General features: G+C 44.2%; 53 protein-coding genes across 79 annotated transcripts; 26 read left to right on the plus strand and 27 right to left on the minus strand.

Moving 5' to 3' along the window:
- Window positions 1-10180: 10180 nt before the first annotated feature.
- On the minus strand, window positions 10181-13875 carry LOC122620648. 3 transcript variants are annotated; one of them, XM_043798224.1, is made up of 8 exons: window positions 13564-13875; window positions 12478-13135; window positions 11683-12085; window positions 11444-11598; window positions 11275-11383; window positions 10996-11219; window positions 10820-10937; window positions 10181-10752 (listed from the first exon to the last, which is right to left on the minus strand). In XM_043798224.1, exons 2-8 carry the CDS (start codon window positions 12871-12873, stop codon window positions 10502-10504), a joined length of 1656 nt encoding a protein of 551 aa, XP_043654159.1. In that variant the 5' UTR covers window positions 12874-13135; window positions 13564-13875; the 3' UTR covers window positions 10181-10501. The 3 variants fall into 3 exon arrangements, with proteins under 3 accessions (XP_043654159.1, XP_043654158.1, XP_043654157.1); XM_043798223.1 differs by having other exon boundaries at window positions 13420-13875; XM_043798222.1 differs by having other exon boundaries at window positions 12478-13875.
- A 9747-nt stretch (window positions 13876-23622) lies between these two features.
- Window positions 23623-24734, plus strand: LOC122621320. Its single transcript, XM_043799151.1, has 2 exons — window positions 23623-23984; window positions 24083-24734. Exons 1-2 carry the CDS (start codon window positions 23747-23749, stop codon window positions 24490-24492), a joined length of 648 nt encoding a protein of 215 aa, XP_043655086.1. The 5' UTR covers window positions 23623-23746; the 3' UTR covers window positions 24493-24734.
- Window positions 24735-25673: 939 nt separating this feature from the next.
- LOC122619550 (protein unc-79 homolog) lies at window positions 25674-41160 on the plus strand. Of its 4 annotated transcripts, XM_043796551.1 has the most exons (27): window positions 25674-25752; window positions 25945-26053; window positions 26114-26233; window positions 26412-26573; window positions 26637-26807; window positions 26873-27148; window positions 27312-28010; window positions 28068-28736; window positions 28801-29072; window positions 29144-29245; window positions 29298-29442; window positions 30249-30305; window positions 31093-31172; window positions 31618-31680; window positions 32879-33202; window positions 33417-33565; window positions 33625-34358; window positions 34433-35194; window positions 36366-36633; window positions 36692-37334; window positions 37393-37467; window positions 37528-38742; window positions 38801-38979; window positions 39043-39197; window positions 39262-39980; window positions 40035-40213; window positions 40273-41160. In XM_043796551.1, the coding sequence occupies exons 2-27, from the start codon at window positions 25999-26001 to the stop codon at window positions 41090-41092; spliced, it is 9093 nt and encodes a 3030-aa protein (XP_043652486.1). In that variant the 5' UTR covers window positions 25674-25752; window positions 25945-25998; the 3' UTR covers window positions 41093-41160. The 4 variants fall into 4 exon arrangements, with proteins under 4 accessions (XP_043652486.1, XP_043652483.1, XP_043652485.1 ...); XM_043796548.1 differs by lacking the exon at window positions 31618-31680; XM_043796550.1 differs by lacking the exon at window positions 31618-31680 and having other exon boundaries at window positions 34433-34510.
- Window positions 41116-42499, minus strand: LOC122619551. The gene is made up of 3 exons (XM_043796552.1): window positions 42304-42499; window positions 41531-42245; window positions 41116-41475 (listed from the first exon to the last, which is right to left on the minus strand). The coding sequence occupies exons 1-3, from the start codon at window positions 42447-42449 to the stop codon at window positions 41233-41235; spliced, it is 1104 nt and encodes a 367-aa protein (XP_043652487.1). The 5' UTR covers window positions 42450-42499; the 3' UTR covers window positions 41116-41232.
- A 940-nt stretch (window positions 42500-43439) lies between these two features.
- Window positions 43440-44480, plus strand: LOC122621424. Its single transcript, XM_043799276.1, has one exon. It carries the CDS (start codon window positions 43505-43507, stop codon window positions 44438-44440), a length of 936 nt encoding a protein of 311 aa, XP_043655211.1. The 5' UTR covers window positions 43440-43504; the 3' UTR covers window positions 44441-44480.
- A 167-nt stretch (window positions 44481-44647) lies between these two features.
- Window positions 44648-45912, plus strand: LOC122621197 (sodium/potassium-transporting ATPase subunit beta-1). Its single transcript, XM_043798983.1, has one exon. The coding sequence runs from the start codon at window positions 44745-44747 to the stop codon at window positions 45783-45785; it is 1041 nt and encodes a 346-aa protein (XP_043654918.1). The 5' UTR covers window positions 44648-44744; the 3' UTR covers window positions 45786-45912.
- A 402-nt stretch (window positions 45913-46314) lies between these two features.
- On the plus strand, window positions 46315-55578 carry LOC122622472 (phosphatidylinositol transfer protein beta isoform). Of its 4 annotated transcripts, none has more exons than XM_043800919.1 (9): window positions 46315-46550; window positions 46896-46951; window positions 53387-53417; window positions 53494-53605; window positions 53670-53821; window positions 54212-54292; window positions 54463-54572; window positions 54636-54815; window positions 54938-55578. In XM_043800919.1, the coding sequence occupies exons 2-9, from the start codon at window positions 46935-46937 to the stop codon at window positions 55074-55076; spliced, it is 822 nt and encodes a 273-aa protein (XP_043656854.1). In that variant the 5' UTR covers window positions 46315-46550; window positions 46896-46934; the 3' UTR covers window positions 55077-55578. The 4 variants fall into 4 exon arrangements, with proteins under 4 accessions (XP_043656854.1, XP_043656853.1, XP_043656856.1 ...); XM_043800918.1 differs by having other exon boundaries at window positions 46315-46482; XM_043800921.1 differs by lacking the exon at window positions 54212-54292 and adding an exon at window positions 53943-54020 and having other exon boundaries at window positions 46318-46482.
- A 1871-nt stretch (window positions 55579-57449) lies between these two features.
- On the minus strand, window positions 57450-61087 carry LOC122622470 (cryptochrome-1). Its single transcript, XM_043800915.1, has 4 exons — window positions 60790-61087; window positions 58997-59340; window positions 57976-58895; window positions 57450-57795 (listed from the first exon to the last, which is right to left on the minus strand). The coding sequence occupies exons 1-4, from the start codon at window positions 60929-60931 to the stop codon at window positions 57573-57575; spliced, it is 1629 nt and encodes a 542-aa protein (XP_043656850.1). The 5' UTR covers window positions 60932-61087; the 3' UTR covers window positions 57450-57572.
- Window positions 61088-73184: 12097 nt separating this feature from the next.
- Window positions 73185-89926, minus strand: LOC122622471 (45 kDa calcium-binding protein). 2 transcript variants are annotated; one of them, XM_043800917.1, is made up of 5 exons: window positions 89648-89926; window positions 83995-84069; window positions 79580-80759; window positions 73582-74266; window positions 73185-73476 (listed from the first exon to the last, which is right to left on the minus strand). In XM_043800917.1, exons 3-5 carry the CDS (start codon window positions 80062-80064, stop codon window positions 73402-73404), a joined length of 1245 nt encoding a protein of 414 aa, XP_043656852.1. In that variant the 5' UTR covers window positions 80065-80759; window positions 83995-84069; window positions 89648-89926; the 3' UTR covers window positions 73185-73401. The 2 variants fall into 2 exon arrangements, with proteins under 2 accessions (XP_043656852.1, XP_043656851.1); XM_043800916.1 differs by lacking the exon at window positions 83995-84069.
- Window positions 89927-90068: 142 nt separating this feature from the next.
- Window positions 90069-92420, plus strand: LOC122619756 (BRCA1-associated protein). Its single transcript, XM_043796866.1, has 6 exons — window positions 90069-90134; window positions 90338-90391; window positions 90467-90815; window positions 90881-91051; window positions 91116-91907; window positions 91968-92420. Exons 1-6 carry the CDS (start codon window positions 90119-90121, stop codon window positions 92260-92262), a joined length of 1677 nt encoding a protein of 558 aa, XP_043652801.1. The 5' UTR covers window positions 90069-90118; the 3' UTR covers window positions 92263-92420.
- A 32-nt stretch (window positions 92421-92452) lies between these two features.
- LOC122619758 lies at window positions 92453-93631 on the minus strand. Its single transcript, XM_043796867.1, has one exon. The coding sequence runs from the start codon at window positions 93519-93521 to the stop codon at window positions 92640-92642; it is 882 nt and encodes a 293-aa protein (XP_043652802.1). The 5' UTR covers window positions 93522-93631; the 3' UTR covers window positions 92453-92639.
- A 6368-nt stretch (window positions 93632-99999) lies between these two features.
- On the minus strand, window positions 100000-106593 carry LOC122619997 (zinc finger protein squeeze). Its single transcript, XM_043797249.1, has 3 exons — window positions 105929-106593; window positions 102273-102824; window positions 100000-101877 (listed from the first exon to the last, which is right to left on the minus strand). The coding sequence occupies exons 2-3, from the start codon at window positions 102633-102635 to the stop codon at window positions 100624-100626; spliced, it is 1617 nt and encodes a 538-aa protein (XP_043653184.1). The 5' UTR covers window positions 102636-102824; window positions 105929-106593; the 3' UTR covers window positions 100000-100623.
- A 2421-nt stretch (window positions 106594-109014) lies between these two features.
- On the plus strand, window positions 109015-111223 carry LOC122622533 (28S rRNA (cytosine-C(5))-methyltransferase). The gene is made up of 4 exons (XM_043801046.1): window positions 109015-109186; window positions 109261-109510; window positions 110110-110607; window positions 110665-111223. Exons 1-4 carry the CDS (start codon window positions 109064-109066, stop codon window positions 111093-111095), a joined length of 1302 nt encoding a protein of 433 aa, XP_043656981.1. The 5' UTR covers window positions 109015-109063; the 3' UTR covers window positions 111096-111223.
- Window positions 109368-110078, plus strand: LOC122622536. The gene has a single exon (XM_043801051.1). It carries the CDS (start codon window positions 109550-109552, stop codon window positions 109943-109945), a length of 396 nt encoding a protein of 131 aa, XP_043656986.1. The 5' UTR covers window positions 109368-109549; the 3' UTR covers window positions 109946-110078.
- A 65-nt stretch (window positions 111224-111288) lies between the features above and the next one.
- Window positions 111289-114093, minus strand: LOC122622534 (protein nanos). Its single transcript, XM_043801049.1, has 4 exons — window positions 113799-114093; window positions 113353-113740; window positions 112292-112767; window positions 111289-112214 (listed from the first exon to the last, which is right to left on the minus strand). The coding sequence occupies exons 1-4, from the start codon at window positions 113835-113837 to the stop codon at window positions 111951-111953; spliced, it is 1167 nt and encodes a 388-aa protein (XP_043656984.1). The 5' UTR covers window positions 113838-114093; the 3' UTR covers window positions 111289-111950.
- On the plus strand, window positions 111317-117014 carry LOC122622532 (mitochondrial import inner membrane translocase subunit TIM44). Of its 4 annotated transcripts, none has more exons than XM_043801043.1 (4): window positions 111317-111672; window positions 114760-114840; window positions 114904-115441; window positions 115509-117014. In XM_043801043.1, the coding sequence occupies exons 1-4, from the start codon at window positions 111463-111465 to the stop codon at window positions 116171-116173; spliced, it is 1494 nt and encodes a 497-aa protein (XP_043656978.1). In that variant the 5' UTR covers window positions 111317-111462; the 3' UTR covers window positions 116174-117014. The 4 variants fall into 4 exon arrangements, with proteins under 4 accessions (XP_043656978.1, XP_043656977.1, XP_043656979.1 ...); XM_043801045.1 differs by lacking the exon at window positions 111317-111672 and adding an exon at window positions 114318-114648; XM_043801042.1 differs by having other exon boundaries at window positions 114760-115441.
- Window positions 117015-117748: 734 nt separating this feature from the next.
- Window positions 117749-122734, plus strand: LOC122622535. The gene is made up of 4 exons (XM_043801050.1): window positions 117749-118015; window positions 119794-119918; window positions 121749-122146; window positions 122220-122734. Exons 1-4 carry the CDS (start codon window positions 117952-117954, stop codon window positions 122341-122343), a joined length of 711 nt encoding a protein of 236 aa, XP_043656985.1. The 5' UTR covers window positions 117749-117951; the 3' UTR covers window positions 122344-122734.
- Window positions 122735-123440: 706 nt separating this feature from the next.
- On the plus strand, window positions 123441-130340 carry LOC122619567 (phosphopantothenate--cysteine ligase). Its single transcript, XM_043796583.1, has 5 exons — window positions 123441-124166; window positions 125444-125887; window positions 129058-129243; window positions 129313-129450; window positions 129686-130340. Exons 1-5 carry the CDS (start codon window positions 124041-124043, stop codon window positions 129731-129733), a joined length of 942 nt encoding a protein of 313 aa, XP_043652518.1. The 5' UTR covers window positions 123441-124040; the 3' UTR covers window positions 129734-130340.
- Window positions 130341-132257: 1917 nt separating this feature from the next.
- Window positions 132258-134918, minus strand: LOC122619566 (probable cytochrome P450 12a4, mitochondrial). The gene is made up of 4 exons (XM_043796582.1): window positions 134802-134918; window positions 133633-134123; window positions 133125-133572; window positions 132258-133065 (listed from the first exon to the last, which is right to left on the minus strand). The coding sequence occupies exons 1-4, from the start codon at window positions 134871-134873 to the stop codon at window positions 132466-132468; spliced, it is 1611 nt and encodes a 536-aa protein (XP_043652517.1). The 5' UTR covers window positions 134874-134918; the 3' UTR covers window positions 132258-132465.
- A 470-nt stretch (window positions 134919-135388) lies between these two features.
- Window positions 135389-137408, minus strand: LOC122620343 (probable cytochrome P450 12a5, mitochondrial). Its single transcript, XM_043797762.1, has 4 exons — window positions 137310-137408; window positions 136686-137176; window positions 136187-136634; window positions 135389-136124 (listed from the first exon to the last, which is right to left on the minus strand). The coding sequence occupies exons 1-4, from the start codon at window positions 137379-137381 to the stop codon at window positions 135525-135527; spliced, it is 1611 nt and encodes a 536-aa protein (XP_043653697.1). The 5' UTR covers window positions 137382-137408; the 3' UTR covers window positions 135389-135524.
- Window positions 137409-138781: 1373 nt separating this feature from the next.
- LOC122620692 lies at window positions 138782-173472 on the minus strand. Its single transcript, XM_043798287.1, has 8 exons — window positions 172892-173472; window positions 156958-157018; window positions 143357-146624; window positions 140845-141522; window positions 140616-140761; window positions 140416-140553; window positions 139579-140345; window positions 138782-139513 (listed from the first exon to the last, which is right to left on the minus strand). The coding sequence occupies exons 3-8, from the start codon at window positions 146565-146567 to the stop codon at window positions 139102-139104; spliced, it is 5352 nt and encodes a 1783-aa protein (XP_043654222.1). The 5' UTR covers window positions 146568-146624; window positions 156958-157018; window positions 172892-173472; the 3' UTR covers window positions 138782-139101.
- A 1052-nt stretch (window positions 173473-174524) lies between these two features.
- Window positions 174525-175667, minus strand: LOC122620464 (ATP synthase subunit d, mitochondrial). Of its 2 annotated transcripts, none has more exons than XM_043797941.1 (2): window positions 175567-175667; window positions 174525-175184 (listed from the first exon to the last, which is right to left on the minus strand). In XM_043797941.1, exon 2 carries the CDS (start codon window positions 175170-175172, stop codon window positions 174636-174638), a length of 537 nt encoding a protein of 178 aa, XP_043653876.1. In that variant the 5' UTR covers window positions 175173-175184; window positions 175567-175667; the 3' UTR covers window positions 174525-174635. The 2 variants fall into 2 exon arrangements, with proteins under 2 accessions (XP_043653876.1, XP_043653875.1); XM_043797940.1 differs by having other exon boundaries at window positions 175516-175605.
- A 13-nt stretch (window positions 175668-175680) lies between these two features.
- On the plus strand, window positions 175681-176194 carry LOC122620466 (39S ribosomal protein L55, mitochondrial). The gene is made up of 2 exons (XM_043797942.1): window positions 175681-175949; window positions 176007-176194. The coding sequence occupies exons 1-2, from the start codon at window positions 175773-175775 to the stop codon at window positions 176151-176153; spliced, it is 324 nt and encodes a 107-aa protein (XP_043653877.1). The 5' UTR covers window positions 175681-175772; the 3' UTR covers window positions 176154-176194.
- A 129-nt stretch (window positions 176195-176323) lies between these two features.
- On the plus strand, window positions 176324-224107 carry LOC122619712. 3 transcript variants are annotated; one of them, XM_043796804.1, is made up of 9 exons: window positions 176324-176887; window positions 182134-183003; window positions 208930-209051; window positions 219292-219490; window positions 219554-219639; window positions 219735-219987; window positions 220048-221840; window positions 222079-222127; window positions 222364-222503. In XM_043796804.1, exons 2-8 carry the CDS (start codon window positions 182632-182634, stop codon window positions 222098-222100), a joined length of 2847 nt encoding a protein of 948 aa, XP_043652739.1. In that variant the 5' UTR covers window positions 176324-176887; window positions 182134-182631; the 3' UTR covers window positions 222101-222127; window positions 222364-222503. The 3 variants fall into 3 exon arrangements, with proteins under 3 accessions (XP_043652739.1, XP_043652737.1, XP_043652738.1); XM_043796802.1 differs by lacking the exon at window positions 222079-222127 and having other exon boundaries at window positions 219732-219987; window positions 222364-224107; XM_043796803.1 differs by lacking the exons at window positions 176324-176887; window positions 222079-222127 and having other exon boundaries at window positions 182639-183003; window positions 222364-224107.
- Window positions 224108-225506: 1399 nt separating this feature from the next.
- LOC122621979 (proteoglycan 4) lies at window positions 225507-230166 on the minus strand. The gene is made up of 2 exons (XM_043800042.1): window positions 227671-230166; window positions 225507-227594 (listed from the first exon to the last, which is right to left on the minus strand). Exons 1-2 carry the CDS (start codon window positions 230164-230166, stop codon window positions 225507-225509), a joined length of 4584 nt encoding a protein of 1527 aa, XP_043655977.1.
- Window positions 230167-237331: 7165 nt separating this feature from the next.
- On the minus strand, window positions 237332-238285 carry LOC122621065 (coiled-coil domain-containing protein 124). The gene is made up of 2 exons (XM_043798802.1): window positions 237747-238285; window positions 237332-237687 (listed from the first exon to the last, which is right to left on the minus strand). The coding sequence occupies exons 1-2, from the start codon at window positions 238199-238201 to the stop codon at window positions 237501-237503; spliced, it is 642 nt and encodes a 213-aa protein (XP_043654737.1). The 5' UTR covers window positions 238202-238285; the 3' UTR covers window positions 237332-237500.
- A 229-nt stretch (window positions 238286-238514) lies between these two features.
- Window positions 238515-239660, plus strand: LOC122619445 (pre-mRNA-splicing factor 18). The gene has a single exon (XM_043796399.1). It carries the CDS (start codon window positions 238589-238591, stop codon window positions 239609-239611), a length of 1023 nt encoding a protein of 340 aa, XP_043652334.1. The 5' UTR covers window positions 238515-238588; the 3' UTR covers window positions 239612-239660.
- On the minus strand, window positions 239609-241003 carry LOC122619448 (pyrroline-5-carboxylate reductase). The gene is made up of 3 exons (XM_043796402.1): window positions 240949-241003; window positions 239831-240832; window positions 239609-239769 (listed from the first exon to the last, which is right to left on the minus strand). Exons 2-3 carry the CDS (start codon window positions 240607-240609, stop codon window positions 239706-239708), a joined length of 843 nt encoding a protein of 280 aa, XP_043652337.1. The 5' UTR covers window positions 240610-240832; window positions 240949-241003; the 3' UTR covers window positions 239609-239705.
- Window positions 241004-241037: 34 nt separating this feature from the next.
- On the plus strand, window positions 241038-243741 carry LOC122619444 (glutamyl-tRNA(Gln) amidotransferase subunit A, mitochondrial). The gene is made up of 4 exons (XM_043796398.1): window positions 241038-241194; window positions 241248-241495; window positions 241556-241798; window positions 242698-243741. The coding sequence occupies exons 1-4, from the start codon at window positions 241162-241164 to the stop codon at window positions 243698-243700; spliced, it is 1527 nt and encodes a 508-aa protein (XP_043652333.1). The 5' UTR covers window positions 241038-241161; the 3' UTR covers window positions 243701-243741.
- On the minus strand, window positions 241892-242552 carry LOC122619450 (NADH dehydrogenase [ubiquinone] 1 beta subcomplex subunit 11, mitochondrial). Its single transcript, XM_043796405.1, has one exon. It carries the CDS (start codon window positions 242462-242464, stop codon window positions 242012-242014), a length of 453 nt encoding a protein of 150 aa, XP_043652340.1. The 5' UTR covers window positions 242465-242552; the 3' UTR covers window positions 241892-242011.
- Window positions 243742-243771: 30 nt separating the features above from the next.
- Window positions 243772-244937, minus strand: LOC122619447. The gene is made up of 3 exons (XM_043796401.1): window positions 244670-244937; window positions 244067-244615; window positions 243772-243999 (listed from the first exon to the last, which is right to left on the minus strand). Exons 1-3 carry the CDS (start codon window positions 244826-244828, stop codon window positions 243772-243774), a joined length of 936 nt encoding a protein of 311 aa, XP_043652336.1. The 5' UTR covers window positions 244829-244937.
- A 195-nt stretch (window positions 244938-245132) lies between these two features.
- On the minus strand, window positions 245133-245941 carry LOC122619449 (UPF0488 protein CG14286). Its single transcript, XM_043796403.1, has one exon. The coding sequence runs from the start codon at window positions 245815-245817 to the stop codon at window positions 245215-245217; it is 603 nt and encodes a 200-aa protein (XP_043652338.1). The 5' UTR covers window positions 245818-245941; the 3' UTR covers window positions 245133-245214.
- LOC122619446 (WD repeat-containing protein 91) lies at window positions 245878-247309 on the plus strand. The gene is made up of 3 exons (XM_043796400.1): window positions 245878-246262; window positions 246317-246457; window positions 246519-247309. The coding sequence occupies exons 1-3, from the start codon at window positions 246019-246021 to the stop codon at window positions 247112-247114; spliced, it is 981 nt and encodes a 326-aa protein (XP_043652335.1). The 5' UTR covers window positions 245878-246018; the 3' UTR covers window positions 247115-247309.
- A 239-nt stretch (window positions 247310-247548) lies between these two features.
- LOC122619239 (serine-rich adhesin for platelets) lies at window positions 247549-286211 on the minus strand. 2 transcript variants are annotated; one of them, XM_043796035.1, is made up of 6 exons: window positions 285119-286210; window positions 261069-261436; window positions 258024-258355; window positions 256482-256757; window positions 251493-254182; window positions 247549-249054 (listed from the first exon to the last, which is right to left on the minus strand). In XM_043796035.1, exons 1-6 carry the CDS (start codon window positions 285726-285728, stop codon window positions 247967-247969), a joined length of 5364 nt encoding a protein of 1787 aa, XP_043651970.1. In that variant the 5' UTR covers window positions 285729-286210; the 3' UTR covers window positions 247549-247966. The 2 variants fall into 2 exon arrangements, with proteins under 2 accessions (XP_043651970.1, XP_043651971.1); XM_043796036.1 differs by lacking the exon at window positions 251493-254182 and having other exon boundaries at window positions 248887-249054; window positions 285119-286211.
- A 395-nt stretch (window positions 286212-286606) lies between these two features.
- On the plus strand, window positions 286607-287293 carry LOC122621322 (U1 small nuclear ribonucleoprotein C). The gene has a single exon (XM_043799153.1). It carries the CDS (start codon window positions 286721-286723, stop codon window positions 287156-287158), a length of 438 nt encoding a protein of 145 aa, XP_043655088.1. The 5' UTR covers window positions 286607-286720; the 3' UTR covers window positions 287159-287293.
- A 220-nt stretch (window positions 287294-287513) lies between these two features.
- On the minus strand, window positions 287514-289251 carry LOC122622514 (deoxynucleoside kinase). Its single transcript, XM_043800998.1, has 4 exons — window positions 289110-289251; window positions 288411-288762; window positions 288069-288339; window positions 287514-288010 (listed from the first exon to the last, which is right to left on the minus strand). Exons 1-4 carry the CDS (start codon window positions 289138-289140, stop codon window positions 287861-287863), a joined length of 804 nt encoding a protein of 267 aa, XP_043656933.1. The 5' UTR covers window positions 289141-289251; the 3' UTR covers window positions 287514-287860.
- Window positions 289252-289296: 45 nt separating this feature from the next.
- On the plus strand, window positions 289297-291331 carry LOC122622513 (WD40 repeat-containing protein SMU1). The gene is made up of 5 exons (XM_043800996.1): window positions 289297-289486; window positions 289555-289621; window positions 289675-289933; window positions 290014-291092; window positions 291158-291331. Exons 1-5 carry the CDS (start codon window positions 289461-289463, stop codon window positions 291254-291256), a joined length of 1530 nt encoding a protein of 509 aa, XP_043656931.1. The 5' UTR covers window positions 289297-289460; the 3' UTR covers window positions 291257-291331.
- Window positions 291332-291518: 187 nt separating this feature from the next.
- LOC122622515 lies at window positions 291519-291953 on the plus strand. Of its 2 annotated transcripts, none has more exons than XM_043800999.1 (2): window positions 291519-291668; window positions 291729-291953. In XM_043800999.1, the coding sequence occupies exons 1-2, from the start codon at window positions 291539-291541 to the stop codon at window positions 291935-291937; spliced, it is 339 nt and encodes a 112-aa protein (XP_043656934.1). In that variant the 5' UTR covers window positions 291519-291538; the 3' UTR covers window positions 291938-291953. The 2 variants fall into 2 exon arrangements, with proteins under 2 accessions (XP_043656934.1, XP_043656935.1); XM_043801000.1 differs by having other exon boundaries at window positions 291744-291953.
- Window positions 291954-292586: 633 nt separating this feature from the next.
- On the minus strand, window positions 292587-342949 carry LOC122622511 (cubilin). Of its 9 annotated transcripts, none has more exons than XM_043800991.1 (18): window positions 342935-342949; window positions 341140-341377; window positions 334064-334180; window positions 328320-328382; window positions 323055-323771; window positions 301027-301204; window positions 300923-300949; window positions 300573-300781; window positions 300281-300494; window positions 299753-299970; window positions 299193-299319; window positions 299025-299126; window positions 298308-298736; window positions 297833-298236; window positions 297475-297644; window positions 297238-297415; window positions 295198-295377; window positions 292587-294870 (listed from the first exon to the last, which is right to left on the minus strand). In XM_043800991.1, exons 5-18 carry the CDS (start codon window positions 323761-323763, stop codon window positions 294548-294550), a joined length of 3468 nt encoding a protein of 1155 aa, XP_043656926.1. In that variant the 5' UTR covers window positions 323764-323771; window positions 328320-328382; window positions 334064-334180; window positions 341140-341377; window positions 342935-342949; the 3' UTR covers window positions 292587-294547. The 9 variants fall into 9 exon arrangements, 6 of the variants coding, with proteins under 6 accessions (XP_043656926.1, XP_043656927.1, XP_043656925.1 ...); XR_006326301.1 differs by lacking the exon at window positions 342935-342949 and adding an exon at window positions 295084-295122 and having other exon boundaries at window positions 294729-294870; window positions 297231-297415; window positions 341140-341449; XM_043800994.1 differs by lacking the exon at window positions 342935-342949 and adding an exon at window positions 295084-295122 and having other exon boundaries at window positions 294729-294870; window positions 341140-341449.
- Window positions 311739-320911, minus strand: LOC122622516. Its single transcript, XM_043801001.1, has 2 exons — window positions 320612-320911; window positions 311739-312356 (listed from the first exon to the last, which is right to left on the minus strand). Exon 2 carries the CDS (start codon window positions 312293-312295, stop codon window positions 312185-312187), a length of 111 nt encoding a protein of 36 aa, XP_043656936.1. The 5' UTR covers window positions 312296-312356; window positions 320612-320911; the 3' UTR covers window positions 311739-312184.
- An 871-nt stretch (window positions 342950-343820) lies between the features above and the next one.
- Window positions 343821-345339, plus strand: LOC122622582 (mitochondrial pyruvate carrier 1). Its single transcript, XM_043801149.1, has 4 exons — window positions 343821-344071; window positions 344145-344264; window positions 344331-344431; window positions 344767-345339. The coding sequence occupies exons 2-4, from the start codon at window positions 344203-344205 to the stop codon at window positions 344925-344927; spliced, it is 324 nt and encodes a 107-aa protein (XP_043657084.1). The 5' UTR covers window positions 343821-344071; window positions 344145-344202; the 3' UTR covers window positions 344928-345339.
- Window positions 345340-345433: 94 nt separating this feature from the next.
- Window positions 345434-352139, minus strand: LOC122622580 (mucin-5AC). Its single transcript, XM_043801147.1, has 3 exons — window positions 351304-352139; window positions 346684-347414; window positions 345434-346572 (listed from the first exon to the last, which is right to left on the minus strand). Exons 1-3 carry the CDS (start codon window positions 351992-351994, stop codon window positions 345979-345981), a joined length of 2016 nt encoding a protein of 671 aa, XP_043657082.1. The 5' UTR covers window positions 351995-352139; the 3' UTR covers window positions 345434-345978.
- Window positions 352140-353118: 979 nt separating this feature from the next.
- Window positions 353119-357649, minus strand: LOC122622581. The gene is made up of 2 exons (XM_043801148.1): window positions 356642-357649; window positions 353119-353208 (listed from the first exon to the last, which is right to left on the minus strand). Exon 1 carries the CDS (start codon window positions 357130-357132, stop codon window positions 356761-356763), a length of 372 nt encoding a protein of 123 aa, XP_043657083.1. The 5' UTR covers window positions 357133-357649; the 3' UTR covers window positions 353119-353208; window positions 356642-356760.
- Window positions 357650-360225: 2576 nt separating this feature from the next.
- On the plus strand, window positions 360226-361983 carry LOC122620500 (N-sulphoglucosamine sulphohydrolase). The gene has a single exon (XM_043797990.1). It carries the CDS (start codon window positions 360316-360318, stop codon window positions 361888-361890), a length of 1575 nt encoding a protein of 524 aa, XP_043653925.1. The 5' UTR covers window positions 360226-360315; the 3' UTR covers window positions 361891-361983.
- A 2390-nt stretch (window positions 361984-364373) lies between these two features.
- Window positions 364374-366564, minus strand: LOC122622403 (endophilin-A). The gene is made up of 2 exons (XM_043800816.1): window positions 366114-366564; window positions 364374-365942 (listed from the first exon to the last, which is right to left on the minus strand). The coding sequence occupies exon 2, from the start codon at window positions 365878-365880 to the stop codon at window positions 364771-364773; it is 1110 nt and encodes a 369-aa protein (XP_043656751.1). The 5' UTR covers window positions 365881-365942; window positions 366114-366564; the 3' UTR covers window positions 364374-364770.
- Window positions 366565-367450: 886 nt separating this feature from the next.
- LOC122622405 lies at window positions 367451-368205 on the plus strand. The gene is made up of 2 exons (XM_043800818.1): window positions 367451-367588; window positions 367659-368205. The coding sequence occupies exons 1-2, from the start codon at window positions 367535-367537 to the stop codon at window positions 368109-368111; spliced, it is 507 nt and encodes a 168-aa protein (XP_043656753.1). The 5' UTR covers window positions 367451-367534; the 3' UTR covers window positions 368112-368205.
- A 2157-nt stretch (window positions 368206-370362) lies between these two features.
- Window positions 370363-371087, plus strand: LOC122622407. The gene is made up of 2 exons (XM_043800820.1): window positions 370363-370464; window positions 370533-371087. The coding sequence occupies exons 1-2, from the start codon at window positions 370420-370422 to the stop codon at window positions 370860-370862; spliced, it is 375 nt and encodes a 124-aa protein (XP_043656755.1). The 5' UTR covers window positions 370363-370419; the 3' UTR covers window positions 370863-371087.
- Window positions 371088-371190: 103 nt separating this feature from the next.
- LOC122622406 lies at window positions 371191-371763 on the plus strand. The gene has a single exon (XM_043800819.1). The coding sequence runs from the start codon at window positions 371226-371228 to the stop codon at window positions 371646-371648; it is 423 nt and encodes a 140-aa protein (XP_043656754.1). The 5' UTR covers window positions 371191-371225; the 3' UTR covers window positions 371649-371763.
- Window positions 371764-372491: 728 nt separating this feature from the next.
- Window positions 372492-374129, minus strand: LOC122622402 (opsin Rh2). Its single transcript, XM_043800815.1, has 4 exons — window positions 374000-374129; window positions 372818-373734; window positions 372674-372707; window positions 372492-372620 (listed from the first exon to the last, which is right to left on the minus strand). The coding sequence occupies exons 1-4, from the start codon at window positions 374096-374098 to the stop codon at window positions 372525-372527; spliced, it is 1146 nt and encodes a 381-aa protein (XP_043656750.1). The 5' UTR covers window positions 374099-374129; the 3' UTR covers window positions 372492-372524.
- A 126-nt stretch (window positions 374130-374255) lies between these two features.
- On the minus strand, window positions 374256-375407 carry LOC122622404 (low molecular weight phosphotyrosine protein phosphatase 1). Its single transcript, XM_043800817.1, has 4 exons — window positions 375234-375407; window positions 374987-375168; window positions 374756-374929; window positions 374256-374696 (listed from the first exon to the last, which is right to left on the minus strand). Exons 1-4 carry the CDS (start codon window positions 375265-375267, stop codon window positions 374337-374339), a joined length of 750 nt encoding a protein of 249 aa, XP_043656752.1. The 5' UTR covers window positions 375268-375407; the 3' UTR covers window positions 374256-374336.
- A 22095-nt stretch (window positions 375408-397502) lies between these two features.
- LOC122621508 (kunitz-type U15-theraphotoxin-Hhn1f) lies at window positions 397503-399095 on the minus strand. Its single transcript, XM_043799378.1, has 2 exons — window positions 398685-399095; window positions 397503-397872 (listed from the first exon to the last, which is right to left on the minus strand). The coding sequence occupies exons 1-2, from the start codon at window positions 398827-398829 to the stop codon at window positions 397688-397690; spliced, it is 330 nt and encodes a 109-aa protein (XP_043655313.1). The 5' UTR covers window positions 398830-399095; the 3' UTR covers window positions 397503-397687.
- A 24254-nt stretch (window positions 399096-423349) lies between these two features.
- On the plus strand, window positions 423350-423942 carry LOC122621575. Of its 2 annotated transcripts, none has more exons than XM_043799484.1 (3): window positions 423350-423505; window positions 423563-423799; window positions 423853-423942. In XM_043799484.1, the coding sequence occupies exon 2, from the start codon at window positions 423579-423581 to the stop codon at window positions 423735-423737; it is 159 nt and encodes a 52-aa protein (XP_043655419.1). In that variant the 5' UTR covers window positions 423350-423505; window positions 423563-423578; the 3' UTR covers window positions 423738-423799; window positions 423853-423942. The 2 variants fall into 2 exon arrangements, with proteins under 2 accessions (XP_043655419.1, XP_043655420.1); XM_043799485.1 differs by having other exon boundaries at window positions 423370-423510.
- A 2044-nt stretch (window positions 423943-425986) lies between these two features.
- Window positions 425987-471415, plus strand: LOC122619854 (alpha-2Db adrenergic receptor). Its single transcript, XM_043797051.1, has 3 exons — window positions 425987-427685; window positions 467503-467661; window positions 469725-471415. Exons 1-3 carry the CDS (start codon window positions 426885-426887, stop codon window positions 470856-470858), a joined length of 2094 nt encoding a protein of 697 aa, XP_043652986.1. The 5' UTR covers window positions 425987-426884; the 3' UTR covers window positions 470859-471415.
- Window positions 471416-487001: the final 15586 nt, after the last annotated feature.

The raw sequence follows: 487001 nt of genomic DNA on the forward strand, positions 1-487001 counted from the left end.
GGGAAAACTGCGCTTTGATCTCGTTTCTGGCCAGCCATAAATTTCAATTAGAAGTGCTGTCTTTGCAGCACTTTGAACTTGAATTGAACCTCCAGCATTCACAGGACTGCAATATTGACCCCTTCTGAATTTAGCGAGTTTCAATATAGGGAGTCTGATTGACCGGCTAGCCCCGAGATCACGTCGTCACGGGCTTGAGGAATTTCCCTTTTGTTCTTACCAACCACTAATATTGCTTTTAATTACTAGGTGTGTGTGGAAACATAAAATTTCATTTTCATATTTAATTACTGAAAAGCCAGCAAATGAGCTTGGAGCTGTTGCGAACTGGGAGCTTGGAGCTGGGAGCTGGGAGTCAAGAGCTGTGAGCCGGCAGCCAGGCGGTGGTAGGTCATAAATGAGTCAACGACTGGACTGCACGGGCGGCAACTCCATATGCCACATCAAACCAAAACCAAAGCAAGCTAATGTAGAAAACAATGGCCAGGAGTATCGAAGATTCTGTTACCCTAAACTCACTTTAGGTAATCACTAAATTCCTTGAGATATACACTTACTATTATACAAATCGTAAAGCCCATTTAGGGTTTTCACATTTAAATATAAAATATTTAAAAGTTAATAAATTAACCTTTGAAGTAATAGCTGTCTTATTTTAGTGCACTTCTGCAAAGAATCCCATTTACTCATCACTGTCGTATTCTACTCTAAAATAAAATTGATGCGATTAATGGATTGAAATTACAATTACTTTATGGTCCCTCAAAAAGTCGTTGGTTTTCATTTCACTCTTCTGTATCTGGTTGCGTGAAAAGCCCCTGCGAGATTGGGCCAAAAATTAAAATACCCTTTGGCAGAGTATAAAGAGAAACGCCAATGCAGAACGCCGTGAAACGAGTTAGCCAACGGTTGGCGATGCCAAAGATTCTGTGGAAATGTTTATTAAACTTGGGGATTTTATGATTATGCCGCCAAGCCCGTGGAGGAGCCGTGGAGGAGCCTGCCAGCCTAAGCCGAAGTCCAAGTGGAATCCCCATCCTCCTTCTGCTTCTCAAGAGTGAAGATTTGGCCTTCTGCCTCCTGCGTCGGCAATTAAACTGCCCGCTCTGTCGGCCGTCGATGAAATGCCATTCATTTGGCTGTTTGGCCGTTTGGCTGGCTAACTCCCTGACTGCTTTTGGCCTGGTCTTCAATGCTGCCTACCTGCCTGTCTGGTTGGCCATTCAAATTTCAACTTTGCATAGCCGGGCTCATTTGGTAATTATGTGAAAAGTGCATTTGGGTGCTGCCAAAAGCGTTTTTCCGAGCCAGCCAGAGTCATTTGGCCAGCGATCGGTGACTACTGCCAACTTAGCCAGGTTTTTTGCCAATTTTAAGTAGTTTTTCTCTTTAGCCAACTGTCGATGCATGTCAATTTATTTCATTTACGGCCACGAAGGAGTGTTCCCACCTCCTGGAAAGAGTATTTTCCTGGCATGTGTGTCAAGCTTTGTTGTCATATTTGTCAATAAAGTTGCGTTGCGTCTGCGGCCACCGTTAGAATGCTACGAGTCATGTTGATAAGCCTCTCGGGTGATTTGTCAGTTTCCCATTTTCCTGGCAGGGGAAAATCCGAAGGGGCAGAAAGCCAAGTGTGGGGTCAATGGAGTGCACAATTCGAGTAATTCGCTAATAATTCAAGGAACTCGCTTGGAGCACAACTGCATTAATTAACGCCAAAAAGAGGTAACTATAGCAGCGAGTTATGAACCATATACAACACACTTTCGGATGTGAAAAGTGTTGCGAGGAAAATTGTAGCGCGAGAAAAATACACAGTAAACATGAAAACGCAGGGAAATATTTTCCGCAATTTTGCATATCTTGCCCAGGACGAGAGCGGCAACAACAAATCAAATAAGGAGAAATGTCGCCAAACTTTTCAATTCAACTGTCAATCAGTTTGAGATAGTGTCCGGTCCAGACTCTTGACTCTCGACTCTCGACTCCCGATTCCGAATCCGAATCCAAATCCAAATCCGAATCCGAGTCCGCGTCCAGCTCTTGACTCCTGACTGCCGCTCAGGCACAGCGGCAACAATAATGACATTTATGCAAAATAGCCATCGAATGGACCAGGGGAGTGGATCGCATCGGCTTGGATTCGATTGGTTTGACTTGGCTTGGCTTGGCTTGGCTTGGCTGGAGCACAGCCATCCACTTCGGCTGGGGGTGACCATCGAGCATCGGTGAACCATCGACGAAAACTGGTCACCTTTGCCATAATAATTGCACTTGCATTGCATGCAAATCAAATTGTCATCACGCTGCATCTTCTTGGGTCTCTGGATGGGTTCCTCCTGGGAGCCTCACTGAAGAAAAATTAGTACGAGTGGAGCCTTCTGGTAAGAAACTCGAAATAGGTATTTTAGACCTATTGGAAAATATTACATGCATGCTTTCTTGGACATTCTTCATTCTTTTCTTCATTCTTCATAACTGTGTAGCTGAGTAAGATGTTTCGCTGTTTCTATAAAGAAGTTCCAATAAAAATAAATGTATTACTATGTGAGATTTAGGTACAAGCTAAATTATTTATCTTGAAAGTAAATTAACCTGTCGCATTTATTCCGAGTGTGGATATATGTGGGGTGGGGGGCTTGGCCAGGAGCGGCTTTTGCTTTATTGGCCCCAAAGGATAGACTTCTGTCCGTCTGTCAGTCAGTCATCGGATCCAAAGCCAAACGTTGCCGAATGATCGATGACAGAGCTTGTGTTTGATTGAAAGCAATTGGTGGCACCGTCACGTGGTGACCAGGTTTCAGGTTCCAAGTTCCAGGTTCCAAGTTTCAGGTTCGTTCTGCCGTATCTTTCGCTTTGTTGTGGGCGCACCTCCATTGTTCACTCCCCACCACTCCCTTTATGTCTCTATATTTTTGTCTGCTGTCCTGGCCACAAAAATGATTGCCACACGCGTCTTTCCATACAGAAAATTTATTGACCGGCTTCTGCATTTCGCTTTTTTTGTTGCTCTGCGTTGGCGCTAGCTAACGGCACATTCTGCGCTATGATTGTTTATGATCCGTAGGATTAGTTATGTTGACAATTCTTAATTGTTCGGCTGGATATTTATGAGGAATGCAGATCCATTACCATAATGCCATGTGGTCCACTGGGATGACGAGTTCTGTCAAGTGGGAAGAGTGTGTATAAGTGGGTTAACTCTTCACCTTAATTGGTACTTTAGAAGAACTGTTTTCAACAGTATAAAAGTCTATAATTACTTCTTAGACAAGGTAAGTTTGGTACTCCAAAAATAGTAGTTTCATGGGTTTTGGTAAGTGTCTATTCAATATTCCCCAAAATACAAACGAAACTTTTAAAATAGATATCCAAAGTAGATACATACGGGATGTAAATATCTCCATTCTGCCTTTATTGCAACGAACATATCTTATAATTAATCCTGCCATGGAAGTTTAAGCATCTCTCTTGCCTTTGGGCACAAGTAATTACCACGGACCGACTAAGATAGCTTAATATACGCTATCCATATACAGAACCTAATGCGCAACACATTAAGGTGCAAGGCAAATCCGGGTAGCAAATTAATTTGTCATATTAACAATTGCAGCATAAAGTCACACGCTCACCACCACCGATCGTCGTCATCATCACCTGAAGAAGCTGGAGGAGATTCAGTACAAGGAGGAGGAGGAGCAGCCTGAGGAACCAGAGGAGGAGGGCTCCAGACTGTAGGGCTCGCTGACTAACTAAGTGGAGGCTTACAGTCATGGACTTGGGTATTCGGAATCGGGCTATGGCAACAAGTAATGTGCCTCCAGCGAATTGAGCTGGTAGTTGGGCTGTGGTAGTGGCTGCAGTTGCACTGCGGGCACTATGATGCATTTCGTAGATTTTTAATTGAAAAAACATGTTTTACGAGCGACGCTAACCACGACAACGATGACTACAACTACACCACCAGCAACAACTCAGGGCGCAGCAGATGACGCTGTCTTTTGTTAAGATTTGCGCACTTTTTCATCCCAGGTTGCAGTTGAAGTCTCCGTCTCCCAGCTAACAAGTTGAATTTAAGTACTCCAGCGAGTACGGAACAAAACCCAGAACACCGAGCACCAAACACCGAACATGGCTTACGTAATGAGCGACCCGGAGCCAAAGGCAAAGCCCTTTATTCTGGAATGCGTCATGCAATCGGTGCTTTAAGCGATCATATTAATAGAACAGTCTGTAGTCGAAGTGGCATAAATTAAAGTATTGTCGATTGTCGATTGTCGATATATTCGCCAAGGTCGTGACTGGGCCAACACAAAGCAATAAAGGGAGGGCTGGTTTTAAATTTGAATTTATTTTTAGAATTTTAATTAGGTACTTTCAATGATACCTAAACAATGTTCCATCGTTGAAAGTGTATTCAAGTCCCGCTCAAATATGTGTCAAATAACTTTCAACAGATACTCAATGAAATTTAGAGAGTTGTGCGCTAGTACAGAATATTTTCCATTGAATATCCTTGAGGAGTTGAACCATTCGGTGCACCATTTCTATTTAAAATAGTTTAAGTTCAATTTCCAAAATGTCGTCTAAATGCAACTATTGGGTAGATGCACTTCGCTTAACCATGAATATATATTCCGCTGTCCAAGAATGTCAACAACCGTTTAACCTCATGCACAACCCAACTGCCCAACTGACTTATCAAATCTGCAAGTTAATTGCCTATTCTTAATTAGTGGCCTTTAAGCGGCGACGTTGCATAATCTGCAGAATGCAATTGCAACTAAGTGCAAGAGGCAACAAGCGGAAAATTGAACCTTTTCCGAGAGCGTGGCGCGGACAGAGTAAATCCGCACAGGAATTAAATAAAAGTGCGGCAATTAAACGCAACCTGGTCGGCGTTAATCGCAGCGCCGTTGCTGTGAGAAATGCCAGGTGAAAAACGGCACACGCATCTCCCCAGCGAATTGAGACAGAGATGGCGATGGCGATGGAGATGGAGACAGAGCCTTCCAGATGGAGTCTCTGACTGTGACACTTGGAGCTTGGATCTTGGATGGCCGGCGAATGGAGAAAGATGAGGCGATTAGGCCGAGAGTCAGGTCTGCACGGTTAAAAATCCACTGAATTGTTCTCAGAATTGGTCAGACCTACAGAACTTACTCAATCGTACGGTATAATAAAATGTAATTTTATTTATCAGTCCTTTAATTTACGATTGAGTCTGATGACCTAAAATTCTTAAGAAATAAATTTCTATTTGAAATTAAATATTATATAGGATTATACCCATATTTCCTATATAACCATCAGATCTTAATTGTTAAATCGCATGTAATTAGAATAAATTATACTATATCGGTTAACTATATCGTTATAAGTCGCTTGATGTAACTATGTATCCTACAGGATGCCTCCTGATTTCTTCTCAGTGTAAGTCTCAAGTTGATGGTGGATCGGGGAAGAAAGAAAGTTTAGCTGTCTGACCCAGCTACTGAGCCGATGAAAAATGCACGCAGTGCCGAGAGATGGCGAAATAAAGAGAGATTTGTGGGGAGAATGTGGCAATGCAAAGTAAGAGCCATAACTGAATGCAAAAATCAGGCAAATGGTAATAAAAATTAAAAATGCCGAGAGTGGAAAGCTGTTGCATTTTCCTGCCGTCGCGCGTTTGCGTTTGCTCAATGTGTGTGTGTGTAACTAACGGATAAGCCTTGGAAAATGCACGCTGACAAGGCTTGGCCACTTTGGCCAACGTTGCGTATGCTTAATCTGCCTATTTACATCGTTTCCCCCTCGTTCATCCTCATCGTCATCCTCTTCGTTTTTTTTTTAGTTTTTCGTGTGTGCGTGCAACTGTTGCCATGCTGTGACTATCATTAATTTTTCATACTCATAATCATCATCTGGCCAGAGCCGCGCTGAGTTTTCCTCTTATTTTTCGGTGTCAAAATGTTGTTTCTTCTTTCACATTTTTCACGCGATTTATGCAGATTCTACCCTGGCCTTCTGTTCCTCCTCACCTCGATATCCATTTAGTTTCCATCTTCTGGACTTTTCAGCCCCTTGTTATCTGCAGTCGAATGTTTTACATGCAACATATTCGCCAAAATGGGTAGTCGCAAATTTGGGAAGGCTCCTTTTTTGGCTGGGTGTTGATACTTTGATAAACGAGCCATGAATGTCGGAAGATGGCGATCCGGGGTTAGGCCATTCTGTGCAATAAGAAACCGCGTTTTTTCTCAAAAATGGTTAACATAAACCTTCTATTATTTTCAGAGAATAGCAATAATTGAATTACATCATGGTTATTAAGGACCTATCTTTTTGTTAAATTGAAAGTAGTTAAATTATAAAATTATGGGTTTTTTATGGTTGAGTAGTTACCTCCATTTACATATATGTTTACCCATTGAGGAAACAACTTAGCTTATAACCAAATACCAAATTCGAACCCAATAATAAACTTTTAATACTTATTGAAAAATGTAAAAAATATTTATGGCTCCTCAATCGCACTTAAATATAATTCAAATAAAACAATTTGTATGCCATTTCGCCCTTGGTAAATGTTATGTAAAACGAAACTGAGAAAAAATGAGAAAAATCTCATGTGCCAATTTCCATTGCAAGTTGACCGGCAGCAAACACTTAGCGTTTTTACACATGTAAGTAAATGGAGAGGCGGGATGTGCTAAAAGTGCGGCAATAAAATCGTGTGGCGGAGTGGAGAAAAGCCCAGGCTTGGACCGATTCACGTTGAGTCGGACAAAATCGTTAAATTAGTAGAAAATAGTGTGAAAAACGACGAGCGCACATATGTGGCAGTAGGTGGAGAGTGGAATCTGTTAAGTAAAAGAAACTTTAAATGGCAATGGGATGGATTTTGGACGGCTGAATGCTTGAACGCTTGTACTACACAACCAAAGACAGTTTAATTACGGCGTGAAGTTGCGCACCGAGTCCAAGTCCGTTGCTCAGCCCTCCCTGGCTCCCTGCCCCAAAATCAGCAGACAAAAACCCCACCCCTCCTTCAGGGGGTTAGGTTTCGTAGTATACTCTATACACAGAGTTTAGTGCGATTTGTTTTCCGCGCTTCGAGATGAGATTTTAATGCAAGCGTGAATCATAAAATGCTCACTTGATGTGTTGGTGTCACTTCGGTTACTGCCCTCCTCCACTTCCTCCACTTCCTCCAGTCTTCATATCGCGAGTCTTCAAAGCTTGAAGCCCAATGCCTGAGTGGGTGACCATATAATAATCCATTGCGAATCTCGCCCAGCACGATTGTCGCCTTGTCTTCGCCCAAGGGTCAGAGGTCAAGTGTTTGATGTTTGTTGTTAGGTGTTTGAGTAATGGCTTTTAAAACTGGAGTCGGGTCATCGAAGTTGAGCGGCTGCATTAGATCTACCAAGTTTATTTCAATTTTCTAGTTCTACATAAGCTTGAGTGCTCTAAAGGAGTTAAACCTTTGTTCAGTGCGTTGCAGCACATAACTATACGAGTTATATAAATCTTAAGATCTTAAATCTTAAGTAAATAAGCTGCGATTGATTAATTATCATTCGTAGCTGATCAAAACGAATTGATTATGGTGAGGATCAGGATCTTGGGGCCAAAGAATCCAGAATGTCAGATGGACATGCCATTAATTCAGCAATGACTAATTACCCTAAGTTACGACAAGCTTGGCAACATTTTATGACCCCGCAGATATCTGCAGCATTCAAATAAGAGGACTCCTTTTGAACTCCAACAGGACCTCATGCCGCTTACACGACCATTAAAGCCGAGCTCCACTGGCCAAATGATCAAGCGTCTGGTGGGTTCATAAATTAATTGCGGGCGAGGGGATGGAATCCTCATGGATGGAGGCTCATTAGATAGACTTCCAGCGATAAGAAGGAGTTGCAGTCCGCTGACCGTTGATCGCTTTATTCAAGTGGTTGCTGTGGCGCATGCCGATTGCATTTTCCCCTTTTGACTTCTCCATTCGTTGTTTTCCATCGATAACCAGCGCAATTAACCAACTCAAGCGGTGGTCTGACCAATGGCCATTTAATAAAGTTAGCATTTGTATAATGTCTTGTCAAAAATTTATTGGCATTTTTGCCAATATTTCTGTTTGCCTCAATCTACCAATCTTCGCGGTGTCCCACTCCTGGGGCCACTGATCTGTTCCGCGATCGCGATGGCTATTTCGAATGTGATTGGGATCTCTGGCATGCTAACCGAATGCCTTGAATGGAGTGGACCCGGTTGGTGATCGTCGCTGGTTTCTTCGAGGGGGTGTCGGCAATTAAAACACCGATTGCAGATATCTCTGGCTGTCTGTTTAGGCCGTGATGTCTGGCAATCGGACAGGATTAAAGCCGAAAAGTGTTCACCTTTTGTCTCATTCCGAATTGATTAAATTATGCAAATGCTGGCGGTCTGCTCAAAAAATTGCAACTGTGACAAAAGGCGTTGCCATGCACGCTTGCTTGCATTTCCCTTTGGTTCCCACACCCCCTAATATAAGCACGAAAAAAACCAAAAAAAAAAAAAGAAAAAAAACATCCCAAACCAAACCTCAAAAAATGAATTTCAGTTTCCTAATTTCCATCAAACGGCGCTTTTTGTTTTTCGGCTTGCCATGGCAAAAAAGATTCTCATGTTGTCTTTGACTCGATGTCGTCTTGGTTGTCGACGTCCTCGTCTCATAGTCACAGTCACAGTCATCGTCATCCCAATCCACATCCACATCCACATCCACGTCGTCAAAGTTGTGGTTTTTGTCGGCGGCGTCGGTGGATTTTCAATTTCTAATGTAGTTCACGTTACGCCCTGAAGGGATGTTTATTTTATACATTTTTTCTTGGCTTTACGGTTTTATTTATTTATGCCAGTGTTGCTGGGCTCCCAAGGCACAGTGGGTTTGAATGATTAAGAGGATACTCCAAGTTTATAAAACTAGAAAGGGAAGGGCTGTTTTACAGAAAACGCCGTCCTTATCATTCTTTAGAATATTATAATTATCACGACAGTAAGAGGCAACTTATATGAATCACAACTATTAACATTTAATGATTTAAGATCGGGCAATCGAACTCACCTTTCTTTTTCTTTGGTGACATAATCAAACGAAGATAGTGGATGAAAATTCCTTAAAATCAAACTAATCGTACCTTCGGCCTTTTTCTCGCTGAGGACACTATTTGGAGTACTGAGAATTCATATCCTCTACCACAGTGCCACATAAAGTTATCCAAGGTATCCAGAAACGTCATTTGATGACAAACTTCAAATCTTGTGCATGCAATATGCCAATTTTTGGCCCTCTTCTTCCTCTTTTTTTCTATTGTTGGTCGAGAAGTAATTTTTGTTGTCGTTTTCATGATTGCTTTGGTCTAGTTGTTGTTGTTGCCGGTGGTGCTTGTGGTGCTGGTGGTGCTGTTGGTGCTGGTGGTGCTGGCAGTGCACACTTTTAGTCATCACCATGTCAGCGACGGCATGGAGAGTTCAGCCCGAATCCAAACAATCAAAATGATATGCAAATATATGTAAGAGTACCGCTACGAAAAAGGCGTGGGTTAATTGTGACTTTATCATGCAGCAGCGGGGCAAACGAATCCGAGCCAAGGGAAAATCGCAATCGAAAGGAAAAAATCAAATTTATTACAAATTTAAGCATAGAGACCGCGAATCGAGCGAACGGAACGGAACGGCGACGATGGCGATGCGGCGAGTTATAGATTTCGTCATAGTATCTTTCGTACATATACTGTCTGTTTTTGCCTGTTTTTGCCCTGGCGAGACGTGAAAATTTGAAATAAACCTGTCAAAAAACACCAACGCCAATCGACGCCATCGGTCCCTTGCATTTTGGTGGCTCGGATGGTGTGTGAACTACGAACCCGCGAACCGCCCAGTCGGTGGGTGGGCGGCGCCAAGACTAAGCCACCAAATCGCTTCGAATCACATAAAACACATTAACACGGGGGCAGCTCTGGGAACGGAAACTGTCGTTCCCATCGACCCAGCACCGCATCGCACAATCCCAATCCGCAGTTGCCAACTCAAATGCCCTCCAGTTGACCAAAGCGTGCTAAATTCCATATGTGCACTGAGAAGAAAGACAGACACCTGAATGTTTCCGAAATCTCTTTAATCTGAAAGCGATCAGACTGCTCTAGGTGTACAGATCATATTCAAATTTATACTTATTATTGTTATGGTTTTGCGAACTGCTTCACCACAGTTATTTAACACTCTAATCATCCATAAATTCCAATCTTTGACATACACTTTCATGTATATATAAAAGCTTTTTCATTTCGAAGGGGAACTGAACTGAAAGTATCCATTCAAGCGAATAGTATATTATCTCTGAGGTTAGGAAGTAAATATGTTTTCCCCCTGTGCACTAGGCCAAACAACGGAACATTCAAGTCAGATCCAGAGACTGCGGATCACATGCATCTTGTGAACCAGTGATCGACATGCACATCGCAGTGGGATCTCAGGCACACAGTTCCTGCCTGTAGAGCAGGCGAAAGCCGCGACCCACATACTCGGCGTCGGTTCGGAAGGGCAGGATGATGGGACCTGCAGCGGTATCCCGGACGGTGGCGTGGATGGTGTAGTCGTCGCTTTCCCGGCCATCGTTGAACCGCTCCCCGCAAAGGGGAACGGAGTTGATGGCTATGAAGTCGTCCGGACAGTTGAAGATGCCAGCACCCGCCTGGCCATCGGAGATCAAATCGTTCTCGGCTATAGAACAGTACCCCGCATATATCGGTTAGTAAGTTACTCTAAAATATGTTATTTTGAGTCGTACCTTCATCTTTGTTGATGATTTGAAAGTCGGGTTGATCACCTCCAAGTTGTTCGGTATTATATGCCACACTGCACACGTTTTTCAATCGGGACAGGCATATGGCATAGTTCAAATTGTTCTACATCAAGAAATTTAATGAGTTTAAAGTTAGTTAAATTGAAGAGCCTCTGGCTTACAAAGTAAGTAGCCTCTCGGTTATCCACAATTGAGCCATCTGTATCATAGTTGAATGACTTTATTACGCCCTCAGCCTCAGGGAAATATTGCAGGCAATTATTGGGAGCCAGATCGTCGTCCACCTGGGTGACTTTTATATTGAAGGAACGTCCTCCTCCCGAGACCTTCATAAAGACCGATAGATACACTTTGCCCTCGTTCGAGTCCCCAACATGGATATAAACTGAAAGATAAGTACGCATGGCATTCTAGTTTTCAATCCGTTCGAAACCACTTACTATGCTGGCCAGTGTTGATGCCACACAGAATGGGTATCTGGAAATTGGTATTGTGGCCGGAGACTATAAATTGATCGTCTACACAGTCACCATTGCTGGGGCGACTTAGCTAGAGATTGGGGAAAATCAATTAAGCTAAGGACTACGCATACGAGATTGCAACTCCCACCTCGAACATCTGAAAATCCAGTCGCAATTGCTGCACTCCCTTCTTCACATTGATGATTAGGACGCAGATCATCATCTCCCGCACCGCGTTTGGATAGTTGGGGCTCTCGAAGTAGAGGATCTGCTGGCTGGTGACATCTCCACATCCATTGACGACTGCAAGTGAAAGAAGTTAGATGTGAGATGTGAGAAGTGAGATGTTTTGATATCGTGCAAATCGATCGCTGTACTTTCACTCACACACACAGCAGACGCCCACGCCCTCGGCACAGCTCTCGGTGGGAATCCCGCCGAGGCTCTTGCACTCGAACTCGTGGTAGCAGACGCCCTCCATGCTCCGGATGTCGCCCATGGACACGCTGCACTTCGTGTTGGGGAACTTGATCACCTCGAACAGACTGAGGAAGCCCTTGCCCTTCGAGCGCGGCGCATTGGGTTTTTTCAGGATGAGATTCGCCTCGATGGGCGAGCCGAAGAGGATGTTCTTCAGGGTCTGATGGGGCTGCATTATGGAGCTCTTGGTGCTGGATGGTGGCGTCGGCACTGGCGGACTCGTCGAGGGCTTCCCAGTGGGCTTGGGTTTGGGGCTGGGCGAAACACTCGGAGTGGGCATCATCATCGTGGGTGGTAGTGCTGAAGGTTCCTACATAATGAAAGAAATGTAAACGAGATGGAAGCTTATGCTGTGGCAGCTATATTATAAATTCGTCTGGTATTTGTTCCTATGACAGCTAGATGATATAGAGGTCCGAACCGGACAGTTCCGATATGTAAAAGAAGAGAACTTACAAAGTTTCAAGCAGATAGCTTTAGACTGCTTCGCAAAGTGATTTTAGGTCTATTAACATAAAGATAATGAATAAAAGTTTAGGCAAGATATTCCACGGAGGCATTTTTATGTCTTTCACTTTTGTTATTTAAGTCTTTCAGGAGTGTTTCACTGTAATTTTCTGGAGAATAGAATCATCGATCTAGACACTTTGATTGTACAGTAGCTGGCACTAAAGTCTCGAAAACACCCATATCTTGGCATACCTCTACTGGAATGGTTGTCGGACGCATGGGTATCGTGGGCTCTGGTTCCTCCGGTTCTGGGGGAGGTGGTTCGGGTGGTGGTGTCCCGGGAGTGGGCATGGGCATTGGGGCTTCCGTGGCAGGTGGACTTTCCATTCCGCCCGCTCCGCCATCCTCCGCCTGCTGCTGGGCCAGTTTGTGGAGGTGGAAGCCCGGCTGATATCGCATGCTGTACTGGAACCCAATGCCCTCCATTATCATGCCACCGGGACGCGAGAAATGCGACTGGCCACGCCTACTCCTCCGCAGATCGCCCATTGTCACAAAGTCTGATGCGTTGTTCCCATCTGCCACGCCCACATAATAGAGCGTCAAAACGAAAGCGCTTATCAACGCATCGGAACGCTTTGACAACATTATTAACGGAAACTCGCGCGGCGACTGTGGCAGATGTTGCACTTGCAGCTGAAAATTGCCGCTGTCGCATGTTGCTGCGGCTGTAGTTGCTGCATCCACTGCATCCAGTGCCGCTGCTCGTGTTGCATCTTTCTTTGGCTTTATCAGAGCATTAATTGTCGCCTTTCCAGCTTTTTCAACCTTCACTTTTGCAGCAACAATCAAACAACGAAGTCACGCTCCTCTGATTGCACTTGTGATGTTGCTGCGGCGAGTGGAGTTGCTGTGGGTAACAGGGTTAATGTTATGCCAGGTATTTGAGTAAGCTCTTGGGAAACTTGTGTTAATTTTAAATGAGTAATTAAACGGCCAGAGTGCTGAACGCCATTTCAGATTATGGAAAATGCGCTTGCGAAATGAACAATCCATTTAAAGTCGTAGATTCGTGAATCGACGCTAAGTGCTAACGAGAATATCGGATTGCAGCAACGATCTATAAATTAAGATAGTCTCCGTCTGGCCATCACTGAAAGTCGAATAACACTTTCATAATTAATAATGCCTTACGACAGCCGCAGCAATCACCAATCGATTATGCAAATTGAGGTCGATGATGTCTCGCATTTGCAAACACGGATTGCTTCGAAACTGAAATCGATTTGATGGCGAAATAGAAGAGCACTCGAAAACATTTAGCAGCTTTTTATGCACCAGCATCTGCATGCCAGCGTCACCAGCTCCTCTGCTCGTAATGATCATCATCATCATCGCCGCCGGATCATGGGATGATCGGAGTGCTCTCATGCCACATGCATCATGCACAACAAGGTTAAAAATTGTTAATTGCTGCTGCGACGAACGTCAAACGCCAGCTACACTGCAATTGCGATTGGTGTTATTATGCACAGTTGCCAACCGCCAACTGGCAACTCCCAGCTGCCGCCATTTGGTGTTGGCGTCGCCAGCTGTTTGGCAAAAAAATATAAAAACCTCTACGAGTATAAGTAATGGCGCACTTGACAAATAAAGCTGCGGAGCCTGACTATGGAAAATATGATGAGCTAGTCAGTACAAAAAACGATTAAAAATGCCTTTTTTCTGCTGAACGCAGATGCAGATACATTTGACGCGACAGTGCGGGCGTTTAGTTTTAAAGATTATCATTATGAGCGGTTAGTTTTAATGGGCTGGTTGGAGGGGCGTATTTGGAATTTCGTGATTGATGCTCGACGTATTCAAAATGAATTTGCAATTAATCATGATCGGGGCTAGAGCTTCCATTTATGCAGCATTCGAGTATAATCAATTATTGGTATGCAGATTCTTTATGCATTGTTTAGTTTTGAAGCATCGTAGATTGTATATACAATTAGGATGTAGAGTGGGTCACAATCTTATAAATAAAATTAAAATGTATTTATAAATATTTGCCTTCGATTAATCCCAATGGAAACCCGAAGTGTTCTTCGTATAGCTCAACCTGCAATACTTAATGTATTTGCGCAGCACTCCAGCTTCTGCTGCATCTGCGACTCAAGATCCACAAAACAATCCACGTATCCACCCAGTATATTCTTGTAAAAAGTCTGCCCCGCAGTCTGCTTGGATCCCAAACCAAACCAAGCCAAACCAAAGCACAGAAATGCTACATCCAAACCAAAACGAAGCCAACCCGATCAAACCACACGTACAGACAATTCCCGTCCATTAATTGAATCAAATCGAACGTTACGCATGCGTCATGGCGAAATGACAAAGGGAGCCGCCACCACCGACAGCACCACCACCGCACCACCTAAGCCACTGGGAAAACCACTGGGGCAGAGGCTCACACATGCAGATGATGACGACAACGATGGTGCCGGCAATGGGGACTCTTCCCGCCTAGGCAGCCCCTCCAAACCCCCGTTTTGCGGCCTCCAAAAGCCTTGTGCACACAATATTGTTAAAGCTATTACTTCATGTTATGTTATGTTATGTATTTGTACTGGGCAAAGTGGACATCGCAGTTGGAGCGAAACTCCTGGAACTTTGTGAAGTGGAGCAGGGGGGTGCAGGTAAGTGGAGGTGGAGCAGGAGTGGCAACCAAATCAAACTGCCCCGCCGTCCCGAGCAGTGGGTAAGCCCACTTAATTGACGTTTAGTGGACACTCGAATGCAAATGCTACAACGGCTAAAAAGATCTGAAGGACACACTGAGAGAATACTAGTATTGTGTGGTTCAGAATAACTGCTGCGGTGATTCCTTTAAGTGGCACCCTTTTTTCCAGTGCATCGATTGGCAGCAGCGAGTGTCAGCCAGGTGGAAGCTGCGTGGATTCGGCGGGCGCGATTCTCATCAGTGCTATAAGTAGTTTTCCTTTTCGAACCAAAACGTGGATGCCTCTGAGTCCAGCACATTCTAATGCCCCACTCAGCACTCCCCACCACCGCCCAATGATGACGTTGATAATGAGCATGTTGCCCAGTTGCCATTCCTGCTCATGATTTCTGAAGATGCGACTGCAGCAGAAGTAGCATCGGCGGCAGAAGTAGCTACAGCCAGACATCATTACAATATAATTGATGGGTTATAGCCGGCTAACGGTAAAGCCACAATGTTTCCTTTTTCACTCATTCGAGTATTTTTGGATGGAATGGAAGCCGGGGAAGCCAGTTTTTGGCTGGAAATTATCATTGTTCCGCCTGACAGCTGAGAAGCTGTGCGTATGGGCTTAAAGTATGAATATGGAAATGGCTGTAATGCCGCCAAATCGGGTGGGTAATGTGAGCGGTTGACATAGAAAACTACTTAGGATTGGATGGCTAGGAGAGAACTGGGATGGAAGCTTGGACTTGGATGGTAGCTCCATGGCACTTTGGCCAACGGGAGGTCAATAAAATAAATATTTATGGCTTAGCCTATGAAAGCTAACCAGTTTTCGAACAGGTGCCAATTAATAAATTGTATTTCAACGTTCCTAAAAACATTGCTACTGCTGAAATGCAATTAAGGATTAATGCGTGTTACAATCAAATAAATTGATATTTATACAATGTAGATATAAATTTTATGTGAAATCTATATTTCAGGTTAAAAGAGTTCATGTTCATATATCCCCGCTAGGTTTGTCTTTTATGAAGTTCTGTTCTCAGGTTCATAAAAGTCGATGCCGAAAATGGGAACAAAAACATTCGCGAACCACCTCCTATATGCCAAATCAAGCGATACGGCATCAGTTTTTTGCAGCTTTCAAAGAAAACCCCTATTCATTTCAATGTCATTTGGCGCTGGAGCAAAAAGCAAAAGGCCAAGAGCACTGAAAGTGTATCTTAAAAGCGTATCAGTATCTGTATCTGTATCTGTATCTGCAGCATATCGAATCAAAATCGAAGCGTTTAAGCAAAAACACCAGAAATTACAGCAAAACATTTGCGGTTACTGCATTTTTTGTTTTCGGTTTTTATTTATATTTTTTGCGGAGCTCTTAGCCATAATACCGCCTAAACCGCAGCTGTATCGGCCCGTTTTTCCTTTTCTTGCCTTCAGATACGCTGCACGCACCACAATGGAGATGTGAATGAGGATGAGGATTCCGGAGAAGGAGAAGGAACCGGCGGCAGGATCGACTGGATTGAGGAAGGAGCCAGGTGGAGGCCGGGAAAGTAAACTGCATTCGATTGGGTTGATGGCCATAAATGGTGCGTTAATTAAATGCTTTATTAACATAATGAAATGCAGCAAGGTTTGGCATAGGAGACGCAACCTGATCCCTGAAAGGTTGAATAAATTAAATTAAATACATTTTGTTAAGTATTTGTATTTACCTTGCATATAAAGAGGTTGACAAATTATTAATTTTATACAACTTCACAAGATGCAATTTATAGTTAAAACAGGGCTTATCTATGTATATACCACATTTGTAACACAAAGCCGATTAAGGTACTGGTTTAGGAATATATAAATCTGTTTAGCATAATACTCCCGATATTAAATCATTTTAAACACAACTTCTGCTAATTGCATGGTAGGCCAAGCTGAAAAAGCGTTTTGAGTTTAGGGTAGCGCTCCCTGAAGTGCTTCTTGGCCAAGACCGACAGTTTGGGCTAATCTTCAACGGTCATTTAGCCTTGGGTCGTTGGTTATTTCGGCTCTGCTCCGTTTTGCGAAGCTGGGCATGCAAAATTAGGACCGAAAAAGGATGCGAGGCGGAAGCTTGGCCCAAACTCTCGCTACCAGATTGTTACCGTTGCCTTTTCGGCTTTTTGCCCTGTTGGCCAGCAACACTTGTTGGCCTGACCGGGAGCCTTTGTTTTCAGGGGACTGGAACTGCGGAGTGCGTTTATCTTGCGGTTCCTTTTTTTCGGGACTCTCATACACCACACACACTCTACCACTCTACCACTATACGCCATTGATCACGATCCATAATGAGCGATAACTGCAGTTGAGCTCGATTTTTTCAGCTATTTGGCTTTTGTTAGGTCCTGAGATTGAGAGCGGTATTTTATTTTTGCAGCGCTCTTTTTTCTATGTTACGTATCTGGCGGATACATTAAATATCCGCATATCGTTGGCTAGCATGTAGCGGCATTTTTTGTTTGTCTCCAGGTAAATTAAACTGTTAACTTGCCATGTTTAGCTGCCATTGTTCGGCGGACCGGGCAAAGCGGTCTGACATTGTTTTGGCCGCTGCTCCTTGGGCCGACCGCTCGTGGGTTACATATGTCTTTCGGGGGATCGAGTATCGAGTATCAAGTATCTGTATCTGTATCTGTATCGCTATCTAATCGCTTTCTAATGGTCTGCGCCAGCCACCGCGATCTATGTTAGCTGTCAGTCGGTCTTGTTTGCCAAATAGATTTTTTCCCTCTTAAACATATTAATAAATTAGAAAATGTTTTTTTCTCCTTGCGGTTTGCTGCGGCGCTGCTGGATTTTTTCTAGCTGGCCTTTAAACTTTAATGCATGGAGAATTGCATGTCGATCGATCGACTCGGCTGCAGAACAGCCAACCTTCAAAATTAAGTTGTCTCGGTTATTTATGTTAAGTTTAATTGCTGGCTTCTGGCTTCAGTGTTTTTTCTGCAAGTTTCCGTAATTAATTACCATCCACAGTGTGATGAACTTTAAGCGGACGTTGATAGCAAACGGGGTGTTTAACGCCACGTATCGATTTAGATTCCACTGGGAAATCCCTCGACTACACGGATCAATCATCAATGAATAATCGTGAGAAAATCGTAAATTTAACAGCTAGCTGAATGTTTTCTTTTCCGACTGAAGGAATACTCATGAATTTCTAATATACCCATCTGCATCTGGTTGGATTTCCCTCGAACTTCCTTCACCAGCCGGAGAAAAATTACACCCGATATGTTAGAGTCGTACATCAAGTATTTAGCAACTTTCTAACCATCTGCATAATAAATTGAATACATCAGAAACTATAAATAATTGCCAACAACTGCAGGTCCCAGCCGCCAGCGAGTCGCTCACCAAAATGAAGAAATTTTGCCAGAATTTCGGGATTTGTGCGTGTGGCTGACCCGAAGATGAAGGCGAAGGCTAATGGCCCCCAAACGACCGCAACGACAGGCATTTACAAGTTGGCCAACTGTGCGCGACAAGTGCAGAAAAGTGGCAATAAAACCACTCAGGTACATCCTCAATACCCTTCAGTACTCCATGAGAAACCCCTTCTTCCAAACTAAAAGATATTCAATTTAATGAATATTATGTATGTATTATTTCATGACGTAAACCTATTACGTTGGTCCTTATAAAATATTGTATTTGATGAAATATATATATAAGTTATTGATATGGGCTTACCCAATACAAAATGAATAAGTGCATAATTTAAGTAGACCCCGACACCTACTTCATGTAGTGAAGTGTAATTTATATTTAGGAGGAATTTTCCTAAGAAATTAAATAAGGAAGTTGCCAAATGATGTTACAATCCTTAAGGTCAAAATCCTTTGTAAGAAAATGCGTTCAGTTAAGTCAACTGCATGCATGACTGAGAGGTAAGATTACGCTTACTTCATTTTTAATCTAAGGATTGCGCTATAGTTTTACAAGGTGCCTACAATGAATGGTGCATTGTTATACAATAAAAGTATAAAAAAGTCATTGGTTTATGATCAATTAAAGCTTTCTTGAAGGTGGCTTTGCAAGTATGCTAGTGTAGTGCATCCAGTGGGTCCACCAGACCGCATCCGTCCTGCTGCCAGATGAGCATCACCGCTGTGTGCCACAAGCCAGGAGACGACGGCGACGGCAGCAACATTGGCGAGTGCAAGAGCAATATCAAGGCAACAGGAACAGCAACAGAAACAGCAACAGCCACAGCAACAGGGGCCAGGCAATCGGCCAAACTGTCAGACATTGTGCGTTGTGTGCCAAAAGAGCAACCGCAACAGAAAAGCGACGGCGACTGCAGCACAACAGCAACAGACAGGCAAGAGACAACGGACAAGCAACAGGCGCAAGTCAAGTGAATGGCCAATGACCACCAAATTGGCAGTAAAGCATACAAAAATAACTTCAAATGGTCAAAAGGTTAACAAAATCAAGCAGAGAACAAGAGGAGACAGCCAGCCAGGATGCAAGGAGAAGCGGCTGCCGCGGCTGCTGCAGCTGCACGCTCAACATGTTGCCAGCATTCCGTCAGAGGCAGCAGCAACTGTTGCACGTTGCTCGTTGCCGCTTGCCAGTTGCCAGTTGCGAGTTGCCGGTGTGCTTGTTGCAAAAGCAACATAATCCCCCAGCCAGTGCGCAACGAAAAAATGATTAATGAGTTGCCTCATTACCTGGCGAAAATCAATGTCTTGCGCATATTCTGTGGGCCAAGAACCCGAGACGAAGAGCCCAAACCTGTCACAGCCACTTGGCCATGTTGCAGTTGCTGCCGCGGCTGCTGCTGCTGCTGCTGCCGCCGTCGGTGGTTGTCGCATAATAAATCGATCATAATTCTCAGTTGAGACTCAAATATCGCATGTGTCGACGCTGATTTCGATCTGGGACCAGCGACAATCAGCTCCTGTCGCACACGACGGCACATGCAACATCAGCATCAGCAGCAGCAGCAGCATGTGAGTGATCCGAGACGGCATTTGTCGCACTTGGGCTTTGACTTTGCCCCTTTTATATGGCATTTTTTTCCCTTTTTTCGCCTTAATTGCAGTCGCGCGCCCGAGCTGGCAACCCATCTGGCTGGTGGTGCTGACTGATTTTATTTATTAAACTGTTGACATTCTGTTTTGCCGCTGGCGCCCTTGATAGCCATCAGTCGATATCTAACCAATTTCGAACGAGAGGAGTGTCGCCGGCAACGGATCCGATTTATGGCCACTTGCATTATTGATGGACTTCATGGCCACGTTGTGACTTGCTGGAGAAGATTCTCTCGCCTAAGGAGCAGATGAAATGAAGGATTATGGTCGGGTAAATAAGTTACCTCCGATTGAGTCACATTTCACCGCGGTTTCACGTTCGATAAAGTGAAAGTGTGAGATCGTAAATGGGAAACTATTTAATCAATGATTACACAAACGCACTCGCTCAGATATGGATTATTGCTATCATTACACAATATTATTTATTTAAAAACAGAGAGTCAAACGGCGATTGAACACCAAGCGACGCAGGCCAATAGACCGATGCGATTGAACTCTTTATCGCCGTGTTATCTACTCGAGTGCAACTATGTAAATATTGTAAATCTATAAAGGCGAACGGCAGTGCCAAATTGAACCTGATGGAATGGAGGGAAAATTTTACGATTTATGGCCCCTTTATCGGATTCCCAAGAGTGACTGGTTAAGGTTTACCTTTCCCACATAGAGCGGATATTTCCCGGTATCTGTGACGATTTTCAGACTATTTGATCTTTCGGGGATTGTAATAAACGAAGAAGACCGAAATATTAAAGTCAACAGCACGGAGTCGCTTGTGGTTGCCATAGCTGTTGCTGTTGCTGTTACTGTTGCAAGTTGCATGTTGTTGTTGCTTGGGCTTGTGCTTGTGCTTTTGTTGCCGACAAGAGCAACAGCAACAGCAGCAGGGCAAACAAGTTGAATGGCATCCAGAGATGGGCAGGGAAAGGGAAAGGAAAAGGGAAAGGGGAAGGGATTGTGTACTGCCAACAGCAGTTTGATTGTTATTGCCAATGAATGAATGCACTTGCTCCGAGGATTTGTCTGCCAGACGACGACTGCCAACTTATGAGTTTCCATCTACAACTCCGGTCCGGCCCTGCTCCATGCGGCTCCTGCTCCAGCTCCGTTGCCCCGAGGGTTGTGGCAACACATTTTGCGGTCTGCAGTTGCAGCTTCTGCTGATTCTGCTGCTGTTGCCATTGTTCCCACTGCCCCACCGCACCACAGTTGCATCCCCGCCCCACCGCACGGCGCAATGGTGTTGCTCCTGCGTAAGCCTGCAGGGGGTGTTTATGCTGCTTGCTGTTTGTTGTTTGTTATTTGCCGTTTCGCAACTGTGTGTTGGCAATGAATTGGCTGCAAACAACATTTCCGTTTTGGCCATTATGTGGCGCCCCTCCACAAATGGGCGAGCATCATAACCGGAGGGGGAGGTGGGGCAGATGGGGATAGCTCCCCGTCGCCGCTGACATTTTCACACTGTTCAGCGGAGTGGGTGAGCAGCTGTTGGCGGGCAAAAGGATTGCATTGCATTATCCTTGTTTATTTCCCTTATGCTTTTATTGTTGATGATTTATTGATGTCCCTTTGTTGTTGGCGGCATGGGGTTTTTTCATTAACTTTTTATCAAGGATTTGGGGTTGGACATAAATAATTGGGGGACAAGAGCCATCACTTCAAGGGTTATGAAAGCTGTCAAATTAAAGGGCAAGCATATACAGTATCCACTTCTGTTTAACATGATATATGTATAATATTTAATACGCGATTTTAATTCACCATTAGGTGGTCCTCTTCTGATGCCCGCTATTGCACTCTGGTAATAAGTAATTGATGAATTTTAATGGCTTTCAAATTGATATGATAATGTATATCTGTTTTTCAGAATTTCAACACCTTTGCCAGACAAAAGCATACGCTCCGCTCTGCATGCTGCAAGTGCCGCAGCAATTGTCCATTGTTTCGGGTATCCTGGCAACCGGCAATACATAACTACATAAATTAACGGACCTCGATTCCAGGAGCAGGACCACGGAAAGGGATCGGGGCTGAGCTGGAGGGATGGCGCAGTGTCGACAGTAGGAATCGCCACCAGCTCTTCAATTGATTTTGCGAAACCACTTTGTTGGTGGGCCCGAATTCAGGAATGGAACTCTGCAGCACTAACTGGACAGCGGGCAACGGACAACGGACAGCGGACAACGGACATCGGACATCGGACGACGGACTTCGAAGTTCGAACATTTGAGACAATGGGGCAGCAGCAGCATATCAAGGGGTATTGTGTGCACATATTGAATGAATTGCCTTTGGCTTTCATTTCAGCTTTTTTTCTGGGGCTGCAGGCTTCAGTCCAGTTTGGCTTTGTCCTGGCCGAGGAAACAGTTCGATTGCGGGGAGAAAATGAAATCAAAGTCGTATCAATTGAAACCTGTTTCGATGTCGTTGTTAACACATGTTAACCAAACGTAGCCAAATTGCTAAGGAAATTGCATTAAACGTGTCTGCAGACACCGAAATCGATATTGTTTTTATCTACATACATATGATGTTAAAATCATTTCATTATAAATTTAAATAAAAATGTTCGATTTTGCTATAATGATACCTATAATACCTAAAATAAAAATAAAATATAATATAATTTAATTTATATATAATCTAATTAACACATCTCTAAGCATCTATAAAAAAGACAACACTCCGCCAGAAATATTTCGAAAACCATTTTATGAAACAAAAGAAAACTACAAAAATCACACTGAAACTCTGCACTTCGGAACTCTACCTATCCTGCCATCCTAACAGCAGAAACAATCGCAATCCTCGAAACAATCAAAAAGTGACAAATAGGAGAGGAAAGTTTGTAATATGCTCCGACTCCCTGGCACCGATTGAAGCTGTCTTATGTCCTAAACACAACAGTACCCTATATCAAATGCAACCCTTGGTACAACACCTCCACAACAAACCTTTCTAACACAATACAAGTAGAACTCAGAAGAACTCAAATCAAATACATTGGACTTCGAATAGGACACTAGAGGGTAACACATAAACACCTTCTTGATCCCAACACCACAAACACTTGTCTCCTATGCCAATCCTTAACCCTCAGCATGGAACACATCCTGGAAACATGCCCAGCTATCACAGAAGAAACCCTACAATAGCTAAATAATCGCAAACCACCGACCTTCCCAAAGATCCAACAACAGCAACTTTACAACCGTAATAAAATGTCATAGAAAAACTAATCTATACAACTTAATTTAGGTCCAAGCATTAAAATTATTCCTAAAACTGTGCCATTATGTTAAATATTGTATATAGTTATAGATGTACGTAGTCGATGGCCTCGTAGGTAGTACTACTAACGTTTATGTTAGTCTTACTTTTGTAAACTATGCTATCATCTGTAATAATTAATAAGAATAATAATAATAATTATAAAATACTATACGATCAGTTTGTTAATAAATTATGCTATCATATACCAATCTCAAGCTCATAATAATGTTACAAAATCCTTTTTAACCCCTTTTAAAGTGAACGCTCTACCAAGTTATCTTGAAACTACTTTTTCTAAAATGTGACAACTAGTTGGCTCTGGATTTTGTAGCATTTTGCGTCTGGTATTCTATTCACCAACACCAGTCGCATTAATCTTATATTTCGTAAAAAACCGAGCCATATTTTTATTGTAAGAAAACCGATAAAATTCCGGTGGACATATTGGACGAAGATGTCCAATCTGCAAGATATTCCGCTCGCCGACCCCGAAGGTCTGTCTGTGGATGGCGCCCAGGTGGCCCCCACGCCAAAGTCCAACTCTTTGAAGCGCTTCTTTAAGATCAGCAAGAAGCCGCTGATGCGTGACCAAGTGGAGGATGACGACGAGACATCCTCCCAGGACAACAAAGAGCTGGGAAAGTCCAACACAATAAGTCGCTTCTTCACCCGATTGAAGGGAGCCAGTAAGGGTAAGATTCTTCTTTGACCGCTTTTAAATTGATAATTAGATTTTATTGAAAATTAAATTGGCTAATGGCATTGAATAATCATAAACCTCACTTGCCAGATGTGCAAGAACCTTCGAGCTCGGTAGTCGAGCCCGTCGAGCATGAGAAGCCGCTGCCGAATGCCAAGCCCACGATTAAGACATCCATTTCGTCCTACTGGAAGCTGCTGTTCAACCGCCAGAAGAGTCAGCGCCAAAACGCGGGATTCGGACAGTCCAATAGCACGAATGTGGAGAACGAGTCTGAAGAGGTTCACGAACTCCAACCGGTAAACCAGGATCCCGATACCGATCATCAGCCGAATGCCAAAGATGAGCAGGAGGAATTGGAAGACGGCTCGGATCCGGAGGCACCCAACCCAAAGCCTAGGAAAATGGTTGCAAGCAAGGCATCCGGCCAGGAGATTCTTAGTGCAATACAGGGCGACCAGCTATCCACCATAGAGCACGAGGATGAGGGTTCCATTTAGCCGTCTTCAGCTATCACCAACTAAATCCATTGGGACATCTAGTATTTCTCCGAGTCTTTAGGCGAATGATCACAAAACGGTGGGGGCTGTTAAACCTTACACCACATACTCTTTAAACACTTCAAGGATTCAAGATATTTCCTCGCTAACTCAAATATATACCTACACAAACATTTCCGCTTTAAATCCACAAATTATAATTTCAAGCTCTTCACAAAATAAACACATACACACCCCCTCAATAAGTTGGTCCTCTGAGTTATGGTGTCATATCATCCTGTCCAGTAAACCCATCCGTTTTTGGTCGTCTGTGGGGTCACACAGTTCAGTTAAATCGGTTGTTAAAACGTCTTCACTGGGGGTTTTGATTTCCTAAACGAGTTTCGTGTTTTGCCTTGCAAACAGTGGGGTTAAAAGGTGCCGCATGAGCCAGACAACCCCGAGAATCTTTTGAGGTTTTCACTTTCGAGGGAAGCCCTACAGTGAGACACCCCCAAAAGTTGGCTAACTAAGTCCTGTAATGAGTATTTAATTGTTGGTAGGTGTAGTATTAAAGAGGTTTATTTCCACCTTTTGGTATACATTTGTAAGTTGCTAGGCTGACCGTAGTCAATTTCAAAGAGGTGTATCCCAGGATAGAGGACTTATTCCTTCGAGGCGTCTACTTATCTCTACACAGCACTGTGGAAAATCCGAAACATACCAGTTGCATATCAGGATAAACAGCTGGGCCATGTTTACCAACATCGAGCACAATCTGCGCAAACTCCAGACCCGGCTGAAAGTAGTAAATATTTACATCGGCTAGACCAAAACAAGCACTTGTTGAAGGCCTACCGGTGAGTGCGGCAAATGCGAGATAAACACGCGATATGCGCATGTCCTACTTCGGAACAGCTGTTTCCTGGGGCTGCTGTCGAGGGTGGGTGGTAAAAGTGGGTCAAGCACCCACCCCACAACTTCAATTCTTACAAATTCCCTTACATTTAAGTTAAAATATACCAAGCAACGTAGTCTATTTAGAAATTAAGTATATTTTGTATATGTTCTAACTAGAACCGCTTTAATGTTCCCTTTTAATCCTGTGTTTAAGGCAAAATGGAAAGGAGGGGGTCAGGGGGCGTCCAACAGATAGCAAAATTCTTGCACAGATACACACCATAAACTCAGTTTAGTTATAGAGATTTTTCTTCGTGGACGTAGCTTGCTGCAAAACCGTAAAAAATTGCAAATCTATTGAAAAAACTAACCAATTTCGAGGTAAGTTTGCCAAAAATATTACCTTAAGTTCTTTTCGCACCCGGGCTCTATGAAAATTCCTTGTTTTCAATGAAGTTTCGTGCACCTCAGCACTTTCTTAACGGTCGCATCCTTTTGGGCGATGTATTACGTAATTCTGGGCGTCAAGTGTGAAATATTTTCAAAAAGCAATCATATTTTACTTGATTGCAGAATGCGAAGTCCCTCGGCAGCAGTTTCGGCAATGCGAAGGATTTGTCTGATATAATGACTGGCAGCTTCAAGGTGCAACTCATCAACATGGGCACTCGCGCTGCCGCCTGTAAGTTGTCCCCAGAAGTCTCAACTTTCTCGGGTCTCAAGGACTTTTTTCTGCTTTCAGTTCAGGCAAAACTGAGAGCCCTTCATGAATACCACGTTCGTCTACTGCACAACGTCTTGCCTGCGCCCTCTGGCGTCGATATTGCTAACAATATCAAATACTTTTCTCAAACTCTACTGAGTAAGTACTTCTACATGACATAGGGCTTATTTGATAGTCTCAAAACTCTGTACATTTCTGAAGCTATAAATACTGTTTTGGTATATATGTTATAGTATCGATAATGTTTTATCTGCTATTTGGCCTTTTAAACATATTCTCAACCACCCATTTATGTCTAATAACCTTTTTTTTACAGCTGTCCTTAAAGATGTGCGCACCTCGCCGCACGAGCTTATCCGCGATCCTCTCGAAGATCCCACTCGCATGTCTGCCTATCCCAACCTCGAGTATGGCAACCTCTACAATGCTCTTACAATGCTCATCGATGTGGCACCTTGCATCCAGTACGGCCAAATCGGTGAGATTCCTTAAGCCTAAGCGATCTTAGTACTCCTAATACTCCAATGAGTGTTATTTTCAGTCTTCGGAAAAGCTCTACTGCAGTGCCTAAGCTGCATCCTTCCCTTTCTGGACAAAGATCTTATCGATAATCTACCCTATCTTGTAAGCTCTACTATATCAGTACTACCACCAGCGTTGCACCAATGCATCATCAACGCTCTTTGCTACTATATCTTGCCTTTTACTATAAGTGAGTAGTGGCTACTGCCCCAGGACATAGCAACTTTGTAATATCCGCTGATTTTCAATGTCCAGCTCGTCGTAGCTCCGACGAACAGGAATGTCAGGCCTGCCAGTCAGTGTCGTCGGTCATCATGATGGTGCTGCAGTACTCCAACAATCCAGCTCATCATTGCCAGCTCCTGGAGTGCCTGATGACCCTTAAACACAATGTGGTCAAGGACATCCTCTGCGTTGTGGCCTACGGAACCGCTGTTTCCCGAACCTCGGCTGCTAAGCTGCTATTTTACTACTGGCCAGCCTTCAACGCCAATCTATTCGATCGCAAAGTTCTGCTCTCCAAGCTAACCAGTGAGCTAATTTCTTTCATAGCCCAACAGATCTTTACATTTTCGAACTCTATTCCTCTTATCTAATCTTGAAAGTAATTTAATTCAATTGTTAGTTACACTTAAGTTGTAGAATAATTCTATTATTCATCTAATATTCATCTTGTCCATATTATCTCACATAGACGACCTAGTGCCCTTCACCTGCCAAAGGGAGCACTGTCCGAACTCCGGGAACGCGGAGGCAGCGAAGGTGTGCTACGACCACAGCATCAGCATCGCATACGCCCCCGACTGTCCGCCGCCCCTTTACCTGTGCATCGAGTGCGCCAACGAGATTCATCGGGAGCACGGGAGCCTGGAGTTCGGCGACATCCTGCATCCCATGCAGCAGGTGTCGATGGTCTGCGAAAACAAGAACTGCCGCTCCAACGAGAAGTCGGCCTTCTCCATCTGCTTCTCCACGGAGTGTGCCAGCTTCAATGGCAACCACCCGATCCGCTACTGCAGCCAGTGCCACAGCAATAGGCACAATTCCCGGCGAGGAGGCGATCACGTGGTCCATCGGAGTCTGCAGCCCGCCTGGCAGATGGATCCAGAGATGCAGATGCACATGGTGGAGTCGGTGGTGAGCCTTCTGCGAGAGGCGAAGCCGTTAAACTTTGAGCCGGGCAAGGAGTCCTTGTCGTCCGAGTCCAAGAAGAACGGCTCCGGCATTACAGCAGACAATATTTCTCTGGAGGAGCGTCAGAGACTGGGACGTTATGGTATCTGGCTACTGGTGGGTCGCTGTACTCCCACTGCAGATACTCCCGTGGAAGTTCTGGGCAGGATTCTGAGCATGCTCTTCCACTGGTTTCATGTAACCGCTTACTCTTATGATGGTATGTAGAGATCATAAATTGTTTGTGCACTTAAGAACCATCTAAGTATCTGATTAGCTGCCGGACAAGTGGAAAGTACCATTGAGAAGCTCAAAGTTGATCACGTGTGCAACTGGCTCAAGGACATCTGCCGTATCCACTACAACGTCTTCATCTCCTGCCTGCTGCCACATCCCCCGGAGTATGCCCGTGTTGGAGGCCATTGGGAGACCTTGGCATCGCGAACAAGTCACTTAAAGGAAGGTCTTCAGCGACTCATTTGCCTGGTGCCGTACGAGGTCATCACCTCCGAGATTTGGGACTATGTAATGCCGCACTGGATGGAGGCCATCACCAACGACGTGGCCGAGAAGGAACTGAACGAGCTGAAGATTGTGCTCAGCAAGATACTCGACCCGGAGATGTCTCCCCTGGGCTTTGATGCCAAAACCATGTACAACTTTGTGGCCATTCGATTCGAGAAGACAACGGCAAAGGTGCAGCAGCAGGCGCTCCACTGGCTGCAGATCCTCACCAAGCTAGAGATCCTCATCCCACTGGTGCAGCTGTTCGCCATGTTCGGCGATGGCGTTCGCATAATGAAATACGGCATCCAGCATGAGCTGATGCGCGAGAAGGATGCCCAATCTCAATCTCAGTCCCTGGCCAAGGCTCCCAAGACCCCGTGCAAAGAGAGCAAGGAGACCAAGGCGGATATGGCCAATCCGCCTAGGCGTAGCTCTATTTGTGAATATGCTTTCTACTAACATTTTATCACTAAGTAAATTGCATTTTTGTATTCATTCAATAGCTCCTGTTGTCGAGGATGACTCTGGCAATACGTCTGCCATTTCCGACGACGAGGCTCCCACGAATCGTCACACGGAGTTCTCAACGGATGCAGAGCACAACCTCACCTGTTGCATCCTCATGCTGGACATCCTTCTGAAGCAAATGGAACTACAGGACGTGGAGCAGCACATGGGCATCCACACCAGTGTCTGCGAGAACGTCTCCAGACTTATCAAGTGCATGGTTACTGCAGCTCGAGTGGGCCTCAGTAGTCACGTCTGCGCCTTAAAGGTTAGTAAATCCGTTTAACTTCATTTACAACTTTAATTTCATTAAAATCTACGGATACATATACTTATTAGGTGGCAGAGTGTGCCTATTGCGAGGCTTCCATCATGTGGCATCAGCTAGCTACCAAGTTGGTCCAGTTCATGGCCCCCTTGAATCCAGTCCGGCCACCAGATGTAAATCATCCTCTTAACTTTAAGCTCTACCTTCTAATGAGTGACCTTCCAGGTTCCCATCGAGGACATCATTGAAGAGGAAAAGTCCTCGCGGAAATCTCCACCCGAATCCGACAAGGAAAAGACCCGTGATCGAGATGTTTCCCTCTCGATGGCTCCCCTACCCATTCCCTTGGGGCCTCTAGGAGGATTTGCAGGTACGCTCCAGAGTTTTCAACGCATTTTCCTTTACTTCAAGACCCTTAAACGAACCCCCGTTGTATCATAAGCTGTCTTTAAAGTCCCACCAAAGTTTCTTCCCCAAAACCCACCCAATACCTACCCACTTATGAATAAACTAACCACCGTAACAGTAAAGCAGTGAAACGTCACCAAAAAGTAGCTAAATGTAGACAGTACTTGAGCCTGGTCTATATAAAATATATTACATTATTTGGGCGAATGGTATGGAATGGCGACTCGCCCGTCGAGCGTCCCTATCTATAAACAACCTAACTTAGCCTAAAACCCACGTTAAAACGCAAACCGAACTTTGTTTCAACCTACAACTAGAAACCTGCACTGCTATGCCTTGTAAACTACCAACTTGACCCAACTAAACAATCCCCAGACTAAATCAAACAATCTCAGCAGTATGAATTAACAGCCATCTAAACGATCATTCGTGAAAAACATACCGCCATCCCGATCTCATCAGTGCATTATCTTTTAAGCCATAACTACATAACTATTTGTCTATCTTGCTATCTCTCTCTACATAAATATGTATATTTGTTTCTCTCTCTCTATCTCTAACATATTCTACTCCGCGTCTGCCTGTACAAAAATAACATAACTAACGCTATCTCTCTCTCGCTCGATCGCACCCTCTTTCGCGCGTACGAAACTGTCTGTCTCTCTCACACTCCAAAACTTCTCGTCTATGCCCAAAAATGACTAATATATACTCATGAAATACTACAAAACTAATACCGTACTAAATTTAAAATCTATCAATCATCAGATATCTTTAAGCTAGATCAATTCTTTTCAGACGATGGAAAAATTATTATAATGGCAGGTGATGCACCACAAGAAAATTTTTCATTCGTTACAAAAAAAATCCAAAATACAAATAACAAATTTACATTACATTATGAAGCATTTGTTGAAACATTTCGTTACTTCACTCAAACCAACCAAAACCAAAATATTTTCTTAGCCATACGACACGAACAACAGAAAAAGACAACTATAATTTCGCTCGATCACTCTAACAAACTTTGTCTCCACAAACACACTCCACACCACTCTCTATCTCTGTTTAGCGTTACTAGAGTATATGATTTAGAATATCCAAGCTTTTATATCTAGTTGACCTCCGTAGATTGACCGCCCCTAGAGAGTTCAGTTCTGTTTGGCCGCAAATCGATTTCCTTTCGGTTCGGCAATAGTGCTCCCAAAAAAAACCACAATACTGCGAGTTTTTGATCCAACACTACAGATGCACAGAAGCCACACATATTTTATACGATCTTTGATTTTCGGTTGGCAGTACGAGTGCCTGGTTTTACTCCTTCCGTTGGACTCGAATATTTCAAAACCGGAAAATACACGCGTAGTACCCGATTCCGATTGGCAGTAATGTAATCACTTGCTCAAAAGTCTGCATGAGATTCCTTCACTGAAACTCCTATTTTCTATCTATCCGAATGACACTTGTAGGATTTCTATATGCATGCATGGTTGATTTGTGAATGCCAAACAGTTGTATGTTGACCACTAAGCGAACTTCATTTTTAGCTGGACTCGCCTTCCCATCTGTCCCGATCTAATTCTAATCCCCCTGTATACTTCTCTTTGAAAAGGTCCTGTGCCGGTGGCCGTGCCCCAACCAGAGCCGCACTCCGTGGGCGGAGTGCTCGTCCACATGCCCCACGTCTGTTCCGTATGTATTTCGATTATAAGCTATGCCAAGCGTACACATTATGTTCTTCAGTTGTCACTCCTTTATTGACGACCATACTCGAATTTAAAGTTCTTAACACACTACAAACAAAATAAAAAGAAAAAATAATAACGAAAGAAAAAGAAATGTAACTCAAAATATTATGCGTTGATTGTAGGTATTTTGAAACACCCCATATATACATATATATATTTTATATATTTGCTATAAATATTCAATTAATTGATTACAGCAACAAAGCAATACTAAGTTGAAGTGAGCATTCGAGCTATTTCATTTAATCGACACATAATCTCTATTTGATTCACTTTCTTAGTTTCCTTAACACAAATTCCAATTCAACGGTTTTGTTTTCGAAAATTGAAATTCGATAATTGTCGAACGATTATACAAACGTTTTCATTTCTTCATATATTTTTTATAGAATAACGAAAATGGGCATTCAGTTGATAGTAATGAATTGAGAAAAGTTCACGCCACAGACGAGGTACTTTGTGCATTCTTAAAAAAGAAATACCAAACAAAAGACAAACAACCCAACCAACAAAAGATATACAACTTGGTTTGAAACTTAAGTTTTATTATTTTCCCAACTATTAAATACCCATGCGATCCGATAATTGTATAATTCGTTTTCAATATCTATAGTTTTTTATGTCCAGTCAACAAATCGTACTCTTCGTGTGTAAATAAATGTACAGAGTGTTTTTCGTGAAATTGGTTAAGTTTTATTTTTTCTTAAGAGTAAACATTTTATTCAAAATTTTATTTATGAATACCTCAGTCCTAGAATACTGCAAGCACTATAGAGACATACTCTTAAAGTCAACCTTAGAGATATTATAGATGACAAATAGGTTCAAGCAATGACGAAACTGTAACCAAAATTAGTGACAATTAATTGTAATTTACTTTAAAGTTTATAGTTTATTTTACTGCTAATAATTAAAGATTTCACTGAATAACATTATTCACGACACCCGAAAAAGTACTTTCTGCTAGAGAAAATACGCAAGGATAAGCTTTTTTAACTTACTAATTCAATAGCATTACGATCCGAGTCATAGATTCTTTTATAACTTTTTCTTTACTAGTTTTTAATAATTTTATTCAACTACTGTGTCTCAAAGTATCTTGTATGTGTGTGAAAATAAATTACAAATTATCGTAAATCGACCGAAAAATCGAAAAAGCGAGTTATAAATGTACATTTTTTTTAAGACAATCTCGATTTTACATATCTTATTTAACATGTAAATATTGCGTTCCATGCTAATTTTATTCACTTAACTCTTAATTCATTTATTTAATGGATCATTGTTGAAGAGCATGTTCAATGTACAGCACTGTCACAGTTAATTGCCTTCCCCCACCTCCAATCAATAGAATATAAAATGTAATATTACATACTTTTATCACATCAATGCACAGATTTAACACAATTTATGCAATTTTACATGTGTATGTATCGTTCTTGATGTAAATTACCTTGTTACCCAAACGAATCTTAAGACGGATATGTAAGTGTAAACAAAAGTCAATACTTCCCGAACATTGCATTTGTCTACATGTGTTGTCAAAGGAATGTAGCATATCGTACACACCATGTATATACGATGTAAACCTGTTGCGAGTCCTTGGCAATGTTCCCCCCTTGCTGATCCCGCATCCTTTGTCTCATGCAGATCATGACGGCCACGGTAGAAACAGTTTCAGAGCAACTCGACCTGGCCTCCATCCTGCCCACAGACCGGGCCATAGCCCGCTCTATAACCCTTTCCGATGCGGACGTGGGCAGCGCCAATGTCAGCGTGACCAAGGCCTCGGTCATGGGTGAGAACGGTGCCAATGGCGGAGCGGCCTGTGGCGGCGGGGAGAACGGGAGCGGATCCGAGGATGACGAGGAGGAGGAGGACAGCGACGACTTCTGGCACACCTCTGTGGGAAAGTTCAAGTTCACCCTCGATACGCTGCCGCAGCCACTGCAGTACATCCATCAACTGCTCACGGTAGGAAATATTATTTTTAAAACTCGATCTCCTTTGCACAACCCTAAACCTAAGAAAGTCCTTCTTGGATTGAAACATAAAAAAACAAATATTTTGTTGCATTTTACACACCCACTTAACTAATTTCGGGTGTCTAGTTAGTTCTGTGGGAGCTCTGGTCTATAACAATTTGGTAATAAAATCAATTTAATTCGTATTCCTGTTTATCCTAAAGGAAATACCTACCATCAAGAAGCCTGAAATCCTGTACTACGTTCTGCAGTGCCTGAACACGATGGCTTTGCATGGCGATGCTTTGGCCAAGGCGGCGAGGGAGCAACGAGGCTTCTTCATCTGGTGCCAGGAGAACCTTCTGATCAAGAAGTAAGTGGTTATGCTGGAAATGTGATTTGGTAACCCATTGAATAACCCACCATTGCCAGCCTTTGGGAGCTATGCAACGCGGAGCACTCTCACATATGCCAGGTGGGCGTGCCGCTGCTGCTGCACTGCATCACGCTACCACTCGGATCGGATGTGTTTTGGCGTGTGGTGCAGGAGGCTTTCCACGACACGGACTGGCGCGTCCGCTTCACGGCAGTGGAGCGAGTTACCGTGATTACCCGCTTCATGGACTCCACTCCCCTGCGCTCCGAGGTGGGTCTTCAGACGGCCCTGGCCACCGCCTTTTGCCACCTGATCGCCAGCATGGACGACGTCAATGTGTACGTGGCGCAGCGGGCGACCCTCTACATTGGGACAATCCATGACACGGCAATTCGGTCGCTGCTCTTCTGCCTTGAGTCCCAGTTCGACCTCTTCATCGTGGACCGTCCAGTGGTGCTGCAGTCGGTCTACCAGTTGCACAACTCCCTGTCCGATCGCAAAATGCTCGGCTGGGAGTTTTTCCTGAATCGATTCGACACGCTCTTCGTGGAGGCACAGATCAATCTGGAGAAGTGCGGCGACATCTCATACCTGCGGGATCTGCGGAACTCGGACAACGGCAGCGAGGCCCTCTCGGCCAAGATTCAGAAGGCGAGGGAGGCTCTCAGCCAGTCGGACACCAGTGGGGGCATGGCCAAGACGCTTAGCGCTTCTTTCGGCACGAAGTGGCCCTATAAGCGAACCATGTCCGCTCCTGCCAGCATGGCTCCCAGACAGGACAGCAAGTTTGGTGAGTTCACAATCAATACGAACATCACTAACCTTCTAATATGTATTCACTATATCTAACCTCTGTTTGTACAGTTCCGGAGAAGGAGAAGATCTACAGCCGCCAGGTCTCAGCGCCCATTCTCAAGCGGAAGACCTCGCGCTTCGGACTGGGTCAGTTCCTGGGCAGTAGTAGTGGGGGGGCTTCTGGCAGTAGCCAGTCCGTGAACCCAGCAGCAGCGGCAGCGAGCTCCTCGCGACCCAAGCCGCCGCCTTGTCCCATCCACCAGCCAGGCCACACGGCCTTTCCCTATCACACCCACCACCACCATCCACATGCCCACCACCCGTACCCTCACCCCCATCCACACCATCATCCGCATCATCATGCCGGTAGTAGTGCATACTTAGCCTCCACCGCCACCGCCTCCACTTCGGCCGGTCTAGTCTCGACGCACAGCCAGAGCCACCAGTACCTGGTGCATTGTGTGCCCCCCAGTCACCACAGTCCGATGCCAACGCTGCAGGAGGCGGAAACACTGCTCCGGTCCCAGGCGGCCGCCGATGCCGCCGCAGCAAGTGGATCACTGGGTGGATCCCTTGGTCATCCGGGCCAGGAAGCAGCGGCGGTGGGATCGGGCACAGCCGGAGGCAGTACGGGAAACCCGAATCCCCATCACTCCTATCACTCCCACTTCCAAAAGCATCCGTCGGCTCCCAACCTGCTGCCCCCGCCGCCGGCCCCCAGTCCCAGCCCCTCGAGTCTGGCCTTCCCCATGCACTGCACCTGTGATGCCGCACCACATCCGCAACCTCAGGTCTCGGGTGCGGCGGCCACCGGCAGCGCGGCGAACCCAGGTAGGTGCTAGAGCACGAGTGTTCCACTGTGTCAGTTCGTTTTGTGAATCCCCTCCCCTCGGTGGTGTCTGATGATCGGTGTTCTAGCAAACTGCCTACACCACTCACTCGGAATGGGCTGAGTAGACTAAGAAATGTATTTACCATCAACCGAATAATTTATTTTCCTTGCTTTTAATTTTTTCAGTTTCAACCATCGCATTTCTAGAAATTTGTTAAGCTATATAAATTAAAACTAATTAAAAACCCATCCTCGTGAGTGGTGTATCCAATTTTCGGTGTTGCTTTGGCTTTGTCAGTGTGTAAACACCATCCGCATTATCATTCAGAACAACCAAGATCGGAGAAGTACTAGTTAAGAAACTAATTTTTAGTTTATTTGAATTGGCACGATCTCCGCTTATTTCTTTAGTTTTATAATAGAAACACTTTGATTCTCTAACTTCGTATTAAGTTTTAAGTTTACTACGGCCTTCAGGGGCTCATTGTTTTTTATGAATTTTTGAATTATTCTGAATTGAATTTTTATGTTAAAATATTTTAAGAACTAGAAATAGTTTCCGAGGAAGTGTAATTTAAGCATGGATAGGTACTCCTTTTTTTAGACACACCCTACCATCTCAAACATAAAAGCATGTTCTAGCAATAAGCACACCTACTCGTTCAGCATCGCCATTGACCATTCAACATCGATCTATCTGCATCAAACTGTCTATCTAAGTGTTATATCTGTATTATCCAGCCGAGGCTCTAGTTGTGTGTGTTACTCTGCTTTTCATAACAATGTCGTTTAAGTGTGTTCCCCCTTCGAACTGGTATGTATGCTAACTATTCTATCGCGGTCCACTCTACATAAGAAAACTCTACTTTTTCCACCTACACCCGTCTCTCTTTCAACATTTTGAACTGCCCTCGACAAGTTTAAACTGAATTGAAATTGGTTCTTACTCAACAGAGACATGTCTGTATATTATACAAGATTCATACAAAATTTTAAATCAACATAAGCAAAAATCAATCTAATTGTGGAATTGGCATGTGGCTGTGACCAAAAAAAAAAAACAAAATCAAAAAGATATTGGTGTTTTTCCCTCTTCCCCTTCGTGCAGATGCAATTTGTTGAGATTCTAAATTATCTAATATTTATATGCTCTAAATCCTATGTATGTAGATGGTCATATCCACTCATTGGGGGGCTTGAACGACGACAATCTCATTGGACTACTTTCGAGAATCACGGAACTGGAGGAGTCAGATCGGGAAACCATTCATCTGCTGGTTTTTATGCTGATGCAGTTCATGTCCCGTACGGATCAGGCATATCCCTCAGAGGAGAAACCGATGACCAAGACCCAAAATATTGTACTCAAGCACCTGTTTCTACTGCTCGGTCACAACCAAATCGACAAGACCTTCCATACCACTCCGGAATCTCTAAGGTATTTCATAGGCTGATTGGTTAATGCTGTGGTAAATAATAACCTACATTCTTCTTAGGGTTTCGGCCGTTTTCAATGCGTTCTTGGCCAATCTTCCGCAGGTTTTGGACCAGAACCACTTGATCGGGGGCCTCATCATGCCCTCGGTCATGCAAATCATTCTCTATGCGCCAAATCCAACAAGCACCTCGGGCGAATCCTACCAGAACATAGTCTTCAACTATTCCCTGTGGCACCTGGAGCAGTATCCGCGTCGCAACTGGCTCTTCACTTTGCTGGTGGTGCTCTACAAGTACTCGTACACTCAGCCTCCTCTTAGTGGATACGTCATCGCTGGGATCCGCTTGATCATGAACAGCTTGCGGGGCCACTTCCACCAATGCCGGCGCATTCCGACCACCACCATTCTGGACATTCAAGGCGTAGGCGGCGCTGCTCGATCCCGCGACGTCAGCCAGCCCTCGCTTGGCACGGATCCGGACGACAAAGAGGCCAGTCCGCCGGCCAGCCCAATGTTTCCCTCGGAGGGAACTAGTGCCGCCTCCAAGAGCAAGGGTAATGTGGCCTTCACTCCGAAATTGCAGCACGCGTTCCGGAAGTACAACGACTCCAGCCTAGATGCAGATGAAACGGAATCGGAGCTGGTGGCCATTCCGGAGAGCGATCTCTCTGACAGCACTTTACACGGTAGCAGTGCCCCGGTCGGTTTTCAGTCTTTTAATGTATTATATTTGAAATAATCTGTATATTGTGTTGCAGGGATCCTTTGATGATACCATACATTTTGAGGATGTCATGCCACGCAACCGTCGAACCCTTGAATACACCGAAGAGGTGAAACGATTACAATATAGGTTATACTTTGACTACTAAAGCTTAATGTATCCCAAACAGAAATCCACAAAATCCCACAAGTCCATGATCACCACCAAGGTCGGCGATACGTACACTACCAAAATCAAGGCCACCACTACCAGTGAGACTTTGGTGACCACACACACCAGGCACAGTTTGCAGGAGGGTGTTCGCATGATCGTCACCCCCTTGGTGGGCGCGGAAACCACGGAGACGGCGATTGTTAGTCCTCCAGTAGATGTCCATCGTGCTGTGACCGTGCGCAACAAGTCCCTGGAGAATGCAGCCGCCTCCACATCGAAGATGTTCGCCGCCATAGCTACGAATCACCTAAAGGCACTGGGCGCTTTGCAGGATATGTCTCCGGCAGTGGACAGAAAAGCCGGATCCAGCAGCGGCAGTGGAAGTCGATCGGCCAACGGAAACGGTAGTGGAGGAAGTGCCCCAGCTGCTATCCAGGCAACTTCCTCGACAGCTGCTAGCAAGCCCATTGGAAGGCATAAGACGATTGTGGAGTGCAGTGCCGGGAACTCGAGCTCCTCGGCCGATGATTCGCGCCAAAAGAAGTCGCAAACTAAATCTCTGAGACGCACGGATAAGAACTACGGCTCGCCGGACTCACCACTGTCCAAGATGAGCGTGATGCCGAATCCAAGAGATGAAATGGATGAGAGTATGCAGAGCTTGCCGCCGCCCAAGAGCATTGCTGCCTTGGAGATTCCCACTCCGGAGCGTCTCCTGCCCATCGGAACCCAGGACACGGTGGCCACCCTAGTGGAGCGGGTGAGAGATGGCCTCAACCTGCCGGACATCAGTCATCTCAAGCAGGACAGCCTCGATGTGTCGGAGAGCACCAAGGATGACGTAACACCGAGCAGTAGGACAAACTCTCCCCGGCGGCTCATAAAGCAGGTGGCTCTGGAATCTCCTCCGAATCCAAATGCTCAGCTTCCATCGCAACCCTCAGCCGATTTGCACACCTCTATTCTCAAGAATGTGCAGCAGGACCTGAAACAAAATGCCCCCGAAGGAAATGGGCTCACCACCAGCAATAGTATCAAGCGTCCTCGTCAAAAACTGGCTCCCTTCAATGTGGACAGCAATGCTATTCCGGATATTCGATCTCGGTTTGCTGGTTCCTGGCCACCGCCTCCTTTTCAGCCCGTGGATCCCGATCCCGATGATGATGATGAGATCGGGGCAGAGGCCTCCAATGGGCATGGAACCCACTCAACCCCTCATGCTCCTCGTGGGGTGAGTCATTTTAATCTGTGTATTAAGGGGTATACATTCTAAATCTGTGATCCCCCAGAGCTCTCGACGTGTTGGAGATTACACCATCGTGGAACGCTGCTCCGACTGCGGCGCCCACATTGAGGAATACACGGATGAGGAGATTGGCATCTTCATTGTAATCCTAGGGACCTTTATTCATCGAGAACCCGCCATGGCAGCACCTTTCCTGCCCGAGATTCTTACCATGACTTCGCGGTAAGTGGAATTACTCAATTCAAAATTCATCTTTTGGACTACCTCTATTTGCCTTTGTTTTAGGATCTGCCTAAGTAGCACCCATGCCTGGCAAGGCGAGAATGGCCCACCTTTGGCCAGCAGTGCCCAGGCGGTGGCCTGTCAGTTCTTCCGCTGCGTGCTTCACCAGCTGGCACCTAATGGAATCTTCTTGCAAGTATTCCAAACCCAAATGAAAAGTAAGTAATGGTCTAACATCAAGAAAGTTATTTATAATAACCACTCGCCATTTTCTCTATTAAGTGAAAATCCGCCACCACCATTTTCGCAGTATTGCCAAAGCGCTGCAGGATTTCCAGGACTTGAACTCCACCAGTCCCATCTACATGGTGTGCGAGTCACTGACGTCCAAGAAGGCATTACCCATTGACCAGCTACCGGTGATTTTCCGCAACATGGCCGAGTATTTGAATCTCCAGTGCGTCCCCACGGAAGCGGGCGTGGGCTTAGCCGTTTGGTCACAGGCCATGCAGGCCATGGAGTCGCTCCTTCGCCAAGTAATCGTCATCATGCCCAGTCTGACCAATGCGGAGTACATGCTGGACATCGTGGCGGCAACCTTGAGGCTCAACTGTGTGCCAAAAACGCTGCTTGATCCGTACTCCAAGATCATGGCCTATTGTGTCCAGCATACAAATCTGGAATACCAAACGCTATACGAGCTTTGTACTCTGAACATTAGATCATTTAGCAAGGATCGGGACAAGAACTTGCTGTGTCGTCAAATGATCTTTGAGTTCGTCCAGGCTCTGAAGTTTAAATCGAATATTCCGGACCACAATCTACTCACCATTATTGGTTTTGTGCTCCTTGATGCTGGCGGCACTCTGCCGCCAGGTGCTGCTCCTGGTTTGCCTGACGCGGCTCCTATGATGACCACCAATTCTGCTGATTGTTTGAGACAGTATATCAACGATGTTATTGATTTTCTGGCCGATTTCCACACCCTTAGCAAGATTAAGGTAGGATGGTAACGTTTTTATTGAATTATTGGCTATTCAAATATTTTGTCCTAGAACTTTAAGAACGGCCAGACGAGCAGTGGACTGGGTGAAGACACTTTGGGCGGAGTCCTCAAGGGAGCAGTGGCCCAATATTTGGCTCTGGAAATGTCGCGTGGTAATTCAAGGGACAACAAAGCAGTTTCTCGCTACCTTCCCTGGTTAAACAATGCACCATCGTCCCTTCAGCAAGGGTAAGTTCCAGATCAGGATTGCCATTTCCTTTAACTTATGCTCACAAACGTTCACTTAGACCCAAGGAGTTCACTGAGTGCGTGGGTCACATGCGCCTGCTGTCTTGGTTGCTACTTGGCTCCCTCACTCACATGGCTCTGATGCAGCGGCGTCAGGAGACGCATAGCATTCCTACGCCCTTGCCGCAGCAGAATAGTCAGGGAACCGGTCCTACAGCCAGTGTACATTATCAGCATCAAGGAGTAACCTATTCGCAACCGGTGCCACAGGAAGCCTCTTGCCACATAGCCGATCACATTCAGGTGATCTTTGCCGGATTTGCGGAGCAGTCCAAGACCTCCGTGCTGCATATGTCCTCGCTATTCCATGCGTTCACTCTCTGTCAGCTATGGACGGTATACTTGGAGCAGATGGCCCACAACACCAATAGTAACGCGGAGGGCAGCACGTTGGGCGTTCTTTTTGAGTTCTGGGCGAAGGTAACGCCCTGCATCTTGCAATTGGTGTCCCACGCCAAGCCAACAGTCAATAAGGATCAACCGCAGACCCCCCTAGACTTCCAGACGCAGAGCGCTAACTCCAAGCTGTCCGAGATGGTCAACCTGCACTTCCTTAGTCTGTTGGAGGCGTTGAAGGACACCAATTCCACAGTGCTGGGCAAACTGCTGCCAATGTGGAGCCCCGTTCTCTCCTCACAGACTCAACTCTCGGACACGTTGCACGTCCGATTGCAGAACGTAAGGGACTATGCGCCCGACTACGAGGAGCAGCAAACGTACAAGTCGGAGGCTCTGCTCAAATGGCTGCAGCGCTTGCAGTTCAAGATGGGCCAAATCGAGTTACAAGCATCCACGGCCACGCAGTTCTATTCAATCTAAGTATCCACAGAATATACACAGAATATAGTTATGTATGCAGTCTTATTTAGTAATTGTTGCCTACGCGAATAAATAGTTTACAATGTTTATGGAAAATCGAATAGCAGTAGTGGCATTCTCTCTCTTGCTCTGCCCACAAGTTACTCTAACACCGTGTAGTGAATGCCACTGGCGGCTACTCCTCTATCTTGAATCGTGGGATCGTGCACTTCATTCGCTTCGCTGGCTTTTTGCCTGCCTTCAATGAGAAACGTGGCTTGGGGATCACGGTAGTTGCGGAAGGATTCCTTGGTTCTTAAAATGGATTCCTCGGGAAGGCCAAGTCCGAGTCGCGAGCTTTTAAGCCGGGCCAGCCGCTGTTCAGCCTGCAGAATGCGAACCTCCTATAAATAATGTGGATTAAGCATCGAATTCTGTAGAGTAAAGCAATGAAGTTACCTTAACTCGTTGCATGTAATCCATCTGTAACGCAGCCGACTCAGCCAATGGCACCAATTGGGCCTCTTTGTGCTGGATGAGTGGCGGAGTTGCTGCCGTTATCTCCCAGTGCTTGCCTTTTTTCCGCACCCGCTCTTTGTCGGGATCGTGGACATGGGACTTGGTGGTGCGGAATGGCATAAACTTTTCTCTAGGAGTATGCACATTTGTTTCGGTCTTATCGATGAGGTAGAGGGCATGCTGATCGGGAGGCAGCTCCTTGTTCAGCTTGTCCGCCACTTGGCTGGCTATTTCTACAATCTCGGCAGGAAGGGAACTGGTGTCACTATGTCCTGCCAAAGCCGAATCTGGGGAGTCAGTTGGTTTCTTAAACTCCTCGATATCCACCAGATCCTCTGCCGTTATAAGACTCGTCGGCGGTGGAATCACCGTGACCTTCTTCTCGTGCATTGTTCCCTGCGCTATAATCTTCAGGGGATCCATCTCCACCTCGTCATCGCTGTCCAGAATGTCGTCCACATGGGCGCCCTCGTCCGTGTTTCTGCCATTCCACTCCAGGTTGTTGAGAGCTACTTTTCCCTTTTCGGCTATGTTGAGACCGCTCAGCATTCGAGTTGCCTCCTCCACTTCATCCCGTCTCCTGATCTCGGCCAGTAATTTTTCGTACGACTCCTGAAGACGCTTTCCCTTGTCCGGCAATTGATGAAGACGCTTTCTGGAGCGGGAAATTGTAAATATCAGAGGAAGCTCCACAGGTTGAGACCAAACCTCACTTGAACGACAGAAAGTGCAACTGCCTATCTCTCATCTCCAACAGCTGCGGATAAGTTAGGGTCTTTAGGTCTTTGCTGTGCTTCTCCTTCGCCTGGCTGGTGCCCGGGATTCGGCTAAGCGGAGCAGCAATCACATTTTCGCTCATTTTAGCTCACTTATTTTGCTTTAAAGTTTAATATGACCGTGTTGTGATTGCGAGAAAATACCAGAGCTGCACGGAAACCCAGGGCCACAGCAAACGCCTATCGATATCGACAATGGCACATAATTCAAAAATATAAAATAATTGTTCCCTGCGCTATAATCTTCAGGGATCCATCTCCACCTCGTCATCGCTGTCCAGAATGTCGTCCACATGCCCTCGTCCGTGTTCTGCCATTCCACTCCAGGTTGTTGAGCTACTTTTCCCTTTTCGGCTATGTTGAGACCGCTCAGCATTCGAGTTGCCTCCTCCACTCATCCGTCTCCTGATCTCGCCAGTAATTTTCGTACACTCCTGAAGACCTTCCTTGTCCGGCAATGATGAAGACGCTTTCTGAGAGCGCGGAAATTGTAAATATCAGAGGAAGCTCCACAGGTTGAGACCAAACCTCACTTGAACGACAGAAAGTGCAACTGCTATCTCTCATCCAACAGCTGCGGATAAGTTAGGGTCTTTAGGTCTTTGCGTGCTTCTCCTTCGCCTGGCTGGTGCCCGGATTCGGCTAAGCGGAGCAGCAATCACATTTTCGCTCATTTTAGCTCACTTATTTTGCTTTAAAGTTTAATATGACCGTGTTGTGATTGCGAGAAAATACCAGAGCTGCACGGAAACCCAGGGCCACAGCAAACGCCTATCGATATCGACAATGGCACATAATTCAAAAATATAAAATAATGCTTACTTACTTTAGTTTACCACATCTTCTTTTTCTATAATGCTGTACGGAATCAAATATCAGCCTGCCGTGGCAGAAAAAAGTAAAAACTTCCAAATAATGTAAAACGTTCTTCGATTTTACTTCTGGGTTTGTTTAACATCCGATTTATGTACCGAACTGCATAATTAAGGGGCTTTAAATATAACTTAGTAATTACTAAAAAACAAAACAACAGTTTGGCGTTCTTGAAATTAAATTAACATTCGTATTTTCAAGCTAGCTTTCTGAAATCCCTCAAAAATTTCCGCATGGTGGAATTTAAAGATACATTTACGATGCCATGCCGAACGACGCGATAATCTATTCGGGTCCATACGAAGTGGGACGTCTTCGCCGCCGGCGAGATCAGCGGGTGGCGGACTACCTCTTCAGGCGTTCCATCCGCACCAGCAATCCGGATCCCGAGATGACCATGTGCCGCATTTTCAAACTGCTGCTCTACTTCACCATATTCTATGTGGTCCTAGGCGCATTTACGACGGGATTGACCCTTTTAATAATGGCGCATCAGATACCCCCTGATAAGCCGGGATGCAGCAAGTTCCCCGGCCTAGCATCCGCACCCGGTTATCATGTAGGCGATCAGAAACAAATTTTGTGGAGCCCGGATAACGCGAAGGAACTGGCTAACATCCGACGCGCGATGTCGCGGGCGGTGGATCGATACGGCCTGAAAGGCCTAAAGCGTATGATGGGCTGTAACCTGGACGACAGCTGGGGCTATATGACCGGGACACCCTGCATTCTATTAAAGATCACCCAGGCACTCGGCTTCCGGGCGGTCACCTACGATGACGCCATGACGCTGCCCGACTACGCTCCGGATGAACTTTACGACTATGTGGTGGGCCTGGGCACGGAAGAGCGCTTCAACCGCATCTGGGTGTCTTGTCAGGTTTTGGATCCGGGACTGGACGTTCATTTTGACTACGTTCCGGATCGCTTCTTCGATGCCGAAGAACTCTTCACCTCTGGCAATGTCTTTCTGAACGAGTCCTCGGATAACGAGGGCGGCACCTACAAGGAGGATCCCCGCCTTAGGCGTATCATCGGTGTTCAGCTCAGCAACATTCCGCCCAACCGGGACATCCAAATCCACTGCAAGGCGTGGGCTAAGAACATCCCACTCTACATGGTAACGATCAAGCTCCTGGTGCGCCTGACGGCACCTATTCACCCAACCACTCCATTGGTACTGGACGAGTGGTACGAGTGAGATCTGCTGGCGGTATAAAGGGAAGTCATCTGGAGGGGTCTCCGTATCATTTAATGTAACATTTAATGTTAAGTGTGAATGTATTATATGCATGATATAAATATATGCGAACTTAACAAAATGGTAATTAATGCTTCCTTTTGCAAAAATTGTTTATAAAGCTATTTTCAAATGTGAAGTTTTTAACCTGCTTCGCGTTAAATTTCATAGTGAGCGGAACTACAGATCGATGTGCCTAGATATTTCAAATATTTCCCACTTACGCCTAGGCAGTATCCGAATCTGAGCCGGAACGATCGCCAGGATGCCCGAGGATGTTATGGTGCCCGCTGGGGACTACAAGCTGGTCAAGCAGATCCGCAGGACGCAGCGCCGCAAGAAGGACCTTCCGTGGACGAAGAGGGTGTTCGACATAGACGAGCAGAAGCTGTTTGGCCGCACTGCATTCGCTTGGTTGCGAATCACGCTCTACTACCTGTTCCTATACTTCCTTATTTTTTTAATAGTGGCTTTTTGGGTCACCATCTTACTGCTAGCGATCATCGATCCGAAAAAGCCGCGCTGGCTCAAAGGTCATCCGGGTCTGTCGATGGTGCCCAACCAAAACCGATCCGTGCTGGAATACTTTACGCACTTAGCGAATGAGGTCAACCCGATCGCGGACCGCATCGACGATTGCCTGAACAAATTAAACGACAATGCCATTGACTTCTTCAGCGACTTCAACCAGGACACGACGTGGGGCTACGCAACCGGAAAGCCGACCGTCTTCATTAAGCTAAACAAGGTTATCGGCTTCCAGCCGGAAACCTACGACACTCCAGACGACTTGCCCAAGAATGCGCCCTCGAGCCTTCAGGGCACCGTGGGCAAGCTGGGCAACACGCCGAAGATCTGGCTCACCTGCGAGGTGACCGAAGGACCCAAGCCCGACATGGTCTTCTACCCGGGTCCATATTTCGAGGCCTCCGAGGAGATGACAGGTGTGACACGCGTGGTGGCCATCCAGATGAACAAGATGCCCAAGAATTCAAAGGTCTTCTTCCACTGCAAGGTGTGGGCACGAAACATTCCCATCGATAATTACCAGGGCACGGGGCATTTGAAGTTCGCGCTGAACATGCGCTTTGACAAAGACAGCAACCAGGCCTCCACCCATAAGTCCACTACCCCTCGACAAGACCCAGTCCCACCAGCCGACGGTCCCGCCGAGCCGAATAAAGGGCGACCAGAAGATCAGCTCGGCGGATTGGAAATGCCGCCTTCGCCGGAAAATGAGAGGGACGCCCTCGACAAAATGGGATATAATCCCCAGAAGGAGGACATGACCGAGCCACCCAGCTAATTGGAATTCAAATCTATCCCTTAAATCGTTTTCATCCATTCAAACGTACCTCCAATTGGAGTGTTTCCAAAATTTGTTTATGTGCAAATACAGAACTCTGTTTAGTGGTTATTTAAATTCTCCTAAATTAACTTATTTATTTTTAAAAACGGATTAAGTAAATCTATATATATATATTTAAAAGGCCCATTTGGTAAGCTTTACATAGGGAAAAATGGGATGCCCACATAAGTATTATTAGTATGATTATTATTAGATAATGATTATTTAAATTTTGATGTCTTGAGTTAAATATATAAACAATATGAAATTAAAATTAAATTAAAATATTTTTATCTTTATTCAAACCATATGTTAAATTTAAAACCACAAGTATATCCTTTGCTTATTATAATAATAGTTAAATTAAACAGCGGGAGCCACCCTAACAAGACACGATTAGTGACCACCCCTGGATACATCGCATATGCTATCGGTAGTCGGCGACTGGCTGCGCCCACCACCAAGTGTGACCATGGGGCCACGGCAAAATCGATACCATCCGCCTATCGGAATCGAAGTGTTTTGCATGAACATCGAACTTTAGCTCCGCTACGACACGCAGTAGCTAAATAACAAACTCATTACTAATACATTACTGCCGACGATTTGCAAGCGCGAACAGATCCCGATACCAGGCCAATCGCAGTCCCCAGTTGTACGTCATCACTTGAGTAATAAATCAGCGGCAAATCGCATAAATTGCTATTGATATTCCGCCCGCAAGTATGTGCGTGTGTATTTGCGAGTGTGTGTGTGTGTGTGTGCATATGACTCGTGTGTTTAGCCGACAATTGGAGAAAAAAGCATTAGAATCAGAATTGGTTAACTGAACTAAAGTTGGCTTAGCCAAACATAAACAAAAAGTGCGGGTGCAGCTTTTTTGGCAGCGAATCAGAAACACCAAAGTGTTTTTGGCAGATATATAAATTAAATATAGAAAGTGCGTGCGAAGGTTAAGCGTCGAGTGCAAGTGCATTTACATTTGGAAATAATAAATTCTACAATTTAGTTGAAATCCGCCAGCGAATTCGCATTAAATCTAATTCTGTATTTTGTACTCTCTCGCAGCAAATCAAGCAGGAAAATACCGGATAATAATTGGCAAAGATGCAGATCAAAGAATTGTGAGTATGAAACTGTGTATTTTTACCGTTTACCAGTGATTATTTTATGTTTAAATGCCCAAAAAGTTGGGCAAGCCGCAAATTATTTGTGACAAATCGATTTCACACTCTCTCTCCGTGACATTTGCTCTCTCTCTGTTTCTCTGGTCGCGTGCCGCTTCTCTCTCTGTTCTCTCAGTAGTTGCTTTTGTTGTATTTAAGTTTGCGGGCATTTTCCGCAACAACAAAAGAACGGTTTTCTTATCAGCCCCCTAGACGCCCCTTTCTCCGCACACCCCCTCTCTATTCATGCCGCTCTATCTCAGGTATTTTGCAGCTGTGGCGATGACGTAATGAATTCAAGTCAGATTTTGGAGCTACGTAAGCCATCTTATTTCTTATAAGCATTGCCATTGCTAATTACTTTTGGAAACTCCTTTGCGTCATCGACATACTATATATGCGAAAAGAAGATAATGCCTTCCAGTCGCTCAGCGACGCCACGTTGTCGACTTTTTCAGTGAGTCACTCTCTTTTGCGCCTCTCTTTTCCCATAACTCTCTTTTCGGCTTTGGGCCCTGCGATTTTAATCAAACAAGTTGTTAAGTGCGATAAGGTCGTTGCGTAAAGCCCACTAAACTGACTCATCGTGCATCTTTAATCCTTTTCGCCCGAAAAGCTCCAGGTGACATTCCTCTCATTTGCAAATAGCTCACGTTTCCTCCTTCACATTTCCACTTTGGCAATGATACTTTTAATTTATTAACGGAAATTGTCAAAAGTTTGCTTCAAATGGCTTGGCTTATAATTGCTTTGACTTTGACAGCTGTCGGAAAATGAGGCAAAATCGGAGCAGGTTGCACACAGGAGATTGAAACTGAAAGCTCAAACACACAATCTCCGTCTTATCATTTTCCTTTTCCGACTTGTACAGCCTCCCGTGTGCAATCATTCGCATCCATCTTATAATAGAACCTCAATTGAATATAAAAAGTGCTGATTACTGATAGATGTTAGGTGTATGAGTTTTGTAAGCTCTTAATTCTCATACGATCGGTTTTCGGCTTGAAGTTTTGCACAAAAATCGATGTGTATTCTCAATTTGTTAAGCTTGTGTAGCCCTTTTAATTAATTTGATATCATTTAAGAATACAAGGAATTATGTAAATGTAATTTTTAAAACGTACAAATGTAAAATGTATAATAGCTAGCGAAAAAGCCTTGGCATTAAGTAGTTCATTACTGCGAGCGTTTACAGATATACAGTTCCTATTTAGATTATCCATAAAATGTATTTATAACAATTATATTTATCATATGGTGTACATTATGTATACAAGTGTACAATGCCCAATAAGTAAACTAAAGCTCATGAAGTTTAGGGTAACAAATTCTTCTGCAGGTCTTTAAATAATATTCTTTTCTGAGAACTTTTTGTTGTGCTCGACATTTTTAAATGGAATAAGGAAAATTTAAGGCGACTGCATTTTCCTGCACAATAAAACTTTTTTATAGTAAGAGGCTTTAGCGCAATTCCCTGTATTAAAACACTCATAAGTTGACCAGCAATCGCCACGAGAGGCATTAATGTTTAATTGTACTCGATGCCGTAATCCCAATACGAAGCCTTTAGCATTTGCATTTCAAAATGTTTTTCCTGCCAGATTTTCGCATTTTTCCGTCAACCGGCTGCTGGCGTGTAAACCATTTGGCAATGAACATTTCAGCACCATCATTAAATGAAAAACAAAGGTGCAAAAAAAGGGAACGCGTGCCGCATCACAGTTTGCTGCAGGTTGATAAACAATTTAAATGGCCGGGGGGCAAAGTGGCCAAATAAATAAAAGGCAGCTGAAAAGGTAACAAAAACAAATTGTGATAGGCAGGCTGCACTTTGCATGATTTATCTAATATTGTGTGTTATTGTGTACCAAATGCTTAAAGTGCTGCACTTTATTTGTTGACATAGTAAATATAAAAAGGGCATTTAGAACAACTATCTATTGTGGAGAAATTGTAATTACAGAATTGTTTCTGACGGAAATCGAGCCATTAATTTTAATACCATTTATGTAAATCTATCAGCAGTAAGTTGGCAAGTTTATACTCGTAGTTTTAATGGGTAAAATATATAGATTATAAGCACTTTGAATATTGGCTAAAATTTGTATTCAATCCTCTATTTGATATCGGTCAAATTGTCCATCTTCATTGTTGTACTGTCAACCTTAAAGCCAATTCATTTACCAAATTTGCCACATTAAAGTTGGTGTGAGTGCAAGGTTTTTCAACTTTCAACCATCTCAACTCTGATTTCTGAAAGCAAAAGCTTGTTGTTTTCAATGTCGGTCCTCCATGGACCTCCATGGACTCGTCATAAACCAGCTGTAGCGTGACTTTTACTGCCCCAAACTGATTGGCCCCTTTGTACACCACACATGTATCCGTCAGATACAGTTCTCCCTTCGCACTCCCCTCTGGCCCAGCCAGCAATCAATTTGAAAATGGCACGAGCTCCAATTTAGTTCCGCCATTTGTGTGCCTTTTATGTACTGCGATAAGATAACACGCAGTGTTTGGCTTTCGACTTGAGTCCGTCGTTTTACTCCGCAACGGCACTGTACTCATTACACGTTTCGCGCGTTTTGAGTGTGTGAAATTTCAGTTGTTTCGAAAATGTTTGGTAATCGAGTGTGCCTGCTGCCAAACGCCAGCATAATTGGGATACGAGTATGGAGATGGGTATGCCATTATTCGAATTGGGGTAAACCGCAAAATGCAGCCTTGATTTTAAAAACTCCTCTTCATTGGTGCATGGCGATATTATAATTTCACTACAAAAATACTTGATTTACATATGAGCTCTGTCAGTTTTCAGTTCCGCTTAAAAAATATATAAATAGTTTGTCCATTAGATAGCTAATTACTCATAGCTTGTAGTCTTGGATTATAAACACATTTTAATACGCACATATGTTTATGTAAATATTCACTGCTAGACAGAGGCTTAGCACAAATGCTTCAATTTCAAGCTCGAATGACTCGTTGCTCACTTATTCACTGACCAATCCACTGGGCAATCTCTGTGTGACATCTTCATTGCGGGTAAATCAATTATTACTTGGCTTCGGCCTTCAATTGCGGCAATGGCCAGTGGGCGGCCCTCAATAATGGCCACCACAAAAGCCTTGGCCACGAGCTTTCCCCTCGACCCACCCACACACACACACACCCACCCACCCTGGGATGCGAACACCACAGAGCCCCAAACAATCACATTCCATTTTCAATTATGCCAACAAGAGCAAACAATTTCCCTTGTTCTCGGCCACAAAAGAGGGTTGAGTGTGAAGGGGTCTCCCGAGTGTTTCTTTCGGCAACTTTGGTCTCATTAAGAGTTCTTCAATATTCTCAGACTGTTGTTTTTGCTTTACTTTTACTTTTTGGCCCTCCACTCATGTGTGGCGATTTCTTGTATGTTTCTATTTTTGCTTTGCATAATTTCTTCAATGCTCTGATTGTGCTGTGATTCATAGAAATCCGAAACCAAAACCCCTTAGAGAAACGCGACTATATCGTTTGATCTCTTGCTTTGAGTGGATGATATTCAACCCAGTTAGATGTTATTTCGACCATTTCGGGGAAATTTATTTACAACTGAACTTATTGGAACAGCGATTTTGTCGCACAAACACATTCCAGTGTTGTGTTTGCGTTTGTCCTCTAATGATTTTCCTGTTTCTGGGTTTTCAGCTTTAACAAGTTTTATTTGCCATCCCAAAAATAAAATGCCTTTTTTATTGCGACAGAGGAAAAGTTTTGGTGGAAGAGGGCAGAAGACCAATTTTTTATGGGCCATTTTTTGCGCCTAAGTTTTACAATCAGATTTGATTAAACGACAAACGCTGCGTGGAAATTTGTTGAAAAGAAAAGTTATACTGTTTGCATAATTAAATGAATTGATGATACGTTTGAACAAAATGGGCAATTGAATTGAAAGGCAACCAATACAAATATTTATTTCGAGTTACTTAGCTATGTATTTACATAAGTATAGATTCGCTTTCGCTAATTGACTAAAAACCGTACAACATACGCTGTTAACCTTACAAATTCTGTTTTAAGTAAATGCTTAATCAATTATCTTAAGCGGAAACCTTAATTCTAACCCTCTGAACATACACTCCAAAAGCTCAAATCGTTCCTCTTGATTATGTAATGATTAAGTGAAGTTCCAAATAACTTCATTAACAATTAAACACGGCAACACAATGTTCCACCTCTCTCTAAGTCCCTTTATAGTTCTAACTTTTTGGAGCCCCATTCCCCTGACACACACACACACACACACACTCCTAAATCATTCACCTTGTTTGGGGGAAACCCTCAGATGAACTCGGCCGAAAGTTAAGCTTGATCCCCTCCCGCCATAAAACAGCGCTCTTGGAACTTTAACCTTTTCAGGGGCGGCGCGTAGTTTTCCAACTTTTGAGTAGGCAACATTAAAGCTCCTGGTGCTGTTCCTCTGCCACGCCCACCAGTTGCTCGAGTCGACTGGCAATTAGGAAACACATCATTACGAGTGTCAACAGTGGGCCAAAAGGTTAATTGCGTCTGCAAGACACCCGGCAAACAAAGCCCCGAATTTCCCCCACTTTCTCCACATCACTTTGATTGTTCTCGAGTCGTGTCGTGTTTTCTTGTGTCTCATTGTTTGGCATTTGCTGTGTATTATGTATTATGTGGGGAGGCGAGAACGTCTGGCAGCCCATAAAGCCGGGCCAGCACGAGGTTCAGGTTCTTTATGGCCAAGGAGCTCCAGTTCGCACCTTGCGAATGCATGCCAAGGCTTCCCTCGCACCGGGGAGCAATTTGGCCTTTATTTGCCGGGGAATATTTCATTTGCCAAGCCGTTGACTGTTGACTTTCCTTGGATTACAGTTTGTAGCTAAATTTCAGCTTGCGACGACGGGTGGTAAATTCCCAGAGATCAAGGAGAAATACCAGGGATTTTTATGCTCCTCTTTGTTACAGTTGTTACATCACAGGTTCATAGTTGTGGTATCAAAATTAAAGAACTTTTCCCTAACTATTTCCCTATGCCAAAATTAAAAAACCATCACAAAAGTTTGGAAATGTATCCAACATTTCTGCATCATTAACCCTCAAAATGTGAACATTGCCAGGAGATTATAAAGCAATGATAGAAAGGTAGAAGGTTTTAAACTCTTCCGGCCGTTTTAAATTAAATTTGCATTGGTATTTGCACTCTAAGGTATAAAAGTTAAAAGAACTGAGTTTAAAGAGCATTTCTTATTCGGGGACAAAATTAAATTTTAGCCATTAAATTATCGCCGCCAAAACCGCAACAAAAGTCAAGCGATGCGATCAAGTTTCAAGGCTGGCATAATTATATGGAGGTCCCAGAACACTTGCTGCAGCCTTTTTCATCTGCCCTCCAACTCTTTTGCTGCCTGGCGACCTGTTTGGTAATTAGAGGATGAGTATGTGGCCCGGAAGTGGGTGCTTTCGGGTTTGGGGAGTTCCAACTCATATGCATGAAAATAAAATGCAAAAAGCTTTCATGCTGGCAACCCTTTTATTGTTTTTTTTCCAATGCCTATGCTCCTCCCTCTTCTGTAAGCTTTTAATTAAAAATATATCGTTTAAAGTGTGCAGTAATATTACCTTTCTTCGGCAGTTTGTATTAATTGGTCGTTTAAATTACCTGAGATCTTATCTCAACAAGTATCAATTGGCCTCGATTGATTGGCCTTAGCCAAAATTACTGATGGTCATTCATGCAATTAGTCTCAATATTCCTTGTTTGAATAGTTGCTGCATACTTTGGGGCTTGAGTTCAGTGCCTAGGCCATGTAAAACCAGAGTAGAGGGCTTGTAATATGGGGCAATTTGTGTGCAGTGCTGATTGGAACATAAAAGGGGCCAGACAATTTGCCATTTTAAAGTTTGTCTTAAGAGGAAAGCTCTGCTATTACAATGTACATTGGTAGTCATCAAATTTGATCATTTTTTGCATTGACAAAAAAGTGAAGCCATCGAGGTTAAATGACTTCAGAAGTAAACTAAAACGAATGCAGTTAACCCGTAAACTATTTCAATGTAGTGGGTGATATTTATCCCGTTTGTTTTTACACGAAACACTGGCATAATCAAGTACCCTACTACTGAAGAAACGTGGTGCGAATACCGCTTCTTTTAAAAAGTTTATAATAACTGGTTGTATTTCACTGGTTATAGTTAATCATTTGTGTATTTCCCGCTCAAACTGAATTCGATATACTCCATGTGCTCGATGGAGAGCAAAGGGTATTACCAGTTTTTTTATGCACAGGAATGGTATTTAATTAAAATGGTTATATTTAAACTTAATTAAAATCGCGTAGCCTTTATGCATACATTCGCTGACACAGTCATTGTTTTTTCTCGTTGCAGCCGTGTGACTTTACCATTGACTGTGGAAGAGGTAAGAGAGTTCTGGGGAAAAGCCCGCTGTCATGTGGAGAACTATTTTTCCAACTCTCCTTTTTTCTGCTCCACAGTATCAGGTTGCACAATTATTCTCGGTGGCCGAGGCGTCAAAAGAGAATACGGGAGGCGGCGAGGGAATCGAGGTGTTAAAGAACGAACCCTTCGAAGACTTCCCACTGCTGGGTAAGCAATTTACGGTTGGTAATGAATTACTTCGGGCTAACAGAAAATTCTTCAACTCCTATAGGTGGCAAATACAATTCCGGTCAATATACATATAAGATCTACCATCTGCAATCAAAAGTTCCAGCCTACATACGACTACTGGCGCCCAAGGGCTCATTGGAGATCCACGAGGAGGCATGGAATGCCTATCCCTATTGTCGAACAATTATCACGGTAAATGGGGAAAACACTATTATTAATTAACAAAATGGGGGTTAGAAACAAAGCACCTCGGTTCCAATAGCAATATATGTGAGACAACCTGATGATTACTGTGATTATATTGCATTTCTAGAACCCCAAGTTTATGAAAGATGCTTTCAAAATAATCATCGACACTCTGCACGTCGGCGATGCGGGAGATTCAGAAAATGTAAGTCAAGAATCCACAGCATGATATAACTAACATGTGTTTTCTTCTTTTCTCTCCATAACATCACCCCATCTCAACCATGCATTTAATTGTGAATACTAACTACTCCCGGCTAATCACACTCGATCATCCACCCCCATTTCGTTTGGCTTTTTCGGTTTGGTTTCGTAATCTTTTGGTTTTCAATTAAGAATCCTGGTTATATGAATAAAAACTTTAAAATAGACATTTATTCGCAACATATAGAAAATGACCTTGGCACTGTTGACAACGTAAGTTTTGTTTGTTTTGTATTTCATTTGCTGTCTGCTCGGCTCGGCTTTGTAGTTCTTATCCGCCATCGATCCATGTTCATGTCTATGTAGTAAACGCTTTTCGTGTTCGATTATTTAAAAATTGGTTATGGATCTAAGCTATCTTGTCTTGCTTTTCGATGTTGCAGGTGCACGAGCTGACGCCGGATAAGCTGAAAGTGCGAGAGATAGTGCACATCGACATTGCCAACGATCCGGTGCTGCCCGCGGACTACAAGCCCGATGAGGATCCAACCACGTAAGCGTTAATACTGAATATACTAATGAGAATTTGTAATTTACGTTCCTGTTATCCTTTTAGCTACCAGTCAAAGAAGACGGGCCGCGGTCCCCTGGTGGGAGCCGACTGGAAAAAGCATGTTAATCCTGTCATGACCTGCTACAAGCTGGTCACGTGCGAGTTCAAATGGTTCGGCCTACAAACAAGAGTAGAGAATTTCATACAGAAATCAGAGCGCCGCCTCTTTACAAACTTCCATCGGTAATTGCTCTTTAATTGTATAGCTTAGAACTCGATGCTAGATTAACTTAGTTAGAATCTATACAGTTCGATAAACCCTCTATTGAAACTCCCTATTGATCACTCTTCCATTTTCATTTCAGCCAAGTTTTCTGTTCAACCGATCGCTGGTACGGTCTAACAATGGAGGACATCCGCGCCATCGAGGACCAAACGAAGGAGGAGCTGGACAAGGCGCGGCAGGTGGGCGAGGTGCGGGGTATGCGCGCGGATGCCGATTAAGTCTAGTAGAAAATTGTAAACAAAATATGTGTATGTAAAAACCAGGCAAAACAAGAACGAAAAGGCAAAACAAAACAAAACAGATTAATGAAATTGAGATAAAATTGCATAAATAAATTTACGATATAAACTAACACCATGAAAACAAAATGAAACAAAATTAAAGCAATGTGAAGCCACAGCAGCGTCCGCTGAAACAAAGGCAAACTAAGCAAACACCAAGTGTACGGCGACCGCAGCAACAAAGCTTAGTACTAGTACTAGTGCAGCACACGACAACAAATTAAAGAACCCGAGAAACAGTTGCAACCGCAGTAAGTTAGTTAAGTTCCTTCCACTGCACTGTATGTAAAATGTAACCAGGATACCGAGCAAACACACAGGACATCTGTTGACGACACTCTCCTCCACGCATGGACTGCACCACGTATAATCCCATTGTTTAAGTTGCATTTTGTAAATTGTGAAATAAACCAAATGACAGTTAATGTAAAAAGTTAAACGCAAACATCCGACCTGTAGGGGAGGGCGAGAGGTGGGAGCAGTTTGAATATGTGATTTTCTGAGAACATGTATGTACATAGGAGCCTATGCAAGCATGTCTATTTGCATTCATTGGCTATGCATCTGTGGTCTGCATGTGATTTGCATTTCAAAAAGTCAATGTAACAATCCAATCCCAAGATAACCAGGAGTAGGATAAGAGTCTGAGGGTCTTGGCTTGGATTGACTTGGCAAACAGTTGCCTTCCATGGGTTAGTTTGAATGATTTATGAACCGCTTGCAAGTGGAGTTAGCTGTAAGCTACGATTGCATTATAGTCCATCTGGCTGCGATGAATAACAATTTCATATTGTAATGGGAATTGCCCAAGAATATTTGTAATTCCATTCTGAAAAGTTTTCAAACACACCAAACAACACTAGGAAACTGCCAATATCTGAAATGCCCAAACAAGAGGAATCCTTAAAGTAAACCACCTTAGATACACCGTACTCTTCTGCTGTAGCAACATATCCTCAAAGTCGCCTCGAGTTTTTTACTATCTGCCACGTAGTTCTGCTCAAACACAGAAAAAACTCTTGAAGTTTATGTAACATTAATGATCTATCTATGAAACGTCCATTTTGAAGCTATAACCTCTATCAAAACCAAAAATATTGAAAGCTTTTAACGAAATCATTAGTGATGCTATATTTTCATGGTATTAAAACACACGGATGAGAGAAACAGGCGCCCAGTAGAATGAAAAGTTAAAAAGCAAGTGAATTTAATTGAACCTCATAGGCTTAAAGCAGTCAGCTAGCACCATATGGTATGGTATATGGTAGTGGGGATTGGAAAATGGAGATGGGCTGGGGAGAAACCAGGGGGATTTAAACCTTATTGCATACGGAATGGGGACAAGCAGCTTTTTATTTTTATAGCCAATCGGTTCGAACACACACATCCACTTAGCACACAGAATGCATCTGCATCAGCACAATACTATACATTTGTACATACATACAGAGAGGACACTTGAATCTGGGGAGTACTTTAAAAATATAATAATGATAAAAGTATAATGCGTTACGAGATATTCCAAAAAGTATAAATTGCATCAAATTGTTATTTGCTGTGAGTTCTCGTTCGTTCTCGTTCGTTTGTTGATTGAATCGGTGGGTTCCATTATTTATTCAGCTATCTATCGTATACTACGCAATGTGTGTGACATTTACATTTACCAGAAACATAAATTTTTGCCAAGCAACGCTCTAAATGTTTACTCGAATTTACTTCACCTAATTCAGAGGATGTGGATGTCTAAAACAAATGCTTACTTCCTACAAAGGACTATTGCGAGGAACGCACTGGTAGGGGGTGAGCGAAAAGCTCGGCCTGGTCGAGTTTAGATTTTCTCCAACTTAATTTGTAGCGAACTGTCGAGGGACTCAAACTTCAACAATAACTCCTTTTAGGTCCCATCAACCCCTACCAATGTCTCATTTGAATGGCACGCATCTAGAAGGAACACCAAAATTAGGCATTAAAATAAAATATACACAACAATTTAGACAAATTATAAGATAGAATCTCTCATTAAACGAAAGGCAAACGAAGCAAGGATCAATAGATCGACATAAAATAAATTTCAATATTTGAAATACTTCGCGTTCAATTTTTCTCGTATGAAAGACCCAATTAAAAGCAAATCTATTTAATTAATGCTGTTAATTAAAGTATAATTTGACAACGTAATACAGATGATAATAATAATTATATATATATACACCATAAACGATTTTTAAAATAAGCTGAATAAAATTGATATATGAGTAACACGTTATAAGCTGTTAAAAATAAAACGAAACCAAATAAAACGGATACAAATTGTATTGTAGTACTTATTTTAATTGAAGAAAATAAAGCATTATTAATTATATATAATATTTTACTGGTAATAATTTCTTTATTGTGAAATCGAATTAAAATTGGGCTGGTTATCATACTCCTTCACACCACCACGTCGGCCAGCCAGAAGAACTGACGCACTTCCTCCTCGTTAGATGGTCGGCAATGCGGAGGCGGGGTGATCAGCGAGTTCCGGAGCGTCTTCATGGCCAGCATGTTGCGCTTCACGGCCATGGAGAGGTCGATGATGCGCTTCGGATAATGGACTCCGATCAGGCACTCGTACTGCTCCTGCTGCTCGACAGACATTCGCCAGGGCTCGTGACTGGAAAAACAAAAAGGAAATTCAATCTACGATCTACAATATGTAATAAGAATACATGAATACATGAACTCAAAAATATTTGTATTTTTCATACGTTAAGACCACAAGCAGTCATCATATATTACGTATACGACAAGTATACCATCGGCATTTTATTATTTCTAAATTACGCAAACTTACACGAATTCCCTGGGCACATTTATCAACTCGGGGACGTACTGCTTGATGTAGGTCCCATCCGGATCAAGGCGCTTGGCCAGTGCCACCGGGCAGGTGACCAGGGAGGAGTCCAGCAGCCTTTCAAAGGCCGAGCTGGAAACCCACATCCAGTTGCCAGCGCAGACCGACCAATCCGCATCCAACAGATACTTCAGGAAGTGCTGCAGTCCGTGCTCCCAGCTCTGCCACAACCCTCCGCGCGTGAGGAAGGTGGCCACCGTGTTCCGCAGCGTATGGTGAAGCCATCCCTCGGCCAGGAGTTGTCGCATGGCGCCGTCGATGAGCGGGAATCCCGTTTGACCTAAGCGCCAGCGCTGCAGGAGATCCTCTTTCGGCTTAGCCCACGGGATGCTCAGGCAGATCTCATTCCCCTCCATGCGATCGTAGTTTGGATTGTTCACCGACATGGTGTAGAAGTATTCCCGCCAGATCAACTGCCCCGTGATGTGCGCGCCGCCAGACATTTGAACGCCCCGCACACAGGCGCGCAACTGGACATTCTTGAAGAGATCATGGACGCTCCAGTAAAAGCGACGTACCGAAAGACAACCAAAGCGCAGATGGGCGCTCATTGACTTTGGGGAATCGTGGATATTGGGCAGCGCCTGATTGGGCAGATAAAATCCGCGCTCAAAGGCGTGTTGCTCCACTTTGAGACGCTCATCCAAGAGAAGTAAGGCCTGTGTTTCTCCTCCGCGCCAGTTAGTCTTGGCCAGAAAACCCATGTTGTCCGCATACACATTGAAGTGATCCGGTGCGGGCAGCTTCTCGAACAAGTTAAGACTCCGGCATAACTCGGAATCCAGCTCCATAAAGGTGGCTTCTTCCAGTCGAGCATCGGCCGTGGGTCGTGGAGGAAGCCCAATAATTTGCACTGTGTGCTAAAGGATTACACGTATTTTTAAAGTTCAATCATGATCTGATTTTCAGATGATTAGGAATGTTTTCTCAAAAGAAAAATATAACTCGATTAAGAACTTACCAGGAACATTTGGTAGGTGAGCGGTGGAATGCCCCCATTGGTCTCAATCACCAATTGCGGATCCCACAGCGTGTGTGATACCTTCTCGACGAAGTCGATACTCAGCTCCCGACACAGAGAACGGATGCTCTCATCGCGATCATTCCAAATCGGCTCGCAGTCCTGCTCTATGCAAATCCTGTGCAGACGCACTTGCTCGTGTAGCCGTCGGAAGATATTGGCCGGTTCGCCCTCGAAGACGAGGAGGCGTCCACGTCCATCTGTTGCCGCCTGCAGCTGATCATCGATGTCCTGCAGTGAGTCCAGCAGGAAACGCATTCGGTTGTAACCCACATTCTTGGTACCTATTAGGGAATAGCATTTTTGAGTTTCACATTTCTTTCTATATATGTAAGTGCTTTAAAAAAGTGTTTTTTTAATATGTAAACCATATTACAAACATTTTTGAAACCGTTCCTCATAGAGTAAATAGGACAATGTGCGTCAGCCTGTCCGTCCGTATAAGCAATGAGGTTTCGGAAACAAATGGCTAGAATCATTTCAATAGGCTCGCTGTACAAGTTTGTTTTAAGAGATTGCCACGCCCACTTTAACTAATGCATTTGAAAAAGTTATTTTAATGAAGTAGAAAACAAGTGACGATTGAACCTTCAAAATATCATGTTTAGTGAAGAAAAATGATTTTGATTTTATAAATACAAGAAGTATTTACTTCGTCCACTCGGACGTCGACAAATTAGAAACCCTGTCGGGTTATGGTAGCGACTTTAGCTGAGCAGTACATTTTTATTACTTAACATATTGCAAAACACTGTGCATTTTCTACGTTTAATACTTGTTATTGCTCTGTAGAATTTATCTTTATAATTTGCGTAACATACACAAAAGTTAAAAACACTTTCTCTAAGCTTGCCAACGGTTGCCATATTAGGAATGCAACGCAAGTTTGTCAATTGAAGTGCGACCTTTTAGATAACTTTTCAGCTTTTGTATTCAGTTAAGCCCATTTTCCATTGCCATATTTGTTTTCCCGCTTTTCCCCACAAAGCGACGCTTATCGGTCAAGTGATGGGTTCTATAGGCACCTTTGTTTCTCTCCGACATTTTCAGAAAGCGAGCTGTTTAAACACAAGCACAATTCTACTATTCTGGTTTGTACTCAATGGCTCTACCCATTTGCATTCTATATCTTCTATATCTCTCTCAGGGATTTAGCGAAAAATTCTCAAAACCGCCAGCCACAAATCGCATTAGGACGCATCGTTTGTTTTGCTCTACCATGCAAAAGTGCATTAGGTTTTCCCTCCGTTTTCCGTCTCTCTCTTGTTCCCTACAGCTCTCCTGTCCCCCTTTCCACGAGCAGCGAAAACTCGGAATTCGTAGCGGTCGCGGAAAGAGGTTGTATGTGATAACCGATGCAAGTCGCAAAAAATGATATTAGCTCATACGGAGAATGAGCGTGTAATGGCAATCAAACTACAAGTATTTATTTTAACCCTCTGTTGCCACTGGTTTTTTATTTTCTCTTTGAAGTATTTTCAAACTCTTTCTTCTGAAGATTTTTTATAACAAAATAATTATAGAGAGATGTTCTTTTATTTTGGAAGTTTTGTTAACTATTAAATATTTGAGGTTTTTAAGGAAAATTATCCAAATAATTGAAATTTAAGAAAAACCAAACTTTTTATATTATACTACTACGTAAGTTCAAGTGTGATTGCAATTGGATACCTATCATTTGATACCCACAAAGCGAAATCCGTCAAATAGACCTTCAACAACTCGATTCGTACCTGCACTCTCTCCATCGAATATGAAAATGGGAATAAGGGCTATACCCTGATCCTTATCGGCGAGGGCGGCCAATAGAGCGGGATTATCATGGAGCCGCAGTCCATGGCGAAACCAAATCACATTCGCCCCTCGCGTGGCCATCAGTGAGGAGTTCCCTACTTCTGGGTTTCGAAATTTCCGCTGATCGCTCCCAGTATTGATCGGGAAGTACAGTTTTCCAGCTGGGGAAAATTCCGATTCGGAAGATTTTCTTTTTCCGCACACGCGATTCGCTCGCGCCGGCAACTAATTGACGAATGAGAACGTGAATGCGAAATTCGAGTGCTGAGAACGTCTCTACAACTGCAACTCAGCGTTCTGTGCTCGGCGTTATAAGCTAAAATGAATCGCGTAAGTGTTGTGAGTGCAACAGAGATGGAGAGAAAGCGACCTGTGGGAACCGCACACTGAAACAAGTAAGTCCCAAGTAAGTCAGTTTAAGTTTATTGGTAGGACTAAAACACCAGGGTACAATATAAAATATAAATTAAAAAAAATAAGTTAATAACTATTATAGAGCAAAAGAAGAAACAGCTTGTGAGCATTTTAAAAGCGTAAAAAAAAAAATATACTTTCACATACACATGAATATGATTTTTAAAATGATTTAAATGATGGTGATGACACATATTTTTGTAAATTAAATTCCTATGCATATAAAGCGTTACAACTTTTTATTATGGCTGTGGATAAAGATGCGCAGATTGCTAAGGAAAAAGTGCGGACTAAAATATTTTCTGCCCGTGTAGTAGCGGGCACTGTGAACCGGTAACTGGAAGCAGCCCGTTCAAGTGCGTCAATACAAAGCCGTCGATCTGTGTGTGTGTGCAAAGGGGAAACTGTGTGCGCGGGTGCTTGTGTGAGCACAAGTGTGGCACTCTGCCCACGGTCGCCTGCACTTCTAGCTCTGCGCCGAGACCGGGACCGAGAGCGAGCCATGCCCCCACCCCCATCCAACCCCCAGCTAGCTGCCACCCCTTGTCCGTTCGCTCTCACAGTGGGGCACTGCGTTCTGGGCACACAGAACCAGAAACTGAACCCAACTGTTGCCGCCTATGACGTGGCGAGCTTTGGCTAGCACTCAACATTGCAGTGGGCTAGATGCAGGCTGTTTGCCTACTTATATCACCTTAAAGTGGTAGTAATTGCCTATTCGGGTGGCTTATTACGCATACGCAGAGTATAAATGAAAGATGGGCAGTATTCCGATCCGGACTTCAATATTAGACCAGTAGAGTAGCTAAAATTCGCTATTGGCGCACTTTTTGGAAGAGTCCTGCATTGGCATAGTTAGTTACCCCGAGTATGGGCCACAGCACCTTGCCAACTTTTTGTGTGAGCTTTTCCCCCTAAAAACCCCCGCACGTCGAACACCCAACATCCCTGGACAGCCTCAACGAGCCTTATTGTGAGTAAACTACGCACTTGCATCACAAAAACTTTGGCAGTGCACATTGCATGTTGCCTAGACAACGACAACGGCAACGGCAACGACACCGACAGCAGCAGCAGCAGCAAAAACAAGAACAAGGACCAAGAGAGGCAACGTGCGTAACGGAATGTCAACTGCAAAGCTCGCCGATGCACGTGTCCTGGCAACAACAACAACGACAGCCGCTGCGTGCAGCAATCGGGCGAAGAATTCAAATGATGACGACGACGATGATGAGCCTTCTGTGGCTGGACTATGGCCAAAACCGGGATTATTAGAGAGCGGGGGAAAGGGCCAGAGGCAGAAGCAGAGTGAAACGGGGCAAAATGAACAATGCAGTGGAGTCGAAAGGTTTTGGACAGAAGGATTTTCCTTGCCTTGTTAGCTTTTATGAAACTAATTTACGTTCGTCTGTTGGGAAGCTTTCAAGGATTGAAATTTCGGAAATTTGAAGATTGAGTATGGCAAATACAATTACTTAAATTCCAAGAACTCATATTGCTCATACGCCAGGTTGGTTTCTGTTCACAATTTTGGGTTCATTGACACGGACCTTTTCTTCTTCTATAGTTGGCATTAATTTACGTCAAGGGCGAACTTTTCAAATAGAAGTTGTCCTTTGTATCGAACACCCATTTAGCCATACCCCAGGTGGTACCAATTGTTCGCGATTTCTTTTCATTTTATGATACGAACTGCCTTCGTCGTTTGTCGTATGAAAAATGACTGAAAATTGGCTGATAAAATGTCATGTAGAAAATATAATTTTATTTCTTATAAACCAGATGGGACTACTCGTTGAAAGGGCTTTTACTTATCAATCGCTGCTGCTTAACCCTAGTTCCCATTGTGCTTTAAAAAGATCCTGGACAGCGAATTGCATTTGTAAATTGTGTTGGAAAACTCCCTAGTACTCAGGTCTGTCAGGTGGGACAAAACCCTCAAAGGGATTTCCTTTATTTAGTGCAGCTGCTTTCCCAAGGCTTCCCTTCTCGAAAAGCAAACTGTTCAGCCATTGTCGGGTTATCCCGTGCCATAATTTATCTTCCAGCCAGCAAGTTCCCAGTTCAGGTGCACTGGATCTTCCGTTGAACTGCCGGGCACAGGCTGCTAGTTCCATTCTTTCGCTCAACACGTCACCAAGGACTTGAGGGGCATCCTTTGTGCAATCAGCAGCAGCACACACCGCCCACACCGTCCCTGTGTTTGTGTTGATGACTCGCTACATTACATGATTGCCAGGCTGTAGATTGCAGCTTGTTAGTGAGTAGTGTTGCCGGCCGACGATTCCACAACCAAGATAGGAAATGTGGAGTAACATTTGGTAATTGCGGCAAAGCGTTCGACTTCAATTTCGATAATACTTTTATTTTCATTAGATATTTTTTGATGTATTACTACAACTTTCGAATACTACAACTTTCCAATTTTTTTTAACCAATGCAAGGCCTCATACTATATTCTTTTAGGAATATTAGTGGTATACATTCAGTCAAACATAAATACTATACGATTAAGAAAGGCAATGCACTTATCAGTTCTGTCATTCTCTACAACGGCCACTAAAATATAAATAGGTGAAGTAGAAAACAGACAAAATGTCATACCTGCTAGTGAAGATTGCACAGCCCTTTGCCTCCTTGCCTGCGTAATTTTCCTTTGGAGTATTTACGAACAATATGTAACAATTTATGTTATGCGACCTCCATTTTACACATTTCAAAGGATGTAGCCCTCTCACACACAGGCAATCGAATCTGCAAAGCAATCCATCACACTTTTGTTGTCGGGTTATGAAATCGAATTTCTTGTTGAGTGATCCCGACAGGCTGACAATGTCAGATTGAAGTCGCTGATGGTTGCATGTGTACACAATTAAATGAATAATCATTGCACACATTAAGCACGACAGAAACCTGACAAATGCCAAAATATGCCTATACTAAGACCACATTCGCATGCACACATTCAGATGAATGTTAAAGGGAATTTTCTGTCCAAAAGGAGATTATGCTGCCCAAACCAGAGTAAGTTGTCAAAACAAATCCCTATTAGAGACAGTCAGTTTTGCAGACTTCCAAGTCCTTTACGTAATCATTTGACGTAAACACATGAAGTAGTTGAATTTTTATTCATTCCTTAGTATTATGAATATTTCCTATCAGCGTTTCTTCCTTTTATACAATCGTAGTCTACCAGTAGGTTACCTTACGTCTCGTTTGCAGAACGAAAGGCTTTTAGAAAGCGTGTACATATGTCCAGTGGTTTCCTAAGCAAAGCCTTCTTTTCTTCCAACCCCTTTTCAGTATTATTTTTTCCCTTTCTGAGCAAGTCCTGTCCGTGGTCCTTACTGACTTTACTAATGCTAGGTAAACAATCAAATATGTCAATTATACGCACCATTGGCTCCTTTGTGCCGCCAATCCTATATATCCTATATACACAGTCTGAAAGTGCCATGGACAACCGTCCGCAAGGCAATAATATTTAATGTAATTTTATGGGCTTACATACATATATGTACGTAAAACGGGCAGTGGCAGAGGGCTTAACTACTCTATTCAGAGGGTCTTTGAGAAGCATTTAATAGACAAAGGGATTTGAAATGTGATTCATGAATGGATCCTTAAAGTATGAAATTCTTTATATATTAAAGTGAAGTGAGTGGCCAATTTCTCAAGACAATTTTAATTAGCATGAGCTTATTTCAAAACTTTTGGGTCGACACTACTAGTCTGACTTCTCTTTCGAGTATTTTTAGATTGAAAGCGTATTTCGGGCTAGGCTTATCGGATTCAGAAAGTACCCTGGACTTGTTATTTTTATGTGGAATTTTTTGTAATTTTCTGTGCTTTGGACTATTGTTTATTTTTAGTCAAATGGCTGGCGCACGCACACTTATGCGCACACGAAAGCGACGGGTTGCGTGTCTGTCAGTGCGTCGTCTGGTTGAGAGAGTGTGTGTGTTTAATTTTTATGGCTGTCAACGGCAGGCGCCGTCTGTCAGGGGGCGTGGCATTGAGAGGGCGGGGGGGAGCGGGGTCAAGCGGTAGGATATTGAAAGCCCTCGTCCTTATTTGTTTGTTTACCTGCGGGTATCACGGACAGACGGAGCATTCAGGCGAGGAAAACTACCCGACGCAATTTACCCGGTCGCCCTTTCGCCTTAAATCAACCTTTCCGACTGCGGCACACTGAACTCTGCAGACTGACGTCAACCGAGTCGTATTAAGCCTTCAAATTGTAAATATTGTTTCATGTCTGATTGATTGCACCCAACTGACCCTTCGGACCGACCTTTGGGTCACCTCCCTCCGCCCACTGGGCACATATGCCGACAAATTAACTCGCATAAATATTTATGCAGAGCGGAAGGGACCTTTGAAGTCAACAGGCGGCAGGAACGTTTCTAAGAGGCTGACCTCAGCACATGGATCCTATCCCGTCCAGGGTCCATTGTTTAAAGGGAAACCATAGAGACAACAAAAAGGGAAGTAATAGTTACCCTTTTATTAATCGTAACATTCAAGAAAATAAATTACTGATGCTGAATAAAAACAGTTTATGATCAAAACCAACAATAGTATGATTTCATTTTTGTTATTTTAAATTCGTCTTACAAAACGGATATATTTACTCGCCTGTTGACAGTAATCAGGAATTTGATTACTTTATATGGTTGCAAATGTCTACTTCACTGCCTTGCAAACTTCTGAATGAAATCAGAATACTCTCTGCAAGAGTAGACAAATATGTCACAAAAACACAATGTGGAATTGATCAATTTAGCACAACAAAAATCTATAGGAGATTTATGGGCTTGAAAAATGTTGGTAACAATGGTAAGATCTACAACGCGACTTTTATTAAATTACGACATTAAATTGCAACAAAACACTTATTCGATTTTGTTTGGCAACTTTTGACACTTTTCGTAAAAAACTAACACATCGTTGGCTTCACTGAAATCTGCATACTGACTTACTATTCTGTAGCTCTTATAGTTTCCGAAACCGACACGTTCATTGCGGGTATAAAAACTGTAACAACCCTCCCGATGATGAGTCCCAGCCACATTTATGGCAGCCATGACGTTCACCTCGTTCCGGCAAGGAATTAAGCCGCATAATCGCCAGGAGCCGGAGCCGGAGCCATTTGTCCAGCGACTTAGGATGCTGACCCCTCTTTATGGGAACGGCGGGAAATTGGCTAGTATCCTTGATATATTCCCAGCCGTAAATCCGCAGTCAGCGATTAATTTACAGCCGGCAGGCGGCGTCAAGCGGCGGCGTCAAGCGGCGACTGTCGCACTGGAGGAGCTGGTAAACCGGAGAAATAAAGTTTCGGGTAGAGATTCTCTTTTGGGAAACCATTTAATAAATATTCCTTTTGCCGCAGCCGGAGCGATGAGCTTTGAGATGGGGAAAGCAGCAAACAACAGCAGTAAACAAATATTAATCACTCTTAATGAATTTGATGTCAAGCATGAATATTATTGTACAACTTTTGCGCGGCAAACACTGACAGATACCGACTGGGATCCGCTCTGATTAAAAATGCCGGCAGACTGGAGACAGGGATATGGCTTGGATCCTTCAGCATCGTGGAACTCAGCACTCCCTGGGCATTCATAAAATAAAATTATGCTAACGAAACTTTCCTTCTACGGCTTTTTATGCCAGGGTGCTTCGCAAAAGTTCCATTTCCATTTTTACCAAGCTTCATTTACGTCTTTCAGACTCCTAGAATTCCAGGCCAAGTAAAAAGTTGAAATAATTGTTCTGAACTCAGCTTAACAACACTAAAATAAAACTTTTCCTTTCTACCATTCTCAGTGTATTTTTCTGCTCGGACGTAGAGTAATGCAATCGGTGCCGGGTGTAAATGACCAGGTGCATGTAAGAATGGGCATTGGGATAAAAAGTACATAAATCGATAAGCAGATCCCTGCGTTGTGGCAAATTATAGCGGCTTAAAAGATATATCGGGTAAGCCATAATTCAAATATTTATTACAACAAATAGAATAATTTAAAAAATTACAAATCTCGCTGTCTAATTATACTTTTCCTTTTGTTTTACTGCATTAAATTGCTACCGAATTCGTATTTTTTTTTTAAATGGGTACTAAAATGTGAGGTTAAGGACGCCCTATGTGCCTTCACTCATAGAAAAAATATTCTGCATTTAAAAAAATCGCACTAGAAAAAAAGTTCGATTTTTTTTAATTACGGGCGAGATTTTTGTTTTCGCACCTACCTAAAAATCACGGGCGAATAGCCATGTAGTTGATTCTAATACTTTTCTAAATCGCCCACACAAAAACTGTCAGTGCTGAAGAGCCTCCTTCGCACTTCCACTAGCTGAGCACCCCGCACCCCCAAAATTGGAAAATAAAGATAACTGATTTAAGGTATCCTCCAACAGTAACACAAATATTAAATAGTAAAAACAAATTAAGCCTGTCAAATCACCCTCAATTTAGGAAAAAAGTGCTAAATTTGTTAAAGATTGCCTTTGATTCTAGAAAAGTGTACCTTAACTTTAGTGAAAATCGCACTTAAATGCAAGAAAATTTCCATATATTTCAGAAAATTATGTTCTAGTTCAAAGTCAACCTATTCTAAAACAAAGACCACTTTTTCTTCGTTTCACGAAAACGGTCACTAGAATTAAGAAAGACGCCCTATATAAGTGCAAATCACCATAAAAATAAGTCAAGAATAAGCAATAGCTTAAATTGAGGGCAGGTTGGTAATAACTCCTTTCTTAGGTCTTTTTTCTGAATGTACAGGATAAAAGTGTGATTTTTGGGAAGATTTTCTGTTCGCCCTTTGCCATAGTAAAAAAGTCCTGGCGGAGGACGACTTAAAGACGACTTAATCTTTGCGCCCAAATCGGGATTGAAAAATGGCTTGATGCGGCGCTAAAAAGATTTGGTCGCATTAAATGCTGTCGTTTATCTGGCACTTGGCTCACACCAAAGGAGCCACTCGTACACTCCAACACACATACTCAACCATTCTCAAAGAGGGGCCAGCACGTGTGTTAGTGTTTGTGCGAGGAGCTGGAGGCTTGTGTTTGCCTAATACGCTTCAACTTCTTTGCCCACAAGCCAAAACACAGGCAAACACACACCCATACACACTTACACACTTGCACACGGTGGCCCATAAATAGGGACACGGACAAGGGATCGGCATGTCAAAGGCACGTGCAATCCAATATAAACAATTCTGCACATAGACACTGAGAGTAAATATTAGGTCCAGCACCTATTGCACTGCAGCTTTTAAATCAAAATAATGTGAACAAAGAGTGCTGTTCCTGATATAGATATGACTTGTAGTGTACAGTCCGAAACCCTTTTAAGATATTTTAACCTATACTTTGAGACATAAATGTAAAACTGAATGAATATTATATGAATATTTTAATGTATTTTAAAGTACCAATAATTCTTTTTTCCATAAGACGATATCAGTTTCAGTGTATATACAGTTGCGGGTGCCGCTGTTGAACTAACCGGCGGCTTTTCATTTTTTCCCCTCCACCCGCACACAAATTTCTTTGGCATTGGCTAGGTTTCTGCTCCTAGCGCACATCATTGCGGCCATGTTCGCAATATTTTCCCACTTTTTTCGTCGGAATTTCTCCCTTTTTACGTTTTTACGTTGTGCCGCCTCCCCGAGCCAAAATCCGCCCTGGGGTGCCACACTAGCAGTAACACTCGCACACAGCTACCAACGTTGCGTATACGTAATGTCAAAACTATCGATGGCGAATTTACACCACGTTGTGAACACACTTTTTGCCCACAGCCGACATTGGCGTGTTTTTGTTGCTGTCGCGTTAGTTGTTGCATCCGCGAAGGGCTTATTTGTGGATCGCTGCCATTGACACACCTTATTTGGGGTGTTTCTGACGTGGGGATTTAATGAAGTTTAAAACAGCGTTTAGGTTACTTGGAAATCAGCAAAATTAGTCAAATAAAACGTTTAATATCCTAAGCTTAATGAAGATGTTGATATTCGTGTTCGAAAGTACTTGAATACTCTTATAAGCTATTATTTTATATTCGAATTTAAAGAATATTAAATCATTTATTAATATGGCATTTTAAATAATCATTTTCTAATCAACTAGCGAGTGTTACATCTATCAAGTCTTTTCTCACTTTATGTCGAGGGCACTTTTATGGCCCATCACCTGCAAAGGCATGATTGCGTTATAGCATTTACCCTGCAGGGGAGACCCTCTCGTTCCCATCGCATATTTCACTATATTTTCATTTTAGCGCTTTCACACAGACACATGCAGCAAAAGCACTCACACGGATGCACGGGCACGCGCGCACACAAACGGAAACTAACACACACTCACTTATACACCCCAACAATGGTCGCACTCCTGTTTCCGCTTGTTGGCGGCGGTGTTGCAGAGTATAAGGTGGGGAGGGGGGAGAAGGCGGGAGAGGGAGTGGGAGAGGTGATGTGAGGTCGGGCGACACCGGGGTCAAGGGAGAAATTTGCATAAATTTTCCGTACATTTCGCACAGAAGGCAAATTGCATTTTCAGCATAACACGTACTCCATTCTACTTACACCAACATCAGAAAACGCACACTTACACTCTCACGCAGTAGTTCCTCTCGTCAGCCCCCGCCATCCTCTCCCTCTCCCACCCAGCCGAAAAGGTAGGCCGTGTTTTCCCTATTCTCGCTTTCAAGCTCCTCGCAACGTCAGGAGCTCGTCCTTATCCTGGCGCTCCATTCGTCTGTGTTAGTTTAAGGCATGCAAATGTTACGAAAATTGCTTTTTACTTCCCATCATGCAGGTGAATGAGTTCCTCCCCCAACACACACACACAACCACACACACACACACGCAAGTAAGTTAAGTGTTTGCCTTGAAGTTGTTACTGCCAAATTACCTTTTGGTGTTTTTAGCCCTGGTTGCCCGTGCTGTGCCTCGCACAATGGACACACAACTTTTTGTTGGCCAAAATCACATAAATATCAAAATAATTCCAGTCAACCGATGGGCAGCTCTATTCATAGCCAATGCACGCTGTATACACTCGTATATGGTGTGTCGGAATTTCGCCTGCTCATGCTTACAAAAACATTAATATTCAAATTGTCATCAATAATCCCATACAACTGGAATGCCGAACGTATGATATGCTCCATGTAGGTGCTGGTAAAATAATATTAAATATTTGAAATGTATTCATTTCCGAAGGAAATTTCTTGGTTTTCAACAAGCTTTTTCCACGAAATTGTCCCATTTAAATCATTGGTCGTCACAAGCCTAATGCAATTATCGGCATCGCCTACTTTTTTCGACAAAGTATAGTCGGGTATTTAAATGAATTTTCAGAGTGGCGGTAGATATTTAACACGATACAAAAACGAATTAATCGAAATTATGGCTTCCACATCGCTGAGCTCATCTTCATTTTGAATACCTTATCAGCTCTGTTATCAGTTCGTTAAACAAGTTACTTTTATAACTATCTATTTTAATTAACATTTAATTCCATTAGAGGTACAAAGTACAATAAATTAGTTTAGTTATTATAAAAACCACAACAAAATATGTGCCTCAAAGCTACAGCTTTTTCCATTGTCCTTAAACCGACTTTTTACCTCGTTCCGCTCATTTACGTCCTGTTAAATAATGTGTTGTGGCCCAATTTAAGCCAAGTTGACTATCTCCGTCTATCTCAGTGTCCATTTTCCTTTTCCACACAGACTTATTTGCTTGATTTGCACTGTAACATTTAAAACTGATTTATGCAGCAAATTGGAGAAAAACATTTAATTGCTACGAAAGTGTCTCACCTCTTTCCCTTTTATGTAGAATGTTTTGCGTGTTGTTCAGCAGAAATGTTTATTGCAATGTCAAGCAAAAAACAACAAAAATTCAAATGGAAACGGGGGAGCGAAGCCAAATAATATTCTGCATACAAAATAACTTGGTTGCTCTAATGGCTGAATTTTAAAATGCATGAGCTCCACTCGGGTCGGGTCACCCCTTCAAAAACACCAAACCCCCAACCCCAAAAAAACCCCAACCCAACCCCTTTGGTCCTACGAGCATGTTTGTGTTTTCTGCCATGCTTTGTGAACTGTTGAAGTTTATTTTGCCAGATTTTAATATGTATGAGTTGAAGATGAAGCATTTATGGCCAACACAACGCAGTGGCAGATAGAATACTCTGTATGTGTTCGGCATATTTATGCAGGTCTTCGACGGGGAGGGGCGTGGCAAAAGGGGGCGTGCCGGCCTCTCACTTCTGTAATAGCAATTTCCTCCAAAAGCCTCCAAGTATTTTTGGCATGCTCAGCAATTTTCCCACTGCCAAGTGACTGACTAATGTAAGTTACGTGTATCCCTTATATGTATGTATGTACCCTCGGCATGGTCTCCTTCCAACCTTCCATCAGTTCGCCATGCTCCAATAATGCAAAACATTTGTACTAGACAAGGCCGTTCCATTTGCTTTGGTAGGTCCTGTTTTTCATGTGGTATATGTGGCTTCTTTTTTGCGGCTCGTTAAGTTAGCCCGATGCCATTTATTTTATGTAGCTAACTCAATTTATGAATAGCACTCATGTATCATGAGGCTTTTGAGCCGTTCTTTTGGCTTTTCCTCGCAAAAGAGCCCGTTATTGAGATAAACGAAATGTTTAAATGCTTTTTAAAGTGAGATATGAGCTTGCACCTTACCACTTGCCTAGGGATTCATTTCCTTTAAAAGGTGAATTCAAAATTTAATTTCTAATTTTGATTCCTAACCGATTTGAATTCCATCGCCTTAATATATCCCTTTAATTTGTCTATCTAGCAGTTAGTGTGATAGATCCAAGGGTAAATGAATACGGCTTCATGTTCATCAGTTATCCAACACATTCCCACTTATCAAGGCACTTTCCACGTTCCACTCCCGCACCCCATTCATTCGTCCTTACCCCACTTATCCTGGCCCTAGCTCATATGATATGCGTAGTAATATGCCTGTTTGCATGTCCTACATCTGTATCTTATTAACGGAATTGATGTGTTTGCTTAGTTACTTAAAGTCGGAGGGTATATGTTTCCATTTCTGCTTCTGACTCGGATTCAGATGCCATAGACGTGTCCTGGCTTTCCTGTTTTCGGTTCTTGCGCTTTACGTGCTCATTATCTGCGCTTCCGAACAATTAGATTCAATTACCCACCGCACGTCTATTGTCGGATGAAGGCTGGTGATCCCCCGGATCCGCCTTTCCCTGATGAGATGCGACTTGGACTGCAGATTATTATTCCCGTTGCGTTACCCGGACGGAATTCTCCGCCGGCACACACACGTCACGTAGCCAGAACATCCGGCTGATGCTCCTGTTCGTAGCTCAGCACAACTAATCCATCACTATTTGCCGTACATTTTAAATGCTTTCCTTGCGAGCCTGGACGGATAAATGGGGAGATTAGAGAGGTATTAACACCCATCAGAAAGTCAATTGGTTGTAAAATTCTCTCTCAAGGATACTCTTCCACCTTTGGCAAGGGAGGGGCAACAGGATTCCATGGAAATTTTAGCAAGTGACACTTATTTATCATTAGTCTCCCCTGCCTTGTTTATCATCAGTGAACAGGCAAGGAGCCGAGACAGCACGAAACAAACAAATTGAACAAGGACTTATCCTTAATGTGGAGTGATTTGTCAGCTCAAATGGAAGATGTCCTTAAGGAGATTTCTATGGCGGCTGAAATTTAATTTCATACTTTGTTAAAGGGCCAACATCGTTTGTAATCAGAGATAAGAGAGGCGAGGTGATTGGCTAAATAAATGGGAGGGTTTACGATTTAATCCCAGAAAAAAAGCACGCCTCCGTGATTCCGTACAATTACGTATATTTATATTTATTCGGAGTATTTGTGTCAAATATGGTTTGCTTTGCATCCTTAAACGCTAATTATTGAAAAATCACACAGGAAATGATTTTCTTTCTCATGCTTTACATTTGATCTAAGTGGTTCAAAGAAAGTATTAACAAAAAGACGCTTTGCTACTAAACTAGCTATTTTAGGTGCCAGAACTTACAAATTAATATCACTATAAATGCTTAAGGGGGTAAAGGTTTAGTGATTAAGCTAGAACTCTGTGTGGAAACTGTTTGCCGTGTCGATCATCTTGGATTGCAGAAATATCTCAGCATGGTCAGTCATCTGCACATGAAGATTTGAAAATAATGTTATTGCCAAAACTGAATTAACTAACTAAAAATATGATCAAAACTAAAAGATGGAATTCCAATACTTCCAGGATCTTACCTCTTTGAGGGTCAGCAGCTCATCCTTGTTCTCGTCGCACAGACTGAACAAAGTGGCCGCCTCCTGGAGGGCATACCGCGGAGTCTTCGGGTTCACATAGTTGAGGAGCTCACCCCGATCGGCCTTGCCATCGTGGTTCTTATCGATGATCCGCTTGAATTCCTCGCGTCGCTCCACCAAAGTCTTGGATATCAGAGACTTCCGCATCAGATCGTCGTCATCGTCCACATTCAGATCGGAGAATTCCTCCAGGGTCAGCTGGTCGTCACCATCCTGATCGAATTGGCGCAGCAGATCATCGACCAGCTCCAAAAGATTGGATACGCTGGACTCGGGGTGGCGGAAACTCAGGTATTCATCGATAGTCAAAGTGAACAGATCGGTTCGAGCGGCCTCCGACCACCGGGCCTTGTCCCTCATCATATCCTCCCTGGCCCTGCGGTTCAGCGCCGTGTGGCGAATCTCGCTGTGCTCATCGATGTCCGCCTCCGTCATGCCGTGCTCCCTGAGGAAGAACCGATGGTACTCGTCCCAGGTGATCAGACCATCCGCAGGACCAATATCCACGCGTCGGAACTCCCGGGCATTGTTCATGATCGCCTCATCAATGTGCTCCACAATCCGGCGGTTTATGTACTGCCCCAATTCCTGGATTGACACAATGCCATCTCGACTTCGATCGGCACTGAAATGAAGTGATAATAGCCTTAATAGCAATATAAAATATATTTTCCCAAATTGAGCAGGAACAGAAACATTTTCTGAATAATTCGGAGCATAACCTGGTTACGAAGGCCTAATCCAATGTACATTATACATTAAAAGCCCCCTAAGACATTTCTCAAGAATTCCCTGTTGCCAACTTGTCTCGCCCCCAATGTGGAACACACCTTACCCCAATCCCAAGACATCCCCCTCTGCCTAACCGCACAGATGTGGTACCACCAAATGCTGCACATGACAGGTGTCTAATGATTTCTCAGGACCGCAGGCTGCGCTTGCACGCTAAAAATAGCTTAGGCTAATTACTATAGGTTAATGGTGGTGAAATTAATTATTATTTATTTATTTATTGTACACTGTATGATTGATTTTATTTATTTTTATTTGATTAATGTATATATGTTTCAGGGAGTTCAATTAAAACAATTAAAACATAAACAAGAATATTATTACCTATCTATCTAAAAAAAAGATAAAATCTAAAAAATGTAAGAGAATATTTTTATCTTTTTAACTTATGTGATTTGTTTGGCACCAGAAACGCTAATTAATACTTTGTTTTTGCGTTGCTACTCAGAATTTCTTCCAGTGTCCAGCATCCCCCGAAATGAAGTGCGAATGCCCAAAACAGGTGTCAGATATTAGAGCTTCTTATTGTGACCCGGAAGGGGAGGGGAGTAGGGGCAGCTGGGGAAAAGGGGAAAGTGGGAGTGACGGGAAGAGAGCAGCTAACCACTGGAATAATCAGCGGATGGCAGAGAAGGGAGACCCATTGTTTGTGCCTGGAACTGTGTTTGCTTGTACGTATACGTTATATAAAGTATGTATGTGGGGACACAGCGGAAACGGAAGTGGCAGCAGCAGCAGAAGATGAAGAGAAAGCAGCCACCGCACAGTGGTTTCATTAGCATATAGTTGATAAATAAATAAAGTTGCAACTAAAACGGTTTCAAGTTGCCTCTTCGTTTTGACGGTCCGCCCTCCTAATTCTTATTCTCGGTCACGTTTCACTCCTCCAGCCCTCCAGCTTGGCTGAAATATATATGGGGAAACGTTTGCGGTCGCCGCCAGAGTCTTTTTCAAGTGGGATCAGGAAGATGAGGCGGGGAAGCTCTGCTAAGTCTGTGAAAATAAAAACAAAGTTTTCCGGCTTTGCGTTTCTTCCTTTGGCGTCTTGTACGTGCAAGAAATTGACTCGCAAAAAATGCGAATGGGAACAACTTTAGCATTCGTACATTTCTCTGCAATGAGGCTTTGAGAACGGACCAAAAAAGGGGAAAGTACACGGTTCAAAAGCCCGCTTGCAATGGCAGGTGGGTGGTTGCCGGTTGGAGGGTTGGAGGGTTGGAGGGTTTTGGGGATTTGTTACAAAGCGCAAAGTGCATTTTGCATAAGCCTGCGGTTCCACTGAAGTTGGCCAATTGCTTCTGCCACAGCCGTGATTCCAGCAGCTTGTTTTCGGGGGGATCCTGTCTAAGGATTTGGGCAGCGGGATGCCTAGCATAAAACTATTATTTGATTGCATATACACCAGTCTGTGGCGAACTTGTGTTCGCATTTATCCGTTCAACTCTTTTTACTTTCACATCCTTCTCTCCCTGAGTGGCTGTCTTGCTTTGAGGTCTGATGGCAGAAGTTAAAACCAACTGCTGAAAATTTAATGGGATTACTTCAAACTTGATTTCGACTGTTTATCTAGGCCTTTTGCCTTAACTGCAAGTTCTAATGTCTTTGGGCTTATGGTAAAGACACTTTCTGTTCCGACTCAAAGCAAAGTTAACTTGACCAATTGTAGCTTTATAGTTGATTATAGTTTAGTTTTATTGTGGCCTACCGATAGAAACTGGACAGACAAATAATAAAATAAAGAAAATCAGCGTCAAAGCATATTTATAGTTCCAGAAATCTCAAGCTCATACGGACGGACGAACGGACAGACATACGGACATGGGTATTGCACTCTCATACAAAGAAATATATATTTTAAACGCCGTTTATTAATAATTCGAATTTCAAGTAAAAGTTTTAAGCACGTTTTCTGTTTCAATCGCTTTTCTGTCCCAAACTTATATTATAAATCTTCGAAGCTTGGCCAGTTTATTAAATTAAATATTATTAAAAAGTTTCAACCGTTTCAACCTCATTAGAGAAACTAAAATAAGTATTTTTAACAAGTCAGTTCGAGTTCTAAGGTGTTAACTTTTCCAGAAAAAAAGGAAAACACATAAATCACATTACCGCACTACACACTCACCAAGCACACTAACAACAATAGGAAAACTTGAGTGAAAAAAAGTTTTCCGCGTGCTGCGCGCAAACTTTGGGCCAAAGTTTATTGCATAGTTTGGTGCGTTCGCACAGGAAGAGCGAAAGGGATAAGGACGGCGAAAAAGGAAGTGTGCAATTTTAGCACAACGCCCAATCAATGAGGGGGCGCTGCGTTAGCTGGGGGCGTGGCAGGCTGCGGGAGCCGCAGGCAGGCCTAATTGGATGCAAAAGTCAGCCTGGACACACGGGCACGAGTACAGAGGACACTGGATACCAGGACACTGGACAGGACATTAGCCCGCCTCACTGGTCGGTTCGGTCATGCATGGGGAATGAGATTGGAACTGCAAAACTGCCAACTGTCGATGGCATGTGGCTGCCCACAGGGGACAGAATGGGACCCAGGATCGAAGAGGAGTCGGGCGATAGCACAACGGTTTACAATTAAAATTTATAACAATGTCCCTTTCAACGACCAGATGAGGCGACAGTTGCAGATAAAATTTAATTGCTCCTAAAAATGAACCGGACTCCCACGAAAGAACGGCGAAGCTCACGCCCACTGTCACCGCATTATTAAAATGGAATTTGCATACGGGCCAGGGGAGAAGGGGTTGCAAAGTACGAGGTTTTGGGGTCGGGTCTTCCGCCAAATGATGGCTATTAATTTCAGGCAGCAACGCAATTATCACAACATTTTCTGGTCAGTTTAATTGCAGTTTAATGCGAAGGCGACATGTGGAAATCCCCACATTTCTCACTTCACCCCCGAGGGACCTTAAAGATCCGAATATTTTGCGTGCCACAAAAGCCATTTAGTGTCCGCTTCTGTTTCACTTTAATTGCTTTTGCCCGGAATTTGAATTCGAAGCTCGATTGATTATATGATTTAAGCTCGATTGTCCGAGAATTGTTCGTAATTCAATATATCGGCACCTACATATTTCGGCTGGCTTAAATAAATAGCAAATAAGCGGCGCAACAAATGCTATACTCGTACAAACACTGTTAATTTCGTCTGAGCAGGAAATCGAATGAATTCCGACTCCCTCGGGTGTCGATGGTTTTAAATGTTATCCTTCGTCAAATATTAATAAATGCTGTGCAAATATGTGCGGCCATATAGGCACGCAGCCATTTGTCTACAAACAAATGCGGACACTGCTGAATCCGGATTTCGGGCCACCCGGCAAAGTGAAATACCCTGGAGAGATTTCTGACCGACTGCCGCACGGAGTTTGAAAAACTCTGGTTCTGGTGTCGGAACCTCCAAATGCGTATTTGCTTTAAGCTCTCCCCTGTTTCAGTTTACCGACGGACACCGCTGCCCAGCCACTGCTCTCCTGATGGACAGCTTTCTGGTGGATGCCTTCGGGGGTTTTAACTGGTTATCGTATCAGCCGAAGGTCGTTAGAAACGGAAAGGTGGGCGGAGGAGGATGCCCATGGCCTTGGGCCAATCAGAAAATGCAATGAGGTGAAAGCAGTACAGTACTTAAGAGCCCATCTGCAAAACTGAATGAAATATGGAGCCCTCAATGGGAAAGGAGAGCACATACAAATCTACATGCTCGGTTTACCACGACGCTTAACTATGATTCCATATCAATGTACTTGATCATTTTAACATAATTATGTCTTGCATAAAATTTTAATTACCCCATTGAGAGTATCCGGACTTTACCAAACATTCAATCTAAGCCCACAAATTCTATCACTCACTCCGCCTCAGACTTAATTGAACCTACATAATTTCTCATTAGTAGCCAAAGTACACAGGATATCTCAGCTGGTATTTATGGTCATAAAGAGTTAAACTGCTCGAGGTCACAGTCAGACATCCTTAAATTCGCAAATCGCAACAGCAGGGGTGATTTCTGCTTTATTATTTATTGAATTGAAATGAGTTTGGCCAAAAGACGTTTTAAGTTTACCAACCGCAACTTTGACTGCTTTTACTGCTTTTACAGCTTTCACTGGCTAAAGGAGGCCAAAAGTTTTGGCAACCAAGAAGTCGAATAAATATGAATCTGCAGTGACAGTTTGATTTCCCTCTGTTATTTGCCCCCAAAATGTATTTTCTCTCAAATTCTTTTCAACACCTCAAGTTTTATTTTCGTATTTCCATTGCTGTTTTTGGTTGGGAAATTCCTGGCATACTGACTGCCTTATTACCCCCAAAAACCCCAGAGCATCAAATTGCAATTTCGCTCGGGACCATGACTGGAAACTTTTCAGTTTCCGTCTGACCACCTCTGGCCCCAAAACACTGGCAACCATCAAGTAATCTATTACGACCTCTAGTGATGCCAAGTAATTGGCCAATTGCCTAATCGCTTGTGCAGGAGCTGAGAACGTTTTATATACCTTGTTTAAGTAATTAGGCGAATAGTGCAAGTCAGGCGGAGAGAAATCGGGACGTCTTCCGGCAAACCAATTACGAGATGGCAAAAGGCTGGTGGGGAAGTGGTTATTTAAATATGGGGATTATTAAATACACTCATAGGTTCCTGAGAAGCCTTGCCCGTGGCCTTGTTCTCCTGGTTCTCCCACTCTCCTGGGACTCATTTAATTCACTAGACAAGCAGACTTTTCAATCAACGTTTATTATCTTCGCTTTGCGGCAAACTTGTAATTCGATTACCCTGATTGCTCGAAACAAATCAAAGCCATGGCAGTCAACAAATCTCAGTCCGTGTCCTTATTGATCGAATCTGACCCGGCCAACCTTGCCTGCGACGGAACATCCATCAATTCCAGCTGCTGTTGCTATTGCCACTAATTTTTACAATTTGTCGTACACCCAGTTATGGAGGAGGGCACTGAATGGGGGATTTGCGAGGAGTCAGAGTGTTGGGGCGATAAAAGCCGCAGGCAACATCGTCGTTGCGTCGTGCGCAACAATAAAGGAGCCACCGAACTAGTGCCAAATTATCAACCGAACAAACCGAACAAACCGAGGCCCAGAACCAAGGCCATAACTCAGAGGCGAATGGGGGAAAACTTACCGTTTGAAAGCTTTTGCCAGTATTTGCTTCTCATTCACATTGCTGGCCGCTAAAATAACTGTTTCTGGCTGGTTAGGGGATTTGCTGGCATTTTGCACTTTTTGCGGATGGGGCTGGGAATGGGGCTGGTGCTGGGGCTGGGGCTGGTTATTCTCGTTCCCAGAATCCAAATTGTTTGCCACAGGCTGGAGCCTCAGCTTTTGCTCGTGTTTTTGTTGCTGCTGCTCCAGTTCCTGCAGCGTATTTGGCCAACGCTGGGCGCCATTATGCCCCACGTTGGGCGCCATTTTTGTGTCTGCCTGCGTGCTACTGCTGCTGCTGCTGCTGCTACTGCTGCTGGTTCCCTGCTCCTTCAGCTGCTGCTGCAACTTCTGGCTGGTGCTGTGCAGGATCAGGCCAATGAAGAACATATAAAACAAAATTGCGCACAATGTCGAGCAGCGCAGCCAGCGGAAGCTTTTGCTCAGCTTGTTAACGAAAGTCATTTTGTTGCCGCCGCCTTCGTCGTCCCTTTCGCTATCGCTGTTGTTGTTGCCGCCACCGCTGGACAATAGATGGCAGTGGAGTGGCTGATGGCGATGATGGTGATGGGAATGGGATTGGGGATGGGGATGGGGATGGCGACAGGGAGGCTGTGGTGGCGTTGATGGGACCAGCTCTAGGTTCTGGTACACCGACTCCTCCTCCTCGGTCCACTCGGCTTCCGGATCTTGCTCCAACTTGGACCGCAGCTTTCAGGACTCGTTGCGTGTAATTTGCAGTAATTTCTGCTCCTCCTCAGCTCCCCGCTTTCCCCTATTTCTGTGCTTTCTGTGCCTTTTGGAGCTCGTTGCTGCTCCTGTTGCTGGTGTTCCTGACGTTGTTGTAATTGTACATTAATTGACTTTTATGTTGCAACCAGCGACAGGCAGGCGAAATGTTACGGATCCTGCTCCTGCAATTTGTATCACCGTGGCCACGCCCTGCTGCCGCCCCCTTTTAATATCTAAATGTAGCTAGCGTGGGGCGTCGAAGTAACAACTTCTAATACCAATTTGATGTGTTATTGCCTTTCGCACGACTTCCATTTCCTTCATTCCGGGTCTCCATCTCGTCTGCATTTTACACCAATTTTACATGATTGTTAGGGGCGCCATTTCCATTATGCGCGCTGATAATGCTGATGGCGATGGCGATGGGTCTGTGAAGCAGAAGGAAAGAAGAGGAAATGGATTTTGCATGAGTAAAGTTAGGGAAATCGTTTCTCATTGCGAATTCGGGTCAGTGGGTATCCAAATTTAGTGTCGCAAAGTCAGAGGGTTTCAATTGAAATGGCATTTCAAATGTAAACCAATTTAACAGAGTGCAATTGAAGTCTACAACTAGTCAGTCAACTAGTTTTTAAGAGCGTAATGGGTTATTTTAGCAAAGAATTTAAGAGAACCTAACCTAGACACAAAAAATGGCATATTAAATAATATTAAAATATTCCTAGGAGCAAATCACATAGTATTTTTTACACACTTTATCACTCTTAGCTTTGGGCGGATAAATTGCTCTTTTTAGAGCGCCCACTTTAGTCAAGAATTTATGTTCTCTAGCTGAGTGCATTCCCCCTTTCTGCAATTTCCCCCTTAAAGTTATTAATTAGCCATTGAAAAATCTTTTCACTTCAATGGGCTCTCAAGGGGGCAAATCAGAAAAAGGCCAGGAGCAGCAGAGAGGAGATGCCGCCATTGAGCATCCAACGAGCGAATTAGAAAGTCCCATAAATTTCCCTTCGTTCTCATTATTGAAGAAGAGGGATTCAGAACTGGGATGGGATTAGGTCTTAGCCATAAAATAAGGCCAACCTAATGACTTACATAATAGATGGTACTAAAACAGAAGTCGTAAATGAGATCAGATGAGATGAGGTTCAGATGAGACAAGCTTAGGCCAGACAAGACCATGAGATAAGTTGTTCAATTTAATAGGTCCACCATAAAATCTTTCATGTTGGCCGTCGTTAATGTGGCAACAAAACCACAATTTGAATGGATGGAGCAGTAATCTGAGTTCGTGACGGACTTAATGAGCTCTGCCGAAGGCAGAATTAAGCATTCGAAGTTTACATTGGTTCTATTTATATTTATGAAAGTACCAACTGAACTGTAATCCATTAAAATTGGAATTGCTTGTCAACATTTGCCATCCCGATTTCCCGTAGTAAGAGCAATTTAATCAGATATTTACCCCTGTATATGTAGATATAGTATATGTGCCATTTTCCATTCACCGAGCTACATCCACAGCTACATGTCGATGGAAATTCACCGACTCCACACTCCGCACTCATATTCAATTCGATTTGACTTACTGACTCAATTTGCGTTTCTGGATATGCTGCACATGTGTTCGTGGGTCTGCACATTTGTGTGAATTTTATGATCTCACATGCTGTTGGAGTTGTTTTTGTTGTGTTGGCCCTGGCTTGTTGGTCTGTTGCCACACTTTTTAACGCTATTGTCTCGCGTCGTTTAATTTTGCTTTCGTTTCGATGGCTGCTCTTGTCTTCATACCACTCTTGCTCTTCTCTTTTATTGGCCAACACAAAACCAGTTGAGCGTCTTTTGAAACCCATTGTGCACATGGAAAAAATTATGCTTGTAAGCTTGATTCTTTAACAAGAATCACCTACATGTTGCATTCGATAAAAGGGGCAAAAACAATAGGTTCACTTCCACGATATTTTCCAAAATAATTCACTAATTTGTTGCAAACGGAAATTTTAAGGTTTCATAAAGGTGTGCAATGGTATTTTTGGAAATTAAATTATTATCATTTGTTCTGATTTTCGTTGCATACTTTTATACATCATTATAAGCTATTTTCCCATAGATTCAAGTAGTACTACATGTGTTTAACCATACTTTGTTTTGTGTGTACACCGGCTTACACTCCTTCAAACACTCGGAAACGCGTTAGCGAGTCGCAAATGTTACACTCATCGCTACTGCGGCTACTGTGGTGCTGTGTTGACCAGCTACATTTGGCCATTGCGATTCGTTGTTGCCACTTTTACTGTTCGTTTGGCATTTCCATTTCTTTATTCTCGCTTTCTGTTTTTTATTAACTGCTTCTCGTTCGCATTTGCTTTTGTTTCTCCCTTTCAGCTGCAGCCTTGTTTTATGTCTCTGTGAACTTTTGTTGGTTATTAGCTTGTCCGCACGCCCAAACAGATGGCATAGGAGGAAAATAAGAGAGCAGAACAAAAAAAGGGGGGATGGGGGAAAAAGTTGGTAATAAATTTTTAATGAAATTTCTGTGCAACCTTAATGAAAATCGACCAGGGAAAGAGCGAGGCAGCTATGGTGGCAGAGACAAATGGAGGAGCACTCGGCTAGGAAGATTTTTTAATCAAATTTACGTTCATATCGGGAAATCAAATCCAATTAGAAACTTTATAAGAACTTTTTACTGGCCTGCCATTTTGCATTTGCCCCATCTCTCATCTCCCATTTCCGAGGAAACAAAGTGGATCCGCTCCAGTTGCTGCTCATTAAAAGTGTCCCTCGCAATGAGATTGTTATACGGATTCATGTTTAACGCCCACGATAAGGAGGCCCCCTTAATCCCACCGCTCCCCTCGGGCCCCAAAGATAGTGTCAATTTCAATAAAAATCGATGATGTAGCAAAAAGTGCTGGGCAAAAGAGCGGAGGATGAAACGAGAAATGCGAGTTAAAAAAATACGTTAAACTTTATTGCAAAACTATTGCCAGACAAGTGGCACAAAATGTTGCAGGGGGTGGTGCAGTGAAACGGGGCTACACTCGTATCTGCCTGGGAATTCAGCGATAAGCTCTGGTTGGCTGCACAAGTTTAAAGATTTGATTTGGCGAAAGCTGCGCCGTCGACATGGGAAGAACCAAGGGGAATTCCCCGATTCCCCACTCCTATTTCTCTTCCCCGACCATTACAAATGATAACGATGACGATGATGAAATGTTTGCTCAGCCATTGATGGATCTATCCCGCTGGAAGGGCGCTGGGGCAGGATGGTTGATTGGCCAGTCGAGATGGGATAACAGTTTGATGGGAATGTTTGTTTGCGCCAAGAGAAATGCAGTTCGCAGCAGCACAAGGATAACTTAAATACTCCTGGTTCAAGAATGTTTGAGCGATGCAGGAATCGAGATGGACGGAGGCTAATCTGCGATGGAAAATGCCGAGATATTGACTGGCCGGATAGTGCATTCTGCGAAAAGGGTGCCTGCTGCACTTCAACACTTTAAGAAGCTTAAATTAAACGCGTAAGGTTGTGTAAATTTGAAGAAAGTCATGTTCCATTTAAGATAAATTCAAATTATTTCTATCTAGCTGTATCTTTAATTAAAGCTACTAAATCTTAATTGACTTATTATCTAACTCTGAGTTGTAGGAAATAATACTTACTTTTACGTTGACGAAACTAAACCATTGTGTTCATTGATTTTTCCTATTATTTATAAGCCTTTGCATCGCTTTATACTAGAAAATATTATGATAAATAAATCAAAAATGGAAAAAGGCTTTTAGTTTCGGAAACCATAACAAATTTAAAGTTAAACAATACAATTACAAAGAGCGGAAGCCTAACCTCTCGAACAAGGAAAAGCTGCCTAAATAATATTGCAAATTTAATACCCAGTGTTTTCAAGCCTACGGCCCCTTGAAATTCACAAAACACAAACGAAATACACACCCTCCATTGGGCAAACACGCAATCCATGTCACTTTTAATTCGTGCAGAAATATGTAACGATTGCTAATCAATTGCATTAATAATGAATAACTCGTTCGGCAAACTATCTCCATATAAAACTATCTGTCTATTTAGCCCGTGTCTATCTCTATTCCTAATTGAACATCAACAAAATCTCTAAAAACCAGGCAAACACCGACGGCCAATAAAGCTGAAACCATGACAACGACAACGACAACACTACAAAATTGCCAAATTCCATAAAATATGCATAGGAAAATTCAATTCAATTTTTTGCCCAAAACAATTTTCGAGACTCTGACATTTCAATTAAAACTCGAAACGATTTGACGACCACTGATGACTATGGTAATAATGTTGATGTTGAAAAGGATTATCGAAGGCAGAAGACCAAAGGAATGAGGGGCATCTGATGGCTGATAGATTAATTTAACTTTTTAATGAACTCGAGTTGAGCCTCCTCGAAGCAATTAGGGCCATCATTTATTCCAATTAGCAAAAGAGTTTTCCCTGTTTTGGGGATTAGGGAAAATATCCGTGCTAAATTATTTATCTCCGTTCAAACAGATCGCGTTCGTTTGTTCTTGATTTTCATATTTTATTCTTAAAGTGATTTTACTCCTTTTTTTGTGGCATAATCAACATTTCTTTTGGCCAAAGTCAAAGCTGGTCGACTTGCGAATGTGTGTGTGGCGGCTGCCAGTTGATGTATGCGAAAACTGCACTCAATCAGTGCCAAGCAAACAACCTGCAACCAACACCAACAACCAAAGAACTGAAAGGCAGGGGAAAGACAGGGGAAAGGCAGGGGAAAGGGGCGGGAACAAGCAAATAAGTTGATTTGTTTGTTGTTTGTAGAGAATGAAAATGCCGAAAAAGCGCACTGCCAATGCAAATACCCACCGGAGAGGTGAAAAGATGGTTTCCAAAATTGTGCAGCTCAACTTTTTACCCTTTATAAATGAAATGACTTGGTTTCAATATAAGAACATTTTCAAATACTTATTTTTTATAATAGAGTAAGCACTTTTATAGAAAATAATTTGTAAACAAATAAATTATAATATTTACCAACTTTATAGTAAGAATTATAACAAACAAATTTGAATACTGACTATTGGCTATTGGGTTTTCTTATATCTTGTTTAAAATTCGATCTACCGTAATCCTATCAAATTGCATGCATACTCTTATTTGATTTATATACGTACTATAAAGTGGATTACCCGTTTTGTTTGCTTAAGCTTTTCAAAAGGGTAGTTTTAGCATCCTTTTTTTAGCCGTGGCGCACTGAAAAATAGTGACTTAAACACAGAGGGTTTGTCTGACGGGGCACATCGCGTATACGCAGCGTTGTCCCTGCAATGCAGAGCAATTTCTGTGACAACGCAGCAGGTGGCTTCATCACCATCAGCACAGCAATTCCGCCGGACAGAAGGGCACGGAAAGCTGGCGAATGAGCAACGGCTGACCCGGCAAAGTGCACAACAAAACCTGGGATGCACTTGAATGCAAAATCCTCGACCTGGAGACAAACAAATGAGTGCAGACGACCAAACTGCCTCACTCACACACACCCACACACATACACACACGCACGCACACACAGGCAGGCAGGCAGTTGGCATTCGGGGCCAGGACATTCCCGGATGTCAATCTCCAGCACACGTCCACACCCAGTCAGCCAGATGAGATGCAAGGTGGAGAGCATCTCATCCCAGAGTTCCCAGACCATCCGCCGCCCCGAAAGAAGTTCATCTCGCATTTTTGCACAATTTACACAGTGAATTCCCTTAACCGACGAGGCATTCATATGCAAATAAGCTTTTATTAGGTGTTCCCTCGATGGTGAAACGAGAATGGAACCGAACCTACTTTGGGGCCAAAGGAAATTGGAGTCTGAGTTGCATATTGATTGCTGTTTGGATTATTGAAATGGTTGCCCTTTTCTTTCCCTTGCTCCTCATCTTCATCTTCATCCTCTCTTCCTCTCCCTTGTCCTCTTTTTTCGGTATTTGGTAATAGAGCTGTTGGACTTTTCTCCAATTACAGACTTCTTGGACAAAATTCAGTAACTAGGGATTCTGTACACAAGTATATAAAATACTATTTTAATTAACCTAGTACATTTCTGGCAACCGAAATCTGCTGACATTGATGGATGGCTTAAGTTGCAAAAACCCCAATTGCATAGCTTAGAAGATAAGTTTTCCTAGCACAGCCAAATCAATCAAATTGGACACAATGTGTATACGAGAGATGAGGGATGGGTAACGAAAACAGATTGCCTTAGTTCACAGATAATTAGTGCAAAGTGGATTAACGAAGCTAATCCCAGCTAACTCCCAGGTGTCTGGCCAACGCTCAAATACTCATTTCGGGATTACCACCAGACCGTATTTATTATTTCATTTTTCGCCTCCCTCCCTTTTTGCGGCGCCTAACTTAGTTTAATTGCATTTTGATTGGGCCTAGCCCGAATTTGTAAATACATGAAAAACAAATTTTCCCATATACAGATCTAATCTGGTACAACACTGCGTATGGCTAATATGAGTTGCGAGCCTTTGCCCTTTCATTCTGTATGCCCTTTACCTAAGCCAGATGGTATTGATTGGTACCAAATACGTTTCTAATTATAATGTGTTTCGGGAGGGGGAGGGGGCTCGAATGTCTGGCTGGGTGATAGGGTTACAATGCTCGAAATGGCAATGGGTACAATCGGTACTAAAACGCGATTACCTCAGCCAGTTGCATTTTAGCACTGCCCAAAGAGTTTCCAAAAAGTCCGAAAGAGATGGAACGACAGCGAGGATAGGAAAAGGTAGAGATAGAGATAGAAATGGCTAGTTAGAGAGTGAAAGAGACGGACCACGATTGTCGTTTTGCCAGTTTTTGTTTACGACTGAATAAAAAGTGAAAGTGCACTCAAGCCAACTTCGCACACAGCCAAACAAACTGCTTATGCATATAGATATATAAAATGCCACATGTCAACATGCACGTTTGTATGTATATCTACACACATGTGGGTTGGCTTGTAATTTTAACTGCAACTGTAGCTATGAGCCGACATTTAAGCGTAACAGACACTTGAGTCGAGCTAGAAATGTCAGGCCTGGAAAACGATGGGTGGCGGAGGGCGGCGGTGGGCGGCGAGGGGGCGGGTCCATCTAGCTGGGGGATTCCCCCACGAATAAACATACAAGAACCAAGTGCATGTGTATATCTATGTGGGTGTTTTGCGCCGCCGTTGGTGTTGGGCCAACAATAAACCGTAGGGAAGTGCAACAAATGCATGAATAAACAACAACTCAATTTGAATAAAGCAACAGCAGCGCAGTCGACGGCGGCACAGGGGGTTCCCAGTTGGTGGGAAGGGGTGGTGGTTGTTGCAAGGTGTGAAATGTAAACTAAAACTAAGCTTTAAAGTCACCAAGCTCTTGGATGCTACTTTAAATCCTGCTGCAGACGCCGCTTTAAATATCCAAACCACTTTGAAACAAACTGGTTTCACACAAACTGCACAAAAATAGAATAACTAATTATAAATGTTCTATTATAAATCTAATTACTACACAGCGCAATTAATTGATTAATTATCCTACGTATTTATGTCCTTTTAAGCAAATGTGCAAGCAAGGTGCTTGGTACAAATCCTCTTTAAACACTTAACTCATTTTATTGAATTTAAGTAAGCAAACTGCTTTAATATATTCCCAGTAAATTGCTTTTAATAATTGATTACCTTTTAGGATAAACAGGGTAATTAAAAGAAGCTCAATAAATTAAGTATTTATTAGTGTTTCCTTCATCACAAAAGGTGTAGTTGAGCACACTTTGTTTAAAGTTAATGACATACATAGGGGAGAGTTGGAAATTCGTTAACGGTTTTTATAACGAAAATTGAAACAAACATTGGAAATTCATATTCACATATGTATATATATGGTCAGTCAATTTATTCAAAGCTCCCATTTATCAAAGAATATTTGAGAAATCAATAAACTATTTTGCTTTATTCATTTACCATTTGTTATATATAAGGTGGGCATGATTTAGCAGTAAGAAGGAAACAAAAAACCATGGTTTGCCAACTTTTCAAAGCCAGAGTCAAACTCTGTTTATGTAAACTGAAAACGGATTTTGGCTCCGCTGCAAAAACTGGTTGGCAGCGGAGGGCTCCGTTCCGTTCGCCTTGCGTTTATTGCATACAACAATTGATTTTCTCCAGACGGCGGAAAAGGGGAAAGGGGCAAAGCGGGATAGAGGAAAAGCGGGACGGCGAAAATGCAAATGAAAATGGCAGAGTGCTCAGTGCCAGAGCGGGATGAATGTCAGCGAGGGGGCAATACATGTAGTTTCAAACAAACTTCAAATTGGCGAACACAAAAGCAGCTCTCAGACACACACACGTTTACATAGTGAGACGCCGAGTGGGTGGGCGGTGGAGTGGGTGGGTGGAGTGGGTGGATGGCTCTGGGAGATACCACCTGCTGGCTGGGCGAGTGCAACAAAAATGACAAACGTGCTTTTGATAGACTTGTTGACGACAAGCTCCTGGCACTTGGCAGCTGTCAGCAGCAACCCAGAAATGGGCTGACGTCCTCACACACGCATGTACTGGCCAAAAAAGCTGTAACTAAGACGCGACTTTCGTGGAGGTTACTTTATTTGGAAAAATGTAGTTTCATTAAGGTTTAACATCAGGGTTTAACGTTAATATTTCCAAATTGCGTTTATCGATTTGTTTTTATTTAAAACAATGCTAATGGACTGTTTGCTGAATTCAAATTAATGTAATATTCAAGATAATATATATACGAAAATAAATAATAATTACTGAAAAATATAACAATTAAGTTAAAAAAACCTTTATTAACTAACAAAAGACCACACAAACAAATACACAGCAAAGATATAGCACAGTTATTTTTTATTTTACATGAGATTTCTCACTGTGTACCCACGGCTATTTTTGATCTCCGGTCGTGTTTGTTAGCATATGAGTGCGGTTGTGAGAAAGGTGAGCAAGTTGCGAATTTTGTAAGCAGTTTTATGGGCAAACCCCTTAATAAATAATACCAAAAATCAATATGTTGACTTCTTGCGATGGCCATTTTTACGGCCGCGGCCATATGTACATACATTGAATGTTGCACGTGTGTGCGGTAAAATGTACTTTGTGGTCCAATCTTGGTAATTGCAATTACAATCGACTTTGGCCTGCCGCGCCTATGGTAATCAATTGGTTGTGTTTACCGTGGGCGCAGCTCATGGTTACAGACAGCAGCAACAATAAGGAAAAAACCACAAGAAATCACAAAAAACTATTGCACTCACTTTTGCTTTCAATATTGTTTTATTGCAATTTTCTTTGGCCAGCCTTTTGGTTTCGCTTCTCTTTTTGGACTTGGTTTACGCGCGCGGGAAAGAACGAGATGACGACGTAAGTTTCGTAAACTTGTTTTTGTTATGGCCCAAATCACGGATGACGCAAGTCTGGCCTACCGAACACGTCCGATACGCAGCAGCAACAGAAACGCACTGGCTTTGTTTTGGCCAACTCGCCAAGCGGATCCGAAGTGGCCACAGCCGAAGTTGCCAAGCGAAGCAACATAGCGAAGCCGACAAGTTGTATGTTACTTCATAGCACACTGTTCCACCTGAACTTAGTTTTACTTTTATAAGCTTTATTTATTTATGATTTCAAAGAAGAAAAACTATTCCTTTCCTCTACTGTCGATTTAAATCTTTGAGTTTTTCAATGCTGCTCTGCTAAGCCGGAAATAAAATTTCAATTTTTGAATTCCGATGGACTTGAATCCTGGTACGTTACAATCAGTGTTGGAAGGCATTGTCGATAAGCGATTGTCGCGAGGCTATCGATATGCTGATCGCTCCGCACGAACCAGTTCGCATAGAAAAACAACAAACTCATTTCGCACACAGTAAAACAAAATTACATTTTAAACGCTCTTTAGGCTTATTTTTATATAAAAACTTATGAAAATTATGCCTGTGTAATGCTAGAAAACATTTCGTTGTGTGTGATCAAGATCGAAACGGATTTGGATCCCAGTGCAGGTAAAGTTCAGAGGTGCGACTGCGGCAGACAAAGGAAGTGTATTTCACCAGAATTATTTATTTACTTTCGAACAGATTCTGAGGGAGCTGTGTCCGCCGAACATCCAACCAATCCCCGAGTGCTCAAGGAGCGGGAACGCGACCGTGGACTTCGCCAGTCCCGCGACATAATCATCGAAACGTACACAAACCAGCGTTGGAAGCGGGAATTGAGTGAACCCAGGAAGCAGGAGATGAACTGGGTAGCCGCCGTGCAGCACGTAAACAGCCCCTCGGCGGGCAGCTCCCGGGAGATTACTCCCCGAAGCGGCGATGAAGGCCAGGCGAGCGCCACCGCCTCCAAGTTCCCCCAGGAGATAGGGTACTTCTCCGGCAATCCCATCGTCGAGGTGACCAAAGGACTTATTCATCTCTACAAGAAGAAGTGAGTTTACTCTTCAGCGGGCAAAATTATTTCACTCGCTATGATTATTGTATTTATTTTTGCAGCGAGCGCAAGGCCATCAAGGAAGCTCCGTCTAACCAACTCTGCCTGCTGGCAGTGCCAGCCACTCTTAACTGCCACGACCTGCTGAACTTTATTGCCCCCTGTCATGCGGAGATCAAACACGTCCAGATAGTCCGAGACGGCAGCCCCAATCAGTTCATGGTGCTCCTGGAGTAAGAGGCGTTTCACTCTGACATTACAGAATGAAGATTTATTAATATAATCAATCTGTTTTAGATTTCGCTCGAATGAATCAGCTTTGGAGTTCTACAAGTCCTATAATGGCATTACGTACAACTCACTGGAGCCGGACTCGCTGTGCCACGCGGTCTGGGTCTCAGAGGTGGAAAGAAGCGAGCATGGAGCACCACCAATGGGACACACCGAGCTACCCACCTGCCCAGTGTGCCTGGAGCGCATGGACGAGAGTGTAGATGGAGTGTTGACCATATTGTGCAACCACGCCTTTCACGCCAGCTGCTTGATGAAATGGGGTGACTCCACCTGTCCGGTGTGCCGCCATGTTCAAACTCCGGGGCTGGTTGAGGATTCCGTGTGCATGGAATGCGAGGGCACCGATTCGTTATGGATATGCCTGATCTGCGGACATGTGGGTTGTGGACGCTACCAAGGAGGTCATGCTGCTGCGCACTTCCGGGCTACAAATCACACCTTCGCTATGCAGTTAGGTACTTCAAGCGTATGGGATTATGCCGGTGACAACTTCGTTCATCGTCTATTCCAAAACAAATCGGACGGCAAGCTGGTGGCATCGCAAACCGAGAAAGATGAGCGCGAGGAAAAGATTGACTCAATGCAAATGGAGTTCACCTACCTACTGACCTCTCAGCTAGACACACAGCGCAAGTACTATGAGGAGCGGATGGAACGGCTGGAGCAGGAATGGCAAAACCATAAGGCGACCGCCAACGAAGCTAAATCAGAAGTTTCCGAGCTTCAACAGCTTCAGCAGACTATGCTGAAAGAGAAGGCCAACCTGGAGCGCAAGTTGGGCCAGCATACAGCTAAGTAATAAATAAACCCGCTTCACCGTTGTTAATGAATATTAACCAGTTTGTGCTTTTTCAGACTAAAGGAGGTGCAGAAGCAGCTGAACGAAGAGCGTGAGTTGTCAAAGGCTCTGCAGACCAACCAGAGCTCCTGGCACGGCAAATACAAACTCTTGGAACAGCAGTACAACGAGTTCAAGCAAACTCACGACGCCGAGGTGACTGACTTAAAAGAACAGCTCCGCGACATAATGTTCTTTCTGGACAATCAGCAAAAGATGGCCAACTCGGAGCTAGCGGGTGCCTCCATCACAGGCATTGGAGGGAAGGAGCCGGAACCAAACTCCCGGCGCGGTAATCGTCGCAAGAAGTAAATCATAACCACCATACGCCGTCTTTTTATTCGAGCTGCATTGTTTACCCGATCTTAAAAGGCTATGCAAACCGAGTATATAAGGTTTAAACAGCTCTATATGTGATTTCCTTTGTATATCGAAAACCTAAGGATAAAATATACACTAGTGTACGTTTACTACTACTCTTAAGCACATAGAAAAGCATATATCCGAAATGTATTGCGTTTTTATTTTGAATTAATAAAATGTTCGAAGAAAGCCGCGTTTCAATTCCAAATTTCCGCTGGTGGCACTAAATTCTTTGTACTTGGTACGCCAATTTAAAGTTCCTTTTTAAATGCGATCATCGATTAAGTAACTAAGCGGATATCTGTGTGTCATGATCGATAATGATATCACTCGGATTTGGGACAAATATCCTCGCAGTGGAATGTAGGGTCCGAAAGCTCCTGGTCTTCCACTACAGGATCTGCTTGGAAAATGCTAAGCTTCTCCTTCATATCCTGCTCGTTACGATCCAGATTCATTAGATAGGCGGCAATGAAGGCGCGTGGATCCTGCGGCGAATGAATGTGCAGTTGGGCGAAGGCTCTTACCAGGACGTCGCCCATCTGCTCCTTGATCTCGCCAGCCATTGCATCCACGGCCTCCAGGTTCTTGCCCTTGGGCATCCAGTCGTATCCCTTGAAGCAGCAGCACTCGCAGTAGGCCTTCGGATCGGATTCCTTGAGCAGCTTGAAGAAGGGCAGCAGCTCCGATTCGCAGCTCTTAAGCTTGGCCACCTCCCGCACGAAGCGCTTATGCAGCTCGCACACTTCTTTGCCGCATCCCCGGATCACCTCCGCATCTTGGGAAAGTGTCGCCGTGCGCTTTATGTAGTCCACCGTGTTCTCGTGGAAGGACTTGAACTTGCACTTCTCCTCGTTGTAGGCGTACAAGCACTGGCGGGCATAGACAATGATGTTGTCCCGCCGCTTTCGAATCTCCTCACTTCGCCGGGTGAAGTGCGTATTCACCTCTTCCAGGCTGTTGATCCGCTGGGCGAACTTCGTCATGTCCTCGGTGCTTTCGCAAACCACCTTGCCCTTCTTCTCGTGGCCGCACTTCTGGTTCGCCTTGTTAATCTTGGTCAGCTCCGCCTCTAGCTCCAGGTGAAGGTTCCGGAGTTCCGTGTTCAAGCGCTTCACATCGTTGTCGTTGCAGATCAGCGCCTGCAGCATCTCGTGCAGGCAGTTCCTGTGCGGATTGGGCAACTCATCGGGGCAGCCGGCCAACATGTTTAAGGAATTACTGGGTATAATACTTTTACAATCATATATATTTATGGATAGGTCTACGTGAATCTTGCTTTCTAACTTCTTCTGAAGTTTCCACCAGCTTACTGGGGTTCGAGTAAAAGTTTGCCAACAACTTGATTAAAATTACAGTAATGAAATTGTTATTTGTATATAAGAGATTTATTAAAATTTTATGAAAGAACAACACGATGTAGGTAATTTGATTTGATCGTTCATTTTTGATCGCTAGACAGATTTCTTGTCAAATTATAGTTAAATAAGCAAATCACATTTTATTCGCCACATTTAACCACATTAAAATTACTCAATCATGCCAAAATTGATTGGTTCTTATCCACATATGTATATATAAATAGGTACATAAAATTTATCAGTACGCTAAATTACAAATTCCCAAAAAGTCTGCCCAATACGAACCGGTTTGACTAGAAACCGAATATTCACTTAAATTGCGTACCCACAGCAACAACAAATAAAGAACGCAAATAAAAATGAAATTTATTTGGCAGTCTTTGTCTACTGCCAGCAAAAAAAAGAACAAATTCCTAATGGTCTCCCCCAACAATCCCCCTTTCTGCCCAAACGGTTCCACTTTTCGTTCGTCTACAATTGGCACACGATCAATCATTATGTGTCTTCTAACACAAGTTTATCTCGCCAAAAAGGTAAGGTATTCTGCATTGACTGATACCCTGTAGGATTAATGTACATCAGTTATATAAATAGCTGTTACATTTTCGTACAGGGTATACTAGTTGTAGAATACCAAGGTGGACTCCTTACACAACTCCCACTAATGGACAATCGAAAAGCTTTCGAAAAATGAGTTTTGGCACAAGTCAACCCGTTTGCAGATAAGGAGAACATGCGAAAGGTGAAGGGGAATCGATCTTTGACCGTCTTGTACCTGTAATTAAGTAACTTAATTAATTTCCCGCCAACAACGCTTTGAAGAGAACAAAAACAAATCAACGACTGGGGTTTGCAAATTTTGATTTCAGCGTTTGAATAAATTTTGCATAATTTTCGGTTTCTTAAGGAATTTGATGGATATTATTTTGTTTCACCCGTGAAGGGTATAATTTGATTAAATTTCCGCGATGAGCTTGGAATTTTCTGGGGGCTAGTTCATTTTGTTTTAAATTGATGTATAAGGCAAACGCAGTTAATCTTAAACGTATTTTGGAATAGTCATTTCTATCTTGCGCCAGACCAATATCAAATACCACACAATGCAGATGTCTTAATATATAAAACTAAAATTTGAGTTTAGTGCAATTAGCTATTTGTATGTTTTATGAATCGAAAGGTTTTGTAACCCTTTATGGTTTACACAGCTGCTTGATCCATTTTTCTTTCGCCATTGAGGACGGATGCAAATTATAATAATTAAAATTATTGATCGCGACTAATGAGCAAACATTGACTGAGAAACTCGCCCAAGGCGATTCAAATGGGCGAATTCAAAGATACAAAGCCCGAGTATGCAAAGGAGATAAACAAATAGGCGAAGGACCACAGATGCGAAGGAAGGAAGAGCGATCAAAAGATCAAAAGGATGTGCCAGGATGGCAGTCCGGATCTCGGGGTGGGTCCCTCTTACTTGGCCATCTATTTGCATAGAAAAGTGACCCAGTTTTCTAAGGATGCTGACGGTTCAGAGCACGCAGAACTTCAGGGTCCTAATGCGCAGGACTCTGAAAAATGACGTGAAAAAAATATTTAAATAATTTACGTATTTTTCTATTTGAAAGCACATAGTTTTTTTTCCTTTCTACCTCTTTTTTTGCGGAGGATAAATGAAAAATGATGTTTGACCCTGTGCTACGAGACGCACCCTTTTCCTTGATCACGTATGCAAATGCGGGGCTATGTCCTGGGACAGGATCAGCGATTCAACCCTTTGAGGACAACTGGCGGCGTCCGATCCGCGAACGTGTTGTGCATAAATTAAGGCATCCTTGCATCCTTTTGTCCTGGCACCCTTGCAAGGGCTTGGTGGTTCGGCAAGGAAACGCTTCCGCATGGAAATGAGGCAAAAAAAGCCGGATTTTTTTCTGCTCCTTGTCTTCTGCCGTCTGCGTCTTTGTGCGAGTCCTTCATCCTTGATCGTCACCCTGAACCCAGCGTGTCTTGAGCCTTGTGGGTAACCTGGCAGGGAGAACAAAAAATCGTGAGAAAATTTCCAGCGCCAAATATTCAAATTAGGTAACCAAAGCCGCCCGTTGCATACTTTTTTGGATGTTTTTTGTGTCCGCACCCAAAACGACGGGAAGAAAAAAATCATCAGGATGCATGCTCATCCTTGCAGCCCCTATTGTTGGGCCAATCAGTTTTTTAACCCATTTTTTTCAGATTCCCAAATTTTTTATGCTTGACTACCGAAAAAAGTCGTTTATAATTGGACAGAGTTCAGCTTTTTTGCCGCCTTTTTTTCTTTCCTATTTTGAATACCGAAATCTTGCGTGACAAGTTTTTTTCGTCGCGTTGGTGAAAAGGATCGTAAACTCTTGTTACTGTAGTTTTTTATTCGTTTTTTTAGTACATATTTCCAGATTTTTTTTCTCTATAATAAAAAGGCGGCGCGGAAATGTTAATTAAATAAATGTTACTGCGCCATTTTAGGGTAAAATCCTGTTCCCCATTTTATTCCTTCAATTGCGCCGTTCATTTATATTTTTTGTCTTTTGGATAAAACCTCTTTTTTCACAATTTTAACACGTGTTGGATGTCAAAGATTTGAATTGTAAATTGTAAATGCTGAGAGGTAAAAAACTTGGGGTTTTGTTGAGTAATTGTAAACAATGTTAAGTGTTTGATTCGCCTTTTGGAAAAAAGATATCCTGGGAACAAGATTTTTTAATTGAGTTAAACTGGCAAGAAGCGAAAATCATGAAAAATTTGTAAAGGCTATAAAAATGTTTTGAAAATAAAAAAATTAATTTACAATCACCCCGTTGTGCAATTTTTTATAAAATTCTTTTGAAATTGTAAATAAACAACGAACTAAAAAACGTTTATGTAAATTGTCTTATCGTGCGTCTCCCCATCAATAAACCCTTTATTTTCATTAAAAAAAAGGAGTGGTAATAAAGGGGAAAATGTAAAACCTTTATCCAACATCTGTTAGACTGGTATCATAAATGGCTTTTCAGTGGCCATTATGGGGAGTTAGAAACTAGCTTTTTTCAGTGGGGAAGAGTGTAACGCATTATCAATACAGTTTATAGATCGGTTTTCAAATGCAAGAGTATGCTACTTATATAAAGCTACCCAAATCCTCATAGATCAGAAACTAACCGTTTAATTAAAATGCCTTAAACCCTTTTTTTGCAATATGCCAATATTCGCTCAAGTATCAATTACATAACCATCAATATGATAAAAGGGAAATCAATCCAAACACGGGCCCACAAACCTCAACAATAGAGCAGAGTGTGCCCTCCAGTTCCAGTGTGCGAATATAATATGAACTCAGTGAAAGGGTGCCAATATGGATATAAGAATAGCTAACGAAAATCGCATCAAATTTCACAATATCGCACCTTATTAGAATCGAACAATACCGCGGATCACAATGCGAAATTGGCGAGGAGCTGGGGAAAAGGCCAAAATGCAAATGCCGCAGGAACAAGAAGTTATGGGAAAAACATACACACCTTCCATTCTCTTCGTTCTGTTCAAGCCAGCGGGCTAATCGGTGGAGTGTATCCGCATATTGTGCGCATTGTCTAATAATTTCATAAATAGTTTATCCAAAAGAATCGCTGAATGCCGAGCCGACTAAATGCCATTCGCGAATGGGCTATGAGAGAAAAAACGGATCCCTTTCTTATGCTAAAACGAGGACCTTCTCCGGGGTGAAAGGTTTTTCTTCCGGAGATCCGGATGTTTTGTGTGCAACCCCTGATGATCGGATCCTATCTCTGCCTCCCTAACTGTGTGTGTTTTGATTTCGGGTCTGGAGTTTAGAAACCATAAATCTATTGATGCCTTTGATGACGCCTTTCTGCTGCACCGAAATGATCTCTTGGCATGGAAAACCCATAGTCAATATTCAAATGCAAGTCGTTTGCATAATGCCCTACCCAAAAACTGATAAATTGATTGCACTGCACTGGGAGAAAAGCGAAAGGGGAATGTATAATAGCAAGCTGAAAGCGGAATACTCTGCTCTGGAACCTATCGTTTGAAATCAATCAATTGCTTGAGATTTTATTTATGTAGCCACTAGTTTTATTCGAAGATAATTCTCTTTAAAATTATGTGAATATCAAATAAAGATTTGGGCTTGATCTAAAGTAAATTACGTTTACTTCTCTCAAGCAGCCGTATTGTGACGATAAATAAATAGGGCCTTAAGAGATAAATAGTCACATCCAGGACTGTGAAATTCAATTTGATATGCTCGCTCCAGCTATCCACGTTTTTTACTGATCCCGCTGAGAAACTTGCACATATCTCAGACAGATGGCACTCTCATAAAGAAGAGTCCTATCTGCTCCTGGGCACTGCATTCTAATTATCATATCGATCAAGCTGCAAGTAAAAGTGACAGTCCCAGGCCCAAGGATCCTGCCAGAAGCCAGGCGAGATCTTCGGCCACATTTTTTCTCATAGTTAGCATAACAAAGCCTGATGAGACGCACAACGGACGGAATCGTGATGATTTCAGCACCCAGAGACAAGACAGAGCCAAAGAAAAGGAGCTGAGGAGCCACCCCGAAGATCGGGTAGCGGGACAATAACCACCAAACAATCCCCTGATCATTAGTGCATCTATAAGAATGCGCATTGATATGCTAATCGCGCGTAGACAGGGCTCGAATGGAGGAGAAACTTCCATGCCTGAATGCTTTTGTGATCGATGACGATGGCTGGTAGAAATCAAATCATTTATCAATTAAATTATTGGCAAACATTGGGTAGTAGAGCCCTCGAAGCAAAGGGTTCGATGTGCTAAAAACTTTCCCCCTTCACCTCATTTTTGCATTGTGGCCTTTGTTAAGCATTTTGCACAACTGCCAAATGATCGATTATCGATCGGAAATCCTTTGTCCGGGTCCTTTGTCCTTTGCGGTGTGTTTTGCAATTCTGCTTTGATGATTTGTTGGTTTATTGTCAGCGATCCATGTTTTGCCCTCAAGAGCTCACTTTTCCTTATTCGCAAAAGATCGTGCCCGATATTCGTACAGTCCTTGCCAAAGGACAACGATCTTTGTTGACAAAAAGACAATTGCCCGAAATCCTTTAGGGAGTTTATATCTCTATCAGCTTCATTGTTGGTTCCCTAACTCTTTGTGGGTGTCTATTCTGCACTCACACAATCGCCTTTGTTTGGGCAATTTTATGAGCTATTTAGGAGATTTCATTTCGTTTTTATTTGCGGCATGAAAAGATCATAAAAATAAGTTTCTTTTTTCGTGTGTTTAACACAATTTGCTGCTATTTATAATTCCATTCAAACGCTTCGTTCAGCAAAAGACGGAGGCAACAATAAATAAACACACATAAAGAGAAATATAATATAATAAAGAAAAAAGCACCTGTTAACAACTTAAACTGGTTTTGTGTGGGATTTCTTAATTTATTGTTTTATTAATTAGCTATGAAATTCGTTGGCTTTACCATTATACAGGTATATGTGAAGTTCCTTTGTTCCGATGTACTAATCCGTCAAAGGCCTTTGGATCTTCGTAACTTCATCACCTACCATATTTACTTGTCAAAGAATTGTTGCTTCACTAGTTTTTTAAGTACTTGGCCGTTTTGAAGTGGCAAATCGTGACTGCTGAAGAAGACTCCAATTCTGAGCGACTTCGGATGAACTAGTTTTATATCAGGTATGAAATAGCCGTACGAGTATATGCAAAGCATGTTGAAAGAATCTGAATGCGAATCAAGTCAGATGAATCATTCCCATTAATCTCCGAGTCGATCAGCCGAAAATTCAAGACCCAATCAGTCATCAATCATTATTCGGCCATTTCGACTTGAGGAGAGAATCTGACGGGCACATTTTAGCGAGGGTTGACCCCCTAAATCGCCCCTCAAACTACGCCACTGTCACATCTTAAGCCGAACAGCAGCTGCGAGTGAGAGAAATTTAAAGACAAACTTCGATACGATCGTAGCCGTACATTTCCCTGTGGATACTCAGATTATATGGGGTGAACATAAATCTCTTATGTCGCCTCGGGCACAAAGGAGTTCTTCTTAAGGTTGCTAAGCGGATTAGGTTGCATTTTTCTGGATCGTTGCATAAATTCGATCCGCTTTGATTCGCTAATGAAAATGCAAATCCTCAGGAAAGTTTAATACACCACAGTAATGCTTTTATAAATAGTTACAATCTTTATTGGTTGAATTTTACAATTGAATTTTCAAATCTATTTCTCTTTCAGCTTGCCTAAGAAGTAGAAAATATCTTTACTTCACTAATTAGTTGATAAATTAGAAAGTATCTAGCGTCCTAAATAAAGGTTGATACGTATAAATGTACAGCACAATTTTACATACAAATATGTACATTATAATATATACATATATATATCATATATCATAATAATATAATTAGGTTTATCGCTGTACTTTGTACTGCTCCTAGTACAAAATAAAACTGTGAACTATTTATAATAGACTTATTTATATAGTTCAAGGTTTTAATTTGAATATTGCTTATAGATATTTAAAAGGGGGCATAAATATCGTATTTAAAATCCTGAGTTGATCTAGATAAACTATTTCTATAGTTGAAAATAGCGCAGAACCTGGAGAATTGCAGTTACTTTCTTATTGGTTTGGGCAGTGATGGAGTTGATTTGGACCGAATCGTATACAAGTTTTTATGAATTTGGAAGGATGCTTAGAAGAAACCAGTTGCAGTCCCAGCTCCTACGCCTATGCCAACTTGAAACTAAAAGTAACTTATTTTACGTTCAGTGTTTCAATTGGTATGGATTCAAAGAGAATAAAATACGACGCTTTGCAGCTTTTACTCCTTTGTGTTCATACCAGCTTAAACGTTGACCCTAAGCTAATGTCATCGTTGCTGCCTCTTTTGGCCCCGACCTGGCCTGTACTATTGCGCCTTTTCTTTGGCGGCATTAACAGCGCTCAGTCCCAAGGTGAGATGATCGCCAGCGATGAGGCCCGCCGCTCCTGGCTGATGGGCATAGTTCCGGATCTGGTGAAGCGAGATGAGCTGTGTGGGGAAAGCTGCTGCTGCTGCCGCCGCATTCTGCTGATAGAGATAGGCAGCGGTGGCCGCTGGCGGACCGCGATGCTGCTGAAGATGAGGCGGCGGCGGTGGAGCCACTGTGGCTGACAGTGGAGTAAACGCCGAGGTTCCCGGTCCAGGCGATGGCTGGTGCTGCGCTTGTTGTTGCTGCTGCGCCTGCTGCTGTTGCTGTTGCTGAAGGTGATGTTGTGGTGTGGATTGACGCAGGACGAGATCCTCGCCCGTGGCCTCCTCGTGAGGACTGTGCGAATGCCCCGGCGTGTCTGCCAATCGCTGATGATGCTGCTGCAGCAGTTCCTGCTGCTGTTGCTGATGCTGCTGCTGCAGGGATGCAAAGTTGCCGTAGGGCTGACCGCCAGCCTGCGGCAACTGCTGCTGAATGGCTTCCGCCAGCGAAGCCGCCGCACTGTCTGCGCCCATTTTGGCCCAATAAGCGGCATTCACATCGTTCATGGCCTGGCGCTGCAGATTCAAGCCGATTCCGCTCGCCGGTACGTGCTGCTGGTGGGCAGTAACCTGGGTCGTGTGGCGGTGCTGCTGCTTCTCCGCCTTTTCTGCGTGCTTCTGCAGATGCTTCTGAAGGTAAGTCTCTTGCGTGTACGACTTGCCACACAAATTGCAGATGTGCGTCTTCAGGTGCTTGGAGTCCTTGTGCTTGGGAATGTGCTCCAGCAGGGTCATCTCGTCGCTGAAGCACTTGTAGCAGGAGTTGCACTTGAAAGGCTTGTCGGTCTGGTGGCAACGCGAGTGGGACTGCAGATTGGAGAGCTGCGAGAAGGCCTTCGGGCAGCCGGCGTGCCGGCATTTGTACGGTTTGTCACCCGTGTGTGTACGGATGTGCTGCTGCAGATGCGACAACTGCGTAAACTTGCGCTGACAGATCTCGCAGCGGTACGGCTTGATCCCCAGGTGGATCCGCGTGTGCTGCGACAGGTACGAAGAGTTGGCAAAGGATTTGCTGCACGATCCGCACTTGTAGGGCTTGGCTTGATCGCCATCTCCTCGGCGGCTCTCTTCCTCAGGCGAGGATCCGTTGCTACCACTCCCGCTGGCACTGCTCATCTGCTGACGCGGCGGCGATCGATTCGGGTCGTACTGGAAGTAGATATAAGGTTTTATTGTTTTAAGGTCCGTTTATTATAAAGAAAGAGATTGAATGGAAATATCCCTATCACGCCTTTACAGATTAATCATTTGAATTTGGAAATCCATTTGCTAATTCTCTGTCTTAGCTATTTATCAGGATAATTGTTGAGATAACTGTTTTCAAAGAAATTTTAAAAGGATATTGATTTTTGAGTCTTTAAATGTAAAATATCAGAAGTTTGGTTCTAGTCGAAAAAACAGGTTTTACAACTTCTAATTAGACTTTAAGCCAAAGAAATGTTAAAGGAGCTTTAATATAGCCCAGAATCGATCTTCAATGTATCATTTATATGTGTGTCATATGCTTTTTTTTATCAACATCCTGTTTTGGAAAAGAGAATTACCTTCTGTTCCTGCTGCTCGTGGGGAGTGGGCGGCGAGTTGGGCGCACTGTAGCTGACCTTCAGCTGCGGCGGGTGTTGCTGCTGCTGCTGTGGGTGGTGCAAATGCTGCTGCTGCTGCTGCTGCTGGTCGGGATGTGGCTGCTGCTCCATGACCATTTGCTGTTGGTGATGCGCCAGGCCGTTCTTCAGCGAGTAGTCGAGTCGCTCCGCGACATTCTGCCGGAATTCGCTAATGTTGAAGGGCTTGTAGTCGTGGACCAGTTGGGCGGTGGTCAGGTGACCCAGAGAACGCAGCTGATCGATGGAGCGGTGCAGGTAATCGCCGCTGGGGACGCCGTTCGGCGCCGTCGGCAGTTCGGCCATAAGCGGCGTCTGGTGGCCGCCAAGGGTCAGCGGGCGGTAGGCGATGGTGCGGGCGTCCAGTTTGGGGGCCTGGTCAGCAGCAGAACGAGCCTGTGCGGTAATGGCAAGTGGAAAAGAGCTGCGGTCTTCGTCGCCGGGAAGTCGACACTTCACTGGCGGCGGGTTTACACAACTCGGCGCGTTTTTGTGCTGAAAGTACAGAAATATTGTAATTCTTGAATCCACAAAATTGTGCCCAGTCGGCACAAGTGCTTAAACTACTTTTTGATTCCGCCTCTTGGCCGCTCCACTCCCCGCCGCTGGGTACATTAATTTCTGCACATTAACATAAATATGCATGAATTAATTAATTGTTTGTGAATTAAACGTGCTGCGCGCTTTGGCACAAAAGTCAAAAAGTGCCCGGAGAAGGTACTGACTGAAAGCAACTGCAACCCAGTAAAAAGCTGCCAATGGGGCGCAAAAAGCGAAGAGAATTAATAACAATGCCGGGCAAAAAAGAGTTAGTCAACGGAAAAAATCACAAGATAAACAAAAAAGGCGCTTGCGGCCAGAAATTGTTGGTGACAACCACCAGATGGAAAGCGAAATGGAATCGCATTCTGGCCCGAAGAACCAAAATCGCGGTTACTCTGTGGGCAGGTGATGGGCTGGCAAAAAAGCAAAAAGGCAAAAAACGTCAGGGGCGCCAACGGAACGTGTCAACAACCTCGAGAACTGAATGCAACTACATCTTCACCATTTTTTTAAGGCGATGTCCCAATGATGAGTTTCCGATGGACCAATGATGTTCTTGGGGTGTAATCCAGAAGGAATTGGTTAAAACATTGTGATCCCCAAGCAACTGTGTAACCACATTAAAAGAGCGAGTTCCGAAGTTTGAAAGTACAAACAACGTTTTATTTGAAATTTCCTCAAAATTGGGCAGCTTTCTTAAAAAATATATTATCTGTCTAAAAATTGTTGCTCGTTGAATCAAAACTGAAGCGGATTTGAAAGGGATACTTTGAGATAAAGCTAAATACAACTTGACGTTTTTTAACGATGCGTTTAATTATTTCAGCTGGATGAATAATTTAAGTTTCTCTGAATAACAATGCGTCGAAATTTGTTCTTAAAAAACATTAAATGCGTTGCTTTAAAAGTATTTTCAAAATATCAGTCCACTACATTGACGAACATACGCACAATTTGAATCTTGACAAATACAAATGATGCTAGAATCTTTTCCACTAAACAAGCAAAAGTCATTTCAAAAATCCAATAGCAAATGTTTTAAATTTTAACTTAAATTATATTTTAAGGTTCGGAAATATTTATGACGTTCATAAAAAACATTACATTACTTTTGATACGAAATGTAGTTTTAAAACTAATGGATACTTCAGGGATCGTAATGGGCTTAATGGTTTCGTGTCTCTAAATTTTTAAAAATGTCAAACAATTGAACTATTAAACTCGACTATTTAAAACTCTAAATTTTTTTATTGAAACTAGATTGGTTTACGATACACAATATGTATGTGTACATACTAGTAGTAAAACAATATTCTGAAATAAATGTAAAGCCTGAATCGCACTATAAAAAAAATGGCAAACCAATCGCAAATCGATGTCTTCGACAATTCTTGAGTTTTGAGCGCGAATTTGAATACGACCTTTTGGTCGGGTGGGTGTTGACGTCAGAGGTAAATTCAATTTTTGGTTTTTGGCTTTTTTGTTTTGCCTGGTCAAAATAACCGGTTCTGCTGCTGCTGTTGTTGTTGTTAATGCTGACGTTGGACAATTGAACAGCATGGCAGCAGGAATTCCAGGGAGAGGGATGAGAAGGGGGAGGGCGGCAATGTAATGCAGAAAATAAAAGGACGCGCCACTCGCTTGTTGCGCACATTTAGAGCGAGACAGGGCGACAAGCAAACAATTGTTTGCCGAACAAACAATTGCAATATGAAATAAGCGAAAGTGGCGGCCAACAGAAAACAAAAAACAGAAGCCGGAATCGTTATCGTGTAACTACAGATCCAGAAACACCGGAAATCGGCCGCTCAACCTAATAAATGCAAATGGGGAAATGGGGAATAAATAAACGCAATCGGGCCCCAAAAATACAACAAAAAGAAGAAAACCCCCACAAAAAAAAAACACGAGAAAGAGAAGCCCGAAAAGCGTATAAATAAAATAGTATACACAAAAAACCTACTCACAAAAAACGAATCAACGAAAATTAATTGAGCGCGAGCAGCTGAAAACAAAAGAGAGCAAAGAGCGAGCATAAACAAACGAACGAGCGAGCGGACAACAACAACAGCGCAATAACCGCAAATCGGACGGCTCTCTGACTCTCTTTCGTTGGGGGCGACATGTGTGCGAAAAAAGAAGCGACTATTTGATGAGTACAAAAAAAGTGGAAGATAAAAAGGCATCGACACACAAACATGAAAAAAAAACCGCCACCAAATGAATGGGAACAAGCATTAAAAGTCAAACAAGCGACAAAACGAATGGTCAAGTAGTGGAGCACGTTTGTAAAACGCTTTTCAAATTATTGTAGTTTAATTATTTGTTGACAGTCGTATTTGGCTAACAAATGTTTAAAGCTTAGAAGTTTTGGATTATTCTTCGCATATCGAAGATTCGGAAATAAGCCTAAATACTTGAACAACGGAACACTGGGCAAACACTTTAAAAAATTGTGATATTATTTATTTTCAAAATAAACAATGTCTTAACCAATTGAATACATGAAAATCAATAATAAACATTTTTGCATTAGAAAAATTTAAAAAAGAACAAATAAACCACGTTAAATATAATAAACAGAGAATAACCTTCTATAATATCTAATAAATATATAATTTTGAACGAGGAAAACAAATACTTTATGATATAAGAGCACTATGGGTAGAACTTTTTTCCGAGAGTTTTATATTAACTTTAAGAAGTTGTTAAAAATCATGATTGAATCGTTTAATATTTTTCTAGCAGAAATAAAGCAGACGGCAGATTAATATACATATGTAATATTGTAGGCATACATTTGTAACCATAAGAATAGGAACCCTTTTCTTTTTTAACTTTTGACATCTATTACCAAAAATAAATCTTTATAACAATTTTGAACAATGAAAAGTATTTTATGGGTTAGCTTTTTAGAGTCTTACAATTATGACAACTACGCCCACTGTGCTCGAGCGCGGGAAAGAGAAACAAACACACTCGAGCCGCAATCGCCAAGTGTGTTTGACCAATAAGGCAAATAAATACAACATGCTCGTGCAGCGCAAAGTACTTACCAATTTGAAAGTGCCTTTTGTGTTCCGGCGTTCGGGTCGGATGCAGATGCGGCCCCCTTTTTTATGTTTGTGGGCCAACTTTTGTTGATATTTTGGAGCACGTGTTCGCCGACTGATTGTGGGTGGGAGCCCGCCTGTTTCGCACACTGACACACTCACACACACTGGCGCAGGTGATTTGTTTGTGGTCAGCGGCACTCTATTTTCAAACTTTTGTTTGTTTTTGGGCGCCCCCCGCGATTGATTTATTTAGCGAAAATTAGCGAATTTAGTGGGGATTTGCGTAGTTTGCTACGTTCTGCTTTGCGGTCGGGCCTCTCTTTCGCACACAGAAGAGACTCTCGACAGGCAACAAGAAAAATGGCCGCGCACGCCAAAAATACACACACACACCAACGCACACACACGGCAAGCTTATGGTTTTTTGTTTTTTCTGCACTTGTGCTTTTTGCCCTTCTTGTATCGGACACCCGAAATTTTACTTTTTCGGCGGCCAGCGACTATTAATTGCAATTACAACGAGCACGTTGCGAGGGGAGCGTGGAGTAGGAGCACTTGGGGGGGCGTAAGCTCGGCTCTTCGGTTGTTTACGTCGCGGCAAACGCAAAAAACACAAACAGAAGCAGCATAACAGGAGGAGCTAGAATAACTGTTCGTGTTCACGACCGTCGAAAAACTGACTGAAAAAAATCACAGCGAAGAGCGTCTTTTTTCAAAAGTCGTTTTTCGCTCTCTTCTCTCTCCCCTCACGCACACTAGTGAAAAATGCTTGTTTATGTTTTTTATGAGGGCACTCTCTCTCTCTCGTGCTCTTTTTTGTTCCCGGCGCCACCGAGTTTTTTCGTCGGTTTGTTTCGGGGAGGAGGCGTGTTTTTTTTCGAATACCGAATTTAATTGGGCCAAATTCTGGCGAGAGGAAAACAAAAAAACATCCTTCGTCATGCATCCTTCGGGATGCGGCCTTCAGGCGGAAATTTTTTATTCTTGGGAATCTGAAATACAATTTAAGCTTTAACCGAATCTTAATCTAGGAATCGGCAATAGTGGTACTTACTATTTCCAACTGCTGCGCAAAAAGTTAATCAACCATGTGGAAGAACGTAGCTTCAAGTTTCAGGATGTTTTCCTGGCAATTCAACATTTCGTCGTCCTCCTCCCTGCCACTGGAACTTCGTTTTTCGGTTATCAGCTGTTGACCCTTTTTGCCGTTTTATAAATATTATATTAATATTATATCACTATTACTTTAAGCGCTGAATGCAATACCCGTACAATACACTGTCTATATTTGCGTTCATTGATAAGGTGGAAAAAAATATTTATCAATTGTCATATTTTCATATACTTGTTTAACAAAAATTAACAAAGTAAAACAGAGCATTTTTTTATTTTTTTAAATTTTATTTTTCTAAGCCTTTTAAATCCACATTTTCTACTTTCAAAATCTGCAAAAAATAGATAAATGTGGGCCCACCAAAAAAAGTTTAATATTTACTAGAACTTGAGCAGCAGTCGCAATGCTTTTGGTAGCTCGTTTTACTTAAGTAGCAAAAGGTAGTTCCTAACAAAGACGATGTAATGCCAGGAACTGAGGTTAGTTTAGCTGTGCACATATAGGTAAATAAATTTTTAAATATAGTTTAAAAAATATAAACCAAAAAAATATAAACCAAACCGTGCTAATCACGATTCCCTCTCAAGTTCAGGCAACTCGCCCAGAAGAGCGGCCAGGAATTCCCTGCCTGCCTCAAAAAGTCCTCAATCTCCAAATTGGTATGTCTCCACCGTTACAGGCGTTTGGGAAAGTTTAATTTTCAGAACCATATTCCTGGAGACGCCGCCTGCTTTTCCTCCTCCACCAACACTATCGTTTAAGTCAGTTTTCCCTATAACCAAATCAGTACTTTCAGTAAGAGTTTAGACCAGGGCCATTGCATAAAACGACGTTGTCGTTTTATTAGGCGCCGGCGTCCACAGTACGGCGCGGTAAGAATGGTGTCCGCGAACTTCCTGATCATGAGCCCCATTAGCCTACGCGCTTTTGGGTCAGACTCGTTGCACTGACCGCCCTCGATTATGTCTGCTTGAAGAAGTATGTTAGATTAATAAGAAACAAACATTTAGCCATCCACATTAATTTTTGACCCTTTCGTTTTTACATTCTGTCGTTAGGATGTACTCCATCTATGATTTACTGACCTAATACCAATTTGGGAACACACGAGACGCGTTTTCCGAATTCAAGTAATATAGCGTATGACCGATACAAATTTTATTAATGTAACCAAAAGGCAATCATATAATAATAATTGTGAACGAAAAATAAAATTAACAAATAAAAGAAACATTTTGTTCAACATGACTTTTTATAAAAAATTATAAAGAAAAGTTCTTAACTAATGGTTTTCGTTCATTTTTTTCGAAATCTTTTAGAATTTTTGTTAGTTTACGCAAAACATGACCGTGAAGACATAGTTTAAATTAAACCATTTTTAATCGGATGTTTTATTACAAAAAACTCCGTGGCAACTAACCTCTCAGTTTTTTCTATATTCTTCGTACACATTTGGTAGCTGTATGCTTTAATGCAAAAAAGTAATGCACAACACAATTGACAAGCAAGAATCGAATCAGAACCAAAAGTCGTTATAATTGTCGTGGATAAATCACGACATATTTAAATATACATTTTGTTCAACCCAAATCTAAACCTTAAAAAAGAGGCACACTTCGAAATTTTAAACTGCAACTGTTTCGCGCTAAAACTTTCGAACAGGAGTATTTCCTTGTGTTGGCAATGCTAGAAATACGAGTACGTTTTGCTCACAACGAATGGTCACACTGCCAATTGATCTCATAATCCGATATTCTTGAAACTTTTAAAAATATATTCGATAGAACGTATATGTTTTGTAGTTATAATTTGCTAACGAGATTTAAAGGGAGCAAACATAACGAGAATAAACGTTTTCATTAATTGTAGGACTTTCAAATCATCATGAATCATAACTCCGTAGTTTCAATCGCCGCGACGAGCCCATCGACAGCCCTGATATTCGATATACATATCGATACTGTCGTGAGTGGTTGCACCGGCTCTAGCGCAAACAACGCACACACGTGCACGTGACAAAAATGAGTAAAAAACCGCATTCCGTAAAAGTTCCCTCCCAATACAAGGCGACGGCCAAGATTTTGAAGACAGCATTGCAGAAGCAGAAGTCCATCAAGACCTTGATATTCGCGGAGAAGCATGCCGTAAGTGAATGGGAGGACCTCAGCGCTGCAGATCAGTCGAATATGCGCATAACTTTTCCTTCTCGCACTTGTAGCGTACACGCACTTTGACGACGTTGCTGACAATTTTTTGCGAAAATCGGGTGGCGGTGGAAAACGCTATTGAGGAGACAGGACTGCTCAAGGACAACCCCACTTTTGACCCCAGCTTGGCCAAGGTTCTAGTCACCGAACTGGTGTTTGGCAAGAAGGAGCTGAACGGGGAAAGCAAACCTGTGCAAACGGTGCGAAGTTACAGGGAGCGACTGCTGAAGTCAATCAGTGATTCCGGAATCCAAAAGAAAGGCAGGTTAACCCACCAATTACCAGTATTAGCCGGTTGAAATGGGCAAGAAAAACAGGAAACAGCAGGTCGATGTGGTGACAGCTGCCAGTGATGATTCCCTGGCTGTCATTGATCCTCCCGTGGAGCATCATACTCAGGAGGAGGACACTAGTGCGGAGGTCTTCCTCTGGCTGCTGGCCTACAGTGTCCTCATGTTCACGCTGCCCTTCTTGGGCTTCTATGGTGTGCGCAGCTGGCTGCAGGAGTCCTTTCCCCATCTTGATCTCTTCACGGTCAACTGTTGGTCTGTTCTCACGGCTGTTGTAGTTGTTAACCTAGTGGTGGCAATGTATGTATTAAAGGCTTTCCGTGAGAAGCCGCCACCACCCTTGGAGCCGGTGCAGCAGGATGAGGAGGAAGAGCCAGAAGCTGTAGAGCCAAAGAAGAATCAGTAACTAAGTGTCCTGAATGCTTCAAAGAGATATGTAAAAAGCCAGTCATGTCTTGACAGTCAATTCCAGGTCATTTCGACCTTTTGAAGGACCAGTAACTACGTTTCACTCTTAATAAATCTTACTTTGACACACTTTTGAACTCGTTTTTTTGTTTGCCCACACAGAACCCAATCCTCGATATGTGCGAATCAACACAAATCTATACAGTTTGGCGGAGGCCTTGGAGTACCTGTCTCAGGAGAACTGGCGGCGCAAGGAACTGCCTGCGGACACCAGTTATGCGGATTTCCTGACTGCCATAAAATCCCTTGAGGAGGACGAGTTCATGACAGATATGCATGTAGAGGGTTTGCTCATTTTCCCAGCCAAGTGGGCCAACTACTGGGGCACCCATGAGTTGGTGCGCAGCAAGAGGCTTATACTGCAAAACAAGGCCACATCGTTGGCCGCCGAACTACTTGCTCCACCGACGGGAGCCACTGTGCTGGATATGTGCGCAGCTCCCGGGATGAAGACACTGCACTTATGCAACGTGATGCAGAACCAGGGATGCATCTACTCCGTGGAGCAGGACCACGAACGCTATACGACGCTGTGTGACATTTCCGAGCAGGCTGGATGCAAGATCGTGAAACCCATTTTGGGAGACGCGTTAAGCCTAAGTGAGTTTTTGAATATTTCCCAATAAATATTTAATAAGTAATATATTTAAATGACAGCATCCGATCGCTTTAAAGACGTAGAGTACATCCTGGTAGACCCCAGTTGCTCTGGAAGCGGAATGCAGAACCGCATGACCGTGTGCGACGAGCCAAAAGATGACAGCCGGCTGTACAAGCTGCAGGGTTTACAAATTAAGATCCTATCGCACGCGATGGGTTCGTTCCCGAACGTTAAACGTATTGCATACTGCACGTGTTCGTTGTGGAAGGAGGAAAATGAGCAGGTGGTGGAGCGCTGTCTTCAGCTAAATCCATCCTACAAGCTCCTCAGCTGCAAGAAGGCTTTACGCAACAAGTGGCATAATGTGGGCGACAAGGACTATCCTAATATTGGCAAGAACTGCCTTTATTGTCTGCCGGATAGTGATCTTACCGATGGCATCTTCCTGGCCCTTTTTGAAAAACGCCGCGAAGGCGACAAAGACTAGTTTTAAACGCAAAACGAATTATTGTTTCCTTAAATTGTAACCTTAATCTTTATTTAGCACTTGCGCCATTGAATTTTTCAACTTCAGTTATATACACCTTTTTGAAAAAAATAAAAAAAATTAAGTAATGGGCTTGTGGTTACATGTGTGAAAAATTGATTAATATAACACGATTTAATAAATATATAACATATATATATAGATGTGTTTTGTATTGAATTGTTGCGATACATGTAATAAAAATACTTTTCGCTTATCTATCAAAAAATGTGGATTGTCAAATTTAAAACTTTACAATGAAAGTGTAGCCGATTTCAACGAAAGTGTTCCTTGCTCTTTCCTTAAGCAAGTTTTAAATTAAATTCTAATGATACGAATGACAGTTCGAAATTCAAAGTGTTCTTTTTCAAAATTTAGTACAGATTGTATATCAATTGTAGATATATCGAAATTTTTCGGCCGCAAACGAGCATTTGACAAAATGAGGGCGACCAGTTGCAGACCAATTCCATTGATCAACTTTCGGATTGTGAGATGTTTCTATCGGCCACGACGATTGAACAAGTATTACGATATTGTGAGTCTTCTATTACAAAATTAGTTTCCTTTTCACAGAAACAGACATAAATATTTGAATTATTGACTGTGTTTTGAGTGATCGTTCGTTGTCTATACTATAAGAACTATAGGCACGAGATAAGTCTCTAAAACTCCTTAAAATCGAACGCGCCAGGCGCTATTTAAACGTATTGTCTATCTGGTTAACCCAGCTTTGATCGGAAGGCGTATATATATTTCTAGTTATATAAACGCTACAAAAGCTTCCAGAGCTTCTGCTCCTGCTGGATTTTCCCTCTAAACCTTCATCTGTTGCTTGTAGTAACTGCTCTTGGCTAGGCGGAACGATTCCGCCTTGATCGCATCCTCCATGGTGATGATCGGTTTCTTGGGGCAGTACTTAATAGTGTGAGCCGAGTCCCCAGATGCCCCGCAGATAGGGCACACATAGGTGCGTAGTTTGGGGCACAGCACTCGGTTGAAGTTGTCTCGCACTGTGTGGCTGTTGACCACCGCCTCTGGTTCGTTGTTATTCTCACAAAAAACGCAGTGGCGGCTGATCTGTAAGGGAAAATATCAAATAGTTTATAAGTTAAAAATCTTTTTAATAATATGACCTTGGGACAAGATCTACTCACCTCTTTGGCCTTGCTGTTGTATCGCTTGTACACCTTGTTGTTATTATTGTTACTGGGATTAGAGGCTCCGCGCAGCTGGTCGGCCTGCACGGGCAATCCCAGACCCATTCCCACGCCGAGATTGGGAGACACAGTGGCCGCTGCTTGGACCTGAGCCTGAGCCTGGGCCTGCAAGCCCACTGTACTGGAGGCGGCTGGCATGTAAGACATGTTCCGCCACACGTTGTTCAGCTGCTCGCGGTAGTTGTTCAGCCAATGGGTGGCGAGTGGATTTGACATTAAGTTCGCTCCATTGGACTGCAGCTGGACAGGATTGCGGCCCAGTGGCAGATGCATCCCCTGCTGTTGCTGCGATGGCGGTGGCGTCTGCGGCTGTGGCGGAGTACTCCCGTAGGAAAAGCGGCTGAGATCATCGCTCGCATAGCCGTTGGTTGCGAACTCCTGCATCACATCCTGCACCGAGCCAGCCGCATTTTCTGCGAATAGCAAGCTTTTCATTACCGTGTCCAGTTCGATTTGGGTATTATTCGAGTTTTAAATGCATTTCAGAAATGCCATACGCAAATACGGATTAGTGCTTGCACAAAAAACAGGAACAAACAAGACAAAGCAGAGAACTTAAAGAAAATATAAGACGCAAAATGGCTTTCTGAAGTGAAAAAGAGGAATACCGAAAATGCTGAGAGGGTCAATGGCCAAAAAGGCAGGGGCGTTTGAAAATATCTCTTGAAGGGGTTACAAGTGGTAAATAAGCAGATCTTTCAAAGCACATAAACCGAAGAAAATTAAAGCGTCATTAAAAATCTACTAAACAGTAAAAGTTCTAAAATAAGATTTCTAATGGCGAAAATTACACTTCGGCAGCAATTATTAATTTATACAATTTGAACTAAACTAGTTCTGTTTTGCTCTGTGCTTTCGCACCCCTTTTAAACTAAGCCCCTGGACATTGGCTTTGGCATAACTGTACTTGTGAAGACAGTCATCTCGCTCTCGCCAATTGTTTTTGCCTATTGCGTTTTGAACGACGCCATTTCGCTATTCGCCATCTCTTTTCTCACCTGCTGCGCCCGTCGTCACCTGCGCAAAGATTTTCAAGGATCGCGCAATCTCGTCCTTCTGCTGGTGATTCGCACTTGCCGCTGCTGCTGATGCAGCCAGCGCCAATTGGTGCTTCGCCAGGGCCAGTTGTTGTTGCTGCTGCTGTAGCAGCAAGTGGTAGTGGTACTGTCGCTGAAGCAGGAGTGTATTGGCGGCGGCTGCGCTGTCGGCCAGAAAAGGGAAGTGCGTCGTCTGAGCAGCCGTCGACGGGTCGGGGGTCAGCGGTGTCAGGGGGGTGCTGGGCGGACTCAAAGTGGCCGACGAGTTGGCTCCACTGGTGTCCAAGTACATGTCTTGCAGGCCCAACATGTTGAGTCCTCCTCTTGCGTGAAAAGCAGAAAAATTATCCTGCGGGAAGAAAATCTTTCCAGTCAGTCAAAAAAAAAAAGGAGTTTTTAAAACCTACTGCTGCTGCGCCACTGCTTTCCAAGTTGCTGCGGAACATGGCGAAAGTTCGGGTCGAAAGTTACCGTTATCGCGCACTCTACTTTCCACAAATCCTCACCCAAAAACCAAGCGGAGTTTATTCAACTGAAGTATTCGCGATACTTCTTTATCTAATAATAATGTACATGTAACTAAACTCGGTTCTAGGCTAAAATTGTGACGCGGAATCAAAAAAAATTCGTATGTCCCTGAGACAACTTGAAACAGCTGCAAACAGAACAATCTCGGCGGAATTCTTGGAAATTTGTGGTAAAGCTACGCGCCAACTAACGGTTCCTGGCTAGAGGTGGCTTAAAGGTTTTCTACAGCGATGATAAATATATCGATATTTTTAACAAAAGTTAAAGCTAAATGTTAATATTATAAACCAATTTCGCAAAAAAGTGTATGTAGACTTATGTTTACTTGGACACCGCGCAATTAAAACTTGTACTACAACACAGCAACAAAGCCTGAGTTATCAACAAAAAATACGAAAATATCTCCCAAAACTAAGCACCCACACGCGCTACTCGCCGTCACAACATAATCACTGCACACTATTCGAATTTCGCGCGCTGTGACGGCATCTCATGATATCGGCCCGGGACCATCGGACTACCGACGAAACGAACTATCGCAATAGCTTCCGCCGGCGTAGAGCGGTCGTTTTGCAACACAGGCGCGCGCTGAACGAAGAGAACAGCTGACTGCTGATACGTGCGTGGTTCGCGGCAGGAATTACATAAAGTTTAGAGCCTCTGACGCCACACTCCCGAACATTCGCTCCGATCAAACTCCCTGCGAACGGTCACCCAATCCCCACCATGGTATGTTCCCTAAGACCCCGGTCATCATTGGTGTCATCGAATATCTCATCTTACATGTGCCTATTTCGAGGTTAAAACGGCCGAGCATTAAATTATTTTTTCTCCTTGCAGTACAGAATAGCTGCCCTTGCGCGGGATCGCGCCTGTCTCTTCACGTGCCAGCAGGCCTCGCAGAACCTGCAGCAGCAGCAGGTTAGAGTTTGGGTCATAAAACCCCATGGAGCAACCGGGCTAAGTCATGACTTTACTCCGCAGCCCCGCTTTTACAGCGCGCCAGGTCGCAGGGCCGGCTTCTTCTCGCAGTTCTTCGACAACATGAAGGCAGAGATGGATAAGAACAAGGAGATCAAGGACAATATCCGAAAGTTCCGCGAGGAGGCCCAGAAGCTGGAGGAATCGGACGCCCTGAAGTCGGCGCGGCAGAAGTTTAACATTGTCGAATCGGAGGCGCAAAAGTCGTCTAGCATGCTAAAAGAGCAGCTGGGCGCCATCAAGGAGCGCGTAGGCGATGTCCTGGAGGACGCCAGCAAATCGGACCTAGCCAAAAAGGTTACCGAGGAGCTCTCGAAAAAGGCCAAGGGGGTCAGCGAATCGATTTCGGACACCAGTGGCAAGCTGGGCCAGACCAGTGCTTTCCAGGCCATCTCTAACACGACGACGACTATCAAGAAGGAGATGGATAGTGCGAGCATAGAAAATAGGGTCTATCGCGCTCCTGCCCAGTTGCGCAAGCGCGTCCAGCTCGACATGAGCGACAGCGATCGCGTTGTGGAGCCCAACACGGAAGCAACTGGTGAGTCTAAATCTTTTCCTTTTAATAAGATCACAGTTTATGGACTTAATGTAATCTTAATTTCAAGGAATGGAGCTGCACAAGGACTCCAAATTCTACGAGTCGTGGGAGAACTTCAAGAACAATAATACCTACGTGAACAAGGTGCTTGACTGGAAGGTTAAATACGACGAGTCTGAGAACCCTGTGATTCGTGCCTCCCGCCTGCTCACCGACAAAGTGTCTGACGTCATGGGCGGACTCTTTTCGAAAACTGAGCTTTCAGAAACGATGACGGAGCTGGTGAAGATCGATCCGAGCTTCGATCAGAAGGATTTCCTTCGCGACTGCGAAACGGACATCATTCCAAATATTCTGGAGTCGATTGTCCGGGGGGACTTGGAGATACTGAAGGACTGGTGCTTTGAGAGCACTTTCAATATTATCGCCAATCCCATTAAGGAGGCTAAGAAGGCTGGGCTGTACCTGGACTCCAAGATCCTCGACATCGAGAACATCGAACTGGCAATGGGCAAGGTTATGGAGCAGGGTCCCGTACTGATCATCACGTTCCAAGCCCAGCAGATTATGTGCGTGCGGGACCAGAAGAGTCAGGTAGTCGAGGGCGATCCGGAGAAGGTGATGCGAGTGCACTACGTCTGGGTGCTGTGCCGAGACCGAAACGAACTCAACCCCAAGGCTGCCTGGCGGCTGATGGAGCTGTCCGCCAACAGCTCGGAGCAATTTGTTTAGCGCGCTGCCACGCCTTTTTTTTACCGAGCCGTTTAAGTTTCCCTCATTTTCTCACCCACAAAACAAACGAAAAGATTACTGGACACTGAGCATTGACGACGAACTGACCACGAACTCGACCCGCAGGACTCTATTAAGTGTGTACAAAGGTTTCGCTTTCGATTGCTTTGAAAGTTTTGTCCGCCACTAGTCGACTGCGTCGTCCGGCAGGGGCTGCTGGTCGGTCCCGTGAAAGATTCCCCCACGAATTCCGGGCACAGCAGACTGCCGGCTCCGGCGCGGCTCATCCCCCAATGACGCCCCGGTTGGCCGTTCCTTGCGGCCACGCTCCCCGCCGGTCCACTTCCAGCGAGCACGGAAGCAGTGATCGGTGCGGGGATTGGCCGTCGGGATCGTGGTTCCTCCGCTGGTGTCCTGGCTAAATCTATAAAGTTGAAGCTTAAAGTGCAACCGCCGGCGTAGGCGTATAAGTAGTGACCATAAGCAAATTGTTGAGTATAGTTGAGTTTAGGTATTTTAAGGCCCCACCCCTTCCCGACCCCTTCTCTTGTAAATATGGAATTCGCTCAGGGCAGCTTGGGCATGGTAAATTGACTGTACACACAGAATCCAAAGAGTTGTACGTACACCGAGCGCCACTCAGAATGTCTAGAAAAAATAAATACTTCAATATTTTTAGATGTACCATTGAAGCAGCTGGCGAGTTCTTGAGAAATAAGTGTTATGTTACCTTACCTTAATCACAGACATCCAAGTCTATGGTTGCCCGATGAATTGGGCATCCGTAGGCGCCATGCTACGAGGTGTATAAAATAAAAATCCAATACTATTACACAATCCATTTATTTTGGTGTTTTTAAAACATGGAGATCATTCAGAAAGCTGAGCAATAAACATTGACCATTAAACATTCTGACGTAAGCTGTAAAACAAGCTCAAATACTTCATTTTAATTTCATCTTAGTTAATAAATAGTACGGATATGTGAATCCACTGAGTTACTATTGACCATACACTTGCTGCTTTGAGGGAAAGTATAGTTTGTTGCTCAAATAAAAATGTTTAAAAATAAGAAGTCATTGTTTTCTATATATGTGCTTCATGTTTTTCAAAAGTTATAAATGTTTGCAATTTTGAAGTATTCATATTCATACTCAAAAAGTTTGCTAAATATTTTAAACAGCCTGCTAAATTAAATAACTCTTATATTGATAAATAATTTTCATTTAAAAGCCAATAAATATTTAAGAATTTTTTTAATTCATAATTTCCCACTAGAGTAATAAAGGACATTCTCATATTTATTTTTAACTTTTTTTTTTTGCTATTTTATAAAAGTTATATCTGTTACAATTGGTTATCGTGCACTCTGTAACAAGGTGCGAAAATCCAAGAAAAGTTAAGAAAGCTAAATAATTTCTGGGTTTCGACTACCCCCAACACTCAGTTACGATATAGCCAGTGTTACTGCCCGACACCTTGATCGGTTAACAGAGAGTTAACAGAGACCAATGATGATAATATTGCCATGCCTTTAACAGGGTTAGAGGAAATTATTTGAGTTTGGCATTCCGAACGGAAAGCTCGTCGCGAACGCACGTAAAACCGGGCAGCAGAGAGAAATAATAATACGTTTATAAGGGGGCCCGCAGAACAAGCCAAACGAGCGCTTAATCATCCAAAGTATCCAGCGATCGAGTGGCGCGTTACCTGTGCGTGTGTGATAAGGAGCTAATTGATAAAGGAAGTGACGGTGCCCGCATATCTAAATTCGCAATATGGCCCTGCGGAAAAGTTTGGTCTTCAGCAGCGCGCTTCTGTTGGTTTTGCTGCTGGCGGAGTGTAAGTACCACGACAGATAAAAGATACATCTACAGTGACAACGGCCATACAAGATAGATAGACCCAAAGAGCGACGCACACTCGATGCTTCCACCTCTGCAGGGAAACTAGTTTCCAGCGCAGCTGGATGGGATCGAGATCGGGCTGGATGGAGCGGCCACTTGGCTAGACAGCTAACAGTTTACGGTTCACCCTTTTGCCTTAAGTGCCTGCCAAGAGCGAAGACCAGGTCCGGTTCGGGCCGCCTTTGTGAGCCAGGTTTACAGCGCATAAATATGGGGTTTTATTGAATGGGCGACCGCCCGCCGTCCCGTCGCAATGAATCGTCCATCAAGGTCCCGCCAGGTCGCGAAATTAAATTGCAAGACTTTAATTCCAGGGGGCTCCAGCTGGCTCGCAGTGCAGATAAGATTTCGCCAGGTCTTCTGCGCTATGTCGTAAATGATCGATCGTGGGCATTGTAACCGAACAGTTGTGGTCTAAATAATGATCCTGCTGCATAGATCCTGCCGAGAAGGGAGAGCTTGGTTTCTTACTAGTTGCATTCATTACTATTTAAGGACTTAGAACTATAGTAGTGCCTGCAAATATTTCGATAAATTGACATTTCTTTATTTACGACCGTTTTATTAGATTGATTCAGTTGTACAGTAACATTTGGTAAAAAGATTAGATACATTCTTGAATTCTATTTACACACACGTTTCTCACATAAACCTTAAAATGTATGTTCCTGTATATAACCAACGATAACCAATGGCCAAATGACACCAGTGCTTCCCTGCAGATTATGAGGTGTCAGAACTTTATGAGCAGGGTCTTAACTTATATTATTTGTCCTAAAGAAGTTAGCACCCGCGACTCACTGATAACAAACTCCGGACTCTTTGACACTTGTCAAAAGTGGATCAAGTTTTCTTCGGTTCGAGGCTTTGGCCTATCGTCACGTACTGAATTCAAAACTGGGTGACTTACGAATGTCGAATGCAATAAATTGCAAGACATCATGGCTATATCATGTGCTTTTTCGAATTTAATTGGCTTTTGTATGTGGAATCTTTTGGAAGCCCACCAATTACCGCGCGATTTTGAAGCGATTCGTGAGCGGTTTATGCGAATCCCAAGCGATCGGCATTGGCGAATCGTTTGTGGCATTAGAAATGTGTTTATTGTTTGATTTCTGCTATTTAGTATATATGAACAGGTTTGCGTATTCAAACAAATCTTAAAGTGGACGTGTACAGTGGCAGTGGTCACAATAGGAATGGGTAAAATGGGTTGTTGAGCTATTTACATATTTCTATTAACGATGATATTTTTAAATTGTAATCTTAAAAGGGAGCAAACCATATTCACATGCTTTACATATTTTATTGACGCAAGTATTGCTATTTTATTGACCTCGTCTGTGCTAATTAATGCAGGTTTTTGAGTCCCAACACGCTTTTACTTTGTTTGCCAGAATGCGTAACCCAAAATTCATTGTCAACTGATAATGCGGTGGCAGCAAAACAAATTCGTATTGTCTGGGTCTGGTTAGTTCTGAATAAAATCAGAGTAAGCTGATAAGCTAACATATCTGAATCCAGCCCCAGCCCCAGCCCCGCAATTTGGCCGAAAGGTGCTAGTTGCGAAATCTCGGGGTAAATATTTGTGTTTCCCCTGAAACCGGGAAGATCTGTGCTTTTTGTTCAGGTAGCCCGATAAGCTGTAACCAAATACCGGCTAATTCAACCGAATGCATTATCTCATTTCTGCTTAATTGCTTTCTCTTTTAGCCCAAGCCAAGCCCTCGCAGGATTTAAACAAGCCGCAGGCGGAGGAGCTAAGTGATCAGAGAGCAGGAGCTGGAGCAGCAGGAGGAGTGGGGGAGGTGGCCAGAAATAAGACAGCTGTCGTGGAGGTGAGTTGGCCAACAAATCGCTGCGTTTGGGTAACTGGGCCAGGCAAAAGAGAGCCGGAAAAGGTGCAGAACGGGACCGGGACCGGGACAAAGCCGACAGAAACCACTCCGACTGGAATCGACGCACTGTCGCACTGACGCACTGACGCACTAAGTAACGAACGACCCCAGAAGTTGAAATACGAGCCAAGCCAATGCATTACTGCATTTTCGGTTTATTTTTACCAGAACCGGAAATTTACGCTTTAAAAATGTTTATTTACTCTTCACTTTGATTAAATGCAAAAGCCAGCAGAAGACACGCGCGGCGTTTGCCTTTTAAGGGGCTCCCAAGAAACGCTTATAAAGACAAAACGAAAAAGAAAAAGCTCACGCACAGAAACTTTGCATAAAATTATAAGAAAAACTTTGACTAGAGGGTACACAACGCCTTAGTCACGAAACTCCATCGCTGGTGGCATTATAATTGGGAGAGATAATACCCCAACCAACTCCCCTTACTGGGGTGAGTCATTTTGGAATCGGATTCTAGGTAATCCCTCGACTGTCGTGACGTCCGAATGAATTTTAAGTTTAGAAAACCCCTCGGCCCCACCAGGGTAATCCCCAATCAGATTACGATTTTCGAGATCTCCCAACTCGATCTCTCGCTTGTCACCTTTTCGTGTGGCTCGCTTATAGTCGTTAGTTGTAAACAAATCGGCCAATTACACGAGATGGAGCGGCTAGGAGCAAATGAGATTGAGACAGAGTCAGAGTCTGAAAAACCAGTCACGTATTGTTACTGCCAATTACAAAAGTTCGTATCTCGATCTCGGCGGTCATCGGGGTCAGCAATCTACATATACTCGCACAAAGGGCTTCGAGCCAGATACTGTAAGTGAGAGTGATCTCTGGTAGTCAGCCAGTCATTTGGCCGCACAACGTAGTTGCGGCAGTCATTAACATTCTTTATGGAAAAATGTGGGTAATACATTATGCAAGATAAGTTCGGGCGACCTTACTGATAACTTGGCTAGTTTAAACAGCTGTTTACAAAACTAACCTGAGATGAGTACCACTTTCAAAGTTGTTTCGCATAGAAAGCAGACTGTTATCACCTTAACTCGGGTAATTGAGACATCAGTAACGTGAGTCGGACTCCCAGTGATGATTAATATGGGGAGACGTTTGGCTTACGCAAAGCCACGAAATTTTCAGTTATGAGTCAGCGTCGGTTCCGATTTCCTCACGGATAAATTCCAGTTTTAATTGTTAGTCTCGTTACCATGTCAACTACCCGATTTACTAGAACTCTGGATATTAAATAGATTGGCTTAAAACTCGTTTAATACTATGGGGAAATAATAAGTCTATCCAAAACATTACTATATTTATAAAAGAATTGTACTTTGTATATTATTCTTTTAAAAACCACTCAAATTTTTACTACGAGAAGTCCATAAAGCCCATAACAACCACCGGATTTCAAGCTACTTCAATCATTTGTATATATGCATAAAGATGATCTCAAGAAGTTAAAGGCCACTTTAAAAATAATAAGCACGCCTCCACAATGTAGACACTTTTGCACCGCCCACTTTCAAATGCTAGACCCAAATTCGGCATAGAACTCGCATAGAATCACGTGCCGTTTGAAATCAATTACTCAGCCGACAGTGAAAGCCACATCGATGACACGAGTCTTCTTTTGAATACACAGGAAAAAACATTGACGCAATCAAAGACAATTCATAAATACATACGATATCATTACAAATAACTTGCGAATATACGTTACCATGTATGTTTATAGCTACTAACTGCAATTTTATCTCGTTTTTCTCGCAGGATACTCCCAACGAATCCGACTCAGAGGCGGAATCGGAGGAGCAGCAGAGGCGGTCGTATCCCCACCGCGACGAGGACCAGCTGAACTCGGCCACCAACTTGGTTCTGGCACAGAACTACAAGTACGATGTGGAGATCCTGGAATCCGGGGATGCCGACCAAGACGACAGCAGCATGGACGACGTGGACGATCTGGAGGAGCGCTTCAAGGGTCGCGGTGTGGTGTTCAGCACGGACACCGAGACCTTCGCTTCCGAGAACATCGAGATGAGCCCGGTGGACGTGCAGGCGAACGCGGTTAGCCAGGGACACGTGCTGCTCGGCATCGTGGTGGTGGCACTGGCCTTGGTCTCCATCTGCCTGTACGCCGGCCTGGTCATATGGCGCTCGCACCTGGAGTGAGTTCTTGGTTAATTGCGCTAATTTTCAAGTGCTAATTCATTGCTCTTTTCTCCATCATCCCATCACCAGGCAGCGGTATGGAATGCGCGAACGGCTGGTCAACCGGGACTTGGAGGAGGAAGCGGGTGGTGCCGACGACGTCGATTATCATGTCTATGCCCCGACCACGACGCCAGCTACGCCTAGGGCGTAGTCCGCTCGAAATCTGGTCCGATTTGATCCGATCCGGTGGGCTTCAATTGGACCTGGTTTCGGTTTAAAGTGCACACTCACCACACAATTCAGTTCAGACGAGACGACAATTCATCGCAGCCACAACGAGGATGGAGGATGGAGAGACGGCGCTCAATCGTCTAATGAATGCCATAAATTTCCACGACAAGCTGAAAAGCATTCCGCTTCCCAATTACACTCTAATGGCGTTGCTAAAGGTCACGCCGATATCTAACAGCGCAGTTGACAAGCCCAATTAGTTAGTAAGTTTCTGTGATATTGTTCTAGAGATTCTTTTGTACGTCCTTGCACTAACAATATTCATAGAGCCCGCGTTGGTAATCGATAATAAAAACTACTTGTAAATGTAACTATGCCTTTTTTGCTGTGCATTTTCAATTGATTTTTTTGATGGTGATTTTTGCAAATTACTTCAAAGAATTATAAATGAAAATATAATCTAAAAATAACTAAAGCAGTTATCTGTTGAGTTTGATTTATAATGAACCTTAAAAGAGATACATCTTTTCGAGTCCCAACTTGTTTACACTTAAGGAAAGCCATTAAATCAAAAATAAACACACAAAGAACGAATTACGCACCCAATAAACTGCAGCAGAATAAGGTATTTTTGGACGTGTTAACCTGTTAGCAGGTTACATACAGTTATTTTGGTTGTATTTTGAATGCAGTTAATCATTTTTTCTTAACCTTAAACTAAATAACTTAAACGTTGAATAATTATTTTCTCATACACATTTTAATTTAAATTTGAATTAGCCGCGCTTTATGTATCTAGTAACACTGAAATGTAAAGCGCAGCTAACTTTGCTCAGATTGCCCATAGGTACCCCAAGCTAGTGAACTAGTTCACAAATATAAATATTTACCCAAAACACCTTCAAGCTGACAGATAACTACGCAGAAGTTATTGTTTTCCAGGCTTAACAGATAAATTACACTGTTGGAGAGACTAGTTAAAACGATATACTGGAAACTTGATCTTGGCAAGCAACAAGTTTGCTGCAAGCGCCGGAACCAGTTCGTGGTGCCCCTAATTCGTTCCCTGCCCAACACTGCAATCAGCTGTTACCTGGCCAACGCGATTTTTGGCCTGCACTTTGAACCCCGAGGTTTCGTGGGAATAAAGATACGGAATTGAGTGCGCCTGTCCGCATTCCCACCGTCCCGCTCCGCCATCCAACTGCCCATCGCATTTTCGGTTCAGAATCCCGCGGACCTTGCTGCCGTGCACATCGCATCGCATTTCCACAGCTGCGTTTTTCAGCATTTTCGTTCGCTCTCTCTCCGGTTTTTCTCAGAGCGCTCCGTTCCGCTCTCCCTCGCGCGCGCCCCTCTCCAAAGTTCCATTGATAAGCAGGACCACCGCAGCCCCTGCCCCGCCCCCTGCCGCCCACTTCGCCCCTCGCTTTTCGGAAAGTGCAAGCCAAAGCAAAGCAAAAGCGAATCAATCAATTAAGATAGTACGCCGAATAGTGCAGTGCGTGTGTTAATTAATTTTGGTTGCCATTTCGCACATTCTGTGTTTATTAATTAGCAGTGCATAGTTTCCGGCGGAAAAGGGCAACTTTCCGTTCATTTTCGAGCTTCCGTTTGGCGGCCAATTAGCAGGAGGTCGACAAAGAGAAAACCAACAAGGGAAAAGGATCAGCCAACATGACGCACTGGGAGGACTTCTACAACACGCACCTGCCGCCCGCCGACTTCGAGGACAATCGCTCCCTGCTCAAGGAGTTCTGCGAGCGGCACAACAAGCTGCAGAACCGCATCGTCCTGGTCACGGTGAGCTGGGATACCCCCAATCCGGATTCGGATTGGGATTGGGGCTCAAGAACCACTGTACTCCGTTAATTAACTGCCAAAGCTGGTGAAAGCTCTGAAAACAAGTGTGTAGAGTGTGGACGTGAATAACTTTAAATTAGCTAGAACAAAGACCTAAAAGGTTAAACACATGCAGGGGCACCGCGAATGCATAAACAATTAAGGTTTTGCAAATGCAAAAAATAACAACTGAAATTGTTACTGTGGCATACTGTAAAAAGTTAAAGTCAGCTATTTTGGTAGTTTTTAATTTAACATTTTCGATATTTAATCTTATTTAAATTTCAATAATCTTAATGAATACATATTTTTCTGCTCCACAAAGCAGCAGTGCATGAATAATATATATTTTGCAAATATCTGCAAGACTTAGTACACAAAGTTAAATATGAAATTATGTGGGTCAACTGGTGTTTATTCCCTGGGGGAGCCTAATCCGAATATGATTTACGCAAATAGTTAGCGACGAAACACATTCGTTTCTCTTTATAAGATTTATGGCCAACGTGCTGATTTATCTGCCTTGTTTGAATAACTAAATGCTGCTAAATATCGCCGCCTTGTTCGAAGCCATTGGATTTCAGATGCAAGCGACTTTGGCATTCTTTATTTGTTTTAGTACGAATTATTGTAATTATTTTAACAGATACAGATTGTCTTTAAGCGTTGATAGCGAGAAAAGGAATATAAAGTCTTCACTCCCTTTCTTGACACAGCACAACAAGAGAGAACGAATCCAGTTCCTCGAATATCATAAACCAGTTACTCAGAAGAAGATTAACAAAATGTTTTTTGACATCGATTAAAATCAGATAGAGAAAATCTGAAAATAGTAGACGTCACTTGGATCTGTAAGCCTTAACTTTCTATCGTTGGTATTTACCGAGATCGCAGCGTTCATACGGACAGAAATACGGACAGATGGACCGATGGACAGACATGGCTAGTGATCCAGATCAAGAGTAAAGAAACTCTTTTACTACCTGTTACATAGATTTCAGCGATCCTAGTATGCCCTTTTACCTCTACGAGTAGCGGGTGAGACCACCACGGCCATTTAACCCCAGTAAAAATGGTATAGAGTTAAAAACGTAGCTTTAATGGTGGCATGGAGGTGAGAAACAGAACAAAGCTTTTAAAATTACAATATTAAATAGCAGTAAAGAAGAAAATACCATAATTACCCTAAACATAACACGAATTGTCTAAAAGAACCCTCATTTGTCCTACGATTCCAGTCCGGTGGCACCACAGTTCCCCTGGAGCACAACACGGTGCGGTTTGTGGACAATTTTAGTGCTGGAACACGCGGCTCCGCCTCGGCGGAATACTTCCTCGACCACGACTACGCCGTGATTTTCATGCACCGCCACAAGTCGCTGGAGCCCTTCACGCGCCACTTCACCGGCCAGCAGTTCTTCGACATGCTGGACATCGCGGACAACAGCCAGAGCTCGACCATAGCCATCAAGCCGGACTCGGTGGACGTGTTTGCTCCGGTGCTGGCCAAGTACAAGATAGCCCGCGAAACGCAGATGATCCTGTACGTGAACTTCACTAGCGTGGTGGACTACATGTGGCTGCTCCGCGCCGCCTGCGAGTGCCTGGCCGCCTTCGAGGAGCGGGCCGTGCTCTACCTAGCAGCTGCCGTATCCGATTTCTACATACCCGAGGACATGATGGTAAGATGAGACTCCGGACGACGTCGGATGAGTCGGGTGGGCGGCCATGTGGGAAATCTCGTAATTGATTGCGCTCCTCACTGCGACGAGTGCGGAATGAGTGAGTGGGAATTGGTTTTTATCGATTCCCAAAGCTGCACTGCGGAAAATTAAGGATGTATGTAATACTAGGTACTTCAAGTAAGGCCAAGGCTGATTGTGGATTCGAATCGATGTTCAAAGCAACACCTACTAACGTAGTTGACATTACAATAACGTCAATCAAAATGAAGATTTTGCTGATGCATGGAATGTATAGTGCACATTTAAGTACTACTTCCTCGCAGTGTGCCTGTGTGTTGTTTTCGCTGCCCTTGTGCCTGGTGCTCCTTCCGATTCCCGGTCGCTGTGCAAGTCCCCGGTCTGTGACACATTTCCTCTCCACATTATTGACGTTCGACTGGGCTAAGTCAACTATGGCTGCTGCTGCTTCTCCAGCTCCTCCAGTTCCATCTGCTGGTCACCAGGAGCCTTATCAGAGACTGTCAGTGTCACTCACGCTGGCCTTGTGGCCTTGTCCGCCAGCAGCCTTAACATTGTCATCGTATAATTTGATTTGCATAATTTTGCTTGTTAGCGTGTTTCTGCTCCACGCTTCACTTGATTCCTACCACACCTCCCACCCATCTAGTTCTTCTCCAGTCTCCTTTCACCTTTCGCTTTCATCCAGCCCTATGTGTTCCTCGGTGGTGTTTACCTGTCAGGAGCCCACCTCCGCAGTCTGTCAGCTGACTTGTTGGCGCAGCAGCAAAAGGCTTTCGAGTGCATCAAATGTCCATTGGTGGGGCGTGAATGGCTCCGCATGTCAGCCCTCCTTATTTACCTGCCCGTTTTGCATTTGCATACGATCCCACAAGCATTTTATTCGAGTGCACAGTCGAGGTCGAAGTTATAGCACTCAAAGTCCTGGGGGAACCTGGTTGGATCTAAATCATTTTTTAAGGGGTTCTGCAAGTTTCAAAAGCTTTGGGAGATCGAAAGAGATTAAAAAATGTAAAGTATGCTGGAAAGAATTTTCGTCTTTTATCTTAAGTTTCTTAACTTCGTTTGCTTTATTGATGGAGTTTGGGTACAACACAACTTAAATCTGTCTAGACCAACAAATTATATCCCTCGACCTGATTTTTTCACACAATCTGTATTCCACTTGGTGGATGCTATGGTCGGTAAGCACGAAGAGGTTTCCTCTCGCCAACGCCAGCCATGTGAGCCTGCTTCTGATTCTGATTCCGATTCCGAGCATCGCCGTGGCATTTCCTACGCCTTGTTTCCGCTCAGCTCGTGCATTTCCCGTTCGCTTTTTTTGCATAAGGCATTCGCCCACTTTGTCGCTGCATGAACATGTCTATCTGAACGTGTGCTTTAGCCACAAATGGTCCGTTCACTTGATTAAATTGTTAGATACTCTCACGGCACATTGCCTTGGGTGAAATGTGGAATATGCCGAAAATGGCGCAAATGGCCTGTTGATGCTTATGCATGTGTCTAGTCAAATTTATGCGCATATTTGGCATCATCTTTGAGTGCTGCTTCGAGCCTTTCCCGAGGCAATACGGTTTTGCCACAATCGATTTGAATTTGCATAATAACCTCTTGGCGATGTATAAATAGAAGCAGTCAAGCTCGATGCATCGAAAATAAAGCACGCTCAAGTGGTTTTTCGAGTGGTTTCAAGGACTTTGCCTGCTCAAAAGTAGGCAACTAAAATCTATTTTCCCCCATTAGCTGGTCGACAGAGTTTCTTGGAAAATTGAAAACTCATTCCCAGCGATCGGGCCACAATCTCGTTAGCCTTAAAGCCAAGGTCAGCTCCCATACTGAATTTTAACAAGTCAAACCGCAGCCCAGACACGTTTGCCAAGCCAATTGGCAAAGTTTGTCGCTGCTTACATACATAGAAATGAGTTTATATACTGTTGTATACTACTGCAAGATGATACTAAAAATTGAATTTCACAATCGCATCATCGCGACGCACACGCCTCCAGAGAAAACATGGCCCAAAAGCCCTTGCAAATTTATGCACGGGAAGTGGAGCGGAGAAGAAGGCAACTTGCTTTACAATTTGAATTAATTCAGGGCCCGGGGTGGTCGTATGTACTCTGGTTGAACCGAAAGTAAATTGTACTCGTAATAAGTAAAAACAAACAGAAAAAACAGAAAATTAAAAGAGTAAACTTAGCGGAGGCAAACGAAGAACGAGAGCAGGACAAAAGGCGACGTGCCGAAATCCGTAAATCAAATCAAAAGATTTTACAAGAGCACGCATCAACGCACATTCATAGTGTAGTTGAATTCTTTGGGGAAAGCGGGAAAGCTGGAAAAGCAAGAAAAACAAATTCAATGTCAACAGCTGCTAGTATTTCCCAGTGAGCCAGCCCCACAAACTTTCCCCAAAAGCTTAAATTTCCCATCCTTCGCATTTCCATTCGCTTTTCGTCGTCAACTTAGTGCCTTGAGCTACATTTTTCATTTCTCCTCGTCCAATGTCCCGGCTACTTAGGCGTGTCCGTCCGGCCGCCTGTCCGTTTGTGTGTCCGTGTGTCTGTCCGCCAGTCCGACCGCATTGTCCGGCTGGGCCCGCTTTTGTGTGCCGGATAAATGAGGCTGGTCAGCAGCTTAGAGCAGCTTACGGCGTTGCCCAGTTAATGAGGACAGACAGGGGGCGCTCAACAAGTTGCTGTTGGCCCACATGGCGTATGAGAAATATTTTTAGCAAGGCTTTAAAAAGAGCCTTGCACAGGATGTGTAGCCAGGCGTTGTCGTTAGCTCATTACGGCTGAGTTATGCTTTCAATTAGTTGTAATTCATATGCCACGTGGCGGCAACAAAAAAGAAGGGAATAAATACGGAAAAGCGAAAGCTGAAAGACAGCCCTGGCCTTTCATTTCGCTGTTTGTCTGTGTATTTTGCAAGGACACTTTGCTGCCCGAGTGTGCGTGCGAGTGTCTGGGTGTGCTGCATTGTGTGTGTTCGTCCTCTCCATTTAAGAGGATGTTGTCGCGGTGGCTTTTGTGGGCAACGAACCAGCCAACCACCGAACCAATCCCATGCCATCCCATCACATCGCGTATACGCAACGTGGTCCCATCATTCCATTAAAACACTAACCGCTGTCAACGGATTTTCAGCCCACCCACAAAATGCAATCAGGAGATGGAGCGCCGACGATTTCGCTTCAGCTGGTGCCAAAAATGCTGGCCCCCCTCGCCAGCTTGTGGGTCCCCCACGCCTTTGTGGTGTCCTTTAAGCTGGAAACGGACGAGAGCCTATTGATTGTGAAGGCACGTGACAGCCTCAACAAATACAAGCACAAGGTGAGTTTACTCACAGCCGGCCAGGAAACACCTAATACGAATTCTAATTTCTTCCGCGTCATCATCCAGCTGGTCATTGCCAATGTGCTGCAGACACGCAAGCATCGCGTGGTGTTCGTCACGCCCACAGATTCCTACGAGCTGCATTTGACTCGCGAGCAGACGCTGCAAGGACTCGAGATCGAGGAGCCCATCGTGGCCGACGTGGTAAGTGAATAAGTGCCGTAATAACTCACGTGTCGGTTTCGTGCTTCAATGTGTATGAAAGCAGTGCAAATAAGGTGAAAGTCAGTAAAATTCAATTGGTCATTCTAGGTGTTTAAAAGGTTTTACTATTTTAATAATTCCGTATACCATAAAGCAATCCCATACACACAAACCATTTGCATGCCTTACTCAAAATGTGGGCTACAAAATAACTTATTTTTTTCGGTTCTTCCAGGTGCAAAAGCACGGCGAGTTCATCAACAATGCTCAACAGCGTCAATGACCGTTGTCGATGCGCCGGAGGCCACAGACGCAGCATCAACATCACCAACAACTGGCCACCGGTGACGAGGACGAGGATGGCGGCGATCTGGATCGGGATCCGTACTGCGTGACCAGCTCGCATTATTGCCGCGTTCTGAACCCGGGCACGCCAGGCTTTGCCCGCAAATATTGAGCAGGTTATAGTCCATATTGTATACTGGAATGTGGATGACAGACATTTACATTCGCTTATTCCTTGCCGTTTGAGTTTGAGTTCCCGCCACAATTTATCTATTTATGGTCGCGCCTCATAATTGAGGTGGCACCGCTCCATTAGTTCATTCTCCTGTTGTTATTTTTTTATTAGTTAATGTATTTCCCTTATTGTTGTCCTGAGAAATGATGTCACTTGTATGTATTCGCCGTTCCCTGGGCTCCTTTTCTTATCTTCCTTTGTTTGCCGGCACGTTTATGTCATCGAGTATACGCAGCGTGTTGCGCAGACATCAATAAGCGATTTTGATTTATGTTTGTGACAGAGCTTATGATGCTTATACATTTAATGAAGCATCGATCCGCCGCAGTGGAAATAAAATCCCCGAACACGTGGGTTCTTAAATCCTGAATTCGAATAGGCGAAAAGCGAAAAGCTGCATGCAAAGCAATTTGCCGGACTATGTGTCCCTGGACAACTGCTGCTGGTGTCAGCGGCAGTGGCAGGCGGCGCGACAATTGATTTGCTGTTTTGCATATATGGGGTGGAAAAGAGTGGCAGCTTTGCCCGTCTAATGTCCTTGTCGCTTCAAATTTATGGCGGCCCGAGCCTTGGCGCCTGTCTATCCGAAGCAGGTCAAGTGCCACCGAGCAAAGGTCAGCTTAAAGCACCTCAAATTGAGTTTGAAGCGGTGTAGCGAAACCTAATTAACATCCCACACTCACACAGGCACTGAGTTATTTCTTTGCCATGCTGAGATAGGCTGGGGCTGGCTTTCCACATCCGTATCCTCAGGGTCCTTTGCGGACCGCCGCCTTTCCACATTTTTATTGCATGTTATGTCGTTACCACGCCCGTCTCCCGTCGGCCGTTTGCCGTAAGCTCTAAGCCGCCCGCCTAAACGGGCCTGTGGTGAAGGGTGAAGGGTGAAGGGTGAAGGGTTGGCGGTGGACTTGTATCCTCCTTTCATGGAGTTGTAACCACTTCCGTCCCGCCCGCATTTGTGGTTTAATTTTTCCAGCCCAGAACTATGCAGTGCTTTGTGTGCCCTGCTGTTTTGTTTTCGTTCGTTCGTCCGTTCTGTGGGCCGGGGAAAAAATTCACATTTCTTTCTGACGTCGGCTTTTTGTGTGTTTGGGAGGGTTGGCTGGGCCTCTGTGGTTGGAGCCTGCATCAAATTAAATTTTATTGCGCTCGCACGCACCGCAAACATCGGCCTGGGAACAGATACGAACACGGGAAACAATCACACATGTGGCTTAGGACTTAAGCCTGGCTCCGCTTTTCCTTCGTTTTCACTTTCCTGTTGCTCGGCTTTTATGGCCTCACCTACGTGCACCCACATATCAAGGCTCCCCCATGTGTACTTCTCAGGCCTGTCCCCGCGTATCGATTGTGCATTAAAGTATAAACATAAAAATTCAGTTTGCCAACATGAGTTGCGTACAATAAAATATGTATAACTAGCCAAGTGGGCGGACAAGATGGGATTCTTTGGGACGGGAGCTGCGGATGGTATTTGCTTTTACTGGCAAATGGTGTTTTTATTTCACAAAGATTACCAAGAGAATACTTAAGCATGCCAACCATAAATAAACTACTTAAATAACAAATAAGTCTTCAAACCGTACATGTAAATTCAAGAAGAACCTCTCCATATCCATAACTTAGGACTGCATTTTATAAACAGTCAGTCCAAACAAATTCTTAGTGAAATTCAAGATTTATTAACCCTAAGTACATGAAAGAATTTGAATAAAACAGAAAATCAAAAGTTCAACAACTCTTCAAGTCATCTATATAAGAACTATTCTCTATTCATACATACATGTACTATATAATCCAAAAGAGGAATAAAACCAAGTGAACCAATTTGTTAAAGTTTCAATATCCAATTTGGACCAACCGATATGAACAAAATTAGAAAAAATACGAACAAGCTATCATTAAAGACGAATATATATGTGTATATCTTGATGTATACCTTAAAATATAAAAAGAAACAAAGGAATTTCCATTGAATATTTACTCTCTACAAGCATTTTGCCCTCTAAGCTAGATAACTATTTTATTGTTGAAAACGAAAACACCCAAATCCTATTGTACGCAATGCAGTTATGGTTACTGCACCTGCCCTCTTTCTTACCGGAATCCATGAGCTGTTTAACTGTAAAACTGTTGTAAAATGTTTACCAAAAGTGTACCATAAGCTGTACTAAGGTCTAGTATCCGTATACATATACATCTACAAAGATACATCAATATATATATTTGAATGTGTATTAAACTGGAAATGAAATAGCTTTAAATGTATAGACAAACAAGTGTGTTTCATTTACTAATGGATCGGGAAACTTGCCACTTTTGAACCACAATATTTATTTACATACACTTGCATTAACATTATAATTTAAGACACTTAAAGTGACTTTGGCCTTTCGTTTTGATTATCATAAGATGCCTTGTTGCCTTAAAACTATTATGGGCTGGCTCAAGGGTATCACAACAATTATAAAAATAAATCGTTTTTATATAGCTTAGTTTGGTATATCGGTGAATTTAAACTTGAGCGGAATGTTTGGCAAATTAATCAATGCAGATCGGAACGCATTCTCCGTGGGATAATTGAACTCCACGTTGAAGTTGCGAATCAGACGAGCGGTACCCAATTCCAGCTCCATTTCTACGATGCGTTTGCCCACGCACATCCGAGGTCCAAATCCGAAAGGCAGGAATACGAATGGATTCTTGCTCTTCAGGTCGTTTGCCGGGCACTTTGATTCCGAGTCCTTGGGACTTCGCAGCCAGCGTTCCGGCAGGAACTCGGATGCTTGTGGAAAGTACTCATCCCTGGTCAGGGCATTCAGAGGAACGATGGACACGTAAGTTCCAGCTGGCACTTGGTATCCACTGAGAACAGCGTCCCTAGAAAGAACGCGAGCGTTTCCTACAATCAGGGGATGGACTCGCTGGGATTCCTTTATGCAGGCACGCAGATAGGGAACGTTCTTCATCGATGCTTCAGTGAACTCGGAATCCTTGTTGGGCAGCACCTTCATCACCTCCTCCCTGAGCTTGGCCTGCTTCTCGGGGTTCTTGGCGAGGCACAGCATCAGCGCTGTAAAGGTGCTCGAAGTCTGAATGCAAGTTGTTGAATTACAAAACGGCTTTAAAGATCACACTACCAATAACTCACCGTATCAACTCCAGCCATTAGCATGTCCATGGCCATAACAGTGGCCACTTTTCTGTCAACTTTCAGCAGTTTCTCGAGCACACTTTGTTCATTCTCCGGACGTACCACGCCCTCAGCGACCTCCTTATCCAGCCGTTCTATAGCCTCATCCACATAGGCCAAAGTTACTTCCTGAATACCATCCAAAGCTGCCATCAATCGCTTCAATTTGGGAGTCTTAAAATAGCGCCAGGGCGACGGCTTCATTTCTAGATCGGCGGATACTATAAAGAACTCATCCAGGTAGTGGAAGAGCTTGAGGGCCTCGTTTTCTTTATTTGAGTTCTTGAGCAGCCCCAATTGCTTATCCAGGGCCACCACGGATACGGATTCTAAGGTCCAGCGGTTGATGGTGTCTATGAAGTCGTCGGGAGCCTCTAGAGTAACAGGATCCCTCAGTTCGATTATACTGTCGAGGAAATTTTTAACAATATATGTATATTTCGCTGTTTTTGTGAGTCTATCCTACCGCCGAACAAACTCCTGGTTGACTTGCGACATCTTCTTGTAGTACAAACGCACATTTTTTGGCTGCATAAGGACGGGATTTACGACGGTTCTGAAGTCTCCCCAGGGTTTTCCCTGTGTGGGAATGATGCCCATGACGCCCTGGTAGAAGTCCTTCCTGTACTCCTCGCGATGGTAGAGCAAGGTATAGTTGCCTGGACGATTGGGCCACACCCCCTCGTTGCGGAATACCACCTCGAAGTCCTGCGGATTGTGGGTGCTTAGGAATGGGGGGTTACCCATAATACCTGGCATAAAGAATATGTCGCCGTAGTCCTGTCTCATGGCCTCAAACATCTCCATCAGCTCCATGTTCTTGTATTTCCCACCAGGCATGGACATTTTCATCGACAATGCCCACATATTGGCTCGAGGGATCTGATCGAATGGCTTAGCCTGTAGCCATTCCGAATCCTCTCTAGCTTCTGCAGTCGCCACATTAGTTTGCCAGCGCTGGAAATAGGTTTTATTGATATACGAGGGTCGTTTGATAAGTCCGTGACTTTTTGTATTTGCCGCGCACCTGCTCTAAATACAACACTGCTCCTGTCAGCAGTTATCGATTAACAGCTGACTGTAAAATTTTGAGAAAGCTGCGTTTTTTGGTTTGCGTTTTATAGGCATTGAAAGCAGACGATCTCGTGAATTTTTTGTTCCATCAGGACAATGCACGGGTGCACACGTGTGTAGTCAGCATGGCAAAATTTCATAAATTGGGCTACGAACTGCTACCCCATCCAGCATATTCTCCAGATTTAGCCCCCTGTGACTATTTTTTGTTTCCAAACATGAAGAAATGGCTCGGCGGTAAGAGATTCGGGTCAAATGAAGAGGTCATCACAGAAACAAACGACTATTTTGAGGGCCTTGAGAAAACCTATTATTTGGAAGGAATAAAAAAATTGGAAAAACGCTGGACTAAATGTATAGAGCTAAAAGGAGATTATGATGAGAAATAAAACGCTTCTTTGACGAAAAAAATATATTTTATTCAAAAAGTCACGGACTTATCAAACGACCCTCGTAAATAAGTAGTATTATTTTGGAGTTAAACTTGAAGACGAAAGCAGCTCTTGATAAACGGGCTAATAGTTCCCAGATAAGTTGTTTATATTAAATACATGTACTCACCTTTTGAGTGGCTAGCGAGAGAGTCGCTTTTTGCGACTGAATTAATGATAGAGCACTGCGCACTTTTAGCATTTTCGCGATGCTTAGAACTTTTCCCGCTCACCGCCTAAACGAAACTGTGTACCGAGCGTTCGTTCTAATGGCTTTAAATTCTAAAGCCGCGAGAGCTTTGCTGCTTAATTGGCCGATAACAGCACACAAACATTGCGATAGCACCCACCAGAGAACTGGCGTACAAACAGGTTCCGGAGAGCCCCCATAGTAGAACTATTCAATTAATTAAAATCTGAGCAGAGTGTATTAATTTATTAATATTCAAAAATATAAAAGAACAAGGAATAGAATACGGAAATGTTAACTGTTTCATTAATTTGTTTACAGTTCTGTTAACCAACAAACCCATAACAAACACAAATATCAAGGCGGTTTCCCCTCTCATATCGGTCAGTGTCAATGCCAGCAAATTATTGTCACCATGACTATTAATAATTCCATGCTGGGTAACGTATAGCCTAAGCTATATTCAATAAGAGTTATTGATCTATTTAATTTTGAATTCTTTGCATTGTGTTTTTTTAAACATTTATTTTATTTTGTAGTATTCTCAAACAAAAGAACTTAATTACTTTTCAATACATAAAATATATAGAAAAAGCACTCTGTTATCAATACTTGTACTATCACAACCGAAAATATTTGAGTCGTGCCCCAATATAAAACTTATTAGTTGGGCAAATCTGTAAACTTAAACTTGAGTGGTATATTGGGCAGGTTGATCAGAGCGGAGCGGAAAGCATTCTTTGTGGAATGGTTAAATTCCACGTTAAAGTTGCGAATCAGACGAGCGGTACCCAATTCCAGCTCCATGTCCACGATGCGTTTGCCCACGCACATCCGGGGTCCAAATCCGAAGGGCAGGAATACGAATGGATTTTTGGTCTTCAGGTCGTTTGCCGGGCAATTTCCGGCTGAGTCGCTGACGTTTCGCATCCATCTTTCCGGCAGGAACTCCGTAGGTTTTGGGAAGTACTCCTCGTTGTAGAGGCAATTTATGGGAATCATGGACACAAAGGTACCAGCTGGTACGCGATAGCCGCTGATTACAGAATCCCTAGTCAGGCCGCGGGCATTTCCAACTGTAAGAGGGTAGACCCGCTGGGATTCCTTAATACAGGCACGCAGATAGGGAACGTTCTTCATCGATGCTTCAGTGAACTCGGAATCCTTGTTGGGCAGCACCTTCATCACCTCCTCCCTGAGCTTGGCCTGCTTCTCGGGGTTCTTGGCGAGGCACAGCAAAAGCCCCGTGAAGGTGCTCGAAGTCTGGAAGGCAGCAAATATATTTTTTGACTTTATAAACTCATTAGATTGGTTTGTTTACTCACGGTATCCACTCCCGCCATGAGCATATCCATGGCCATAACGGTGGCCACTTTCTTGTCAACTTTCAGTAGTTTCTCGAGGACACTCTGTTCATTTTCCGGACGAATTACACCGTCTTTGGCCTCCTTCTCCAAACGTTCGATCGCCTCGTCCACATAGGATAGAGTAATTTCCTGAAGACTATCCATAGTTTTAAGCATTTTCTTTAGCTGTGGTGTTTTGAAATATCTCCAGAGAGAGGGCTTCATCTCCAGATCGGCCGAGTACAAGAAGAAGTCATCTAGGTGTTTGAAGAGCTTGGTTGCTTCACTGTTCTTCCCCGATTCCTTAAGCAGGCCAAGCTGTTTATCCAGGGCCACCACAGATACGGATTCTAGAGTCCATCGGTTAATGGTTTCCAAGAAATTTCCAGGAACCTCCTGAGTGGTGGCATCTCTTATTTCTTTAATACTAATATGTATATTTAGATACACGAAATTGCCAAATGTTTTAAATTCTTACCGTTCCACAAACTCCTGGTTAACCTGCGCCATCTTTTTAAAGTACAACCTCACATTTTTGGGCTGCATTAAAACGGGATTCACAATGGACCGAAAGTCTCCCCAGGACTTTCCCTGCGAGGGGATGATTCCCTGAACTCCCTCGAAAAACTCTTTTCTGTAAACCGTTCGATGATAGCGCAGTATATCACTGCCCGGTCTGGTTGGCCACACACCTTCATTGCGGAAAACTACCTCAAAGTCCTTTGGACTATGGGTCATTACAAAGGCATTACTTCCCATCATTCCGGACAAATAGAATATGTTTCCGTACTCCTGACGCATGGCGTCAAACATTTCCGTCAGCTCCATGTTCTTGTATTTCCCACCGGGCAGTGCGGTTTTCGCGAAGAGGGACAACATATTTGCTTTCGGAATCTCTTCGAACGGTTTGGCCTGGAGCCATTCCGGATCGTTTCTGATCTCAGCTGTTGCCACATTTGTCTGCCATCGCTGAAACATGATGCAATAATAAAATTGGTATTTTTATGTAAACACACATATTATATATTGTATATGTATATATTCTCATTTAAAATGTTTCGTCGATTGGCTCTGTTTTTATAGCAAAACAATGTTTGTTTACCTGTTGACTTGCAGAAAAGACGGTGGCTTTCTGCGACTGAAGAATATTTAGCGCGATACGCCCTTTCAACATTTTGCACGCTGGCTCTTTCACGGTCAAAGTGAAACTACTCGCACCAGGCGTTTGTTATAAACTTTATATTTTTGTGGGCCGGGCGAGCTTTACTGCTAAATTTGAGGAAAACAACAACCTCAAAGATACTTTGGGAGAGAGAGCAGCAAACAGGTTCGCGTGTATTTGAGAATTGCTAACGAAAACATATGGCAAACATTCGGTCATTAAAAGATACACACATATTTTTCTATGCCTGAGCACCGACTAAAATATACCACTTCTTTTAAAGTTTTTTCATCAATGTTTAGAAACTAATTTTTTTAACATTACATGGTGGTGAAAAATGAAAAAAGGTTGATAATTACAAAATAAATATAAACTATATGTAAAAATATCGACACTTGTGGTATGACCATCTATAATGCACATAAAGCACACAATCTAATATACCCAATGTTATTCTAATCACGAATAGGTATTACCGCTGATAGGATTGGTGGTCAAATTTATTGGCATAGGTTCCAAAATATAGTTTAGCTGAAGAGAGTGAGTTTTGGGGCGAATATTTTATCTAATCAGCTGTGGTGCTGAGGCAAATTCAGCTGACAACAGTTTTCAATTGCAAAATTTAAGTTTACAAAAATTGAACCTTCGAACGCTTATTGGGTTCCCCACCTTTTCCGCGGAATATGATTCAGTTTCTTGTGAATAATAAAAGTTCTGGGATTTTGCTTTCCATTTATTTATTTAGACTGTATTTTATTTATGTTTACCATATATGTAAGTATTTGTTCAAACACCAAAAAGTTTAGTTTTGCTAATCAAATTGTTGGCATACTCATAGTAGTCAGTTGCCATCTCATAAAGTATACAAATTTTCGTCCTCGAAAAGTGATATATAAATATTCGTTTAGATTAATGACCTAACAATAGATTACTAATAAATTATAGTTGCACAAATGGTTTGCGTTTGCATACAATAAGCATATTTTTACGAGGGTCGTTTGATAAGTCCGTGACTTTTTGAATAAAATATATTTTTTTCGTCAAAGAAGCGTTTTATTTCTCAACATAATCTCCTTTTAGCTCTATACATTTAGTCCAGCGTTTTTCCAATTTTTTTATTCCTTCCAAATAATAGGTTTTCTCAAGGCCCTCAAAATAGTCGTTTGTTTCTGTGATGACTCTTCATTTGACCCGAATCTCTTACCGCCGAGCCATTTCTTCATGTTTGGAAACAAAAAATAGTCACAGGGGCTAAATCTGGAGAATATGCTGGATGGGTAGCAGTTCGTAGCCCAATTTATGAAATTTTGCCATGCTGACTACACACGTGTGCACCCGTGCATTGTCCTGATGGAACAAAAAATTCACGAGATCGTCTGCTTTCAATGCCTATAAAACGCAAACCAAAAAACGCAGCTTTCTCAAAATTTTACAGTCAGCTGTTAATCGATAACTGCTGACAGGAGCAGTGTTGTATTTAGAGCAGGTGCGCGGCAAATACAAAAAGTCACGGACTTATCAAACGACCCTCGTACATGACAATTTCCGCGCGAAACAATTTGGCACGCTGGGCAAAGATAAAGATATATATACGTATAGTATGTTTTTATGGAGCGATACAGAAGATATTATTCGTTGACTCTAAGGACTAAGTGTCTATGACAATTTCGTATAGTATTTAATAGATAATTCCTTTAGCATTGAGCAGGTTTAACTAGCAGACTAAGTGGAACTAATCCTGGCTGGCAGATCCATTCATCTGCTGGTAGTTGCACACGATCTTTGCCGCATCGTTCATCATCTTGGCCGTGGAACGGACGAGGAACATCAAATGACACTCGTCGTAAACGGTCAGCTCGACTCGGGTTCGCACCAGTCCGTGGAGAACGGTGGCCCTCTCCAAATCCAACCAGCGCTGGAGGGCTAGCTCCCGTTCCTTAACGGAGCCGGTGAGCGCCACATCGGAAGGACCCCACAGTACGAATTCCAGCACTGCCTTTGCCTTGGACAGAGACTCGGCTCGCTCCTGTTGCAGTATGTCCGCCAGGATGGGCGTGATCTTTGTGGCGGGCAGCATGTCGGTCAAGGCCGAGTGGGCGCATTTGCATAGCGTACCCATGGGCTCGTCGTCGTCATTGTTGTTTCTAGGTTGGCAAAAGGATTATCAGTAAGATTTATAAGCTATGGAGAATGGTTGAATTCAACTCACCCCTGCAGCACACAGAGTCGTGCCTGGGCGTCCTTGTTGTCTATGTCCTTTGACAGCACCACATTGGACAGACTGAGCGGCGTCTCCTCGATCGCCTTGGCCTGCAGGTTTTTCATTCCGTTGACCAGCTGCAGCATGATGAATGCCACCTCCCGCGTCATCACATCATCGAATGCAGGCATGGCATTTACATTGGCCGACCCATCTTCTGCGCTCATCGAGGTGGCCGACGATTCTTCGTTCAGGGTACTTAGGTTCTGCACCGAGACTACATTCCTTAGGTTCCCAGCGATTGAGCCATTTCCATCCTTTAGGCCACTGAGATTCGGAATGGAGCCGCGGAAATTGAAGTTGCTTTTGTCCAGTACCTGCGACTTTCCCTTGAGTATTGATCCGATCGATTGGAGGGTCTCCAGCTGCAATCTGGGCAACACCGATATGGTGGCCTGTAGCAGGGTCACCTCCGTCGAGGGCATTAGCGGCAGTTGATAGCTGGGCACCAGGTCACAGAATTCGGTCACCGGGTTGAGCACGTCGCTCACTCCGCCCGACAGCTGGCTGAGTTCTCCAGCCACGCCGCCCAGTTGATTGCAGTCGGCCGACAGTGCCAAGGTCACCGGCGAAGAGCTCCACAGAGCGGCATGAAAGGCCTTCTTGCCCACCACAAAGGCTTGGGTTCCCTCCAAAATGGTAAAGTCCTCGTAGCGCAAGTTGATGGCATTGGCCAGAGGACGCAAGGCTGCTGGCACCACTGGAGTTTGCTGAAGCTGAGGAGAAATATAATCCGTATTGAATGTTAGTTTAGTTGTCAAAAATTATAGGTAAGTATGTCCTCACCTGATCTAGCACCTGGGCGAGGGCCTCGTGATTTGCCACCACCACGGCGGTGTAGTTATCCTCAATAGTCTTGTGCACCACACTGCGTCCCTTGCGCATGCGCAAACGATTCGTGGCCTTGCTGCGGTTCTTGTTAGCCTGCAATAAACGTTTTGAATAAGTTTATACTTTGTTGAAAGTCAGTTCTAGGTTGAATTCACCTGTGGCATGCCCCAGACGCTGTCGTTGATGTCCGTGGCCACATCGCCGCCCGCCTCGCTGCCGTAATAGCTGTACGGAGCATAGATATCGAACTCGCCCACCTCGCTGCCCGCATAAGAGGCTGAGATGATGCGTGGAATGTTGGCTAAAAGTAGAGATAAGGGGTAAGTTACTTGATTCCATCATGCCTTCAGTAACAGTGTCTCTAGCAGGGATCTTTTAACCTACCCAAGCTGTTGTTCAATCCGTAGTTTCGCACCGGTCCATACTCGCTGCGCGAATAACTGGCAATGGAGGCCGTGTCCGAGTAGATGTTATTACGTCTCGTGGCCTGGGTCAATCTCTGACCAGCCACGGACAGATCGATGTTACTGCGCGTGGGTGGCGGAGGAGGAGTCGAAGTGGAGGGCGTGGGTGTGGTATTTCCATTCGTGGTTGGCGGCGGCGGAGAGCCCATCTTTACGAACTCGTACATGTTCTCGTAGTCGCGCTTGTCCTTCAGATAGCTATCGATGGTGCTGTTGATCTTGCGGACTGAATCCTTGAGACTACTTCGTTGGGCAGCATCCGCTGCATCCATGGATCGTTGCTCGAAGATCTCCAGTTTGCTGGAGATGGACATCTTCGGCTCGCTTTTCTTTTGGGGTACGCGCTCAAATGTGCTGGTCCTGCTGTTGGCAGTCGATGCGGACTTTCCTGCCTCCTGACCAGTGCTGCTGCTGTTGGCATTGGTCTTCCCCATCGTCTTGCCCTGATCCGTGGCTACATTGTCACCGTTTGACGAGCAAATGGAGATAGTGTCGGTGAGGACTCCGCGCTTGCGCACCAGTTCCAGCTGGGCCTCCCTTTCCCGCATGCTGGCCGTGCGCTCCGGCTTTCTGGGCGCAATCGATGAGCGGATTTCACCTGTGGAATATAAAAAAACAAAATCACATAAGTAAAGGGTTCTTTTAGATGCATCATCAACATTGACTCAGACGAATTCGTAAATAACATTAAAGGGGATTAAGTGAAACAGACTAAAAGTTTCGCTTAATCAATAAAAAGGAAAATGGGAAGTTTTAATACTTCAAAAGGGAAAGTGCGCAAATTTAATTGCCATTTTAATTAAAATATAGATTTTAATTACATATACTCGTATCTGTCTGCGCTTTTGATTTCATTTAGAAACATTAGGCAATTGCTTTACGCCAGAGTATATCATTTAAATTATTAGTTATTATCGATTATTCTTCAAACTTCTTACTGACTGACCTAATTTAATTATTTGTACATAAAAAAGCATCAAACGAATGCAACGTATTCATTAACTAATAAATATATGTATTTTGTAAGTATATAGAGGTGTCACAGTGCTAATTTATTCAAACGATTTCCCAGGCTGTTCTCAAATTTGCCCGGCCTTCATGGGGCGATGCCAAATGTTTGCTGGCACATGAAAATTTGCGGAAAATCCGGCTCCACCCTCCTATTTCTTCACCGGGGCAAAGTAGTTAGACAACCTGTGAGTACTAATTGCGATTTTGACCCAAATTCGTGCCAAATTACAATTCGCATGGTGCTGCTGGTCAACTTGAATGAGGTTGCTCTCGGATCTGGGTCTTTCTGGCTCTTCCCCGTCCTCGATATCTGACAAATGGCTCTAGGTTGGGGTCTGGAACATAGCTTTTCTTTACGACCAGGTTTCAGGTGCCAGGTGCCAGGTGCAGCGGCAGTGGCAGGTGTAACAAGTTCTCGCCGCATTCGCGTTGACCGCAAAGTGTCAGGCCAAAAGAAATGGGTCTCTGGTCCGCCAGGTTGCCAGTCTGCCAGTTTCACCATTTGGTTCTTTCCTACGGCCAACTATCCACCATCAACATGTGGTTACCTCATTGGCTCGGCCTGGCTTATTTTCGTTTCGATTTTTTTCTGCCTTACTGGACCGCTCATCTGGCAAACTATTTTGCTCTCTGGCTTGGCCACTTAACCCAGTTCGAGCCGGCTCATCACACTCGTTTGGATGCGGCGGATATGGTCATAAGTGGCGTACCTGTATCCGTACTACGCAGAGTGTATTTGTTTGTTCACCCGTTATATTGATTAAAATGCGTAACTTGTTCTGCGTTTGGGTTTCGGGTTCTACTTTCAGAGGAGCTGCTGGCACAGCTTTTACCATTTACGGCAATTTTATTCGTGTTCTTGTTTTTCGACTCTCGCGTTTCGTGTTTGTGGCTGCAATTGAAGTCAACAAGTTGGCTAAAAGAAGTGGGTGAAGTGGCCGAGACCCTTCAGACCCACATATACATACGATACGATACGATACCATCGCATACATGAGCTGGCTGTTTTGAAGGTCGGCCAATTTCTGGGCGCTGTCAGTGAACGTGATTTGCTTACGCTTTCTTTTGGAATGCGATCACAATGGTCGGGAGAAATGGATGCGGGAAAAGGGGACACAAATGTCGCCCACAACTCATGGAATCGGGTCAATGGGAACGAGATTGAAATTGACTTCATGAGTCGCGGAATTTCGCTTACTCATTATGCAGGAATCTCAGTGGCCTAATACCAAAAAAAGTGTGTTTATAAAATGCTTGTTTGGTCCACAATTGGCCTTTTATGGAAGACTGGCCAAATAGTTTTGGCTTCTTTATTTAACGTTATTTAGAACTCCAATTGAACTGAATTCAAAGAATGTACTTCAGTTGATATTTGGATGAAAGAGATTTTAAACTGATTTTAATACTACATTTCTACTTACCCAAATTGGCGTAGACGTTGTCGGCCTTCAGCTTCACGGATCCGGTGCCGGATGCCAGTGGCAGGACACTGGAGTCCACGCTGCTGGCGCTGAGCGTGGCGGTCAGCTCGGTTTTCTGCTTCCGCCGGAGCTCGGCGCTCTTGGGCGGCGGGGGGCGAGCCGGTTTGTTGGCCTCATGGGCGCGTTGGCCCTCACTGGCGCTCGATCGAAGGGGCGGAGCAGGTGGCTTTGCCGTGACCACGGCCACTGTTTGTGCCGAAACGGAATCACTGGTCTTCGTGATATCCTTCACTACCTCCACGGCCGTGGGGTTTATGTCAATGGGATGGATAATCACGAGACGGGGTTTCCCAGAGGCATTGCCGTCCTCTGTTCCGGTGCATATTTCCGTATACACGCTGGTCTCCCTCTTGGCCAGAGATTCAACGGACTTGCCTCCATTGCTGCCCATGCGCAGGAACTTCTTGATGGAGAACTTGGACTTTTGCTTCTGTGGCGGTGAAGCGGAAGGGGACTTCTTATCCAAGCCAGCCGCGGCCAGACACTCCTCCGACATGGAGAGATGACGTTGATTCCGGGGCGTTGGCTCTGGCGTCAGGGGTTGCTTCAGGCTCAAAACCGAGCTGGCCGATTGCAGCTGCATCTGCTTGGCCGCATTGGCGCGCTGCATCACGAAGGTGTTGAGACTTCGGAACTTGGGATTGATCACGGCCCGCTCGCGTTTGTCCTTCTCCCGAATGACGGGAGCTGCTGCCGCCGCCGGAAGAGCTGGCTTCCTGGTGTAAAGGCTGCTGTTGTTGGCAGCTGAAGCACCTGCAACAGTTGCTGCTCCTGCGGTTCCTGCGAGAGCACTGGTTGCTACCGTTTGGCTCTCGGTAGATGATGATGATGATGACGTCTCACTTTGGCCAGGTGACGTGGCCTTTTCCGCTGGCTTTGCTGCCGCCTTCGTCGCCTGCTCGAACTCAACTACCAGACTGTAATCTCGCTCCGGCGTGGGCGGAGCGCTAAGCTTTGGCTCTGGCGGTGGATTCGGGGCTTTGCCCTTTTTCAGCTTGGCTTCGTCAGCGGCTAGATTCTCTTTGGCCAACTGGAGACACTCGCTGGACTTGGAAATGGCCGACTGCAGCTGGCTGATGAACTGCTGCTCGGCGCAGCTGGGTTGTCGTTTGCCCAGGAAGCTTTTCAGCTGGCTGCCATTGCTGGTACCATTGCTGCTGGGATGGCTATTGACAAGTGGTTTTACCGGGAGCTCTGGTTTTTTGAGACCATGCAGGAACGACGGCCTGGCATCGATCTTCATGGGTGGTGGCGGCGACTTTGGCAGGGCGGGAAGCTGCTGCTCCGCCTCCTTTTCAGGCGTCTGTTTTTGTTTCTGCTCCAGACTGTTGTCCGGATCGGCACTGCCATCGGGTTCGCCATGTAGCTCCCTGCTCTTAACAGCTGGCTTGGGCACCGCTTGATCTCCAATCTGAATATCCTCGTAATCTGAGTTATTGGTACTGGCGCTCAGCTTCTTCTCCGCCAGAAGTTGCCGCTTCTCCCCACTGACCGCCGTGCCCTTGGCCAATCCCAAGTTCTTGTACTCGCTACCCAAGCTGATGCCGATTCCCGAATCCGATTCACTGCGGATCATGTTGTAGGCGTTCTCCTCATCCGAACTGCCATCGAAACTGCTGCCCGTGGAGTCCAGGGCGTCATCCGAACTGCACTTGGTGACGATCAGACCATCGGACGTAATCTTGCTGGTCATAAAGTTGCCCTCGTGAAGATTGTAGCTAGCCGCTCGGGTTTTTGAGCTGAGCAGCATATCGGTGATGTACTGCGAGCTGGAGTAGTGCGAATTGCCGGAGCTCTCTGTCTGGGCGGCAGTGGCCACGCCCACCTGCTCCGAGTACTTGCCATCGGGAAGATTCTCGTAGCTCAACTGGGTCTCCACGACATCATAGTAGGCGGACACGCCATTTTCCGTATCCGAACAATTGCTGTCTGTATCCGAGTATTTGTGGCACACGTTCACCTTGGGCTTGGTCTGGTCTCTGGTGATGGGCGCATTCCGTGCGATGGGCTTCTTAAGGTCGAGAAATGGCTTCGGGGAGTCACTCAGCGCACTTAGCTCGAATTTGATCTTGCCGCTGTTGTTGCTGGCGGAAGTGGAGATGTTGCTGCTGCTTCCGCCTGAAGATGCGTCCGATGCACTTGTCTCGCTTAGCTTCTGCTTCTGCTCCAATGTCTCTGAGATCTCGTCCAGCAGTGACTTCTCCATCGCCCGTTCTATGGGCGGACTATCTTTGCCATCTCGCGATGGAGTTACTGATGCGGCCCCTGTTGTCCCTGTTGCACTGGCCGTTGTGCTTTTGGCCATGGTTAGCGTGGGCGTTAGGGTGGTGGTCACCTTTTTGGTAACACTGGTATTTGCAGTAGTTGTACTACTGCTCTTGATGGCTGTGGCTGTGGCTGTGGTTATGGTCGCTGGTTTGGCTTTTGCCGGTGTTGCTCCAGCCGATGATGATGCAACTGATGTTGCGGGTGCGCTTTTGCTTTCCGCGGGCGCAGTTTTCGCCGGAGCTGGTGCGGATTTGCCCATGGGCTGGCCAAAGGGCATCACATTGATCGTTAGAGTCTGCTTTTTGCCCTCCTTGTCCACCTGAGGGGCTCCCAGTTTTAGAGCCGCAAAGGATTTCTTGATATTCTCCTCGGCGTCGCCCAGCAGATTGCCATTGTTCATGTTGAAGTCGGTGTTGGCCCTGGTAATCCTCTTCAGCTCTTTGGTCTCCTCGTCATCCGTCTCGGTAATGGCCATGTCGTCGTGCTCATTGCCAAGGTTCATAAAATCGTGATCGTCATCGTCGTCATCGTCCTCCGACCACTCGCCCCCATAGCCGATGATTTCGTGCAGTTGCTTGGGAAAGCACACCTTGCCGCCCTTTGAACTAACGGATTTTCCAGAGCCACTTCCCGAGGTGCTGGAACTCGAGCTGGACCCGGTCAGTCTGACACCGAAAGCCTTCTTGATGATGCTTTTCGCCGGGGTCTTGTGCTTGTTGGGGTAATCCGTTTTAACCTCTTTGTCTGGCTTATGGCCGCCACCCAGTTTGGAGGCGGCTGCTGCAGCGGCTGCCTTGTGCTCGTCCTTGGACTTGAAGCAGTTCGAGCACAAGTCCTTCTTCCAGGCATTCTGGGTGAAGTGCGAACAGATCGAGGACGACATCGCTGAGACTTTTCCTTTTGCTATTGCTCCCGCCGACGAACAACCTTATGCCATATTCTGCAAGGGAAAAATGGGAAAAAATTAAATCAGATAAGTGGTCGTGAGTTATGGTTTGATGATGATGATGAGGTTGTTAGTTCGTAAGCCTAAACTTTCTTTGCAAAATATTGCGCAAGCTCACAATTAACTTTCACTGCCGCCTGCAACGCAATCTCAACTTCTGCCGCATGACTCAATATTGATTGAGTGGAGAAGTTGAGCCCAGCAATTGTGACTGTGCCAAGTGGCCATGTGGTCATCATCCAGCCCCGAAATCATGGCCACAAAATGCCATTTGCCCGGCCAGCTTATCAATCAATCTTCATCTTGATAATGGAATTATTGAAATTTTGCTGACGATGATGTGGCTGCTGCTGTTGACTTCATGGACTGCCAGAATTGGTAGTTCGGAAAATGTGGAAAAAGTATGGGATGGAGGAATAGATGGGCTGACAACCACACAATTTACTGTGATTGTCACATCTCTCTCCCTGAAAAAACCATCGATTGCGGTTGGGTAATCACCGGTTGCAGCTGCATTTTGCTAACTGCATGGCTACTGTTTGTCGTTTATTTTGTTGCCTATTTGCAAATGACTTTCTAAACACAACCGAAACTGAATGTGCAACACTTTACCGGGAGCAGGCAGCATAGGCATTGGCCTAACAAAAAACAAACCTAGGAAATGCCACACAAATTAGACAGACAGACAACTCATTTATGGCTTTGAAATTGGCGTTTTTATTTGGTCAGAGCTTCTAGAAGTGATTCAAAGGCAAACTGGTTTCCGTATAAGGAGTTCATTTAATTCATTAATTTTGATAATTTCCCAAACAAAGACAGCATGTTTCCTGTAGAACATTATAGGTCTAATTTAATGCGTAATTTGTGAGAACTTGAATGGGAACATGTATTCTCTACGCCAATGGAACTACTTATTTTGTACCTTATTGTGTACATATTTCTGACGCTTTCAGGTTTCTCAACTTCTTGTAATTTGAATTCTAGTAGTCATATCATTGGAAGATCAAATAACTTGGTAACAAATTATGCGATTTATCTGGAAGATCTGCTAAGAATGCCTCCAACAATTTTGGGGCGTTTCTACTGAACCACTTTACACTACTCCCAGCGGCAATATCACCTTCCCGCCGCTAGCAATGTAACTATTTTGAGGTCTTTAAGCCATTAACTTCTTCATATGACTGTGAGCATCTGCGCAAGTGTGTCACTTGAACCAAAACACCAAGTTTAGGCGCTCAAATTTGGGAGTGTTGCTGGTGTTTCTGATGTTTGTGGCCATGTTGCTGCTGTCGCGGCGACAACAATGAAGATGACAGCAACAGCAACACCACAGTTTCTGGTTTGTTTTGGGAAACATTTATCAACGCCAGCAGCGCCAAGGAAAGTTGACCCATTGTTAAATGTGGCCGGAGTGCTCGACTTCTGCTGCTGCCACGCTTGATTTCTGCTGCAGATGCAGATGTGGCTGTTGCTGCTGCTGCTGCTGCTGCTGCTACTGCTACTGCTGGATACACCAGATCCCCTAGATCTGCGTTTTTGGGTCAGCATTTTGACTTGACGTTAATATGCATAAATCTCGACTCTGTGCATTGCAGTCGTGGAAACAATTGGCATCAAATGATGATTGGGGGGAGGAAGGGGAAAAGGGCTGTTTGGCAAATTGCATAACTGGGCCAGCTAAATGTTGCTGCCGTATTTTGGTTTTTGGTTGTGCCCGCATTGTTACCCATAAATTTTAGACTCCGCTCGCGGTTTTTGTTACCGTTTGTTTTTATGTCTATTTCTGCCACGGATTTTTTTGTTTTCATGTTAATTGTTTGCATTTTTTCTTTCACTCATTTGCATTCGGTTGCGGAATCGATTGGCCATTTATTTATGGCCACACACTAACTCAGCGAACATAAAAAAACGGGCAAAAGGCGATGAGAGCTGTGCCCATTCTCATGGACAGCAAGTGGATCGCCAGATCGCATATATGTTGGCCAACTATTGAGCGAAAAACATTGAAACAAGCGGGCCTTTGGAAAACTGTCAAAGGCTGCAAAAGAAATGCAGAAAATTCACAACAAATTGTGGGGCCCATTTGACCAAATAAAAGCCGTTTGCCCAAGTTCCAGCAGCCTCCAATCGAAAAGAAGATGGTGTGGCAGCCGCAACTCGAAATGGAATGTTGCAGCAGCAGCGACAACATCTTTAAGCTATTTTTCACGTTTGGCACTTGGCCTGGCAGCAGGAATGCTGTTTCCCCCCGATAAGATTGCTCGCCAGAAAAGAGATATCAAGGCGTGTTGCTGCTGCTGCTGCGGCAAAAGTGTTACACAAATAAATCTACATAACTTTCAGGCCAGCGCTAAACTCCTGACCAAAGATGGCTAATTTATGCCTGGCCAGGACGTCGGCTCGTTAGCCAAGTGTGCTATCTAAGGTGAGTGGTTCAGTTGGACTGATGGATTCCGGTGGGGAAAACTGTTTGTGGGCGTTACTAACTAATCGATGCACCGTCTGATCTGAATTTGCATTTCTGCATTTTTCATTTTTCTGCATATACTGCAATTGGACACACACGAAACTGGCGTTAACGAAACCCGTTCCCGTTCCCGATTCCAATCCGACGGCAACCCATTTCGATATTTTGCATTCTGGCAGTCTGGCATTTTGTATTTGCTTTAATCTGATCGGGCAAAACAGTTAGCTTGACCGCAGCTCGCAGCTTGCAGCCCGCAGCCAATCGAGGCCAACAGGTTTTTTTCGGCCAGAAGCAGGAGGGTTCTGGAGGCTATTCTTAACAGCACATCCTAGTCTTTGTTTGGGTTAGCTGCTGTCTTTTCCTCTTGACAAGGAAAGTGGGTTAAAGCCGCTTGAATCAGCCGCAACCGCAATACAGCAGAGCTGGGCAAAAAAAAAATTCCAGAACCGAATTTTTAATTTAATCACCACCGAGTGTTGATTCCCATTAAAGCCAAACAGGAAAGCGAAAAGCGGAGAGCGCCAAAGCACGAAATTGAAACGAAATGAAGCGCGAGATGAGATGAACGGAGATAGGTGCTATATGGATATATCGTTCCATCCGAAAATCGGGACGCGGGGCATTGGGGCATTAGGGAGCTTTGTTCCACATTTGCACGTGAGATTTATGCGTGGCTGTGGCCCCCCGACTTCTGGTGTTTATTTATACATTTATCGTTATGTATACGCACGTATTAATGGATCCGTATGCACGGCAGCAATATCCACCTGTGTTGTACTCGCTCCGCTCGGGATTATGCAAAGCAGCGGCGGAGGAATGCTCTCCGCCTTGTTTACATTGGCTAAGTTATGCAGCGGCACTCGGCGAAGTTTTTGGCCAAAAAGAATTCTTGGCTGGGTTGGGCCTTTTGCCACGAAACGGATGTTGTGGGCGATCCGCCGCCAGCCAAATGTCAACTATTTGCTCTGCGCCCGATCGGCTGCCTTTAAAGGTAAACCGCCAATTGTGTTGCGGCGCGGAATCGAAAACCAAAGATCAAGAACTCAATCTCTAAGTTGCCTCTACGCGAACGGCCTTAAAGTTCAAAGTTCAAGTGCAAGCGTGTGCCCTGCACATCAGTTTTATTGCATTGTTCTCACCTGCTTTGGGCCTAATTACGCTTTCGAATTCAATCAGCTGCTTCTTGAGAGCTCTGCAAGTGTGGGAAAGTTTTGGCGAAAAGTCTGTGAAAACATTATGCGGATTGAGATATTAATGTACTTTGCACTGCGAAGAAAAGATCCCATAACTTTGTAAATATATTTAGGTTTTTGAAACCATTTTTATGTATGCCATACCAAAATTGTATTAGAAGACACCCGCACTTGATTTTGAATTGGTATTCAGTTAGTTAACAACATAATTGCCATTGTGAAACAGATCTGGCTGTTTGTCTGTGCAGTTTTCAATGCCAAGTCGGAATTAAATAAAACTAATATATGCGTATACCAAAATGTTTTCGTTTCCCTGTTCACACGCTCAACCAAACACTGGAAATTTGGCTGGAAGATTGTTTAATTAAAGCCAAGTCAAAGTTGCCATTAGCTTGGGTTGCTGTGCCTCTCGAGAACTTGCCGGATGTTGGTGCAGGCAGCAGGGCAATTTTGTCAACAGGTAATACAACAAACTTGTGCGACCACAATAATGACAACAAAAAGGCAGCAACAACACAGCTGCAGCAACAGCACAGCAGCACCGCAGCAACACAGCAGCAGCAACAGCAATTAAATTGTGAAGAAGTTGTTTGAGGAGGGGGAGTGGAAATTACTGTAGTGCCGCTGGCTGTTTGTAGCCTTTTAAGCATAAACATAGTTGACGACTACTAACTGCTTTAAGAAGAAGTCAAGGCACGTGATTAAAGCGGAAAGATTGGATTGGGAAAAGTTGTTAGATGGGGAGAGGTACCTTTTGGCCCAGCACGATTGGGATTTAACGCGAACTTAAGTGCCAGAACATATTTATGTTGACCGCCCAAGATGCCAGCGACATGATTTCTTCAAGTCTTGATGGCTTGTCACATACTGCAAATGGTTTGGGCCAAAAGTTACTTGTCCGCCTGTCAATTATCCCGAATAACGAGCCCGACTCACAGCTTCGCGTCCAGCTGCCAATATTGCCAGTCATTCAATGCCCGCCGGCATATCATGTCGTGTTAATTGAAGTTGCCATACTTGCTAAGCCGCTAAACCAAAAGGCCTTTTGGCATTAGCCCAAGGCCCCCAGGCCGAGTTTGGGTTTATTTTTAGCAGCCCAGTTGATTACGGAGAAATGTTTTATGTTCATTTTCGCCAAGGATATTCCAGGAAAATGCGGAGGAGGAGCAGCAAGAGCTGCGGGAGCTGCCTTAATCAAGCAAAGCCTGTAAATTTATGCCTGTGAGCGCGCCCACATCTTCCTGCCTCTTGGTGTTGCAAGAAATAAGGGGGGAAGTGGGTGGCGGTGGCTGGGGACTGAGCGAAACACATATATTTCAAGGTTAAGTTCCCATGTCGTCTTCGTTTTCATTTGCTGTTGCGTGACGCAGACAAAGAGTATAAAAAGATGGGGTAAAGATGAAAAGGAAGCTGAAGACGGCACACTGGCAACGTGGCGCAAAAGAACGACAGCAGAAGCGACAGCACCAGCAACAGCAACACAAATTGCAGCAGCAACATCAGCAGCTGCAACAACAGCGAAACAAGACAGTGCAAATTAATAAATGAAAACGCATCCATTGATGCAACTGTTGCCAGGGGTCCAAAAAGCTGCTGGCCTGTTGCTGCTATCTTGTCTCTATACCCATTCCTGGTGAAGAAAAAAGGGTATACTGGACACTTTAAAAAGTATGCAACAGATAGAAGGTAGAATTGGTCCGTCTGTAAGTGCAAGCGTAAGCTCGTCCACAAGAATCGCATGTCATTTCGAGTAACGGGTATCTGATGGTCGATGCACTGAATTTCACTACGAGCACGCACATGTGTTGCAGCAACAGAGCCTTAATTAAAAAATGAAGCCCCCTTGCTCCCCTTGAACGCCCCAAGCGCACCCTCCTGCAACAGAATGTGTCGCTAACTAAAACGGAGATCCGATTTCCACTTTGTATTTTTGTTGGTTCCCAGCAGCAACAGCTGTTGTCGTAACTTAACTTTATGACACAGCCCACCAAACAGTCCCAACTTTTGCTTAGTTTTTAATACTCTCCCGTTAAAATATTTTACGATCACTGAGTCTTAATGAATACGAGTGTAGAAGAGAACTTTTCAGTTGGCTGCATTTAAGGAGAGCATGTCATGTAAAAATAATAATAAAAACCTGTTGCGTGGGATAATTTTTTAGGCGCCACATTCCCCAATTTGCTGGACAATTTGTAAGTGCCTGTTGCCGCGACAGGCACAAATTGCAACTTGAACTGCAACAGCAAGAAACTTGTAAAGGAGCAGTGAGTCATGTTTGTGGGTCACACAGCTGCATAGTTTTTATGTTTTCGGGGTTTCGCCGCAGGCTGATGACTGCCATTTTATCCGGCTTGCGGTTTTGAGATCTTGACCAGAACAATAAAACGCCCAAAAGCCTGAGTTCCCGTACCTGCTCAGCCCAGAAACTCTTTTTTGGCCACCTTATGTTCGTGGTTGGGATTCATGAATGCCTGTTTGTTTGACTTTTATTGCACAATTAGAATATGAAATACCAAATAAAAGCAAAGGCAAAACTTTAGCAATTTGAGCTTGAATCCAGTCTTGGCAAGACTTGGCAAGACGAGAACAACTTGCCCATTTGGCTTGAACAATTTTCGATGTCTGGCAGCGGTCTAAGGCAATTGTCAGAAAATCGATGGTGAAGGGTCTGCGGAATGGCTACAAAAAGCCCGATGTAATTGTATGCCAAAGGTCAACAACTGTGTTGGATTTGCTAAAAGCAAATATGGCAAAAGCACACAAAATCCAGACAATGCTACACTTAAATGTGTGTATCTTGCAACAGCACGGCTCCTTTTCATACACAAATTAGTAAAGCTAGGAAAATTGAAATTACTTTTAATAGATGTTGATTATGTAGTTTTAAGGAAATTTGCAAGCAATAGGAAATGTAAACATAACGTGTCGGATATTTCAATAATTTAGTAAAAGGTGAACACATTGCGGTTGAACTTCTTAGCTAACTGGGATACTCTTTATTAAAGCTGGACCAGCTTCGCTCTTAAACGAGCCAAAGACTTAGTTGCCGGTGGAGCAGCTAAGGAACTTGCTTTAGAATTTGCAATACAGTCGCTGAAGGTAAACCTCTGGGTCATCGGATTTCACTTTCTCTATCGAATCGGAGCGCTCATCTATTACTGTGCAGTTGATGACATGGGCATGAGTTCCAGGCTTGAGTGCCATCCCTTTTGGAGGTATTGTGCATCTCTCCGCCAACTTCAAAAACCTATATCTCTCCGATTACCAGGGGCTTTTGCATTACTTATGGAGTGTTGACCAAATGGATGCACTTTGACCTGGTTTTACCCAAATCGGTGGTCCAATGACAGCCTTCAGTGGTGCAGATTTGCAGTGGACTCTGTACGTCTTTTCCCAAACTCATATTTTTTGGACGATTTTCTGCATACTTTAACTTTTTCTGTTGATTCGGAAGATATCTTCCTTACCTTTCAGCAGACTAATATCCACTGACAGTGAAATCTTTTGACAAATAATATATGTAAGTATAGATGATTTAACTTATATTATTGTATTGTATGAACTAAATCAAGGAAAAACAATCGGAAAATCATCAAACTTAAAGTCTCTTTTATCCATTTTTTCGATCATAAAGATTTTCAAGCTCGAAGTTCTGCAGCAACGACGACACAAGAAATAGCTGTGTGCAACAGTGTAATGGCATCTGCATCTGGCTATTGGGCACAAATTGCACGCAACGTTTGTCAAACTCGGTTTGCCCGCACATATTACGTATACGCACTGGTGCAAGGCCAAACAATGGCTCGTGTGCAGACGGAGACAAAAGCCTTACCAAACACACAAATGCCACATGAGTGGCAGTTGCAGCAATTGCTCTTGTTGCTGTTGCTGCTGCTGATGCCGTTGCGATGTTGCCGTTAGCCGTTGCAACTGTCGCCGGCTGGTGCGATGAACAACAAAAGAAAGTCAGTAAACCACTGCTGGAATGGCCAAGTTCAAAGTTCAATGGAAGACGAGCAGCATGCAGCAACATGTTGACAGCGACAAGCAATTAGCCAAGACAGATGAAGGGTTCATTTCATGAGGGGGTTGTGGGGGTCGCCTTGGTTCAACTGCAGGGCAAAGCGCACGAATCAATTTGCATTTGCAACTGCAGTCGCCGCATTTTGTCTTTGGGCAACGAACCTGCAGCCTAGGCACGGCATTAAATAATCATAAATAAAGCTTTTTCTTCCTTAGTTTTTTGTGTGCCTCTTACTACATCCATAGAAATTGAGCTACCGGCAAATGGAGCGCTTTCCTCCTTTTGTTTGATGTAGAAAGTGCATCGGACAGCGGACTCATGGGAATTTAAATCAATTGAACCGGCTGGGCTGGTGGGCTTTGAACTTGGCTTAATTAATCTGTGCAGCCTTTCGAAAGTTTGGTCAGCAAAATTGAATTGAATTTGCCAGCCGAACAGGGACACGCCCAGCGCAAAAATTATTTGTTTTGCTTTGTTGTTTGACATTTAATTGGCATTAATTACTACCCCCTCAGCTGTAAACGCACGCCCCTCTCGTTGGCCAACCACGGTCGCAACTTTCACTGGTTCGCCTACACCAAAATTGGTAACCAAAAGCGGGTAACAAGCGGACGAGGGGAGAGAGAAGGGGGAGGATTGGTGGCCGCTGCATTTGACAATTTCAATTGAAGCATTCGAGCGGGTCTTGACCAGGCTTATCGCTACTCGCCATCCAGGCGGCAGCTTTACCCAAAACCCATTATCATTTTGACAGGCAGCAGCCATTAGACAGAAGCCGCCTTAGTTACACTCGGAAAAATTGCGAAAATTACTAATCGAAGCTTTGCCGGGAATATAGAGTATTGAATAAATTATGATATAACTGAAGGTGTATTCCTACACCAAAATTTAAAAATAGGAATCACCTAAATGCCGAAGCTAGCAATTCAAGGAGACTTTTAGTAAATTTGAGTTTCTAAATATTAAATACATTCTTCTCTCAACCATTGTGCAATATGTGATACATATAAATTAATCCCTTGTCAGCACCTAAAGCTGACGGGAGTCGGGCTGCAGCCGATTGAGAACGTTGCATGCCAGCGGCTCATTTGCCTCAATTAACTTTGGCCGGGCCAACAGTTTAGCACCTAATCGGTTGCTACCCACTGAAAGGCCGAGAAATGCCAACAGAATAAAGCCAAAATGCGCTCGTTAATTAATAAACAGTTCCGCCACATAAACGGCGCCACAAATCAGCGGCCAGCATACAGATACTACACTACTGTAGGAAAATGTGGGCCAGAAGGGCGATGGGAAATGGGAGAGGAATGGGAGCTTGCCACACACGTGTGCAACATGTCACCTGGGGAACGGAATGGAATTGTGCGGTGTGGCATGCAACATTTACGAGCTTGTCGCTGCAAAGATTTTCATTCCAGTTCCCCCGAGTGGGAGTCTCAGCCAAAAAAAAGACAAAAAGTATAATATATATAAGCCGAATTCCAGAAAACAAATTCGCCGTCAAATGGCTGGATGTTGGGGGATTCGAGCGATGAGTGCGGCAACATCAGATAACTAGACAAATTTGTCTTGCTTTGTTTTGCGTCTGTCTCAAGTGTAATTTTGTTAGAAATGGAAAGTTTTATTGTTTGCCATCAGTCGAAAGCAAATCTCTGGGACTAAACGCTGTCGAAAGATGCAGCCGGCAGCTGTTATTGCTTCGTTTTCGTTTTCTTCTACCGGCGGCGGGCTTTTTACACATTACAACTTCTTCTTTTTGTTTCTAACTGGAAAAGTAAATCTGGAAATCTATTCAATTGTGACCGTTGACTGAACGATGTCCGACCGAAGCGAACCAAACTGAAGCGTCTCCATCAACAATAGAGTGGCATTTTTCCACAACTTCGTCAGCTTCTGCCGCTTTATGGGCGGGTTGTACAATAAATTTGGTATGAAATTAGATTTATCTCTTCATTAAATGAATATAGGATATATATATTTACGTGTGTCTCAGAAGAAACTTCGCTTCCAGCACAATGGAAAGTTTCTCAAGCTGGCCCCAAAGAAAACCAAAAACAAAACCAAGGGGTTTTCGCAGCGAAAGCGATTTTCTGATTTTCTGAATCTGAGTCCCAGGGCAAAGAAGAGTTCGTTGGCATTTGGCATTCGCATAATTTCTGCGTCATTTAACACACATCTCTCTTCATAAGCGGCCAGGCCAATTAAGGCCGATAATTAAAGACACGGCTGCCAACACACTTGCAACACTTCGAACACTTTGGCTGCCGTTTAGGCCAACTTCCATTGTTCGACAGGCTGCCTGCCAGTTGCATTTGCAATCTGCTGCATGTCATTTGCAGTGGGATTTCGATCTTCCTGGTCTTCGGAAAGCCTGGGACCAGGGACCCGTTCCCACTTTTGCTCCGCTCTTGCACACCTGACAACACATTGTTAGCCGCCTCGAATTACCCAAGTTGTTCGTGGCCTGGGAGTGCACCTTCAATTGGCATGCCAATTGCCCTGGCAACGAAAGTGTAAATTATGGAAAACACGCCAAGTCAACTTGGTAGGCCCAAGTTACCAAGTTACATGTGCCCGTTTAGCGTTACGCATTTCTGCATTCTGTGTGAATTTGATTTCGATTTGCCTTTCCCTTTGCCTTACCTGCTTGAACTTTTCCACCTGTCGCACGGTATCCGCAGTTTACCTTGTTGGGCTTTACAATCTGCAATGAAATTAATAGGATTTATTATTGAATTCATAGCAGTAGAAGATTAAATAGTAGTAATGGATGTACAGCTATACTTTTAAAGATGTAGTAAGTAATGTGGTAATTCTATAATCATAATTCCTAAAGGGTTTTTGGAGCTTGGGAATTGTTCTCTGATTGACTTCAGCTGCATTGAATCCGATAAGTGCAATGTAAACCGCAACTTACAACATTTTGAATGAAGTTGCCAAATATAATATATTACACAGGCAATTTATTATATAAAATCTTGATGTATTCACCGAGCCCAGGGTCCGAATGACAATCATTTGCCAAGAAACATAGAAATCTGACCGCTGTCCACAAGTACTGACTGCAGTTCAATGGCCTGTGGGCGCGCATGCAAAATTAGCCAATTTCGTTTGGCGTAACTGAAAATCAGTAATCGAATTACGAAAGGCTAAGGCGCCAGTTGTCCCTCGGACCCCCAAAGTCCCGCCTCTAAAACCGCTTTCTCGGCTTTTAGCCAATGCAATGACCCGAATTCAATGCACGTCGAGCTCATATTTTACGAGTTGCACTGCAACCAACCAGCAAACTGAAAACAGTTGGCATTTGGGGGCATTTACTCGCTGGCATAGTCTCGACTTCAGGAGTCCCCCTTTTTGAACCCCCCATCGAACGCTGTAATCGAGCTGCAAAAACTACAAAATATTTATTGTCATTCTCCTCGTCTTGCCCCTGGTTTTGGTTAAACTTGGCTTGGCTGGGCTTGGCCCGACTTGACTTGGCCAGAACGGCCAGAACAAGTTGCAGCCAGCTTAAAATGCACTTGAGCACTCCGGTTAACCCGAGGTGGCGATGAAGACGGGTGGGGATTACGATAAAAGAGAACTGTTTCACCAAGGTTAACTTGGCCAAGTGGATGGCTTTTACAGCGCACTTGTCCGTCCATTCTCGTGGGGATTGGAACTGGCAGACACTGGAAAGCCAATTCTATTGTCAATTAGCATGGTGTGATAAAAACTGACCGCGGCAAGGTCGCCTTTTGAGTCAGATCAGACCTGAATATGCGGCCTCATTTATTGGCATATTTATTAGCCAGCTGAAGAAAAACATTTAAAATGATAATCGCGGGTGAGACAAGTAAAAAGCTATAATAAACTTATTAGCAAGAACAGACAGTGGCTTTGTTAAATTATTATATAAGGGGGTCAAATTAATGTGTTGTAATTTTGCAAAGAAACAATATAGAATTTAAATTAAAAGATTCTTCTTAGAGTCGGAACAATTTCACAAATTATTAGCCTATGGTTTCTTTTAGTTGCAACATCTTTTCACAGCCACAAGAGGTGTAGGAGGTGGCATTATTTTTATAAAATTTAAGCCAATATTATCCACTGTCGTGATATATCCAAACTAATCTCAACCGCACCCATGGGAGCACTTGTTGTTTTGCTCACAGTATTGAATGCAAATTGCATGTGTGGCTTTACTGGCTTATCGATTGCGATTCGAAAGTGGCTTTTAATTAACTTAGCCCAGAGCAGCTGTCAATTCTTACAGAATTGATATCCCAAACGGATTTAGTGCGAAAAATTCTCCGTTCGTAGGCTAATTAAAGTGAAATTGGCACAGCCGCACTTATTTAGACACGTTAAATTTGTTGGTTAGCCCGAAAAAGGTAATTGAAGACGCCTTGCGAGGAACACAAACAAACAAAGCTCATACCCCAGGGCTTTTGTTATGCGATTCGGTGGAATTTCCACGAGTGCTCCAAACGGAGTGGGAAGCTTGGGACTGGACTGGACTGGACTGGGCTGGACGGGGTTCGGGAGGAGGCGGAGGAGCAGCTGGAGCGGAAGCGGGAGTGATAATAAAACAACACCGAAGGTCATTACTGGAAAAACGGGTTTTTCTAGCCAACCTCTGCGGCGCTGCAGCAAGAAGTGAGTAAGCATTTAGCATTAAAATACCGTTGGGATTATGGCGTTTGAATATGCATGGGCGAAGCGACAGCCGCTGCCGGGGGCACTCCCCCGTCCCCCGTTGGAGTCCCCCTCTTTTGGCCAACAAGTTCGCCCTAATAGACAACGCGCCAAATGCCGCCAGTTGTGCAGTGCCAGCTCCAGTTGCTCCTGAGCTGCTGCAGTTGCATCTGCATAAATTATGCACCCAGAGCCATTTGCAAATTGTCATTCATCGTTGGGACAACTACTGGCGTGGCGACATCTCCGTGGACGATGACACCGAGGAGGAGGTGATGGTATGAAGTGATGAAGAGATGAAGAGATGAAGAAACGGGCAGATGGAGATGCGGATGACATGGCTGTATGCCCACGCCGGGTTAACGCCTCGCTCGCAAATCTGGTTGCTAATGGCCACGATGGAGATGGTGGCGCTGATGCCATTAAAGGTCAACGGGCGGGTGATGAAACGAGTTCCAGATGAGATTAACGCTGAAAGCTGATTAGTTATGTAGCCTAGATTTATTTATGAACTATCCAGCTGCATTACAAAGCTTTACTTTGAACAAGTAATCCTCTATTTCTTCGATGATACAAAAAAAAACAAATGTTGCTGAGTGGAATGTCCAGACTTTTTGGAATGATATTTTTCTGAATGAACTCTAGCTTTTGCGTAAACTCTGCTGAATTTCCTTTGAATTTTAAGACGTCAACAGACTCAAAGTATCTGCATGGATACTTAAGATTTACTACAGTTCTTAAGCAACTTTTTTTGGCTGACAAAAAGTTGGTCGTCAAACTACTGTAAAAGCGGAATACTGAATGAATATAGCATTTTATACATTTTGCATATATAAGGAATAAACTTTGTACGCAAATCAATAAAGTTGTTTATATATTATGGACTTGAAATTCTGCTTCTCTTGTCCGACAAGCATGAATAGTGATAATATTTTGGATTTGGTTAGCTACTGAAGATATGCTTTAGATGTTCTTAATAGCTCTTCAGATGATTTAACCGTTTTAAGCCCTGTGGAATTCCTGCATTCTTTTCCTTTACTAAACCAACATTTTTACATAAGTCACCGAGGCCAGGTATTCTGGCCGGCTTTTATTTAACCGGTTAACCGGTTCTAAAACTCACTCCTCAACCACCAGAGGCGCAGCCAAAAAGGGGGTTCCAGTCTCGGTCAATGATTTAGAGGAACTTTATCTCCAATGATTACCGCTTTGAAGATTTCACATAAGCTGTGCCCCATAATCAGCCGCTTATGACACCTCTTTCTAGTTTTCCAACTTTTTTTGGGAACCAAACCTGTTGGCGTTCTCTTCTAACTGTTAAGTGACCAGCCGTAGCCCCAATGCAATTCAAATGCAGATGAGTTCCTATCTTCATCTTTCTCCCGACTGCGTCATTGCCACTGCTGCAACTTGAAGTGCAACTGCAACTTTCTACGACTCGGCGTTTCGAGTGGAGTGCAATCGAATGCTTCAATGGAGCAGAAAACTTTAGGTGGCATCTCACTCACACTCCCTCCGCGAGTCCAAATGTCGCAGATGAAGTTGAAGTCAATTTACTCAAGCATTGACATTGCAACTGCAGCAGAAGGAGCAGAAGGAGCAGCATCGGGGTTTCCAGTTGAGTGGAAGAGCTGAGCATGCAAATTGCTGCACTCCCAGTGGGCCACATTTATATGCATGGATTTCGGGCCGGGCCAATAACCAGTGCAATTCAGTTGGCCATATCTAATGGCCGCTTAGCCGCACAATTAATTTGTCAAAAAAATTGGTGGCAAGTCAAGAGCTCACGGGGAGGGTAATCTGTCAAGGCATGATGTCTGGTGGCTGGTGGCATGTGGGCAGGTGGCGCAACTTTCACCTTGACCGGTTGGCCAAAATGCAAAAGTCAGAGCCGGGCAAAATTGAACTGCAGGCAATGTCTAAGCCAAAGTTATCATCATTAAATTCGGCACATTTAATTAGACACTTTGCAGATGCCTCGCATTTATTTAGCTGGAGAATCCGAACCGGATCCGAACAAAGAACTTCCCTTCACTGGCCATCACTCACTGAGCTCTTTGTCCGAGTTTTGTTTGAATTTCTGTATTTTTTTTCGCTGTTTTTGGTAATTTGCATTTCTAAGCTTGGCAAATTGGACAGAGACAACTGCAAAGAAGGCATTGAAAGTTTTTCGCATTTTTGTGCGCTGTTAATTAGCCACGAGAAGCGTAATGCGCATAATGGCTATTAGATGGTATGGAAGATATATGTATGTTATATGGATAGATATACTCAGGCATATCGGAGTATAGGAATTTGTGGAAAGGAGAGTTGAGAATGCTGCGCGATTGTAAACAAAAGAAGTAAGCCAGCCGAGTGATTGATCGTAGGTTGAACGACCCCTTATATGTGGTTCGATCCAAGACGATCCCAGATCAAGTCGAATATCGCCGAGCTGAGAGGCCGAGAGCATAATTATGAGCTTATAAATAAAATAGAACTACACGCCGAAGGCAGAACCTAATTAACAGGTACGTGTGCGCTGGTGTGCGTGCGAGCTACATCTGGGATACTATACCTATGACGCGCACTGTGCGTGGCCAGTGGAAATCGGCATTCGCCGCTACTCAATTAAAGTCGGAAAGCAAAAGTACCGAAATATTTCAGTTTCGTTGACCAGCCGGGCATGTCGCAAAAACAAAAAGGGGCAAATGAAGATACAATCCGCATTTCTTGAGCATTCCAAATAGCCTCGTCTGCGGTTAAAGGTTAGCTTTCTTCTTTTGCATATCTTTATGACAATCCCCAGTTGTTATTACCGTTTTGGGGAGTGCGGTCATAAATCACATGATCATGCAGCACGTGTGTGCATCCTATATATGGGCTTTGCACTTGGAGAAAATGTAGTTGTAATACAGCAGATAATTTCTTGAGACTGGGATATTTTAGCCTTGAATCGGAGTTGATGAAATATAGGCTTATCATCACTTGTTAAAACATTGTGCAAAACGAATTGTAACGAAGGCAAATTGCAGGCATTTATAATTTTTCTCAGTGATGGGTCTAATCTGAGCGCTTTCGCTGAGTGAGAAAACGGCCAGGGTGGAAATGCATTTCCATCGTCATCGGTTGTGGGGGAGCGCACAGTATCAGGCTGATGATCGTGCCTCACTTATGCGCTTCCTAAACAACAACTTGCGGGCTATTCAGCTGGGGCTGCATTTTAAATATATAATTAGACTTATACTGCTGGCGGCGACTGTGCGTACCCCTTGTGGCTATTATTAGGCCCTCCCCGTTCCGCTGCCTTAAGTGATCAGTTCCGCTTGGGCTGGGTATCCCTCTTCCTATTCCAGATAGTGTTCTTGCACTTTTATTTATAAGCATATTCCACCTAGAGTGCTGCTCGCCATCAAATGGGAGACAGTTGACTAATAAAAGAGCCGCTCGCGTAAGTAGATGCATCTTTTCTGCTCGAGTGAGTGGAGCGCGGTGTCACCTTGTGCGGGGCATTATGCAATTCACGTAATTGTAATTGACGGCATCCTGCCGATTTCCTTCTCGCCATGCATAAGTGATAACATTTCGATTAGCAGGCAGCTTTCGTTTAGCCCGAGTAAACAAGTCTATCCAGATTCATCTGGGCCTGCCATTCATACACTCTGTTCTTTAGAGCGGAACAGCTTACCGTCAATTTCGCATAGTTTGTGGATTCTTGTTAGTAGGGTTAAAATTGTTGGCTCATTTGCAACTATTTGATGTACGAGATATCGAAATTAATACACTCCGTTTTTTTATATCTTAAAACTACGACCCATCAAGTATTTTAAACTTCAATAGATAAGTTAATCTGTAAGTTTTTGGAAGTAAGTGAAGTTTAGGTTGAAGTAGTGCCATTGATCAAAGTACTATCGCAATATTATCATTTTCAAAATAGCATATATTATATATTAAGGGAAAACAAAGCCAGGAAGGCATGGACCCATAAATCTCTTCAACTACTTTTTTACCTATTACGCCGGATGACACTTACTTATTCGGAAGTTATAATATTATTGTTATATCTTCAGTTTCTCTACCCACTTCGATTGGCTATTTTGGTCTATGACATAAGAGTGTCTTCAATTGGCAATGTTTTCTTTTTGTTTTGCAGAGTTTACTTATTAGCACTTAACATTGGCCCAGCATGCGCTTTTAACATTGACTTAACAGCGCCCACGCATGCCGTCTCTTTCTCCGCGGATGGCCTTAGCCTTCGTTGTAATTGTCCAAAGTAAATAAGCCAACAAACAAAGCCACAAACCAAAATTTTGAATATTAAATGTTGGCCAACGGCAACATGAAGCATTGACCATTTTTTTTTGCCGGCTGCTAAGGTTAATGGGCCTCTGGCATGATAGCTCTCAAATATCTGTGCCGTGTTTTTCTCGTTTTGGTTTCGGTTTCCCAGTAGCCAGTATTCAGTAGTAGTTGGTAGCACACATTTGATTGCACCTTTATCTGGGGGCACCTTCTCGACCTCGTCGCATTGCGAAATATTCCGTTTCTTTTAACTTCAGAGCTCTTTTTCTTGGCTTTTCTCGGCCCCCTGGCTAGCCGGCAACTTGTTGCTCTCAGCCTTATTTTTTGCTGCTGTTCGATAGCTGTACAAACCGGTCAAGAGCCGGAGCATAAAACGCTTCGCTTTGGCAGGGAGCATAAAAAGGCGCACAAAAGCCGTTGTTCAAAGCGGCGATAATGAAGTCCCGTCCCAGTCAAATGCAAAAAAAAAAAGAGATACAAAATGGCTTGGCCTGAACTCTCAGTGTGTTCGGTCATTGGCTGATCATCGTAATGATTACAATCTTCAGCACAGATCCGATGAACATATGCATATTCATGAGGGGGGTTGGAGATATTGTGAAATTCCACAAATGACCTCTAGATGGCTGCCAAAAGCCTTCCCCTTGATAATGCCAACCATTGTTTATATTTTTATTCAGTTGTTAAGTTTCCTACTCGCATGTGTATGTGTGCTGCCTTGGGCTTGAAAATGGGAAAATATTTTGATTGTGCGGCCTTTGCATGTGGAAAACAAACGCCTCGAACTGCACGCATGCATGTCAGCCCAATCAATCGAGAGCAACCATGCACTGAGAAAATCCTATGAAAGTGATATTCCTTCTCGGATATTCTCTACCTCGGAATACTTGATGTATGTATAGAGTAAGAAGCTACCAAGTATTTACAAATATTAACAAAGTTCTATCCAAAATATACTTGAATTATATTTGGTTGACTTTATACATATACACAAAGTATATAGGTAATTTCATTTTAATTCCTAATGAAATGGTCTTGTTTTTTTAGATAGTATAGGTACCTTGTTATTCACTGACTCTATTAATCTATTTTCAATGTTCAAATCCTGAAATTGTAAACTTTTTAAAGTAACTTTAAAAGTTCATTCCCAGGGAGATGGTGCTAGTAAACTTATATAATATTTACCTTATACACCTCTGTTTTCTCTGTGTAATACTGGTGAGTCAAGGGAATATCCAAGTGCATAATTGCAGTCGATGCCCTGGACTTCAGCTCCACCGAAGGGCCAAATGCATTAAGTGCGGTAAACGAGGCAGGGCAAAAAATGAAGAGGATGATGATGCTAATGGCGAGCCTGGGTCGCATTCCCCGGAGTAGCAATTGAAAACACTCAAATGCCGCCGACTCCCTGGATGATCCCCATTTCCATTTCCATTTTCATTCCCATCTTGGCACCCAGTGCAACTCAATCCAGAAGCCGTCGTCATCGAGGTCGTTCATCCGGAGAAGAAGCTGGGGGAGAACTTCGATGCAATCTGGCGCTTACAGCTGCAAAACTGTCACTCACTCAGCCATTCACTCATTCGTGGGCTCAGTTTTGCATCGGACTGCCAGTGATGTGGGTCTATGGGTCTAATGGATGGATGTTGTCATAATAATGAGCAGGAAGTTCGAGGAAAAACACCCAAATCGGCTTATGTCGTTGTTATGTGAGCACTGAAGTAAAAAAACTCAGTAAGAGCTGCTCACACACTAAGCCCAAATCGAGATTCATGAATGCAGTAAGTATCTTTGAGATACTTTTGGTGCGTTAATTAAAACTGAAGCTGGGCGTTTTTACTCCCATATATCACTTGCATAATTTCCAGTTGTCGCTCTCAATTACCAAGCCCCACTAATTGCAACAAATCGAATTTGATTGCTTAAATGCTGCAAATTGGTCACACCGAAAATATTGGAGTTGTTATAAAATTCGTTTACGTTTAATTTGATTAATTAATTACAAAATATTTTTCTTAAAGTTTCCTCCTTATTCGCTTGCCTGTCATAACCGAAACGGAAGCCAAAGTTGACTGTTTTTCATCAGAGATTGTTCGAAATATTTCCATGCTTGCCGGGGAATTAAGGAAGTCTCTGTGGAGCTGGCAAAGTTTTTCTTTCCTACAAGCCGAAGCCTGAGCAAATAAACAAGTTTTCAATATTTAATTGCACAACTTTGTAATTGTGCCTAATTGTTGGGTAAACAGAAGTGAGCAACAGGCTGACTCAATATGTTTGGGCGTTGCATTTGGCAATGTTTCATAACGTTGGCAGAGTGCGAACTGAAAATTGGATAATGGACTTAATAATATGGGGAGTTTGAGTGTAAGGTTTCTGATTTGGGCTAATGCTTAAGCATACATATTTGAACCAGCTTAAATTGTAATCAAAAAGCTACGACCCTGACCCCAACTCGACTTGGTAATTATTTACACCAACTTGGGCTCCCATAAATCAACGCATTTTGCACATTTTAGAAATGGAAAATTACTCCATGTTGCCAGGCACACAAGCTCACTCACACAATCATGCAGATGATTGCAGCGAGAACATGGAAAACATTTCCATGTGCCACTTAAAACGACTTTCAAAATGTTTTCACTTGCCACAATAAGCGCCCACCCACATACACGGCGAGAAATTGGCAATTCAATAGATTATATATCTCATAAATGCTACGATAGTTAAAGACAATGGAATAATGGAAATCTGATAGTAAAGTTTAAATAACTTAACGTGAGACCATTAAAAAGTTGTATTTTTTTTTTGTATAGTTGTATAATTCAAAAAGATGAGGTATTAGTACATTATATTGGTTTTATAGATCTTTAAGACTGTAGAAAACTCATTATTTTTCTCCGTGCAGCTACAGTTACGACGAGCTAGTGGCGGCCACAAAGCCAAAAAGTTTGCCTGTCCGAAGTCTAAATTCCAGGCCAAGAACAGCCCACACAAATGCAGCACCAACTGGAGCGGCTTTGGCACAAAAAGCCGAGTGCAACTACCAACGTTCAGTTGAGGAATTATGCCAGGGAAATTCACCGCACGCCTGGCGATTCATGCCCCAATGATGCACGTGCTGTCGAGGGACTTAAAAGGCATTCACTAAATCACGGATTTGAGTTCGATTTGGAGCGATTTGGGAATAGCCATCAATATAACTTAGGCCGCCTGGACGTGACTTCGGAGGATATAAATCCCCATCTACCATGGACCATAAATCGTCGATCTGCGATCTGGAGCGGCTACAATTGTTGCCAATCGAAGCTGTTTTTCGAATTGATTAAGCGCGCTTTTATTGGCGTTTGCCATCGATGTCCAGTGCATCACTCTCTCCTCAATCGGCTCTCTTTCTTTTTTGTATTTTGCGAAATCGTGGCCTGCAATTATTAGCCATTACCATGCAGTACAGTCCACCAGATAGATAGTCAGGCTAACTGATTTGTGGAGCCGGAACTGGTCCAACTTCGAATTCAACTTCGATCGGTTGGCTGTAAACAAGGAAATCTCGCCAGCCAGCTATATATTGCACACATTGAATGCCTCTGTTTGTGTTGGTGGACCACGGCTCAATGAGTTCGTAATCGGAGGCAGATAATTATGCGATTATTCATTGCATTGTGTCGGTCGGTAGCAAGTGCAACACTTAATAATTCGATTAGTGCCGAGTGGCGCCGCCAGGTGGAGCGATGAAGCAAGAATCTTAATGGTTAGCCAATCTAAGCGAACTGATATCGCCCAGGCAGCTGTTTTTGGTCAATTAGCAGACAAGAAGCAAATGGCAAACGGCAATCGCAGATCGCAGATCGGAAATTCTAACGAAAACCAACTGACAACTACGGCAGCACACAAAACCTGATTGCGTTTAGTCATCGGGCTTTGTAGCGAAAATTATAATGAGCCGCTAAAGCTGTTGACAACTTGGCGTTTCGTTTTTGTTACCTTTTTCTTCGGCAGTGCGATGAAATCACTCAGACCTCGACCCGACTTGACCACAATTCAAGGCCATAAATACCAGACCGAATGCGATTTGCCAACCTGCCTCAATTGAAAGTGATTTCTGATGGATTGCTCATCCGCCGGGGGTTACCAATGCAGCCGGAAAACGTTTCTTAAGTCGGCCAGAGACACATTATGCAAGTCTGCCTCGCACAAAGATGCATTCATAGGGCATTATTAGACTTACGACCTGGAGCCGGAGCCCAGGCATTGACAGCTCATTTTTTATATTTATTTATGACAATCACCGCTTGTCGACTGGTGACCTGACCCACATGGCGTATACTTTTCGGCCATTAGGTGGCAATTAAAGCTGGCCAAGATTGGGATTCAGATTGGGATCGTGCTGGGCCCCAAGGGGCAGAGCTGCTGATCGTTAGGGCTAGCAGAGACTTACTGTTCTTCTTGATTGACATGCTTAGCACTCGACTGTATCTGGGCGCTATCTGTATCTGGCATCCAACAATCTGTGGCCCCAGCAACCTCATTTACAGTTTACAGCGCACTCGGCTCCACTCAATAGGCGCTTTTGTTGCTCGCTTTTCTTCCGCTTTCAACGGTTCATAATTGAAATTATAATTCAATTTGCCGCCGTGGCCACACTTTGCTTTTCAATTATTAGAAAATGTCTGGAGTGAAAGAAGAGAGCGATCGCAGTCGCAGATACAGATACAGATACAGATACAGATACAGATACATTTAAGTATATTGTTCATGCGCATGCAGATACAACTTTGAATGGCGTGCCAGACGCTGCGCATGCGCAAATAAATTTTGAAATTTGATGGCGAGGATCCTGGCCAGATATTTCCATTTCATGCCCATAAATATTGTAAGCGTAGGAGAAACCAACTATGTACATAGGTACAAAAATGGAAAAACTACTGACGTGTCGTCGCTTGCAATTAAGAACGCTTTCATTTTTCATTTTCAGCCTTCCTTCTTTCTCCGCCTTTTCCGAGTCGAAAAAATAAATTACTTTTACTGAATATAATTGAATTAACATTAACAGTCAGCCCTGAGCAATCTGTGAAAAGTTCCACCCAGCTTTTCTGGTTAATGGAATTCTCTTGTTGATCAATATCCATGAGATAGCAAACACATTTATTTATTAGCTACTTGAATATCTCGCTTAATTGAAATCCCTTTCTGCCTTTCTGGACGGAGATAAATTGGAAAAACTAGGCAACGTCGCTCCGCTCCTGTGGACTTTTAAAAATAGAAATGGGAAATTTGGAATTTCGAAATTTGAAATTGGTTTCTATGCCCGTTTTTCGGGGGATCATCTGGTACTTGAGAACTTTTTCCCCATTTTCGGGGGCATAAATTGCAGGGGCTGTCGGAAAAGTGCAGCTCGCCCAGTTGATAAGGCCGGAATAAGGGTCAGACCTTGGCTTGGGCGGTCTCAATTATTTACGATGTGGTAGTTGGTATTGATTTGCCGGGGAGCAAAGTCCAAGACTTGAGCTACTCGCCCAGCTTTTATCAGTTAATTTCCAGTGACCCCGTGTCACTGGGAATCTGATGTAACTATATAAGTACACAAAAGTTTGCCCTGCTTTCGCTGCACGCGTTTTGCATGCGTTTAAAGTCGCTTACGCAAGAAACGCTTTGTATTTTTTGTTGGGTGGTGGTAGAAAGTGCCGCCCGCTCGACGACACATTTTGAGGCATAAATTAAGTCATTTACTTTGATGGCCATGCGTGGAATGCTTGTTGAAAAAATAACAAGCTGGTGGCCAAAACATCATTTTACCCCCATTCAAATTTGGCATGTGGGGTGTTGTTTTGTGGTTTTATCGCAAATATCCTCGAGTGTCATCTACTTTTGATTCATTTGCTGTCGCTGATTGTTTTTTCAACAATTAATTGTTATGCGTTTTTAATGCCCCAGACAATGTCTTGTATAGCTTATATAAGTATGGATATATAATCACATGTGTGCATTGCACACTCAACAGATTTGTTGCGTTTTTTCACCTTTGTTTGTGTTTTTTATTTTGGCGTTAATTTTTTGGTTTTATTTCTCCAGTTTGGCAAAGAAAAAGAAAAACTTTCTCCCGCCGCCTGTCGTGCCAACTTGACGCACCACAAAAAAGAAGATAGGCGAAAAAGAGACGGCCGACACATGCAGACAGAGAGAGAAGCGAAAAATTTACAACAAGCCGATGATTTACTGACGAAAAAGGAAAAAAATTATCATTGGCTTGAGTTATTTATTTATTTTGCGGCTAAAAAGAAGGGTGTCAGAGGAAATTGAACTTTTAACTCTCGGAAGCAACCATAAATAGGAAACAATTGTCATCGTAGAGAAAGAATTGATGGCAAGTAATTGCTTTTATTGTAGTAACCATCTTTACCCGCAAGGCATTTCGTTTAGATAAATAATAAGTACTATTATGGATGATAGAAGCGTCTTAAAGAAAAGTAAGAATTGAGTTAAGCACGTGTTGTTTAGTAATTATTTTAACAACCCAAATAAACAGAAAATGTTATGTTTAATAAAATAAACAAATTAATGAAAATTCGCAAGCAATAATCAGTTAGACCAAAAACCAATTATACTTGACAAACACCTGACTTGTAAACATCACGTCAAATCTCTTTTAAACCAGATTAGAAAACACGATTTCGCAAAGTTCAAGATTGCAATTATCAGCGAGCAGTATCTGCAGCTGTTGCTGATCGAATGAGACCCAAAACCTGTGATAAATCACCCGCAACGGAGGCAACTGATAAGGATTGGGGCCAGACCCCCATGAGACCCAGACACTCAGACAGAGCGAGACCCATTCGAAGTCCCCGACCTGTCATATCGCTTTTCTCCCAGCTTGTTGTATTCAATCAATCACGTTTCGCTTATCGCCCACTCAGCATGGGAAAAAGCGGAGATGAGTTGGGGCTGCTGATGGCAAAATATGGCAAACAAAGGGCACTGGAGTCCATGACCACAGACGTTTAATCTGCATCGTTTCAATTATTATGCAAACGGCAATGAAAGCAAACAATTTAAGACACACATTTGGTAAACAATGAGCGACGCACACAGCCTTATATGTATACTATATACAATATAAAATAATAGAAATAAAACAAAAGCAAGTGCGTGCCTTGGAAATGCTGAGCAGTTTGGGGGAAAAGTGGAAAGTTGGCTTCGGATGCATAATTATTGCGGGGCTTATTTCTCATTAAATTTACTGCGTAACGCTCCCCCTGAAAAATTCGTGCCAAAATGCAGTTTTCCCTTTGCAAACTTCTTGTTTGTTCAGTTGATTTGCCTTCTGTTTGCTTGCGTTTGGCACGTTGCTAATAAAGCAACTATGCGCCGCACTAACAAACAAATGAAAAATCTCGAAAGATTGCATAAAACGAAGAAAATAAAGTGCAGCAAATAAAATGCTCATATTTGTGCCATTTGTCCGAACGAGTTTTGTGAAAGTACGGGTATCTAGCCGATAGTTAATTCGAATTTACGGGCGCCCCCTGTCCGCACCATCCACTTTGTATCACGATTGCACTCAATTCGAACTGGGATGGAATGGTATGGTATGGTATGGTATGGTGTGGTATGGGGATGGGCCACCAAGCCCGTGGCGGTGCAACACGTTTCTCTGTGGCAATTTCTGTTTCTTTTTCGCATTTTTTGTATCTTTTGCCCAGCCCCAGCCGTCTCCTTTCGCACTTTATTGACAATTTCTTTTTGGTTTTCGCGAACGTGCGTAGCTATTGTCGTTGATTGTTGAAAACCACACAAGCAGCAGTCAACTGGCCATCGGTGTAATGAAATGCGAATTTCATTCATGGCAATTGGCTACGAGTTACGTCTCGAATGCAGTTGGCAAACAACATCCACAAGAAGTGGAAAAGGGGCGAAAAGGACGGTCCCATGTGCCGGCCATTGAGAAAACAACTTCGACAGAACTGCCAAGTTGAATAAAATCATACTGAAACAAAGAGACTTTTATTTGATAATGGATTGATAATTTTCTTTCATGGCTCTCTTGATTTTGAAAAGTAGCCCCTTAGAACGGGGTAAGTGTTAGTTAGTGTATAAAGCCTTTAAAATAATACCAAGAACTGAAAACTTGGAAGTAAGAAAATTAGTAATACACAGAAGAGGTTATCTGGCAGCAAACGAGAAAAAGATATCTTTAAGTTCTCGTCCTCTCAAAACAATAATGAACGGAAACACCAAAAATAAAATATCCAAATGCTTGGACTCTTGCCAGAACATTGAGTCATGTGTAAATTCTATTACGCGACCTATGGCGGACTTGAGTCATCTAAACCAGTGGCTTTGTCACTTTCCAGATCGGCCAACGCTTTCGTTACCTAGAGCATCTCGAATTCCCGATTTACATTCCTAAGACTTCCCAGGCAACTCGTATTTGTTTTATAACTGAAACCAAACCCGTTTGCTGCAGATATTGTCGAAAATCGAGTAAAGGGCAGATCAAATGACATCAATATACATATTAGCATTAAATTTGTTTTTGCTCACACATCCGTTGCACTTTTTACTTAGCGCTGCTAAAGGAGAAATTTTCTAAACGGAGTTATTTAAATTAAGAAAAATAAATATCCGTTGAGGTGTTTATGCAAACGAGCGCACAAAAAGCAACAAAAACCGAAGTTGTGGCTTTAACGCAAAATATTTCACAGAGTCAGCGCCGGTCAAAAAAGCTTTAAAATGCCAGCAAAAAAATATGCCAGACGAGTAATAATTATCCAAAGAAATTATAGCCCCCTCGGGTGTAAAGTGTGAGTGTGTTTGTGTGTGTGTCTTTGCATCGGTGAAATGCGAAACTGCGAAACTGCAGAGGTGCTCGAAGGTGCTAAAAGTTATGTTGCCAGACAGCGGATTATGAAATATGGAATGCATGCCCCAAAACAGAAGGACCCCAAAGAGACGCGCATTTCAAGGGCATTCCCTATTTGGGGCATGTTGGCCCTCCGATTTGGCAGTTATAAATCCATTTGGATTGTGATTTTCGCTCTTGATAAATTCCTTTTGCGGAGTCAACAGAAATTAAACTGATCGGGCATTGATCACACTTTCTTAATCGGATTAACATATTGTTTCAGTCAGATATTGATTTCGAGATCCTAAATACAGTATGTACTCCAACATCTCGAAACTGGTTTCGGGATTATTCGATTAAAATCTTAAATTTAACTCAATTCAGCATAAAGTCTTATCCCAGGAAATCAAAACCATTTTTGTAATAGGAAATTATTAACAAAGCTTTTGAGCCAGGATGCTTTTTTGTTAATATATTTTTGATCAATTCATGATTCATGACACGTAAGTTTCGCGGAAAGAAAAACATATGTATATATGTAACTACCAGTACCAGGTATTGCTTAGTCGAAAACCTCATGAAATGCATTCTAACTCGAGTCGGCTGTGTTGCACTTTTGCAGGCCTATTGATCGTCGTTATTAGCCACATCTTGCTAACCCGTTTGCAGACGTTGAGGAAAGGGAATGCAAAGGCTCCCTGAGAGCTGTGTGTGTGTATGAACCAACATTATGGTAGATTTTGTTGTTTTTGTGCGATGATGTACGATGGTGTAACTTACCCGGGCTGTTTGCAATCCGTATTTTTTGTTGTTGTTTCTGGTCGAGTAGATGATGCTGCTGCAGTTGCGGTTTCAACTGACTGACAGTCGTTGGATGGGGGCGTTCCAGGTATCGTTATCGCTTCCAGTGCGTTTTCCAGCCAGCTTCGCTTTTTAAGCTGTGCAGTATGTGTGTTTCGATTTTTACCTAAGCACTTCACTTGGAAGAAAAAAAACCATGAATCACTTGCACGTTTTTCGGTGTTATTTGCTCGGCATTATTTGCCTGTTAATTGGTTTCGTTGTTGCTGAATATCGGTCGCAGTATTATTCTTCTTTTTTTTGGTTTGGTTTGGTTTTGGTCGTTTAGAAAGTGGGTTAACGTTAACTGACAGGAGCGCGTCTTTAGTTGCGCCTTATGCAAATGGCGCGTATATTAATTCGATTCGAGATTGGTTTCGACTGGTGGCAAATTCCAACTTGGTTCAACTTTGTATTTCAGCGATTCACAGGCATGTACACTCCGATCGGACCGCTGCGTTTGGCGCTACAACTTGAGATTCCGCTTGAGACGTTTGCACTCCAACTCGATTCGCTCGCGACTGAACCGATCGCGTCGTGCTGCGCGGCATTTGCGGCCCCGATCACGAAGGTGCACTTCGCGGACAAGTTAAGACGCGCTGCTGCGGCCTTTTCCTCGCGAAAGGTGCGCTCAGGGGAGCGAGATGGACAGAGATGGGGAGAGAAACGAGATTTGAGCGGCGGCTGGAGCTTTTAACGGATTTTTATGAGCCAGGAGAGTGCACTGCTTGAATTCTCTCGGAAGAAGGCGAACAGAGTGGCAGCTTGTCAACTTTTGAATTACACCAGCTGGCATTTGAAAAATATACTAAAGCGATCAGGGCGATCGGGAAAATCCAAAATATACTGCTTGTAGTGCGGACACAAACCAAGGTAGGATTTAAATTGTATTATAATCCAACGGAGTGGCAATATTGAGCAGTTGAATTTGTTAAAAAAAGAATCCTAATAGATAAAAATATATTCCTAGGCCCGACACGCAATTTGAAAATAAATTACTTTTGGGTATTTATAAGTGTCATTCTAACCCGACACATGTCGGGAGTTGTCATCCCATTTTCTACACATGGGTATCGATACATGTCTTGTAGGCATTAGACATCAGTATGGCAGCGCCATCGGATGGAAATTATGATGCCACCGCCCACAAGATGGAGCTTTAGTTGTTACACGTTTTACATAGCCAGTACACATTCCGCACATAGCCGAGTCGACCACCAATCCCCGTTTCGTAATTCGAATTTTCCGACTTCGCAAAGTTTAAATTTAAATTTTAAAATAATACAATTAGTGATTTGTGCAATTCCTTTCGTTTTACCATTTAAACTTATAAATCGTGCATTGGACTGTCGCAAAGTTAAAGAGTAGACACTCGGCTCGACTATCATTTTTTTAATTTCTTCTAAAGTTTTCTTTATCTTGATTTATGGACACCATTTTCTATAGGTATATCTATCGAAAAAATGGCATATCGACGCCAATAAAGCTACACAAAACGTGAACGTGAACACCATTTTATACTTTTTGTGGAGCACACGTTCTTTCCAATATCCAGAATATCAGACAACGTAAATCTCATTTGAAATGAATTTAATTTGGGTAATTTACTTCAACGTGGATTACATTTCGAATCGAACAGACGACCAACGAAGCCAGAGTCAGAGTCCTCCTCTTGCTCTCCGGTTTAGTGGTGCCCCTGGGCCTCAGCCTCCAGCTGCTCCTTGGACTTGTAGCCAACCTGCTCCTCGGGGGTGTGGGGCCAGAAGGTGGGCTTGTTGAGGGGGTCGAGTGCGCTCTCGGGGAATGCGTCGCGGTAGTCCTCCATGGTCATCTGGTCGTAGGGGAGCAGCGACTTGAGATGGGCGATCTCCTTCTGGTAGTTCTGGATGCGCTGCTCGGAGGCCTTCTTGTAGGCATCGATTTCGCTCTGCGAGGACTTGATCTCGGCATCCACCTGGGAGGACACCTTGTCCTGGGGATAGGGCACCTTCAGGGCCTCGTACTGCTTCTGGAAGCTGTCGACGAGTCCGGCCACGGGCACCAGCTTCTTGTAGTTAGCCCAATCGATCTGGGGTGGGCACTCGGGGTTGGCCAGCACGGCGCGCACATAGATGTCCGACTTGGTCTTGAAGGCGCCGAAGCTGCTCTTCTGGTTGGCGGGCACACGCTCGGCGAGAGCGGACCAGTTGATCGAAGATTGGGCGATGCGGCGGGCGGCCATTCTGCACAGAAACTGCAAGACAACAACAAAAGCGGATGAGGTTAGGTTTTTGGGCTTATAAAGGTGGTACGGGGTGTTAAGGTGTTCTGGAGCTGTGCCTCGATGTTCTCGTTAGTTGAAATGTTATCTCTGGTTCTTTAATAATAGAGAATCGGCATAACGCACTGCGAGTTATGCTCGCAAAAATTATGTAATTTTTTCTATCCGCAGTGGTGTCTCGTTGTTCCTTCAAACTAAAAACCCGTTTGCAGCCCTTTCATCAAGGCTTGCACAATAATCGCTGTTTTAGCCCAACAGTGCGCCTTGTTTTATTATTTTTATTCCAGGTTTTAACCTAACGTACTTATATTTTTAAGGAGAAATTAAGAATTTCTGCCTCAGCACCAACACTTACACTTTGATTACGAGTGTGACCACAGCTGGTGGAATTACCTCGTAATGTTGAAAAAAAACCAGGGCTGTAAGAGTTTCGATAACTTATTAAGGAATATTTAACTCTAACCCCCTTTCAGTCACACTATCAGCTGCCTGACAAAAACACGATTTTAGTGCAGCTCTTATATAGCTAAATCCGTGTAAATATTGTGATTATCAATTAAAATGTTGCTGAAACAGTTGCCCCAGGCCGTTCAGCAGATACGCTGCGTCTCATCGGCCACGACGGCGGTAACCAGGCTGCATCGCTCGGTTTATTGCCGGCTATATCCCACTGTAGTGGTTCAGCCCGATGGATCCACGATAAACATCCGCTATCACGAGCCGAGGAAGATTATCAAGGTAATAATAGTAGCTAAGAGTTTGCGTGAACCATAATTAAAAAATTCCACCCATTAGCTTCCGCTGGACTTGAGTACTTTAACCGATGCGGAGCGCAGATCTAGATTGGAGGCCCGCAAGCCGCGCAAGAAAGTCAAGATCATGGAGGAGGTGGAGGACAACTTCAACGCCAAGAAGTACATGAAGTACATCAAGAAGAAGTAGTCGCATTTTAAAATTGTTAAATAAAACACAGAAACCCGTTATATAATTAGTTTAAATTAAAATTAAGAAATTGTGCTTGTTATCGATAGTAGTTATCGCATATCTGGTATTTTTTTTAATGGTCTCTGCAGTGGCCTTCCCTTTTTTGCACTATTCCACAATGGTCACTCTAATCGAGTCGGAAAACAAAGTCGGACGTTAAGCTGCGCGTCGCTCCCGAAATACTGTTAATTTGTGGACGCTTTTTCGCGAGTGCAGACATAAATGAAGCCAACATATCTTTAGCTCCATTCCAGACGGGATCATCGGGTGTAACCCAATCAAGCAGTGCCAGTGCACCGGTTAACAATTATAATTTCGCTCTGCGTCGGCGGAGTGGTAATGTTGAATGGACAGTCGCGTCTAACAAAAAAACAAGTACACACAAACAACGAATGCACATAAACAAGACGAGACAGCAAACGCAGAATCGAGTGAAAACCTATTTTAAAACACCAGAGCTATATTTATTTTGTTGACGCTCAGGATTTTCGGTCCTCGCATTTGGGATGTCTGCGGGTGCGTGTGAGTGCGCGAGTGCGAGTGTGTGGGTTGCATACCACGGCGGATGCGAATAACTGCAATTGCAATAGAGAGCAGACACATACACACATGTATAATTGGATTATGGCCACACGGCAATAAGAACGGAGAGAGAGCGAGCGGGATAGAAAGCAGTCGCCAAAACCGAACGGGTAAATAAATAGTATTAGCAGGAATCGGTTAAAAGCCAGAATTAAATGGATTAGCTCTGTTATCGTTGGCATGTCCCCATCGCGGTGTGCGTGCGTGTCTGTGTGCGGAAGCAACCTAGAGATGGGCCTGACCTTAGCTTTCGCACACTGTCTGCCAAAAGTTGCCACCCGCTGCTTTTCCTGCATCTTGCCACAACGTGGTTCTCAAGGTTTTCTCGAGATTAAAAGACAAAAATAATTTTGTATCGGGAAATGTAAAATTGTCAGTACCTTTGTCAATTAAAACGATTAGAATTGCTAATATTAAAGTTAAAGTAAACTTGTAAAACGGACATAAACGAAACAAACGAAACATCTGTTGCGAACACCATATGATCTAATTTGAAAAGTAAATGTTTCCTCTTTTCTGAGCTCAACCGCCACAAGTACACCCTTAAGGCACTTATTTTTTGTATCATCTACATATTTATTTGAATCGAACCTGTTGTCACCATGCGATGCACTCGGAAATCTGGCTCATCTCTAACACGTGCGTGTGTGCGAGCGTCTGGAATTTGAAATTTAAAATTCGAAATGGGGAAGGTCTGGTGCGAAGGGGAGCGTAAATATTTTCGTAAGCAGCGGAAATGTAAAAATAACACAAACACATTTGCAAGTTATGATGAAGATGCTTCCGATGTTGGTGCTGGTTTTCCCAGCACTCGCTCTCTCCGGTTTCAGTTTCTCCCTTTTTTCCGATTCAGCGGAAAGACAGTTTTCCACGTAAAACTGCGACAGATGTTCACGGCTCATTATCAGGGATCGAGAAGCTATAGCTCCCAATTCGAATGCACATTCCACTTGGGTTTGCTGCCGAAATGCAGCTGCCCTATTGGGATTTTGCCGGTTTGGTGGTTGTTTGTTGGCTGTTGCTACTGCTGCATTTTTGTGGTGCTTTTTTTTTCGTTGTGGTCTTCGTGGTGTTTATAAAATTAACAGTAAACTCCCCCGTACTTCCGCCCTTGGCAGCCGGCCGTTAATGCTGCCTTAGCTAATTTGTTTTCATTTGTGTGTGCCCGCATAGAGGGGAAAAATAAATAAAATAAAAGAAACGATTTGTGTCACTCTCCGCGCCCTTCTTTTTCTAGTTGTTGTTGCTCGATTTTTGCACCTCCTTCAGCTGCATTCATCAAGTGTTTTGTTTTGTTCGATCTTCTTATAGGACTTGCACTTGAGGCTGAAAATAAATCCATTTGGTTTTTTTTGTTGACGATCTAGTTGGACTTGTTCGATCCTAAAGTTCATTTGCGCCAGGCAGTGGGTTTTATTTTTAAGGCGTATAGTTTGCTGCATATCGATGGGCGGCACGTGAGTGCCCTCCCCCCGAAAGCCAAATGGCTGCCAATTAGTCGAAATGCCTAAATGGCGCAGTAATCGTTAGACATTCAGAAATAGTTTAGAAAACGACGGTTCTGTACCGAAGGAAAGTGAAATTTTGGTTGGCCCGCTAATTAAGCTTATCTTATGCTCTCAGTCGAACATTCCAAGGCCTTTGCATTTTTTTGGGGAGACTTGTATACATATTTCTCCTCGCTTTCCATTTCGTTGCGTGAATCACTTGTTGTAGGGTCTAGACTCTAGACCCTATACTATTGAGAATACAAAACTGTACGATAACTGGCCTCACACCTTCGATGGGCTTGGAATTTATTCAAAATACACCAAATTTACATAGATTCTTTTTTATAAGTAGGCATATACATAGGTATAGAGCGGATGCAGCCAGCACCTCCCCGGCTGAATGAGTTGGTAGTTTTTCCGAGTGTGGGTGTATCTGTATCTCTCAGATAGCCAGCGATATATAGGCGTAGAAGAATTTATGAGCGCGACAACGACATGAATTTCATTCAGTCTTTGTTGTTTCTGTGGGCCCAAGAGTGTGCCATGTCCCATTTTCCACTTCTTTTTTTTTGTTTCTCGGTTTTTGTTGTTCTTTGATAATTTTGCTCTGCCTCGGCGTCTCATCTCTTTGTTTATAGAAATTTCTTCTTCTAGAGCTGCCTTGGCTTCTTTTCGCCGTCTCGTCTTTGGTTTTCTTTCTACTCGGCTGTGGTGGTAAGCATGAAGTGGCATTTTTTCTGCCGCTGACCAACTTTCCTTTTCATTACGGTTTTTTTCGGGGTCTAAGCGCAAGACACTTCCTGAACGCATCAGTTCTCGGAGCGCTATGCTTCCTACTTGAAAGTGTCTGCACAGCAAATCATTTCCAATTTCATAACCAAGATTTATGCCTCTTTAATGGCTCAGCTGGAACGACGGAGTGTGCATTGCACACAATTCTCCAGGCACGCGTCTACGTAGGCGAAGATACCACGATGTGGCTGATGCTGATGATGATGAGTTGGTGATGATGACGGTGGTGGCCACGACGACCCTTGGCCTCATAAAAATGCAACTTGATCTCACAGCACGGCAACAAAGTCACCGCAGTCGGCAGCGGTTTATTGACTCGAACCTTGTGGCGGTTAACGGTTTAACATTCGATTTGGAAAATGCCATAAACGCCATCGAAACCAAATGGAGATAAGTGGTGTGCTGAAATTAATTTCATTGGTTTCTCTCTGGCTAACATTTTAGCAAATGTATTAATAAATAGCCCCCATTTTGGACGATTAGTAGAGTTAATATTTGAAGAAAAAAATGTTGTTCTTAAATCAGTTTGGCTCTACAACTTTCAGATATAGAAACTCTTTATGCCCAAGACAACTTGTTCATCTAGAAATGCGTATCTGTTGTATTGAACGTGATTTGTGTAGTTTCGAGGGGTTGCGCCACTACAAGATGTATTTTCTAAAATTGCCTGAATTTATTGCACCTTGTGTTCCCTTTTCTTTTTTTTTAGATTTTCAAATTATATTCAGCTGCTACCTGCCTTTAGGCCATATAATCTTCGTGGAACTGCTGACTTTTTAGATTGCAGCATTCCGTTGTGGGGCCCATCATCTATTTTCCATATGTTTGGCAACAACCACGGATGCGGACTGACCTTTGTTTGGCTGCCATTCCTATTGAAACACAAATATTTTGGTTTTCCACACGAGATACATAGTTTGAAACGTGATGAGAAAATGTATGCAAGAGTCGAATAAAAGCGACCGCTTAAGTGTTTTTCTGGTCTCGATAGATTTGCTCACCCAAATCGGTAACGAAAATCGTTGCTTGGGGCCTTGACTTAGTTTCGCGGAGCGTGCTAAACTCATTTTTGTGGGCCACGGAATGGTTTTCCCTCTCCATCGATGAAGTTCACTCTTTCCCCAGCTAACTCTTCTCCATGATATCCAACTTTAATGTTTACAATCTTTTAAAAAAATATTTAACTTTGCAACTCATTAGGTTTTATGGTAACTTTCACAGCTGGCTGTGAAGATTGCACGTATTCATTTCACATCATACAAAACAAGATAATTTGACAAAGACCTGCCTGTAATTGAACAACTGTATTCTGGGGGCGTGGTGTCCGAAAACGATCCTCGGGTAGTCGGTGGGCCAGGTTGCTATTAAATCGAAGCCACAACCCCACTTTTCGCTACAACTCTTCGTTTGTCATGGCGCCTAATGAAGTGTAGCACTTTTTCCCCGGCCGCTTCATTTGGCCAAAAGCTTTCGTTGTCGTCGATTGGCGGCGGTTAGCCGCAATTGACCCTAATTATAGCCTGCTGCCGGCTTTGGACTTCAACTGGCTGTTTGGACAGATTTCGCAAGAGAAGGAAAGACACACAGAAAATAGCAAATCCCAATTCGCATAACTTCCCCGTTTATTTGCCGAGTGCAAAAATGTGCTTGGTAATTTGAGTTTTATTTTGACTTTGGCCAGCAGCGGAAAAGTGAGAGCTCTGTGTTCGTTCGCCTCTATCATTATCATTATGTCGAAATTTGGTGTAATTATTTTGTTATAGTTTTAATTGTGAGTTGAGACTTTGTGCTGTTATCTCTGGGCATGATCGCCTTTTGGCCACTCGCATGATCCTTTACGAGCCAAATTCAATTTTTTGTGTCGCCCAAAAGCTATTTCTCAGTATCTTATCGCCAAATATATGTGGTTATTGCGATAAGAAATGGCAAATCAAAAAATTCCAACCTGTTGCCGTTGTTCGCCGGTCTAATAGCAGCAAAATATTTCGTTATATCATTTCCGAACTTATCTCAGAAGTGGAACTGAGTGCCTCACGGTGGGTGGTGGTGTTTTTCCGATTGTGGAACTCTTCAGCGACCTCCCTTGCCAAATGTAACTCCTTGAAGCCACTCAAAACAGACGTAGTGTTCAAGCTCGAGGCCAAGGTTTTAGTGATCGTGTTTATCTCAATTATTTGCTGATGAACTGAACTCATTTGCCCCCCAAGTTCCCGACGAGACAACGAAGACAAACGACGACAAAAGTAAGCGAAATGATAACCAAATTGCTGGTAAATTACATTGTTTGTTCGAAAAAAGCAAATGCAAAATGAAGTCGTTTGGCTTTGTGAAAATAATAGTTCGTGTGCTTTATCGCACCTGAAAAGGCCGCCTTATCAAACGGCAAGAAATACCTGTACATATATTAAGCGGCTATCACCGCAAGAGCCCGCTGATAAGCAAATCGCTGCCAATGTAGTCGACTTTGACCCTGAATATTTATTAGCAAATTCAAGCGGGGTCGATTATTTCATTCTTGTTAGCTTGCGATGTTTTTTCGCTATGTGCTAATGCAAAACGTCTACCAAAACTGGAATGATAAATAAATAAAACCACTGTTGAAGTATTAGTATTATAGAGCACCGATTTCGTAGTACCTCTATCTGATGAAGTGGTTGAAGTTTTTGGAAAGAACTTATCAGCTTTTTCGGAGTAAGGATCTGGTCCTAATTAATTTACCATTTAAAATATTAAACTGATAGTTTTTATAAGGGCTTTATAAATGGTCTTGTCTTGACTTCTGCCTCTTTATACTTTGTAAATATCTCGTGTTTCTATTTTCTACAATTTATTGCTGGCACTGGGATATTACTTTAGCGGCGCGTGACAACAGAAAATAAGGCAAATTCTTTGAAGTATTTTAATTTGCACCCCATAAAAAAAGAATAAACACAAAAATGTTGATCACGCGGCTCGCTTCGCTGGTTTTTTGTGCAAATATATACCTTTCTATAGACGTATTTATTTACATTTCATTAGAGCGTCGAGTTCGATTGAATTGTATTAACTTTTAACTTTGCCTGCATTTCTTTCAGACTTCCAACTGCGAGCGCTTCCAGTGCAGCTTCCACAACTGCAACGTGCCAAGAATCGAAGAACAATCAAATACATTCCAAGTACCCAACTAAGTACACAAGTTTCTATTACCAAGCAAGCAAACAGTGATTGATAGATAGTTCTCCCAATTTTTTTCCTGTTTCAAAATTTTTAAAGTCGTCAAACTGGGACCTATGAGTCCGATAAATGTTTCGTGCTGCGTTCCATAAACAAACACTAAAAATATCATCCGTTAAACAAATCGTGCCCGTCTAACCGTCGCGTCAATCCTCCAACTATTGTGTTATCATGGACGACTCCATGGTGTAGCCCAAAACCCCGCCATCAGCCAAACCCCACAGTTCCAAACTCGATCCCCAGAGATACCTCACCCACAACAAGCAGGCAAGGCAAGGTCGTCCAACGCCAAAACAATCCAAAACCAACTTCACATACACATCTGGATACGAAAGCAACATACGTCGTAGCTGATAAACATGAGCCTGAATCAGCACAGTGGACCCGGCCCGCCGTCGGAGATCTGCGGATTATCGGTGGACCAGGTGGACTCTTCGGCCGCCTCCCCCTTCATCTGGCCGAGCACAGCGGGTATGTGCGCCACGACCACCACAACATCGACCAATGGGGACGCCACTGCAGAAGCCCCAGTGAAACATCAGCCGCTCCATAACGGCGGTTGGATCGGAAATGGTCTTCCGCCGGCGCCCGTGACGCGGACCATATCATCGGATCGCCTGGTCACCGGCAGCTCTTGTCGGGCACTGCGCACCGCCGTGTCAGCATTATACTCCGTGGATGACTTCGTCAAGGAGAAAATTGGATCGGGATTTTTTTCGGAGGTTTACAAGGTAGGTGACAATTGTGCACTTGGATAAACATAAGAATCACTCCTTTAGTTTTTACAATTGGTTTCTTTTTTTAAATCATTGATTGTTTAGCCTACTGTTCAATGAAAAATATCTTGCTCATAGGCGGGTCTTTGTGACAGGGGTATGTCTTAGATAAGAAATATTTTGGCACAAACGAAAATGAAGTGATCAAACTGTTTGCTGGTTTTCACTCCCTGCAATTACTCATAGGATCCATCCAGATACTTTGCCTCGTCATGTTGAGCATTTGAAATTTATCGAGTGGCAGGCGGTGAGCTTTTCAAAAGACAGCTGTTGTTCCCACAATTGAGCATCATAATTTGATGGCACTTTCATTTTCGCAACAGTAACACCCGCCAACGGTAACAAAGCCAAACAAATGCGATTATTTACACAATTTTAATTAAACTTTAAAATTTTTGTAATTACTCAATAGGTATTGTGGTGGTTGTTCGGCTCATCATTCATTATCATCATCATGCTGCCGCATCTCCCCTTCTCTATGGGCTAAATTGAAACAAAATTGCAAAACAATGGCCCAGACCAGACCAGACCACACCAGACCAAACCTGACTCAAAAATCCAAAACCATTGCCACTGCAGCTTAGCTGGCTGGGAGCTATAAAATTCCAAGCCGAGAGCTCATGAAAAACGCATTCGAACTGCAGTGAAACCGTGTGTAAAAATTAATAGCGTTTAGTTTTAGCCTCGGCCCAACACTTAAGAGTGTAAGCTGCTTTGTGTGGGGTGCTATTTGGGCATTTCGCTTACAGCTCGGAACGGTTGTTGGCCCCAAAAATTAATAAGTTGCAACAGATGTGGTGCATGGCATATGATGCGATGCATGATGCGATGGGAGGAGGGCCCAAACAACCGGCAAGACAAAGACTCTGACATTATGGCTTTCCAATTACGTAGGAATTAGTGACGGGTAGGTGATTATGCAATCAACAGTGACATTGGTACTGAAAGTACATGGCTATCTAGATGGATAGGTGCCCAAATCGATGGGAAATGGTAGTGGAAACTGAATTCAATGTGACACCAAGCTTTTCTGAATGATACGACAACTCTTTCTTCGAGTTATATTGAACTTTCTCATCTATTTTTTAGATTCATATGTCTGAATGGATGAATGAAAACGGTTTCACTTTCATTTTCGTCTTTAAGTGATATTTACACATTTCTTTCGTGAATGTTTATTATGTTCCACGGGCGTTATTCGGTTATTTGTTGCCATTATTTTCCCCAGCTTTCCCATCAGCAGCAAAGGCAACCTTACTTGCAATTATATTTCAGTTGTCTAATGAAAGAGCACATGGCGCTGCGGTTAAATGGAAATCTCTTACATTCATTGGAGCTACACAACACAAGAGTGGGAAGGATCCTTCTGTGTCTTTCTATCTATTCATGTGCGCATATTCTAATGCCGCAAATTGCATGCGAGTTGCGCGTATCTCATGGATACTCGCGAAACTTGCGGTGAATGACCGACCTAAGGGGCCGTTCCTCTACCTTTCCGGGGAGACTACCTGCTGATTTGCATAACTGCTCGCCATTCCTAGTTCGCGGTTCTCCATTCAATATGCCCAGTTCACAATTCACTTTCTTTACCCCTCGATGAAGAATAAATTGCTGCCGTGCATCCCGAAGATAACTTCCAGACCAACCAACAACGGCCTGTTTATTTGCGTGTGAAGTGCGTTCGATTCTATTCCATTCGGATCCATTCGATTCAACTGCATTTCCGCATTGTAATGCGCCAGCTGCCAGACAATTAGTGTGTGCAGCAGCAGCAGCAGAAGCAGCAGCAAAAACTTCACCCTATCGATAAAAAAGGAAAATAATTGAAAGCCAGCCTCCGATCATTCGGTTAGAGTTAATTGAATTGCCAATAAATTCAAATCAATATCTGCCTAATGACACGACCAATTTGTGGGTTCAGCGGCGTCAAGTGCACGCATGGATTTTCATCTCGTCTGCCATGCCACGCTTTTGGCCCCAATTTTCTCTCCAAAGATATTTCGAAATGAAGAATATCTTCGAGATTTATTTTTGGCCCTGGGTCGGAGCTGCTGATGCTGCCCATTTCAATTGCGTGTCAAGGCAGCCTCGAGAAAGATATCAAACGGAGGAGCAAGCGTTCCCACTTTGATTAAAACTTTTTCACAATTTCCCATCTATTTCCATCGATTGCGTGCAACGGATACCAACTGTAAATGACGCGGTTCAGCTGCAAGATGTATAGAAGTTGGCGGATTTTAACCTCTCACAGATGGGGTTAATCAGGCGGGAAAGCGTCCATAAGTGGGGAAATTAATAACGACCCCGGCATTTTCCCGATTTTTATCAGAGAGGAACCGTTTTCATTTGTTTGCGGCTCTAGTGAAGAACATGTATTTCAAAATCACAACATAATTTACTTAAATCATGTCGCATACGGAAAACGCCAAACCAACACACAATTTGTTCGGACATAAATCAGGAAAAACTTGGTTTTTCGTTCGAGTTTTGTTTTTCTTTTTAAGTTTTCAGTTTTTGTAAGTAAGTGTTGTTAGTAAGTGGGCCAAAAGCAACGGTGAATGCATAACGCCAGTGCTGGTGCCAGTGTAGACGGCACTCAAGCAGAATGGAAGTAGAGTAGAGTTTGACTAAAGTGCTTAGTATTTATTTGATAACTACAGTAGACACAATGCGGCAAGCACCTGTCTCTGTGTGCCTCTATGTGAGCAAATTGCAGGCTGCCAGCGAAGACAAAGGGGATCGGATTGTTCGGCATTAAATTTATTATGTAAAATGATATGTATTTTGAGCCAGGAGACCTCAAAGCCATCCTCTCGAAAGTGCAAGACCATTGTAGTTGGGTGATTCGGTGGGTGGCAGCCAAGACTGCAAGTGAAAGTTATAAGTTGCAATTGGAGAACAAGGAAATTGGGTTAGGCGATGGCAATTAGATTAGGGCCAGGCGAAATCGTTCTCCCCAGAGTCGGTTGCCTTTGCACGATTTTTTTTCGAAAAGTGTTCCACTAAGCGGCGTATTTGGCAAAGTGAATGTATCTGTATCTGCGATGGCGGGCATCCTGTTGAGGCGACTAGAGAGTCTAGTCGCTCTTGACCAGCTATAGTTTTGTGACCAAAAAGCTACATCATACAATCCAATCCGATCCGCAGCCAATTGACATTGCACCGCTGGCAGTCGCATTCGTTGCGAATTGATGAAAGTAAACATTTAAGTAGAACTAAATAAGTTGATAGTGGTATTCGATAGACGGATGGCTTGCAGTTGCGGTTGCCGTTGCTGTAGCTGTTGCTGTTGCCACAATTTCTTTTCTTTTTCGCCATCTTTGCTTTTTGCTTTTAGCCCGGCTTTGTATCTCTTTGCGCTGCAACCGTGTTGATGTTCACGCGAAATTGATTGCCATAAATTATGCAAAGTTTGCATTCTCGCTGCCTGTGCCTGCCTCACTGTCGGTGAATTGGTGCGCGGCGGCATTTAGAAACTGCAACAGCAACATTCGCAGCAGCAGCAGCAGTTGCTGCAACTGCAACTGCAACATCTGCATTGGTCCGGGAGTGGACGGTTTGTTTCTTCCGCTGGCCACTCGTTGTTCCCTCCTTTTTTCCCGCTGCCGTGCTGCACACACATTTTCCATCTTCGATTTGGTCTTACCATTTCGCCAAACAATTTTTCAAATGATTTTGATCTTTTGTTGCTGTTGTTGTTGCCTGTCTGCTGGTTGTTTGTTACTTTTTGCTGGCCAGGAAAACATTCGGTTACAGTTACTTTTGATGTGCATGCAAATGTTTACACAAAACCGAACATATTCAGCAGAAATACCCCCTATTCGTTATAGAGAAGCCCTGATGCGCCCCAATTAATTTCCCTCGGATAGTAATGCATCTTACCTTTGCGCTTGATTAATAAAAACACTTAATGTAAAAGTTAAAAATAAAATTTGCTTAGTTAGGGCCTCGGGCCTACACCACTGAGATTGAAATTGAAATCGCATTTACATATCAAGAGGCATTGTCTTTGGGTCGAAAAAAGTAAAAGTGCTTAACGCACTAATCAGCCCAGCCGAAAAAGCGATGATTTCAATAACAAAAGCTCTCCGAAGGAAACCCAAATCAATTTTGCACTCTTTGAAAGAAATTGCAAACAAAACAAGTTATGCAATGGCCCAAACATACACAGCTAAATATTTACCGTAAACACTTAACAATAAGCAACGAAAATATTTGATTTCCATTCAAGCATCCGTGCTCGTACAACTCGCTAGCCAGCTAATTAAGTTATAATACTTACCAAGCCGATCGTTGCTCACTCACTTTAGGATCGCCCACGTTGAACATTTTCGTGTAGTTCGCTGTTTTTGGTAATGACGCCGAGAACAAGTTTCGCACTGGCTACCGCCGATTTGCCCAATTTGAATGTGATACATAATAAAAGCATGTTAATGCGTTAATTGATTGGAGTCGAGCTCGTAAATATGATTTTGAAATATGCAAATATTTGGGCTTTGTTTCGGCTACGTGGGCATCCATCGTACCGTTTCATTCATTAATAATAGATTTATTGATGTGAAGTAGAATTCTCTTAGTCATTGCAGTGGTGTATTGCGAAATACGATTTCCATTGATAAGCGGAACGTGGTAGGTATTTATTTGCACATGCCCACGATTGTTGGTTGTGCGAAATCAAGGGACAGGTAATTTATTAGATCAGCTGTCCCATTAATTGCGATACGGCCACCCAAATTTGTCATAAATTAATCTTCAAGCATTAACCAAATGTTTTCATAATTAAGCCAATTGAAGGTTCATTAGTTGTACAAACATCAGATACCCGTTTTCACAATTTTTCGGCGTTTTATCCAAATGCTGCTTTGATTCTGACCGCAGCTGTGTTGTGCATTTATCTTCATAAACTTCTGAGCGGGTGGGAAAATTGATGCAAATCCGGGACTTGTCCACCCAAGGGCTTGCTGAATAATCGAATTCAATTAGGTGACTCTCGTACAAGTTGTGAATATATTCACTTCTTCAGTTCATGTGTCGGATGCGTCATGCACATTAAATTTTCATGCATTAGAAAAGATTTGTTGCTGCCCATTTTTTTAGTTTGCAGTTTTGCCATTTTCTTGTTGTCTTGTGAGGCATTTTCACGCTTGGCCATAAACAATTTGAAATTATAAATGCAAATATATACGTGTGCTGCTCGGGCTCCATAAAGTGCCTGATAAATAATAAACTAAGAGTAAATGCTAGCTGGGCAGAGCCAGCCAGAAAGCGAAGCAAGTCAACCAAAGTCCACGAAACGACGGCGCCGAAGAAAGCAAAAAGATGGGGATCATAAATTCTAATAAGACGCGCCGCCACCACAGGTATGTGAGCTGGGAGGCAAGCAGATCCCCACTTGGCCATATGTCATCCGCAGGGAAGTGATGTCCCAGGCCCTAATGCGTCTAACGAGCTGCTGGATTTTCGAGGAGCCAAGTCGGCGAAAAATGCGGAGCGGGCGAAAGGCAATGATTTTCATATTAGAGCCCATAAACTGCGACATTTGTGTGCGAGAAGTGGAAATCTGACTGGGTATTTCAGTGTAGTAGGCAAGATAGTTTCTAGTTTTTTTTGACAAACTGAATGCTACATGCAGTTTTATGATTGATGTACGTTCTTTTGGGAACTCGTAACTAAAGTTCTGCAAGTAACAGTAAGTTACTTTCCAGATGTGCAGTATGAAAATGAAACATATGAAAAGGTTTTTTGCTGTCTCGTGGCACATTCCCTGTTTAAGTGGATCCTAGTGGTCCTAAGCTGGTTCAAAGAACTGAAGCCCACAAGTCCATTTAGATCCAGTTAGATACCGCCGCCAATCAGCAGTCGAAGCAAAAGCGCTAGGAATGTGTTGCGAAGGGAAGTTTGCCTGTATGTGGGTTAAGCCGAAGATGCCGTCGCTCAGCCCACAGAGTCTGGATCCCAATCTGGCTCCTACTCCCCGTCTGCGACTAAGACTTCAAGTCTGGGGCCTGAGTGACTCCCATAACCGAGAGCGAGGTGCAGCAACGTGCAATTACGCGCACAACTTGCGTGCAGAAATATTTTCGGATTCATTCACCTCTGGAGCGGAGTGGCCAAAGATACCGAGAAGAAGATATTTTTATATCCAGCCGAACGGGGGGGTTGAGATGAGATGGTATGGGCCCCTTGGGACGTCCTTGCACTTTGTTTGCCTCTTAGCTGTGGCATAGATGGCATTCCATCGGGCCATCATCCGGCGATAATGATGATTTCGATTCGGTTTCAGATGATGATGATGCTCGCCCACGTCTTGCCGCGGATTGCGAGTGGCTATTTTTATTGATCGGGACGCCAGGCCCCCGCCAAACGTCGCGTGCCCCATTAGCTTTTTTTCTTCTCTTGGTTGAATGTGTGCCAAATATTTCACGTTGATTTTTCTGTGAGTCAAAAATGTAATAAATGCCCGTGCTACTTGCCCGGTGGAAGGATCAGATGTGATTCTCGGAGAAGATTCTCGATATAAATATGTTTTGTTTATGAGTTGTGGACTGGTTTCGTTTGCTCAACTTTAGCGGCGATTCGTCTCGTGAATTTATTTTGAATTTTGCCTTTTCATTGCCTTAATTTGTGGGGACTCGCTTTGTTTAGCAGTGTGATCTTAAGGCATATTTCCTATTTGGCAAGATCTTTTGACGGCGATGACTCAGTACATGCATATTCTGGGCATTTCTTTTGGGGCCCGCATTTTTGTTTCGGCCATAAGCCCCGAAAAACCAACCTTCGCGAAGGGTTTCAGCTCGCTGTTGCTGTGACCTTGCCATCCATTTAGGTTATTTCTTCTGTTTTACTCGGGGTTTTGCCTTTCTCACATACATGTGTTCAGCAAACTGTTTGTCTTGTCTCATTTGCGCAATAATTACAAACGATTCGAATTGAAATGTTTGCGCAGGGCCAACAAAACTCCCACATAATTCACATGGCGTGCGACGAGATGGACAACAAAAATAAGCAAATGGCATTCGAAAACAACAACTGATGCGGGCCCAAACAAAATCGCTGATGGCTGGTAAAATAACAACGAAAACATTTGAAGAAAATAAAAACGGCGAGCTCATCGATGAGATCTGGCTTCTCAGGAATGAAATCGAAGTTGTAAAAGCAGCAACGAAGTTGAGTTCTCATGATTTATGTGCGCCCATGGATCAGCTCTTATTTCTTCCTGCGCCGCTGGCCGCAATTCATTAGCCAAATGGCCATATAAATCTGCCCATGACTAGCCAAAGCCGAAGCTCAGGGCCCTCGGGAGTGCACTGCAGTTTGGTTGGCTTGCCGTGTTGTCGTCTTTTGGCCAAAACTACTTAAATTAACTTTTGCAATTCGCGTGTCAATGATGACAGGCAACGCAAGGAGCAGCCAAGAAGGAGGAGTTCGGGGCCTCTTGAATACATAGATAGACGACTACAACTAACCATCCAACCAACCGACCTGGCTAATACTTTGGCCAGCTCCTCCAGAGCTGCGCCCTATCCAAGTGTCCAATCGAGCGTGTCCAGTCCTCGAGGTTCTGGGCAATATTAGCACGACATGATAAATATTTCAATGCCAAGAGCGAAGCTATTAAACCAGGAACCCCGGCCAAAGCGAGCCAAACCGATCGGAGCCGAGCTGAATGCCGTGCCCTATTCGAATCCCTCCCCTAAGGTCTGCAAATGACTTAGTTCATCGCTGGCTCTTACACTGCGGAAAGCAAAAATGTAAACTCCCGACGAAAATTGTCAAACATGTATTGCTTATACAAATTATATACATAAGCTCGAAGGAGTTCTTTTACATTTGCATTTGAGCTTTGTGGTAGTTATTTCAGTTTTATGTTGGATGAGTTTTACTGAGCAGCAATCGCACTTTTATATAATGAAATTAACTAATCAACAGTTCACGTGTTGACTTGCTCTAGAGGTTTAATTATAGTTGTAAATTTTAGGGAATTCAGGCCTTCCTAGAGAAATCTTTGGTGAGGACTGGCAGCGCTTTAAAGATATTTTTCCAGTACAGTCTATTTTTTGTATTTTATCCTCTGAAAAGGGCCGCCTCCTTTTCCGGGCCAAGCCCTTTGAAACATTTTTCGCAACTGACCAGCACTCGCAGTTCTGTGACTCCGGCTATTGGAGTTCGTTGTGCGATGTGCTTTTTATTTGGTTTGGTTGCTGGTTGCTGGTTGTGCCAACCCTCGCAGACTGTTTAATTAAAATTTCCTTTCCATGGGCTGCCTCTGGTGCTCTCTATTCGACTTTGCATAGACGTCTGGCCCGGGCGGGGCCTAATTAAAAAGTGAAACTGTAATTTAAAACGCTGCTAACAGCAAATGCCAGGACTTTGGTAATACGAACTTAAAGGGGCTTAAGGGGTTGCCGTCCGTGGATTAGGGTTTATGGTTGGCGAGTTTAGATGCCCCCAAAATGCAGTCTCTGATGTGCATTAATTAAGGCAACTTTCGCGGGAAAATTAATTAACTTTCCCGGCGCCCTACAGACCCAGACCCAGACCCAATGCACTGCGACGAGGAACTTGGCCCCGAAGGGAGAGCCAAAGTGAAACTGCACTCGAGCTCCCTTTTTTTGGGGGCCTTTTCCACCTCAGAGCAGATCTTCTACCACGATTCGCTGGAAAACTGCATTTGCAACAGCTGCAACATGGTCATGGTCAGGGCACCACCACTGCCAGTGAGTCCCAATTTTGATTTTTATTTATTTGCAATGAGATAAAAATAAAATCGTTCGTTAGAGCCAAATGTTCGGCCGATCTGAAGCCGAATCTGGGATGTTTGGAGTGTGAGAGACAATGAGCAATTCAAATATAATCATCATAAATCACGATTTAGTTTCGCTTTTCGCTTTGTTTTGCTACGTGGGTGCCCGACGTCGACGACCTATGAATGGGAGAATGGGTGTACCGTCTTGCACTGGGTATTGTTTGGTGTCTTCAAAAGTTGGTCAACGAATGTATATGTATATATAGCCATCGATGGCATACGCGTTCCCACACTGCCCTGGCCCAGCGATCAAGTTCAGTACCAAGTATTCAGTGGCAATCGCTAAAATGTTGCAAGTTGCTGGTTGCATGTTGCCAGCATGTACAGCTTGGCCAGGTTGGCTGACTTTGCCAGAGCAGCGCGAAATTGTAATTAACTTAATCTCCACTACTCCGCCCTGAAGATGCTCCATTCGCCATGGACTGTGCTCCCTGGCTTTGTCAGTTGTCCGATGTGTCAGACTTGGGGCCTTCTTTATCGGCTATGCAAATATCCAGGAAAGAATGGGTGTATTTGGGGAGTGCATACCCATAAATTGGGCTTTATATATAGATTGTGGCATACTTTATTGTTCTCACTCCATATTCCAGATCGTAAACAGCAAAACAGCGAAACAGCACAAATTTACTTATCTTTCTAGGTGTAAACAAACAATTAAGCCCAAAGGAAAACTTTGCGCAAGGTGGCTTAATATCGGAATAATTTCAATTAGCTCGTTCATTTTGCAAACAGCCAGTTGGCCACATGAGCATTAAGTCATCTAATTGCCATTTTCAGTGGGAGTAGAGAGTTAAGTAAGTCAATTAACGACATTTTCGGTCTTAAACATCTGGCTATGCAAACAATAAAAGCCCATGAATTGCGAGCACACAATACAGAATCGGAGTACAAAAGCACAGTAAAATGCCCTAGACCGCATCCCCAGGATAAAGCAGCTTTATGCCCAACATATGCACACTGTATGTACAATATACACACAATGGTTTACCCCCTTCCCATGGGGCTTACAAACGATCTTGGCTGACCGGGCCATTGAACTCGGAGGGCGCCTTTGTAGGCACGCATCGCTCAAAAAGAAAGCACTCTCCCCCAATGATTTCCAGCGAAAAACGCAACTACAACAACCGATCGAGGGGAACGCATGTGCGTATTTGTTTGAAAAACTATCCCTGACAGTTGGAGTTGAAAAACAAATGCCCAGAATATTTCCAAAAAACTCGAGACGAAGTCGAGATAATATCGGCCAGTGTCGGAGCCAAAGTCAAAGTCGAAGACCGGGACACGGCAATCGATCGACTGTCGCTGGATCGTAATTAATTGTGGTTTATCCAGGGGTCCCTAGCCAAAGCTATCCATCAACTAAATGTAAATAAAATCGCCGGCCTCACAATGTTGTTTTTTTTCCCACTTTACAAATCACTTGAACTAAATATACCCTTCGAAGCGGTCAAGCGCGGCGTAGAGCAGTCGGAGACATATTTTCAAATATTTCGTATTGAACTGGCCGCTCAGAGCTATCTGGCTGTTTGTTTCATGGTCAGTTTGGTTTTGGCTCGCGGCATAAAACAAACAAATCGGGTTGAATGGGGAAAATATCACAGCGTCGAGCGGCAGTCGCCAAAGGAGACTTTGGCGTCTTAAATTGGCGTGACAATTGACCATTTGGTTAAATATCTAAGAGTTTATATTTGTGCTGCAAATTTGTTGAGACAAATTGATTGACTGAACTCTCCAAACGGGTGAAACTCAGGCAAACTCTGGCTTAGAAATGCCCGAATTGTATCTATCTATGGATCTAGGTATCCCATATCAAGTTGGAGCATCTGGGGAGGCACTTTAATAGAACTAAACACTCAGCCAGCTGTCATAACTCAATTGTCTGAGTGTCAGACCATTTCGAAATTGAAAATTTCCTTCTTTAAAGTGTAGCTCCCCTTGGGGAACCCATCCGTGCATATATCATATGTCTATTCTTCAACCCTTTCTCCCTTTTCTCCCAATCACATTATATTTTTAGTGCCTCAAGTGCGTACTTTTCGGCGCTCTCTTTTTCCGATTGTCTGGCCATAGATGAATATATTTATTGCCGGTATGTGAACTGCGTCATGCCACCAGCAGCGATTCATCAGCGGCCTGTGGCGCAAATTGGACGAAACAAAACGTATGAAACAACGGCTATAAGTATGCAAATAAACTATCCGACAATAGTAAAATGACAGCTAAAATGCGCACACCCCCATACAGAATATAGATACTATCTTCCATCATAAATCCGTGGGACAATAAACATCTCGAATATCTCCCCTTTAAACAGAAATAAAGTGACATAAAGAAAACAAATGAATTTGGTATAGCAACAATGTATGTGTTTATAGCTCTGACTGTGTATTCCCACGCATCCGTTGTCGTTCTCTGTTGCAGTATATCAAAAATATTATCGAAGTCTTCTAATATATTCCTTTGTTCAATTCCTCAATTGAGAGTCATCAAAGACCCAACGACCGTCCTAACGAGCCGATACGATTGCGGGAACAAGTACGAGTACGAGTCCCAGTCCCAGTCCCAGTACCGGAGTTTGTGTTTCCCGTTCTCGGACTTGGGCAGAGCTCTAATTAAATTTAAATTTCCGCCAAATGGCCTGATAGTCAGAATAGGGGTCAGGGCAGCAAATGCATTTAACAGGCTGCCACCCAAGCACTGCCCCTTTGCGATGGATGCTCGACGTTACTGGGGCTGATGTTGCTGCAGTTGCAGTTGCAGTTGCAGTTCGTGTTTTGTCTTTGTCTTGGTTGATGCCTGACTTTGATATCACTTACTGAGCGACACTGCACAAATAGTTCAAACAAACAAAAGAACCTAGTAACTAATGTCAATATTGGAATAGCATCACAACTGCTAAGCTCTCATTATGGCAACCATAGGAAAAGTAATGATCAGTAATGGGGTACAGTAAAAATGTAGGAAAATCTTTGTTACTTTAAATCATATTTTCAAATCTTTTTTTTTTTGTGTACGATCTTGGGAGTGGATCCCGCATGTATGTATGTATCTGAATCTGGTCTCTGGCAGGCTCTTTTAATTAGCAGCAGCGGAGAACTTTGGACGCGGGCACTTCTATGGCCGCCTCTTCAGTGGCAGGGAAAACCCTAAATAGAAGCAATGGTGAACGTGAACGGCAAGACATGGAACCCGGTGTTCGCCAAACCCTTCTTGCCCCTTCTTTTTTAGATAAGCTGCAGTTGCGCACATTTGGGCAGGCAGGCAAAGAAAATGGAAATGAAAATGGCACAACCAAGTCAAGTCGCATTGTAGGCAGCTGCAGCAGGAACATCTGAGCTGCACCATCCACCATCCAGCGGAAGCGGAATCAGAATCAGAAGCTGGAGCAGAAGCAGAAGCAGAATCACAACGAGCTATCGTTTGGCACTGCCACAGCAGATAAACAATGACAAGTTGCAGTCGACGCTTTTGCGCAGATGCAACCATGGAATGGGAATAGGAAATGGGAATGGGATTCAAAATGGGAATGGTACAGAATGCCCGTTGCTCCAAACACTGGCTGGTCGTCTGGTGCATAATCAAATTCCAGTCAACCCAACAGAATCGCAACCGAAAACCTGCGCTGCTCACCCAGGGGAGTCAGTCAGAGCCCGCAGGGCCAGGATCACATCAAATGCCATCACCGCACACACAGTTGTGTTTTCCCAACCAGCTTCACGATTAATGAAGGGCGCAGGCAGCAACAAGTTTGGTGGTGGCTTTAATGCACTGAGGGAAAATGTAGAGTTTGCCGGGGATTTGCATATGCACATCAATATCATATTCATAATGCACACAAAGTGGTTTCCTATCTAGGGATCCAACTCGCAAAGCAACGTGTTACCTTAAACCTCAAAATCGACTTCAAAGTGCACTTATTTCAGTGTAGACATAGACCCAGACGGAGCTGACCGCAGAGGCTGGCTGTCTGGGTGGGTTTCAGTGTGGTTCTCGGTTGTTGGTCCCCCATCAGTGTCAACTGCAGTGGCAAATATGGTGACAAACGACACTAAAGATTGCACAGCCTGTTGTCAATGGGGAAGACAACACCAGCCAGCAACAACATGGCCACATACATAGATGGCCCGTCGCAATTTATCGATTTAACGCTGCAAGGCACTTTTTAGTGTGTTCGAAAATTGATTAGAAAATATACGCCATTAGCGAAGGGAGGAGGGCGCAGGTTAATCTTGGCTGGCTCATAACTTCCGCATTTCGAGAACTATATAGGCATTGCTCTGGGGGGATGGCCAATCAAAAAAACATTTCCAGTTGATAGTTAAAACGTGACCGGCTGCTCACTCGCTTTTTGGAGGATGGGGCCGCCCAAAAACGAACCGCGGCCAACACGATATCCTACCAAATAGGCAACGGCCAAACGGGCTGGCAAAAGCCAGTTGGTAATATCTGCTTTTAGCAGATACTCGAATTGAATTGAATGGAGTCGCATGGAATTGACTGTTGAGCGTTTAAACGTTTGTTTGACTGCTCAACTGGTTGATCCGTCCGATGCTGGAGTTCAATGCACCCCGCTATCTCATAGCCATTGCATTGGCTTTTCAGCGAACTCTGGCGAACTTCGAAATCACCGAGGATGCTGGCAAATAGTTTAGCTTTTGAGATCTCAGCTATCTGCTTCAGTATTGCTCGCCGGCGATTGGCGGAGCATTTAAGCGCACTCAATACGTGTAAATTGTATGCCTTCTCGCGTTCATTCATAAAAATTCTGACACAAGGCCTTGAGCATATTGCCCCACGACGACGATGATTGCCCTGCCTCCATCCGCTGTAGAACTGATTCATCGCCGGCGTTGCAGCACAGTGGGCCGGTAATGGGTATATGATAACTGAAACACGTCATTAAATTATATCTTATATTTCAAAAATTAGTTTCCCAATACCCATTATGATAATAAGACAATGGCTATAAGAATGGTTATGTAAAATGGATTCAGGGCTGCAGTTTCAAAAAAACTAGCAGATAGGATTTTGGTTTGGTTTTTTTTGACCAAATTGGCTATTTTTGGGTCGCCTATTAAAGGCCAGAGATTCCCATTTATAGTACTTCTCTTTTTGCCTTAGAATTCAACTGTTTTGCCCACTGTGCGCCGCGGGCAACGCTTGTCAACTGTGTAGTCACTGTTGTTGCTTTTGCTGCGCCGCTGTCGTTGCGATATGCATTTCATAGTTTTGCATTGATTCATTTCGGAGCTTCGGGCAGACGCCGGCGATCCAAACACATTAGTAATATATGACCCCATTATTATTACTATATATGCTGTTGCCCCTTTTTCGCTTTTTCTTGGCGTTGTTGTGGTGTCACAGGGGCTGCACCCAAAAGTAGAGCTCATTTAAATTTGTCACGGCGCCAGAAACCACGAAATGTTATTATTTTCCTGTGTTGCATTTTCTAAGCCCAGACTGGCTTTTTTATGAGGTATGAGGCAACGAAAACGCATCTGACGATTTGACGGCTGCTCCCAGCAAATGTCCCAAAAAAGAGGTACAAAATTAAATAAATTTAAAGCGAAACCGACGAGATACTCGACGTCGTCATCGCTTTGCCTTCATTTAAATTCGTACACGTACGAGTATGGGTATCGTGCAACTTTATTATTATTATTTATTTTCGAACGCATTGGAAAAACACAGCAGAAAAACCAACCAAAAAGGCTGAAAGGCCGAAAAATAATGAGCAACATTTTTTGTGGCAGTGAGGGTGCGGCGGTGTCTGTGAGTAAGCTATTTTAACGAGTCGCCAAATGGGCCTGGGAAAAACAGACCTCTGTTTGTTCTAATTGATTGCGAGTTTGCTTTTAGTTAGTCCGCTTGTACTATTTTGTTTGCATTCCATCTGGGCGTAATTCAGAGTGCCTGAATGAAGGATATCCAAATGAAATTACTCACCGAGAGGCCCGTCCCGACTTCCTCTGCTGTTTGTTGTCACCAACTTTCAATTAACCAAATGACAGGCAAATGCATTCCGACTTGTTCCATAAATCCGAGCTGCAGTCCGGGGTTCAATGGCCCCCTTGGTTGGCGAGGGTGAAACATTGTTGACACACGACTGGCTGCCTCGCTGATTTAGCCTTGAAATAGTTGACATGTCGCAGGCTTTCCTCCATCCAGACACCCATCCAACTATCCGACCATTCAACCATTCAACCATTCATATCCCTCCGCAGCAATGGAGTAATAAAAACAGAGAGGAGCGCGATGTAAAAGTTGAGCGACAAGCGACATGACAAGATGCTATGCAGATGTTGCTGCTGAGGCTGCTGTGCTGCGGATCGGCTTCATTGTCATTGTCCGCGGTTTTGACTAAGTTTTCTGATTTATTTTTCACTTATTTTCGAAACGTATTTGCCGCAATTTGCCAAAGGAGCTCAAATATTTTGAAAGCCGCTAACAATGGTGTGGAAAACGAAACAAAGCAATCATAGTGCAGACTTTCTTTTTGAACTAACTTACACGCGACATGTAGCAGGCGTCTGCGTAGGTTTTTCCAATACAAAATAATTTATTGCCCTCGTGTTTATGAATTAAACTTCCAGGCGAGAGTCGGGAATTTATCTCAAAAATTTTCTCACATTTGAAAACATAAGAAAACGTAATGAATTTGAAGCGGGCTTTCTTGTCCGCTCTCTTGGCCAATTTCAAATGTGCAGCCAACTGTTGTGGGCCGTGTCTTTGTTTATTTGCTTTAGCAATATAAGATTATTCATTTTGAGAGTTTATAACTGCATTTCACTTTTGTGTGGCCCGCACTCGATGTGCAAACGATGCGTAATTAAATTGTTTATTTTGTGTTTTTATGTTTCTTTCTTCTCGACTTTCTTTATGTGGAGCGTTTGCAGTGATGTTTTTACTTTTTGTTTCTGCTTCTGATTGTTTACGAAGTGCACAATAATTTATGCGCACATTTTAATTATCAAAAGTAGATTGTAAAATGAAGTTAAGTTCATTGCCACCACGCTTAACACCGAATTAATAAATGTTTTTCCCTCTCTGCTTCCAGGTGAGCTTTTCGTTCCTTATTGTCAAATCCTTGGATTTAATTGCACGACATTTGAGTGAGTCAGGTAACTGAAACCAGGTAATTTGCACGACTCGATTCGACTATGCGTGAGAAATTTCCTATAAATATTTGCAACAATTAAAAAGCTATTTTAGCCCGGGTCTGCTGCCCGTGGCTCACTCACCTCCTAAACAAGCCGCTGATTGATGGACTTGAGCTTGAAACGCCACCAATCGGTCCAGTCCAACAGGTTTCTGCACTCAGAACAAATTCTTATCCGATTGATCCAACAGAACGTCTCAGATTTCAACTGGGCTTTCGGATGCCCTGATCTGCAGATTTGATTCTGTTTATATTGCGATTGTCACTTAAAATAATTCGTGTTTTGGCTCGATGTGGAAATTCATGAAGTAATTTTCACTAACTAACATCAGGAAATAATTTGCTTATCTTGCAATATTACTCATGTAACGATTTGTAACCTTTATCCTAAGGTAAGACAAGAAGATTGATTCAGCTTACATTAAAGAAAAGAAACCTAGATAAAACAGTTTTAAAATGATATTCAACGACATGATAAATTTTTTTCCGTGTAATGCGATCCGGCTTCGATTAGAACTAGTTGGGTGCTGGCGATGGCGATGACGTTGGGCGACACGTGTAGCCGCCGACCAGTCCGGCCCACTTGACATGAGTTGCACAAACGCGAACTCCGTTGGTGAAAAGGGGAAGAAGGGAGGGGACATAGGTCTTCCATCATACGGACTGGCTACTGTGGCAGCGGGCAGCATGTGGCACTTCATCAAGGGCAGACGGCAAAGCCGAGACGTCGCCATGATCTCAATGGAGAGTTTGGAGTGCTGGCTCCGTTTGGCCTGGCTGGCATTCCTCGGTGTCTCGCTGGGAGAACAAACGCAGCCGCCTTTCCCTGTCCGCGGCATGCCACATTTAAAATGTAAACGCCAATTGATTATTAACGCGCCAAACCAATTACATTTCGTACCCGATCGCGCACTTAACAAGCCGACAAAGTTCGAGCCGTTCTGGGTATGGAAATTGCGTGGATCTCGAATGCAGCTCTTTGTGCCAAAGATCTCTCCAGAGATTCGTCGGCTCTGTAGCTGAAAAAGAGTATTTCAGCTCCAGGGTGCACTACAATGTTGTCTAGGGATATGCATGATCCTTACCAGCCTGAAGAGCCTTAAAAGGAAATTAAAAGATCCGAATCCAAAATGGATACAAGTCGTTTTAATATCATAAAGGAACACGGATGGTTAAAACTTCTATAAATCTCTCTTTCTTGAGTGAAGATAGAGTATTCCCCATTTTCGTGTTGCCATAAAACTTTCCCATCTCGTCTGAGTTTTCTCTAGCCAAATAGGGAGGCGAAAACCCTTTCGCATGGCATCTTGTGCTAATCGCCAGCAGCATGCCAGTGACCCTTTTATGGTCGCCATGCAACGGGCACCGATCCTATCCGAAGAGACCCAAGTCGTCTTGATTGGATCGGCTGGCCTGTTTGGTCTTTGGGCCAAGTGGAATGGAGGCGACATGGGCGCTGGGACGCTTATGGCAAATGCGCCACACTTAGTGGAATAGCCGGTGAAAAGCAATGGAAACGGAAGTGCTTGTTGTTGTCATTTAATGAAAACAGAGGGATGGGGATGGGTAAGCCAGCGGAAGGCGTGTGTCTGGATTTTATGTTGATTTTAATCACAGGGACGTGTCACAACTGGCCAAATGCATCTGTTATTCGTTGGAGGGTGAGTGCAACTGTCTGAGGCAAAAAGGTACTCACAAACACGCGTGCTTTTCTAATTTAATTGACAGAGCCCACAGCCATTGATGTTTGCGATTTAAGGCGTGCGATAAAAGCAATTAAATTGTATGACTTACTCGCCGCGCATATGCGATCAAAGAGCTTATAGTGGCAAGAAGGGATTGTATGGCGCCGTCATGGAATGAAATTAAAACTGAAAACTTGCTGCTCTGTTCGATAAAAGCGTGTTTTCCCACCCCATCGAAGCCCCTTTCAATTGCCAATTCGATCAATTTAGTGGCTCTAAGGTCAAATTATACCGCAGCACACCCCTAATCCCTGCTGCTGACGTACTTGAGAAACGCACTGGAAATCGGGGAGGTATACGTACTGGTCTGGTACTGGTACATATACGGTTCTGTTCTGCTGTGGCTTTTCACTTCCACCTATCGATTGACAGTCGCCACATCCAATTAACAGCTTGCACTGTCTTGTGCGGTTTTTGTTTTTATTTCATTTCTGGTATTTAGCACAGTTTGTTAGAGGCGGCGACTTGTTGTCGGTGTACATACATAGTCGTATATATACATATCCACACATATATAGAGGTGTCTATAGCTGCTGCTCATGTAGAACAAGACGTCTTTAATTGATTTTGTGTTACATTTATCCATTTAATTGCCTTAGCCATGTATTGAAGATAAATTTATTTCTCATACACGGTGGCAATGGCGCGATCCTTATAAATATGGATTGTGGCTTTAGTATAGCACAAAAGTTTTACGTGATAGAACTGATAACAAAACGGAGAGGCAGTTGTTTTCATTTGCTTGCATCATACCTACTGACTATAACAGAGCACTTATTTTATTACAGTTTGTGAATATATAATATCTCCCCTGTGAGTCAGACATTAAAAGCTCAGTCATGTGAGTGTTTCTAACACTTTCTAAGGTTCCCCGTTCAAATTTAACCGGCAGAGTTTTGCGGAACTACCTTGGGGTGTTTTTTCCGCGCCGAATATTAGAGAAAACGAAATAACTGAAAACCGTAATGCCCATGCAATCGTTCCGTGAACAGTGTTAGTGCTAATGCCAGAGCTACGTACAATCTGCAATCTAAGATCCCTCAACTATCTGAGGCACTCAACGGGCCCGAAACGTGGTCGGTTAATGACGTTGCTGGTTTGTAGGTGCGTTTGTGAGAGTGTGTTTGCTTAACCCATTTATTATGTCTTTTGCCATGCCATTGATGCAAAAGTAAACAAGTTAAGCGGCTTTTAATTTTATTATTGTACGGTATAGCGGAGTATCGTAAAGTAAAGTACACAAATAGAGGCGAAGCGAGACAGAGATAGCACTCGGCCACTATAAATCAGTCTAATATATTGTTCGGCAAATTATTAAGTCATTACGTGTATATATATCTTGTACAGTAATGTGCGCGGATTGCCCATTTCAGCACATTCCACAGCCGCAAATGATTGATACCCCAAGAATACGAATATGAATAATTATGACCTTCGGATCGGCGGATAGGTAATAGTCATAGTACATGACTTTAGGTCTTGGCGGGGGTCGTCGACGTTCTCCGTTTAGAGGTTTTGAGAGATCTAGGGGGAAATATGCAGCTGGGCAAGCCCATAAACAAATCAGGTTCGATCCCAGCCAAGAATGTCTTGTCGTCGTCGTGCGCCTCACCTAAACAAACAAACTACAAACAACAACCATTCCGTATCCATGGCAGGCACGCAGTCCAGTTTATTAATTTCAGAGGTGAGCAGTAGGAACAGCGCTCCTAAAAGACCCCGCTTAGGAACCCTTAAGCGTATGCACGGGGTAAGATGCGACCCACCTTAAACTGGAACTGGAACTGAAAACTGAAAAGAATCCCCAGTTGCCGAGTCATCACACATGACGGCTGGCTGGATAGCTGGATTGTCCTATTGTGACATTGTTACAATTCAATATGTAGAACGTGTTCGATTTTGAATGCTTTTTATGGCCCAAACGACGACGGTCGTGTAATCGTAAACTTTTGCTGTCGTCCGATGTCATTAAAGCGAGTCCTAGAGTCTCTCAGTTCGTGAGAACAGCATTACGGGGTCTTTAAAATGGATGGGTGGGTAGCGGGATGACGATGACATAACACTGGCCATTAAACTATACTTAGTTATAGACGGAGACGGACGGCCAGATAGTCGTCCAACCCATCCAGCCAGCCAGCGAACGAACGTGCAATGAACTGCTGAAGGTGATCTCGAAGGCTGATAGCAGTGAGGCCTCCTTGTCAGATTTAATTGATTATGCAATGTTTGTTATTATTATTACTTCGAGCTTAGCTGATAAATGCATGAGATGTACTGGCAATTTCCGCGTGTTCGTGATGCATAGCGGTTTGAGTTGAGTTTAGTATGCGTTAATTGTCCCCGCCTCCGCCAAACACTCACTTCTTACCACGGGTTTTTCAATTTCATATCGAATTTCCATGTTGCCTACAACTAACAGCTAATAATTGCTGTAGTTACAAAAAACAGACTGGAAAAAGAAATTGCCAGCTCCCACCTCATCCTCCCACTAAAAGTTGTGCAATATGCGTGAGCTTGCTGCTGTTGCAGTTGTTGTTGCTGTTGTAGTTGCAGCTGTTGCCGTTGTTGCTTCCTGCCCCGGCAACATCTAATGGCAACAACAGTTTACTTGTTAAATTATTTGCTTAACACGAAATAAAATTTTGTTAAACATGTGCCACAAAGGAAAAGGTGAAACAACAGGCAGGAGCAGTATGGCAAACAAAAAAACAGCAAACGCCAAAAACACAGATAAAAAACATTCCAAGCAAAAGCAAAAAGATTTGCATAACTGCGCCAAGGCTTCCGTTAACAATTAAAATACAACAAGCACAAACACACGGCCGCAAACCATAATAATCATCTGATGTCCGAGGCACACACACACCACATTACCCAACAAGTTCAATAAAAGGTTGCATAAATCTGAAACCGTATCTTGCCCCCGATAATTGCAGCTTGCAACACACGTCTCCGCTCGAAGCCTCAAATATTCTTTGATTTGCACTCCTCAAAATGGACACTTCCTGGTCTCCCACACACACATGGTACCGCCCACCGTCCATTAAACCATCTGGAAAAAGAAATAGTGATGGTGTGAATGTACAAGGTGCAACAACGAATTCCGCTCGTTTCACATGAAAACCAAATTCGAAATCGCTTAAAACGGCACTTGAGCTTATGGTTTTTTGCCGTTGTTTACGACTCTGTTTGCGGCTGGGGCATAATATAGAGATATATATCTTTTATTTGGGGGCTGGCTGGGGTTTTATCTGCAATTGTGTTCCGCTATTGTCGGCTTAATAAATGTTTATGGTGATTGATGCACACGGTCTCTCGCCTTTTGGCTAATTAATTCGGGATCCCCTGATCCCCGGATCTCCATCCCTTCAGCCAACGGATGCATCTTTATGGCCCAATCATAAGTTTGCCCTTGGGCAGTTGAACTTTCCATGGGCCGATAAGAGGGGCCCGAAACTCGCCGGACCGCTGATTAGATTACCCATTGAATTATAATCCTAGTACTTGACTGTGCTGATATAACCAGAGAGTAGGTTTTATATATGTTCAGCTAGATAAGGCTAAAACGATTTGACCGTATCATAATGTCTAAAAATATTTGTGTATACGTCAGTGCAGCTGTCAAGGTTAATTTTAGTTCAACAATAGGAGGTATGGGTTATAGGTAAAAGTAAATTAAACAGTATGCAGCACACACAATTCTTATAAAATAGTTTAACCTGAATCCTTATTATACTCCGCTCGTTCTCGTGACAATAGAGCGTGCAATATTATCCCCATTTAACCCGTTTTCAGCTCCATGCAAATATCCAAACAAAGTCACCTGTCTCTCCATTAGCTCGTTATAACTGACCATAGCAATAAAGGCCATTTAGAGCGGCCCCTGACGCCCAAAAGCAAACTGAAAAGCCAGTTGGCGTGGTAGAAATGAGGAAATGAAGACAACAAGCCAGCCATCGAGAAAGAAGAAAGCAAACTGGGTTAAATTCCATTCAAAAGCCGGCTTCCAGCTCTTAGCTCTTAGCTCTCAGCACGCCAGCTGGTTCTTTTTCTGCCAACAACTTGGGAATGGGAATGGGAATGGGAATGACCAGAAGTTGGTGGCAGCAACACCTCGCCTAATATTTGTCTTACATGGTTTTAGCCGACATTTCTCCGTCGTCGGAGTGCGTATTTCTAGGCTTTGGGCTTGGGTTCGCGCAGCGGTGTGAAAAACGCGACGGAGTGTGCCAGAACACGTTTTGGCCAGACTCACTGCCTCCAAGCCGTTCCGCCGGTGACATTGTACCGCTAACTGGTGTTGCCACAACACGCTGCCATGTGAAAGATGATTGACCAGGCAGGCTCATACTCTGGCTCTCTGGTGAATGAAAAAACCCAACTGTAAATCGCATTAAGTATTTGTCAAGTAGCAAAACGAAACGCAACATCGCCGTGGAAATAGCTGGAATATTTTCATCACCAGCAACTAACTAGTAGTCGGTGGTAGTCGTTGGTAGCCGGTGCAATCGAGTCGAAGATCGAATGTCACACGTGTGCCCCATGCCGCGTCCGTTTGGCTCAAAACGCGTTTTTTGGCCAACGATAATACACAAGTATGTAACAAGCACACAGGCCAGAAGTGAGCGGGGTTTTCTCTCCGCTTACCGATTACCAATTTTTGGTTGGTTTTTTGTATCTTTTCCTTTCCGCCGGCTGAAATGTCAGTGTGAGTCGCAAGTCGCGAGTCGCGGCGACTGGTTTTCGGCCAAAGCCTGGACTTTTGGTCAAAAAGGATGTTTTTTGGCGAGGTGGTGCGGCAACTTTCGTTGTTGTTTTGTTTCCGCAACCGCCACCATTTTTATTGTGGCGCTGTTGTTTTCATTTTTGCCCCAACTGAAAGTGAAAATACGAGTATTTTACGGCAAAAGACATGAAATTTGTTTGCATGCCGAAATGCCTGCTGCTTGCTTCTTGCTGCTTGCTGCCTGTTGACATAACCATCGATGCAATGCGATGAGGAGATGAGGATATGAGGAGCCTCTCAGCTGGCCATTAAAACTGGTTAAGTAATAATCATTTGATGCGTTTCATTTGAATGCGCAGAACGGAGCACTGTGACTTCACTCTCATCTCCTGCGGTTATTTGCAGTCTTCAGCGACGGAACTTTAAGTTGGACATTATTGAAAGTGCAAACGAAAAATTAAAAGCGTTTCCATGCTTCACAATAAGCAAACAGAACCAAGGAGTTCAAAACGCTCTTATGCTTTTTGATGGCTTCAAACAAAGTTTTCGTTCTGTTGTTTACGCTCGGCCATTGTTTATCACACATTTGGGGTAAATAAAACGATGGATTTCGGGAAAATTTTCTAAGCTGGTAAAAAGCTTTCAGAACCCAATCTTGGGAATAACTTTCCCACACACGACGACCCAGATCAATGGATGCTTCTTTCACTGGAACACCACCTTCGTTTTCGGATTTCGCCCGTAATTGATTATTTTGGAAGCCCATCGACGCCGGCTATGATGTACGAGTATGTTTGTGTTCCGCGGGTAATTCTTTTCTCACGTCATTGCTGGCCTAAACGCTTTTCAATAAGAAGCCGACCAACTGGCCAACCGACCGACCAACCAACCAAATGGACGGTCTTTGAAGCTGGCCGCCGAGCAAAAGATCAATCCACACACACAGCACACACACATGTGGTGGTCGGAGCGAGTTCTCTTTTAGCACAGTTGCAGACTGGCTCTTCGGACTTAGGAACACGGACGTGCCACTTTTTGGTGCACTGCACCAGTCGGAGGAGAGGCGGCTCATTCGCTTTGTCTGCGGCACGAACGGTTTGAACATTTTTGGGTAAATACACCACGTAGTCGGCGTGCATTTTGTGGAAACTGCACAGCCTCTTTTCATCTGCTGCGCTCATTAAGCGCTTCTAAAGCATTCTAAAACGCATTTAATGGTTTAATTGTCCCGGCAAACACTCAATGGACACTGGGGAGTGGCTCTTTTGATGGCCTGTCGGTCGGGATGACAGGCTGTGTGACAGAATGTCTGTAAGGTACGGGCTCGTTTTATGCAAATCAATTTGGCAAACGGACGCAAAGCCATCGACTTTATTGGTCACGCACAAGTAATTAGGCAATTAAAGCAAGAAGTACAGTGGTACTTCTCCAGGTAGAAACTTTCAGAAATCAAGATTGGCAGTAAATTAAACTAAATTTTGTTGTGGAAATTTTGAGTGGCATTGCAAGCTGGGCACAAATATGTAAGATATAGAGGATGCCATAGTTAGTGAAACTTAAATTAATTTACTCACAAAATTAGTCTTGACAGTAAAATCAATCAATGATGAACAGCAGCGATTTAAAAAAGAACTGCCTTACTCAAATACATTTCGAGTCCATCCGGCTGGGTGTGTCAGCATTATGAGGCAATTTTATAGGTATAAATATAAGGCATAAGCATATTGAAAGCTTTTTGAGTGGCAGATAAGCAAATGAGCGAATGACATGAGGAGCTAGCCGAAAATAAAGTGACACAAAGCGGAAATCGAATTCTGAGCCGAGTTAAGAATCTTGGCAACACCTCAACCACCTCTTACCCCCCTTGATTTTGATTGCCACATGCTGCTGGCGGCGGAGACAACAAGCCAAACAACTCATGACTGCAGACCGCCGTGAATTGGACTTTGCCCGCTGGGCGTAAGCGAATATCTTGAAGCAAATGGCAACAGAAACTTCATAAATTTGCTAACACCGACGCAAAGGCAGCTAGCAGCCAGCAGTCAACAGCCAGCAGCCAGCAGCTAGAGAATGGAGGCCAGCCAGCTCACAGTCGAAATGAGGTAAAAGCGCAACAGGACAATAAAGAACGACAATGACTTGGTTACGACTGTTGCTTGTACGAGGTACACCTAAAGGTACTGCAGTAATGGTGTACTGACGCTTTTATCGTAGTAGTTGTCGGCGTCGTGTGTGTCACCCACGCACACGTGTCCCCGGGCTCCAAGTGTCCCCCGTATCCTATCTATCCATCCATCCATCCGGCCCGTATCAGCTTACTCACCTATATAGACCCCGCTGGAGGGGATTGCGAGGGACAAGGAAACTTAATTTGCTGCCATTAGCAGAGAGCCGAGAAATTCGCGCTCTAGGAATATAATTATGTAGAAGTGCCCCAGCCTGCTGTTTGTTTTCACTACTTATTTGCCTGGCTTGCTGTCGGCGTAAAAATAGAATACAATTCAAGAAGAGTTGAACACTAGTTGCCATTGTCGACGGCGGTCCACATAAACGTGTGTACGTGTGTACGTGTGTGCACTTTGGCAGCTACTTGGGGCTATTTATTTAAGTGAATTGTGAATAATGTTGTCTGGCGCCAAGTGGCAATCCCGGCTCAGACGTCCGACGAGCTCTAAACTGAGAAAAAGTCGTTCTTAAATCAAAAGTATTATCTCCAAATAAAGGTACTACAGGCAAAGCATTGACTTAAAAAATGTTCTTTGTTCTTAGGTTTCAAGTTTAGATGCCCACAGCATGATTTCAACCTTTTCAAAGTCTAGTTAGGGGTTTAAATTCCCAACTTAATTGAGTATACTATTTGAGGAACCCCTTTTTTCCTGAAGTGTATAGGATGTACAGGAATAGCACCTACGCCAGAATCCTCCGGACAAGCCGGGCCAAATGACATTTAACCCTTGGTGGGCGTACGTACGGACCTAACCCAACCCAAGCCACCTAAAAGGGCAAATTCAATTTAAAATTTTAATTGTGATTGCAGACGTCTCCGGCTCGCTAACCACCGACCATCAAATTGCATTGGAACAAATTGCTAGCGCAGACAGTTACAGATAGACGGGTTTATTGATTTTTCATTTGGTCTGCACAAATCCGTGAAAACCACTTTGCTTGTTGTCTCACTTGTTTCGATGCAATTATCCTCCAGCTCTCGAACTATTTGCTGTGCACTCGCCAACAACTTTCCACGCAAACTTGACCCTGGAACATTGCAAAATGAATTCGAACATGTGTACCTGGTTTAGTTTAGCCGTGTCCTCACATTTTGCACTTGAATTGTCAGGCGCCGAACGGCAGAACGATTTATGGATCTGCCACTTACCTTACCTACTGCTTGCTATATATGAATTCATGTTTCTGATTTTGGCAATGTCTGATTCCGATTTTCCAGGTCACACATCGAACAACCGGCCAGGTGATGGTGCTCAAGATGAATCAGTTGCGGGCCAATCGACCTAATATGCTGCGGGAGGTGCAGCTGCTGAACAAACTCTCGCATGCGAATATATTGAGGTAAGTGCATAATAATCATATTCCATTTGATATTATGGGGTATGGGGTACGATGTATGTTGTGGTCCAGCGTATCGTCTAAAAATACTCATTCTAATCGCGAGCAAGCAAAAGCGTCTTATGGGCCAATGCCAAGCTCGGTGGTCTGACTCATTCTCTGATTTTAATTGCAAACTTGACTGCGATACTTATGAATGCTTGTTGTTGTCCACTCTAGATGATGATATTTATTTACATACATATGCACTCCCTCAGCCTTTGCTGATCATGTGGCCCGATTGTGTTTACGCATTCAGTTCGCACCTCGACGCGAATTGACCATTCATTTAAATGGATTACGTAAACAATTTAATGGGTTCATCGCGCGGGGTCTTTATTTTGAATTCTACGCAAATAATGCCCATGTTCCCCGTCGGATTCAATTCAGTTTGGCATATTTTACACTCGATTTCAGTACTTGTACTTGTTAGGGGTAGAAGCGGCATCAGCGCTGCTGGCATCATCGAAAACACTGACCTATGCTAAAATGGAAATAATCATGTAGTGTGGGGTATGATTCACTTTCAGCCTGTCGTAACTCTTGACATCTGTGCTTCTGGGACCGCTGACTAAACTGACATCATTATGGATATTATTTTTACACACAATCGTATTTATGGGAGCGTGAGTGCTTTCAAATTAATGCTGTGCAAATATTTACTGTTTACCGAAAGGAGATTGGCCTGTTATCTGTTATGGTCTCGGCGGTTTGTTTATATTTTTCGACTGGCCATTTGTTTTTGGCATTTTTAAAGAGTTCCAGTTGGAGTTCAGAGCGGGTTCAAGACCAATATCGCACAAAACATTTCCGATGCCCGCGCAAAGGTCAAGTTCAGGCTGCACCGACTCCCTGTAATTACCTTGGCAGTGACCAGGTGTGTTGGCATTACCTCTCATTGGTGGTGGGGAACGAGGGGTTAAGTGTTTGGGGGACCCTCTCACGGGTCACAGAAAAAAGTGCTGATGTAATTGGCTGGCTGAGTGGCAAAGTCTGAAACAATATGGCAAAGGCTCATGACATTGTTGTCTGTCGGGCTCGAATAGATTTAATTGCCAAGCTGCGTAGCTCACTCACTCACTTCGCTGGGGTTTGTTTTTTGCTGTTTTTCAAATAGATTTATACTATTTTTTCAGTTTGTTTCTTCCTCACGTGACTGCACGCAACAATGAGTGTCTGATGGCAGCGACTTCAATTGTATGCAATTCTCAGGGACTTTGCTGCGGCTGCTGTTGCCGTTTTCTATTTTTGCGATTTTTTCCGCAAAATACCAGACCAGACAGACCAATCCATTTTGCACCTCCCATCTTTTCCTGCTCGCCTCCATGAATATGCAATTTCTGGCTTAGACCTTTTTCTTTTTTTCTCTTTGCGTGTGCTTGGACCCGCCCTTTCATTTACTATGTTAACACCCCGAAAATGGAAAGAGACATGTCTTCTATGTTAGTTGCTATTCTATTGGTTGTTGCTCGCCTGCAGGCATTCAACCTTTAACCTTGTACGAGTATAATCCGAAAGAATCCGTTAAGGCAACGCGACTAGATCCCATCCCACTCCAAGTTATCCTGGAGGTAGAACCCACCTGATTTTATGACATCTGTCATTAGCATTAGCGGCTGTTGCTGACAAAGAGCTGAGTGAAACGTGCGGCGAATCGCAGTCAGGGAATTAAATGCAACGGATTCTGTTGATTAAATGCCCTGGCCAACTTATTTCGCTGTGTGCCGGGCTCGTTGAGAGATGGATTTGGGTCAGCAGAACAGCGGAACAGCAACCAGCAACCAGCCGACAGAAGTAACAACAACCACACAGTCTAAAGCGACTCTGCAGCTGCCAACTTTTCTTTATTCGTCGGCACTAAATGAAAATTCTGAAAACTCTGGAATGCAGCTGTGGCGCCATCGGCCGACTGGATAGTGAAATTAAAATTCAGACGCACGCATTTAATTCTTTGTTTTATGGATCCCCTGCAGCAAAGCTATTTATACGAGTATATTTACACTGGGGCCAATTAATACGACACTGGGAGAACAAGTAGTTGCAATCAGGAACAATATGGTGGAATTAACAGAATTTTAATATTTTACTTTTTCAAACTTTTCAAGCTTCTCAAAGCTATTTCGTTTTTACAGAAATTTCTATACTTCTGTTAATTAATCTCCAGGAAATAATGGCACTTAAAATAAGATGGTAATACGCTGATTAAGCGATGAGCTGTGAGTGGGGCATTCCAATCAATTTAAATCCGTCACTTCGTGTGTATTTAATAGCGATGTTATTTGCCTCAGTGTATGCGTATGCTACTAGTAACTATGCGTGTTCCGCCCAATTGAACCCCGCTTAGATCCGCGATCCGCGATCCTCGATTCCCGATCCCCGATCCACGTTTGTGATTTTATCAGTGACGTGGATCGCTAAACACTCCGCTCCCAGCTCGTCCAAATGACTGACCGGGCTGACTGGCAGTGAGTAGTCAGTTAGTTAGTTAGGCGCTGCTCTTGTTGGCGGGCATGTTTAATGATGCTTAACGATCGCGACTGTCGGCTAACTGTCAAATTTTAACAGCTACACCGCTGGGCGTCCATGCGGGCCACTGGTCCGCCGCCTCCCAAGGTGGCCTTCCACGATCCGGCTAATGAAGCCTATTGATTGGCTGCCAGAACTAGCTGTACCGTTGCATCCTCCTCTGAATCCAAGTCCGACTATGATTGTAATGCCGATGCAGTCGAGCGTCAATAGAACTAATCTTTGGGTAATTGAAACCGCCTTTCTAGCCGGCAGCACGCCATGTAGCACGGCTAAGTCTCGAATAGTATGCACACACGCCCACCCACGCCCGAATCGGTGACTTATTGGCCACAAAGCTGAAACTGAAACTCTCACACACCCGACTGAGTAGTTGAGCAGTTGCCGTTGGCGGTGTGTATTTTTTATGGGCTTATCACGCGCCCGCCGTAATGCGGAATGTCGCACAATGAGAACAGCCAGCGTGTGAGGCAATTGCATTGCATTCCCCCTGCCCAGCCTGTTGCCCCCTCTATTGGCCCACTGGAGGAGCACCGGCAACGCCACCGGCACCCACCCACCCACATGGCATGGCTTGTAGCTGTCGCCGCTCCCAGGCAGCCACCAACTTGACAGATGGCCTGCTCTATGCTCTACTCACCAGCAGCTCCACCATGCACTGCGAAAACGAGGAAATTGCAGTAGATGTATTTATTTCAAGGGGCTGGTTTCCAAAAGTGTCCATTAATCCAAAATGGTATTCGGCATTTCACAATTAGAAAAGCAGTCAACCAGACAGGTAACTATACTTCAATACTTACGCGTTGGGATTTTAAAATTCATAAAATGAGTGTTTAGTATCCGTGTATTATTAACCAATAATATACGATTCATATGGTTGCATACCGTGTTCTTTATAGTTGATACGTTATTCCTGGTAGAGCGCTGTCGCATTTCCATCGTTTGACTCACAAATCCCATTGGTAGTTGACTTCACTGAGTGCCTTTCGCTGAATGTAAACACAGCGATGACGATGGTGGCGCCGGGTTCTCTACACTTTTTGTTTTGCCCCTTTTTTTTATTGTACATATGTGCATATATATATCAACTGGTGAACTCCACTTGTAACAGCCGAGCAGGGAAAAAGTAAACAAGCTGCCGCTTTGGCTCACAGCCATTTAAACGCTCATTTAACGCGACTAAGCCCGCGAAAGACATGTGACAGTTCTTGGCCCGGCTCATTACGGCCACAAACAATGGTGGAAATTCCGCAAGAGCTGCTGTTTCAGCTTTTGCTTTGGCGGTACTTGATCTTTGCGCCTGGCTGCGATGCTAAGCAGGTGATAAGTTGTGGGCAAATGTTGACAAATTGTTGGCATGCAAATGCAAATGCGCGCGGGTTAATGACTTAAGGTGCCAACCCAGCCGATTGGACCACTGAGCTCTCACACTTCCGCACGAGTTGCAGTTGCAGTTCAGCTCTGACCCCGATTTGAAGCGACTTGGGCAATCGAAAGCTCAACTATTGATATTGATAAACGCGGCGTTGGCGTTGCAAGAGATTCCACTAAGGTCAGATTGCACTTAATTGAATGCCTCGATAGCCAGTCATTCAGTCGATCGAGCTACCACTCATCTTGCGATGAGTCGCGTCGCGCCGTCACTTGAAGGTCGTCTGTGGTGGCGGAATGCCTGCATATAGGTAGTATACAATGGTATAGTATAGTATAGTATAGTATGGTGAAGTGTAGTATAGATGCGATGTGTTTGCCACAAGCCTCCATTTTTCGAGGGGCCACTGCACATTGTTGTCTCTCGGCCATTATTTGTCTTGGCTTGATTTGTGTGTCGCCGAGCGTTGGCGGCTCATTTCTGTCCCCTTTTATGAAACGAAGCAAAATGAAATGCTTGCCAATAAACTGAGATGGCTGGCCTTGAATTGAATGGGCGCCCAGTGGCACATTGTCGGGCTAATGAAAAGATTGCCGAGAACAAGCAAAAATTGTTGACAATTTAATGAGAATTTTATTGTGCAAGATGGGTTAAATTGGCCATTCATGCAGCGCGGCAGCAGTTTGAGTGAATTCCGAAATCCGCGCATATATAATTAAGTTCTATACGTACATACATAGATGTCAGTGTGAGTAGTATAATGGGGATTTAGTGTCTGGCCAAATTGAGTCCTTAATTTCTGGCCCCTGGTAGTTTGTACAGTTACCCGACTTTCAGACTTTGACAAGTTGCAGCAGCAACACCTGCTGCAGCAGCAACATCAGCTTCAGCAGCACCAACACGAGCAGCCGAAAGAGAGCGTGTCATGATTGCGGCCATATAAACATTTCTTTTTATTGCCTAATGGATACCCTGGACGGCGAGACTGCCAGACTGGTTGACTACTTGCAGCGCACTTTTATCAGCGCAGCTCTTCATGTTTGCTCGGCGATTGGGATTGTCAATTGTCGATCGATGGCAATGTCGATGGCGATGGCCTGTAATTGAAGCTGCTCTGCTGCCTCCGTGTTTTGCCGTGTGGCACGGATCGCACGGCGGGCATCGCAGATCGAAGATCGTTGCCATTGCAGGCGGTGCAGGCAGTGCAAGAAAGCTAAATTGGGTTAATTTCTGATTGATGATCAACATGGCCTGGTAAACTGTCGCGCGCAATTTCATTAGGCAGCTTGTTTTTAGACGCCCGTGATCAGTTTGTTCGATTTGGATTCGATCGTCAATTGCATTGACGTCAATGTACCTGTATTCGTATCTTCATCTGCAGTATTTGCAGTATTTGCATCACGGATTTCATTAGCACTTCCGAATGCCGTCTATTTATGGATCGTAGAGTAGGTGTGGGCTAAATTAAAGCCGGTAGTGTGTGCTTACAGCAAACACGAAATTATGCATTCCATAGAGCCAGCAATTATCGATGGATCATCCAGTTTGGGAGGGGTTTTTGGCCTTTTTGCCTTTTTGGCAATGCCGAGCACAACTAAACTGACTGACCCAAAACTGGGGTATGCATATTGCTGGTATTTTTATTTATTTTGGTAATGCTTTATGTCTTTATGTCTCAGCCACAATGATTTGTATGTATAGTACACAAGACAATGCGGCGCAATTGCAAGTCATTGAACCCACGGCATTATTATTATTACATTGTGTTTTTGTCGCTGGGGTCTCTGTAAGTGCTAACACATGTAAACATATAAAAAGAAGAGCAGCAGGATTGATGTACCCTAAAAAATGAACGAGAGCATGAGTAATATGTATCGCACAATACGCAGAGTTTTTTCGGCGACAGATGCAGATGCAGATACAGATACAGATTGGAATTTAATGAGCTGCCTTGCATTCCATTCCAGCCCGATTTGTTTCTCTCGAGTTGCGTGCTGCTGATGCCGTGTTGTAACAAGTTTCTCGACAGCAATTACTCACTACTGTGCATCCGCTGGATTTTTAGTTAGTTTATCTCCCAGCGATAAATCGTCTCATATTTGCCTGCATAAATCGCACTTGTAATTGTCAGCTTCCGCATGAAAAGTAAGCAAAATAAAATCAAGCCGTAAAATGGTAAATAAACGTGTCAGGCAGGCCCATGTCCCATAAAACATCCATCTCTTGCCGTCTTTCTGCCGGCTGACTGCCAACATTCACTTCCAATTTGCGTTTGCGTTTGGCCATTGTCTTTTGTCTCTGGTCTGCGTTTCGTATACACGAAATTATGTCATCAACTTTCAATCAATTTCAATACACTTCAATCAATTTTGCACAACAAAAAGCGAGCATTAGATATTCAGATTTATGCAACACCCCGCGATACATGAGCTTTCTTTTTGGGCTGCACTAGCTTCCACCAGATTGAAAATCGGTCAGCAGTGAAAACGAGAAGAGGAAGTAGTCTCAGCAGCCACTGTTGGATGTTGCTGCTGCTGTTGCTGCTGCTGCTGCTGTTGCAGCTGCAATCTGCATAATTTTCGCATCACGTTTTGCATATTTTTCTAATTGAAAACCAAATTCAATCATTTCATTTCGCAATACTGCTGTTGCTGTGACTGTTGCTGTTGCTGTTGTTACTCCCCGACAGCAGCAAATGTCGAACGGTAATTGTAGTTGGCAGCGTTTAGGACCATTTATAACGCCCATTGCCACGCCCCCGGCTGCGGCTGCTGCTCCACTGCCACCGTCTCATTTGGAACTTGGGCATTGGGCCTGGTCTTGGGATATTTGCTGTTTGCCTAAAAGCGTTTACTTTGTTTACTTTGTGTCAACCTTTTAACCCCGCGATCGTGCCGTTGCCGCTGTTGTTGCTGCTGCTGCTGCTGCTGTTGTAGTGGCAATGTCTGTTGCTGCCACTGATGTTGTGGTAATAATTTTCAATTAAGCGCAAAATGCTCTAATGCTCCAATTCGATTTGCCAACATAAAATGCCTCGGCGGCGGCTATTGCAACACACGGGTGAAAGAATTCCAGCGGGATTTTGAATTTCATTACTCAGTCTATCTAATAACCAAGCTAGCTGGCCTGGCCAGCGGCAGTTAGCGGATTTAGTTGGACTGCGGCTCCGTCTGCGAAAAGTCTGGGAAACCAATTGGCGCAGTCTTGGGAGAGAAACGTGCAAACGTGTCAATTTATGGTTTTCATTGCAACTTGCAAGAGAAATGCCGGCTGCCGATTGCCGACTGTTGAACGTACAGCGTTTCCCGGGAAAACAGTGTAATGCTTGTAACAAATATTGTAACACCTAGCAGAGCAGCACATTTCAATTTAAAACCATCACATCTCTTTTGGCTGCAGGGAAAAGCGGAGGAACACTGGCGAAACAAAAAACAAATTGAAAATCTAAACGCTGCTAGAACAATGATTCTTCGGCAGTTTCAGAGGCTTATAACCGCTTGAGTAGGTTTCGCTTCCTGCTCCCGGCAGCCTCAGCTGCAGTTTCTCAAGTGGGCCCTCGACGTGTATTCATTTCCTGCTAGAGAACGGAATGGAGACACCTTTGCCGGGATCTCCTCCCCTTTTGGCCAGCTACTGCTTTGCATTTCCAGGCAATGCTTGATGTCGACGAACCCGCCTCACAAAGTCTGGCGACGCCCACTGCAAATGGCTTTGCATTCGCCCCTTTTGATAATTAATTAATCTTTTCGCGTTCCAAAAATAACAGTGCACCCAGCCTGATGAATGCGATATAAATGAACTGCCAATTAACAAAGTACTTTTCGTGCAATCAAACATTGTTGGTGCGTCTTTTTTTGTGGTAGCCACTCTCGTTTAAAATCAGAAACCAGTTCCCGTGCTTTTCAATTAAATCCTTTCCGTCAACAGATCTCTTCTCCAAAGCCATGTTGAGTTGAGAACGGCTTAAAGCGCACATTAAAGGTGTTAACTGGAGGCAAATCCTCTTAATGTAAGCCGCTAATGGGCAGGAAAGGGCATGGGGGTACACTCACTCGGAGCACTAATCGTGTATCACGCAGGGAAATAAATTGAATTAGAACCGTAAATCCCTGCGATGGTCATGCAAATGGAAGTGCGGCCTGCACCCACGGTCACGAGTCTGGAGGAGAGTGGATGGGGCAGAGGTGTGTCTCTCCTGGTGGAGAGGATGTGCGGCAGACAAAAACCCTCGGGCCTTGGAGCCCCTGCCTTCGCTTTCAACACCTGGGATCGAGTTGTCTCGCCTTTGTGATAACTTCATTTCAGATCCGCGCTGGGCCGAGCCCTTGGGCTGTCTGAAGGGCTGACATGTGTCTGCCACACACTGGCGTGGCATCTATCAAGAAATTTAAAAGGGTCATGCCCTCTTGGCCAAGACATTTCCATTTTTTATGCAGCGTAATAACGCTTTGTGTACGGCCATACAGTCGTTCCTTTGTAGATCGAATTTTTCGAGAACTAATTGAGTTACAAAAGCTTATGGATATCCCTTATGGACTAACCCCTCATGTTCCTCAAGCGATTATAGTCAGAATAGGTGAAGTATTATATTTAAAGGCTTTGGGATTTAGCAGTTCAATTTAGCAATCGATTTGTCAATCAGAATGAATTCCTCTAAATAGTAAGATCCTTTTTCGTATATAAAACTTAGTTCATTTTGTACGGTCTCCACTGTACTGTCCCCACCTGAGCTCCAGGACCATGTTCAAGTGCCGGAAAGCCAGTGACCTGACTGATTTCAATTAAGCTTCCCCGCAGACCGCTGATGACTCTATCGGGCTGCTGTGATTTCTAATGCCACATATCACGCCAGTCTGCAGAGTATGCAACTGGTGGGCTTTGCCAACCCCTTTGCAACTCGTATGTTAATGCGTTGGGACTCCTGAGTTGTTAAAAGGTGCTGGGGTGGCAGTAACATTTGATTGCCAGTGCCCTGACGTCACGCGCCCAGTCGCACCCTGGAGACCCTGCCGTATCCTTATTGACAGCCTGACGGAAAAGTGTCTGTTTTGCGGTGGTCGGGGTGACAGGTTGCGTGCTCGAAGCAATTATTTCCGACCCACACACCATTTTGTAAATCTATTAAGGATTTACTGCTCTGCGGTTGAACTAATTAAATAAATATTTACAATGAGTGAAAAACTAATGGCCCAGTCGAGCACATAAACGGAAGGCGAACTATTCAAACGCCACTTGAGTTAGAGCGGTGCAGTGTGGCGATTATATTTTATAGGCGATAAAGCTTATCTGGCACACGACGCAAAGTTTGGAACCATTTGGCCAACTTCTTTGGGCCATGGCTCTAACCTGGGGCTGGCCAAAATGAAACATGTGCGCAGATAAGGCCTGCATGTCCGATTAGACCATTTGACAGAAGACGGACTGGAAGTGAACCCTTATCGATATGGCTTACGTACTGAACACCTGCACGGGACTTGAGTCACATGCGCTAATCGGTTGGAAGTATTAGGTACATTTCTATAAGAACATCTCAGCATGAATAACAAAATTCAGTGTTTTCTCTTGATTGCTATTTTGTATAATAATGCCCTGATTAAAAATGGGACAATAAGTAAAATGTTATTAGGGTATCCATAGGATGATGCAAGCTGATATGGTTTCATAGTTCCTCAAAAGTTCATTGTCACCTTGAAGCATCACTGTCAGCCGTGTCTGGCAGCAGTTCACCTTTTTTACCTGGCTGCACACTGTGTTGAGGAAGGAGTTAGCAGAAGGTAGACACATGCGTTGCCATTTTCTTAATAAGCTTACAGTTCCGGTTGCCGAGCCTGGTGACCTCAGACTGTGCTGCGTCCTGGAGTGAGTCGGTGGCTGGCTGGTGAGCTCTTTGGGCTTAGGAGTCATTGACATTGTCTGAGCAGGAAGTGGTGATGAGTGTTTGAGTGCTTAGGAAGTGGTTTCTTTGTTCTGTAAATCCTAGGAGATTCCATTCCAACTCCCACTCCCAATCCCAAGGAGCTGTGTGTCCATTCAAGGGAAAACTTTCTCTTTTTATTGCGTGCTCCTGCCGCATCGGGGGATTCGAATTACAATTTCATGTTGCATCGAATCAAGGCTGAAACAATGCCAACAACCAGTGGGGGGTGGCCGATTGCATGTCGACCGGCGATAAGAAATCTCGGGTCTGCGGAGTTGCAGTGTCCGTCAAGTTGTTTGATGGAAAGTGAAACTTATTCGGGTCGCGCCGAATAGTTGCAATGCAGTGGCAAACTTTAACTAACAGTCTTCCTTCCTCTTTTGCTTCAGCTTCATGGGCGTTTGCGTGCAGGAGGGCCAACTGCACGCCCTGACCGAGTACATCAACGGCGGCTCCCTGGAGCAGCTGCTGGCCAACAAGGAGGTGGTGCTCAGCGCCACGCAGAAGATAAGACTGGCGCTGGGTATAGCGCGCGGCATGTCCTACGTGCACGACGCAGGCATCTTTCACAGGGATCTGACGAGCAAGGTGAGAACTAACCGCAAGGACCAACAACCAATAAGCTCTTTACTAATACGATTCTCGTTCCAGAATGTACTTATTCGCAATCTGGCCAACGATCAGTACGAAGCCGTAGTGGGTGACTTTGGTCTAGCCGCAAAGATACCAGTCAAGTCGTAAGTATAACCTGCTCTAAACAACTACAACAGCGTAAAATCATAAAATCCATGTTTATAATTAAACTAATCGAAAATGGGCTTGCTTACAGCAGAAAATCACGCCTCGAGACAGTCGGCTCACCGTATTGGGTTAGTCCGGAGTGCCTGAAGGGCCAGTGGTACGACCAGACAAGCGATGTCTTCTCCTTCGGCATCATTCAGTGCGAGATCATAGCCCGCATCGAAGCGGACCCGGATATGATGCCGCGCACGGCGTCGTTTGGACTGGACTACCTGGCATTTGTAGAATTGTGTCCGATGGATACTCCTCCTGTGTTTTTACGTCTGGCCTTCTACTGCTGTCTGGTGAGTTTTGGACTTGCAAAAAATGTAAGAATGTGATGTAACCCGCTCAATAACTTACAGTACGATGCCAAGAGCCGACCCACGTTCCACGATGCCACCAAAAAGTTGACTTTGCTGCTGGAGAAATACGAACACGAGTCGTCGGCTGGAGCGAGCCCACTCAGTTCACTGGAGCTGATCAACAGCTCTCCAGGAGGCAGCGATTCAGAAAATGTAACGTTGACTCCCCGGGCATCAGTACCCACGGTGGCCACTATTTGTACTGCTCCTGCTGGCACCTTAACTCCGCGCCACCTTCAGGAAGTGGACGAGGACGGCTTCCGATTTCCAAGTAAAAAGTCTGCTTCGGCTGCGCTTCCGGCCACGCCAAATGGGTCTGCTGGAAGCAATGGCTTTGATGATCATGTACTGAAGTCTAGGGTGCGACGGGCTACTCAGAAATTGGAGGCCGAGATCCTGTTGCACCGGCGGTCGCTAAGCGAAAACATCATCCACTTCCCCATGCACACGTCCCCCAGTGACAAGGCGCGGTGTCATCAGATGCAGCGCCAGCGCTCATCCACTCACTCACCAACGCCCCCAAGGCAGCTTTCCTCTGTTCAGTTGCCCGCCACGTCTATTCCAGATCCCCCACCACTTCCCAAACCCGTCCCCGCGGTGCTCACGCTGCGCAAAGTGGGCGAAACGATGTGTCTAAAGGATCCACAGTACAAGCCGACATCTGAAAAGGATCACAACGGCTCTAAACCGAATCCGTTTGAAGCGCTGGCGCAGCTGCGTGGTGTTAAGAAAATCCTGGACGCCAATCCTAAGACCTATGCAGCAGGGGTGGGAGATCTATTCAGCTCATGCTTCGAGATGCTAGCGCCGTTCTTTAAAGAGCTGGCCGCAATGCAGAGCAAAGCGGTGGCTCATGGTGGAGGAACGAGTACGGATGAAACTGCAACAGGAAAACTTAATGAAAAGGCATCGGCAGCAACGCCCAATGAACCAAAGAGCCTGCCAGTGTCGCCGCATATGACGCGCAAATACAGCGCCATCGAGCTTCGACTTCCTCAGCGATTCAGCAATGCTGCTCCTCCAGCAGTTACCAATGCTCCACCACCAACTACATTGCCAGCCGATGAGGATGACTGCGATGATTGCAATTCGGAAGGTGAGGATCCCGATGGTGGTGGCAACTGTGCAGATGCGGAATCCAGCAGCGATGACAGCGCCGTGCGTCCGGCCACTGTGCCAACCGCTCGAAAATACCGCGCGAATTCCTTGTATACGCATCCGCTTTTTCGCGGTCCCAATGGCACCAGCATGAAAAGTACCAGTACCAGTGAATTCGAGAGCCCAACTCTACTGAAGTCCAGCGCATCTACAATCACGTTGACTGCGTCAGTGGGTGCGTCCAATTCGTGTGAGGATCTGACTGAAAGCGCCAAGAAATCGAAAGACCAAGCGGGTAGCGGTGCAACAGTCGCGGCGCAGGCTTTACCCACTCCCATGTCTGGCGGCTCAACCAGGTTGGTGGAAACTCCGGTGTCCGTGTCATCCTGCACTGATCTTGAGCTCGACGAACTGAAAAACACCTGCGATCTGAACGAATTAAAGAACTCGTGTGAGCAGCTTCCCTTGAAGACGAACCTAACAAGGCGGGACTCCATAGAAAGTGGCTTCTTCTCGTGCTTTAACGAAGAGTCCGATGCGGCGATTACGAACAACAGTTTTGGACGGCAGCTGAACGGGATTGGGTCGTTGGGGTTTGGTTGCGGCGGCGGGGGCAACAGTAGCAACTGCTGCTATGAGAAATTGAAGACGCAGCTTATGCTCGATGCATGCGTCAGCGCAGATAGTGAAATCAAGTGAGTACACTAGATATTTTTGAACTTTTTTTAATGTCGTACCGTATCATTATTGAAATTTAATTACTATATTGTAATCGTAAATGGCTCAGAAACTTTTATTGTATTTATCAGAATCAAACTAGGCTTTTAATTGTATGTTTCTGACATTAGCTTAATGAACTGTGAATATAGATACGTACACAAACATTAATTTTAAAAATATTTCATATATGATACTTATTTCGGCATACCCCAGGTTAAACACAGCCACGGTATAAATATCGAGCCCCTAACGCACAAGCAACGTAAGTGACTTGTTTAGCTAAAGCATACAAATCACAATCATAAGACACTTTTTTCAAGATTTTACAAGTTTGTCGTGCTATTTGTGTAATACCATCTTATTAGTCGATGTTCGTCACAAAGCCATTAAGCATTTAAAAAAGCTATACAAATGTTTGTCTGATGTTTTTGGTACATTAAGTAGGGCCTGTATTTGAGTTCTTGGTAACCAGTTACTGATTATATTATTATCTTTTAGCGATAAACTGGCGAGCTTGTGTCGCTGCTGCTACTATGCCACCTCGACATCGAACGCCGCCGTAACTGCAGCTGCTGCTGCGGTCCAACAACAACAGCAGAGCCACTTGCTCAACGACACATCCTCGACCTCCTCGTCGGTGCTACTGATCGACAATGATCCCGCTGCGATCGGTGGAAATACCTCATCTTCCACAGCGTTGGACTCGATGGATGACTTGGACGCCGACATTGTGGCATCGCGGCGCACACACCAGCGACGTTACACTTGCCACCATGCGTTGCTCAGCGGGAACGGCAGCGAATCCCAAATGGCGGCTACAGCGGGTCTGATTAATCGACTGGCTCTGGACTCAGAGATTCATACTCTGCTTCAGCGCAGTCCTTTTGCAACGAATCAACTATTGTACTGTAAGAACCGCACCTCGTCCATCTACACGGATAGCTCCGATGATATAAGTAGCTTGGCAGGATCCGATTCCCTGCTCTGGGACGACCGCTCGTTCACGGCACTGCCCAGCACGAGATCCGCACAGATCGCCAAGATAGTGGAGTATTTTGAGCGGAAGCGACAGGACTCCTCGCCGCCATCGGTGCACCATCGCAATGGGAACGGGACGGTAGCAGCTGCTGTGGCTGCCTCTGCCCTGGGTTCCAACTACCTTTCCTACGAGTCGCGTCGGTATTCGGACTTCAAGCGGCATCTGAACGCGGATGCCCTGTGCTTTGATCTGGACAAGAAGCCTGCGCAGCAAAGAATGATGGTGTGCGAGGGTGCAGTCAAGTCGAAACTTCCCATATTCGACAAAAAGAAGCAACAGCAAGGCGGCTAGCTGGGGGACCTTGTTATGAAAACCCCGACCTGATACATATTTAATAACTTATTTGTTCAGTCTCCCTGACTTAGGTCGATTCTGTGAGATTTTTATCCCCACATACGATTCCTTTATACCTGGCAGTACCACTTGATAAAAATACAAAAAATAATCGCAATTAATTTTGCCCAGAAAAGTTGGTTAGTTTTAAATGCGTAAAAGTTTAATTTATAAGTAAATAGTTGATTTCCTTATTGTCAAGTGTATAGAGCGCAATTGCAAGTAAGCCAAAATGTTCTACTAAAAATAGCATGCTCTTACAATAAGCGAACCAATTTCGTTTGTATTAGTTGAAAAATTGTATCTAATTACCATTAATAAGCATATACATAAACATAATCATACGTCGTACTGGTTCCTAGTCCTTCAAATTTACTTCGCTACATATATTATGCTAAATTAGCGAGTATTCAAAAACCAATCATGGAAAGTATTTATTCTTAATAATTATATCTGTCGCTGGTAAACTCCTATGAAATGGCGTAGCTGTTCTTTATGAATACATTTACATATAATTTTAAATTTATCGCGCTATTTATTTGATTTTGTCTAAACTCTGTATAAAAATATTATGTTTAAAATACAATACAAATATACACACATTTATACATAAAATGGCATATTGCAATATATACAGTTTACCTGTAACGATTAATTTAAATACGTAGGCTTACCAACTTGAGGTTTTAAGACTTGAAGCCCCTTTCCCTCGAAAATTGTACAGATGATTCCGATCAATTTAAGAAGCAAGACCACTTATCATTGGCCAATCCAGTTCGGCTTAAACACGACTTATGACTTTAGTTTTAGATTCGTATGTTACAAATATGTGGGTATCTGCATTACAAATAAATACATAAGTATACACAATGCACCCAGGAGATCAATTTCATATATTGGCTGATAAATTCCAATTTTATAAAGAGTATTATGGGACATGATTAATTGTTTTATTTCTTTTTGTGTGTCATTTACAATCGAACTTACATATACGGTAAATGAAAATCGGCTGCAATTATACTTCAATTATAACATATATTGCAAAAGAGCAAGGCGAAGACTGAGCCATCTTTTTTCAATTGGCTAGTAGTTTCCATTATACAGATGATAGGAAAATATATCCGTAAATTGAATATATTATCAAGAATTCTTTAGGAAATAATGGCTTCAAATGAAGCATCTTACTTTACCAACTTAGACACTGTTGAACAGAAAAAAATTATTAAGATAAGTGAGACTTCCGTGGCAGATGTAGATAAAGTACAATACGTGTACATATTAAGGAGATTGTTAAGAAATGTAAGTCGTCCATTTGATCATAACACGTCAACCTCATTGCATCGTCTTGTTAATGGGTTTTAAGTAAAGCCAAACATTAAAAAATCATGAATTTTAAATTCATTTCCGGTTGCCAATCAAACATTTTAAAGCACTTACCGACTTGGGTCGATGACGAATAAGTATTATATATATTATTATCAACATTGAAATCGCAATCCATCCCAGACACAAACGAAATTAATTTCGGTTTTTAGTATATGTTAAACAACGTAAATTTAAAATCGAAAAACGAAAACATGTCAGGCAAACAAATAATTTTGTAAAACTGTAAACTGAATTAATGTACTCGTATAATAAAGATACTGATATAGTAACACCACAGATTTCATCTTTTACCATTATTTAACCAGGGTCGTAAGTACAGAGTTCATGATCTTTTGTTGTCTGATCCTAAAAGTATACACTGAAAAGTTATTATTTACATTACTAAAACTGTAAAATGTGTGTAAAAAATCGTAAGGTTTTATTTCAATTTTATTTAGCTACTTTTACCGCCAAAGTTTGATTTATTTAAAAAAAGGCTTTTTCAACTATTATGATATCAGAATTATGTTTATTTTGCATGGTTTTCTATGGTACAGTAATTGGGTAAATTGTGAGTACTATTTAAGTTTATGCTGTTAAATTGAGTAAAAAGCTTTTATCTCATTTCCGACGATTCGGGAGTCAAATGAGAAAGTTTAAATGATTCGCATTTCAAATCAGACTCGCAAAAGTCGCTGGGATCGTGGGGTGTAGTGTTCGTTGGTGGCGATGGTCTATATATCTGGAAAGGTGAGCTTACTGACTATAAGCTGTAGAACAGAACTAGATTACCACATGGTCTACCTCTAAGCGGGGCATTTCCCTGCTGTCTCATAAACTTTGAATAAATAATACAAACTAAAATTGGACTAAACTAATTTTGGGACTCATTCCTCAGACCCACTTAGCTCAACGTCAGACTTCGGGGACCCATTCGGGGCACATTTCTGGGTCCAGCCTGGGCCTTCGGTAGCTCAGCGGACTTGCGTGCTCCATCCTCCTCGTCCTCGTCTCCGAAGAGCAGGGCCGCCAGGCTCGTCTCAAAGGTGGACTTCTTGCGCTGCGTGGGCTTCGTGCTGATTGCCGGCGCCTTGGTGGTTGCCAGTGTGACATCCGACTTCGTTACCCCGGGTTGATGGGTCGTTGAGGTTGTGGATGTGGTGGAGGAGGTTGAGGTGGAACTGCTGCTGCTGCTACTAACGGGTGAAGCTGATGTAGAAGGTTTTTCTGTGGTGCCCATCAGTGGCAAAGCGATTGGCTGGTCCTTGCCAGCATTCTTGGCACCTGCGATCTCTTCCTGTTCCACTTGCTCAACGTGTTTGTAGCCCGGTGGATAAATGGGTTTAAATCCACCTTGAAGTTGTGGCTGGAAGCTGTCCATTTCAGACGGTTTTTCCGCCGTCAGCGGACTAGCAGTGGGTTGCTCCTCTTCTGTTTTCTTTTGCTCTGCGGGGTCCACATCAGCCCGGTTAATGTTGTTCTTCTCATAGATCGCTTGATCCGTGGTCGACGGCAGAATGTTCCAGTTACTGGGCGCGGCAGGATTTACTGCTGCTGCTCCACTGGCACCACCTAGGCTCACACTTGGGTAAAATGGTGCCATGAAGTCCTTCTCGAAGTTCTGGCCACGCAGATCGAAATCACTGCTCAGGCCCTCCTCCGTCTGGGTGTCCTGTCGGATCTCGTTGATTACCGACGTCGCCAGATTAATATTGGAGAATTTTTGCCCCTGTTCGTGGCGGAATGGATTCGGCTCTGTGGGCGTGTAGGCAATGGCTATGGGTGTCTCTGTCCCGGTGCCCATAGCTCCCGTGATGATCCTTGGAGCCACGAGTACTCCCGAAACAGACGTCTGCGATTCGGGGTGGAGGTCTGAAAAGGAGGGGTCTGGCTTCTCGATAGGATAGGGGAACTTCTCTTTGGGAACTTGCTGCACCTTGTTTTGCTGCTGCAGGGATTGCGGCTTCTTGTTCTTGAGAATGGGTTCTTGGGGCTGATCGCGAATCACGGAGAAGGGAGTATTCTGGTACTCGGCAGGAGCTGAAGGAGCATCGCCTTCGCTCTGTCCTTTCTCTGCACTCTTCATCGGAAAAACAACATACATGCCGCTGGGATCCAACTTTTGCTGGCTAAGTTTGGAGACCTCAGCTTCTTGGGGATCATTGTCGGCCGTGACCTGGATCTCTCCTGCACCCGTATCATCGCCAGGCAGGCTCACAGCCTTCTTTTGGGACTGCAGCATTTGTAATGTGACCACTGGCTCCAGTTTCGTCTCCTCCGCTCCCTTGCGATCCTTGCCAGGGGTCACGGGCTGTGGCGGATCGTTGATTACCAGATCTTCTTCCTCGAAGTCGGCAGCTGCCTCTGCATCGATCGTTTTGTAGGGTTCCGATGAAGGTGCATGTCGCTCTGCGGGATAGCCATCAACGGATCTTAATGGACCAGGGCTCTGGGGGCGACGGGGATACATGTGATCGGGCAGATAGGGCACATTCTGTCCTCCATACGGAGGAAGTCTGTAAACTCTCCTATTAACATCTCCTCCTGGACCGGGCCCCATGGGATACTCCGAGATGCGATTCATGGGATAGCGCTTCTGCATCATTTGCTGATGCTGCTGGTGTAAAGGTTGACGGCGGTGGGCAAACTGAGGTTGCATCGAAGGATTATAAGGGCGTTTGGGACCGGGGCCACCTTGCTGAGGCAGACGGATGTTTCCTGGTTCCTGCTTCAAGGCAGGAGGATGTCCGCTGGAAATCTTGGCATTCGGGCGGAACTGTGGCAAAATATTTGGCAGGTTGCTAGGACGGGGTCCGTTTTGTGGTTTGCGGTTGTACTCGTTATAGAAGTTGGAAGGGGGCGATGTACCGAGTGGACGCTTTCCAGGAGTCGGTGACGCGTGAGCCGCTGGCACAGTGGTGGGGTATCGCGGAGGTGGCTCCATATCCATCGAGGGTTGCTCACCGAGTATAGGCTGCTGGGCAGGGAATTTCTAAGAAGATTGGAATATATTATATAACGTTATTTTTTAATTATTTAATTTTCCTAAATTAGGGACTTTTTATTACCAATGGTTGTTTCTGCTGGCTCAGGTTAAGCACTTCATGCTGCTGGATCTGCACACTGGCGCTGCCAGGAGCTACTTCATCCTTGGGCTTGGGAAAAACCACTGGATTGGAGTTCTGAATTTGCTGTAGACTTAAAGGTTGTGCATGACCATTAATGCTTGGTCCTGCCGGAGGACCCTGCATCACAGCGGAGGAGGGCAGTTCCAGCGACTCCTCTCCCTGGGCGGGGAATCGAATGTTGGTGGAGACAAGAAGTTCCTTGGTGTCCTCTCCCTGCATTAAAACCGGTGGAGTGGGCTGTGGCTGTGGCTGTGGTGGGGTCGAAGATTGCTGCTGAGTGTAGGGATGAGAAGGCTGCTCAGGCCTGGTCACGGGTTTCTTTGATGGTCGCTTGTTGGATCCGATTAGGGGAAGCTGTTGATAGGGGGTTGGTGCCTCGGGTGGTGGCTCTTGGTAGGAAACGGTTCCAGGTGCTCCCGATGTGGCCACATTTCCATTCTGATGGAAGTTCGAGTTCTGCTGGATGCTCGGCATCTGTTGGAAGTTCGGTGGCGGAGACAGTTGTTCCTTGAGAGGTCGCTTAATGTTGCCAATGTCCTCGTTGATCACCTGACCGTATTGAACACCTGGCGTGTCCTTGGCGAATAGTGGTTCCTTCTCAACGCTCGGGTGGCCCACGCTAACTTGTTGCACCTGACTGCCGAGAACGAAAGAGGCTGACTGCTGTCCCGGCGAAATCACCACATTATTGATCTGGCCCGGCACAGGTCGGTATTGCATCATGTTTGGCTGCTGCACCTGGTAGGACACGTACTCGTTGCTGTAGTTCTCCTGGCTACCAGAGATCACCTTCTGCTCGTTGGGATTGGGCCGTTGCTGTGATGCTGGTTGCTGTGTTCCTGGTTGCTGCTGGGAACCAGGCTGCTGCATGGCGAAGGGCGATGGCTTGGATGGTGCAATGGGCTGAATGAGATTGCCCTGGGCATCGAATCCTTGGTTCTGTTGGTAGTTTTGAGCCACATTGGATTCTTCTTCAGCCAAGCTATTGAATATATCGCTAAGTGTCATAGGAGGTTTAGGAGGAGATGGTTTCTGTTGCTGAGTTGGCGGGAGTGGCTGATGTTGCTGCTGCTGTTGATGTTGTTGTTGTATATGTTGCTGTTGGTGATGTTGTTGCTGCTGCTGTTTTTCCAGTTGCTGCTGGTACGGATGCTTCTGCTTTTCCAGATGCTGCTTCTCCAATTGCAGCTGATACTGCTGCTGTTCATATAGTTGTTGCTGCTGCTCCTGATATTGCTGCTGCTGTATTTGCTGTTGCTTCTGCATCTGCTGCTGCTTCTCCAGTTGCAGCTGTTGCTGCTCCTCCGCCTGTGTGTTCTTCTGCCCCAGCGTGTGATAAACGTCGGCTGGATCCAGGTTGGGAATACCAGTTCCCGGAATGGGACTAAAGGCGGGTGGGGGCGTGGGTCCTTCGGTGAACACCACAGGTGCACTTGTGCTCGATGTGGTGTACATCTTGGTGGTGGTGGCAGGCTCCGTAGGGAAGATAGCTGCCTGTGGTGTGGCATGGTGGGTGGTGAGGGCCACATCGCTGCTGCTGGGTGTTGGTCTGGGCGATGACTTCACCGGGCGCTGATCCTCGTGACCAACCGTTGGCCTGCCAGTGGTGCTGGGCACAGTGGGACTGTACTTCTTGGTCGGCACAAACTTCTTGCGGGTGGTGCTGGTGCGCGGTGGTTGTGTGGTCGTGGAAGCCGTCTGCAAAGGAATGGGTCGTCTTGAGGTGGTGGTGTACTTGACCGTCGGGCTTGTGGCTGCCGTGGTTGTAGTGGTGGTAACTGGTTTCCTCGAAGGGGGTAAAGTTCCCCGAGTTGTGGTTGTCGTTGTAGACGTAGTGGTGGATGGACTACTGGGATAGTAAGCTCCAGCTGTGGGCGTCACTGCAGTTAACTTGGTAGTTGGCACGGTGAAGAAGTTCGAGCTATGATAGTTGGGTGGAGGAGGTGTAACTGGAGCCACCACGGAAGTGGGTTTCTTGTTGGTGATGAAATTCTTGTTACTGCCCTGGTACTTTAAGTTGGCATACGAACTGGATACCAGCGGATAAACGAACTTCGACGAGGAGTACTTCACGGGCAGGTTCAAGAAGTCGTGTATGTTGGGCGAACTGCCACCACTCAACACAATCTTCTCGTTGGGAGCGAGCACCTCATTGGCCTCGGGTTGAATTCCCGCCGGTTTCTTGGCACTGAAGTCCAGCTGACCAGACACGGGATCCTGGCGCGCATAGTACGGTTTTCCCTCGTTGAAAATCTGGTTGGGCAGCACATAGCTTGTAGAGATGACGTCCTCCTCGCCCGAGACATCAGCACTCCTGGCTTCCAAGGGCAACAGGGCCGATGGGGTCTCGGTGGTGGACTCCCCGCTCGGTGTTGCTGCTGTGCAATACAGCAACATTAGTGCCACCAGCAACCTTAGGTTGCTACTGCCTCCCATTTCGATTGGCTGCAATGAGAGAAACGAAATTAAAACTTTTGTTTGAATCGCAGACCCTCCGCCCAAGCCGAAACCACTCTTGATTTCAGAGTCTGCACAAGGCCGCTGTCACTTCAAACGCTTTGACAACGGACCGCTTCCACATTTATGGTGCGAAAATTGCAGCCAGTCGGCTGAGATTGCTGGTGTGGCTGCCTTGAGTCCCGACAGCCAGACCTCGGCCACTCGGCAATTTGTCAGCAGACCAAGCGCCGTAGGTTGGCTTAATTGAGACATGACCGTGCGAGAAGTGTTTTGGACAAAACAAAGAGCCAAGTACTATACGTTTGGGGCCTTCGGATGGGTTATGATTGCAGATCAAAACATCGGCTGGCAGTGTCGCTTACAATTAACAACACAACTGGTGCACTCCCAATTTGGCACTGACTCTGGTCCACAAGTGACTGGATGGGATTGCTTTGATTTTCATAAAAAGCTGCTGCAATAGTTGCGGCCAGCAAGCAAATAAAAGGAAAAAGTGAAATTTTACCAAATGTGAGCAGCCAGTTTTTGCAGCAAGTGGAAAACCCGTCTGGGAGTTGTGGCTTGTTGTGGTGGTCGCTCATTGTGGTGGTTATGTCAAACGAGCCAAATGCCAGCCTCTGGCCTAACCAACAGACGTTGCTATTGTCTAATGCTCTTCGATATTCTGCAGCTACAAAAAAAAAGAGCCGAAAGAGCCAAAAGATCCGAAATCGATTGGGCCGCCAGTGCTTTCGATTCGCCGCTTCTTCTGCCGTGACAAGAAATTCACTTTCAAAAACACAGTTCAACTTTCATTCAATCAAAATACATCGATAATGTCACCCAGCCGAAATACCCAGCGCTAATTATGACTGACTCAACGGCGGAGAGCAGCCATAAGAGCATCAATGTCAAATTCATCCAGCCAGGAGCGAGGCTCATTATGCGCTTAATCGCCGCGTACTGTCAATCAAGCCACGTAGAAACTTATTCAAAGAGCCACGGGCACACTACTCACTGGGACTTGAACGGCAAGAATCCCAGATGAAAGTGCAATTGCCGCAATTGGCAGTGGTGTCTCCAATTGCCGTGGTTATTATTATTATTATTATTATGGTCTAGATTTCCTCTCGATTGCATGCGACATGTGCCACCACACGAAATCATTGCGAGTGAACTGCGATCTAAGTGCTCGGCCATTTAACTGCAGCGTGTTTTCTAGCATCTACCAACTTTCATTTCAATTGTCAACGAATTGGCCAGCGATTGTGTGCTTTCTTGTGTTCTTTGATTTCAGACAAAGTGTTATGCAAATGCAGAGCTTGTTCGCCTCAATTTAGCGTGCTTGTCGATGGGCTGTAATTCAGAAGAGCAAGAGCAAGTCGAACTCGTATCAACAGACTGGCTAACTGGGTAATTGGGTCACAATTTAGGAACTTGTTTGCTCTTCCCATCACTTTATTAATGTCCACAGCGCGCATGCTAACACGGCCAAGTTCGCTTTTATCAGTATGCTAATAAAAAGAACAGCCCAAAGAGAAGCAGCACGAGCAGAAGCAACAGAGCATCCTCCTGTAGAACTTAGAATGCCAAAAGAAACCTGTCATCGCTGGATTGTTGAAAGAGCACGCGCCCGAAAGCAATGAAATGTGTGAGGCAAACGAAAGACTCAAGACACAAACTTCTTGTCAACAAGTCTTTGAATATGCGAACGTGGTTTCATTGCACATTTGAGCCGCACTTGATTGCCACTTTCCATTATGAGTGCCGCCGAAGAAGGAGGCATTTCTGGGCGGACAGTGCTGCATTTTCATTTTCATAATTTACGCATCTGGGTCACTGTGCTAATTGTTTGTAATTATTATTCAATATGTGAGGCATGGCTTTCTTGTCGCGTAGAAAGTGCTAATTTCATTAAATTTGAATTTTAACTCGAGTTATTGATCGCGACATTCCAAAACATTTCGTGGGTTCAACGAACCCTACCCAATTGCTGACCCAGTTCCTTGGCAAGGAAGTCTGCGGATTAGTGTAATCACTTCCCTGCCGCACTTTCCTTTCCCATTACACAATTCGCCCTGCTCTCTGATTAACTCATTTCGGACGGGGTTCCCACAATAAAGTTGGTATAAAGTGCATAAACGCCACAACTTTCCCCTTCTCCCGCCTGCTGCGAAGTGTCGCTCTTCAGAGGAGGGCACCCCGAAAAAGTCGCACGTCTATTACGGGCCACAGCAATTAGGTGTAGTTTTTAATGGCACAGAAATAGTGGCAATCAAAAGCGTGGTAAACATAATTACGACGACAAAACGAAACACATAATAGCGAAAATGCTTAATCCAGCCCTGCGGCCAATGTTGACAAAGAGCAGAGCCAGCGAAGTCATTAGACACCCGGGCCAATCTCAGAGGGGCCCCGAAAACCCTAAGACTCAACTTAAACTGTCTCTGGCGAGCTAATTTTTAAACCAGATTCGGGGGATTGGAGGGGACTCGGCGCTTTTCTACATTTCTTATTTCTTTCAATGGCACGGCCAGCAGCAGCTGCAACTTTCACTTTTGGCAGTCAAAAATTTCTCGCTCAGCTTCTGAGTGCTGTTGCCTTTGCGGCTGTATGTGATGTGGTGCGGCGCCAGGCAGAGAGAATTATTTATGGCTTACCGAATTTATGCCTCAACTTTAACCGCAACGCAACGCAACGGCAAAAGCAGCCAAACCAGAACGGTAGGACGCAAAATAAAAATAATTAAAATCAGTGAAATTTTTGATTGCCCCCCTGGCACCGCTGTCCGACGTATGAGGCAACTTCTGATCCCAAATACCGAGGAAGCCAGTCTTCCTGCCCGCCGGTCTGCCTCACGTTTGTTTCATTTTGCTGTTTCATTTGTTGTTTCTGTTTCTGTTGCTTTTTCGGTGAATCAGCCAGGCAGATACCAGATACCAGATACCCAATACCCAATGGAGGTACCACAAAATAAACCAACAACGTCTGCGAGAGAAGCGGCTAAACCCCGTGTACGTAGCACAGCTGACCCCGTTAGCGATCATTGGACAAACAGTCGCTGGCGAGTGCGACTGGAATGTGGACGAAGCCTGGTTGTGGGCTTGGAAACCCTATGCTTCAGGCCCGCAGGTCCCAGTGGTATTTAAAGGCACAAATACACAAATAAAAAAGTCCAGCATGAATGTAAAAGTTATTTAAAAAAAGATATTGCATCTTTAAGTCTCTTATTGGTAAACGTGCAGTAATTAATCAGTCGAGCAAATCAACAAATTTTCCAACAGGGTGCAACGAGAGTTAGTTTCCCAACCCTAGGCAGTTTCCATTTTGATGGCCTCAGGTATTACCATTTCCAAAATCGCCGCCGTCTTAGTCATTCGGATTTAATTTGCATTTCTTTCTGGCAAAAAACGAGAAGGCGAAACAAAACAGCTCGAGAAATTTCACTTTTTAAGGTGCGTAATCGCTCTTGGCCACCGCCACACTACCACACCACACACACTCATAAATCCCGGCTATGATCTCTGGGGTCTGATGTTGCCTGATGTTAACGTTAACAAATGTTGGCAAGTGCAAACACCTTGGCCAAAGTCTCGTGAATCATTCGAGTGTTGCAATCACACGAAATTTCGAGCGAATTCCCGCAAACCGAAAGCAATCACCGGCCAAGGAAATCCGTGATCGGATTTCCGCTCTCTCGCTGGTGAAGATAGAAAGTGACGCCCACATGCTAAGTGCGATTAGCATATAGAAATGAATAACCCCATTGGCCAAAACAAGCAAAATTCCTTCAGGCCAGAAGACAAATAAAAAAAAAAAAAAATTAAAAACGGAATGACTTAAAAATCAATAAACCGAAATAGCCGCTGACCGCGTCTAAAAAATGGCAATGAAAGTCAAGGCAACGTGCCTGAAATCTTAATTATAATAATACGCATTTGCAGGTTCTTCAAAGAGAAATGGTGAAATTTTTAGCTTGCCGCCAGAGTGTGAAGTTCAAGCCGAGCACTTCAAATGCCACACACACACACTCCAAAACTTGCATTTGTTGCTATTTTATTAGTTTTAATGAAGTCGACGACGGCGAATCGAAATTTACAACAACTTATGGCACAAAGCGAGGAAATTATGCGCTGCACACATGCGCAGACCATATGAATTGTACAATGGAATTGTTATTATTAAAGTACTGTCCGTGCCATCAAATGGAAACTGCTCAAGTGCTGATTTAAAGAAAAAGCGTACAGAAAAGCTGGTCGGCACACAGTGACAGCTGGATAGTTTGCTATACTTTTCGAAGTATATCTTTTTAAATTTGTATTTAATTCTTAGCAATTATTACTGTTAGTTTTGTGAATGATGTGAGTGATTTGTCGACAATTACCTTCAGTTCGTTATAAAGTTTTTCACGGTGTAACAAATGTATAAGCACGAGCCGCAATGGCTCAAATAAAAAGGAAAGTGCCGAGGATGCCCGATTTGAAAAACAATTTCAGAGAGCAGCGATAAGGCCGATAAGCGAGCGATGATTGACTATGTTCGCCGATGGACGTATCCCATTTTGCAGAATCGCCGCACGTCACCGATCTGGTCGGCCAATAAATCTTTCAAGGCTGTCAGTTCGTTTTTGGTGGCCAAGTGTGACTTCCTCGGCTAGAGAAGAAGCACCCATAAATGGCCAGATCTCCAGTGTAATTCGGTTTAGGCCTGCTGCCTCTGGCATTGCTTTTATGGTCACTTGGCTTTTTGGCTCACTTGGCTGGTTGCTGGGTTGTTTTTAATGCAATTGCAATAGCTGCGGCATTAGAAATTGCTGCGCCCGCGCGTTCCATCCAGTAAATGGGTTGGCTCCAAGTTCTGTTTCTGCTTCTGATTCCGCTTTTGTTTGGCCCGGCATAGCTAAGCATATAGTATGATTCTGGCTTGCCAGCCAATTTGGGTCGCTGGCGATGGCTATAAATCAGGCGGCGGACTCCTTCCCTATTGGGAACGCTGCTCCGACCTTTTGGAAAAGTAATAAATTAGCTAACGGTTGGCTGCCAATTGATCTCGTTATCTCCTCGTCTGTGTATTGAATAATTCGAGCCCAGTGCATAACAGCCGCCGACACGCAACCCATTGAATCTCATGCAAAGTGTGAATTCATTACCAGAATTCAATTACTTTGCACTTTACATAACGCCAGGCGATGGTCAATGAACCTGAAAATTTTTTGGCCAGCGGAATGCGGAATCTCGGAAACAAGTTAGCGGCAATTAGCATGTAGTCCACGATTTGTAGGTCAACCGAATTTGATGGAGAGGAAAGTATGGCATCGCGAGATCTCGACTAAAATAAAAAGCCGTCTTTTGCAAGTAGTTGCGTACATAATTATTCTCTTACAAAAACTCAACTAACGTTTTTTCACCAGATGTGCAAGGGCCGGCGACAAAAAAGCGGAGGCTGAACAAAAGACTTAAGGCACGAACTCGTGTGGGTTGCAGGGCTTGCCCTGATTTCCAGCTGGTGACCAGCAACAGCCCGCTGCAGTTTGCTTATTTTTTGTGCTTTGTCGAGTGCAGCTAATTAGCATTAGCTGCAACCGTAATGGCCGACAAACATTCCTAACCGCTTAACCCACAAATCTTACCCGCAAACTGGCTGAACCTGGCTGATATCCTTGGCTGTGGTGGCCCTAAGTATTCCACAATTAGTTGATTGTTTAGAAACCAATAGAGTTCACACAGGCACACTCGCGGCGAATGGAAGAGCTCACCGAGCACACACAACAATTACCGTTGTTGCGATTTCCGTTGACGGTGCCGTACGAAATTCGATTCGATTTTCCAAACACGTCTCGCACTTTTCTTTTCTCTCGGCTCGCGTTCAATATTGAATTTCTGGTATTTGCATTTCTGCCGCGAAAGAATCTGAAGAGAAGACCACGACGCGACCGCTGCCTTCAACGGCCACACACTGAATGAAGTTGTGCGACGACAAAAGAAATTTTTATTAAAAAGAAAGCACTGCCAACAGGTAAGACGGCTGGCAGCTGTTACAAACGGTTAACAGAGCCCCTGTTAACTCGTAACTGGTGGTGGAAATTCAAAAATCAAATCTACTGCAGTGGAACAATTTAATTGTTAACTGCAATCAAAGATTTTACGAGCCGCTTCCGAGGGACCCCTATAAGAGCGAAATGTATTCGGTTCTTGTGATAAGAAAGTTAGATTAAAAGATTTCAGAGCCAAAAGTCTTAATTGATCAAGAAAGTTTCTTCTCAGAACATAATTGCGTACTTACACTTGAATGGTTTGGCCCTGGACAACAATTGGTATTTGTAAACGAAAGCTGACCAGGCACAGCTATTAAGACAGAAACTTTTTATTTGGAAAATCGGACAATTAAGCCCTAATATCTTATATAAAATCGCATTTAATGCGCAAAAAGAGGTGCCTAATGACTTAAAGCTCATACTTAACTGGCTGATGTTACGTGCATTTGTTCGACGAACCAGCAAAATATTTTGGCGGCTCTGGTCCAAGAAACGACACCAAACTTCCAAGCAGCAAACAGTGAAAGCGGAAGCACTTATTATTCTCTGTATTTTGCACCACTGAAAAAAGTAATGGACAAAACGCTCGAACGACAACAGCAATCAAAGCAATACATATAATTACTTCATTCAGAAACGCAACCGGAATTGGATTCAGGGCCACAAAGTTTTCAACCGCTGGCAAATAAAAATCGGGCATTCAATAAGAGGAGGAATGCTGTCTGTTATCACTTTCGGATCTTAGTTATCCAATCCTATGTTTATTTGCCCGATTTTCTTGCAATTTTATTGATATCTTGCATAATGAACTTTTTCTTCACCTCACATTACGTATTTTTTAAGAGAAGTCATTACAAGATTTGTGCACAAAATATGAAAAAATAAGTAGAATTTTAAACTAAGGATCAGTTTTTACATATTTACCTATATTTCTAGGTCATTAGGTTCTTATATGAAATAGTTATAGAAGTAAGTTGGTTGTAAATATTGTTTGAGATATCCCAAATTTTTGTTTTTTTCCTATCCATTTAACTGAGATTTAAAGTAGTTATATTATAATAATTATAATATAATATTATAATAATAGCTAACCACTTTTGCAATCAACACAAATTCTACTCACTGGGCTTAGTAAATAAATAAATTTATTCCGTCCACATTTTTTTATATACTACATTCTGCGTATAGTTCAAAGGTGCTACAGAACGATTTGAATATTTCTTTGCTGCTAGGCAGCAAACAGTCACTAGAGTACGCACACTCGTTGCGGTGTCGATGAAATTCGTCCTTGGATCACTTAGCGCGCCTGGTTAAAAGGATTGTCCGGGGACTTGTTCCACTCTTTCATCAGCAGTTGCTTCCACTGGGACATGCGAAGTGAGGGATTCTCAGCCTTAATGCGGGGCAGATTGTTGGCTTCAAAGGTCTTATAGGCAGCACGCATTCGCTTCTCGGGATGTTTGTCCTCTTCGCTGTCATTTACACTATAATTGAATAAAAGATAATTAATATGAATACAACAAGTGTCATTAAGGGTACCCACCTAAGCACCACCAGGGCCTCGTCAATGTTGGACGCCACATCCGTGTCGGCCATGGATCGGTTTAGATTCTCCTCGATGTGATTTTGGACCACCACTCGCGCGGCCACAGGCTTGTTGGCCTCGTTGATGGCCTCGATTACGCGCTGCTTCTTCTCCATCTCCTCAAGAATCATTTGGCGGTTGATCTTGGCCAACGGCTGCTTGCGCTGCGTGTTGATGGAGGACATTTCCTGGTCTAGCAGCGCCTTGGCCTCCGACTTTCGCTTGGCCGCCTCGGCCCGCTTGCGCTCCTCCTCGTCCTTGCGCTGTTGTTTCTTGGCAAGATTCTTATCGTCATCGCGCCACAGGCGATCCTCTGCCTCCTTGGTCTTCTTCTCCTGCGTGGCCTTCTTGGTGGCCTCCTTGCGCTCGCGGGCCTCCACCGCCTTTGAGTTGATTCCCATTTTCTTTGGCATTGTGTCCTTTATAATGAATTCGTTCCTAAAATGTTGTCTATTTTTTTTTTATTGATTTGGAGCCAGTGTGACCAAGGCTGCAAGGCTAAAGTGCTAAACTACCGAAGAGTACCGGAAAAGAAATACTAGAAAATTAACTACCTCAAATACAGTATTTCAGCTGAAATATATTCAAAATTCATTTTAATAAAATGATTCAAGACATGTTTCATTATCTTATAGTTGATTACGGTTCTTAGAATCTCAATATAAAAATAAAAGAAATAAACTAAAATAGCTATCTTAGTGACCGCTGTTGTATATAAGCATTCTAAACCTGGTCTCACTATAATCTAAGGCATTTGTTTTGGTTACTCCACATTGTTATAAACAACAAATCGCATTCAAATGGATATTCTGAAAGCTGAAATAGCTCGAAAGCGCAAGCTGCTGGAGCAAAAGCAGCTGGTGGACGAAAATAAGAAGTACTTTAGGCGCGGTGACTTGAACGCCAAGAACACAGAGGAAGTGCTCCAGAAGGTGGGCTACAAAAAGCAGGAATCCGTCGAAGCACAAGGACAGACCACGGAGGGCGCCTACAGTTTTGTGGCCGATGGCCAGAACATATTGCCGCGCACGGAGGTCATCCGGAGGCTTAGGGAACGCGGAGAACCCATCCTTATATTTGGTGAGACGGAGCCCGAGGCCTTTGATAGATTGCGACAATGCGAGATTTCGCAACCAGAGGCCAATCGTGGTTTCCGCAACGATTTCCAGGAGGCCATGGAGCAGGTAGACGCCGCCTACCTGCAGGAGATGTTCGCTAACACACCCACCACCAAGGAAGACAAGAAGTCGGACTTCGCTGAGCTGGACGAGTCCGTGTCGTGGGAGAGCATACAGACAATGGCTCAAAAGATGGGCCGCAACAAGGACTACGACATGGATGTGATCATCACACTACTTACCTTCCTGCTTAAGCTCTGGAACGATCAGATTGCCAACTACAGCAAGCACGAGAAGATGTCCACTAAGGTGAAGATGACCCGCGTCATCTACACGCAGACTAAGGAGTACGTGAAGCCGTTGTTTCGCAAACTGAAGCACCACACTCTTCCAGAGGACATTCTGGACAGTCTGCGAGACATCTGCAAGCACCTGCTCAACCGCAACTACATCACAGCCAGCGATGCCTACCTAGAAATGGCCATCGGAAACGCGCCCTGGCCCATTGGTGTCACTATGGTGGGCATCCACGCTCGTACGGGTCGCGAAAAGATTTTCTCAAAAAATGTGGCCCACGTAATGAACGACGAAACACAGCGCAAGTACATCCAGGGACTTAAACGGCTGATGACCAAGTGCCAGGAGTACTTTCCCACCGATCCCTCCAAATGCGTGGAGTATGTCAGTAAGAAGGATCGCGAATAAACTAGAGCTTTATGTTAGTCATTATTGTAATACCAATATCAAGCGTTTAACTTTGTATGTAGAGAGCAAGGGGGGTTCCGCATTAGTTACAGTTTTACTTCTTTCCCAGTTCAGCGGAGCGCTGTGAAGACTTCTCCACGGCGTTTATTAAAGTAGACCTGAAAGCAAGGAAGAAAGCAATTGAGCAACAGTGCAATAAACAGCTTCATGGTAAACCACCTCAGGTTTCCCTTTTCCAGCTCATGAACGCCTACTATGGTGGCACCACCGGGAGAGCAGACCTCATCCCGCAGCACCGCTGGATGCTTGCCAGTGAGTAACACGGTTTTGGCCGCTCCCAGAAGTGTCTGAGCCGCAAACTGAAGAGCCATCTGACGCGGGACGCCCTGTTTTACTCCGCCATCGGCCAGTGCCTCTATAATAGTGTAAACAAAGGCCGGACCGCATCCAGCTACCCCGGTGACGGCGTCGATCATGGATTCTGGCACCTGTTGTGCCAGTCCCAGGGCATTGAGCATTAGGTGAATCTTTTCCAAGTCGTGATGCGAAACGCGTGCGTTGCCAGTGTAAACAGTGCAGCCCTCGCCCACCTGCATGGATGTGTTGGGCATGGTGCGGATCACCTTCAGCTCCGAACTGCCCATGAAGCTGAAGGCCTCCTCCAGCGTTTGGAGGCTGGTTCCCGCCAAAACCGACACCACCAGCTTGTTGGCATCCTTGGCCGACGGAACATGCTTGTACTTAAGCTGGTCCGCGCACGTTGATAGCATGTGCGGCTTTACGCAAATGAATACTATGTCCGTGTGCTCCAGGACATTGCAGTTGTCGTCGCAGGTCACAGCTCCCAGATCCCGCCAACGCTGCAAATTCTCGATGTGGGGACCGGAGACAAGCACCTGGCTGGCCTTCACGATTCCACAGCGCACCAGTCCGGATCCTATGGCGAAGGCCATGTTTCCGCCTCCGATGAAGCCGATTCTTTCGTCCAACTTGGCCATGCTTAAATGAACGGTTTCAGGCTCTAGCGATGTCTTTGCACAATATATTAGAAGGCCCTTCAGATGATTATAGGCAATTGATTGATGTTAGATAACTTTATAGCCCTCAAGCTTGTCCTAGTGTCAATATTTGAGGTGGCTGGATTTTTATCGCTCCTCTAATCAATAACAGCTGCCGGTTGCAGGGGCGCAGCTAGGAAACATTATTTTGAGGGGCTAGCACCTGAATGATTACAATATATTGATATTAAAAATCATATACTTTAACTCGCAAAAAAATTATAATATGATTAATGTGGATTCAGAAAAAAATTAATTATATCTTGGTATAATATTTACATTTTTAAAAATATTTTTAATTTTTGTTTTCAATCCCTGAAGTTACTCCCATGAGCTTTGGTGTGACCAGATATTTGTTGCCCAAAAAACAAAAATACCAGATAAGCTTGCCATTCTTGAAACTTAAATTTATTTGTTATGATTTCTTCCGCGGATTGCTCTCCGAAAATTTGGTGAATTAGTTGGAATAAAGCTGATTTCAAGCTGAAAAGTATGCGGCGTCATTTACAGTGGAGTATAAAACAAGTGGGTTCACTTACCATACAGCCAAACAACTTTTAACCCAGGGTACTTAACAGCTAACGGCCAGTTATTCGGATGGTCAGCTGTCTCCTCGCCGGGTGACTGAAGAAGCTCTGCAAGATGCCCTTAGGTGGAAGACCCTAAATGCCTTTGTGCGCCTCACGCCGGAACAGGCGGCCCAGCAGGCCCAGGAATCGGAGGAGCGCTATAAGCTAAGGCAACCGATTAGTGATCTTGATGGAGTCACCATTGCCATAAAGGACAACTTTTGCACCAAAGATGTTCACACCACCTGTGCTTCTAGGTAGGAGACCATGGGAACCCTGCATCACAGCAATATTATCCTTGTAGTACTCGTTGTCAGGATGCTCGAAGACTTTGTGCCGCCCTACGATGCAACTGTGTGCTCCCGACTTAAGCAAGCCGGCGCTGTAGTCCTGGGAAAGACCAATATGGATCAATTTGCCATGGGCGCCGGCACAGTAGACTCTCTGTTCGGACCGACTAAGAACATCTGGAGCGAAGACCTTGACAAGGATCACTGGCGCATCGCGGGCGGAAGTTCCGGAGGCTCTGCATCCGCCGTGGCCGCGGGTCTTTGTTATGCGTGAGTACTAGCTTGTTTATGTTTTGAACACCTAACCTCAAACTCGATGGTAGAAAAAGTTGCATATTTGACCAAAATTAATCACCAGAGGTCTAAAAGGCAGCTGTGTCCACGCCGAGACTGCAGATTTATTAACGGATTATGAGCGGACTCGCACTGACCGCACTTCGCATTCGCATTACATAACAGACTAAGTTTAGGGGCACTAAATGTTTAGATGATGATCTCGGTGTTGCCCAGATCCTCGTCCGAGGGCAATGTAATGCTGGCGGGGTCCACGTAGTTGGGGCTGACCAGATCCACGCCGGCCTGCTCGCGCCGGCGAAGCTCTAAAAAGCCCTCACGCTGGGCCCAGTCGCGGAACTGAGTGTCGGGCAGGTAGGCCCAGTAGAAGGTGCCCCACACCAGGCACAGTGTGACCGTGAAGAAGAACGTCGACTTGGTGGCCTTGCGATCCTCGACCTGGTCCTTGTAGTCGAATCCGTAGCTCTGCCAGTTCTTTGGACTCGGATTGGCGAAATCCTCCGTCGTAAGAGAAGTGGGGGCCGTGATGGTCTCATCCTTCTTAGGGGACGTGTTGATTGCCCGAACCATTGCCGCCTGGTTGGCCACCAGGGAACGCTGTAGCGCCACGGCGCGGTTGGTCAGACGGAACAGCGCAGACATCGCGTTGGGGAAGAAATTTTAGTCGCAAATTTCGTAAATAATCGAGTTTTCCCTTAATCGCTCGATTTCTGACAGCTGCGCAGTGTGAACGTTTGCTGCACCTTGTCAGCTGGCCGAGGGGATTGCCACTCGGTGTAGTATTTATTCGGTATTTTAATTCGAACCGCCTTAATTTGAACTCCAAGAAACTTTTCTGGAAATAAATTTAAATAAAATTACTTCTTATATTCCAGAGCAATTGGTTCGGACACAGGCGGCTCCACTCGAAACCCGGCCTCATACTGCGGTGTAGTGGGCCTAAAACCTACCTACGGCCTCGTCTCCCGCCATGGACTCATCCCACTAGTCAATTCCATGGACGTGCCCGGCATTTTCGCCCGCTCCGTTAGCGATTGCGTAGCGGTACTGAATACAGTGGCAGGGCAGGATCAACTGGACTCTACAACGATCAGGAAACCTTTCATCAGGCTGAATCTGCCGGAAGTCGGGCAAATTGACCTGAGCACTGTGCGCATAGGAATACCAAAAGAATACCATTGCCACGGTCTTTCCGCCGAAGTTCTGGAAACGTGGTCTAAGGTGGCCGATCTCCTGGAGTGTAGCGGTGCATCCGTCAGACAGGTTTCCTTGCCCAATACGGCATCAAGTATATTCGTGTACTCCATTCTTAATCAGTGCGAGGTGGCCAGCAACATGGCAAGGTACGATGGAATCGAGTACGGCCATCGGGCATCAGACGAGCGCAGCACGGAGCAGTTGTATGCCCTTTCCAGGGCCGAGGGATTCAACGAGGTGGTGAAGACACGCATTCTTACGGGAAACTTTCTGCTGCTGAAAAAGAACTATGACCACTACTTTGAGAAGGCATTGCGGGTGCGCCGCCTTATTGCAGAGGACTTTGCTAAAGTGTTTGATTCTTCGGCCCAAGAAGAACGCGTGGATATCCTACTTACACCGACCACTCTTACGGAGGCTCCGCTGTACAAGGACTTCGCCTCCCTGACCAACAGAGACCAGTGTGCCGTTCAGGACTTTTGCACTCAGCCCGCCAACATGGCTGGGATTCCCGCCGTGTCTATACCCATTCGTCTGTCCCGGGCAGGATTGCCCTTGAGCCTTCAGCTGATGAGCAACAGCCTCAACGAGCAGTTACTGCTTACTGTGGCACGATGGATAGAGGCGCAGGTGGAATTCGACAGCCTGGAGCACACCCAAGAGTATAAAAACAGTTTATAAAACTTTGAATAAATCCTGTTTAATTGTTAAGAGGGTTTCCTATTCTCTGAGACGACAAGATGGCCATTAAACTATACAAACTTCGCACTGCGAATATATCCGTCGCTGCTTGCTATGTATACAGTGTTGTTGGCTCCACAGCATATGCTGTTTACACAGCTACCCACTTCCACCTCGCCCAGGGCTTTTGGCTTTCCCGCTCCCAGATCGGTCCACCCCTTAACTTTTTTGTCATAGCCGCCGGAGTACAAATAGGTCTCATTCCCGCAAAGGGCGTTTACGATCCACTCATGGCAGTCCTAAAATTAGATCAAAAGTCTGTCGTGTATAACAGCTTGGATCTAGATACATATACTGCAAACTCACCGGCAATTCCCAAATTTTGGAGTACTGTTGCTGCGAAAGGTTGTTCACAAGTTGCAAACCCATCCCAGAGCGATCGGGAAAGGCCAGATAGCTGCGCTTGCCATCTACCAATGGCCCAAGAAGTTGGAGCGGAGACTTACCTGGAATCACCGCCTTATTGCTGTACTTTCCGGACTTGCCCTCCGCCACCTGGGACACCACCACGTCCAGGTCGCGAACAGTGTAAATGAGATTCTGCTCGCCGGCCAGTGACTTGACCTCCTCCACCAGGCTGTACTTGAAGAGCATGCGATCGTTGGTCCAAGTGGTCACCACACCCTTGTCATCGCCCGTGTAAAGCACGGATCCGTCACAGTACATGGCCTGGATGGCGTCGTCGCAGCGGAATAGCTCCTGCACTGACTCGTCTCCATAGGGAGGCAGCATGAAGTGCACCTGGCCATCACAGCTACTCGAGTAGACCTTTCCGTGCTGATTGATGGCCATGCAGTATATGTACGCCTCGTGAGCGTTCACAGAGGCCAATAGTTGCAGTTCTGGAGACCATATCTGCAGAGGAATACATTAGCTGAGGAAGAATCGCAGAAACCGGTTGATACCCACTCGTATTTTACCGTCGGCGCCTCCGGAGAACAGCTGTCCATCGAAGTACGCCACACAGGTGGCGTCTCCTTCATGTCTCTCGGAGGACGTGTGCTCGATGCGGGCGTTGTTGGCCATTTGCAGATTTGAATCGGACTGAGTGAATCCCTTCTCATCCATAGTCTTTTGACTTCACCAATGTACGTAAATATAGCATGGAAATACTCTCTGCAAAGCTATAAATAAATCCGACAAACACACTGGGCGCAAAAAAAGTCCTCACTTAGCTTCCCTTAGAAATAGTGAAAAATGCAGTGAATGGCGTTCGAACAGTGAAACTAAATATTTTAAAATCAATTATCAAGTGTAGCTGTAATTATTAAATATAGCAATTGCGAATTAATATTTATTTCTTGTGCCTTAAAGGCTGAAATGGTAATGGTTTTGAATCGCCATACATTTATGCATTAAAGTTCTTATTTAATTTCGATAAATGCTATATATTTTTTTTATTTGTATAGAGTACGAATTAGAAAAACTAACATCATTCAGGCTATTGTGATTCATTACTTGTTTAAGTTCAGACCGCTGAAACTAATGTCGTTGGCCGAATCCTCTGCAATAATGAAGTTAAACTTGAAAGGGCTTCCGGGTTCAACTGGTTGAAGGCTGCTGGGATTGAAGTCCTTGGTTGAATGAGGCTCGTTTGAATTGGTGCCTTCGGCGGGAGAGGGAAAGTTGAAGCGGAAGTCCTTTCCGGATGTTAAGAGTGCCGACTTCTTCACGAAGCTAGACTTTTTGGATGCTTCAGTCGTAGGTGTAAATTTGATTTGCCTGGAGGCTAGAAGCATTTTCTGCTCCTCCTGCTGCATCTTCGCTCGGTAGTCGCCCAGGGCTAGCTTCATCACCTGCCGCTTTCTGATGAGCGGCGCTGTTGAGCTGGTCAGGACCTTTATGTTCTTGGCGGTATCTTCGGCCACTTTCTGGGCCAGTTTTCCGCTTTCAAGGGCGGTTTGCAACTGCTGCACACACCAGCAGAGCTCCACTTCGAACTGGGTGACTAGGTTCTCGTCGATTGGAGGAGGTTCCACCACCGGCGTGGGCTTCTTGATTGCTCCCTGGATTGGCGGTGGCTTATTAATCGATTTGGCGGTTCTTCGTTTGTGCATGGCTAAAAACTTCAATGTTTACAAAATGTGCTCTTGGACAGTTAGAGATGGACAAACAAGCTGTGCCTCTCGATGTTTTTGTGACAGCAAAGTCTCTAGTCTGGCAACTCTGCGCCGCCAGCTGTTCGTCTTCTTCTTGGATTTACCTTTATTGTGAATCTTTTGTAAAAGCTAATAAGTTATTAAATAAAGAGTCTAGCAATGGCACAAGTCGCTTTCCTAGACAATCTGCTTAGGGAATACCTAGTTTTTCGAGGTTTCTCCAGCACCTTGAAGGCCCTCGACGTGGAGCAGCGTACTGAAAAGGACCAGCATTTCCGTGCAGAACGAATCCTGGAGCAATTCAACATTGCCGTTCAAACGTCCGACCTTCAGGCTCTCAGGAGTTTGTGGTTTCACCTGGACAACAACATGTTTTCCAAGCTGGAGCACTCCTACGCCGTCGGTAAGTTCTTCTTTCGAACACTATCCCTTTAATTTATGATTATTAAACTTCCAGCTGTCAAGAAACTGGAAAACAGCCTCCTTAAATACTACCTGGTGACCGCCTACAGTAGCAATCGCCCTGAGAAGGTGTCCGAGTTCTTTAACAAGTTGGCAGGCGATCTGCAGCAGCAAAGCGAGTGGAAGGATTGGTTCTGTAAATATCTGTAACGATACCACCGATCATCACCATGTTAATGACGTCCAAATATCTTCAGACTTTCCCTTTTGCAAGAACGCCGAGGAGTCGCCAGCTTTTGCCCTGTTCTTCACCAAGCAATGGCAGGATACGTTGCTTCTGTCGCTGCGCAACTTCCTGACCACTGTATACCAGTGTCTGCCGCAGCCCACATTCGTGCGTGCGGAGCAGGAGGCGGCCCACATGCAGCGACTTAGTGAAGACAACGCAGGTCTCCGCACCCGGGTACTCAACTTGCAGCAGGAGCTGCACCAGATGACCCAGCAGCAATCAGGAACTGTGGCCGCCGGAGCAAGCGGAAGTTCTCTCGGCGGTGGGACCGATAATGGAGCCCGACGACGCAGCGTATATCGCCAGCAGCAGAGCCTAAGCGACATTTTGCCCTTCGACATTAGTCCTCCCGGACACATAGTGGACGATTTCTGCATCATTGCCTCCGAGGCGAACAGCGTGAGCCAGGCCAGCGACGCCCAGGCGCGAAGCCTCAAGCAGTTAATCCGTAACATCGGATCGGGCAGTTCGCCTGTGATGGGACGCAAGGAACAGACAGCAAGTTCCTTGGGCGAAAAGTCTACCAAACGCAGGTCTGGCAGCGTGGGACGCAGTTGGATTTAGGAACCTACACAGGTAACTATACATCACTTTTCCAAAAGGTTGTCCTAAGTCTCTATTACAAATATAAAAGCGTCGAGATCAAAATGTACCACTTTAGTTTTTAAATTAGTTAATTCGTAGACATTCCACATAGATTAAACATTTTGTTCTACCGCTATACCATACAAAAAATAAAACTGAACCATAAACGCTGAATACCCAAATATTTTATGTTCATAGATTTCAATATATGTACATTAACAAAATATATAAAATAAATTTCAATAAATTGTATTCACATTGTTGCATGTCTATAACATTTTCTGGGATGATTTTTTACAATTTAAATTCCGCTTTTAGGGTGACTAACAGCCTTCCTTTAGAAGTTTCTTTAAGTTCTTTATCTACCCACATTGAACATACAAATAAACCCTCCCAATAAAATATTCCAGCAGTTTTCAAGTGTTATCTAATGTTTTTTAATCAATAAGCGATTCTCATCAGTTCGTAGACGTACAAGTGTACTACAAAACAAGGAGCAATGCGTGTAGCGTAATACATAATTGCAATAAATAACGTAAAATTACAAATAAATATATTGTAGGTGTATAGACGATTCGTATTCGTGTATAAAACATCTCCGTTTATACAAGCAGCACAATTTAAAAAATACAATTTATTGTATAAAGGTGTTGTGTATATATAGTGATATATGTATATGTTGCATAAAGTAGCATCGCTTCTGACTCGTTTCCGTCCGTCAATAAATGCAGTTTCGGCTTGGCTACGGAAGGGAATTGCTCATCTGATTATGGATATCTTTTCTTATGGAATATGTATTATAGCTGGCTACAGCAGTGGGTTAGACCCACTCTACAACGCCGTTTCAAACGAGGGCAATGGAGGATTCGCTACCGGAGCTGCCACGTACTTGTTGCCGCCTTCGGTGTTGGCACCTCCAGCTGCCTTATTTGACCTAGCAAAGCTGGGCTTCAGCTCCCCGCGCATGAAGTTGTTCTCCTCGGTTTGCAAAAAGAAGTTCCTCTTCAAGTCGAAGCTCGAGGGCACGGTCTCGCCCGCCTCAGAACTGGCTCGCGATCCTCCGCTGGTGTTGGAGTGATCCTCCTCGCTATTCGCCTCCGGAATCGTGGTGGACATGATGTCAGTTCGCGGTGGTGCCGCTGCAGCAGCCACCATGTTTACAGGACCTCGCATCTTTGGAGCAAAGGTCTTAGAGGGCGATCCAAACTGCCCTTGCCGAAGCATCCTCCGGTTGGCGAAAGTCTTGGGTGAGCCGCTCAGATCTAGGAGCTTTAGGCTGGTGTTGATCGTCGGTTTGCTCCCAGCTGATGCTACTTTCTGTCCGGGCCCACTGGGTTTTAAAACGGGCGGCGGTGCGGTGGCTTGGGTCGGCTTCTTCAGAAGCTCCACGGCGGATACCTTCCTCTGAATCGGACTCGCCTTGGCGGACTTGGCCAGCAGCAGCTTCTTAAAGTCCATAAGCGTGGTTTTGCTTTGGCCAATGCGATCGGCGCAGGTATTGAGGCGTTCGGGTGCGTCATCAGTCCAGTTGCGGGATGGCTGCTTCATGGGGGGAAGTTGCGTGTTCTCCGGATCTCGTTCTGCCTCTCCGCTCCTCGTGGGCGTGGAGGTGAGGAAGGCTCCTGCACGATTCCTTGGCACTATTGGCGATATGTTGCTCCTGTTGCCTTCCGCTGCTGTTGACGCAGCTGCAGCCACTGGGCGTGGCAGTCGGTCGGCCCGTCGAATGGGCGTGGCGTAGAGGTCATCCCGGCAGGTCACGTTGCCAGGGGGCTGTGGCCTTGGCTGGCTGCGGCGATTCTGCAGTGTCCAGTAGATGGGTGCACTGCGCTGGAAGGGCGTGGCAGTCGCATCTTCCTGTGGCTGGGTGCTCGGTGCTGGCTGCACTTGCTCATAGATATTAGAGAAACGTTGATACCCTGCGGATAGAAGAATGATTGCGCGGATTAGATTCTAGTCTCTTTTTTGTAGCCAATATTCCTCTTGAGATTAGTGTGCGGTTTCAAGTGCAGATCGTCGTTAGGGCTATCAAATATAACAAGCGTTCGGGGCAAGCGGTTCCATACGTACCTGGGTGCTTCGGATGACATTACCTCGGAGTCCCAGTCCCAAATCCCCAATCCCAATGAACTGAGCGAGTATTTACAAATGCTGATTGGTGCATGGGTGCTGGGATGAAAATTTGCGATTGTGGTGGTGGATGCTTAAATGCATAAATGCTTTTGGGTGGGATGGTTCGACTGTAAGTATGGGGATACCTTTACCGCGAACCAAATGCCAATGATAATGTCAATGCCGAATTTTCGTTTGTGTTCATTTTATTCTCTTTTTTAAACATTACTTACGATCGGTGGTAAATTGGATTTCGTTTATGGAATGTGGTTGAACTTAGCCGAGAACTTAACTTGTTTAGGCCATGTGCTTATCTTTCAGCTACTCGTGCAACTACTATTGATCATTCGTTAGTCGGACGGGGTGTGCAAAAAACTACTACTACTCTATAACATATACAAACACACAAGCAATTTGGTTAAGAAAATGCAATAGAAGTCTTTTGCACGCCTCACAGTCCGAGTAATTTGGAAAATGAGTAGGAAATTCGAAATAAAAAACTCGAAAAATTAGCATCATAGTCGTGGAACTTAAACTTAAGTAATAAACGTTGTAGTTGAGTATTAAGTGGATGTACAAGACGTGAACGGTGCAAAAAACTTTACAAAATGTACAATAATCATGTGTTGGTTTATGTTAATTATAATTAGTTACAAACATACTTATGGGTAAACAATTAACATGTATTATTCAGTAATTCTAATGTTAAGAACACACATAACTAATTAAACGAGCATAATTCGGGGGACAAAAAATTAAAAACGAGAGGCAATAATACTTTGTTTATACACACGCTTGGATTTAAAATAAAACTTTGTGAGTATGAATAAGTTTAGTTAAGTTTATTTCAATTCTGCATAAAGGTATTGCAGTGCAAACTGTATAAACAGCGCAGGTTATTAAGTCTCGAAAGCCAGCTGGTTTATAAGTGTATATGCAAGTGTAGATTTCAGGGAAATTAACTTTTAAATAGGAGCACAGCTTGGAGCATATCAAGTGTGAACATTGAACCCCAGGACAGTACCAAACAGACCCCCATCTTGGCCCATTGAACACGCACGGGTCTGGCCAAGTGCATGCAACTTTAATGAGGCCCACACACTACATGGGTGGCTCAAGGGTCCGGCGCTCCTTTGAGCCGTGCCAATCTCGGCAATTAGGGTTTTGTGTGGGTTTTTGTTGTAGTGTTTGCTCAAGAGTCGAGCTGGATAGTCTAACTACCATATCTCAGTAACCTCGAATTTCTGTAAAATGCGCTGGCGACGGTTGCCGTTCTCGTCGCTGGGCAGGATGATTTTGAACGGGCGCAGCAGCACACTGTCCACAAAGGACTTGTGGTACTTTTGGGACGGCAGGGACTGGAAGAGGGGCGGGGCCAACTCCTCCTCGTCCTCTTCTGATTCGGAATCTGAGGAGTTTGCGGCGATTTTGTCTGGCCTTTGTTCAGGCGAAGCTACGGCCAACAGGGCGGGTGAGTCATCAAAGTTCTCAAGCGACTTGTTCTTTAGATAGGAGGAATCGTTACCCGTGGTTAGCGACAGCGAGAACTCGTCCACCAGGCGCTCAAAGGACTTGGCTATCCGCCGCTCCCCGCCAGGTGAGTGGGTGGCGGTGGGCAGGTGGTTGCCTAGGTTGCCTAGGTTGCCCAGGTTCCGCAGCCTAAGGGAACTTGTTGCGTGCTGCTGCTGCACGGAACTAAGGGGCATTGCACCCGAACTAGGTGCTCTCTCGGAGCCGAAGGACACGGAGAGATTCTCCTTGTTCATCTCCAGTTTGAGCTCATCGTTGGCCAGCCGGTAGCTGTTGTTCCGCTTGAGGGCGGTGCGCGGCTGGACGGGATTGCCAGCGACGGAAAAGTGCAGCGCAATTGGGTCAATCGATAGGGGCTTGGTGGGGTGTTTGTCGTTAACTTTCGCCCTCGGCGGAAGGGGTGGCCCTTGCTCCCCCATTTTAAACGCATCCCCCAGGGTGGCAGTTTCCATTTCAACAACCCTCACTTTCGACTCGCCATCTTTGGGGTTCTGATTTGGATGCTGGGGCTGATGCTCCCTTACACTTGATATGCTGCCCGCTGACTTGGTGGCTATGTGGTGATTAAGGGTGCTCTTGGCAGACGCTTCAGTGGTGGCAGTGTTATTTACAAGGAAACCGGATGCAGATAAGGATACGGATTCGGATTGAGGTTTAGTTGTGGGTAAGCAAGCGGAGGGGCGGCTGCTGGCTGACGGGAGCCGCTCAGGCTTACCTTCTTCACCGGAGTGACCCGATGCCGATGAGGAGGAACTGGTGGCTGTGGAGCCCGTCGAGGAATTGGACTTGCCCGACGGCGAGGGCATCATCAGATTGGCCACGGGAGCGGCAATGGTCTCGTAGAAGGGATTCGTTCGGTTGGCCAGGAGTTGTTTCTGGTCCTGATAGCTGTTTGCCTGGTAGGTGGCCATTTCGCTGACGTTCCTGCTGAGCGGGGATTTGGCCACAATGGGCCTAACGTTGGCCACCTTGCGATTGCCAGAGATTAGTCCGCCGCTGGTGAGCAGAAGGAGCTTGGCGCTCTTGGTGCTGCTTATGGCTCCGGATGCTCCTGAATCCTGTGACGATGCTACTGCCGCCGCTGCACTTTCAGCACTGTGGAGCGCACTTTCGGTTTCCTTCACGTACGGCCCAGGTGCGAAGGTGGTGTGTGCACCCTTGCGCCGCTTCAGACTGTCGGAGTCGTAGACCAATTTCCCCTCGGCGTTCGGGCGCAGTCGACGATTCGCCATCGATGCGAGCGGCTTCTCTTCGCTCAGTTCGCCGATTTCCGCGTACATGGGCACACCTTCTCCCACCCCCTGCGTCCTGCCGCCGGGGGGTAGTGGTGGTGGTTGGGACGTCGCAGCTGCCGGCTCGACGGGCAGCTGTTGTTGTGCGCAGGCCTCGCTCTCCGCTGGAGGAGAGGATCTCGACGAGACCGCGTGCCGACGCAAGTGCTGAGGCAGCTCGTTCAGCGAAACGTACTCGGAAACGGCAGACGTGGACGGTTCAACCCTCTTGGAAACTATGTCATTGGAATAGTATATACCCATTCCCGTGTTACGTCGTCCGATGTGCTTGTTGTTGTTGTTATTGTTGCTGATGTCTGCTATGGTGACGTACTCGCCGGCCAAATCGTAAAGCTCGTCGTCATTCACGGCACTCGCGTTGGCGGGCTTCGGTTGGATTTGATTCTTGGCCGGAGAGCTTTTGCCCGGAACCAGTTTCACCCTCAGTTTCTCGAACATCCCGCTCAGCGCTTTCGTGGGCGTCTGCTTCAGTTCGTTGAGGTTGTGGTCCTTGCTGTTCGTGGGCGTCTTTTGCTCCGCCTCATCCTCGTCCTGCTCCTCGTGGTCCACATCGATGGTGAGGCTGGTGAGCGTGCGATTCGGATCGTTGGCCTGGTGCTCATCGTCGTCACTCGTGGTGGGCGTGATGATGCACATGGAGGGTATTCTCTTCGAACTGATGGCCGTCTTCTGCTTGATCCGCTCTATGCGCTCCACGCCCTCCAGATCGGAGCTTTCGGAGAACTCCAGCTGCTGCTGCTGATCCTGCTCCTGTTGGCCATCCATCTCCGACACTTCACCACCTCCCTTGGTTGGCGACGTCTTAACATTCCTCTTGATGGTTCCCGTGCGCTCCAGGGTGCTTCCAATGGTACTGCTGCTGTAACTCCTCTCCAGCGTGCTGCTGCTGGCACTGGTACTCTGGCTCCGGCTCTGACCACTGTGCTTGCCCAGCGAACTACTCCGCTCGGGCACATCCGGCCCAGAGGCGGCACCACTCATCAGAGCTGTGCACACAGTGCCCGCCGAGCTCGTTGTCGTGGAGGTGGATCCTCTGCCAAACAGCTCATACTCGCTCTCCGCATTGAGTACTGTTTGATTGGACTGGCTACCGAAGGAGTAGCTGCTGGTGTGCAGGCTCGTCTGGAGCGGAGTTCCGGGCATCGGTGATGGCTCCTCTTCCTTCAGCGTTCGAAGTCCGCTGTCCATGTGAAAGGATGTGTAGTAGCCCTCTGTGTCGCAGCTGTAAGCGGAACTCGTCTCATCATCTAGGTGACCTGGATAGGCACCTGCCTCCGCCTGAAGTTCCGGGGTGGCAGTGCCCTCACTGGTCACACTGCTGGAGGCGGAGGTGTTCAGGAATCTCCTTCTGCTCAGCATGGAGGATGGTGGACCACTGCCCACTCCTCCTGGCTGAAAACTGGACACATTTAACGACGTACTCGAGGCACTTGACTTCGGCTGCATGGTGATCTCGCTGCCAATGGAGGCACGCCCCGATTCCGAACTGGCACTCCAGTTGCCGCTCGAGGAATGCGGCTGCTCCTCCTTGCCAGCCAGGGCATGGAGACCGTTTCGCCTCTGCCTGTTCAGCGTAGCTGTTTCCCGCATCTTCACGTGGGCCGCTGCCATCGGTCCGGATGACAGTTGCAGTCTGCCCCTGAGCTGGCCACTGCTGGACACACTAATGCTCTTCTCCGAAGAGGAATACGAAGGCTTTCGTTCGTGCGAAAACCGAGATTCACTCTTCTGGGCCACCAGATGATGCACCACGCACTCGTCGTCGATGTCGCGCTTGGAGCTCTCGCCCGCCGGCGAGCCATGATGGCTGTCCGCCTTCTCCGCGGAACTGTTCTGGGAGCTGCAGCCGCTGGTGTCCAACTGGTCGCCCAGTTCGCCGGTGCGCTGCATGAACTTGAAGCGGTTGCGACCCCACTGCTTCAGGGAGTTCAGCCGGGTGAGGGTGCTCTTTCCCTTGTCGTAGGGCAAGGCAGCAGATTCCTTTTTTAAGATGTCGCTGGACTTGCTGCGTCCGAACTTCTTGGACTTCTTGGCATCCGACGAGGTGGCCTCCGCCTGGTGGGCTGGGGCCACCGGAGAGGTGGCATTCGAGGCATTCTTGGACTCCCCATTGCTGTTTACATGGTGGAATTATTTGTGGGGTTTTTGTTTGTTCGTTTGTGCAAATATGTATTGTGTTTAGGAGAGAACATAAAAGAGAAAATATGTTTGGTATTTGGTTAGCATTTTTGGTAATGATGGATGGACATGTGCGAGATGAAGAAATGAAGAGGGCGGAGCGATAGAGACAGAGAGAGAGAGAGTGAGTAGTACAGATTTGCCTTCCTCGTGAAAATTATTGTGAGCAATTTTCAGACACGATGTTTGATTTCGACTTTGATTGGGGTTTAAATTTATGGTTCTGGTTAATTTCACGCACGCACACACAGATGCAAAATACTCAACGTGCCTGGGGGGAAGAACAACAACAACAAGCTGAAAATTAATTAATGGCGCAGTTCAAAGTTTAATTTTCCCAAATACATTTATATTTTTGTATTTTCATTTTCCCCGCGCTGCTGCGGCTGTTCAGTGGATTATTAAAGGCGATTACAACATCTAAGTTTTCGAGTGGGTAAATTCTCCCGGAATTCTTTCCCCACAAAAGTGTGTGGCATGCTGGGAGCGATCGGGAGGTGGGGGCACTATATTGGCGATAAGATTCTGGGCCAGCAAACAACTTGAATCGAGGGGATTTCACATATTTGAGGAGGGGCGGGTGCACCAAGTGCAGTCATTGCTAAAACAATTCCACTGTATCTCAGTAAACAGAAAGAAAATCCTTTGGAATTTGGGAGTGATAGTAATTTGCATATTGTATGAAGTATAAGTTTTGGCTGGACCTATTGGCATTTGATCTTCAGAGGTAACTTTGACATTTCCAACTACTTTATTGCACTTACATATATATAACAACAAGTGGAGCATTTCTCTCTGTGCGCAAACAGAAATAAACAATCACGAAATGCACTTACAGTTTGGCAGTCACTGGACAGGGCTCAACGTTTTCGCTGTGCTCCGCTTTTTCGACTGCTGATAGCACAGATATCGAACAGCATTGACATAATGGGGCACCCATACATATATGTAGTGAGTGTGTGCCTGAGTTGGGGTTTCAAGTTGCACATATACTTTATATAGTATGTAGAACGCAGTCAAATGGAATGACGCCGTCGCCAAGTTGGGGACTGAGTTTGAGTTGGAGTTGGTGGGCAGACGCCAACCGAAAGTCGGGCCAACAAAACAAAATAAGATTTATGAAACTTTTAGCAAAAGGCGTCGTGTGTGCCATTTGAAAAGCACAGGAAAAGCAGAAAAGCAGTGAGCCCAAGTAAAAAACATTTCGAATGCGGCATTTGTTGCTGGTGTTGCTAGTGTAGCTGGGGGCCACGGTTTGCCTTTGGGTCTTGGCAGAGCAAATCCTACGGAACCAGCCTCTCGCATGATTTATGCTGATGATGCACCAGAAATGGCCGAGAGTGGGCCGACTCACTGACAGAATGGGCCAACAACCTAGAGTCGAGTGCTGCATGCTGCATGTTGCATGTTGCTGGCAACAAATGTTGCCGAAGTGTGTGGGTGGTTTGCGACCAGGATAACAATGCGGGGGCGGCGAAAGGGTGGGTGTCTCGGATGGATAATGAAATGTATGACTGTGTGTATGTGTGTGTTAAGAAAATATTATTGTATTTTGTGGCTGCTGAAAATCGTTTAATTTGTTAGGCTGTTTTGCAAGTTTGCTTTTGAAAATCATCCAAAAAGGCTTTAGTTTCCGCTGCCGAATCGGTTTCGAACTTAAGTTCGCAAAAAAGGCGGCTGAAAATTTGAATTTGGCTAGAGTTTCTAATTACGTAGAGCTAATAACACAATTTATTTACAATTTTCTTTGTACAACATTAAATTTTTTAGTTTTTAATCGTAATTTAGAGACATTCAGTTGGTGGCATGCATTTTGTGCTGCTAATTGGGTAAACAATATGTATACGCTAATAGTTAATGGCGCAAAACTCCGATTTGTACACTCGGCCAGGCATTTGTTTAAACAATAAAGGCGCAATTAAAGTACACGAAATTAGGCAAACGAAGAAAACTAAACAGCATAACAAATCGTTCAGCGAACTGGGCTGATCACAATAATCTCATAAGAAAATGCAATTGAGAATAAGTCGGATAATACGAGTATATGGGGAGAATCTCTGGGCAGATCCGCAAGGACCTTTCCAGGGTGTATGTACACATGGATATACGAGTTTAGTATGGCCTTTGTACAGTTCGAGAGGCGAACGAAGGTGGGAAAGGAAGGAACAGGTGGCACCTGTCCATGTAGGAGGACATATAGACAGATAGATCGGTAGATAGACACGATTACATACCCATTGGCCGCATCCTGGATCTCCTTCTGGTCGATTCCGGCTATCGTGTTCCGCCGCTTTCCGCGCACTTTCCGCGATCTTGACCTCCGGCTCACCGTCTGCACATTGTCGTCCAGGTTATTGCCCTCCGCCTGGCCGCCGTTCTCCGGCGAAGTGCTGCTCGAGGATCCGGCGGTGGCACCACCCGCGTATCCTCCACTGGTGGACTTGCGCGCCGCACACATCCGCTGGAAGTGCTTTCCGCTGGTGTTCACCGAAATCACTTCGGCGGGGTATCTGTTGAGGGTGGGACAATGTGGAGATCGTTTAGAAACTCTATTAATCATGCTTTAGTATAAACATGGTATATAGTAGAAATTAGGTGGCAAGATCTGACCTAAATGCTCTCTGGTACGAAAAAATGCAGTTCTTTTATAATATTCCAGCACTTATAGTTGCTTTGAGTTGGAATTTTCTCAAAAAGGTGATCAGCTTCAACTGTAATTAAAGACTATCTTATGCACTTAAAAGCCCTCCTCAATTTATGTTTAAGTTTTAGAAGGTCGCAAGCATTTTGAGCAATAAATATGAATGTTGTTCGAATCTTATGGCGTCATTTGTTCTTCCATTTAATCCTGAAATGCCTAAAATCATATCTTATTCAAAATAAATGTAATATTTTGAATTGAGAAAATGTTTCTTTATAAAATATAGCATATTTTTGAGTTATGCAAGCCATCACAGATGTTTTTCTGAGTGCCTGCAGATGTGGCCTGATCGATCTGATGGCGGAATGGGAACCTCGCGCAGTTTGAAGTGCACTTTTGTGGTAATCCAAACAACAATTTGTTTACGCTTTAATACCAGCCAGCCAACCACATTTTTCGTGCTCCAAATCGGTGGAGCGTGAATACGGCTCGTATGTGGCTGCTCCATTTCGGAGTTTAAAAAGCCGAACAAATGAGCCATGGCCGGTATGTAGATGTGATGGAAATCGCAGGAGGGGTGTGTCCATGGATCCAATGGATTGGCGGTGGAGAGTGGGTCCGGGTCGGCGACACTTGCATAATTGTGTGGCCGCATTGTAAATATTCATACGTAATTGAATTAATTTTTTTAAGCATTTTTTGGTTTCGACCGATGCGCTCGATGAGCAAACATCTCGTGCTCCAAACGCACACAATTGAACGTTGAAAATATGTATAGCATATACTATACAAGCCACGCTGTTAATAGCTATTCTTTTTTGTTCGTCATGAAACAGAAAACAAACAATAGTTGCCGCGAAATTTGCATAAAAAACGCATTAAAATCGTGTTTGAAACTGGAAAAAAAGAAAGACAGCGTGCAGATGTAAAACTGTACGTGAAGCACAGTAGATTTCAAACTGTGGCACGTTGAGTCAAGGAGAATAATTATTGGGCATTTTAAGTTACGCTATCCGAGAATTTCGCAGCTTCCTTTTCTGTGCTGATTTTGATAGGAATGTATATAAGCCAACACAGTAGGACATATTTTAAATACTGCTTCTATTCAGAATCACTTCACTTCAGAATTACTCACTTTAAGGCAATCTGCTTGGTCTGTTCCTCGGGTGAAGGCAAGCGATGGTTCAAAGGCACGTCTTTATTGATATCGTTCGGGATGAGGGCCTGCGTGTGGTGGTTGTGCCGGGAGCTGTCCGCCGCCTGGCTCAGATTCTGGGAGTAGAGGGCATCGACGGCGTCGGCGGAGAGGACGGACGGGGACAGGGCCGGGGTCAGTATGCCATTCTCGCCGATGGCCAGCGAGGTGCTCACCGAGGTGTCCACGTGATGCATGCAATCCGGTGTGACGGTGACATCACCCAGCGCCTCGCTGGACGTCCACTTCCGCAAATCCTCGATGGCAGCGGGCTGAAATGGATATGAAGAGCAAGGAAAGAGTTGAAACATCGCCATAATTAGGCAGTTGGCATGCAAAATTAATGTTTTATGATCCACGTATGTATGCTTCATGTTCCGGCGGACAGGTCCTTAATTAGCCGCACAAGCCACAGAGCCTCCTGTCACGAATATCCCTTTATGGGAAATGTGCGCTGCCACTTTGTGCTGTGTTTGCGCAGACATTCTCAATGCTTTCTGCAAACTGGGACAAGTCACGCGATTTTGAAATCTCCCGAAAATGTAACACGCGTCCTACACTTTGTTGCGCAAGCGAAAATCAATCAGATTAATTAAAAACAATAAAGGGGAACTACTTTGCGGAAATGGTCGATTCCATAACAGCTTTGGTCTAGTTATAAAGTTAATATAGGTATATATTGAACTTATTCGTTCCAAATTCGAACTGTCCAAACAGAGAATTTGAAAACCCAAATCATTTTATTTTACAAATATCAACAAGAAATTAAACAATCTGGAAGTACAATTATATAAAATGGTTGTTTTTCTATTTGCTTTGGACACACATTCCCCAGAGTCGAATTGTCTGCTGGTCTTAAGTGAATTACGCCCATAAAAAATAAGGAAAAAGCGCAATCGATTCATTTGATTTTCGATTTGACTGCTTGAATCAATTGTAACAATTGAAAAAAACTGTGGAATGGGGAGCTTACATTGTGCCCCAACTCAGTAGTTTTTCATCCCCCTAAATTTCCTAAATAACACCCACCCATACCACGGAAAATCTACATAAAACGACACTTGAGCTAGATTTCCAATGGCCAAAGTGAGGCAGTTTGGGCCATAAAGAAATGCCTGAATCCGACAATGAGTCTGGGCTTTGCCTCTTTCTTTCTTTCTTCAAGAGCAGCAGCCAAATTCTTTTTTGCGGCTCAATGGATGAAGCGGAGCAAATGTGTCCAACTTTTAACGATAAAATATTTGCACATAAATGTCGAGCCGTATATAATAACGCAATTTAAGTGCCGTCAAGACGGCAAATACGGCAACAACAACGACAGCGAGAGTCGCCCAAATGGGCCATCTTTGAGATAGTGGCTGCCGTAACCAATAAACCGCAGAGCGCTAATGGCCAGGCCGTCGTCTTTGGAGCTGAACTCCTGTCTGGATCTCGTTGGGGATCTCTTTGGAACCTCTTTGGGACCTCTTTTGGGGTGTATCGGAGCGGAAGACTGAGGCCAACTAACGTCAAACGCAATGCGAAAAGGATTAAAAGTCATTTTATTAAGAAGCCGTCGACAGAATGGAGCTAAAAGTCGATTGGAGCTGGCAAAAACAAAAATGAGAAAAAGGCAGGATAGTTGGCGACGGTCGACAGTCAACTGGGATTGACAACCGGCGTTGTTTTTGCCAAAACAAGTTTGGCAACCTATTGAACAGGGATCCAAGTTGTCGTCGTCGTCGTCGTCGTCGTCGCGGCGATTTTCCTGCTGCTGTAGTTGGTATTTTGCAGAGTTACTGTTCGTTGCCATTGGCATCATCGCCGTCTGCAGATATTGGCCATTGGCTGTTTGTCTTTGCACAGCTTATCTAATGGCCCGGCTAAAAGATAAACAAGAGACGACGGCGACGACGACGACGACGACAAAGAAGGATTCGGAGACCAAATGGGTCGACTGCACAGCGCGTTAGCTCAAATTAACTGAAATTTTCTGATATCAGCGCAAAGCATTGGCGACGTGCTGGAAAAATAAACGAAGAAAATCCCTAATTCTTTTTTATCAATTCAAATTGCTCTACACTAAATTGTTTGCTGGATAAAGATAGAGATGGGAAATATTTCTCTAATCTTAATCTCAAATCTTTAAGTGGTTGTGAGACAGATACTTTTTTATTACACGCAATATAAAATGCTTTTGTTAAGATCCCAGGGCTAAGATTGCATTGACTATCAAATAGGGTTTTGTTCCTTAGTACCAAGACTGATTGCCAATTTAATATAGTTTCCCACTCCCTTACCTAATTACCCCAGCTGTGTCTAATTAAGATGCCCCAATTAAACTGCCAAGATTCAATGGATTTGCACAGCCCAAGCGCAGACTGCAAAGTCTTCCCTAACGACTGCATCATAGTTTGCCAAGCGGCGATGGCAATGGCGTGGGTCGTCAGTTGGGCAATTAAAACGAGTCAACTAACTCGAAATGATTTGCAGCGCCGTTGATGGAGTCATGCCATGAGCTGCTCCTCGTTGGCCATTAGCTAACTGCAGATAGGCGATGTTTGATGGAGTTGTGACCGAGGCGTGTGTGTGGTCTTTGTTCCCGTTCTCGTTCCCGTTCCCGTGCTGCCCGTCATCATCATCCTCAGCACCAAAGAGCCATGACAATGATTGGGTGGCCGTGCGGTCGAAGTGGAGCAAACGGTTAGATGACAGTTGGCCGGCAAAAAGGGGGGTTTTGGCATTAGCTTTCGGAGGCAAACCAGCTGGTGAATGGAAGGAAGTGCCAGCCACACAGCCACACAGCTACACAGCCGCACAGCCACACAGACCACACACATGAGGTCGTCGTAGTCTGATTTTTTTGGGGTGGTCGTTCCGTTCAACAAACGTATTATTTATGCATGAAGCATAACTGCGGATGGAGTACCTGCAGCCAGAAACTCGCCTCTAACGGTTACCAGTTACTGGGAAACCAGTTAACCCGGAAAAATGGTTGGTACTCACCAGTCGGATCTCGATCTCGGCATCGATGCGTGTGCGCAGCTTGCGGTTGGCATTGCCAAAGTCCGACCCGCAAAGCAGATGATCCTCCGTGTCCGCGGATCCATTTAATTGCAGGACTTCGTGATCGCTGGACAGAACCTCGCCGTTGAAGGAGATGGAACGGGACGGGATCAGCGACTGGGAGTGGGCCAAGGAGGCGAGAGCGGTCGCAGTGGCTCCTGTGGCCACCGGCAGTTCCTTCCCAGCCTCCGTGTAAAGCTGCCGGACACTCAGAGGTCTGGTTTCGCCGGTGAAGAGCTCCTTCTGGAATGACTTGTCCGTCTCGAAGTGCTGTTTGCGCTGTGCGAAGGTGAGCAGGTCGCTTTCAGCTGAAACAAATAAGAATATTTTATTTAGAATGGAGTACATTTATATGTTTAAGAAAGTTAAGTTTGAAATGTTGTGAATTTAAACTAATTGCTAGAATCCATTAAGTGTAATGTTATTTTTTAACTGGCATCAGCGTAGAATTCTTATACAACGTTCTGCGATTGTAATAGCTAGAAAACTTTAAATTCAGAGTTCGGTTCTGGCAGTCTTCTCCCAAGTGCAAGTAATCTGTTTTCATTTAGCCACGACGAGATCAGAGGCGGCTTTCATCTCATGCATCATCCCGGCATCGATCACTATCATCAGCAGATAATCAAAGAGCTTTTCATGTAATCTAATAGAAACAGCATGCCCGCCCAGCTGCGTGCCTACTCGCTCCAGTTTGTCCATCCACTGGATTTCCCCACGAGAAAATGGCCAAGCCCATTCCTCCCATCGATTCAGTTTCAATTTAGCCCACATGGCGATCGTATTTGTTGCCTCTGATTTCGCAGACTGTAAACAAAGGAAGCAAAAACAAGGCGATGCCGCAAATAAATCAACGCGAAAATTAATAGAGTGGAAAAATCGCCACACAGCAAGGACACAGCATTAAAAAAATCTGAATTATCGTTACGAGAAAAAATGAATGCCAGGAAAAATTGTAATTAACTTTAATAACCCAGCCACATGCCATGGAGTTGGAGCTCCTGCAACATGCATATTTAATTCTCTTGGCAGTGGTGGCCAGTTTGTGGACATGAAGGGAGTATGGAAGGCCCAGGCGACCGTTTGTCTTTCTGGCTGTCTGCACTTTTTGCATTTAATAGGCCGCCATGTGGACTTGGTCGGTAATGAAAACAAAGCCCGGGGAGCTGCAACTACCAGGAAGCAGAGCAGAAGTAGCAGAAGCTGCAGCAGAAGCATCCACTCGTAGATTAACAAGCCCAGAGCAAAGTCACTTGACGTGCCCATAGAACGGAGATGGAGGAGGGGGCTATGGACTCCCAGAGATGGAGGAGACATGGCTGGACCGCTGCCAGGCAAAAACTGGAGATGGTCTAGGGAAGCGGCGGCAACCTAGCGCTAAATTCAGGCAATTTTATGGCATCGGGGCCGCATTTTGACGTTCTGTGCGCCACTGGAAGACGCATGGGTCTGACTCTCTCGATCTGAGATTCGGGGGGACAGAAAGCAATGCCAGCAGCAATGCGCCCCTTTCCCCATTAGCAATTTCAAGTGCGCAGACATTGGCACGCAGAGAATCTCCATCCCCATCTCCATCCCCATTCCCGCTGACCCCTGCCATCCTGCCAGCCCAGATGCGCCAATAAAAGCCACTCAAAATAAACAAACTCCTCGGCACTGGCTGTTAATTTCGGCCAAATGCGAAATTCAATTAAGCATGCTCAGGTGCAACTCGGGCTGCAACTCCTTATTCCCTGCCCGCTCGCCTGACAAACGGAAGCTGACAGCAGCCGTCGCCGGAAATGGCAAATTAACTTGGCAAAAATTATTATTTTCCTCAAAATACGCTTGGAGGGCCAAGGGCGCCAAGGGAGTCCGGGGGCGTCGTCACGTCTGGGTGACGACCATGGCCATGGCTGCCATTGCACATTATTTGTGAGTCATGTGCAGGAATGTCTGTGTGCACATCTGTACATACAGTATATACACTTATACACTTATGTACACAAAGCCATGTAGGCTGGGACAGATAGCAATCGTTGCCCACAGAGATTGCCACAAATCCCGTCTGGAGATTGCCTTAAACTATTTCCACGCCGCCAGGACGGAGATCATAGCCTGGCCCAAGCCACAATCATGGTAGTACATGGCATGAGCCCTCTATATGGCTATTATGCACTTTTATGGCGATTTAGCCGTTATCCAACGACAATTGTCAAACATGTTCGAAGTGATTTGTGGTCAAATTGGACCACGCCGAACAGAAAATACTCTAAATGTTGCCAAGTAACTGGAGGCTGAGCAGTGGGAGAGTATACAATGTAATTTGTTGTACATATTAATATACTAATAATGTTGCTTAAGTAACTTGCTCAACTTATCAACCTTTTAAAACGGATTTTATAAGAATTGTTACAATATTTATTCGAATAAACCGTTGTGTTAAATGCCAGCTTTGTTAGTCTGGTTTGCATACCCCAACGAGATCATCCACATGGGAATATCGGATTACCACGCTATTTGCAACTTGGCGCCTGCCTTCTGTTGACATCCCTCGATTGTCATGTCAAATGCGATGAAATTTATAGGAGGCCGCAAATCAAAGTGCCCCCGGAATCCCCTCCAGAATTTAATCCGACGAACGGCAGATGAAAAACCAATAAGCCCAGAGCCAATATATCAAAAGTGCATTTGCCAAGGCCCAGGCACATTGACACGTATGCAATGCTCTGTGGCGGCAGATACTCCATCCAACTCGTGTGTGACTGTGGCAAAGCCGCAAGTAAATGAGATTTGCACAAGATGTTGGCCCACTACAGAGCGGAATGGAGTATCCAGCGAACCAGCTGCTCCTAAGTCGGCGATGCTGGCTCTTTTTAGCAGAATTTTACCCTGACCATAAATTGACGCCAAGAGGGAGCGGTACGTGCAGCATAAAAGCTCCGCCGGCACGTCGGCATCGACGAATGGCTATATATGTGCATATGTGAGGCATGTATCTAGCAGATACAATCTGTCATAGACTAACGCGTTCCGTAGCATAATTTGCACAAAACGAGTTCTAAGGGGGCGGAGTGGGTACTGCTTCCACTAACACTATGTGCACCGGCAGTCGATGGCGATAATGTCTTGGCAATAAATGATTTATAAGCCAATGCCGTGGTCGCTTTAATTACGCTGATTGCACCAGGTTAGAGTTCAATATCCTCGCTTCTCGTTTTTGCTCAGCTCATTTCCCCAGCCGAAAACAATTGCATCGAGTGGCAGTCGGGAGCAAGTTGCTCCATTGGCGGCAGGGGAGGGACAGAGACTGGAGGCTCCTTCAATCAGTTGACTGCCCACTTTAATTTAATTATTTAAAGCGAAAACAATTGCAGGCGCAGCCAGGCAAATTAAAGACGGAGTGCTGCCCTTGGCCCTGCGATTCTGGCTGACAGCCAGACACGGACCATGGATATCAGTACTCCAAACTCCAAGCTCCAAACTGCGACTCTGCGGCTCTGTGCGTAAGTGTCGTAATGGCATTTAAAGCAATTAAGGGTCACTTTTGGGGTCTGGCCTCCAGGGGGGACAACGGGAAATGGAGGTCCTGCGACATCCGATGCGATAAAAATGAGAGCCAAGTGATAAATTAATTATGTATAAAAAAGGAAGTGCGAGAGAAGAAACCCGAGTTGAAACTGCAGGGGAATGAATGCCCTTCTGAGTGATATTAAAGATTCATATAAGGCTTAATATTTACAGAATAAATTCCATTTTATATGAGCCTGTGCAAGATTTATTCGTTCAGTTTAAGAGTAACACCTAAAGTCTTGGAAAGTGATGTGAGACATCCATCACAACGAAGCCTCTTTTTTTTGCGCCTGCTTTTGTAAGCCCAAGTATGCAGCATAATGCGAATTTGCCTGATAACCTTTGTGGTTAATTTATCAAAGGACCCAAGGAAAACACTTTGCATTTTGTATAACACCAAGCTCAAAGCGGAAAAAGCAGTGCGCTTATCACCGACAATTTTCAGCATTCTGCTGCGGGATGATTTATGGGGAAGATCTTGTCAGGGCGAGGAAAGCTTAAAGCCAGGAACGGAAAATGTGCTGCACCCAAAAACGGCAAAATAAACAAATACATGTTAGGAACACACATATCCATACGCAATAAGCAGCCAGATGGTGGGAATGTGGATGTGGATGTGGATGTAGATGTGGTAGACGTAGTCACATGTGCTTTATGGCCAAAAGTTTTTGCTTTCGGATTTACTCGGCTGGGTTTGCTATTTTAGGTTGTATTTTAGCAAATTTTCGGCAAGCGAATAACAAAAGCCACCGCCACATATTGGGGCGCCACAAGCGCATAAATTGTAGAGTCCGACAACAACAGCTAGACAAATTTATGCAATGCCCTCGGGTTTTCCGGGGGATGAGGAAAATGGGCGGGATTCATACCCCAAGCAATCAACGGGCAAATGTTGCACGTAATGCGACAGTAAAAATGTTGCCAGCACAGCCACACAGCACAGAAAAAAACAGAAAATGTTGACAGAAATGGCAAATAAAATTGGATTCGCTCGTTGCTCTTCCGTCTGCAAAATCTCATTAAACGGACTGCTAAGTCCCATATGCGTATCCCAGTCACTTAGTTCTTCGTTATTCTTTTTCATTCCGGCGAAGACACAGGCTGCGGCTTGAGTTCTCCAGCTGCACTATTAAAACTGATTTATGCCCTGCTGCAAACCTCTATCAACCCAAAAGCAGGCCGACACACCCACGCGAACGCACTGCCAATAAAAATGGGCAAGTCACGTGATTCTGATTTGCCAAGCCCACAGCTACAGCCATAAAAGGTCAATGTGGTCGCCTGGCGAGGGTGAGGAGAGTGGATTGGCTTGGACCGGGTTGGATTGGGAGAAAGTGAGTAAGCCTGGCCAGGACTAATGATCTGAATTATGTGCGAGGGTGAACTCTTTCATTAGGTCTCCCGATGACAGATAACGCACGATTACGACTCATCGGGCTTAAAGAGGATTAAAGGTTGAAGTGATGCGAAATGCTGGCACGTCCCTTTCAGGCATATCAAAAATAGTTTCAAAGAATTATCCCCAGCTTATGGGTAATCTGTGGTTTTGCTGGCTATAATCTGATTCGATGTGTGTGCATAGAAGTTACAGAAAAGACAGCTGTCTTTAAATAATATTTTTGAGAATAATTACATATAAACTAATACGTTTTAATAAAATGTTTTCTTTTCATAAGGATTGTACTTTCAGATAATACTATCTATTAATAGATACAGTTTATTTTCCACGTAGTTTGTAAGAAAATGGCTAGCACTAAACCAACATTGCGTCGACTGGCGATGATTCATTTTTAGTTACAACTCAGCCCCACGAAACTATCGATGACAGCTTTGCGCAGTTTTAATTATGTTCGTCTTTTTCAGGCCGTCGAAAGGCCTGACAATTTGGCTTTTATTTAAATTAATTGACCCCGGAGCACTTGACGTGATAGCAATTAGCGCATTTTTTGTCTTCAGCCCGTTTTGCGCTCCAATTAATAAGACTTCGAGTCGGGCTTTCGGGTTGATTAAGTAAGACTTGACTTCCGCCAGGGCTCAATTACGAAATGGCTTCCGAGGGGGGAGAATGGGGTTTTGACTTTATGACTTTACGGCCATGTAAAGTAATTAAACGAAAACGTAAAATTTGCTGCTAAACATTTGAGGGCCGCCCCCGCAGGCATGCGACTTCAATCATGAGCCGTGTCTATCAATCGATTTTACAGCCCCGGGCGAACATAAAATGCATCAGACCAGACTGGAAATTGAATGAAAAATGCATCTCACCAAATGCCACTGCTGTTTTCGCTGTTGGTTTTCCCAGTTGCAGTTGCAGTGCCAGTGGTAGTGGCAGTTGTTGTTGCTGCGGCCAATAAATTTAAGTGACATGCGTTTTTCAGCGAGTACCCGCGGGATAAGTTTACTTTAAATTCCATCGTCTACGGGCGTGGTTGTTGGGTTGTTGAGGAAAACACTGGGGAAAGAGCCACCGATCAGCGCGACTGATATCATTAAGAGCTGCATCCTCATCGAGCGCCTTTTCCCTGGTTTTCGCCCCGCTTTTCCACCGCTTTTCCTCCAACCCTGCGGAAGTGCTCGCTGCTGCGGGGTGAAAAACAAAAATAAATGCACCCAGCAGCAGCGGCAATTTTATTAGGTTTTTGTGTCTAAAATTAAATTGGATGCCCAAAAATGTTCTCGGTGCCATAGAGTTTTTCACGTCCCTTCGTCCCATCGCCAGATGTATATGAGAGATTTATCCGGAGAATGAGAGTGGCAACCACTTTAGCGGGGATTTCCCTTCGGCGACATTTTCCGGCTTTCGGCTCCCTTTATTTTTAACAGCTCATTTGCCTTGGCACCTTTTTATTTTTGGAGATTTCCGATACTCAGATGTGGTTTATTCAAATATTGTGCGCTGTGCGAGCATAAAAAGTGGTGCAGCTGACGCGCGGAGATTATGGCCAATGTTTGACTTGAACTTGAAAAAAGATAGGGAGGAAGTGAAAGGCAGCCATTGAGCGATGCGCCACATCCACATCCACATCCACATCCACATCCGGTTTAGGTCTTAAGTCCTGGACCTATCCCTACACGGTATCTCGTTCCCAGTTTCCCATGAACCATCGCCAAGATGCTAAGTAAGTCGTTTTCTTTTGGTGCCTCCGCTTTTTGTCTTTTGTCTTCGCATCGCCTTCTTTGTCTCAGGTCTAGAAAAACAAATTGCCCACCCCGTGTGCCTCCCACTCTGGAGTGTGCCTCAATTGCCCCTGCCAGGGCGAAATGGAATCGGTTAGACAGCCAAAGCTATGGCCATATAACCATGTAGCCCTGGGCCAGAGCAATTGAGTTAGCATTGAATACAATTGAAAGACACTCTGGACCCGAGAGGCTGAGACCCAAAACGGGTTTCGCCATTTCGTGGAAGAGTCTCAAGTCGAGTCGAGTTGGGTCGAGGGCTCCTAAGTGCCCCCCGTTGAGGCATACATATACGTAAGAGTATGTTGCCGGGTAACGAAGGTATCGATCAGTGCGGAATGCTCGTACAGATGGATTCCTATTTGCTATTCATTGGAAAACGTCGAAGGGCTAAGGGCCAGGGGAGATTTACATATTGGTAAATGCGATTCGTTTCACCGACAACCTTGAACCACGACTTGAAGCTGTCTTGGAGCTATCTTGGAGCTTGGGAACAGAGCTTAAAACGCTGGACGAACAGTAGTTACAAGCATGATTGCATATATGATAGGTGAGATGATGGCTGCAGTCCTTGGTTTTGCTTAGAAATAGCTTTATTATCTACGAATTTAAATGCTAAGCTTTGAATTGCTTTGCAACTGGGAAGTGTTCCATACATGGCGCTTAGCACCTCTTGGTAATTAGTGATACAATATTTCCCGTTAACAACGTTACCTTCCTCTTCCGTTGCCCCCTCCTTCTCCTACTTTAATATTCACCCACCTAAAGTGATTACTTGTAAACAAAGTGTCTATCAGTTTATGTTATTAACACTTTCCCAGACGGTTATACACTTGGCTGCTTTAATGGTTTAATGGCTTCCATGTAAAGTTTATTATTCAGTCCATCCGCACACATCACCATAATGCTGCTTAGCACTTCTGGCCTTTGCCCTTTTCCAGAGGCAACATCGGCTTCCTGGTAGCTAATCCAAGCACTAGACAACTCAGTTTACTAATTGGGAGACCTAATCAAAGTCAAGATATAAGGTTACCAACTCCAGCGGCTGAAACATAACTCGCTCTCGTATTTGCATCTGAATTTATGCGCGCTCCTGCAGCATAAATACTAATTAAATGCTTAGCCGGAGTGACATGAGCCTGCAACTGTCCTGGAATTTCTATTATGCACCAGCACTTGGCCAGAAGTGGCCTAGCATCACCCAGCTCCACCCAACTCCACACAGCTCAACCGACTCCCAATCTTTCGAGTGTCTGGCACCCGGGGTTCAAGCGGGCGGCGTAATGCATTTTGCATTAACATTTTTCACTCCACCCGGGCCAGGAACAATGGTAAGAGCCTACCGGGACACTTTAGCCATGGCCAAAAGCGTGTACGAGTGCCAGCCAGTCTGACTTTGCGGCAGGGGACCTGCGAGGGTATTAAATTCAGGCAAGGCTTCTTCACAGTTTCACCGCCTCACTCTTGGCTTTATTTATTTCACTTTATTTTATCCCGAAAAACTTTTGCATTTTTTCCTTACTGACACGTGCTAAAAGTTAAAAGACGAAACTTTGCAGCGACAACGCCCCGTAGACAACAGGAAATGCTGCTAACATTTGGCAACACTTTGCCCGCTGCAGGCCTGCCAAAGGTGCGGAAAAGAAGTCGGGAAGCAGGGAAGTCGGGCTGAAGGCTGAAGGCTGAAAAAAAACATGAAACAAACATGCAGAAAAATAGCAGGGGAACAATATTCCCCTAAAAAGGAGGGCAAGTATTTCCCAGGCAGGTAGCAAACAGGAACTGGCGGAGCGAGAAAGGAGCAGCGATGAGTCCTTCGGCAAACACACAGGCTACCCTTGAGTCCTGGGAACGTGCATTCCTGTGAATGAAACCCAAGGCATTCCCCCCACCCTCATTCCTCATTCCTCACTCATCATCCATTTCTCATATGGCTGATTTTTATGGTTTCCTGCGACCCCTTCAAGACGTTCGTTCCTCCAATCGGACCCTCGAACCGGGAAGAAGCCCTGCCGCCGATTGAATTACACTTCTTTCGCATCCCTACGGTATGTTCTCCACTCCTCCACGCCGCCAGTCCTGTGCGTCAATGCCAACCCTTGAGGCACTCGTGTAAATATTTGCATTTGCATTTGCATTCAGCATGGGACAGGGGGCGGTAGGTGATAATCACGGCTACTGCACTGCCACTGAGGCTGCTAATTGCTGGGACAAACATCGAGATTGCCGGTATCTCTGCCAAAGGGGCAAACACAAATTGCCAGACTGTCAACTGCTGTGTTGCACGAACGTTGAACGTTGAACGCTGAACGTTGTTTTTAGAAAGTTTCCATGCTCCGGGCTGAACTTCTGAACTCTGCGGCCGCTGGAGATATGACTGGGATGCCCGGGGCAGATCCAATGACTCCGTCCTCTCAGGTGACATGGCACTGGAACGCAGCGACGCTAAGTTAGTGCGATTAAGTCAGTCGAGCGCCTAACTGAGAAACCACATCGGATCTAGTTACCACCCCCCTCCACCTTTCGCGCAGCGGCAATGTGCCAGTTTAGTTTTTGCCAGCTGCTGCGGTTAATTAAACTCTGACTATCGGACGAAACCAAAGCGCGACATCGACAACAATTTGTTTATTAGAAAGTCGACCGATGACAACGGGGCCTCCGGGAGGATTATATACTCGTACACCAGAACAAGGACAAAGTGAAAGCCAGGCACCAGAGATCTGCAATCTGTGTGAAAAATTACTTTAAAGCCGTCTAACGATCAAGGTTTCTGGTTTACAACGGCGGGCTATGTTCCAAATAAATCTCATAATAAATACTTAAAAAAACAAAGTTTAAATATCTCATATTCATCCGTAACCAGAAATGCTGATATTTATTTACTTTGTGTCTAAGTTCCTTTGTAGCCACTGGCCGTTTTAATGGTTCACATTCCACTCCCACCCACAGCACCCAAATTCAATTGAAAGAATTTGCGAAAGTTGTTTTTCCGCATTGTCGTAAAGCGAGGAGCTTGCCATGGAGAATAATGTCAAGATTGTGGCCGAGGACTCCTCCGCAGATGGCCAGGCGGCGATTAGCCGAGTGTGGCTGGTGTTGGCAAGGTGTTGGCCATTTGGGACTGCGGGCTAAGAGCCTGGCCAAGTGAAAGGCACAACGCTGCTCACGGTTTTAGCCCCAAAGACTAGCAATGTTATTTGTTTCAGAGCATCTGAATGGCTGACTGGCTGTAGCTGAGGGGTTCAAATTGTGTCAACTTTCCCAAAAATTTGTCGGATGCGAATGCGGCTCAGATTTGCATAGGAAAACTATGAGTCGAGTCGAGGGTCAGGACTGGCTGGCGCAAATGTTTATCGGTTGCCATTAAATGCAGACGACAATTTCCAGATAATCGGCAGACAGGGAAATAGACACAGAGAGATACAACTGTGCAGAATGGCAGAGGATTCAGCCAGCAGGAAGCCACAAAGAGCTGACGATGTCTTCGTTCGTTCCCTTGGAGCATATCAAGTGCTAAAGATCTGCAATTTAAGGTGTCTGTTTAGGTGCGTTGACAGTCGAGATGGGCACGAGATGGCTGCCGCGAGGGATACACAGGGGAAATGGAATAGGAAGTTGCGTCACAATAGGAGAGTCAAAAAGGTTATAAGCATGGTGTCATTTCGCTAAGCCCATTGAATATGATGAACAAATTAATCTTTCATTGACCACAATTTTGGAATTCCCTTTTTTTAAGGCTTGAAATATAGGGATACTAGAAAAGGGTTCTTTGACTGATTTTTCCCCGGTGTAAAGATAGGAGTGCTGATTCCCATTTAGCACTAATCTCCCGCAGGCAGCCTCCTCCTTCTGCTCCAACTCCTGTTGCCACGTCTGACTGCCACACGAGTGCTGGGTCCTTGAGACACCACAAACTTGTGGCAAGCTCTGGTGACGAGATGATATGGGAGATGTGGATAAGGATGGGGATGGGGAGGGGGATGGGGACGGGATGGGGAACCAAGGCAAACCTTTGTCTTTGACGCAGCGCTATCTCAAACATAATTATTGCCTCATTATGCGACGATGGTGTCGTTAATGTCTTCGGCAAACAACGCATCCAATGGAAAGGCAAACAGCGCAGCGTTAATAATGAAATTGTAAATAAATTGTAAACATTTCGACTGCGCCAAGAGCAAATATTTGTCCCCAACTTGCTGGCAAGTATCTGTATCTGTTGTATATATAATCTTTGGCTTCGGCACATACGTTTTCAATTTTATTTCCTTTTTTTTAGGTTTCGATGGGCCGCTCTGGGTTGTCAACACTTTTCCCAGTGCTCGGACAGGAAACAAACAAACAATAAACGACAGACAGAGCTGATAAAGCGAGTTCCACCGAAGCGTTTTTCACATAAAAGTATTGAAAAATTCGAAATTAACCCGAAAATGCTATTATGGCTTTTAAAATATCGTACGCTGGGGAGCGATAAGAGCGCTTTGATGACTGCATTAGGCACGGTATACTGTTCATTATGAAAATGGTATGGTCATAAAAACGTGGCTCAGAAAACTCGATCCACTGAAACCAGTTGTCAACGATTTGTTCGCGTTTTATTATCACCTGTAACGGTGACAAAATCAAAAGCCGATCAAAGTGCCGATAAGGCCAGACCACACACACTCTCATCATGACCGGACTTATCGCAAAGGTCACATGTGAGTGCGAGTTTGTCAATATAATCTCGAAAATGGATTGCAGATTGCCAAAGCAAATGGAATCAATGGGACAAAGCTCCACAAAGGCCGCCTGTCAACAAATTCCCCAAAGAGAACTTTCCAATGAAGAAATTAATTTTGATTTATTGGCCCAAACATGTCTACCAGCATGAGCTCATATATGGGAGGTTAATGAACATTTTCCTCAATTTTCTCCGCCATAAAAAGAGGAAAGAAACAGTTGCAATCCACTCACCCCCTTTTCCAGTTGTTCATTTCAATTAATTATTTGTTGCATTGCGTTTTCATCGGATATTATGACATTTTTATGTCCCCCGGGGGTGGAGAATATCTTTGGCTGGGGACATACTTATTGAAACATAAATTAGGCAACACATGTCCATAAAACATTTGGAGTCACTTGTCATATCGGCGAACTGCTTCCAAATTTACGACTTCTCCGCCACTTTGACACCAACAGGATACGGATACCAATGAATTTGGTTGGTTGGTTGGCAAGGGGGTGTGGAATGGCCGGACTTCTTCTGATAAGGACACTTGAAACCGTCCCTTAATGTCGCATTTAATGGCTTTACCGCTCGACCGCCACAAATGCTAAATCAATTATTGAGCGCATAAATCAGTTGCGATTGGAAAAAAATCAATGAAGAAAAGGAAATAGAAATAGAAAGAAGAAACGCAGCAGATAAAATAAAGAATCTATTAGTAATAAAATAAACAGCAGAGTGGACCATAAATTTCCGTTGATCCCAGAGAGAAAACACAAATAGAAAATGGAAATTAATACGATGCGATAATTAATGAAAATTAAGAGATTCTCGAGTAATCCAGCTGTATGAAAACCCATTAAGTATCCGGTATATTGGGGATTAGTCTGAGGTTAAGGCAATCGTAAAGTAGGTCAATTGATGCCAATTATATATAGTTAAGCCAAATTGGAATGCTCCAAATCTGGTCATTTCTTTAGTAATTCCCTGGGCGCGCAATCATCAGTTTTCTGGAGCCGCACACAAAATCTCGAATTTCTCTGTCTGCTTCCCCGTAGTTCACACGTTGCTGTTGAAACTAAACAAATCCATCATTTGCCATTGTGTCTAGCATCAAAGAAAACATTTTCCCAGGGCGTTAGATAACTAAAGAAACAAATTTCCACCATGTTATGTTTCTGCTTTCTCACTCGCTGCCGCAGCTTTCCTCTGTTTCCCCACAAATTTTGCGCCACATAAAAAGCAATTCATGCATCTTGAAGACGGCTCACCCTTTGGCTCCCCACCATTTTGGTACTCGTAAATCAGTGCCAACGAATCTTGGTCATATACTGCTCCTCTTCCGCCGATCTCCAAATTGCCAATGGGCTTTGAACATCGTCCCATAATAATTAAGAACAAATTCATTTACACTTTCAAACGCCGCCAAGGGAGGACCTATGCTGTATTTTTTGGGTGGAGCTTGTGTGTCGTTGCTCTTGACATGTTTTGAGCGCAGGGAATTTATTTATTGTGGATCCGAAATGCATTTAGTATCGCACATAAAAAAGCGACAAACAAGCAGGCGGAACGGGGGCGATCGCGATCGCAGCAGCCCACAGATTGAATGGAAGTTTGCGAGGATCACACTGGGCCAAAACGAGGCACTAAACACAATTGGGGAGATTTATTCGGTTGAGCACCAAGATTACAGCTCTTGTCGAAGCAAGAAATCCCAGTATATCAACTCCAGTCAAAATGAGTCTGTATTTTTAAGAGCATTTACAAATAGTTTTAAGACATACATTAGCATTATTCAGTTTTTAATTAGTGAAGTTATTTTAATAAGGGGCATTTATGATCGCATTTCGAGCCCTTTATTACCTATTTTCATACCCGGTTAGTATTTTTCTCAGTGCTGGGGTGCGCGCAGATTGCCGCTGAAGCGCAACAACAGCTGTCGCGGCCTGTGGGGATTTCACTGGAGCACTTTTGATGCAGTGAGTTTATTGAACTCGGTGTCCCCCTCCAGAGATTCCCTCCCCTGATTCTTCCCCTTTCACCCACGGAAATTGCAAAACAATGCAAACTCCCCTTCTCATGTCGCGAAATTGGGTCAGCGGGCTCATTAAAATTGAAGCCGTGAACTTTCGCTGATCTCTGGCGTTCGTTTATTGCCACAATTTGTTGCGTTTGGACTGCCTAAGCAGCAATTCATTGGAGCTGCGAACGTTTTATGCCTTCATTAATGCAGCGCACGCATTCGCCGACCCCGCCCCCTCTTTAGCCCATAAACGGGGGCTAAACTGCTCATTATAATGGCATTGTGCACACACTTCGATTTCGAATCAAATCGAAACGCCAGGTTGCATTTCCGGTTGTGACAGTTCTGCTTCATTTTTTAAGGCAACTCAGCTAGCGCCACTCACCGGATGCGCCAAGTGGCAGGGGCCCATAAAAAAGGCGAGGGAAACTCCAAACAATAATCAATGCTAACAAAAATTAGGGCAACAACTCGAGGGTTGAATCCAGGCATTGAATACCGAGTTGATTATTGTGTTCTGTCGCATTGTTAAACAATTATGCCGCATTTCCCTCCGATGCGAATCCATTCGATGACACTTTGAGTGCCGGCTGCTGCGAATCCTCCCTCCCATTAACCAGGAACCACCCAAATGCAGCATAACCACACAGCTGTTCCTTACTGTTTGACCCACTGCGAATTAAATGGGCGGGGATATTCCGCTTCCGCGTCCGGATCCGGGTCCGTAGCTCTCTTTACGGCTCATTGAAGTGCGCTGTGGAACAAAAGCCTGGCAGCCAATTGATGGATGGTCTGCGTTTGACTGTCTAAACAATGAGCAACAGCTTCGGATTGTTACTGGATTTCGATGATTACCGAGTGACTTCGTTTACCTTAGAGTATCCCCTTTTCAAGGATTCCTTAGCCTCTTCATATATATTTATTGTATTTTGCCCTCGAATAAACAATCTGCCAACTCAAGACCGGCTTTCCCTGCCTGCCAGTCAGCCCGTCCGTCTTTCTTTGCCATATCCGTCGTGGGTTATAACATAATTTACGGCTCTTCCGCTTGGCAGACTCGTAATCATTCTCCACTTCCATGGCCGCACCGAAATGCGCCTCCATCGAACTGCTGGCATGTATCTTCTCGATTTGCCCCAATGTCAGGGCATTGTAATTGCATTTCGTGCTGAACTTCTGGTCCTACACCGCAGACAAGTCAGGGCGAGGGCATCCAGAAAACGAAAATCCGGCATCCCAAACACGATTTCAGCTACGGAGCTTTTTTCTTTGCGGTTTGGCTTGTAAGTCTGTGTCCGTGTGTGTGTGTATCTGAGATACAATGGCAGCACAATGTAGCCAATATCTAAGCGTCGGCATCTTTGGTGGCCGACGCCATCATCGTTGGGAGTCAGATTCAGATTCAGACTCAGAGTCAGAGTCAGAGTCAGAGTCAGAGTCAGAGTCAGAGTCACAGTACTTGGTCTCTGGCTCCCTATCTGGGTTTCAATCGACCAGCTTTGGTTTTAATCGTTTTGGGATTGGTTTTCCTGAACTTTATGAAACCTTGAATCGACCGAACTGGAATGTGGCTTGAAAACCGCAACATATGCCCATTTGCGAGCCTATCCAACGGAGAGATCTCGGCTCACATCTGTCGGTTTAGCTAGCCCACGTGTCAAACTAAAGTATCCAAGTATGCTAGAGCAACTCCGAATGTATCTCTATCTGGTTTTCGGCTTAAGAGCATTATATCGACAGGGAATTAGAGACAGGGGCTGCAACCCCTAATGGTAGAACCTCCAGCTGCTCTGGCCCGAGTTTCATCTCAAGTGGCAGGCTGGATTTACGGGCATAGACAATCTAATTACTGTTTTCAGTGTGCATTTAGCGTAAATGATAGCCCTAAGGCGGCCTCGCCCGCTCACACATGTGCGTAATTAATCCGGCAGGGCATGGAGTTATGGCTGAGCAACTTCCACTGGCCCCCCCCAAAAAATAACAAACCTGCCCACCTGCTTTCTAGGAGGGGGCGTAAGTGCCTGTCTGCTGGCTGTTTTCCTAACTCCGAGCTTTTCTTTTTTTAGAGCTTGCAGTGCGTGGCCTCCCACTCTTTTGGGCGTACAACTCCGAATTCCGGCTCCAAATGGGGCAGCCATGATGACTTGGCATCTGGACTCAAAATGGAGGCGATTTCGATGGCAGGTCCCACGCACTCGGCTCCCCGCGCGAGCTGATCAAATGCAGCTTCAGCGGGTTGACTTCGTTGACTGGGTTGACTGACTGGTTGACGGCATGACGCGGCTTAATTGGCCATTACGAGGCGGCTGCATAAGAGGCTCTCCGCTTGCGCAAGCTCCCATTCCCCCAGAGAGATTCTCCTCGGCGGAGTTTCAGGTTTTCCTCGCTTATGGAAAATCATTTTTACCGTTGCAGGCCTCTCTTGTCTTTATGCAAATCAAGTGAAAGCAGCACCAGAAGCAACAAGTTTCCCGAAAAATCCTCCACAATCAGAGCCCACTTGCCCACTTGCCCACTTGATTGAACCTTAACTGAATTTGGGTCAATGTACTCTAGAAAATAGATAGAACTTCTACATGTCTCGGGGCAATTGGATTGAGCCGTCATTTTTATCCGTTTAAGGCTTCCGAAAAAAAGGGAAAATAAACTGGGGAAAAGTTAAGCCAGCTCTTGACCCGAAAGCCAAGGCTCATTGTTGTTCCTGCTGTTCTGGTTGTTGCAAAGGATTGGATTGTTTGTGCTCCATGTCGCTTGCTACAGTTGTTAACATGAAAAGATAAACATCGGAAATGATGTCAGTCAAGCTGACAGTGCCCAGCCTCCACGGCTGTACGAGTATGTGTATCTGCCCCCTTTTTTTGTTCATTTCCATCTTCACGCATTCTCCCAGAACATGCTCTCAAAATCATGTAAAACTTATCCAACGAAAAGCGCACAAAAAAGCAGACGCGAGGCTGCTGAAAAAGCTGAGCCCCTTCAGTAGTTTCGCTCTAACATGCTCGGCAATCAGAGCAACGTGTTTCGTATCTAATGAATTGCGACTCTGGGGAACTCACTCCATGTTTCCATTGTCGCAGAAGCAATGGTCCAATGTTGCAAGCTCTACCCCCTCTGCCCCCTCTACCTTCTCCCCAGTCATCGTTTAGCGGGCTAAATGCCGCACTTTTAGTTGGAACTAACCACGGTGGCAGACACACAATGAATAAAAGATAAAGAGCTCCGAATTAGATCACGCGATTGTTGCCTGGGTTTCCTAGTAGAGAACGTGAGTAGATAAAGGTATTCAGCTATAGGGGATGCAGTGGGTTAACAGTAAAGTATAGAAGGTTTCCCGTTCGGAAGGCGGTGTTCCTGCAAAAGGAGCCACCCCTAAGATTGAGATTGTGGCTGCTATACCATTTACATAACTGATTAATATAGGAAATTCCTTTAGGTGAAACTTTTCAAAAATAAAAAGAAGCAGAATGGATACAAAAAGGAATGGTTTAGATATCCATATTGCGACCTTTCTGATAACTATATGAGTGGGAAATCTAAAACAATCTACTTAAAACAAGGCACAGAAAATCCTAAGGCTGATAAGTGCCTATGGAATTATTGAAAATTCCCTTGGCGCACACTTGAAATCAATATCTGTGCCCATAAACAATATATTTAGACCAATGCCTCGTGCCAAGTATTACACACTACAGTTCAGCACCTTGGGCTGCCATCGAAGGTGTGTAAACATATGGCGGAGATAAGATACATGGAACGCAGCCAAGAACAGTGTTTTATTATATCATAGTCCATCTAACGAACAATCTAATGCGGCATTGGCAAGGCTAAACAATAGGTAAAAGGGTTTGCAGCAGCTGCTGTTGCATTACTCTTCGATTTCTCATGCTATTACGGATTAGAAACCGAACCCTATATGGGAAACACACCCAGGTTTTGATTAATTTGCATATGACATGAGCCCGATCTGATCAACGCATCAGCTGTTCGAAACCCTTGCCTTCACTAGACGTCTCTGCTCAGGGGGAACTCGGTAATTCCGGGCCGGGAGAACTTGTTTTTATGCCACAAACAAAGCAATTTTCGCACTGACGCTTCCTCCATCCATCCATCCATCCACCCAGGTGACCAGGTACCCCACCCCTAGAAAAGGGTGAATTATGAATGCAGTCCACCGGAGGGTTGATGTAGAACGAGTTGCATGCAACATGCCAGCATAGCGCGCATTTTGGCAGGACCATTTGCTCACAGTTTGCGGTTTACGATGGCCGGAACACTGGAACACCGAAACACTGAAAACCCGGAATCGCGTTTACCTGGGACGCAAGACAAAAAAACAAAAAAGACATAGAACGGAGACAGGGTCAAAAGCGGCGAGTCTTGGCTCATCTGTCGCCCGGCATTGCGTGATGTTTGCCAGATGAATGAGAGTGAAAAATGAAACACGAGTTGCCGTCGCCGTCGCCGTTGCCGTTGCCGTTGCAATCAGTCGTCCGGAAATCAGCACAGACAGCCAGGAAAGGAAGGGGACTTCCCTGCGGAGACGAGGGGCAGGGGCAGCAGGGATAGACAGACATTAAGGCCGCATTATGAAACCAGCAGCAAACGGGCGACAAAGTGTTTCCATTTCCCATTTGCCGGCTTGCCTTTCTGTCCCTCTCACTCTCCCTCTCCCTCTCCCTGTCCCACCCTTTTAGCCAGTTCTACAATTTGTTTGCCGCAAACACACATTTACGTAATGCCAACCGAAGGTCTGACTCGGTTGGACCTTAAAGCTGCCCGAAAACAAAAACCAGGCAGGAAAGCACTTGAAGTTCTTGCGATGAAATTCCGAGAAACAAGTTGCCTTGCGAGCCAAGAAGGTAGACACACTTAAAAAAATTGCACGATCGATTGATATACTAGTTTAATAATGAAGTTGTTTTTATTTATTTGTTAATCGCTGCCTATTTACGAATAACATGATAACAAATACAATGTTTTTTCATTTCGTGAAGGTGACGCAGTCCATACATTTTTTTATTATTAAATACGATTTGTTATAATTGATTGATTGATTCATTATTTCTATACCACTTTTTCCTTTTATTTAGATGTGCAACATTGAAATTGCTTGAAAATCCCACGATTGGACAGTAACGAAAAACTGAATGACCAATTTAGTAGCAGTTCCCTGTGTGTAGACGACTGCTGCTGAGAAATTCCGATGGTAATGCAAGGTAATGGTCTTCCCAGGGTTTGTGATGGTCCCTGGACCTCTTTTCCCTCCCCCTCCTGCGATTCCAACTCCCCTGTCCTGCCCCTTGATTAGTGACGCTGTTTACCTGTGCTACGTGTACAGGTTTCTGGAACGAATCCATAAACTCAGATCGCACGCTGGCTGTATGGCAGTATGACGGTGTGACTGCTCTGTGTTTTCCGCTTTCCAACGGCGTGCAGATGGAATTCCCGACGTACAATTTGCTTTTGTTCTAACGCCCACGTTCCGCGCACTCCCATCTGCCGGTCGTCCGAATTGGTATTTGCAAACACGTTTTTGGCTCGGGAAAATTAAATATAAATGCCATTGAAGGCGAGGAAGATTGAGTCGAGAAAGGTGGCCCTGGGCAAGTTTACCAGCAAACCCCCCCTGTGCTACTCCATTCCCATTCAGATTAGAAAGTCGTGCTCCGAAATGCGGGTGCAGTGTTTCCAAAGGTGTTTACGACCAGACACCGCTGAACTTGAAAACCGCCAAAGAACTTGAAACCCGAAACGACAGTTGGAAAAGGCTTTTAACGACGCCCTTCAACTGCGGCCAAAGGCTATTAATCAAGCAGCACGAATCGCATCCGCTGCACTACTGCGACACTATCGACATCGAAGCACCGAAGAATGAACCACTCAAATTTACAGCCCACGGCGCTGCATATAAATACCGCTTAAGGTAAACAGACAAAGCCCAGACAGACACATTAATTTCGAGTCTTTTGCCCATTCTCCACGTTGTTAAGAATCAAAAATCGAAGAGCGCAGTGCCTCAAATCCCCGGCTAGCGATCGTCTGCGTCTTCCAATCTTCCCAGTTCGAACGTATCGATGGGTTTGGGGTTTGGGGGTTGGGGTTTCGTTTAGGCTTCGGGTTGGGGAAGTGGGCCTGAAGTGGGGGCAATCAACAATGGAGAGTTGGGGCCCAGTTGTCGAATGAACGAACGAACGAACGAACGCATAGCTTAAAGTTCAATGACTGAAAAGGTGCGTTGATGTTCTTCTTGCTGCGGTTGTCGCTATTGCTGATGTTGCTGCAGTGGCTGCCGTTGCTCTTGGAGCTGGAGTTGCTGCGGTTGCATAGGAATCCATCAGCAGCAGCAGGCAACTTTGACTCGGACCCCATTTATATTGGCCATTCGCTTTTCCATTGGCTTTTGGTTTGGTTCTTATTGCGCCTCGCTAGGCGAACGTGCAAAAATGCGGCATGAGCGGCCTAAGCGATCGGCAATCAATCTGCAGATTCCAGACGCAAAAGCAACGCAACCCGTTGCTGCCGCCGATATTGCTGCTGTTGCCAATCGAGGAAGCACGCAACAAGCAATTTCAGGGAAGAATCTCCTCTTGCATTTGAACTCGTGGCCTTAAGTGGCTGCTACACTTGCGGCTAAATTGGCTGAACAACATGGCCAAGAGTGTTAGCCATGCGCAAATACAACATGCATTTTCAGCGAATTGTTTAGATTGGAATGACCATGAGGAGGAATTTTACATAAGCCAATTGTGTAATAGTAGTAGTAACGCATACAAGCTTTGTATAGGTGTAGCGTTAAAAAGAAACAGAAATAGTATGGTAACTTCTTTAGAAAAGATGGTAAAAAAGAATTCATACATTTTTTTACAAATTTATCTCCCTCTCTATTCGTAATCTTCAGAAGCATCTTCAGAGCCAAGTCTCCAATAGTTCAGGAACTTAAGAAAATTCTGAAGCGTCATCTAAAGAATTGCCATATTTAGTATAACACTTCTAAAAATATCCAAAAGATTATTTCTTAGATCTAATTTGTAATAAGAAAACTGCACAGACAACTCCATAATTCCAGAGAAGTCCTCTCCAATTCCTTAGTCTGGATAGCGACTGGAATCGGGATTCAGACTGTTATCGGGCCTGGAACGGAGACTCCTTCCATCCCGCCGCTGTTTACATGCACACGATGACAGACGCGTCTATTTATCTGTATCTGTATCTGGCTGGCTGGACTGGTTGCTTGGTTGGTTTACATTTCGGTTTTGCGCTTCAAGTGAGAGAAAAATGTTGGGAAAATAAACAAGAGGAGCGCAGTCAGAATTTCAGACGCAGCGAAGGCAAAACCAACCGCAGTTGAGTGGCTTGTATTGGCTCCGAAATGGGGAGAAAAGGGGGAGCCCTGGGCAAAGTTTGACTGCAACAATCAAATGCTCATCAGCGCACTTGAAAACGAATGCGTGGCTGGCTAAGACAAAAAAAGTACATTCTCGCAAGCAGACAAAGATATAGGAACCTTTAGATACAGTATCTTCCTTTCTTTTTTTCGGACTGTGTAGACGAGGCATTTTCATAGCTGGCTGTATTTTTCGTTGGCTTGTTTGTTTAGTTTTTGAGGCACACTCACACTCATACAGACACGCAATGCTGCAGGTGGGAACAGGTTTTTCGGTTTCGGCTTTTCGTGTATCTCTGGGATGCGGGCCGTATCTCTTTGGCCTCGCGTTATTTATGCCCCACTGTGGCTGTAATTACAAATGCTCGTTTCCTGCTCAAAACAATCTGGCCATGTGTGCCTGTGACTGGGCATCTATGTAGTATCTTGGTTTCTCAGATTCTCTGGGATGCCCACGCACATGTGTCCTCCGCCCGGAATCAAGTTTCCAGTGACCAGTGACCAGAGACCAGAGACCAGAGAGCCGACTGGAGTGTCCGAAGTGGACAAGTGCGTAAGTGGACAGCGGCATTTGTGCTCTTCAAAGGGCCTTCTTTTGCGAAAAGCGCCTGCTGAGCGCAAACAATTCGCCGCTTGTCCATGCCGCTCACGTACTTCCATCTAAATTTCTCTAGCTTCCCCTGCAACATGTTGTTGCCCGGCAATATGGTCGATTGATTGGCAGATATAGTTAGTAGTTCATAGGCAGTAGTTGGCCATGGTTACCCGTAGGCCCGCAGCAGTAACAGCCGGAGCACGAATGGGAATTACCCTCGACAACTGCTTCGTACGCTTGGCTGCACTTGCCCAGGAAAAGAGGCACTTTTCCGAGTGGTGGTTAGGTTAGCAGTTGCCGCAAATGGCGCGATGTAATGGCATTTCTAATATGAGCACATTAATGGCTGCGGGACAAAGAACAGGTGAGGTGAATCGAAGGAGTCCACACTCCCGAAGCAATTGCAAATTTCAAAATTAACAGCCCACAGTTAAGGTGAAAATAATAGCTGGCCAGGGGTTCTTTGTGGCCTTAATAATAACTACACATATGGTTTTTATAATGCCAGTTAAGTTGGGTGTTTGAAACATAACAATATTAAGGTTTTATTACCTTTTGTTTCGGACACTTTGGCTTGCTTGTGGCACAGTTTTAAATAAACTTAATTCAATTTTATGTCTTCGCCCGTTTTGAAGGTGATTACCAGGGCATATTTTTAGATAGCCCTGACATGTAATAGTACGAATCTTGAAAATAAGTATAAGAAGAAAAATTCCTATCCTTGATAATTTATTTTTAAATTTGGTTTGCGAAATACTCAACCAGGAGATAAAGGAAAAGGGCCGCCTAATAAAAAAATATATATGCATTTATTATAAATACTTTATAGTATTTAGTGAAAGCAATGCTAGTTGTTTTATAAAATAACTATATTTGGAGAAGGAAGAAAATGCTTAGGTCATACAAATGTATTAATATCACAGTGCTTTAAGAACCTAAACTATTAGTATTGCTATTTTCGTGCCCCCAGCTGTACGTGCATATGTAGAAGCCCGAGTGTGGTGCTCTTGTTTTTCCTGGGCTTCATACCTGAGCAATTAGTGCGACGTTTTCGATTGCGCATGCAGTAGCCCAAAGAGCAGCAGCTGCTGTTTTCGTGTTTTTCTGGGTTTTTGCTCTCGGGCAGCTGACAAGGAGCCAAAAGCCGGCGACAGAGGGGCGTAAACAAAGTGAGCTCTTGCAAAATGACAGCTGACAATGAATCGTACGCCACGTCGAGCTCCTCGCACAGCGAAGTCTGCAGCTAAGTGCACAATAATAATGGCAACAATATCAAGTAGGAGTGAAAAAGCTGCAGTCAGCGTCGCCAGTCTGCCGTTGAGATTTCATAAAGTTATTGAACGTTTTCAAGCGAAAAACAAAATTCGGATTGCAAGCAGAAAAATGAAAAAGCGATAAAGTGCCAAGCGAAGCAAAGAGCTAAATGCGGATTTGGGCATATCACGAAGTTTGACAGCCACTGCAGATAACCTGTTGCTGTTGCAACTAGAACAACAACAACTGCGGCACTTGCCACATAAATGGCCATTCGTGCTGGAAGGTATTTAACACAAGGTCGCGAAAACAATGAGCCAAACGACTTTAGACCGCTTATCTAAGTGCTCGTAGCTCGTAGCTCGTTGGTAATTGTAGAAGCCTCCGCTGGACGCGACCAAGAAGCTAATTGTATGAGCAGGCCACCCAGTCCCACCCAGCCCCACCCACTCACCCACCTCGGCATGGCGAAATAATGGCAGGACGGGCGATCGGGGAGGAGCAAAACAGCGGAGGCGACAAAGCAAACAAGGTGTTAATTTCCACTGGTTCGGTATTCCCTCGAGTTCTCTTCACCGAGATGCTCCGAAAAAGGGTGTTCGCAGGGTATGACGATTTTAGGCGAAGCTTGATGCCATCATGATCATATTTTAGTATTGATTGCAGTCAGTTTGATGTGCTGATATATTACTATCTCAATAGTGTATTTCGTAGTCTGGAAATGCTGATAACTAGTAGCTTGTAGCTTTAATTACATCGTAAAGTCCAGCGCCAGTAAAATATAAATTCTTAGAACACAATGAATATAATTATTCCTCTTCACTTTCAAAATAAATAAAATGAAATAAGAAAGGAAACAATGAAATTAAATGTTCCATAAAATATTATATGACCAAAAAATAAAACCCAAAATTTGAATATGTTTTTGTTTTTAGATAACCCGAGTAAAAACACTTTGGGTATAGCGAGGGTATAGCGAGACCTGCTCCCCACTTCTCCCACTAATTTATTTTTGCTTCTCCTCCCTTTTGCGCCTTTGCAAATTGAATTCCCCGCGTGTTGCGAAAGCAGATAAGATTGGAGCACGTTCTCCGCCAAACAGCCACCCACACAGAAGCCACTCCACGCATACAAAGCGGCAGATGACGGGCGATAAGCCGTCCGTGATAACGCACTTGACTTTGAGAGGGAATCGTGGGGGAATACACATGGTGGAGCTCCCACTTACATCCTAGGTAACTACACTGATGACTAAGGATTGTGCATCGGATTGAAAACACGGAAGATGAATGGGTCTACTTACGAACTGTGACCGTTTTCGGATCGTAGGCACAGACGCGTCGCTCCACGGCGGCAATCTTCCGCTGCACCCGACCTGCCCGCTCGCCCACCGCCTGCAGATCCCGCTGCAGGTCATCGAAGATGTCGCTGGCTATGAGGACTAAGCTGGCCAGTTGCCGCAGGGCGTTGCTCAGCGTTATGTTGCTGATCGAGTCGAACTCGTGGCCGGAAACCACCTTGGAGGAGCCGGCGGTCGGCGACTGGGGTGCACTGGAGATCCTTCCTAGCGCCGGCCTTTGCTGGCTGGGATGCCTCGAATTGGGCAGGGATTGCGACTGGTGGCGAGTGGGCGAGGTGGACAGGAACTCGACGTGGTGCTTCAGCTTCTTCATGGGTGCCGGAGCGGGCGGCACCGGCTGATCCTCCGGCGCCTGGTGAACCAACACCCTGGTAAGTGATGTGGGCGATCCATGGCCATTGGGGACCTCTCCATCCGGCGACTGCTTGTTAATGCAGTTGTTGTTCCGGCACTTGCCCGGAGTGCAGTGGAATCGTCCGGAGGCATGGCCCAAGCTCGCCGCCGTGGCCTGGGCCACATTGACGGGCTGCACCACGCGCTGGACGAAGGGCATCTCTCGCTGGCTCTCTCACTCTTGATCTCTCTGGCGGCCACTAGCTGCTCCGATTCATTCGCTCTGCTTCGAAGGCACCGACCAACATTAAATAAAAGGTAATCCAAGTAATCCCACACACACACACACGCACAAGGGGAACCGAAAACTGGTCGGACAACTTCTGGACTTGAATCCTCCGCAGTCGCAGCCTCCTAGCTATTGTCTACTACTTTCGGCCAAATTCCTTGGCCTTTTCACACGCACTCACAAACTAGTTTAAATCAACTGGTTTATTGGCCCCCCTAATTTCTGCTCTTTTTTCTGGCCAGTTCTCAGCCTCGCATAATTAGCACGCCGCACTCGAATTGCCCGTGATTGCGGCGATTTTATGGCCCGGCCACCGTTACGCGTCGTTCGAAAGGTGTGTTAGCCGGCAAAAATACAAAAACCGACCGTCCGCGCTGACGTCCTCGTATTTCGCCGGTTTCAAAATAACTGCCAGTGTGCCCACTACAAGGCAAGGGCTGTGTGGCCGCAGATCAATTATCTGGCTGTGTGCCCGTTTAGCCTGGCAGCTTGAGTATTTCACTGCCTCTGGTTCGAAGCACTGCTTAGGCTTAGCCAGGACACAGTGCAGAGTTTACAGTCTGTTACACGCTGTGATATTTAGCAGTGCACAGTGGGCATACAAGTGTATTTGAGAGTCTCATCACCACCCTCTTATTAAAAAAGCGTGCTTTGAATCCATGTTGTATCTTTTTATGTGTAAGGAAACTAAAAACTAATAAGCATAATATATAGAAAGTAAATTATCAAACCTAATTGAATTCCTAAGCAGTGTCAAGCTGAATGTTGCTGTAAAAATTATCGATATACACAAGGCTAGCGTTGCCAGACAGCAGCGTGTTTTGTAGTTTATAACCCTTGTGAAATACGGTCATACGACTCCGAAAAAATAAATAAAACTACCGTGGACCGTATTTCCACTCTAAAGTAAATAAATTAGCGCAATGCCAAAGTATTATTGCGACTACTGCGACACCTACTTGACCCACGACTCGCCCTCAGTGCGGAAAACCCATTGCACCGGCCGCAAGCACCGCGACAATGTGAAGTTCTACTACCAAAAGTGGATGGAGGAACAGGCCCAGCATTTGATTGACGCCACCACCGCCGCCTTCAAAGCGGGCAAGATCACAAACAATCCGTTTGCGGGCGGGCCAGGAGGAGCGCCTCCCAAGCCAGCGGGCGTGTCCATACCGCCGCCCAACATGGGTGCTCCTCCGCGTCCGGGAATGCCTGGAATGCCCTACATGCCTCCACTGATGAACCCAATGATGGGCATGCGGCCGCCACCGATCATGAATCCCATGGCCATGATGGGACCACCGCCTCCACTGGGCACTATACCCGGCGTCCGTCCAGGAATCATGAACGGACCCAAGTGACCGCCCTCAGGAACAGCATCCTAATTCGGAGCAAAGGAGTGCCCCCCTTGAGATGTCCTAATTAAGCTGTAGCATTTAAGTAAGCCAATCGCGAGGAAATTAATTATATACATTTATATAAAGCAGTTGACTCAAGAAATGGTTTTTCTTTGTGGGTGAAAGCCAATAAAGAATATATATCGAGGTCCGCAAGCAGATGGGCATGCAATTTTTGTCGAGGCGTATAGCGATAAGGTCACGCCGCTTGTACAGATTGTTGACATTTTATTTAACGTGTGATTATATATCATAAATATTTTGTGCCAAACCCTTTTCAGAAAATGGGAAAACATGAGATATGCTTTTAACAAAAATCTTTAGTAAGTCAGAGAAGGCCACGCTTCCCATTAATTTATTTTTTTGTCCAATACAATATACATAGTTAAAATGCAAATGAACTGAAATGCTAACACAAAAATATTAGGTGCCTTGCCTTTAACATAAACATTCACAGTTTTTATTACAATTTTTGAGCTTACATACTAGAATCTGTGAAGAGAATATAATGTGGATTATAATTGTTAATATATGAATGTGTTAATCAGGGGCTTGAAATGTAAGTGTATCAGTTTCTGCCTTTGTCCCGCGGATCGGCTCGTCTGAGCTTCTTATATTATGTTAAACGTCTGTACTACACACACTTAGGTACTAATAGGATTATGATTATCTGGAGACCCTCTGGCGCTTGCTGGGGGATACCAGGACCGGCGAGGGCGTTTGGTTACTGGAGATAGCGTCGAATATGCTGCTCTCTGAGCGCTGGTATTCGCTGCCAATGTTTTCCAGGTTCAGATCGGCATCGAGAACTAGGACCTGAGGAAAAATGCATATTTAACGGCTTTGGTAAGTGTTCGGAGTTTCCTTAAGCTACCTTGCACGACTGCGGGCGTCTGTGGTGTATCAGCCAGTCTTCGTGCAACTCATGCAGCTCCTGAAGGTACTTAAGCGGCACGCAGCTTTCCTCTGAGCGAGCCCGCTGCCGGATGCGTTCGTGCGCCACCTCCGGCGAGGTGCGCAGATAAATGATGAGATCTGCCTGCACGTGAATGGACTCCTCGATGAACTTGTACCACTCCTCAAGCGTATTGTACATGCCCTGCTCCAGGGAACCGTTCCGCCGCATGTTCTCCACAAAGCAATAGCTGCGGGGCAGTGGGTAATGGATAAAATTAGCGCTTCTGGTCAAACCGGATGACGGGGATAATGCACTCACCGAGCGCTAAAAATGGAGCGCTCCATTATTTTTAGCTTCTTGTTGGTTGGGGCGGTGTGCGACTGCAGCATGGTCAGCGTGACATAACTCTGAAAGGGCATGGCCCACTTCTTGGGTTCCTTGTACATCAGCTCCAGCAGATTGACCCCGTTCACGTTGCGCCACTTCTCGACGGGCTCGGTCAGCAGGCAAATGTCGTTCTTGTACTTCTCGAAGTGGTTCAAATACGTGGTCTTCCCACTGCCAATGTTGCCCTCGATGAGGACGGTGAAGGGCTGGGTGCCCTCGGCGTACTTGGTCCCCTTTCGGGCACAGGATGCTGCCTCCGCCATCAGTCCGGACAATCCGCGATCTGCACGTGAGAGTGGGGGAGTGGGGTTTTACTATCTGGTTTAGGTACAGCACAGCAGAAACGGATCGGGAATGGAGTTGGCTATTCCGGATTCAATGGAGTACTGTACACGGCGGCGGGCAAATGGTGACTGAATCAACCCGCCTGGTGAGATCGTTTACCGCCGAAAAGCAAAAAGAGCGGGAACACCGCCATTTGTTTCTTTTTTTTAATCGGGTTTTCCTATCGTCATGTTTGTTTTTCGACCGGCTGATCGGCAACTGCGTGCATGTGTGTGCGTATTCTATTGCCGGAATAAGTGTGTAGATCCAAAAAGTTAAAATTTAAAGCAAAACTGGTTGAATTACTTATAAATGATATGATGTCTTTCTTCCACATGACCTGGCTACAACAGCGTTAGTGTTTGTCCAACTTTATTAAATACAAATACCATTGATAGCAATGAAATTAATAATTTATTTCTTACAACTTTATTGTCACTTTTTAGTTTTCTTTAACTTTGTGAAATAAAATTGCGTTCGCTTGTGCTGAGAATCAGCTGTCGGCGATAACGATAACGGTCAGCTGTTCTGTGCATGGATATCGGTTGTTCGCCATCCCTACAACGACGCGAATTTTATCAATATTATTGTAAATTTTTAAAAACCTGTATTAAAACCTATTTCTAAAGGCCTCTTAGACCCGGCACTTGGTTAGCGATGTCCATAGAAATCGAATCAGCCGAGTGAGTATTGGAACTCGACCACTAACACCCAGTTTTTACTATTTTCGTGATTTACCCCCCAAACAAAGTGTCATTCGGCTCATCCAGCAGTATCTGAAGGAGTCCAACCTTATGAAGACCCTGCAAACGTTACAGGTTAGTGCCATGCCCCCCAGAGAGTTGGTCTCTTTATGATCTTGGACTTTCAGGAGGAAACCGGTGTCTCCCTGAATACGGTGGATAGCGTGGATGGCTTTGTGCAGGACATCTCCAACGGGCACTGGGACACCGTGCTTAAAGTAACCCAGTCCCTCAAATTACCGGATAAGAAGCTACTCAATCTGTACGAGCAGATAGTTCTGGAGCTGATTGAGCTCAGGGAACTGGGCGCAGCAAGGTCTCTGCTCCGCCAGACGGATCCCATGAGCATGTTAAAGCAGCAGGAGCCGGAACGATACATTCATCTGGGTAAATTATTAACCACTCGTTGGTTTCGCAAACATTAAAAGTTTATATTTTTAATTTAAAATGTATTAAATTGTCTCTAGAAAACATGCTGCAGCGCGCTTATTTCGATCCCAGGGAAGCCTATGCAGAGGGAAGTAGCAAGGAGAAGCGACGCACGGCCATAGCCCAAGAGCTCAGTGGTGAAGTGCATGTGGTGCCCTCCTCCAGGCTCTTGGCGCTGCTGGGACAAGCTTTAAAATGGCAACAGCACCAAGGTCTCCTTCCTCCCGGCACCACCATCGATTTGTTCCGCGGCAAGGCTGCTATGAAGGATCAGGAAGAAGAAATGTATCCCACCCAGCTTTTCCGACAAATCAAATTTGGCCAAAAGTCGCACGTTGAGTGCGCTCAGTTCTCGCCGGATGGTCAGTACCTGATAACGGGCAGTGTGGACGGCTTCCTTGAGGTCTGGAACTTTACCACCGGCAAGGTGAGAAAGGATCTCAAGTACCAGGCGCAGGACCAGTTCATGATGATGGAACAGGCGGTGCTGGCGCTGAACTTCTCCCGAGACTCCGAGATGGTGGCATCGGGCGCACAAGATGGCCAAATCAAGGTGTGGCGCATCATCACCGGTCAGTGTTTGCGGAAATTCGAGAAAGCCCACACCAAAGGAATCACTTGTCTGCAGTTCTCGCGAGATAACAGCCAGGTTCTTAGCGCGTCATTTGACTACACTGTGAGACTGCATGGACTGAAGTCAGGAAAGATGCTAAAGGAGTTCAAGGGGCACTCATCGTTTGTAAACGAAGCAACCTTTACGCCTGACGGACACAGCGTGCTCAGCGCATCTTCCGACGGCACAGTTAAGGTTTGGTCCCTTAAAACTACCGAGTGCGTGGCCACGTACAAGCCCCTTGGCAACGAGCTGGCCGTTAACACAGTCCTCATCCTGCCCAAGAATCCCGAGCACTTCATTGTCTGCAACAGATCCAATACTGTAGTTATTATGAACATGCAGGGCCAGATTGTGCGATCCTTCTCGTCGGGTAAGCGCGAGGGTGGAGCCTTTATCTCAGCCACTCTTTCGCCGCGAGGAGAGTTCATATACTGCGCCGGAGAGGATCAGGTGCTTTACTGTTTCTCCGTCTCCTCCGGTAAACTGGAGCGTACTTTGAACGTAAGCTGCTCCAGAAACTGTTTGTTTTCAATCCGTTTAAAAAAAACCTGATATTTCTCCCATAGGTTCATGAAAAGGACGTCATTGGCCTGACACATCATCCGCATCAAAATCTGCTGGCCAGCTACAGTGAGGACGGCCTGCTGAGGCTTTGGAAGCCCTAGACCATATAAGCAATTCACTTTCACACCTAGTTTTAGTTGGTAGTCTTATTTTAGCTGCCGAAATATACCTACTGACCCCAAAGCACTTGCAGTTTTTCTCATGCCCTCACCCATTCCTGCACATCAATATCTTCAATCTTGCCTATATGAAACAAATTGACTTTAATTAAGCATTATGCAAAGCGCCAACCTCTCAGAGCGCTAATCCGCAGAGTTTGCCTCAATTGCGGTTCCAGCACCTAAATTAGTCGAGCAGCGACACTCAGCCCGTTCACTTGCAACATGAAGAGCGACGAGATCATCGAGAAGATTCGCAACAAGTTGAAGGAATCGGATCCTGCCCGGCGCACCGTCGTTAACACGTTTCAGTTCAACTTCACCGACGTGGATGGTAATCTCATCAAGAGCATGGGTGAGTGGGAAGGAGGAGGCCTTGTTGTGGGTTAGCCCACCGTTGACCGTCTCATCGTAGTCTTTGATTTCAAAGCATTGGACATCTACGAGGGGAGTGCTTCCGGTGTCGATGCACAGGTCACCATTTCCGATGAGGACTTTTACTTGGTGGGCACTAAACAAAAGACTTTCCAGGAGGTGTTGCAGCAGGAGAAGGCCAAGATCGATGGCGATGAGGAGGCTATCAATAAAATGCTGGAGAAGTTTCGCATAAATTCTCAAAACTAGCTCAGCGACAAGATGAAATGATGCATGCATTTCGTTCATTATATGATACACCTTAACGTTTATTCTGTATCTGTTTATTCAGTTTTCCAATAATAAATTATCACAAATGAAAATTCTTTACAAATTCTAAGGAAAGGCGCATTTTATAAATTAAACTTAATTAACTAAATTTAGAAACCAAAAAATATAAAAGCAGGCATCCCACCAATAGAACAGAATCAAAAAGTTAGTTATTTAATTGGTTTTAGTATTCATTTATTTAATTACCTTTATTTATATTTAATGTTAACATGGAATTGTTTTTGTAGGTGTTTCCTTTTAATTTGAAATTTTTGTTCTGCGTTTTATCATTCAACTATTTTATTTGTTATTCGGTTATCTCTCTTTGGCAAATGGCGCCATGTTCTCTGCCAATAAGTGCGCCCGAGATTCGGTTTTCTGATTTCTGTATCGGGTTTTGAAATTTGAAAAACGTCTCTCAATTCAAATGTGTTTGACTCCTTTCTTTAAGTGTCTTATTTATAGGTTTAATTGTAATTTTAACATTTGCTTTTTTGGGGTGTTTTAGTTTAACTTTGTGTTACTTTAGTAAACTTTTTAGTTTAGAACATTTTTTTTTTGGTTTTGGGATAGGTTTTTGTCGGGGACATTCTTTTTTCAAACTTTTTATTAGCTTTACGTTCTCGTACTATTTTTCTTTAAATTTATGTTTAATTTTTATTGCTAGAACACAAATTTAGAGTTTTTATTAACTAATTGAATTCTTTGCTCTGGGTTTTCTGTTCGGTTTTAATGTAATACAACAACAAAATTTGTACACTTAAACTAAAGTTTATTTATACGAATTAAGTCCTAGGAGTTCTTGATCATTATGCTTTTTTATGCAACAATTTAACAACGGTTTACTTCATCAATGTAATTGTATTTATTTTCGCTTTTTTTATCATTCTTTTTTAATTAATGTAGCATTTTTTTAACACCTACATACCTTTATTATAACTGGTTTTTACGTCAAACGGGTTTAAGTTTCCATCGCTGATTTAAGCCGTATTCTTTATTTTCCTCAATTTTCTTTGCAAAACGTACGTGCGCTATGAAACCAATAATTATTATTTATGCTTGGAAATTTCGGGGAATTTATCATTTAGCTCCAAAACGGAGGAAACAATTTCAACCAAAATCGCCTTTAGCTTCGAAACAGGTTTGCATGTGTATAACGTTACGTTGATAAAATAACATAAAATTATATTTCATTGAAAAGTCAATCGTCAAATAGAATTCGACCCGACAAAAAAAGTAACTTAATATTGCGTTTCCTGTATTTAGATTTTTGTGTTTAGCTTTTTGTATAATTTACTTTATTATTATCATTCCCTTTCGCGTATACATTTTTATAAATATTCTTGTTCGCCTTAAATGTTTATAAAAATGTGCTTAAATAGACAAAAATCTTTGAATTTATTTACTTTCCATTTCTCGCAATCATTTTCCGTCTTTGGGGCCACTATAATTTATTCAAATTCCCTTTAATTCTCATATAAACGTTTCGATTTAGCGTCATTAAACTTTTTGCTTTTATTCTTTGCTGGAAGATACAGTTTTGATAGTCACTAATTCTTTTATTTATGCATTATTTCGTCTTCTCCTTTTGTTGTTGTAAGTTTGATTTGTGTAGCCTCAAGGGTCGAAGATCTTTTGTACAAAATGTGTAAATAAAAAGTCATGCGCGTATGTAAAGATAAGTAATTATTATTGTTTTATGCCCTTTAGTATGTTGCTGCCGTTATTCATTATTGGTTTATCTATCTGTTTTGCGAATTGTGTGTATTGTTTTATTAACGTTATTTCGTCTTCGTTTTTTCTGTTGTATAATTAATTCAATTTATGCTTCACCTAAATATTACTCGTATCAAATATAAAAATCAACAACTTTATTTTATTTTTCGTCTTGTCTGCGGTCTCTTGTGGCTATGAAAATGATTCGTACATGCACTTCCGCTCCACTATTTTTGGCTCGTTTCCGTTTCCGCCGCTCGGCTTCTCCTTGCTTTCTCCACATCCGCACATCGGCCTGTGCTCTTTGTGCGCTCTCTCCGCTCCGCCGTACGTATTTCGCTATGTGTATAATATAGTTATTAAATGTAGCTGTTATTTGTTTCTTATTCCTCCATCATCCCTTATGTGAAACGCTTCTGGCTAATCGAGTTATCGCAACTACAACATGCTCGCCCTACTGTACTTATTTAGCTTAGATTCCGCTTTGCCTGCCCATCTCTAATGCTACTAACCATCCCGTTTCGCTCGTTATTAATTTTACGTCTTAATCAATTCGCATTTTTGCATAATTTCTTGTCTTTTAGGTATTGTTAACTTTTGAATTCTGTTTGTTTCTGCTTGCCTCCCGGTTTTACTGTACTCGTGTTTCACTGTTTTACTGTATCCTGTGTCTGCGTGTCAGTTTGCACTGTGGGAGTGTGTGTAATCTACTGTTCTTGCTCTGCAAAGTTGCTTCGTTCGCCATTACCTATGTAGATAGCCTTATTCTAAATGCGTTTTAAAACCGAAACTGAAGGTTGCGATAAAAGTGCCTAAAACTGCACCGAACCATCGTTAGACGTTCGCCATTTGGTTGACATGATCGATGTTGTCCTCATCGAAGTGCACATCGTTGATGAAAATGTCCGCGTCCAGCTGGTCCTCGTCGAGCTCCAGATCGTCCTCATCGTCCTCCCCGTTGGACATCAGCCCGTGTCCCATCCCCATCCCCATTCCCATGTCCACGCCGGCGATGCAGATGTGTGGCGGCGGCGGCACGCTGGTGGGCGGAAGTGGGGCGGGCGGGATCATCAGGTTGCCGCTGTTGATACCATGCAAACTGCCCGCAATGCTGGCGCCTCCACTCTGCAGATGCCTGCGACTGGAGCTGAGACCCGCTGCACCATGAGAAAAGGGGATTTAAACATTAAAAAGTTTTATAAACATATAAATATTAATTAATAAAAGTGTTTCTGGTATTAAACAGATTTCTTAAGCTAGTTTGCTCTTTGAAATCATTTATATTATGTAAAGAAATAAGAAATACTCGTTGACTTTAAGATATCAGAAACACGCAAACTTAGGTAAAGAATAAAAACGAGAGAGATTACCTTGAAAACAAATGAAATAAAACCACACTCAAAGAAAACCTACAGAAAACATAAAGTGTTGAATACGTATATATTGTACAAAAAGATTTAAAAAATATTTCATAGGAGACTCACCCGTTGCACTGGTCTGCGAGTCGTAATGTGCATTCCGATGTAGGCCCAGTTGGCGGACATGGTTCCTACGGCTTCTTCTGGAGTGACAGAGTATGCATAGGAGACAGATTAGGGACGAGACGACGAGAAGCGTTATTATAATTAGGACGTCGTAGTCCTCCTCGGCCGCTTCCGTGGTACCTGCATGGTTTGCAATAGTTGCGAGGGGAGAGCAAGAGCACAGAGTTCATACGTTAATCAATAATAACAACACACTTTAGGTTAGTTGATCGAGAATATGCCTTATAGCTAGGAATGTGTTTTGCGATCTCTAGTTAGCTGAGATTATCGAGTGTGTGTCATGTGGGTGAGTCTGAACTGGGTGTTCTTGTTCTGTGTACTGTGGTTTCCATTTTTTCTGGTTTTTTAAGTGGGTTACACAAGTTTAGCATTTTGATATATTTAGGCTTAGGCGGTTTAGAAAATTCAGTTCAGTTTAACAAAGGCACCAGGAAGATATATGCTCTATATATACATCTGATCGATGCGGTGCACACATGACAGGTGAAGGTGGAAAGGTTCCAAAGGAACACAAAGAAGCCAGAACCAAAACTCGGAGGCATGCGTACTACATATGTAAACTTAACTCCCAAAATGCGATTGAAGTGAACTAAAGGATGCAACAAAGGATAAACTTGGGATGGTCGTTTAATCATTGGGCTGTGAACTGTGATCTTCTCCAATTGCGGCAATCTACGTGGTTTGGGGTTATGGGTTCGGGGGTTTCTCCAGATTGGAGTGGCATGTAATCTTGGTTTGAACTCTGTGCATGTCATGAGCGTGGAGTGTGGATCGATTGTAGACAAGCTTATGCGGAACTCACGTGTTAATTGTGACCAAGAGTTTCATTTACTTAGATATTACAGTTAGTATTTTTGGTTTGGTTGCTTCGTTTTGTTGTTAGAAAAATGAGTACAAATTCTTGCTAGCAGAATGCTCCATTCATTTCAATTTGTTATCTTAGTTATGTTTCACGTGTTTGATTCTCGTGGCAATTCCAATTTTGATTTAAAAATTTTGATTTTTCGAGTTTTGTTCTTGTTTAACTTTAGTTGTACGTATTTAACACTAATGCCGTAATTGCTAAAACAAATGTCTGTAGAAATGTGGGCAAATGCGTGGAGTTTGCGTCACCTGTGCCAAGGATTGGGTTTTTTTTTGTTTTTCGATTTTTAAATATTCGGGTTCGAGGAGGGGAGTTTTTCAAGTTTAAACAGTTTCACAGTCGAACAGTCGAACAGTTTGTAGTTGGTAGTGGTATTCAGTTTTGTTAGTGGAGACAAAAGAAAGAACAGAGAGAAACAGAGGGAGAATTAGACAAGTAGAGAGAGAAAGAGAGAAAGATGAGTTTAGTGTGGGCGTGGCTGTAGACATCCCCAGACGGATATCAAGTATACGGGTATATATGTATCTGGGTCTGTTGATAGTGTGCTGAATGCCATTCGAGGTGATAAATCGGGTGAGATAAAGAGAAATGCATCGGTGAAATGCAGGGATAGGGAGCACCCCAGACTATCGAAGAGGAGGAGGTATGTACAAAGGTCTGGCCATCGAAAATGGAGGGAACAAAACAGCTAGTAAAAGATCAGGACAAAATACGAATACTTAGGTGCAAAAAGACGTAGCGAGAAAGAGGTATATAGGATATGGATTGAGGTCACTTTAGTTGGTTTTAAATTAGTATCGATTATTATATAGTTGTTATATTTAGTGGTTAACGGTTTGCAAGTGTTTCGTCGGGTTCAAGTTTTCTTCACGCATCAAATGAAAAGTGTAAGGAACGCAAGATCGCACATGAGCTACAACGTGTAACCGTGGAAAACAAAGGAAAACCAAGGAAAACCAAGGAAAACTGAGATTGGAAACTGAATGGCTCGCCCACACAGCGGACGCACTGGAAACACAAACACGAGACAAACTTAAGATACTCGGTTACGAAAACTTAGGCAAAAGAAGGCAAATAAAAATTGAACTGAACCGTTCGACTCACTCACGACTCACAGTGCAATTCGTCAGTATCGTCGCCGGGTCCGCAGTTCTTGACCCCGTCGCATCGCAGCTTATCCGAGATGCAGTATCCGGCTCCGCACTGGAAGTGGTACGTCGACTCGCAGTGCAGACCCACGGACGGCGGACCCGGACCGGAGTCCTGTATCTCGGTCCACACAATGCGGAAGCCCTGTTGGGTGGAAAGGTTAGGGGCCACCATCTCTGGGAGATTATCGCGTTTGCTCATACCTGGGCACCCACTGTCTTGTCGCTGGTGGTGAAGCTGATGCGCGCCGTCTGGCCAGTAGAGGTATAGTGCCACTGCTCCACGGGCGGCTTTTCGCCACACAGCTCCAGCGGCGGCTGGTCGGAGTCCACGTTCATCCACAGCCGCAGCACAGCGGCAGGACACCCGCGATCTGGATATGAAATAATAATAATTATTATAGATAGAATATATAATAGGAATTATAATATCTAATAAGGAATTATATTTAAAATAAAGGTTCCAGTTGTCTTAGAAGTAAATAGAAATAATTAAATCAGCTATAGTTTATCTTCTTATAAACAACTAGTTTCCCCATTCTCACACGACTTGGTGACTTACTGGCTGGGTCTCCTTCCAGGCCGAACTGCTCAAAGTGAATGGACAGCTTGTAGCCGGGGCGTGCCTTCATCACCCAGTTGCAGGCGTTGGAGGCCATGCCCCGGCCAGGTGCCTTGTAGCCGGCTGGCCAGTTGGGCGAGGTGATGAGGCCCGAGTCCTGGTTGCTGAAGTTGCCGCCGCAGTCGCCGGCATCCGACTTGGCCGACTCGAAGAAGTAGCGGGCCTTGAAGCCGCTGGCCACGCTCTCCTGGTCCGTGTGCAGGGTGATCCGCAGCCCCACCGCTCCCCGCGGGCTCTCGACGGGTCCGGGGGCTGTCTGACCGCAGTAGCGGCCCAGCAGGCGGTCGTTGTTGTCCCGGTAGACGACATACATCTCCAGCCAGTCCTCGAAGCAGGCGCCAGAACTACGATCAAATATGTAAATCAATGTGTTGATATACTATTACTATTAATGGATCCTTGATCGCGCTCTTACCCATAAGCTCCCGCCGTGGCGTTTGCATTGTTGTCCGCCTTGATCTTGAAGTGGTCAAACACAATGGTCACCTGCTCATCGGCCTCGGCAAGAAACAGATATGAGCAATTCGTGTCCGAGGGATAATTGGAGGGGTATCTCGGGCTGTTCAGTTCGCCGCGCTTCTTGGAACTGCTCACGTAGGTGAAGCTGCAGGTGCCGTCCGGCGCCGCCGTGCCCGGAATCTTGTACTCCGTCTCGAAGGTGTACTTGCCCTTGAAGCCACGACCCTGCAGCTCACCCGAACTGAAGACCATGGCCAGCCGCGGTCCCTCGCTGATCACCCGCTGCGTCTCATTGCCGCACAACTCGTAGTCGAACTTGTCGTAGGCATCGGCCGTCTCCTGGCCCTTCAGATAGATCTTTAGATAGCCGTCCGTGCAGTTGGACCTTTGATAGATTTAGATAGTTGCGTAATATAAATTGAAGTTCAGTAATTTATAAACTATATAATAAACTATAATATGCTCTACTTATGATATTTTGAATAATTACTTTACTTAAAATAAAGGCTTATGTTTAGCGATAAGTCTTTGGCAAACATTTGAAGTCCCGAACTGGAATACAAATTCTGTTGTGTGAGTATTAATTGTCTGTTTATTATTTACTACCCCAGCTGCCAGCTTATTTGATATCTTTTTCCTTTAATTACTTATAATAAGTTACGAAACTACTCACTCGCTCTTGTCCTTGTGCTCCACCTTAGGTATATTGAAAGCGTTAAACTCGAGACGCACACGCTCCAGATGCTGGGCATCCTGCATGCCATAGATGAAATATCTAAATGACGATGGAAATATTAAATTAAACCATTCTCCATTGAAGAAACTAGGAAGTTTTACTCACCTACACACAGTTTTTGGTATATAGGGATAGGGATAGTTGGGTGAGAGCACAAAGCCAGTGGATTCCTTCTTCGATAAAATCTTTTGATCACATTCTGAGCCACGTATGTGAATGCCATCATTTTCACCTGATTTACGTATTACAAATTGCAGTTTCGTTTTTGTAGCGAATGATTAGTTTGAATTGAATTTCGATAGAGCAATCAGATCAGATCAGTTCGAATTGTAGAGCAGATCGGAAATCACCAGATAGCGTTGAAATAGTTATTTGTTTTTGAAGTAGAGAGAAGGTGTGGAGAGATTAGAATTTGTAGTGTCGATAGTTAGATAAATGAAACTTAAAATAGCACACAAAACGAACAAAGCCAGTGAATAGGTTGGTTCAAGCACATACAATTAGCTGACGAATGCTATTCGCCGTGGCAACCATTTTGTGATGCCCCAATAAGTAGGCCACACTTTTCGGTGAGCATTTTGGAGCACCACAAAATGGTTGCCGGGATGGGCATAACTGAAACAACAAACATAGTGTGTACATTATAGATGTTTGGCAGTACTTACGTATAAAATCTAATTTAACAAAACTCTCGCTAAATTCATAAATTCCTTTAAAGCCACGATTTTGGGTATTTGCGGTGCGCGATAACGTATAAAAATGAACAAAAAGGCTCGACTCGCTCGAATACAAAACTAAGTTTCTTTGCTGCCCGCAATATGTACCGATTAATGCTGACGAATTATCTGGACCATCGTACACTTTCACATAGTCAAATGGGCAGCTGTTTATTTTGGTTTGGTTTGCAGTGGTGGTGATGTTGTTGAAATTTGGTTGTAGACGAATTGCAGATTGGAATAGCAGATTGGATAGAGAAGAGTTGGCTTTAGAGACATTCGGATGAGGGTAAATTCGGTATAGATAGTTCACAGATTGTGGTAGTGTGGGCTGCCAATCAGAGCAAGTTTTGGCCAGAGCAGTTTTGGCCAGCACTTGCTTTGATCTTGACTTGTTACCGGTTGTGTGATTGGGTGTTTTCATTTCTCTGTGTGTCTTTTGAGTGTGTTTAACTGTGCAGCATTAGAGGTACTCACTGTGGTCCACCAAAAAATAGATCAAAATCCCGAAACTCTAATCTAACCCTCTGATTCGATTCACCAAGAAACTGATATGTGCATGACATATCCTTCGGATAGGCACCTGGATAGGTTGGCGATATGAGCGCACCAGTTTTGTTGACGCTCATGCTGGGCGTTATCGTGTAGGAACATGGCGACCCCGCAATGGGTATGCCAATTTCATATTCCGCTTTTCGGGTGGAAGGAAATCACAAGACAGTCAGTAACGGTGGGCGGCTCTGGTAATTCCCCCGAACTCTCTACTCACATGCATTTATAAACCTAAACGTGCCCTCGAACAGGTCCGTGGTCACGTTCTTGTTGCTAAAAAATGAAATCGCAACTGCCCGATACATGGAAATGCGACGACGCGGCGGAATGGTGCCGCAGTAGCGGCCCCCGAATGGCGAGTTGATCAGTTCCGCTGGCTCCGACGACTGCACCTCCGAGTAGATATCCATGTACTCATGAACACAACTGAAAGGAGAGAAGACATGGTGGTATTCAGCATAAATAAATTGGAAGGAACATAGATATGGGCAGCACAAATAATTAAAACAATTGTACTTATCCCCGTCCAAGTTCACCTAAAAGGACCAAGTTCTGTTTCATATTTACCTTGGTAACTCACCGACGGCCGAACCGCTGGAAATGGGAGTAAGCAGAGAGAAGGAAGTATCAGTGCCTGGTAAACTTTCGCCAGTCATTCGATTTCCACTTACTCTGGCGGACTTCCTCTTAAATTAAACGATTTAAAAACTACTTCGACGCGCTGACCGGGTCCTGCTAGGAAGGTGTAGAGGCATTGGCGCGAGTGATTGCGATGGTTGTGCAGCAGCGGGGCCGAGAAGCTGCCATTCTGGGGTCCACCGATCCGCGACACGAAGGTCTGGTCACACTCTGTGGAAAAGGACGAGAAAAGTGGGGCGGCGAAGTTGGCACGCCACATGGCCATTGATAAGTTTACAGGATGCTTACTGTTTACTGCGGGATATAGACTAGACATTGACACACACAGCAATACAGAACACATACACAGAACGTAGCAGCGGAACAAGAGCTGTTAACAAGGCATGTCAATGTGTGGGTGTGTATGGCTTTGTGTGCACAGAGAAAAATATCAGCAATTTACTTATGAAACTCCAGCTAGGGATCTTAGAAAAATCAAGTATTGATATCAAAGATAATTCTTTAAATTTAATTTTTAATCTGATTCTAATCTTATAGAATCATCTCAAAGAATCATGACAATCCATCTTTAATTGTCATAAGGAGAATGTATTCTATGAATCCTGTTAAGCTGCGTTCATTTCAATATCATTAAGTTAATACTTTTTCGTTAATGTCAGCAAAAACGCAAGATTAAACTATTTAGCTGATTAGATAGCATAGTTGCACTTTATGGGCACTTCAGATCTAATCTTTTGACTTCTTCTCTGGCGGGTGTTTGGTTTTCGTTTGCTATGTGTACAACTAGGAAGCGATTTCAGTTGGTCAACTAGGGCAACTGGAACTACGGGTGGACAGTAAAACGCAACTGTTAACTACGGGCGCGCATTGCAGGCACTCGCACACCAAAAAACAAACACACACGCGCGCGGCCCAAGGCGCACACACACACATCGAGAGGGGGACTTGAACTTGATAGGGTGTGTGTGAGTGGTGTTGGGTGGTTGGTTGTTTGGCTGTTTGTGGGAGGAGAGGGGAAGATAGAAAGGGTGAGATGGCGCCACCTACTTGGCGATTTCGTGGGTCGCGACGACACCTCCAAATAGGCCACCACCGGCTGCATCCAAGGCTCTCCGTCGGCGCCGTTCGACTTTAAATGAGCACCGCCTGCACGGTGGGTTGTGGGTGGTGGTGGGCGGAGTGGGTGTGTTTTGAGGGGTGGTTTGAAAGCGGGGGGTAGACAAATAGACAGCGTTAATGATTTCGATATGCTTGGATTGGGGCACCTGCTCTGTTTCAGTCACAACTTGACGCCCAACATGGAAATGCGCTTCTCGACTTTATGACAAGCTGTCCGACCGTCTGTCCATTTGTTTGTTTGCTCACACGCTCCGCATCTATCTATCAAAATGGCTTTCAGCTTTCAGCTTTGGGCTTGGGGGTGGGTATGGGTGCTAGCCACACGACAAGCGAATCCACCGATAGTGCAGATAGTAGGGAAAGGAAACTCATGTACTCGACGTGCGTCGGCTGCCGTGGCGTATACGCAACGTAGAGTACGAGTGCCTGTTTCTGTGTGCCAAAGCCAGCGGAAATTATTAAGAGCTTTCCAAAACACACACACAGAAACACTAGCACACACTGCGCTGCATTGTTCAAGGTGATTTGAGCAGCATCCACTTCTCTTGACTCCAAAAGCCCCGTAAGCCTTTTATTAGACTCTTCCATGGAAAACACTCTGCTATATTTTTAATTAGTTTAATAAATGAAATCCAACTACTCTGGCCTTAGCTCGATGAACTTCAAATTGCTGAAATACCATCAGTGGCCAGAGGCCAGAGGCACAGAAATGTGTAGGCAACTATTGCTTTTCTTGTAACTTGAACTTTGGACTTTCGTTAGTTTAGCACATGTTGGGTTCAAGAGAATAACAAGTCAGGACCACTAAATATTCTTTTCTTCTCTGCATTTAATGGATGGTCTTTTTGTATCGCATGTATTAGATGGTTTGCAATTTGCATATATTTTATTACTATGGCAAATATGTTTTAATCCATTTGGGACGGGCTTAAAACCTGTGTAAATAGTTTTTTACCATTAACTATTACGTTTAGGCATCCCCAAAATTATGATTGATCCAATTTGCGTTTAGCTGACAGCTTTAAATTCCACATAAATGGCCACACCGGTTACAAATTAACCCAAGCCTTGGGGGCGTTCCGCTTGTAATTAAATTCGTTTGGGAGCACATAATAAATGAGTCGACCGAGAGATGTGTTTGATTTTCGGGGAGAAGGGCGGTTTGGGCCATGCTTTGTGTTGGCTTTTGTGGCTGTGTAGCTGCAGCTGCGGTCCGCAGTTGCCCAAAGTACGGGTTGGGTTTGAGTTTGGGTGGAAATCAAATTCGGAAAACTATGGGATAAATGGCGGCCTCGAATTTAACTGACTAAACGGTTTGCCTATTGATTTTGTGATTTCACCACCGTATACCGTATACTCCATGTCAACATTGTGTTGGCCAAAGCCCCAACTAAGCCGTTTACATAATTTCCACTTAATTATTCACGCAACCGAATAGAATCCCTTTAGGCAAGCGATCTGTGCGATTATCCCCTGCTAACCGCCTTTGTTTCCCGCGTTTGGGTGTTTGAAATTAATTTTCAAAAACCCATGCCCACATGCACACATACTGAGCAGCGACATTTTATCCGAAATGCAGTTTACTAAACAGCAAATAAATGGCGCACGAGCAAAAGTTTGCTCATTAAAATGAAAGCGGATTTGTGTGGCACTCACACACACCCACCTCTCGCCCCCGCACACCAACACACGTTGCGTGCAGCGACGCAAGGCTGACTACGTGCCACAAAAAATATAAAGAACTCTAGGGAAAAGTTTCTGGACAATGCGATACCCTGCGTTCAGATGTATTGCATAACTTATGGCATCTGGCTAGTTTATATATTTATCTGAGTATGAACATAAAGAATAACTTCGTGACTTACAGAAAGGAACAGTGTTTCAAAAGTGCGCTACAATATCCAAAAGTCAGCGCACTGAGAATCCTGTTGGCAAAGTTATGCTATTTTCAAATATTTATCAACAAATAATCTAGAACCTAGGTCTACGCGTTTATAGGGCTTTCCGGTTTTCCGGTGGGGCCCCTTTTCACGAATACCATATAATGTGGATGTGTATCCTTGTAATCCACGCTTACCGGGTAGAAAAACTAGAGGCGTGGCCGTGACGATGGGCGTAGCAATGTCAACCGCAGCACAAAACGCTGGCAAGCGGAAGCTGCCCCACCCCCTCGCACTGCCGCCCCCTTTTCGCACCGCAATGACAATGCGCAGTAAAGTGTCAATAAATTTTATGCAGACGCCATTTGCATCGCCATAAATATTTTTGTTGTGTTCGGCAACGCATTTGCACTTCTGCTCCGGCATTTGTTTTCTTGCCATCAAGCCCCCTTTCGCCCGACGTCCCCCGACGCCCCTGTCATTATGTTAATTTACACCTTTTGTTGGCTGCGCCTCGGTTTCAATGCCATCGCAGATGGAACAAAGCCTGTACAATGCAGCAGCTTTTAATTGCGTGCCGTAAAAACTAACTGAAGCAATGAAAAGCTGCTAAATGGCAGCAATTCCATTGGGCAAACAAGTTGTCTGCTAAATATATTTACCGCTTGCGAACAGGTGTAATTGGACGAGGCACTGGGAGGCTCACACACACCTCAGCCTGCGGTGAGGCGCAAATAGCGCCCCAAGGATGCGTGTCACTAAATGCTCCCGGACCGTAACCCAAACCGAAACCGAAACCGAGACCCAGACCAAGACGCTCACGATGACGAAAACGTTCCCCAGGAGGCACGTAATACCACTAATAACCCAACCGACACTCACCCACACACACACACAAGTTGGGCCAGGCGACAAGAGGGAATGTGCCTTGGATTCTCTAGAATTTAATAATCCCGAACGGAAGGATCTCACCACTGAGATATTCGCATCACCAAGGATATTGTATCTTGGAAATTCAAAACATCCTTGGAGATGGAACATTTTGAATACAAAGACTACCCCTAATCATTTTTCAAATATTAATTCAATTGGAAAGCCACTCAGGAAATCTGTACTAATCTCCTTAGCATTGTTTTTCATCGATTGTATGTACTCTACACATTTTCACTTGTTCATGAACTCTAGCATACCGAGGGCATACCAAGGGCCCAGGCCCTTGTAGATTGAGTTTTTCGTGTGAGTTTAGTGAAACTTTTAAACTTTCAATCAGAAAAGGAAAAACTTCTCACGCGAGGCGTACGTTCAAGTTACTTTTCAAATCGAGACATTCTTTACGGGCTCATTTCACTGCGACACTTTTGTCGCCCTTCTGAACTTATAATCTTTAGTGGCTCCTGCTGTCTACTACGGTAAGTTCCCCATCACCTGATCCTGCCGCCTGCTGCTGTCTGCCCGGGTTTCCTGCTCGAGTACACACTTCTTGAAAATTTAATGGCTGACACTGCTGTCGGCACCGCCACCCACAGTGTCCTTGTATGCGCCTTCCCCAAAACCAGTCGACCACAGACCCATCCTCCAGTACTGCTCCCATTCCCTGCCCCTGCCCCTGCCTCCGGCATCCCCTTCGACACCTTCGTGGAGGAGCTCGTGTTACAGACAATTTGCGTTAAATTTACAAGTAACACCGCTCACCAAATACGAGGCCCAAAACCAGAGAGACTGCACAGCGCCTTATGTTGTTTTATTGCTGCCTGGAATGCCGTTCTGATACACGGATTCTTGAGGGGCTCACTGAGAGAAAATCCTGACGAAAGCTTAGCGGATGACAGGCTGCAGTGTTTAATGTTTTATGAGGCTGCTCTGAGTTGACACATTTTATTTCTGACAAGCTCGACTAGCTAATTCCACTTGTCATGCTAGCATTTTCCAATTGTTTTATGCCAAATCAAAACACTGCGACAAGAACTTTGCAAAGATCATGTCATGTTCTTCGGCAGTTTTTAAGCAGATGCTTTTCGAAACATTTTATTTTCAGGTTGAATTTTTCGTCGGAAATAATTGTAAACCACACACTGCAGATACCTTGTATTTCCTCAGTGGATTATATCTGACTGGCTTGCTGCCATAACCAAAACCCCAGATGGGAAAATGGCAACAACTTTGGCAACAAAACGCCGACAACAGTAACAGCAATTAAAGTGGATTTTCATGAAAATGAGTTTTCCTAATAGTTTATTCCAGGCCGAAAAATAAAATCATGGCGATAAAACGCGTTGATTAAGACGAAGGCAGGTGAGTGCTGATGGCCCAGGATGATGATGAGATTCTATGACTATGGATGGGGATCTTAGACGCAGCTGGCATTCGAGACACTCAAGGCTGGATTTTGGTTCTCGTTTCGGGCCTGGTTAATTCGAATGGGAGGTGGCTGGCATAATTATGCATATTATGTTGCAGGGTCTTAAGTGCATATTTGCGCTGGCTATTAGGTAAATTGAGACTAATTTATGGCCAATTAGTAGGGTGATTAAATTCAAGTGATTATCTTGAAGCTCATTAATGGCTCTGGCGAGCGGGTTAAATTCATAATTAATATCATGCATACGCCCCGGGGGCCACAGCGAAACCCAAAGCACTCGCAGCCCAAGTTATGCCCAACTTTTGGTCAACCTTCTAGTCCACTTGAGATCCGTCCTCTGGCTTTGGCCTAAACTCTTTTGCATTTATTTATGCACTTTGCCGAGATCCCTGAACTCGATGCCTGCAATTGAGGGCCGCTTCAACATTGAACTTTTGACTACGTCGAACCAAGAACTTTTATATCGATAAGTGGCAAATAATAAAATTGCCTGTGGCTGCTACTCACGCTGTTGATTGACTCTTGCGAACGTACCTGCAACGAAAGAGGGAAAAAAGAGTCAATATGTATTAAGTGATTTTCCGAGATGAAAGGGCTGCACGGGAAACAATTATCTATGGCCTTCACAGTAATCCCATAATAATGAAGATTTAAATAATATCATACGTATCTTGAAGATACATCCCAAGTAGCGAGGGCAGCTAAGTTAAATAATTATGAAAAAATGGCACCCACAACGTAAGTTTGAAGTGTAAAGGTGCCAGATGCATCTCACATCTTTCCAGAGGTTAATAAGGGATGGCAATTAAATGACCCGAGAAGAAGGAGCAAATTGACATAATGGAAATGCAAGAGGCAGTCAAAGAGATTTGAGGGGGCGGATAAGAACACCGACTGCCACTCGAGCATCCTTGAGTGTCCTGCCAGCGCAGGCGATTTCAAAGATACAATGCAATATCACCAGCAGCCAGTCCTGTGGCCCTGGCACGGAAAAGAAAGGAACTAAAGGATCGAAGGGAAGGTGAGGAGGTGGGGAGGTGGGAGGCGCAATGAGCAGCAGAGCAGCAAAAGGACTCAGTTCGATAAGCGCTACATTATGCTGTCTAGTCGGGTTTCTGCTGAAGCACCTCGTGTTGCATGCCGCTAATCAATCATGGCGTGGCATCCTCAGTTGCAGCAGCCAACCCATCCCAACTCAACCAAACCAAACCCAACCCAATCCAACCAACCAGCTAGTCTTCCAGCAGCTGCCTTCAATGGGCAATTATTGATTGATGCCAAGTGCACATCGCAGGGGGTTTCAGCATGGTAGGATGGCACGGGTTCCCATTTGGACTCGCTGCACGCTGCACGATGGGGCTGCCTCTGAAGTGGCCTGCACTGTGCCGTAACCCTGATCTAGTGCCCCTTTTCTGCAGCATCTGCTGTCAATTTTAAGATTTTAGACATTGAAATAATTCCTTTGCGGCGCCTTGAAGCTTAAAGTTTTAATTTGTTGTTTTTCTTCGGTGTTGCTGCGTGTGTATTTGTGTGTGCGTGTGTGTGTGGCAAGTTTCGTGTTTCGGTTTGCCATTCCAAGTGCAGCACTTCATTGACTTCTCTTTTCCTGTGTGGTCTTGTGGTTTTTGCGCCACTGGACCTTATTATTTTTCGGAAAAGTTTTTCTAGGTCTTCCGGCAGAATACGTTATATTCTTACTGAAAAGAAATACATTCATTTTACAGCGTTTTCCATAATTGCAAGTCAATGATGTCGGCCCCAGAAATATGCTACAGAAAATTATTTTTCACAGATTTGCTCCAAAACGTGTCCCGCATACTTAAGACCACAGAAACCAAACAAATTTATTTAAATGAGTCAGGAAAATTAAGTGGAAATGCGTGTGCCGTGGAAGGCGATCTGATTGTATGGGAAATGGGGAAAATACGCGAGATGTAGATAAGTAGAAAACGGGACCAAATTTTAATGCCGCTCCGGCAAACCTTAGACAAATAAAACTATAAATATAAACGTTTGCGGGGATGTCAAGGGGAAATGTATTTACATAAGTGCCCTGTGACTGGCGCACGTGTTTGATATTTCCTTTAGTTTTATGTCAGACAATGTCAAGCCTACATGCACACACACACGCACACACACACAGATACACACACACACATCCGCCCGTTGATAATTCAATAAACTAAACAAGATTCTGTGGGAGATTTATGGGTATGCTGAACCCGACTTTCGGCAGTTGAAAAACAGCTCGTGGCGGTTTATAAATCTTCATTTCAGCACAAAGACGCCCGACAGCACACATACACACACACACACACACACACACAGACTCTTAGTCGCTTATTAAAATGCCATTTTGGAGTGGGGGGAGGGGGGAAACTGGGCGCGGCTGGTTCATAAATTGCCAACACTTATGCTCAATAAATGGGCATAAATCTGGGCCCGACTCGCTGGCGGCATTAAAATGCGTAGCGACACGGTCAAAAAAGCGAAAGCAGCTTGCAGCTTCGAAGCAACAAAAGCATCCGGAATGTGCCACAGATAAAAAATATGCCCCTTGTGTGTGTTGGGTGGGCCAAATCTCTGTTTGTTGTCGAATCATTTTGCACGGCTGTAATTTGGATTTAAAAACGTTGGCATTTGTTACATCCCGGCAACACAAGACCGTTGTTCTTAACGTGCCCACATTAAATTGATGGCCTAGACAGCTTGAGGGCTGGCTAAATTGATTAATTGGCTGTTGACTCAGCGCCATTTTGGCCACTCCAGTTTCGTGGCCATGACTGCTGCGAAAATCCACCCTGAAAACTAGCCAGCCAATTGGTTCTGCTACATTCCACAAAACTGCATTAAATTTCGAGTCATTAGGCAGCAGTTTATTCCCCGTCCCCACGCACTTCGTCCTTGGTCCTGCCAACATTAGGTGGACATCTTCTATCTGCGCTTTACACATCGCTGACTGCCGACTGCTGACTGCAATTCCTAGAGCTATCTGGCATCTGGCTGCCATTGTGAGGCCTTCATCATGCAAATGTAATCGAAAATAATGAGATAGTTCTACTTTGGCGAAATCACTGAAGGAGACAACTTTTTCTAGCCATTGAAAAGAGGAGAAAAAGGAAATAAAGTAGCTATTGTGCAAATTATTATTTCATAAATCGACCATTTCTATCTGCAAGTTGGGAGTGTATCACCATGCACTTAAAAGTGAATTTTAGCCACATATTTAAAATCTTATATTTAACTACTAAATCTCGTCCTTTTAGATCTTGGAAAGTGAATGTATTTAAATAGGTCGTCGTTTAGTTTAATCTGTCTCCTTCGCCCCTGTTTTGCCAGTTGTTGTGTGTTTTAGTTTGGCTGTCGATTTCGACTTTCTAATTGAGCAATTTCCTTTGGGTAATTGCTTTTGCGCACTGTCGCATTCGGACTTGGATACAGATTCACATTGAGATTCAAATGCAGAATCAGACTGCGATAGCGATTCACATCCGCGCCCACCGAACGCCGCCCACGATCTGCCCTGGAATTGGACAATTAATTTGTGTTAGTAGCAATTCATAAACAAACAAATTGAAATTGGAAGCAGCGCCGCATTTGCATAATGCCGACTAAGTGAAAAACCAGATAGGCACTCGAGCATTTCGAGTGTGCTTCCAGGAGCGGATGCAGCTCGAAACCCTCGACACACACACCTCGCACACTGTTGATATGCAAACGCAGTCATAAAACGTGACATTTGCCGTCAGCTTCAATTTGGCCAAGGAATTGAATGGCCATAAAGTGTGCGAGTGTGCGGATGTGCGGGTGTGCAGGTGGGCGGGTGTGTGTGTGTGTGTGGCAAAAAGGTAGCACAAATTCAAAATGAAACGTAATTTGCATATGGAGGTCGAGGCGGAAGGGCAGGGGGCGTGTTCAAGCTGCTCGGGGCGGCTTTTTATGCACACCCAGGACACAGCAGAAAATCAAGTGGATGAAGTCGGGACAAAGCCAAAAGGTAAAGGTAGAACTTGCCCTAATCTGCATAATAATAAACCACACAAACACAAAACATGAAAACACACATAAATTGCCACCCACCCACAAGGCTGCCCCATTTTTGCCATATTTAATGCTGTGTAAATTGAATTTCCATCACTTTATGATTACTTGATGCGGACTGAGGTGGAAATACTCATCAAGTTGACTTTTTGTCCGGCATCCTGGAGTTTCCTCTGGGATCGGGTCCGTCCAAACTACATGGGTTACTTTCCTCGACTGCAGTTGCCCCATTAACTGGGCATATCAATTTTAATCAAATTGACAGGGGCCCCAGCAGCAATGAAACTTTATTGCCCACCCTCGTCCTCGTCCTCGTTAAGTTCGTCCATCTATGTATCTTTAAGCCTCAAAGAGTGTCTCTTTTCACTTTTTTGAAACTATTCAGAACGTTTTTTACAACACGTTAAAATGTTCGGCTTACCTTGTTCTCTTCTCTGACTTCGACCACTTTTGTTGATGTTTGTAATTAATTAATATATTAATTTATGCGCCGCGCGTTGATCATTTGTTGAATATTGTGTTCGCAGAGTCTGGCATTTGCATTGATTAAAACTGAATTGAGTCGAATTGAGTGGAAGTTGTTTTTATTATCCTTTAGAGCGCACGTACGTTCTGCGTTGAATTGATTTAATTGGAGTAGTTGCCTGTTTGGTTGGGGTCCAATTAAATTATAGTCTGTGGGGCTTAAAGTTTCCTAGTCCATTTGATTTTAAGTGAGTAAGTTTCATAGTTGATAACAGCTTATATTGTATTCACGAGATGTGGCTACTCCTAGGTACACGTACACGTAAAACTTATCCAAAAGTTTTTGATATATAAAATGCATATCTCCTCTGCTATATAATTCATATCTTCCATATATTCAAGCAGCTATATCTATGCTCCAGTTCCCGCTGAGAATCCCACAGGGGATCTACCTTCATTGCTGTGCAATTAACAAGTGCAATTGCTGGCATCATTCCGAATTGATATGATCTTACGGTATATTAAACAATTGAGCTCTCCAGTTGCATTCCCTATTGTCCTGCTTCTCCAAATTCCATTCATTTCCATTCTTAATCGTTTCATTTTCTGTTTCCCAGGTTTTCCGCTCATCAATTCTGACATCGCTGGACTTTTAATGTAAACTTATTCCACTTTCGTGTGTGTATGCATGTATATATATGTTGTATTCAACATCTTTAAAACATCAATAAAAATCGGTTTGTTAACAACACTTTTATAAAAAAGAACGCAACTTTACGACGGTTGGGTTACACATATATATATATATCTATATATCCATATATAATTACGTAAGTATGTCTAGATATCTATATATTTTTGTATTCATAGATTGTGTGTCTATATATACATTTATATTAACAACACTTAACACACAGAAATGCTACATGAAGATGTTTGTGTTATTAGGATGCGGAATGTTCCAAAATTTAGTAGCTCCTTTTGTGTTGGGTTGATTTCTCGATTGATTTTTGCTTCACAAATTCAAAAAATTTCACATCACAGCCAATGGATACTGACGATGGGACGCATTTCCTCCATTCCACTCCACTCCACTCCACGTGCTCCTCTCCTGCTCTTCCTGCTCCTTCTGCTCCTCCTGATCCTTCTGTTTCCTCTGCTAATTTTTCAGCCGGGTGAAAGTGATGTTGATGATGATTTTGCGGATGCTGCAGATGCTGATGAGGTGGCAACGAAATTTTTGCTGGCGGCCCCAGCAAGCTAACAATTTTGAGGGGGCCTCTGTTATCCATCTGGGAAGTTGCCAGGTCCCAGCTGGAGCATGTCTCATTTGGGCTCCTCGATGGTCTGGCCGACCACTATGATGATCACGATGAAGACGGCTAGCAGGACGAGGATGCAGCAGATGGCCACGGCCACCATGGCGCTGTTACTCATGCGGGACTCTTTTTTGCTTCCTAGTGCCTCACTTTTGAATTGGCTTCGATGTGTGCTCTATCTGTATTTGTTTGGGAGAGAAGGTGAGGTGGGAATTGGCAAATTTGCATATGTGCCACTGCGATTGAGATTGAGATTGCCTGGCTGTGCACAGTAGAGATTATCGGTCGATCCACTGGGCCATCACTTGTCATAAATCCCCACCCCCTACACCCACTACGAATGGCACTGACAAATGCCATAACCACCACCTATCTGCTATCGCCAACCACCCACAGATACAAATTGCCTGCCATAAATTGCGAGGGCTGCCTATCAGCCGCTCGACTGTGCATGAAATGCCCGACAGCCTGTGGACAGCCCAAAACTTGTCGCCAGCAGTGCGTATGTGTGATATCCCTCCCCATGCCCTTGTCCATGCCCATGCCCATGCCCACTCACACCACCCGGCTCCCTCACGCACTTCATCAAGAGTGACTCGAGTGGGGATTCGGCCAAAAATCACAACCCATAAGGGCGAGCCGAGCTGTCCCAGAGAGACCGAGTCCTTTGTCTGCCACTGACACATGATTAATGCTGTCCTGTCCGGCCGGAGAGAGTGGGTCCTTGCACTTTCCTCCACCCGAATGCAATTTCAAGTGTCTATTATCCTGTCTAATAGCTGCTCAGCTGCTCAGCTGCTGAGCTGCACTGCTCATCTGCCGCCAGCCCGACAATAATTGCCAGTGCATTATGAGTCCTGGCATGGCAGCTCGGGCTTACGACACGTATACTTAATTATCGCTGCTGTGCGCCACTCCGAAGGGGGGCAAAAATTCAATTACAACGAAACAAAACTTGACAAGCCATCCATTCGATACATTGAAAAGCGAAAATAAAACATAAAAATAATATCGAGTTGATTGCGAGAAGGTTCCGCGGCTCTAGCAAAACGTTGAATGCTCTTTTAAAAAGGTCAATTTATACATGCTGCACGATTATTTATTTTTTTATATATTTATTTGCGCCAATGGATAGATTGATCCTTATCTGACTACTAACAAATATACATTACGCTTATATCCTACATGAAAAATTCCAACTAAGCGATTACATCTGATTAACGTATCGAAGGAAAATCAGTACGAATATTTTATTATTAAGTATCCCAAATCATATTTTGTTTAAGCGTACCATGCATTCAAGATATCGGCCATCGTTCGAAGGGTATAAAGTCATCAAATAAATGTTCACTTTATCGCCGTTTCTTTTTGCTAAAGTGAAAATGGCTGACACCATTGAATGGGCGCCGACATTGCTGGCCAAAACAGGAACCAAAACTTGGAACCTTTGATAAGTTTTTGCAGTGCCAAATGGTGAGCTGCATGGAATAAAAAACAAGGGAGAACCCGATAGTCGTGTTCCCCGACTATCAGATACCCGTTACTCAGCTAGTGGAAGTGCGAACGAAAAACCACAGAACAGAACGAACAGGATTGGGAAAAAAGTAAAATACATAATTAAAAAATTTAACAAAAATTCAAAAGAGTGTGGAGACAATTTACATCTCTGGAATCTGCATGCTTCATCTAAACTTTCTAGCTTTTGTAGTTTCTGAAATCTCGACGGACAAACGGACATGGCCAGATCGGCTTGGCTATTGATCCTTATTAAGAATATATATACTTTCTATGGTTGGAAACGCTTTTGTCAACGTGTTACCTACTTTTCAACGAATCTAGTAGACCCTTTTACTCCACGAGAAACGGGTATAATATTGCCCGACCCAGTTCTCGCCCAAATGGCCACAGCTGCTGTCCGTCGTTATCAATGGCAACTCGAATTGAATTTTCAGAGGGCCAAAAGGACAACAAATTCGCCGAGCTTAAGGTTGTAGGAAAGTGTTTTGAGGTCCTGTTTTCGTAAAGAACCTTTTAATTAAGCAGCTCACGCCAATAATTTGCCATTCTTGGCATCAGCAGCAGGTCCTGTCAATGTCTGTGGCAGTTGCCATTTCTCCATTTGATTCGCCGCACTTAGTGGCTGCCCGCTGTGCAAATTCGAGTATAAAAGGCTTGGCCATTTAAATATTTATTTTTATTTATTTGGGCCCATTTGTCCCGGCTCTGAGTGCGTTTAAAAAAGCTATAAGTAAGCCTGGAACTAACTGACTTTTTGGCCTTTCTTACGGCTGGTTTTCGTGACTCAATTGGTCTTTGTTTGCCGTCCCTTTGAATTGGTCAATTAATATTAATGAAATGAAATGCTCATCCTCCGCTCTCCTTTCCCTTAAAACCCACTTTACCTGCATAAATTATGCTCTTCTGTCTGCTTTACCTCCGCATACACACACGTACCTGTAATTTGGCCCAAAAAGCAATTCACAAAAACTTAAAATTTCCCACGCCAGTTTGCCAGCAGGCGAATTATGTTGTAATAAGTCAATCTATCAGTTTATTTTTAGCTTACACATGTAAGCCGCAGGCCATCAATAAAATCATATTTGCCGAGCGGCAGGCGTTAAATTAAATGAAATGCAGCCATCGCCCAGGCAACGAGTCGTATACGCAACGTGCCCAAGTACTTGACTGAATTGCCAGCGTTTGTGTTTTATGACTGACGGTAAAAGGCCGAAATGATATTTATTTTATATCTGCTTATTGTCGGTTTTCTGTGGAATATTTCTGAGTTCTCGTGGGCAGGGATGTCGGGTCGGAATCACTTGAAAAGACTTACTACACATTGCACTGACACATATTGTCGGTCCGTCAGGCTTCTTTGTCTATGAGTCTTAATTAAATTAGCGCCAGAAGGCGACGAGCCACAAACACAGATAAACGCAGAAGGCCAAGATGACAGGATACCAGCCCCTCATAACAAAGGAAACGCCAAGGAAAGGCGCTTGTCACTGCCACACTCTATACGAGTATGTGTGTTTGTGCTGTGAAATAAAATAAATTTTTGCAATTTCGTAAGTTTTATGCGCACATTTGCAAAATTTGTTTATGCTGGCGAACTGCGAACTGCGACCGGCAAGAGGACCGAACGGGTGGCTGAGGGTGAGAGGTCATAGAACAAATGGGCCATGTCGTGGCCACCAAAGGGGTGGCATGCGTGGGGAAAACAGGGAAAACGGGGAAAAGGGGCAGAAGGGTGGCGCCCTGGAGTGCGTAGGCACTGCCAGTGACGTTGGCAACATTTCTGCGTGCCGTCGTGTGCGCTGGCACATAAATTCAATTTGTTTCACCAGCGAATCGTTTGAAGGGTTAACGCTGGCCTAACTTTCCAGGCCCGGGCAGAAAAAAGAAAAAAATTATGGAAAATTGCACGGGCTTGGCGAACTGAGAGGGGAGCAAAACGTTTATGAAATTGCATGCAGAATTAAAGCCGCCAGGCGAATGCCGAGCGAGTCTGAGCAAATTTATCCTTTGTCAAGTTCAACTGCACGCCGCGACCTTGGCAGATGCGACTCAAGGAGTCCTCTCCGCCGAGTGCCGTGTGTTTGTGCCTGTGCCTGGGATTGTGACTGTGTGCTCCCGATTGCGACTGTCTTTGTGGCCCTGCAAAAGTGTGTGTGTGTGTGTGGCAGGACAATAGCCGCATAAATGCTCGAGCACTGCTTTAAGCCTGTCGCCGTGTTGTTGCGCTGTCTTGCCATGTCACAAGTCGAAAGTGCATTAAAATAATTGCACTTGTTTAGGCGGCACTTGGCAACTACCAGTGCACGTCTCTGATTTAAGAGCAGCCACCAATACAAAGTCAGGTGCAACTCCGGCCATTTTGAGGCAGTGCAAAATGTAGAACAGGGAAAACCCTGTCATCTGTTCATTAAACAAATTATTTTAATGAGTGGTAACGAGCCGGAAATGCAATTACATAGATAGATGAGGGGTACGATTTCTGCATTCATGTTACATGAATTTATTTTATTGTGTGAAAAGGCATTTGTTCGAATTTTAATACCCTTAGTATGATATTAATAGTCAGCTATTTATTCAAGTTGACTTTACTGGTGTCATGTTTTATTTAAGCAGATAAGCAGACTAAATAGAAAAAATAGACGGGTGTAAATGAAATATGATATAAACACCATATATAACTTTGCCTTAAAAGGATTTCCTTATTACCAACGAAGCTCTATACTATTTCGATTGAATTGATCACGAGTTAATGCAATAGTTAAATATTTATCAGGAATCAGCTAGCCTGACGTATATTTGAAATGTGGTCCTGTGGTTTCTCTCAGTGCACATGTGAGGCTCACGTTTCCGCCTTCAACTGCACTTAAACTTGATTTCTGTGTATCCTTTGTCTTAGTTCCTTGGACAAGCGTCTGGGCCTCATTGTATCCCACATGAATGGGGCTTATACTCGTATGCAGGCATGTGTGTGGGAGTGTGTGTGTGCGTGTGTGTGTGCCAGTAAGAGTGTGTGGGTATAGCCTCGACACAGTAGCTGGTGGGTGGCGGCCTTCTTCTGGTGCTGTGGCCCGCTTCCTGACCCAGCTTGTTGCATGTTTCACGTTGGCTTTTATGAGGAAGATTTTTAAAGCTTACACAAAGATGCTGGACTCTCGTTTGTCTCTCGTTTTATATGCATTCACGTATCACAAAAGAGATATTTTAATATGCCAAGGAAAACGCGACAAAGATTAATGAAATTCCCGCCTTAAAGCCACATCTTTCTAGCTAAATGAATTCATTTTCCTCAGATGCGGAAACAATGCGAATTTGTAAGCAGCACATCGCTGGCATATTTCGCGTTTACCAACCAGAAGGTAAGATTCCCGGAAATATTGAAAATTCAAATTGGCTAATCAGCCATAAAGCCTAAGGCCCAAGGCCCAATGCTCCTAATATGCCATTTCCATTAGAAATGGGAAATAAGGTATTTGGCGAACAGTGCTGACTCGGGCTATTTGAATTGGCTTCCTGTCGCCGCTTATTTCGTTGTGGCAGCCTCTGTTTATTTATAATTCGATGGGAAATGTGTTTGGTCAAAGAAGTTCATTTCGATGGCGCCACCTCATAGCATTTTACGACCATTCGCGGTTTGTTTATCTTTCTGTGTTTAGGCTTAATTACCGTGCCATTTCATTCATATTTAATGTGTCGGAAAGTTCTGCCCGCCCGCACAGAAACTTAATCGAATCGGTCTGTGAGTGCTCGGTTAATGATTTTTATTGAAATCGGCATAGTTTTCACTCGACTACCCCACGGTCCATAAATTCATAATGCGAAGGGGGAAACTTTAGCTGGCTATTTGCGCCGTTCAGATAGATTAGAAGATTGATAGACTGGCTGTACCTAAGTGAGAATGACTTCAACTTTGGGAACTACTCGTAATTGATTGGCTCAGCCAGTTTCTATTAGCTTTTTCCCATCTCCTGGCGGGAGATGCCAGCTAGAAGGTTGCGAGTATTGTTTGATCGCATGCCGAATAATTTATGGCTCTTTTTCGCCGGTTAATAAGGTCTTAAAGCTCGTAAACCTTGTGCAAACTTGATTCCAGAGGTGGCACATCAAAAGACGGTCCCTTTTTAATCAGCAAACTCATTAGCATCGTCCGCTAACTAAATACAAATTAAAGGAACAGCATCCACAGCTGGCAAAGCCTCTTGCTTTCCCCTTTTCCACGCTTTTCCGACTGCTCCTGCTGGTTGCTAAAAAGTTTTCACTTCGCAGCCGTCAAGTTGATGTAATGAAAAAGTTGCAGCATTTTTCTAACAATATTTTCCCAGCTCATATCACATGACGTGGACACGCTGGCTACTTTCTACTGGCAAAAGCCAAAGCTGCTGCAGAAAGCCTTCAAAACAACCAGCACTCGGCACAGGGCGCTAATTAGTTTCGAGTCGGCGTTTTGAATGGGGAAATATTTTGAAAAAACATCGCTCATACGCAACGTTGGTCCGCACCCGCAGGCTATTATTATAATTTTGGCTGGGAACAGCAAACAGCAAACGGGAAAGCGGAAATAAAACTTATTTTTATTTCAAATGCTGGCGCAAACAGAAATAAATAAACACTTTCGCTGGGAGCTGGAGACCACGCCCAGCACTCATCGCCGTTTTGCACGTAGCTTTTCTCGTGAGCAGCCGGCGGGAAAATCGCTTGCAGTAGTGAAAATTGAACAAAGGAGCAAAGGAAAACCATATGAGCAACGGGTTAGCAGCCTGGAAGCGAATCCAGTGCAGCTCATTATAAAATAGCCAACGTAAAAACCCTATTTCCGTTTCGGGGGCGGGTCAAAGGTGCTCGCTCCGGTCCCGAAAATTCACTTTGAGATCCCAAACAGAAATTTTAACGATGCATATAAAAACCCGGCGACGGCAAATGAATAAATAATTTATGCGTGAGGGTCCTAAACACTCGAGTGGCTGGGTAACATTATTTGCAAAGTTACTCGGCTCTCCTCCTTTTCCACATTTCCCACCTTTTCCACCTTTTTCTTCACATTTTCCACACGTAGCAAATTTTATCTCTCTATTACCCGGTGGAAGTAGCCTGATTTAGTGGCAGTGCCTCAGCTGGCGAAAAAGAGTTGAGTTTTTCCAGCCTCCGCTGACTTTTCACAGGAGTCCCTTTGGGTTATGTTTGCTTATCACCTGGTTGGCTATCCAAACAAGGTGGGAAACGATTGCGGCCCTCTGTTTGCACATTTGGCACGTTTCAATTTCGCAGCGATTGCCGAACTGCATGCAAATTGCAAGTGGATCCCACTTTTTCTACGTTTACTGCTGCATATAGCAAAGAAACATGGAAAGCACTTTCAGTTGATGATACTCGTAGACAGTGTGGATACACATCGGAGTAAAATTGGGGAAATGCTTTTCGTGAGTAATTATTACTACAAATAAGATGCAATTTTGGGTAGGCAGGTCTGAGTAACTAATTGGCATGTTGAGAATGTGATGAAACCTCCATAGAAAACCGCTTATAATGAAACGTGAGCGGAATTTAAAAACGAAAGTAATTTACAAAATGTTTACAAATATATTATAATATTGGGAATTCGGTTAGAATAATTGGTTGTCGTTATTGGGGGGTTTATAATAAACGTGAACAAAAATAACAACCTTCCTAACGTTTAAATTAGAAGTATAAATCTCTTGAAAAGAATTGCATTCATTTGAAATAATATTTTACCTAAAAAAACAGAAAATGACTTCTGCAACTATACTGTGTAATTACAATTGTATGTCGCTGATAAATGCCGTTTTAGGATCGAACCAAAAGATATTCTAATCTATAAAGTACCAAATTGGAAGATGGGCAATGCGTTTAGCCATGCCCCAAATCAAAGCTGTCACTTGTCAGTGGCACGCGTTGCAGGAACGGAAATCGGAAAGTTCGCCCGGACTTGGACTGTGGCTCCAATTAAGCAGCTGGCGAACAGGTGAAACAGGTGAGACCCTGCAGAAGTTGTCATGACTGCCGTGGACAGATTTCCATCTCCATCGCCATCGCCATCGCCCCTTTTCTTCGGTCTTTTCCGCACTTATCATGTGTGTCTGTGTGTGGACTTATTGCTGCATTGCAAACAATACGAGGGCCATGTTGTAAATCCCCCAACAATTGCCTGCCTCCAGTTCGTTTTGTAACCTTTCGTTGCCCAGATTGCCCTCCTGTGTAAGGACGTTCCAAGGAAAGCACCCAGGGTTACCGATTAGGAATGTATGGCTATTGTGCATGTGAACTAATAACGCATTTGTATGTTTGCTTTGGAAAACGGCGAGTTCGCTTGAACATGAACTCATCCTAGGAACATTCGCTCAATGCAAATAATACCCTTTTCGCTTAAATGAGAATTTCTCGATGAATAGTATTGCCATGTGGCCCGATTCCGAGAATCAATTTACATGGCCATTCTCGTTTGGTCAAAGGAATAGGTGTCATAAACTGATGTTAAATGGAAGCGCAGCATTGTAAGTGTGGCAATAAATAATTTAATACGCAACACTAGTGGCTCTCATATTAGTTGTTATACAAGGAAATTCCAATAAATATCAATGATTAAGGTATTCTTATTTAAAATTGTTTGCCAGGCTGGTTTGTTCTCAAAAACATTTACATTTTAAATTGTTTACACGCAAAAAAGGTTTCAAATTTGCAGTCGATCATTGGACTAAATGTGTTAAATTGTAAGCGACCGTGATGCTTAAGTCTTTAATTCCACCAACTGAGTCTTGGAATTACCTCCCAAGCCTTTTTCCCCTATTGATCACCATAAATAGCCCACTCCACAATCTTATAAATGCCCGAATATCTCAATTGTGCACCACAGCCAAGGCAATTTCAAAAGAATATGTAATTCAGGTTCCATTTGAATATTTACGTCTCGCTGCCGGGGGCTTTCTCAATTGATTTGTAATTCACTTTTGTGTCGAACAATTCCGCGTTGAGCTCTCCGTTCCTTATCGCCGGGATTGGGATTGGATTGGCCGGATTTTGGACTTTGGATTTTGACACCGAAACGGAATGCTTAAGCAAACATTAAAATGCAAATGCAAAGGCCGAAGCAATAAGCAATAAGGACAGCGAAGGAAAGGACAGCGGACCCTAATCGGAGGTCCAAGGCGGGAAAAGTGCGCGCGTTGCTGGGAAAACTGATTCGAGGTCCTGTCGCACGATGCGATTAGTGACGCGTTGCGATGCGATGTAATGCCGCTTCAAAAGCTGGTGGCAAGCGGAATCCGGAGCTGGTTGAGTTGGCTGAGAAGCGAGTTGCGTGTGTGTGCCGCACGGCCGACAGAAATCGACTGACTACGCTCGGCTGCTGCCACGGCATTTAAGGCAGAGAGTGAAGTCGGAAAATGTGGGAAAACTCGGAGGAAAAGCGAGAGAGCACCCTGCGATGACATCAAGTGAAAGCTCTGCCATTTGAATCGAGAGGCGTTTGTTAGTCCACCGCCAATAGTACGGCTGTGAAATAAATCAAATTGAATTTATGATTTCGTTTTTGTGCACTTCTTGTTCCACTTCTTCCACAGGACTCCTTGGCACAGCTTCCTCGAGTGGATCCTTCAAGTTGTTTGCCCCCGGATTTCATTTCGCTGCGGCTCAATGAGCCGTCGATTCTGTTTGTTCGAGTGGCCGACGAGCGCTTTAATCGCCCATCCAAAGCCAAATCCGCCACTCGAGACAGCTGGCAGGTGGCAGATTCCAGGCTGCCAGGTGGCAGGCCATCAGGAGGGGCCAAAGCTGACAGGTGAGAATCTTGTTTAACCTCGGCTTCCGCTCATTATGCTCCTTTCGTTTGGCCGTTTGTGCGGATAATTGCCGCCTCCGCGCGGCTTCAGTTTAAATTGCCAACGAACTCGGCGCGCCTAATTTTCGATTTCATTTAATTTGGCGCAAATCTCATTAGGGCAAAAACGTCGCCCAAGATAAATGGGAGTGTGTTTTTTTCTTGCTGTACAAGGCATCCACGCCATCGAATCGCAGATACTTTGACCTGTGCTTGGGGCACTGGCGTCTTTGACTTTCCCTGCTCCGTCCGGCATGCCAAGTCAGCGATTTATTTGGGCCAAACAAAGGCGGGATAACCCAGCAAACATTCACTGGCCAACTGATAAGCGGCAGTCTCTGGTATCTGGTCTCTGGTAAAATGATAACACGGACGGCCTGGCAGCGCAGGCGCGAGCTTTTCCACAAGAGAGAGAGATAGAGAGAGAGTGGAAAAGCCAGAGAGCTCTGCCAACTGATAAGAAAGCAGACTGCTGTTGCCTTTGCATCTGCGGCTTCAATTGTCTTTAATCGCTGCTCAAATGTCGATGATGTGCTGGGAAGTGTCCTGGGGGATGGGGTGGAAAATTGGAGAGCGGTTACCCCGGGGGGGCCTTTAACGAATTGTCATTGATTTCTTTTGAAATGGCACCGCTTTTGTTTGCCTTCGCTTCTGCCACATTAGGCAGCTGAGCAGGGGATTCTCCTCCTAACTCTGATTACTGCAGCTCTGGTTATCGGGCAATGATCACAGATTGAATTTGCTCCGGCGGCAGCTTGTCTTAAATAATTATGAGCGCGTTTAATTAATAAGTTTGCTAAAGCAGCCACAAAGGCCTCAAAAAGGGTCTTCTAGAATATGCCGTTTATGCTGTTATTGTTTTTGCGGCTGGGAAGCAATTAAGAGCGCCCAGCGCATTGTCTTCTCGGCCTCAACCTCGTCTGACCCCAACTTCGTTATATTTTGCCTTTGTGCGTGCTCTGAAAAATGACCAGCCTGCAGTGTGGAAAAAATTTATAAAACTGTCACACAAAGAGTTTGAAAAAACGAAATGGAAAAGAGGAAAACTCGGATCCGGAGGGGCGGGGACGGGGTGCAGGAGCGGATTGCTTCCTTCCTGCCGGGGACGCTCACTTTTGCCGGTCATTAAATTCTTTTCCATTGCCTTTGGCAGTCGATACATATTTGGCTGCGTACATAAATAATGAGCTCAGTTGTTGTTTGGCCAGATTTGCAAATGTTCATCGACAGTTTCAATTATTTATTTACCAACCGAGCCGACTACAGTAAGCACTCAGTGGGGTCTTTAAAACTGGCAGGCTAAAAGCGAGCTAGTGGACACTCGAGACTTGGCGATTAGGAAAATAGGAAACGTAGGAAAATTGTTTTACATGAGTTGGTTGAGAGTTACATATTTTTTAGCAGAGCGAACCATTAAAGTTTGATGTTGTTAAAGTGATACTGCATTTAGTACTATAAGCCCAGAATTGATAAAATACACAAAGTCAAACCGCTTATTTATTACTATAATAACATTTTAATGAGTACTTACCTGCATAGAATAAAGGCAGCAGATTGAAGATGATGACCAGCGGAAATATAGAGCGTGCAAACTTTTGCATATCCGTAAGGAGGCCGACAGCAGCGCAGTCCTTTGTGGCGGCGCCGTGTTGAAAGAGCTTTCGTTGTTGTTTCGTAGAGTCCTGACTGACTTTGGAAGATAGGCGTGATAGGCAAGTGCTCGTGGCGCGGCGATCCTGCTCCGAAGTCCCTGTAGAAGCGACCAAAGAGGCAGCAGGATCAGCCAGGTCCTGCTGTCGCTGCACGACAGGAACAACAGCAACATCGCAGCCTGCAGCACCGTCGGCCAAAGGATCTCGCATCCTGTGCTGGGTGTCTCTATCGCTGGCCGAGTTCTCATCTGTGGTCCAGGACTGCCGACATTCGCTGGCTGGTACATCATCTGTTGCTGCTGCAGTTGCTGTTGCAGTTGCAGTTGCTCCTGTTGCTGATGTCGCTGCTGTCGCAAGTGTGGACTGGCATAATGTTGCTGTGGCTGTTGCTGTTGCTCTTGCTGCTGCTGCTGCCTCTGATTCGCTTTGTGTTTGTGTGTGGCACAGAAACGTATCGTCTTGAAATTGCTTCCGTTTGATGCAGTTGCAGTTGTTCGTGTGCTGCTGTTGTTGTAAAGGTTGTCGTGTTGTTGTTGAAGAAGTTGTTGTTGGTGTGTTATAGAAATGTCGTATCTGTGCTGAGGCCATGTTGTGCCCTGGAATGAGATATAAAACGACAACAAAGCCATTAAATCGATGTTAAAAACCAATAAGTACAGTGTGCATTGTAAATAGACAATTCAAGCTGACCGCCATTTAGTTTTGATAATCCAATCGCTTTGATTATCGATCCCAAAGACGCTGTTGCAGGGATTACACGCCGAAGGGTTGCGGACAGCATCACAAAGCATTTGGGTTCTTGTTCTTGTTCTTTTAATCAATTTCCACTGGCACGCCCATTCGGTTAACGCCGACGGGCAATCCTTTTGCTGTTTTTTACAATCAGCCAAATCCCCGACTCTCTTTTTTAAATGGGTTCTGACTGAGGGTTAATGTTTGTTTTTCAGCGTTTTGTGTGCTTCATTTACAAAGGAAGTGAGCTGAAGCTGACCAAATTTAACTTGTAATTTAAATTTATTTTCTCAAAAACTACTGTTTAGTTTATGCTAAAAAATAACATGGTACTATGTTTTTTGGTATTGTTTTTTGTTCCTTGCTCCTTTTTCTACAACAGAAATGAGCTCAAGTTGGCCAAATATAAAAAATATTTATAAAAAATACTTGTTTATTTGCTTTAATGCACTTTTAGGACTAGGATCTGTATAGAATGGCAACATTTATAGCACCGTGCTTTCGCTCTACATCCTCGTGTAAAAACTGCAAGGGATTGCAAGTTTACACCGTAAAAGCTTTTAGTTCTGAAACTGTAAACTGTTGGTTACATCTACGTAAACGTAATATCAATATAACTGTAAGCTACGAGCTTTCGCTGTTATCGAACTGTTAAAAGGAAAAGCTTACACAGACATATGTACATACAGAAGCGATGACTCTCATAACAAGGAAGTGATAAGAAATTGACCAAAGTTAGCCTTTCCTTATATATGTACGAGTATTGTATGCTTGGGACGAAATAGAGTGTAACTTCCATGGCGTCTGCATCCTCAAATCCCCACCTAACTACGCCGCTGTGTCGCATACACATTCCTCATTTGCAAGCCATAAAAATATGCGAAATAATCATAAATAACCTACAAGTACACTGGAGATAAGCCCTTGGCAATGCCACGCCCATTGGGTCAGGCCAGGCATTTATCAAATTTCCGCCACTCGAAATGTTTTTGGCCGCAATAACAGACGCCGAAACAAGTTTGCCAACCATCAACCCCCGACTACTTTTATCCTTGTTGTGGCTGGATGGTGGCTGCTCCTGTTGTTTTAGTGATTACAGACGTTGATAATAAAGTAAAAATTGCAACAATGAACGCATAGACATCAGGTCTATGTTCTTACTACTCGGCCAGATCCAACAACCATCTAACATCTAACAGCAACGCCCACACGTAGCACGGAGCCATAAAGTGCTCGTAATCAACGTGAAACTGCGATGCACGCACACACGTCTATTGCTGAATGGGTGTTGGCGAGCTTGTGCACTGAGAAAAATACTAGATAGCTACAGATGTATATATAAATATTTAAAGCATGATTTAAATCCTCATTTCCCTACGAATGAATGCTACAACGTTGTTTAGATGTTTAGTTCTGGAAACATTAACTTTACTATTTATAATTCGGTCTACTTTAGCAAATTCTAACGTTTTCGAAAACTTTGTTACGCCGAGTTTAAAGGTGCATATGTAATAAATACTACATGAGATGAGAAAAAAGTTTTAGTTGTCCCCTTTAAAATATTAATTGTTAGTGAAAAGTCAGGAGAGATTATTTTTGAATTAAAAATTTAAATGCACCTCTAAAATTTTTCTCAATGTTCGTCTTTCGGCCACCGGTCCTCTGCTGGCCGGTGGTCGGTGGCTTTCCCATTTTGCTAACGAAAATTGTCTGCAATGTTGCACTAATGTCATCAGGGCGTATGCGTAACTAGGTGAATGTTCAGTGCGGAGTGTTGGAGTTTTTCCGAATGGGGAAAGCGGGCGTTGAAGGCAGGGCAGGGTTGTGTGGCTGAGTGGTGTTTTCTGTTACGTTCCAGCTGTATCCATTAATTCCGGGCAGCTGGCAGGATGGCAAGGATGTGAGCTCATGTGTGTATCCTGCTGAATAATTAAGGAGGCAGAATGGCCAGGATGACTCGGCTGCGAACTACGGACTACGGACCACGGACTGCGACTTGCGAACTGTCAACGCTGCGAGTGCAGGCACATGTGGCATGCCGCATAATTGGAAATTATTCGCTGCACTCGGCCGCACTGTAAAATGCTAATTGCAGTCAAAAGTAATAGCCACTGTGGCCGTTGTAACGATGCAAATAAATTGCAATTTGTTGCCGCTAATGTTTATTCAAATGTTCGTCGTGTTTTAAACACACACTCGAACACACACACACACCAATCAACACCTGCGGCTGACCTGTTTGTGTTTCTCTCGCAATTAGTCAGTTTGTTTGGCATCATCGCAGGGCCATGGAACTGCGACTATACCTTTTGACCCGTATCTGTGGCCCGGCTAATTGTGCACTTGGCCAGCGGTTTAATGAGTGCTGCTCGCCGTTCAAAGGCAGCGAACGCGAAAATAATATGGCCGGCAAAATTAAAAGCCAGCCAGAGCCAATTAGAAGAGACTAAAGCGCAGGAACCACTTCAAAAAGCATAAAAAATGGAGAAAACGCAGCAAATAAAAGGACGACCACAGCGCAACTGACTTTGTGCTTCATGCTGATGCGCTGTCAGAAGGAATCACCTTAACAACTAAAAATTGTAAATTAAAAACACTATTGTATTAGGATATTAATGAAGCTGAGCTCCTTAGACTTGCAAATTTAATTCTCTTCCTATTTATATAGTTTGTTGCACAACTCGGCTCTGCGAGACTTACAAACTGGGGCTGCATCAGAGTATATACGTAATGCCTTCTCCCACCAACACAGTCCAGACCTCTAAGCGCGCCAAACACTCCAAAATAGTTATTAAACCCTCGCCAAGAGCACTGCAAGCCCAGCAAATGGATGGTGGCTGAAACAAATGGCGCTCGAAGCAGCACAAAAAGTTGCCATCCGCAGCAGCAGCGCATCGTCGTCGTCATCAGCGCATCATGAAAAGCAGCAGAAAAGCAAAAAAGCAAAAAAAACAGGAGAGAACGCTATAGTCGAGCTCCCCGACTATCTGATACCCGTTACTCAACTATTGGAAGTGCGCAGGAGAGTCTTCAACACTGACAGTTTTTGGAGGTTTGTGGGCGTTAGAGTGGACGGGGCAACATAATTCAACAAACTTGCGCTGCGTCTATGTCTCTGGAGTCTGTATGCTTAATCTCAACTTTCTAGCTTTTGTAGTTCCTGAGATCTCAGCGTTCATACGGACGGACAGACAGACTCACAGACGGACATGGTCATATCGACTCGGCTAATGATCCTGATCAAGAATATATATACTTTATGTGGTCGGAAATGCTTCCTTCTGCCTGTTACATACTTTTCAACGAATCTAGTATACCCCTTTACTCTACAAGTAACGGGTATAAAAACAAAAAAGCAGCAATGGCCGCATTCTACACTTCAACGCCGCGAGTTGGTGGCATAAATTTAGCCATCCTGTGGATCTGTGGATCTGGGTATCTGCAGCTTTGCGCAAAATTCTCAGATAGAGATGCGTTTATGTACTCCGCAATGGGGCATTTACGTTTCAGATGTCCCGATGCTGCAAGTGTGTGCGTGATGTGTAAAGGAGATGCAACAATATGCATTCACTTGGTTGATTAGTATGCTGTTTGATTTAAAGCTTTAAGGTCGCTTGTGTGTGGCAAATATCACACAAAGGCGGTCACGCGTTTCTTGCATGCATCTATCTCTCTGGGAAAAATGAAATGCAGGCGTGCCTTTGCCTTTAGTTGCTAGCCAGCCGCGCGTTGCAAAAAGGAACTTCATGATGATCACGGAATGGAAATTAGCCAGGACACAGAGCCTTGCAGTCAGTCGCATGCTGCATACATGACAACCAGAAGCCTGCAACCAGCAACCAGCAAGCTGCAACCACAGTGACAAATTGCAATTTAAATTTGGCTTTCGCGGGCTCAACACAACTACATTTAAGAGCACCACGTGTGTGCTCATTACGAGTCACAATTATTTGTAGTTTTTAATTAGAAAACTTAGCTCGTCGCCCTATATACTTCTGCTGCTATTCCTGTCATCCTCTTCTGCTGCTGCTGCTGCTGCTACTGCAACTGCCGGTGCCACAACGTGCACTTCAGCACATCAAAATGCTTTCATGAATACGCAATGCGCTTGTTAATAGTTCTGGGCATATGCGGCGTATGCGTAATGCATGATATACGAGTATGCAAGCGTGTGTCTGCGTGGGTGAGTGTAAGTGTGGCATGCAGATAGAAAGGTGCATTTGCAATTCATCAGCCAAAGGGCTTAACTTGTTGAGCTGCTTAGCAGGCCAATCAAAAATCGTGCACTTGATTACATTTGATTTATGGAACAGAGAAACCTAAATTGCACTTAAATGCTTCCCAATAAGGGAGTGAGAAGGTAGAGTTAAAGGAGGAAGGAGTTAAAGATATCAATTATCCAGTTAACTCACCATATCGTCTGCATTTAGAGCGTTAGGGTACAACACGTCCTAATCACGGAGTCGTCTGAGTTTCTGCAAAGAGAAGAGCGGTGGGGAACTCAGTACAAGGTGACTAGCTGGCAGTTGGCAGGACGACTTAAGCTCAACTTTGCATTGCCAAACAGCTGGCAGCGCTTAAGTAAAAGTTACGGGCAAAACATTTGCAACTGCAGCATTAATGCGACTTCGCCTGGAAGTTGAAAAACTTTCCACCAGGCGTGGGCGTGTCAAAAGGATTGTAAAGTACGAATACACCAAACCAAAAAAAGAGATGGGGTAAACTGGGAAGGAGCGGCAAAACTTTGCAGCAAATCAATTTCGCAGCAAACTAAATTAAACAACGACAAGCAAATGCAGCTGCCAAATAGATAAAAACGCCAAACACACGTGCCAAAAGAGGCGTTGGGGCTTTGGAGGGGGCGTGGCACGTGTAGGCGAAGCCGCAAACAAATTGTGTAAAAATGTAGGAAAAGCGTTGGGAATCGCGCAAAGGCATTTCGCCATTGGCAGCAGCGCCTTAAGTCGAGTCCCAGAGCAATTTATCATTTCTATGTTTAAAATTTATTACATTTATTTTATGTTGTTTAGCCCCCTTTTTTCTGTTGTTTACTTTTAACTGCTTTCCTCGGCGTTGTTTCCCCTTTCTTCTTTTTTTCCCCCATTTTTGTGCGTGTCCGTGTCTCTCAGTTTGGGGAAACACTTTAAGAGCCAAGTCAAGTGGATAAAGTGGCAGTGGTGAAGGCGAAGGCGGAGGCGGAGGCGGAAACGGAGGCGAAGGCGGCAAAGAGTTCTGCCGCTGTCAGTTGAGTTATAGCCCTCGACTTGGCCCCACTCGGCACTTGTAATTGAATTTATCGCTGTAGCAATATTCATCAACGTCAGGCACTATGTGGGCATGCTCTGCACTCTATGCTCTACGAGGAGCGGCAGGACTCTACTAGCTGGCGATGTCGAAGGCCTTACAAATGCCCGCCGATCAAATTGAAGTGCCAAAGATTACGCCACGCCTGCAGTTGCGCATACGCACCGTGGGACGCAGCCAAAGCTAGCTGAAATTGAATTACTCTGCCCCAAAACCAAAACCGAAACCAAAACGAAAACCAAAACCAAAAACCCAATGCCATGGTCCATGGTCCATAATCCACCCCCAGCCGTTGGAGTCCCCGTATCTCTCATCCGCAGAGGGCAGCGGTGCCAAATTGCTTTCGATATCAATTTCCTGGCAAAAGCTTTTGTTTCCCTGGCTGCTCCGGCCGCAGCTGCAACGAAATCCGATTAGAATTCCTGCACTGCCAGTCAGCCAGTCAGCTAGCCTGCCACGCCCCTCTCGCCGCCTCCGCCCCTTCATCAGCACCGCTGTGTGCGTTAAAATCAAATTGTTTACGATTGCCTCTGTTGTCGCCGGGCAAACACGCAGTACACAAAATTGAATACACTGACTTCGAAACAGCAAATGATAAGTATTGGTAAATATTTGTGTGGATTAAAAATATTCTTTTTGTTTCGCATAAGCGATATAAATCATTTTCTAAGCTACCATCGATAAATATCAGACATATATATTCATAAATGCTTCCACTTTAAATTTTACTTTTTAACTATATGCATTTACTTGTAATTTAAACTGCGCGCAATATTTTTAACATGTGAGATAGTTGTTCGGTTTTTCTTATATGTGGTATTTTGGGGGAATGGTTCAGTCCTTTTAGTACCTTTTAAATGCAAGTGCGTTGTCATGAAAAGCTTTGACTCTCTGCCACTTTTTTACATATACAAATTATACGATGTATCTTCGTTTAGGAAATGTTCAAAATCCCGAAAACGAACTGGATTGCAAGTCCTCTGCACTGCAAAAATCAATGGAACAGCGGAAGTGGCCGAGGAAAGGACGTGGACTTTTCGGTTCGCCCTGCTCCTGAAAAAATCATGATGGGGTTGACTGCACGTAAAATATGCATATGCTGCAGTGCATCCTGCCGATCTGAATTCGATTCGCCGGCAGAGCAATGAAATTACGCGCAGTTGGACTAATGAAACCAATGCCAAGTCAGCAAATTGCATCAACTTTCCACGGAGCGAGGACTGCAGTGGGAATTTCGCCCAAATCATTTAACAAATCGCATTTAATTTGAGGTATACTTTTGAACGAACTTTGCATGTGCAAACTCGCTGACATGGGGCAAAATGTTAAACTAATTGATTGGCTTGCGGAAATCCATTTCGTTGCTACACTGGGAACATTTTGTTAATAGGTAAATGTGTTTTTAGGTAAATGTTAACAGCTTTATATCGAGATACTTAATAAAAGTATTTCGTGAAATGTGCAAGTCAACCATCAACCTATTAATCGCAATAGCAGTGAAGTACTTAAGTAATATTACTTTTAACCATTTCGAAATGAATAGCGTAAAACATAAATCAATTAAGTCGAAATAATAAACAAATTGCAAGAGTACAATAGAAATGATGTATTTTATCATCAGGCGCAACAAGAATTTCAATTTTTCTTGTGTACTGCTCCCTGCGGCCAATGGAAGCCAAATCGAAATGACCACCATCAGGTGTGTCAGGTGTGGAATGGAAGATATCCCTTCTGCATTTGCCGGTTGTCAGCTTAATGAAACAAATACAATGTACAAATGAATACGAAGCCAGTGGAGTGGAGTGACGGCAATCAGCAAATCAAATTTCGAATCAAAAGCGAAACGCCTATCGATTGCAGCTGTCAGTTGCACATGCACTGCGGATTCAGTTTCGGATTCGGACTCGGGTTCGGTTTGGGATTGAAATGATGAATGGATCCGTAATGAGTGTTATTAGACGGCGTCACTCGCACTGACCGTCAATTTGTGCGGGCGATTGGACAAAAAGCCGTCGATGATTCGATACTCTCTTCCCCCCGCCACCCGTTCGCGTCCCTTGCTTTCGTCCTTGGCCAGCTGACAGGGCGTGTGACAGGATACGTCCAATTGAGAGCGAAACTGAAGCCCCACAAGATGGGCATGAGTGTGTGTGTGTGTGTGTGTGTGTGTGTGAGTGGTTGCGTCCTTGGCAGTCGGCATAATCAATCCACTCGCCTGACACCATGTCCTTTGTGCTGTGCATTCGTGAAAATTGAAAAAATTCACTCTGCTGGTGGGTTGACAGCGGCATTCTGGGATCGCTGCCAGCTTCAAGGAGGCGGAACAGGAGATATCCAGGGGCTGGCAGATGTGATATATGCTTATGGCCACCGTTGCCAGGCGGATGCAACATAAATTATCAAAGTGCAAGTTGCAAATTGCTTGGCCTTCAGCCTGTGGCACGAAATGTGCACATAATTTCAAATTTATTACGAATTTACGTGCCATGCGATATGAAAGGGAATCCCAGAGCACTAACAGAAAAGGACCTGCACCTTCGCTAGGTGGAAATAAGTATGCCAGCTATAGTGAGGATTGAGCCAGACTATGGATCATGGCTATAAAGTCTGCATTACCCGTTTTTATTATAGTGAGAAAGCTTTATTTATATTTATATTATTATTATCATATGTGTCGACCTTTCAAGAGATAGCGTTTGCTTGGTAAACTGTTTAAACTGTGCCGAAAATATTAGTTCACATATTGCAGCATTAAAGCTACTACTAATACTAGTCATGAAAAGATCGTTCCTCTTCTCTAAACCATCGTTCTTAAGAATATACATTTCAAAGTTTATCTAGTTTACTAGTTTTACCAGCCAACATACGGGTTGCACCCAATTGCTGCCAGTGTTTCAAACTGCACGGGTGCCGCATGTTCAGGTATCCATGGCACGTTGGGGGCGTGTTTCACATGCAAAGCAGGTGACACCCACACTGCCACGCCCTCCGACTCGTTACCCGCTTAAGACAAGCCAACGCCTGCAGGACGGCCATTGCTTTTGTGTCGACTTCCGCCCGCTGATGGGGGCGACCACGCCCATCGCCGTCTCTCGTTTGTTACAGCTTCTACCCCTCCACCTCCCACCACCCCCCTTTCGATTAAATGCATCATTTCCCAGCATTTCAGATGCAGCTGCAGCAGGAGCAGCCGGAGCAGCAGCAGCTTAGCCATAGCCACAGTCACCTAAAAGGATCTGAAAGGAGCCGCAGGAGTCGAGGCCATCGCATTTGCCATCCTCATTCCTCTGGCTAACACGGTGCCCAGCGGGTAACGCCACTCGTCCGCATTCCCCAGAATCTACACTGAGAAAAAATAATATACAGCCGAGTCTTACAAGGGGAATATGAAAGGGTAACCATTTTATCATAGTCTTAATTAAAGTAGTAAGCGTTTTTTAAGAAAATTAATCTAAGGCTTATGCTATTAACGTTGCATACATTTTATTGCGTCGAATTATCTTGGAGCATTCTGATTATAACGTGCTAAGGATTTTATTTGTATACCCTTGCAGATGATTGCAAAGGAGTAAAGTCCATTTTTAGGTCAACTTTCTCAAGGAGGAAAAGGCGTATAAGCTTCGTCTTTTCAAAGCTGGATTTTCAGTTTTAATATTTAGGAAGGTTGTGTCACGCAGAAAGGTTCTATTCAAACCAAACATTAATTCATCCATTGAACAAAGGCCACTAAACAATCTATAGAGACTCTGATTCCCACAAAAAGTTGCCATTCATTTTCCCGCAGTGCACCTGCAAAGAATGTTGTGCATTTGTGTTCGCCTCTGTGCCCCTGTGCCTCTGTGCTGAGCGTTGTCCTGGCTCCTGCTGTGTCCTGCGCGCTATGCTAACAATCTTGTACTTCGGAGCCCGCTCGAGTTTAACTATTGACGTTGTTGCTGCCGCTGTGCTGTCATTGCCATTTTGCCGTTGTCCCCGGTAATGTTACACGGCTTTTTATACTCCTCGGAGGCAACGGCAACCGACGACAACAATAAAGCAGGTGAAGGATTCACATAAAAGTTGTAAAACTGATTTAGCCAGGGCGTGCACATGGATAGAGCAGGATTGCGGACCTGCCACGACGACGATATTAAAAATCAAATTTCAGCTTAACAATTTAAGGAGACGCAAGATGTTCCTGGTATTTTAAAGTCTTAAATCAACTTTAATCAGTGCTGATTGGGCGTGAACTAGTGAGTTAGCAATGGTACTCAAACAATCGGATAATTGGGCGGGGAATGTGCTATAAATCAATCTCCCTTCCTTGCCACTTCGACCGAGCCAGTCGCCAATCGCCATCAAATCACCATTTTTGGGCCAGGCAAACATGGCCGTCTCTTTTGTGCCAAGAATCTATTTGCTGCCGATTCAATAAGTTTTTGGGCTCAGGACCGCCGGCGATTTGGCAAGCCTGAGCTGCATTTCATATCAGTTGATTAGAGCTGCAGGAAGGACGAACGAAGGATGCGGATGGGGACACGGACACAATGGGGCTGCTGCCAAGGAGGAACTTTAATAATGGCCGCAACCAAAGAACAGGCAGAAAGGCAGACAGACAGACAGACAGACGGACTGCAAATAAAACGCGAGACGCCAAATTAGTGCCAAGCAACTAGATGACGGCCAAATTGAAAGCAAATGAAATGCTCCGGCCCTCGCAAAAGCCTGCTTCAAGATCTCAGACCCATAGCAATTAGCCGCGACACCAGACCCCCTATTCATTTTCCTTTCCATTTTCATTCCCCAACCCACTTTCATCGCCATTTCCATTCCCTTTTCCATTTCGAGTTCGTTGGAATTCTTGGATACTCACGTTTATGCTAGTTGCATCGCATGGCATTTGCTGTTCCAGTTGGGCCATGTTCTTTCCCTGCTACATTTTCAGTTAATTGCTTCAGCTTGGCGACTAAGACGGGATCCTTGCTCTGCGCTGCAATGGAATGGGAAGCATTCAAATGGGAATGAGGTTAGCAAGTGCGTTTTGTAAAACTAATTGCAATCTGCAATGGTAACGAGTTATATTTCAAAGGAGCTATGTTTCAAAGGAGTAAGAGTGAGAGATGTTTTTGTATTCACCACCCCCTTAACTCGACTGAATACAATGTGTTAGAAAATGTGTAAATTAATTTCTTTGGTGCTTAACTAGGGAAGGGAAAAGGCTTAAACATATTAATTAATCTACAATTAATTGTTAAAGTATAAAGTTATAAATCATTCCATTTATCTGGGACATTTTGAAGTTATTTATAATATGATAATGTTTTTTGATTTTAAGTACGTGCTTGGTATAAAGCAAATTTGATTTATCGAACATTTTAGTGGCTCTCAGTGACAGTAATTATTTGTCTATTTGCAGTTCGCATTTATGTATATTACAGATATATTTCACCCCATTAACATACATTTTAAAATGCGGGTGTGAAAGCAATGCCATATTTTCATAATATAAATAAAGTTAATATGCAAGTTTAGAATTTATTTATGCTCCAGCAGCAGCTGCTGTTTACATCATTAATAATGTATTTGCAATTTTTACTTTCAGGAGCGACTTCTGCGCTGCATTTCGTCGTATGCCACATGCATTAGTCCATAAAACATTAGCTACGAAATGCTAGAAACAAAGCAATTATGCCACTCACGTACGCGTGTTTGATTGTGGGTGTGCAGAGATGGCCATAATTGGCCTATGACTATGTAAATTGCGACTGGCCGCAAAGTAGGCCATACCAATAATTGAGCCGCAAATGGCATTAAAATGAAACACGCATCAACGAAAGTTAATTGGGAGCCAAGAGAGAAAGAGAGGAGCCCAAGGATATGCTAGCATGCTAAGGGGAAGCAAACAAAGCTCTCCCACAGGCTTCGTATCAATCACAACAGAGCACACAAGCAGATACAGATACAGATACAACATCCAACGCACACACATATACTTGAAAGTGGGAGAGGGAAAACTAAATCACATCCAATTTTTATTGCTGTGAAAACAAAAGGCGCAGCATATTATCGCAAAATAGCGATGGCAGAGGGGCGGTTCGGCTTTTTGGGCGTGGCTGGCTATATCTGCGTCTGTCCGTCTGTCTATTTATGCCAAGCGCACGTTTTCACACAAGAGACACAATAAATGATAACACATAAATTCGCATACAACTTCGTCCTGCCGCGGCTCGCATGTGTGTGTTTGTGTGTTAGTGAGTGTGTGTAGGTCGTATCGTTAAAAGTCAATTGTAAACTTGCACGCCCAAAAGCAGCCTTACAATATGCAACTATAAAACTATATAAACTTTTCCTTTATTAGTTGGCGCCTTTGGAAATTAATGTAATACGTAGTACATAAAACGCATAATAAACATGTTGAATTATATTCAAGAAAACAACTACATGATAACTGACCTTTACAAAAACTGACAAAGGTAAGGCCTATTTTCAATACGTTAAAGCACAAATCTTGGGTATTTGGATGCTCTAAATAATATTAAGATCATATTGCGCTTTTTTTAAGTTGGATGATTTTTGTTCTATCTTTTGACCTTAAGTCTAAAGCCTCTATATACTGTTTGTTTTCTGTGTAGTGCCACGCACACTCTCACGCTGCGGCGCTGTAACTAAGGCAGATCGAATTATAATGCAAGAAGCAACCGTCGCAGTCCTCTACGCGTATATCTCCCTTCCAATCCGCCCCTCCCCCCTATACCAGTTCCCACCCGCAGAAGCGCGTAATGCCACCTTATCAGTGGCATTCAAATCAGAGCATAAACACACGCACACAATCGCGCGGAGAGGCGCTGCAGCCAAAGAAAGGCAGTGAAGCGGCAGCTGGATAAAAGTTACATTGACATTGCCCAGCACTAGTTGTACGTGTGTGTGTGTGTGTGGGCTGGTAAGAGAAGGATGTGGCAGGATAATGTGGCCAGAGAGAGAGAGAGTGAGAGAGAGAACGGGACAGAGCGCCTGCGCTGGTCGGCTCGGCTACCAACAACGCGTAAGAGTGGCTGGGATAGACACGCAGAGAGCGGCGTTCGAAAGGATTTTCTTTCCATTTCCCTCTTTGCCGAGCCGCCCATTTTCCCATTTGAACTTTTTCTTGCTCGCAGAGCCGAGGAAAACGTCGCTTTTGTTTTTGGCCAGGCTTGTTGTTTACGCTTTGCCGCATATGTCGCTGCCAATGTATTTAATTGTGAACTGCGCACAAAAGTAGGCAACGATAATTTCAGCTTACCCAGTGCCACACATCCTTGCCACTTACATGTGTGAGGGTGTGTTTAGGGGCGTATGTGTCTGTGTGTGTGCGTGTCGTGTGCGTGTGTGATTGTCTCTTATTTATTTATTTTGTTTGCTGTTCTGGGCCTTTTACAGGCAGTCGCTTAATGACGTAACAATTATCTTTGGACGCATGCTTATAGCACTCACGGGTGCGCTTACTGCAGCCCGAGGTTGCCAATTGAAATTGCCACAAGCCCAAACACACACACACATACACACACACACCCACCCACACACATTCTGACCCTCACTCCCTTGGAAGATGTCACATTATGGCTCAGCAGATGCCTCGCATTGTGTATGCGTTATTGAAAAGTTTTTCAATTATGGAAGAGCTCCTCGGATGAGCTCCAGTCCATTAGCAAACAGCGGAAGCTTAACTCGATGAAACTCCCTAATTGACCGCTCTCATACCGACGACCCCTTTAGCACCCCATGGCCTAAACGTTTTGCAAATAAACTATTTTTTATTCATAAACAAGCAACAACAGCGTGGCATACTCTAAACGACCACTTAAGTGTGTTCCCCATCAGCAGCAACAACAACGGCAGCAAGTACAGCAGCAGTGGCAACAACGATGTGGCAAAGATGCAAGTCTTACACGTGGCGAAAACCAGGACAACTGACACACATTCTGTTTTCTACTGGCCTTACTAATTAGTAAACCACTAACTTTCCATTTAGAATGCCTATGCGAAAACCGAAGGCCTGCCATCTCAACTGCTACTTCAAATTGAAATAAATAGTTATTATAACCACTCGTTTCAGTTCCGATGCTAATGACGACTTTGCTAGAAGTCCTAAAAAGCCAGTTTCTGGAGTAAAATACAAAATATACGTACTTTTATCTTTAATTGGAGTGCATTCCAACAACATGTAGCAACTACAGGCAAATATTTTCTAAAGTGAACTCAAATCATTTCAATTTAAGTTCATTAACCTGATTATCCCCGTAAAATACAATTGTTCCTTATTTATATGAACATCACAACTTTAATGATTTGTCTTTCTGTGCTCCGAAATTTCTGTTTATATGTTATATGATCCACAAGCGAGGAAGTTATAAATGTGTTGTCGGTTTGGGAAAACCCTTTGCACTCGACCAGAACCCAACCAGTTAGCCCACATTTCCCGCTGTGTACGCCACCCACTGCCACACATCCGGCGACGTCGCTGACGTCGTCCAGAGCGCATGAATGGATGAATGAATCCCTGAATCGCCACTGGCAGCCAGACAAGCCAGCATGTGAGGGGCGTGGCCAGGACTTGGCCCCATTGTTGCTGCGGTGGCAGTGTTTCTGTTGCTGTTGCTTTTGCTTTTGCTGTTGCTGCTGTCATTACTCGACTAGTTGTTTTTGTTCGTGCTGCTCTTTGTTGTGGACGCTGCTGGTCCTGTCGTTCTCATCTAAGTGCATGCGAAGAGGGCTCCAAAAGTTCTTCTTTCTTTTGAATTCCACATTTCCCCGGTGAGTTTTGTGTGGGCTGAGTGCAAGGCTTGTGTGGGTGTGGGGATGTTGATGCTGCTGCTGCTGCTGTGCCATTTGTGCTTGATTATTTTTGCATGCAACTGCCAACTGAGTTCCGGGGCACCTGCTCATGACCAAGAGATGTCACCCCACCGCTGCTGCCCTTTGTCTATATTTTTTGTATTTTCATGAGTGGTATTTGTGTTGGCTGCGGCCATTTGCAGGTAATCTATTTGAAGTGCGGCCCTTATGGCGAATTCATGAATTCGTGCTGCATATCTTGGGCCGCTTAGCCATCAGCACCTTGACACATTTCACATTTTGGCCCTACGATAGCTGGTAATGGGCCACCAGATTAACCTTGAACCGACCAGGCAAAAGAACACTTAGCGCCCATCGATTGGCGGACATTGAGGACTTCTCTTTTTTCTCTTTGGAGTGAACCTCATGGGGTACACAGAAACAGAGAAACAGACAACAAAACATTTGTAATTAAGAAAGTTTTCAGCTGAAAAGCTCTTAAATGAAATTTTAATTTATTTCTAAAATGCTGCCATCACCAATAGTCAAGGAGGAGTCAGGGCGAAAAGGAGCTAAGCCAACGGGAAAAAAGGGAAATAGGAAAACACAAAAACAAAAGCCAAGGCAGCTTGAAAAGTTTTCCAAAGTGACAGGGACAAACGGAGAAAGGGACACGCCTGACTGACAGACAGACAGTTGTCGCTAGAGAAATTATCTGAGAGCCAGCAAGGAGCAAAGGAGCAAAGAGCAAGAAGCAGACAACGAGGAACAAGCAAGAGTTGAAGGAGCCGGAAAACCTATTAAATATTTAACCTTATCGCAGTCATTTCCACGGCATCAAGCCGGAAGTCTCAATGCGGCCAAGAAACCATTGCGGCCAATCTGTGTGTGCAATTGCCAGCGGCAACAACAATAACGCCACGCAGGACAACAATTGGCAGCGTTTTAAAAAGCGCCTCCAGGACACGCCGGCCACATTATGGCGTCCCATGAAACGCTTAAGCCATCAACACAATGTTCGGTAATTAACCCGGCTAAATACGATACGACGGCCAAATTATGCCAGGATCCGGCTAAGACGGAACGTGTGCTCCCTTAATGTCCTCCTATTCCAAGCAGTTTGGCCTCCTCTGGGGGCGGGAGCACCTGATAATAGCCCCCTGAATTCCTGTCTAGATCCACGTATTTATCTCGCCCCATCTCCGGGGGCAAACACAGTTCACTCGTTTTCTTTCATCTCAAACCAGTGTGTGTTAAAAATTGATTTGAAATGTAGAGAATTGCTGTATTGCTGTATCACATGAATGAAGTAAAGGGTGTTTTTTCGAGGTATGGAACTGTTCAAGATGGCAAACGATTTAACAGCTGTCAAGTGATTTATTTGGCATTTGGCATCTATTTGGTTTGGCAATTCATCAGGATAACACTCACGCCAGAACTGCGCTTGCAAATAGTGCAACTTTAATTCGAAAATAATGGTTCTGTGCGGAATACGTATCGCTCACTACTTCCATTTTATCGCCGACATCATCAGAGCAGTTAATTCGATTAACCATGGACCGTTGTCTCTTCTTGATAAGTCGCACAAAATAAGCTATTGCTGCTGTAAAGCGTAGCATTAAGGAATACGCGAATGAGTCAATTTACCATCGGACACAGGAATTGATCTGTGTCCATCCACTTACTGGAAGAAAGATACGTTTGGTGACCGCCTAATTTCACGTTTTGGACCTGCGAATTGGCCTCCCAGTTCTTGTGATACAACGCCGCTAGACTACTTTCTGTGGGTCTATCTAAAGTTATTGGTCTATGCGCACAAGCCACAAATACTTAACTTTTGTAAGAAAACTTAACATTTGTCGTGTTAGTGCCGTTGTACGGCCACAAATGTTGGAAAAAATCATCCAAAATTGGAGTCCAGATTGATGTAGTCCAGAATGTATATGTCATCATATGTCAGAAATCATATATAAAAGGTAATGCCACTAGATTATCTTTCAGTTAAATACAATTCATGCCAATCGAATAATGCATCGTTCCTTTATTACAATTTAAACTTCTATACGTCTAAAAAATAGCCTTCATAAATTACTAGATGTAATATGGACATTATGCAAACGTTTAATGCAATTAACGGGCTAACGCCTTTTTGCTTAAGATTTGTTAGTGAAAATATTTCGTTCTTAAGTTCGACCTTTGCATTTAGAAATATATTGATATATATAATAATATGTTTAACTTCTTTTGTTTTTAAAATAATAGAAATACAAAATTCCGAAATTCTTCTCCCAAACGATAAATATTTGTTGTTTTAAATCAAAGTTTCAGTGTACATTGGCATTCCTGTACATTGATTGATATTTACTTCTTATCAGAGGCTATTATCGTGATTAAAATGTTGCAAGCCTTCGGAGCCATTAACAACTGTGCAGCATTCTTATCAGCCACAGGATGCACCCCCTCCACCCCCACACACACACACACACACACACACACGCACAAAGTAACCCACAAAGGACACACAAAGAGAGAGAGAAAGCTAAAGAGAAAGAATGTGTGTGTGTTTGTGGCAACGTGGTGAAAGTCCAGAGCAGAGACAAAAGAGAAACGTGTGGTTTTCTGTGTGTGTGGTGCTGATTTTCCACAAAAATGAGAGACGGTAAACAACGGAGCCAAGAGGCTCCTGGCTCCTGGCTGATGGTGATGGCTCTGGCTTTGGCTGCCGTCTGTGGGCGCTCAGCTCGGAATTCTCTCGAGAAGACGAATACGAAGACCGAGAATCACCCATTATCCATTTTTATTTTATCATCAATTTTATTACACACAAAGTAAAGAGGCGCAGCCGAGCAGCAAGTTGATGATGTACCAGGCTATCAACATCAATGAAAACCGACGACAACAACAACAACCAAAAAAACAGAAAGGAGCGAAAGCTGGAGAGAAAGCGACACACACACAGGCACACACGCAAAGAGAGATGCTGAGAGGCGAGGATACGAAACACACGCCCTTTTGGTTGAAAAAGCCAAAAACTGAACGGAAACCGAAACCGAAACCAAAACCGAAACTGAAACGAAAACTGAAACACTCGATGAACGACTTAGTGGCTATGCTAATACTAATTGCAGTCGTACTTACTTAGGGCTGCATCTGTGGCTCCTTATCCCTATCCTTATCCGTATGCGTATCCTTTTAGGCCTGCTTTATGTATGTGTATATATCCTGATTCAGTGACCGGGGCGAGGAATGTTTGTTGCTGAACACTTTCTTAGCTTTGTATTATATTTGTATTATCATTTGGTTGTAAACTTTTGGTCTTGCACTTGGTTTCTCCACTTCTCAGCTTGGCATTTCACTCACTCGAGACACTTTCCTGCTGAAATCAAAGGATTCTTTTAAGGCGGTCCACTACGATATGCGGCCACGGATCTCGAACTCCTCGCACGGGTGGCAGTCGGGTAACTAAACGCAAATCACCTCATCTGCTTACGGGCCATAAAATAAATGTCTTACGAGTGCGCCTCAATTGACCGAACAATAAACTCAATTTGCATTGAGCTCTCTGCATTTGTGTGGGTGCGGGTGATTGTGCCGTCTTGCGCTTGATTGAATCAACAGCAAACAAGTGAACAGATTTGGATTCCGTTTAGCTCGGACACTTTAACTACATAGTACGGAGTACACAGTCGCACTGGGTTAGTGCGCTTAAGTGGGCCTGAGGAGCCTATTTTAGCTATTTGCCTCCATTTGGCACTTATTCAATTGAGGCGTTTTGGGGACATTTCGAAGACGTGAAGATGTGAAGATGCCAAGATGCGCCACCAGGAGCGAGTAATTATGTGCGGCAATCTGGCCCAGGAACACAAGTGAACGACAAGTGTCCAGCTAACGACAAAGACCTTCAAGGGCTGCTAAGTAGGTCGTCTTGTTTGGTGGGTCTATATGCAATAATCTATATGCCATACTGCGAACAGAGAGTATATTTTATGTTTCCCCTTTTTGGGTTTTTAAACCAAAAAACCTAATATCATTATTGAGTGCTTGAAACTAAATTCTAATACTTTTATTTTATATAATCTGCTCTAATTTAAATTAAACAACAGTTTTAGCCTTTGTTTCAAATAATTTTGCACCCATTTTATCATAGTTAGCAACACGACTTAAAAAACCTTTAAAAATCCTTAAACAATTCTACAAATCTGGTTCCTTCGTATTTCCCTTCCTCTGATTTTCACTTATATTTTTCGCCTTTCTTTGTCTGTTGTTGTGGTTGCTCTTTCTTGCTTTTCCCCATTTTCACGCTTCTTCTTGCTTCTGCTCTTGTTGTTGTTGATAAATTCGGATTTTTTGGGAGCGGCTCATTTGCTTTTCTCTTAAACTTTTCCTTTTTTCTCGCGTGGAAAAACATTTTTGGCAGACTTACTGGGAAAAATGTAAGAAAATTTCATGCTTACTAGCAACAAATGCAGGCATACAAAAAAAGAACAATTTGTGTAGGATTGATTTTTCTGGAAAAAGGTTTTCTTTTACAGGCTTTCCTGAAGCTGCAGCCACTGATGACGCGAAGTCAACATTTGACGACGAAGTGGTTATATTAATAAATGAAATCAAAATCTGGCCTTGTTTTTGGATATTCTTGGAGTTGTTTTTTTTGTTCACAATTTGAATTTTCCTTAGTTTTTCTTGAAAAATGCTTGGAAAATGTTTGCAAAATGGCACACTGACCACATATAAACACTGGCACGCACGCACACATACACATACACACGGGGATTACAAGTTGGCAGAGCCGTGGCAGCGAAGTCGGCAGCGGCATCGGCTGCCAACAATTTCCATTTGCCTATTCCGCTTTTCCACTTTGTTGTTGTTGTTATTTAGACAGAGGATGTGGTGTGCTCTTGTTGCCAGCATTCCTTCGTTCAGAACCATTTACCGAGCCAAGTTTCCTTTGAGCCGCCGTCGCTCTCGAGTCGCAAATTCACACTGAGCCGGAGTTTTGGTTTCGGTTTTGGATGCTGGATGCTCGGATGCTGCTGGTTGTGCTGCTTTGGTCCTCTGCCGCCGCGGCCAAGGACTCAGGCGCATGCTGTCGGCGCAGAAACCATCGCCCCAAATCTCTTCACCTTCGTCCCTTAAAGAGAGCCGGAAGAGCACGTATTAAGTGAAGAGCGGAAGCGCGTGGTGGATTAAGCACTTGAAAACCGTGGCGCCCGCACTTCAGCAAATGCGTTGCAAATGCACATTACGCCCACTTGTAATTAGCGCGCTTAATGCACATCAAGCATTCGCTTTTCGGCGGAAATAGGGAGGGAAGTCCTTCTGCCAAACCTAGCGATACTGCAAGTCGAATCGAGTGTTGCAGCGATCAGTAATTGCTTGACACCGGTCAACTGACATTGAGCTGTAGAAAAAATACATCTGTAAAATAAAATCAAGGAATTTTAAATGGACAAAAACATACGAATTTAACTCATTTTCTTACCCTGTGAAAAATTTTACATAACTTATTAGCTTTAAAAATAGCAAGGTTGATATATGTAAAAATTTGTTTTCTTTTATCAAATCTTAATAGTGCTTAAAGCGTTTTTTTTTGCAAATTTAGATTATATTAATATACGTTTTACCGTAGTGCGTGAACAGTTGCAGAGGGAATATTATTATTATATTTTATATTAAATTATATATTACATTATTATATTAAGTTATTATATTATTAAAAATTATTAAAAACTATCGTATTCGTTTCATGGAATGTCCATCTCTAAGTGTGACCCTCATGAAATAGCGATTATACGGGCTATCGATAACTCCGGCGCGGCAGCGACGCAGCAGAGAAAACTCGTTGTTGCCTTTCGTTTCACTAATTTTATATAACTTTCGGAGTGACAACACGGCCGACACATAAACAAAAAAAAAATCCTAGCTTGTGAATATTTAGGTACACTCTTCCCACAACTGCAACGCGGCCTGCAGTTCAAAATTCATCGAGTTTTAGATCAAGGTGTTCCAGACGGTAAACAAGCAATAGCAACAACAGCTGGCGCAACAACAACAACAGCACGAACAACCTGTAAGACCTTGAGGGGATTTTTTCGGATTTATATTGCGCGACAGAGGCAATCTAATCTAAATTATTTCACCAGGTGCGCTTCTGATTAACATTTCTGGTCAGATATATTCAATAAGCAAATCGGGAGCATCATGTCGATCAGGAGAGCTATGTCCACAACGGCCTCGAAAGAGTGGCGGGATTACTTTATGAGGTTTGTTTGGTGGTAATCAGTTGACCATTTATGACATATTGTTAATATTCTTTTTTATATCCACAGTACCCACTTTTGGGGCCCTGTGGCCAACTGGGGTATTCCGGTGGCTGCTCTCGCCGACACACAAAAGAGTCCCAAATTCATATCCGGCAAAATGACATTGGGTAAGGATAACACCTGCGTTTTGGCCTCCATCTGGCACCCAGACACGCCCGACTGGCATCGAAAGTTTCCGCTTAAGATGTCGTAATCAGAGCCGCTGTGATATGTTCTAAACAAATCACTCTATATTGCCTGATAAGCCAGATACGGAAACTGTCGAAACGTCTGCCGATAAGATGGCACTGAGAACAAAATAAGCTGAAGTTGGTCATAATTTTTATGCATATCCTCGGGATAATGTGTCCCCGAGATAATAAGCACATAATGACATGAAAACGATGGCAAACTAAGCATAAATTTAGGTCCCTCAGAAATTCTAATCCTTGATGTATTGCAGCTCTGACCCTGTACTCGTGCATCTTCATGCGATTTGCCTACAAGGTCCAGCCCAGAAATTGGCTGCTCTTTGCCTGCCACGCCACCAATGCCACCGCCCAATCGATCCAGGGACTACGCTTCCTTCACTACAATTACGGTTCTAAAGAGCAGCAGGCGTAAAACCCTGCCCTTAAATCCACTTCCCCGAGAACGACGCGCGAAGCCACTTCAAATGTTTACCCAACAGCAGCAGCTATTGCCATTTACTGCCACCACACGCAACAAACATCTAGCAAATTGCGCTGCCGCAATCCCCTTCACATCAAATCCAAGTGGTGGAGTAATTGCCGTGAATCACACCCGCACAATTGGCTGAATCTCGAATCGCGAAGTTGTCGTGCCCCAATCGCCGTTTTTGATGGGGTTAAATCCCAATTCCAATTGAGTCTATCCCCAACTTGTTACTTTGCCCATTTAGTTAATTCCGTTAGGCAGTTGATCCAAATTTTAAGCCGGTGCAATCCTTAGTTTACGACAATAGCGTATGTTTACATGAATATGATTTAAAATTCAATAAAACTTTAACATTGAACTCAGTTGTGTTTTCTGTAACTCTTTCAGTAGTTTTGTTGGTGGATCCTAGAAATTAAGAACGTAGCAAAATCTTCAAAAATGTACACAGTTCGTTGATTTTGTCATGTTTATTGAAACACGCTTTATTCAAACAATTACGGTTATATAAGTTGATATCTGTAAAATATACATTTCAATTGTTCTTAACAATAGCATATTTTTTTGTTGACATTTTTTAAACTTTTTTTTGTTCATCAATGGGGTTAAAACATACGAACTCGTAATCATATTTTTTTGTGCTTTTTGTTGATTGTTTTTTGATTACGCTTAGGACGAAAAACATATATGTGGGTACAAAAAATTTTAGTTTTCTCAAACATAATAATATTAAAATTATAGTTAAACACGCCTCGCGCACAATGGGCGCCATCACTATGCCTAATAAGTGGCTTAAATGATTTAGGTTTTACATCATTTCGTGAGAAACTGATGTCCAGATGGAAATTTGATTTCTGCTTCTCGACTTCTTCAACGACAACTTAAGTAACTAAACAAATGGATGACGACGAGGGGTACTATTAATTATGCTTATGCTCCGCAATATGCGTCAATCTTAGGTCACGACAGTAGGTCTATCTATTCTATGGCTACGAGAATCTCAGTGCTGCTCCTGCTTGACGAAAGTGCTGTTCTTCCGTTGGCGCTCCATCAGGTACAACTTGAACTTGCGTTCCTGGGATGCCACTTCGTCGGCCAGGGCACGCAGTCGCAGATTCTCAGCTACCAGCTGGTCCTCAGCGCTCTTCTCCTCCTCTTCGCGCTTCTTCGTCTTCCGGCGCGATACGCGGCTTGCCTCGTTGTTCTTGATTCTGTCCTCGTAGGCCTTCTTCTCCTCGCTGCTCATGCCGGACATGAGCACGGGATCGGGACCGTCGGCATGGTCCTTGGCAGGACGACCGCGCTTCCTCTTGCCGCTGATTCCGCCGGCTGGCGAAGGGCTGAACACGGAGGTACTGGCTACTGAATAGGCGGGCGAGGCGGGAGCAGTGAGGAATCCACCAAATCCGGTCTGGCAGGTGGGCGCCGCACAGCTGGAGCTGGCTGAGTAGTTACTGTGTGGTGTGTTCGGCGGCGAGAAGTCGGTGGTAGTCTCCTCTTCGGCACTGCGTAGATCCTCTACGATGTCTGCATGGGTGATGATGATGCCTGTGATGGAGGTGTTGTTGGTGCTGGTACTTGTGGGAGCCTCGAACTGCAAATTAGAGAGAACAAGTAAGTTAGCCAGTGCTGGGAATTTCGACTTCTTAAGAGCTAACAGCTCTTTGGTACATTTTATTTTGATCTGTTTTTCACAGATACTTACCATGTCATCATTCAGGAGCTGGTTGATAATCTCTGGCGTGGTCGGGCTAAATACGGGCGTTATCTCAGTGCTGATCTTGAGCACCGGTCGTCTGCGCTTGTTGGGCTGCGCGTCGACCACGGGGGCCGGAGCAGATCGCTTGAGGTTGGTAATGTGTTGGATGGGGGTTGGGATGGCCACGGCGACGTCGCCGCCACTGCTGGCAAAGCTGCCGCTGGGCTTGACGTCCTCCACAAGGCCGAAGCCGAGCGACTCTTGGCTGCAGCCAAAGACACTGCTGCTTTCGAAGCTGGCCATGTCGGCGATCAGGGGCTCCTCCGTGATGTATTTAGTGGTGCTGGATGTAGATGTGGCCTGCGAGTAGTTGGCCAGGTAGGGGTCCTCTGAACCGGTGAGCATGGCCGTCGGCTGCGAGTTTTGGAATATGTTGATGAAGTCCAGGTCTTGCTCCTGGTTGATGTCGATGCCGCTATTGAGCATCGATGACATGTCGAAAGTCTCCTCCTCGTTCGGCAGGTCATCCATAAGTAGAAAGTCGTTCTCAAGGTTGTCGTTGTTCATCGTGTCCATCGCCGGACTGAAGGGATCCGTCTTCTTGCCCTCAAGCTCAATCAGATCCTCCTCGGCAAACATGTTTATATCAAAGTCAAGAATATCCGTCTCAGTAAAAATCTCCTTTCCGTTTTCGCTGCTGCACGTCGATGACGTTGCTTCTATGTCTTGCAGGTATTCTGTGGTAAACAAATTCATTTATTAGTACAAGTCATTTAATATTGAGGCAGATCGTGCTAAATGGATGCGCGTAAATTTAATTTAGTTGTAGGTACCCATTTTTAGTTATTTGGAGAAAGGGGTGAGGTATCAGTTAAATGTTGATTGCAAAAAATTATTTTAAATATGTATATTTAGTTATATTAATGACTCATCCATCTTACGAGTACGTCATGTAGATAAATATCTACGCCATATATATTCTACATGGTGTCACTTTCAAGTTCCCATTTTAATCCGCACTACTACGCGATGGCGGCGCTACTGTGTTATTTGACGCGACACACACTCTACACGCTGTATTATACAAAACGAGTGAACTCGCCGTTTGTTGTGAAATTACCAAAGGAACACGAAATAAAAGGAAAGAAAAAACGAAATGATAGAACAAAAGAAAATAAAAAATGAAAACGAGAAAATCAAAAAGTGCGGAAAGGGTAAATTCAAATCTAATGCATTTGTTAATCTGTGCAAACTAACAATAATAAAAACGTGTCAGTAAATAAAAATGCAAATATGTACGCATTTGTTGAGGTATAACCGAAGAAGATAATATTATTATTCAATTACATCTTTCGCCAATTGTTACGGCTTGAATTTGGCCAAGTCCTCTAGTTTTATTTCTTCCCCTTCGCACGCACACATTCAAAAGACACCCAATATGCCGGCTGCTCCATACAGTGACGCATTGCGCGATAACAACGACTGACAACAACCACACGAAAATCGGACATGATCATTCATGTGCGCACTTGCAACACCTGAGTGTGTGTGTGCGCGCGTCTGTGCGGTCACCAAGTTAGGGGATGGCATTAGACAAACTCTGATTTCTTTCAAGAACAAAAACATAATTTCTGGCATGTATGTAAATCTAAAAATGAGAAATGCGAAAACAAAACAAAAAAAGTGGTTAAATGTGGGGCGATCGCTTGCAATTGTTAACCAATCTCAATCCGATGATCAATGGAAACTATCAAATGGATTATTAATTTTAAATTCCTTAAAATATTCACCTTTTTTGCGTTTATTTATGTCTGCTAAGTGTGTTATTTCGGCTAAGATTCATCCGCAAACCAAAAACACTTCTGCACTCTGCGACGTCTAAAAACCAACTGCTGAGATACTGTGATACTATTGTGGCTCCAGATATTGAGAGAGAGATCGAGTGATAGAGCGAGCGTGCGAGTGAGATGCACAGTACACATGAGCTGCTTCACAAACACCGACACAGCACAGCTGACGGCGCAACAAGTTAGCAAGCCGTCTCGCTCACACCCTCAGCAAGTTCAATCCCAAGGTGGGAGCGACAGTGCTCTCTTTCTGTTTCTGCGTTGAGCGCAGTGTTCTTCTGCCAATTACATAGATTTTTGACCGGCATAGGCCGTCGAAAACAAAGTTAACCGTTCGGATTGCACCAATACAATTGCCCTTCGAATTTCACAAGAAAGAGGAAGGTTCGGGAATATAATATTGCCATTTATGGAAGTGAGTCTGTCTAATGAGAACTGCGATTCCCGCGAGGAAGTGTACTAACAGACCGACCTTAAGTTATTTACAAGATCACCAAAGTGCCAAAAATCTTATTTTTCGTCTAAAAACCACAGTCAACAAAACTATACTAAAACATCACCAACAAAACTTCAAAAGAACGAAATGAATATTCCTTAAGTTTTAACAGTGCGTATACGCAATGCATTTTTCCGAAAACAAACTCACACACACATTCATATGTACGCAGAGAAAGAAAGCCGCTCAGTCGAGTTTAAATGTATCTGCATTTGTGAGATACTACCACTGCCGCTTAGACACTATAGCTATCTCTTTCGCTGAGAGAGCGTGAGCGAAGACGGAGCGAAATGACACACACCCACACAAGCAGGTGTCTGTGTTGGTCCCTATATTTTCGCAGATCCATTTTATTGAATTTCACAATAAATATTGAATAAGCCTAAGAGGAACAGTTGAATGAAGAAGAAGGGATATTGAAATTAAATTAAACATTCTGCTACCCATTTCTACTTAAATACTCTGAAAAGTATTATCGGTTAGACTAGTAATCGAGTGAATACCGAGTAAATAGAAATATAGGATTAGCCGGCTAGAAACACGTGCCGCAAAAATTTGGGTCAGGAATCAGCTGCTGCACTCTCTCGATTCTGACGTCACAACCCGACGAGCCTCTTTGTTTAATTGAAAAAGAATACGTAGTTTTTCGGCAAATTATGCGATATTTCAATCATTTGAGTATATCAAAATGCAATCCTTGCATGGAAACCCCGACTTATTGAAGACTAACGAATTATCCGAAGTATGTTTGTACATAATTCAACAATTGTAATGCAATTTTAATGAATTTGAGATATAATAGCCTTGAAAAGGTGATATTTATTTGTAATCCAGAAGCAAAGTAAAAAAAACGAACTCTTTGTGGAAAAACGAAATAGAAATCGGCCAGCTCATCGGCGACGAATAAAATGCATTTAGCCAACGGATAGCAATTATTTGTACATACGTGTATGTAAATAATTGGTGGTATGCTTTTAACTCAGTTTCTGATTGGGCAATTCACTCTGATGACCTATACATATTTAAGTACATCTGAACACATATTAGCGAAGTATTTATCAGTTGTCGTCGTAACGAAAGATACATATGTACTATTCAGAAGTTACAAGCTTATCGCCTTTATTCGCACTCTTCGGGTGCTGAAGCTCAGACCGCCAAAACGGATTCTTAGCTGCGCAATTAGTTGTGGAATGGTACCATTCAAATGATTCACCTCAACCGCGTAGCATCAACTTGGTTGATAAGAGCTTGTAACAAAGGAAATCTTGAATCGCAGTTTTGGTTGCAACAACAAATAGTTTAGGTGAGGAACAAAAGAAAAATTTGATAAAATAGTGGAAATCTATGAGAAAGTTGACATCTATTGGCAATTCACATATCTACATATATATATGATGTTGCGCATTTTACTTTGTAACGTAATTAAAATGCCTGAAACGGCAGTATTTAATTTGTACATTTTCAAACAATAATACGGTGTGTACTTGCAGTGAACCAGGTCGAGGAGATTTCGAATATTTGAAACTATAAAATGTTTTTTCAAACTAAATATATAGAAAGAAGCGGTACGCATACCGCGGTACCTAAGAAAGTAATCAAGAGATGTCGAATGCTGCCTAATAATCAGGTCATGTTACTCGATTACAACGCTTTTCCGTCTTTAAGATACTTCTTAATTATGAACGCAGTAGCGAATTTTGCAGAAATAATGGGAGTCTTTAAGTTTAATATATCTTGTTGCCAGAGATGGAAAAGAACCTTGTTCAAAAAAGTCTTGTTTAAAAAGTCTCTGTTTTCTAGAAGATGGGGTTTCGGTTGACAAATTGCTAGAATGAGGCTAACTGAGGATTTACTTTAAGATGGATTACTGATGTGAGGGAAACAATTGGGGAAAGAAGTGACCGATAAATGGAAGTACATAGATTGAATATCCTGTGGATATCGATCGTATGAGTAATTACGTTGCCATTTACCGAGAACATGGGCGGAGTGGGGCGCCTTGGCCCCCAGACCGCCCTCAATCTTTCACTCGTTTCTTTAATGGGTCATTGCACTGTGATCTTCGCCTTCGTCCGCTACGTGGTGACTGTACCTCGACGTCCTTGGCAGAGCACGGGCGCCAGATCGTGGGGATCCTGGCCCGAGCTCGATGCCTGCTATCTGACTCTTTCTCCAACTGATTGTGAATCATTTGTTCGCTTTTTAGTATTTTGTTTTGCAAAGCAACAGTAATGAGAGAGTGCTGGGTACACAGGCAACACACACACAAAACACAGTACTCACCATCAATGAACACCGGAACGTCTATCTCTTCAACTGTGGCAGTAGGCATTGCTCCACTCATATCCCGGCGGGATGGCGGCTCGTCCGCACCTGTCAGCTGGATACCAGCCATGGCTGCCAGGGTCTGTGTCTGAGGCGCGCTCGACGAAACCGGGACCGTTTGGTTCACCATTGCCGTAGTCGGTAAACCTGCCACCGTTTCTGGTTGCGATCGGGATGTTGGCGTCCCAGTTGTGGGGTACGTTGAGATACGGCACCTCCTCGCCGAACCTATCGGATTTACTAAAGTACTCGGTGAAGGCGAGGCCTGGTTGGCTGGCGGACGCGTTGGTACCGACCCTGGTAAAAAGGGTATTCTGATGATGCGAGTTCGAGGCGTTCTGTGCTCTGTCACGCTGCGAGTGTTGTTGCTGCTTGGGCTGTTGCTGTTGCTGTTGCTGCTGCTTGTGGGCACTCTTATCAGCAGGATTCTGGGATTGGGCTTGCTGTCTATCACGATCGGTATTGTGGTGATCGTTGAAGTAGGCGAATCCTTCATAGGCTCCGTTGGCCTCGTTCTCCTCTGAGAGCAGGAGCAGTTGGGCCACGAGTTTGTCGCGCCAGCCGCTGGAATCTGGTATGCTGCGTTGTCCTCCCGGTTTGTCGCCTCGAGTTTGGGTGCCGCCTGTACTCGTGCTGGCTCCTGGATCATCAATATTATATCTCTGGGATTTTCGGTAGCCCTCCTCGTTGGCGTTGCTCTGTTGTTTGTTGGTCTCGCCGGCAGCAGAATGGTTTGGGTTGCTCTTAAGGATGTTGCTGGTGTTGCCGATGTTGCTCTGGTCTTGGTTGATTGGGATGCTGTTGTTTGATTCGCTCTTGGGCCTGGCTTGGCTGGTATGGGCTTCGACGGAGAATGCCATTTTGAACGTGGCTGTTTTGTTGTCCAACAATATCGAATTCAATGCGATCGGGGCAGTTTACGGTTTGGTGTACGGTTCGTTTTCAATCGGTTTCGGTTCGACAGGATATCAATATTTATACGGATTCGTATAATTTTTATCGATTCGGACAGGATTTGGCGATGAGTGGAGCAAGCGCAGTTAAGAGTGTTCGTAATATTTGTTTCATTTTTATGTGAAAGAAAATAGACAAAAGAAAAAAGATTTTGTTATTACACAGATCGAGGACGGGCAGAAGCGCGATCCTTTTTAGGGAGTTCGCGCCTCCAAATATCTTTGTGGCTTGGGTAGGTTAGCAAATGTACAAGTGGTGGTTGTGGACCTCGGTGTCGCAGGGATCTCGAGGATACGCCTGGCCACCGATTTTCTCGACCATCATGTTTGGCGACTTTCAACAGCTCGGATGATTGGTGCTTTGCGTGTCGAGATGGGTGGTTAAGAGGGTGGTGTAATGTGGGTGGTGTTCTTTTCTTGGCCATTTTGTTAGTGTGATTTCCTTTTTTCTTTTGCTTTTTTCCATATTTTTTCCCATTTTCTTTCTGTGTATTTTTAAAATCTTTTCCTTTTGTTTGTTATTTTGTACATGGATTATTCCTTTTTTGTTTTGTTTGCTTTTTTGGTTGGAATTACTCCTTTTTTGAATGGAATTGCTCCTTTTTTTATTGGAATTGCTCCTTTTTTTGATTGGAATTGCTCCTTTTTTCTATGGAATTACTCCTTTTTTCTTATTTTTTCTTATTTTTTCTTTTTTTGATTTTGTCTTTTTTCTTTTTTCATAAAACATTCTTAGAAACTATTGGTGCAAGGACTAAGAAAGTCGGGCAATCATGAGGCATGGCTTAATAATAGGAGGCGAAAGGATGTGGATACTCACTTTTAATTGACCGTTAGAAAGAAACAATGAAATTGTTAGGGTCCCTCTAAACAAGCTCTAAAAGAGTCGTCGACACAAGTTCCCCTTAAGCTGTAAGCAAAGAAATGGAGAACGCAAATTACTTATAGGCCCCACAAGCATTTTGATAAGAGGTATTCATTATTCCCGTAAGTACTCTTCAGTTACAAATCAAGATAAGTTTGTTTTTGCAAACCAAATAAGTAGTTCCTTGTTTGATAGGAGCACCTTTTAAATGTCAGATAAGGCGTCTGTCTATAAGAGCCGTATAATAGCCCGCCCATTTTTTGGGGGCGGCTGGTGCTGCGAAAGCTCTTTCTGAATTTCACAACAGCCGTGCCAAAAACAACAATATGGCGGACCCATCGCAACAGGTCTTTAAACACCAGATGGGTGGTACGGCTACGGGTGGGGGTCTAATCAGCAGTTGGCAACCCTCCGCTCCCCGCTTGCCGCTAGTTGTCACTTAGATAATTGAGGCACACGTTCGTGTGGCTATACAATTATCGCGATCAGATATCTAGAATTCGTGCGGCCGGTAAAACAACACCAGAAAGCAATTAACTCGGGCGGTGGAAAATTCCCCCGAAAAGCACACGCGAGCTTTGGCTAATTACACTCTAATGTATAGAAATCGAATGCGAATGTCACACAAACATTCGTAGCGCCCTATAATTAAATGTTTCCACAAAAATCCCCTACCAGTGTAAAGTTCGATTGTATCTGTATCTGCGCTTGTTCGAGGCGTGTGACGTCAGCAGTGCACAGTAAGTGATTCAATATGGCGACGTTCAAGTTGAAAACAACAAAAGCTCCCTATACTAAGTAGTAAGTACTATGTGCATATAGTATATGCCTTAGCATATGGAATGCTGATTGCTTTACTCTACTTACATAAATTCGGTGAATGTGTCTTCAAGAGCGGTGGTCTGGTTTTTGGAAAACCCGACCGCGAATTCACTTGTCTTTCCTGCTACGCAATAGGTTGGGTGGTTCCTGGCACCACCACTTGGATATGGTTTCAAGTCCGGCCGTTGCTCGGATCTGGAGGATTACTTCTTGGGATAGTGACAAATGTCCACTGTTGTTGTTCCGCGATGAACAACAACGACTGCCAAGTCTTTGCACTGGGTTTCCTTGTGACAGGAACTTAGTTATATGCTGGTTCTAATAGGCTTTCACCGTATGCGGTTGCAGCTCAATGTAGACCTATTTCACTGTGGTGCTGTGAGTCAACCGACTGCTTGGAGTATTCACTACGTTTTGAACTGTGCGAGGCGACGACGACAAGCTGCGAGCTGCAAACAGAATCGAAAACTGTTGGATTTGCTTGGCACTCTGAATTTCATTCGTTGTGAAATTCAAAAAGCACCCCACAAACCAGTTTGCCATAGCCAGATACTTTTCCTTATCGGTGTGCGCCAGCGAGCTTTGTGTGTCGGTGTATTTCAGATACGCGCACTGTGAGATACGTAGTGCGCAAGCAAGAAGGCGCTAAATTTCCCCATGGCCGCCAGATGGCCTGCTTTTATAAAATTTCCCTGGCATATATGAGCTACAAGTTGAGGCTCTTTGTCACAGCCGGCCGGTGTTTTACTTATAGTTTAATCCAAACATTGCAAAGTACATTTGGGTGAGACTAAATATTCACGAGTGAGCACAAGTTCAACTGCTTTTTTGTTTTGAGCTGGATATCTTTTGGCATGAGTCATCATCGCGATGCATTGTTTGCTTGGTTGGACGAGAATTAAATACTGAAAACTAAAATGCTTGTCTACTGACCTATCACAAAATTATTTCTATTACATGAATAGATAGACGAGAAATCTGTAACGTTGAGTTGAAGTAAAATCATTGGATATTTCTTAGTATTATTCATCTTCTATTTTTAAAAATACTGTATTTTATTAGATACTACTATAATTAATTTGCTTATAGGCAATGTTAACTTTAATCATTAATGTATTTAAATCAAAAATTAGTTATTTAAGCTATGACCTTTTTTATTGCTTCAAGAACATTACAGAACTCTACACTGCATCGTCATATGAAACATAATACATATGAAACATACATAAGGTTGTCTATAACAGTTCAGCCCATATTCTTTCATTCATTTGCTAGATAGTTTGCCCTTTTATAATAATAGACTGTGAACCCCACGACAAAGCAAAACACGTTGGAGATGTGAACTTGGGAAATTTCTTTATATTCCTTCTCTTTCCAAAAGCTCATTCGCCCACATTCAAACCGAAGAGCTTTCTTGCAGTGGTATTAGTCAGCTCTCTTGAAATGTGTGCGCAGATAAAAGCTGTTGAATTCTCGGAATCGAAGAGCTTCCATCTGCGTACAAGCTTATATAAATATACAGATGTACATACATATGTACGTATACCAGCTTTAACTGATAATTTAGAAATCCATGAGTCATGCTGAAAAACAGAAATCGCCAAAGCGCAAAATGAGCTTCAGCGGTTGGCAAAAACTGTCATCATGTGATATTTGTAATGGCTCTGATCTGCAGACTCAAGTACGAACATACATATATAGAGGGGGCCTTTTGATTATTTGGCCACGTCCGATGATTTTAGCCCCCAAAAGCTGAGGAGCTTAATCGCCAGCCCACATAGGCGTGCAAAATTCGTGGAATTTTTCCAAGTTGACTTTTCAGCGACAATCTTGCACCGCGCACCGACTGGCACGAGATCTTGGAAGATCGAAGACGACCATCAACGGCCTCAGTTGGCAAAGAAACACGTAAATGACTAACACGTAGCGTTTCGTTTGGTCTTTTCACGATGAATGAGCGTTTTTCGACCCCAAGGAATGGAAATGGAAAGGTGGGGCATTTGTATAGAGGGATAGCAATTGGTCTATAAAGCCCCTTCCTTGTTCGATTCGGAAATCTTATCTGGCACTATTATCTGGAACGTGATCTAAAAGAGTGGTAGCTGAAAATGTATGACTAAGTTTGAGGCTACATATCTTTTGAATCAATCAGTAGCTGCCATTTACAGACATTAGTTTTTTCATTAGTTGTTTAGGCGTACTCATTTTTTAAGGATGCCTTAAATAATAGAATCAGTAGTTGTTTACTTAAAGATGTATCTTCCCTAACATCATCATTAATAATTATCCTGAATGTTTATTCCGAGGCTTGAAGTTACTTAGCCAAAAATTTGTGAAATCAATATACGTTATTTAGTTAGAAATACATTAAGACCACAATTCAAATCAATAGATAGACCCTTAGAATCCGGTTTAAAAGCCCTATTTAAAGTTATTATTTAATGCGGCATGTGTTAACATATAACTAAAACACCTCAGCAAAAAAGTTTAGCTGTGCCCTATCAACGGTGAGCGATTACATTAGGCCTAAAGAGAAGGGCTCGTCTATACTCGACGAAAAGTGTACCCAGTGTCAATGACACTGCCAGCAACAAAGGTCTGGCAACAAATGTTGCTGGCATCGGGAAACTGGGAAATGTGGCCAGTAGCTGCTTACCCTCCATCATGTTGCTGCCTCGTGGAGCAGGTTCCAATGATGACGGCACAAATATAAACTTGATCCTCGTTGCTCCTTCTTTATGGTGGCGTTGACTGATTCGACTGGGGTTAACAGATTCAGCAGAAAGTGCGGCGGATAAAGCGACGGCGGTTAAAGTCCCGTTTCTTTCGTAGCAACTTGGAGCGCCTTAGGATCTTAGTGCCTGTCGTGCCCGTAGTGCCACCAGTACCGGTGCCGATCGTGGAGGTCTCGATATTGATCAAATTGTTGCAGTAGTACTTGATGTTATGCCAGCCGCGCATACGCATACACATAAAGTTGTTGAGCATGGGAACCTGCTGCTGCGAATGTTGCACACACATGAAGACAACGACAGGCGAATGTTGCATGACGTTCTTGCGCGACGCGATGTTGGAGTATCCGCTTTTCCTCGACCCTGCTGTTGCTGTTGCTGTTATTGTTGCACCAACCGCAGGCAGAACGAACATAATATTGGGGCAGAAAGCCTTTAAATGGGTTTTTTTTTACAGACGCCGACAGCTATAGAGATTGCTATAGTGATACCACTTGTGCAGCTCGGGCGTATGCTTAATGTACTCGTCAAGTGTTGGTTCACACGCGCTTATCTATATAGCATCTAGATACAACTCTTATCTGAGATACTGTATGCAAAGTACATATATGTACATATATAGAACTTGTTGTTTAATTTCGGCCAATTTATTGCGTCTCTCGCAAATGTTTTTCTGGCTCTCTGTTTCAATCACTCTGAACTTTGCACTCAAAGTTGGGTTTATCTGGTACGTTTTACACGAAAAGAAATTACTGTTCTATGAATAAGAAATCTTTGTAACGACGTTCAGCTGTTGATGCCATTAAGATGTGGTTATAAAACACGTATCGAAAATTTCACAAATTCCACGCTGATTTGCACACTGAAAGCTCTGTCTGCCTTGACTCACTGAAATGTTGTTCTGCTCGCGACGAAGTTTTGTTACTAACTGACTGAACTGTGGGCACTGGACGGCTGCCGCTGGCCGGGGTTGATATAATTTTGCTGACGTCGTCGCCGGGTTTCCTCCACCCCTCCACCTCTCCGTCCATATACCCTTCCCTCAGTCCCATTCCCAGCCCCAGTACACATCGTATATTCACATTCACGCGCTCTCAGCTGCTGTGTCTATTTTCTATGGCCGTGCCCCCAAAACTTTTCCACGCCGGATCTCTTTCTGTTTGCGATGCGGAGGTTGGGCAACTCGGATATGAGGGCCTCTACTCCTAAGATTCTGTTCGTCCAGTGCTTTAGCTGGTTTAAAGTAGATTAAGCCAGCTGGAAAAGGTGTAAATAGTTCAACATACACTGCTCGCTTTTGACGCATTAGCATCCACTGATTTCAGTTCTGGAGAACCAGGTATTCATATCCGAACTTTGCACAGGCTATCAACTTGAGGCAGAATATTACTTGAAAGACAATTAAGTAAATATAAGAACTTAAAATTAAGAATTAATTTTATACACACATACTTAAATAAACAACAAATTAGAGACACTGTGCAAACGAAGACAGATTATTCATAGCAGTTCATATTTTTTGGCTCGCGACAATCAGAAATGGCATAGATAGCATTTTGGTCGCACTGCCCGTTATCAGGACAACCGAAATGGCTACGATAGATAAGGGGAGCTAAAAAAGGATTATAGCTAGCTATGCACCTAGATAATTTTCAAACCTAGGTATTATGGTTGTAAGTCATGGCAAATATGTTCGCCTATTTCTAAAAGGGTTAATAAACTGTTAATCAATTAACAGGCTTTTTATGAAAAGAAATGTGGACTTCCTATGATCACTCAGTGGAGTTTAAATATAAGTTTAAATACTCATAGATACACATGTCACCTATGTCCGTTCCATGAGGTGTAGGGCAACTGGTTTGGCGGCCTGCCATGCAGGAACAACAAGCAGTACAGATTCGCACTCTTTCTCTCCACGCGAGTGGAACTCTCTCTGGTTCAGATTGGCTGATGCAACACTTGCCACACGTTGCAACAGCTGTTTCACTCTGGCCCAGCTGATTCGTTTTGTTGGCTTGTTGCCAGAGACTGAGAAAATCTCTTGGCAACATGTTGCGGAGAATTTGGAAAACTCATGATATTGCTAAACATTGAATCGCATGTTCTTGCGAATTTTCCATACCGATGTAGTGCAAAAGGGGTGGCTTTAACTGTAGCTGCTGGCTGGCTAAAATTAGTCGGCCAATGATTCATTTTGGGGGTTGTCCACTTACATAAGAGCTTCTAACCCACTGATGACACGCTGTAGCCGCTGGAAGAAATTGCGCATTTCGACGCAGAACATCCTAAACAAGCATTTGTTTGTAGATTTTTGCTCATACAGTATTGCACTTTGGGATTGGCCGTGGCACCCTGACGTGGTTCCATTGGCGACACTGGGCCTGTTTTTATCTTCTCCATGGGGCAAGATAAAATCAGAAACCACAACGTGTTGATCAACTAATGGCCAGAGTCATGCAAGCTCTGGATGATTTAAATTTATTTCCATGTCTGTCACAAAGAAAAAAGGCTATTAATATACGACCAGGTATAATTTACAAAATGCTATAACACCTAAAGCTAATATGATATATACAATATTTTTATCATGTTTCATCGGCTCCGTTTTAATGGCGATAAAGTCTGTTTCAATGTTATACGGGCTAACGAAAATATCCAAAGCATTACATAGCATTCCTGAAAAACCAAATTTTTCTAATTTTTATAAATATATTGCGTTGTGCATAGTTTTTGTACCCGTTACTCGTACAGTAAAAAGGTATACCAGATTCGTTGACAAGTATGTAACTTGTAGAATCATGTAGAAGCGTTTACAACCATGTACAGTATACACTTTATTAATCAGGACTATCCGAGTTGACCTGGCCTTGTCCGTCCGTCTGTCCGTATGAACGCCTCGATCTCAGATTCCAGAGACACGCCCAATTTAACGCCCACAAGCTGCCCAAACTCTTTAAAAATGTTTGTTGTTTTTTATTCTATCTATCTATACTATCGGTAACTATTTTTTATGCCACGTCCACACTTTTGAAAAATGTGTTAAAATTTGTTCATTTTATTATTTGTTTTTCCAATTTCTATGGATATGCCAAATACATTTTAGAAACATTCACTCTAACACCCACAATCCGCCCAAAACTGGAACGTCCACACTTTCGATAAATGTATTGTAATCTATTAATTTTATTATTTTTCTTGCCCAAGGGAATGTTGAACTTTCTCGTTCGCACTTCGTCTAGCTGAGTAACGGGTATCTGATAGGAACTCGACTATAATATTGTGATTCATTCTTGTCTAATCTATCTTCTATAACGTGTGTTGACTGTAGTCAAACCGCTCACAAAGAAAGTCGGGCAATGTGAATGTACCTAGGTGCGCTCCCGCTGAGCATTTGTTGTGATTGTGAGATCAAAACTGGAACTGGGAATGGAATTGAATGCGTCTTGAACGGAGACGGAGAAATGAGAGACTTTGTGGGTACTTAAAAGTATGGGACTCTCTTGAGCCGGACTTTAGTACGCTGACGTCGACTGAAGAGTCGCCTTGTTCTTCGGTCTCAACTATTTTTGATTTGGATCTGCCACTGGATTTATTCAGCATGCGATTCCTCCGGTGGATTGTTCCACTTTTGCTGATCGCAGGTTGCTCCGCTGGCCCGCAGAATGTCCTGCTGCTCCTGGCTGATGACGCCGGCTTCGAATCAGGCGCCTATCTGAACAAATTCTGCCAAACTCCCAATCTGGACGCCTTGGCAAAACGCGGACTGCTCTTCAACAACGCCTTCACTTCGGTGAGCAGTTGTAGTCCCAGTCGCTCGCAGTTGCTCACCGGCCAGGCTGGTCACTCTAGCGGAATGTATGGACTCCATCAGGGCGTTCACAACTTCAACGTTCTTCCGGAGACAGGGTCACTTCCGAACTTAATCCGTGACCAAAGTGGCGGACGGATCTTAAGCGGCATCATTGGCAAGAAACATGTTGGAGCAGCCTCCAATTTCCGTTTTGATTTCGAGCAAACAGAGGAGCAGCATTCAATCAACCAGATTGGCAGAAACATCACTCGGATGAAGGAGTACGCCAGACAGTTCCTGAAACAGGCCAAGGACGAGAAGAAACCCTTCTTCCTGACGGTGGGCTTTCATGATCCCCATCGTTGTGGCCACATCACCCCGCAGTTTGGAGAATTCTGTGAGCGTTGGGGTAGCGGTGAGGATGGTATGGGCAGCATTCCCGACTGGAAGCCCATCTACTACGATTGGCGTAACCTGGAGGTGCCCGCCTGGCTGCCCGACACGGACGTAGTGCGTCAGGAACTGGCTGCTCAGTACATGACCATCTCCAGGTTGGATCAGGGAGTGGGTCTGATGCTGATGGAGCTGGAAGCAGCTGGTGTGGCAGATCAGACACTCGTGATCTACACCTCCGACAATGGACCACCATTTCCCGGAGGCAGAACCAATCTCTACGAGCATGGCATTCGGTCGCCCTTGATCATAAGCTCTCCAAAGAAGGAGGATCGCCATCATGAAACCACTGCTGCCATGGTTAGTCTTTTGGATATATACCCTAGTGTACTCGATGCTCTTCAGATTCCCCGACCGAACGACACCACGATCGTTGGGAGGTCGATACTCCCTGTTCTGCGGGAAGAACCTCCGATCAAGGAGAGCGACGCGGTGTTTGGTAGTCACAGTTACCACGAGGTGACCATGGCCTATCCCATGAGAATGGTGCGGAACAGGCGCTATAAGCTTATCCATAACATCAACTACTGGGCAGACTTCCCCATCGACCAGGACTTTTATACCTCCCCAACCTTCCAGCAAATACTGAATGCCACGCTCAACAAGCAAACTCTGCCGTGGTATCGATCCTTGTTGCAGTACTACCAGAGACCTGAATGGGAGCTGTACGACGTGAAGACGGATCCCTTGGAGCGCTTCAATCTGGCCGAGAAGGCCAAGTACAATGGCACCCTCAAGCAGCTTCGTCAGCAGCTCTTCGACTGGCAGGTGGCCACCAAGGATCCCTGGCGATGTGCTCCGCACGCAGTCCTCCAGGAGCAGGGCGTCTTCAAGGACCAGCCTGCCTGTCTGACCTTGGGCCACGAGGCGCTGCAGAGGTCCAAGCGAAGGGTCCTCGGCCAGTACGAGGAGTATGTGGTCCTGACATAGGTACATATGTAGGTCTGACTAAGTATTCCATAGATTGGGCTTGTTGTCTTATCGCACGTCTAATAAAAACACCTCAGAGTGCTGATAACTCAACCATGCCATTGTTTTTCACTTCACATGCCTTTACAGTTTCGGTCATGGAAATAGAATTGCAAAAGGTAGAAATAAAGAATTTAATTTTGACCTGATCGAGCTCTAGTTTCGGATGAGAATTTTAGATTTTGCTGAATTTTAATAATAAAATAAAGTAAGATAAAACACTTTTGATAATTATACTCTTTTTACTTTGAAGTTAGCGGACAACCCATAAGCAGCTATTAATAAAACAGTTGTGAATAGCTAATAAAAAGAGCAATGTTTTTAAAAACAACGAGAATAATATGATACAAACACTTGTTTAGACGCATTTGGGTTCTTTGAACAAATTTCAAAGTTTACATTAAGGGAAAACTGGAATTGCTTTTCATAAACAAGCAAAACACGGCGAAATATTGCCTTGATTTCCACCTTCCCAATGCCTAGAAACGGCAATAAGAAATGGCAAGAAGATTGAATTCCCCACCGGCTGGATTGGTTGCATCAGCCCGGACTGGCAAGCACTCGTGTCCTGGCAGCATGACCTCAGCCACTTTGGGCTGGGGATGGGCTCCAGGGGGTGGATGCTGCGTCACGTTTCAATGTCATGCCCACTGGGCCAGTGGGGGAGGGGCCTTGGGAGTGGCTCCCGCTCTCTGCTTTCCGCTCGTGTGTCTGTGTGAAAAATCGAAGATTTCCATGCTTTTGTTGTAGTTTATTGGTGGCGCCTCCGGATCCCCCATCATACCCCACCCGTGCCCAGCAACAGAAGAGCAGCATCCGAGTCAGTGTTACACAACAGGCAGCACGTTTTAAGGTCAGCTGGCAAATATCAAAGAGTAAACGACGGTTGCTTGTGTTTTCTCAGTTATGACTTTGAACGAAAGACACATTAAAAATTAAATTTTATTAATTTTGGTTTGCATAAATTAGGGTCTTCAGTTTTAGCGTAGTTATTATTATATGTATATGGTTTGTAATGTATATTATTCAAGTTACCGCCCACACAAATGCAAAATTACAATAATTATTGTTTGAAGTTCGGCCCGTCCAGTGGGGCAAGTGTGTGTGCATGGAAAGATAGTCTCCAGGCGATGCTGAGGATCCCCAGATGGGGTCCCCTGGAAATGTTCGCACTGACAGTCTGTCCGTCCACGAGGCAAATGTTTCATCTTCGCACTCAAATATAATTCTGTTAAATGGTTTTTTTGGCATTTAACAAATTTATTATCAACACAAGTTGCATGGGTTTCAATTCAGTGTTTTCTTTATACGTAAATATATCTTGTGTATATCTTTCCTAAACGTATATACATTCGTATATCGTGCATAGCTGTTTCCGTTGCTGTTTTCCAACATGAGACTATTTTAATCATTTTATCGGTTTGCCGTCGAAAATGTATGATTTTGTTTTGGATTTCTCGTTAAGTATATAAATATTTGATCTAGAATTGCGGTTGGTAAACGCGTTAGTAGGTTTGTAAGTGTTGCTATGCTTCGATTGACTTGACTGGATTTTGCTTACGTTTAAAGTTATTATTATCAACATTTTTCTGGAAATCGTTTAACTAGTATTATGCTTGTTGGTATTGTTTAGGAGGATTCTGTTACATTTACTTGCTGCTAGTACTGTTTATCTGTTATCATCGTTTAAATATTCTTTATATTGTTTACGTTGCTGCTCAGTATAATTTATAATAAATACATAATAATAAATATACATGTAGATAATACGCTTAATAAATATATTTATACATATATTTGATTTCATTTAATATATATATAGTTGTTATGTATATAATTAACAAAAAAACAACACACATAAAAAGGAGCAAAAAGTAGGATACAAATTTCGCTTGTTTCATCCTTGAAAAATTGAATTATTCTTTACATTGAACAACGAACATCAAGAACGGTATTCCGTATGCCTTTTAGAATAGAGTGTGGGGAGTATTGTTTTTGCACAAATATACGTAGGTAGAGTAGGTATAGGTATTTCGGGTATATAATAAATATATGTGGGCGTATGATGTGGATACGTAGCGTTAGCCTATTAAGGGACTTTGCATAGATAGCGCATTGGCATAGGTAGGTTTAAATTACAACGATGAGACCGGATAAAAGTCGAAGACTTGGAGGTAAGAACAACTCAGGTGGAAAGACAAAAAAGACGCGCATCCGTGGGTGATAAAGATTACGGGTAATTTAGTTAATTAGCTAGAGTGTTTTGTTTGCTTATGCAGCCGGCCAACTGTTCTAATACGTGATCTATTGTGTGAAGTAGCACTAAAAGTTCGCACTTGCAACGAACAACAACGCTGACGCTTGAGAATCAAAAGTAAAAACGCAAGGAAGTGGCATTGCGCGCGTAACATCTTGTAAATTTAGTTAGTTAATACGTACATTAATTTAACTCGTAGTTAATTTGTTAATTATTGTGTTGCCAACTGGTATAATTTTGCACATAAAATTTAGTTAGCTTGCTCTATGGCCACCATGAATTTAGCCTGCTGTGTGCTAGCTAAGCCGTATCGTAATATCCGTAATCGTAGTAACCCTCTCATCTAATTCAACTATATATATATTTGCATTTATGTGCTTCTGCTGCTGCCGCTGCTGCATCTGCATCTGCTTCTGCATCGGCTTCGGCTGCCCAATTTCGCGCCTCTTGTGGCGAAACCAACATTTAGGTTATTGTTCTCCAATCAGCGATCTACGTACGTCTTCAGCCAGTTTGATAGGATGGGATAGGTTTAAGGGATGGGAGTGCGGGATCAGGATCAATACGAGGAATACAGGAACAGCCTAGTTGCCATTGGGCAGGGGCACCTGCACCTGAACGTAGGACTGTGGGAAGTAGCCAGTGCGGCCATTCACCGCGCCCTCGTACCAGTTGTCGTCCACACGATTCAACAGGGTGATGATGTCGTTCTCCTTGAAGGCCAGTTCGCCGGGATTCTCCGGTTCGAAGTCGTAGAGGGCCTGGCAGCAGGGCTGCTGCTGGCGCTGCGGCGTTACGGCCATCGACTTGGCGGGCGAGCGCATCGGCGAGGGCAACGGCGAGGCGCTCGAACTAATGTGAGACGGCGTGCCATCTTCGTTGAGGCCGCCGCCACCGCCGTCCAAGTTCAGATCGAGCAGCGTCTTGGGCACGAACTCGTTGCGTGGCCGGCTCTCCGCCTCGGAGCGCTTCTCCTGCAGTGTCTCCTGCAGGCCTCGAAGGACATCCGCACACTGCGAATGAAAATCGTATAGTGCCTCGGCAAAGGTGACCAGCTGGGAGACGTGCTCCGTATCGTTCTCGAGCAGATTGAACATGCCCACCTGGGCCAGCTGAAGTGATTCACCGAACTTGTCCTCGGCACCACGAATCTCATCGTCCTTGGCCTGCCGGCGACGCTTGCAGTCGAAGTCAAGCCGCCGGCCCTGCAGCTTCTTGCGATGATGCATTACCTCCTTGAGGTCTTTGGTCTGCATATGATGCAGTGGCTCCAAAAAGTTCTGCTTGATGTTGTCGTCCAGCGAATACTTGACGTCGGCCATCTGTTTCAGCGCTTCGCCGAATTCGACGAGCGCCTGCGCGAACACGCTGTTGTCCTCGCCGAGCTTCTTCCCATAAGTCAGCATGCATTCCGCGAGCAGGCCCTCCGGTTGCGGATACGTATTGGACTTGGCCTGTCCGGACAGCTTCGAGATGCCCTTGACCGCTGCCATTTTGGCCCGTGCCGTGGGATTCGGCTGCAGGAACTCCTTCGTCTTCAGCTGCAGCTCCTCCACCAGCTCCACGGTGACGTCCGTCTTGCGCTCCATCTCCATGAAGTCCATGTCCAGTTTGGTGCCCTCGGCGCCGCCCATCTTCTCCGTCATGTACTGGTTGGCCTTGTTGATCTGCTTTTTAAGTCCGGCGAAAGCCATGGCTGCTGCTGTCTCTTTTGCTTTTCCTCTGGTTAAATTGGTCGGGGCGCTCGACGCAGTTGCTGTGAACGGGTTGGTTGGGTTAGTCGAGACTCGATTTCAAATTCAATGTCAATATCATCTAATCAACAATTTCATCAATGGGCTCAATGGATGGTTGGCTGACTGGCTGGGTGGCTGGCTGGCTGGCTGAGAGTGTCTATTTTTAAAACGTTTACGTTTGGAAGACTTACGCGGACTGCACTTTTCTCCGTTCCTTCTCCGCGGGGGGTGCTCCCTTCGGGGGTTCTTTTCCTATTTTCCGCAACTGCTCAGGGGAGGCTGCGAGTCGGGAAACTCGGATTGGCTTGAAGAACTGTAGCCCGAGTTGGAGTTCGAGTTCGAGTTCTACTTTTGCTGACTGCGGAACTGCGGGCACTTTCACTCGCTTCGCTTGCTCTGCACGTTCTGCCCCTTTTTTGTTGCTCTGCTCGTAATCTTCGATTTTTTCCAGAACCTTGGGCTGCGTAATGTTTGAAGGACCGTGAGTCGTTACTACTACTACTAGTCGCGCGCAGGGGGCGGGGGTTCTGGGGTCGCGTTTTCCTCTCGGCTCGCAAAAATCAATATCTTGACTGTGTACAACAATTTTCAACGGCACTAAGCCACCAGAGCTGCGGGACTATCGATAGCTCTGACAGAAGCTCTCAGTGTGACCGAATTCGCGTAAAATACCACACTCTTTCCAATGCAATAACAGACATACACTGGAAACGCCCATCTCCAGGGTTATGTTATGTTAAGGCCTTAACATATTTTGTTTTTTTTTTATTTAATTTGAAAAAATAATATATATATGATAAAATTATTACATGCATTTTCTATTAATAAGGCAGAAACCTATAAATCATATTACGTATAACACTTGTGCAAGGGTGTTCACTATTTACATTTATAATACATAACACTTCATATATATAATGTTAACGTATTTTAAAATTTGAATTTGAAACGCTATGTTAACATGTTAAGAGCTAATTATCAGCATTTACGATGTCAATATCGATATGTTGAGTCACGACATTCGGTCATCGGAATGCTGTTAATATTACAGCTTCAACTGTTTGGCGCTCAAATTCCAAACATTTAATTATTCATTAGTGATAAAAAGTGACTCAACAAAAGTAAGGCTGTACAATTACAATTATAAATGAATGTTACTTTAAGATTAAAAGGGAATGACTCAGAAAGGAAAGGAAAATATCTTCTTGACTGTTTGCCACTTTGTGCAAAATAACCAGTAGCACAGCAATCAATTTTATCTTTCCAGAAGGTGGCAAATATATTCCTGGGGAAAGCTCTAGATAAACCCTATTTGAATTGTAAAAACCAGTGACGTCCACGGCATGAAGAAGCAATTTTCCCACATTCCTTTATATAGCCTTTAGCGGCTTTATCTGAACAGATAACCCCCAAGAGGTACTTAACACCCCCGAACAAACAATGAACATGTAAATCAGTTCAATCGCAGTAGAAATAGTTAAGATATCAGAGATAAGATCGTCTCGCCGTGTTTTTAATGGCGTATAAAAGCCGCGGACCGCAGTGCTTTTGGCAATTAGTCTCGACGAAACCCAACGACTGAGAACCAACTGAACTCAGATAAAAAAAAGAAATGAAATTCGCAATTGTTCTACTGGCGGCCAGCATTGCCTGCATCAGCGCACAGGTGAGGAGTTATGGCCACCCCCTATTAAGTGGATTATTATGTAACCGAATTATCATAATTTACTCGAAAGGGCCCTGGAGCTCCTGCTGGTAATCCCCTTGCCGGAAATCCCTTTGCCGCTGCCAATCCGTATGCGGCTGCCTTTAATCCCTTCCTAAATGGAATTTTCGGCGGAGCGGGCACTGGAGCTGCCGCCGGAGTAGCCGCTCCCGTGGCTCCATCTGCCCCTTTTGGAGGCGCCTCGATTTCCTCCTTCTTCCAGTCGATAGTCCTGCAACGTGAAGCCGAGCGCCTTCTGGCCCAGCCCGATTTCCCCACCGACCTGGCGGAGCGCGTCCAGGATGTGGTGGCCACCTCGCAGGAGTCGATCGATGGTTGCAACAACGCCACCTTGCCCTGGCTGCAGATCCGCTGTGTCAAGCCCCTGCTGACCGCTGCCAAGAACCAGCTGAAGGTTATCGATGACGAGTGGCAGGCACGCTTGGCAGCCACCGCCAGTCCCGCAGGAGCAGCTCCTGCCTAGGATCCTAGTCCTGTCCGCTCGCTGCCCTAGTGTGCAGTACTTCCTAGCTCAGCAATCGACCAAAATAGATGCAATAAAATTTAAATAAGCTTAATGCCGGAATTTCTTATGGTGGTTTTTTGTGGGGTGCAGAGGTGGGGCCAAAGGACTCCTGACCTAGGACATGCTTTGATGTGGCCGGCCGAGCTTTGCATTCCGCTGCTTTATTAAATTTCCCATCGGGAATTACAAATTTTGGCGTTGCCTTCTTGACGCTTTTCGGGGCGCAAATACTTGGCTGCTCACGTCACCACCACGAAAATCCTAGTTCCGTCGCATCGACCTCGACTAAAAGGATGCTTATGGTTCGGAAGAGCAGTGCAGCCATCCTAGGGAAACCAGCTATAATATGTTCTATACTAGTTAGAGCTTAAAAACCGATATTTAATATGTTCCTTTTTTAATTCGGGTATTCAAGCTAACAACATATACTACGTTCTGCGATTTCTGCAAGTATTAATAAGAGTAAATGATTAAATATAATTTAAAACAATGAAACAACAAATAAATTAATTAATGTCATAAGCTAGTGTTAAAACGATTTTTATCTTGTATGTAAAGGACGCTTTAAGTAAGCGTACTTGATTATAAATAGGTAATTTAAATGTAGGTTTTAAGATAGCCATAAAGTTTGGACAATAATTAAAATCTAGTAATAATAATCTTATAAATGAAGCTAAAATCGTGATATATTATTCAAAAATACTACTAACAAACACTATTTTAACAAAATGTATTGGCTAAGGCGTCATCTCTTCGACGCACCCTTGAGCCGTTTTGGCCATCGCTGGAACTTGACGCATTTTGGCCAAATATTTGCACTGAGTTCCTTTGCTTTAGCTGCGGGCTTTGTTTCCCTGGCCTCCCCGACCCACCCCTTTTCGAGGGGTTATGACAGCCCTTTTATGCATTTATCAATTGGCGCTGCCAATTGTTTCCAGTGCATGATTTGCTCCTCAATTGGAGCCCTTTAAGTTGAGGGTCGGGAGTCAGCTCGCTTGAGTGGCGTTCAGTTGCGGCGGCAATGTTGATTTATGTGCAGTGCCAGTGCAGCTCCAATTATCCAATGTCCTCACTCAAATTGCCGGCCGTCCTGCCCTTTCGACTGCATTCGCTTCGCTGTGAATCGATTCGATTTGATATGGCTTTTGGATTTGCATTTGAATTCGAATTCCGGGCTTGGGACCTGTGGTTATTAAATGGCTTGGCTTAACGAGCCTAAGGCCGGCCACAAATGACCAAATGTCCAAATGGCCATTGGTTGTTGGATGTTGGATGTTGGATGTTGGAAGTGGGCTAAGCCTCGAACAAAGCCTGAGTGGGCGAGTTTGAATTCAGATTGAAATATGTAATTAAATGTAAATTTCCAACATACACAACACCCGCCGCTTTACAAGATGGGGAGTGAAAAGTTTGGGGCCAATTAATGGGAGTATTTCGGAATCGACCCTCGAGTTTGTTCGTCGTCATTACAACAACGCGGACGAAACCTGGCCAACTTTGGTGTAGTGTTAGCCGCGAACTCATCGACCAACCCTCCGAAACTAAACCTCAACCGAATGAACCGCCTTAAGCTCTGTTTTGGTAATGCAAAAGTTGCGGCATTTGAAATTCAGGCGGCAGCAAAAAATGGTAATTCCGAGCACAGAACGAAATCCAGCCGCAACTGCCCAACTAAGAGTACATATAAATCCGAAATTGGATGGAGGAAAAAATTAAAAATAAAAGCAAAATGCGACACACTCGCTCCCTTCGGAAAGTGCATGTATGGAAATTTGTTTTCGGTTTGCGGCTTTTGTTTTGATGCAAAAGTTGTGTGCCCCCGAAAGTAGGCAACAACATTTCTGCGGCTTTGGCTCGTGTCAAAGTTCGTTAGTTCGTTTGTTATTTGACGATACTGTGGCTCGCAAAAATTAGTGCGGAACTAAATCCGTTGTTGACCAAGCTCCAATCGAATAGTGAATAGTGGATAGTGAATCACTCACGAGTTGGATGGTGTTTATCCGCAGTTGGCTTTTAGCACTTGCTACTGTTATTTGATCGCCGAGTGCCATTTCCGCTGATAAAGTTATCTAATTAATCCGGCAAATACACGGTTATGGACCAACATAAAACATAATGGGGTTGAGGCTATCGTATCGTATCGCACTCAGATAGATGGAGATAGGGGAGGCTGTAAACTCTATCAAAGCGCAAACAGAAGATAAGTGTGGATGTCTTTGGAGTTTTTTGAATTGTGCTTCAGTCGGTCACTGAAAGTTTCCAGAAAATGTCGAGTGCAGTGTTGCTAACTTTCTGCGTCTTGGTTGTTTTGGTAATGGAAAATAACACATTAAAAAAGTCTTTATAAATAATAAGTTGCTGTATATTTGATCCCAATAGACCGGACAATCGGTTGGCCAAAATGTGGCCGTGCAACAGTCGATTGATTGGGCCAATGAACAGTTCAAAGTCGCTCAAGTTGTAGCCCAAGGAAAGCTACCCAATGTTGCTGAGGCCCAGAACGATGCCAAGGACCAACTGGACACTTTGAAACTGGCTTTATCCCATTGCGAGGCTGAGCTTAAATCCACCCAAAGCGTTGATCTTCACAAGACCTGTGTTAAGGCCGTGTTTGCTGGCTTTTATACTGCTTTGGATCGCTTGGCCGCGGAGCACTGGCCCATCTATGGAGCCACCTCAGGAGCCTCTCGAATTGGCTTCTTCTGCTAACTAAAAGGAACATAGATCATCTTTAAAAATTTAACAGCAAAGAGGAATATTTAGAAATCTCACTAAAGTGTTGCTAAAGGAATGACTACGATCTTAAACTGCTTGTATGTTAATTAGTTTCTCAAAACGATAGTTTTATTATGAATTAAGTTATACAGATTTTGAAACTTTTCAGAATATTAAAGAGGTAATACAGTCAGAGGATTGCCTTTATGTTATGTTGTAGTCCTGCTAATTATTTAAGGGATATTTTAGTTTAGTAACGAGAAGCCTAGAAATGTGCTGCCAATGCCAATGACAGTGATTTATTGAACTGTCTTCTACATAGAACTACAAATTTTTAGTTGGAACACTTAGTATACAATGGGTTGGCTGTCGACCAGTTTTGGTATTATTTTGCTTACACTTTTGTTTGCCATATGGATAGCAGCACATCCGCGATGGGATAAAATGGCCAAAGTTGTGGCCTCCGAGATGGACTACACCGACCAGCACCGAATCCAGAAGGCCGCGCAGGCAGCCAAATACGTGGATACGCAGATCCACGACTTCTATGACCGCAAGCTGGAGAACCAGAAGAAGGTGGCAGCCCGTGAGATATTGGACAGTGCCTACACTGAAACGAGCAAATGCATCCGGAGATATTACGGTGATGAGCACCAACTGCAGTTCAACGACTGCATCCAGCATGTCTTCCAGCTGCACATAGACAGGCTAAAGTCCCTCCTTCAAATTACCACTGAGCGACAGTCCAGCGGAGCAAGCAGACTTAGCATCTGGCACTGATGATACCCTGGTGATGATAGACTGGCCGGGATCGCTGGCAGGCATCAAGTCTGCTTTCTTTGCGCCCTGTGCTCTCTGATGTACTTTAATTAGACAGTCAACTCGAGACCCGTCAGTGCAGCTTTTCATCTCATTCTGGGTGGTTTCTGGGTGTGATTTCGGTGGCTGTGGAGCTGGGCTGGCATTCTAGTGCTCATTAGGCAAATGCGTGGTGTGGGGAGGAGGTCTGGGAGGTGGCTGTTTCGTAATTATAATCATTAGACGCGAGACAAAACCCTCACAAAGCAAATAGCGACATTAGCTGCGTGGAAATGTGTGTCAATGAAGATGAATCTGCCCGAGACGCCAGAGAGTTGAACCCTGCGACTGGCATTGTGGATTTTGCCACGCTGGAGGGCCCTCCTTGGTGCAAGCTCGAAATTACGAGAGTTTTAGGTCAGGGGGACTAATGAGAATGCAATGAGCGAGTAGCAAAATGCTTGCATATTTCCAGTTACAAGTTCAATCATTTGCTCTGATTTAAGTGCGTTCTTAGAGGACGTCAGCATTAAATGGTGTCGCTGTTTAAGTCTTTTCGATTTTAAAGTGATAGGTATGACTATATGTATATAAGAAATTTCCATAATGATTTTACGTATCCTAGAGACCAATAATCTCCACTTAGCCTTTGGAAAACAGCTCTTCAACTTCTATTGTACCTCCCTTTTTGTATGTATAAATATTACAAATAATATAGTTTTAAAACAATTTGCAAACTACCTTTAATCCGTAAGGTTTATTACATTTTTTTTACATTTTTGTATCACGTTATGATAGTGCATTACTTTTTTACATTTCTGTGCCCTTCGCAGGCAATTGCGTTGCTTTTTTTACTGCTTAAGCCTTTGAATCCGCCTCAGATGTGGTTTCCGTATCGGAAGCGGGTGCATCCGGCTTTGGTTCATCCGTATTGCCAAACACACACATAGGGCACTAAGGGCGAAGAAGGGTTAGTCGAGAACATTAAAATGGCCAAGAAGTCCTACCTTTTCCTTGAGAACTATGCGGTACTTGGGATGACTATAAAGATTTAAAAAAATATATATTCATGATTTACATATCAAAAGGAAATGGTTTTCTTTCAATTATTTGTTGAAGTGTTATTTTTTTTAGTGTTATTCTTTATTTACCTAATGCCATACACAATCGGATTGTAGACGGCACTCGTCTTGGCGAAAGCCGCTCCCCAAATGGTAGTCAGTGGGGTCAATCCCTCGATCTTGAACAGTCCGAAATAGCAGATGACGAGGTATGGTGTCCACGCCATAAACCAGAGGGAGATGGTGGTCAGAGCCACCTTGGCCAGCTTTCCCTCGGCGCTTTTGTCGCAGTCCTCGGAGCTGCGCAGAGATTTCACATTCATCTTCTTGGCCTGTTCCCGCATCGCCTTTTCATGAGCTGCGACGGCGGCTATGATGAACCAGTAGGAGTAGCAGATGAGGAACAGGGGAGTGTAGTACACGAAGAGGGAATAGGTAATTAGATATGACCGGGGGTTCCACAGACGCGTCATATAGTCGATGCTGCAGGCAGTCAGATTGCCCTCGGGCACATAGGCGCTCCATCCAACCAAAGGCATAACAGTCCAGAAGACGGCCATTGTCCAGATAAAAAGTATCTTCATTATGGACGTCTTGATGGTCATGGGTGTGCCATTGATTCCCTTCACGATCACATTGTACCGATCGAAGGCAATCATGCACATGGACCAGATGGACACACAGCCAAAGAGCGATCCACAGCCCGCGTAGATGTCGCACCACAGCGGACCCAGCACCCACGTCTCGTAGTAGAAGTTGATAATCATCACCGGCGACTGGGAGGCCATCATACAGAAGTCGGAAAAGGCCAGATTGAGAACGAGCAAGTTTGCCGGCGTGCGCAGCGACTTAGTGCCCCCGAAAATGTAGACCACCACTCCGTTGCCGCAGCACGAGACGATCAGGATGGCCAGGGTGAACACTCCGAGGATTTTACTCATCATGGGGTCCATGGGGGCGAAGCGGCTCCAGTAGGGGTTCACCAGGTGCGCCATGTCGGGCAGCACCTGCGGGATGGCAAGGGGTGATGAGTTGAAGTGCCACCCCAAAGGAATGTTCTGTATTCACCCACTTTCGTTCAAGAACTAGCAAATTAATTGAATATGAATCAAAGTATGGAGGGAATTGAAACCAATTTATGGAGAGTGACCCAAAAATGAAGATATTATTTATATTTTTCTATAGCTAGTACTACAATCTGCTGTATTACCATAGTTACCCTCTGTCCGATGGTAAATTAAATAAAAACCCAACACTTCCCCAATCACTCACATTGTCCAGCACGGAACCATTGCCGCTCGACTGGGCCTGGAACCGGGGCCCAGAAAGGGCCAGGTCGAATGGCGTCTCCGGCAAATGACTGCGCTCCATGCTCAGCTACCCGCAACCCCTTCGACTGAACGATGGCTCATCGAACTAGATCTGAGCCAAGAGGCCGCGTTTCCAGCCCTTTATAGGTGGTTCCTAAGCCAATTAGCCGCTCATCAAAAGGGCTGGCCAGGCTAATGGACGGCGGACAGCTGCCAGATAAAAGTCAATTTCATTTTATTTCATACGCTACGCAATCTTAGCGCAAAATTGATTCGCCTTCGAATATTAGTCAGAGACACTAAAGGGCAGCCAGAAACTTCTGTCCGCACTTCTGGCACAGTTTTCGCTGTACTCCTTGGCTGTAGGACGGCATTGAGGTCTTCGAATTGGACGGGTCGGTCGACGAGGACATCAGTCCGCCGGGGGATCTGATATCCGTGGGTAGCAGAAATATGGAACTCTTTTGGCTCGCATCCGGCACGTGGTTCGCCCTAGCTGACTCCTGCGGCGCTTTTTCCTTGCCGGAGTAGTAGAGATCATCGTCCTCGGTGCTGGGCAGCTCGTACTTAACTATGTCCACCTTTTGGCTGAGGATGAGCTGCTTGCAGCACTCTTTGATTCGGTAATAGGCGGATCGAAAGATCTTCAGCTTGTGGGTCTGGATGGGTTGCAAGTTCTTTACGTTTAGTGTGTTGCCTAATGCCAGGATATACTCACAGGAGACAGACTGTCTATATAGGTGGGCAGTCCATTCTTGCCAAACGAGCTCAGCAGAAGCACCTGGCAGTGTTTGTCGGCCCGGTTCTCCCCAGCCCAGAGGAGCAGCTCTTTGTACACGGCCTCATCCATTGCCACGACATAATCGAAGTACAGGAAATCGTTCACAGTGAACTGTATGGATAAGCACATGTGTATGGAGTTCATAGGTCAGCCGAAAGAAGAGTTCACCTGACGACAAAAGTGATCGGATCGCAGTCCGTGCTCCCGCAGAATTTGCAGGCAGCGTTTGTTCGGTCGGCGTCCAGTGTTCCATGTCCTCAGACCAGCACTGTCCACTTCCCAGTAGAGACTCGTCTTGACCATCAGATTCTGCATAATCACCTCGGCCATCGGAGAGCCGCACGAGTTGCCTTCGAAATTGAGGAAGTTCCCTTGCAAGATTCCGATAAATCGAAAACAGAATGCCATTTCTTACCCATGCACACAAACAGTAATTTCTTGAAAGTCATCTTTCTCTTGGTTCCTTCTATGTGACTTCACTCTCCCACTTTCAACTATAATTTAAACTAATTTGCCTAACTTCTTTTTCGAGACTTATGTTGTACTGGACTGAGTTTTTAAATTGCCTGAAACACATGTCGAACTAAAAAATGACACGGCTTACTGGGTGGTGGTTCCCTTAGCCATTTAATCCACTGAATGGCCTGCTCCGTTTAGCCCAATGAACCCGACTTCAAGGCGGAGTAAATGACCATTTGCTGAGATAATGATCCCCACTAATGCACTTTTTACACCACTTGCAGTCCTCCCAACGTTCGAAGTCCTTTGCCAGGACAATGCTTGTCCTGTTCTCGTGTGCCACGCCCACAAACCCATTATTCTGCCAGAAGGGGCGGGTGGCAAGATAGTGTCACGTGGCTGTCAGGTGGTGGCCACGTAGAGTCTTGTCGCGAGCTGCATTCGAAATTAGTCAACAGGTTCAGCGAACTTCCAGCTGAGGTGGGGAAAATTGGATGAGGACGGGGCCCATCCCACCCAAGTACTCGTATGTTAAATGGCTAGAAAGCATGCACTAAACTTAAAGCATTTGCCTTTAGAATTGCATGGAAAGACTTAAAACGTATTATGTTATAATCCATGCACTTAATGTTACAACGATTATTATAGTTATAGGTAACTAAATCTAATACAAATATATAGTTCTAAATTCTGTGAAACTTTGTACATCTCTGAAATATATCTCACCTACTTCTGAAATTTATGTGAATCTGTTTTCCCGTGTAGTAATGATTGCTCTAATCCCAGCTTATACTGATGTCATGTCACGATGGCACTTCAGCTCTTCAGCGGACAATGCAGCTGGAATTCGTTTTAATTCAGTCTCAATTAAACGACTTCTGTCTGACCTCGAATCCATTTTATACATTTGAGAGGGCGAAACACTATGCCAACGTTTTTGTTTACCCTTTATTTTTATTTCCATTTACCTTACCCCTTGTGGAGACGAGTGGGGCGACGGGTTGGCTTGTAACTTGGCCATTGGCAATATCCAATTGGAATTGCATTGAACGACTAAATTGAAAATGCAGCTGAAAAAGCATATTTCACTTATCACTTTTCACACAAAACACACAAGCAAAGGCCGAAACAAAGGCCACTCTGGCCAAAAGGAGTCGGGGCGAGGCCGAGGGCGAGGGCGGGGGCGGGGTGGCTGGCAGGAAGAGCGGGCCAAATGAAATTGTAAGCGCAAAAGTAAAGCACAACAGCAACATGCAGCACTTGCAACAGCAACAACCCCAGCGAAACAGCAACAAGTCACTCACTAACCGGGTGAGTGGGAAATAATATGTGTGCTCGCATGCAGGTTGGGTGGTTGGGTGGTTGGGTGGCTGGGTGGCTGGGTGGTGCACAGCGGGTTAGATGCCGGACGGAAGTGTGGCTCTGGCACTGCATTGTTGTTTTAATTAAAAACAAACCTCCCGAGCTGCTGGCCCGACAAAAACAGAAGCTGGCCCGACAAAAAAAGTAAAGCCAAAGTGAGCAACCTGAGAGGACAGAACGAAGTCGGGTTGTGGTTCCAGCGTACGGTGGCTGGTGCCTGGGCGAAAGTGTTGAATATTTGGAGCAAAGCTAAAAAACAAGAAACAAATTGTGGGAAAATCCCAGAAAAATGTAGCACGAAAATCGCTCAGAGAGCGGAATAAGGAAAACCCAACCGACCCACAGGCGGAAGTGTGCGGCTATCTGCTCATACATATGTAAGTGCCGCCGCTTATGTGTTTTGCTGCATTGGCTAATGGCAACCGTAATGCTGTGGCGTTTCCCCCAAATTAAGGGATGAGCCACGCATAATGGCACTTTAAATGAAGCAGCCAAGTCGAGTACGGAATAAAAAGTGCACGACAAATAAAGCTCAGGCCCGACCTGGCTGGCAAATGCTTTTTGTTGGCCACAAATGCAATTTACAGCACAACAATCGGCGGTGAACGCTCAACGTGGCAACTGCCCCAGAAGAAACTAATAAAACACACAACTTTGTTGGCCGCCCAGGAACTGCATTAACTGACCAGTGAGTTGGTGTTGGTGCTGGTGTAGGTGTAGGTGCAGCCAGCAACAAAAGGGGCAACAAGGGGAGCCACCAATGTGCTGCAACAAGAGGTGGTACAAAAACATCAACAGCATCCTCATAGTTTTGGCCACAAAGCACACACAATTAGACATGGAGCTACAGTAGACAGGTGGAGGGTGGAGGGTGGAGAGGAGGAGGGTAGGAGGTCGGAAAAGTGCAGCGCGTTTGCGGCCATTTCCCGCTGATTGAGGATCGGCGTGCATATATGTATTTCCGGGTTTGCTTTTAAAATTAAATTTGCCGTGAGCACATGCGAATATATGTATTTGGTACTAGCAGGACCTCATCCTTGGTGCTGAACGGCGCCTGAGGTCCTTTTTCGTTGCTAAACAAACGCCACTACAACCACTTTGTATTTTGTATGGGATTTCGCTGTGCGTCCAGGTGTGAAAATTGAATTAAAATGTTTGCCAAAAGGGGGCGTGGCATTGTGTTAGCTAATTCCATATGTGAATGCGGGCACGTTAAATATTAATTGTCAGCGCAAACAGAAGAGCTGCTTTAAAAGTTTACAATTTCATTTGCACAAAAAATAATTGTTGAGTAAAAACTAAGAGATTAAGCACTGTCATTCAAGATAACGTATGCATTGACGTTCAAAGATTACACACACTGAAAGATTAAATTGTATTTCTAATTGTACAGCACACAAGGCTATTACCACTGTGGGCGGCAGTCCACGTAGTGACGAAGCGCACTATACGTAGAAATGAAAATCTGCTGAGTTTTACCTAACGCAATTTTTTCCAGTCGTACATAATCTTATCTTCGGAACACTTTTAAACAGATAAATAACAATAATATTGTATTGCCCTCTTTTGGGCCTTCGGTTGGTTTTGGGTCCAGGAATGTCTGGGGAAACCCATTAATAAATGCTGCAGACCAGCAGCGGAAACTGACCTCAGATAGGCGGATCGGAGGAAACCCAAGCAAGCCCGACTCATTAAAAAGCCAAAGGCAAATATGGCCCAGCGTCTTGGCCATTTCCTCAGCCTTAAATTCGACCTCATCAATAGCGACGGCGGCAGCCAGTTGAAAAGTCGTCTGGCCGAGATTTTTTGTGGCCGATAATGCGGCACGTAGCGGCAATTCGGCAAATGATGCAGCAGGATGCTGGCCACTGGACGCCAGGAGTACGCGAGGGGGAACGGGAGAGGGAATGGGAATGGGGCACGTTCCGGAGGCAAGTCAATCGTCTGGAGCGCTGGAGCGGCATCTTCATCTTCAGGGCAGCTCGTAAGTCATTTGCCATTTTGAGGTATTTAATGAGCCAAAAACTTTTGGCCGCACATAAATTAAAAGTCGACCGAACGGATCCAGGATCCCCACGGATTCGCCAGGGGCCAGGGTCAGGTGTCCGTCCGGCTGACCAGCAATATGGCTCTATTAGCATGCCCATTAAAATTAGACAAATGGTTGCCATTGCCGGTCGCCGTTTCGCATATCCGCAACTTCAGCCCAGTCCGCAGATTTATGGCTATATGAGGCTTCGTTGGCTGGATGGATGTTGGCCGGCCTTTCGCCGCAATCACATTCGCCACTTGAGAGAAATGCGCCGTTGCCGTTGGATATGATAAATGATTTAGTTGCCCGTCAGCGCAAATGCATGCATGTGTATGTGTATGTGTTCGCGGCACAGTGTGTGTGAAGGTCGTTCAAAGTCAGCTTGGGGTAATTGGCCAGAACAGGTAAGAGTCATACTCTTCCAAATGAGGTTCCAAAAAAAGTTTAAATGTTTTCACACATCACAAGTATCAGTGTTATAAAAACTGTTTTCATGGGAAAACTATTTTAGGGATCAATGGAAAAGTAAAATAGTAAATGGATTAAGGTAAAAAGTAATTGGTGGAATTTATTTCTTATTATTAGTTTTATTTAATAGTAATACCATGATCTCAGTTGTAGCAGCATTCATAAATGCACAGTTTAAACAACAATCTTTAGTATGTAGAAATACCTCAAACTGCAAAGTAATTTAATCTTTTTTATTTTTCAAATATTTATATAAAATTGTAATATTTAGACTAAACTTTGAACTAAAAAGTGTGGGTGAATGGACGTACAGAGAAACCTATTTTTAGTAGGTGTTTGGTTTAAGTTATTTCTTGCTTTAAAATCTGGCACTTCACTTTAAGGAACCGACAGAAACGGACACTTTCTCCAATTGAGCTGCCTGAATGGAATGAGATTTTCCGCCTTGATTCCCCTTGCTGGCGCAAGTTCTTTGTGTTTGCCTAAGCGGCTTCCACTTGCCATTTTCTTCGGTGCCGGTCCGGACTGGGCCGAAAGTCCTTGGCAAATTTAACCCTTCACTTCATTAAACGTACTTGCCGATACCCCGAGGGCACACAAATCACTTTGGCCGCAGATACAAAGGCTGGCTAGGATTGGATTGGGTGTGGCCATAGAAATTCGACATATAGCCAAACAAAAGCCTAATCGTGCAGCTGCCACATCTTCTACTTCCTCCTGGCCACGCCCACAACGGCCCGAAGGAGGAGATCTGGTGAAGCTACCGCCTTTTGGTTGTAATCCATCAAGCTGCTTCGGTTTTGATTTGGGGCCACTGTCGCAACAAATACGGCAAACAACACAGCGAGGAATTGGCACGGAGTGCTGAAAGGGTTCTTGTTTTTTTTGAGGGGAGAAGGTGAAGCTGGTGAGGTGGTGAAGCTGGTGGATTTGGGAGCTAAAGATGAAGATGTAGACCTGCCACAATGAGCCCAAAACGTTGCCAGCAAATTGTTTTCCATTCTCTGTTTGCCGGTGCGTGTTGTTCCTACATCCGTTCGGTGTTTTAGGTATTTAAGCATTTAGTCAGTCGGCTGAGCCTCTTTCACTCCAATCTCCTGGTCCATTCAGTTGTCATTTTGTCCACTCTTCTGCTAGGCCAGCCTTTGTGAGTGAAGTGAACTCAATGTGGGGGCAAATATGACAAATTAAGCCCCTAGGCAAAAGCCGTTGCGTACTTTTGTGTGCCGCCCAATATTGTTTCAGATATTAGATGGTCGTTAGTGGCAGACCAAAGTTAGCCAATTAGGTTAATTAATAAATGACACGGAACTTTACACTTGGTAATGAAAAAAGGAATTTGAAATCGCAATCAATTATGTTGATTTGCGGTGTTCATTGTATTCTATTTCTATTTTATTATTGACGTTTTACCGAGTTAGAAACCTATTCTACTTATTTTCTATACATGGCAGTCACTAAAGTGGCTTAAAGTAACTATATTAAGGGCTCAGCACTGATGGTTAAGTCGTTGATCGTTGGAAACAGCTCTATTAATAAAGTTTCCGTTGTGGCTGCAGCCCAATTTTGGGAACATCTTTGACACTCCACAGTCTATTTTGACCACATCCCTTGTTTCACCCTTGAGTTGTCAATCATTTCGATGATGCGATGCATTGGAGATTGGACCAATTTCCGATGTGGATTGCAGCTGGTGAGGCTGCCACTCATCCCATTTCTTTATTGTTCCTCTTGCTGGCGCCTCCATTTCAATGCCGCACGCACATGACTTGGCCGCAAACTTGGTTACTTGGCCATGACTGACGGAGGGCCGCAAAAGCATGGGCATCAGCATCAGCATCAGCAGCAGTTGGATAAAGTTTCCTTCACTTTTCGGAACTTGCAACTTTTCTCATTTGTGCGTGTGCATTGGTAAGTTGCACACACTTCTTCAGTTTGCAGCTTGCCTCCTTTGAAGTAGAATGCTATCCAACTGTGGTGCCGACCCTCGTTTCCCTTCAGCCTCTAATAGGACAAGCACGAAACTAATCCGCAACACGACGACAAGAAAATTGAATTCTCGCAACTGTCAAATTGAATCTGCCTGCGCCTGACCCTTCCTGCTGCCAATTGTGGAATCACAACTTGAACATATTTGGCTAAGAGGGAACGGGCCCAACTGTTCGCCTTTGTTTTAGAAGGGAGCTGAACGTGATCACCGGGTAAAAAAAGTTACAAATTTTAAAACGGTGCAATAGCGCACAATTAGCTGAAAGTTAAAGCGTTACCGGAAGGTATACAAAATGTGTCTAAGAGTCGGATTCTATACCAAACGTAAAACAATTATTTCAAGTGGAAGATTAAATGATTTATATATCTTAAATTAGTGACTTCAACCCTGTAAATAATTCCACTTCTAAGAATAACTTTCTTCTTTAAATTTCTCTTAACCAAATGATACTATACAAGTGAAGAGACGACATAGGCAAATGCTGAATAACTGGTAACTTTTAAACGCTCTCAGCTAGTGAATGAATTAAAAGCTGACTTTTCAAAATTTAAAAGCCCGTTTTTCCGAGTGCCTTGCGTATGAGTGATGTTGCTGTTATTGGCTTCGCTGACTTTTAGCCATTGTAAGTGTTGTTTATTGACTTGCCTGGATAATGGCAGTCTTCATCGATTACGCGATTATCGCAGTGTCACTTTAGAATTTTTCGCTAAATTTCCTCATTTCGGGGCGGAAAAGCTTTTAGCCTTCGCCCCTCGCCCCTCGCAACCGCCCACTCCTCAATCTCACTCTCAATCTGAAACGTATGTATTCGCATCGCCACTCTGCGTCATTCGGCGGACGAAATTGCTGCGCTTCAAGTGTAATATCACTTAAGCTCTTAAGCAGTCAACACCAAGCAGAAGAAGATGAGAAAAAAGTAAATAAAAACAGCCAACCAGCCGCCTCAATTGCCACACTTTCAGCTGATTGGCCTTGCCACGCCCCCTTTTGCCTTTTGCCCTTCAGAAAGGGGAAGGAAAAAACACAAAACTCCGACTGTCTCATCCAGAACGAAAATAAAATGTCTCTAATGTGCCAAGCTGTTTAGCGCTAAAAGGATTTCGCAGTTTGAGATGCAGTCAGCGGCAGCAGAAGTGCAATAATTGAACAAAGGCCAGCGGAAGACGCAGTGTTTGGAAGACACAGTGGCACATTTGCATTTGCGAGGCATAAAATAAAGAGCAGGTGAGTGCGAGAGGTCCACTTGCGTAGGACAGGTGAGATACAACAAAGTGCTATTTGCGCACTGCCTGATGGACTGCCAAATAAGCAATCAACAAAGACACGACAGCGAATTAGTCACCTGCAATGCACGGTGGCAGTCAATAGAAATGAGGGGCGGAAGTGCAGTGCGGAAATTTATGTTGTAAAAGTGTGCATAATGCAAATGCAAATGCAGGCAAACAATAAAATAACGAGTTGTCTGTGCAAGCAAATTGCATCGGGAACACAAAAACAAGTAAGTCACTTTGCTGCACGTGCCGGAGTCAAGGAGGCAATCGCCGCATGCTCGGCTGGCTCCTCTAACAAACGTGGCACAAACGACAACACTCAGTCGCAGACAGCCGGGCTAACAAGCCGAACACAGGCGCATCGAGGAGTCCAAAGGACAACCCAAGGAGCCACGGCAGCTCCACGGCAACTCCATCCAGGCAGGCAAAATTTGGCGCTTGTTTGCATATTTGAGCTCCTGTTTGCCACCTTTGTTGGCCCAGATGCGCGGCGAACAAAGAAACGGGTTGACAGCGGAGTCCTAGACAGCTCAGGCACTGCGAGAACACAGGCTAATGATATTTAAATGTTTAAAAATACACTTTTGGATAAAAGTGGGGTTTATATGCTTTCTAGGTTACCTACGTTCTGAATTAAAAACAGAATTTGATTTGGTGGCTTGAAAATATTGAGTATTTATATATTTTGCACCACGTTTATATTTTAATAGACATACAAGTCCGATCTGAAATTGTATAATTCGAGCTATAATAATACATCATAACTGAAACGTTTCAATGCAACTCGTGAATGGAACATTTTCAGAACGATTTAGAGCATTAGCAAGGCAAAAAAGATTTAATATGTCAGCAATTCAAAGCTGAAGCGAAATAAATCGCCAAAAATAACACAGGTCTGTTCAGCTTTCGCGCATCTATAACCACGCTGTCCGCAGATGTTTGCATCTGCACCACGAAAGAATCCAATTTAACGACGCAACTAACGCGGCACGATGCTTCGAATCCAATCAAATGTCCAAACAAGTTGGCCCCTCATTAGGGAAATCTAGTTCCTGTGCATGTTTAATTTAAAGCTCAAATCGAAATGCTGCGTGACTTAATTAAATTGCAATGTTATCGAAGGGGAAACCAGGGTTATCCATTCACCCCAATCAGGCCACCCATTCCGCCCGTGCCACTGCCACTGCCACTGCCACTGTCGGTGGCAATAACAATTTAGATAAACATTGAAGGCGGCGGCATGTGGCGCGTGATATGCAAACGTGCGTAATTAACCTTTTGAAATGGATACCCAGGTGGAGTCCCCGCACCTCCCCTTCGACTTTGGATAATGCCCACAGTTTATATGTGTATGTGTATGCCCTGGCTAATCACCAAGTGCAGCTGATGAGCTGGGCCTAAATACTAAATACTGCACGTTTGAATTGAAATCGACGCCGCGGCGCTGATGGCGCTGATGGCGCTAATCTTGATACCCCATCCCCGCAAGGAGCAGACTCCCCTAAACTATCAACAAATAGCATTAGACATAATTATCAGCTTAATGCAACTATCGAGGGCAGACGTTGTTGTTCCGCCACAAGGCTGGGGCTTCGCTTTCTTGGCCAAATGTCTTCATTGTCGTGGCCATCAAAGGGACTTGCAAATGGCATTTGCAATGACATTTGAGTCTCATTCCGCACCTCCGCCACCACTCCACCACTCCAGGCACATGTGTAAGCCTGAAGGATAACGCGCTGCGGGTGTGACTAATGTTGACTTGATGATGATTAAGTTGCTCGTCCCCCAGGATGCCCCACGTGCGTGTTGATTGTGGGCTCAAGTAAGCTGAAGTGGGCGTGTCGGCCTCGGAGGAACTATCTGTGAGAAAAATGTGGGGCGAGGGGGAGAGCCCATTTTGGCCAAAGGCCCAGTCCGCGGCGAACGTGATTCAATTAGAAAGGAAAATACTGCACCGAGTAAAATGAAATACACTTAAACACTTTTTGCCAATAATCAGTCAGTGGTTCGGACCCGCCGGGGATTGTCACGGCACCTTTTAATTATGTTGATAATTAGTTGGCGACGTGACGGCTTTGAAGCCAAATCAGCAGTGCTTTCTGCCCCAGAGGCCTGTAATTGTTGGCCAGTACCTCCAGTTCGGAGCATTGATCTTTTCGCAAGGAGCTTCAGGACATACACGGAAAGAAAAGGTGGAGTACATCCATACAAACACCATTGGTATGTTGATAGTGCTCAATTATAAAACATTGTTTAGTAGCAAATTACATTTATGTGGATTCGTGTTAATCGCTTTTGTCTGAATTGTTTATTATTAAAATTGGCAGAACATTGCCATAGGTAATAAGTTACTCGTAAAACAACTAGCTTAATTATGGGAAGTAAACGTTCCAGGGCAAAGTTTTCACCTTGCGGCACGCTTCAGTTGGATTTTCTGCTTCCATTTAATTGCTAATCATCTTAGTAGTTCCTGGTAATGTAATTGATTAAACATATTGTAATTGAGGAATACTAATAACAAATAAACGTAATGATTTAGCTACGGAGCTCATCGGCTTGTTAGCTCTAATCATTTAGTGAATTGAATTTATTGAGGCTTAGTGTGAATAACACTGGATTAATCAAATTATATTCATGAATGAAATAAATAAAATATTGTTGCAAAGCTGTTATTGTGTATCTGCGATAATGGCTACCAAACTTCTGTTCTGCTGTAATGACAGTGAGATGACAGCTGTTGAAGCAGGATGGCTAAACAGGGTCAGGTGTGGACGAGAAAAATTGTCAGGTTACGGGACATGGTTGCATTTTGGACATTCGTTACTGGGCTAAGCCTCCACCTGAACTGCCAATCATGTTGGGCATCCAGCTCCCAGCTCCCAGGTCCCGGCTCCCGACTCCTGCCGCTGGCTGCCCGTGGAGACAGCTTCGATAACAGGATGTACCGCAACAGAAAACTGAAGGACCAACGCCATGAGCAGGATCAGGAGCAGCTGAGTCCGGAGTTTAAGCCGGAATAGAGTGACAAACACAAACTGAGGGATAAATTTTGCTGGCAACGTTCTCATTCCTGGCTGACAGCAGCAATTCGAGTTTGGCACTGGGATTGAATGAACCTGGTGTCCTGATGTCCCCCCATTCCCTTTCCCATTCCCATTCCCATTCCCATTCCCATTCCCATTCCCATTCCCATTCCCATCCCCATCCCATTGCCATTGGCATTGGCATTGCTTAGAGCAGAGTCCTTCGGCTGGCCCTGCAACTCCCGATTCCAGGCGGCGCATTTCGTCTGTCGCACGTGTCACTGCGTCTTTGAATGCTCAATTAAATTTTCGACTGATTCAGTTGATCCCGGGGCCAGATCCCACGAAATCGGCTTGTAATTGGGATTTTTGCATTTACCTCCTGCCCTCTGACAGACTATTTTGGCCGTCCGATTGCCCGTGGGCCAAGTTTATTGGCGGCCCCTCATGAAGTATTCACTCCAAGAGTTCTACTACACAGGGAGTAAACATATGGCTATTGTATCATGAAGTTTAAGTGAGTGCACTACTACACAGGCAATAAATATGTGGCCATCTGCTATATTATGATGTACAACTGAGTGCACTTGTATTCTATTCTACTCCATATTGTAATAATTAAATTTATATATTTATTTACCATAATTATCTAATTTTAGTAACTAGTTCTCATCAACGCAAATGTGTAACAAGTAAATGTTATAAATTATATAATGAAACAATCAAATAATTATTATATAATAAATAAATGATCATTTATTTGTAAATTCTTCTCTAACCCCATTCATAAGGGATTACGCAAGATTTTTAGTGGAATGATATTATACAACAAAATACATAATACTCTAGTCACATGTGCTTGAATGATTTTCGCAGTGTACTGCTCCTATTCCCAATGCTGTTGCAATTTGATTTCCGATCGGGAAACTCTCAGTTTATTGATATGTCGGCATGGGGCCATGCATTTGTGCAAAAATATTGGCAGCCAATTGTATAAGTCATGTTTACAAAACACTTACAGGTCGCACCCAGTCTAGCTGAATAACTGAATGACTGACTGACTGACTGACTGCCTGGCTGAGTGACGAATGAAGTTAATGAAAGTTTATTGAGCACACGGCATTGATTGAGCCATCGAGTGAGCTTGTGATGGAGTGCCTGGATGGGCGGCCACTTTGCCGAGCTTAATGAATTTTGCCAGTTGAGCGGAAACGGAAATACACCGCCTCCATTCGCGATGTGTGATGGTGTGGGTGGGTGTATGTGGGTGTAAGTGGGTGTGCGGCTAAACAAAACTCTCGCCACCGTTTGTATGTGAGCGCGCAGGTTCGGTGGAAGGGTTCTCCACATAGCAATTGCTAATGAAAGTCTTTTCATTTGCACTTTCTCCATTTAACCGGCTATTAGGCAGCCTTTTGCTTATCACCATCCGCCCATCTGCGAAAAGACCGCACTTTTCTTGCCAACTTAATCATTTGACTTTTGTCTAAAGTTGCCTTTGAGCTTTTTCCTGCTATTTGTATTACATTTGTGATCTTAACAACAAATTTACATGCAAATAACTTTTTCAACTTTGGCACTTTGCGCCGATGTATACATATCTATATACATATGTATATATATATATATATTGGGAAAGATATTCACCCGCACACGTACGCGTGTAGTCTCAATTGCCACTTATCAGCTCATCGATGAGGTTGGCAAAAGTTTTATACTTTTTATGTGCTTTTTTCTCGTTTTGGGGGCGAAACTTGAGCAGTTGTTATTCCATTTCTGTTTGAGTTTTGTTGTATGTTATTGAAATCGCTCGGGGCAGATCCGTGAAACAAATCGCACAGGCCTGGCATTAATCTGTGATTTTAATGCGCCGCCATTAATTCAGGCTAAGCCGAGTCCTTTAATAGCCGTAAAGTGTTGACGACTCCCGCACCGCCGTAAGTGTCCTCCTCTTTGGTTCCTGGACCATGACAGCGGTGTCGGATGGGTGGAACCACTCAGCCGCACTCTAGTGGGAATTACAGCGGTGTGGGCGTGGGTTTGGTTCTGGATCAGCTTCTGGTTCTGGGTCTGGGTCTGGGTCTGGGTCTGGGTCTGAGGTGCCTATAATCATAAATTACGACCGAGACCACATGCGGTTGCCTTTCGCAGGCGTATACGCGATATTCCACTGACAGTGGAGCTGGGGGCACCAGAGAGGGAGAGAGGGAGGGAGGGAGAAGACGCTCCTTTGATGCACTGCACGGACTTAACGTGAATTATTTGCATTGCGGTCGAGTGACCACAGTGGCGGCCACGTGAATAGCGGCCACTCCAGGTGCGGAGCCAGCCAAGCGATGACCTCTGACCCGCAGGCGCTTGTAGCTGCAAAGGAGCCTCTGCAGCGCTCTGTTCATAATTTAATCCCCCCGCATTCCCCCTCAGCCCGTTGATCAAACGAGCACAAATACACGCACATCTGGTGCGGCGATGGTGGGTAATTAAAATGCATTTTGCTGCAGGATTTAATTGTGCCCCCGATTGCACAATTTAAAATGCATGACATGCTCCTCAAATTTCGCCAGCAAGAGGCCGGAGTTTGCAGGGAAATGCAGCTGCTCCCTGCGGCTCCCTGCCTCTTCCTTGGGGATTTCCACTTCCCATTTTCACCCGGCCTTCAATGTGGGCTTCAATGTGGGCTCAAGCAATCACTTCGAATTTCCGCCCTCACCACATGGCGCCATGTTTTTCTCTTCCTGCTGTTGCACACACATTGGAGTTGTGACTCGTTTGTCGTTTGTCCGCCCTGCGCATTTGTGTTTGGTAATTTTGATTTGTTTGCTGCATTTTATACATCTTTTTTCCGGTCGCAAGGGAAAATTGATTTCGGCAAATGATGTTGGCGTTGCTGATGTTTTTGTTCCGCCCCTGTTTGCCAACCAATTTTGCTCGGTTTCCTTTTTTGGCAAGCAAATATGCGTTTAAGCAAATATTTTAGCTTGTTGAGTGTATGGCTTTTTGTACTTTTCCGCGCTTTCCGCCTTTTTCATTTTGTTTCGCTGCTAAGTGTTTTTTCTGGCTGAAAAATATTTGCTTTTAATTCCGGCTACTTGCAATCCGTTATTATAAGAACAAAGTGCAAACAGGCGGACTGAGTGAAAAGGTTGCATACTCTTGGAATGTATCCGACAATTTAAAATTGATAATACCCACTAATTAATTTTAATTGCTAATTTTATATGCTAATTCTATTAATGATATAAATACCTGTCAGCGAAGGCTTTACTATTTAAAATTAAGTGTTAGGCAAGCTTTAGCCTATGCAAACAGTTCGTTCATTAACCAAAGTTAATTGTAACCCTTTAAAAAACCACTTCATTGAAAAAATGTCCCGCAATATATGCAAACCGATGCTGAAGTCAAAACAGTTTGACTTTTATTTTTAAATAATTCAAAAGGTTGCGACCAGAAATCTGCGGATTTGGCGCGCCGCATTAATTTGCCGTGACATGTTGACAATGGAATTTTCATTTAAATTTTCAATTTGCTCTTACCAATACAATTTTTGCATTAATAGTGAATGAGATAGCAGTACAGCGGCACTGCTCACGCAATACATATGTCCCTGTCATTGGGGTAGCGCGAAAAGCGGAAGTTGCAAACCGGAAATCCCATTGACAGCCACCTCATGAATTAATGCGGCTTGTTTTGCTTCAGGTCCTCCTTGTTTTGGGTTTTGTGTTTTGTGTTTGGTGTGCGCTGCGTTATGTTATTATTAATTTACATATTGTGGAGATGTTTCCTCTCTTATCGGCGACGCAGTTCAAATCCGAGCAGCAACAGATCGTTAATAATTAATATTCAATAAAAAGTGTATCGGTAGGCAGCTTAATTTTTGTTTTCCTGATTAAGCATTGAAGCCTGTTTAAATACTCGTATGCTTTAAAATTCATCAGCGAATTAATTTGTGGAAATTGTATCGGATATAACGAGTCATTTGCGGAGCTTCTTCTGTGGAAAGTTTCGCTGCGCTTTCATCTTTCTCTTTCCGTATTTTTCACCATTCACTGTTGACATTTCTGTGTGCGTGTTTCGTGATTCTGTGATTTCTGTCCTGTCTGCTCGCATTTTTCATTGCTTTTTGTTGCTGAATTTTATTAAAATCTGCTCCCATTTGCCATAATTTGAATTATTTTTTTTATGCCCACATGCCGAATGACAAGCCCTCCAACCCCTCCCACCCCTCCTACCCACCCCTCCGGAGCCGCAGATGAGTTTGACAAGCAAATAAGAAATAAGGCGAAAATGCCGGTTTGGGGGTAGCGAAAATAAATGTACACAAAAGACTCTATATGTAGCATATGTACATGTGGGGTCCCAGTTCCACCCCCAACGAAGCTCCCCGAAGCACCATTTGTTGCAATCAAATGAAATGCCAGGCAGCCAGAGAATGCGAGAGAATTGACAGACACTAAACCCCCGCATACCGCCGCACTCGGACCATTTATGAAAAAGCATTTTTAATTTCCACCGGCCAGAGCTGCTGAGTCTGCTCTATTAAGCGGGTAATCCATTTAAAGGTAAATGCATTTATTTGCACTTTGGGTGCATTTATTAAGCATCGAGTGTTTTGTTTAATGAATCACGGCAAATGCGCAATTCAATCAGCAGAGAGTCCTTTTCGCCACGTCACTCATACGCAGCGTTGACATTTGATTTCGCCTGCATGATTAATAAGTCCAAAGCCTGCAGAAGCCAATCATTCAAGTATGCGAGCAGAGAGCAGCGAGCAGCGAGCAGCGGGGCGGCCAACTGAAAACGATCATTTATTAATGCTAATGCATTTTGCATTAATCTCGAGATATGTCTCGCTCTCGAAAAACCAGCTTGATGCATCGGGCTATGGAATGAAAATAAATTGCTGTAAATTAGTCCAAGCGCATTTGATGCCTCCTAAGTTTTGCTAAGTTGGCTAAGTTTGCTTAACGGGCTATACACACAGCTGTGATGGAAAATATAGAAGTCAGTTCAGTTCAGTTCAGTTATAATTGTGTAATACTAATATGAAAAGAGGTTAGAGGTTGTAACATTAGCTTAGATTTATATAAATACTCGTAAGACTATAATAAAATACACATGTGCGTCAGGCTGAAATCACCATATTCTCACGTACTTCCTCTATTCAAGTAGCAATATTGATTTCACTACAAATTCTTTGTCGGTGCGGTCGGGAAATGGGGCACATGAAATGGAGCACACTTTGACTCTCTGAACTCTTTTGGTGACCCCAACTGTAGCCACGCGAGCCTTCGAAGGAGAACAGTCGGAGGTGGAGTGCTGGCAACATTAATAGTTATACAACAGCTGACATATTGATAAATGAGCGTATTTTCAAAGCGCTGGAGCAACAGCAGCAGGAGCAACAGCAGCAGGAGCAGCAGGAAAGCTGAACTATTGCGATGGCAAATGGCTCAAGCAGAAGTTCCTGGAGGTTTTTGGGGTGCAGTGGCGATGGGATTTCGGCGAAAAATGGCTTCACTGCGAAGCGTGAGAAATTCGCAACGCCGCAGGCACACACATACACACCCACACACACACACACACGCACGCACTTGCGAACGTCAGGGGTGCAAAACAAATGCTTGTAAATATTTCTGCAGCTGTGATTCCTTTTCGCCGACTTCCCCGCCAAAGGAGTTGAGCGAGAAAACGGCAGTGCGCGAGGTCGAATGCTTTGCAATGAGTCAATTTTTTAACATTTATTTGACACGGACTTTTCATTTATTTCGCTGGCTTTGAGCGAAGTGAAAAAATTTAATTAAATTGAAATTAATTTGACAGGATATTGCAGGCGCCACCAGAACTATTAATAATGTTCCATGTGGAGCGGCCATGGCAATGTGTGCGTGTGTGTGTGTGTGAGTGCGGTGGTGTGGGTGTGTGCATGTGAGTGAGTGTCGGCGGAAGACAAATGTGAGCCAAATAAATTCTCATGTTGCGCTTTTGAGTCGCTCGTCGCGTCAAAATTGCACGCAGAAAGCGAAAGCTGAAAGCTGAAAGTACAGCTGGAAAAGCTGAACGGAACAGACAAAATAGCGAAACGAATCATTGCCCCCGGGGAATTGTCCATAAATCATTGCATTCATTTCGCTTCCAAGCCAGCCAGGCAGCCAGCTAGCGAAAAGTCTATACACAATTTTCCAGGCAGGCGGCGGCACATAATTAATTAAATTTAACTTTCGAGCGCGCGCAGCCAGCCACAACAAATATCACTCATACGCACCGTGGCCGACCTTGGAGGCGCCACCGCCATTTGGCATTGACATACGCACAAATAAATAGACGCTATAAATTCAATTCCCATTCTCGCGGTCGAGCGTAGCCGTAATACCTCCCATTCCCACATCCCACCCCCATCCCCATCCCCATTCCCATTTTCAATCCGTACCCGAATCCGAGTTCGAATCCGGATCCCCAATCCCCTATTTGTTTGCTCATTGAGCAAACGTGCTGGAAACACATTCCTCCCATGCAAAACTTTCGCCTAGGTGTGCTATAAATCGCGTGCCCTTTCAGTTTCGGTGCCGCTCGACTGCTGACAGCCTCTACGGTTGTAGGACTTCGAGTTGTGAGCGGTGGGCGTGGCATATCATTTTAAGGTCCTGGTTTTGCGAAAAGTTGGCAGCGCGGCGCAGAAAGTGTAGAAAGTGCCACGCAGCAAAACGTGCTTGAGTCGAATAAATAACAAAACATTGGCGGACAGCAAATGAATTTATGGGCCAAGCCATAGGGTACAAAAGTGAAAAATTTTCAAGCAATTGGATTAGGAAACGACCAGTGGTTCATCGAGTGGCGTCCGCTTTATAGTCCCGACGCCATCCTGGCCAGAAATGAGATTAATGATTTTTTAAATGTCTTGCAAGGCGGACGGATCCACCCGGGAATCCGAATCCGAATCCGAATGCGAATCCACTCATCCGGAGACTACGCACTCCGGACTGCGGACTGTGGACTGCGGACTCCCTGACTGACAACTGGCAGCGACAATGATGGAGAAGCGGCTCGTCGTTTGTCGTCCTCGTCGAGGGTCCCGTGTGCACATCATTGGGCATTAGGTATGCATGCCGTTGAGCCTCGCACTTCCAAAGATGTTGAGTAATGCTGCTGGAGACAATGAGTACACGGAGAAATATTCTAGGCAAGTCCGGAGACCGAATGAAAAACCAAGAATTCACCAGCGGCCACCTAAGTAGCATAAATGGGAGATACATAGAGTCCATGGCTGGGAATGAATTCAATAAATGGTATATTGACAATGAGAATAACTAATATCAGTTTCAAGCAATTCATGATTTTATGTTATTCATTTATTTTATTTATTTTCCACTTCACAAATGACTTAATATAGTGCACTAGGTATTAAAATAATAAGATACTTCTGCTTTTATACGTTTCTGCGACCCAATTCGTGATTTAAGATCTCGCTTTGCTTCGTTATCCAATTAAAATTAATGACACTTTTGGGCGACATTTTTCTCCGTGTCAAGGAAACCCTGAAGAAAGAAGAGGAAGTGGCAGCCGGGTTCGATAATGAAGTTAAAAATTCCATACATACAAATACAAACAGACAGACGAGGCAGAATAAGAGAGAGAGAGAGAGAGAGAGGGGGAGTGTAAGGAACGAGAAGGGACAAGGATGCAGTTGTTGTTGCTGCTGCTTCTGTGGCATTTGCCTTTGGTATTTATGAGTACGTTGTCCTTGATATGCCTGCGGAATTACTAAATGTCCCTGACTTGACACTAACTCACACGCACAGCCAGTCAGGATACTCACACACCCACACACACTCGGCTCACACACACTTGCGCATCATCAGCCATTCACTCATTCATTCACTGCGAGAAGAGCTGTTGCTTAACTCTGTCAGCAATATGTTTGTTGCCACGCCCCAAAAGCCCAGGACCGAGTACCTCACTTTTTTCGTCCTTACTACCACTACTGCATATATTTTTATCTTCTACGTGCAGCAATGGACCCAAGGCGAAATTTAAATAGAAATTGCATGCTGATGATATTTGGAGTAGGTTTATATTTAATTTAATATGCGAGTCTTCCCTTGCCTCGCCATGTGGGTGCGTATAAATATTTTAATTTATTTTTGCGAAAGCAAAGGCGACATTACTCTACTACCATACCATGTGTGCAAAACAAAGTTAAGGCGAACTGGATAAGTTATAATGCAATCTAAAAATCTTTTCGCGCCTAGTAGGGTTTGCTTGAATGAAACTTTTCTTTGAAGGACATGGTAAGTCAATTGTAAAATCTTCATATTTCGTTTCAGCTTACTTCCTTTTATTCAGTGTTGTTATTAAGTTAAAAGACAAACTTTATAATCATGTTTTTCTGCAGCATCAGCTTTGTCAGACTCGCTTTCAAAATGAATAACTATTCAGTTCACTTTTATAACGAAACTAAAGAAATTGTATATTTTTATTTTTTGTAACGATTTTATTGGCTTTCGATTTGAGCTTGATTAGATAGTTAATTATGTTATTTTCCAGTTTTTGTACTAATTGTGATCTACATTTTTGCTTTACAGAACGGCTAAGTTAAATTCAACATTTGTTCTTAGGAGCTTATCTTGGCTGGGAACTTCTTGCCAGATTTCCGCCAGGAACAAGGACCATCTCGCAGGATGCGTTTGGGGATAGCAACCGTTGTGGCAGCATAATGGTGCAGTTGCGCGAGCTTGTTTGCTTTTGTCACACACTTCGATTCCGTGAGCAAGCATCAGAAACGCGAAATTCCAGCTAAATAAATAAGAGCGTACCCTGAGGCGGGATATATATAGATATACATACATATATACACATATATATCCCAGAACCGCTCTAGATAAAGCCACGCCCACGCAGCGAATAAGAAGCTCGAGTGGCAACAAGTGCAAGTGGGCTGATCGGCCAAAAGCAGAGCTGGCCTGAGCCAGCGTGCAGGTGCCACGATTCTGCTTAAAGTACTTTGGACGGAAAGAAAAACATTTGTCTCCACCCAGGAAACCAAAAATATAAACAAAGGTTGTAATAAGAATTACTGATGATTTAGGTTAAATGAAAGTAGAGCAGAAAAATTATTTGTATTCTAATTGTCATTGTTTCATATTTTCAAGTGCCTTTACATTCCAGCAGGAAACTCAAAACTTATGAAACATTTTAGGAAGTCCTTATTTAAATTTTCACCAAATCCTAAAGGCAACATTGTTAAAATTTATATTACGCTTTCAATCAGAGGTATGAAACTCGAAAGCCCTAGTTTTTTTCACTGTTGCCATTCTGAAGGGGGAATCAGTGTAGATATGCGAATGCCACCTGGAGAAACTCGTCTCCAGATTGTGCATGAAATCAAGCAGAATGAGAAACCAATTTGTGTGGAAAACACAAAGGCAACAACAACCACGGCTGGGAAATTAAATTGGCCAAAGGGTTTAAGTTTCGCCACAGCTTCCTTCCCTCGACGGCGCTTTGGCGCGCATTTTGAAGGTGAAGTCAGTGGAAGACATTGCTGAAAGCAAACTTTTATAAGTCGCTGGAAAGTCGATGGCAATAAATTTCATTGGCAACTTTCTACTTTCGTTTCCACTTCGGTCGGGAAGGAATTTTAATACAATCCCAGACGGCGGAGGAGGAGACGGAGCAGGGGCCACAAACATATCTAAGACTTAACCACAAAGAAGCACCTCAAAATTATTTAAACGGAAAAATAGTTAAAGCCCAACTGCAGAGTTGAGTTGACCCGGGCCAGCTGGCTGTCTCCCTGCGTGGCAGATACACACACATAAACAGAAATGAAGCCCAAAAGCCAGTGGGGAAAGCCAGTGGGGAAATCCAGTGGGTTCGCTGGTGCTGTGTGCTGTGTGCTGGGTGCTTGGTGTTTGGTGCATGTGAATGTGTGTGTGCATGTGAATGTGTGTGTGCATGTGTATGTGTTAGCCATGGCCACTAAACGTGGCCGACTGCGGCTGAGTGTGCGTCGCAGTGGAAATGCAGCCGAATAAACACAAAATTTATATGAACACATGCAAGACAGATTAGGGAGCCAAAGCGCAAAAATACAAAACACAAAAACGCAAGAAGGGAAAGGGGTCAGTGAAAAAATTGTAGGTTGTACTTCCTCTGCTCTGGATCCCCAACAGTTGTGTACTTTTTGTGGGAGCAAACAAGAGCAAATTTTGCGTTTTATAAATTCCTTTGGCTCATGGCTTTGGCCTGCTTTATGGCATACTTCCATTTATGCAATTCGGAAACAGGCATCCAAACAAATAAATAAACAGCCCAACAGGCACCGACCGAGAGCAACAATTCTGCTTTCCATCTAAGCAAAACATTTACAATAGCATACTTTTGCGAGCTTTGTCAAAGTTCTTTGCCTGCTGCTTCCTTTTTTTGCCATCATGATGCCATCATGGCACCAGGGAGAACGAAACTTTTTTGATTGACCAAAAGGAACGAGGACTGCTTTCGGTTTTATGGAATTGCAGCGCTACAGGATGCTCAGAAATGCTGCAAACGGAATCGAAGAAGGAGCCCCTGAAATTTACATGCCATCATCGTTACCGCCGCAGAAGGGAAGCTATTGGGCTTCTCCTACATTTTTGGTCACATAAAACTCAATTGCGTCGTTAAATGTACAAAAATGTGATAAATAATCAAATTACATGCATTTGATGTCTGGCCAGATTTGGGCCTCAGCATTTTACGGCGCTAAATTTTCGTTGATTCTCATTTGTTCCGGCTCATGCTTCATTTATGGCACAATCGCTGATTATTCAGCTGATTCTTCGGCAGAGCTAATGCCTGGTGGATTTGCCATTTTTCAATTATAGCCCCAAAGTGGCCTTTGTTTCCTTTTTCGCCGTGTGCGTGCGTTCGTACGTTTTAAATTTCCAATTAGATCCGAGAGCAAACTAATTTCATGCAAATTGCTGGCGAAAAAAGTGGCTTTGCTTGCACGCTTTGCGAAATTTTCTCTGTCGAAATTATGCGTTGAGTAGTTTGGTTCTAGCCGGCAAAAACGTTCCCAATTCCGTTTTTTTTTTGGTTTTTTTGGTTTTTGTTAAAATTACCGGCATCGTCAGCGAAGTTTTAGCACATGACTCGGGTGGATTTCCTTCGCAAATTCCCCAATCTTTCTGTTCCCTTTTTCCAATACCCTGAGTGCTGTCATTTAAACAGATTAATGTGCTGCCATCAGCGACATGTCATGTTGGGCGTCTCGTCTCGTCTCGTTTCGTATCGTTTTGTTCGTCGATGCCATTATGCATTTGATTGGCATTTGTTTGTGCACAGCAATCAAGCCATTTTCGCCCAGCCTGCTGGCCAAAACAAAGGCCTGTCAAATCCGACATATGCCGGCAGTGCAATTAATGCTGTTCCAGATAGCCGGCCTGGTCAACAGGTAACACAGGCGAGATGTGAGAGTGGATCTTTTTAATTAGCCGTAAGTCGATAGCAGCAAAGAAGGGACAAAGATGACGGCTCTTTGATGTGCAAAACACCGCTCACCTGGTGGCAGTGGTAGGGCATCTCACTTTCCACGACAAGGTCCAGCCGCAGCAGTGGGTGGAGTACGTCAGCATCGGAGGATGGGGCACCAGGAGCCCACTAGGAGCGCGGAATGGGTGGCAGTCGCCGTCTTGGCGACACTGTCAGTCGGATGTCAGGGGCCATTTGATATGCCACTGACAGAAAGCACATTTGGCGCATTTTTTCCGCAGGCCCTCTTTATTTCACTTCATTTTATTTTATTTTATTTTGTTTTATTTGCCTTTTTTTCGTCTTTTTATACAGCCCTGACAGTGAACAAAGTGCCGATCCACCGCTGACAGCTTACAACATTTGGGTGTCTATTTTTGGGCGGCATTTAGTCAAAATCCGTGTGATCAAAGGTAAAAACACTTAAGTACTTGAGTGTTTGGTGCCTGCACCTAAAGTTCAATTTTGCACAATGTAAAAGAACTTGAACCTGCTATGGAAATTGAATTTTTTTATTTATTTATTTAGATTTTTAGTAAAAGCACTTAACTCTTAAAATAATAGTTGGGGAGTTGTGACAAAATCATATTTCAGCGAGTAAATTGTGAGCCATTGTGTGAGGTGGTTGAGAGTTAAACCAATTGAGTGTGTAATTATTGACCTTTTGTTTCCTCAAGTGTGGAGCGATCTCTATTTGCTAAACATACGCGTACAAACTTATCGCCTAGGTGAGATGTATCTATATCTATGTGCCGATCAATCGCCGCAGCGTGTGTCGCAGCTTTCCTGGGTGCAGAAGCGGTTGCGATTGCCGTTGCATCCTTTGTAGTTGAAGGGCTTGCAGACGCCCTTGTCGAAGTACCAGCGAGTGACGACCTTGGTCTTATCCTTGCTGCTGCAGAAGTTGCCCTCGTTGCGGCCCACGTAGCAGTTGACGTTGTCTGAAAAATGCGGATTCATTGGTTAATCGCCGCCTGGAAATGCTCCATTCGCGTCCACGTTTCGCTCGGAAGACTCGACTCGACTCGACTGGCCTCATTAAGTGCAATTACGTTTGTTTATTCATACGGCGCTCGAGGCGGACGACAATATATTTCATAATTCCCTGGCCACGTAGTCATAAGCGGAAAAATAGAACAATTTGGCAGACAAAATTGACTGGCTGGCCCGAAGCAGAAAAAAAAATCACAGCATGTGGACTAAACTTGGCAACTACCAAATTGTTTCATTCTTGAAGCGTGTGCTCCAATTGCTATTTACCTAGAACATTTAATAAACTTTGTAATTGAAATGAAATTGAACAAGGGGAATTTAATTAACTTGTTGAAAGAAACTTTTTAAACAAGCTGTTGAAAATGCAATCAAATTATGTCTAAAGGCCATATTAGCATTAAAAGCACTGATGAGGTATACATTGATTCAAATAATGAATTTAATATTCATTGATATTTGAAACTGAATCAAACGATACCTAACACTTTAAGTACATAAGTTTACACTTCTTCTTAAAAGTACTTCATTGATAACACTGTAATTGAATTGAGGTTCTGGAACAATTCGCACTAATTAATAAGCTTCCAAGAGCTTATTGCAGTATTAGAGTAATAAACAAAAGGTCTTGACCGATTAGTATTATTTGATAAAGTATTGCATATATATATTTTAATTTCACTTGTTAGTACCGATCTCCCGGCAAACATGGTGGTTCCTCGAAGGCTACAGAAAGTGTTCAGCCACATTCCTAGACACTTACTCAGCTCTTTGCACGACACCACGGCCCCATTGCCCGAGGAGCCGCCTCCAAAGGCCTCGACTTGCGGGGTCCGTGTCAAGAGGATGATGGACAGGAGGCCGACGAGTGTCGCACGGAGGAACGCCAGATTGATTTTCAATTTCATGTCTTTAGCGCGGGCACCCAGAGCGGAATGAGGATGGGATGGGAATCGAAGCAGCACCGGGAGCAGCTGTTCGTGGTACTCGCACCAGATGCGAACGGGGAATGCCGGATCGGAGAGTCGGAATATTTGAAAATATCCGAAACTGAGAAACGCCGCCGGCAGAGGCTGTTCCAATTTTTCGGTTTTGGTATTTTTAAGTAATCTGCGCTACTTTCGGTGGGAAAACGTGCGGCAGACTAACGAATCCAAACGAATCCAAACGAACCGATGCGAACTCACTGAATGTGGCGCATTTTCGGTCTTCAGTTTATATACGAAATGCCGGAAATTGTTGCTAACTCGAACGCAAACTATTCGTTCTCATTGCGCTGATAGAGTCGGGTATTCGGCAAGTCTTTCGAGTATTGCCAGCTTGACAATCTTCTAGTACGCGTATCCGTCCATCCTTCCCAGCACCCATCCATTCATCCATCCAACCATCAATCCATCCGTCTATCATCCGTCCATCAATGCTAAGTATGGGAAGATATTTTTGGTCAGCGAAATGCTCGATGCTCCCGAAATGCCCGAAATGGCCGAAATGGCCGAAATGCCCGACGAAGGGGCGATATTGCACTTAGTTTTATCTTTGGGGCGTTTACTTTGCGCTCGTTTGCATAATTTCCAACTTATTGAATATTTTCCACATAATTAATTTTAATTATTTGTGTTTCTTTCAGGCATTTGAATTAATTTAGATAAGAGAGGACCGCGAGGTGGCGTTTTTTCGGGGAGCCAAAAGGCGAAAAGGGTCGCGCATTGCAGTCACAAGGGATGGCTCTTCCATTGTCTCTAATTACAATGGACGGCATTTGTTTTGGGCTCCCCTTTTTTATTCTTTGGTTTATTTCATTTTTGGTTTCTTGGCAAGTGGCTTTGGCATGGGCTCTCGCCTCCTATTCCTCTTCCTCTTCTCCCTCTCGGCTTTTATTTGCTTCTATTGCTGCGGGTCGGGCGCAAAAATCAATCTTCATTTAAAATTCAATTTAATGCGCTGCGTGCATAAAAGAAGTATCCCAACGCCTTGGTCATCAAGGGTATTGGATTCGCCGGGAGAAAATTAGAAAACAATTGTGTATATTTTTTACGAGCTGACGCATCAAAGAGAATTCGCCAGGCAGTGTCGCATGTCCAGTCCAGCCAACTGCCAATGGTATTATTGTGCCCCATTGGGTTTCTTTTTACTACAGAAACATATAACGAAAGGCGGCTAAAAGACTGCTTTTAGGAGGAATAATATAAATATATGGATTTGGTCCACACTTGTATATGGTTCAAGTCAACTATATAAATAGGTATTATTCAACCTTATTTGTTCAGTTTTGAAGAACCCATTTTATTTTAAGGAACCCAGTGATGGGTGAGTCATGAAAATTACAGCAAACGGAAGCCCGAAACTCGAAAAGAGGATGTGCCTCAAACAGAAATCGGAAGTCTTAACTAAAAACGGTAGCAGGTATACGGGGCCAGTCGAGTGGAAGAGCGGATGAGGGCACCACTAGCAGGGTTCTCAAGCCTGAGTCAAGCCAGCGGTGCGTATACGTGATGTATCAGCGCGAGTAAATCAATACTCAAATGTGGCCTCCTAATCAATCGTGATCGGGATGTCAGCCCCAAAAAGGAGGTAAAATCAAAGCGGATAAAATTAAAAAACAATGCGAGTGTAAAGCGAGGTCCCTCGGCGAGGTTATCCTCTTGGCCACGTTTCGGTTGTTTCGGCCACAATTTGTGATTTTCCACTTGTTTTGACCAATTTGGCGATTGGGCGATTTGGCGATTTGGCGATTTTGTGATTTGTCGTCTTTAATTCCCACAACATTTTTGGACGCACTCGAGCAAAAGATATTTAATGGCTGCACTTGAACGTGCCGAAGGACAAAAGCAACCAAAAATATAAAAACGGATATTGTCGATTGAAAGCGGCTGCGGGAGAAGTGATTTGCAGTTGGAAATTGAGTGAAAAGCGCTGACGCTCCACGTATACTGAGAATATTCTATGCATATATTTTACCTTTTGTTGATGCACCTGCCGCCATCCCATTCAGCTCATCCCCTCGTTCAGCAAAATCGTTCAGTTCCCATAGTCGTCCGCTTTGCGCTACTTGGGAATTATTTTTTTTCAGAATCCGCTTTATTTCTCTTTGCTCTGGAAAAAAGCGAACGAATTTCCCCCCCGCCCCCACTTTGGCCCACTTTGGCCAACCTCAAATTGAGGAAATGAAACATTTCAATGATTTGCTTCCGGCTTTTCCTCTTGCGCCATTCTTTGGGCAGCGAATCATAAGCAGAAAGAAAGAGTTTTGTTTATTACCTTTAAGGCGCTTTGGACAACTTCTCAGCCGCTGCGCACGAAGTTCAGTCCTAATAAATTATTCAAATTACAACTTTGATCTTCGCCGGCGGATTGCACACGAAATGCACAAAAGTGCTGTGCGAAAGTTACACTAGGCTACGCAATCAAACCAAAGTTTTTAGTACCTTATGCATGGAAATGAAACGAAATCTACAACTAGATTTATTTTCTAATGGTGACCGTCTTATGCAGTCAGCAAAAATATGATTGTGTAAAATATCTAATATAAGTGATTTGTGGCACAGTGCTATTGATTTCAGGGGCACGAGTAGCAATTTCTTGCAGTGACACTGAACATTTTGTGAGGCATTTCCCGAACAATGGGGCAAGGACTATGTTCATCGCTTTTACTGGCTGCGTTCTGTTTTTTTAGTTAAAATTTCGCAATTTGCAATAAAAATTCCAGTTTTGCTTTTCGGAATTCAGTTGGAGCGTACGTCCCAGCTTAGCTTCAGATACAGATACAGCTACAGCTCCAGCTTCTGCTTTTATATCGGCAACGGCTTGTGGCCTTGCGGCTTTTCCTGCTTTCCCTGCTTTTCCGGCAAAGGAAAGCGATCCGAGATGCGAAAGGATACGCATCCTCCCAATGGGCCGGGCTCTTGCCGAGCTATCAACCGGCAATTATTATGCGTCCTGAACTGCACGTGCCTCATATAATCGGGTTGTGTGTGTGTGCCTGTGTGTGTGCGAGGGGGTGTCTGGGGGAGGAGTGTGTTGTTGTGTTGTGGCTGCTGGGGCGTGCCGACAATAATTTAATATCAAAACATATTTCACTTGCATGCCGAAGAAGCTGAGGAATGCGCTCAAAAGCTTAACGGAGTCGGGCCAGCCGAGCAAGTCGAATGGAGGCGATGAAGCGTTCAGCTTGTCCCTTTCCCTTCCCCCGTCCCCCTTTCCCCATCCAGCAAACCAGACCAGACCATACCGACTCCTTGTCGCCGTCTCTCTCTCTCTGTCTTTGTGCCACTATGCCCGTCTCTTTCCGTGTCGTCTTCTGTGAGTATCGTAATTATTTTAAAGCCACCAAGGAGCCTTGACATTTCCCAAAAATAATTCTGCCTCTGCCACAAAAATGCGCCTTCTCATGTGAAGTTATGGCACGACCTGCTGCAGCCGAAGCCATTTTCTACACTTACAGAAATGTTATTTATTTATTTTTATTTATTAATATTAATAAATTAATAATAATATTAATTTTAACTCTAATGGGTTTGTGGATGTGTTTGAGTACTAGTAACAAGACCTTCGACTCTGACTTACAGAAATAATTATTCGTAGTATTGGATATTGAATACATTTCTTAGGAGAAAAAATATTTAATTGCAATTATTTAGGCGCTATATTGTAAAGAGGTGGGTATACCAAAACATTGCTTTATTAACTATAAATATACAAACAAGCCATTGTTAGGCTATATTTCATTTTACTCATCCTCAAGGAAGATTGGGATGAATCAAAGGTAGAAGCAAAGGTTCTTAGAGTGTAGTGATGAAAGTATCTGCAAAAGGGCGACGCCGATGTTGATTTCACTCATTTCCGTCTCAAATGGATTTTGATTGTCTGCCCTGACCTCGAAGCAGGATTCGGTCTTGGACTTGGCTGCCCGTGATGCCTTCTACGTGTCTGCCATTTGTCTGCGCTTATTTTGGCCAGCTCATCCCAGAGCTGCGGATTCGGACTGGGACTGGGACTCGGACTCGGCGGCTTGAAAGCAGCAGCCAAAAGCTGCCAAATGCCAAATGACTTTCTTTTCTTGGCCATTTCCTCGTTTGGCTGTTGCTTCGGGCTCATTTGGTTTTATTGTAATGATTTCTATTACCACACGAGCGTTCCGTGTCTATAGTTTGCAGCAGCTGCACTGCCAACTCCAAGCTCCCAGCTCCTAGCTCCCAGCTCCTAGCTCCCAGCTCCCAGCTCCTAACTCCCAATTCCCAACTGCCCACTGCCTGACGCCATTTCCTAGCCCCCAATGGACTGCTGGCAGTTTACGTGGCCATCGCGCTTAATGAGTAGTTATTTCCGCTTGTATTTCTTGATCAAGTCGTGCATGGCGCCTTGGCTTTGGCTTTGGCTATGGCTTTGGTGGGGCAGTTAGAGCTAATGCCCGGCCACGTTCTACCATTAATTGCCGCCTATTCTGGTGCCAGCCATCATTTTATTAACCTGCTGAACAGTGCTCCATTGCTCTATAATTGAGTTTATGTCATAATTCCTCGGATGGCCAGCCGCAGTTATGTCAATGAATTTATGGCATAGTTTTTCCGCGGTCGGCACAAAGCTTTGATATTTATGATACTCGTATTCATTTTGCAGCTGTCACAACAATGGATAGTAACTAAGAACTCTGGGCACCCAGCAAAAAAGATATTTTAATGTTTTTTGCCATCTTCTGTGTGCACTCTCGAAATGAAACGAAATGAAAAAGCATAATTAATTTTAATGCGATTTTCCGCTGCTTTGTTTTTACTTGCTTATCATTGCCATCAACGGATGGATTTCATTATGCAGATGATGCGGTTTTGAACAAGGACAGGTCCGATTCATCCGGATCGGAGGACCATTTAAGCGACTTTGTTGCATTTTCGTTCATTCGAAGCAGACATTCATTCCTGATTCAACCATTTTAGACACGAACCGAAATTCCTTTTTCAGCAATTTCGAAGTGTACTCGTCGTCGCTTCCGTTCCCAACGCCGATGATTATCAATTTGCGAAATTCGTTTTGGCGTGGAAAATTGTTTACCCGTTTGGCAAGCGAAATGAGCGAGTCCCCGTTCCAATTTTCTTCATTGTGGCGGGTAAATTGAAAACGCAAACAAACAAGCAAGCACACATGGAAATCGAAGTCGTTTGGTTAAGCAATCGCTGGCTTCCTGCCTTTGAGTAGAGAACTCGCGTCACGTTTTCGCCTGGCAGCCGGGATTAATGGTGGTGTAATTTATTGAAGTTTGCCAATAAAAGCGGGTGGCAGAATTCAAATTAAGCTCGTATTCCCCTGGCTGTTCTTAATGGCAAGTGCATTTCGCAGATTTCCCCTAGATTTCCCGTAGATTTCCCCAGATTTCCGCAAACATTTGTTGCTTGTCAGCGGTAATAGCACATTGTATGTTGCACGTTCGCTTGCTTGGTGGCCACCAACTAGCAAATACTGCAAAAGTTGCTCAAGTTCTTAAACGCAAACTGCGCGCCCAGACTGAGTGAGCCGTTCGAAGCAACAGCGGAAAGTTATGCAAATTTAATGCAACCAAGTTGCGCGCTTGTTTGCCTGCAAGTGATTTATGTGGCCAGAACCATGACCGCGCCCATTCAGTGTGCATAATGCGCCACTTAATGTCGCGCAGCAACAAGCAATGAATGCGGCACAGTTGCAACCGCAGGCAGAGGACACACGCCAGTTACACAGCGACACGTTGCGCATACGCCCCGTGCGCCGTGGCAATCAGTATCAAATTATAATCGGCAAATTGCTGGCCAGAAAATGCAGCAGAACTTGTCTCAATTTGCTTGCCGGAGCAACTGGCTCGAAACTTTCAATCGAATTGGTCGCCCAAGTTGCGTAAAAGCATTTCCACAAATTTACACTAATGCGCATGTCTTATTGTCGCACAGTAGTGAAATAGTAAAGGGGTAATGCGTTCGGAGGAAAAGCGAAAAGTTCCACAAAGAAAAACCACGTTCCTTTAATTCTTTCTACGAACTAACATATACAATTTGAAACGAATATTGGGCAGAACATTAAATATCATTTACAAGGTAACTAATGAATGAATATGTATTGTACTTTCATTTGCTACATCGTTTCCCTTTTAACACAACATTTATTGTGCAGTTCTACTACTTCAATACCTCACGTGCTCTGCAACTGAAAAGTTTAGTGTAGAATGGATGCATTTCCAAAAGCTGTTAGCTTTTCTCTCAGTGTTCACAGGCCGGAAGCATCTCTCCATGCTGTTGTTAGATGTGAGATATGTAAATATCCAAAACTTGTTAATATTTGATGGGATAAAAGTTTGCCAAACTGCAATAAAAGCATACACACAACAGCGCCCGAACAGCAATACAACAGTTTTCCATCCACCACCCCGATTTTCCGGCTTTTCCGGACCCCACCCCCCTCTGCAATCCATCCCCTGGGTGACCCCTGGAGTGTGAAATATTTAACTAGCTGCTTGAAATTGAGCTGCTTACGCTTGGTCGCTGCCGAAGACAGAGTTTTCCCCATCAATATTTGATGGTGGAAAACTCCATCGCCTGACCGCAAGTTGATTGCCTTGCGGTTGCCTGGAATTAATTAAAATAGCTTTAAGATGCGTCGATGCCCAGGGTAGCAAGGATTCTCGTGCGGAATGCACTCAAGCTGCTGTCTGTTAATATTGTTTACGCATAATTTGGTTATTAACGCAATGCCAGCTCGACTCAGCTGCGAAGGCAGCAAATCAATTTACCCAGCAATCCATGACATCCATCCATGACATCCACTGCTACCTTGTGATTTGCAGGACTCTGAATGGGGATGCGAATGCGGATGCGGATGCAATTGCTGAATGTCTTTGTGCGAGGATAACAACAACAGCATTAACATAACACCCACACACCCTTGCGCTCTGTATGAAAATGATGTTTTTCGCTTGAAAGGGAAAATTCTCATTTTACATGCGCTGCAATTTCTCGCTCACTTCAATTATGCAAATTGTGTGTATGTCGATACCAATTCGTAGTCTCGCAGGAGCGGAGAAGCGCGTCGGGGCCGCACTCGTACATGCAATTAACATCATGGCGACAGCTCAACCGACAGATATCCTGATGGCTATAGTCGGATAGTCGGATAGTTGGATAGTCGGATAGGCGGGCAGCGAAGTCGATGCAGCAGCCCAGGATGCGATGCGATGTCCGTCCGAAATAAACTTGACGCTTCTCGCCGGCGAGAAAGAACGGAACGGAACTCATTATAATTTTCTTCGTTTCAATTTCCCATTTTCCACTTCCCACTTTCCACTTCCCATTTTCCGCTTGCCATTCAATGCGGCGATGCGCATGTGAATGTGGGGTGTGTTCTTCCGCTGGCCTGCCCGCTTGTAATTTAATTTACATGAGCTTCACAGGCTACATCAAAATTATCAGAGGCAAAAACTTTTGGCCATCACATCCCTACAGCTTTATTAATTACTAATGTGAAAGTTTGCTGTGTCCCCTTTCAACGCTCCATTATCCTTATCCCTTGGTCCTTTGGCTCTTATCTCCCTAACCGAAAGTTCAGGCAATTATGAGTTTATTTTCTAGCACTGCGATGATTTCTTGGCCTGCCTTCAAGGGGCTGAAAACTCCAGCCAAGCCAGCTCCAGCCCGCTCCAGCTAGCCAGCCAAAGTACAATTTTGCAACTTGGCCCAGAAGTGTTAACTCAATCAATGTGTGCAAATATTGGTGGCCGGGCAGCTGCTGGCCAAATTAATTTAAGTTTAATTGGACTCCGAAATGAGCTGGAGTCAAGCCTTGTTTACTTTACATTTAACTCAATCCTAATCAGGCCAAACTGTCTGCCAACTTGGGCTTAATCAGCTCATTCTTAATTCCACCTCAGTCTGTGAGCCGTATTTGCTGTAGCCATTTCGCCATTTCGCCATGTGCTCCCTGCAGTCCTCTGTCTTGGACTGGTCAATTTGGCTGCCACTAAGTGGGTCAGACATGGCAGCCACTCAAGTGCATACAAAGTGCATGGCCGACGGAGAGAGAAAAGTTTGCAAAGCTGAAGGGAGGGGAAGCGGCCATAAAATCTAAACGTGGGCTACATTTTTCAGCTTCAATGGAGCGCACGTAAAACTAAACTCAAATGTTGCATTAAAAAGTTTGCAGCGAAAAAGCAGAAAGCAATTCAATTTAATTAGAGTACATTTGGCTGGCAGAAAACAGCCAAAAGGGGGAAATGGGGAAACCTTTTCCACTTTTATGTGCCAATTTTATGGCGTCAGTTTTCCTCAAAAACTGGAGAGGGTCGGGGAAATCCTTGCCCATCCTATTCGCATAGCGGCATATGGCCCGTCACGGCATATTTCGGATTCCTAAGAGCCAAGAATATGCGCATCAATGGAAAACTTGCGGCAACAACAGCTTCTTTAATGGAAATCAGGTTTGGGCAGACCAAATTTGATGGATCACCAAAGGCAGTCAATAGCCCGCCTCAGCCATTCCACCAGGTCCTTACTTTACTTTTGGCAGCCCCCAAAAAGGACTTCAGCCTGAGGGCAATATTTCATATTTCTAAACTGCCAGCTTACATTTCCTCTCAACATCGATTTGATGATGGACTGGGCATGATTTTTGTTTTGCCAGCTCATTATTTGTATTTCAATTTGGTGCGTTGCCATTTCCATTCAGACCGCCTCCTCTCTTTCACCTGATATGCCTTTTACTTTTCGGATTTTGTGGTCGGCCTGCCACTTTGAATAACAATTCTGGGGAAAAAGTTTTCTGCGGTGGCTTTTATACTCGCATCTAGTATGTATGTAGATGAAGACGCAATAAAAAAGTTACTTTATTCAACGTCTACGTGTGCCTGGCATTTCTCCTCCGGGTGTGAGTGTGTATAATCCAGTGGAGTGTGGGCCAAAGTGCGCCTGTTGCGGCCTGTAGCTGGCAAAATGTAGATTTGCCCTGCTTTAGTCTCTGCCCATGGCCGTTGGCAGGGCCACGACCTACAGATGGCTCCTAGATCCTACTTCCCGGCTAACTGCCCCTGCTCCTGCTCCAGCTCCAGCTCCTGCTTCTGCTCCTTCATCCTGCGGCTCTGGGTTGCATGCTGGCTTGACATTGGCAGGCGGTCTCGTAAAAGCCACTCACAAGCACATCGGGCGGCGAATGCAAATACTAAGCTCCATAGACACACAATCATTTATCAGCATCGAAATGCACTTGGAGAAAATCAACGCATAACTTCAGCAAGTTACATTACCTACTACATTGTACTTGCTCTATGTTATGTTGAAACGGCTTAAACAGTTGATATATCATTTATAGCTGAAAAGCACACATTTAGTTGTAGTTAAATTAATTCATTCATAATGAACAGATAAACAATCAGATTAATATAAGAAACTGAAAAGGGGGAACTGTAATTAAGGTTCGTTTGCTCAAGAAAAACATTTCCATTAAATGATTCCTTTTGAATAAAATACTATTTGCTTATATTGCCTTGTAGTCTGGAAGTCTTCAACATATAATAAGCTTACAGCACCATTTTTAAAGTGCAACTACTCCGCTCTTCAGTGTTCAAGCGCAGGACACTTTTCAGAAAACTGTTGGTTAGCAAAGTGACCAACAAGAGATGCTTAAAGCTACTCTTTAAGAACCCAAGACCCCAACCGAGAAGTGTTTTGCTCTCGGACCAGGAAGAAAACAAGACCCAGAAAGAAGAAAAGAAATGGTACGCCCAGGTGTAATATTTGCATTTAGCCAACAATTTGCCGTAGTCCCTCCAACTGGCAGGCTGTCTGCCACATTTTGGCCTCCTGTCCAGAAGAGGAGGCTTCCTGCCTGGTTGGCATCTTAAATTTTTATTGCAAGGAAAGCGGAATCTTTAGTAATTGCTCTCCAGGCGCTCATAAAAAATGTGTAACCAGGTAAGCAGAAGAAGAAGAAGAAGAAGTTGTTGCGCGTTGAGCACGCAAAATACCCCAGCAAAAACTATTACTGGTTTGTCTAATGCCGGCTCACAGCTACAGATACATGGGCAAATACTTGTGGGCCAGGATTGTTTGTGTGTTGGTGTGGCTGTGTGTTGGTGTGCTTGTTTGTCTGTCTGTCTGGATGTGCGAGTGTGTTTGAAGAGGCCCTCGAGAGTTGGCTGCTCCTTTGCCTGCCGGCAGAGTTGGCCAATCTGTGCCTGCTCCCCACCAGAAATTGGAACACTGCAGGTGTTTACTGTCGGCTAGTGCGAACTATGCTCATTTGGAGTGGGGGCCAGGAGTTGGCGCCTTATTGCCAAAGGTCTTCGAGGCGACCAATTTCAATAAAGTGTGTGAAACGAAAACAACTCCGACGGCCAGTTCATAATTCACTTGCCAACTGCTGGCAACAATTGCAAATTGACAAGCTTATTAATCGCTTAATCGGCCTGCAGAACTTGCTGTAAGTCCTTCGCATTAAAATACGCTTTGTTTTCATTCCCCAAGATTTTTTGGGGTGGGGCAAACTGGGCTAAGAAGTTTATTCCCGGCTGTTGGTAAAACTTTTTGATAATTGTGCTTCAATGGTCTCGGGCTGAAAGGGTTGCCGGTCCCTGATTGAGCCGAAAGCGGCAAAAAACAACTGAAAACTTTCTGGCTCCTTGCCAGTCGCCTGGCAACAGTGCGTATGATTAATATGTATACAAGAAATGCGAAGGACTGGCTTTGCTTTGTTGTTTAGCTTTGGGCTTAGCTTTAATGAGCACTGAGCACTGAGCACTGAAGAAGCTCGGCTAAAAGGCGCTTAATGATTCGAACATATCAGGCTGCCTGTCGTTTTGTCTGTCTGTCTGTCTGTTGGCTGTCTGTTTGTCTGTCGGACCGACTGGCTTATCTAGCCCGAGGGCCACGAGTCTCGGTTTCCTCGTCCCTGAGCGCGATTTCCTTCGCTTTTCCAGCGCTTTTCACGTCTCAAATCTGGGGGCATTCGCTTTGCATTTCACAATCACATTAAAAGGAGTAAGAGCGACACTAAATGGGACCTGAGTTCTGGTCGGCAGGCGAACCCGCACTTTGTCACGAAACTTCACCATTCCCATTCGCAATCAGAAGGCCAGCTTGCATTTCGAGTTGCATTTCACACCAATTCGAGCCAAGCAATTTCCGCTTTTCCGCTTCTGTCGCATTGTTTTGCGACCAGTGGAGAAAGTTTTGGTTGTGGTGGCTGTAGTGTGTAGGTGTGGCCAGAGTCGTTACTGAGTCAGCTTTCACTTAAACTGCTGCTTCTTATGGCCAGCAAGGGCCACTAAACCGATAACAAAACCAAGATGTTGCTTGCGGAAGGCATTAGGAATTTATAAGGCATTCTCCGTTCTCCATTCTCGATTCGTTCGGAGATTTTTTGGTCAGATTATGGCGCTTCAGCTCGATTCAATTAAAGTACTTAGCGCAGTCAGCTGTGGGGCTTCATTGCTCTGAGTTATGTAAATCCTTTCGCCGCCCCTTTTCTAATCAAAAGGCAATCAAAACTTGGTTCGATGGCCACCATGATGGCCATTTCCAATTCCAAGTTTTAAGTCCCTAAGCGAATTTATTAAATTTATTTTGTTGCCTTTTTTGAAGTTTTCTATACCTTCATACCTCCATTGCGGGGTAGCAAAAACAATCAAATATATGCAAGTTATTCCCTTTGCCGCTAACTTTGAAGTTGCTGCCAGTGTCCGCTGCTCGCCAAAAATAATTTCCCTGGGAAACTTTACCCATACAGTTGGTTATGCATTCTACTGGCTTACTTTTTTGCTTTTTTTATTTTTCGTTTTTTTCTATATTTTGTGGTTGTCCAGTTTTGCCAGCGGGGAACAGGACATCATCTGGCAGAGGATTTGGCTTGTTTCCTGCCGGGGTGTTGCTGTGGAAAATGTCTAGGTATCACTGGGATTTTAATATGGCTGGCACACCAATGTGCACTTTCGTGTATTCTTTTGTAAGCGTTTTTCCTCTGATTTTGGACAGATTTGAAGAAGAACTATAACATATTTAAACTAAGACGTCTAAATGTTTATAGAAATAATTCCCAAAAGATGTTAAAACTTCGTACTTATTCTCTGAAATAAAAACAAATCACCCACACTTAAACTTAATTTAACATTTAACCACTTATTTAAATATTCAAATAAGCTTTTAGATCTTTTCATAAACCGGACCCCTATACATTACCATTTTCCACCCCAAGCCAGTTACAGAAACAATTTAAATAAACTCGCTGTCAGAACATTTGCGCTAATCAACTCGATAAAGGGGTCCGAATGTTTTGCGCTTTCGATTAGGGAAAACTCGTGCGTGAATAAGCCATAATATGCTAATGGGGCAGCAGAGGTGTTCTAAACACATTTGGCCACCCACATTAAAATGCACACATTCGAAGCCGGATGTGTGAACAAATATTTTCCGCTCCACAAAATTATTGTGCAAATATGGCAGCCATGAAAGGAAACAAACGCGTGGCGAACTGGAGTGGGAAATTCCCAACTGACCGAAGAGTAAGCGTTCCATTTAGGACCTTTATATCTGTGCATTTTGATAACCAAAATGATTAAAAGCTAAAGTTTTTCCTTTACATGGGCACCATTAGGGCTTCGATATTGGGTAAAAATGTGCGAATTTTTAAAAGTTATAGACAAATGTATCCAAGACTTGTGTATCTTGAATACTTACTCTTTTATATACTCGTAGATGGACATTTTCTTGAACTATTATATGCTGTTGGTCAGTCGAAGTAAAATAACGTGAATACGATTTTATAATATTAAAATACGGTATATATACAAGGTTTTTAAGGCCTCTCGCTATATCCCGAAATTGTACATTTGTCAAGGGTTAAACCCATTTACGTGGACAACCACAACTAGCTGAATCTCTGAGTGAGTAGTATGGCTCATTAGGCGGGAAACCCATCTTAAGTGTGATTTATGTTATCCATGCCCCAAAGATTGATACCTGGCACGCCCACAGGAAAACTGATTTCCCATTTAGTTAGCAGTCTCCCTGCGGAAAAAGGGGAGCCCTTAATAGTTTTGTAAACCACCTCAGAACGAAGCAATCAAAAGTCTCAAGTCCCATTTTGGCCCGAAAAAGGGTTTCAATTTGATTTAATGACGCTGCCGGGACAAATTCAACGCCACGCATTCGCGGCTTCTGCCTCTCGGACACAAAAGTCAATTCCATCAAGTTCCGGATGCTGCATTGAATACCAACTAGTTTGCCCGGCTTCTGTGCACTTGGAAAAGTCGTTTTACTGGATGTTAGTTAAATATAAGGAAAGCACTTTAGATCTAGCGAACAACTGGAATAATAATTATTGTTTGCCTATAAGATACACGGGAATGGAAATAGTGGAAATGTTGGTTAAGCCCATTCAATAGTCAACCTATTATACTTTATTTAATTTAAGTTAACAGCTAACTGTTTTGATAGCATAATATAATACTGATTACTGTTCATTAAATAACAAATAGAACAAAATATGTGTAAATTTGTCATACATCATTTATATTTGGGATACGAAACTTTGCCCGTTTTCTGTTACTATAAACCATTTTCAATCACTTCCATGTAGCAGGTGACTAGCATTTTCTCAGTGTACTACCGGCAGATAGTGGATCAGAACCCGAATCAAAGGCTGCCGCAGCCCACTTAAACTTGTGAGGTGAACGACTGGCGATGACGACGACGGATGTTGCGTTATAGAAGAGCGCCGGTGGCGAGGTTTTCATGTCAGCGCAAATTTCCGTTCCACTGGTAGGTACGGGTATATATATGTAAGTACATACCCTGTATAGGGAGCACCAGGTGGGTAGCAGATACCAGGTTTGTGTAGCTGTGTGCTGCGAATGCTTTGTCCTGCAGGTGCTAGACAGCCGTCCCTGGCTTCATGCATAATAATGAGCCTCTCGGCCTGTTCAATACCCACTCAGCCCCACTCAGCCCCACGACCCAGACTTCTACTGGGAGGAGAGTCCGGATCCGGATTCGGATCCGGACAGACCGAGCTCCAACCTGAATCCCTATCGCAACCCGAAACATAAACTAAAACCGACTGTTGCTCGCCGTGGGGCAATGGAGCTGGAGAAATGTTTGATTTTTGCCCGACAAAGAGCCATTGAATGGGTCTGGGTGTGTATTTTAGTTTTAGTTTTGGATTTATTGTGCGATATTGCTTGTTGAACATGCAACAAGACACATACATACGAGAGACAAGAAGCCTCAAATATTGGCCATCGAATTGCGGGTGGGATTTTCGGGGGCTTTCGTGTTTGCAGCTTCACTTTTTGACATTTTCTTGAGTATTTGCTTGCGTTGCATTATTTTGTTTGTGCTTGGACAGTTGAAATTTCGCATTTATTTGCTGCCGTTTCAGTTTCAGTTTCATTTCAGTGTTGTCACAAACACAATTTATCAACATAAATGTCACAAATTTCATTTTGCTGCTATCAATTTCAATTACAAGGCTGCGCGTGTGTGTGTGGGTCTGTGAGGATCTCTGTGCTTTTGCCAGGCAATCAGAAACATGCAAATCGAATTGCATAATGCATTGCCAATTTTTGAGGCACTGGCCCTGGCACCAGCATCTCCGGCCTTGCGGCTATAAAATAATAATCGGGTTTAGGCCAAGTTTGTAGATATTCAATTGAATGCACAAGCCTTTGGCTCTGAATAGACAATTAGGAACGCAATGAATGCCTAAATACTTGACTTTCGATTGGTATCCTCACACGGTTAAGCTTCATCTTCATCTTTGGCCCGGGCAAATTGCCGACAATTGGAATTAATGAGCACTTTAATCAAATTTTCCACGCAAAAGCACGTTCATTAATTTTGTACGCAATTATTACATGGAAACGCCTTGGTCCGCCCCCGCCGAATCGGGATTCTGAATTAAGTCCACAAACAAAATACGCACAATCAAGCGAATATGGCCCAAATTACTTTTCATTACAAGTGTACAAGCGCCGGCTGACCAGCATGCCAAGTAAGTGGCAGGCCGTCCTGCCCCCAAATGCTGCTCCAAGTTCCCGCTCCACGCGGCAAGTGGCGAATGCCACCGCAGCATCTGGATCTGGCTGAGTTGGCCGGGCATTTAAGGACAACTTCATCATCATTAGCACTACAATGGCATGGCGAAAAAGCGAGAGAACACCATGACGGGCATATAATGCTGATTATGGCATATAAATACGGACATGCACACAGCGGTGCACAGAGAGAAAACAAAGTTCCTCTTGCATTTCTTAGAAGAGGAAGCAATCTAAGGATAGGCGGACTAGCTTGAGCTTCCTATTACTGAATATTAAGACATCGAATTAAAAAAAACCCATCAGCTGTAAAGTATATAAGACTGCAATTTCAAAGAACTTTCTGTTTAATGATAAGGCTTGTTGAATTGATATGACATATTGAGGTGAGACCCCGACTGTTTTCCCAGTGCACATATACAATATGTTGGCATTAGCGACCCTCGCAGAATTCTTCCCGCTGTGCGGTAAAATCATATTGAGTGTAGATTAAATGGCGGCACGTCGACCTCCGCCAATCCCGGGCATAAAAATCCATTAGAAGCGGAAATCTGCAGTGCGGGCGAATGGGAATTGGGTCGAAGGAGCAGCCACAGTGGCACTAGAACTGCCACTGGCACCACTCCATTTCACCACTCTCGGTGGGTCGACGAGGTTTAGTAATTATCACAGTTGCAAATGCTTCGATAGCACCCAACTATATGTGTGTCATGGGTGGGTGTGGGTGTGGCTGTGGGTGTGGGTGTGGGTGGGAGTCTGAAGGGCAGGAGGGCAGAGGGAATGTGTGTACACACCATACACACATGTGTGTTTATCCAAGAGCACTTAACAAAACGTTCACGTTTAATTTAGCCTTGACTCCAATACGCCCGCTATGCCAACACCACACACACCACCCCCCGCGATTATAGCGCCCATGTATGTATTTAACCCAATTTTTGATAATTTCCCTAGTAACACAGTGTGAATATTGTGGGCGAATCGTCTATCGTCTTAGGGTTCGAATGACTCTGAGTTCTCTAATTAGAACCAGAAGGGCTTTGATATTTGCCACGTCCTTACTGACACTGCAAAAGCTTTACAGGAAATCTCAGGAAATCAAATTGAGATTCTTGTGAGTTGTGAGAAACTATCTGAACATTTAAAAATGTACTCTTGCAAAGAGCCAATTTAATTCTGGATATTTATACTTCCAATTACTCAACCTGCTGTCGCGCCCTTTCCAGCTAACCTATTCTTTAATTAGAATGGAACTGGCGTTGGCCAAGCAGATGCAGATGTGTAACTTCAAGTGCTCGAAACGGATCCCTCAACTTCTTGCGTCCTCTACATTCTGTACGAGTATTCTATTCAGCAGAAGTGCGTCTGCGTCTGACATTTATTTCCTGGGCAAACAGACAGGAAGGCAACTTCAGCTATCAAAAGCATAAGCTTTAGCCCCTGAATGCGGCTCGGGAGATAAAACGCACATGTGCATCATCTCCGAAGTCAGAAGCCCTCTGCGTCAGAGGCGAAACTTTTGCCCAAGAACTATGACTTGGCCTCGAAGACGGCTCGATGTCGATGGGATGAGGTGGATGTGCTGGATGTGCTGGGTGGGTGAAGGGTGGTGAAAAGTTTTCCCCGAGCCAACGTAAAGGGGTGGGAAATTTCGCGCTAGCGACAAATAACTTTGCAAATTTTTATGAGCTTGCAATGGGGCTTGTCAATTATGTTCCCTGCGCTGTCCCAGATGTCACAGATTCTCGCTGAGAAATGCAGAAAATGTCAGTCGTTTCTTATTTTTCATGACTTGGCACACACAAAGTTTGCCTGTGCCAAAATCAAGAGTCACCTTTGCAGAATTCTATCCTACTACCCTACTACCTAACTACCAACTACCTTACTGCTGCTGCTGCAGCCTTCTTGTTTGAATATTCAACTGCTTGGCGAATTAATGGGGGCGTGGCAAGTCCCCTACCGCCCACAGCCACGCCCTAATAAGGTTGGGACCTGCATTGACCTGAATGCTAATGGATATCGCTGGCTGAGTGGGGATTTGGCCTGCGAGTGGGATTACGCTAATGGAGCGCACGCCGTGGCCCACAAATGATATGTTGCGCATACGCCGCGTGCGCCGTCATGGCAATAACTCAAAATCTTAGACTCGTAAGCCAATTTTCGTTGATTTAGTTTATCTGCAGTGCTCCGGCATCATCAATACAAATGCCTCTGCGCCACTGATTCCCATTTGACTACTCGCCCAACTTTGATTTCATTTGTTGTCGGCTTCGAAATGAAATCGTCTCGAGTCTCAGGACTCCCAGACTCCCAGGCTCGATCGAGTTTATTTGCCCGTCTTGGGGGCTGGCCGACAATTTGATTTATTGGCACAAATTGCGTTACATTACGTTATCGCTTTGAGTGCGAGTGTGGGTGTGGGTGTGAGTGTATGTACACGGGTTGGGGTTTCAAATGGAAAAGGAAAAGCTCCTTAAGCCAATGCCAACGCCGATTCCCTTTCACTTTCGCTTTCACTTTGACAGTGCACTTTTCAATTACTTGATGCCCGGATATTCCAGCAAGCGCGTATTCTTCGGCAGCAATGCAAGCCATTTGAGAATGCTAAATGTCCCTTTTACGCATTGGAATTAAATGGATTTGCCTAAAATCGAAATACGTCGACTCTTGAATAGCTTACTAAATCAGGGTTTACAAATCAGGAAACTCTTAAAATGAAAATGAACATAGTAAGATAGAGACACAAGTGGCGTACTTCTCTAAATAATAAAGATATAAAGCCAAGTTCCTCGGGCAATTATTTCACGTGTACTGCGACCTTTCGTTCGGTTCCAAAAAAACCGCGTATTTATAAACGGCAATAAATAAAGGCGAAAAGGTTGGAATAATTGCTGCGATATGTAAAACAGATTTCGGTATCGTCCATCATGGGAGGCCAGAGAGGCCCGCAGAGAGATGCCATCGGGTCAGACTGAATTTAGTCTCGAAGTGGACCCACCTCGTGCCATGGCCTTTGGACCATCTGATATCTGGAATTGCGACAGGTGTCAGATTGTGCAGATGCGCCTGAGTTGGGTTGGCTTCTTTTTTGCGAGCGCAATCGTGCGGATTTCATTGAAATTTAATTGAAATTCAAACTCGCATTCCGAATGCGATGCCGAATTCGAGTGTCGCTAATTAAGTTGTCTATGCAATAATTCGTATGTTTGCAATGCAGTCCAATTGAGTTTAATTAAATATGCAATTTAAATCAAATGAAAGGCGATTTCCACAGCCGCTCTCGCAGTGAAAATTTTCGCCTCGGGCGCAGCAGGTGCAACAATGCCAACTACTAAATGGAACAGGAATACTTTTGCGCGTTTTGGCATAAAGTGAATTTGTAAGCAATTTGGGGCACTTAACTTTTCTGTAGAGATGGCAAAAGTGGCTTTTTGTGGCAGAGCATGCACAGGAAAAAAAAGAATATTTTTACTGCATAAATGGAAGCCGGGAAAGTTCTAAAGGTATCCTATAATATCTGTAGTAAACAAAAAATGTTTTTATTCTAAAGCAAGTCTGCTCAGACCTTAGTTGCCAATTGCCATTGCCATTCGTGAGATTGTACCAATATTTGTTCTGCCTGTAAGGCTGTACATTCTTAGAGCGCAAATGGCTGAAAGTTTTGCCTGCGGCACACACTTTTACATAATGGCCAGGTCCCTGGGCTGTGGCTGGCAGTTATTTTGGTAGAGTTCCATTGAGCTGGAAAGTCCCCTTGCCTCCATTAATTAAATGCGGCTTGCCGCCTGCAGCTGCAGCTTTTGCGGCTTTCAGCGCAGCCATAATGAAAGCCAATAAACAGCAAATTCTGTTGCTCCGCACAGCTCATAAAAGTCCATTTGCAGTCGCCCACCTGGATGGCTGCTCCTCTTCGCACTCACTCACTCCTCACTCTCTATAAAAAGTGGAGCAAAATATCCGTGTGCCCCAATTAAGTTTTATCACGTTTCGCATGTGTGCGAAAAGAAAAAGTTTTTCCTTCTCGGGGCAAAGAGCCAAGCGAAGCGAAAGTCAAACTGAAGTGGTGGAGTGGTGGCCAAAAAAATCAAATGCTATGCCGGCTGCTGACCCTCGGGGTCCTCCGATGACCGGAGGGCCGGGAGAAATAGGGGGAGGTTAATCGAGGACAGGATGTTCATTAGATGAAGCTGCTCGGCGGTAACGATGTGCCAGTTTCGTTATGGGATATGGCCACAAATGGCTTCGATCTGCGCTAGAAATCGGTGGGAGATGCACTCCGACTGATTGCAATACAATTGCATAGTTTGAGCGAGTAAATGCAATTAATTCCCAACTTTGATTGCATTTTTGTTTGATTTGCCAAACGGTTCGGCATCAAATCTCGATTGCAGCTCATCAAACATTGCAGTTATTTAGAAAATTCAATTTCGGCAGCGCCTCTTCCACAAAGGGCCTCCGATGGTCGGAGGGGCGAGCACAGCGTTCCACACCCCCTAGAAGCCAACAAATAATTTGCAGTGTTCGTAATGTGGGCAAACATTTGAGGGATTGCCAATTGCCATTGCCATTTGCCGTTTGCCGTTTTCCATTTGCTCCGACTTTCAAATGCAACTTCGCCCTGAGCACGGAGATCCCAACTCGAGGAATGGCCGCCTGAAAGCTTTTGCAGCTGATTAAAGTGACCTGGGCCAAATGAGGCTTGAGTGCCAACCGAGGGCGGCAGTCAACCAGCAAGGCAATCCCCTCCGAATAGCAATCCCAATCCCAGTCCCAATCCCAGGTTTCCCATCGCAACTCGGCATCAAGGTCAGCGCTGATTGAAAATCAATTGCCGGCGATGACGATGATGCAACCCACTAATCTCTGGCCTGGTTTATGACCGTGTCTAATGGCAGTGGCGATGGTGATGGTGGTGGTGATGGCGGTGCCGTTAGCTCTTTACACTGGTTTTACCGACCTGCGACCATGCCCACTTTACGCCCCCCGGGAGAGGCGACAGCTGAACATGTTGCATTTAATGTTGCCGCTTGTAATTCCGCATGTTTTACAATGCACTCGCATGCCCACTTCCCATTCCCCACTTCCCATTTCCATTTTTTATGCAATAGTTTTGCCCCGATTGTTATGCAAGAGTTACAAAAAAGAACAGAATGCAAATATTTGACTGGGCATTTGAGGGGCGTTGGCCTTGAAAACTGCTCCCGGCCAGCGGATGGTCGTGCAAAACTCTCACAGATGTCAGTTTATGTAAATGGATTCGAAATTAGTTTCAGTTGGTCTGTGCTCCCAAACAAAACCTACAAAAATAAAATAGCAAAGACAGCTCTTTGTGCCCAGTTGGGCAGCAGCATATGTCGACACGGAATTGATTACGAACTTTTGGCAACAAATAGGAAATATTTGGAATTGTGGTGAGCAAGAAGGATTATAAATATTCCTTAAAAGTAAATCATAACAATTTCCCTTCCAATGTTCAACAAAATGTAAAACACACATTTAAAACATTGTTTTACCAGTTATTCAAGAATTAGAAAGAGTCAGATACAAATCCGGAATAATTTAGGTCTACGAAAATAAATAAAAATGTATTTAACCAAGATGATAGGGAATTCTAAGGCTATATATGTATAAGGTTATATGTGTGTTACTTTACAAAGAAATTGACGTCGACTTTTTGATATTCTTTTTAATTAAACTAAGACAATAATATTTTAAAACTTGTTGAAGCTAAGAATTACTAGAAATTTATGGGGTTATAAGTTTCCTATCACTAATTATTTTTATTTATTTATTTATTGTGCTTTATATTCCCTTAAAATTTATTTTAGTCACTAAAGCTTATGATATAATATTAAAATTTTTCAGAGTCTAGCATTTATCCCTAATTATTTATGTATATCAAGTCGTATTCCTACTAAAGAGCCCTACAACAACATTTATTACACTATTTGCATGCTTACGCAATTAAAAGAAATATATAAAATCAGGAAACTTTGCGAAAATTTCCACAGCGCGGGAGCCAGGACGAAAAGGACTCGCAGGCTCGATACAAATGCATTTCATGTGTCAGCGCAACGTCAAAGGGCGTTGGAGGGCATTGTGAACATTGAAGGATTGAAGGCAGCCGGAGGCGGAATGCGCCTAACCGTGCCAGCAACATTAGTAGCTACACAAAATTCTAATTAAGTCATGGGGTTTTGTATTTCCTTCGGCGCCGCAGGCACTTTGTGTAGCAAATTTTTGTGCAAGCTCCCAAAAATTTCACATTAAACAAGCGCGCAAAATGCGAAACTGCTAAACAGAAGCAGCTGAAAAAGGGAAGTTCTATGAAAAGGGTGAAGAAATGCGCAATTTACACTTGGAGAAATGTGTGTTACTTAAAGCGCTGGCTATGGTGTCCCTTCTGTTCTATACTTTAACGTAGCCCAGAAAAATGTATAAAACGATTTAAAATGTAAGCCAACGTTAGCTATGCACTGGAGTTGTACCTACTTTTGAAAAATACTATAAATAAAAAAGATACAGTTCATGAAATTTTAATAAAATGCTTTTTAAATGGATGGTATGGATGGTCCTGGAAAATTCTACCTTAATGTTAATATCAACTGTTGAACTGGTCGTAAGCACTTAACTTGTGGGATATTTCGACATTCATTTCAAATGCAATCCTTGTATTTTCGACTGCACTGTGGAGTCCACCTCCCAGGTCCTGCCAGCTGCCAGGTCCTCCAAAGAGTCCGTCTTCGCTTCGTCTCGGTTCGCTTCCCGTGGCGCTGCTGCTTTATTCGCAAGTCCAAGCCTTTCCATGGCTCGCGTCGCGTTGTGCGAACAAAGCGGCCAACCACCGCCCACCACCTACAACCCACCACCCATCGCCCAAAGGGGGGAACCACCCCCCTCGGCGGGTACTACCTGGTTTCCAGCTCATGCCCAGCATTTGTGCTGCGCCGCTTTGTTTGCAAGTTTCGTTTTGTTGTAGGCGCAGCTAATTAAAAGAATGTTGAAAAAGTGTAATATGTAAGCAAATTTCTGCCGAGCCACATAAATAATCCCGATTATTTTACCTGGGCCGCCGCAGTACCAGCAGTATTTTATTTTCTCCTTTCCGCGCTTTGTTTATTTCATACCGGCTCGCACAAAATTTAGACGAACATTCAGGGCATTAAAGTCACAAGGTCTCCTTTGTAAATACTCAGTTGACCAGGAGGACTGGGTCACAGGCCATGGAAATATGAATACCAGTCAGCGGGGATTGGGGAAAATTGAGACAGCAGTGGGAAAATGGGAGATGGCAAACAGGAGAAGTAAAACGACCCTGACTGCGGAGGCTAGACCTCTGAAAATGGCGCAATTAGCTGCACAACTTGGCCGAAACGAAAGATTAATGACAGCCCCCTGTTTTTTGCCAAGTCTTTTCACTTGTCGCCGTCTTATTGACTTATACCCAATGGAAGAAGCCAATCGCCCGTCGTGTCAATAAAACGTTCGCTGTTCACATAAAAATAATAAATGACGTCGCCGATGGGTCCATCAAGAGGAAAGTTGGCACTTGGCAGTTGGAGCAGAGCAGAGCTGAGCTGAGCCGAGCCGAGCTGAGCACAAAAAGTGCAAGTAATTAGACGCATAAATTTTATGACAACTTGGCCTCGAAACTTTGGCCCCACTCCCAGCAGAGAGAGATGGATTTACGGCTCCTGCCAGGCGATTTGCCTGCCCTGCCAAGTATGCACTTCCTGCCGGTCCATGTAGTCCGTAGTCCGTAGTCGGTAGTCCTCGAATTTCATGAATGTCGGACCAACTCGAGCGTATACAACACACCGTGCTGTGTGGGATCAGGCGATTCTGGGCATTGCCGGCACATGTTGCCCAAGTCGGGCTGCTGGTTAATTACCAGGCTAATGCCGCTCGGAAAGCCCCGGGCCATTCGGTTAAATGCGTCAAGAGATTAAAACTTTAAATTGTTTGGCGATAAGCACGAGGGCTGAAGCTGCGAAGCTGAAAAGGTTGCCAATTAATATAATTTAACGCCGAGCGATTGCCATTCCATTTAACACGAAATGCGGATTGATCCGACGCACTTACTATATATAATACAATGTATATATCCGCCAAGCCATGATAATATTTCCATAATATTTCTCTGTGAGTTGTGGGCGCCGCCGAGTGGGCTATAAATAATTGGCGCTGACAGCTTGATAAATGTCTTTTCAGCCGAGCTAATGAAACTAAAACACGGCTAACGAGAGCGGAATTTCAGAGCGTTCTGTAGCGAGTTTTAAATTAAGATATTGCAGCAGACGCCAGGGGACCACGGTGCGTATGAGTAGCGTAATTTCCTGCCTGGCTGCTGCTGCCATTTACCATTTGTAGGGCGCTTTTTTCACTGCCACAGCGTGCATGGGAAAATCTTTTAGCTACAATTCAGCCAGCTAATGCGAGTGATAGCGGCCATAATATATTTGCTGCCATTAGTGTGCGCTGCAGTCGAGCATTCCTCAAAACGCGGCATTATCCAGCCATCCTGCCACAACATTTTGGGGACCTTTCTTTGCACAGTATTCGGGGCATTTTGGAAACCGTGACAAAGCGCAGCGAGCTGCTGAGTGCTCAATTTATGGCCAGCACCCTTGTCGCTCCGCTTCTCGCCACCACATTTTGCCACGGCCCGGCCCACAAATCCGATTTCATTATGGAAAACGTGCGCCGAATTAAAAGTAGATTTAGCTCAGTTACAACAAAGAACGAACTATGGCGAGTGCCACGACAAACACTCAATGCAGTTCCATTCAGTTCTGCGTCCTGGACGTCCGTCTCCTTCCATTAGGAGCTCCGCACTCGACGGCGTGCGAAATGCACGGGGAGCCAGGCGGGGAAATTGCAGCGACAGCGAGTGCAGTTGGAGCTCAGATGTATGTGCATATGATTTGATGTATGCACACTCGGATTTCTCTGGCTTATCTGTGGATGTGCGGCACTGCAAGGACTTTGCTTGGACTGCAGGTCGCAAAGTATTGCGACTTTAAAGACTGGTACCTCGGTAAAACACAATTCTTAGACTTATGGCTTAAAATTGTTTCTACTTAGCAAGAGACCATTTGGACACCTCTGGTTTCAGTGATGCGTTCATGCCACAAAGCTCAAGAAAGTCACAAAATCCTGACTGAGCTGGATCATTTAACCCATTCGTTGATTAAATTAATCTTGTACAAATGGCTATGATAAATGACTATCTATCTAAATTTCTTTAAATTAATTTTTGTTCCCTACAATGGGGCATTGGGTTATAAATCTATTTATATTATTTTTTTTAATTCAAATAAATAATGAATCGTGTACAATCAAAGCCTACTATATATTTATAAAGAATTTAAATTTAACTGACCATCTTATCAGCTATAAGTGTGCCTTGAAACTTGACTCCAGCCAACAAATTTTTGGTTGCCCTTCGTTCTCCGTATAGAGCTCAGTTGAACATTGAAAATCGAACTCTTCGGACGGTAACAAAACGATAAATTCCAAAATAAATTTTCTATTTTTTTCGTGCAACACAAGTAACGTAATTGGAACGTACACTTATCTTACCCACGGCTCATGCCCATTTGTTGCAGGACAAGTCAATTCACCATGTGCAGCTATCCTTGCTATCCTTGCGCCGCCCTGTGCCCCTGCGGCGGCAGTGGACCCAGTGGATTCTACGATCCCTGCTTTGGACCCTACAACGGACCATTTAACTCCTGGTGCGGGGCAAGTGGACCTGGTTTCTGGAGAGGTGGATGTTGCTAGTACTTGTCGTGAGCTGTAGGATTAGGCTACTTTCTCACACGGAAAAATCGGAACTGCTGAACGTAAGCTCACCGTACTTTTAAGAACTGTATTTTAAACGTCCAACTCGAAGCAGATCTCTTGCAAATTTCAATTGGCAAAAAGGAAACTGAATTACCGTCCCACATGAAGAGAGAAATGTTTATTAAATAAAGTGTTCAAAATATTTTCGTTATAATTGCAAAGGGGGCACAAAGGGAGTCCACTATATACTAAATACCAGAGGAGGCGACAAATGGTCTGCGAAAGCTTCCTTGATTTCAGGTTGAAAAAATCCTGTTCCTTCGCTTTTAAGCTGTGCTGAGGGCTCTACCTTCATAGGCAGTTAACATAATCAGAGCTTGACAAGCAATCTTTTGCCATGCATTGAAGACGAGTGCCTGCTGCCTGTCGCTTGTTGTTTCCGGAATTTGTCACTCCACAAAGTGCGTGGGTGCATGTATATACATATAGTATATTTATATATAAGCAGTCGGTCTCGGCTTGTTTGTCAGGCAACGGCCCTTTCGGATTTATTATGTTGCTGCCGAGGCGCTGAAATGCCGATGTGTGCTGCGAGTAATTTGAAATTATGCGCGGCAGCGCCACGACGTATGCTTAACATAATCAAATAACTCATACGCACCGTGTACACTTGATGAACAAGGCGATGCCAGCAGGGTATAAAAGAAACGGCGGAGCAGCGAAGGTGAACAACTTCCAGCTCTCGACTTTTTCATTATCATAATTTCTAGTTGATTTCATTGAGCAGCGAACTGGAGGGCGGAGGGCGGAGGGCTGGAGAGAGTGGTAACAACCTGTCTGCCCGATTGATACGCTCAAGTTCGCTTTTCAATTATGTGCCCAACAGACGTGACTATCGCGCATAATGTGCCTGATATGTCGGCTGTTGTGCCGCCTTCTTTTCAGTGCCCGCACACCTTTTGCAGGTGGATGGCTTCATTACGCTTTTATTGGACCAACCCCTCCCCCATTGGGAAGTGCTTAAAGGTGGGCCAGCCCGGCCAACAACGAAACTGGGGCCCGTATGTGGGTTAAAACCAAAATGTAAACAAAAGGTAGCATCGCGCAAACATGGCCAGCGAATCTGGCCAGCAGAAACCCTTGGCAAACATATGCTCGAAACGCAGGTTCTTAGAAGTAAAAAGGGATTCCTTTCGCCTTCTCCACCCCCTGGATACATGGCGAAACGTGGAAAGTGCTGCCACAAAAATAAGTTTCGGTTTTTGGTTTAGGCCACTGGGGCAAAGGCAAGCAAAGCACAACAGAACGCAACACATTGGGGAACATTTCGGAAAATGGAACAGCGAATGGCCAGAGAGAATTTCCCCGAAAACATTCGGACAGTGAGAAAGAAGTGAATTTCCCGAGGAACATGCACTTGTGGAACGTAGCGATGAAAAACAAGAGGAACACGTTATTGAAATTTATTGAATTCAAATAATAACTTGATCCACTTTGATCAACAGCTTGTGTAGGATGTCATAATTTCTATAAGAATTCGATTAAATTCTAATTTTTTCAAGTGGTAATACAATAGTATTGCTAGTATTATAATTATGTTTTCTGAATTAATAGTTTTTATATGTCATAAAAATATTTAACATTCATTTTGTTAATATGATATTAAACTATTACTTTACTAATTTGATAATATTTTTCTATGGTATCGAAATAGATTTCTTATTACTCAAGTTATTCAATTTACAAAACTTGTTCCGCCTCGGCGTTGCTTAGAGTGTCTACAAATAGATAACAATTTAATGATATTGACCTCCGCTAAACAAAGTATAAGATCGAAATAATTTTCCACAATTTATAATTGCGTTTTGGCCCATATCTGCCGGCGTCGTTATTTATTCAAGCGTAATTTTGTTGTATTGTTTGCGTAGCTAGAAATTTAATCTGTTGACACCGCAACACTTGCCAATGGAATTGGTAAACAAAGGCGACCACTGCAAGTGCGACCCACTCAAGATGAGCATTTCAGATGAAGCGCACACCAAATGGGACACGGGGCACCCTCCGCTTGGATCCAAGAGAGCGTCGGAAAATCGCAGAGAGCGGAAAAGTCGGAGAGAATTTCCCACGGTGGAAAACGACAACAAACGAACGAACGCTGCCGCACACGACGAAGCACTTACAGTTGTGGACGGCGATTTTGGTAGCAAGCTGGGCGACTGGGCGATGAATCCGCCAGCGGATGGCGTTCAGTTAGGATGTGCAGTTCCAGCGGTGCGAACGTGTTCCGGGCGCGCCAATTGGCCAAGTAGCCGAAAGCAGCCAAAAGAGCCAACCAATTTCAGCCGGAACGGCAACAGTTTCTCCTCGAAGACAGCGCCAAAATATGCCAACGCCTGATTGAGGGCCGAAACCGCGGTCGCGCGTTTTTGTGTAAATAAACAGAAAACATCAGATCAGAATCCAAATTGAAATCAAATTGAAAGTCGAGCGGAACAAAAACATCAGCGCATCACTTCTCACTGAGAAAGAGATACAGATCCGCACAATTTATTTTTCGGTTTCAGCGCAAAAGCACAAGTTATTCACATTTATTCACATTTCACTAAATGCCAGCGTGCGGAATGTCTGACCAATGAGTCGGCCAGCAGCGAACGCGTAACGCATACGCCATGTGAGCCGGATCGATGGGATCGTGTTCCGGCCAAGCCACAATGCCATCCTCCTGTAAATAGCCAGCAGCCTTTTCTACTCGCGTCTCTGTCAAATGTGTGTCCGTGTATCCGCCACTGTATATACTGTAGACTCTAATTGTTTAAACCACGATAAAAAACGAAAGTAATAAAAGAATAAATAAATATACGAGTATAGAGCAAAAAACGCGCGCGTTTTGGCCACAGAACGCGCAGCACACACAAGTTTCGGTGCAAAAACGGGTATAAATAAGCGAAATAATATTCGAATGCTGTAGGAATAGTTAAGTTATTAGGATTAATCGATTGGAATTTCGCGCGCAATAAGAACTAATTATAAACACGGGCAGCATGGGACCAATCAGACTCTAGAGCTAGCCACGCATCCACAAAGTTAGTTGGACGAACGTCGATCACGGTCACGATCACGATCACTATCACTAGCACGATCACGATGGATTATAGCCGCCTGAATGCCAACATCAATACGGGCAACATCAGCACCGATGACTTTCTGGCCGTGTTCTCGACCGGCAAGCCGGACAATGCCACCCTCAATCCGCCCCTGCTCAGTGTCGATGGGCAGCTGACCCTGCCGCCGGGATCGGGCTATGTCAATGTCAACGATACGATATTCTTCCTGAATGGCAGCTTCTACAACAGCAGCCTGCAGCTGGCGGCTGGATTCTACAATCAGAGCAGTGCTTCCGGGGCGACATCGGGCAACCTGACCAATCCCAATCACACAGAAGTCCACTGGGATGGCCGGTATCCCAGCGGCTATACGCTTACGCACATCGTGATCGCCTCCATCATTGTGACCATCCTGATGATCATCATCGTGGTGGGCAACATGCTGGTGATCATAGCCATTGCCACGGAGAAGTCACTGAAGAACATACAGAACTGGTTCATCGCCTCGCTGGCGGTGGCCGACTTCTTCCTTGGCCTCATCATCATGCCATTCTCGCTGGCCAATGAGCTGATGGGCTACTGGATCTTCGGCAGCTGGTGGTGCGACATCCACTCCGCGATGGACGTCCTCCTCTGCACCGCCTCGATCATGAACCTGTGCCTCATCTCGCTGGACCGCTACTGGAGCATCACCAAGGCCGTCGACTATCTGAAGTCTAGAACGCCGGCGCGAGCCGCCGTCATGATCACGGCGGTCTGGATTATGTCCGCCCTCATCTGCATCCCGCCGCTCCTCGGCTGGAAGGTGAAGATGCCCGAGGGACCGCTGCCCAAGTGCGAGGTAAGTGGTGCTCCTAAGTGGCGCAATAATCCACATCCAATGCGAAATTGACGCCAATTGACGGCAATTGCCGTTGCCCCAACGACAATCGAACAATGAAAATTCAGACGGGTTGTGGAATTGAAAGGCATCGTGGGGGTTGGCCAATTGGCTATTTTCTGGATGATGTGTATGGAATATAGAGGATTATTTCCATATTTCGCTTTAAGAAAATTCTGATATCAGTCATATGTGATTTCAAGTAGAATCAACAGCTTGGGTCATAAATCTTTTCAAATTACTTCAAATTTGTTTATAAGCCCCTCCAAATTCATAGTTGAAAAGCACAGACTTGACACATTTTAATTTATAAAGAAAATTATAATATTAGGAAAAAATGATCCGTGATAAAAAAGATGTGATGGCACAAAATGGCATTTTTATTTTCTAACTAATCTGGGATCATCGATATAAAAATAGGGCAGATGCATAAATAATTTCCGTAATGTCTTAATAACTTACCGTGGCTATTTTAAGGAATCTTTTCTAGCCCCCTTTTGCACGTCAATAGATGCCATCGCTGCCGAGCACTCATATTTGCGAACAATAAAGCGGTGAATGGCCAAAATGCTGGAAAAAGCTCGGCTAGCAACATGCAAAGCGCAAAATTGCGGCCTCTTTCTATGCAAATTTGCGAGTTGTCGGCACGATTGTCAGATGATTCGGCGGCGGTGCCTTGGCTGGTGGCTCCCAACCCCCAACCTCCAACCCACTACCACCCACATCCACATCCCTCGACTCGACTTGGGTCACGCAGGGAATAAACGCAGAAATATTTATGCATACGAGTGGTGGATACATTCCGAGTGTGTCTAATTCCGCCAGCTTGAGGCCCGACTGCCTAATACAGTTGCAAACGGCTCTAAGCCAGCCCGCAAAAGTAGGCTATAATGCATAAAAATATGCGCATTATCATGCGGGCTCGCCAGTTGCTGAATTTGAATTTCTGTGGAGCACAACCCATGCATGGGAGCCTTCCAGTGTGCATGTGTGCGTGCTTGGGGGGCAAAAGCGTATCAAACTAGCTGGAAAATTCAGGAGGGAAATTCCCCGGCGAAGGAAAGACAAAACATCAGTAACTGCCACAAACTGCCCCATTTTCGGGAAAATTCTTTAAATTTTGCCACAAATTGAAAACGTCCTTCACAAGGGGAATCAATCGATGGAATCACTCACACACTAGTCGAAGCCAACGAGAGGAACGCTCAATCACAGCGACTGAATGACTGACTGAATGACTGAATGACTGACTTACTGAATGACTGACTGACTGAGTGACTGACTGACCCCCTTCGACTGCTGCTATTGGCACACAATTCGCTTTTGGCCCCCATGGAACTCCAGCTTTAAGTGGCCATTTTGCGAAATGGAACTCAACAGTGGCAAACAATTTAAATCGCTTAACAAACTTTACACAGAAAAGCTGTGCAGTGAATAAAAGTGGCCAGTGGTGAGTTAAACCACAATATTATTTATTGCAATCATGATAAATGCGGAGCAAAATGGAAAATGCAAATATCCCAGGGCATTCCCCTCCATGTCGTTTCTATCTGTATCTCGCCTGTCTCCAGAATTCTTGATTAATTTTTTTATTTTCCTCTACCCTCCCTCCGCACACACATTGGACAGTAAATAAAAGGCAAAAAAAGAGGACATAATAATGTAGCAGAATATAATAATAGAGTGGAAAGCGAGCGCAGAGCGAAAATATCCTAATATAGAAGACTGCTTACGTAAAGTTTGCCATTCAAATTAACCTTGAGACAATAAAGGCGGTGGAAAGCGGGGCAACGGCATTTATTTACGATGGCCAGCGTCCAGTTTCGCATATTGCGGCAAATGCTGGCACATTAATCAAGCCTAAGTGGCCCGGATAAAGTTCCAGCTCCGGCGAATGGGCAAACATGTTTTTAGCCGAATTTTAAGCAGTCTAAACAGCACAAAATGACAATTTGTAATGGCCAAACTTTTGTACTTACGGACACGAGTTTGTCTGTTGTACGACGCTTGAGAGCATCGACTACCTTCTCAATCATTTTTTCTGGGCCCTCAGATTAGCTTGCTGGCGTTTTAGTCAACAAATCACAAGTCACATCAACTGGCCACAACCACTAAGCCCCGCTGGCGACTAACAATTACTTTGGTTGCAAAAGAAAGAAAAAGACTAGTTTTTAATCAGATGTTACTTATTTATTTTATGTCGCAGATAGTTGTAATATAATATGAGTCAGAGTTATGTGTATGAGTCAGAGGTTTGCAGTTTTTCGACAATGTATAATGTCCGTTTTCCTTTGTTCAAAATCGAAGACTATAACTTAAACAATTGGAAAATATTAGCCAATTAATGTAGTATAAATCGTAGCTTCGTTGAGATTGATATTTCGTACTGCCACATTATTCGATTTGTTCAACGTAGTTAAGATATAATTTAACGTCATTGAACAAATGCTCCCAAATGTGCATGTATGTATGTTGCAAGTGTATAAAACAGTATAATAGTATAAAATTAATATTTCTTTAAATTTGTCTGGAAGTAACAATTAAGTTTAAGTGGTGCGCCCAGATACATTCGTTATTTAAAATTGATATTCCTTAAGAATCGCTTACGAATGGCAACTTCCTCTTGCACCAGCGGATTACCAGTTGAAATTGATTTTTCGCCGCGGAAACAAGCTCTGTCCAATCATTAAGCAAGTCTCCCGCCTGTCGGCATTGGCCTTGTCCCGGGGTTGGCATGTGAAACCCCCAATTCGGCGGGCCAACAGCCGGCGGAGGAGGATGAGGATAAGGATGGGGATGGGGAGGAGCAGGTGGAGTGGCATGGCCTGGTGAACATTTTAATTATGACACCATGTTGACATGTACAAAATTGTTGTTCGCCGCCGTCGTCGTCGTCATCGCACATTGAACCGCAATACAAGCCGCTGGGGAGGCGGACAAAAAGTGGGTTGCGATGGGTGGTGGTCGTGTGTGGTGGAGGCGCTGATTTGACACTTGCCTGCTCGATTTAATTAATAGAATGGCATTTTAGAGCGCGATGACGCTGATTTCGGGCCACTCGAGTTCGTCTCGGCACTGAACTATTTTTGGACTCTTTGGTTTCGCTTCCGAGGAGGAGGAATTCGTTTCGGCAGGCGCATTTAATTGACATCATCTGGCAGGAGCGATGAAAGTTTGCGCTCCCTGATTAATGCCGAACCTAATGAGGTATATCCCAATATGGGTGCGTGTGGGCGGATTGTTATTTTCGGTCGCATAATTTGGAGGCCCGCGGCGTGGCACAAAATCAACTGGCATTGTTCGCATCCCACGTAATGGCTGCAATTTCGCACAGCCAGTTCAACAAGCTGGAGGGCCAACAAATCTACAAATAAACACACAAAAGACCGCTTATTGAATGAAGTGGAGCCGCTGCTTCTCGAGAAATTCTAATTCCAAGAAACTACATTATTCACTGCCCGTCCCATGGAGGCGGCCATTGTGTCCTTTGTGCAGCTGCTCAGTGGCAAAGGGTCGCACAATGGACCTTATTATAATCCGTAAAGGGCCAAACACTTTATTGAAATATTAATCGAATATTATATACCATTTTACGGAACATGCACAAAAGTCAGCCAGCACACAATGGCGCAACAAATGGCCAGGATCAAAAGCAGGGCTCAATCGGCTTTTGGCCCGAGACTAAATTTCTACATTTCCCCCTTTCACAGCCACAGAAATCCCAGGGAAAGTTTTGAGTAGTTAAGACAAAAACACAGAGCTTGCCAGGGGTATTATTAGGGTCCTCAAATTACGGGCCAACAGTGCGTGTGTGTAATGTGATGTGTAATGCGATGATATGCGGCAGCACAATAACGACTTAAGTCATTGCCTAAGTAGCTCATTAGCGTCAGTATTTTTTCTGCCCAGCCAGGCACTTTAAAGGAAATTAAGAGAGTGGCGAGGAGGGCGAGGGAGGGAAAAGCCCACTTTTCCTAATAATGCCTGCTGCCTTATCCAACAAACTCAATGTCGAGGCCGGCGGCAGTCGGCAGTCGGGCTGCAAGGGCTTTAAGTTGACATTGAGCCTGGACAAGAGCGAGTGGTGCCCAAGTGGCAAGTGGCAAGTTCCAAGTTCCACGTCCAAGTCCACCACTATTTTCAGTCCACCAGAGGCAAAGTGTGTGCGTGAGCCTGGGCACTTTTGATATTTTCTCATTATTCCATGTACATGTGCATGTACTGAGGCTGAGGCTGTAATTCTCGTTAGGTCTTTGTTACTTTTCATACACTTGACTTGCTCGGCCTGAAGACTGTTTGTTGTTTCTGTACTTACATTTGCCGTCCCAGATGCGCATGTGTGCGAGTGTAGCCCTTTATGTTGGCTAAAGTATTTTACATTTTTTCGTTTCATTTTTTCGGGCAGCATTTTCATGCGAAAGCAAAGAAATGCCAGGACTCGCTACGAAAAAGGTTCAACAGCAGTGAGCTAATGGGCTTAGTCCTTGAGATACTTTCCCTGGGCGGGCTTGGGCATGCTTGCGTATCTTGCCCTGCACTTGGGGAAAATATGAAGTATGTTGCTAGTTTGCCAACATGCTAGTTTGTACACATTATGGATAGCACATATTTTCATGGTAAACAATTTCATGGGTTTCCATTTTTTTTTTTAATTCCCCGCATCCGATTTCAGTGAAGTGCTGCGCCAAACTGTTGAATAATTTATTTATGTAGGTGGCCTAAATTTAAAACTGATTGCCGATTGCACAATAAACTTGTTTCTTACCTGCTGAATTCATACATATTTTCTAACAGGCACTTACTTTTAAAGGGTATATAAATATGAATTCATTTTGCTAATTGCGTGTGCTTTTTTCTCTCACTGCACTGTGTAGCTCAGTGTATTTACTATGTGCCCCGCACCACGTTTCCACATCGTTGGAAAAGTTCACTTTTCTCGGCCATTAGGGTTTGAAATGGCTTTTAAGATCATAATCAGTGGCATTTATTTTCCAACAGCGGGCAGGAGTTTTTGGGAGCGGAGACAGCAACATTTACGCATTGAACTGCGTTATTACATCCTTGATTTGTTTATAACAGGAAATTATTAAAGAAAATATATACGGGCCCAGCAGTTGGGGGAAAATCGGAACAGAATCAAACAGCAAGCATACGCCCCGTTTGCATTCCCTTCTTTTTGGCTGCTCAAATCGTTTGCTAATTTCCGCTCGTCGCGCACTCATCGCAGCTGAAATTACATTACACAGATACAGATAGGATGTTGTTTGCGGAGCGCCAAACAACTGGCGGCAATGAGAAAAAATGAAATGAAACACACTGACAACAGGACATCGTGTGCCTTTGAGTGCCCACCACACCACAAGGCATATGCCTCGTCATTTTATGCGTGGCATAGGCAAATATTGACATTTTAGCTTATGGCGCACGCACCACTAACTGGCGCCCACCGTTTTTTCCCAACTCCCTCGCAGCTCACAGCTCGCAGCTCGCAGCTCGAAGCTCCAACTCCCTTCGTTGGTTAAATTAAATTACTGAGCAATTCTTTCCGGCTGCTTTTGGGTCTCTCTGTAATAGTATGTGTGACTCGTTATTGTGAGTGCCTCACGTAAACCATTTGTGGTCTTCCCATACATACGGAAAAATGCAATTATTCTTTACCCATTAACTTGCGTGTTTCAAGAACCGTTTTTCTTATTTACATTTAAAATGCTGAATGAGAAATCGACTAATAGAAGCTAGTTCCTCTCCAAAAGCATATAGGTTGTTTCCCCTTTAAATTTAAATTACAATTTAAAGTTACAATTTAATTTGAAATTTTCCTCTGTGTACAGTGCCAGCCAGGCCCCAACCCAGATTTCCATCTCCATCCGCTCAACTGCCATGTGCAGTGCAGCCGCTCATTGGCATTTGTCATGCCCGGGCAGAAACTTAAAGTCGGCACAAGTTGAACTTCACTTGGAGCAGGACCCGAATCCGAAGCCGAATCCAGATCCAGATCCGGATATGTATGGCACAGGCCTCCTCCTGCTCCAGGGGCTTATCCCCCTCATCCCTTATCATGGCTGTCGCGTGTTTCGCCAATGGCTTCTTTTTGTGCTCCTCCTCATTTTTTCTGAAGGGGAGCGCGTGTGCCTGGCAGCTGGGGGAACTTTTCGTGCTGCTGGCTCCGTCGGTTTGATTAAAATAAAGCCGAGTTTCTAAGCCCGGATTAGTGTCCGAATTATTATTATTTTTCCATTCTTCTCTCTGTTATTTTTTCGTTGGGCAACGCGTTCTCAGTCAATTGTTTGGCTTCGTGGTTTCGTCAGCTGGCGTTTATTTATTTATTTATGTTGTGCGCTTCATAGACCAACGTCTTAAAGTCGCTTCGTTTGTTCTTTGCACAATTTGCATTGCTTACTTTGGGAGGCTGTCTGAAAAGTTTTTTATTGCATTCCATAAAATGCAGGAATGGGCCCTGGAGCAAAAATAGGGACCGAATTCCCACATTTGTTGCTGTGCCCCTTATCGCATCAAGTACTTTGCCCCACAAAGTTTGCCTCAGATACCCGATACATCGCACATTTACATACTACATGTATACGAGTATATGCCAGCAACTCTGTGTGAGCTGATGTCATCTCGTATGAAATATAATTCCTTTGGCAAAGTTTAATGTCATTATTTTTGTTTCGGATGCTGTGCTCGCACAAAACGCGTCTGAGAAATTCGCACGCGTATTAACTTTCGCTTGCCAACAGGCAAGAGGATCATAAACAGGCTTAAAGCAGTGGCCACCGAGTGCCAGCTGAAGCGGATTTTGTATTTATGGGCTTCGCACAAGAATCTGGACCTATCTGCCGCCAAAGTAAATTATACTCGCCAAAATAAATTGAACAAAACAGGCCGCAAATGCTGGGAAATTGAAGAAGGGCAGAAACAGACGGAGATAAAAGCAAAACTCTTTTACAATTGACTTGCGTTCCGCTGATGCTAATTGAATTAAAATCCATTGGAAAGTTGTTGTCTGCACGCTCTTTGGCCCTAAGGAATAAACGGAAAACTCAATTGGATGAGAGAGACATTGCACAGAGAAAAACAATGTTATGTAGTACCAAAAATAATAATATTAGGCTTCGAATTGGGGTTAAATTTTCATATAAAATACCGAAGGATTAGGAGTACAATTTTGTATATTCGTATACTTTTGGATATAAAAAGAAAATTAATTTTCTGTGTCTGCTGAAAGGGTCAAAGTTAATTTATTGCCGAATAAATAGCGAACATTCTGTCAAAGTTTGGTTTTTTGGGCAACTGCCTTGCAATCGTAAAGTCAAATGGCGCCTAATTGGCAAAACAAGCGGAAAATCGCAAATTAAAACAGAATCTCACCAAGTCCGAGTCAAAGTTGGAAATAAATTTGTCTTGGCCGTTCTTCCGAGGGACCGTGCAACACAAATAAAACAGATTGCGCATACGCCCCGCAGCCGCTTTAGTTCTGCCCTGTGATTTTCACTGCCGGCTGGCGCGCTCTTTATTAAAGAAAACCAAATAAAATGAAATGAAATATTTACCAGGCTCTCTGCGCTACTCCATTCGAGTTACTATAACGAGAAAAGGCAAATGCCTGTCGCCTTGGATTCCATTGGCCAACTGCCAGCGAGTTGCCCACAATTAAAGAGTAAGCCGGCTGCACTTAATTTTACACGCGTGACCCAACACCAAATGCCGTTCGATACGATCATATAATTTCTTGGCAAAAAAATAAGGGAGAAAGGGACCGATACGAACCGAAAAAATCGCTTGACATTTATGACAACATTTGCCCACATGAACACCATAAATTAACTTCACGCAAAAACTTTCCGCCATCCGCTGTCATAACAATGTCAAAACTTAAATATTGACAATGCCATTCACATCGCCATCGGATCGGCATCGGCATTGGCATCGCATTGCCGTGCACCGCTCTGTTTAGCCGCGCTCGGCTTTATGGCAACGCATAATTTAACCATATTTTCAGAGAAAACCCTTTCACACGCCATGGGCTCGGGAAAGACTTTCACTTTGGTTTTCGGTTTCAGCAGCTCTGGCGTCGGCTTTGCCTTGCTGGCTGGCTGGCTTTCTGACTCTTTGGCTTTCTGTGCTTTGGCTTTGGCTTTGGCTTTTATGTGCAAATTGCGAGCAGTAAATAAAAATAAATGAGTATGAAAATTTTTTACCCCTATCAGCAGTATTTTTTTATTTGCTCGCCGAGAGTTCATGACCGTGTGTGTAGGTCGCTGGGCCCTCTACTCTGGCACCTCCTCCATAATAATCGTAATGAATGGCTTATCACGCCAGCTGGCGTTGTCACCATCGTCATCGTCATCGCCATCGCCATACAGCCATCGTCTGGCGCCTTTGTTGGTTCGATATACAACCACCTCTTTGCACATGTGTGTGGGTGGGCGGGGCGGTAATCGTGGGAGTGGCGGGAATGGCGGGAAATTGTTAATAAACGAAAGAGTTGTGCAGTTGAAGGAGCAGGAATCCCGGCGGGCACTCCATGCACGATCCAACAATAAAATTAAATTTAGCCATTCAATTTAATGCGTTATTTGTCGTAAATTTTTACCGTGCCGGGCATATTGATTTACTTTCACTTAAGCGGACGAACGTGGAAAACTGGAACTGAAAACCAGGCTGAGATAATTGCCAGTTGAGTCAGCACACATGGGAGCAGCGAGCAGTTGGCCATATGAAGATTTATGACCGCGCCGAAATCAAACACCAATTTCGCCTTTCATTAAACTCCAGTTTTGAGTGCTGGCTTTAAGATTTGTTCGTCGTCGCCGTCGGGAGCATTATCAGCCTTAGCCAGGAGCAGGAACGCAATCCTTGGTCCTTGGCACTTTGTCGCATAAACATAAACACTTACAAACTCAGCCGCTAAAACGAGTGGGGCCCTCCGCCAACCGGCGTAAAAACAAACAACAATGTGTCCAAAATGGTGCAGAATTATTTTTTGCCTTGTTTTCTCTTCACTCGCAGGCGGCATAATCCATTTTGAATAAAATTCCGAACGAACAGACACGGCAAAGGAGCCAAACTGGCTTCGAGAATGGGGGATACACGCAGAAAAATAATTAAATAGTTCGGCCGCCTGAAACTACACCTCTAAGTTGTTATTGAGATGGATAGCAAGAGCTTATTAATAATCGAGAGGTCGAAAATATTATAGATTATATCCAAATTTACGTCTTTCTGGTTCAACATTATATGAGCCTGCAATTTACAGGGTTTTTGATTTATCAAATATATTTTTACCAACAATTGACACTCATTTAATTTGAATAAAACTAACCATTGAAATGAAGTTATTCTTTATAAAATGTCCATGTCCATCCCGAGCTACCTAAAATGTCTGCAGGATTTGAGGACGCTTTTAAAAACATCCGACAAAATTATAGAGTCCAGACTGCGCTGTTATTTATTCTCCTTAGTGTATTACAAGCAGGAGGCTGTTGAAATCCGGCCCCATCCTTTGTTATGGCGGTCGGCGTTTGCCTTTTTTTGGCGTTTGGCGCAGGCGATGGCAACTCGCTTAAAACATGAGCACGGAAAACATTTACATAAAATCGTCTTAAAGTATTTGCGCGCCTCATCGTCCTCGTCGTTGAAGGCAGAAGGCTGAAAAAGAGGAAGGGAGAAAGGACTCGGATGCGCCCGTAGGCCAAATAAATTACACAAAATGTCGTCGGGCCCCATTTCTGTGGGCCATTTTGTGCTATTAAATACGATAAAGTGGGGCGGAGAAAAAAAAAACGAGAACTGGGATAAATGGGCGGCAAAGGCCCCAAAGAAATTATAGAAATTGCATTTATTTGGCAAAAGCATGAATAAGTTTTTAATTTGCATTGCGCTCTTAATTCAGTGTACCATAATCTGGCACTAAATGCAAACATAATTACCCCAAGCGGCGAGATAAACTTTCGTTTGTGCGAATTGAATTAAATTTGCCAACTGAAATTGCATTGCGTAAATGAATTTGTAGTTTAATTTGCTGCCTTTGCGCCGGGGTAACTTTGAAATCAACTTTTGCACTCGCCGCACATGTCGTTTGGGGAGCCATTCGGCCACCAGAGAAATCAAAAAAGTTCAAAATTAAATGAGACAGAAGCGAGGGCGAAGGGGAGGGGCAGGCTGCCAAGGCCACAGGCGGTGGCAGGTCCTTGTTGCCACACAGACTCACTGACTCACTGACTCACAATTCCCGCCCTGGTGCAACTTTGGCACCGAGTATCATTGACTCAATGGGGCCAGATTCAATTTAGCATATATGAGTTTAATTTCGACATTCATAAATCCAAGCCAAAGCCCCCGGATGATTCATGTAGTCTTCCTGTCCTGCCTAATTATGCAAAAGTTTTCCCCGCTTCCATCTCTTGCTTTTTATTGCCGCGGCTCTCTAGCCACGGCTCCCTTGGGTCAATTTTAATTACGCTCATTTTGAACCTTTTAATGTAAATGAAAAACAAAGTGGAAAAGCGCCACGAAAGAGCGGAACAAAACAAAAGTAAGGGCAAACGAATGAAATCGGGAGAATTTAAAATTAAAACAAAAAATAACAACAAACCGTAAGGCGGGGCGTGTAAAATTTGACAGCGGCAACGAAGTGAAAATTGCCTCAGCATAATTGAGAGAAAACCCGCATCTAGCAGTCGCTGTTTGCTCTTCTCTCGACTTTTGTACATAATTAAAAATATGCACATTGACATTTGAGGACAGGCCGTGTCATAAATATTAATTTTCATCCTTTTTGGGTTCTTAAAAAATTCCGTTTGCCTGTTTATCTGCATGCTGGTTACGCCTTTGACTTGGTCACATCATACGCTCGGATGGGAACCCTTCCTGCATGTGCCTTGCATATTTTTCTCTGCCTCTCAGAAATCCATCTAATTTTGCTCGGCAGAGGAAAACGTTACCTCATCCTCACCCGCACAGATCCACAGCATTCTGGATCCAGTTCCTGCTCCTGCTCCCAGCCCCGAGTGTATAATCGTCAATCATCATAATTCCGGGCACTTTGCCGCACACGTTGCGCATACGCCCCCATGCCGATGGCTCATTTTTACAAATGAAGCGCATTTTACAGTTCGCCATAAAAGCAAGAGCCGTTGCCTCTCCTTTGCCATTGCCATTGCCATTGCCATTCCTTTGTCTTTCATTAACACGCCAACACGATGAAGACGAATGACACTCGGATATTTCTTAGGGGGCTGGAAAAACAGAGAGGAACGAGGAACTTTCAGGCAGACACGAAAAGAAGCTGGTTTTAGCCTTCATGCATTCATTTGCGCTTTGTCTGCGGTGCTAGGGTTTTATTGAGTTATTGTTGCCATTGCTGGCACTAAGCCCGACCTCAGTTTTCTCACCATAATGCACAAGGCGGAAATGGCCCACTCATTGCAAGGCTTTGATCATTTCCTCTTTGCCCATTCAAGCTGAAAACTGCATTGGCCAAAAAGCAGAGGAGACTCTCCTTTGAGAGCGCGATAAATTCCAATCCCGTTTCGAATGTCACATCCCCCATTCAGTCTCTTCAGCTCTGTTTTATTCTATTCTACTCTATATGGTTCTGTTCCACTCTGCGGCATTTTTATTTCAGTTGGCTTTATGAAATTAGTAAATGCCAGGCCGTTGTTGCTGCCACCAAGAATTTCATGCCATCAAGGAGCAGCAACAAAAATAGAATGGGAAAACCCAACCCCAGCATGGTTGTTGTTGTGGGAATAAACGTTAAAATATGATTTGATATTATGGCCAGGACAGCAGCCATGTAGCTTGGCCATTTGTTATGCTTGTTATGAATTCGAGAGTGCCGAGTGCCGGATACCACAAGGCACGATCCGGAGATGGAGTGCTTCTCATCAATGGCATTTTGATTGCAAATATTAAGTCATTCGACATCGGCGATGTTGAGTAAATGTCCTGACCCGAGGCAACAAGTGGGGGGTTATTATATTTCGTTGACTGGATAACATTAATATTGAAAAGAAGGGATTTGCAAAAGACATATGGACTTCAGTTACTTATAAATAAGATTTGAGAAAGAGACAGTAACTTTGGTTCTGAAAACGCTGGCAAAAGTTATTGCGCCCTATTTTTCTAAGATAACGCATTAAATTATTAGATAACATTTGCTTCGTTTCGAATATTCTCTTAAAGCAATGTATTGTAATTTTAGTTAAAAAATTGAGGTGACAAATTGAGTAGATCTACAACTATCACAGCCTGAATCGAAATCAATGTTTCCATACACGGATTCTTTAAGGTACCAATTCAAGAAACATCTCGCTGCTGAAAAGAAAGTGTGACTTTCGCACACCACGGGAAATCCCTTAATTTCCTCCTTCTCTCCTCACTGTCTCTCTGCTGGCAGTGATTCTGACCGCATTGCCGACTTATGTTCTGCGTCAGTCGCAGTTGGCGATCATAAACTTACCGCACACTCGCACAGCCAACGAATAGGCAAATAAATAAGGCGCAGGAGGCAGAGGAGTCCAGGGTGTGTAGTCCGGAGTCCGGAGGAGAAGGAGAAGGAAAGGCCGCCCTTGGTGGACCCAAACCAATCCCATTTGCAGCACCTTCAACCTATGCTTCGCACTTGTCTTCCGAGGCAAAGGAACAACTCACAGCACACATATCATTTGTCTGTCTGACTGCCTCCGCCCGTGTGTGTCCTTGTGTTTTTTTGTATCCCATTGTAGTTGTCGTTGGCGTTGTCGTTGTCGCTGTACTGTATTTGTATTTGTTGATTGTAGTTTGTTGCCGCCTTCGTTGTCGTGTTTGTGGTTACACTTTGCGTGCTGTGTGTGTGTGCACTTTGCGCCCGCTAACCCGCTTTTCTCCGGTAACCAGTAACCCGAAACCCACACGGCGTATACGTATTTTTTCCAGCCTTTGCATGTGGTCGACCCCCGGCGTGTGTGAGTGTGCGTTAGTGTGGGTGCGAGAGTGCGGATAACTGCGCATATGTGTGCGTCGGCCTATTGTGCTAATAGGCAGCACTATCGTATTTTAACAGCTTTTATTTACCTACATACATACATACATGCGCACTCGCTCACAAGAAGGAAAAATAACTTTTACTTGTTCTTGTGGCGGCAGTGCACTTAAATAAAAATCCTCGCATTATACTTCCTAATTTATATGTATATAAAGTGAGCTTCAGTGGTTTAATAACCGAATCGAATGAATGAAGCAAGTAGAAACCCACATTATATTCCTTATGAGGCACTCCTTGTAAAGAAAGTGGTATTCCCTGGAATTTTGTACTGAACTGTAAATGCTCTTAAGCGCTGGCAGTTCACATTATGAATTTAAAGGGACTCACTCAGTGAGTCAGTCAGTCATTCAATCGCCCACTTATCCACATGTCATCCGTGGAGAGGCGGGACTTTCACTTGGCGCCCCGTCCGCCGGCCTTCCGTCCTCCGCCTCGTCGTCTGTGATCCGGTCCCAACATGATTGGCATTTTCAAGCGTCAGCCCAGACCGTAGGTATCCCTCTCGGCAGCCCTCGTTTCCGTGTCGGGAAGTATGGTCCTTTGTTAACACATTTCCCTCATTCTTCGATACTCGTGTTTTCTTTTTTTTTTTTGGCGCACTGATAAAAATGGTGAAATGACAGGTTTTATAATTGGCGATAAAATGCCATTAACAAGGGACATTGTAGGTCCTGTCCAGTCCGTCCGGAATGGCACGGCAACTGGTTACGTGTTTGCCGGGCCACCTGAGCAACCAGTTTTGAGTGGCATACTCACACATACTAACACATCCGAGTGGCAAAGGATATAATGGAATCCACATCAGATGCAGCTGATGCTCGGACTCCTTAAAGCCTTTCTTTAAACCTTCCACGCCGAAGACTTTTGGAAGGGGCCAAGTAAAGTGATGAGTAATAAATTGCCTTTTTGGGCCGTTAAGCATGTGAAGTCAATAAAATTTTTAATGGCTTCATGGCACTCGACTTGCGTTTAATAACTCAAAAAGTGGAAAGAGCGAGAACGGCAGCCGAAATGGAAGTTGTGCTCCCAGCTGAGGGGTAATTCAACTAGGAGGCAGCGCCCCGGTTTCCGGTTGATACTTTCACATCCATTGGACAGGGAGCCCGGCGGAAGTAGCGAGTAACAGCACTTCCTGCGTTGGGCGCCAGTAAACTGTAATAAACACTAAAACGTGAAATGCTGTTGCACAGACTCAACTTGCCCCACCCCGCCTGCTGTTGCCAGTGCCATTTGACTGACAAATGTGGCCAAGGAAATGGCAAGGAAATTAAAACAAATATAAAATGCCAGCAGCTAGGCAAGAGCAGCAACACCCACAGAATAACAACAACAGCGCAAAGCACACTGAGGGAAAAGCTATGCCCTCGAGGCCATTTAACTATAAATTTCCTAAAGTCAAGAGACACAGAATCAAACAAAAAGCTTATTATTTTCTACATCAGTATCGATTGCCAAAGTTATTAGTACAAGTAATTGTATTAGGATTTATTCTCAGTGCTCCTGGGACTGTGGACAAACTTGGCCGGCCAAATGAAAATAAATATGGGGCTAACTTTTTCTGCGGCAAGAGCGGGTAGGCGGGTGGGCGGGGCGGTCCTTTTTCTGTTGCGCTAGTCATTTGCCATAAAAGTCAACAACTTTCCCTGGCGCAACGCTGATAAAGGCCAGCCGATGACTGCCGACTTCCCTTCGTTCCCGCCCATTCATTTCGATTGAATTACGCGTAATCGTTGCGAGTGCTTAAAAATTAAATTAAAATTTTATTTACTCCAGTGCCGCGCCGGCGAGGGGATTCGTGTCGAAAACGGGATTGCAATTGGGGCGGGGCTGGTGGCCATGGCGGTGGTGGGGGTGGTGGCCCCACCTTAACCTTATCGCAGGCACACGCACACCGCGCCATCAAGGGGGCCATAATGTACCGCTGGGTGATAAGAAATCGATTTGTCACCGGGACGTCACGTTGGACGTGAGACTCAATTGGCGCTTAAACAGAAGCCCAAACCGCGGGGCATAAATCAGGCACTCGCACACATGCACACGAGTTGAATGTCTCTGCGCATCGGGGGCGTCTAAGTTTACTACAGTTATTCCTGCGAGTTGTTTTAAATCAAATCCCCAACAAAATACTCTCAGCTTTTGTGGCAAATGTGCGCAGCTCAGATTTGGCTCGAAAGACAGCTGGCAATGCGGGCAAGATGATAAGCCTAAGTCAAACGGACTATCAGATACTCCTTACTCACTAATAGTAAGAGTAATATATGTATTCTTCTTAAACATTTTCTTGAGTAATTACTACCTTTATAAACTTGAATACTTTAAATATTTATAAATAGATTAATATCTAAAAATTACTCTACGAAACAGTCACTGAAACGTCTGTGGATTTTAAATCACCAACTTAGAGGTGTCTAAAAGTATGCCACTTCTCTATTAAAACGGTGTTCTATGCATACTTTTAATATTTTCGTATACCCCTTTCTATCAATTGTGATAATAAATACCTATTTTTTCTCGGGCATCCACACTGTGAAGAAAACGATATACCCCTGCAAGCCGGTAGTGTTGGTACCAAAACAATTGAAAGAAATTCCAGAGAAATGGCATTGTCAAGCCTAACTATGAGCCCCTGGCTCTAATGATTATTAGCTGGCAGGTGTGCGCGTTGTCCGTGTTTAGCGCTGAGTTATCCCCGATTTACAAGTAAATCCTCAAGTGAAATATAATTTGCATGTGTTTTTGTTTTCGTAAAAATTCAGCTGAGTCGATTGAGCGATGACAAGAGCAGCTGCAGGATTTTGGCCAAAGGGAGGGGATGGCGAGTAAATGCCAGCGCGCTTCGCTTCGCTTGATGTTACCGGTTTACATATTTCGCGAGTAAATCCCCTTTGCCAGACAGCCAAAGCAAAGAAAAGCGCCAGGATGAATGCTTCGCGTAGTCGTTTCTGGATTTCCTCTAGCTTTCCCTGCCCGTCTTTCGTTTATGGCACAGCGCTTTTCCGATTTTCGCGATTCCCCCATTTGGTCTCTGCGGCAATGTTTTCGCCTGAGTTGCACGTCGAGTATTTCAGCGATTGCCTCAGAAGCCGCAGAGTAAACAAGCGCGTTCACATTAACTTTCACTTACTTTTCGGCAGAATGGTTGTGTGTATGTGTGCCTTTCCCTTTGCTCTGCACACACACACACAGACACACACACTCACAGACACACACACTCACATCACTCACAATTTAAACGCTTCATTTCACTTTATTTCGACTGCGATTTCAATTTAAATTCCATGGTTTTCCTTTTCCCTTTTGGCTGATGCTCGAACATCTTTTACTTTGGCGTACTCTGCTGTGGCTTTCTAGATTTCCCACCCCCTGGTGGATGGGGCATCCACCACCAGCTTGCAGGAAAACGCTCATGAAAATGGCAGGATCTCGCTGATTTTAATTTTTAATTTGGCATTTACTAGCAACCATTTACCATTGATTAGCACAAGCTTCCACCAGTGACCTTGGCTTTAATCAAAAATGCAGCGGAAAGTCGGAAAAGATTCGCGAGAACCGCCAATTAAAAGCGTCTTAGAAGATGATTTTCAGATGTATGAGGGTATGCAGGATGTGATTACCATTTTGCCGAGTGTAGGAGTATTCGTGGTTGCCGGAATGTTTTAATTAACTTTTGTTTGCCTAAAGTTTCACTCGAAACATTTTCCTCGTAGGTCCCTGGCATTCTTGCACCCCCATTGGAAATCAGTTCCGGATGCAGGGAAAGATTCCCGCTGAGTCTGTGGAGATCCCATGGAGAGCGCCGAAATTTTCAGCTGCGGTTGACAGGGGAAAGCCCCGATTGCATCGCTTGCCAAGCCGCACGCATTAAAATAGATTGCTGTTTACTTTCAATTTAGTTGGCCGCCATCTCAATCTCAATCCTTTGCGTTCCGCAGCGAAGTCCCTTGGCAAATATTTGCCTTTTATTAACATTTTCCATGGCACTTCGCGGATAGTTCTCGTTTTCGCTCTCGTTGGCCAAACCCAAAGCCATAGTGTTGGCCTGCTGATACGCCCCGTACCATATACCTGTCACCTCCCATCGCGGCCAGTTGGCAATATTAACTGACATATTTCACCGGCATACCCGTCAAATAACTAAAGCTGTCACTGGCGCCCCGGGGCTGTATGAAATTCCCAAATTCCCCGAATTGCAGCGCACAAAAAAGTAGTGCAGAAAAAGAACTAGCCGGAGCAAAACGCATTGTTTCGCTTCGGATATAGCTGGAGAATGTCAACCGACGACAATGACTCCACTTTATACTCCGCTGCCCAACTATGCAGCGCAAACTTTTTCCCTTTTTGCCCCTCTCGTTGTCCCTCTCGGCTGGAATTTTTTATTCGGAATTTATTTCATTAGCTTAATGCCCAGAGTGGAATTCCTGAGCTTTGGCCAAACTTCTGTCATAGTTAATGAGCAGCAGGGAGTCGCAGTTCGTGGTGCCCTTACCCACCCCATCATCGTCGTCGTCATCGTCATCATCATCATCATCGCTTTCTGGCATCTTTCCCGATGCGGATAAGTGTCAGGCTTCTGGGGCTTGACCAGGTGAAAAGTTCGCTCGGTTGGTCCTGTCCAACGCACTAACAGTTTACTTTGCTGCAGGACCCCCAACCCGGGCCTTCAACATAGTCGAGCAATCAAATTCCTTACGAGGAAATACGCAAAGTGGCACAGTGGGATATATGTAGGTGTTTAAGCCGCTGAGCTCGGCATTACACAGGCCACAATTTTGTACCCAAAATTGCATATTTAATTTAATTGGTATTTAATCAACAGTAAGCTGAATTTTTGATTTTAATATGTTATATAATAATTAAAGAAAGTAACAAGAAACCCAAATCTATATAACTCTCGTAAATCATAGCAAAAAGTAAAGGAAATTGGACTCATTACTATAAATTGATATTGAACTAGTTTTATTTATAAAACTGCTTCAATGTCTGGAATTGATTTATGATATGTCGGTCATTAAAATAAAGTATTTAACCACTCGCAAGATTCCAGTTCCTCAAGACCAGAATTTAAGCTTTTTGTTGGTAAACTTCAGCTGTTTACTAAATCTGGCCATTTTCGTAATGACTTTAAGAAAGTTGTTATTAAATTCAGCAGTATTTTCCATAGTGCTGGCTTTGAGAGGCCATAATCACGGTGGGGCGACAGAAAGAAAGCGCCGTAAAGAGAAGCGACCATAAATGGCTTTTGGTCTGGTTGGAGGCAAGTAAAGTGACAGGGACAAGCTGCTCCAGCTCGAGTCCTGCTCCTGCTCCTGGTCGTGCTACTGCTTCAGAATGTGCTCCTGTGCAATGGAGGAGTGGAGGAGTGGAAGCAGCAGCCACAACACAGAAACACAGATAAACAAGCATTTCTGCTGCTGTTGTCGCTGTCATAACCGCATATATCGCTCATAAGCGCCGTCATAAAAGTGACTCAGACAAACACCCAAAACAAATATGTGATAAAGGCCGACGCGATACAAAACAAACAACTATGGCGTAGGAGGTCCCTAGTTTTGTGGCTAAGTAAAAACATTGATTACTTGGAAAACATAAAAGGCAGTAAAACTCCCCTAATATAGTGTGTGACTTGCTGTTTTATTGGTTTGCTCAGGACAAGCTCATTTCAAAATGCAATTTCTACATTTTTTGATTTTATTACTACGGTAGTAGTAAGTGGTGGTAGTATGTGTTACACACACACAAGATGCTCGTTGTATACGGGTCGAATGCGCAATCTGAGCGCCAGGGCCTGGCCTAATTCTTCACGCTTCCGCTAATTAAACGCCAGGGAAACGCAGCAGATTATTGCATTTGTCCTTCTGCCTGTTTGTCAATCTCTCTTTCCATCTGTGTGTGTGGCTAAACGTTTAGCGTTATTAAAAAGGCAACAGCAAGGACAACGGGATCCACATCAATGCCGGCCAACTGCCGGGTCCAAACGGCGAGATGGAGAGATGGATACAGCAGCGGAGATGCCGGCAGCAGTTCTCGGCCCTTTTACTTCCAACGCCATCGCATCGCCATCGCCATCGCATAGCCATCGCCTTCACATCACATCACCCGAGACTCGCCCGCTTTTCAACCCCGCAACGGATGAAAAGAGTCCAGCTTAGCCGGGAGCAACTTTGGCAGCTGCAAGTTGCCATTTTCTCTCATCTCGCACAGATACGCAGGATGCACGCTTTTGTCCTTGTTGCCGGCCATTGTTATCACTGCCTCGTTGCCTCACTGCCTCACTGCCTCGCTGCTGAAGAGCCAACAACGGAAAAAGAAACTAGGCTACGTCGTCGTCAGGTCCTGTTCAAATTAAACTGAAAATCTTGTCCGCCCGCCAGACAACGCCGACTTGTCTGGAAGGGATGTCCCTGCCACCAGACCACTCCAGTAAAAAACACAACCCGCCCACTCGGCTTGCCATTCCCTTAGTTGTCAAACATTGTTATGAGCAAAAGTGGCAGCACTTCTTCTAGCACAATTCCAGACCCATTGCAACCCCTCCACTTGAAGTAATAATTGTCGCCGAGATTCAAAAAGATATTCTTCTTTCAAGTCGGGTAAACTTGAATATGATCTACAATTATGTATTTCTAAAATGCATTTTAAATTTGTGCTTACACGTTAACATGACATTACGATGATCCTACACGATATACTATAGGATCCAGTTCCATCTACCTAAGCTACCACTTATAAATAGTAAGATCCGTTTGAAGTTATAAGTTTTTACAATTCAAGGCACTCTGTAGTTCTCCCCCACCAATTGCATATTTATTTACCTTGTAAATACAACATAAAAAGATTTATGTATGTTGTACTGGTAATAAGACTGGTAATAAGAATTAAGTTCTATAATTTCGTTTGACCTAGAGAGTGGATATAACGAAGCAATATAGGACAATATAGGTTTCGAAATAAAATAGAATTTTTTACAGAATATTCCCATGCCTGCGCTACCCAACGTTTTTCTCCCAAAATCACCGAACGTTGTAATTAAACTTTAGGAATTAAGCTGTGGGCCAAACTTGGAGCGTCTTCCCCACCCAAAAGAAAAGATAGCCGCCAAGGAAGGGAGAATGCATGATAAAATATTCTTAAACAAAGACCTGAAACAAAACACCGAAGTGAGGGGGTGGATAGGGAAATCTCCAGGGCAAATCGATGGCTCTTTAACTTTTACCCACGACTTTGGCACTGATGGGTTAAGCTTGCGCCTAATGGCCGCCTAAGTTGACACAGCCAGCTCTGAATAATGGAATCAGGAAAAAAATGTAACAACAGCAGCAAAACTTTTGTGTTGATTTATTAAATTAATTGCTACCTCATGGCTCAGCGATGGAAGAGCAGACCGAGTGGGAGCATGTGAGTTAACTTTTATTTGTCTTTAATTTAATTTATACGAAATACGGCGAAACTTTTTTCCTGACAGCCATAGGGGCTGCGTAAGATCTGACTGAATGGTGGAAATGCTAGACAGGAAATATAAAAACGAAAGCAGAAAACTTCATATAAAAAAGTTGCTCTTCTCTTCCCCATAAACGATTTTTGGTTTATTTCGTGTGATATACGGGGAAATAAAGATTGCCGAGATGATTTATTCACAGAATGCACGCCATTCCCTAAAAGGTGGAAGGTGGAAGGTTGAAGGCCTGGGGATGGGGATGGGGCTTCGGCTTGAGAATGGAAACAGAAATGAATTGGGCCCCTACGTGTTGCTGTTCCACGCAATTTCCGGACAAATATCCCAAAACCCCCATCCTATGGCTCCTTATTTCCCGCTTTCCCTGACAGCTCACACTTTATCACTCAGCCGGGCCGAGAACATCGGTTTGCATCGCATCACATTTCGCAGACATTTTGCACTTGATTTAATGTCACCCCCAGGAGAAAGCCTCCACCCCAGAAAAGAAGAACTTCCTTACTGCTTCAACCAGCCAGCCAGCCAGCTTCCTTTGAATCCGCTTCGATTTGTTGCGTTACCAATTTTCCAGCAGCTAATGGCGTAACAATATGCCATTGTTATTCTAGGTGTTTCTCAAGGCCTACACTGGAAACCTGGATGGCATTATTATTTTATTCAGCTGAGCCCCAAATGTACATAATCATGAATGTCGCAAAAATCAGTAAAGCGTCATTAGATTTTGAAGTACGCGAAAATATATTTGGTTCATAAGTTTACTTCTATAAATATATCATCTTCAAAGCATATTATTAGACACCTCTTGCAAAGGTTTTATGCTTTTAAAGATTTCAGAGTCACATATACGACTTCTGACTTCCCTTAAAAGCTTTGTAGTCTTTTCATTAGAATACCAAATGCAGCACATTCCAGCTGGGAATAAAGCCCGAAAAAACGTATATTATTTTCCCAGCATTAGTAAAGCCAAAAATATTTATTATTTTAACAGCATACATTTACTGACCATTTAAAAGATATTAAGATATATATAAGGAATATAAGTTTTGATGCTCTTTTTGTGGCCCTTCTAAGTTTGCTGACGCTTTAGCACAATAGGAGTATTTTAGGACATTCTATTTGGTATCCTTTTTTTGTAGTGTACTTTCGGACTCCCCTTGCGTAAAGGGGACGAGAAAAATGACGCCGCAAAACCCCACGGTGCGAAATGCTCATTTATTTCGAAAAGGGGGAAACCCCGGCCGAAGCTCTTAAGGGGAAGTTAACTGCTGCTGCCCCTGTAGTTGCTGCTGTTTCTGCCGTTGTTGCTGCTGCCGGTGGAATATGTTGCACGTTAAGCGTTCTCTTCACAATTTATGGCTGGGCGTCTGTGCGGCTGACTGTCAACCCATAAAAACTTCGACTCTCGAACGGGCGGGGCAGAAGGAGGGCGGATCCTTTCGGTTCTAACGGGGCGAAGTTCGGGGTCTAAGGGGTCTGCTGGGTGTGGCCGTTTATTGCATTTACAGTTACTTAATTCTTTAGCTTGAACTTGCCACACAAACAACAATTATTGCTCACCTCAGGAAGGCAGAAGAGAGCCCCATCGCTCCTCCTCCTTCGCTTTGCGGCTGGCGTGACACTTGGCCAAAAGAGGCTGGCTGGCTGGTTGGCTGGTTGGCTGGCAGGTGGTAAAAACATTATGATCGTTCAAAACTTTTGCAACGATTTTAAATGGAGCTCGCAAATTACAGCTCAGCAGTTTGGATTTTTCGCTTCCTCTGGGCTTGGTGATGGTAAAGGGTCTTTGTTGCTTTTATTGCTGCTGTTACGCGCATTGATTGTATTTTGAGTGACGGGCACCGCAGAAAAGCTTTTAAGTCATTAATTTCATTTTGAGAGCCAGCCAGCGAACCTCAAAGGATTTTGAAGTGAACATTTTCGCTGATGATGCCTGCAGCGCGTATGTAGCGCATATGTAAGTGTGCTGGTTGGTTGGGTTTGGGTTTCTAGGGATTTTATCGCCGCCCGAACCAGAATTTGCCAGAACCGTATTTCCCGTATAAATGCCGCGCGCTACAGCAGCGAAATAAAGTTGCTCTGGGTGCGTGAAAATGTCTGGCGAATATAAATTCACTAATAACAGAGATTTATGCACATATTCCGCCAGACAGAACAGGCGAACTTGAAAATGTAAAGCAAAAACACCAACACACACACACACACTCACTCACACAATAACGAAAACATTTAAAACTGGCAAATGTTTTTGGTCCGGAGATAAGACCGACTATAAATATTTGAGAGCTTCCCTTCGTATGCGAATAATCGGAAAACACAATCTGCATCCAAATGAATCAAATAAATTAGTTCAGCCATTTTTGAGGCCAAAATCAAGTGTCGGCAACGGGACGTATGAGCCATTTTGTAGCCAACAGGGAAAACTGTTGCTGTTGGGGCTTCCTTGTGGCAAATATCTAGGCTTAACCAAGCTGAAACTTTTCCGCCTGCCGCTGTTTGATTAAAATAATTTCCACTTAACCTCATGCTTTCCCCATCGCCGGCTAGACTTCGGCGTCTTTTCCGGCTTTATCTGTGAGCATCAGAGCCGAAGGACACAAAAAGGCAATGTAATTAAGAGCGCACGCACACACGCAAAACTATCCGGCAAATTAGTATGAAGAACTTAATGCATACGCCAGAAGCCAAAGTGGAAGTCGAACTCACAGCCCAAAGCCGACCAAATAAAAGGTATCTAAGCACACAAAACGCCCAGCATCACTGACTTTTGGCATAAACTGCTGGCATTGATTGTTCCTGCTCGTGTGTTCGTGAGAGTGTGCTGGTGTGCTGGTGTGTGTGCGGTGTGCGATGTCTAAGTGTGCGCGTGAAAAATATGCCAAAGAGCTCCTTTGGCCACTCCTGCGAGTGTGTTAGTGCGCTGTGCTCGTCCTTTCAAAGCATTGCACTGGGAGAAATTGTTTTGAAACTGAGGAGTCCTTCGAATTACGTTCTAAAAGCCTAAATAGGGTGTACATGTGAATTACAATTACTACCAATATAGGTCTGGATTGGTAATGTAGAGGGTAATATGTGAAGCAATTGTCCAAAAGGAATATTCCTAAGTGACTTTGTCAAAATATATTGAATAGATGAATAAGATCTTTAAACAGAACAGCAGTCTTGGGGTAACTCTATTGTTTTCCGCCGCGTGTAAGGATACTCTTCAAATGAAGTGGCCCAGTGTCTGTATGTTCTGACAGTAAGATTTACAATGTGGCCACCGAGGCACGCATGTGTGCGACAGAGAGGGGATGAGGGCGGAGTGAAAGAGACGAGATCGCAGGGAAAAAGTCGGGTTATAAATGTCTAGGTGGCGCCATTTGGCTGTGAGCTGAGCTAACTCGAAATGGGTTTGGGGCTGCCAAATGGAATCGCCGGAATGGTGGGGTATGAAGCCGCCTCCGTCCCTTTCCCGGGGCAAAGGGCCAAAGGGGGGCAAAGGGGCGCAAAGGGGGGCAAAGGATGTGGAACAAGGGTTCGCAAATTGTATTGTTTTTGTGTAAATTAGTTCACTTTGTGCGTGTCTGTGTGTCCGCTTCAGCTGCAACTAGAACAAACAGCTCGCAGGACGACGACGTGTTTGGACCTTTTAATTTGCATGTTTTATGTTCACTTCATGAGATTTGAGTTGGGGCTGGGTCGGTCCTGTGGTCTGGGTGTTAGCATAAAATATTCAACCGGCCACGGCCACATGTGTGTGAGCTCCTCGCAGTGTGTCAGTGTGTTTTTGTGTGGGGCATGGCATAAACTTTAGCTGTGATCATAATTTATAGCTGGCCCATGCCTGTGCCAGCCACACCGCACATAGTCCAAAGCGAAGCAAACCATACCATACCATACCGTACCATACCATCCATACACAGGCGAGTTTCAATTTGACTTTCGTCTAAGCAAATCCCAACCACAACCTCAATTCTGCTAATACTTTTCCTGCCGTTGTTATTTATTTACGTGGCTCGGTGAAACCACTTTAATCAAACCAGGCCGCTCATCTGGCCTGGAAATTAAGTTCTCTGCACCCCAGCCAGCCCCGAGGAACAGGAGGTTTGGTCCACTTCCGTGTAAGCCGTTTAGTTATAAGCCGGCAACACGAACGCGCTTAATGACGAGCTTCAGTCGGTCAGATGGCCGGTCAGTCAGTCGATTTTATTTATGGACACATTTTATGACACTTTTAGCGGGCCAATGGCGTTAACGATGCAGAAGCATGCAAAGGATTTAAGCAAAGCCACTGTGTGTTTACCTACGAGCTGCTGGCGTTTACCTATTAAACTCATTCTGTACTTTTGCTTTCACTTCAGACTTCATTTTGACTAAGTCTACAATACATAAAAGGAATGATTTATGTATGATTCTGTTTAAAGTTTTTAAAAGCACTAGAGGAATATTAAAAAAATGTTAAACAAAATATGAAATTATATGAAATTCTATTATAGGAAAAATTTATTTCAAAATCAATCATTTTATAATGAGCAACGTAAAGTTAACTAGATTAGTTTTTATGTTCTTGCTGCTTTTAAAACGTTTAGAATGCAAATTCAAGCATGTTGAAGACTTTAGATTCATCGCACAAGTGAGAAGACCCACTGGGATTTCTACGAATCATTATGCTCCCCACATTGGCCGAAAGCAGATTAGGAAATCTGCGTGACTGGATCAAAACCAAGTCCCGAAATGAGTGCGAGAAAGCAATTACAAAATCGCCCACAGAAATTTGACTTAGCAGCGGGCAAACACGTCAATAAATCGGGCATCGGGACACAAAAACTCAGGCAGGATGAAGGGATAAATTCCATTTGTAGTTATATATTATAACTGGATTGTGTACGTGCTGCCGCAAGGGAAGAAATATGCGTTTTGGGCTGTGGCAGGACACGACCATCCAAGCATCCGAGCATCCAAGGATCCAAGCATCCAAGCACATGTTAAACTCTTTACACAGACATAAACAGCGAGCGGGGATACGTGCGTGGAATTCTGTTTCTGTTTCGCTGCCAGTAATTGAAGCCACAAATGCGGACAAAGAATGCGACCCAAAATTGATGAAATCACAAAGAAGGATGTATGTCGATGGGGCACTGGCATTGCATCATCTCGTGGCACCACAGAGGCGCACACTGAACATTATTTAAGGGATTCAGCATTCTATCTTGTTTGCAAAAACATTTCGTTTAGATAACATTGATTAAAATTATATGATAGTAATAGTTGCTACATCTGCTTATTGATTCCTTACCAAGCAGTAAAATGTGATACTATTTTCAAAATCCATGATTTCTAGGTACATTGCTACCTCATTAAAGATTACATAACATTAATTGCAAGTCAACAATATTAGCTTCAATAAATCCCAATGAATCCCAGCGAAGGCGCAATTCCAACCCTCCTGAATCTACGGCAGTGCACTCACATGCCGCAGACGAGCATATCACATTGTATGTGGCCTTTGCTCTCGTCCGTGTTTGCCATTTGTTTGTTGGGGGAAATGCGAGAGAAAAAGGGGAATGCGGCGAGCAATCAAATGGAAAATGCAACAACAATCCGCAATCTGTTGACATGATGCGCGAGTGCAGCTGAAGTGTTGTCGAGCTGCAGCTAGAGTCGAATCTGATACTGAGTCTGAACCCCAAGCCGGAGATCTGTCGCATCTGGAGCAGCAAAGTATGGTAAAAAATTGTATATACATATATAGAAGAGCTAGTGAACGAAACTCGAACAGCAGAAGAAGTGAGGAAGTGAAGAAGCTCGACGTCAACGGAAATTGCTGTTAGTGTGCATTGGGCTGCCAAGGACTCACCTAGCAGGACACTTCATTTCTACACCAAGCCAAAAAGTATTTCCGCTATAACGCTTTAAGCCCTTCCCTTTGGCCTCACTCACAGAAACCATAGTTGCTGATAAGATAACAGTTTTGTAGCAATAAAAGTGGCAGGACTGTAATTAGTTTATGCGTTAAAATACCATTCAAATAGTATCATTAGAAAGGAAAATAGTGTTTGTTTTTTAAGTTGAAAAGCACCATCCTCTTTTTTCTCAGTGCCCCGCTTGAGGTCGAGTGAGCTGGCTGGTTGGCTGGCTGGACACTTGCGATTCCCACCATAAATCTGGAAATGAAATAAGTGTGTGCCTTGGTATATTTGACATTTGGTCACTCACCAGCGCAATGACAGTGAACGAGTGTCTGTCTCGGCTTTTCCGTTGGCAGTTTGTTTTTGTTTGTTCTGCTTGTTTGCCTGCGTGGTCAGCAGAAGCACCCACGTACGCACTTGTGTGCAGAAGGATATATATCGCAGCCCAACCACCTTGCAGCCGGAACCCATCCACCACCCACCAACCACCACCCACCACCCATTAGTCTGGATTCGACGAATGTGTAAGACGACAAGCCAAAATGGGAATAAATGAGATATTACCAATTTGTATTGAATGCCCCAAATGACATAATAGAGTGGCTTACATGCCACTACCACCTCCTTCTGCTCCGCCTCGTTTGTGGAGCGTTAGGCAAACACAATTAGGAAGCTAGCCAAGCAAATACTCGCCAGGCATTTGCCGTGGAAAAGGCGTTGCCAAATGCCAAAGCAATTATCAAGCATACGCCGTGTGGGACTGAACGCCGGAATGGCAGGACAGAGGCAGCAAAGCAAAATAATAAAAAATATATACCACCTAGGGCAACAACAGAGGGCAAAATCAGAGCGAATGGGAAGCAACACCCAGCGGATCAAGGGACACATAAACGAGAAAAATATGTCAAAACAACGTTTCCCATTTCCCCCCAAAATGGACAAAGCATGTGCACCCTGCCAGCCAGCTAGGTCCTTGATGGCATGAATTAAATGGACTACAAAACAACAAAAGCGAAATACAAAAAACAAAAGGATCTGGCTGCAAAAAATAAAAGGAAAAGAAGGCATTGCGGAACATCGTAAAACAACGGGCGCTTGGAGTCGGGGCAAAAGTGGGCCACACAAATTCGTACACAAATTGTAAGGGAATAAAATTTAAGTATGCGCATATTGATTTTATGTTCAGACATAACTACGCACAGGACTAGGATACATGACATTTCTAAAAACTGCAAAGCAATCACGAGCGTCGACCAATAGTCCAACAGTCCCACAGTCCAACAGAATAGAGCGAGCAATCGCCGCCTGTCGATAGAGTACATACCATAACGTATAGTACACTTCCCCCTGAAATCAGTAAAGTATCTGTCGCTTTGACAGTTGTAATATACGAGTATTTCTGTGTTGGCAACGCATTTCGGCGTTGTCTGTGTTTTCTTTTTGGCGGTCTTTGTGTTTGTGAAATTATGCTGAAACATTTGCCATGATTTTCATTTGTAGTGTGTGTCAGTAAATATGGTTTTGCGCTTTTATATTTTTCTGCCTAATGCAAAGTTGATTGGACCCGAAGAAATGTGTACCATAAATATTTATACTCACGCCTGATTGCGTCGCTGAAGTGGCGAGCCAGAGTCCTTGGACTTCCTTAGCTTCCTTAGCTCTCAAAAACTGGCTGTTAATAAAGGGGCGAGCTGCCACGGCGGAATTTTTAATCTCGTTGGCTCAAATCTCGCATTATACGCTTCATGAAAAATTCTTAAATCCGCTAAAGCAGAACTCAGCCTGATGGCAAAGTTCGAGGATAAAGGGCAAATAAACGAGCAACAATGTATGGAATACATTCTGTCTCTGCGAGACACAAGAAACAGGGCAGCCCAATAAAAAGAACACCAAATAGCTGCCCCCAAAAAGTAGGCAGCGTTTCTGTAAGCGAAACCGAAACCGAAATCGAGACGAGCACAAGGACGAGCCACCAGGAAACGATGCCAGCCAATATACAAAGGCAGCGGCTGTCCCAAATGTACGCCACAAAATATTGTTTACAAATCTCTTCAGCGACGCCCACAAATTTGTATGCGGGGCATTGTTATCCCTGTTGTTCGTCTGTCATGCGGGTCAGAGGTTGAAGATTTCAATATTTACTCTGGCCTCTGCCCTGCCACCCGGCTGGCTGGCACAACTTTCTGCCGAGCCCATCTCCGATCTGTGCTCGGCCCACAAGGCAGAGATGGCTTAAACTTTCTTCATCTCTTGATTAAATTACATGGATGCGACTGGCAGCCAGAGGGCGGCGCTCTATTCTGCCGCCTATTCTGCTGACATGAGAGTACAATTAATGAAAACTTTCCTGCTGACCAACCCTCCGGCACACACATAAATCGCCAGCCAAGTGGGGACAAGTCAGGGGCACCCGACTGCCATAAAGTAGACTGGAGCGGCGTACTCTAAAAATATTACAAAACACTGGGAGAAGGTTTTTTGGATTGAAAAACGTAATTAGAATCAAGTGGCATGCATACATTTAATTGTATGGAAGCTTTTTCCAGAAGCCACTGATGTTGAAGTGCTCTTTAAATCGGGGCTTATATTTTATTAAAATATAAACTTGACTGCCAAGCGCACATTATGTTCTCTTTATATCCAAGCTACGGGCTGAGCACTTTTTTTTGAGTGCACCCACTGCGGAGGAAGATGACGCCTGAGCTCATCTCCACGGCACTTGTGTCCTGCTCCTCGGGGACGCCTCCATCCTCAAGGAGTCTCGTGCTCCGCTTTCGCTTCGCGCACGAGTGTGTGTTAACAGAGCCATAATTATGTCACATTCTGGGTAAATCGATACCGAGATCCGTTACTCCGCAGCTTCGCAGCCTCGCAGCCTGGCAGCCTGGCAGCTGACGCACATTCGCACAGTAACTTGAACTTTAACTCGACTTTAAATGCGGCGCCAAGCGGCGCAAGAGAAAAAATGGGAACTTTTCGGTCGACTGGGGCGAACGGCGGCAACAACGACCGCCATTATTGTCCTTTAAATGACATTTGCCATGACTGCAGCGGACGTCGACAGATGCCGAAGCTGCCCTTTCGCCCATCGCTTTGCCCCACCCGGAAAGAAGGGAAATGGCGAAATAAAACGGGGCAAAAGCTCTGCGGAAAAGTGTCAAATAAGAAACTAAATCGCATGTCGTCTGTTGTCTGTTGTCTGCCGGACCCTTTTGTGCGCCGTCGGTCAAAGCGTTTCGAATTTAAAGCTTTCCCCGTAATCCTGGCGGGGGATGGCCATCGAAGGAAGCGGAGGCGGTGGAGGAGGATGAGGAGGAGCCGCTGTAGCTGGTGGGTAAATCGGTGTCGGAGTGGTCGAAGTGGCAGGAGCAGCAGGACGGCACAATGGAGCAGCTTTGTGCCGCAGGGCAGCATTTAATTACGCTCGTGTTGCTTGTAATGAGGCAAATTGCTTTTTGCTGTCAATTAAAGTAAAGTTTTCGCATTCGGCCGCCTGCGCCCGCCCTCATCTGGAGCCAATCAAATTCGTTCAGCTCCCCATATACCCAATCCAGGCGAGGCCATTGCGCTATGTCGGTTGTAAAGTGTACTCCACCCCGCCTCTAATTTCACGCACACCCATTCTTTTCCAGCGCTGCGCTCTTCTTCTTCCCGCCGGCACACATCCGTTTCCGCCCGCAGCAGTTTCTCCTTCCGCTGTCGTGTTCTAGTTTCGCCAGTGCAAAAACTGACAGCAAATGCGTGTCGTGGCACTAGGAAAAACTATAACTTGTATGCTTAAATGCAAAAGTCGAACATTTGAGCTTGTTAGAAAAGGATAATTGGTGGTTGGGTTAATTATGTTTAAGTAGAAAGAGGTACACAAATTAATAAGAGTTGGTTTAGTTGGCTTAAAAAATTATAGAAAAGAGATTGAATTTTAACGTACATTTCGTAGGTTATAGACTTTTATTATTTAATAAAAACTTAATATTATTGTCTACTTATGTCGTGAATTATTGCAAAAATTTCATTGAGGTCCTTTATAAAATATCCTCACATACCCTTAGCAAATTTATTTGCAGTTGTCGGAATTCCTCGCAGTGTCTAAGTCGCCGTGTGAGCGTGGGTTCGTCGTGTGCATCGTCTCAGAACACGTTTGTAAACATCTTAAATGTGCTTTTAATGGGCAGCTTCCCCGGCAAACGGCAGGAACAGTCAGACAGGCAGTCGTGCAGCTGCTGCCACGCGCTTTACTTGCTTTGGTCCTGCCACCCAGTCCACACAGTCCTGCCACACCATCCAGGATCACCCCGAAACCCGCCCCTTGACGCCTCCGGCTGGGGCACAGTGTCTGCCATTACTTTACCGCCATCGCCGTATTTTAATAACGCTAATTAGTGTTCTAATTAGTCGAAGCCTTAGTTCGTCTTTAGCGGGTGTGTGCGCGCATGCCTAACGATTTTAAAACACGCAGAGAGCCTTGTGCAATCGCTTAATATGAAGTGCACTGCATATGCGATTGCCCACGAGCAGGCACTCTCGTGCCGAGGAGGGGCGTTTAAAAATTATACAAAAATTAAAATTAAATTATAGCTGGAATTTCGCATAACAAAACGTATGCCCTTCCTGTCTGACTTCCACACAAGCTCTCCACAACTTTCCATTATTTCCATTCGACGATGGTTGTTGCGTGCATGCAGCACATTCCGCTACAATGCAAAATGGTTGGCTGCCACGGCGGACGGACCGCGAAATAAAGTTGCAATTAATTAGCCATTAATGAAATTGCACTCTCGCACACACTCACACGCTCACACATTCACACATGGCGGAGCTTGGGTGGCGTAATGAAAACGAATCCCGCCAATACTGATGCTGTTTGTGGCCGAAAACTTCTGACCGACGAATACAATCATTATCATTGAGCTCTGGTCGGAGAGGACTTAAAGGATTGCAATCCTTCCACTTAATCAAATTGATATTCTGGCAATTGCTAGTGAAACGGAAACTTTTTAATTCCGCTTGATTGACCTGAGCATGCAAGGCAAATCAATATCAATATTGTCTAAGGTCGCCGCAAGGCTTCATTTCAATTTTAATTTCAGGTGTATACTGCGTATGGCTGCTCTCCGAAGTTTGTGAACAGCAGCGGTCAATCAAATGGGAATAGCTTTCAATTCTTTGTATTTACTTACATAACATTTAATATATAGAATAAACATTTTTGTACTTTGTTACGTGTATTTTTGCAGTAACATCTATTTGGTTAGGTTTTCTATACTTTTTAGAAGTTATAAAGTTTAGCCACTTTATTATCTTGACCTACACCGTACATTAAAATGCAATAATGCCAGCAATACGCACACATGCGTTTTTTAGTACTTTAAACCATAAATTACAGCCGTCGGCAGAGGAAAGCAAACAAGCGTTGCAATGGAAATTGCGTGATATGTGGAAAGCTGTTTTGCTTGTTGAGCGCCCGGGCGTTCCTGTAGTTGTACTTGTCGTGTTGTTATCGTTGCTGTCCGTGCTATTGGACCACCACCACCCACTGGCAAGCACCCTCATAGCCCCCCTTTAACCCCCTTCAACCCCTGGTCAGCTGCTCCTTCCTCATGCGTTTGACCGCACGGCCAAAGCCCCAATGGCAACTTGTCCATGGCTGCAACAGCGGTTGTTCATTTGTCCGGCTTTTGCCGACGACGAGTGTCATGCTGTTTGTTCCTCTCACCGCCCACCACCCACCACCCACCACACACTACACACCACCCACCTCCTTCCGTGTGCCCTGTTGGTTTGTTTGTGTGTCAATAACCATTAAGCGTTAAAATTTGTGAAACATGGTTGTTGCTGTGGGTTTGCTGCTCCTGCTGCATGCTGCATGCTACATGCTGCATGCTGCCTGCAAAACCAACATGATTTGTACGCCCGGCACAACACAGTAATTATTTTTGGCCCAAGCAAAGCTGGCCAGTTGGAAATGCGGCCCACACTATTCGGCATAAACACGTTTTAGCCAGATTTCGATTTTAGCTACATTACGAGAGCAGAACACTGGCCAGCCTCTCCCGCTCGAATATATATCATTTAAAATTTCCAATTGGCTTGCCAGGCGACCACTCGCAAGAACAAACATTCGGACATTAGGTTTCCATATAAAGTGCACTCAGAAATGAGATATGCTCTGCCATATATTAAAGTCAGTATTTAAATAATAAATATATTATTGCTGTGTTTAATTTAGACTTTGAATTATGAATTTATTAAACGCATTCAATATTTTAGCACCGAATATCCTCTACCATTAAAATGTGGAATACATACAATTTTGTTTCCATTCAAACTTTCTAAAATGTAAAAGCCGAACATTTTCAGTGTTTATGGCTCTGGCCGGTTAACTGCCCGTTTGGGCCCGAAACACGGCTCAGTGGCAGCTTCCATGGCTCCCAATGCGAAAAGACTCTTATTTAATTTACTGTTAAAATTAACGACGCCGTTGGCCGCTCTCGGTCGCACTTGTGTACAAGTTTGCGGAGCCCCAAACAAGCATTTGGCAACAATTTGTTACAACTGGCAACTGCAGATGATTAACAATGCATGCGACATTGTGGTTAAAGGCATAATATTAGCATACATTTAGGCCCACGCACACACGCGTACTAACGCACACACACGCACTTCAGCACAATTGAATAGAGAGAGGGCCAACCGAAAGCCATATGAAAATTAATTTTCTGCTATTTTCCGTAACATACCCTGGGCTTATTGTGCTATTTATGTGCCTGCCATTATGGCAAGACAAAAGCCCGTATTAATTACACAACTCATTTGCTTTCGGTGAGCACCGAAACACCAATGACACAAAATCAATAGGCAGTCCGGAACAGCTCGCTTATCGCCACTAACCTCCCGTCCAATTGGGAATAGAGTCATCAAGGGGGTGGGCTCGGGTCGGGTTCGATTTGGCCACACAATGAGCCCGCAACCGGTAATCAAATAAAACGCAAGTCAAATCGTGTTGCATAATTATAGTCATTTAGCGCCAAACATCAATCACAATTTGCGTTGGCCAAAAACAAAAAGGCAAGCCCATTAAACGAGCAGGGTGTAACTGCATTATAAATACCCTTTGAAAATATCTGTCGATTTTAGAAGTCATTCAAAATTAAATGCTACTTAGGCACATATTTTAATTAAACTCAAAATATAAACAATTCAGCTGGTGATTTATTTGCACAGTTCCACTTCAACATAAAATCGAATTATTCCTGGCAAAAATGAGGTTCCTAAATAGTTATTGTCCTTGATTGTTGTTTTCTAAAATAGAGTGTGACTTTCAAGACTCTTATTCTTTTACTTAAACATTCACAGTTGGACACAATTTTAATAATGTTTGATTGAGGAACTTCTTCTATAAGGGTACCGGAGTGAAAACCTAGTCTGAAATGACCACGGCTGAAAACGCGGAAACAAATTGCCGTGGACTAGGTCAGGCACCATCGGAAAAACACCTCCCCCAATTTTCCACCCACCCTCTGCGTGTCAACAAGCAATTTCCGCAGCCGACGATTCCGTAAAGGCAGCAACAAATCCTCAGTCCTTCTGCACTTTACAACTACCACGCAGCGGAGCAGCAACAGTTGCCGTTGTGAGCTGTTTTGTTGCTATTTTATTTTAACGATAATATTAAGCTGGCGGCTGCTAACGGATAGGCCAGGCTGGCAATCAGCATAAAGTGGTTGCCGTTAAAAATATCAGGCCGCATAATAAAAGCGCCGTTTCGCAGCGGATACACGCCGCGCATAGGGCGGAGGGCGGAGGGGAAAATCCTGTGGGGGGAGACGCTATGCCACACGCAGCCATACAGCCAGCGGACGAAATCAAATAATAAAACCATGAAACTGGCCACAACAATTAAAAGGCCCGCAGCATAATTCCGGGAATGTGTTTTTCTTCCATTGCGCCCGTCCAACACTTTGTTGGCTGTTGGCCGCTTTTTTAGTGGCGCCCCAGCAAATGCATTTGCATGGCTTAGCGGATGACTAGCGGTTCTGAAAAATTGCAATTTAATGAAGCGTGCCGTCAGCCGCAATTACGCGGCAATAACAAATCGGCACGACCCAAGGCTTAAAAAACACCCTCGAGTCGAAGAGGTTTCCTGCGCAATTAATTTATTGCATCGCAATGAAAAAAATCAAACCGCCAATTGGAAAATCCAATACATAACGCGGGCAATACAGTTCTCTTTGGCTTTTCTGGCCAGCAGCACAAGTGCAACATATAAATGGATGTGCTTATGCCCCAATAAAAAAGAATACTTTTTATTAAGCCCCTTAGTAAGGGGATTAAGACATTAAATGTATATGACCAGAGCACAGTTTTTTATGATGCTTCAAGTATGATAAGTGTGCTCCTACAAGTACATCTATAATTCTTTTTTACAAGTGTAATCAGTTCTCTGGTATTTCGTTACTCTCTGCACTAGCAGCGCTTTTAATTGATAAAAAATTAGCTTGGCTGGACATTGTCGTGGCGTAAATGACGCGTGGAGATGGCCAACTGGACGGATCTGCGGCATTAGCCCTCGTTTGAGTGGCAGAGTCCAGCCTCCGAACGAAGGAGCCACTTGATTTACGTTTATGGCAAGTGCGGGCAAGCGTTAAGTTGTGAAAATGTGGAAATGTGAAAATGCGAAAAGGCAGTCGCAAATAAAGTCAGCTGGCGATGACGACAGCCTGGGAAAGCGGAGTGAATGCTCTAATAGAAAATAAGGAATGGCAATGGCAATGGGCAAATGCCAATGCGAAGTGCAGTCAATTGAAATGCAAGCTTCAGCACGAGGATGTGCAACTTCCTGACGAGGAGCAGTTCAAGTCAATGCGAAGACGAAGACGAGGAGCGAGAAAAGAAAAACTGCAGCCAGGCAAATTGGCTATGCAAACTCTGTGCAAAATGGCTGCTTCAGCGAGCAGCGACAAACAAGAGGGCAAATCGAGCTGGAATGGGGCTGGGGAAGTAGACCATAGAGCACGAGATCGCCAGCTTTAAGTATTGACAACATTGTCAAAGGGGCGGAAACGAGGGCCAAGCAGCGAGCATTTCTTTTGGTCGAATTGAAAACTGAGCTGTGTAGTCGCCGCCTGTAGTTGCACTTTAGATTTATTGATTGTCTCAGTGCGTTGCTGTCCTTGGCGAGACCGAGTCCGAGTCCGCGTACGCGTCCGAATGTGTCCTGCAGTCCTTCGCAGTGCTGGCTTATTGCTGTTGAAAAACTTGCACAAGCACCGACAACAATGCTGATGATGACAGCAGCCACTACCAACTCTTTCCACATTTTCTGTTGTCCCACTATTCCACTCGTCCTCGAAGAGAACGCGTTTTTTTCATTTGCAGAGCAAATATATATTTTAAGTCGCATTAAAAGGATTTAGCTGATTACTAGAAAATAATATAATTTTATAATTTAAAATTTTAATTATACCTTTATATTAATAATTATAATTTTTAAGCAAATGTTTACCCCACAAGAATCAACATTTTTTTCAAGCGTAATTTTAATAGTCGCACAGAGGTTCTGAAGAATTATAGTTTATCATATTTATTTCTGTTTTTCAAAGTGTTGTTGGTTACACACACATTTTGTTTTTCGTACTTTTGTGAGCTCGACTCAACTTTCGTTCTGCGGCCCTTTTTTCTCTGCTCAAACTTTCTGCAATGCAATGCGGATTGAAATTCTTTTGTGTTTACAGCGGAATTTCTTCTTTATTTTCTTTCATTACATATTATTTGCGATTGCTGGCAGCTATTGGTGGCCACAAGCCCACGAGGCGGATGATTTACCTTTAAAGCACCGCTCATACGCCACGTGGACACAGGACGCGTGGAGCGCGACCGAAGCAGAGGAATTTAATATTTTTAATTACGCTCATTTCAGCCTGCTTTTCCATGTTTACATTTCAATAAATTTCCACTCGGTCTGCCGTCAGCCCTTTCATCATTTTCCTCCTCCTTTGGCTCTGGCTGTTTTTTTCATCCTTTTTCCGAGGCACTTGTCATCATCAACACTTTTAGCTGTTGCTTTTGCTCAAGCTCCTGCCCGCCTAACGAATTTGGTGGCGCATAATGAGTTTTTGTTTCCGTCAGCTTAAGTTCGCCAATGCAGAGGATGAAGCGGGAGCAGCAACAATTGCCATTGCCATTTAATTAAAAATTGCAGAATAATTATTTTTCCTTCTCGCCTCGTGCCTTGTTTTTCTTGCTCTTTCTCTGTTTTTGCACGCTTCTTCTTCGAGGAGCGCGTGGGAAAACTTTTAAATAAACAAAGGCGCCCTCTGCAATTTGAAAATCTGCAAATTAGCACAAATGCAGCTTGTGGGCGGATTGAGGGCGCATTGAGGGATTGAAAGTCTGCAGGAGCAGGAAGCTCCAAAGCACCAAAGGTGTATGGCATTGGGAAATGGGTTAAGGGGAAAAGGAAAGTGCAAAATAGAAAATGGAAGAAGGAAAACAGAAAAAGGAAAAAGGCTGAGGGAAAATGCAGCAACAAAGTGAAGTTTTCAATTACATTAAATCCGCTGCATAAAGTTATCGTCACGCACAGTTGACAATTTATTTGTTCGCCCACTAGTTTCCAGCCTGGCCAACACGTTCGTGGCCCGCACAAATGTCAGTTTAAGAGCTTTGTTCCAATGCGTTAATAAAATATTCTGCCCCACTTTTCCCCGCCGCCCGGCTCAACATCATTATCGCAGTGTGCAAAACTTTGGGCCCACAATTTTGCTACAGGTGTTTCCTGAGAGACGTGCCCACACGTGGCGTATGCGCAACTTTTCGGCCTACCGAGCAAAGTTTTTCGGCCAACTTTGGCTTTAATCGTCAATGCCACCGAAACGAAACTCGTACCTTTGGAACACTATTTTCAACGGCGGAGGTGAGAGACGCTTCCGCGTGAAGCGCTGACAAATGCTGTCAATATATCAGCCTTAAGCCGTAAATGATGGGACCATTTACAATGGTGCTGTAAGAGAAGCTACAACAATGTTTCCGATGCAACTGCAGTTTACTGCAGTGTTACAAATACTTAGCCCTTGCTGTGTATAGCACTGCATAGAACTACATGATTCATTGGCCTAGGCACTTCAATAAATGGTATATTCTAATAAAAACACAACTAATTACACCCACATCTGTTGCTTTCAATTGATGTATTCATGACGCGTACAAATCGTGGTGGGAAACTTCGCAGTCCGGTTTCTCCCAGTGCAGTTAGCGTGCTGCCTGTGCGGCAAGCAATAAGTTGAAAACCGAGACAGCCCGGCTGGCAGCAGCGTCAGCATTCAAGAATCCAGCTTAAGTAGCTGTTGGTGGTTCTACTCATCTGCTCGGATCCTCTGGTGGCGTTCTCCTGGCCGTCTCAGCCTGCCACTTGATGTATATTTCGGCAACATTATAACCGGCGCTTAATACTTTATGCTTATTTTGTTGCCACAACCCCGGTTTTCGAGACGGGCGTTGGATGGTTGGATGGTTGGGTGGATGGGGATAGCCTCGGAAATTTATATTCTGCTTTGGCAGCAGGATAAAGTTGTCTAGCTCAGCCTGTTTCTGGTGCAACTTCGCCTGCGGCTTATGATAAACTGGGCTGCACTTAAGCTGCCTCTGCATGCGAGGCCAGCTATCCAGATATTTGGCTGTGTGCTCGTATTTACAGCTGGCTCCCCTTCCCGGCAATTCAATTTGCCTGCCTGCATATGAACGTAAGCAGCTTAAAATCTTAAATAAATTTCGTTTGTACCCAGCTTCTTTCTCCAGATGTACATACGTACTCGGATATCAAGTACGTAAAGCATTTTTTATAAATTGCTAGTCGATTTCTTAACCGGCTACTGCAATTCCCTCAGAGGGAAGCAGCTTAACGTGACCAGCTGATGTCGGACACAGATATTCGCCGCACAAGGATGCGTGCACTGTGCGAAATGGTATCAGAATCAGAAAATGGTGCTTGCAGAAACCAGAGCCCCAAGGATTGCCTCCAAAGTGTATCCTTTCCCACAGACAACGGCACAAATAAATGATCATTTTGAATGTTCCGAAGCTATTGGCATTTTCTCAGCGTGTAGAATTATGCATTTCCCAGGAGCGTTGAATGCGGATTGAGGTGAGCTACAAGCAGTGGCAGTAACAACGGGACAAAAGCTTTTCATTATGCACGCCACTCGCCGGCGAACAACACGAACAGCGACTCAAAAGGGCAAAGCTGCTGGGGCAATCCGTTCCCCACTTTCCCCACTTTCCCCACTTTCTCCTCTTTCCCCTCCTGTCAAGTGCACTTTTTCGAATGCCTTTCATCAAAACACTTAATTTGCATAATTTTTGTGAGGAGAGTTGGACGGGCAGCGGCGAGAGCAGTAAGTTTGAGATGATTTAATTCCGGCAGCTTTAAAGGAAAGTAAAATGCTTTCCAAGCACCAGAAAATGGGCCAGAAACATTTTCCGCCGCCAGGTGGAAGAATCCCTTTTGTGCGGTGCGGTAATCTAATACTTTTACTTCATTTAACGTTATGAAATTTCATGCACTTTGCATATTTCACATAAATGCCTTAGGAAGATGGAACCCGGGGCGCAGAATTGCCGACGGAGGCAGCCTCAGACAAAAACATTTTGGGCCGGACAGAAAAGGCGGAATGCATTTTACAGTAAATCTGCCTAATGCACTCAATGACCCCACTATCAGCCTGAAAACAGGGCCAAAAGCAACAAGCCGACTAAAGCGTTAGAAAGTATCGAAGAAAAGCGAGTCAAAGTCAGAGGATGTTGGGTCGTAAATTTAATCTGGCACACGATAGTTGAGGTAACTTGGTAAAGTTACTTAATGCTCTTTAAGCTCCAGCAAAGGCTACAAGTCAAGTTCAGGGCATTCAATGGGAAAATTTGACTAGTTGATGGCTGAAAGGGTTAAAATTAATAAAGACTACAAAGGACGAAAAAGTAGTCCACAGTTCCATTGGCTGTCGGTAGAAGCAAATTTAGCTGCAGAAACTGGTTGAACAAAAGGCATTTCGGTCAATTTGGCTGATACTCGTAAAGACCTCGGCCAATCTTAAATGAATTGGCTTTTTAGTTAATAGAGTGTAGATGCTAATATAATTGCTTTCACCAAACTATATTTATTACTTTGCCTACATTGTGTGAAGATAAATGTATATAAAAATCCGTAAAAATCAAAAAACTTGTGACTCATAATCATATTTAATTTTGTATGACAGGAAAGACACCTTACTTTATTGATTTTGCTTGCAGAAATGACTTATATACCGTGAACTTTCGACATTGCACCAGACTTCACCTTTGGCAGTCGTTTAGTTAAATCCATTTGGCCCATGCCCCGATAATGTCTAACCCTCGTCCTTTTTCGATTCTTTGCAGCTGAGCGAGGACATTGGCTACGTGCTGTACTCGGCACTGGGCTCCTTCTACATACCCAGCTGCATCATGGTCTTTGTGTACATACGAATTTACTTTGCCGCCAAGGCGCGGGCGAGGAGAGGCATTAAAAAGCATCCCCGCAAAACGAACAACGAACAGGTGAGTGGAAGGGGTGATTATTTGTGAATTTGACCCGTCGAAATGGGCACATATTTACACACCTTTGCCTAATGGACTCCACCCCTCGGGGGTCTCAGGATCTCACTTTTGAGCCATTATTGCGGTTGGCCGCAAAATGTGTCAGGCATGGAAATGGGATTTTTACGATTCAATGGACAAATGTAATTCTTCTAGCAGACCGTGGCATATGCGGCGTATGTGTAATATTCGCACACACCTTTCCGCTGCCCCCAAAAAGTAATTGTGCATTACCCCAGGAAGCTGCAAATTGAGCACACATGCCTCGCTTCAATTTCCCATCAACAACTTGTGGGCTACGTGTAGGATTTACCCCCCTCTTCCCCTCTTCCCTTGCTCTCAGCCAAGGGGAATTGCAACTTGCCAACGGTGCAACTTTGGCCGCTGCAGCAGTTGCAGTTGGCCACGTTAAGGCGAACGGCCATTATGAAGGGCCATTCATTCCAATGGCATTTACTGACGAGGAGCGGGTGTGGGTGTGGGTGTGGGCTCCTAACGGCCTTGGTTGGAAAATTATCGCTGAAAATTTAATCGAAACTCCACCCCAAATCCACTGATTGAGTGAAAAGTCTCTAATGATCGTCAATTAGGTAGCACAACGACTGCCAATGCAGTGCAATTTGCATTTTCAATTAACTATATGCGCAATGCACACTGGCAGAAAAAATGGGTGTGAGCTGGAATACATTCGCCAGTAGACAGAGCCGGCAATATCAGCGACACTTCTCGACCATTTTGTGCAAACAAATGCAAGAGCAGCGGCCCAAACGAGCGATTAACAAACAGGAAAGGGGCTGCATTTTCCGGGGCGATGAGGGGGATGGGTGGAAAAACAAGCAGAGACAGCGGCAGCAGAGGAAAAACAGAAATCAGGGAAAACAGAGGGAGATTCCCGCACATATGCTGACAACGCGATTTGCCTCGAGCATTCTGTCTACACCGAGTGCGGGGATATGATCATTTGACACTGGCAACTACGTGGGAAATGAAGTTTAGATTACAAAAAGTCATTTTAATGAGCTTAGTTTGAATGTGCATAATATGGATTATTATAAAAAAGTCTATTTTAAATTATTGAAATATTGTAATACCATGTAAAACGCATTTCGTAATGCTATTATAATACTAAATTTTGAAAAATGTTTCTTTTTGTAACCTAAAGTTTACCTCCCACGGAGCCACCATTTACCATATATATAAAAAATAATTATATTATTGTTAACCTAGGTTGGCACTTGTAGTGTTATGATAATTACTATTTATTAACCGATAGAATATTCTGCTTAAAATTCAAGGGTATCCGCACTGTCGGTCCTCGACCCCTCCCATTTAATTTTCCTTTGGGCCACGTTGCCGCATCCCCATCACCAACCCCACCCCCATCCCCATTCCCATCCAAAAGCAACAGCCCTCGCTCCATGTTTGTGTAATCCGCGCGCTCGGACGCGTTTCCCTGCCGCCTGTTGGCTTAAACAGGATTTTCGAAATGGAAAACTTCTGTAGCAAGTGTTGGGCCATCTGTCCCTGTTCTCGACTCGACTGCCGCTGCACTTGTGCGGATCTGCAACCTAATTTGCAATGCCCGAGCATGTGAGACTGTTAATCACACAGAACCACTTTGAGAACTGTGACCCGTGCCAGCAGCAACAGCTCTGGCGAACTAAAAATATTTTGCCAGCACTTTATGATCTCTAAATCAATCTAGCGTAGGCGGACCGAAAGCAAGAGTACAGATATTTGAATGCACTGATTTGCCTCATATTGTTTGACAGATAATTTGAGGTGTAAAAATTCTACAAATGGTGCCTAATTAGTTGCAACCATTTTGGGATGATTATGATAACAAAACAGCTCAGGATCTATGTTTAGGATGCCTTGAAGTATTTAAAAGCAGAGTACACTATCCATCTTATTGCAGTAGATTTCCCATAAGCTACGACTTTGGGTACGACTTTGTGCCCAAGGGTTTCTGTGGCACCTCGTGACCTTGTTGCCTACTAATGTTGCTTTTCCATTTGCTGCAGGTAACGAGCTTCACCACCGCCAAGAAAGGAACAATACCGATGCCCTCCTCGAGCGGCGTGTCCGCTTTGCAGCTGCACCAGCAGCGCCAAATAGCCACCATCGAGACTCCACCGAACAGCGCCAGCCTGCCGATGCAGATACCCACGGTGACCATGGACCTGGCCTCCGACATATCCACCTCGGAGGCGGGGGAACTGGAGGCGGTGGCCGCCCAAACGGTGCTTGCCTATGCAAATCCCAATGGGGCTGGCACCAATTCGGTCACCGTGGTGAGCAGCGGGAACGGGGCCACCGGGGCCCCGTCCGGTGCTCCGCCCACCTCGCCAAAGGAGACGCTCCAGGTCAGCACGATAGCCACCGGTCGGGTGGGTCTCAATGTGCCCGTGCCGCCGTCCATGGGCAGCAACAACTCCGTCAATGCGCTGAACAACAACAACGGCACCGTGGCCATGGATGGAGGCGCCCCCTCCGCCGGCGGGGGAAATGGGAGTGCGGGAGCGACGCCTGGTGGACTGCAGCAGGCGGGCGGTAATGAGCTGCGCGTCTCTCCGGTCGCCGGACGGTGTCGAGCCCTATCCGTGGGCGTGGACACGGACATGGTGAGTGAATTCGATCCATCCAGCAGCGATTCGGGCGTGGTCAGTCGCTGTGCCGTGGTCAAGCCGCTCAAGTTTCGCCTTTGCCAGCCGATCTTCGGGCGCAAGTCGAGTAACCAGCAGCGGCGCAACGAGGCCAAGTCGGCGGCCAAGAACCAACAGCCCAGTGCAGCGGCCAGCAAAAATCAGCAGCAGCAACAGCAGCAGCAGGTGGTGAAGGCGGAACTGGAGCCGGCCATACCGAAGACACCGAAGCCCAGGGATCCGGAGAAGGAGAAGCGTCGAATCGCGCGGAAGAAGGAGAAGCGGGCCACCCTAATCCTGGGCCTGATCATGGGCAGCTTCATCGCCTGCTGGCTGCCATTCTTCTTCCTGTACATCCTGGTGCCGGCATGTAGCAGCCATTGCAACATACCGGAATCGGCGTTCGCCGTCGCCTTCTGGCTGGGCTACATGAACTCGGCGCTCAATCCGGCCATCTACACCATCTTCAACAAGGACTTCCGACGCGCCTTCCGGCGCATCCTGTTCAAGTGATGTTTGGCCTATGTGTGCTGTTACAGGTGCGTTTACGCCAGCATCGAGAAGGCAACCGAACGTGCCATGGGCAGCACACCAATGGGCTATGGTCATGGCATGTATCAGCACTACAGGCGTTAGATTTGCTTCGTTTTGGCAGTGCCATAGGTCCCTAGGAACAGATCCCATTCTCAATCCCACTTCCACTCCCATTCCCCCTCCCAGAACTGCAAGGCTGTCGACTTTCGATGGTACCGGTATATGCACATATCCCCTATTTGCCATTGTTTATTTATACACTTAACGCCTCAAGTCATTACTGTTTAAATAGTTGCCAACTGGTCCTTAAACTGTTAGTGCTATGTATTATTTCAAGAGCACGTAAAACTATCATTTGAAAAGAGAAATATATTAAAATATGCTAGTTGTTACAGCTTTCGACAATATCGACTAACCGAATAAGCCAAAGCTTTGCAGTTCTATCAGCTCCCATATGCTAAGTCCTTGCCAATCTTTCTTTGAATTTTGTGTTTGAATAAAAAAGTAACGAACATTGTAGCTCATTTCAAAAGCAATGAACGGCTGTGAATTTGATGGAATCTCTCAATTTCAATTTACGCATTTTGGTTTCGTTTCGTTTCGTTTGGTTTCTCGAGCACCCTTGAACCCTTGAACCTAGAGACCCCAATCCCGGAGGCCCCAGAACACCTAGAGCCCCCAAAGCACCCATAACCCCCAGAACTCCCAGACCAACCGAACGAACTCACCACAGCCCACACACTTTTCACACTCGACGAGCTCATAGAAATGCATGAGCTGAGCAAACAAGAATTTGAGCTGGGCAAACATCTATTATGCTCCCTGAATGGATGTGTCCGCCAACGACGTCTATGGCCATTCAACTTGAAATAATTTCGCAAATTTCCATTTGCGGCTGCATTGCCAATGCCAAATATCAGTGCAGACTGCAAATGTTTCGAAAGTCGGGTTCAGGTAGTCCTAGATCCCCAAAGGGGGCCCGATCCCCATTGTTGCACGCTAGCAATCACAATGGAGGTCAACAAGTGTGTTCGTTGAAGTCGAGCGATGACAACAAATTAATTTAATTCCTTTTTAATATTTTGGCAACCGCTTATCCACCGCTTCGATGACGAATATCTCGGAGTCGGGCTGCATTTGGCCGGTTGCCAAATCAATAATTCCTGGCGCACACAAATGTAACTAAAATCCAGCACAACGGCCGCACAATTTGGTGTAACAAAGTGAGCACACACAGCATTGGAAATAGAAACAAAAACTGAAAAACTGAAAAACTGAACCAGCGACAGATTCCACAAGGCAGTCGCAGTTTTATTCATTCACTCAAAGATGTTTCACTCAGCGACACACAAAGTGGGAGCCCGAAAAAATAAACCAAATGTGTGGGAACCAATGCCTAATGGGCACAGACAGATGCAAATGCAAATGGTTGGCTTCTACACTAAAACAAACAAGCAGTTTTCTCTTTTTCTTTTCATTTTGATGTTGGAACAAGATACTTATACATTTTTTACTTTCTATTGTTTAAATAGCCGCTAATTGAGTAAATATCTAGTACCTCACACAAGGAATGTGGCATTTTTAACACCTGCGCATAACCATTACACTGACTTGTTGAAGTAATAGAACAACTAGGACTCTGAAGATTTTCTTTCTGTGTACGCATTCCATTGCGCCATTTTCTCCACCATTTCCCACTTTAGTTTTCGGCTATGCATCAGCAAATGCATGCGCCCGGCCGAGTGGAATAGACAGCCCGTCACCCAGTCAGTCAGTCTTCCAGTCATTCAGTCATTCAGTCAGTCCGTCATTCAACCGTTCAAGCATTCAGTCAGTCGAACGGACAGACAGTCGTCACTGGAACGCTACAATGACACCAAGTTAGACGGGAGGATGGTGACAGAGGAGCATCCAGGATGGGGGCGGGCCGACAGACTCTGTTTTTGGCATGTGGCCCAGAATGGCTCTCCATTTCGTTTGGCTGGTTGGGCTTGTTTTGCTGGGCAAAGCCGAAAAATGGCAAGGAAGTGCCGTATATAGTATGTGGTACGGCCGAAAGAATCCACACAAAAACACGGAGGAGCGCCAGGCTGGCAGTCTATGCATAAATTTTACGTACAATTTATTTCACTTCCTGTGTGTCGGGTTGTCCCTCACCTTTCTCGAAACTTTGGGGCAAGATGCAACAATACCTGCGAGCCACTTGCACCCATTATCGGCTAGATTGTAATCCGCATAGAGCAAACTTCTGTCTCCAATAAACAATAAACCATCTGAAATCATCTTGTTCTCTGTGCCGCCCAAAAATTTATGGCAGCTCTTAGCAGCGCTCGAAGTTTCAACACATGTCGGCATAGTCGAAGATTGATCTGATTTATAGCTCTGGGCAATAGCCTAAATGGTTGCGGTTGCCGAAGGCCTCTTAAAATTGTTTAAGAACGCATAAATAATGCGACCGGGATCGGCAATGAATGCTTCTGTGCCACCAAGTGTTTCATTTGAATAAATGGAAAATGGAAATCGACCAGAGAACTTTGATGGTGTTGAAAGACAAACAGCAAAGGCTTTTGGTGCCTGCATTTTTTATGGATCACACAGCATCCTGCTGAACGTTTTGGCATTGTCAGCAATGTGTGTACAACAACTGCACTCAAATGACAATTTGAACAACGACAGAAAGTCCAACAATAACACCTACAACAACAACCTAAATGGCAGGACGAAAAAAAGGACCGTCGTGCACAAAGCGAAATCGAAAACAATTGAAATCGACAGCAAGGGAAAACCGTGTAGGGTGGTGCAAGAAGTATGGTGCAGCGGGGGTGGTGCAGCAGGTGGTGCAGAAGGCACATTAAAATGCGCGGCTACACGGGAAAAATCCTAAAGAACATAACGGCTTTGTAATAAACGTATCCATAAAATGTATACAATATCCATCTATATTCTATCTATCAGTTAAGATTCTCCTAAAACTGCTAGAGACATTGGACAAATGCATACAGAGTTAGCTTAAGCTATTTTCATATTGCTTTTATTTTTAGCGACAGTAGGTGGATTTCCCAAAAAAAGAGTATCCCAAAGATATTGGTATATCTCCGCGTTGTTTTCAGTGTAAGCGCACATACATCCTATACATACGCAGCACTTAACTGCACTTAGGTGCGACAGCCAGATGAGTGTCGAACGGCATTCCACGGATGGCATTGTTTTGCCAGGCACACTGAAAGTCATTTTCACTTAAAGCGTAAAAAGCTGGCAGGCATTTTGGACCACCCTGCGTATACGCAACGCCATCCATTGTTTCCCCTTTTTTGGGAAAACCGCTTTCGCCCGCTTTACTAACGACTGAGGAGCATTACTAAAATTGCAATTAACGTCACAATTAGCAAACACCATAAATTAAATGCTCGACAACAATTAAAAAAAATGTAACACAACAAAGTAGCTAATACAAGAAGAAAAAAACAGTCAAGGAGCCCAGAAAAAATGGGATGAAAAACATTTTGAATTATTCAGAGCTATTTAAATTAATTTCCGTAATTGAATTATGAGATTCGGAATGCTAATTTTTTGCTTTGTTTGCCTTAATTGTTTTCAGTCAACATGGGAGTTGTCCCAAAGCGAGTAAATAACAAAATTAAGCGTTAAACATTTACAATAATGACATAAAAACATTTTAGATTACTGTAGTCCTATTGTCTCTTATTTGTACATTTTTTGTTTTGTAAATTTTAATTCCGGCCGCCAGAGGCCGCAAACTCGCTTGTGAAATTTAATTATTCATTGCACCAAATGCGTAATCTAGAATTTGCATTTCTGTCAACATCTATTTCGGCGCCAGGCATTATATGCCATAAGCCAATTTAATGCCTGATTAACTTGGCAAATTGCAGAGGTATTTATAGAAAATCGGATTGACAGGGAAACTCACTTTCAATGCATTTTTGTTTGCGGTTGCGCCGTTTTCAAACCATTTCGCCACTGTTGGTAAATATTTGGCTGCATTTTTACCTGCGAATTACTATCGCTCATGCAGACAAAAGTTTATTTATGCGTTACTATTGCCCAGACGCGCCACTCATAATCAGAAGTTTTTTCAAAGCTGGCAAATAAATTACACCATAAAACAAGTGAATAAAAGCATCAAAGCCATCAATAAAACGCCGTTCATTTTCGTTTACGACCCGCCCACACGATAAGTGCACACATGGAAAGTGCACACAGAGAACTGCATTGTTGCCGGAATCGCATGAACGCATTTGTGGCGCCGGAATTTTCGGAGGATCTGGGATCTGGGATCGGGGATCGGGGATCTGGTCTACGATATGGTCGTATATACTTTTGGAGCAATTATCGTGGCTGTTAGGCTGTTAGGCTGGAGCATGAATCATGGAAATGACGCTCGCTGGCCTGCATATTAATTAGTGGAGTATAAAGGCCATAAATGTAAAACTCATAACGACAAATGTTTGGACCATAAATATGCACTTAGGTATTTATGCGCATTGACAGCATGAATATTTATGAGCCAGTGACGACGACGACGGCGGACATTAAAATGCGCCCCCCGTTGATTAATTGGAAAAGTTAAGTCGGTTGTGCTGGTTCGCTTCGGTTCGGTTCGGTTCAACGGGTCGTATGCCTTATGCTTTTTACCTCCCCTTTGCAGGTCTGAAAATGCCGCCCAAAACTAAGCAAATCCAATGCCTGTGTTCAGGTTTAGAGATGAGAAGGCAACAAAAATTTGCCATTAAGATAAGCCATGCGACCATGTAAGTTAAAGTTTTGGCTTGTCTTTCAAAACCAAAAAAATACAATGACTGAAATGTTAAATGAAATTATTTCATTGCAAAAACCAAACAAATCGCAAGTAACTTAAACGTATTTCAATATTTAAACTTACACTTTTTGCTAATTGTAAACTAGACAGAAATATTTATATACATATAAATATTAATTACAAACAGATATATATATATATATTAAAGTTGAATTTTGAAATTAGATAAACGCCACCGGCGGATATTCGAATAGTTCAGATATATTTAGCATAATTTATAGTTGCCGATAAATGGAAACGTTTACTCATTTAATTGTATCGTACGGCATATGCATAGCAAAATTTTAACTCATATTCTCATACGTGTCTGTTCCACTAGTTGTGTGTAGATCAAATATGAGCAACATAAAATACCACCAGATTGCGATACAACAAACCAAAACGATACTTCACGGAACCGAAAACACGTGTACAACAATCTGTGAGTATGCAAATGTATATCAAATCAAGCGGTTAAAAATCAAATTTCGCAAACTGACGAAATGAATAAAATAAATTAAAACTACCTACATTTTAAGCGGAAGTCTTCCACTACAATTACGCTCTACCCACGTGCATTCTACTTGTATTTGTTCCCTCGTTTTACCGACTTCAACTTCTGTTTCCGGGCAGACTATGTAACTAAATGTGTGTATATCGAATAGGTGTATGTATTTGAAAAGGTTTCTTCCCCAAACAAAAACATAACATACTAAGCAACATCAGAAATATGAAACTAGCAAAAATCCAAATGATGTGTAAAGCAAATGGAAAGCATAAGCCATAAATTTACATTAATAGAAGAATGCTGCACAAATTTGCATGTTAGTTTCGCTAGCCATGTAAGTTACGATTAATAAACTGTAGTTAACAAAGGGTAAAATACACTAAAATGTGCTTCGAGTAAGTAGAAACTATGTTTAGAACCAGACATGGTCGTTGTTGCTTTTGTTTTCATCTGTTATATAGGAGCGAGTTCTCGTTTTGTTATTTATACATTTTTGTAGGTCCACATAGCTAACAACGAAGTAACATGGTGCTATGAGCTACGATTCCCCTCGGTTCATCGTGCATCTCATCTCGTATCCACTCAGGGTGGTCAAAACGTTAAAATCTGAGCCCCTTTTAACGTCTTGGTTGCATGTAGAGCACCACCACAAAAATCGAAAGCCCAAAGAGCATTATACACCATTCACACTAACACTCACACTCGCCCACAAGAGAGAACTCAAATCAAAATTGAAAGTTAGTTAAGGGAATTAAGAGCATTTCAAACCTAATTAGCTGCTAAGCATTGTAAATAACTATTACTTATGCCGTGTTATAGTTCATACAAACTAAATATAATACGATTACGATTACGCTAATGAAATGTAAATTGAGCAACACAGAATTGCAAATTGAAGCCACCAAAGAATTGAATTTTTGCATGTAAGTCGAACAAGTAAACTAAAAAGTATTTAATTAAAGTGTAGACAGAGTAAAAACCAAACATCCGAGACCCCTTTCTTACCCCCAAAATAAGAAGCAGCAACAATAGTCGAAAACTTTTAGCATTTAGGCAATCATATATCATAGTTCAACTTAACTAAAGAAATGGCAATTCCTCCCAAAAACTACGTGTACATTTTCTGAGAATAGCCAAACGACAAAACACCAAGAACTAAGACGCATTTAAAACTTTAAGTTTCGTTGTTTTTCTACCACCACACCAGTTGAGTTTGAGCAAACGTAACATTTACCCATTGTATGGGGCACGTTGTTTTCCTAAGATCTTGTAGCCTAAGTGAAACTTATAATATAGAGCATACGATACATGATAACTACGAGAACTAAATTAAAACTATTAGCTAAGCGAATACATATGTCCAGTAGAAAGGACAATAAAGATTTAATTGAAATTATACAGTACGATTACAATTACCACTAAACGGCCGACGAGGAATAACTCTAGAGGCTCCAACTCGAACTCATCAAAACCAAGCTAAAGCTAACAAACAAAATACTAAAAAGAAACCTTTTAAAACTTACTCTCGTTAAGCGAATCAGAGAAACAGTGCGGAGAGGCAGAAATCATAAATGAATAATAAAACCGAAAGTATTCTTAAATTCTTTAAATGCATTTGTTGAATTATTCGTTGCCACCGTGCACTCTGCATGGCGACAAATACTTGGAATCTCAATGGCAAATGGAAAGCGAAAGTCACATCGCAACGAAGGGCTGCAACGCGAATGCAATGAGTGAAAACCCCAATAAATTCTGCAAAGTTTATTTTGGGCGTTTTAAATGGCATCTTAATTTCCTGTATGCGCAGACGCCGCCACGAAAAAGGACCGGCGTTTCGGCTCCTCAGCTTATTGATTTTCTCCAGCAGCCTTGACATTGCCGAGCTGTCAAAGTCAGTCATTAAAAATGCAGTCGAACAAAGGGCGAGATAGCTGCCAAATATAGCCCACTTCTGGGGGTTTTTTTATGATATTTTTTTTTTTTTTATTTATTAATTGGAATTTAAATTTGCTTATTGCTACCGTTATAACTATAGACAGCTTGATCAAATTGATAACAAAATGGGGCGCTTAATCTAACATTTATTATATCTTAGAACTAATTTTATTTTTTATTTCCTTTAGAATTATTTTATGATATTTTTCGATATGTGAGATCAATGGGGAATCTCCTCAGTGGACCTCTTCTGCGACGATGTACAGGGACACGTGGGGTAGATAAACAGCTGGCTAGTTGGTTAGGATGGCATCGGAGCCGATTTCCGTATCTTTCAGATATTTTATTGATAGCGTCGCCAATGGGAGTAACTTTCAGGTCACGTTCAATGTTCCTTGTCCTCAGATACCACGGGGAATTTGAAAGCCTACGCAAAATCTTTGCTTGTGCTACGCGAATTTTCGCCAAATGGGACTTGGCAGCTATCCCATAGATTTGGATACCATACATCCAGACTGGAGCAAGGATATTTTTGTATATCCTCACTTTATTGGGTAGCGAGAGTTTACGCTGTCTGAGTAGCCAGTCCATTCTTCTAGCTTTTGAGATCAAAGCCTGCTTGACCATGGTAGTGTGGCGGCTAAATGTGAGGCGTCGATCCAAAACCAGACCAAGGTATTTGTGGAATGCTTTGTGCACAAGGGTGACATTTTGCAAGGTCACTCCGGGACAGTTGTTACGCCTGTTCGAAAACGTCACATTAACACATTTGGAGCTGTTAATGCCAATATTCCAATTATTAGCCCAGTTGGAATACTGGTCCAGGTAGCTCTGAAGAATTTCAGAGGCCTCAATTTCGGAAGGACTCCTGGTTATGATGGCCGTATCGTCTGCAAAAGTGGCTAGGAGGGCATTATCTCGAAATTCGGGTTCAAGGCAGGATATCGAAGGCATATCTGAGGTGAAGAGCGAGTAAAACGTTGGGCCTAAAACGCTACCCTGAGGAACGCCGGCTTTAATAGGTTTTCTATCGGAAGCATGCCCATCAACTAGTACCGAAAAGCTGCGGTCCATCAGAAAGCTTTTTGAAAGAAGGTAAAGCTGTGGAGAAATAATTTGTTTTAGCTTATATAGCAAACCCGCATGCCAAACCCTATCGAACGCTTGTCTTATGTCAAGAAAGACAGCAGCCGCGTATTCTCTGGTCTCAACTGCCTCCAAAACGAAGTTAACAACTCGGTTGAGCTGTTCCGGGGTGCCGTGCTGTTTTCTAAAACCAAACTGGTAATCGGGAAGAACATCCTGTACTGCTGGGGTGCTTAGAATGCGAGTAAGAATAATTCGTTCAAGCATTTTGGCAAGGGCTGGTAATAGGCTAATGGGCCTATACGAGTCAACTTCCGATGGTGGCTTGTCTGGCTTGTGAATCATTGTAACTGCTGCATTTTTCCAGGCCTTTGGGAAATAGCTGAGTCTTAGGCAGCAGTTAAAGATCAGTGTGATAAACAGGAGGGCCTTGGTGGGCAGCAACTTGAGTGTCCTGTTTTCGAGCCCGTCTTCACCAGGCGCCTTTTTGTTGTTTAGCTTGGACACCAATTCTTTGACTTCACTTAGTATAACAGGCTTACAAGGGAGCTGCAACTGTAAGGGCTGATCGAGTGCTTCGGTAACGTGACTATGGAAATCGGTGGAGCTTAGATCTAAGGGTCTAAACCTCTGTTCCAGGCTTAAAGCAAATGCTTCAGCCCGTTGTTGCTTTGAGTAACACCAGCCACCAGCAGGGTCCTTGATAGCAGCCTTTGCACTGCTTTGCCTTTTAAAACGCCTGGTGATCTTAAAAAGAGCGTAATTGGTTGAAGCGTCAGGGCTTAAACTATCCATTTGCTTATCGATCTCATTTTGCTTGTCAACAGCCAAGACTTTATGCAAACGATTCGCCAGCCGTTTGAAGATCCTATCTAGTCTAGGGTCCCTTGTGCGCACGAATTCTCTTCTTACTCTTCTCTTTAGGTTTAGTAGCGCAGCAGCAGCAGATGATAGGCTAGGAGGACGAGCGTGAGGGCGATGCGCATTAGAGGGAGCAGCGACAATTCCGGCAGTTTTAATTTTGGCCATTAAATCGTCAATAGCGTGATCAACATCCTCAGTCGAGTTGATTTCTAAATTAAGCAAGACGGACTTTTCGAGCTCATTTTGAAACTTTTTAATGTTAGCACCAGGGGGAAGAAGTCGCGTCCTAGTCTGGATATGTTGAGGTGCTTCAAACAGTGTGGCCACAATCGGAATATGGTCTGATGACAGCTCGTAGATATTCTCCACAGATGTTCTGTTTTGTGCTATACCATTTGTCACAAAAAAGTCCAGGGCTGAGGGATTTAATTGCGTGTTATAGGAGTAAAAGCTCGGATTTCCAGTAGCTAGTATTTGGTATGTGGAACTACATATAGCTTCATGTAGTCGTTTACCACGCGTGCATGTTCTTTGGTTTCCCCACCATGGATGCTTTGCATTAAAATCACCTCCAAGGATAAATTTGCTACCCAATCGTTGAAGCATAATTTCAAAGTCAATAGCCGTCCAGCTCATCCTGGGGGGAAGATAAGCTGCAGCCACTGAGATAGGTCCAGTTGATGTTAATAGACGAATTTGAACAAGCTGAATGTTTGTAGATGATGCTTCGTCCAATTTGTGGTGCTCCAAATCATGTCTGACCAAGATGGCAGCTCCTCCCTGACGACCACCCAAGGGATGATCAACTTTGTGGCAGACAAAACCTGGAATGTAGATTCGTCTTTGACCTTGAAGATGAGTTTCTGTGATGAGCATAACATCTATGCGATTGGCAGAGAGGAAAAGATGAAGCTCATTTGTGCTTCTCTCGATTCCCCGTGCGTTCCATAATCCGAGGCGAATATCCTGCTGCATCATGTTAGCTTAACTAAGAGTTTGGTGATCAAGATGCTCAAGGAGTTGATGGATTCAGCCGATTTGGCAAACAATGTGGAAAGCTGTTCAACTTTTGAGGAGAGGCTAACCAAAGCATCTTCAAGTTTATTTATTCTGTTAGAGTCAACAGGTAGATGTTCTGATGAATTTGAATAATTAGTTGTCAAATCTCTCTGAGGAACATGTTGAGTACGTCCAAGGTTTCTAGTTGTCATCAGAGGGATCTGCGAGTCATTTCGTGGCTCTCTGAGAATGTCAGCAAACGTAGGCACTCTTTGAAAACCTTGTGCTTGAGAAGACCTGTCTCTTGCAGGAGCAGCACTGAAGTTTTGACGGATGGAGGACAAGTGCTCATTGGCTGTTGTAAGTGGTGGGAAACGTGGTTCTGGTTTAAGAGCCTTCATTTTTTGCTGTCGAACTTTGCAACCTTTATAGCTAGCTGGGTGATCCTCCCCACAGTTAGCACATTTACAGGCCTCTGGTGATATAATGTTGCAGTCCTTGTGGTTGGTAGGGTGCTCACCACCACATTTTCCACAGACTGGGCGCTTTAAACAATAATTTTTTGTGTGCCCAAAATCTTGACACCTAAAACATTGTACAAGCTCCTTATTTTTTCTGGCCCTTTCCACTATAACATTGTGGGGGCCAATTTTTGAAATTTTTAAAGCATCCATGTTATTAGGAGCCTTCTTGAGATTAACGAAGAAGCATGCTTGTCGTGTACTTATGTCTTCAAGAGTATCCTGACTAGGAGATGCATTAGACCAGTCTGGCTTTCTTGGGCAATGAATATTTAATACTTCATGTCCATAGTCGATAAAGGCATTTTTAACTCGCTCTGTACCAACAGTTGGGTTGATTTTTCGAACTACTAGACGAAAAGGTTTTTCCTCATCGAGTTGGTGATGCCAGAACTGACAGTTGTTATCAGTTAGTACTTTGACAGCTGCCCTATAGGCTGCAGGGTCGGCAGTAAGTATTCTTGTTACGCCAGATCTGGACATTTTGAAAGAATACGAAGACAGGCTGATAACTGCACACAACGCTTGGTCAAGGGCATCAATATTATTACAGGAAGGCACACATATTGGAGAAGGCCTTTTTGTCTTCAACGGATTGTTGGTTGTTTGTGACTGATCTGTCCGGGAGGTTGGATTTGAGGCAGCTTGAGTCTGGGCTACGGTTTCAATATGAGCGGCAGCTAAGTTGTCAATTTCCATCTCATCCTGAGCTAAAACGGAAAAACGATTGCTGGAGGTAGCCGATTTTGGCAGAGCTTTGGCGACAGGGACGGTCTGTGCCTTTCCTTTCATGATCGTTTTAGTTACCGGATTGTGGTTCTTCTTCTTAACTGGAGCCACCGATACATACGAGGGCTGAAAAGGGCAAGAAGTTGAATCTGAACTTACGTCAACTATCATGTTGCCGACTGAAGTAACTCCGCCAGTTAAGGATGTGGTAACGCTACTGGTTGTCATAGACGAAGCCAGCGTAAACGTAACAGCTGTAGTTGTGCAAGCGATAGTTGCAGTGGGGAATTTATTTGCTTCAGAAATTGACCACTTATGGTTAAATTCGTTTAATAGTTGAGTCCTAAGCTCTGCTGGAGTAGCGCCAGCTATTTGCTTCATACTCTGCTGATCAGTAACACTACAGTTAGCCTGTGGTCCAGAAAAATTAATATCTTCCATGGTTTTTGCAAGCTTAAACTTGTCAGCATTAGTTGTGAAATTGTTTGTTGAAACTCTCTTTATTGTGAGTTCTCTCTTCCAAGAGCAAGAGCAAACTATACAGCTTGCCCAAGGGCAAGGGCAAGCCCTCGCGCTTGCAACGCCTTTCTGGAAACTTCTGCGTTTGTTGTGGTTCTCTTAGAAAGAGAGCGGACACCGCGCGCCGCGATGTCGCAAATAAATGTGCTCGAGCACCGACAGACGAGAATATCGACGCAAAGGAGACAACGCAAAAGAAAACGATGCGAAAGAAGCAATGCCAAAAAGTTCCGCGGCTAGAGGCACGTCTGCTCTCTAGCAGAGCTCGATCGCGAGTGACTTCTGGGGGAAGAGTTAAATGGTAAGTATATTAAGAATGCACGGCATACCTTTGGGTGTAAGTACAATTTCAGACCATTACTTTGTGGGTAGAAAACAATCAACATGCTTTGGTGAATCAAGTGTAAAACTGTAAGCCATGTGAAAATTATTAAATATATATGGCAGAACTTTGAAGAACTATTCGATGCAGCTACAGGTCCGTCATATACCTCATAGTTAGCAAATGCATCCTATCCAAGTATCTTTCAGGTGAAAAGCAGTCAGTAGTAAGTAGTACTATACTAAAGTAATTTTGGAATTTATCCTTAAAATAACAAAATATGATACATTTTATTTCAGTATGTTACAGGTATGACTCAGCTTCAAAAATATAAAAGTAAAATTATATAAATAGATAAAGATACTTTGAATTGATTAACAATTCAGCAACAAGTCATTAGGTTTAAACTATCAAGCCGTAACTCAAAGTTCTTATTAACTAACGTTCTCTGAAGAAATTAGCACGTTTCTAGCCTGAATCACACATCTTTTTGCTGTCTAATGCATTCGCAGAAAGTACAAAATTGATGCCTGTGCGTCCAGAGTTGAACTGGCTAAGTGGAAACCCCGAACCGGACACAATTATCACACTTTGTTGACTCAATCCCGGGGCGATTCATTAACAGTGTGTACTTTATACTCTTTAAAGAGAGTGAGGAAAGCAGAACTAAGCAAGTTCCAGTGTGATCAATTGTTGTGCGAGCGCAATTACATAATTAGCGCCAAATGCGAGCTCTTAGCGCCGCGGAGCCGCAACAGTCTCATTAATCAGAAACGCGCCAGCAGCATGCAAAGTTTGTCAAGCCAGTTTGTTTGCCCAGCTCGTCTCCCAGTTCGTCTCCCAGTCAGCCAGGTGCTAATTACACACGTGACGCCGGTCTGCGAGAGGCAAAAAGTGGGCTATCTATGCACCTATGTACAACTTTCGTGCAACAAAAAAGCAGAAAACCAAAACAAATACAACCGAAAACACTCACACACAGAGAGCCTGCGGGCTGAGTCCAAAGGCCACACCCACACCCACACCCACAGCCCCACCCACAGCCACAGCCACGGCCAAAGCACTAATTGTTTCAGTTGTTGCTCCCAAAACTCGTGCAGCGTTTATCAACCGGGTCAGAAGTCGCTGGCAACATCATTTTGCAGCGGCATTTGAAAAAATTAAAAGCACCCGCGAATAATTGTCACGGAACAGAAACGGAAACAGAAGCCACACAAACCCAGCCAGCTCCTTTCCGATGGCACCATATAGAGATGGCTACATGAGTTGTGCAAGTTTTAATTAGTTAATTTAACGCCTGGCACCAACAGGAGTCCCGTTGCACGCGGCGTATGAGTAATGAGCGCTGGCTCAGTCGGCCAGCTACTCGCATGCGTGAGACGGAAAGACGTCTAAATACGTACAGAGCAATTAAATGTGTTCAAAGGGAACTTAAATGAATGAAATGATTATCTAAACCCATTGCACTCGTAAACCTAATTCTACATTTTACACCTATTTTTTAAGCCCTTTTTTAATTTCAATATAATAATCAATATAAGGCTTGGAAATTATTGATTAAAAAAACCTGGAAATATCAAGCAATTGGTATGCAAAGTCAGTTTGACCAATTAAACCTTTAAAAAATTAAACTAATCGACATCCGCTTGGTTCGCATTTAAGAGCCTTCAAATCCAAAAGCCCATTGCGCAATCAAAATAAGATTAGAATAAGTGGGAGAAGGCCTGATTCGTATTCAATACGTTATACATGTAGATATAAAAATACAACTAAAAGATGATTTTTTTCAGTGCGCAGGATATGTAAGCCAGCTACCCTTAATGTGTATTTCTTGAAGCTGTCAACATTTTGCCAACGCTTGAACTTTCGCAACAAGCCGAGCAAAACGGTTGCTGGTAAGCATGGATATGAGGGCGAGGGGAGTGGCAGATGGGGGAGGGGAAGTCGGGGCGCGGGAGCAGGGATGGGACTTTTGCGGTTGGCTGTGCTAAGTAATTTCCCCTTGCGGATGCAACTAATTACTAAACATTTCGCATAAAATTCGCAACTTGACAGCCTCTAACTGCATGGCTAAGGACACGCGCTTACACCCAAACCCACACCCACACCCACACCAACAGGACATCAACTTGTACATGTCTATGTGGTGGGTGGTCCTATGTGGGCGGTGTTATGGGGGTGGTGCGAAGTGGTGCGATGTGGGCGGCCCACGGATGGGAGGCGGTGGCATGTTATCAACGAATCTAACATGCGGTTTGTGCTAATTCACTGGCACAACCAAGCCAACCGCCAAACAGACGACCACCGCCCTGCTTAGCGGTCATAAAGTAAACGCTATTCCCAGTTAGAAAGGATGAGCTGGAGGAGGTGGGTGGGTGACAGCGCTTCCGCTCGAGATGATTAGCCGTGCCACCCACACCCACATCCGAACCCACACACAAGCACTAACTGACAGTCTACTGCCGCCGAGTGGAGTAGAAATTCAGGCCCAAGCCGAGAAAAATAATCGTAAAATAGCTGAAATTATTTAACACTGTTTCGCATTTAATGCAAAAACTTTTCTTTGGCTGCATAGAAATTGTTGCCGGAAGTTGCCCACAAAGTTGCAAAGTCGGCAACATGCAACTGGCCGCAAATACCAACAGCATGAGCGACAAACGAAGCGATTAATAGTGAATACACTGGCAAGAAAGTTCGGCGTGTGCGTAGGTCCAGCAAACCCTCTTGAAGAGCATAGTATATTATTCAAGGGTATTAATGCAAACTGAGACCTTTTTACTTAGATTTCTTTTTGAATACACTTCGAATAAGTTGGCCGCTTTTCTGTGACAGGGATACGGATTTTCTCAGTGCACGCATGGCAGTTGCTCCTTGAACCTGCCGCCGAAATAAAGCATTTATTAGTGTTGCAATGCAGTGCCAAACATGTGTAGTTGGGAAGTACAATCAACGCGTTGTTAAACGTATAATTAACGGCCCGACTATGGGATATGAGTCGCTTCTGCTTGGGGCCAGTAGGAAAGGAAATTCCCCACCTCAAGGGCCAGAAAAGCCCTTCCGCACGCCACTCCCCCTTTCAGCCAGCCAATGTAATTGGGCAAAGGGCAGTGTCGACAATTGTTGTTTGCTTATCTACGTTTTAGCGTTGCATGTGTTAATTATATCGCGTTACGTTGCCATGTTTGCACTGGCATTTCGAATATGTATTTCCATTTTGCTGCCAGCCGAACGAGGCAAATGCACTCTGTCTGCACCGCGTGTACCGCGAGTAGAATCCGAAAATCCATTTCTTTGGCCACTGGTCAGTGGATCGATTGGAGTCGGGGCTTGTGGGCACGGGGCTGTGGGCTGGGGTCCAAAAATATGGCTAAAACCGGCTCTGTGCCACCGCAGCCAGTGCGTAAACAAACCCACAATATTTGCCTGTGCGGCCAAGAGATGTTCGTTCATTTAAGTTGTATTGATACCCAGTAGTCGTAGACAGTGCGGGTATATGGTTTTCTTGCGAGAAGATGATATCTTTGAACCTTTAAAGGGAACTCCTGGTTTGAAGTAGTTGAAAATCTGGAAGCCTTTAAAAATACGGAAGAAATATGCAAAAATCCGATTTACTTTTTAAAAAGACCTTAAATTACCTGTGTCCCATTTGAGAATGCAACAATGTCATATATCAAATAACGTTTAATTCAATTACGTTTGGCTCATCTCAATGAACATATATTATGGCTTTTTATTTAAAAGTGCTATTCGCAGAAGACGTTTTTTAAACTTAAAACAGTAAATCTACTATTTAACTAGTATACTACAGCTGTCAAAGCAA

Source organism: Drosophila teissieri, chromosome 3R, assembly GCF_016746235.2.
Source record: "Drosophila teissieri strain GT53w chromosome 3R, Prin_Dtei_1.1, whole genome shotgun sequence".
NCBI classification, from domain to species: domain Eukaryota; kingdom Metazoa; phylum Arthropoda; class Insecta; order Diptera; family Drosophilidae; genus Drosophila; species Drosophila teissieri.

Excerpts from the sequence above, each read along its gene's own strand:
- LOC122621575 (XM_043799484.1), top strand. The coding sequence starts at position 423,579 with ATGTGCAGCTATCCTTGCTATCCTTGCGCCGCCCTGTGCCCCTGCGGC.
- LOC122619550 (XM_043796551.1), top strand. The coding sequence starts at position 25,999 with ATGACTGGCAGCTTCAAGGTGCAACTCATCAACATGGGCACTCGCGCT. Across the intron at positions 26,234-26,411 it reads CTTTTCTCAAACTCTACTGA|CTGTCCTTAAAGATGTGCGC; the intron begins GTAAGTACTTCT and ends TTTTTTTTACAG. Across the intron at positions 38,980-39,042 it reads ATTCTTACCATGACTTCGCG|GATCTGCCTAAGTAGCACCC; the intron begins GTAAGTGGAATT and ends CCTTTGTTTTAG.
- LOC122620500 (XM_043797990.1), top strand. The coding sequence starts at position 360,316 with ATGCGATTCCTCCGGTGGATTGTTCCACTTTTGCTGATCGCAGGTTGC.
- LOC122619997 (XM_043797249.1), bottom strand. The coding sequence starts at position 102,635 with ATGGCCGAACTGCCGACGGCGCCGAACGGCGTCCCCAGCGGCGATTAC. Across the intron at positions 101,878-102,272 it reads ACGAGCAGCAGGAACAGAAG|TACGACCCGAATCGATCGCC; the intron begins GTAATTCTCTTT and ends ATCTACTTCCAG.
- LOC122620466 (XM_043797942.1), top strand. The coding sequence starts at position 175,773 with ATGTTGCTGAAACAGTTGCCCCAGGCCGTTCAGCAGATACGCTGCGTC. Across the intron at positions 175,950-176,006 it reads AGCCGAGGAAGATTATCAAG|CTTCCGCTGGACTTGAGTAC; the intron begins GTAATAATAGTA and ends TCCACCCATTAG.
- LOC122619712 (XM_043796802.1), top strand. The coding sequence starts at position 182,632 with ATGAGCCTGAATCAGCACAGTGGACCCGGCCCGCCGTCGGAGATCTGC. Across the intron at positions 219,491-219,553 it reads ACAGGGATCTGACGAGCAAG|AATGTACTTATTCGCAATCT; the intron begins GTGAGAACTAAC and ends TTCTCGTTCCAG. Across the intron at positions 221,841-222,363 it reads AGCGCAGATAGTGAAATCAA|CGATAAACTGGCGAGCTTGT; the intron begins GTGAGTACACTA and ends ATTATCTTTTAG.
- LOC122620648 (XM_043798224.1), bottom strand. The coding sequence starts at position 12,873 with ATGTTGTCAAAGCGTTCCGATGCGTTGATAAGCGCTTTCGTTTTGACG. Across the intron at positions 11,599-11,682 it reads CGTGGGCGTCTGCTGTGTGT|TCGTCAATGGATGTGGAGAT; the intron begins GTGAGTGAAAGT and ends TTTCACTTGCAG. Across the intron at positions 11,220-11,274 it reads CATCAACACTGGCCAGCATA|TTTATATCCATGTTGGGGAC; the intron begins GTAAGTGGTTTC and ends CTTATCTTTCAG.
- LOC122622536 (XM_043801051.1), top strand. The coding sequence starts at position 109,550 with ATGGGCAAGAAAAACAGGAAACAGCAGGTCGATGTGGTGACAGCTGCC.
- LOC122619448 (XM_043796402.1), bottom strand. The coding sequence starts at position 240,609 with ATGGCCAAGTTGGACGAAAGAATCGGCTTCATCGGAGGCGGAAACATG. Across the intron at positions 239,770-239,830 it reads CTGGAAAAGGGAAACCTGAG|GTCTACTTTAATAAACGCCG; the intron begins GTGGTTTACCAT and ends CCTTGCTTTCAG.
- LOC122622472 (XM_043800919.1), top strand. Across the intron at positions 53,606-53,669 it reads CGAAGACTTCCCACTGCTGG|GTGGCAAATACAATTCCGGT; the intron begins GTAAGCAATTTA and ends CAACTCCTATAG. Across the intron at positions 54,816-54,937 it reads CTCTTTACAAACTTCCATCG|CCAAGTTTTCTGTTCAACCG; the intron begins GTAATTGCTCTT and ends TTTTCATTTCAG.
- LOC122621508 (XM_043799378.1), bottom strand. The coding sequence starts at position 398,829 with ATGAAATTGAAAATCAATCTGGCGTTCCTCCGTGCGACACTCGTCGGC. Across the intron at positions 397,873-398,684 it reads GGTGTCGTGCAAAGAGCTGA|ACAACGTCAACTGCTACGTG; the intron begins GTAAGTGTCTAG and ends CGCATTTTTCAG.
- LOC122622511 (XM_043800991.1), bottom strand. The coding sequence starts at position 323,763 with ATGGCCTCAGCACAGATACGACATTTCTATAACACACCAACAACAACT. Across the intron at positions 300,950-301,026 it reads TTAAGAGGAAGTCCGCCAGA|CGGTTCGGCCGTCGGTGAGT; the intron begins GTAAGTGGAAAT and ends TCCCATTTCCAG. Across the intron at positions 300,495-300,572 it reads GTTTAGGTTTATAAATGCAT|CGGAATATGAAATTGGCATA; the intron begins GTGAGTAGAGAG and ends CCACCCGAAAAG.
- LOC122622533 (XM_043801046.1), top strand. The coding sequence starts at position 109,064 with ATGAGTAAAAAACCGCATTCCGTAAAAGTTCCCTCCCAATACAAGGCG. Across the intron at positions 109,187-109,260 it reads TATTCGCGGAGAAGCATGCC|CGTACACGCACTTTGACGAC; the intron begins GTAAGTGAATGG and ends TCGCACTTGTAG. Across the intron at positions 110,608-110,664 it reads GGGAGACGCGTTAAGCCTAA|CATCCGATCGCTTTAAAGAC; the intron begins GTGAGTTTTTGA and ends TTTAAATGACAG.
- LOC122619447 (XM_043796401.1), bottom strand. The coding sequence starts at position 244,828 with ATGGATGAGAAGGGATTCACTCAGTCCGATTCAAATCTGCAAATGGCC. Across the intron at positions 244,616-244,669 it reads GCGCCGACGGTAAAATACGA|ATATGGTCTCCAGAACTGCA; the intron begins GTGGGTATCAAC and ends ATTCCTCTGCAG. Across the intron at positions 244,000-244,066 it reads CCAAAATTTGGGAATTGCCG|GACTGCCATGAGTGGATCGT; the intron begins GTGAGTTTGCAG and ends ATCTAATTTTAG.
- LOC122622532 (XM_043801042.1), top strand. The coding sequence starts at position 111,463 with ATGATACGAATGACAGTTCGAAATTCAAAGTGTTCTTTTTCAAAATTT. Across the intron at positions 111,673-114,759 it reads TGAACAAGTATTACGATATT|TACAGAATAGCTGCCCTTGC; the intron begins GTGAGTCTTCTA and ends TTCTCCTTGCAG. Across the intron at positions 115,442-115,508 it reads GCCCAACACGGAAGCAACTG|GAATGGAGCTGCACAAGGAC; the intron begins GTGAGTCTAAAT and ends CTTAATTTCAAG.
- LOC122622581 (XM_043801148.1), bottom strand. The coding sequence starts at position 357,132 with ATGTTCGTTCTGCCTGCGGTTGGTGCAACAATAACAGCAACAGCAACA.
- LOC122621197 (XM_043798983.1), top strand. The coding sequence starts at position 44,745 with ATGCCCGAGGATGTTATGGTGCCCGCTGGGGACTACAAGCTGGTCAAG.
- LOC122620343 (XM_043797762.1), bottom strand. The coding sequence starts at position 137,381 with ATGTTGAAAGGGCGTATCGCGCTAAATATTCTTCAGTCGCAGAAAGCC. Across the intron at positions 137,177-137,309 it reads TCTTTTCTGCAAGTCAACAG|CGATGGCAGACAAATGTGGC; the intron begins GTAAACAAACAT and ends ATCATGTTTCAG. Across the intron at positions 136,125-136,186 it reads TCATGGCGGGAGTGGATACC|ACTTCGAGCACCTTCACGGG; the intron begins GTGAGTAAACAA and ends GCTGCCTTCCAG.
- LOC122619854 (XM_043797051.1), top strand. The coding sequence starts at position 426,885 with ATGGATTATAGCCGCCTGAATGCCAACATCAATACGGGCAACATCAGC. Across the intron at positions 427,686-467,502 it reads GACCGCTGCCCAAGTGCGAG|CTGAGCGAGGACATTGGCTA; the intron begins GTAAGTGGTGCT and ends GATTCTTTGCAG. Across the intron at positions 467,662-469,724 it reads GCAAAACGAACAACGAACAG|GTAACGAGCTTCACCACCGC; the intron begins GTGAGTGGAAGG and ends CATTTGCTGCAG.
- LOC122619450 (XM_043796405.1), bottom strand. The coding sequence starts at position 242,464 with ATGTCTGCGCTGTTCCGTCTGACCAACCGCGCCGTGGCGCTACAGCGT.
- LOC122619239 (XM_043796035.1), bottom strand. The coding sequence starts at position 285,728 with ATGCCCTTCGTCCAGCGCGTGGTGCAGCCCGTCAATGTGGCCCAGGCC. Across the intron at positions 261,437-285,118 it reads TCCGAAAACGGTCACAGTTC|CTGAAAGCGACCTGCTCACC; the intron begins GTAAGTAGACCC and ends TATTTGTTTCAG. Across the intron at positions 258,356-261,068 it reads CCGAGATCGAGATCCGACTG|CCCGCTGCCATCGAGGATTT; the intron begins GTGAGTACCAAC and ends TATCCATTTCAG.
- LOC122622404 (XM_043800817.1), bottom strand. The coding sequence starts at position 375,267 with ATGACTTTCAAGAAATTACTGTTTGTGTGCATGG. Across the intron at positions 375,169-375,233 it reads ATTACTGTTTGTGTGCATGG|GCAACTCGTGCGGCTCTCCG; the intron begins GTAAGAAATGGC and ends TCAATTTCGAAG. Across the intron at positions 374,930-374,986 it reads CCGATCACTTTTGTCGTCAG|TTCACTGTGAACGATTTCCT; the intron begins GTGAACTCTTCT and ends TTATCCATACAG.
- LOC122619449 (XM_043796403.1), bottom strand. The coding sequence starts at position 245,817 with ATGCACAAACGAAGAACCGCCAAATCGATTAATAAGCCACCGCCAATC.
- LOC122622513 (XM_043800996.1), top strand. The coding sequence starts at position 289,461 with ATGTCCATAGAAATCGAATCAGCCGA. Across the intron at positions 289,622-289,674 it reads AGACCCTGCAAACGTTACAG|GAGGAAACCGGTGTCTCCCT; the intron begins GTTAGTGCCATG and ends TTGGACTTTCAG. Across the intron at positions 291,093-291,157 it reads AACTGGAGCGTACTTTGAAC|GTTCATGAAAAGGACGTCAT; the intron begins GTAAGCTGCTCC and ends TTTCTCCCATAG.
- LOC122619758 (XM_043796867.1), bottom strand. The coding sequence starts at position 93,521 with ATGTTGGCCGGCTGCCCCGATGAGTTGCCCAATCCGCACAGGAACTGC.
- LOC122621065 (XM_043798802.1), bottom strand. The coding sequence starts at position 238,201 with ATGCCAAAGAAAATGGGAATCAACTCAAAGGCGGTGGAGGCCCGCGAG. Across the intron at positions 237,688-237,746 it reads GAGGCCCTGGTGGTGCTTAG|TGTAAATGACAGCGAAGAGG; the intron begins GTGGGTACCCTT and ends ATTCAATTATAG.
- LOC122622516 (XM_043801001.1), bottom strand. The coding sequence starts at position 312,295 with ATGAGTAACAGCGCCATGGTGGCCGTGGCCATCTGCTGCATCCTCGTC.
- LOC122619567 (XM_043796583.1), top strand. The coding sequence starts at position 124,041 with ATGACGCACTGGGAGGACTTCTACAACACGCACCTGCCGCCCGCCGAC. Across the intron at positions 124,167-125,443 it reads ACCGCATCGTCCTGGTCACG|TCCGGTGGCACCACAGTTCC; the intron begins GTGAGCTGGGAT and ends CTACGATTCCAG. Across the intron at positions 125,888-129,057 it reads ACATACCCGAGGACATGATG|CCCACCCACAAAATGCAATC; the intron begins GTAAGATGAGAC and ends ACGGATTTTCAG.
- LOC122622582 (XM_043801149.1), top strand. The coding sequence starts at position 344,203 with ATGTCGATCAGGAGAGCTATGTCCACAACGGCCTCGAAAGAGTGGCGG. Across the intron at positions 344,265-344,330 it reads TGGCGGGATTACTTTATGAG|TACCCACTTTTGGGGCCCTG; the intron begins GTTTGTTTGGTG and ends TTATATCCACAG. Across the intron at positions 344,432-344,766 it reads ATCCGGCAAAATGACATTGG|CTCTGACCCTGTACTCGTGC; the intron begins GTAAGGATAACA and ends GATGTATTGCAG.
- LOC122619551 (XM_043796552.1), bottom strand. The coding sequence starts at position 42,449 with ATGAGCGAAAATGTGATTGCTGCTCCGCTTAGCCGAATCCCGGGCACC. Across the intron at positions 42,246-42,303 it reads TTGCACTTTCTGTCGTTCAA|AAAGCGTCTTCATCAATTGC; the intron begins GTGAGGTTTGGT and ends TTCCCGCTCCAG. Across the intron at positions 41,476-41,530 it reads ATTACATGCAACGAGTTAAG|GAGGTTCGCATTCTGCAGGC; the intron begins GTAACTTCATTG and ends CATTATTTATAG.
- LOC122619566 (XM_043796582.1), bottom strand. The coding sequence starts at position 134,873 with ATGCTAAAAGTGCGCAGTGCTCTATCATTAATTCAGTCGCAAAAAGCG. Across the intron at positions 134,124-134,801 it reads TCTCGCTAGCCACTCAAAAG|CGCTGGCAAACTAATGTGGC; the intron begins GTGAGTACATGT and ends ACCTATTTCCAG. Across the intron at positions 133,573-133,632 it reads AACCAGGAGTTTGTTCGGCG|TATAATCGAACTGAGGGATC; the intron begins GTAGGATAGACT and ends TTTCCTCGACAG.
- LOC122622405 (XM_043800818.1), top strand. The coding sequence starts at position 367,535 with ATGAAATTCGCAATTGTTCTACTGGCGGCCAGCATTGCCTGCATCAGC. Across the intron at positions 367,589-367,658 it reads TTGCCTGCATCAGCGCACAG|GGCCCTGGAGCTCCTGCTGG; the intron begins GTGAGGAGTTAT and ends TTTACTCGAAAG.
- LOC122619446 (XM_043796400.1), top strand. The coding sequence starts at position 246,019 with ATGGCACAAGTCGCTTTCCTAGACAATCTGCTTAGGGAATACCTAGTT. Across the intron at positions 246,263-246,316 it reads GGAGCACTCCTACGCCGTCG|CTGTCAAGAAACTGGAAAAC; the intron begins GTAAGTTCTTCT and ends TTAAACTTCCAG. Across the intron at positions 246,458-246,518 it reads CGAGTGGAAGGATTGGTTCT|ACTTTCCCTTTTGCAAGAAC; the intron begins GTAAATATCTGT and ends AAATATCTTCAG.
- LOC122622535 (XM_043801050.1), top strand. The coding sequence starts at position 117,952 with ATGGCCCTGCGGAAAAGTTTGGTCTTCAGCAGCGCGCTTCTGTTGGTT. Across the intron at positions 118,016-119,793 it reads GGTTTTGCTGCTGGCGGAGT|CCCAAGCCAAGCCCTCGCAG; the intron begins GTAAGTACCACG and ends TTTCTCTTTTAG. Across the intron at positions 122,147-122,219 it reads ATATGGCGCTCGCACCTGGA|GCAGCGGTATGGAATGCGCG; the intron begins GTGAGTTCTTGG and ends TCCCATCACCAG.
- LOC122622403 (XM_043800816.1), bottom strand. The coding sequence starts at position 365,880 with ATGGCTTTCGCCGGACTTAAAAAGCAGATCAACAAGGCCAACCAGTAC.
- LOC122622402 (XM_043800815.1), bottom strand. The coding sequence starts at position 374,098 with ATGGAGCGCAGTCATTTGCCGGAGACGCCATTCGACCTGGCCCTTTCT. Across the intron at positions 373,735-373,999 it reads ATGGTTCCGTGCTGGACAAT|GTGCTGCCCGACATGGCGCA; the intron begins GTGAGTGATTGG and ends GCCATCCCGCAG. Across the intron at positions 372,708-372,817 it reads CCGATTGTGTATGGCATTAG|TCATCCCAAGTACCGCATAG; the intron begins GTAAATAAAGAA and ends AAATCTTTATAG.
- LOC122619756 (XM_043796866.1), top strand. Across the intron at positions 90,816-90,880 it reads ATTCATCTCTACAAGAAGAA|CGAGCGCAAGGCCATCAAGG; the intron begins GTGAGTTTACTC and ends TTATTTTTGCAG. Across the intron at positions 91,908-91,967 it reads TTGGGCCAGCATACAGCTAA|ACTAAAGGAGGTGCAGAAGC; the intron begins GTAATAAATAAA and ends GTGCTTTTTCAG.
- LOC122619444 (XM_043796398.1), top strand. The coding sequence starts at position 241,162 with ATGCGGCGTCATTTACAGTGGAGTATAAAACAA. Across the intron at positions 241,195-241,247 it reads TACAGTGGAGTATAAAACAA|CTAACGGCCAGTTATTCGGA; the intron begins GTGGGTTCACTT and ends GGTACTTAACAG. Across the intron at positions 241,799-242,697 it reads GCCGCGGGTCTTTGTTATGC|AGCAATTGGTTCGGACACAG; the intron begins GTGAGTACTAGC and ends CTTATATTCCAG.
- LOC122622580 (XM_043801147.1), bottom strand. The coding sequence starts at position 351,994 with ATGATCCAGGAGCCAGCACGAGTACAGGCGGCACCCAAACTCGAGGCG. Across the intron at positions 347,415-351,303 it reads CGTTCCGGTGTTCATTGATG|AATACCTGCAAGACATAGAA; the intron begins GTGAGTACTGTG and ends TGTTTACCACAG. Across the intron at positions 346,573-346,683 it reads AGCTCCTGAATGATGACATG|TTCGAGGCTCCCACAAGTAC; the intron begins GTAAGTATCTGT and ends TCTAATTTGCAG.
- LOC122622406 (XM_043800819.1), top strand. The coding sequence starts at position 371,226 with ATGGGTTGGCTGTCGACCAGTTTTGGTATTATTTTGCTTACACTTTTG.
- LOC122622515 (XM_043800999.1), top strand. The coding sequence starts at position 291,539 with ATGAAGAGCGACGAGATCATCGAGAAGATTCGCAACAAGTTGAAGGAA. Across the intron at positions 291,669-291,728 it reads TAATCTCATCAAGAGCATGG|TCTTTGATTTCAAAGCATTG; the intron begins GTGAGTGGGAAG and ends GTCTCATCGTAG.
- LOC122621979 (XM_043800042.1), bottom strand. The coding sequence starts at position 230,166 with ATGGGAGGCAGTAGCAACCTAAGGTTGCTGGTGGCACTAATGTTGCTG. Across the intron at positions 227,595-227,670 it reads GCCAGCAGAAACAACCATTG|AAATTCCCTGCCCAGCAGCC; the intron begins GTAATAAAAAGT and ends CAATCTTCTTAG.
- LOC122620692 (XM_043798287.1), bottom strand. The coding sequence starts at position 146,567 with ATGTCGTCCTCGATCTGTTCGCACTTCACCCAGAATGCCTGGAAGAAG. Across the intron at positions 141,523-143,356 it reads CAACGTCTACGCCAATTTGG|GTGAAATCCGCTCATCGATT; the intron begins GTAAGTAGAAAT and ends TATATTCCACAG. Across the intron at positions 140,346-140,415 it reads TCGCCCAGGTGCTAGATCAG|CTTCAGCAAACTCCAGTGGT; the intron begins GTGAGGACATAC and ends ATTTCTCCTCAG.
- LOC122622471 (XM_043800916.1), bottom strand. The coding sequence starts at position 80,064 with ATGACTTTCGTTAACAAGCTGAGCAAAAGCTTCCGCTGGCTGCGCTGC. Across the intron at positions 74,267-79,579 it reads CTGGCAAAAGCTTTCAAACG|TGCCGATCGAAGTCGAGATG; the intron begins GTAAGTTTTCCC and ends ACTTCATTTCAG. Across the intron at positions 73,477-73,581 it reads AGCTGCTGACCCTCAAAGAG|ATGACTGACCATGCTGAGAT; the intron begins GTAAGATCCTGG and ends CTTCATGTGCAG.
- LOC122622470 (XM_043800915.1), bottom strand. The coding sequence starts at position 60,931 with ATGGCCACGCGAGGGGCGAATGTGATTTGGTTTCGCCATGGACTGCGG. Across the intron at positions 59,341-60,789 it reads ATTCGATGGAGAGAGTGCAG|GTACCAAGAATGTGGGTTAC; the intron begins GTACGAATCGAG and ends ATTCCCTAATAG. Across the intron at positions 58,896-58,996 it reads TCACCTACCAAATGTTCCTG|CACACAGTGCAAATTATTGG; the intron begins GTAAGTTCTTAA and ends GTAATCCTTTAG.
- LOC122622534 (XM_043801049.1), bottom strand. The coding sequence starts at position 113,837 with ATGTTCCGCAGCAACTTGGAAAGCAGTGGCGCAGCAGCA. Across the intron at positions 113,741-113,798 it reads AAAGCAGTGGCGCAGCAGCA|GATAATTTTTCTGCTTTTCA; the intron begins GTAGGTTTTAAA and ends TTCTTCCCGCAG. Across the intron at positions 112,768-113,352 it reads GGTGACGACGGGCGCAGCAG|AAAATGCGGCTGGCTCGGTG; the intron begins GTGAGAAAAGAG and ends TGCTATTCGCAG.
- LOC122621424 (XM_043799276.1), top strand. The coding sequence starts at position 43,505 with ATGCCGAACGACGCGATAATCTATTCGGGTCCATACGAAGTGGGACGT.
- LOC122621322 (XM_043799153.1), top strand. The coding sequence starts at position 286,721 with ATGCCAAAGTATTATTGCGACTACTGCGACACCTACTTGACCCACGAC.
- LOC122620464 (XM_043797941.1), bottom strand. The coding sequence starts at position 175,172 with ATGGCCGCCCGCCGCATCGCCCAATCTTCGATCAACTGGTCCGCTCTC.
- LOC122619445 (XM_043796399.1), top strand. The coding sequence starts at position 238,589 with ATGGATATTCTGAAAGCTGAAATAGCTCGAAAGCGCAAGCTGCTGGAG.
- LOC122622514 (XM_043800998.1), bottom strand. The coding sequence starts at position 289,140 with ATGTGGAAGAAAGACATCATATCATTTATAA. Across the intron at positions 288,340-288,410 it reads CGCTCCATTTTTAGCGCTCG|CTATTGCTTTGTGGAGAACA; the intron begins GTGAGTGCATTA and ends ACTGCCCCGCAG. Across the intron at positions 288,011-288,068 it reads GACGCCCGCAGTCGTGCAAG|GTCCTAGTTCTCGATGCCGA; the intron begins GTAGCTTAAGGA and ends ATTTTTCCTCAG.
- LOC122621320 (XM_043799151.1), top strand. The coding sequence starts at position 23,747 with ATGTCCAATCTGCAAGATATTCCGCTCGCCGACCCCGAAGGTCTGTCT. Across the intron at positions 23,985-24,082 it reads ATTGAAGGGAGCCAGTAAGG|ATGTGCAAGAACCTTCGAGC; the intron begins GTAAGATTCTTC and ends CTCACTTGCCAG.
- LOC122622407 (XM_043800820.1), top strand. The coding sequence starts at position 370,420 with ATGTCGAGTGCAGTGTTGCTAACTTTCTGCGTCTTGGTTGTTTTG. Across the intron at positions 370,465-370,532 it reads TCTGCGTCTTGGTTGTTTTG|ACCGGACAATCGGTTGGCCA; the intron begins GTAATGGAAAAT and ends TGATCCCAATAG.